This window comes from Phascolarctos cinereus, unplaced genomic scaffold (genome assembly GCF_003287225.1).
Source record: "Phascolarctos cinereus isolate Bilbo 61053 unplaced genomic scaffold, phaCin_HiC Scaffold_9;HRSCAF=440, whole genome shotgun sequence".
Lineage (NCBI taxonomy): Eukaryota > Metazoa > Chordata > Mammalia > Diprotodontia > Phascolarctidae > Phascolarctos > Phascolarctos cinereus.
This window is the reverse complement of record NW_027556402.1, coordinates 29,332,203-29,908,918: the sequence shown is the minus strand read 5'-3', so window position 1 is coordinate 29,908,918 and position 576,716 is coordinate 29,332,203. Positions and strand designations below refer to the sequence as shown.

At 37.8% G+C, this 576,716-nt stretch overlaps 8 protein-coding genes, 1 non-coding gene and 3 pseudogenes across 18 annotated transcripts in view; 7 read left to right on the top strand and 5 right to left on the bottom strand.

Annotated features, from left to right (window-relative positions):
- Positions 1 to 32,179: 32,179 nt before the first annotated feature.
- On the bottom strand, positions 32,180 to 40,208 carry TIGD2 (tigger transposable element derived 2). Of its 2 annotated transcripts, none has more exons than XM_020988304.2 (2): positions 39,901 to 40,208; positions 32,180 to 39,660 (listed from the first exon to the last, which is right to left on the bottom strand). In XM_020988304.2, exon 2 carries the CDS (start codon positions 38,427 to 38,429, stop codon positions 37,053 to 37,055), a length of 1,377 nt encoding a protein of 458 aa, XP_020843963.2. In that variant the 5' UTR covers positions 38,430 to 39,660; positions 39,901 to 40,208; the 3' UTR covers positions 32,180 to 37,052. The 2 variants fall into 2 exon arrangements, with proteins under 2 accessions (XP_020843963.2, XP_020843961.2); XM_020988302.2 differs by lacking the exon at positions 39,901 to 40,208 and adding an exon at positions 39,777 to 39,892.
- Positions 40,209 to 70,365: 30,157 nt separating this feature from the next.
- LOC110209645 (stAR-related lipid transfer protein 7, mitochondrial pseudogene) lies at positions 70,366 to 71,267 on the bottom strand (annotated as a pseudogene).
- Positions 71,268 to 96,268: 25,001 nt separating this feature from the next.
- Positions 96,269 to 198,887, top strand: FAM13A (family with sequence similarity 13 member A). Its single transcript, XM_020988305.2, is given in 20 exon segments — positions 96,269 to 96,550; positions 105,581 to 105,622; positions 125,601 to 125,642; positions 127,994 to 128,173; positions 133,701 to 133,842; positions 133,844 to 133,888; positions 146,312 to 146,391; positions 147,342 to 147,384; positions 156,329 to 156,476; positions 171,041 to 171,254; positions 171,865 to 172,003; positions 173,501 to 173,504; positions 173,684 to 173,764; positions 177,680 to 177,897; positions 178,979 to 179,062; positions 185,070 to 185,165; positions 187,017 to 187,100; positions 191,435 to 191,622; positions 192,280 to 192,381; positions 194,240 to 198,887. Coding segments are annotated over 20 exon segments (2,088 nt in total). The 5' UTR covers positions 96,269 to 96,521; the 3' UTR covers positions 194,367 to 198,887.
- Positions 198,888 to 212,004: 13,117 nt separating this feature from the next.
- On the bottom strand, positions 212,005 to 328,215 carry HERC3 (HECT and RLD domain containing E3 ubiquitin protein ligase 3). The gene is given in 27 exon segments (XM_020988306.2): positions 212,005 to 213,784; positions 218,296 to 218,398; positions 218,933 to 219,116; positions 230,385 to 230,467; positions 232,436 to 232,502; positions 235,049 to 235,215; positions 235,789 to 235,932; positions 251,123 to 251,293; positions 252,047 to 252,136; positions 252,239 to 252,262; positions 257,035 to 257,148; positions 259,132 to 259,295; positions 261,044 to 261,233; positions 266,683 to 266,794; positions 270,293 to 270,355; positions 270,911 to 271,007; positions 271,010 to 271,034; positions 276,416 to 276,492; positions 279,545 to 279,705; positions 280,185 to 280,315; positions 283,479 to 283,570; positions 283,729 to 283,950; positions 286,242 to 286,318; positions 288,103 to 288,262; positions 314,689 to 314,945; positions 315,971 to 316,169; positions 328,127 to 328,215. Coding segments are annotated over 25 exon segments (3,156 nt in total). The 5' UTR covers positions 314,918 to 314,945; positions 315,971 to 316,169; positions 328,127 to 328,215; the 3' UTR covers positions 212,005 to 213,575.
- Positions 328,216 to 348,917: 20,702 nt separating this feature from the next.
- PYURF (PIGY upstream open reading frame) lies at positions 348,918 to 361,128 on the top strand. The gene is made up of 3 exons (XM_020988261.2): positions 348,918 to 348,995; positions 357,382 to 357,710; positions 360,981 to 361,128. Exons 1-3 carry the CDS (start codon positions 348,918 to 348,920, stop codon positions 361,126 to 361,128), a joined length of 555 nt encoding a protein of 184 aa, XP_020843920.1.
- A 69-nt stretch (positions 361,129 to 361,197) lies between these two features.
- PIGY (phosphatidylinositol glycan anchor biosynthesis class Y) lies at positions 361,198 to 361,840 on the top strand. Its single transcript, XM_020988307.2, has one exon. The coding sequence runs from the start codon at positions 361,198 to 361,200 to the stop codon at positions 361,411 to 361,413; it is 216 nt and encodes a 71-aa protein (XP_020843966.1). The 3' UTR covers positions 361,414 to 361,840.
- Positions 361,841 to 364,818: 2,978 nt separating this feature from the next.
- Positions 364,819 to 420,280, bottom strand: LOC110209692 (putative E3 ubiquitin-protein ligase HERC6). The gene is given in 24 exon segments (XM_078148466.1): positions 364,819 to 366,916; positions 369,939 to 370,041; positions 370,129 to 370,312; positions 373,110 to 373,180; positions 374,047 to 374,107; positions 376,238 to 376,404; positions 378,343 to 378,486; positions 380,544 to 380,717; positions 382,397 to 382,507; positions 383,483 to 383,541; positions 383,544 to 383,598; positions 387,952 to 388,103; positions 390,278 to 390,467; positions 395,271 to 395,361; positions 396,861 to 396,920; positions 399,718 to 399,839; positions 401,221 to 401,294; positions 402,554 to 402,693; positions 405,377 to 405,501; positions 410,389 to 410,483; positions 413,073 to 413,300; positions 415,288 to 415,364; positions 417,970 to 418,129; positions 419,915 to 420,280. Coding segments are annotated over 24 exon segments (3,093 nt in total). The 5' UTR covers positions 420,156 to 420,280; the 3' UTR covers positions 364,819 to 366,707.
- A 6,085-nt stretch (positions 420,281 to 426,365) lies between these two features.
- Positions 426,366 to 426,471, top strand: LOC144455542 (U6 spliceosomal RNA). Its single transcript, XR_013484261.1, has one exon. It is a non-coding gene; the product is annotated as a U6 spliceosomal RNA (small nuclear RNA).
- Positions 426,472 to 435,515: 9,044 nt separating this feature from the next.
- Positions 435,516 to 472,268, bottom strand: PPM1K (protein phosphatase, Mg2+/Mn2+ dependent 1K). 3 transcript variants are annotated; one of them, XM_020988310.2, is made up of 7 exons: positions 472,180 to 472,268; positions 461,893 to 462,400; positions 460,554 to 460,654; positions 454,413 to 454,578; positions 454,064 to 454,208; positions 443,860 to 443,994; positions 435,516 to 442,065 (listed from the first exon to the last, which is right to left on the bottom strand). In XM_020988310.2, exons 2-7 carry the CDS (start codon positions 462,330 to 462,332, stop codon positions 441,934 to 441,936), a joined length of 1,119 nt encoding a protein of 372 aa, XP_020843969.1. In that variant the 5' UTR covers positions 462,333 to 462,400; positions 472,180 to 472,268; the 3' UTR covers positions 435,516 to 441,933. The 3 variants fall into 3 exon arrangements, with proteins under 3 accessions (XP_020843969.1, XP_020843968.1, XP_020843970.1); XM_020988309.2 differs by lacking the exon at positions 472,180 to 472,268 and adding an exon at positions 471,791 to 471,897; XM_020988311.2 differs by lacking the exon at positions 472,180 to 472,268 and adding an exon at positions 469,822 to 469,917.
- A 26,544-nt stretch (positions 472,269 to 498,812) lies between these two features.
- LOC110209647 (serine/threonine-protein kinase Sgk1-like) lies at positions 498,813 to 501,793 on the top strand (annotated as a pseudogene).
- Positions 501,794 to 526,941: 25,148 nt separating this feature from the next.
- The window catches only part of ABCG2 (ATP binding cassette subfamily G member 2 (JR blood group)), a 93,476-nt gene continuing 43,701 nt past the window's right edge, over positions 526,942 to 576,716 (top strand). Inside the window, exons 1-5 of one of the 7 annotated variants that reach the window (XM_020988316.2) lie at positions 526,942 to 527,032; positions 533,933 to 534,031; positions 534,734 to 534,812; positions 573,761 to 573,975; positions 576,218 to 576,277. In XM_020988316.2, coding sequence (XP_020843975.1) covers positions 573,779 to 573,975; positions 576,218 to 576,277 — 257 coding nt within the window. In that variant the 5' untranslated portion in view covers positions 526,942 to 527,032; positions 533,933 to 534,031; positions 534,734 to 534,812; positions 573,761 to 573,778. Of the gene's footprint in view, positions 527,033 to 533,932; positions 534,032 to 534,733; positions 534,813 to 535,161; positions 535,403 to 535,647; positions 535,764 to 543,636; positions 543,819 to 544,875; positions 544,988 to 573,760; positions 573,976 to 576,217; positions 576,278 to 576,716 lie in introns of those variants that run through there. The other 6 variants (XM_020988314.2, XM_020988315.2, XM_020988313.2 and 3 more) reach the window with 6 other exon arrangements.
- LOC110209697 (proteasome maturation protein pseudogene) lies at positions 553,053 to 553,615 on the top strand (annotated as a pseudogene).

Below are 576,716 nucleotides of genomic sequence, written 5' to 3'. Positions count from 1 at the left end.
TTTCTTCAATGAATTTTTGTTCTTCTTTTATATTTGGCCAGTTCTGCTTTCTAAAGACTTCTTTTCTTCACTGGATTTTTTGCCTCTTTTACCATTTGGCCTATTCTGTTTCTTAAGGTGTTATTTTCTTCAGTATTTTTTTTATGCCTCCTTTACCAAGCTGTTGGCTCTTTTTTACAATTTTCTTGTATCACTGTCATTTCTTTTCCCAAGTTTTCCTCTTCCTCACTTATTTGATTTTTTAAAATCTTTTTTGAGCTCTTCCAAGAAGTCTTTTTAGGCCTGTGACCAATTCACATTTTCATTTGAAGCTTTGCATGTAGTAGCATTTGATATTATTGTCTTTTTCTGAGTTTGTACCTTGATTTTCCCTGTTACCATAGTAACTTTCTATGTCAGGTTCTTTTTGTTGTTGTTTGCTGATTTTTCCAGCCTTTTAACTTTATTTTAAAGTTGAGCTCTGCTTCAGAGGTGGAGGGGGCCCTGCCAGGCAGCATTTTTTCCCCCCAGAAGTGGGTAAGAGGATCATAACACTAGGGTTTTCTAGGAGTCAGGGCTCTCTGTGGAGGACAGGGTGTCAGGGATCTCAGAACCTCAGCCACTTGGGCCATCCCAGACTGAGTGCTGCTGGGTTACTCCAGGCCTTTCTCAGTCCTGTTTTCAGAGCTAGTCCTGGGGATGTGTAAGTTTTCACTTCTTCTAAAGTGTTATGATCTAAGGAGAGGTGTGGTCACTGTTCTCCTGGCCTATGTTCTGGGCTGTGAGAGACCCCAAGCAATCTTCTCTGTCCTGGAACTGTGATCAGGGCCCCTGCAGTGCTGTGGCCACACGCATGTAGGATAAGCGAGCTAGTGCTCCTCTTACCTCTGGGAGTGCAACCCAGAATTACATAAGGATAATGCACTACAGTCCTGTGCCCAGAGTCTCCTTCTGACTAGTTTTCTGATCCCCTTACAGTTTGTGGGTTGAGAGCTCCAGAAGCTCCTACTGCCACTAATGAGCTGCCTCCAAGACATGCTGCTGGCCCTTGGTGGGTCCTGTACTAAATTATCTGTGATGTGCTCCAGGTCTGACTTCCACCTCACTGAGATGGAACTTTGCTGCCAACCTTCTAAGTTGTTCTGGGCCGAAAAATTGTTTTGTCCCAACCCTTTGTTGATTTTGCTGCTTCAGAATTTAATTAAGGTGCTATTTCAAAGTTTTTAGGAGGAGAATTTGGGAAAGCTCAGGTGAGCCTCTGCCTTTACCATCCTGGGTCTTTGATAATCATTAAATTTAACAAGTTATTAAGAAACAACAAATTCTATAAGTAACCAGGAAAAGACAGGAAATTTAATTAACACAAGACTTTTCTGCTCCCATCAGAAAATGCAGTAGGGAATGGAATAATGTGTTCTGAAGAATAGTAGAGCTCAATATGAAGCCCAAGGTGATCTCCAAAAAACCTGAGCTAAATCATAAATGAAAAAAGGTAGACATTCAATGGTAAAGAGATGTTCAAAATCAGATTTGAAGAGATTATTTGCTTTTCAAACACCTCAGACAACAAAAATGCAAGAGGGACAGACAAATTCAGCAACAAAGGACAGCAACAGAGTGGCAACAGAAAGATCAGTAAGATCTTCTTTATAAATTTACAGAGGGAGACAGGGCTGAAGGCAGAAATCAGGTAGAGGTGATGGTGGACAGGCAAGCCTGGGGCATCATGGGAAAAAAATCTCATGTCACTCCACCTACAGATGAATCAATGTTTATGTGGGGGTTTTTTTTGAGGGGGTGACCTTACACAATGGAAGGATACATAAAAGTGGAAGGGAGGAGGATAGAGGTGAGTGTCTGATGTACTCTGGTCTGGTCGAGGGCTAGCAATGAGGAGATGGTGACTACTGTAATCTCTCAGGAAGAGAAGAGAAAGACAGAGATTACTAAAACAGTTTATTACTAAGAAGATAAAGTTCATTTAGCTATTTATTCTCCTTTCAATTCTTTCCTTTAAAGCTTTTATTTTATTTTTTTAATTTAATTTAATTTTTATTTTATTTATCTGTGGCTTATCTTTTACTATCACTTAGTCCTTATGGTTTGTTTGGTTTTTTTTTTTTAGGCAATTGGGATTAAGTGACTTGCCCAGGGTCACACAAGTGTCAAGTGTTTGGTCTGAGGCCGGATTTGAACTCAGGTCCTCCTGACTTCAGGGCCGGTGCTCTCTCCACTGCACCATCTAGCTGCCCCTATCACTTAGTCCTTATGGAAAATCCTTTTTTTTCCTTTCAGTCTCTCTGCTTACAGTTGTTAAAGAATTACTCCTTCTTAGGAGAGGGGGAAAGAGCTCCAGATTTATAGTAATTTTTTATATTCTTTTCTATGATTTACTCATCTCTTTAGTTCCTGAATTTCAGGCTTGTGACAGGACCAGTCTGCCTGCCCCTTGCTGCACTTTTGGGTGGTATGATTATCCTTGGTTGATCTCACCTTGGATTCCTTGGATTCTTGCTCTGACCTCCAGGATTAGCCCTGCCCCCTTGGTCTTTGAGATTCATAGCCCTAGAGTCTTCTTCTAGGAGTCAATCTAGGGAGGACACAGTGCCAGGGATCTCAAAGCCTCAGCCACTTGGCCCATCCCAAACCAAGTGCTCCTGGTCCACTCTGATCACTGCTATAACTGCACAAGTTGCTAATGCTCCCCAGGGTTCCTGATATAGTTTTACAAGCACCCTAAAGCTTTCATGAAGGGCCCTGTGTTCTTGCTACCTCTGGACAGAGAGCCCTTCAGAGTATACCTGTCTCTGACCCTTCTCTGGCTGCACTGGGAGATTGTAGGTTGTTTGCCTCCCCCAGGACTGATTTTTTTTCTGACTGCTCCCTTTCCTATATCCTGAAGACTGCTCAGTGATATTTTTATTCAGTTCTGGAGCAGAAGAACTTACTTTTTCTAGTTTCTCATTGGATTTCTCAATCATTATTTAGACTGGTATGAATTTCAGATTTTTGTTGGAGCAGGTGTGGATGATTTGGGAAGCCTGACTCCTGGCAAACACCTCTCTTTCCCAGAAATGAACATGCACCTCAACTATAAAACACACACATAAACACAATAGAAATGTTGCCTTGAGACTTTAAGAAAATGTAGGTGAAGGAAAATAATTCTAAAATTTGGCAGGTTTTTAAAACCAAATCCATAGCTTATGGATTGTCTTCTTTCTTATTGGATTGGATCAAATATAGTTGTGTCACTAGATGTTTCCTTCATATTACGCAGTTGGGTTTGAATTCTGAAAACCGATGGTTTAATAATAATTGACCAGGTATTGAAATAAAAGAGGTGATGTTCACATCCTCTCTCTGACCTTGTTGCTAATTGAAAATGAAGAATGTCGGTGTTTTTCCCCTGGTGTTTTTACGTAAGTTTCCTATTTAGCTATGTATATCATTCAGGCATAATCTGAAGCAGAGATATGCTTTGTTCATGGTGATTGATGAGTAAAATGTTTCTTGCTATCACCATTTCCTGTTATACATGTGATTGATTACGCACTGCTACTTGCTTGCTGACATCACTCACTATCACTGTGGTTGTTTCAACTGCCATCAACGTAAAGGTGCCTAATGAATGGGTTGCTCAGCAATTCTACTTGACAGCTCTGTATTTAGAAGCGGATGAGCAGTACAGCTCCAATCTATGAAGATGATCAGGAAAACCTTATACTAGAACTTTGACAAAGAAACTTTGTCATGAAACTGCTTCTCTGCTCACTAGTGTTGGTTCTCAGTGGATTTTCTACCTCACTGGCCAGTTTACATGCTGAAGTCATGGGGATTTCAAAATTTTGAAGAATTTTATTCTCTGAAATGTCACTAGTTAGGACCATGGCTGCATAGTTTCTGTATGACAGCATCAAACTCACAGCTCAGAGGCTACAAGCTTCAAAATGTAATTGGGAAATATTTAGCAAAATAAATAAAAATACAATATAACTCAGATAATGTTAACTTGTGGTTTCTTACATCAGGATGAGACCTGTAGAGATCTTTTCTCTTTGGGTATAATGCTGCTGTAAGAGAACTCATTCTGGTTATGGTGGAGATGTTCAGGCAACAGAAGTACTCCCTTGTAATACATAATGCAAGAAAAAAAAAACAACTAATAAGGGCATAAAAGAGAGGAAGAGTATATGATGGCTGAAACTGTTCTCTCCAAAGTTACTAATGATCTCTTAATTGCCAAAACCAATGGCCTTTTCTCATTCCTCATTATTTTTGAGCAGTCTGCATCCTTTCACATTATTGATTACTCTCTTCCTTGATACTTTCTTCTCTCCAGGTTTTTAGGACACCCTTCTCTCTTAGTTTTCCTACCTATCCACCCATACCTTCTTTGCTCCTTTGTTAGATCTTCCTCTATATCATGTCTTATAACTATAGGCATTCCTCAGAGTTCTATCCTGGGTCCTCTTTTCTTCTTCCTCTATAATACTTCACATGGTGATCTCATCAGGTCCCATGGATTTAAATACCATCTCTATGATGATGAATCTCAAAAATACCTTTCCTGCCCCAGTCTCTCTGCTGACCTCTAATTCCACTTCTCCATTGCCTTTCAGACATCTCAAACTAAATGTCAAGTAGACATCTTAAGCTCAATATGTTCAAAACAGAGCTCATTATCTTTCCTCCTAAACTCTCTCACCCCACTTCACCTTCCCTTTTAATGTAGAGGGCAACACTATCCTTCCAGTTCTTCAAAGTTACAGCCTAAGTCATCCTGGATTCCTCACTGCCTTTCCACCCCATGCCCTTCATCGAGGCTAAAATCTGTCAATTTCATCTTTGCCACATCTCTAAAATATGTCCCCTTCTCTCCTCCGACAGTGCCACTACTATAAAAAAGGACTTCATGCCTTCATTATTGCAATAGCCTTCTGGTGGGTCCACCTGCCTCAAGCCTCTCCCTACTTCAATCCATTGTCCATTCAGCCACTAAAGTGATTTTCCTAAAACACAGGCCAGATCATGTCACCTCCCCTCCCACACTCAATAAACTCCAATGGCTTTCCCATTGCCTTGAGGAACAAATAAAAAATGCTTTGATTGGCATGCGATGCTGTTCATTTTTTCATTTATTTTTAAAATTTTGTGTAATATTTTATTTTCCCCAATTACATATAAAAACAATTTTTAACATTCTTTTTTTTTAAATTTTGGATTCAAAATTCTCTCCCTCCCTCCCCACCTCCTCATTCAGAAGGCAAGCAATTTGATATAGATTATATATGTGCAGTCATGTAAAACATTTCCATATTAGTCATGCTGTGAAAGAAAACACAGACCAAAAAAAAAGGAAAGTAAAGAAAGCGTTTTTTAAGTATGTTTTGATCTCCATCAGTTCTTTCTCTGGAGATAGATAGCATTTTCATCACAAGTCCCTCAGAATTATCTTGGATCCTTGTATTGCTGAGAATAACTAAGTCATTCACAGTTGATCGTCATACTATATTGCTGCTAATGCGTATAACAGTCTCCTGCTTCTTCTTATTTCACTTTGTATAGTTCATGTAAGTCTTTCCAGGTTTTTCTGGAATCATCCTGCTCATCATTTTTATAATAGCACAATAGTATTTCATCTCAATCATTTCCATTACTTGATCAGTCATTCCTCAATTGATGGGCATCCCCTCAATTTCCAATTCTTTGCCACCACTAAAAGAGCTGCTACAAATATTTTTTGTACATATAAGTACTTTGCCTTTTTAAAAATCTTTTCAGGATAATGACCTAATAGTGGTATTACTGGATCAAAGAGTGTGCATAGTTTTATAGCCCTTTGGATATAGTTCTAAATTGCCCTACAGAATGGTTAAATCAGTTCACAACTCCACCAACAGTGCATCAGTGCTTCAATTCCCCCACATCCCCTCCAAATCTGTAATTTTCCTCTTCTGTCCTGTTAACCAATCTGATAGGTATGGGATGGTACCTCAGAGTTGTTTTAATTTGCTTTTCTCTAATCAATTGTGATTTAGAACATTTTTTCATGTGACTATGGATAGCTTTGATTACTTTGTCTGAAAACTGCCTGATCATATCCTTTGACCATTTGTCAACTAGGAAATGGCTCTTATTTATATAAATTTGACTCAGCTCTCTACATATTTGAGAAATGAGGCCTTTATCAGAGAAACTTCATGTAATTTTTTTCATAGTTATGATTACTAAACTGTGTATTTCCCTCCATCCTATTTTTCCCATTTTCCTACTTTCTCTGTCTCCTTTTACCCTGTCCACCCTCAAAAGTGTTTTGCTTCTGACTACTGTCTCCCCCAACCCACCCTCCCTTCTATCAGCCCTTCCCATTCCCCTCCTACTTTCCTATAGGGTAAGATAGATTTCTGAACCTAAATGTTATTTCCTCTTTGAGTCAATGCTGACAAGAGTTATCAAGCACTCCCTCCCAACTCCCCCATTGTCACCTCCACTGTTAAAGCTCTTTTGTGTCTTTTTATGTAAAATCATTTACCCCATTCTACCTTTTCCCTTTTCCCAGAGCATTCTTCTTTCTCACCTCTTAATATTATTTTTAAGAGATAATCCCATCATATTCAACTCATACCTGTACCCTCTGTCTCTGTACACTCCTAACTGCCACAAAAAAGAGAAAGTTCAAGTATCATCTTCCCATGTAGGAATGTAAACAGTTTAACTTTATTGAATGCCGTATGATTTCTCTTTCATGTTTACCTTTTTATGCCTCTCTTGAGTCTTGTATTTGAAAGTCAAAGTTTCTATTCACCTCTGGTCTTTTCATCAGGAGTGCTTGCAAGTCCTCTATTTCATTGATTATCCATTTCCCCCCTAAAGGATTATACTTTATTTGGCTGCATAGGTGATTCTTGGTTGTAATTCTAGCTCTTTTGTTCTCTGGAATATTGTATCCCAAACCCTCTAATCCTTTAATATAGAAGCTGCTCAATCTTATGTTATCCTAATTGTGGCTCCATTTGAATTGTTTTTTTTTTCTGGCTGATTACAATATTTTATTCTTGACCTGGGAGCTCTAGAACTTGGTCATAATTTTCCTTTTGGGATCTCTTTTAGGAAGTGATCAGTGGATTCTTTCCATTCTTATTTTATCTTCTGGTTCTAGGATATCAGGGCAGTTTTGCCTGACAATTTCTTGGAAAATGATATCTAGGTTCCTTTTTTTAATCATGGTTTTCAGGTAGCCCAATAATTTTTAAGTTATCTCTCCTGGATCTATTTTCTTAGGTCATTTATTTTTCCAATGAGATATTTCACATTTTCTTCTATTTTTTCATTCTTTTGATTTTGTTTTATTGTTCATTGGTGTTACATGGAGTCATCAGCTTTCACTTGCCCAATTCTAATTTTTTAGAAGCTCTTTCCTTCATTTAGCTTTTGTACATCTTTTTCCATGTGGCCAATTCTGCTTTGTAAGACATTCTTTTTGTTGGACTTTGTGCCTTTTTTTTTTTAACCATTTGGCCTATTCTGTTTTTTAAGGTGTGGGGTTTTTTGGTGGGTTTTTTTTTTGTGCTTTCTTTATCAAGCTGTTGACTCTTGCATCAATGTCATTTCTTTTCCCAATTTTTCTTTACCTCTCTTTTTTGATTTTTAAACCCTCTTTTGAGCTCTTTCAGGAATTTTTAACCTGAAACCAATTCACACTTTTCTTTGAAGCTTTGGATGCATTAGTTTTGCCTTTGTCTTTTTCTGAGTTTGTGTTTTGATCTTTCCTATCACTATAGTGACTGTCTAGGTCAGGTTCTTTTTTACTGTTGTTTTTGCTCATTTTTTCAATCTATTCGTTGACTTTTAACTTGATGTTAAAGTTGGCTCTGCTCACAGATGGATTGGGAACTGTCCCAAGTTTTAGGGTCTTGGGGCAGCTATTTTCAAAACTAGTTCTTGGAGACTGTAAGTTTTCAGTTCTTCTAAGGTGGTATGATCTAAGAAGAGATGTTTTCATTGTTCTCCTGGACTGTGCTCTGGGCTCCAAGCAACCATAACTTCTCTTTTCTGCCTTGAACTGTGACCAAGGTACCTGCTCCACTTTGGTTGTACTCTCAAATGTATCAGTGTTCCTCCTCACTCAGGGACTGTAACACAGGCCTGCTACCAGGATCCAGATAGAGACAATGCAATAGTGTCCTGCACCCACTGCAAACAAAAAGACCCCTCTCATCTTCTGGCCAGTTGTCCCACCCCCTTACCATCTGTGGTCTGAGGATCCCAGAAGACACAGCTAACACTGCTGATTCTGTTGCCCTCAAGGCCAGCTGCTGGTTTACTGTGGATGGCCTACACTATTCAGCCTGTGCTGGACTGAGCTCCACTCTCACCCAATTGTGATAGACCTTTCCTGTTGATCTTCTGGGTTGTCTTGAGCTGGAAAATTGTTTCACACTGCCCTTTTGTGGGTTCTGCCACTCCAGAATTTGTTTTGAGGTGTTACTGAGGGGAATTTGGGGGAGCTTAGGAAAGGCTCTTCCAAACTAGCCCACTCTTACTTTTCTAGTCTTCTTACACCTTACTCCCCAACGCACACACTTTGATTTAGTGACACTGGCCTCTTGACTGTTCTATGAATGAGATACTTCATCTCTCAGCTCCAGGCATTTTCTCTCACTGTTTCTCCTTCCTAGAAAGCTCTCCTTCCTCTGCTCTGACTCCTGAACTGCATGACTTCCTTTAAATCCTAACTAAAATCCCACCTTCTACAGAAAGTTTTCCCTAACCCTAATTCTACTGTTTTCTCTTTGTTAATTATTTCCTATTACCCTGCACATAGTTTGCTTTGTATATATTTATTTGTGTGTTGTCTCCTCCTTTACACTGTAAGTTCCTTGAGGATAAGGACTGTCTTTTGCCTCTCTTCTGTATTCTCAGTTCTTAGCACAGTGCCTTGCACATGGTAGGTGCTTAATGGTTGTTGAACTGAATTAAATCCATTAATATCAATCAACAAAAGTATATTTACTTTGAAGCCATAACAATAAAAAAAGAACATTTTCCCCCAATCCTGGGGCCATACTCTTCTTGATTTTATCTTAATCTCTGAGGAGAATGGTCTCAGACTCAATACAGTTTCTATATAACATTTGTACCACCAAGCTCAATATAGATGTGATGACTTCCAGAGGAGTATTTGTCTCAGCTACCATTGTGCAGAGTCCTAAATGTCATTTCTGAAAGTCACTTCTTGCTCCATGGCTTAAAAACTCAGCCTGTACTCTGAATCTGAGACTCAGAGTCTTGTTTTCCTGACCTTTCAAAACTCACAAAGTCAGAGCTTCCAGATTAATCTCTTTCACCGAAAGAAAGAAAGAAAGAAAGAAAGAAAGAAAGAAAGAAAGAAAGAAAGAAAGAAAGAAAGAAAGAAAGAAAGAAAGAAAGAAAGAAAGAAGAGAAAATAACAAACAGTGAGGCTTATTTTCATAGGAACACATAGCAGCCTTAGAAGGGAGAAGGTTCAAGACCTTTATCTTTACAGTATGGTCTTTCATCACATACAATCAGTGAAGAAATTCAACTAAGAGAGAGGAGTCAAAGAGAATGGCTGAAGCTCTTGTTAGCAAGAGTTTTTTGAAGACACCCCTACTTCTAACTAACAAACCCAATGAAAGGCTTCTAATTTTGTGGCTAGCAAACTAGAATTTGTTACAGAATATCTACACATACTTCAATGTATCTCCCATGCACTTCCATGACATTCCCTTTTTACAGTCCTGGAAGCAGACCATCTTCCCTCTTCCACACTTGAGTTGCATCAAAGTTGTATATATGTCATATGTCATTACACTGGTACCACAAAAGCATACATGGTGAATGCTCTTGCTATTAATGTCACAAATCCAGTGACTGAAAAAAAACAGGTAAGACACAGGTGACTAAAGGAGAGGCTTATTCACTGGCAAAAAGGAAAGACAACAGATTTGAGAACCAAACCCAGTCATTAGAAGGCAATTCAGAAATATACACTTAACTAGGTAGAAACTTAGCAATGAATGAGGGTAGTCTACAGGCTTAATGCTATAGTATTCCTCACTTGCTAAACCATTCATATGTAGTTTAGCCAGTGAAAAGAAGTCATTTTTTTCATTTATTCTTATGTTATCTAACTTCTTTCAAATTTACAACAATAGAAATTCTGAAAATATACTTTAACACATTTAGGTTTATTGCCTATTTGCAGAAAATCTTCAAAATAACCAGCAAGACCCAGCTGGTTACACTATTTGTGATTACTAAGTGAATTCATAAATGTTAGATTTGTGATTTATATTCACTATTCATGGGATAGGGGAAATACGAAAACAAAACTGATTTTAATGTTGAATGCTTTAAACTTTGGTGTCTTCTAAATATTAGGAAATAGTGGAAAGGATATAGTAAGTTTTGGTCCCTCTGGAAGGTCATATGAAGAATTTGAGATTCTGATAATGTTCTTCATGTCTTCTATTTACCTCTGAGTTCAAAATAGGTCACACAGTGATACATCAATTCACATCTGTCAATGTCACAATTTGCCAGCAAAATACCTATCAAAATGAGTGTCATGTTCCTTCCCCAAAGATGTCCCCATTTAGTATATGTGAACTTAAATAACCTACAGGGGAATTTTCTCACATATGACAGATCTTTTGAGAATATCTTCTTTTATAATTTCAGGTTGCTTCTCTCCCACTTCTTGCATGTTTCTAAGGAATTTCAAATTTTAAAAATGTTAATAACATTCACAAGCAGTGATTTTCCTAAGCACATTAACGGAATCCTCTTGTTCTTTTTCTCAACAATTTCAGAAAGGTGAGTAAACCAATTTACCCCTGATATTCATATATAACTTTTAACTATTCACCGATCTCTTTCTGAAGGTTAAACTTGTCCTAGAAACACTGTGTCACCTTAGATGAATCACTTTATTTCTCAGAACCTCAGTTACCTCATATGTGTATTGAACCAAAGGGCTGCTGATCCTTTAGCTTGAATATTCTATCTTGTCAATTCTTTCTTTCTGGAACCTTCAAGGATATATACAACTGAGCAATTTCTGACCTTCAATAGTAACAGATGTTCACAGAACTCTACAAAAATTTAATTTTTTTTCACTATATTCTTAATTTTAAAATAATATGCTGAACACCAACTGAAAGTAAATAAGTTTCAGTCTTTAAACTTTTCACTCAAAGACAGAACTGGCATGATGCTAAGATCACTGGACTTGATTTAAATCAAAGGACTGGATTTAAATCCCAGCTCTATCATTTATTACTGAAGTGATCTTAAGAAACTCACCACCCCTCTGGACATCAGGTTTTTCCCAGTAAAATGAGTTGGTTAAGCTAGATGACTTTTTATGGACCTTACAAGTGTAAATCTATGATCCTATAATTATTCTGCCTTAGAAAATGCAAAGTTTAGCAAGAGGAGCTAGAGGTCTGGGAGAGTGAAAGTTAGGAGCTGCCTACTAGAAACATATGATGTTTCTAATGCTCCTGAAAATAGCTGGATTTGATATTCACTCAGGAAAAGCAATTCAGTTTCTAAAATCTAAAGAGCACTTGAATTAGGAGTGTTCAACCTGAAAGAAGAAAAAAAATCAGCATGAATTTCCAAGATTTCACAAAGCATTGTTAGTAAGTCAATAACATGTATTAAGCTCCTACTGTGTGCCAGGCCTGTGGGGTACAAGAAGGTAAAAGATTACCCATGGTTTCAAAAAGCTCACAGTCTAGTAGGGGAGACAACATTCAAATTACTATGCATGAAAAAGCTATGTATAGGATAAATGGGAAGTAATCAACTGAGGGAAAACACTAAAATGAATTGGGATCAATAATCGCTTCCTGTAAAAGATGGTATTTTAGCTGGGATTTGAAGAAAGCCATGGAGGCCAGAAGGCACAGATGGGGAGGAGAGCACAGGGAACAAAGGGAACAGTCAATGAAAATGCCTGGACTGGGTAAATGGAGTATCTTTTCTGAGGAACAGCAAAAAGGCCAGTGTCACTGGTTTGAAGGGTACATGGAGGGATGTAAGGTGTAAGAAGGGCCACTAAATGGCTCCATGAATAGAGTGCTGGGCCAGAAATCAGGAAGACCTGAGTTCAAATCCTCCCTCACACATTTACTAGCTGTGTGACCCTGGGTAAGTCACTTCACTTCTATTTATCTTAATCCATTGGAGAAGGAAAAGGCAAACCACTCAGTATCTTTGCCAAGAAAGCCCCATGGACAATATGGTCTACAGGGTCATGAAGAGTTGGACACAATGGAACTACTGAACAATAACATGAGGTGTAAGAAGATACCAAAAGGTAAGAAGGGGCAGGTTATGAAGGAATTTTAATGTCAAAAGAAAGGATTTTATATTTGATCCTGGAGGCAACAGGGAACTACTGGAGTTTATTGAGTAAGAATCAGACCTCCACTTTAGGAAGATGAGGTTGGCAGCTGAGTGGAGTCAGGACTGCAGTCAGGAGAAATCTGTGGCAGGCAGACCAATCAGAAGGCTACAGTGGCAGTAGTTCAAGCATGAATTCATGAGGGCTTGCAATAGGATGGTGGCAGTGTCAGAGGAAAGAAGAGGACATATGGAAGAAATGTTATGAAGGCAAAATCAAGAACCTTGGCAACAGATTAGATATGGGAGTTAGAGAGAGGGAGGAATGCAAGATAGTGGTTACTTAATAATAGTGGGGAAGCTTAAAAGTAGGGAAGGATTGGGGGGAAATATATGAGAAAAGAAGAGACAGTATGTAGCAAAATGAAGAGAGGGGCCGCCTTCTGGTCAAGGAGACCTCAGTTTGAATCCTGGTTCTGACACATAGTAGTTATGTGACCAGGGGCAAGTCATTTGACTCCTCACTCTCTGTCCCCCTCTACCCTCCCCCCCATCCCCCAGAAATCTGTAAGGCTGTAAGTTGGAGTCATATTATTGATCTGTTTTAGTGAATGGACTTACCCATTAGGAGTTCTCCACACTGATGAAACAACAACAACAAAAAACATTAGAGGGGAAACAAAAGGAAAGGCAGATTAGATGTGGTGTTAGGAAGACCCACATATGAATACCACCTTTGATAATAATTGTGGAGCTATGGGAAAATCACTTAAAATCTTTGAGCCTAAATGACCTAATCTGTAAAATGAAGATTTTTATACTTGTAACACCTACTTTATAGAGTGTTGTGAGGATCAATTGAGTTAATGCATATAAAATGCTTTGAAAACCTGTTGAGATAAATAGCTATACTTGGAGTCAGGAAGATATTCATGAAATTTATTTAACAAAAGAAAGGGGGGGTAGGGAAAGAAATTCAGGAAAAACTTTAGTATACGATATATATTTTAGATACATGATATGTATCTCTCTACATAAAATATACTATGCATCTATATAGTAGATATATATGACATATAAAATATGTGATAAATACATTATAAAATATATTCACATGTATTATAGGATAATTGTATATGGTATTATATATCATATAATTATATAAAATGTTACATATGTTATATATAATTATATTTTCTTGTATATATTTATATATAATGTGTTATATATGTATATTTAATAACAAACTTAACTAAGAAATTTGGTACAATATTTTATATATACATATACATAGATATAGATATAGATATAGATACACACACAATATTGAATACCAAACCCTTATCTGAGAAATCTGACATAATGTTTTACATATACATATATGTCTATTTGTATATATACAACTAATAATATGATATACATATTAGGGGCAGCTAGGTGCTGCAGTGGATAGAATACCAGGCCTGGAGTAAGGAAGATCTGAGTTCAAATCTAGCTTCAGGCACTTGCTATTGGTGTGACTTTGGGCAAGTTATTTAACCCTCATTTACCTCCGTTCCTCATCTGTAAAATGGAATCACACTGGAGAAGAAAATGGCAATCCATTCCAGTCAGATGCCAGTGAACAACAACAATACCTATACATATATAGATATTATACATACATATTATTCATACATATTACATTATACATATTATATATGACAAAAATCCATTCTCCAGTGGATGAAAGGCCAATCTTATAAACAAAAAATTGTCTTTTTATTTTAAATATTATTTAACATATGATTTCCCCCCAATTACATGTAAAAACAATTTTTAAGATTTTTTATGTTAAATTTTGAGTTATAAATTCTCTCCCTCCCTCCCCTCCCTCCTCTACCTCCTCATTCAGAAGGCAAGCAACTTGATATAGGTCATACATGTGCAGTCATGTAAAATATATTTCCATATTAGTCATACTGTAAAAGAAAATACAGACCAAAAAAAACCATGAAAAACAAAGAAAGTAAAAACTATGCTTTGATCTTCATTCATAACTCCATTAGTTCTTTCTCTAGAGGTGGATAGCACTTTTCATCATAAGTCCTTCACAATTGTCTTGGATCATTGTATTGCTGAGAATAGCTAAGTCATTCTTAGTTGATCATCATACAACACTGCTGTTAATATTCTCCTGGTTCTGCTCACTTCACTTTGTATCAGTTCATTTGAATCTTTCCTGGCTTTTCTGAAATCATCCTGCTCATCATTTTTTATAATAGCATAATAGTATTCCACCAAATCATGTACCATAACTTGGTCAGCCATTCCTCAACTGATGGATATCCCCTCAATTTCCAATTCTTTGCCACCACTACTAGAGCTGCTGTAAATAATTTTGTATATATAGATCCTTTTTTGGTTTTGTTTTTATCTCTTTAAGGTATAGACCTAGTAGTGTGATAGCTGGTTCAAAGAGTATGCATGGTTTTATAGCCTTTTGGGCATAGCTCCAAATTGCTCTACAGAATGGGTGGATTGGTTCACAACTCTACCAACGGTGCATTAGTGTCTCAATTTCGCCACATCCCCTCCAAGTTTGCCATTTTCCTTTTGTCATATTAGTCAATCTGATAGGTATGGGATGATACCTCAGAGTTGTTTTAATTTGCATTTTTCTAATCAATAGTGATTTAGAGCATTTTTTCCATATGACTATAGGTAGTTTTGATTACATCTAAAACTGCCTGTTCACATCTTTGGACCATTTATCAATGGAGGAATAGCACTTATTTCTATGCATTTGACTCAGTTCTCTATATATTTGATAAATAGATATTTATCAGAGAAACTTCTTGTAAAATTTTTTTCACAGTTACTATTACTAACTATATTTCCCTTCATCCTATTTTCCCATTAATCCTACTCTCTCTCCTTTCACCTTGTCCATCCTCAAGTGTTTTCCTTCGACTACTGTCTCCCTCAATCCATTCTTCCTTCTATCAGCCATTCCTTTTCTTTTATCCCTTTCCCTTCCTACTTTTCTGTAGGGTAATATAAATTTCAATACGCATTTGGGTGTGTGTGTTATTCCCTCTTTGAGCCAATCCCAATAGAAGTAAGGTTCAAGCTCTTCTACCTAACTCCCGGATCTTCCCATCCACTGTAAAAGTTCTTTCATGCCTCTTTTATATGAGGTAATTTACTTCATTCTACCTCTTTCTTCAAACTTCTCCCAGTGTACTCTTCTTTCTTACCCCTTAATTTTATTTTTTAGAGATCATTTCATCACATTCAACTCATACCTGTACCCACTGTCTCTGTATACTAATTCTAACTGTCCTAAGACAGAGAAAGTTCTTAGGAGTCACAAGTATCATCTTCCCGTATGGGAAGGTAAACAGTTTAACCTTATTAAATAACTTATGATTTCTCTTTCCTGTTTACCTTTCCATGTTTCTTTTGAGTCTTGTATTTGAAAGTCAAATTTTCTATTCAACTCTGGTCTTTTCATCAGGAATGTTTGACAGTCCTACGTATCATTTGATGTCCATTTTTTCCCCGCAAGGATTATGCTCAGTTTTACTGGATAAATGATTCTTGGTTGTAATCCTAACTCCTTTGCCCTCTGGAATATCATATTCAGAGACCTCTGATCCTTTAAAGTAGAAGCTTTAATGTAGAAGCTGTGGCTCCAGATTATTTGAATTGTTTCTTTCTAGCTGTTTACAATATTTTCTTCTTGACCTGGAAGCTCTGGAACTTGGTCATAGTATTCCTGGGAATTTTCAAAATAGAAAAATAGACTGATGAAACAGACTAGACAATGAAGAGCTAGAAATAATGAACTCAGCAACTCTGTGTCCAATAAGCCAAAAAGCATAAATCATCTAAGACATAATTAGCCATTCAAAAATAACTTCATGGAAAACAATCTAGCATAAATTAATTTTAGACAACTATCTTGAATCACAATAAATTCAAAGATATGTGACCTGAATACTAAAGAAAATATGATATAAAAATTAGAAAAGAAGCAGATTATATATTTTTCAGGGCTATGCTGGGGGAGGGGGATGAATTATTAACCAAATCTGAAATAGAGATGTTCACAAAAGATTAAATACATAATTTTGATTATATTACATTGAAAGCTTTTCCATGAACAAAATGAATACAACTAGAATAAGAAGGGAATATTTAGCTGTAAGCAAATCTTTGTATCAATTTCCCCAATAAAGTCCTGATATCTAAAATATATAGAAATATGAGACTGCAGAAACTTTATGGTATTGTATAAACCTAGTCCTGTATGGCTGAGAAACCAATTCTGTTGCTTAGAAACCAGATTTGTTTAATACTTAACTTAAGACTTCAGGTTATGCTGACCAGAAACACAGTAAGATTCAAAGACTGATGGAAGGAACATAAGGAGTTTTCTCTCATTATACTTCTCAAGTAACCCAAGTGTCTTATCTGCAAATTGTCTCTATGCTGGCCAGTCAATTACTGTTTCTTTGTTCTTTTGTTTGAATCCTATATAATGTGCATTTGCAGGGAGTGGGCCACTCCTTTTTTGGATCTTCCCTCTGCTGAATGACTTAATAAACTTCTTTCTAACTATTTCTGTTCTAGGTTTTGATCTCAGTTAACAAGGCCATAATCCATTCTCCAATAGAGAAGTGGTCAAAAGGATATAAACAAATAATTCTTAAATACTATTAAGATTCTCTCATTCATTCCAAGAATAGTCCTAGCCCTTCGAGTGTCTGTCCTCTTTTCCATAATAAAACTAAGTGCACACTCTGGAGCTATTCTCCAACCTCTTTGTAGACTGGTAAGTCAGGTCCCTGGAAGGGGGCTACTATATCTCACCTCCAGATTCTAGGGGTATCCCTGAGAAGTAAGGCTAGTTTTCTAAAATTATATCTCATGAGATTCTACTACTGTGTTCCCCACTGCCATGATTGTCAGTGAAATCAATTAGTCAGCCAGATTTAATTAACTTTTAGAAATAGGTAATTACTACAGTGGCATACAAATACAAAACTTCCCCCCACTCCAAAAATGTCTGTAACACACTCTCCTGCCCATACATACAGAGTCCAAGAGAAAGTTAGCTTAGATATGTTGTAACTTTTCTGTTGGGCTCCTCATGGGGCCCTGATTCTGTCTTTCTTTATCACATGCAGTATAATCCTGTTTTTCTTACAGAAACCACTGATGGTCACTGCTAACTCTGTGATGCTATGGGATGCCAGTGAAAAGCTGAAATCTTCAAACCAAAGAGGAAGCACTCTAGGCTAAAGCTGAGTCATTCTCCTTCTCCCCTATACCTCCTATCCAAATAATTCCTTTTCGGGGATTTGGCTGGAACACTCTCCCCTGGTTCAATACTAGCTCCAAACTCTCATTTTTAAACTACTCTGCTACTTTATAGATACTCCACAGGAAAAGACCAAATTTCTTCACTTAATCCAAGCACATTTCACATGCAGCATTACTCCACTTCATCCAATAGCTTTCAAGGACTTTCTGAACTTACATTCTCACCTACAGGACATAACATCTTATCACCTAGGATGAGGTAAATTATCAATCAATTCAATAATCCCTATCCTTATATGAATAAAAATTTCTTTTGGTTCTCCTTGGCTTTTCTCAGAAGCTTCAGTACATCCTGAATTTTAACAACTATATTTACAAGACCAATTTATGGTATCCTCTGCTACCTTCCCTTGCTTTTATCTTTGTAACTTAGATTTTTCAAATCTACACTGGTTGGTTTTTGCTCATATATCCACATAAGTCTCTTCAATAACTCTCATTCTTTTCCTCAAATGAGTGATTTCCATTTATGTCTTCAGAATTTCATTTTTTTAAAAGAGTTTTTCTTCCTTTCTGGGTGCCCTTTCCTATCTGTTTTTCCCAAAATCTTATGTTCATGTGAAATTATACCCAGCTTTCTTCTCCATCACAAACTCTAAGGGGTAGTGGTCATTTTTCTCCAGTGTTCACATCATTTTCACCACATTGATCAATTCCTTCCTGTTAATGTAAATCAGTTCTAATATATAATATGCACTTGTTTGTTCCTCTACTTTTTGAAGAATGAAATTATCATTAAGGCAATTCTGAGAACTTGTCATGAATCACAGAATGGAGAAAGAAAAGCAGAAAATGAATCTTACATCCCCTATCAATAACTGAATCAGCTGATAATCAACATCAGATCAGCCAGTACAGCATAGTAACCACGTAATTCCATTGCTGGATAGCCCAACACTGATTGATTGATAACTTCATGACATTGATGGAAAGAGAAATGGTTCTCTCTACTTACAATTTTATGTGACCATAATTATTTCTGAGGTCCTATTATTTAATTCAACCAATGTTCACTATCCTTTCATATGCAAATTTCTGTGTTGTGCCTTCAGGGTGAAAGTATTAGGCCCTGTTTTTATCAGCACCATGGCCAGCTGTTATAAAGCTGTGCATAGATGATTTGATCAGCACTCATAGAGCAAACAATCCTGAGCCCTCTCACAGCTGAATGGCATCAAAGCATGAACACTCTGGTGTGGTATTACTGAGGATATTTAGAGAGAAGTGATCTCTCTGAGGCAGTTTACGTCTTACACGTGAAATCCACAGTGCTATGTTTGAACTTGATATTAAAAGTCATAAAGTTGTCATGTGCTGCCACCTTGTGTGGCATGATTATGAACGCTATAATTTCTTTAAGTATCATAATACAAAACAGGAAAAGTACATCTAGGAAGGGAGATGTTTTATTTTCTGCAAAATACTCATGCTATTAACATTCCTAAAGTAAATTACATAAAAATATAAAGTCAAAATAAAATTTCTTTGGGACACTGAATCAAATGAAATTCTAGTCGAATGACAAGAAGAACCAAATTAATATTCTTCTCTTACAGGTATCATTGTCGTTTTTTGTTAGCTAAATCTAAAACAAGTTCATGGTTTTAAAATCCAATAAAGGATTTCTGTACCACAAAACCAACAAGCTAGAGGACTAAAAATTTTATCCTTCCCTGATACTGTCAACAAACAAAAAGAATTGTGCCCCCGTAATAGAGTACATAATAGAGTTGTTTCCAAAAGATAATAAAGCGAAAAGGCCAACAAGATAATACCTTTATGTATTAACAATGGAGAATTCCAAAACACAAGGCATTTACCCAGAATCCCTCCCTTACCAGCCCCTATGCTCTGACAGGGCACACAAACTAACCTAACACTTACATTTTGGAATGCAATTAAGGATTTTTCTGAGGCAACTAGGTAATAAGGTGGACGTAAGGTTGGGCCTGGAGTCAGAAAACCTTGTTAGGCTCAGTGTTTGGGATTCTCTGAAGGAAAACATGGGAGAGAAGAGGTATTAGATTGCCTACCAAACTAAAGGTCTACAGTGGTATTGTACTGACCTTATTGTTGTATGCCTGTGAAACATCAGCAACATGCTAGGAAACTGAAGAGCTTCCATTTGAATTGTCTTAGGAAGATTTTGAAGATAACCTGGCAAGATAAGGTACCATACACTGAGTTCCTTTCTCAAGCTAAACTGTCAAGCATTCAAATTTTACCACAGACAGCACAACTCTGATGGACTGGCCACATTGTTTGAATGCCATATGCATTCACCTATTTTACTATTTATTATTTTATGGATTATTTTACAGACAACTAACATGAGGCAACCATTCACATAGAGGTCAGAAGAAATGATGCAAGGACACTCTCAAAATCTCTCTGAGGAACTTTAGAATTGGTTGTGTGACATGGGAGACACTGGCAAAGAACCACCCAGCATGGTCTGCCTGCATCAAAGAAGGCACTGTGCTTTATAAGCAAAGCAGAATTACAGTACTTCAAAAGAAATACAAGATGTGCAAATTTAGAGACATCTCCACTCCAAATGTTCATATGACTATTTGTGTCTGACCTATGGTAGAGCCTTCTGAGCTTATACTGGTCTGATCAGCTACGGTTGGACACACTGTATTTTGACTCCAACATAATGATGTTATTTTTATCCTCTTCAAGAATGAAGGACTACAACTAACCAATTAATGGATTGAGGAGTTTACCTTGCTAAGGAGTAAAGCAACCTCTTCATGTGAGACAGGGGTAAAGGAGGAGATAGTGACAGAAGACATCTGTGTGATATGAGATGAGAAAAAGGGGACAAGAGGGAGCTTAGACAAATAGCCTGATTTTTTTCTGTAAAATATGAGACAGAATTTTCAGCTGAGAGGGTTAGGGAGCCATAGGAAGTTTGAGGAAGGATGAAAAGGTATTGAAGAGTCAGTGAAGAAAGGAAGATGGTGAGACTATGTAACAGAAATTTGTAGTGGACCCAGTCAGAATAGTTATATGATTTTCTTTTTTTAATTCAACTTTATTTTCAGTTCTTCTCTCCTTCATTCATTGAGAAAGCAAGAAAAATAAAATCCATTACAAATATGTAAACATGCAAAACAAATTTCTGCTATATTCCAAGAAAAAGAAAGAAATTGAAGAAAATATGCTTCAATTTCCACTCTGGGTCCATCAATTAACTTTTTGGAGGTGGATAACATTTCATCATGAATTCTTTGAAAGAGTATTGTGTGGTTGATCAGAGTCTTACAGAGTTGACTGTTTTTACAATATTGTTGTTATATAAATTGTTGTCCTGGTTTTACTTACTTTAGTTTATATCAGATCATACAAGTCTGCCCCAGATTTTATGAAAGCATCCTATACATCATTTCTTACAGCAAAATTTCTTCATTACGTTCACATACCACAACTTGTTCAGTCACTCCTCAATTGAGGATCATCCCTTCAGTTTCTAATTCTTTGCTAACACAAAAAGAGCTGCTATAAATATTTTTGTACATATGGGCCCTCTCTCTCTTTCTCTCTCTCTGGTATAGATCAAATATCTAAGGTAAAAAGGTATGGTGAAAGGTTTTAATAGCTTTTTGGGGCATAGTGAAAAATTGCTTTCCAGAATGGTTGGACTAGTTCACAGTTCCACCAACAGTGCATTAATGTACTTACTGTTCCACATCCCCTCCAGAATTTGCCATCCTTTTTGTCATCTTAGACAATCTGGTGGGTATGAGTTTATAATTCAGAGTTGTTTTAATTTTCGTTTCTCTGTTAAGGATCTATTGCATTTTTTCATATGGCTATTGGTTACTTTGATTTTTTTCTCTGAAAAATGCCTCTTTATATCCTTTAACTATTTATCAATTGGAGAATGGCTTTTGTTCTTGTAAATTTAACTAAGTTCCATATATATATATATATATATATATATATATATATATATATATATATATATATATATATATATATATCTGAGAAATAAGACCTTCATAAGATAAATTTGCTTCCAAGATGTTTTTTTCCAGTTTTCTGCTTTCCTTCTAATTTTAGCTGCATTGCTTTTGTTTGTGCAAAAACTTTTTAATGTCATGTAATTAACATTATCCATTTTACTTTGTTGGTGATGAATACTTATTCTATCCAAAGATCTAACAGGTAATTTTTCTCCATATTCCCCTAATTTGCTCATGATATCACCCTTACGTCTAAATCACATGACAATTTTGAATTTATCTTGGTGTACATTGTGAGATGTTTATCTATGTACAGTTTTTGCCAAACTGCTTTCCAGTTTCCCCAGTGGGATCACTGAGTTGATCAAACACTAGATTACTGTGTTCATTTGCTTCTATATATTGTTTACCTAAACTGTTCCATTGATCAAACATTCTATTTCTTATACAATTTAGATCTGTTTTTATTTGTGTGGGAGTTTTCATTTTGGTATTTCTTTCAGTAAGTGATCACTGGATTCTTTTAATTTCAAATTTACCCTCTGGTTCTAAGATATTGGAGCAGTTTTCCTTTATAACTTCTAGGATATAATGTCTAGGCTATTTTTTTATGGTGGCTTTCAGGTAGTGTAATAATTCTTAAATGATTTGTGCTCAATCTATTTTCCAGATCAGTTGTTTTTCCAATGACATATTTCACATTTTCTTCCTGTCATTCTTTTGATATTGTTTTATTATTTCTTAATGTCTCACTGGGCAATTCCACTTCGGCAATTCTAATTTTTAAGGCATTATTTTTTCTATTTTGTCCTCTTTTTTTCACTTCTACTTTCTACTTTCCAATTTGACTTTTCAAGGAGTTCTTTTCCTCACTGAATTTTTGTGCCTCTTTTGCCATTGAGCTAATTCTGTCTTGAAATGTGATATTTTCTTCAGTATTTTTTGTACCTCTTTTACCAAGCAAGTAATTCCCTTTAAATAATTTTTCTTGCATTATTCTCATTTATTTTCCCAATTTTTCCTCTACCATTCTTTTGGATTTTTAAAATCTTTTCCTTTTTGCCCTTTCTTCATTCTTCCAGGAATTCTTGTTGGGCTTGTGTACAATTTTTTTCTTTGAGGTTTTGCTTATAGCCCTTTTCACATTGTTGTTTCCTTCTGAGTTTGTGTCTTGATCTTCACCATCACGACAATAACTTTTTATGGTCAGGTTACTTTTTTCATTGTTTTGTCATTTTTCCAGACTATTTTTTTAAACTTTGAACTTTATGTTAAAGTTGGGTTCTACTCACTGGGGAGGGAGAGGTGGAGGAAAAGACTGTCCTAAGCTTCAGACTTTTTCAAGCTGCTGTTTTCACAGCTAATTCTGGGGGCCTATATGGTTTTTTTTGCTTCCAAGGTGCTGTGATCTATGGAGAGGTGTGGTCATTCCTCTCCCATGACCAAAAAGTTTGAGAATTGTTACTCTATATTACCTTATTTAGTGATCTCATCAGCTTCCACAGATTCAGTTAAGACCTACATGCAAATGATATATCTATGCATCTAGCCCTAATCTATCTCCTGACCTCAAATCTCCAATCTCCAACTTTCTATTAGATATCTTAAACTATATACTCTATAGACATATAGACCCAATATGTCCCAAACTGAACAAATCCTTCCCTTCTTCCTCATTTCTCTATTACTGTTGAGGGTATCATCCATCCTCCTAGTTACCTAGGCTCACAACCTCAGTTATCCTTCATTCCTCATTTTTTCACTCCCTTCTATCATATCCAATCTGTTGACAAATCTATCAATTCTACCTTTGACGCATCTCTTGTATACTCCCCTAACATTGCTCCATCTTGGTGCAGGTCCTAATCATCTCATGTGAAATACTATAATAACCTTCTGGAATGGCTTTCTGCCTTCACGTCCATTCTCTACTCAACTACCAAAGTGATCTTCCTAAAACACAAGTGTAACCACGACAAAGCCATATCTGATAAATTCCAGTGGCTACCTATTACCTCCAAGAGCAAATATAAAATCCTGTTTGGTTTTCACAGCCTCTCATAACCTAAGTCCTTTCTACATTTCCAGTCTTTATACACTTTATTCACCATCATGTACTCTATGATCTCCTAGTGGTTTCCTTCATCTAAGGTGCCATGTTCTGACTCCATGTATTTTCACTATTTCCCATGGTTGAGATTTTCCTTGCCTCCACCTCCTAGCTTCTGTGGCTTCCTTTGATCCTCAGTTAAAATTTGACCTTTTGCAAGCAGCCTTTACTAGTCTCCCTTAAACCTAATGCCTTGCCTCTAAGATTATCCCCACCCCCACAATTACTTTGTATATTTCTTATTTGTGCATAGTTGCTAACAGTGTCTGTACCACTAGAATGTGAGGTCCTTGAGAGAGGAACCTTTTAATTCCAGGGTTTGGCATAGTTCATGACACTTAGTGCTTATTAAATGCTTCTAGACTGACAGATCTCAGCAATATATCCACTCTGATCATTGTACAGGGATATCTTATTTTGAGCATTGTGTCAAATTAAAGATTACTGAAGTACTTGTATAACTGGATTGAAATTCAGTATCCTGTTTCCTTATATTAAGCTTTCATTGCCTTAATCTAAAATAATTATGCTATAATTAAATTGATTCAAAGAAAAATAAATGAAATAAGAGGAAACTAGACCACGTATCATATTAAAGAACTATAGTATATTTTGAGCTACATAGCTGGCTTCTAAATGTTGCATATTTGGTTTCTCCTGAAATACTTTCAAGATTCCAACTATTGGCAGTTATCTAACATGAACTGTACTGATCCATTGGATACTGGATCACCATCCTACTACATTCTCATTGAATTTAAATATCTTGAGTCCTGCTAGTAAGTTTCCATCACCTCAACTTGAATTAAGGTTCTCCTATTGACTTAGAGCAATATAAAGGAAACAAGAACAGGCTGGTTGTCTTTATGCCATACTCAAGAAATGTACCAGATTTTTAGTAACAAATTTTGGTTCTAAAACAGCTGGGGAACCTGTGGCCTTCCCCACCTTCTAGGTCCTTGAGTGCAGCCTTTTGACTGAGTCCGAGTTTTACAGAACAAATCCTATTATTAAGGGGATTTGTTCTTTGAAGTTTGGATTCAGTCACAGGGCCACAGTTGAGGTCCTAGAGGGCCATACGGGGCCCCAAGGCCACAGGTTCCCCAACCCTGTTCTAAAAGGTATTGGCTTTTTCCTTAGATTTAAGATTCTATTTATTGGCAGCAGTCTAACTTGAACTGGCATTCTTCACTGGATATTAGATCAATGTTCTCATAAAATAGAATTAAATATAACCACCTTCTTTCCCAGTAGTAAACATTCACTGGGTTTGCTTGCAATAGAACTATTGATTCTCAGAAAAACAAGCCAAATGAAATATATTAGTCTACAGACTACGTTTTATTCTCAAGGAATTTTTTTATTACATATCTAGGTCCTTAAAATTTTATAACTATTGGGTTTCTCCTTTAAGCTTTGCAGTATTCCAGATATTGCATCATTCTAACATGAACTGAATCTTTTTACATCTTAAATCTGGTACAATTCTGTTGGACTTAAGGATCTTGGTTTTTAGAAGCTTTCAAAGCCTTAGCTTGAAATAGTGCAATCCTTTCAATTCAGAATAATATACACTAAATGGGAATAAACCATGCATTTTTCACTCTAGTTAATAAAAATTTAAGTTGATAAAAGGCTGTATTACTTTCTACTGACTGGTTTGCACGATTCTGCCAATATGCAGCAATTTAACATGAATTATAACTCTCCACTATGTATCTGATAGATGTTGTGGTATAATTGTAGTAGATTTAGCTATGTTTTCCATTCAGAACTACATAAAACAAATGTGAATGAATTGATTTTCAAGTAGTAAATTCAAGGCATGTACCATATGTCTAGTCATATATTTACATTTCTCAGTTATTTTTGGTTCCTTCTAGTGTTTACTGGATTATCACTACAAGCAGCAATTTAATAAGAACTGTAACTCTTCATTGGCTAATGACTCAGTGTCTTTCTACACCTATTCTGGATTTTAGTATCTTGATTTCTAATTACAAACTTTCATTGTCTTAGTCTGTAATTTATACCAAATGACAATATTGTTCTCTAGACCATATATTATTTCCAGGGAATGTACCATTAAAATTACATATCTGGGTTTCTAAAAAGTTGTATTGGCTTCTTCAGCAGGGTTTCAGCAGTCTGGTAATTAGTAGAACCCAACATGAAATGGAATTCTTCATTGGATCAATGTCTTTGGATTGGATTGGATTTAATTATCCTGGTTCTTTGCAAGTTTTCATTGCCCAACTTATAGTACTCTCCCTGCCTTTCAGAACAATACAAGACAAATGGAAAATTTGTATCTATCCTATGAAATGTACCAAATTTCTCACTGCACATCCAAGTTCCTGTAGGTTATGTAGTGTATCAGCCTTAGCTTGAAATATAGCTATCTTTTTGCATGCAGAACAATAAAAACCAAATGGGAGTAAAACAGTTGTTCTTATGCTAAGTACTGTATTCCAGGGATGTACCTGATTTTGAGTGACATATTTACATTCCTAAAGGTTATATACAGCCAGTTTCTTCTGCTGGTTTTTTGTTTTTTTGTTTGTTTGTTTGTTGTTGTTATTGTTGTTGTTTTGCATTCCAGCTACTGGCAACAATCTAACATGAACTAGCACTCTCCAGGGCATACTGAACCTATGTGCTCTTTTAACCACATTGGATTGAAGGATTTTATAACTATATTAGATACTGGTTCTCAAGTCTTAGAGTTCTTCATAGTCTTAGTTTGAAATACAGCTATCATATCAATTCAAATCAATGTAAAACAAATGTGCGTAAATTAGCTGAACTCTTCTAGAACATATAACATACTCACCATTAAATACTGCAATACTTATTATACATCAAAGTTCTTAAATATAATTTGGGGTTTCCCCTATAGGATTTTCCAGATTCCATATACTGCCAACAATCTAATAAGAGCTGGAATTCTCCACTAGATATTAATGCCATTGTATATCTCCACTGGATTTCAATATCTGTTTCTTGGAGGAAGCTTTTAGAGGGAAGGGGAAAGTATATGCATTTATCAAATATCTAGCATGTTCTGGGCATTATGCTAAGTACTTTTTACAAATATTAAACCATGTGAGGTAGGTACCATCCTACAAATAAGGAAATTGAAACAGAGAAAGGTCAAGTGACTTGCCCAGGGTCTCACATCTAATAAATATCAGAGACTGTATTTGAGCTCAGGTATTCAGACTCAAGGTCCAGTGTTCTATCCAATATGCTGGATTGTTCCCTTAGGCTGAAATAGAGACATTCTCTCCATTTAGAATACAGACCAAATAAGAGACAGCTAATTGTTCTTAAATATTCCAGAAATGTATCAGATCTCAAATTAATATCTGGGTTCCTAAGGTAATTAGATATGTGTACATACATATATGTATACATACATGCATATGCATGTCTACTAAGCACTGGGGATACAAAGAAAAGCATAAGACAGTCCCTGCTCTCAAGGAGCTCACCATCTAATGGGAGAAACAACACATAAAAAGAAGTTGAAAGGCTGGCAGGAGGGGGAAGGGAGGAAGGTTACTCAGCTCAAGGGAATAAAGTTATGCAGCCAGGGCGGGAAATATCTAAGAAACTGTGAGTTTCTGAATTGATTTTATCTTGCATAATGATAAGTTTCTGGTGATAAAAAATAAATTCCTGGAAATTAGGCACATTGGAAATAAAATCTCAGGATGCCATCCTTAGATAATGGAGAATCTGGGAGTTTTCCAACATCCACCTTCCACTCCCCTCTAATCAGAAGGTGAAGTACACACACACACACACACACACACATATATATATATATAAGTATTCTTCCATACTATATATATATAAAACATATATGTAATATATTAATATATATCCTCCATACCATATAGACATTTATACATTATATATACACAATTCCCTAACATATATACATCTATAGAATGAAGAATACACACTATATATAGCAGCATGTGTGGTTGTATATATTTGGTAGGGTAGAGGGAGAATGGTTCTGTGGGAGAACCTTACTATCTTAGAATTTGCCTGTGTAGGGAATGTCTGTCTACCATTTCAAAGTTTATTTTTTAAGACTTTGTTAGTAATAATTTGGTGAATCTACCATTCTATATCATTTCCCTAGCCCAGATTGGAATAAACATTACCTATGCACCCTCATGAGCTCGATGTTCCAGCCAAGCTGACTTGCTTACTGTTTGCCAAATATGACATTTCATCTCTCACCATTGTCTTTGCACAATGTCATGACTGGAATGCTTACCCCCATCTCTATCTTAAAACTCCTAGAGCAGGGGTGGGGAATCTGCGGCCTCGAGGCCACAAGTGGCCCTCCATATCCTCAAGTGGGGCCCTTTGACTGAATCCAAACTTCAAAGAACAAATCCCCTTCATAAAAGGATTTGTTCTGTAAAACTTGGACTCAGTCAAAAGGTTGCATCAAAGACCTAGCAGGCCACAGGTGGCCTCAAAGTTGCAGATCCCCATCGTGCTCTAGAGCCTGAACTTGAAGGCTCAGCTCAAGTGACACCTCCTACAAGACACCTTGCTGGATTCTTCTAGCTGTTCTCTCCCTCCCCCAAATTACTTTATTTCATATTTATCTTACATTTACTTATCTGTATATATTTCCCTTAAAGAAGGAACCATTTCATTTGTATTATCATATTTCTGGCCCTGAGCATAGTACCTGGCACACAGTAGTGTTTAATTAATATTACTGAATTGTATAATCATATTACAAAAAACAAAATCCTCTAAGGATGCATCCTATGAAAAGAAGCATGTATACAAAAAAAATCTCAACTTACTAGGGTACTACTAGGTTTAAGAATTTAAAAATATAAAATATCATGATTGTTTTTATGCTAAGAATAACAGAAAATATATGCCTTATTTTTCTACCAGAAAGAAAAGATGCTTTAAATATCTTTTTTAGAAATTCCATGTATCAAATCTTAATTGCATATTGAGATTTTTTTCCTATAAAGCACTTAGTTCTATTTTGTACTTTTTGTCACTTTTTTTCATTTCCTAGCTTGTTCTAAGTGTTCAAAAGTGTTCCAAACTAACTATACTCCCAAAGGACCTAATTCAAATTATTAACTTTTGTAAAAATCCAACTATATTCTAAGTCATCCTAACTAAATTATATGAAAATCTTTTAGTTAGGGATTACTATAAAACTCAACTTACACATTAAATCACTTTCCTTCTCAATTTTATGCCTGAAAAATACCATTAAACTACTATTTAAGTTGGGGGACAGCAAAATAGGCCAGGCTAGAAGATTCTCAGACCAAGCATCTAACTAGATCAAAGAAACCTTGATAGCAAGGGGTCATAACCCTAAGAATAAGGAAGGATTTTTAGCTATTGAAGTTAAGGTAGAAATGCAGAGTTGGGGGTCAGGAAACTCAACTGTTTGTCTGGAACAAGTTGGCATATTAAATACTTGTCTCCTCTCAAAAAGAAAGTAGTAACTACCAGTGCAAACCATTGTATATGCTATCAACCACGACACTTGTCAATTGCTGTTTAACCTATTTTCTTTTTTTTTTTTAATTTTTTTAAAATTTTAACATGTGTTTTTAAAACTTTGGGTTACAAATTTTCTCCCTTCCTCCCTCCCCACCCACCCTCATTGAAAAGGTAAGCATCTCGATACAGGTTATAAATGTGTAGTCATGCAAAACACTTCCATAGTAGACATGTTGTGAAAAACTAATTGTATTTCTCTTCATCCCATCCTACCCCTCGTTTATTCTATTCTCTCTTTTAACCCTGTCCCTCCTCAGAAGTGTTTGCTTCTGATTATCCCCAACGCCCTCTATCAACCCCCTGCTCTCTTGTCCCCCTTCCCCCTTTATTTTCCTGTAGGGTAAGATAGATTTCCACACCCCGTTTGTTTAATCTATTTTCTTAGCTATAACACAGGTCTCAATGGAGGATGTTGTTAGGGAACTGTGTTATTAACAAAGCATCAAAATTAAACAGGTGGATAGTGGGGTTCCAAGTAGGAAGCCTTGGTAAGAATCATACCTATCATGTTGAGAACCTAGCCTATAAGGAACAGAAGCCTTGAGACAAAAATTAACAGCTATCAGAACCCAGGACAGAGAATAGGGTTGAGGAGTACAGCGAAGGCACATTTGGATAGCACATACAGAAAAGCAGCAAGAACGACTGGCTTTGAAGGCAAGAGAACATTTTGAAGCATAGAACCATAGCACCTACCACCAGTGGAGACTCGGGGAGCGAATGGTACATTGCCCCACAAAACTTAACATGGGTGGAATCCCCAAAGTAGTCTTGAGATCATTTTCCACAAGGTCCTCTATTGGTCCATGACATTCTTCCTTCACTTGATCTCCTGGCATTCACCACCTCCAAGGTCTTGGTGGCCTTGGGGCCTAATTCTGTCCCCTTTTCTGTTTGGATTGTGCAGCATACTGCCACTGTTCACCCCAATCTCTCTTCTGACTCTCCCATCACAGCTGTTTCTCTCTTGGATGAATTAAATTTTCTGATTCCACTACCTGGGTTCAGAATGTGAGTGTGACTGATTCCACAAGCGATGAATAAGCAAAAACAATTAGTATAAGGGAGTGTTCCTCAATATCTAGCTATTTATCTTACAGTAATATGCCAGAAGACTGAGAAAGGTCAGACTGATGGCTTAGTGATTACTAAGGCCTCTGGAAGTTCTCCAAGGTTACCCAAGTACATCTCCTCTGATTCCCTTTTTCTCCTGACATATTTATCTTTTATACTTCTCTCCCAATTTTTTTCCCTCACTCTGGTTCCTTCTGTTCTTTTTTCTTCCCCTCTTTTCCCCAACCATCTTTGCACTTTGTGTACATTCTTTTAGTTATAGATCCTTGAACCCTGAATTAATTGCAACTTTCCATTACAAAAGTAAAACTTTTGCTTTTTCTCTTCACAGCCTTCTCATTCTACCTATGCTTCCCATTTTCATCTATTCTTTTCCAGGTTACTAGTTTCTCCTTACTCCTTGTTTTAAACCCAGTCTCCTGTGGTTAAAACAGCTGTCATTCCTTCAACACTAGATGAAGCTTTGTTAGCTTCACTGATGAGAAAGGGTGTTTTCAGTTGGTATGGATGAAACTGTTAACAAAGCGTAGTTCAGTAGTTGTGTCTCAGTGGCTGTGCGCCTCTACTTTCACAAGTGCATTCCCCAGTAATCAGCTGTTGCAAAAATAAAAGTGGTGCAGTATCCTGTGCTCCTCAACTTGTCCACAATACTGACAGATGGACTGAAGAATTAGCAGAGAGAAGTGTCTCAAATACCTAAGATATTCAGTCAAGGACAATGAAACAAAGAAGAGGAGGGGCAGAAGAGGGGTAGTGACAGGGAAAAGGACCATGTTTTTGAGTTGTTTTATTTCTTTTAAAAAAGTCCAAAATTTCATTAATTTTTATTCTACTTTTTTTAACTTTGGTCTAATTTAGCAAGACTTTACTATCATACATGTCTATCTATACAAAGAAATTCTGGAAATTGAAAAGGGAGAAAGTACTACCATCATTTTGTCAGGTCATATAGAATATGCAGAAAGCAACTTCTATCAAGGTTTCTTTTTATTTTTAAATGAAGTAAGAAATTTCTTTTTATCAAAATTATCTCACTATAAACTAAATATCCAGATGACTTGTGGTGGGTTGTCTTTTTGTTGTTCAGTCATTTCAGTTGTGTCTGATTCTTTGTGATACCATTTGGAGTTTTCTTGGCAAAGAGACTGGAGCGGTTTGCCATTTCCTTCCCCAGCTCACTTGACAGAAACTGAGGCAAATATGGTTGTTACTTGCTCAAGATCACACAGCTACTAAGTGTCTGACGTCCGATTTGAATTTCGGTTTTCCTGACTCAGGCCCAGTGCTCTGTCCACTGTGCCACACAGCTGCTTTTGCTGGTACACAAATATTGTTACACTATCTTAAGACATTTTAGTAGAAATGTGTATTCATATGCTTAATGTACGGGGGGAAATCCTACTTCACAGTAAGGTGAATATCCTACTACAATATAAATGTAATTTAGGTGTCCTATAGGTAGCTTATCTCAATATTAGGCTGAAACTAAAGCTGGATTTTTATAAGATCTGCCTAGATTTGGACCTCAGGGGTCATCTAATCCAAACCCTCATTTTATACGTAAAGAAACTGAGGCCCCCAGAGGTTAAGTGATTTTTCCCCAAATTACATAGGTAGCATCTTGAAAACTTGAACACAATTCCTGTTGCTCCAGAACCAATGTTCTTTCCATTGTACCATGCTGACTCCAATTCTACAATTAAAGTAAACATAAATGCACCAAAAGTCACTGTGTAATATCTGTATTGTTGGACTATAGGTAAGCATACACACGTACAGTTTGAATGGGAGGGGGGAGTTAGGGAGGGAGAGCCATGTTCAGATCTGAGATTTTATTAGTGTGGGAAAATTCCTCTCCACTGATGCATAACTATCAACTTATATACAACATGGTACTGGAGTAGTCTGATGTACTGATAAGTTAAATAATTTGTCCACGATCACACACATCTAACATATGTCAGAGACAGGTCTTCCCAACCCTACTACACCATGCTACAGTTTTAATTAGATCATTTAAACACTAAAATGTCAACAAAATACAATCTTTTAATTTCCAAAGACACATAAATGTATTTAGTTAAGCCAAAAAGGATTTTTTAAAAATCAGGCAAATATCTTTCATCATTAGCAATTTATATTAATATCCAAAGTCTGGTTGCTTATCCTGAAACAAATATTGCTAACTAAGAAAAAATATATTTACAGTATTATTGTTTTAAAAGGTTCAATTGCTACAGTGTTACTGTCTGACTTACCTTTTTGTATTTTTAAATCAAACTCAAAAGTGCTTTAAGGTTTGCAAAGCACTTTACAGTTATTCTCTTTTTACCCTCAGAACAACCTGGTCCAAGAGGTAAGTGTTATTACCATCCCCATTTTACAGATGAGGAAATGGAAGTTGTCAGAGGTTAAGTGACTTAATTAAATGTCTGAAGTCAAATTTGAATTCAGTTCCTCCTGATTCCAATTTCTATTCATTGCACCATTTGTTGTCTCACCGTATGTTTGAGATGTCACTGACACGAAATGTGGAAAAGGGTTATGTGGTAAATTTTTGTTTAAAAGAGTCTTAAGATCACTTGATTACAAGTCCAGTGATGGGTTAGCTAAATAGAACCATATTTCAGTTAGAGGCAGGCACAGGAAACACAGATGGACTTGGGAGTCAGGAAGACTTTAATTCAGATCCTATCCAAAATTCACTAGCTGTGTGACTGGTGGGCAAATCATTTAACTTCTCTCAATCTGTTCCTTGTCTGTAAAATGCAGATAATAATAGCACTTATCTTCCAGGGTTGCTCAGAGCATCAAATGAGACATTTGTAAAGTGCTGAGCAAACTTTAAAGCACTATGTGAATGCTAGCTATTATGCTCCAAAAATATTTATAGCAGCCCTTTCTGTAATGGCAAGAATTGGAAATTCAGAGGATGCCCATCAGTTGGGGAATGGCTGAACAAGTTGTGGTATATGAATGTAATGGAATACTATTGTTCCATAAGAAATGAGGTGCAGTTGGACTTCAAAAAACTTGGAAAGACTTACATAAATTGATGTTGAATGACGTGAGCAGAACCAGGTGAACGCTGTACACAGTAATAGCCACATGGGATGACTGACTTTGACAGACTTGGCTCTTCAGAGCAACACAAGAATCTAAGACAACCCCAAAAGATCCATGATGGAAACTGCTATCCTCACCCAGAGAAAGAAATATGGAGCCTGATGGAAGCATACTATTTGCTCTCCTTTTCCTTTGTTGTTTTGTTTTATTGCTTCATTCTCATGGTTTCTCCAAATAGTTCTAATTGTTCTTTGCATCATGACTAATGGGAAAATATGTTTAACATGAATGTATAGGTAGAGCCTATATTGGATTGTACGCTATCTCGGGGTAAAGGGGAAATGGGAGGGAGAAAAAATTTAAAACTCAAAATCTTATGGAAGTGAATGTTGAAAACTAAAAATAAATAAATTAAATTAAAATAAAAGTATTACTGGCCAATGGAAACACAGTTCATTGAGCTTATATCGTATATCTGTTGTGCATCAACTCAAGGTGGCTTGATGATCCTGCTTTTGGGAATGTGAATTGTGATAGAAGGGCTCTTCCTATTTTGGATCTGGTGTCCTGTGACTGTTCACTTACAGAATCATGATGAAGGACTTTTCAATTGGCTGTTGGGCTGAAATTGAATGTGTATACAAAACACATGGACAGAATAAAGCTCTCTCTTCCCTAAAATAAATAAATACATAAATAAATATAAATGCTATTATTATAATTTTTGTAAAAGTTCATGTTCCAGCACTGCTGTCTTATAAACCATTCAAGCAACACCAATTAAACTATTGTCACATTTAAAAATCATAACAAAATATTACACCAATTATGGCTGATTTTCACATTTTTGAACTAAAAATATGCCAAATGATGGTGCTTCCAAAACACTGATTTTGGTTCAGATTTAGCAATATAATAGTAATAATAGCTAACCTTACCTAATGCTTTAAGGATGGCAAAATGATGTACATTTATCATCTTAGCTGATGCTCACAACACTATGATATAGCTACTATCCCTATTATACAGATAGGGAAACTGAAGTCAAGAAAAGTTACATGACTAGCCTAGGGTCACACAGCTAGTAGGAGTCAGAGGCAAGATTAAAACTTATCTTCCTGATTCCAACTCTAATTCTCACTCCACTATGACACTTAGCTACTTCTATAACAGCTATACCAAAGTAACCTTTTCTAAATATCCTATATATTACTTCTTAGAGAGCAAGGTTACAGAGGAAAAAACACAGGCATTGCAGTAAGAGGGCCTGACTTCAAATCCTACCTGAAATTTCTGTGTGACTGTGTGTCACTTAAATCTCCAAGGAACTTAGTTTTCTCATCCATAAAATGAAAGGTTGGATAGATGGTTTTTGAGCTCTATGATTCTTCAAGGCCAGCTTCTAACATAAATACAGCTTATTAGTTGTTTTTTCCCCCCTTAGCTTATTAAACGAATATAATAAATACTTATGTCTAAAGCTGGGTACAGGTATAATAGAAATCATCTCACATTCCTAGTCCCACAAGCCTAGATTTAGGAAATTTTCTTTACAAATTCCTAGTAATCCCAATCTAAAACGTGAACAAGTCCCATCAATGGAGACCACCTTCCTTGTTTTGCAAGTATCTCTTTCCAGCTAGTATTCCTAAACCAGATAATCTAAATTGCTTAATGAACATACTTTAAAAATAGCAACATTTTATATTAAAGTCCCTCAACCCTATCAAGTCAACAGGTTGTTGGATATTGCCACCACTATCAGAAGAAAAATCATGAAATGAAAGGCATACCTTATTTTTGATAACCCTTACAACAGAGACCCAGTGCCTTTGGGCTTCTTAATATCTATGTTCTGAGCCTTTCCCCATAAACCTTACCTATCCTGTGCCTCACTCATTCCAGACTTCTAACAGCTAACTAATCTGGTAAACTAAACTATGCAATTTCTGTCCTCAGACAACATGTATTTTACCAGAGACCATACAGAAATGCTTTATAACTCAAAGCAGTTCCATGTTTTTCAATCCAACACTTCAGCATTTGTGCAAGTGCCACTGGTGCAATCACTATCCAATAAATTAATGGTGAAAATTTTAGCCACAAGGAGTAGGTTGATTAGGAAGATTTTTTTGTACAAATGGGGCCCAGTGACAACTCTCAAATTAGAAAATGAAGAAATGGCTTCCTACTTGAGTTGTACACTTTGCTAGCCCTGGTTATCATATCCACTAGCTTCCAAGCTCTTTTCTGATGTTTTCGTTCATAATGCAATCCTTTCCCCACATCCTAAAGCTCCAGTCCTACTGCCTTCCCAACAAGATTGCAATCCACTTGACTCAAACTAATTTCAACCAACATTCCCAGTGTTCTGGGTGAACTTAAAAGTTAAAAAAAATAAAAACTAGACAGCTTAATGAACTGTGAATATCACAAAAAAATTACTTTCCTAATACAGGAAATAAAATTTTAAATAAAATCATGTTGACTTTCTTGGCAAGAACATTAATACCAAAATAATTTTCAGTCAGGATTCAAAATCATTTTTCTCAATCTACGGCTCTTTACACTGAATGCTAAGCTTCTTTATCAGTCTAAGTATAAGCCCTAACTTAAAATTTGCCAATTGTTAACCATTTTCTCCTGACAGTTTCTCCCTACACAAGTTACCCTAACCTGTTGATTAGTAGCTGCCTGGTGTGTTAAAGAGTTAGAGGCCTGCAAATGGCAAGAGAAGTTGTGCTGGCATGATCTGGTTGTGAATGAAGCTTTTATGCTTATGCTGCCTGAGAAGAAATGTTTTTCCTCTCCTATCAGTCCCATACCCATAATGCACTATTCCCAATTCCACTTATCAGAAACTAATTCTGTATGATCAGTAGACACAATAAAGGATTCCCAGGATAATGTAATAGTTCCACCCTCAGAGGTGAAGATGAAAACAGTTTCAGGAAAGGGACATTTTGATCCTGCTTCTTCATTCACCTCCATCAAAGCTGGATTACTGATTTTCTAAATACCACTTTTTCAGTCTTTCCATATTTTGAAGACTTCAGCCTTTTCCCACCATTTTGATCCAGCTGTTATAATGGTGAACATTTTAAAGAAAAATCCTTGCGGAGTTGTTTGAAGCATTCCTATAAAGAAATGTCATGGGAATAAAAAACTTACCCTATATGTTAAAACTGAAAACTAAAGTTCACTGAAGTCAGTGAATATACAATTCAGTTAGTATTTATTGAGAAGCCAAAAGTAAATGGCCCTATATTAGACTCTATGTCATCTGGGTACAAAACAAGACACAAGATCACCAGCCTCATGAGACTCATGATGTAATTAATACAATAAAGTTTAGAAACAACAGGAAGGTTACAGATTAACTCTTAATGATCAGTGGTACTGGAAGAAAGCAGTGGCATTGCTAATCCTAAATCCATTTATAAAATGTATTTGGCTTTGGAATTAACAATACTAAATAATGAAGCTTCAGTGCAAGTTAATAGTCACAAAGTCACAAACACTTAAAAATACTGTTACTGACTTTTGTTATTATTTTGAGTCTTCTGTTTCTTTCTTATCGTGGTTCGAAGCCTTCTTAATACCAGTTTGTCAGACAGAAGCATATCATCCTGCTGTTCCAGGTAATCTAGTAAATTCTCAGTCCACTCAAGAGCAGATTTATGGCTAATATGCCTTTGTGAAATAAGCTCCGTTTCCTCTACCTCCTCATTTTTACTTGCATGATCAGCTTGGTCTACCTGGCCTTGTGTCCCTTCACTATCTGTTAATACATCATAACTCGGCTCAGCATTCTCAGCTTCAAACCAGTCTTCAATGTTTTCAATATCAACATTTTCACAACCTTCTGTATGCTGTAAAACTGTGGCTAAGTTAGCTGCTAAAATAGCTCCCTCATCAAAGTTCAGGCCTATATTTTCCTCACTACTAGGGAAAAGTTTATTCCAGGCTCGAGTAATGGTCACTGACTTTACCATATTCCATGCCCTTGACACTTCATAAATAGCATCTAACACAGTTAGGTTCTTCCAAAACATTTTAAGATCGATACCTTCATCCATGTATTTCTGAAGAAGTCCTGCTCGGTAATACCTCTTCACTGTGGCTAAAATTCCTTGGCTCATTGGTTGAATTAAAGCTGTCACATTAGGAGGCAAATATTTCACAAATATTTTACCATCATCTGAACTCAAGATTTCTTCATCTGAATGAGCTGGTGGAAAATCCAAAAGCAATACTGCTTTTTCCAGCAACCCTTTGGATTTTAAATTCTTTCTTACCTGTGGCACAAAATTTTTGTCAAACCACTGCCTGAAAACAGGACGTTCTATCCATGCACCTTTTTGACTGAAGTAAGAGACAGGGAGGTTGGAAGGTTCAGTTCCCTTAAATGAACGGGGTTTCTTTGCTTTCCCCACTACACAAAGATTAAGTTTGTGTAAACCAGTAGCATTAGCACAACACATGATGATGATTCTCTCTCTGCTTGACCTGTACCCAGAAGTGCTGTGTTCTGTTTCAAAAGCTAATGTCCTTGATGGTAGACACTTCCAAAATAATCCAGTTTGGTCAGCACTATAAATCTGCTCAGGTTGTAGATTCTCTTTTTCAACAAATTCCCTGAAGCTGCAGCAAAACTCACTGGCTGCTGTTTCATCCCCACCACTTAACTTTGTACCTTGACCAGCAACCTTTGGAATGCCATGCCGCTGTTTAAAACGGGTTAGCCAGCCAGATGATGCATTAAAATCACCTTCCATCCCCAAAGCATCAAAGAAGAATTTTGCTTGCTTGGCACAAATTGTTCCAGATACCGGAATCCCCTCATTTCTTTGCTGGTTGAACCATTCTATCATAACCCTATCAAGTTCCTCATATGTTGATGACTTCATAGATTTGCGTTTGGATACACCACTTGTTGGATCTGAACTATTTGCATAAGTTATAATTCTCTCTTTGTTCTTTTTTATATCCCGAACTGTTGATTCACCAATCCCATAAACAACTGAAAGTCGTTTGAAAGAGCTACCTTCTTCAAGTTTCTTTATGATGTCAAGTTTATCTTTAATTGTCAACACTACACGTTTACGCTTCCCCAGACATTTTAACCAACCATATATTTTAATACAATCAACAGATGGGATCCTGACCTTATTCGTTTTCTGAGTTCTTGGCAATTCAGGACTTCTAAGACAGCAGAAAGTAGATGACAGAATTTTAAAGTCCTTCTTTTTCTCCTCTTCACTCCTGAGCCTCAGTAGGGCAGTGAGAAATATACACGCTTTTAATAAATGCTTTTTGACAAAAATGTTTTGTGATGCTGGAATATTACTCTCAAAGCCCAACACCAAGGAACGTGGTAAGAAATGCTATCTCTTGCCAAAAGTAGTTTCTTTTAAAAATTTTCCCAGTTTCCGATTATAGCCAAAACCTTCTACCTGGTACCTCTCTGCTTCTCAATTCAGCATGCGCTACCTTCTTGGACTGGGGGTTGGGGGAGAGGAAAGAGAGATTTGGAAGTAACAATGCTTTACTGGTTTCTGCTACAAAGATTTAATGTTGGATTTCCCGTCCCAAAGAGAAATGTAATTTAATAGAAAATTTTGGAGGGGCTGGGACGATGACTTGGAATATAACACTCAAAATGCGTTGGGAGAATTTTTCTGTATTTCTATGTGATCTAAAAGTCTATCAGGTTCTGGTCATGAAAGACTTCCTTAGAGAGGATGGGATTCCTGCGGGGGTGATACAGCTTGGCATAAGATTATATAGGAAGCAGAGCATGTTTCTTAAAGGTTGTTTGAATGGTTATTGTTCTCTGAAGGGTAAGAAATGGAAATTTAAAAATAAGTTGAGAAGAAACAAAGGGAGGGCTTGGTTCGCTGCAGCTAGGCACTCATGACAACTGGGCCAGGAGGAAGTAGGGAAAAGGTGTTGTCACGTGGCAAAGCAGGCAAGCACCCAAGACAAGGTTGGTAGCACGAAGAGGACCTGCGGGGAGAGGGGAAAGGTAGGAAGGCCAATGAGGAAGGTGTTACAAAGATCCAGGAGAAAGGTGATCCTCCGTGGGCCAAGTGAGGGAATGGCTGTGAGGGCTGAATACAAACTCTGAGCCTCCAAGACCTAAAGAAAAACACCAAAAACATTGTTCAACGTCAGTGTCAGCAGCATGGACCGTAATTATCATCACTGAGCGCAACGACTACACTACTACGGCTAGCACAAAGCACAACACTCACCAGCCTGATGCCTACATCAGACTGATGCCTACATCAGACTGAGGCCGCGGGCACGAGCGCGGAGCGAGCGCGCGCGCGGGCTCGGGCACGAGCACGGCGGGGCGGACGGGCCTCGGGCGCCTACCTCCTCCGGCCAAGAAGAGGTCGACGGGAGAAACCGCGCTAGGCAGAGCCGGCGCCCCGCCTCCCCGCCGGGCTGGGGGAGGGTTGCGGGGGGGTGGGACAGGCGGGGTCCTCTTCCGCGGACGCCGGAGACCCCCAGCGAACTCGAGGCGGCCTGGTACGAGGGGCCCCGGAAGCCGGGGAGCGGCCGGAGCGGGGCTGGGGAGGCCTGGCCTCCGGACGAGCAGGGACAGACGCGAGCCCGACGTGGCCGCCGGAGCCGGAAGGCGCTGAATTAGGGGCGCGCGCCCCCGAGGACGCAGGGGCGGGGCCAGCTCGCCTCCCGCCTGCAGGCCGAGGCCCCACCCACATCCGCCCGTCATCGGAGGGGCGGGGCGAGGAGGAGGCAATGCGCACGCATCCCTTAGGAACATTGCCTCTAGGAGGTGGGGAGAAGCGGAAGACGTGCCGGGCAGCAACGGGTGCTAGCGTGTGTCCCGCGGGCAGAGAGAGGGGTGAGCAAAACGGAGAGTCACGGAGGGGCGGGGCCGGCGGGCTGGGAGTGCGCGTGCGCATGAGGCCCCACTCCCTTCACCCCTCTCCCCTGCTCTGGGTTAACGTGACACTTGGGAGGTTCAGGCAGGTAGTGAATCGAGTGGAGTAACAGGAAGCGGGGAAGGCGACCAGAGGGATGTAAGGCCCTGATTCAGCCCCTCTAAGTGGAGAGATGGGAGTATGGGAGGGGAACAGCAGAGAGGGCGTCCACAAGGGTCTCCACGGCCCCTCCCTGGGGACCCCCTTGGCGTGTGCAGCTCTCCCGCCCATTGAAGAGATGGGCTGCGCAAAGAACTTGTACCGCATGAGCAACGCAGCCTGCCAGGCGTGCCTTCCTCTTCGCAGAGGAGACGGGAAAAAATTAAAATCCCATGCTTTCAACACCCAGGCAGGGCGGCCGCCACCAGCCCGTCTTCACACTGGCAAAGAATGTAGGGCGAACGTATAGACGCTCGCTCTCTGTCTTTGTCTCTCTCTCTCTCTCTTTGTGTGTGTGTGTGTGTGTGTGTGTGTGTGTGTGTGTGTACACACACACGTATATGTATATATATATATACACACATATGCATATGTATGTATATATACACAATACATACATGTATATGTTTGTATGTATGTGTATATGTATATATAATAATTAATAGTTAATAATTATTATAAAGGAAGACGCAGCCTATTGCGGAGCATGCTTATAATTACTGAGTGATTCTGGCCACAGGCCCAGTCCCTCCGAGAGGTTCCCAAAGCGGCCCCATACTGACCCCTCCTTAAGTCACTGCTGCGGTCTAGGGAGCTTGAGCCCGGCGAGGGAAAAGGTTCCCGGTTAGAACCGTGGGCTTGCACAAGCCTTCTGTAGTTGAGAGTGAGCGCTGCGTGCAGAGCTTCGGAAGGCACCCCGTTGATCACATTAAATCCGGCGTTTTTAGGTCAGCTCCCTAAATTACCTCTTTAAAATTTACTTCCCCGGGAGTAGTAAGGGATGTTGGCAAAATTGAGAGTGTTGAAATATTGTTGCCCGGAGAGTTTGCTGCTACTGGTGAGGGAGTGAGGCTGGGCAAAGAATTGATTCAGTATTCCTAGAATTAGAAACGAATATTTGTGAAACCTGGGAGAAACTGGTAATAAACATGAGTTGCTGTTTGACAGAAAATAAAGCATGTATTTTTTTTAGTTCATACGCTGCATTTTCCCATTAAAATGGAATTACTTGCATTTTCCTGAGATCATTGAAAGAGCAAATACTTGGAGATGAATTATATACTCTCTCAGTCCTTCATATCCATTTACCCTTCTAAGAGTCTTAGCTTGAGGGGGAAAAGATGACAGCAACTTGATCTCATTTGCAGAGGAAAGCCTCTAGTCTTAAAAGGAACTACAACTTACTTCCTTCTTTTGGTTGGTGTAATAATTTAAGGAGTGAAGATTTTGAGAAGATGGGAGGGGGGCATATTATTTTGTAGTAATTTAAAAGAAAAAACCCAATATCACTGATTTAGAGCTGAAAGGGAACTAAGAGGTCACTTCTTTCAAACGCTTTATTTTACAGATGAGGAGCTGAGGCCCAGAGAGTTTAAATGATTTGCCTAAGGCCTCATAAGTAGAAGTAGTAGAGTTAAGGCTTGAACTGAAGACTCGGAACACCAACTTCCCATGCTTTCCATTTTACCAGACTACTTCTTTAGATTTTGATAGGCCTGTCACTTCATTATCTCTGACACCAATACAGGACTCTTTTCTATAAGTTTATGAGATCAAATGAATATAATTTTTATATGGGAACTAGAATGCTAAGAACTAAGAGAGATGTTGTGCTAGAATCCTCATTCTTCATGAAAATGCTAAAAAAAATATTCCTCCATTTCTTTACATGGGATTTTTGTATAGCAGGTTGATCTGGGAAAAGATGGACTAACTATAATATGTGGTAGGAGGATTCGCCTTCAGGCAAACCCAAGGTCTGTTCCTTTCCAATTTGCTGACTTTAGAGGACTTTTAAAACTCCAGAGAAAAATAGAACCCACCTAGAGGCACCAGAATTATATTGATTATTTATAGGCTATTGTAAGTCTGTTTTGTGTTTTCAATATATTTTGTAGACTTGTCTGGGTTCTTCTGTTGTTTGCATTTCTTGTAGAGAAAAATAAAGGTTGTCCTGTAAATGCATTATTACTTTGAGTGCATGAGACCTGTAAAAGGATGGGGCTCTTAACCATATCTGTGGAGACTAAGAAGGTGGGTGCATTCTAAAATTTGCAGGAGAGAACTCTGAGTGGAGTCTCTTTGGGGACAATAAACGTATCTTTTGCGGGTATCATCCTCTAGGATCAAATTTGGTCTCTGGAAGCCCAGAACTAAGAGCTCTGAAATTTCTTAATTTAGTTATATTCTTTTAAGGTTATAACTGGCTTGAAAACACATTTTATGTCTTGTCTTTATAGCAAGTTTATTTCAACTCTGTCTTTCCATATTGAAGAAAGAAAAAAAAAATGAGCAAAAGCACTTAGTACACTGACCACATCTATTCTGCCCTAGTATTTCCTGTCTTTCTGACACAAGAAGGTATATTTCATTATATGTTTTTATGGTACTTCATTGATTTTTTAATTGCTCAGAGTTTGAGTAATTTAATGAGTTTATTTGCATTCTTCGTTCTTCTTCATTCTTCAATCTGCATTCTTCCCAAATGTTGGGCATCTACTTTGTTCCAGTGCTTTATTACCACACAAATTTTGGTGTCTTTTGGACCTTTGTTCTTTGACTTTGCTAGTAAGATTGCAGGGTCAAAAGGTACCGGCAAACTAGTCCTTTTTCTTGCATAATTTCAAAATGAAATGCAGAAGAGTTACATACAGAAATACAAACTATTTCACAGTTCTACCAACAGTGCATCAATGTACTCATCTTCCCAGAATCCTTCAAATGTTGACTGTTTCCACCTTTTGTTATCATTGCTGATTTGCTAGATGTAAAGTGAAACCCTAGAATTGTTTTGCGTTTTTCTGTCTATTAGTGATTTAGAGCAAGGGTTAGCAAACTGTGAACCAAGAACCAAATCCAGCCTGCCACCTGTTTTTGTATGACCTGTACATGTTAACATGTTTACGTGTTAAAATACAATAAAGTATTTTAAAATATGAAAATCATTTTTAGTTCACAGGATATACAAAAACCAGTGACAGACTACATTTGGGCCATAATTTGCCAACTAGTCATTTAGAACACATCTTCATGTGGTCACAGCTGGCTTTTGATAAATATTTGTTTTATCGACTAATATTGAGTTTCTCTTATGAAAAGTCCCTTTCAACAATTAATTGTAGGCATAATTGAAAGTGTAAAAGAGAAAGTTACCTATTCTGTAAATATAATATGTACCAATTTATGTACATTTTGTTTCTCCTGGACAGTAGGGGCTGTTTTTGCTTTCTCTTTGTATCCCCAGAACTTAACTCAATGCCTGTCACAAAGCACTGAATGTTTATTGATTGCTGCTTGTGACTACATTTCAGTAATTTCCAGGTTTTGTGACCAACCAGATAGGGGACTATATACTTTCATCAGCACAATCGCTTAAACCTCTCAAAAATAGGAATTATGCACCAAAGGTAAAGCAATTTCAGCTGTCTACCTCAGGTCTAGTATACCAAGAACCCAAACAAAATAAAAAATCAATGACTTAACAGTGGAGAAAGCTAATTTCTAACCCTACTAGGCTCACTCACCATAGCACTCACCCACAACAAACCAGCCCATGGGCTTGAACAGAACTCAAAATTCACGCCCGGACACCCCCTCTCACCTTCCAGTGCCTCCAAGAACAAAATGACAGAAATTTGCTCAGGCTATAAACAGTGTTGACGAGTGTAACAGTAGCAATCTGTGCCCCAACAGAGTTCTGCCAGAAAACTGAGGAACAGAAGGAACTGGGTTAGCACAAATGTGTGTTTATGGGGTGGGGGAAGAGGAGGTGTGGAGCTGTGTGTCACTCCACTAAGCCTGAAGATAAGATGCCAGCATCCACTTGGGGCCAGTTCTGCCCACCTAGAAGTCCCATGGAGCAGGGACCTAGGCTGCTGCAGCATGGAAAGAGGTTGAGATAGCTTTGAGATCCAATCTCCAAGGAAACTGCCATCAAAGGCGAGGGAAATAGAAAGTGAGCAACTAGGGTAAATTTTTTTCTAAAAGATCTCAGGAGGAAGAAGACTCATTTAAAGACCTTGAGCATAAGCAGATGAACCAAGAGGGAATATGTTAGAAGAACATGGGGAAATGGTCTGCAGATCCTAGAAAAAGAGTTCAAGTATCTATGAGTATGCATTGCAAGACAAAAGAGAATAAGTGGACACTGGCTGAGGCCAAGGATCCAAAAGATTCCTAAGACAGCATGAAACCAAAGCAGGGTCTTGAATAAAAGGAACAAAAATTGTGAAAGCAGAATTTATGGCCACAGAAATAATTAGCAGAGTGGAAAACTTGAATCTACAACAACAAATCTCGCTGAAGAAGTAAGAGAAGATTGGAAATGCAAATATATGGAAATGAAGGACAATCTGGAAGAATAGAAGCAAAGGGCAATAACATTAAAAGAAAGGATGTTCTCCATACAAGTAAAATATTCTTATCTCAAAGACAGTGCATAGAGACAACCTAAGGATTATAGGTCTCCCAGAAGAAGAACACAAGTCACAAAACCTGAACACCATAATACAAGAATTAAAGCCAAGAAACACGGGCAACTGTCTCGAGTTTCTGGATAAAGGAGATAATGAATCTATCCAAAGAATCTAAATAGTGACCTTCCATAGTACAGGGTGGGGAGGTAGGAAGTGTGACAGTTTGGAACTGAAAATGTAACCACACACACAAAAAAAGAAGAATCTGCAGGTCTCTTCCAAAAATAAAGAAAAAAAAACTACCTCAAACTCCAAAACACAGTGGATAAGTTTAACAATTTAACAAATTACAAATTTTGCAAACAACCAAGAGAACGATGTTTAAATATAAAAATAAAGGAAATTCAATTAGTTTAAGACTATTTTGGCCCACCCCCAAAACCACTGGAAGGGAAGGAATGATGTGTCCCAAAGAGCAAAGGAGCACAAGATGCCTAGACAACAAGATGGATAAATAAATGCAGTAACCAAGGACAACAACAAAATAACAAAGACATTAAATGATTTCTTTCTAAATGTACACAAGGAGACAAGAATAAACACAGAATCAAATAGAAGTGATGGTGGAGAAACAGTCCTGAAACACCAGGGACTGAACTTTACAACTCCCCACTTACAGATGAATCGGTGTTTTTTGTGACACTAAATTACCGCATAGGAAGCACATAAAAGGGCCAATGGGAGGCAGAAGTTAGGAATATGTGCTTACCCTAATCAGTTCAAAGCCTAACAAAGAATGGAAGTCAACTCTTAGGAAAAAAGAGACACTATAGTAGAATGGGCGAGGAAGCAAAGGGAGGGATTAAGAGAGGCGAAAAGAAAGAAGGGAACCTGGGTTCAGTATTGGGAGTAGATACCACTGATGAATGCTCCTATGGGAGAAGAAAGCTACTATACTAAGGGAACTGAGGACCTTATAATGGGTATCGTCTTGCTGGGATGTGATGTTTAGAGAGACCACTCTTGCCTTAGGTGAAGAGGAATCAGAGCTCCTGAAGATAACCAAAACCCAAAAGAATGGGAGGGTATGGACCAGGGAAGAAATTTTGAGGCAATTGGGAAAAAGAAGAGGGCAAAGATCAATAATTAGCTGCACTTCTAGGGACATAGAAAGATTACTACCATAGGGCAACATTTCTATTACCTACAGAAATTGTTATTTCTATGAATGAGACACACCAGGCAAAAGAGAATAAGATCTATAAGGCAATAAAAGAAATTATTTTGAAGAGGGAATCCAAAATAGGTACCTCAAAAGTTTTAATTCGGTATAAAGAGAATACAGATAGTACAAAGGAATACATACATATAGAGAATAAAGAAAGACTAAATATAAGGGACATAAGTCAAAGAATAAAAGATTAGACTGCACACAAAGGGAAGATGAGTGATGAAGCAAAAGAGGAAAATAAATCCTTTTCAGAAATAGGCACAGAAAACAAACATTTAAAAACTAATGAATACTAAGATTAAAGAGGAAGGTAAGAAGGGGGATTCTACATAACTAAGGAAGAAGTGGAGAAGAATTAATACCTGGGGGAAGCTAGGTGGCACAGTGGATGGAGCTCTGGCCTTGGAGTGAGGACGCCCTGAGTTCAAATCCAACCTCAGACACTTGACACTTACTAGCTGTGTGACCTTGGGCAAGTCACAACCCCAATTGCCTCACCAAAACAAAACAAAACAAAAAAAGAATTAATACCTGGGTAAAAGCAAGAAAGAAAAAGGAACTAATTAGCAAAAATCCAAAACTATGGAAAAGAGTAACAAATGAGAGGGGAGGACTTGAGGGTAAGGGAAAGAAAGAAGGTAGGAATAAGGTTGCCTTAAAATAGGGTAAGCTAAGATATAATGAATAAAATACTTGGAGGCATAATGTTGTATTTACAGAGGGGCAAAACATCATAATTTGGAAACAAAACATAAGTAATATGTAGAAATAGAGGATAATATGAACCTAACCCTCATAGCTTTAAATGTAAATGGATTAAATAATCCAATAAAATGAAAAAAGTGATAGATTGGAGAAGAAAACCCCATATTTTGTTGCTTACAAGAAACATTTTAAAAGCAAAAATATACACAGAAGAGAAATAAGGGAGTGGCAAAAAATTTTACTATGCATCAAGTGAATCCCAAAAAATAAGAGTTGCAGTCATGCTATCAGACAAAGCAAAAACAAAATTCAAAATATAAAAAAGAATAAACAAGGAAACTACATTATGGTGAAACAAACCATAGACAACAAACCAATATCAGTATTACTTATATGCTCCAAATACTTTAGCATCCAAATTCATAAAGGAATTAACTGAGCTACAAAAACACATAGTAACAATAGTAATAGGAGTTTACAATGTCCCTCTCACAGTTTTGGATAAGTCAAACAGAAATGTGAACAAAAGGGAAAATATGAAACTGAACTAATAGCTGGAGAAACTAGAGCCTTTTAAAAGATTTGTTATCTTCTAAATAGGGTTGTTAAAGTATATGTGTCTTTCTCAGCACCACATGAAACTGTTAACAGAATTTGAGCATGTATTATGGCACAGGAATATTGCAAACATATTAAAAGCCAGAAATAGATTTTTGGACCATAATGCAATAAAAATACTACTCAGTTCAAAAATCACAAATAAAAGATACCTAAATGTAGGTTTAATAATGAAATCCTAAAAAAAAAATTAGTGTAAGTTTTCCATTAGTTTCTAATGGAAACATTATTTATGTAAAAGAAAATGATGATGAAAACACCAAAATTTCGGAGATGCGGATAAAGCAGTACTTAGGGGGAAAATCGTACGCCTGCAAAAACACAGTAACAAAGTAGAAAAAGAGAGGATGAGTGAACTGAATAGCCATTCAAAAATTAGAAAGCCAACAAATAAACAAACTTAAAACAAGCACAAAAGAGGAGATAAGAAACTCTGAAGAGAAATAAAATGGAACACCTTCCCCCCTGAAAAAAAAAACTATGAAAATGATAAAACTAAAAGCTGTTTCTTTTAAAAGACTAATAACACTGACGTACCTGTAGCCAATTTGATTTTTAATAGGCAGAAAATTAAATCAGCAAAATAGTAAACAAGCAAATTGAAATCATAGCAAAGCCAGAATTATTACAGCTATATTTGTCTCACAAAAGGATTCTGCTAGGCTGTTTTCCTTCTCAATCTTTGAAATTATTTTTGTAGTATATGTATTGATATCTTTAAAAGTTTGATATGATTCTACTGTGAATCAGTTGCTTTATAGTTAGTTCTATTTCCTTTTTTGAGACTGATCTCCTTAAGATCTCTATTTCGTCTTCTGTTAGTTTGAATATTTCATATTTTAAAAGACATTCTACTTTTTTTGTTCTATATTTTATTACATATAAGTATGTATAAACAATTCTGATCATTTAATACCTAAACCAGGAAAGGAGAAAACACAAAAGGAGATCAATATCATTAATAGAACACTATATACCAGTATCATTAATGAATGTTAATTCAAAATAATTTTTTAAAATCCTATCAAACTGTAATTATTTACCCAATAAACCATTCATTATGACCAAGTAATCTGGTATGCTGGGGTGGTTCAACACTAGGAAAACAATCAACGTAATTAATCATATTAAAAACAAAAACATTCCAAATCACATGATTATCTCAGTAGATGTGGAAAAAAACCTTTGACAAAGCACAAAATAGTCCTTTATGCTAAAAACCATGTAAAATTTTGGGAAAGATGGACATTTTTAATGGAATCAAAAGTATCTAAAGGCAAAAGTAAACATCATATGTAATATAGATTCACCAGAACTTTTCTGGTAAATACTGGAGTAAAGCAAGGATGCACGTTCTCCCCTCTATTACTTGATGCAGTTCTGTAATACTAGCAATAGCAATCAGGAAAGAAAAATAAATTAAAGGCATAGAATCAGGTACCAAAGCCTTTTAAGAGTAAAGGTAATGAAAGAGAAACTTTGAAAAGCTCTGTCTGGTTGTAGAAACTATTTTCCCACTCAGATACCAAGTGACTTCATGTGTCTTGTAGTTGGACTTTTGCTTAACATTCTTTCTCTTTTCTTGTACTTATTTTTATTCTGAGCCTTAAAATCACCAAATCAATTGGGCATGTTTGCCTTTTTTTTTTGCCATTGTTCAAAAATTGTTTGTATTGACCTGAAATATGGTTCTCTGCAATTTCCATCCATTTGCCTCATTTCTACCATCTGAGACAAAGAAAATTAAGTAGTGCCTATAATTCACATAACAATTTTTCAAATACTAAATAGCAATAATGACTTCTACATTTTTTTTTCTCTTCCCCAGGATGTTCACAAGAACATCATCATTGCTGTCACTATCATCACCATAACTGGCATATAGAGTACTTTAAATTTAGCAAAGCCTTTTCATAAATTATCACATTTGAGCCCTTACAACAAACCACTGTATAGCTATTATTACCTTTTTTTATTTTTTTAAATTAAAAAAAATTTAGTTTTCAACATTCACTTCCATAAGATTTTGAGTTTTAAATTTTCTCCCCTTCTTCTTCTCCCTCCCCAAGATGGCATGTAATCTGATATAGGCTTTACTTATACATTCATATTTTGCATATTTTCACATTAGTCATGATGTATAGAAGAATTAGAACTAATGGGAAGAACCATGAGAAAGAAGAAATAAAACAACAAATGAAAAGGAGAGCAAATAGCATGCTTCCATCTGCATTCAGACTCCATGGTTCTTTTTCTGGATGTGGATAGCATTTTCCATCATGGGTCTTTTGGAGTTGTCTTAGATCCTTGCATTGCTGAGAAGAGCTAAGTCTGTCAAAGTCAGTCATCCCATAATGTGGCTATTACTACATACAGTGTTCTCCTAGTTCTGCTCATTTCACTCAGCATCAGTCCATACAAGTCTTTCCAGGTTTTTCTGAAGTCTGCCTGCTCATCATTTCTTACAACACAATAGTTTTCCATTACATTCATATACCACAACTTGTTCAGCTATTCCCCAATTGATGGGCATCCCTTCAATTTCCAATTCTTGGCCACTACACGAAGAGCTGCTATAAATATTTTTGTACATGCTGGTCCTTATCCCGTTTTGTGATATATTTGGGATATAGACTTAGAAGTGATATTGCTGTATTACCAAACACATGTGTTTGATTTGGGTTGATCAGGGTTATATGATAGTTCCATGACCACACAATGTTCTTCCTAAAATGTGGCACCCTAAACTGAATACAGTACTTCAGATATAGTTTGGCCAATGGTGGTGAGGTTACTATCAGTCCATTTAGACAGAGAATTGTTCCTCAGAATTCAAAGTTTTTTTCAATTTTATTTTATTTTCAGTTCAAATTCTCTCCCTTATACTTCTCTCACCCTATTTGTTTTGAAAAACAAAACCCATTACAAACCCAAGCAAATCAAATTCCCAAACATTAGCCATATCACTGTGTGTGTGTGTGTGTGTGTGTGTGTGTGTGTGTGTGTGTATACACTTGTATGCCTCAACTTGCGCTCTGATTCAATGACCTATCCATGTGAAGGTAGCCTTGTGTCATCATGAGTACTCTGAAATTGTGGTTGGATCATTGCATTGATCAAAGACCTTAAGTCTTTTTAAGTTGTTTTTCTTTACAATATTGTTGTTATTATATGAATTGTTCTCCTGGTACATCTCACTTCTGCACCATTTTTTTTGCATCATTTCATATAATTTCCCAAGTTTCTCTGAAACCATTCCCTTCATCATTTCTTATAGCCCAACACTATTCCATCACATTAATATGTGATAACTTATCATCCATTCCCTAATTTATGGGCACCCCCTTGGTTTCCAGTTCTTTGCTATGACAAAAATATCTGTTATAAATATTTTATACTTATAGGTCTTTTCATTGCTGTCTTTTCAGCATTTTTTCTTATGGCTATTGATAGCTTGTGTTTCTTCCTCTGAAAATTGCCTATTCATATTCTTTGACCATTTATCAATTGAGGAGTAGCTCTTACTCTTGTAAATTTGAATCAGTTCATTATATATCTTAGAAATATATTTTAAAACTTTTATCAGGAAAACTTGCAAGGGAGTAAAGTGTAAGAAGACTGGAGAGGTGGGAGGGAGCTAGGTTATAAAGGGCTTTGAATGTCAGAGGATTCTGTATTTGATCCTGGAGGCAATAGGGAGCCACTGGAGTTTATTGAGTAGGGAGATAACACAGTTGGACCCACACTTTGGTGGCTAAGTGGAGAATAGATTAGAGTGTGGAGAGATTTAAGCCAGACAGACCTAACAGCAGGCAATTGCAATATTACAAGTATCAGGAGGTGAGGGTCTGTACCAGAGCGTCAGCAGTATCTGATGAGAGAAGGAGGTATATTCTGGAGATGTTGTAAAGGTGAAATCAAACCAAAGATTGTAAATGGGAGCGGGGACATTTAGAGTGAAGAGGTGAGGTTGACACCTAGGTCGCCAGTCTTGGGGCCTGGGAGAATGAGGCTGTCCTCAATAGTCACAGGGACACATTACATATCACAGGGAAGTTATGAGGGAAAAGAGAGTTTGGGGAAATGATAATGAGTTCAGTTTGGGACCTAGTGAGTTTAGGATATCTACTAGATTTACGTTGGAGATGTGAGATTAAAGGTCAGCAGAGAAGTTATAGCAGGACAGGTAGGTTTGAAACTCATCAACTGCCTATTAGACATCACAAACTACAAGTCCATTAGAAGTCTTAAACTCAATATGTCCAAAACTAAATTCATTATCTTTTCTCCTAAATACTCCCCACCTTCTAAACTTTCCTATTGCTTTAAGAGCACCACCCTCCTCCCAGTTCCCCAGGTTCACAAGCCAGGTGACACCCTCGACTCCTCACTGTCTCTGTCCCTCCACCCTTATACAATCTATTGGCAAGACCTTTCTATTTCAGCTTTCTAACATCCTTAAATATGCCCCTTTCTCTCCTCTGATACTGCCATTACCCTGGTACAGTCCCTCATCACCTCATGACTGGACTATTGCAATAGCCTACTTGTGGGTCAGCCTGCCTCAAGTCTCTCCACCCCAGTCCCTCCCCCATTCAGCCATCAAAGTGATTTTTCTAATGTTCAGGTCTGCCTATGTCATCTCCCACCATTCAGTAAACTCCAATGGCTCCCTCTTGCCTCCAGGATCAAACACAAAATCTTTCATTTAGCATTCAAATCCCATCATAACCTGCCCTCTCCTACCTTTCAAGTCTCCTTATGCTTTACTCTCCACCATGTACTCTTCAATCCTGTGACAATAGCCTCATGACTTTTCCTCAAACAAGATCTTCCATCTCTTGGCCCTGAGCATTTTTACTCATTGTCCCTATACTTGGAATACTCTCCTTTCTCCTCTCTGCCTCCTGGATTCCCTGGCTTCCTTCTACTTTGAGCTAAAATCCCACCTATAATAGAAATCCTTTTACAATCTCTCTTAATTCTAGTGTTCTTTCTCTGTTGAGTGTTTCCTATTTATCCTGTGTGTGTGTATACACACACACACACACACACACACACACACACATATCCTGTATATAGCTATAATTGTTTGCATATTGTCTCCCCCATTGTATTTTGAGCTCCCTTTTTGCCTTTTTTTTTTTAGTCCCAGTGCTTAGTGTAGTGCCTGACACAGTTGGCACTTAATAAATGCTTATTGACTGACTGAGCATCAGAGACACCATATGCTAAATGCCCAGATTAGAATTGTTACAAGAATAGCTGGGGTTGAGAAGTAGGTCCAGTGTTCATGTGGACATTTGAGTGGTAACACAATGGCATACTGGGCACAGAACCACATAGATTCCCCTAAGGGTAAGGGAGCTATTCCTAACACAAGTGTCCCTCTACCTGTCCCCAATTGTCAAAACGGCACTCTTCCATCTCAGGATAAGAGATTTTCCCCCCTACTGATGAACAGCTGCAACACCATGTATGCATCTAACTGTCCTTATCAGGTGTCCAACCTCTCAGAAACCATGTCTGTGACAAATCAATGGTGCCCTGGAAAGGGAAGGGCATCTTTGTCCAGTAGCTTTTTATAACCAGTCTCTGAAAGACTTACCTGATAAGAATAGCTTGTTTGGGGTCATATTTCTGGCTGACCCTCTTTGGCCCTTTCTTATTCCTTCTTCAGCACAGCATTGCCTTAGCCTCAAGGTTCTTCCCGCATCAGAAGGTTCTACACACCCTGGAGAAGCCACTTAATTGCCCCTCAATTGGCAAATTTCTTTTCCTTTGAGATTGTTCTAGAAACTCCTCCCAAGAAAGTGCTTGAGTGACCAAGGGATGTTATTGTTGGGAGTTATCTTCCTTTCTATTAGCATGAAGGAGGTATTATATAGCAATGATGATTGTGAATTTACCTGGGAGGGAGATCCTTTAATTGACTTGGTGGTCATTCTGAGTCACTAGAGGAGGGTGAAGGAAAGTCCTTATTTAGACACTATGGGAAAAAATAGAGACCTCTAAGGGGGCAAGGGTTTTGTGTCCTAGTTTTTTCCTTGTGAACCATTTTCCAACATCTTTTTCACTATTCTCTCTTAGGACTGTTTTTCAGTGAGGTTCCCAAGTGTTACAATAAATATTGATTTAATTCAGAGTCTTATTGAGTTCTTTGCAGAATTTCCCTGCCTTCTCATCTTCCGCAATAGATTTTAGCCCATAAACTATAATTATTTTCATGGTGGTGTTTTTGCTTATAATCTTCATGAGCATTACAATAATAGATGGCCAAGTGACCCATGAAATTGTTTCTTGTTGCCTTTAATATGATAAAACCAATTCTGCCAACTCTTTGACCTCAAAGGAAAACTTATGATCTATCTTTCCAGTTAGCTTGAAACTTCTTATATTTTCTAGTCTCATTTATAACAATAATGTTAATACTTATGTGATTTAGTTCTTCTATATCCAAAGACAATAAAAAGCATAGATTAATGGCCATCTGATATTATAAACTTATGTTTAACATGCACAAAAAGACAGTTATGAAGATGCTTGCATTTTGTTCACAAAGATCCATTACAGAGAAGAAAGAACTCAGAAACACCCTTCAAATTAAATACACATATGCATTCATCTATGGTTAATTATAGGATTGTAGATTTAAAACTTAGATTTTAGAAATCCTTTAATCGAAAGATGTCAAACACACACAAACTGAAGTGTTGCTGGAGCCAGATTAAACTGTAATGGGAAAATATTAACCAAATCAAATAAAAATAACATACAACATAGGTACTGTTAATTTGTGGTTTTCTAAGTCAATATGTGGCCCTCACAGATTCATTTCTATTTGAGTTTGACATCACTGCTTTACCAAACAGAGGCACAAGAAGATAAAATTGTTTTCTAAGTTCATGTGGGTAGTAAATAGAAGAGTCAGGAATCAATACTAGGTCCTCTGACTCCAAATTCAACTATTTTTTCTATTGTACTATATCATCTATATATAGGCATGAAGGAGAATGGTGAAAAATATTTTAGAAAATATAACATAGGCTCAAGATACCAAAGAAGCCAAAGACTTGTAGATTCCAAAGAGCCTTCGTACTTATATATCATGGGTGTTTTCTTTAGTGATTTTTTTCCCTTATCTAATCTTGAACTGGGCCTTCATTTTTTTTTTTGCTGTCATTTCTTCATAATGCTAATTAACCTCTATCAATCAGTCACCATGCTCATCTCTCCCCAAACACAACCTTGAACTCTCCCTCTGGATTTCCTGGCTCTGATAGGTGAGTTTATGGCTTATTTTTTCCAGAAGCAGGCCTCCAAGCCACTTTCTGGCCATATCCATATGGTGCTTACCAGCAAAATCCTTTACAGCTCCTCTTTATGTATTGTGTTTCTCCATTTGAATGGGCACTGTCTTGCTTATATTTATATCCCCAGAATTTAGTCCAGTACCTGGCATGTAGAAAGTGCTTAATAAATGCTCTATGTGTTCATCTATTTATCTATCTTTGTCTGTGTATGTATTGTATAAAGATATCCAGATGTTGAATTTTGTAACCATTGTATAACATCACAAGAAATGAAATTGTTTGTAGAAGTTACTTCGAAATGTAGGTGGGGGGTAGGGGAGAAGCATTCTGGGAAGATGGTGGAGTAGGTCAGAAATTTCCAGGCTCTCCAAATTTCTTCCACAAACAGACAGAAAACTGCCACAAAATGAATGTAGAGCAGCAAAAATAAAGGGGTAAAGTAATTGTCCTCCTAAGACAACCTGAGCTGACCTCAGAAAACAAGACGTCCAAGGGCTGAGGTTTGGCCTGACATTTTCTAAGTCAATAAGTGCCCCTCAGGGATTCTGAGTGAAGTGATGACTGTTGTAATTATCTAGGCAAGAGGTGATGAAGAATCACTTTAAGTTAGTAGCTTTGTGAATAGAGAAGAGTCAGATAAAAGGGATATTGTGGCAATAGAAAAAGTAAGGTTTGGGAACTGGTAGTGGGGTGAGGAAAAGTAAGAAGCCATAGATAATGATGAGATTAGAGACCCAGAACATTAGAAGGATAGTGGTACTTTCAACAGAAATAGGAAAGTCTGAAAGAGGGGAATATTTAGGGAGAAAGATAAGTTCAGTTTTACATATTCGGTTTAAGGTATCTCCATGATAAACCAATTTAATTGTCCAATTGGTGTTGAAGGAATGAAGCTCAGTCAGGATAGATACATCTGGGAGTCATCTATACAAAAATGATCATTGTATCTGATGAAGTCACCTAGAGAGAGATTATAGAGAGAAGAGAGCCTAGGAAAGAACCACAGGGAACATCCACAGTTAGAGGGAATATGATTGAGGATTCAGCCTGCTGAAGAAAATGTGAGGGGATGGGATCAATTGCATTAATAAATAAGAGGAATTTGGACTTGTCTAGGAGAAGGGCCACTTCTTTAAAAAAAAAAACTAGAGGAAAGGAGGAGAGAGTGAGAGATGATATTAAGGAGTTTTGAGATAAAGAGAATGAAAGAAGAGGGAACTCCTAGTAATTAGCATCAGTTTTCTCCACAAATAAGATACCTATTGCTTAGCTGAGAAAGAGGAGGCGAGGGGAGCTAGTAGAGGCAAATACTGCATTTTGCCATTCCTTTTCTCAACTACTTAGAAGTTACAGATCTTAGGTTCCTTTTCATTATCTTCTCCCTTCACCCCACTTTTAATATTGATGTTATATACTTATAATAGTGAGTGATTCAATGGAAATTTTGGTTTGAATTGAAGTGAAAATAAATGAAGGCAATAATATTCATGTATCTCCAAACTCACCACGAGACAGCAAAAACACCTTCCTATAATCTTCGTATTTGTATTTTTTTCATTCTGTAGTCATTCGTATGTCTCCTCAAGCTTCTTTGAATTCTTCACATTCAGTGTTTCATATGACACTGTAATAGTTCATTATTTACATGTATATACATATATATGTGTATATATATATATATATGTATGTATGTATGTATGTATATATTGGTGAGGCAGGTGGGGTTAAGTGACTTGCCCAGAGTCACACAGCTAGTGAGTGTTATATGTCTGAGGCCAGATTTGAACTCGGGTCCTCCTGACTCCAGGACCAGTGATCTATCTACTACCCCTCATTATATTCTTGTAGCACAGTTTGTTTAATTTCCCAATCAATGGTCTGAGTTAATAAAAACGAGCCCACTTAACCTACACTGTTTGCTACCTGGCTCCAGACACCAAATCGTGACTTACTTTCCCATCCCATCCAGCCATCCATGAAGGCTATCTTGCCATTTGCTTGCCTCTGTGCACCTAGGTACTCATTCTCTCTTTCTCTCTTAATTGCTACTTCTAGCTCTGGGCTCAGTAATTAAATCAATAGTTCCATCATTTCTCGTATACTCAGCATCTCTGTGACTTCATAGACCAAAACTCCCTTCCTTGGCTACTACTCCCTTATATGCATTGTCTCCCCCCACTTGAATATCTTATTCCCCTTGAAGATAAGCACCAATTCCCTTTATATTAGCACAGAACACATCACATACTTATTTACCAAGTGCTTTTTGATTTGTTCATTCTTTCATTGCTTTCAGTTGTTTGCTATCAAAAAAAGTGGTGCTATGGATATTTTGTTGAGTATGGGAACTTTCTTTGATGCCTTTGGGATATACATCTAGTAGTGAAATTTCTAGATCAGACACTATGAACATTTTAATTACTTTTTTAAAACAATTTCAAATTGCTTTTCAGAGTGTTTGGATCTATTCACAACTCTATCAATAGTGCAATAGTGTGGCGAAGTAGCAGGTATAAATAAACAAGTTCCCTCCATTGAAAAAAGAAAAACCCTCCTCCAAATACATCTAGAAAATGCACCAGAGTGCATTCTGATGAAAAAACTTAAAGCCAGTATAGGGACATAGACAAAAACATCTGTGGAATGGAATTTGGCCAGGACCATGCTGCTTAGAGCTGTCAAGCTTAGAGAGAGGGTGTACACCAGGGCAAGAGGAGATCTTAGATATACATGGGCTTATAGGGTGTGGAAACAGGTGCCAAGATGCAGGTGTGTTGGCCAGTACTCAGTTCTAGGTCACAGAGCTAGGGTGAGGATGATACCTGTGTCTAGAGGCAGTCCAGCTTCTAGCTAAGTATAAAGCCTACAGACCAGTAACCAGGGTAGGAATATCAAATCAAAGGGAAGGTTGAAATTATATCACTGTGAACTAGCAGACCTTCCTAGTTGTCTATTAGGGAGTGAACCTAGCAGCAGACTACAATTGTTCTGATTGAACCCCAGATCAGGAACTTGCATGGCTCAAAATGGGGGATGGAGAGGGAGCAATCAGACTTTGCCCTGCATCAGAACATTTTGAGAACATTGAAAACTTGCAGCCCCTAGACTGTCCCTTAGATCCAGGAATAACATTACATTCTATCGAGGGGCCCAAGAAAGCTGTAATAGGACCAGCCCAGACCCAGCTCTAATATTAAGTCTGAAGTCAGAAAATGGGCTGGAAGAATGAACAAACAAAAAAAGAACTCCACCATAGAAAGGTATTGTGGGGACAAGGACACTCAGAGGAAGATGACTTCAAAACACCTGCAAGTAAAGCCTTAGAGAAAAACACAACTTGGGCACGAACTCAACTAGAATTCATGGAAGAGATGAAGCAAGAGTTAAAGAGTTTCAAAATATCTTTGTAAATGAAATGAAAGTGATTGAGGGAAGTGGAAAACAAAATAAAGCAATGGAAGAAAGGATTGGACAGGGAAATGACAGCTTAGCATAAGAAGTTCAAAAACTTGCACAAGTGACAAACTTCCTAAAAATGAAAAAGAGTCCATGAGACAACAAGTAATATTAAACAAAGACAAAAGATTTTTTAAAATAGAAGAGATCATAAAGTATCTCATAATAAGAACAACTGTCCTAGAAAACAAATCAAGGAGAAAAAATTAAGAATCTTTAGATTATCTGAAAAAAAAAAAAGAACCTTGACATGATATTTCCAGAAATCTTAAAAGGTAAACTGCATAGACTTAGAATTAGAAGGCAAAGTGGAAATAAGAACAATCCATCAGCCACACCCTGAAATAAACTCCAAAATGAAAATTTCCAGATTATAGCCAGAATCCAGAGCTTCTAGGTCAAAGAAAAAAAAATACTGCAAGCATCCAGAAAGAAAGAATTCAAGTACCAAAGAGTCACGGTCAAGATTACACACAAGATTAAGTGGCACAGTGGATAGCGCATGGACTGGAATTAGGAAGTCCTGGGTTCAAATCTGGCATTAGATACCTCCTGGCTGAGTGACACTGAGCAAGCTCCATAACTTATGTCTGTCTTAGTTTCCTGAACTGTAAAATGGGAATAATAATAGCATCTACTTCCCAAGGTTATTGTCAGGATCAAATGAGATAATATTTGTGAAGTGCTTAGCACAGTTCCTGACACATAAGGGGTACTTAACAAGTGGTTGTTATTTTGTTTTGTTTTGTTTTTTTCCTTAACAGTCACCTTTATAAAGGATCAGAGATCTTAGAGTATGATATTCCAGAAGGCAAACATATAGGCTTACAATCAAGAATAACTTACCCAGAAAAAATTAATGTAATGATGAAGTGGGGAGGGGGAGATGGAGGGGAATGGATCTTTAATGAAAAAGAGGACTTCAAAATACTCCTAATGAAAATACCAGAGCTACATCAAAGCTTTGAAGTTCAAACACAGGAATTAAGGGAAATATAAAAAGGTAAACACAAATGAATGAGGAACTAAACAAGGATAAACTACTTACATTCAAATATGGGGACATAATATGTATGCCCCCTCTGACTCCTATCATTATTAGGGATCACAGAGGGAGTCTAATTAGACATAAGTCTTGGAAGTGGTTCTATTATTTCCTGATGATCTTAAAAGAACATTGGGGGAAAAAGAGGGTAAGAGGAGTATACAAGTAAGGGAAAGGAAAATTATCTCACATAATCTGGGTGTGCAAGGAGACAGCTATATAATCAAGGAAGGGGCAATAGCTGATACTTGAACCTTACATTTGAGCTACTCAAAGGAACAAAGAATACACACATACACACACATACACACACACACACACACACACACACACACACATACACACACACACATTTCCCACTAAGCTGCTCTTATAGACTTCATCATGATCTCCAGAAACTTATCATCCGAATTCTGAAACACACCCTCTTAGTGCCCGCTGCCCTGCAGACCCCTTTTTCCCTCTGATTGGAGAGGGTGGAGGGTGGACAGAGGAGAGCTCCTCCCAGGTCTTCCATTTTAGGAAGGCATCCATGGCAGCCATCTCATTATTTCCCACCAGGCTACAGGACTTGATTATACCTCCACTGGGTACCTTCCTCTCCCCCATTATAGCTCCTTTTATGTTCCGACTTCCCCCATTAGATTGTGAGTTCCTTGAGAGTAGTGAATATCTTTTGCCTTTCTTTATAACACTAATGCTTAGCACAGTATCTGATACACAGTAGGTGCTTAATAAATATTTATTGACTGAATGACACACAATAGAATACAGAATACATTTCATTCAACAAGAAAATAGGAAGGAAAGGGGAAAGGGAGGATTTAGAGGGGAAGTAACCAAGGATCTACAAAAATATTTACTGCTATTTTTGAGGTGGCAAAGAATGTAAATCTAATGGGATACCCATCAATTAGAAAATGACTGATCATGTTATATAGATGTGATAGAATATTATTATGCTGTAAGAAATTATGAAGGGCGTATTTTAAAGAAACCTGTGTTATGGAAAAAAATATCTCCTTTCTGAGTTCATGTGGTAGGTAACTGCCACTGAAATTAATTTACAACAATGCAGACATTATAGAGGTAAGAAAAACCAAAATTTTATTGAATCTGAACCATCGTTAGGATTCTAACAAAGCCACTTATAGACAAAATTACATCAGAGAGAAAGAACTTATTCTTTTACATATTGCAGTCTTGTACATTCTGTGTAGGCCGTAAAAGTTAAGGAAAAGACAGATTCATAATTCCATGTTTCCCTCAATGTCACAGAAGCTGAACAAACTTTGTTAAACAGACTTTCTAGGTAAACTAAATCAGGTTATAGATTAAACTACATTTAGACGCTTCAAAAATAAGCTAATTGAGGGGGAATATTTACGTGTCACCAAGGAATCAGGGGGTTAAGATTCTTTCTCTGGCTTCTTATCTAAGGAACGTTTTAAGGTCTTAAGTAAAGTTTCATATCCCATGGGACAGGTTTAAAGCAGGTGGGGTTTAATATTAACAATAACAGAATACAGGCTTTCAGTTTTCCAAAAATTATAGACAGAATGTCCTTGAACCCCAAATAATAAAAATTAAGAAAATAAATGAAAAATTCCCATTACACCTGGGAAGACTTGTTTGTAATAATGCAGAGTGAAGTAAACAGAACCAGGAGAAGAATTTATGAAATAACAACATGGTAGCAACAAATAGCTTTGAAAGACTTAGGAACTGGGGGGGAGGAGGGACAAGGAAGAGGGAAGGTTGGCGTGGAGCCAAGATGGTGAATTAGAGGCTGCAACTCACCTGAACTCTCCCAGTGTTCCCTCCAAACAACTTTAAAATAATGCCTCAAATAAAATTTTGGAGTGGCAGAGTCAACAAAAGGTCAGATTGAGACATTTTCCCAGCCTAAGAAAATTTGGGAAATAGGCAGGAGACATCTTTGATTCCACTGGGGTGGATGCTTGCCTTGAGTGCATGGAGAAGCACCCACAGCAGCCACAGCAGATTTGGGACCTCTCAGCCCAGCGTCAGGAAGGGGGTCAGATGTCTGAACAGAAAAAGATTACAGGGGTCCCTTTGCTGGCACTGGGTATGGCTGGCGCTGGTGCTGTACAATTGGTACCGATTGGCTACTCTATTGCCTCACACAATAGAGACAATATTGTTCTGCATCACAGTTCCAGAGCAAAGAAGAGTGCTGGGGGTTGGTCACAAAGGAGCAAGGGTCTTGGTATCATTTCCAAGACAAACAGGAATCCTAGCAATTGTGGCTTCAGGGAAGCAGCAGCCTTTTCTGAGTAAAGACTAGAGCACAGACCAGGGGAGCAATGACCACACTCCTCCCATAATCACACCACCTTAGAAGCATCAAAAACTTGCAGATCCCCAGAACTAGCTCTGAAAATAGCAGCACAAAAAAGCCCTGAAGCTGGAGAAAGTGACTTTCCACCCTGAGGTAAGCAGAGAACAATTTTAACATTAAATTTAAAATCAAGAAATGGGCTAGAAAAATGAGCAAAAAAAAAATTGATCAGAAAAAGCTACTACAGTGGCATGGAAGGTCAAGACATAAAGGCAGAAGAATACAACAATGTGAAAACTGCTACAAAAAAAGCCTCAAAGAAAAGTTTTAATTGGAGCCAACAAGAATTCCTGGGAGAATTAAAGAAAGAGATGAGTGGTAGAGGGAAAATTGGGAAAAGAAATGAGTGATGAAAGAAAATTGTGAAAAAAGAACAGCTTGGTAAAAGAAGCACAAAAAATACTGAAGAAAATTAACACCTTAAAAAATAGAATTGGAATAATGGTTAAAAGATGCACAAAAATTTAATGAAGAAAATAGTTCCTTAAAAATTAGAATAGACAAGTTGAAGCTAATGGCTCCATAGAGATCAAGGAACAATAAAACAAAGTCAAAAGAATGAAAAATTAGAAGAAAATTTGAAATATCTCATTGGAAAAACAACTTACCTAAAAAATAGATCAAGAAGAAGTAATTTAGGAAGTATTGGAAAACCTGAAAGCCACAATCAAAAAAAAAGAGCCTAGATATAATATCTCAACAAATTATTAAAGAAAACTGCCTTGGTATCCTAGAATCAGAGGGTAAAATGGAAATTGAAAGAATCCATTGCCTACTAAAAGAGATCCCAAAATGAAAACTCACAGGAATAGTATAGCCAAATTCCAGAGCTCCCAAGTCAAAGAAAAATTACTTCAAGTAGCCAGAAAGAAACAATACAAATATTGTGGAATCACAGTCAGAATCACACAAGATTTAGCAGCTTCCACATTAAAGGAGCAGAAGGCTTGTAAAATGATATTCCAGAAGACAAAGGAGCTAGGATTACAACCAAGAATCACCTACCCAGCAAAATTGAGTATACTCCTTCATGAGAAAAAAAATATTTAGTGAAATAGAGGACTTTAAGCATTCTTGATGAAAAGACCAGAGCTGAATAGAAAATTTAACTTTCAAACACAAGGTTCCAGCGCAGCATAATAAAGTAAACATGAAAGATAAATCATGAGCAATTCTATATGGTTAAACTGTTGGCATTCTTATATGGGAAGATGATTCATGTAACTCCTAAGAACTATATCATTATTAGGGCAATTAAAAGGAGTTTACATAGAAAGAGAGCATGGGTATGAGTCAGTGATGTTGGAATGATCTCAAAAAAAAGGGGTGAGCAAGAGAGAAGGGGGAAGGGAGAGGTAGGATGAGGAAAATTTTCTCATAAAAAACATAAAAGGAAGAGCTTTTACAGTGGAAGGGAAAGTGGGGAAGGGGAGTTCACAGGCAATGCTTGAACCTCACCCTCATTGAATTGGTTCAGATATATATATTCACTCAGTTGTAGATAGAAATCTAATTTATTATTAAATGATTTGAAAAAAAAGAAAAAGAAAAAAATGATTTGGAAAAATCTTTAATGGAGTTGTTTGTAATTTGCTCTTCTTTTGAGAAGTGGTTGTTAATATACTTTCAGTGGGTTTCCACTGGGGAATGACTCTTGGTCTTAAGAACATGTGTTAATTGCCTGTCTTGGGCATCAAACCCTTTTTAGATAAATTTGGTATATATTGATAAATTCCCCCCCCAATCAATCACTTTTCTTCTTATCCTTGTTCTATTGATTTTGTTCATGGATATTTGATCTTCTTTATCATTTTCTCAAAATAAATTAGGCAGTGAAGTGTGGCAAAGAAAGAACCAGACATATTGTACCCATGCAAAGATAGACAGTAAAAGTAGAATAATTAAACATTAGTGGATGCAAACATAAAGTTTTTGTAATGGAAAAAAAGGATTGCTGGTAGATTTTTATTCTCTAAAGTTGTCCAGGGTGACTTTCATATTATTTCATTCACTGAGGATTCCATTTCCTATAAAAACTAGCTAATCCTAGCAAGGTAGTTATTTCTTCCCTCTTCTTCCTACAAAAGGCCTGATAAAAGCCAATTAGCAGTATGATGTAGTAGAGGACTGGGGTTTGATCTAAGTTCTGGTACCAAATAAACTCTGTGACTTTGAGCAAGTTATTTAGCTTCCTAAGGTTTAGATCTCCAGCATCCCTTAAGTGTCTCAAATTCTGTAATTCTTTTTTTTTTTTTTGGCAAATGGGGTTAAGTGACTTGCCCAGGGTCACCAGTTAGTGTCAAGTGTTTGGTCTGAGTCCAGATTTGAACTCAAGTCCTCCTGACTTCAGGGCTGGTGCTCTATCTACTGTACCATCTAGCTGCCCCTCAAATTATGTAATTCTATTAATGAATGAAACATTTAATAAATATGTATGTGTGCAAAGTGCTGAGCTAAGCATTTGGAATACAAACCAAACAGCAAAACAGTCCTCATTCACATAGTCACATTCTAATGAGAGAGGAAATACAGATAAAAGCCCAGGGTCCTTAGTGCTTAGTGGCAAAGCAGATGGAAATGGATCTTCTTTAATGTGATTTTTATTAATAAGATCATATTTCTTTCTAATGTTGAAGCATTTGAATAAAAAATCTAATATTTGAAGCATAGCTGATGTTTTGGAGGTGCTACTATATCCAATGGCAACTGGTTGATAGTTGAGGTAGTAGGCATGGCAGACGCTTTCTCAGATTCTCCTCCATGATGACTTCAAAGGCAGAGCCAGTAGGGCAGGTGGTGTGGTAGGCAGTACTATTCCCTAGGCTCTTGGGCTGTTTCTACCAGGATGTGAAGGGAGGAAGTGGTTCAACCTGCTTGGCATCTGTTTTCTCTTGTCTTTCTCTTGGAATGCTTTACTGCTTCAGTTAGTCTGACTTGAGTGACCTAATTCTCATCATTCTGTTCATAATGGACATCAAAGAAATATACTATCCTTTCCTCAAAAAAAACTTAAAAATAAAAACCCTACAGGCATAAAGCACTGCCTACAAAGGTTTTGTTGTTTCTGTTGCTATTAAAGTAAAAGATATAGCTTACTCTTCCTTCAAGGGGGAAAAATAAGTCTTATCCAAGCATTATATTTTCCCTCAGGACCCCACTTCTTATACAGTAGGAGCTTAACAAATATTTGTTCTATCTATACTACTTGATGTGACATGTTAGTTTCATTACTTTCATTTTAAAATATTGACTTTTTTTTAAGCCTGACTAATATGAAAATGTGTAATATGAATATATATATGTATAGCCTATATCAGATTGCATGCTGCCTTGGGGAGAGGGGAGAGAAGGGAGGAGGAGAAAATTTGGAAAGCATTCTTATAGAAGTGAATGTTGAAAACTAAAAATAAGTAAATTGATTAAAATTTTAAAAAATTAAAAACAAAATATTGACTTTTCTCTTTGAGGTAGTCAGATACAGAGAATATAGTACTTAACTTATAATAAAGACCTAGAGTGAAATTCAGCCTCTAGCACTTACTAATTCTTTAATCATGGATAAATCATTTAACCTCACTGAAGTTGTTTCCTACACTTTCTCATTTATAAAATAGAGATAGTAATACTATAGTACCTGTCTAAGAGGGTGCTTATGAGGTCCAAATGAGATCATCGTTTTATACAGTGTAGAGCTCTGGGTTCTCCAGGAGATGTCAGTGTAGATTTATGAAAGAGTGAAATCCAGCCTTGCTTTCCCCTGGTATTTTAGACAAATTATAACTTCTGGCTAATTTCCTTGTTTAGTTTTGCTTGGTATACTCGTAAGTTCTCCTCCAGTTCTAAACTTCTATTATTCTATGACATGTTTTCATTCCATTTTGTGACCATGATTTTAGTACTATAGAAAAAAACAACTGTCAATGCTCAGGCATTGCATAACTAAGGAATTTATCAATTTCATTCCAGTACCAATGTTGAGCTGCTACTCCTTACTAAAAGTCCCTGATATCACATCTAACACGATCATGAAATTTGTTGAGTATAATTCATAGGAGACCTGCCTCCACAAAGCTTTACTTTTTAACCTTTTGCAAACTATTTTCCAACCTTACTATGCCACTGAAACTGCTCTCTCCAGGATGGCTGATGACTTTTTAACTTCTAAATCCTTCTAAGGCCTTTTCTCAGATCTTATCGTTTCTAACCTGGCTTCAGGTTTTGATACTGTTAATCGCACCCCCATCCAGGATACTGTTTCCTCCTTGGCTTCTGTAACACTCTTCCCTCCTGGTTCTTTTCCTATCTGACCTCAGTCTCCATTCTTGGAACATAAGTCTTTTCTTGTCCACTAAGGCAAGATGGTGTCCCCCAGCTTTGTTTTGGGTTATCTTGTTTTCTCTAGCTAAAGTCTCTCCCTTAGTATGCTCTCTCTCTCTCTCAAGGCAGTTTTAAGCTTTAAAAGCTCGAAGACCTTTTGGATAGATAGATAGATAGATAGATAGATAGATAGATAGATAGATAGATAGATAGATAGATAGACAGACAGACAGACAGACGATGGATGGATGGATGGACAGAGATACATACACAGACACACACACACACGTGTGTGTGTGTTCATAAAACCTGTCTCAATGAATAATAGTATGTCATACAACCCATTTCTCATTCTATACACACCTTTTCTGTGGCTTTTTACACATTTTATCACTTTACACACACTATTTCTTTATTTCTATCCTGAAAATGTCAATAATGGAATGTCTATGGATTATTCTTATTGGATGAAAAATTCCAAGATGACTTAATTGACATAAGGAGCTCTCCAGAGAGGGGATCCCTTTACCAATTTAGATCACCAATTGTTCTACAAAGTATTGTTAGAAATTTGTCTGGGGGCACTGAGAGGTTAAATGACTCACTCAAATGTAACACATCTGGTATGTGTTAGAGTTGAGAATTGAACATTCTGATTTCAAGCCAGCACTATCCACTACACCAGGCTGCCTCTCTGTAGAACTCCACACTTCAAATAATAGTTGTATTCTATCAAAATGATATAGTTTTCCCATAGTTACCTTTTTGGGTTGAATATAAAGCTACCTTTGTAAGTGTGTTGCTTTTTATGGTATTTGTTTTTTAAAATAATGACAATTATAATATTTATTCTAAGGTGTGGTCCTGAGCCACATTGTAATCTATTGAACAAAGGTGTGGTCTCATCCTTAGCATGCTATTTTCCCTGATAAATAAACCCAAAAGAGATGTAAGATTGATTGGTAGTAGAGTGGTGGTTCTTGTTGATGGCTTTTGCAGTTGTAAAGATTATTGACAGTACATCATTTATTACATCAGGTGCTTAGCACGTAAGTTTCAGCTACATAACATGCTTTCAAATAACCTTAGTTTATTTAATTTCACTGTACTTCCTTTTAATTATTTGTAAAAATAGTTTTATTCAAACATGATCTCATAGATTTAGCTTTAGAAGGAAGTTATCTTAAAAGTTATCTCATTGAAGCCCTCATTATACAGTTGCATGTCCATGGTCACACAAATAAAGACAGAGATAGATTTTGAACTCAGGTTCTCTGATTCAAAACTGATGTGTTTACTTCAGAGAGCTGATTTAAAGATTATTTGTAATGCATAGAATCCAGGAATAGAGGATTTTTTTTTGGAATTTTTAAATAGTGTTGCTATTGGTTTAGTAGCCATAAGGAAAAGAAAAGTAAAAACTGAAACCATGTTGAGTTGTGATTGCCTTTTTACCTGTATATAGAACTACCAGAAACCCTTTATGGGAGGTTAATAAATACTTTTAATATTCTTAGAGAAAAACAGGCATAGAAGGGAACCTAATCATATTGCACATTACCACAGGGAATACAATTCTCATTTTAAAAGTTTTAATAGTATTTAGTCTAATGTTTATGGAGAAAGGTCTTCTCAGATATTTATCCATTAATATGTTATAGTGGACAATTACAGGAAATGTCTTCTATATTTATACTCACTCATTTTTTACTCATTCATATGTTGCTATTTTGTGGGGCAGAATTATGGTATGATAGGACATTTGTTTTGGAATCAGAAGCACTAGACTTAACTGCTGGAATAATTGTCCATATAAACATAGAGAAGTTGCTTCATTTTGCCGGTATTCACTTCCTAATCTGTAGAATGAAGGGGTTAGATCATTAATATCCTTTCAAGTTCGAAATACTTCAAACCTGAATGTTTTATTTTGCTGTTCATTTAATCACTCTTCCCAATTAGATTATAGATTCTTAAATTTTCAAGGTTTAAATCTTCTGAACTCTTCACAGGATTTTGCGTTTCTCAATCTAAATTTTACTTAGAAGACCTAGGTATGGTTCTATCATGTTTGAATGATTACAAAAGAAAAGTGGAAGGATGGGAAAGACAAATGCAGGAAAAATTGGGGAAATTACTTCATATGTACTGTACAAGGAGGAATTTGTACAATGAAAGGGCCAGTGGAGGGAAGAGAGTAGCACTTAAACCTCACTCTTATCTGAACTGGTTAAAGGAGGGCAGAATACATAAACAAGTTCAGAAATACCTCTTGCCCAACAGGGGAAAAGGAGGGAGAGCTGGGAGGAAAGGAGGGAGGAACAAGAGGGAAGGTACATTAAGGGAAGTGGTAGTCAGGTACAAAGGCTATCTTAAGACACAAGGTAAAAAAGAGAAGACAAAATATAAGAACATAGGATGGAGTAATCATAAATAGATGTGAATGGGATGAATTCACTCATAAAACAGAACATAGAATGGATTAGAAACCAGAATACAACAATATGTTATTTATAAGAAACATACTTGAAATGAAAAGATACATGCAGAGTTAAAACAAGGAGATAGAGCAGGATCTATTAGACTTTAGCTGAAGTAGAAAAAATGCAGGGGTAGAAATCATGATCCAAGACAAAGCAAAATGCACGAATAAACCTAATTAAAGAGATTAAACAGGGAAACGATGTTTTATTAAAAAGTATGATACAATGAATTAATAGCAACTCTAAACATGTGTGCACTAAATGGCATAGCATCTAAATTCTTATTTCTTAATTCAATTTTTGCTACTATTAAAAGACCTCCTATAAATATTGTTGTATATGAGAGTCCTTTTCCCCTTTTTGGGTATAGACACCTAATTACTACCAGTTATGTATATACAAAGGTATATACAGTTTAATAGATTTTTAGGCATGATTCCCAATTGCTTTTCAGAATGGCTGGATTAGTTCAAAGTTTCCCCATCTATAAATTTGACAGTTAATTTCTTCCATTCTCCTCTGATTTGCTTGTATCACCCTTTATATCCAAACCATGTGCTCATTTTAGGTGGTATTTGTACTTCAACATGGAAATAGGGTCTATACAAACCCTACAGATCTCCAGAAATAAGACTGATTTAATTCAGACTATGAGGTCTGATAAGGTTAGGGAGGAATCTTTTGTAGCAAGGTCAAGGAAGAATCCTCAAAGCTAACAGTAGCTATATGATTCTCTATTCCACTTGATTGATCAAAAATTAACAAAAAATCAGTAATTTGGTGTTTTAAGTATTTAAATTATTTTAAGTTGTTTTTACCATCACTTTGCCTGATCCTGCCTGAATCCTGCTAATAAATTGTTGTCTAAACTGGCTTCCTTTACTTGTGGCCCTCTGTAGGCGAGGACAGGAAGGAAACAATGAAATTAAAAGAAATACAGTCTAAACTAAAAGGGGATGGAAAGGTTTAGAGTGGATATAAAGTGTAATCTCAAAGGGCAGAGTGATACTTTCCGGCTGGGGAATGGGAATTTTTTTTTTTGCAAGATTTGCAAGATTTCAAGTTAGTAGAAGAAGATTAAGAGGAGACACTTCGGCCATACAGGATTGTTTCATTTATAGTCAACACATACTAAGACCTACTGCCAAGCAATTTCAAAATACCCCTTCCCCCTCAAATTGATGAAACACCCAGTCATGTTAGGTAGAGTCTTCAGGAAATTAGTGATAGCCAAAAGTCACTGCAGAGTTGATTATTCAAAGTAAAATTCAGGTATGAAGAAAATGCTAAAAGGGGACAAGAGGAAATATTTTCATTCTTACAGAGGTCTAAGAAATCTGTCAAAGAGCATCTCCATAAGACACCAAATTTAAAATTATTGGTCATGAACAAAACCAGTTCCTGGAAGAGATGTGATCTTCTCAAATACTCTGATAAAGGACAGCAAAAGCACTGAATAAAGTCAGGGCCAGGTGAAATAGTCTCCAGTTATCAAACCATCTTACCTTTTTGGGTAAATCAAGCCTATTTTAAATTTAAGGTCCAAAGCAGGTATGAAACAACTTCTCCCAATATAATTTCCTTTAAGTATACTCAATGTGTGGGGCAGCTAGGTGGCGCAGTGGATAGAACACCTGCCCTGGATTCAGGAGGACCTGAATTCAAATGCGGCCTCAGACACATAACACTTACTAGCTGTGTGACCTCAAGCAAGTCATTTAACCCCATTTCCCAACCAAAAAAAAAAAGTATACTCAATGTGAGCAGAATCATATCTGCCTTCACTCTTTTAACCTGTCATCTGAGCAGCTACCTTAGTCTTATTGCCAACATTAAAAGTTCTGCCCCAGATGTAGCCCTGAACTTTGATCTCCATTTCTTGACTTTCAAGGTGGCCATATGCAGTTTCTCTAAGAAATCTGCCATGCCACTAGACACCATCCAGCTGACAAAGTTATAAGGAAACACAGTCTGAGGATTATTACTATGTCAACAAATAGTTGAAGTCATTCTCATCAAATAATTTGTGGGGACTGATAAACATCTGGTATTCATATGCTCAAACACAAACCAATTTAGGAGATTATGATACACTGGGATATTCTACTTCATATGACACCACTACCATCATACTGTTTTTCTAATCTATACTGTATTACACACATAATACTGTTAGTAGGTTGGATAAGGAAAATGAAGTGAAGAACCTCAGAACCTTACATCCCTCTTGTTCACTTCCAATTTTATTACTAAAGCATTCCACTTCTTCCTAAACTCTGAATCCAGTGAAATATTGGAGAATTGTCTCTTATCTGTCACAATGGTATGCAGTACAAAAATTCTGTATCTTTTTTTTGCCTAGGCAATGGGGTTAAGTGACTTGCCCAAGGTCACACAGCTAGTAAGTGTTGTGTATCTGAGACCAGATTTGAACTCGGGTCCTCCAGACTCCAGGGCTGGTGCTCTATCCACTGCACCATCTAGCTTCCCCCAAAATTGTGTGTTATTATAGATGAGTACCACTGATAAGAGGCTTCCAAAGTTTGAAGTGTTTCTTATCTATCACCATGTCCAATGGCAACTCTTTGGTGGCTGTGTCACTTGTTTCTTTGGCTTAGAATTTCAGTTCAGGGGGTGGCACTCTATTCCACTGCTTTGGAATGTACTAGACATTTCCTCCATCTTTTTCATCTCATTGATAGACCTCTTTAACTCTTCTTCTTTTCTGCTCTCCTCTTCTCACACAAAGATTCCATTAGAGTGGCCAGCAGTTATTCTCATGTTGGCTATGAAACTTGTGCCAAAGTCTACTGAAAAGGTTCCAATGTATGCTTTCCAAGTAGATATTGCTGTAGAGATGGCTGACCAGTTGGGCATGGCAAACCCTCAACCTGGTAACATATCTATACTGATTACTAAAAGCAAGAGCAGGCTCTTATTCTACCTAGAGTCTCTTTCAGTCTCCTGGAACCAACTCAGAAATTGCTATACCCTGTCCTTCAGGGAGCTCACCTAATTCCCTAAGCCCAGACTCCCATCTTCAAGGTTGGCAAACTGTGTAGAACTTATACAGTAAGTATAAACATGGGAGGAAGAATTCCTCTGTGGTGAGAAGAACATTCCTACTAAGTAGATCTAACTTGTCTGTCCCTCTCAACTCCCTCCCACAGAAAGGATTGTCACAAAAACATGTCACTTAAAAAACAGACTCCTCAGGAGCCTCTTTCTAAAACAAGCTCTCCAGAAAAGTTCCCAGGATCCCTCCTCAGTTTCAGCATTTGATTTACAAAGACACTGAATGGAAGTTTAGCTTATAGTGGAAAAAACATATACCTTCTCTATAAAATTTAACCAAAAAGGTAACACAAATAATTACAGAGGAGAAAGGTGAAGGTGCCAGGAGAAAACAGGTAACCTTCCAGACTATTTCACTGGTTAAGTTGTCTACATATTTGTCCAGTTCTTTGCTATGGAAGAGCTGTCATTTGAACTTCCCAGCAGAATATATACTGATCTCCTGGGTAGAGGTCCTTTGGGGAAATGGGGTGGGGGAAGAAAGGAGGAAAGCAGGCCCCAAATGAGAGAGTGAGAAAACCCTCACTGGTCAGTGACAGAGAGGCTTCATGAAACAGGCCTGAAATATAAGCATGACTTCGGTCCCCAGAAGCTGCCCTAATCTAGGGGTTGAGACACTTCAGATTCATAATGATGCCAGAATATCAATGAATTTTCTTTACTCCTCTATCTTCCATGTGAAGATCATCAGAATTGTTCTAAACAGTGCTAACCTACAATCCTATTATTTTTTTTCTTTTCTGTTTCATAGAAACAGTTAAAGCACACAGATTGGGGTGCTAATCCAACCAATGGCATTGTCAGAAGGTAATTGGCAAATGTTTGAAGCTCTTCCCCAACCTTCTTAGCCCTGGTCTCAGGGCACACAGAATATCTACTGTACATCACCTTCACTGACTTTCCTGAGTGAACATTGTGATATTGCTCTACCTTACCTTTATTGCATGGATAGAGGATTATGAGGGAGAAGATTATTGTTTCTATCATCATCATCGTCATCATCCTCTCCTTAGTTCTAATCCTATATCACCAACTCCCAGCTGGATATCTCCACCTGGATATCTCAGTAATCTCAAACTCAACATGTCCAAAATGGAACCCATTTTATATTAGTTCATGTATACCCCTCTTTCTAATTTTTCTGTTCCTATTGAAGGCACCACTATCCTATTTACCCAGATTCACAACCTTGGAAACATTCTCAGCTATTCCTTCTCCCTTCTTGCTCCCCCTTACCCAATCAGTTGCCAAGTCTTATCAGTTTAATAAGCATTTCTTAAGTGCCTGCTGTGTTCTAGGCACTATAATATTTTGGAGATACAAAGACAAAAATGAAAATAGTTCCTGCCCTGAAGGAACATGCATTCTAACGGAAGAGAAAAAATGTACGTAAGCAATTAAGTACAAAACATATTCAAAGCAAATTTGCAGTAGATGGATTGGAGAGAAGAATGACTAATGTCTGAGAGAATAAGAAAAGATCTTATATAGGAGATAGCATTTGAGCTGAGCCATAATTAGATGTAGGAATTCTAAGAAAAAGGTGACTATAGGTGCCTGTAGTTTAAAGAAAAATAATGAATGTTTAAAAGGTCATTTTAAAAGAATTATAAGAAACTATGCTTTTAATACTTGTGAAAGGAATTCCCCCAAATGGGGGTTGCACATACAGTTTCACTACACAATAAGGGATAAAAGTCTTGCTCTGTCACTTAGCTTCATTTCTGTAGGCATAAATGTCACTAGCATCTTTAACCACAAAGACTAGGTTGCAGCAGTAAAATAATGCACTAGCTACTGCAAAGGTCTCATAAGGACTTTTTCATTCATATATTTCATTTCATTTTATTTCAATTTTCTTTTTTAACTCTGAACTTTACAATGCCTTTTTGTTCTAAATTTGTAGGTTTTATAGGTTTTTTTGGTTGTTATTGTGTGCTTGATTTACGCATTTTTGGTTTTTCTATTTTTTCATGTTTTTAGAGATATAAATTTTTCCATACAGACTGTTTTGACAGTACTTCATGCTATTTGTATTTTGTTTTATTTTCTGATATTTCCCTGTATAAATATTATAAACATCATTTTGTTTGCTGTAATATTTATTATTTCTATGATTTGATCCTTTACTTCCTCATACTTTAGATCTACATTATTTAGTATCCATTTAGATCTGAGTCATTTCTTCAAATGTCCTTCATTGTTTATAAGTTTAACTGTGTTGAGATACTTATAAATTAATCAATTAATCATCAGTTATATATTAAGCACCAACTATTTCCCAGGCATTGGGCTAGGCAATTGGGATACAAGTACAAAGAATGAAATAATGCATACTCATAGGGAGTTTACCTTCTGGTGGAAGAGATAACAAATATATAGGGAAGCATATATAACACAAACATAAAAATGAACAAATACTAATATATAAAAAGTAGTTAAATGCAAGCTATTTTGGAAGATAGAACACTAAAAATTGATGGGATCAAGAAAGGTTTTATGTAGAAGATGATACCTGTACTGCTGCTTAAAAGGAAGAGAGGGTCTCTATGAAGTAGAAGTAGAGTATATTTGAGTCACGGGGATGGCCACTAGAAAGGTATGGAAACAAGAGATGAAGTATTCCTTGTGAGGAGCAAAGAGAAGGGCAATTTGGCTGGATCAAGAGTGCATGAAGGAAATACCCAACAAAGCTAGAAAGAATTTGAGGCCAGATTGTGTAATACTTTAAAAGTAAAACAGTTTGTATTTTGTCCAAAAGGTAATAGGAAGTCACTGCAGTTTGGCTGAGTAGAGGAGTCAGATCTTCACTTAATAAAAATCATTTTGGCCATGATGTGTAGGGTGTGTCAGAGTGGTGACAGATGAGTAAAAGAGACCAGTTAGGGCGCTGTTACAATAATCTAGACATGAGACGATGAGGGTGGTGGCTGAATAAGTGAAGAGAAGAGGTCTGATAGGAGAAATGTTGTCAAAGTAGAAATAATAAGAATTGACAATTGATTGGATATGTGGGGTGAGGGAGAGTGAAGAGTTAAAACTAATCTTGAGATTATGAACTGAAACACTGATAGGGTGATGGTGCCTTCACCAGAAGTAGGGAAATTTGGAACTGAGGAGGGTTTAAGGGGAAAATAAGGAGTTTAGTTTTAAACATCTTGAATTTAATATGTCTTTGAGACATCCAATTTGGAATGTCACATAGGCAATTGGTGATGCAGATCTGAAGGTAAGGGGAGAACGTGGGCCCTCACTGCAGCAAAACAGTCCTTTCTCCTCTCATGACTAAAATTAAGGTAAACTGAGGCACAAAGCTCTGAACACATTCAATTTATTGGTAATGCTAGCAATTACCAATAAAAGGGGTCTTTAGCTCCTCAGCAAGCCAAAAGATCCCGAATGAGGGCAGACAGATTATTTTTATGGACAAGAGGAAGAGTATCCAAAAACTAGAAGGTGGCATCATAGATGTGGGGCACAATATGATTGGCTGGAAATTTGGAATGCAGAGCTAGCAACAACCTCCCCTTCCATCTTGTCATTATGGAAAGCTCCTTGGTGGTATCCACTTGCGTGGCTAGTTAGTTGTCACAATGATAACAGACCAGACTTTCTTGAAGGTCACAGACTTGTTGACTAGATTAGATTTGATTGCAAAACCTACACTAGTTAGAGAGCGCTCCTTATCACTGCAGCCACTCCAGAAAAATGTGTATCCAGCTCCGACTTCCATAAACCAGCCTGCATTTGCCAGCCTTGTTTCTCTTGGAGATGCTATTTGGATGTAACGTCTCCTGAGTCTACTGGATTTCTTGTTGTCCGTAAATGTGCTCCCATTCCATGGACCAATGAAGAGCGGAATCACCTTCCCAAAAGTTTTTTATGTGTTTTTGTCTTTAGACCACAGGGTGGGACTCCAACTTCTGCAGTAAGGAGGCCAGGATTAGGTGAAGCAGGCAATTTTAGGTCACCTTTCCTTAAGCCAGAAGCAGTGTGGTACCAGGGGGCTGCCAAATCCCACTACTGCTTCAGTCCAATGAGAAGATGACCCTATGGCCTGGCCTGCCTCTGTGCCTCCACTGAACTCACCTTTCCTCCAAATCCTGCCCATTCCTCTCTGCTACAATTTATTTTTGTTTATAGCATCACCATTATCCTAGTCTTCCAGCTCAAAACCTTTTTGACTCTTCAGTCTTCAACTTCTACATCCAAACAGTTGCTAAGTCCTGCCATTCTAACTCTGAAATATCTGTTGTATCTATTTTCTCCTTTGTACTCTTACTTACACAATCCTAGCTTAGGCCCTCATCTCTTCTAAGCTATTTTTAGTTATCCTTGTCTCTGCATCTTTAACACTTGACCCAAAGCCTTGCATATAATTAGCACTTAATTAATGTTCATGGAATTGAGCTAGTCTTTCTGTCTCCTTCCAATCCACCCTTTACACGGCTTCTGACTGTATCATGTACCAACCACACTACTCTAGGCTGATTGCTTCTTTTCTCTGAAAATTTTAGTTGTTCCTTGTGGTCTACCAAATAAAGTATAAACTTTTTGCCCTGGCTTTCATGTCCTGTCCTTCCACATTCTGTCTCCAAATAATCTTTGCAGACTTCTTTCATATTACTCCTCTTTACAGAGCACATGTTCCAAACAATCATTCAGTTCAATAAACATTTATTCACTGACTACCTTCCCCTCTCCAGTTCTACTTCCCATCACTCAGTTCCCACTGGGCTAGATTCTTTTTGGTTTTTTAAACACATTTTCTGGATGCAGTTGAGGTTAAGTGACTTTCCCAGGGTCAAACAGCTACTAAGTGTCTGAGACTGGATTTGAACACAGTCCTCATAACTTCAGGGCTGGTGCTCTATCCATTGTGCAACCTTACTGCTCCTGGGCAAGGTTCTGATCCCTCTATCCCCAACCCTGCCTGAGTTAACCCAGAGCCCTATTCCACTTCCATCCTATGCCCTGCTATTCCTTTCCCCAGCTACCCCTTTTCTAATAATCCTTGGTGAGACCTGCCATTTTACCCAAAGTCTATATGTCCTTATAATTTGTCCTGGCTTCTTTGCCCTCCAAACCATGAAAGTCACCATGGCTTTTCATCTTCCATGAACTCCTCTCATTTTTCTATGTGTATTCCCAGTGCTTAACATACTGCTTGGCACATAGTAATGCTTAATAAATGCTATTCTATTCCATTCCATACTTTGTGCAAGGCATGTGATACTATTAATCAGCCACAGTCAGACACACTATCCCTTGACTCCAACATAGTGATGTCACTTTGATCCTTGAGAACAAAGGAAAACAACCGGCCATATGCAAGGCATTGTACTACTTTCTGTCCTCTTTCTTGGCCAGTCTTCTTCTATCTCTATACCTGTGCTCAAAATATCCATTGTATCTATAATGTCCCCCTTCCCTGATTTCACCCCTGTTCTAGTCATTGAATTTCTCCGTTGCTTCTAGAATCAGTTTATGTTCCACCTTCTCCATGAAGCATTATCTCACCTCAAGCTCAAATTGATCTCCTTCTCCTCAAATTTTTAGTACTTTGCCTGAACCACTCCTTTGCATTTATTGTGTTTTTGCCCTTATCATATTTATTTGTGTATATGTCTTTTTCCTCTAATAATATGTAGTAAACTCCACAATAGCAGTATCTGTAGCTCATGCATTCACACATCTCCCGTTTTGTTCATAAACATACTACCTTGCTCATATATTAGTTGCTTTAGAAAAATAATGACTCAGAATTCTAAGTCTTAATGTGCATCCCCAGTCATCATGCTTTTGTCTTGCTACTTGATGGCTTTGGAAGAGAGTGAGGCTGACAACTTTGCACAGCTCTTCCTCACTTAAATCCAGTTCATGTGCAAGTCAAGACACCAATATTTCACTACTTAACTATTTAACTATTTTATTAATTTGCTATTTACCTGGAAGATGATCATCTGTCTGATAGAAAGTACCAAGGAATGGTCAACATCATGTTTGCTGCCTGTCAACTCCAAGAGAAATGCCGGGAGCACGGAGTGTGCAAAGTTCTAGACACAATATTCATCAACCTGATCAAGGCCTTTAATACTTGCAGTCATGAAAGTATGTGAAGATCATGGTGAAATTTGGTTACCTAGAGAAGTTCATCAGTATTGTATGCAAATCGCATGATAGAATGCTTGCCCAGGTTCTGGAGGAAGGACAGTGGTCTCATGCTTTCCCAGTCTCCAGTGGAGTAAAGCAGGGCTGTGTGCTTGCTCCCATGCTTTTTAGCGTGATGTTTTCTTCAAAATTGTCAGACATCTTCAGTGACAACAAAAACAGCACCAAGGTTAGTTCTCACACTGATGGTAAAACTAATTTGAAAAGGGTATAAGCCAGACCAAAGCAGAGAGAGAGAGAGAGAGAGAGAGAGAGAGAGAGAGAGAGAGACAGAGAGACAGACAGACAGAGAGAGAGAGAGAGAGAGAGAGAGAGAGAGAGAGAGAGAGAGAGAAGTGAGAGAAGAGAGAGAGAGAGAGAGAGAGAGAGAGAGTTGGTGAATAGGTTTTTGTACACTCAGCCTCTGAGGCTGAGATGAAACAGTTGTGAATTGATTCTCTGCTGCCTGTGCTAATTTTGTTCTGATAATCAACACCAAGAAAACAGAAGTTCTCAACTAGCCAACACCACACCATCCGTATGTGGAACCAATGGTCAGAGGAAACGGAGAAATTTTGAATTCTGTGCATAAGCTCACTCACCTGGGCAGCGTACTTTCCAGGGATGCGCACATAGATGATGAGGTTGAGGTACACATTGCCCGAGCTAGCTCGGCATCTGGGAGGATCCAAAAGAAAGTGTGGGAGAGAGTAAGCGTTAGGCTGCAGACCAAACTGAAGGTCTACGGAGCTGTTGTGCTGACTTCACTGTTGTATGCCTGTGAAACCTGGGCAGTCTACCAGCACCATGCCAGGAAACTGAACTTCCACTTGATTGTCTAAGGAAGATTCTGACAATCACCTGGAAAGTTGAGTCCTGGACAGTGAGGTCCTCTCTAGAGCTGAACTGGCAAGCATTCAGACTCTTCTGCAGAGGCTGCAGCTCTGATGGGCTAGCTGTGGAGCCTGAATGCCAAACGCATGCTTACTAAAAAGACTATTTTACTGAGAACTTGCACAAGGCAAGACTCACATGGTGGTCAGAAGAAGTGGTACAAATATATTCTCAAGTTCTCTCTGAAGAACTTTAGTATCAGTTGTAAGACATGAGAGACACTGGCAAGGACCACCCAGCATGGAATGCCCACATCAAAGAAGGCACTGTACTCCATGAGCAAATCAGAATCACAGAAGCACAAATAAATGAGAGAGTAGGCTGTCTGGGGCCATTCATCAAGGAAAGAAATATGTGAGTGTATTCTGGTTCCTTAAGAGAAATGAAGTTAACTGTTTTTAGGACCACCAGCTGTGTTGTACCTGGGCCTCCCAACCTAGTAATTTAAGCCTTAACTACACCTTTATTACACTGATATCATGTGTACCAAAAAAAATGAAAAAGGAACAGCTCATTTTTTAAAAGTCTAGTCTTGATTATAACACACAGGATTTCAGAATTTATATTTTAGTGTTTAATTGGGTTTTTTTAATTTGTTGGTTTTCTAATATTTTTAGTTGCATGTCTGATTCATTGATCTGTTTTCTCTTTTGTCATTTTTGGTATATTTTCATTTTCTATTTTTTACACGTAATAGTATTTTATTTTTTTCTAATTACATGTAAAGATAGTTTTCAAAATTCACTTGTATAAGATTTTGAGTTCCACGTTTTTTCTCCCTCCCTTTCCTTCTCCCCAAGACATCAAGCAATCTGACATAGGTTACACATGTACAATCATATTAAACATTTCCACATTAGTTATGTTGTGAAAGGAAAAATTAGAACAAAAGAGGAAAGCCACGAGAAAGAAAAAAATTTAAAAAGTGAAAATAGTATGCTTTGATCTGCATTCAGACTCCATGGTTCTTTCTCTAAATGTAGGTAGCACTTTCTATCATGAGTCTTTTGGAATTGTCTTAGATCATTGTCTTGCTGAGAAGAGCTAAGTCTATCACAGTTAATCATTGCACAATGTTGCTGTTACTGTGTACAATGTGATTCTGGTTCTGCTCACTGCACTCAGCATCAGTTAATGTAAATTTTTCCAGGTTTTTCTGAAATTCGCCTGTTCATCATTTTTATAGCACAATAGTATTCCATCACAATCATATACCACAACTTATTCAGTCATTCTCTAATTGATGGGCATCCCCTCAATTTCCAATTCTTTGCCACCACAGAAAGAGCTGCTATAAATATTTTTGTACATGTGGGTCCTTTTCCCTTTTCTATGATTTATTTGGGACAGAAACCTAGTAGTGGTAATCCTGGATCAAAGGGTATACACAGTTTTATAGTCCTTTGGTCATTTTTCCAAATTGCTCTCGAGAATGGTTGGATCATTTCATAACGCTACCAACAATCCATTAATGTTCCAATTTTCCCACATCTTCTCCAATATTTATCATTTTATTTTTCTGTCATATTAGTCAATCTGATAAGTGTGAGGTGGTACCTCAGAGTTGTTTTAGTTTGCATTTCTCTAATCAATAGTGTTTTCACTTTCTATAAGGAAACTTTCCATTTTCTATATTCTTTATTTGTTTTTTAACCCATTAATAAGGGTTAAATTAGTCTCCAATTTATTTATTTAATCTTTTCTTTTAAGACAGTTTGTTTGATATAATTTTTATTGTGTTATGGTCAGTAAAAAATATACTTAATATTTCTGCTTTTCTCCATTTGTTTGTTTGAGTTTTATGCCCTAATGCATGGCTATTTTAATGCATGGTGCCATACATAGCTCAGAAATAAATATACTCCTTTCTGCTCCCCTTTTGCAATCACCATACATCTATCATATCTGGATATTTTAAAATTTTATTCAAGTTTTTAGCTTCTTTCTTCTTTAACTTCTAAGTCTAAGAGTGGTACACTGAGCTCCCTCACTATTATAGTTTTTTTTCCCTTACAGTTGACTTGACTTCCTTTAAGTATTCAGATGCTATGTATGCCATTTGGTGCATATATATTAAGTATCATTATTTCACAGGTAAGGTACCCTTAAATATAATATAATTTCTCTTTTTATTTCTTTTTATCAAGTTCATTTTTGCTGTTACCTTACTGAGATCATGATTGCCATTCCTGTTTTCTGAGCTCCACTTAAGCTTAGTAGATTTTATTCCAACCCTTTATTTTAACTCTCTACGAATTTTGGGGTTTCAACAACATATTGTAGGATTCTGCTTTCTAATGCATTTTGCTACCTGCCTCTATGAAAGCATAGGATAGATTTATTCTATCCATATTCACAGAGCTTGGTCTGTCACATCTACCTCCTCTCCACTAAAACCATGGATTCTGCTAGTGTGTCCCCTACTCTTATAAATGCGTTTTTGCTTTATCTCACCAAGACATGGATCTCCATGACACTTCCCAGCTATCTCCTCACCACCGCTTTCTCTATTAGGCCACCATCTCCAATTCTTCCATGCCAGAATCATGGATTCTACTCCTGTATTCCCAGCCTTAGGCATGTGTCTTATCATATCTTGCCAGAGCCCAGACCTTCAATTCCACTTCCTTGTCTCCTCTTTACAATGTCTCTTCCTGGTTTTCCCCTCCCACTTCCCAGCATGTGTTTGTATGTTGTCTTCTCTCATAATAACCTGAGGGCAGGAGTTGTCTTGCTTGCTTTTATTTTTTGTATCCCTCTTGCTTAGTAAAGCATTTGGTGATCACTTAATAAATTCTATTATCTGTTAATCAGTTGATTCAGTGCATTTCCCTCTCTCTGGTCTTTTTACACTTTTCCCTCTTTTTGCACCCCCCTCATCCTCTGTATAAAAAGAAAAGAATATTGAGATAGGCCTGTTCTCAATACTAGGGAACAATGTTGATGCAATTTACTCTGTTCCACTATTCTTCTTATCTTACACTCACTAGTCCCTGATGTGCTTTCCTTTTATTTCTCCCTTTACAATCCTCCCTCCAAAAATGCAGTTTGTTTTGCTTATGATTAATCCCTCCTTGAATTTACTTTCCTTCTTAACCTCCCTTTCTCTGTCTTTATCTGACTTACTATTAAGTTTAGTGCATTTTTAAACTAGAACTCCTATGGGTAAGTGTGTGTGTGTGTGTGTGTGTGTGTTGTGTGTGTGTGTGTGTATGCAGTCTTCCTTTGGTTCATGTGAAAGTGAGATTGGTATGTAGTCCACTCTCACCTTTCTCTATTTCATATAGTCTTCTTCTGATGCACTCAGATTATGTGAGATATTACATCACATTTATCCTCTCCTCTGACACTGCCTCATCCTGGTACAGACCCTCATCACTTTAAGCCTAAAATTCTTTGTGGTTGGTTTCCTTGCCTCAAATGTCTCTCTACTCCAGTTCATTCGCACTAGGCTATCAAAGAGATCTTCTTAAAACTCTAGTTTTACTACATATATTTTCAATATACCTCAGTGGCTCCCTACTGCCTCTGGAATAAAATATAAAATATCCTCTGGGATAAAATATAAAATTTCAAACCTGCCCCTATCTTTCCAGTTTTCTCATGACTTACTCCCCTGTATGTACCCTACGATGCAACAACTCTCACCTCCTTACTTATTATACTATTAGTATTTAGTATTTTAATATATAGTGCAAGGTATTTATCATTATTATTATTTAGTATGTAGTATTTTAGTATTTAGTGTAAGGTGCTGGTCTATACCTAGTTTTGCCAAACAGCTGTCCAGGTTCCCCAGCAATTTTTGTCAAATGGTAAGTTCTTGCTCCAAAAGCTTGGATCTTTGACTTTATCAAACTCTAAATTACTAAGCTCATTTATTGCTATGTATTGTATACCTAATCTGTCCCACTGATCTACCCCTCTACTTCTTAGCCAGTATCAGACTGTTCTGATTGTTACTGCTTTGTAATATAGTTTAAATCTGGTACTGGTAGGCCACCTTTCTTCAAATTTTTTTTTTCATTAATTCCCTTGATATTCTTGAACTTTTCTCTCAGTTTAATTTTGCCATTTTTTCTAGCTCTGTAAAATAATTCTTTGGGAGCTTGATTGGCATGGCACAGAATAAGTAAATTAATTATGTAGAATTGTCATTTTTATCATATTGGTTCAGCACACCTATGAGCAATTAACATTCTCCGATTGCTTGGATTTGTCTTTATTTGTGTGAAAAGTATTTTGTAATTGTATTCATATAGTCCTTTGGTTTGTCTTAGCAGCTAAATTCAAGTATTTTCTAATGTCTGCAGTTATTTTAAATGGAATTTCTCTTTCTATCTCTTCCTGCTGGGTTTTGTTAGTAATATGTAGAAATACTGATGATTTATGTGGGTTCGTTTTATATCATACAACTCACTGAAGTTGTTCATTGTTTCAGTTAGTTTTTTAATTGATCCTCTAGGGTTCTCTAAGAACACTATCATATCATCTGCAAAGAGTGATAATTTTGTTTCCTCATGGCCTATTTTTATTCCTCGATTTCTTTCCTTATGTTATTGCTAGCATTTCTAATAAAATATTGAATAATAGTGATGATAATGGACATCCTTGCTTTATCCCTGATCTCACTGGAAAGGCTTCTAGATTATTCTTGGTTTCAGATAGATACTACTTATCATTTTAAGAAAGGCTCCATTTATTTCTATGCTTTCTAGTATTTTTAAAGGAATAGATGCTGTATTTTGTCAAAAGCTTTTTCTGTATCTATTGATATAATCTTACAATTTTTGTTGGTTTGTTACTGATATGGTCAATTATGCTTATTGTTTTCTTAATATTGAACTATTCTTGCATTTCTGATATAAATCCCGCCTTGTCATAGTGTACGCTCTTACATATGATCTAAACTTTAAATGGTGCTTAAATCAAATTAATTGCCAGATCATTAAAGCATGTTTATCTTCATCTCTTGGATAAATGTCTTATGCTTTTCTAACGTATAGTCAATCAGTCCAATCCAATGCAATAAACATTTGTAATGCCCCTAGACACACTAGGCACTGTGCTAAGTGCTAGGAGTACAATTAATAAAAGTAAAGACAAGCCCCACCCTTAAGGAGCTTACAATCTAAAGGGGGAGACAACACACAAAAGGAGAAAGGAAAGAAGGTAGGGATGTGGGCACAAGGGAGTAACCAACTCAGAGGCATCTTATTCTGTGGAGTTGAAACTAGGCAGGGCAGCACATACAAAGTGAAGTACAATTAGTCAATTAATAAATGTGTATTAAGCATGTTGCAATGTTGTTTACTATGTTTGAGAATTTTTTAATCCTTGAAAAATTATCCTTTTCAACGTATTTGTCTATATATATATATATATATATATATATATATATATATATATATATATATATATATATATATTTGTCAGTGTGTTTATCAGAATTCCTCATACCCATAAGAGGACTGGACTTCTAGGCCTAAAACTTTTTTGGGGACTGATGTTTTACAGTCTGATGAAGATGCTCAGATATAGATTTCTTGTGATAAAGATTTTGGTACAACCTTGAATGAAAAAAGGGAGTTTTGCCAGTAGAAATTACCTTTTGCCAATATTTCATATTCCCTTCTGGTTTTTTTTTTTGTCTTGTCCACAAGTATTTTCACTCAACAATGCTTAGAAAATCTTTTTGTTTTTGTTTTTTCAGCTGTTCTTCCAATTTCAGGAAGCCTGTGCCATGTTATGGAGCAAATACATACATATGTGTGTATATGTACACATAAGCCATACTAGTAACAACCTCTCTAGCATCTAGCTTCCTCTGGAGGCCATTTCTTATTTTTCAAGTATTAATTAAGCTTTTTTACTATAGTTTATCTGTTTTTGGTATTGTTTTTTCATTTTAAACTAAACTTTCCTTTTCTCTTTGGTGTGACTGATCCTTTTTCATCATGGGCTTTGAATAATCCTTAAAATTCTTGACTTCCTCCCAAGCTGCCATATCACCTTTAATAATCACTGAAGTGTTCTCTTAAAGAGCTTCAACTTTTACCATTTTCTTGGAGTAATACACATTCTTAAAAGCCAGAGAATTAAAAACACAACAATGAGGAGCAATGAAACATGCATACCACACAGAATCCAGCACTCAATTGAGAGAATTGACTAAAGATGAGAGAACTAACTCAATATGGCTTCATCTGATCAAATTCAGACATGGACATTGCTGTCACAAATTGAAACCATATCAAAATTATAATTTGTCCCAAGTAATTCACACATCACTCTACAGCATTCCCTAACTTCCCTTTTGCCTTGCTCCCCCAAACCACATTTGTGGTTTCCTATGCCAAATTAATTTTGTATTTTTTCTGTTTACATTTCTAATGTGTCATTTCTGCCCCCATACAATGTAAGCTCCTTGAAGACATGGAACATTTCATTTTTTCCTCCCTATATCCAACACATAAGAGTATCTGACTCATGATAGGGACTCAATAAATGTGAGTTTGTCCTTAGACAGCAAACATCACCACGTATACTCAACTTGGAAGGACCTGCCAGAGAATTTGCTTCTCTGATATACTGTTTTACCTAGTCATGTCACCCCAACCACTTAATGAGGCATTGGGATACTATTGGAGCAGAGCATATCTATGCATAAGGAAAATTAACCTAGGAGATGGACATATGACAAATGGGAAGGAACAAAGTCATGAAGATGAATTGGAGGTTATTACAGTAGTCTCAGCATCAAATAAGTAGGGTTTGGCCTTGAAATAGATGATGGAATAGAGTCATTATCATATGTCATTCTTTTTGCTAAATTCATTTTTAGTTATCTACTCCTTATTTAATGTTTTGATTATATAATACTTTCATATTACCCCTATTAATATTTGTAAAAAAAAATCCACTCACTGTATATGCTTATAATTTCCCTTAGTGTATTTTGGTTGGCTTGCTTTGATATTTTATAAATCTTTCCTAACTTAAGTGGTAACTATTTTGGAAAGTTCAGGATGAAATATTTATGAATATAGTGCTTAATATTGTGGTTCACAGAGAATTGGTACTTAATAAATGTGGTGAATTGAAATTAAAATTCCATATTTATTTTTAAACCAATGAGTTAAAATTTATTTATAGTACCCATTTTAGCATGTCATGATCCCTATTTATTTCTGGTTGTTCTCAACATTTGTTCTCTTTTTTTGTTAATATACATCAGGATATGGTCAGCAGTATTTTCCCCCCTCATTATGGATTAGAGAAAAAGTCTGCCGTATAATTGTGTAACAGAATGTTAAGTTTTTGTTTCTCTTCTTCCCCTTTGTTTCTACTATTTGTATGGGAATCATCCTTTTGTGAAAATATGTTTCAAATGTATTTTGTGAAAGAGGACATATAGCTTCCATATTTTAATGATGGTTATAATATTATGCCCACATATTCAAAAGTCAGTCAATTAATAAGCATTTATTAAGCACTTCATATGTGCCAGGCACTATGCCAAGCTGCAAGGGTACAAAGAAAGACAAAAATATAGATATATGCATTATAAGTGATATGTAGTTGTGTCTGAGTGTGTGTGTGTGTGTGTGTTTGTGTGTGTGTGTGTGTGTGTATGATTAAGTGACTTGCTCAGGGTCATGCACACAAAATTAAAAAGCCCCAGGACTAAAATGAAGATCTAAACTCTAACTCCAAAGAGTGTTCTCTCCACAATTTCATGCTGCCTGCCTATTTACTCATCTTTTGTATAAATTAGGATTTCTTATATTCTGTTTACTTAAAGAAAATCATGCATACTCTATAAAATTGCATAGAATTTACCCAGCAGTTCAGTAATGAGCACTACTTCAAAGGAACTGTTTTGGACAAGGATAAATTTTGTCTCTGTTAAATAACTGATGTCTGGGAATCAGGAGGTTAGTTCACATCTGTCTGAGAAAGTCTTTCTGATATCTTTTCTCTCTTCTGCCAAGTAGGAATCACTTCACAAAGTGATAGGTCACTGGTGTAATGTAGGGCAGTTGATTTCAGGTGTTACAGCAAAAGTTGTGAGGTATATGGCTTCTTTTATGAGAACAGAAATTCTGTTCAGCCAGATTCTCTAGAAAGAATTGGAGAAATCATTGCCTACCCTGAGAATCCTGTTGCAGGAAAAAGTGCTTAAGCATTTGTTTATTGGCAGTAATCACAAACTTTGACATTCCATCTGGCTAAAATGTGAGCTTTTTCCATGTCTCAGAAGGTTAGGAAACAATTACGTAAGTTGTCTGAAAAAAAAAAGATTTTTAACCACTCTTTATAAAGAAATTTGTGCCCTTAGTTTAAAAAAATGATTGCTCCTTTTTTTGTTGTTTAGGTGTTTAGTCGTGTACGACACTTCATGATCCCATTTGGGGTTTTCTTGGCAAAAAATACTAGAGTGGTTTGCCATTTTCCTCTCTAGCTCATTTTACAGATGAGGAACTGAGGCAAACAGGGTTAAGTGACTTGCCTAGGGTCACACAGTTAGTTTTAAGTATCTGAGGCTGCATTTGAACTCAGGTCCTCCTGATTCTAGGGGTGGCACTCTATCAGTTGCAGTCACCTAGCTGCCTTTTCCCTCCTTTAGATGAGATTTATCACATTTTTGCAGCTTTTGATGTAAAAACACTATAGAACTTTCCCACTAAAGGTGTCAAATTTCATTTTTAATATTGGGGGGGAAATGGTTTTATTTAGTGAAGTCAATATAGCCTCATTAACTATCCCAGCTTAGACCTCTGTTTTCCCCCTCAAGGGTAGTTACAAGTGATTTTCGGTAGTCAAAAGACTCTATCCTGTATAGTCATTTAAAGAATGCATCTGGAGAGTTCCTAGAGAGTCTTGGTTGCGAACAAGTTTTTAAAAATTTGAAATCAAGAGACCTTATTATAATTAAGCCGGTTTATCTATGGCTGGAGATGGGGATCAGAAAAAATGAGCTTTCTGTTCTTTTAAGATTTTATTTTTGACATATCTAAAGATAAATAAATATAACTGATAAATATTGGACTTTGTACATTTGTATTTGTATCTGAGTTTTAAGTAAAATAAACTTTTTTGTTATTTCAACTAGTATTGAAGAAAAAGAGTTTTATAATAAATTAATATTGCTCATTGGAATTAATGATTTATATTATCTGTTATGAATATAGTTGTTGTTGTTTTTTTTTTCTCGTGCAAGAGAAATCTTTTCCAGGCCTAAAAGAAGTTGGGAGGATTCCACTAGCCTATAAACTCTTTGGTTTTGTTATTTTAAAATAGCTCAATATTGGGGCTTTAGACCAAGATGGCTCCGTGGTTGCCTAATTGCAGGCCGACCATCCAGTTCCCACAGATTTGCAGCAACAAAAAGCTGAAATTTTTACCAGACTAAATAATGATCAAGAACTCCAATGAGAAATCCAAAGAGTGACTTTTTCTATCCCAGAATTATGTAAATAGTCACCCAGAAGCAAAGGGCTGCTAACAAAGCCAGTGCCTTTACAGGCAAACAAACTGAACCTTCTTGGTCAACCAGCATGTGAGGACTGCCTGGGTCTTTGTCTGTGGGTAATAAAAGAAGGGGGGCCCTCTACCCTCCCCAACAGAAAGCCCCGATTTGTTCACAAGGCTCTTGGATGAAGGCCCTAGGCATCTTAAGGGCAATAGGCACAAAAAACACATAGACAGCAATCGTCTAGCACCCAAGGGGTAAAATAACCTCAAAGATCCAGGATGGGAGGGCCTAATCCCAGAAAGTGGAGGTGAAAGGAAGAATTTGGGGGAACCCAGCATGAGACCAAACAGAGCTGAGCACCCACCAAAAAGTGGAGTAAGAGGCAGAGCTTTTCCTCAGCACAAAGTCCCAATCCATTCAGGAACTAAACCTGGAAAGGGGAGTAAATCAAAGAAAACAACAAGCCACATAAAAAATTATTGCAATCCCAACTCCATAAGACTAAAGCAGAAACTCAAAGAAAAAAATTCCCTACAAAGACTACATGGATGTAGTAGGAGGAATGAAATGAGACCAAAAATGAAATAAAAGCTCTTAAGAGTTGGAAGGAGAATCAGTAACTTAGAAGGCAAAGTGGTAAACTTCATACAAGAAATAGACTCTCTAAAGACTAGAACTAAAATAAACAGAAATCAATGACTCCTTGAGATGGTAAGAAATAGTAGAACAAAATCAAAAGATTGAAAAAATTGATGAACATGTAGTATTTGTGATATTAAAAATAACTGACCTGGAAAACAGCTCAAGGAGAGATAATTTGAGAATCTTTGGACTCTCTGCAGGCTATTATAAAGAAAAAAAAATGTTTTGACACTATATTTCAAGAAATCATGAATTAAAACTGGCCAGAACTATTAGACTCAGAGGATAAAATAAAGATTGAGAGAATTCATGGATACCCCCCTGAAAGGAAATGTCCCACTAATGTTATAGCCAAAATCCGGAGCTCCCATATCAAAGACGACCCACTGCAGCCTCAAGAAAGATAAAGATCAAGCGTGGAAGAACCGTAGCAAGGATCATACAGGATCTGGGAGCTGTCCCTAAAAACCACAGGAGATCTTAGACTGTGGTGTTCCAAAAGGCAAGAGAAGATCGGCATGCAGCCCAAAATCACTTCCCCTGAAATATGGAGAAAAGGGGGTGGGGGGGGGGCAGGAGAGGAATGGACCTATCAGGGTTTTCGAGCATTTCTGATGAAAAGACCAGAACTGAGTAGGAACTTTAAAATACAAGCACAAGAGTCCAGAAGAACCTAGAAAGGTAAATTTATTTGAGCGGCCGGAAATACTTATATGATCATGTAGCATTAGCAAGCTAAGAGGGAAGAAAAAGATGTGTGTCTTCAGAGCTATGATGTCTCCAGTGGGGATTAAAAGGAGTTAAATAAGGGGAAAGGGGGGGCCTGGGATTGGCTTAGTTCTGTTCTATCTGAAACCAAGAGCAAGTATCATCTATAATGTGGATAAACTAGAAACCTTCCCAGGAAGATGAGAGGTAAAGCAAGGGTGTCCATTACCACCACTGTCACTCAATATTGCATCAGAAATGCCAGCTTTAGCAATAAGACAAGAAAAAGAGAAGAATAGGAATAAGCAATGGGGAAATCAAATTATCGCTCTCTGCAGGCAATATAGGGTTGTAGTTGGAGAACTCTAGAGAATCAGCTAAAAAACTAATAGAAACAATAAGCCATTTTAGCAGAGGTTCATAATATAAAATGAACCAACACAAATCATCAGCATTTCTATATATTACCAACAAAACCCGGCAGGAAGAGAGAGAAAGAGAAATTCCATTTAAAATAACTGCAAATAGTATAAACTATTTGGGAGTCTAACTGCCAAGACACAACTAGGAACTAGTCAATCCTCAACACTGGCACATTGAAGTTTCATGACTACAAACATTCGTGTGATTTCATTAATAACCTCATTTTCATTTTTGTATTGGCAACCTTGCACATTTGTAGCCATGTGCAGTAGAGAAAAAAAATGAGAGGCCCAATGTGCACAAGTTTATGGAGCAGCGGGTATCCTACCAGATGCACCACTAGATGACTATAACAACATAAGTGGAAAGAAAGAAAAACCTAAAACTAAATGCTTTGTAATTTTAATTGTATGATAAATTTGATCATGACAAAAAAAAAAAAGGAGACGCACTTCTCTCCTTTCTCTGTAGTGCTGGAGGGCTATAGGTGCTGAAAAACTGTGTATACTGTGGAGACTCCATTAATGTGTTGTTTTCTGAAATGGTTTTTGTTTTCTGCCACCCTCCTCTTTCTATGGGAGGATGGCTGAAGATATATTTGGAAATGCTGATACTTTTTTTAAAGATGTCAATAAAATCTTTTCAATGAATTAATCAGGGTGTGATAAGGGTAACATATTTTACTGTAATTTAAAGATGCAAAAATCATGGTTTTAGGGCCATGAAGAAGAATGTCTGGTTAAATCATAATCATTTATTAACAGTTGTTGAGTAATTTTTTGCTATATAACATTATGCTACAGGCTGCAGGAATTTGAATAACAGATAAGATATTGTACCTGCCTGTGTTCTGTTCACAGGACTTCACGGGAAGACAAACTGGTTCAAAACTAATAAATCTGTATATTATTACCACTTAGTCATATTTTGCAGATATCAAAATGTTTTAGAGGCAGCTCAGAGAGTGTTAAAAACAAGAACCTCTCAAAACAACGAATTTGCACAAAGAAACTTCTAGGGCTGAGAGAGTTTCAAGTAATGTTGAAACTGAAACAAATACAGCTGATCTTTTTGGAATAGTTGTCTCTCTTGAGGGCAAACATAATTATTACAAAAGACTTGGAAACGGCTGAAAGAATTATGTAAGAAAATTAGAAATGTGCAAGCCAGCTAAGCATTCTGAAGAAAATACCTAAATAACCAGTTAGGACAGATGTAGTAATAACATACAAGGCTTGAGAGATTTCTAAGGTCACACAGTCATGGAATTTCAAAACTGGAAGGGACCTGAGAGCCATGTGACCCAACATCTCCTTTATTATTTACCTGGCAATAGGTCATTCAGCCTCTGCTAGAAAATCTCTAGCTGAGGGGAATGAAGTGAGCAGAACTGGAGAAACTCTACACTGTGACATAAGAGAGAAAAACACCTTTGAAGGGCTTCAAACTCAGATTAATACAATGATAAATCATGAGTCCAGAGGACCGAAGTGGAATCATGCCATCCACTTCCTACGTAAGAAGGGATATCAGAATGAAATGTGTGTTCAGATATGAAGATGAAGAATATGGGTATTTATTTTGCTGGACTATACATACTGATGATATTTGTTTGGGTTTTGTTCTGTGGAGAGAGTCATAATGTTCCCTGTTTCCTGAGAGGGAATCCTCTTTCCTAAGGCAGCTGGTACTTTTGGCTAACTCAAATTCTTTTTTTTTAAAATTATTAATTAATTTATTTTGATTTATCAATAATCACTTCCATAAGCTTTTGAGTTTTAAATATTTCTCCCCCCTCTCCCCACTTCCCTCCCCAAGATGGCAAGCAATCTGATATAGGCTATACATATACATTCCTATTAAACATATTTTCACATTAGTGATGTTGTAAGGAAGATTTAGAACCAATAGGAGGGACCACCAGAAAGAAGAAACAACATAACAGAAGAAAAAAAAATAGCAAATAAGCTTCAATCTGCATTCAAACACCATAGTTCTTTCTTTGAATGTGGATAGCATTTTCCATCATGAGGCCTTTGTCTCGAGATGTCTTAGATCCTTGTATTGCTGAGAAGGATTAAGTCTATCAATATTAGTCATCACACAACATGGCTGTTACTGTATACAACATTCTCCTGGTTATGCTCACTTCACTCAGCGTCAGTCCATACAAGTCTTTCCAGGTTTTTCTGAAGTCTGCCTGTTCATAATTTCTCTCTCTCTCTCTCTCTCTCTCTCTCTCTCTCTCTCTCTCTCTCTCTCTCTCTCTCTCTCTCTCTCTCTCTCTTTTGGCAATTAGGGTTAAGTGACTTGCCCAGGGTCACACAGCTAGTCAGTGTAAAGTGTTTGGTCTAAGACCAGATTTGCACTCCGGTCCTCCTGACTTCAGGGCTGGTGCTGCATCCACTGTGCCACCTACCTGCCCCTCCCGTTCATCACTTCCTATAGCACAATAATATTCCATTACATTCATATACCACAACTTGTTCAGACGTTCCCCAGTTGATTGGCATCCCCTCAATTTCCAATCCTTTGCCACCACCAAAAGAGCTGCTATAAATATTTTTGTACATGTGGATTCTTTTCCCATTTGTATGATCTCTTTGGGATATGGCCCTAGAAGTGCTATTGCTGGGTCAAAGGGTATGCACATTTTTATAGCCCTTTGAGCATACTAACTCTTAATTCTTGAAAGCTGGGTGGCACAGAGGCTAGAGTGCTGGACCTGCAATCAGGAAGACCTTAGTTCCACTCCAGCCTTAGACACTTAGTAGCTGTGTAATCCTGGGCAAGACACATAATCTATGCCTCAGTTTCTTTAACTGTAAAACAGGGGATAATAATAACAGCTACTTCTCAGAGTGGTTGTGAGAATTAAATGACAATATTTTTAAAGCACTTAGCATAGCTCCTGGCATATAGTAGGCACTTAGTAAATGCTTGTTCCCTTCCCCCCATTCTTACATATAGTTCTTCCTTATCATAACCTCCAATTTCTCTCAAACTTCCATCCATTCATTCTTAGTTTTGCCTTCTGTGGACAAGTAAAATAACTCTCATTGGTGATGGACCAGAGGTGTAGAATGAAATGTGTAGTTTTAGACATGGTCAGTGTACTGATTTATTTTGGGTGAGTATACATTTTTATTGCAAGAGAGAATTTCTATTGGAAGGGGAATGAGGTCTTGGGAAATAAAAGAAATGTAAAAAAAGAAGTATCAATAAAAATTTTAAAACACAAAAGTAAACAAAAAGAATTTTAGACAGGGACACAAGTAGGACATTTTTTTTTACTACTTTGTTAAAGTGAATATATAGGGGGTTTTTTTTGGGGGGGGGCATGAGGCAGTTGGGGTTAAGTGACTTGCCCAGAGTCACACAGCTTGTGAGTGTTGCATATCTGAGGGCAGATTTGAACTCAGACCCTCCTGACTCCAGGGCGGGTACTCTATCCACTGCGCCACCTAGCTGCCCCATGAATATACAGTTTTTAAAAATAAATTTATCACTCTCATATACAATTCTCCTTTTTTGTTCTTAATGAGTATAAGCATTTTGGCATTAGTCAGTGGCTAGTCCACAGAAGTAAAAGCTAGCCCGTGCACCAGGTTTGACCTATCCTAATGATATTTATCTTAAAATCTTTTTACATCTAACTGAGGTTCTAGGGAGGCTGGAAATACAGGATATCAAAATTCTTTTGTCTTGTGTCTTACTTTGCATCTGTAAAATAGGCTTCATGCCAACTCTCTGGGCCATAAACAGGTATATTAAAATATCCAAGAAAGAAGTAGTGCTATGTGTACAAGTAGTTCAAAGAACACCAACTGGGATTTCTATCACTTTAACCTCAATGGTTACTTGTAATGATGATTTAGATTAAGACTGGTTTATTGCAAATTGCTTTAAAAACTCAGCATCACAGTATTTTCACTTTAGGAGAATCTTTGGGTACAGTCCTATTATGTGATCTAATGCTTTCATACTATAATCAGGAAACTGAGGGGACCCATAATGGTTAAATGTCTTACCAAAGACATATATAGCAAAGACAGAATTTAAAACCAGGTCATCTGATTAACTCTAAACACCAGCATGCTTCACACAGTGAGTAAATTACTTAATGTTTGTTGTGCTAAATTGAATTGGGAGGCGGTATTATAATTAATTATGTGAAAATATTAGGAATAAATTAGGAATTAGGCAATCCTCATTCTAGTTCCAGCATTGGGCCATAGTGGTTCTTACTCATGGTTCCATAGCATTTTAAGGTTTATTAAACACTTTTCTCATGTGTACCCTGTGCTTAATTTTAATGATTCATCAGAATAAAATGGAAAATGGAAGCATCCAGCAATTAATAGAAAGACATAAAGAAATTCTGTTAGCAAGCATTTTACAATAATTTTATTATAAACTTAATATCAAAACAGAATAAAAAATAAAATCAAACCCAAAGTATAAATTCTAAACTTCTTACCCTTTGTGTTCAATTTCTGTATGAACTTTAAAAAACAATAAAATAAGAGAACATTTATATAATCCTTTAAAACTTGCAGAGTGCTTCTCATTCTGTAACCATAGAGTAAAGGTGGAAGAAACCTTAAAGGTCATTATGTCTAACCTCCTTGTTTTACAGATGAGAAAACTAACACAGTGCCTGGCACATGGTAGGTCCTTAATAAATGCTAGCTGACTGAGGCAAAAATGACTTTTGCAGGGTCACATAGCTGTTTAATTTCTGAGGCAGGATTCAAACAGAGATTTTTCTGACTCTAGGCGCAGTACCCCAGGCACTTTGCCAGGGTGTTTCCCATAACAACCTCATGATGTAGATGCTATTGTTATCCATTTTTCAGATGAGGAATTTGTGGGCAAAATAAATTCAGTGACTTGCCCAGAGTCACAGGTAGTTTAAGTCTTCCTGAATCCAGGTCCAGCCCTCTATCCAAGATGGCATGCTACCCCTCTCTATGTACAATAATTTACTTCTGTGTCTCTTGATCTTTGCTTCTAGGTTTTAATTTTTTTTTAAAAAAAAGCCAGACTTGTTATTTCCTTGGTCTAGGAAAGTATCCATGAAATGGTCTCCTGTCCTCATGACACTATCTGCTTTGGATCACAGGGCTGGCCGAGTTCCTGCTATTTACTGTGATGCTCCGCCTCTTTAAAAAAGTTGTTATTAAATCATGATGTTTACGTTATTTTAATTCTGCTTTTTCCATTTTGCATCCCTTTGTGGGAGAGATTATTGTTCAGGTGGGTGGTAGAATACAAAGCTTCTGACATCTCTTAATTGTAAGATTCTGAAATTCTGTATGTTTTCCCATATTTGCGTGTAGCCTTCGTCTTTATCACTTCTCATGGCACAATAATATTTAATTAAGTTATTTAGCCTCTCTACAAGTTTTTAACATATAGGTTGTTTATAGTAGGAGGTTTCAGTTATTGTTACTATTAAAGCTACAATGAACATGCTTATTCTGATAGGTCATTTTCTTTCCCTTTTAATAACCTTAGGATACAGTCCTATTAGTGGGATCTCAGGGTCAAATGATATGCTATCGGTTTCATAAGTAACATACTTAAAAAAAAAAAGTAAAGGAAAAAATAAGAATATTGAAGTTTGATCTGATGTGTTCTGTGGGGGATACTTTTAAAGAGAATTGCAGTGTAAGTCAATATAATTTATTGAATTTGTTAAAAAAAAAAAAAAGAAAGAAAGAAAGAAAAATAACAGATTTTAGCAATGTCATGACAGAAAGCAACTGTAGCTTTTGCTCTCTAGGAGCCTAGCGCAGTATCTTGCATCATTAGCTCCCTTAAGGAGTACCAACAGTGAAAATTGCAAGCCAGATGGGATGTCCCTACTTAGTAACTGCTGCAGTGTAAATAAACATCTGCAAGAAATACAAGTCTGTACAGGCAGAAGTGGAAGAGGGTGTCTTTTAGAAGAGGTTGGTGTCTTCCAAGCTGACTGCTACCAACTTCTGCCAATCAGTCTTTTAGATTCTGAGCGTCTAGCCCTGGAGAGGCACTGCCTTCTCTTGGTAAATGGTTTTGGTTTGTTTTTTCTTTTTTTCCTTGCTGGCAATCTCTGTCATGCTTGGAGGTTTGGAAGGTTTCTTCCGAAGCAGTTATTGGTTGCCTTCCCCAGACTGACAGGGTTGGCTGTGGGACTCCTGGAGAGAAAGTTTCCAGTTACCAGGATGGCAAGCCCCTACGTAGGAGGAGGGAGGTAAGTATGCAGAACTGCGGTCACTACTCTTTCTGATTGGCTGTCCAGTGCAGCTGCTTCCTCGGAACAAAAGGTCAAAGAGGACTGCAGAGTGATTATAAGAGCAATAGCCCTGCTGGAAGAGCTGTGTGGACCTCGAGAAGCAGGAGGCTCGATTTTTCAGGAACTCGCCGACTCCCTTGGCTACGAGTTTGCAGCACGCAGCCTCCAGCTGCCAGTCCCAACACAGTCCTTGGGGCTCAGACCCATCTTAGAAGAAATTGCCTGAATTCAGAGACTACCAGATCTGTTACAGAAGAAGCAGTTCCAAGATCCCCTTGTAAATTTTGATACTGCAATGGCTTGTGAAATCATGCCTCTGCAAAGGTATTCATTTTTGTCTTGTTTTATTTTGTCTTACCTGATTAACATGCAAACCATATAACTTTACCAGTTACCTAGCTAATACTGAAGTCATATATTAAGAGTGTGTCTGTGTAAAAAGGTTTTATTTTCCTCCAGACAGTCACAGTGACTAATTTTATTTCTGACTCTCTCATTTGATTACTGGGAAACAGGATTGCTCAACTGTCCTCTTTATTGAATACAGATGAATATAGGAAGAAACAGCAGATAAGTGAATTTTCAGAGTACCTGAGGAAAAGAAAACAAGGAATAGATTCAGCAGGTTTTCAGGAAGACTTTAATTTCCTCATTTGCAATATGGTAAAATAGTAAAAGATGGATATTTAGCTTAAGTGATGCGGAAAAGCTAAAGACCATCTCTTATACTCCTGCACTGAGGACCCTTCCTCTCTAGATTTCATACCTAGGCAATTTTTTTGAAAATCAATATCTATCTTGTGATAAAGAGAAATTGTAGGAGGCCGCCATATGTTATTCTCTTTTGCATAATTCTTCGCGTATTAATGCAAAGAGTGTCTTCCACATGGAAGTGAAATTGTCTTGTTTATTTAGTATGTATTCTGTGTGCATTTAAATGTGTACATGTTGTCTTTCTCAGATATAAGTTCCTTGAGATCAGAAACCATTTGATTTGTATAGCTCTCATGCTCTAGTGCCTACCTCACTACCTGGCACATAATGGAGGATTTTATATTTGACCCTGAAAGCCACTGGATTTTACTGGAGAAAGGGGTGAGATATTCAGACCTGTGCTACAGTGGCAGCTACATGGGGGCTGGAATAAAGTTGGGAGGAACTTGAGGGGGGAATCCCATCCATATTGCTATTCCAATAATCCAGGCATGAAGGGATGAGCTCCTGAACCAAGATGGTGGCAGTGTCAGAGGAGAGAAGAAGTGAGATATGAGAAGTGTTCTGAAGGTAGAATCAACAGGATTTAACAACACTGGTATGGAGTGAAGAGTAAGTGTTGAAGATGACTCCTGGGCTAGTAGCCTGAAATGACTGGAAGGATAGTGGCACCCAACACTAATAGGGAAGATAGGCAGAAAAGGAGGGTTTGAGGGGAAAGATAACAAGCTCAGTTTTAGACACGTTGAGTTTAAAATGTTTGTAGAATATGCAATTGGAGATGTCCAATTGGCAGTTGGAGATAGGAGAATGGAGGTGAGGAGAAATGTAAACAATAGATTAGTAGATCTGGGTATCGTCTGCATAGAGATGGTCATTGAATCCATGAGAGCTGATGAGATCCCCAAGTGAGACAGTATAGAAAGAGAAGCAAAACGGACCCAGGATGGAGACTAGTGGGACAGCCATAGTGAGTGGGAATGGCTGGCCATAGATCCAGCAAAGGAGACTGAGGAGAGGTCAGAAAGGTAGGAAGAGAACCAGGATAAAGCAGTGTCCAGAAAACCTAGAGAGAAGAAAGTATCCAGGTGGAGGTGGGGTGGGGGTAAGTATGAACACTGTCAAGGGCTATAGAGGTCAAAAAAAAGAAGGAGGATTGAGAAAAAAGCCACTAGATATGTCAATTAAGAGATCATTGATGAATTTAAGATCACATGATGCAGACATTTTTCAAACCTCTCCAGCTATCCAGAGATAGCTTTGAAGTGCAACTCTCCAAAACAGGAGTTGTGAGCAAGAGATAAAGCAATTCCAACTATCTCCATAGCCTGAGGCAGAGGTGTCAAGTATGTAATCTTCAGGCTGCATGTAGCCCCCAACACTCCTGAGTACATCCTGGACCAGATTAAATTGTAATTGGGAAATATTTAACAAAGTAAATGAAAAGGCAATAAAACATAAACAATATTAGTATGTTGTTTTCGGAGACATTATGTGGCCTGCAAGGATTCTTATGTATGGTTGGTTAAGTGACTTTGTCTCCATTTCTATTCGAGTTTGACACCACTGGTCTAGGATACTAAGAACTCTAACAAGATAACAATTCAATGAACTAACAGCAGAGAAGGTTATTCCCTAACATGTTCATTCAGTACCTTTTCCCACCACCCACCATGCTTCTGCAGCAGTAGGGCTACACAAGCCAGTCCATTGACTTGCAACGGAACTCAACTGTGCCCCCTCAATAGCACCCCAAACCAATCTGCAAAAAGCTAATGCTTGCTCAGGTTGGTACAGTAGCATAGCAGTGTTCTGTGCTGCAACAGAACTCAGCCAGAGAACTAAGGAACAGAGGGAAGTGAAACAGAACACGTGTGGCACTCTACAAGCCTGAACAAAAGAACCTATTTTCCAACTGCAGCCACTTCTGTTCCCCCAGAAGACACTTAGTGAAGAGACAGAGGACAACGAAATGTGGATTTCTTAGCATACAAGGACACTGAGATGGTTTTGAAGTACAACTTCCAGGGAGAAAAAAAAATCAAATGGAAAGGCGTAAAAAAGGGAGCAATAGGAGGATATGTAGAAAAAAAGATTGAAATTACCAAAGATCTCAGAAGATTAAAAAAACTCAGTTAAAGGCAAACAGAGAGTATAACAATAACAGAAAGCAATCTGGCCTACAGATCCACTAAAAGAGTATAGATATCTATAAATAAATTTTGCCAGACAAAGGAAAATTAATCAACATCTGATGAAGCAGAGTACCATGGGGATTCCCAAGAGATCGTGGAATAACAGTCGGATGTTTCTGAATAGTTTAAAAGAAATAAAATTTGTGAAAGCATAACTTATGGCCTGCGCAGCAGAATAGAAACCATTCAACTTGTGATGATGTATCACCAAAGAAACAACAAAAAAAGAGGATAACTGGTAATACAAAACCAAAGGAAAAGATAATCTGCAAGCAAAAAAAAAAAAATAGCATTAAAAGAAAACATGATTTCCATCCAAGCAAAACATTGGTCTCAAAGATAGGATATATGTAGAGACAACTTCAGTATTTTAGGTCTCCCAAAAGAACACAGCAAGGAAAAAAATCTTGAACACTATAAGCAAAAAAAACCAAACAAACCATAAAAACTATCCAGAACTTCTGAATAGAGAAAATAAAGTGCCAATCTAAAGAATCCAATTATTTCCTCCAGAAGAGCAAAAGAAAACAAAAAATAGAACAAAACAAACAAAAACTATGCTTCGAAGTCCAAGACATCTAGTGATTGAATTTAACAAGCCAATGACAAGCAAGAAATTCTGCAAACAACCAAAAGAAAGACCTTCAGAAATAAAGGTGAGCAAATTCAAATAACATGAGTATTCTGAACTCACTGGAAATCAAAGGATAAAATAGAATGATGTGTTTTAAAGAGCCAAAGAGCTCAAGATGTAACCCAGGGTGACACACCCTGCAAACCTGAACTGAACTTAAAAAAAAACACGGGCATTTAATAAAAAGAGGCATTTGAAGCAATCTTAGGAAGAAAACCAGAATTGAACAAATAATTTACTTTTCAAAAAGCCTAGACAACAGATAGACAAGAAAGTAAACAAATACAACAACCAAGAACAACAACAAAATCACAACAGAGAAATCATTAAAAGATTTCTTTCTTAAAGTACAGAGACAAAAATGAAAACAGAAATCAAGTAGAAGTGATGGTGGAGAAATAGACTCCAAATAACATTAATTAAACCTCACAACACTCCACCTACAGGTGAATCATTTTTTTTAATGGAATAGAATTACAAAACAGGATGGCAAATAAAAGGAAATAGTAGAGGATGAAGATAAAGGAAGGATATGATGTACCTTAATAAAGTCAAAGGCTAACAATGAAGGAAAAATAACTCCCTTAGTCTCTCAACAAGGGAGCCTAGAGGAGAATGGGCAAGGAGGCAAAGGGAGGAAGTTAAGGGGAAAGAAAGAAAGAAATCTTATTTCTTTGCTGGGAAGGTGATATCACTGAAGGATGCTCTTGTGGGGGAAGAGAGATATTCTACAAAGGAAAGTGGGGAACTTACAGTGGGTATAATCTGCCAGGATTTGGTGCTAAGAGAAGGCACCTCAAGAAAAGAGGAATCAGAACTCCCAGGGCCAACTGGCAGAATAGTATGGGGACAGCTATTTCAAGGCAAATGGGGAGAAATGACCATAAGTAAGACAAAGATTAATGATGAACTGCACAATCATGGACAAGAACAACTCCTCCCATGGGGCAATACTCTACCACCTGCAGGAACTGGCATTTCTGAGAATGAGGGAAAACAGAAAAAGGCTGCTAGAGGCAAGATCTACAAGAAAATAACATGGAAACTGAATAGAAGAGGGAACCCAAAGTAGGTACCTTCGAAGATTTAATTCCATGAGGAATACGAAGAAGAAAGATGTATTTAGCTATAAGGGTGATGAATCAAAGAATAAAGGTCTAGAATAGACTGAAAGGGAAGGTAAATAATGAAGAGAATGAGGGGGAATCCTTTTTGAAAAGGTAGGGAAAATAAAAAGCTAACAAATGAAATAAGTTGAAGGGGAGGAGAAGAAGGGGCATTTTGCTTAACTGTTTAACTGAGAGGAAAATAAAGGGGGAGAAGTATTAAATAACTAGAAAAAAGGAAGTAGGAAAAAGGAACTAATAAATCAAGCAAAACTACAGAACAGAGTACAGGAGGAGTGGGCCTGGGCATGAGAGGAAGAGAGATGAGAAGAATAAGGTTGCTATAAAGCAAATTAAGCTAAAATAACCTAAGAGACAAAGTATTTTGTTTACGGGGGGGGGGGGCACGGGAATCCTGATCTGGACCAAAAAAGACACTAATGGAGGAAAATATAAACCTAGCTCTCATAACATTAAGTGTGAATGAATTAAACAATCCAATAAAATAAAAAAATAATAGATTTGCTAAGAAAACAAAACCTGACACTTGCTTACAAAAAACCCCATACATTTAAAAAGAAAGTCACATAGAATAAAAATGAAGAACTGGGAAAAAACTAAGTAATCAGGTAATTAAAAAAAAAAAGGAGGAGTCATAATTATACTACCAGACAAAGCAAAAACAAACATTCACAGCATATAAAGGGATAAATAAGGAAACTACATCATGCTGAAAAGAATCATAGACAACAAACCAATATCGTTGTTGAACTTATATGCTCCAAAAGCCTTAATATATACATCAATAAAGGAAAAAATAACTATTACAAGAAGACATAATGGCAGGAGATTTCATGTCCCTCTCAGTTTTGGATAAGTCTAAGAGAAAGATAAACAAAAGGGAAAATATTGAATTGGGCAAATTACTAGAGAAACCATAGCGAAAAGATTTATGACGTCTTTTTGGTAAGGAAAATATGCATATATATAAATACATATATGTATTTGTCATGACCACATGAAACTTTTACAAATGTTTATCATGTATTAGAGCACCGAGATGTTGCAAATAAAATTGAAAGTGCAGAAACATAAACTTACCCTTTAAAACCATTATGCAATAAAAATGTTAATCTGTTCAGGGAGGACAAACAAAATGCACAGACCCAAATTTAAACTTAATGATGGAATACTAAATAATAGGTGATTCAAAGAACAAATCATAAAAATTAGTAATGATATGAAAAAATTATTATGATGAAACAACATACCATAATTTCTGAGATGCAGCTAAAGAATTTTTCAGGGGAAAAATAAAATCACTACATTTGTACATGAACAAAATAGAAAAAAAATACTACTTAGACACTACATCATTGATTGCGCATCCCTCTTCCTAATAAAATTCATTCTAATATTGGAAGACAACTCTCATGTCTCCCAGTTTTTAAAGAGCATGACCTTTTTCTTGTTGTCTTCTAACAACTCTAGTTCTGCCAACCTACCTTTATGTTACTCAAGCATGGTACTAACCCCAACTCTTCCCAGATTCTCTCTCTTGCTTTCTGTAGGCTGAGGCTATCTCACTTATGTTCTCTCAAGCCATTTCAACAGGTTGGCATGATTGCCAAGAGTAGCAGCTACTATTCTAATTTTCAAGTTCCTAGGTATATCCCTTTAGGAGTATTCTCACCAATACTACAGCTCATGAACTCCCACCTGTATATTGTCCATTTACAAATTATCCACTCATATTCAGTTAATCTAATCTTAACTAACATATTTACTGAAAATACAAAACACTCAATAGTTAAGTAATCTTTAACCATAATTCTCAATTATACTCTTCCTACAATGCAGAAAATTATTGTTAGGGAGAATAAGCATGCACCTAAATCAGGTAGGGGACGTGTCACAAAGGCAACTCACAACTCTGGAACAGTACACTTTGTTTTCCTGTTTCTCTTTTGGGAATCATCCATAAACGAACCTTGATGAGCTTAGCATAGCATGATGAATGTTGGCTAGATATTTCCATTGCTAACCTGAGCTGATCCACAGTGTTCTGGAGTAACACCTCACAACCACAGTAGACAATCTTTTGGGTAGTATTTTTGATTCCCTGCTTCCAAGCTTTTCCTCAGCTCATCTGGACTTCAAAGCTTTTCCTAGTTCAGTTGGACTTATTACTGTGGTATACACCACGTCCAGCTTCAGGCTAAGTTCATACCTTCAGCAGGAGTAATGTTAGGCTCTTTTGGGAAAAGGAAAAGACCTTTAGGCTAAAGTCGGCAAGAAATCTCTCCACTACTATTTCTTTGAAAGATTTTTCTCCTCTTGGCAATATTATGTAGCAATGAAGATAAGTTATCTTCTTCTCAGCAAGAAATCATAATAGGAGGTGAATACATTTTTCTATTCCTTCTTATTTTTTTCAGCAGCCAGTCAAAATAGAATATTTTCTATTCTTGTTCTTCTTAGGAGTAGATGGCCTCTCACTGGCCAACCAACCAATCTACCTGGTAATGTATCAGTGCCTAGAAAAAGTTATCAACTCTCTTTGACACAATTCAAAAAGCTGTTTTTCACCTCTTTCTTCTCTCTGTCTCTGAACTTTTCTTGGTTCAGCAGCTGGGCTCTCTCTGAACAACCATGGTACAGCTTATGGTTGGTAAAACAAATTCTCATCTTCTGTCTATAATCAGATAAATTACATTTGTCCTATAATATGTTCTGGTGTCTAGATTTCCCAGGTTATTAACCTAAAAGTTCACCAATTCTATATGCAGACTATGTTCTCCATTCATTCTAATGTCCTAGAGCTTGTCATATACAAATATATATACAGATATACAAATGAACAATTCCTGTCTTACAATGAAACTTTGAATTAAATTTAATTCAATCACTGCTTGTCTTAGAACTCTGGGGCAGAATTATACCCCAGATAAGTGAACTATCAAGGCAGCCATAACTCAGCAACTGCTTTTCTCAGAGATAGATATTCTCTCAGACAACTGAATTGTCAAGAGACACCCCACATTTACAACATGGTTTCAGACCTCTCACCATTCTGGTTAACGTCCCCTAGATATATACCTTCCTCTAGGTGTTCAAAGGGACAAAGTGACTTTTAAAATAGAAGGTCATAGCACTCAAGGTACACAGTATGACAAGTGTAGATCACAGTAAGACTATTTTCTCCTTTATTCTCAATACAATATTTATACATAAGTATATATCATAAGATTGTTTTTGCTTTTTGGCTACCATGTCTTACTATTGATTCATCTTAAATTTGATTTAATTTATTGAATAAATAAAAGCCATTGTATTTGATAACTAAAAATTACAGATTCTACTATCAATCATGTTTCCCATGTTTCCTTTGATATATATGTATATACATAATATGCATATATATATATATATATATATATATATATACATACATGTGGTTGTAAGACGTTTACAAAAGTGACAAGTTAATGATAGATACAGCTAGTTTTTCTTTAAGAAATCTAAAACTTTGAGAAAATTGGTTGATTCCAACCAAATATTAGTCAACAGTAATTTATTAGTAGATAACATCTGTTGTCTTGGCAGTATAATGTGGGAGGGGGCAAAGTAACTTTGTAGTCTGAAGGCAAGTGAGTGGACCAGTTCTAGTTCAGTGTTTTTTTTCAGCTCTATATCTCTTATCTGTGTTTTTTTCAATTATAGCTTGAGAATGCATTATTCTAAGATCAATCAACAAATATGTATGTACCTGCAGGATGTTATATGCACTATGAAGAATGCAATAATAAGTCTTTTTTTTTGCTGGGAAATTTACAGTTTAATCAGAAATAAGATGAAAAAAACATGTAAAAACAAAAATTGATAGCTATACTATGAGAGTAGTATTGAGTATTAAGTTCTGCAGTAGATTAAGTAATCAGTGCCATCTGTTCAGATATTTTTAAAAAATCTCAATTTCTAATAAATGAAGGACAAAATAATTTTGTTTCTATGAAGTCTAGATTTAATGCAAAAGATTTTAACTTAAAATATTCTGGTGTAAATATTGCTAAAACTATATTTTATTATGATTTTATATTAATTTAATGTTTATTTTAACTATGCCTTTATGGAACCTTTAAATTTCACTAATGTGGACTGAAACTTATCAGAGAAACTTGGCGGGGAAAAGCAAAGTGCCTCGTTACTGTGTTGATCAATGTGCTTTGCTGTTGCTAAAAGAATTGTTCCTATAGTACTTCATACACACACTCATTAATTATTGGCTATTAATCGGTTTTGCCTTCATGATAATGAGCTACAGTTAATTTTATGTTAGTAATTCAGACAGCGCATACACTGTAAAAGTTCTAACAAAATTAAAATACTGTGGTGATTTCTTTTACTGAAATAAAGTAGTTAAATGCTTCCCTTTAACAGTATGATCCTGGTTGAAGTGAAAAGTCCTGCCTCAGTTTCTCTGGAAGAGGTAACTTTCCTTAACTGAGTGATCATTTCCAATTGGAATAACATTTGATCTACTTTAACCTATGCTAAGGTTAGCATCAATGTACCAAAATGAATCCTATTCCACTCATACCATACTTAAACTTTAGCTTTACAAAAGCAGCTATTTTGCTACAAATTAACTTGTTTAAGCAAATAAATAAACTATATACTAATTTCAAATGTATTTTCCTTCCAGTTCTCAAGAAGAAGAAAGACCCATGTCACCTTTTTATTTAAGGTATTTTTTTATTTGTTTGTGGGTTTAGAGGAGCTTAAGGGTTCTTTTAATGTATTTACTCATCCACTTTATGATGTATTCTGAAACTCGGCTACATTAAGACGTAACTATCAGCCTCTGTTATTTTCTGACAGGGAACTTGAAATTTTTCCAACAAACAATTGAAAAGGATAGGAGAAAAATAAACAGATATGTCAGACAATTTTAACTTGAAAATCCCCTAATAATTCTGCTCTTCTCCATTGAACTCATTCTGTTCTATTGCATTGTATCACTATTTTGCAGGATGTAGGGAACTGGCCTCAGAGTTAACAAGACATGGATTTAATTCCTACCCGTGACAGATAGCTGTGTGGCTTGGGCAAATCACTCACCCCTTTGGTCACAGGCAACTCAGTAATGCTATAAGTTACAGAGTCAAGTCAATGACAAGTCAACAAACCTTGAAGTGTCTGAAGTCTTTAAAAGACTTTGATCAGTATATGTGGTAACCTGAATTGAGTAAGATTGAGCTTTCAGACAAGTGAAGCCAATAATCATTTATTAAGAGCCAGGCACTGAGCTAAACTCTGGGGATACAAAGAAAGGCAAACACATTCTGTGCTCTCAAAGACCTCACAATCTAATGAGAGACAGCATGCAAACAGCTATGCACAAACAGGATAAATTGGAGATAATCTCAGGAGGAAGAAACTAGTATGGGTGGGGGGGAAGCAGGGGTCAGGAAAGGCTTATTATAGTAAAGGGTAGAAAGCTGGGATTGAAGGAAGCCAGGGAAGCCAAGCTGGAGATGAGAAGGGAAAGAATTCCAAGAATAGGAGACAGCCCGTGAAAATGCCCAGAGTTAGGAGATAGTGCAGCATCCTATGGAAGAAACAGCCAAAAGGCCATTCAGACTACATAGATGTAAGGAAACTGAAAGTGTACGAAGGGGCCAGGTTGTGAAGCGCTTTAAAAGCCAAGCAGAGGATTGTATATTTGATAACAGAGTCATTAATTGAATAGGATTCTGATATGGTCAGATCTATGCTTTAGAAAGATCGTTTTTGACAGCTTGAGTGGATGATAGACTGGAGTGAGGAGATACTTGAAAAAGGGAGACCAGCCAGAAGGCTCTTGCAATAGGTCAAGCATGAGGTGATGAGGGCCTGGACCAGGATGCTGGCACTCTCACAGGGGGAAGGTGGAACATGTCATATGAGAGATGTTGTGAAGATAAAATTAATAGGCTTGGCAACAGATTGAGTATGGAGAGAGAGAATGAGGAAATGAGGATGACCGTTAGGTTGTGAGCCTGGGTGAGTGGGAGGATGGTGGCACCCTTGAGCGACAGAGAGGTCTGGGACATGATGAGATTACGATGTCTAGGGTACATCCAGTTCAAGATGTCCAATAGACAGTTGGAGATGGAAGATTCGAGGTCAAGAGACAGGTTAGAGGTTAGAGATGATCATTGAATCCATGGGAGCTGATGAGATCACCAAATGAAATAGTATAGAGGGAGAAGAGAAGAGGGACCAGAACATAACTGAGAGGGAGACCCACTATAAGTGGGCAGGAGGTGGATGAAAATAAAGCTAAGGGGACCAAGAAAAAGAAGTCAGATGGGTCAGAGGAGAACCAGGAGAGAGAGAGAGAGTAATGTCATAAAAACCTACCCGGAAAAGAGTATCAAAGACAAGAAGGCAAACAGCATTGTCAAAGGCTGCAGAAAGGCCATGAATGATGAAGATTAAGAAAAGAACACTACATTTAGCAATTAAACAATCATTAGTAACTTTGGAAAGGAGTTTCAGTTGAATGATGAGGTAGGAAGCCAGACTGCAGTTAAGAAAAGAGTAAGAAGGAAAAACCATTTGTAGATGGCCTTCTCAAGGAGTTTAGCCACAAACTGGAGGAGATGTGTAGAATGATAGCTAGCAGAGATAGATGGGATTAGGAAGACATGGGAATGTTTTTAGGCAAGAGAGAGGCAGAGATTGAAGATCAGTGAAAGAACAGTGATGAGATAGCAGGCAATCTGCTGGAGAATATTGGATGGAGTGTGATCCCTTGTACATGTAGAAGGGTTGGCGATGGCCAGGAAAAAGGCTGCCTCTTTATTTGAGACAGTGGTAGAGGAAGAGACAGTGGTGAAAGGCTTCTGAGAAATGTGAGATAAGGAGGGAAAAGAGGGAGCTTTCAGTGAATGACCTCAATTTTTTTTCTGCTGATTTGAGGCAAGTTTCTCAGGTAAGTAGGAGAGAGGAAGCTATGTGAGCTTTTAAAAGGAATGAAAAGGTTTGGAAAAGTCGTTGTGGTGAATGGGATAATGAATCCATCAGAGAGGTATAAAAGGCTCACCCTACTGCAGTGAGAACCCAGCTGAGATATAAAACATGAATTTGTAGTGGATCTGGTCAGTAGGGTTTCATTATTTTCTCCAGCTCTGTTCAGCACTATGTGAGGGGGAGTGAAGGCACTGAGTGATGGGTGTAGTCCAAAACTGAAGCTTAGCACAGCCAAGATCAATGTTAGGATAAAGGGGCAAAGGGACTCAAGAGTATTCCAACCCCCCCCCCCCGCCGTCCCAACCAGTAAGTCAAAGGGCATGAGTGGAATGTGCAACCAGTCCTGGCCAGGGAAGTTGTGACATAAGGAGGGAGTGTAAGAAAATGGAAGGAGAAAGGAAAAGGTTTAAGATAAAAGCAAGTTTATTAAACAGGCATTCCAAAGACTATAGGGGAAGTGGTGAGCTGGTCAAGCACTTGAGGTTGGGGGAGGCTTGGGTTCATGGGGATGGTAATAAGGAAGTGGTTAATGGGGGTTGGAGAATGGTGTTTGACCAGTGACAACCAAGGCTTCAGAATCACTGAGATGGGGAGAATGTGATGGATTAGGAATCTGCAAGCTGTAGAATGTGTTTGGGTAGGATATCATCATCCCAACTCAGGGTAAAATCCTCCCAGGGAGGGAGAGGTTGGGGAAGGCTGGGACAGGGTAGAGGTGGAGTCATGGAAAATGCTGGGAGAGTGTACAATGGAATGGCTAACCAGGAAGACTAGGATGCTGGGAAGCTCCCCTCTTTCTCTGGCAGGCACTTTCCTTCTTACCCAGCAGGATCAGGCAAGGTGACAGAGGCAAAGGAGGTACGGATCTGCATTACTAGAGGGAATTTTCTCATTTCAAATTCCCTTTACCAATAAAATCACAGGTTTGTCTTCCTTCCCCCTCCCCAAGAAAAGCCTATGCTATGCTATATGAATATATGTATATCTGATCACCAGAAGACTGGTCATCAGTTGATGAAAAGGGGTGGGAGGAAATATATCGACTCATGAAGACTTCCTGCTAAGGCATAGAGGTTACATACAAATTGGTTACTTATAGAGCATGGTAATCTGCAGTGGTAGATAATCCATTCCATTAGAGTCATAATCTTTTGAAGTATTAGAGAATATATATTTGTATATTCACAGCAAATATACATTATAAATTATGTCTATGGTCATAGATTTATAGTGGAAGATGTCACAAAGGTCATCTTTTTGAACCTCATTTTGCATTGGAGGAAACTGGTACTTGGCCAGGGTCAGATACAGAGTAGGCCTCTGACTCCACATTCATTGCACCAGGCCCGTGTCTGTCACCTAGAAGAGGCCACTGCTTTGGAGAGTAACTTAGAAAATGAATAAATATGCAACAACTGAATATGCCATAATAAGCAAGTGTAGAATTATTTTTCAGAAGCCCACATTATCAGTATTGCATAGCTCAAGCTAGTGGAAATCATGTTTTCCAGGCCTTATCCCTGCATTGAGTAAAGAGTGACAATGTTGCCCGATATTATGCCAGAGCCTTCCTTTACCTCCGGTTCCATCTTCTGCATGCACTTCCTGGCCACTGACTCCTCTCTTGCCAACGTGACCTTCTATCTACCATGTGCATGCCTAAGTGCTTGCATTCTTTGTTGCTCATTAGAATGTGGCCTTCTTAAGAACAGAGACTGCTTCCCCCCTTATCACCAGGCTTACCGCAACGACTGACTAAACCACAAGATTGAAATTCAAGGTTTTTTAATTTATTTTTCTTTAGAGTCATGCCCTAAAAAGTTTTAAAATATAAACAAGAGTGAAATAGGGAAACGAAAGACATGGCTGAATTTTCTCATTTTATTTTTCCATGTAAATGATATTATTATTGGTAATATAACAATTTGCTGCTAATTTCTCCCTTTGTTTCCCTGTGCTCAGCTTCATTTTTTTGTTTCTATTTTGCGTGTGATACACAGTGATACCTTTGTCATTTAAGCTTGTCAGGAGACCAGTTTCACCATCCAATTGTACCATCCATTAATAAGTCAGAATTCTGTTAAAGAGTACCTCACTCAGCTCAGTACTTTATTTTCAGATGCAAATCGTCTTTCAGCAACTTGTAGCCTATTGCATTGTTTCTTTGTGACGGGATAATCACTTTGTGACATCTGAGGTTGCTTCTGAGGTTTGAGACACCTCTGTGGTCCAATTGATTTAGACTGATTTTCTGCCAGTTAGCCTGGTCTCGATTGGGAGCTATAATTAGAGAGCATATAAGGCTATATTTCTGGATGCATATAGACTTGTATTTATTCTGCAATACAATGTGGTAATTTTATACTGATGACTGTTAGATATTTGGTAGATATTAAGCCATTTAGCATACTTTGGCACTGGTAACTAATAGGAACCGGTCCTGTTGGTCACAGTGGAATCATAATAAGTAAGAATCATTTTATGAAAGAGCAAAATGAGGCCCAGAAAGGTTGACCAAGTTCACAGGTGACAGCGAGAATAAGGAGGAATGGACAGATGAATACTGGGGGCAGCATGGTACAACAGAAAACAAACAAACAAAACCAACCCTGAACTTGGAGACATAGCACATGGTTGCATACTTGGGTAAATCAGTTAATGTCTCTGCGATTGATTTTGTATTTGTGAAAGTAGGAGGATAGACTAGATAACTTCTAACTCTTGCGCTTTGATTATATAATTCTATTGTAGTAAACTTACTCCCTGACTCATTCTCTTAACTTATGCCGTCATTAGCACATTTGATCCCCAGAAGAGTGGCTGATACTATTCTCCAGATACTAGAGCCAACCTTGTGGTTAGCTACTCTTACTGCTGAGTCCCCATCAATGTACTGACCACCAACAAATCAGCCACTGACCCAATGAACTTTTAATAAAGGCATTTACTCAAAAGGAAAAACAAATAATTACACATTCTTCTCCATAAACCAGGGGTACACTCTACCAAAAACGAACATAGTGCCCCTGGAGAAATAACTCAAACTAAATTACTATGGTAGTGAGGGCATATGTGTGAAGAACATGTGCTCAAAACAATCTGTGTTTACAGAATTGTGGACCTTGCTTTAACGTCTTTTCTTTTTCTTGGGGACAGTCACCACAAAGTTCACTGATAGGTCTGGTATCTATTTTGGATGGGTGGATTTGATACTGGGCTAAACTGCTCCACAAATGGGCTAGGCCCCTCTTCTCTTGGGCTGGACCTCTTCACTGCTTGGGTAGTGCCATGCTCTTTCAGAAAGGGCAGAAACTCCAGGATTTGAAGAAGCTTCTCCAGTCCTGTTCCCTGGGCTGGGCTATAGGGTGATTTAGTAAAGCACATGACATTGTAGAGAAGCATAGCCTGATTCAACCAGTTCATCCAGGCAGCAGGTGGTATTGCAGAGTTGTGAACTCTTTCACCAACCAGTTCTTGAAGGCGAGAAGGTGGCAGTTCAGAGAGTTATATCTCTTGACTTCCACCAAATTTTAAAGGCTCTCTCTCTTTTTTTAACCAACTTTCCTGTTTTAGGGTTGGGTCCCCTCATGAGAGAGCTTACTCTAACTTATATTAGAGTATATTTACCAAGTCCTCATCCATATGGGTTAGGACATAAGCAGTTAATGTATATTTGCCTAATGATCATTTTTAAAGTTATCTGATTGGTCTTGGGCAAATTAGCAACTAGAAAACAAGGCATTGAAGTAATGTTTACCTCAGGTAAGCGCCTTGTCTCTGTGGGCTCTACTTTTAGTTGTTGTTGTTTTTAATGTACACTTTTCACATTTGAATTTGTCTTTGTTCCTTTTGATCGAGAAAACTGCCAAATTCTGAATGAGCCATAACCTTATGCTATCAGTGGGCAGAACTTGGTAACTCATTAGATAGGAAAAGAATCAAATGGAACCCCAAGATTCCGAACATTAGAGACAAGGTAGATACAGAGGTACCATTGATAGAAATTGTGAAGTCAAAAGGAGTCGATGTAAAGAAAAGATAATGAGCTTAATTTTGGACACGTTGAGTTTGAACTGTCAATGCAGATGCTCTGGAATTGGTTGAGGTATTTGTACAGATTTCAGAAGAAAGGTCGGGGCTTGAGATATAGATCTAAAAAGCATCTAATTAGTTATGGGAGCGAATGAGGTCATTAAATGAAAGAGGATAAAGAGAGAAGAAAAGAGGGCTGAGTACAGAACTTTGGGGAGTAATGAAAGTAGAACAATTGAAAGTATAGTAAACATAAGAAATAAAAAGAAATTTTGACACCAGTCTAACATAATGGTAGAAAAGCGTAGGTTATTTAAGTGCATATAACCTTAAAGTTTCAGAAACACAGAATTTGAGAGTTGGAAGAGATCTCAGTGATCATTTGGTCACCCATATATAGAAAGAGTCTACATTATAACATATGTGACAAGTGGGTATCTGGCTTGAAGATCTCCAAAGAAGAGAACCCACTACCTTTCTAATTAGTCCATCCCACTTTAGGAAAAGTCTATTGTTAACAGGTTTTTCTTGACATTCAGCTTGGGACAAAACACAAGTGTAATCTATCCATGTGATAGCTCTTCAAATGCCTAAAGAAAATTTAAAGACCTAAGTCCTCTCCAGATGAAAAGTTTCCAGTTCCTTCAATTAATTCTTAAATCACATGAATTCAAGATCCTTCACTATCTTAATTGTCTTCCTCTGGACATTCTTGAGCTTTAAACCATGGTGCCCAGAACTGAACATAGTACTCCAGATGAAGTCTGATGAAGACAGAATACAGTGAAATTCTCACCTCCGTATTCTTAATGAAGTTCAAGGTTTCATTAACTTTTTTGTCTGTCATATAAAGCTGCTGATTTATATCGAGCTTGCAGCCCCACTAAATCCCCCACAACTTTTCCAGAGCAACTTCCATTTAACCCTGCCCTTACATTACATTTATCTTTAATTAAATTAAATTAAATTAATTAAACATTGCATTTATCCATAATTAGTTTAATTTTTTTACATTCAACCCACTCCTTTGAATCCTAACTCTGGCATCCAGCTATCCAGGGAAAACTATTGCTATCCCTTCCAACTTTTTATTATCTACAAATTTGATGCTTTTACCCAGTTCAGCTTTTAAGTTTTACCCAGCTACAAATGTTAAATGACACAGGGATACTTTGGGGTGCTCTACTAGAGAATTCCTGTCATATTGGCATTGAACCATTACCAAGTACTCTGAATTTCAGGTGTTCAACCAAATCTGAATACATCTAAACCTATTCTAATCCAATTTGCATTTTTCCATGTTTTCCAAAATAATAGCATAAGATCCCTTATCAAAAACTTTTGCTAAAATATAGATTAAACTATATCTATAGCATTCCCCAGATCTACTTGTTTAGTAATCCTATCAAAAAAAGGAAATGAGGTTAATCTGGCATGATGTGTTCTTGAGGAAGCCATACTTGAGGAAGATTGGGAAATGCTTAGGGGAATTTGTAGGTAACAGGGAAGGAAACAATAGAGAGGGATAGATTGAAGATTAGAGAGAGTGAAAGGTAGAGCCAAGATGGTGGAATAGCAGGAAGAAGTACACCCAAAGTCCTCTAAACAGATCTAGAAAATGTACCAAATCCTGTTGGAGAAATACAAGGTAAAAAAACCAATGAATCGTTTTTCAGCCCAGGAAGACAGAGAGGACTTTGGAAGTGAGGGTGAAGTCTGGTGAGGAACTTGTACTATTCTAACATAGGGATAGGACCCTATGCACCAGGGCAAGAAGAGGTTCCAGACCCCTACTGGGACCCTTCATGCAGAATGAAGAGGAATATGCCAACTTGCAGTTTTGTTGCCCACTCCCCAATGCCAGGTCACAGATCTACAGTGTGCTATCTAGGGACCTGTGCCCAGAGCTGGCATATGAAGCAAGTGCAGAAGCAAGCAGCAGCTGCGTGATTCTTACCCCAGGAGTAGAGTGGGATCTCAGTTTTAGCGTCTAGCTCAGTCTGAAGACCACAGAGGAGTAACTAGGACTGCATTTCTGTCATTCTGAACCAGTACAGATTCCCAGTTGGTTAGTAGTAGCTGAAAGCAACAGTCTACTGTTGCTCAGCTCTTAACTCAGGTTAGGCATTTGCAGAGCTCAGCCCAGGCAGGCAGTGACCAGATTTTTCCCTCCATCAGATCATTTGGGAACACTGAAAGCTTTCCAGTCCCCAGCCTGATCTATCCCCAAGATCCTAGAATAACAGAACACTCAATATTTAAAAAAAAAAAAAAGCAAAAACACACAAGCAAAACAACAAAAACAGTAGCAGGACCGGAGCTACCTTCACTCCAAAAGAGCTCAGAGCTAGGCCAGACATCAAGTCTGAAGTCAAGAAGCAGACTGGAAGAATGGGCGAACAAAAAGAGTAGTCCTACCACAAAGAGCTATTATGGTTCCAGGGATGCTCAATATCCGAACCAAGAAAAGAATGACTTTAAAACATCTGTGAGCAAAGCTGCAAAGAAAAAATACAGTTTAGGAATAAATTCAGTTCTGTGGAAGCGATAAAGCAGGAGTTTTTTTAAGTTTAAAATGTTTTCATTAATGAAATGAGAGTACTTGAGGAGGAAAGTTGGAAAAGAAATAAGAATTATAGAAGAAAAGTTGGAAAGTGAATTAATAGCTCAGCACAAGAGATATAAAATCTTTACAAAATCTTACAAAAACAACAAATTCCCTGAAAATTAGAGTAGACCAGACAGAAACCAGTAACTCCATGGACAACAAGAAATATTAAAAAGAGTCAAAAGACTGAAAAAATAGAAGAAAATGGATGGTATCTCCAAACAAAAACAGTTGACCTGGAAAACCAATTGATGAGAAAATTTTATGTATCACTGGAATGCCTGAGTGCCACAATTTAAAAAGAACCTAGACATTCTATTTTGAGAAATCTTAGAAGAAAACTGTCCAGATTTCTTAGAGCAAGAAGGCAAAAGAATACATTGGTCATCTCTTGAAAGAAATCCCAAAATGAAAACTCCTATGAATATTATAGCTAAAATCTAGAGCTTATAGATCAAATAAAATATACTGCCAAAAAGAAGGAATTTAAGAACCAACGAGGCAGTCAAGATTATACAAGATTTAGCAGCTACCAGTATCATGGAGTGGAGAGCTTGGAATGATATTTTGGAAGTCAAAAGATCAAGTCATATAGGTAAGAAAAACTAACCCAGTAAAACTGAATGCGATCCTATGGGGGGAAATGGATTTTTAAGAAATAAAGGATTTCCAAGTCCTCTTAATGAAAAGACCAGAGCTGCATAGAAACTTTAAAGTTTAACCACAAGAGTCCAGAGAAACATAAAACAGAACAAATAGTCTTAAGGGATTAAAAAAGGATAACTTGCTTACATTCTAATAGGGTATTTGCTGAACTCTATCGTCATCAGGAGTCGTGGAAGGAATGCAATAAGATAAGGCCTGGGAGTGGTTCTGTTATATTTTGATGATCTCATGAAAAGAATGGGGAGGGAAACAATAATATACTGGGGAAAAGGGGGAACAGAAGAGAAAGAAAAGTTAGGCAGAGCTATCTTACTTGCTGCCAGAAAGATTAAAATGGAAATAGGAAATGTTTAATATGAACAATGTTAATTTGTGCTTTTCTAAGTCAGTATGTGTCCCTCAGGAATTTATTTCTATTTGAGTCTGACAGTGCTTTTCTATAGGAAGCCTTTCCCAAATCCTCTTAATTCTAGTGCCTTCCCTGTTAATTATTTCCTATTTATCCTGTATAAAGCTTATTTGTACATAGTTTATACATATAGAAATCAGAGATGTGCAAATTTAGAGACATCTTCACTCTGTGATAGAGCCTTCTGAGTTCATATTGGTCTGATAAGACACACTGTACTTGACCCTAACATAATGATGTTATTCTGGCCCTCTTCAAGAACAAAAGACAACCATCAACCGATCAACATATTTGTTTGCTTGTTGTCTCCTTCAATGGACTTCAAGTTCCTGGAGGGCAAGGACTGTCTTTGCCTCTTTTTGTATTCCCAGCACTTAACATAGTGACTGGCATACAGTGGCACTTAATAAATGCTTATTGACTATCATGCATTTTCATCCGTGTATGCAACATCTCACCTCTTTAGCCAGGAATGACTTTAACCACTAGTATGTTATTTGTATCCTCAGTACTTAGCACAGTGCTTTGCACATAATAAACTCTTAATAAATGTGTTTTCTTTCATTCATTCATCTGCTTCTGAAAGGTCCAGAATTCTCCTGATTAGGGAATCCTGTACTTCCTTCATAACCATGAGGTATTCTTGATACCAAAGGAAGAGGCCAAGGAGCTCCAGAATGATTATAGATAGTAGTTTAACCAATTTAGATTACTTACATTTGGGACAGTATGATGGATTCCTGCCAAGATATTAATTATCCTCAGTCTGGGGCAGTGCCCAGGCCAATCAGTGAATCCTGCCTCCCCCCCAAAAAAAAATCCCCGTGGTAATTATAGAAAACAAAGGGAAGAGGAGCTAGAGAGTGCATCACTACTGATTGGTGGACATTTTTGGTTTTCTGCTAAGTAATGAGCTTGGGCATTAAGCCAATGTTATGTCCAAATATAAGTTTGTATATTGATCATGTATGGGTTACTTACTTCACAATATTCTTGTTATGGCTTTCATAGGTCATAATATCTAAGTTATGACTTTTAACAGGTCACCATATTCAGGCATCTACCTTTCACACAGTGTAAGTTTTATGGCTTTTCACTTATTACTGTATTTTATGGCTTTTCTTCCTCAATCAGTACTACAATTCTAAGAGACCACAATCATTACTAAAGCTTTAAGAGCCAAGTTGAATATTAAAGGAGAAAAAAATTGTGCTCACAGTTTGGAGTTCAGTTAAGAAATGACTATATTCTTCCTACGGAATCAGACAAATATGTACATTTTGATCTGTGATCCAATCAGTTGAAAAAAATGGCTTGATGTGAGAAAATGTGCATGTGTTATCTGTGATCTATGAGGATATAGAATAAATCTATGGATATCTCCTATGCATTAACTCATTTTATGCATTTTTTTTCCTGGCCAGAACCTAGAGCCAGACAGAAAATTTAAACTTTTATTGCTTCTTTTACCCTAGGGCATAGGACACTTGAACATTTTCAGTTATTAACACTTGCTCTAGAAGAGGTGAGAGAAGGCAATTAAAGAAATAATAGAGATGAGCACCTTTTTTTTACCCCCTCAATCTTGGTCCTGTCCCTACCTTCCACTTTCCCCCAAGACATGAAAGAAACATTGGAGAGACAGATCCCCAGCCACACTGGCCCACACCAGCTCCTATGGATTCCATGTGGGACACACCTGCCATGCAGAGCCTAAAGCTAGATATCCATACTGCCTCCAAAAGCAGATAGACCAAGAGTCCCAGCTGAGATCAGAAATGCAAACCATGAAACATGACCTCTTGCTTATTACCATGATGGATGAATTGGCCAGATACACCAGAGAGATTAATAACATGAGCTTAAAAACAAACCTGAAACTCATGTGAAAGCATGATGAGGTCAATTAGCCAAAGTTAAATTGAGTCTTAAACATTGTTTTTTAGATACTGCAGAATTTTCTTTCTGGGTGACAGCCATGATCTCACTTATTTGGAAGTATTATTCCGACCCTGTGACTGTGCTACTAAGTAAATGGATAGCTCCACTGGAAAAGTAGTGGCATTTCCTACTGGAGTAGTAGGTGGCATTGGAACCACTTGTTGGCTTGTTGTCTGCCACAAGCTGTGGATATTATGCTGCACGATTTTAGCTGAAAAGGAAAATAAATAAGTTCCAGAACTTTACATTACCATCAGAAATAAAAATCAGGTTTAAATTTTTTTTCACTTAAAATATATTTATATTGGAAATTTAGATATACCAAGTTTGAGAAGAAATTATTTATGTATATAATTGAACCAGAAAAATTTTGGTCTTAATATACATATACACCAGTCAGCCTTATGCTAGTTTATTTTGTTTAGTAAGAAATGCATAAAATCCTGGTAGCATTTATGTAACACTACATGTACGTTAGAAATAATTTTTTTTGCCCCTACTGTCAGTTAGAAAGGTAGATGTTCTTAAGCTGTCATAAAAACACTCTAAAATAACACCTCAAAATCTAATTTACTAAGGAAATCTTAATAACAACAATAAATTATAATTTATCATATTTATATTCATTATAATGGTAAATAATTTTTATATTTATGTACTTATAATGATAATTTATTATGTTTTATATATGTTATATTTGTTACAAGTAACTTATTATCCTTTATATACTTTGTTATATTTATTATAATGATAAATGGTTAATTATATTTTATATGCTTTATTATATTTATTATAATGATATACATATGATTATACTTTATTACATTGATAAATAATTTATTATGTTTTATATATTATATTTATTGTAATGATAAATAATTTGTTATGTGTATTATAATAATAAATCTTAGTAATATCAGTACTAAATAAAAGAATTCGTGGAGAAGAGACAGTAAGAATGGACATCTTGCTTGTGAAAACTATCTTAAGTGTAATTTTATAAAAATCTTATAGAGAGAAGTTTGTAAAGAGATTCCATGAAGAGTATGTGAGGAACTTATAAGTACAATGTGTTTTGGAAAGACTTTTCTGTGATTACTGAAGAGAAGAAAAAAATAGAAAAGAACTGATCTTGAGAAGTAGTAAGCAGAGTCTTAAAAGTCTTTAATCAGTGTCCATAGCAAACTGAATGGATGGAACATGACAGCTTCCAGACAAGTCAAGTCAACAAGTCATTATATACTACTATGTGCCGGGCAAAGTACGAAGCACTGGGGATAAAAAGAAGTCTTGGCTCTCAAGTAGTTCAGTCTAGTGGGAGAGATAACATGCAAACTAGTGTGCACAAAAACTATACAAACAGGCAAAATTGGAGACAATTTCAAGGAGAAAACATTAGCATTAAGGGGAATGGAGAAATCTTCCTACAGAAAGAAGGACTTTGGTTGAGACTTGAAGGAAGCCGGGGAGCCAGAAGGTAGAAAACAAAAAGAGAATTCCAGATATTTAGTAGGTCAAATAAGAATGCTCAGGGCAAGGGGTCACCCTCCTCCTGGGAGCAGTGATAAGATAAGCCTGAAGCTTGTGTCTATCTGTGGGAGTTCCCCAGTCTCTGCTCCAGGCTTCTCCTCCCATCTTAGGGCTCCTGTAGCAGCAAACACCTGAACTGTTGGTGAGAAAGCAGAGAACTGGTTCCCTGCTGGGACCCCTAAGGCTCCTTCCTCATCAGGAAAAAGCCTTGCACTTGCTCAGCCACAACTCAGTTTTCTGGCTCTCGGCTTTCTTTGCAAGATCCCTGCAAGCCCAGAGCTCTGTTTCCAGCTCTAAATGCCCTGGCCCCATTTACTCACTATCTATGCTGACAATCCAACTTCTGCAGCACAATCAGCAATACTCAGGAAATGGTCCTTTTTCCCCTCTCAGGCAGACAATCTTACCTCCCACTGAGGTATGGAGCTTGCTCTCTGTCCCACAGAGAGGGCTCTCCAAACAGGATCAGGAAGATTCTGGCAATAAGGAGCCCTGCAGTGTCCCACCTTGCCATCACCTCACTCTCTTCTGTGTTTGTAGAGCTCTTCCCCCAATTCAACCTCAAGGCCATCTCATCTTGTCCCATCCTACAACTATACCCAATATGGAAGATATGGTGGTAACACCAGCACCCTCTTAGGTCAGGTTTGGTTTTGAGAAGAAGCGAGACAATTGCAAGTTATTGCACATTTAAGCGTTACTTTGCCCAAACACCTGAAGAATATACAAGAATATGGTGACACTTAGCTTCTCTAACTTGACCCTCTTTCATCTATATCTGAAAACCCATGGCAACTGGTATAGTCTAGGGCATTGACTTTTTAATACCTCTAAATGACTGGGAAGCTGCATTAAAGAAGCTCAGGCTAATGGTGTCTCAGGGGTAGCTTTCTCCTATCACATAAAGAAAGTAATATATTTTTTTTAAATTGGAAGGGCAGAGGTTTAGCAGTACCAGATCTCAAATAACATTATAAAGAAATACTAATCAAAACTGTTTGGTACTGACTTTTTTTAAAAATAGAAACTTGTGTGTTTAAAAAGTTCTGAAAGACAGTTTCTGGGTAATTTAATAATTTTATTAATAGGGCCATCTGGCCGTCTCTCTTAGACCAAAAACCCCTCATGGTGGTAGGCTCAGAGTTTATATGCCCTTTGAAGAGTAGGTGTTCCTGAGGGTAGCAATCAACTCTGGTTAGCAATTAATGGAAAAAAAAAAGACTTTTCCAATGATAGGGTGGACTGCATTACAGTGACATCTTGGAATACATGATTTGGATCACCCAAATCTTGGTCAAAGAGACTTGTCAATTTCCATGTCACCTGTCTGACAAAAGTGAGAATCCACATTTTCCCAAACCTGTCTGAGCGAACACAATGAGTAGGAATGCACTCATTAGCCCAAACAGAATTTATTTTACTGTCTGATTAGATCTTGGTCTGGGTACATCTTTGAGAGAGATTTCCCATGCTGGTGTATTTTTGGATGAGAAAGTAGAAAAGGGGAAAAACCTTTGTCCTAATACAATAATTAGTTATTAATACCAGAGAGAAACAATCACTTCTCATACTTGATCTATAGAAGAGATAAGATACAGTCCAGAAGGAAATTAAGATAGCAGCATGATGTTTGGTAAAACCAAAGACCTCAACTACTTGGGAAAGGACAACAGTTTCTAGGAAAACTGGAAAGCAGTCTGGCAGAAATTAGGTTTAGACTACCAGCTTATAGCATATCCAACAGTAAGTACCAAGCAGATATCAAGATGGCTCAGAGACATCTCAAGCTCAACATGTCTAAAACTGATATCATCTTTTCCCCAAAAGCCTTCCCTCTTCCAAGCTTCCCTTTTTTTGTGGAAGGCATCACCATTCTTCCACATAATAATAGCTAGCATTGATGTGGTGCTTTATGGTTTGCAAAATACTTTATATTTGTTATCTCATGTAATTCCTATAACAACCTTGGGAGTTAGGTATTGTCATTATCCCCATTTTACAGATGAAGAAACCAAGGCTGAGAGATGGCAAGTGATTTGCCTAGGGTCACACAGCTAGTAAGTATTTGAGATAAGATTCAAAATCAGGTCTTTCTTACTCTAAGTCCAGTGTCTGATGAAAAGAGGGTAATTACAAACCATATAAGCATTTTAAAAATCATTTATAGCATTTTGAAAACATAGTGCTAAGAAGAGTGATGAATGGAATGGAGTTAATTTGGGAAGACTTCTTGGAAGAGGTGACTGAATCTTAAAAGTCTGTGGAAAAAATGCATTCAATTTTTTATCAAGTAATCAGATGAACTCCAGGGAAGAACAATTAACATATTCATTTTAGTCAAACTGGCTATTAAAGACTGTTATAAATGTTAGTACTTCATAAGTTTGTATAATTGCCATAATGCCAAAGTTACAAATGTGGGAGGGTAGTTGTGCCTTTGACAGAAATGGGGAGTGCTCAAAGAGAAGTGGGTTTGGGAGGAAAAATAATAGACAATTTTGGACACATCGAGTTTGAAATGCCTCTAGGAAATCCAGCTTGACATTTTTAGTAGGCAATTGGTGATGTGGGAGAGACTTGGATTGAGTTAACCAAAATATATATTTGTGAGTCATTTGTTCAGAGATGACCATTAAATCAAAGAAGCTGATGAGAATGTTGAAGGAGGGTGAGTGGGCTTAGTCCTTAGAGAACCACAGCAGGGTTGAGATAGAGGGCATGACATGGGTGATAGAAAGGAGATGGAAAAGGAGAATATGAGGAAGACCAGAAGAGAGTAGTGTCACAAAAACCTAGAGAAGGGAAAGAGGGTGGTCAACAGTATGAAATGAGGAAAACAGGAGGGTTCAGAATAAGAGACTCTAGCTGTGACTGGCCACAAACTCTCCAGTGTTGAACCAGATTAAAATGTAATTAGGAAATAGTTAACAGAATAAATAAAAATACAATGCCGCATAGATAATGTTTATCTGTGGTTTTTAAATCAGTATATGGCTTCCGGGGATCCTTGTTCAATTTGAGTTTGACATCACTGCTTTAAAATAATGTAAATACATGAAGGGCCCAGTGAACTGATAAAAATAAAAAGTTTGAAGGATAAAAATCTGTAGATGTAATTTCACAATCAGATTTGGCAATTAGATCACATGTAACTTTGGAAAGAGCAATTTCAGTTAAGCAATGAGATTGAAAGACACATTTTGGAGTCATTAAGAGGAAAGGAAATGGAGGCAGTAAGTATATACAGGTTTTTCAGTAAGTTTGAGAACAGGAGTAGAGATAGAATATGATAGCTTGAAAGTCTGATCAAAGAGAGGGATCTTTTTTTTTCTTTTTAGGATAAGATATTTGGCTATGCTTAAAGGCAATGAGAAAGCAATCAGTAGTTAGGTAGAGGTTGAAGATTCAAGAGGGAAGAGATGGCTGTGGTCCAAATCTGCCGGAGAAGTTGGGCAAGAATGGGATCGAGAACAGGAGAGCTGACATTGGGAAGGAAAAAGGCCGTTTCTGTATCAGAGACAGGGGGTCCTGAGAGAGTAGAGGAAGAAAATCGAGAAATTTTTAGGGGAAGAGAAAAAAGAGGATGCTGAAATGAAATGGCATCAGTAGTCTCTGTAAAGTAAGAGGCCAGAACTTCAGATAAAAGGAAGTAGGGTGAAGAGGGAAGGAGAGAAGGGTAGGAGGGCAGGCAAGGTTGGGAGTAGCTTCTCTGGGGAATGAGATAGGGAATCAATTAGGGAAGAATGAAAAACCTCCCTTGTCTCAGTGAAGGCCCCGTTGAAGCTGGAAAGCTTGAATTTATAATGTGCCCAGTTATTGCTGTTGGGAAACTTCCTTTTTCAAGCAGCCTATGGGTAGGAGCGAAGGATGGGAATGGTGGGGACAATCCAGGCTACATTTTCAAGTATTTGAATGGGTTTTATGTGAGAAAGAGAATAGATTCGTTCTGCTTGATGCCAATGGGAAGACCAAGAAGCAAAGGATGGAAGCTGTGGATGTCAGGTATCAATCAGAGTTATTCAAATGTGGAATGGGCTGACTTTGGAGGTGAGGAGTTTCTTCTCACTGGGGGTCACAGTCTCACAGAATCACAGATTTAGATGGGAAAGGAGATTAGAAGACAGTTGGTCTAATTCCTCCTTTTACAGATATGGAAACTGAGGCTGAGAGGAGTTAAGTGACTTTCCCAAGGTCATACAGGTAGTGTCAGAGGCAAGATTGGAACCTAGGACCTCTGACTGCTGAGTCAAGTTTTCAAGTGGAGGCTGAATGACTATCTACCAGCAAAGATATAAAGGGGATCCTTGGTCAAGTATGGGACTTGGACTTGATGGTCTCTGAGGCCCCTTTTAATTCTAAGGTTTTGTGATTCTCTTACCTTTTAGAAATCTGCTCCAACTCCCTATTTTCCTTAGTAAAGGAAACAAGTGTAGAGAGGTCAGATGTAAAAAGATATTAAGATATAATAGTTTTCCCTCAAGTATTAAGTCATTTATTGTTGTTGTTGAATTGTGTCCAACTCTTCATGACCCCATGGACCATAGCACACCAGGACCTTCCGTCCTCTACTGTCTCCCAAAGTCTGTCCAAGCTCTTGTTCATTGCTTCCATGACACTTTCCATCGATCTCATCCTCTGCTGTCCCCTTTTCTTTTTGCCTTCAATCTTTCCCAACATCAGAGTCTTTTCCAATGAGTCCTGTCTTCTCATTAAGCGGCCAAAGTATTTAAGCTTCAGCTTCATTATTTAACTTTCTAGTGAATCATCTGTATTAATTTTTAAAGTACTAATTTGATCTCTTTGCTGTCCAAGGAACTCTAAAAAGTCTTCCCCAGTACCACAATTCCAAAGCATCAATTCTGCAATGCTCAGCTTTCTTTATAATCCAACTCTAACAGCCATACATTGCCACTGGAAAAAACCATAGCTTTGACTCTACAGACCTTTGTCAGCAAGGTGATGTCTCCGCTTTTTAGTATGCTGTCCAGATTTGCCATAGCTTTCCTTCCAAGGATCAAGCAGCTTTTAATTTTATGGCTACAGTCACCATCTACAGTGATGTTTGAGTCAAAGAGATAGCTAAAAAGACACAGATGGGCATTCAGAGAGAAAATAAAAAGAAATAAAACATTGAAAGCCAAGAAAGAAATATTACAGAAAGAACCATATTTTGTCATATCTTGAAGATTTCAAAAACCAAATCTCTTGGTATTTTCAAATATAAACACTTTTAAAATATAAACACTTTTAAATCTTGGCTCAGAATAAAACCACACTCATGTGAAAGACCAAAAAGAATGCTAAGCAACAGAATGCTTAACAGAGGTGTCAGATGAGGAGACCATAAGCTCAAACTGGCCACAAGATGCCCAATAAAACTCTCTGGTGCTGAACCAGTTTAAAATGTAATTGGAAAATACTTAACAAAATAAATTAAAAACATAATGCAATATAGATAATGTTGATTTGTGGTTTTAAAATTAGTATATGACCCCCAGGGATCCTTTTCAATTTCAGTTTGACCCCACTGTTTTAAAATAATATAAATACATGGATATGTGCACTGATAAAGGTAAAATGTTTGAAGGATAAAAATCTGTAGATATAAGTTCATTATCCAGATTTGGTGTTTGATGCATTTCTTGGATTATTCAAACTCTTAGATATAGGAACAAGAAAAATTTCAGAAATGAACAGCGGTTAAATGAAAAGGATAGAAAATAGATCTTATGGGGAAATTTAGGCTTCTTAAGCCCACAGAAGAAATTAAGGAAGGACTCAATTTGATTTAAAAAAATCATTTTGGAAAGAATACTGATTGTGTATCCTCCTTCTCTAATACTGTAACCAGATGAAAAATTTACAGTTGTAACAAGAAAATATTTTATTAGATAAAAACTTACTGATTATGAGAATGATTAAACAATGTAGTAAGTGCCTTCTTCATCTTCCCTAGGGGCTAAATGTAAGCCACAGTAGATTAAATATAGTTAAAGGATTTATGCTATGAATATATATATATATATGTACATATATACATATATATTGCACTGTATAAAACAAGTATTTTATATAGAACCTACTATGTGCACTTTGCTGTGTTTTTTTTTAAAAGAAATATTCTTTCATTTGATCCTCATACAATCCTGGAAGGCAGATGCTATTATTATCTCTATTTTACCATTGAAACTGAGGCAAACAGAGGTTAAGTGACTTACCGAGGGTCACACAGCCAGCAAGAATCTGAGACCAGTATTCTATCCACTGTGCTACGAAATACTACCTCTGTGAAAAGGCATCCTGCCAATGAGGGATGTTACTGACAGCATAAAGCCAAAGAGATCATCCATTTGTCTAGGACAAAGCTGCCCTCAAAAACCCTTGATATAAATAGAAATAGACCATTTAATGATCTATCTGAGGATCGTTTGAATAGAGATGACCTCATGAGGTCCCTTTGATTTTTTATTCAGATATTTCATTACCAATCTTTCCTTTTGTTTTGTTTTGTTTTTTATACAGCGCTCCTGCGTCCCAAGTCAATAATGTTCCAACAACTGGAGAGTAAGTAATGCAGATCTATTCATTCTAATTCTCTCATTGTGAAAAAACAAACAAGAAAAGCAACTTTATTGAAAGACAAAAGGTATTGAATTCATGGAGAGCGACTGGAGCCATAATTTCATAAGCTATAGTGAAGTGTCTTGATAGGAAACTTTCTCTACCAATGCTGGTCAGCGCCTTTTCTGTTTTAGTCTTACAGAGTTGGTCGCCTAGAGCATTGAGTTAATGACTTGCATAGGGTCAAATAGGCAATGTATATATGTAAGTGAGTGAATGATATGTGTTTGCTGCTGCTGCTGATATTTATCATTCATTCTCGAAAGAAGACCTTGACATCAGGGAGGTGACACCATGACATGCAAGTGAATTGGATTTAAGTGAGGCAGGGCTGTGCAAAGTCATCCCCCTCACTTTCTCCTCCGGAGCCATCTGGGTCTAGTGGCCAGATATGGATCAGGACAACTGGAGATAGCCCAGGATGCAGTGCGGGAGCTTGCCTTTTCAAGCTAAGGTGTTTAACATGTCACACATATATAACTTGAAATAATGTCAGTAATTGACATTTATATACTACTTTAGGATTTACAAAGCACTTTCCTCTTAAAACATTGTGAAATAAATGTAAATATTATTAACCCCATTTTTATAGATGAAGAAAGTGAAGCTCAGAAAGACAGAGCAACTTGGCCCACAGCCAGTGTGGGGGCAAAGCTTGAACTGAGGTCTTCGGAATCTAAGATGAATCTATCTTTTAACTTTACTATATTGATTTTTTTAACTGCTTAGATATATCAAATAACAAGTCTCCTTGTGCATTTGTGATATTTCTATCAGGTGGCATGGGATAATGGATAGAAAGCTCACCTTAATCTGGGAAAACCAGGGTTCAAACCTCCCCCTCCGACACAGGCTATGTGAAACTGGACTAGTAGTTCATTTCTCCTTGCCTCCAGACAAGTCTCTAACGTTGTAAAATACACATGAGGTGCTGCTCATCATCTTTGGTAGAGGGAATTCCCCATCAGGAGTTCCCTAGCCCAATAAAGTGACAGTTCCAGTCAGAAAAAGAATATGTACAATATATATATATATATACATGCACACATAGAGTGTAATCTATGTATATAGAAATACATATATTGCATTGTAAATACCTATGATGATATAATACAGAAGCATGTCTGTAAACATATATACACACATACATATATATCACATAGGTATATGCATATGTGTGTATATATTTGTGTATGCATGTTGTATGTATATATATATATATATATATATATATATATATATATATACATATATACACACACATACATAGATGTTTATAGACATATTTCTATCCTTCCTCACCATCAGTATTTCCTCCCAAGATGTAGGCCAAGCTCCCTCTAGAGGGCCTAATGCCCAATTTTTGTCTTTTTCTTCTGAGCATCTACCCATTTCGACCCAAATAAATCCAACCTTTCAGCTGATATATTGTGAGTATTTAAAGCAACACCAGCCATATTAATGATATGCATAATATCTAAATTGAACAGAACTCAAGAAAGGATTGTGTTAATTTGCTGTAATGAGTAGTAATTGCATCTTTGCGGATGGAGGTCAAGGAAAGGAGGTCAAAGAATAGTTACCCATCTATTTCCTTTTTTTTTTCTTAAAGAGACATTACCAGATTTAATAGGCAGATTAAGATTGATCTGATGTTTGGCTTGGCTTCTTATAAAAGCCCTGCTATCTCTTTCTGTTAACCTCCTCTATGAACAATTTATTTACCAAAACCTCAAGAAGACCTGCTTTCCTAAGAATGGGTCTATTAATTGTTCTCTAAAGAAAAATTTTCTTTCCTTATTCTACTTTATTTTCAATGACACTTTCTTCCCGAATACTTCCTATCATCCTTCCTTTGCTTACTATATACATTTCTGTGACTTTAGATACCATGCAAAGACTCAGAACACATGTAAAGAACTAATGAAATGTTTCATTTAAAAGAGAATGTGTTGCGTAAGCATGTGGAGGCTAAAGTCCCATGTGTTGCCTGGTATGACAGACATACCAAAGCCACAAATTCATTACCATATACTGAAAAAAAGTAAGATTATGGGGGCAGGTAGGTTGCGCAGTGGATAGAACACTGGCCCTGGAGTCAGGGGGATCTGAGTTCAAATATGGCCTCAGACATATAACACTCACTAGTTATATGACCCTGGGCAAGTCACTTAACCCCATTGCCTAGCCCCTCCTCCCCACAAAAAATTAAGATTGTGGAGACATGTTTTAATGGCAATCACTCTGTAGATGCTAAAACTTGTAATTGACCAAAGATGTTTTTTACTTACTAGGTTCTTAGAAAGAACAATTCGATCAACTGTGGAACAGCATCTTTTTGATGTTCAAGACTCTGGGGGTCAAAGTTCAGAAGATTCAGAATGTGGGGGACCATCAGCTTCTTCCACAGCAGCTGCCAGGCAGAAAAGGTGGCATAACAAGAATCAGAATGAAATCAGACATAACAGAGAAAGGTAAGATGGGAAACATTCCTTTTGTGTTTATGCATATGTAAATATGGTAATTGCACATACAAATCTCTAACTATATATGCATTCCTAAAATATTGCTATGCTGCAGCTATGTTTATTGGTTATATCTTTATAGCCCCCCCCAAAATTTCATGTATTTAGAAGCATTTTTGATTGATAACAATTGTCACTTTTCATGTAGAAATTTGTTCAGACTTTACTTAGAAGTCTTGTTTTCCCCACTAACAACCTATTTTGGGGTAATAGTAAACCATTTGGAAGGAAAGCAGACCTATGATGTGGTATTTATAAAATATCTAGCTACAGTGTTGTTTTTGGTTGTGAAACCTAATCCCTTTGATTCTTAGACTAGTTCATGAATGAGCTGTTGCTGGTCCATTGTTCTGGAAAAGGACCATGACATCAGGGAGGTGATGCCATGACATGCAAGTGAATTGGATTTAAGTGAGGGAGGGCTCAGTAGGTTCTTCTAAAACATTAGCCTGAGGAAAGGTAGAAAAGTAGTATTGGTGTGGTAGAAATAGTGCTGATCTTAAAGTTAGAAGATCTGAGTTCAAATCCTAATTCTGACACATCCTTGCTATGTGATTTAGTCACTTAATTTCTTTTTTTTACTTAATTTCTTTGAGCCTGTTGTGAGGATGAGATATCTATTTGAAGTACTTTGCCATTTTATAGCACTATAGAAATGTCACTTATTGTTACTATTAAATGTCACTCTAACATTATGACTATAGAGAAGAACTTATCATAGGGCAGATCCGATTTAGATACCATTAATGGAGGAAATATGCAAGAAATGTCACTTTCATTAAAGTCTCAGGTATAAGGCATTCACATATACAACCTAAAGGTGAGTGTTAGGGAACAAGGCTTACATTGTAGGTGTAGTGTTATACTGAAGATCAATATTATCTCTCAGAAAATACAGATAAAAGGATGTCTTACAATTAAAAAGAATATATAGGAGTAAAAGAAAAGAATATCTTGCTGTTGTAATGGTTACTGTACTATAAGTTTAATAAGAAAAAATTTTTGAATTACTTGTGTATAGTAGTAGTAGTATCTTTCTATTTTTTTTTTTATAACATTTCTGCCCCAGTATCTGCTACCCTTAAAATATATGGACTGGTTAGAGGCAGTAATGAGTTTTTGAAAATCCAGGCCATCTCCCATGCCTGGCATGCCCTGTCTCCTTACCTCTGTCCCATAGAATCCCAGACTTCCTTCAAAGCTCAGACCAAGGCGACCTCCTATAGGAAGCCTTTCCTCATGCCTCGGCTTCTACTGCTACTTCCTGGAATTACTTCAAATCTAATTTGTATATACTAGTTGTGCACATCTTGTTTTCCCCAATAGAATGTAAGTTCCTTGAGGTCAGGAAGTACTCCATTTTTGTCCTTTTATCCCTTAGACAATACATAACTAAATAAAAGCTTATTGATTGATTGAATAAAGTATATATTAAATATGTAGATTAAGATAGAACCATTTACTGCTGTCCTTATAGGCTATACAGATATCCTTCCACATCATAGGGGTTAGGGACCTGGCATCCCCTTCAATCTGGAAAATCCACGTAAAAGTTTTTGGCCCTCTCTTTGTACCAGAGAAGTCTGGATTATTATGGTATTATACAATACTATACATATATTTTATGCATTTCTTAGTTTCTAAACTTTTTCTGTGTTGTATGCTGGCCTGTATGTGTCATCTGTGGCTTCTGCAAAACTCCAAAAAAATTCCCATTTAATTTCTTATGCTGACCTGCGGTATGTTGAAATTGTGATGGGGAAAGTTGCAATGTGGAAGGGATAACTGTACATTTAAAATAAAGAGTAAAGCAAAAAAAAAACCCGTAAAAGTAAAAACATTTAAAATAAAGAGTAAAGAGATAGAAAAAGTTCTATTAAGTCTGTCTGAAAAGCTAAAAGCTCTTTTCACTGGTATACCCAATCAAGCAACTTTTGACGTAGGTAGGTCAGAGGTTAGACATAGCAACGGTCCATCATTAGGAGGCAATTTACTTGTATAAATTGATAAAGAAATATGAGCAGGATTGTATTATTATTTGTGAAAACAAAAATACATGGAAGTTTGAAGACTATTTCTGTGAGGGTTATAATGAAGTAGTGCACAGTTGGAGAAAAAATGGAATATGGCAGAGCTTAAAGGAAATTTAAAAAAAATAAAAAACCAAACTGATGATAAGACCTGTACCCAAACAAAATGAGGGAAAAAATATATTGGTGCTCATCTGTCCAACCATACCTCACACCACGTGCAAACATAGCACAGAATTTTGAGATAATTCACATAAGGACTTGTGTACTAAAGGCATCATGACTTAAATATTTGCTTTCCCTAGCAACTTCTCCACAAGAAATATATTTCCTGCAGGGAAAAACAAAATTCCTACTTAAGCTAGGCATAGTGGTGACATTTCATTTTGTATATTTTAATAGGTTTTATTCTACTGGGCTCCTTTGGAAGTACTAGAAATTGTGAAGGAATTTTCTTTATTACTTTTTAAAAACACTTTTTAGGATTTAAACATAAAAACTGCAGCAGGATATAGTGAAAAGAATGTTGGACTTGGGGTCAGAGAACCTGGTTACACATCCTGGCTCTGTCACCTGCAGCCTGTGTGACCTTGCCCATTGACCATCCTCAGGTCTGCGTTTCCTCACCCATAAAATAAGGGGATTGCACTAGAATCCAAAAGCTAGATGATCTGTAAGGTGCCTTTCAGTAGCTGAGCGGTCAAAAAATATTGTTGTTTGTCCTTCGTTCTTGAAGAGAACCATGACATCCAGAAGATGATGCCATGACTTGCAAATGAATTGGATTTAAGCAAGGGAGGGTGTGCAAAGTCTCACTTTCTCCTACGGAGCCATCTGGGTCCAGTGGCCAGGTATAGATCAAGACGACTGGAGATGCCCCCCTCCCCGCTCAAAAGATATGAGTAGTTTTCAAGAGCAGAATTTTAAACTATCAACAACTATGTAAAAGATTGTTCTAAATCACTAATAATATGAAAAAATTATAACTACGCTAAGGTTATACCTCAGACCCAGAAGATCAACAAAGATTGACAATTCTACGTTAAAGGTTATTTGGGAATATAATAATAACTAACATTAACATAGCATTTACTATGTTCCAGTCACTGTGCTAAGTATTTTACTATTATTATCTTATTTGATCCTCACAACAATCCTGGGAAATAGTTGCTATTATTATCCCTGTTTTACAGATGAGGAAACTAAGGCAAACAGCAGTTAGGAGATTGGTCCAGGGTCACCCAGCTAGAAAGTAACTTGAAGCTACATTTGAACTCAGATCTAGTGCTCTATCCACTGCACCACCTAGAAGCTCCTGCTAAAAGGCTCACTTTTGGTGGAATACTGAAATGGTTCAACTATTTTGGAAAATAATTTGAATTTATATGAGAAAAATCACTAAGGTATTCATAACCTAGAGATGCCAAAAATGAAAACAAAGTGGGTGATTTGATGGGGGAATGAATAAACAAATGGTGGTACATGAATGTGATGAAATATTATTGTGTCATAAGATGAGAAATATGAGACCGGTAGGAACTAATAGAGAAGAAAATGAGAACCGTGTACGTCATCACCACTGCAGTCACCATAGTCTGAGTGACCATTTGGAAAGCAGATGGTGAAATACACCTTTCCCTTTTTGGTAGACAAGGGAAGAATGGGGCATGTGTTCTCAATCAACCAATCAGTCAGTCAGTTGAGAGATGGTTTTGTTTAGCCGTTTCCGCGGGCATGTTCCTTAGGTGGAGGAAAGGAGTGGGATGGGAGCTGAGATTTAAAAAAAAAAAGTGCAAAGTGCAGCAAATTTGAAGTTAGTGGAACTGAATTAAAATTTTGTCTTTCCTACTTACTAACTGGGACTGTGAAAACCTCTTAATCTCTTTGAAACTCAGTTTCCTCATCTTTTAAATGGAAAAATTAGTATTTGCATGACCCAAATTCTAGAGGTTTGTGAGGAGAGCACTATGAAATTGCATCATTGTTATATAAATGCGGGTCATAACTATCATTTTTGCCAATCTCCTCCTCCTCCCCCCTCCTTCTTCTCTTCCTCCTTCTCCTCCTTCTTCTCCTTCTCCCCTTCTTCCCCCCTTCTCCTCTTCCTTCATCTCCTGCTCTTCTTTCTCCTTCTCTTCCTCCTACTCCTCATCTTCCTCCTCTTCCCCCTTCTCCTCTTCTTTCCTCCTCCTTCTCCTCCTCCCCCTCCCTCTCTTCTACCCTCCTTCTTCTCTTCCTCCTCTTTCTCTTCTCCATCCTGCCCCACCTTCCCCATCTCTTCCTCCTCCCCTTCCTCCTCCCTCTTCTACTGATTCTTCTTCTGCAGCTGCTCACAGGGGCCTAACCCACTGCTGATATGCTTAGGAGCTCTGATCGGCTCAGTTTCACTCCTTCTTAGGCAGCTTAGGGCCTCCCTGTTCTTGTGAGCTCACTATTTGGTGACAGTGAGGCCACCCACTGAACTTTAGTCCACTTCAGCTCTGGACTCCTGAGTTCAAGTGATCTACCAGTCTCAGCCTCCCGGGGAGCAGGATTTGCAGACAATAATAGTTTGTCCAAGACACCTTATTACTTTCTTCTCTATTAGGTAATGTAATTTGGACATTTATGGAAAGAAATTTGCTAAATAAATTTGTAGTTTAAATAAAATTTCATGACAGCATATTTAAGCTATTTAAAGAGATCTATTTTTAAGAAATTTAGAAGTTTTGTTTGCTCATAATACCTATGCTAATTTCAGAAAATTCTTATCTATTCATAAAATTAGGTTATTATATCCTCTTATAAAACTCATTTCTAATATTGCACAAACAGAAAAGAAACCAAACTGCATTTTAAATATTAGACTCTTACCTAATTGAAACTTTGCCCTTTGATTAACTTATTTTATTGAGGTTTTACTTTGTCCACTGCATTAGCATAGCACTAGGGAAGTTTGGGGGATGTATTGGAGAAGAAAAAAATATGTTATTTTCTAATTGCTTTTTAATATTTCCCACAAGGGTGATAAATCTCACATTTTATAATAGGACATTTGATTTCCTTTCCCAGGTATCAGATTCTCTTTACGACCAAAAGATAAATCCCTTCAAACCTATATCCCAGAAGCCTCTTTTGAATTTTTAATTCTTCTCCCTTTTAAAAAAATATATACATTATTTTGCCTACAATTGAAAAAATTATACATTGTAGAATAGTAGCCCTTGCAAATTTGTGTCCAAGAATAACTTGCCTTGCAAAATAAGTAACTTATTTAGCATACGGATTTGCACAGGCTGTTGCTCAGGAGTTGTGGTGCTTTTGCCTTTAATCTCAGGGTGAGACCTGGGAATCCCTGGTACTCATCTCTCCTTCTTCAGTGAGCTCTGATGATTTATGATCATGGGTCTTTTCTCCTATCAGTAAAATTAGGCATAAAAAAGTCATACTTGTTTTTTAAATTGAAGGGTACTTATCAACAAAGAAAATATTCCTTCTGAGTTCAGCAGCCTCGAGGATTGTATTTTGACTGCACAGGAAGCAGAAAAATACCAGGAAAACATCTGTGTATATATCGAAGAAAACAGCAAACCTAAAAGACAGAAATCCCAGTACCAGACTTTCTGAGATTAATGACAACCAAGATAATCATGTGGTAAGTGATTTTTTCCTATAAAATATTGAAATGCAGCTTGTTTAGGAAGATTGTTTCTTTCTATTAAACATTACAGAACATGAAAAACTCATTTTGGACCCAATTTCATTGAATCATGGAATTTCAGAGATGGAAGGGACCATTGAAATCCTGTAATCTAACACTTGTTTACAGATGGGGAACCAGAGATAGAGAAAGGTTAAATTTTTGCCAAGATAGCATTGTTATGAACTTTTGCAACCAAAATCAGCCTTGGGTTTTCCTCCATTGGAATATTTTTGAAAGCAGTTAGATTTTAGTCAAGGCAAATTGATGTCTTTTCTCATTTCCACACCATCCTTTGAGTGTTACCCCATAGTTTACATTTTTAAAAATAAATGAAGACAGGTAATAGCCAGCACACGGATCAATCTTGCTGCTGTCCAGCCTGACCATGAGCTCCAGTATCCTGGAAAGGAGAGGCCAGAGCACTCTCTGTCCTCTGGCTTGGCTTCTCTCAAAGCCTGCCTTCCAGCCCTCTGGGGTTCATCCCCAAGGCTGCTGTCCAAAATCCTCCTTTTTGGAGAGGCTTTTGGCAGACCACCACTTTAATACAGTATAATTATTAATTTTAAAATAATGTTATGACCAACTTAATAACCATCTCCATGAGAACAAAACAGAATAAAATCATACTTGAAGCCATAAAAAAATAAATGAAGAAAGGTAGCATGACAGAATGAAGAAAAAAACAGCTGACCTCAGGATCAAGTCCCACCTATGATACACACTGATTACGTGACCTGGACAAGCCACTTAATGTCTCATTGCACCCAGGTAATTAACTCTCTAAGACAGCAAACTTCAAAGCCGGTGCTAACCTACAATTGAAGATGGAGTTTCCCTACCGAGACTTCCCAACACTAATGAAATCTGAGGTTTAGAACCCTCCCTAACCCTACTATTCCACAGAACCTAAGAAAGAATAAAAAGGAGTGATGATTCTAAGACCTCCCCCTCCAAATTATTTTGTATATGCATGTATGCAAAATATATTTGTATATATAAAAGTATGTGTGCATATGTAAAAATGTACAAAGTATATGTGGGCATATATGTACATATATAATATATACAAAGTGGGTGTGTATATATACTCGCACATATATAAACAAAATATGTGTATATATCTATAATCTATGTATATACATATATGTATATACATTGTATATATTATATTATACACTGTGTATATATTGTATGTGTATATAAAATGTATTTTATATATAAATAAAATATAATGTATAGTGTGTGTGTGTGTGTGTGTCTGTGTGTGTCTGTGTGTGTCTGTGTGTGTGTGTGTGTTACCCTTGTACCTCCCGATTGAAGGTAAGCTTCTTGAAGGCTGGAATCACTTTTGTTTTTTTGTATCTCCGTTTCCAGAATAGTGCTTGGCACATAGTATGTACCTGGTAAACGAATTATTTATCAAATTAATCAAGATCTTTCATGATAAAAACTTATTTTAAAATATTCATTCAAAAAACATTCAACAGTTCAACGGCTTAGCCCTACATATGCCACTGATACAGTGTTTGGATCATTGGGCAAATTGCTTTAAACAAAGAAATATTCATTTCAAGTTTACCATATGCCTGGTTTTAATTTATGTGCCTCAGTTTCTTCTCCTTATAAGAAACTTGCTTTCTAATTCATTCTTGTAAAAAAAATTAATTTCGAAACTTAGAAGATAAATTATAACATGCTGGTGGATGGGGGATTCAAATATAGACATGATTTCTTTGAAAATTCCTTTAAGGGTTTGAGAAAGTCTGTTAAGGAAACTCCTTCTACCAGTTCAGAACAGCATCACATCTGCAATTTGTTTTCTTAGAAAGTTGCCTGGGGCCAATTGTTGTCCTTCCTTCTTGAGAGGACCAAAATGATGTCACTATGTTAGAGTCAAGTTATAATGTGCCCTGACTGTGGCTGATCAGACCAGTATGAGCTCGGAGTATTCTACCACAGGCTGGGCACAGATAGTCCGTGTGAACATTTGGGGCAGGGTCTCTAAATTTGCCCATCTCCCAGTTTTTTTGGTTTTGTTTTTTGTGTGTGTTTTTTTTTTAACTACTTCAATTCTGCTTTGCTCATAGAGCACAGCACCTTGCCTGGGGACATTAAAAGGTTAAGTGATTTGCCCTTGGTCACATAGGATACATCTGGGGTGGACCTTGAACCAAGATCTTACAGATTCCATTATCAGCTTTCTATTCATTACACCATGCTGCCTTTCAAATTTTCTTGAGTCTTCTTATACAGAATGAGCAGTATGGAAATGTTTACATGACTGCACATGTATAAACCATGTTGTGTTACTTACTGTCTCAGAGAGAGGGGAGGAGAGGGAGGGATAGAATTTGGAACTCAACACTTAAAAATGTTTAAAAATTGTTTTAACATGTAATTGGGGGAAAATAAAATATGTAAAAAAGGGGGAAAAAATCACATGGATGCATACAGAGATAATCAAAGGACAGTTAATCATATTACTTCTCATGTATATAGAATCCATTTTGAGATCATCTTGGCTGTATGATTTATTTGGGCTTCCCTACCAAGACTTCCCAATGCTAATGAAACCCCACCTAACCCTAGCACCCCACAGAACCTTAGGCAAATCACCTTAATTCTCTCTGAGCCTGTTTCCTCATTTATATAAAAAAGGATTGGACTATGTGATGTCCAAAGTCCTTTTCAGATTTAAATTTGTGACTATGAACTGTAATTAATTTTTTCTTTTTCTTTTCTTTTGGCTAGGCAATGGGGTTAAGTGACTTGCCCAGGGTCACACAGCTAGTAAGTTTCAAGTGGTCTGAGGCCAGATTTGAACTCAGGTCTTCCTGACTCCAAGGCCAGTGCTCTATCCACTGCACCACATAGCTGCCCCAAATCATTCAATTAAAAAAAAATTTTTCTGATTAATTTTTTATCCCATTCTATTCTTCCTGGGCCAATTAGCATGCTTCAGGACTATACTTACCAATGTTCATGGTCAGGGAATAACCCTAATTTTAATGTTAGTCTGTTAACAGTTAAAAGTTTATTATGGTGGTGCAGTGGATAGAGCACCAGCCCTGGAGTCAGGAGGACCTGAGCTCAAAACCAGCCTCAGACACTTGATACTTACTAGCTGTGTGACCCTGGGCAAGTCACTTAGCCTCATTGCCTAGCAAAAATTTAAAAAAAAAAGATATCAAGGAAAATATTAATTTTCTACATTATAAGCACAAGGCCACAAGAAATAATTTTTAAACTAATTTTATATTAATCTAAATCTAAGCATTGTTCTACTTGGAGAGAGAAATGATAGAATCCCCTCAAGGTCTCACATATCTCTTTAACACAAGTCATTCCAATGTCACATTTTAAATAATGAAACTTTTACAATATGGTGAAATACAATTACAGCTCAGGGCAAGGTAAAAGTTCATATTTTGCTTAATCAAACAGAAAAATTGTTACTTGAACTTTAGGCATACTCATGGAGAATCATTTTCCTAAAATCCCCTAATCCTGTTTTACCATGTCCATCATGGGCTCTCCTTTCTAGCTGGACAAAGGAGAATTAACATAGGCAGAAACCTTTTCCCTCTCCTCCGTATCCTTCAGGGGTGGGGAACCCTTTATCCTTTCATGGGATGGGGAAAAAGGATGACTTTAACTAGACAAGGGGTATTTTCCATACTAAATCTATGTATCACCCTCCATCCACTTCCCTAAAACAAAGGGCTTCAGGTGGAAAGAGTTACTTGAAAGCACCTTGGGCTTGGATGAGAACATCTGTATTTAAATTCTGGCTTGGAGACTAATTAAGGTGTGTGACCTTGCCAAGTCATTTCATTACTTCAGTTTCCTCATCCATAAAATGAGAGCAATTATTTATTTACTCCTGCTCTCATTTTTATTAGCTCTATTTCCTTATGTTTTTTGGAATTTCCTTCTCTCCCCCTTCCCTTTTCCAGTTTCTTTTGGTACAGATAATTCATCTAATCTTTTATTTTCTCTTATTGATGCAGGTATACTGTTATAATTTTTCTTCTAAGAACCATTTTGATAAGGGCTATTAATATCATTATCTTTTAAATATTATTTTATCATGTTTTTCAGTTTCATCCTTAATCTCATTTGTTTTTAATAGATTTTTTTTTTGTTTTCATGTAGTTATACCTTTTATATTCATTGATACTATAGCCCATGTCATTACGTGAATTATTTCATAACTCCTTCAATCGCTTTATGATTCATTATTTGGAGAATAAAAACTAATAACTTTTAGCAAAGAACACAGACCTCAGAACTAAGTTAACAACAATATTCATATGGGTTTAAAGTAGTACCTTTGGTACATATTTTACATATAACTTGACAATTAGATGTTTTTCTAAGCAGTTTTAACACTAAGAAACCAGTCATTTACTAAAAGCACTGGGTTCTTTTGAGCAAATACCTTTAATCTAAAAAAAAATTAAAGAAATTGAATACTTTTTTTCAATTTAAAAAATTCATCTTACTGTGCTTAACAGCATGACCATCATTTTAATTCACTCTTTGCTATTCTAGCAATCTGTCATCAAGCATTTAATAGCAGTCTGTTCTGTGCCAGGCACCATTTTAGGCAGTAGGGACCCAATGACAAAAGTCTCTGTCTTCCTGCTGCTTTCATTATATGTACACATATAAGTCTATACAAAATACGTACAAAATAAATGAAGGGTAATTTCCGGACGAGGTAGGATGCTGTTGCTATTTCTAGAAAGAAAAACCTTTTCTGGTAGGAGGTGTGCCATTTGAACTGAGCTTTGAAGAAAGGTAGAGATTTTAAGAGGTAATGTATTTCAGGTATATTGGGTAGTCTGTGCAAAGATAAATACAGGACCTGGAATGTTTTGAGCCCCAGCAAGAAGACCCATATGGCTAGAGCATAGATTACCTGAAGGAGGAGAAATGTGCATTGTGATCTTGATATTTGATCTTGAAGGACAGACCTGACACTTTCCTATCAGATTCCATTGCTGTAGCTTATCTGCATCACACCTGCTAATTGTGGGCATCCCACAGGTCTCTGTTCTGGGCCCTCTTATCTTCTCCCTCTATACTATTTCACTTGGTAATTTCATCAGCTCCCATAGATTCATTTGTCATCTCTCTAAAATTCTACTTTGAATAGATTCTCAGATCTAATTATCTGGCCCTAACTTCTCTGCTGACCCTTCAGTCTTGCATTTCCACCTGCCTGTGGGACATCTCTAACTGGATGCCTTATAGCATCTTAAACTCAATATGTCCAAAATTGAACTCTTTATCTTTTCCTCAAAACCCTCTTCTTTTCTGACTTCTCTGTTACTGTCAAGGACATTACTATCCTCCCAGTCACTCAGATTTACAATCTAGGTGTCATCCTTGACCCCTCATTTTCTCTCACCCCCACTCCACTTCCAATCTGTTGCCAAGCTCTGTCAATTTGACCTAACATTTCTCATATATGCCCCTCCTCACTGACACAATCCTGGTATAGGCCCTCATCGTCTCATGCCTGCAATGGTCTGATGACTGGTGTGTCTATGCTACAAGCCTGTCCCCTTTCCAGTTCATCCTCCCCTGAGCTGTCAAAATTATCTTCCTGAAGCATAGATCGGACCATATCATCTTAAAAAATGGGGCAGCTAGGTGATACAGTAGGTAGAGCACCAGCTCTGGAATCAGGAAGACCTGAGTTCAAATGCAGCCTCAGACATTTATAGTTGTGTGACCCTGAGCAAATCACTTAACCCCAGTTGCCTCAGGATAAATGATAGATAGATAGATAGATAGATAGATAGATAGATTGATTGATAAAAAAATTTTAAAAGATTTGCTATATTCTACCAAGCTATCATCTACTATATTAAAAATAAATAAATAAGAATGACTCGATAAATTCCAATGATTCCTTATCACTTCTAGGTAAAATATAAAATCCTTTGTTGGCATTATCTGCCCTTTATAAGCAGTCTGCCACGCACTCTACAGTCTTTTTCTACCCTATACTGTTCCACATGCTCTATGTTACAGTGACGCGGCCTCCTTGCTGTTCCAAAGGAGACACTCCATCCCTTGGCTGTTCCCCATGCCTGGAATGCTTGCCTTCTGCATCTTTATCTCCTGGCTTCCATGGCTTCCTTCAAGTCCCAGCTCAAACCCTTTCCACCGTTCCTGATCCCTCTTACTTTGGTAACATCCCCCTGCTGATTATTTCTAATTTATTCCGCATATAACCTGTTTACACATAGTTGTTTGCCTATTTTCTTCCCCCATTAGACTGAGCTCTGTGAGACTTGGGACTGTTTTTTACCTTTCTTTTATCCCTAGTGCTTAACACAGTGCCTGGCACATGGCACTTAATAAATGTTTGTTAATAGACAATTTCATTTTCCTTTGTCAGTTTATATCCATTTCTCAACAATAACATAGAATATCATGAAAATGAAAGGAGAGGAAGTAAACAAAGGGAGTTCTTACTTTATAGGGCTAAGAAAGAGATTGAGAGGAAAATTAGTTTTGAGATTAAATCTCAGGTGAGTTTTACTTTACTTTTGAAAAAGTAATTCTAGTCTTTTTTTGAATGTTTTAATAATAATACATTTGCAAACAATATGGCATGAAAGAGAGGGAGCATTGTATCCATTAGTGCTGGGCTCAAAGTCAAGGAGACTTCTACTTCTCCTATATGAACCTGGGCAAATCATCAATTTCTATGAACCTCAGGTAATTCTGGAGGACTTCTTAACTCAGTCACAGATAGAGTGTGCCCTTCATTTAGTGGAAGGGTTTTCCATACCAGGAATTCCCCAGCCTGATAGTATCATAGATTACTCAGTGTATTAGTGTATGGAATGAAACATGTAAGGAGAAGTCTAACTCTGCCCGTAGTTTGTATTAATGAGAATTTATTGGCTATGAAGCTCATTTTCCTCTAGTTATATGACATAGAACAGTGAACTAGTTCTGACTAGCAGAGGAGTGCTGAGGTTGACTTGTTTTGCGTAAGAAGAAAAATCACTTTGTCATGCCCTCTAAAAAAAGATTCTTTAGCATTTTATAATTTTCAACAATATTTTCGCCTTTAGTGTTTGTTAATGTTTCTATGGTCTAATTATCTCATATTTAGTTTTCAGTAACAAGACTTGGAGAACAAAAGGAAAAAGAAATTGTAAATAATTTTCACAATCTAAGAGTTAATGTCATAAGAAGTCTTAGCTTTATTAGACTTGAGATTATTTTACTGAATTAAAGTTTAAAAATCTTTGTGATTTTGGGTTGAAAGGATAAGGAAAGGTGGGGCATGTGTTGAAGTGCATTCAGCAATTAGCTTTTAGAATTTGATTTCTTTACTTTGTTTGATATTCCTGCTTTAAACACTGAAATTGTTCTAATGATGACATTGTCCTACAGGTCCATGTTACCATGTTGAATATTCATCACCTGGTCACATAAAATGGCCTGCAAGGACACCATGTGCTTTTCATAGAAGTCATTGGGTTTGCATTTAATAGACAGTCACCTATACTTGACTTTGGAATTGAAGTCAGCTAGAGTCTAGACAGCAGACAAAGTCATTTACAATGGGTAAAGTAATTTCTACCCTCAGGGAAAAAACAACAAAACCGAACATTACTGGTAAAGCTTTGTGAGTCCTACTTATTTCAAAGAACACAAATCGATCTGTCTCCCTAAAGTTCTCTCTGCCTATTCTGCTAGGTTGACCTACTGATCGATCCTTCAATGCTCAACTCAAATGCCACTTTTTCTTGTAAGTTTTCTCTGCTGCCTTTTGCTGGAAGGGGCCCTCATGTGTTCTTTTAGTGTTTTGTATTCTTCATATGCACTTCTGCATGTATATTTATTAAATATCTACAGTGTACAAACCACTGGAGACAAAAAGGCAAAAATAAATTAGTTCCTGGCCTCAAGAAATCGAGAGTTTAACTTTTTGCCCCGTAAGTCAAGCCCAGGAAGATAAACCTTCTCTAGGAAGGAAGCAACATGTGTCCAAATAAGTAAATACAAAATATATGCAAAGTAAACGTATTGGCAGCACAGGGAAGAGGAATAACCTGAAAGATCATTTCAACTATCCTTGAAGGGAACTAGGTGTTCCAAGAGGCAGAAGTGATAAGGAAATCATTCGATGTTGTGGTATAGCTTGTGTAAAAGCACGAAGGGGATTAAGATGGAATGATGAGATGGAGAATAGTAAACAGGCTAGTTTACCTGGATCATAGAATGCATGATGGAAAGCCTTGTGAAATCATTCAAAAAGAATGAACAGTGGGGTTACTATTTAATCCTGAGGCAACAGGAAGCAACTAGACTTTCTTAAGTAGGGAACTTATGCAAAAAAAGAGGGGGTCATGCCACATCTTTCCTTATCCTTTCAATCCAGAATCACAAAGATGAAGGAAAAAACAAAAGAAAAGGTCATATTAAATTCCATCTATGATATAAACATGGCTTTGATACTTAAGCCACGTAGAGTTGAAACAGAGAAAGAGAACTATAGACTGATAACGCTAATACATATTAATGCAAATTTATACAAAAATAAAGTATTAACAAGGAGACTATAGCAACATATCACAAAAATTATACCCTGTGACTGGATTTTTGCTAGGAATTCAGGGCTATTTAAATTAAAATAACAAAACTGAACATGTAATTGTCCATTTTAACAAAAACAACAAAAATCAAATATTATATAAATAGACACAGAAAAAGCTTTTGACAAAATATAATACCCATTCCTGTTGAAAACACTAGCCACTAGCAAACATAATAATAAATGGCTCTTTCCTTAATGTGATAATGTAATAATGTGATCTAAAATCAAGAGCCAGCATTATCTGTAATAGGGAAAAACTAGAGACTTTTTCAATAAAATCAGAGGTAAATCAAGGATGTACATTATCACCATTGCTACTCAAGACAGCGCTACAAAAGCTAGCTATAGCAATAAAAGAAGAAAAAGAAATTGATGGAATAAATCTAGGCAAAGAGGAAAGAATATGATCACTTTTTACAGGAGATATAAATGGTTTATTTAGAGAATCCTGAAGAGTCAACTAAAAAGCTAATTAAAACATTTAACAACTTCAGCAAAGTTTCAGGACATAAACTCAAATACATTGTTAAGTATTTCTGAATATTACCAAGAAAATCCAACAAGGAGATATGGAAAGAGAAATTCTAGTTAAAAAACTATAGCATATGTGTGTGTGTGTGTGTGTGTGTGTGTGTGTATGTGTGTATAAATACTTGAGAATCTACCAGTTAAAGTACACATAAGAACTAAATGACAATTATAAAACACTGTTTATACAAAAAAAGCTCTAAATAAATGAAGTATCAATTACTCATGGATAGACTGAGCAAATATAATAATAATAATAATGATAATACAATCTAAATTAGTTTACTTATTCAATGCCATACTTGTCAAACTATTAAGGGATTCTTTCATAGAGCTAGAAAAAATAATAATAAAATTCATCTGGGGGAACAAAAGGTCAAATCTCAAGAATACCAGATCTCAAACTATACCACAAAGTAGTAAGCATCGAAACAATTTGGTACCAGTTGAAAAATAGAGTGGTTGATAAATGGAACAGATTATATTAATATAATTAATGGAACATTACATATTGAAGCACAGTAGCAAACAAGCCCTTGTCAAACCCAAAGATTGCAACTGTTGGGACAAGGACTCACCAATCAAAAAAAAAATGTTGGGGAAACTGGAATGGAGTCTGAAAGAAACTAGGTTTAGGCCAGAATTTCATACCATACACCAAGATAAGCTCCTAATTGGTATATGACTCAGATATAAAGTATAAATCATAAACAAATTAAAGGAGTAGGAAGAAATTGCATTTTATAAAAATGAGGAAGAGTTCATGACCAAGGAAGGAATAGAGGGGATCAGAGAAGATAAAGTATATGATTTTGACTGCATCAAGTTTTTGCAGAAAGAAAACCAATACAGCTAAAATTAGAAACAGTTATGGAGGGAATAAATCCTTAGCAGCAAGTTTCTCTGAAAAAGGTTGCATTTCCAAGTTTATAAGGAACTGATTCAAATATATGAGAACAAGAGCCATTCCCTGACTGATAAATGGTCAAAGGACACATAAAGGTAGCTTTTAGAATGAGGATTCCAAGCCATCAATAGCCACATAAAAATGCTCCAATTCACTAATAATTAGAGAAATGCAAACCAAAACAATTCTGAGGTATCATCTCATACCCATCGGACTGATAGCACTGACCAAAAGGAAAAAAATGCACTTTCAGGGGATGAGGAAGGATAATCACATTTATGCATTATTGGTAGAGCTGTGAATTGATCCAGCCATTCTGGAAAACAATCTGGAACCATGTCCAAACAGTTACTAAACTGTACACACCCTTGGACCCTGCAGTAGCACGATTAGATCTATATACCAAAGCGATCAAATAAAGAGAAAAGGAACCCAATTACATAAAAACTTGGCAAAGACCTGAAATATTAGGGGTTTACTATCAATCAGGAAATGACTAAGCAAATTATGATATATGAATGTAAAGGAAAGGGACAGTGTTAAAAAAAAAACTTGGGAAGAATTGCGAGACCTGATACACAGCAAAATTAGTAGAACCAACAGAACGATTTATTCTATAACATCATATTGTAAAAAAATGAAAAAGAATTGAAAGAAGATCTCTTCTTAATGCAGTAATTAATTATGATGACAGAGAATTGATGAAGTCGTATGCTACTCACTTCCTAATAGATCATTGAAGGACTTTGGATGCAGAATGAGACATATTTTTGGACTTGGCCAATGTGGGAATTTATTTTGCTTAACTATGCTTATTTGTTACAAGTATTTTTGTTTTGTTTTGTTTTCATTTGTGGGGGGAGGGGTGGGAAGGAAAGAAAATGAATGCTAGTTGACTTTTTAAAAAGTTAAAAATAATATTTTCAAAAGAAACCCCTAGTGTGAAGGCCATCACTTCCCATGGGAGCCCATTCTATTTATTAATAGTTCCTCACGTCAAGCCTGAATTTGCTTCTGTACAACTTTCACCAGTTGTTCCGTGTTCTACTCTCTGACCTTTTGTGGGAGAACCTGAATGAGGGACCATGTTCTACTTATTCAGAAGGAGTCTAATCCTTCTTCCATATGACAATATTTTCAGACACTTGAAGAAGGCTGTCATTTTCCCTTCCTGTTGTCTCTTCTTCATCCTAAACATCCCCATTTCCTTGAACTGATCCTCTTATGACATTGTGTCTACTCATCAATGCCCTTTTAAAATTGTGACACATTATTAAGCATAATACTCTGAAGGTGGAGTATTGCTCATGGTATGGAGCAATGGGGATTATTACCTCCCACATTCTATATATTATGCTGCTCAAAATAGCTTAAAACCATTCCTTTTTTTTAAACCATTATTTCATATGATTTTTATTGAGCTTATAATCTACTAAATTCTTCAGATATTTTTCATATTAACTTTTACCTTACCCAGTGTATATAGTTGCAAAGTTGGGGTTTTTTGTAAGCTAAATGTGATACTTTACTTTTATCTTCATTAGATTTCACCTTCAGCACATTTTCTAACCTTTGAAGTTTACTTTGGATTCTAATTCCTGTATCTGCTGCATTAGCTATCCCTCCTAGCTTTCTTTATCTGAAAATCTGATAATTTTGTTTTTACCCAAGTCACTGATAATGTCAGATAACATAGGACTGAAGACAGATCCTTGGGGACAGACCAATAGAGACTTCTCCCTGAGCTTACATTAATCATCTGATAACTCCTCTTCAGTCAGTTATGAATTGACCTAACGGTAGTAATGTCTTTTACCTGGCATCACTCCATCTTGCCTGAGAGATTTTGTCAAATGCTCTGCTAAAGATCTAAGTAAACTGTGTTTATAGCATTCTCTTGATCTTTTGTCAACTTTGTATAAAAAAAAGTTTGCCTGGAATGACCTGTTTTTGATGAAACTGTACTGTCTCTTAGCGATTACTACTTCCCTTTCTAAATATTGACAAACCATCCCTCTAGTAACATTATCTGTAATTTCTGCATCTCACTACGTCCATCTATCAAAGTCAGAAAATACCTAACAAGGGTGCTAGAGATATACTTCTTATTTCCAGAATGCTTTCTGAATTCTTACAGAAAAGGGGTCATATAAGCACAAAAATTCAATACATTTTCTTGCAAAATGTTTCTAATATATTCTAATAGTTTAAATATGGCAAAAATTAAAATCAGATTGTTTCTGTATAATATGTAACATCAGTATCTTACATGCAGTGCCCTGTTTAACAATGGTATATTGCCTTATAGACTATGGAAAGCTTTAATTCTGCAAGATCTCAAGAGAGACTTGGATGTGATGATATCCTGGAACTGATGTCTGATGAAAGGTAAATTGAAAAGTTCATGAGACCATGAGTAAGTTTTTGTAGGCTTAAAAACTTTCTTTCTCTCTTTATCTCTCTCTCTCTGTCTATCTCTCTCTCTCAGACATATTTTGTATAATATATTATATATTTATTTTATATAATATAATATTTAATATATTAAAATATTTATTTTCTGACATAAAAGAATCCAAATGAGGGTTAAAGAAAATAAATCATTTTAACAAAACCAGGAGAAACATGTAGATAATGACTACAACAGTGTAAATGAAAAGATCACTAAAAAGAAATCAAACCCTGAGTAATTAAAAAAAACAATATTGAAATATAGAGCTGAGATAATTCTCAGGTACAATGTTACATACACTGTCATATATCTTTACTATGTCCACTGTTTTACTTAAATGTTTTTCTTTATTACCAGGGAAGAATACTATATCTAGAAATGACTGTAATATAAAAATAAAAGGCTTGATAGAATCTTATTTTTAAAAAATTAGTTGGACAGCTAGGTGGTGCAGTGGATAGAGTCCCGGTCCAGAAATCAGGAGGACCAGAGTTCAAATCCAACCTCAGACACATAACACTCACTAGCTGTGTGATTAAGGGCAAGTCACTCAACCCCATGGCCTAGCCAAAAAATAAATAAATAGTCAATCGATCATTTTAAACAAAGAAATAGACTTGGACTCCATTTGTCTCTCACTGGCACCTTTTGTGGACAGGCAGATGTTTGTGCATGGGTGAAGGAACTGCTCTTTCCCAGCAACAATAGTTCAAGTTGTAAGTATCTTCTCTTTTTAAAAACTATTCAAGTTGGCTACCACATAGAAATGTAAGTGCACCAGAAGTCTGAAATGGAAAAAAAAAATCATAGTGAGGAAAGGGTGAGAAATGTTGTAATAAAACAAATTGCCTTGGCTTTATGTAACGTGTATTTGTTTGTTTTTTAGCAAAGAAAACAGCAGTGATGGGAAATACCCACAGCATTCTCAGGTCAGTATCCTATTGCTTTATATATTGTGTATCAGTGTGAGATATAGCAATTGCGCCATGATTGGCCACAAGATCAGCTCTGAGATAGGTATACTTTAAGAAGGCCCCTTAAGAGACATTCAAGATTCTTTTATTTGTAGATATATAATAAATGCTTATTGAAGAAATGAGTGAATGAAGTACAGTGGACTTAACATTAATTCGGGAGTCAGAGGACCTTCACTTAAATCCCACTTACTACTGGTGTGAGTTTGGGTGATTCACTTAATTTCCCTGGGCCTCAGCATCCCCACCTGAAAAATGAGGAGATTATTCTAAAGGATCTTTAAGGTTCCACACAACTTTAGAAATATGAATGAATGAATGAATGAATGAATATTTCTAGTAGATATAATATTGAGCAACAGGGAGACTTCTTATTGGCTTTCATACTACGTGCTAAATGGGCTTACAATTCTATTATGTCTTTCTATTTCCCTTTTCCATCTTTGTTTCTCAAAAAAATAGAATGTTTTTAATTTTCAATGGTTTCTCCTAAGTCTGAAAAAATGGTATTTAGCAGAACACTCGTGTTAATCTTATAGGTTATTCAGGACAAGCAGAACAGACACCCAAGTTCTTAAATATTTTCTTGAAGTCACATTGCAGATCTCATTAATACAGGCATCACTTGCTCAATATGATGACAGCAATACTCATCTCCATAGCACTTTTAAGTCTTTCAAAGTGCTTTCCTCCTCCCAGCATTAATAAGGTTGTGTAAGTGTTATCCCCATTTTACAGATGAGAAAACTAAGTCTCAGAGAAATAAAGTAATTTGTACGAGGTCATGAAGATATGAAGACAGCTGGTGATAGAAAGGAGGCAGATTGGTAATGCTTAGGAGACTGGTACTTCTCTTAACTAGGCTGTATAACTTCTATTTATTTTATCAAAAAGTAACTAGTTTTTCTCTCAATAAGTGACTTTAAAAGATATGCTACATGGGGGCAGCTAGGTGGCGCAGTGAATAGAGCCTGGGCCCTGGAGTCAAGAGGACCTGAGTTCAAAACCAGCCTCAGGCACTTGACACTTAGTAGCTGTTTGACCCTGGGCAAGTCACTTAACCTCAGTTGCCTCGCTTAAAAAAAAAAAAGCTATGCTGCATTCTTAATTGTGTTTTTATTTACACTGGGAACCCAGATTTTTCTAATAAATGTCATCCTCAATTTTGGAGAGAAAGTGACTTAATTCACTTTGTTGCAAATTTTCCTGAAACACATGGGTTCTATTAAGTGACAAACACTAATACAAGAAATATGAGTGGTTTAGATCCCCTAGTTCCAAGAAGTTTTTTTATTGGAGGACTTCTTGGATCAAAAGAAAGATGGTGGCAAAATCCACTAGTCTTCCAGTTTCTCTATATTGAAAAGGATTAGAGTGCTGTGCAGTGGTTTTTGAGTTCTGGCCCTGCCTCTTACTACATCAACTGGGTAAGGCCTTCACCCTCTTTGAGCCTCACATTCATCATATATTAAAAATGAGAATAACAACATATTCTCTACCTAACTTACAGAATTTACTTCAGATGAAGTGAGATGTATGTAAAGTGTTTTGTAAGCTGTAAGCCACTATACAAATAAGAAGTCATATGCATAAGGGATAGAAGGCCTGCCTCAGAGTCAGAAAGATGTGACTTAAAGTTCTTACTCTGATACAGCCTGGCTGTGTGATGCTGAACCTAATCAATAATTTAAAACCATAAGTTGTAGAAAAGTTACTGACCTAAGTTGGTAGAGGGAGTTCCCTACACCAACATTGTAGGTCTAGATTGAGATAGAAAGATAGAAAGATAGATAGATAGATAGATAGATAGATAGACAGACAGACAGACAGACAGACAGACAGACAGACATGGTCACAGAGAGAAAGAAGATAAGTAGACAAATGGTCAGAGGGAGAGAGAGTGAGAAAGAGAGAGACAGAGACAAATGATCACAGAGACACACACAGAGAAAGGAAGGCAGATAGAGAGGGCCACAGGAAGAGAGATGGAGGGGGATGAAGGGGGTCATAGAGAGATTGATAGAGACAGACAGACAGAGAGACAGATGGTCACAGAGAGAAAGAAGATAGGTAGACAAATGGTCATAGAGAGAGACATGGTCACAGAGAGAGAGAGAGACAGACAGACAGTTAGATGGATGGTCACAGAGACACACACAGAGATTGAAAGGAAGACAAAAAGAGAGTCACCAAAAGGGAAAGAGAGAGGGAGGGGAAAATGGTCACAGACAGACAGATGGATGGACAGATGGACGGACGGATGGATGGATGGATGGACAGCTAAATGGTCACAGAGAGATAGACAGATAGACAGACAGAAAGACAGATGACGGATGGATGGACAGCCAGATAAGTAGAGACAGACAGACAGACAGCTAGATGGTCACAGACAGACAGACAGACATAGATAGATGGATGGATGGATGGATGGATGGATGGATGGATGGATGGATGGACATATAGATAGGTAGAGACAGACAGACAGCTAGATGGTCACAGAGAGATAGATAGACAGCTATGAGCCATTACCATTAGCTTTGTATTTGTACCTGGATCTCAAACCTTGAGATCTTAATTTCTAAGAATTCTTCCCTTAGAAGAGAAAAACTTAACCTTTTCAGTTTATTCAACAATTATTTATTAAGTGCCTACTACGTGCCTGGCATTATGCTAAGCAGTGGGAATCTGGAGATTAAAAAAAAAAAACAGTCCCTAACCTGAAAGAGCTTACATTCTATTGCTTGGGAAAATGTTCAAGTAGAAAATTAAATACAAATTGTGTCCAAAGTAATTTCTGGGGAGAAGGCACTAGCAACTTGGGAAATCAAAATAGGCTCCCAGTAGGAGGTGGCACATGAACGAGTTTTTCGAGAAGCTAGGGATTCTAGGAGGCAGAAGCGAGGTGAGCATGCCTTCTAGGCATGAGGAATAGCTTGTACCAGGGCTCCAAAATGGTAGGTGGAGTATCATGTGCAGGGACCCCAAGCAGGTCGGTGTGGCTGAAATGACAAGTGCATAAGGAAGCAAATGTGCACTAGTACTAGAAAAGCATACTGAAGGCAGATCATGAAGGCCATTCAAAGCCAGAGGAGTTTGTATTTTATCCTAGAATTAATAGGAGACCATTAAAGCTCCTTGAAAAGGAGTGTGAAGTAGAACCTATGTCATATTGCTTGCTTTTTAAATGAGGGAGGAGGGAAAGAATTAGAACTCAAAATTTTTAAAAATGAATATTAAAAATTGTTTTTACAGGTAGTTGGGGAGGAAACAAAATATTTAAGAAAAATAGAAAAAAAAACAGAAAAGAAAAGGAGTGTGACATGGTCAGATTTGTGGTTTAAGGATATCATGTTGATGGAGAATGGATTGAGAAGGAGAATCAGTAGAGAGTAGGCAACCAGTTAGTTCAGGTGATAGGCAAAAGTTGCAGAGGGTAAGGTAGAATTGAGAAGGCTTGGCAACTGTTTTGGATGTGAGAGGCAAGACAAGGCAGAGAGAAGAATCAAGGACAATTCCAAGGTTGGAAACCTGGAAAACCAGAAGGACAGTGGTGCCCCCAGTAGAAATTTGGAGGTTTGGACAAGAGGAGAGTTTTCGAGGAAATGAATATTTTTCAGATGCTGTAAAAAAGTCAAGAAGCAGAAAGGATTGAGAAAAGTCCATTGGATATTAATAAATCATTGGTCTTCTTAGAGAGGTTGAGAAAGGTCCATTGGAAATTAATAAATCTTTTACATGTAATTGGAAAAAAATATTAAATAAATAATTTAAAATATATGGAAGGAAATTAATAAATCATTGGTATTCTTAGGGAGATTAGTTTAGTTAGAGTAGTTAGTTAGTTAATTATATTAGCTCAGTTGATGATGAGGTCAGAAGCCAGATTGCAAAGGATTGAGAAGTGAGTAGGTGAAAAGGTAGAGGAAACAAGGGTGGACAGCTATTTTTAAAGCATTTAGTTGTGAAAGAGAAGAGAGAGCTAGGGCAGCAGCTGCAGAAAATGGTAGAATCAAATGAAGAGGGATTTTGTTGTTTGTTTGTTTTTAGAGAATGAATGTCATCTGAGTACGTTTGTAGGCAATACAGAAGGTCCCGGTAGAAGGGGAGAGACTGAAAATTCCCTCAGTACAGTTGTTTTGAGATGCATTTGTTTTCCAATATCCCAGACAGATAGTACCAAACTGGCCTCAGCTGTTTCACACACTGAGAATGATAGTCATAGATCTTGAGATGGAAAGGACTTTTAACTGGTATTCCTAGCTTATGCCATCTATTTCTCCCTCCCTCCTCTTTGGGGCCCAGTTAGCATATTGATTTATCCTTCTTTGCCTCTTAAAGGGCAGAATCTCCGCTTTGGCATGGTATTGTTTTATTTTCCATCTGTGTTTTCATTCCTTTATGTGCCCTTTTTCCCTCATGAAAGCATCTACTCATGTCGCTGTGCACTACTTGAAAGAAAATTGCTTAGGCTTTCTTCTCTGGATGGAACTCATCTCAATCCTTTCCTCTTATGCCTGTCATACTTTGTAAGATAGAAGACTATAAAGAAGGATTTTTGGAGGTATTTCATAACATTAATTCACAAATTCCAAAGAAAACAAATCAAAGGCCACATTGAAATAAATCAATTCTAAGAACTCTTGGACAGCTTCCAGTGAAGTCACACACAAGTGAAAAATGGAATTTAGCTTGATTCCCTCTACCAAATAAATTCGCTGTCCTCCAATACAGCTATTAATCAGCAGCACATAGCACAATGTTGACTTACATAAAGACTATTTGGTAATCACCATCATCATAACAATTCAAATGAGAAGATAAACACAAGTACAAAGAATCTGCTGAGCTGACACACTCAGAAAAGCACAACCTGCCAAGATGAGGATGTCTGTCTAATTTTGCCATAGTTTTTACAAGGCATTTACACCCTATAAACATCATATAACTTGACAGGTGATCCTAAAATAATAGGGAATTCCAATCTGTGCTTTAAAAATAAAAACCAAAAGCCCCACCATGTTTCTCTTCTTTCAAGCTCATTTTTTAAAAATTTGTTATTTGGAGTTTTGTGTTTCTAATTTTCCAATTCCAATTTTCTAATCCTCCCCTCTCTCTATTCCCGTAGCTTTTTAAAAAATGGTGCTTCTGGGTGGTTTACTCAGTCAATAAAGCAGTGGATTTGGAGACCAAAGGTTGTATTTTACACACTAGCTCTGTGACCCTGGAAAAGTCACTTAACCTCTCTGCCTTAGTTTCCTCATCTGTAAAATGGATTTTATAGCTTTGAAGGCCCCTTCCTTCTCCGAATCTCTGATCTTATGGTGCAGTGGTTAAAGTGCTTCAAAGAAGGCCTGATTTCAAATCCTGCCTCCCACTTAGTACCTATGTGATCCTCACTGTCACCTAAGTCTTCTTCATCATCTATAAAATGAGGGTGTTGAACTCAGTGGATTCTAAGGTACCTTCTCACTCTAAATCTGTGATTCTATGGAAAGTTAAAGTGGGCAAAGTGGAGAAAATACTTTTTAAAAATCAGCAATTCAAAAGATAATGTTGTGCTACCTAGAAAGAAGTTTTATTCAAAGTAATTCCCCCCAATGGGGCAGCTAGATGGTACAGTAGATGGAGTGCTGGCCCTGAGGTCAGGAGGACCCTAGTTCAAATCCAGCTTCAGACGCTAGCTGTATGACCCTGGGCAAATCACTTAACCCTGCTTGCCTCAGTTTCTTCATCTGCAAAAGGAAATGGTATTATCTTAATGGAGAAAATCCCAGATGGGGCCACCAAGAGTTGAACATGACTGAACAACAATTTCTCCAATGATGTTGATCCCCAGAGTTGAGTTTTGTTTTTAAAATTGTTTTCTCTTTAAACTAGGTTTTTTATAAAGAAATATAAATTCAATACAAATTAGTAATTGTGCAGAAAAGTATTGCCTTAACCAAGAGATCAGATTATATAGCAATGACAAGGTCAAGAAAATGTTAAATTCCTTCAAAAATAGTTTTGCATTCCTTGTCCTTTATAAGCCTATTGCTTAGAGGAGCTTAGAAATATACTTTTGACAACAAATAGGTCATTCATAATAAGAAAAGTACTTTCTTATTTTCTTTTCCTTACCATTCCTTGAAGGGGGTGGGGGAGGAGGATGGGCCTGGATGTTAAAGAGGAAATACAGAAGTTGGTTTTTTTTCCATTAAGAGGAAGAAAAAAATCAATTCACTAATAAAGGATGTCACATGTGTCAAACATTTGATACCTGGGGGTACATTAAACTCGAGAACAGATATCAGTTTGAGTGAAAGACTCTATTATTTCACCTACTAGTTTTTCATACTAAAAACTTTAAAAATTTGCTAGATGATAAGTCATTGAACTTGAAAAAGAAACTACCTTATTTGGATCCATTTCCAAGTCAGTCCAACCTCAAAAGGATCCCAACAACCTTAAATTTCACATGTTTTCTTGAAGTTTGATGTGTTGGAAGCTTATGTGTTTCTCCTTCCTCCAGTCTAACACTTGCCTCTTCTGTTTATGATGAATTGCTACTTCCTGTGCAATTTGCATTACGTTAAATGTTGGGTCTGATTGCATTTTCCTGTCTGATGAATTGTACTTCAGACACTACTCAACATCTACCTCCTGTGAGGTCCTCCCTCCATTGCCTCTTCCGTGATTGGAAGGCTGCAGGGCACAGCCATGAGCTCTTCCAAAAGCCTTTCTTTACTGAAGTCTCGAGGGTTAAGTGAGTTGCCCAGTGCCATACAGTTAATAAGTAGCAGAGCTGGGATTTGAACTCGGGTCCTTTCACTCCAAATTCAACACTTTCCCAATGTCTTTAAATGCCAAACCAAGAAGTTTGTATTTCAGAGTCAACAGGGAACCACTGGAATATCTTGAGCAAGAATGTGGCGTGGTCCGACCTGTCCTTCGGAATATCACTTTGTCAGCAACGTGGAGGCTAGATTATGGTGAAGAGAGATCTAGGGGCAGGAAAGCCAATTAGGAACTTATTGCAATAGAGCTGTTGAGAGACGATGAGGGCCTGAGCCAGGCTGTTGGCTGTGTGAGTGGAAAGAAAAGGCGAAATGGGAAAGATGTGGAGACAGAATCAGCAAGGCTTGAGAAGTGATGGAGGGAGAAGAAATCCCTCAGGTTGGAAACCTCAGTAACTGGAAGGATGATGGTGCCCTGTCCAGAAACAGGGAAGTTAAGAAGGGGTAGATTTAGAGGGAAAGATAATGAAGTTCACTGGAGATGTGCTGAGTTCGAGATGCCAGTCAGGTGGGGATAACCAGCAAGTGGTTGCTAATGCACGACTGGGGCTCAAGAGACAAAGCCGAAGGTTGGCTATACTGGTTAGAGATACTAAATGGGCTCATGGGGAAAGTGTGGAAAGGGTGTAGAGAGAGAAGGGAGCAGATGGGTAATGGTGAGACCAAGAGACAGTTATGTCATGTTTTTGTACCTTAAAGAACTTTTATGTTTATGTCAAAGTATTCTGTTTTAAAGGGCCTATTGTTTTAGTTATCTCAGCTTACTTGTAAGAGGCCGTATAAAATGACGAGAGGTGGGGCTGGAATAAGTAGGAAAGACTTCACGTCTCTGTCTCCCTTTCTCTCTTTCCTTTTGTCTCTCTGTTTCTCTCTTTCTCCTTCTCTCTCTCTGTCTCTCTCTCACACATACATACACACGTGCGCGCGCACACACGCGCACACACACACACGAATTGATGATAGGCTAATTGACTAAAGAACATATTACTTCTCATGAATCACTTCCTGGAAATGTAATAAGAGCCTTTATTCCGATAGCACTGTTGAAATGATTAGATGCTTATTAAGTGTAACTTGTCAAGCAAAGTCATGTTTTATTTTAAATATATGAACATTTATCACACGAGAGTTTTACAGATTTTTTTTAGGGTTTGATTTGATTTTGATCCTTTTATTTAAAGAAATTACCTTAAGAAATCTAATGTATTTTGTTCCTATACAAATATTATTTTTCTTTATGATAATGGTAAGGTAGATGAAATATTCAGGGTATGAATAGTAGTGAAAACAAATGACAATTTCATGTTACAAGATATAAATTATTCATCACTGGCCTGACAGCTCCTTAGTTTTATTAGAAGGGGTTAAAAAAAAAAAGGAAAACAGAAAGACGGCCTCTCTGCAGTTCTGGCTCTTGACCAGATTCTGCACTGCTCCCAGCTGATGCGCCAAACCCCACTACCATTTACATTTGCGCAACATCGCTTTAACCCAGAGCTCCTCCATAAATAGTCCTGTTCTCCCCCACGCCCAGCTAGAAAACAAGCAGAGGAAATCAGAGAATGGGCAGCCTGCAGCTTCGCCGGCACTAATTGAGCTAAGCCTGCCCGGCCTGCGTGAAGGCTTTCTTGTTCCCAGCCTCTGATCTTAGCAGTCCAGGGCTGTTTACCTTAGGGGCAAGCAAGTCGGCTCTGAAAAGAAACCGTGTTGCTACCGCAGCCTTAGCAACAGTGAAAGCGGTTTCTTTTTTTTGTTTGTTTACAATCTAGGGGGAGGCATCCTCCTTTAAGAAACTAGCAAGTCCCTCCCCTCCTCCCTTCCCCCAATCAATATTCATGACTGTCAGCTGCATTCAGCTATCAATATGAGCTGCCTTCCCCTTTAGAAGCTTTGCGTAGTAGCTTTAGAAGGAAGGAAAAGTTCAAGGGAAAGCATATGAGTGCATGATACTCGAGGGCGAGTGACTATAAGTAGCATTTAGGGGCTCTTCAAGCAACGATTTTGATTTGGGCGTTTGCACTCCATGCAGCTGGTGTTTGAAAGCTTTCAAGCCAGAGGGAAGACGTTGCAGGCATCTTTTGGCTTTTCTTGTGCATTTCAGTTTTGCGTGGGTGTTATTGCAGAGCTTCACCATGAAGATTCAGGACCATCCGAGCCTCCCCGACACGAAACTCCAGAGAAACCAAGACGCGGATGTCCAGGAAGATAGCTTTGTCACCGAAATGCCTCAGCTGGACTTGACCACTTTGTGTAATGAGAACAGCTGGGAAGGTACAGTGGCGCGATGTTTTCTTGATTGTTATGGAAATAGCGTGTGCATACCACTGGGGAGGAAAGATGTGACTGCGCTGGCATAAGTGTACTTATGTTCGATTACCTCAAATGATAGAAAATCTCTTCTAGTCTGAATGCAAGAATGTGTCACGGATGATATTTCCCGGTGTAGAATCATCTGCATATTCCGTTTTACTTCTGAGAAATGTTCTTCTGCACGTACTGTGTGGATACTGAGGAAGCAGCCTGCATTTATTTATTCCTTTTATAGTACGGCCTTTTCTCCCTCCCCACATTCCAGTAAATTATTTTCTCATCATCTTTAGACCTCTCACTCCCAGTTGGGGGGGGGGGGGAAAGACCTTTTTTTTTTCTTAACAAATCAAATTTAAATAAAATTCTAAATCAAAATGAAGAAAAAACAGATCTCACTCAGCATTGTTATTTTCCAGTCACCCCTTGCCTTGTGCATCCATGAGAAGAGAACTCCAGATTTTAACAATACTGCAAGACAGAGTAAAAGTATTTAAAGAGAGCAAGGTCACATAATGTAGCGCTTTCCTGAGGAAGGTACTTCTTCCTTCTCTCAAAAAACACATCCCAGTTCTTTTCCCCCATGACTGTCATTTGAGAATGTAGTGGTCTAAAATTCGGTGGTCAAAAAGACTATTTCGTTCCCTTTGCTTCAGTGTTTAATGCACAGATTTTTTTCCCTTTAATTTTACAGGCATCAATTCATCAGATACAGTGCTGAGTTTAAAATTCCTCATTTACGTAATCATAGTAAAATTTTAAAATTTGGTTTTCAAGTGATTATTGATGCTGATATTAAGATTAGACATCAACTCCTTAATTATACATAAACTGTTGGGGAATTTGTGTATGACCATATTTTTTGTGTTGTGGTCAGGGTGTGTGTGTGTGTGTGTGTGTGTGTGTGTGTGTGTGTGTGTGCATGTGTATGTGTGTGCGTGTGTGTGTGCTTGTGTATGTGAGAGACAGAGATAGAAACACAGACTAGAGAGAGAGAGAGAGAGTGAGAGAATTCAGTTTGTATTACATACATTATATATTTAATAGGAAAAAGAAGAGAGGAAAGGTTTAGGCTAGTATTATTCAGAACAATGACCTAGCATAGAGTGATATGTTATAACATGAGTGACAGAGATATGTTACAAATCAAAATTACTTAAAACAGCCCCCTCTCAGTTCTGTGATTCCCTTGTCCAACCTGGAGTACTCCACATGTCTATTATCCTAGAAGACAGAATAAAAGAAAATTTAAAATAAAGCCAGGCCAAGCAGAAAAGCTGCACCACACACATCCTTGATTTCACTGAAGTGGGAGGTGGGAAAGAAAAAAACCCTTCTTACTCTGCCTCTCCTTTTCAGAAACATAGTCTTTCCCTCTTAACCAGTACTCACATCTGAGGTATGATTTTGTCAGCTTCTGACACTTTGAAGATAAAGCTTTTTTTTCAGTTTGTCACTTGGACAGAATCTGAATTCTTTAACCCAGTTAAAACTGCATTTTGTTTAGAAATAATCAGATATGCTTCCTGTCATTTATTTGGCTGAGATGGCAAAATAAAAAACCCAGCAGCAATAGCTTTCCTCTGTAAAAGAGCTAATAAGCACTAAACATTAAACCTTTCAAAACAGACTAAGTCTTGCTTTGGAGTCTCCAAAATGTGATAATCTACCTGTTTCATTAGAATGAAGGAGGCAGGGAGGAAAGCCCTTCTTGGTCATGGGATTTTTTTGTCTCGGTTCCAGATATCAACCAGTGGCTTAATAATTCACCCTGAAGAGAGGAGGGTGTGTGTTTTCGTTTCCCACCTCCTAAACTGGATGCAATTTACCTTGCTCTTATCTTAGGTAAGCATACACTTGTACTATCTTCCAACATAAGGAGAATATGAAATTTTATCCAGAGACGATAAGCTATGATTATCCCCCCAGTGACTATGTCCTTATGCAAAGAGTTTGGGATTATTGCATCATTGGGATCATAGGATCACCACTGTAGACTCTAGAGCTAGAAAGAACACTGAGGCCACCTAAAACAATTTCAGCATTTTACAGATGAGGAAACTAAGGCTCAGAGTGGTTAAGTGACTTGCCCAAGTTAACACAACACAGATTGTAAGAATAAGAGATTCTTGAACCCAATTCCTCTGACTCCAAAACCAGTTTTCTTTTTTTTGCATCCCAATTATTTACATTTTTCCTTTTTAAAAATAAAAATTTCTTGATATTTTACTAATACTTTTTTAGATCACCTAAATTTTTCCTTGTATTTCTCCTCTTTCCTCCCTCAGAGGGCTATCCTTTGTAGCAAATAATTTTTTTTTAACATAAGAAAAAGGGAAGAATAGAAAAATTCAATAAAGCCAAGTAATACATCAAAAAAGTCTGATTGTGTGTATGTGTGTGTGTGTGTGTGTGTGTGTGTGTGTGTGTTCCACACCTATGGAAACATCCTCCTCCCAACTTTGCAAAGGAATTGGAGGAAATATCTTCTCCTATCTCTTCTTTGGGGCCAAATTTGTTCTTTGTAATTTTGCAACATTCTTTTTAAAAAATTATTTTGTAGTTTTTTCCGTTTTCAATGTTACAGTGATTGTGCATTTTTTTTCCTAGTTCTGATTAGTTTGTGCTGTGTAAGTTCATGTAAATATTTCCATGGTTCTCTGTATTCATTATATTCATTATCTCATGAAGCATGGTAATATTCCATTGCATTCATGCGCCATAGTTTGTTTAGACATTCCTGATTCACTTGGCATCTATTTTATTTCTAAAAATATTTTGCTACAAAATATGCTACTACTCTAAATGTTTATTATTATTGTTACAAATAATAACTAGCATTTATATAATGCTTTAAAGTTTGCAAAGTGCTTGACATACATTATCTCATTTTATCTTTGCAACAATCCTTAGAGTGGGTGCTTTTATTATCCACATTTTACAGATGAGGACAATGAGACTTAGAAAGGTCAAGTAACTTTTTCAGGATCGTACAACTAGTAAGTAGTAGAGGCTGAATTTGAACTCAGGCCTTTCTGATTGCAGGTGCAGCACTGCAGCAGCTAGCTGCCTGTTTTGGTGGGTACAGAGCCTTTGTTTTTGTCTGTGACCTCGTTAGGGTATATGTCTAGTTGTGCAATTTCTGAGTCAAAGGTTATGAACATATTAGCTGTCTTATTTGCAGAAATCCAAATTGCTTTACAGAATGATTATACGCAGCTCTGCAAACAGTGCATCAATCAATATGCCTATCTTTTTGCAGTCTCTCCCATACTGACTAGTCTCATTTTTTGTCATATTTGCCAGATTTTTCTGAGTGTGAAGTTAAACCTCAAGATTGTTTTGATTTTCATTTCCATCATTTTTAGTGATTTAAAGCATTTTTCATACGATTGTGAATTACAGTTCTTCTTCTGAGAACTTTATTCATATCCTTTGACTACTTATCTATTGAGGGAATGGCTTTTTGGCTTATTTTTTCTGCAAGTAGTCTATATATCTTAGCTACTTAACCCTTATCTGAGAAATTGAATATGAAGATTTTTTTCCCCTTTCAACATTTTCCCTTCTTATGTTAGATGCATTTTTTCGTTTGTGCAGTTGCTTTTCAGTTGTAACAGATTATGCCTGTTTTATCTTTTGATTCTGTCCCCTGTTTGGCTAAAAATTATTATTGCACTCACAAATATGAAAGGAAGATGATTTCTCTTCTAATTTTTTACATCATCATCTTTAGTAATCGAAGTCATGTATCTATTTTGAATTCATTGAGGCATATGATGTAAGACTTTAGTCTAAGCCTAATATTTTCCAAAAAACTTTTTTAGTTTTCCTAGTAATACCTATTAAATAAGGAATTCTTTCCTAAGTAATTTATGTTTTCAGATCTGTCAAATATAGAATTATTGAGTTCTCTTGTTTCTGATTCTATTAACTTGCTTTGCTATTCTACCTAATGATTTTGATGACTACTGCTTTATAAAAGTTTGAGTGCTATTCTTAATCCCTACATTTCTTCATTATTTCCTGGATATTCTGTTTTTCCAAATAAATTTTATTATTATTTTTTCAAGTCCTATAAAATATCCCTTTATTAGTTTGATTGGTGTCACATTTGATAGTATTTCTATCTTGACTATATTGGCCTGGTCCATCTGTAAGTACTGAGTATTCCAACTATTAAAATTGTTTTTAAAAATTTCTTTTAGAGAATTTTGTAATTGATTCTAATCTAGTATTAATCTGCTTTAGTAGATTGCTTCTCTCCCCAAATATTTCATGCATTTTGTGGTTTTTGGAATTGGATTTACCTTTATATTATTGACTCTTGATTTTGTTAATATTCTATAGAAATGCTGTTCATTTTTGTGTGTTTCTTATCTAACCCTATGACTTTGCTGGAGCTATTAATTGTCCCATTTAGTTTCTTTGCTGATTTCCTAAGGATTTCCTAAGTAGAGCATCATATGGTCTTTTTTGTCTTGTCACGAATTGCCTATCTTTAAACCTTTAATTTATTTCTCCTTTCTTATTGCTAACGCTTCTAGAACTATATCAAATAATAGTGTAGAAAGTGGTCTTCTTTGATTTTCTGTATTTATAGTGAAAGGTTCTAGGGTAGCCCCATGTATATGATGCTTGTTTTTAGATTTAATTGCATATTTTAATGATATTTAAAAGGTCTCTCTGTGCCATTACTTTGTAAGACTTTTAGCATACACAAGTATTATATTTTGTCAAAGACTTTTCCTGCATCTGTTGATAATAACTTTTGTGATGTTTTTATTTTTAATGTGATTAATTATGCAGCTGTTTTCTGATGTTGAATCCCTGGTATAGATGGAACTTGTTCGTAATGAAAGATTTCTTAGATAAATTGCTATAGTCTGTTTGGCAGGATTTTATTTAAAAGTTTTGAATCAGAGACCAACAAAATGGCAGAGGAGGAAATCCAAATATAGTTCAGCAAATCCAAATAAATCTTAGAGTAGAAGAATGATTAGTGATTGAGCAACCTAAGGAGAAATCACAATGGGTCGTTTTTCCAGCCCAAAATCACAAATACAGCCCACAGGCAACTAACCAGGGCGGGGAATCAGGAAATGGGTGGACCAACAGCTCTGTTGCTCTGAACCCTGAGGAAGATCATGGAGTCAGCCCCTAAGTTCAGATCAAGGGTTAACATGCACCTCTGTCCCTCTGAGCCTGGACAGGGAAGAGGAACCAGGTTTGGGATTGTATAGCCAGGGATTGGCCTGTAGATCTCTCATTCTGAGCCCATAGAACTTTCCAGCTAAATGAACCATCAGCTGGATCTCCACCCAAGGATAAATCTGTGGTGGTTTTGCCTAACCTTGGGGTCTAGAGCTTGAAAAGTTCAGTCTAGGAGGGCAGCTGGATTAGGGCCAGCTAAAAGTTTGCAGCACCCTGTTCTGAAGTGCCTTTCTGATCCTTGAAGAATGTGGCATTCGAAACTACTACCACCACCACCATCACTACTACTGCTACTAATCGCTAGCTTTATATAGTGCACTTTTATATAGTACCTAGTATGTGCTGAGTGCTTTACAAAGATCATCTCGTTTGATTGTCACAACAACCCTGGGAGGAATATGAAATAAGCCTAATATCTTCCAGGCTACTTTCTTGTTTTCCTAGTAGTTCTTGTTAAATAAGGAATTCTTTACTATGTGAGCATTCTTTCATATCCCTTTCCAATAAATTGCCAAGTCCTGTCGATTATATTTTCCTAACATTTCTCATCTGTGCCCCCTCTCTTCTCTGACATTGGCACCCACCTGGTCCAGGCCCTAGACTGTTGCAATGGCCTGCTGGTTGACTTCCCTGTCTTAATGATCACCCCACTCCAGTCCATCCTCCCTCCACTCAGCTTGATCTTCTACTCAAATTCCACTCAAACTGATCTTCCTAAAACACAGGTCAGATCTTTTCAGTTAACTCCAAGGGCTCGTTGTTATTTCTGGGATCAAATAGAAAATCCTCTGTCGTTCAAAGCCCTTCATAACGTTGCCCACACACACTTCTTTCAATTTTCCTTTTGTCTTACTCCTTTCCACACATTATTCAATCCAGAGACACTGGTCCCCTTGCCCTTCCTCATACAAGACACTATCTCCTGACTCCAGAAATTTTGCCATCCCCCATGCCTGGAATTTTTTTTACCTCTTTATCTCTATGTCCCAGCCTCTCTAATTTTCTTAAAGTCCCACCTAACCCCCTACCTTCTACATGATCTCCCTTAATCATCTTTCCTGATCTCCCTTTATTATCTCATTCACTTATTTAGCAAGATGATACCAGAGGAGTTTGGGTCATAAAGCTAACATGTGACTTTCCCTGAGTTCCCATCAAATTAATTAATCATTTGAGGTTCCTGACAGGTACAACCTACAAAATTGGGTACCAACCCATTATGGTGAGGTCATAGTAAGGGTGGCACGAGGCCTTGATGGGTTTGTGATGCTAGAAGTGGCAGTGAAGGTGGACAATGAGATGTTTTGGACAGACCCAGTGGGACACAACATATTTGGATATGCTGGACCATGGTCTGGCCCCGTCTACACTGATATTTGCCACACTGACAGCACATTCATGAAACATCAAATGGATAAAGCCACCTTTTATTATCTCCAATCTGTCCTATCTATAGCTTATTTGTACATAGTTATTTGCTGGTTGTTTTCCCCATTAGACTATGAGCTCCTTGAAACCTGGGATTTTTTTTTTGTTTGATTTTTGCCTTTCTTTGTATCTACCATGCTTAGTATAGTTCCTAACATATAATAGAGACTTAAAAATTACTAACTGACTCTAAGGCCTGCTTTAGTGGGATCAATGTAACAATTATTCCAAGTAGAAATTTACCCACCAGCAAATACTATGCCATAGATGTTACCCTTTGGCTATTCGGTTTATTCAAAACATGAATGATTTCAACTTCCTTTATTCTCTTCTCATTTGGGTAAAATGAGGCACTAGCAGAGTTGTAGAAAGTCACACTCTGACCTTGCCTCCTGAATATGGGGTAGACTTATAAAACCAGTGAGAATTCATCCTAATTCTGCATCTAGAAGGATATTTATGAAATGGTTTGTGCTTATGTCCCCACTTAGAGAGCAAAACTCTTTAACAATCTCCAGTGCGGTCCCATTGTGCCCTCATGCTGCAAACAAAGGGATACCTAGCAACATCAGGAAAGGGTTCTTATAAGAAATAATATTAAATCTGGCAAATGTATTCTTTAACAATAAATTAAAGAAAATCACAAGCGTAAGGCTGGGGCAGTATAAAGTCTATTGGTTACTCTCTCTTTTCCCCCTACTACTGGGTGAGTACCCTTCATAGAACACAGGGCACACGTGCACGTGTCCATTTGGACAGAAGGCATGTTTCATGTCTTACAGAAAGGAACTGCAGATGTGGCTGGCACCAGCTTCCCTGGTTGCCACTGCCTTGGGATCACTGCCACGTCTCCTTTCTCCTGTTTTTAGAGTCCCCCATCTCTCCGTGTGAACAAACCTCTACCCCTTCTTCTCTTGCTGATCTCGCTTCCCAAATTGGAAAGAGATACAAATCCCAGAGGGCTTTGTGACCAGCCACGGGTTGCGATAGCACAAGGGTCTAGGATTTGAACTATAATCCCTTGATTCCACATCCAGAATTCTTGTAGTTGAATGAATAAATTGCAGCTCATCAGTTTTTCCTCTGATCCTTCCAGTCTACTGCTGCTGCTATCAGGTGGATGCATTTTAAATGTGAAAAAACATTGCTTGTATCTTAACTTAGTGTAGCCAGATGCACAAGGAGGAAAACATAAATTCCTAATGTGATCTGTTTATGTACTTGGAAATTCTGATCTAAATAGAAAGAAAAATTTGAGTTCCTCATTTTTACTGAAATAAGATAAAAACTCATTTTGAAGCTCAAAATCTTTCTATTTCCTTTGAAATAATTTTCCTGGCATACCCTTATCATCCTTATTACAAGCATACCAGTCCTAAGATAGGATCTTACCCATACCAGAAGTCTTGAAAGACTTAATTAGTGAATGAATTCCAAAAAACCCAAAGAGGCAACTTAGCAAACAGTAAGGGACGCTAGATTTGAAGTCAGAAGACTTTGTTTGATCCTACATCTACTACTTACTACCTGTGTGACTTGGGGAAGTCCATGGGCCTTAGTTTCTTCATTATGTAAAGTAAGGGGGTTGGATAGTATGTTATAGTTCTTTTTTTAAAAAAATTTTATTTGTTTAATTTTTAATTTATGGAATAAAACAAGCAATTCCATAACATAGTATAATAAGAAAGATGATTACACGTGAAACTACAACTCTATTACATATAACCTGCTATTCCTTTTTTACGTGTTTTATATATATATATATATATATATATATATATATATATATATATAACACACACAACACACACACACACCTATAATAAAGTTATCATGTAAAATTTTTCCTTTTTTTCCCTTCCTTTTTGTTCTAAATTCATATTCCTCCAATCGAGGTTGGATCCTGACTTTGCCATTTACTATCTGTGTGACATTGGACTAGTCACTATCTCTCAGTGCTTCCGTCTCTTTATCCTGTGAGATGAGGGGGCTGGAAATCTATGCTCCACTAAATCTTGTGCAGGCAATAGCATGGATTCACTGCCACATGCTACATTGGCCTTATCTTATTTTCGCAGTTAAGCATCTGTGTAAAAATATAATTAAATAGCTTTGTATTCTTAAAATATTTGAAACTAGGAACAGGAGAAGGATGATCTCAGTCTGTCATTCAGGTGGATTAAGCTATGCATTATGTAATGTGACACCCCCTCTTTTTCGACACACTCAGATCAGCAGGGCAGTACCCAGATGACGGATAACTATTCCTCTTTCTCAGGGTTTTGAAGGGCTGGGTTTCTAGTACTGTGACTCATAAGCCCTGACCAGAAAGAGGAAAATCAGTGGGTCAGACTGAAATAGCTATTTACTAATGTGGCGTGGTCAAAACAATTGTTAGAAAATATCTTCACCATCAACTCCCACACAGTCAGGGCTACAAACTTCCACAATTACACACAGGTCCTCAGGAAAAATGACCTCAAACTTAGGGTGCAATGGCAGTGATGCCCTTGTATAGGATACGTGTCTCAAAGGGGTAGCTCACTGCTCAGGGTTCCAGGTGGCTTTCTTTTTTTGGTGCAAGGAAGGCATCATGCTTTCTAAAGCTGCTACCTCCCTCAAGTGGATATTTTTTGGTGTCTATCTATATCTATATTTACTCTCCCTATCTCTCATGAATTCACTGTCTTTTACTGATCCAGTCTCTCCAATGATATGAAACCTTAACTCTCTCTTTCCCCCTTTCAACTCCCCCAGGAATCTTTATCTCTCAGATTTGGAGTTCTCTAAAGCTACTTCACTACTGAAATACCTCCAGTTGTAGGGTGTGTGGGGCATTCAGGGAGGACTAGCACCTCTGGTGTGAGGGCTTGCCCATCGGTGAATTGGGGGATGTCTGTCCCAAGGATGTGAAGACTTCTCCCATGGGACCGGCAGATGCCGAAGCAGGGGCACTGTGGATCTCTTAGAGCTTGGTCAGACATTAAAGATGGCAAGGTCATCTACTGCATTCCTAGGCCATCATCAGTCATCTTGACTTTTGTCTTGCTACAGGTCTTGGATGACTCTGGAAGAGAGAGGTGAGGCTGAGGAGTTTGTGCAACTCTGCCTCACTTAAATCCAGTCCGTCTCATGATGCCATTGGGCCTCTTCAAAAAGGACAAACAACAAGCCTCTTGTTATATTAAGCCCTTGGGGATGTAGCCAGTCCAGGGATGGGGAACCCGTGCCCTCAGGGCCACATGTGGCCTTCTAGGTCCTCAAGTGCGGCCCTTTGACTGAATCCAAACTTCACAGAACAAATCTCCTTAATCAAAGGATTTGTTCTGTAAAACTTGGACTCAGTCAAAAGGCCGCACTTGAGGACCTAGAGGGCCATATGTGGCCTCAGGCTGCAAGTTCCCCACTCCCTGGACCAGTTCATTATTTCACCTAATCAGCTATTTCTTTTTTGCCCTAATCAAAGAAGTTTATCCCTTGTAAAGAGATCACTGGGTGTAGCCCATCTTGTTTACAAATTTAAAATTTTATCATGCCTTCATATTGATTAATTGAGGTTAGGGTATGGAAACTTCTCCTTAAATAAGGACCAATATTTGAGTGTTTATTAAATTATCTCTGGATTAAAAAGAGGGGAGTGTGTTTGTACATCTTTTTGTGTCTGATTCACAGTTTTTCAGTGGTATCACATACTGCGTAGCAGATGGACTTTTCATGCTTGGTCTACAAAGCTGATTAACGATAAAACAGGTGTTCTTGTTTCTTATAACCAAGAAACCTAACCATTTGGTAATATTATTTTTTAAGAAAATAGTTTCATTTATGATACCTTTATGATATGATATGCCTTATGACTAAATGTACCCATGTATCTGGAATTGACTGCTGGACATACCTTATCTCAGACCTGTCCATGGTCACAGCAGCAGAAAGACACATTTTTGTCTTATGGTAAATGGAATGAATTCTTGTGAATAAACCTAATTAATGGTAAATAGGTGTTCCCAAGTTAGTCTTAGCAATTTCCTTAGTTATAAAAGCAGTATGTCGACTAGTCTGATCTTTTGATTAAAGTGCTTCTCTTGATAACTTAAGATGATTATATCTAATGTAATAGAATCTCTCTCTCTCTCTCTTTCTCTTTCTCTCTCTTCACCAGCAAATTAGAGGATTTAGGGTCCTTACGATATGGATGTAAGAACTTTTTCAACACTAATAATTTCAGTATTATTAAATGGAAATTTTAAACCAACTAGCATGTCCACATGCCAGCATAAACACCCAGCTTCTCCTCTGCCCTCTGTCCCTGAGAAACTTCTTCCCCCCTCCCCTGGGTTGTTTTGTTCCAGCACTGCCCAGGAATTAAGCAATTGCTGCATTACTCTTTAACCTTTTCTTCCTCCTGATTAGGCATTCTCTGTATTATGTTCCTCAAAATGCTTCATTATTGAATATAAAGATTTTTGATACATCTGAAGAATAGTCTTGACCAATTTTGATAATACTTTTTCTTGAAACATAATTTTCCTTTTGAAATTTTGCTCACCTTTCTTCCTCCTCCTCCTCTTCTACTTTCTTCAAACGATCTATCATTTTATTGACCACTCCAGTGGCAAAGCACTGTGCTAGTCCCCTGGGGAATACACAGATGAATAAGGATGTATCCATCCCTTGGGTAATTTGTAATCTAGCAATTTAACGTTTTGTATCATCTTTGTTTTCAAGGAGGAAACTAAAAATACCTCACTTACCTAGAATGAAAAACCAGCTTGCCCAGTTTTGACCTGTTTACACTTTGGTCTGTAATGCTTTGGAGCATCATATTACATTGTAGGCCAAAGTCTACAACACAACTAAGTCTGATGTACACCATGACTTATTAGTCACAGGTTTGTGAGTGTTATAGAAAAAAATATATATCCAATACTCTATTCTACTTTAGTCTCCTCTTATGAAACAGACAGAAGCCTATACTTAGCAAACCACTTATTTTTTCCAAACAAGTTATAACAACAGTATTCTCACCGAGTAAAGCTTTTGTGCATTTCAAGAATCTGGTGGCATCAAAGCAGCCCAAACTGCAAGTGTTTCCATCATTAGAAAAACAATTTGAAATTTAATGTCAAAGAATTACAGTCCTGTGGTCATGTTCACAAATGCACATAGAACACTACAGATTTATGAAGTAATTATTGTAAAACCTAGTCTCTGATATTTCATAGGTCATTAAAAACTAGCACACCATACGGTTTTTTTGAAAAGAGGGTCATTGATGATCGCTTTTATAGTACGTAGATATGTACACATAAAATAAAAAATACAGGTCAAAGAAGGGTCACTAAGAGGTTAAAGGATTTGCCCAGGGTCACAGAATTAATATATGGCAGAGATGGGACCTGAACCAAATCTTCCATACTTTGAGGTCAATTTTCTATCCAACATACCATACTATCATTTATTATTATTGTTTGTTTATTTTTATGATATTGTATTAATCTCTTTTGTTTTGACATTCCTCTAATTTCAGAACATTTCCATTCCTCTTTGGACTGTCTCTTGTAACAAGAACCATCCTTTGTAAGAAATCAAGGGAAACATTTAAATATGAAAAATAAACAAGCATATGAGGGAAGCATGGGGTCCAGGAGGAAAAAGGAATAGGTTTTTGCAGGTCAGAGAGGGGGGAAAGATGTTCTCCAGTCTCCACATAGAGTTGGAGGTCAGGGTTCAAGGCTCACACAGTGAATTTGCAGAGACACTGCTCCCTGTAGATCTGCTGACAAAGTTTGGGCATGTCCTGTTGTGGGAAGCTGAAGCGCTATGACGGGGCCAGCTACTTGCAGTATTGCAATACAAAGAAATTACAGTCACTGTCGTTTTATCTGGCCACGTTCATCTTGAAGTAACTCCCGTCCCTGGTAGAAATCTAGCTGATCCTTCTTCACTGCCTCATCCTGTAGGTACATAACAGTATGCTTGGGACACCAGCGGTTGAGGGTACTCTGTGAGTCAAAATAAGTCATGGTCCCTGCCTCACAACACAGAGATGAGTGACCAGTATAATTCCTGGTACATAGGGATGAGTAGCTATTCCTTGTTCAAGATATCCACATTTTTGGTCTGCCTTTCCCTCTTGGTACAGAGTTTGGCATAGAAGAAACTGCTGAAGAAAAAAACCTTCTCTGGAACAGTGTCCATTACCAGGTCTCCATCCATATTCACCACTGGGTCATTAAGCCAGTTCTGCAGATAAAAGGTCCCCAGGTCATCCATAGTCAGCACATGCTGATAGGCTTATAAGCTACATGAAAGCCTCTCACCATAGTACTGCCTGGCAAACATTGGCATGACTGGATCAACTGCTAATCTAACTCTTTTCTAGAAGGTGCAGAAAACTCTTGCTGGAAAATGCCCTCCAGTTTCTTTACCATTTCGTCTGTGCTAAGAGAAATGAGGCTGCCATAGGTCTCAAAGAATTCATCCAGGATGGTCTGCACATAGGTCATTTGCTCCTCTCAAAGGGATGAGAGAGAGAGAGAGAGAGAGAGAGAGAGAGACAGAGAAGAGCTCGGAAAAATCAACCCAATATATCTGCCATTTTTAACATCATTATTCCCTACCCATATCCCCCCCCCAATTTCTGCAAAGAAATGAAGGAGATGCATTTTCTCAACTCTTCCCCCCATTATAATCACATAAATGATCAGGGCAAAGGGAAGGACGACCACTAAACCCTCTGGGAATTGTAGTTCTTCCCAGTTTGGGAAGAAAAGAAACTAATGGGAAGTCAACCCCCGAATAGGGGAGGAGGCCAAGTCTTGATAGAGAACAGCTATAGCTCATGAGAGACATGAGGAGAGAAGAATATCTGAGTGAGCCCAGGAATGAGTAGCGATCAGCTGTGGAAGCAAGTGACCATGATATCTGCATTTCCTTTTTTTCAGATCCCTGAGATTTAATCTCTGCATGAATAAACAGAGGGATGCCTGACTGTGGGGAAGTAGTAAGGGAAAACAAGACAGGAGGAAAGGGTGGTCTGTATCCTGCCCCTGCCTTACTTCTACTTTATCATGTTTTTTTTAAAAAATATTGTTGGAAGACTACATTTGCCAGATTTATGATACTAATTTTACAAACATCTGCTACTGATTTTGTCTTTAGGTTGTGTGGTGTCCTTTGTTTGTGACTTAAGGGTGTGGAGAGAGCAGTTGTAACAGCTCAGGAGAGAGGTCTTTCTTAGTAGAGGGTCTGGAAGCTAAAACGCATGATTAAAGAATTCTACTCTCTAAATGGGGTCATAGCATGAATTAATTCACAGGAGCAAAATCGCTACAAATCCAGGCTCTAATGCGTAAATCTGCTTTGATTAGGTTTTTTTATTCTTTGCATGTACACTGTGGTAGTCATTGGGTATATTATTTCTTTGATTCTGCTTACTTCACTCTGAATCAGTTCATATGTCATCCCATGCTTCTTTTAATTCTTTGTGTTTGTTACTTATCATAGTGTAGTACTGTTCCATTACATTCATGTAACACAGTTTGTTTCACCATTCCCAAATCAATGGGAATCCACTTTGTTTCTAATTCTTTGCTGCAGCAAAAAGTGCTGCTGTAAGAATTTTGGACTCCTTAAGATAATGTGGGATTGATGAAGTAGTCTAGTTTACAAAATTGATTTTTCAAATTCTTTTCTGAAAACGAGGGAAGGTGAGTGAAAGCTCTTAAGCCTAACAGTAAATTGGGTTAGTATTTACTGAATAACATCTCCGAAATTGAATAAGTTGTTTGAGTAGGCAGGTATTTTAGGCAGACTAGGTGGACATAACTTGGGGGAAAAAATACTCTTAAAATAAAATGTAACCCAGTACCCCTGTTCATTTTCAGAGCCCATTCCTACTCTCTCCTCATGGCAGTGTGACAGCATTGATTCAGATGAAGCCCACCTTTCCCCACAGGCAGGGCGCCTGATCCGCCAGCTTCTAGATGAAGACAGTGATCCTATGCTGTCCCCTCGATTCTATGCTTATGGGCAGAGCCAGCAGTACCTGGATGACACGGAAGTGCCTCCTTCCCCCCCCAATTCACATTCTTTCATGAGGTATACTTTGGTTTGCTGATGATCCTATGTATCATCTCCACAACATTAGAAAGGGTGGGAATGCAGGTTTTTAAAATGTGACTAGTAAATATTAATAAAAATAGAAAAAATGGAAACTCTTTGCTTAACATGAACACCAAACATGGAATTCTTCATTTCCTTGTTTAGAAAAAATGGTCTCCTATTGTTTCCCTTCTCTCTAAATGAAGTCCATTACAACGTCTCTGTCTCACACCATGAGATTGACCTCCCTTCCCCCATGAGAACATAGGTTTTATTAGAGTCATAACCCTTTAGAACCAGGTTGGAATGTGGCCAATAGTAATCATCATAGTTTGATTTAAATACCTCTTTTTCCTAAGAAGACACCCAAACAAAAATGAGAAAAAAACACCATGTCCTCTGTGAGACAGGGTAAGAAGTCATGAAAACGACAATCATCTCCATTTAATAGTAGGAAATATGGTATCTAAGGCCGCACAGCTAATGATTAATTTCATTTCTTTCAAGGGAACAGAGAAAAGTAGAACTTTGAATGTATGCCACATGGTATGCACTATCCCTACATTTCAGTGCCCTCAAATGTAACCCTTTTTTATGTTCCTAATAGGAGAAGGAGCTCTTCTTTGGGATCTTATGATGAAGACCAAGAAGACTTAACACCTGCACAGTTAACTCGGCGGATTCAAAGCCTTAAGAAAAAGATCAGAAGGTTTGAAGAGAGATTTGAAGAAGAAAGGAAATATAGGGTAGGAGTCTACATATACCTCTCCCTTCTCTCTCCAACTCATTGTTGACAGTAGTAAGACATAGCAACAACACAAACAATAAAATAGAAGATCCTCAAATTAATGGAGATTTTTGGTGGAATCCTCAATAGAAAATCAAAATGGAGTACACAGTGTAGCATATGGTCTGGAGCTACTCTTTCAACTGCCACTTAGACCAGTCCCAAAGGGTGGTTGCTCCTTCTCCCTCCAGAGTTCTAGAGGTAGGCCTGAAGGATTGGGGATCAGTTTTCATTAGTCATAGCTAATGAGTCCTCCCTGATGTACTTCCCTTCCATAATTATCAGTTGACAGTTAGAGTTTTAGTTTTTAGAAAGCAGTATCTACTAAGGTGGTATTGCAAGAACAGTTCATATAAAACATTGACCCCAAAATCTATGACACATTCGTCCACCAATAAATGCAGAAGTAAGGGAAATTGGACTCAAACTTAGACACAGCTCCTAGAAGTCCTTCTGTTTAAGTCCTCAATATGTTTCCCTTGGAAATGGTGTAAATGTTCTGCTGTACTCCTTGTATAGCCCTGAATCTGCCTTTCCTGACCAACCAGTCTGTGCTGAGCTCCTGAGAACACTGCCACTAGCTATTTCTGTCCCACAGTATTTCTAGTACACCAATGAAAAGTCCAAATCCTCTGATCCTCCAAAGTTCACAAAGTCTTCTTCCAGCCAACGTGATATGGAGGCCAAGGCATTCTTTGCCACTAAGAAATTCCTTCTCACAAGTTTTGCTAGAGATTTCCACCACTAAGCTGCTACACACTTAAATCTCTGAATCCAAAATAGTTTCTTGGTTTTATATAAGCCCTACAGGGTATAACCAACTCCCTCCTATCCAAACAGATCCTAACAGTCTTCCTGTCATACCCATTTGAAATGCCTTAGTTGAACTCAGTTCAAACTTCGAATTGATTCATTTGATATATGCTGTCATCTGTCAAGGTATCAAGGTGTTGTGTCTTATAAGTTACTTTAAGGGTGGAGTAGGGTGAACTGCTTGATTGATTTAATCAACTCTCATCTTATTATACTAGTAACCGTTGTATAATGCATCAGCATTTCCTAGGAAGTTTTCTCAAAAGCATCACAAATGGTATAATGAACTAGCTTTATTCCTTGTCAGTGAGAAGCCAAGAGAGACAAAGTGCTGAAAATATAGCAGTAAAATCTCATTTGGTTAAAACAATTCAATATTGTCTTCTTTTGAGATTTATGGAGTACATTCTCCAAAAAAAATACTATTAACTCTACCCTTTTTAGTAATCACCAGGATAGACATAGGAAAGCAGCTGTCGTGACTTGGATCGGTATTTTGCCACTCCCTTAAATAGACCAAAACACTTAGAAACATATGATGGCTGAAAATGACTTACAAAGGGAACACAGGCATACAGAATGAGAAGCATAGCTGTAGAGAAGTAGATAAAAAGGATCATAAAATAATTATGTTAAAGGACAGCCAGGTGGATCATAGCTCATTAAGATGCCAGAAGAGTCTCTTGTTGCCTTAGATTTGGTCACATAATAATTTCCTACACTGTAAATGTACTTCAGCTTCCTTTTCCTTTTTAAAATGCAGTGGATGGAGCAAACAATTCTTTTTCCAACCCTGAAGTAGTTAATCTAGACATTTTTCTTTTAGCCTTCCATAGTGACAAAGCAGCCAATCCAGATGTTTTGAAATGGACAAATGACCTTGCAAAATTCCGGAAACAACTGAAAGGTAAGAGTTCAAACCGTATAGATACCCTAGTATAGAATCATGCTATTCACTCAATCTTGAGGGGGACCCAAAGGTATACCAGGGAGTTAGGATTCCTGAGAAGTACTACTGACATTTCTGTGATGCATTCTTCTACCACCATTTTCCCAAGCAGTCCCAATAACAGGAAAACATAGGTCTGCCAAGATGGTAAATTCCAAAGAAGGCATATCATTTACTCAAGTCCTTGGTACGACCTTACTTCTATGCCGTATATGGTTACCCTGGGTTCTCAAAGGCTGTGCCAGTGGAATTAAAGCTCCAGAAAGTCCTGTCAAATTAAAGCTCTAGAAGGTCCTATCAAATTAGAAAAACTTTGTGATGTCTCAGTCAGGTATTAACTATTTGATGTCTAAGGATAAGCAAAGTTTAGTTTGAAAGTGCTCATTACTGGGTTGGCCACAGGGGAATTTTGTTTTGGCTACAGTTACACTCAAAGATACTCTACAAAATCATAGATGACTATGTTCTATGTCAATAGAGGGAGTGTGTCAGCAAAATATTGAAGTAATATTAGGATATTTAACTCAGATATAGTGGTTGAGCTAATTAAAGCTACATCAGAGGTTCGAGGTACATGTCACTGCAAATCTCCAAATAATCCAAGAGATTTTATCATTATCAAGGGTTTACTTATCCGGGTTATTCAACCTAAGCCTTTCAACCTAATCTTACAATTAAATATTGCCTGAGAAAGAGAAATGGAGCCAAGACAACTGCTAACATTATGTCTGTAGAAATCAGTTCTTTTTCATTCTTGTCTTTTTTTTTCCTCTTTTTCTGCACTTGTGACATTTTTATGGTCTGTTTTTGTGAAGGTGCTGGGCACAGCTGAGATTAGGCATATTTCATTCTATTCCCATTCAGTATTCTCCAGAGGTCTACCATATCTAATTTTTCTAAAATTCTATAAGGTCCTCCCTTTATTTTTAATTTATTTTTGGTTAGATTTATCTGAAAGGAGTAAATTGAGGTCCCCACTATTAAGTTTTTACCATCTAGTTCTCCTTGTAACTAACCCATTTAAATTTTCCTTCAAGAATTTAGATGCTCTGCCATTTAATACATATATGTTTAGTATTGATACTAATTAATTGACTATTATATCTTTCAACAAAATATAATTTCCCTATTTATCTCTTTTAATTTGGTCTCTTTTTTGTTCTTTTGTTCTGAGATCATAACTGATATTCCTTGTTTGACGTATAATAAATTCTGCATCCATCTTTCTGTTTCAAGTGTGTTTCTTGTAAGCAAATATTGTTCGATTCTGGCTCGTAATCCATTCTGCTATCCTCTTTTGTTTCATGCCATTCACATTCACAGTTATGATTGTTAATTGTATATTTTCCTCTGTCTTACTCTCTTATGTTTTTCCTTCTTTCTGTTTCCTGCTCCCTTTAAAAGTGTATTTTACTTCTGACTACTCCCTCCTTTAATCCACTCTTATTCTTATGTTTCCCTTTTCCCTTAACCCCTTTCCTTATTGTTTTTCTGTTTGGTGAAATATATTTCCGTACTCAACTCTGTGTGTGTATGTGTATGTGGGTGTGTTTGTGTACTCTTCCCTCCTTTAGCCAATTCAGACAAGTGAAGTTCACGTATCTCCTGCTCCACACACACACACACACACACACACACACACACACACACACACACCCTACTCTTTGCCATATAGTCTACTTCTGTGCCCAAATTATGTGAGATAATTTCCCTCCACTCTTTCTCTCACTTCCCCCCTCCCAGTGCATTCCTCTTTCCTTCCCTTTCCATTCTTCTTTTAAGATCATCAAAACATAACACAACCACCCCCAGGCCTTCTATCTGCAGTTAGACTGCATCTGTGATCCCTGATGATGACAGAGTTCTAAGAAGATACATGTGTTATCTCCCCATATAAAATTTTAAGCAACTAATCTTTGTGTAATCCTTTATGATTGCTCAGTCATGTTTAGCTTTTTATTCTTTTCTTGACCCCTGGGTTTGCACTTCAGATTTTTTATGCAGTTCTGTTCTTTTCATCAAGAAAGCTTAGAAGTCTTCTTATTAAAGATCCATTTTTTTTCATCTCTAGGATTGTATTCAGTTTTTTGGGGGTAAATTATTCTTGCCTGCAAGCCTGGATTTTGGATGTAATGTTCCCGGGAATTCTCATTTTGGAAGTTCCTTTATGGGATGACCATTGGATTCTTTCTATTTGTCCTCTGGTTCTAAGAGATCTGTGGAGTTTTCTTTTATGATTTCTTGAAATATGATTTCTGGTCTCTCTTTTTTGATCATGGCTTTCAGGTAGTCCGATGATTCTTAAATTATCTGCCTTCATTTTGTTTTCCAGGACAGTTGTTTCTGTTATGAGATACAACACATTTTCTTTTATTTTCTAGTCTTTTGATTTTCTTTTGATATTTCTTGATGTCTCAGGGAGTTTCTGTTTGGTCCATTCTAATTTTCACAGAGTTATCTTCTTAGTTAGGGTTTTGTCCCTCTTGTTCCAAGCTGTTTTTTGAAATAAACACTTATAAATTGCCTTCTGCAAAGCAAGCTTTATGCTAAGCCTTCAGGATGCAAAAAGAGGCAAATGACAGTCCTTGCCCTCAAGGAGCTTACAGTCTAATGAGAGAGACAATGTACAAACAAATTCTTTTTTTTTCTATAGCTTTTATTTTTTCCCATTTTTTTCTTCTACCACTCTCATTTGGTTTTAAAATAATTTTTAGCTTTAAAAAAAAAATCTCCCTTTACCTCTTCAGGAATTCCCATTGAACTTGTGCCCAAGCTATATTTTTGAGACTTTGCCTGGAAATGTTTTGGAGTCATTCTCTTCGGGGTTTGTCAAGTCTCCCTGTCACCACAACAGCTCTTTATGATGGGATTTTTTTTGTTTGTTTGCTCATTCTTATGGCCTAATTCTTTGCTTTGGCCTTTTTTCTTAGGGCAGGGCTGCAAATCGCTGAGAGGAATGTCTGGGCTGAACTTTTTCCGTCTTTAGCCCTTCTGCTGCTTTCTTGGGATGTTGAGAATTGCATTATTCCAAGATCTCAGGGACAGTTCAGGCTGGGGATTTGAAAAGTGTTAGTGCTTCCACAGTGATGTGGCCTAGGGCAAAGTCTTCTCAGTAACCTCCTGGTCTAAGCTTTGCAAGTTCCTGACCCAGCTGTTGGGTCTCAGCAAGACAACTATTGGCTTATGCCCTAGTTGGAGGTTCTGATAGGTCGCTGCTGGATTCAGCTCTGTCAGCCTTCTAGGAAGCTCTACAGGTTCAGAGCACCAGAACTGCACGTTTCCCTCTGGTCCGGTATTCCTGCCTTGGGTATTTCACTGGAGAATTCAGACAAGGCTGGATGTTGGAACTCTGTCTTTGCTTTGCTTCTGGGGTCAGAATCACAAAGCTACTGTTTGCTTAACTTGTTCCTTATGCAGGACATAGCTAGGGCCCATGACCATTCTGCCACACCTAGGCACAATTCCCTCCTTAGTCCACCATGAGTCTGTTTCCCAGAAATGGGTACTAAGTGGCAGAACTGCAAGATAGCACCCATTCTTATAACTTGCATTAGTTCAAGGACCTCTGCAACCTCTTCCACAGCTTGGGCCTCTTTCAGTCCCTGGGTGCTGGGAGGCTGTGAATTCCTGGCCTGATGCCATCTCCAGTGTCTACAAACCTCTCTTTCTCCCTGTGCTGACCTGCATTGGAAAAACATGATTTGCTGTGATATTTTTCTTGGATTTCCCAATCAGGATTCTTTCCGGTTTATAGCTGACATAGGTTATGATTTTGCTAGAGGTTTAGGGAAGAGGTGTGGCAGGGAGCGGGGCTGTGCTTCTTTCTGTTACTTTACCATCTTGACCCTGCCTCTCATTGTTTTTGGTAACTAGAGTCAAAGCTAAAGATATCTGAAGAAGAACTGGTTCCCCAGATGCGTCAGCGAAGCAACACTCTCCCCAAGAGTTTTGGCTCTCAGTTGGAGAAGGACGATAAGAAGCGAGAGATGGCGGATAAAGCAATGAAGCCTACTGTTGAAGCTACCCTGGAATCTATTCAGAAGAAGCTGCAAGAGAAGCGGGCAGAGACCAACCATCCTGAGGACATCAAGGTATGGCAGCGAGGGGGAAATTTTTTATTTTATTGTATTCAGAAATGTGCATCGAGTCCCTACTATGTAGCCTTCCCAGTGCTATGTAATAGTGCCCCATGAAGCAGAGCCTGGAATGCTGGGACCTTAAAAATATGGTAGATATAACAGAAATGGTAGTCAGTAGAGAATGATTATTCATATATACATCTTCTATATAAGCCATTATGTAACCTAATCCTCCCCCTTAGACTGTGGGTCCCTTGAGAGCAGTGACCTTTTTTTTTGTTTTTCTTTGTATCCCTAGCACTTAACACAGTACCTGACACTTCAATAAATGCTTCTTAACTTGACTAATATCATAACTTTAGCTGATTCCAATGATTGTTATAGAAAAAGAAAAATCAACCACTTGTGTTCTAGATTTTGTGCAAAGAAATTCATTGGGGCAAGTTAAGCAGCATGATATAGTGGAAAGACCTCTGGTTCTGCAGTTGAGGGCTTGGGTTTGAATCCTACCTTTGATACTGGGCAAGTCACTTAATTAACCTCCTCATCTGTAAAATGAGAAGGCTGTTCTGGATCTTCCCTTTCAAGTCTAGATCCATCATCCTGTGTTTGTATTTGTGTTACAACTTAACTGGTGATTCTCTGTGATGAATTTAAGCACAATCAAACTCTTAAACCTAAGCAGAATCATTCCTATTAGGAATGGAATATTACCCTAAGACATCTTGGCTGTTACAAGGGCCTGACTCTTCACTGCAACATGGAGATACTTTCAGTGGTCATTTCAGCCACATCCTGCTCTTCATGACCACATTCTTCCTGCTTCCAAGCCCAGTGCTCTATGCATTGCACCACCTAGCTGCCCTCAGAGCTCAATAGCTGTTCGTTATTGGTGGTGGTACTGTAATGTTATCGTACCCTGACGGTATCTTGTTCACGGGACCACCATTAGCCAACTTCAGAATAAGCTGTGAGATAAGGGAACCGATGGAATACTAAGTATTTAGGTTTTTATTGGGGGAAATCATTTAAATTGAGACTCCGAAATATTAACAAATATTAAATTTTTTTCTTTCCTTTTTCCACCATATAGGACATGACTAGAGACCAAATTGCTATTGAGAAAGTGGCTTTGCAGAAATCTTTGTTGTATTATGAGAGCATCCATGGAAGACCGGTATGTAAGCTGCTCTGTCTTTCCAGCTTGGGAGAAAAATCAGTTTTCAAGGAAAATTTAGTAATGTGAAGATTTAGTAATATGAAGATTCTTTCTGCCTTAATGAAAATCAGAGATCAGTGAGGTTGACTGAGAAGCTCTGGACCAGCAGTCTGTGTCTGGCTTGGTCAACTCAACTCTCTCACCTTCTCTGTTATTGTTTATAAAATAAAGGGATTAGGCTAGATGATTTCTGTGGTCCTTTCCAGTGGGATGATCTAGGTAATGAAGCTTCAAGTTGATATGGTAGCTATAATTGCCTTTTTGAGATAATGATCCATTCTTCACACCACTATTGGATTGAGCTTCCTTACATGTGATCATGTTATTCTCTACTCAGAACCCTTCCTGTCTCCCTCTTGCCTGCTGAATAAAATACAGATTCTTGGCATTTGAGATTTTCTATAATGTGACATTATTCTTTCTACCTTTCCTGTCTCCTACTACCACCACCTCCTCAGCCCATCCCCATGTGCTTCCTGAAGCTGGACTTTGGCTGAATTTGGAGAACTGAAAATAGCCTGTATAACATCTCTTACCTTCTCTCTTCTGGGCCTTTGCCCAGATTGTTCCATTGGCCTGGAATGTCCTGTCCTTCCTACCTACCTGTGGAAATTGTACCCGTCCTTTGAATCCCAGATCAAGTGCTATATCCTCCACAAAGACTTCCCTGATCCTTCTAGGTGGTAATGGTCTTTCCTCCACTTGAGCCTTTTATTCTTGGAAGCACTGAGACATCATTATTTTTTATTAGAGTTACTCTGTATGAATCATATTCTCCTACTAGGTTAGTATCAGGTGTGTTGGGGCAAGAGCCATGCCTTATCGATATTCTCTCTTCCCCATTGCCAAACATATCATCCTGTCTGTAGTATGAACTTAAAAATGCTTAACTGAAGTTCAATTCATGAAAACTTTAAGCAGGGATTTCATTTTTCTTTTTTATAATAGGAAACCCCTTTTTTCACCAAGGCGACAAGTTTGACTTGTTTCATTTATTGTCAGCTTTGTGCCCAGAACTTCCCTAGATACTCTGAGGCGTACAGAAAAATGCTTTTCCTTCTTTGCCTGTAATCATGGTTTCTCTCTTCCCAATCTCAGGCTCCTATAATCCGTAGTGTGGTCAAGCAAACAATCTAGAATCCCTAAGGCTAACTTCATCATAGGACAATGAGTTGTATAACTGAGTTGTCCTGTAACCAGAAGGTGATCTTTTTCCAGGTCTTGTTTCAAACATAGAATTTGTTATAAAAATTCTTTTTAAAATATGAGTTCAGTTGAGATAACTTGGGTAGGGAATGGATAAAGGGTAGAATGTGAATCAGGGTTTGAGAATATTAAATGGTTTTAAGAGAAAGAAACTTCTGGTTTCAACTCTTTGATGATAGATAGTCCTGCATTTAAGTAATAGTTCATCTTTGCCTCTGGAATTAATTTTATTGAAAAACAACATGGTAGAATGAATAGAAGTTGGCCTTCAGAGTCAGGAAGACCTGAATTCTAGCCCTGCCTCTAGTATATAGTGGTTCTTTGACCTTGGATGAGTCACTTAACTTCCTCAATACTCCAGGTGACTCTTTAAGACTATAAATTACATATTTAAAAGAAATAGCAAGCTGTACATAATAGATTTGCAGGTTCATGTACAATCATCTTTTATTCCTATCCTATGTTTATGGAAATACTTGTTTTATTTCTTAAGTTCAGAATAAAATAAATTTTTGAAAATAAAGGTTAAACTTCTCTTAAAAAGAAGACTGTAAGTTATAGAACATTCGCAGATTTTCATTGGTAGGAAGGAGTTTCTTCTAAGGGAATTAAATTAAATATTTGAACCAGAAAAAAATTAAAATGTTTTAACAGATAATTTTCAGGGTGAACTATGCCTTCCATGGGAGTTCAGAATTCAGAACTCTAGAGTGGCAAATGAAATTGCTTCATGTTGATATATGTTTATTTTTCCTCTGGACACTGCTTTTAATATTTTTAGCCCTTCTACCCAACTCTTTGCTCAGTTTTCTTGTTGTTTGCTTATCAGTATGCTTAATTCATATTTAATAAATATCTCCAAATGAATAAACAAGCATTTATTAAGTGCTTACTATATTCTAGGCACTATGCTAAATGATGGGGGTACAAATACCACAAGCAGGACAGTCTCAGCCCTTAAGGAGATTTTTTTTCTACTTGAGAAAGACAAAACATACAGAAGAATGGTGGCAAGGAAGGACAAGACAAACAGGATGGTGATTGGAGTCCGAGAGAGAGGGCAATAGATATGTTGGTTTGATTACTATTCTCAGAAATGAAGCTGGAAGAGATTGGGTGCTAGTAGCGTAGTAGGCCTGAGGCCACTCAAAGAAGGTGGCAGCTCACCAGTGAAAACCGGCAATCACAGGGGTGACAGAGTCAACCCCACTCCTGCCTACGTGTGTGAAATGGGGATAATAACCACTTAACTCACAAGGTTTTTGTGAGGATTAAATGAGATAACTTAGAAATCATTTTGCACACCTTGAAGCATGACATAAAAGCTATTATTATTATTATTATTATTACATCAACCTTGCTTATAAAAAGTTCAGTACTGGTGTTAAATCTAATGTTCATGTATATGCCCAAATTGAAATAGAGCCTATTCATCTACCCTACTCATCCCTCTTGGCCACCAGGAACCTTTATTAGTATACTTTTCATCACATAAGTTAGATTGCCCAAAGTCACTTCCATGTCATGATGATTCATTGTAAGAGAATGCTAGTGGATCATTTCTACTTTGCTTCAGAAAATCCCTAGCATTGGAAATACTGATTTCTATTTCACTTTCTAATCCACACTTGATGATATGGGCTGTCTTGTCAGCATTATGGCAAAAGGTAGACAAAGATTAATAAATAGGTAACTTTCATTTCCAGCTCTAAGACTAATTGAAGGCCTTTATTATTTAAAACAAAAAGGCAAATGCACAAGTGTAAATGTTTAGCAAGTCTATGTAACAAGTAAGGTTTGTTATATACCATTGTTAGGTACCGTTATGTGGTATTCATCAGTTTCACAGTATGGAAGATTTGTCTTCTTATAAGCAAAAAACAAAAACAAAAAACAGTACTTTATTTCCTTTGTAAACATAAATTTTAAATTAATCCCTTAAGGATCAGGCAGCTAGGTGGTACAGTGGATAGAGTGCCAGGCCTGGAGTCAGGAAGACTCATTTTCCTGAGTTCAAATGTGGCCTCATATGTTTACTATGTGATCCTGAGCAAGTCACTTAACCCTATTTGCCTCAATTTCCTCATCTATAAAAAATGAGCTGGAGAAGAAAATGGCAAACCACTCCAATACCTTTGCCAAGAAAACCTCAATGGATTCACAGAGTCAGACAGGACTGAACAAAAACAACAAAACCCTTTAGAGGTTAAGTATTGTTTCAAGGTTTAGAGAGAATGTAGTACTTTCCGTAAAGATAAATCAATCACAAAAGATAAACGGCTTTCAAATCCAGCCTTTGTAATGTTTCTTCTGTTAATAAATAGTGGGTAATTGATTAGGATATCCTTTCCAAACTTTGTAATGTTTATCTAATGGGTAAACTGAAGGAAAATAAAGTCGGAATAGAAAACCAACAAAAGATTTAGATTGGTAAGATGGCAATGACAAGTTTTTTATTTCTGTATTTCATTGATTCTGAAGCAAAAGTGTGTTTTAACTTGCTGCCTAGCCTGAAAAATCAAGCAGTACCAGTGCTTCAACTCCACAAACATTGAGTGGCTAGAAGACTGACTTCAGAGCCAGCAAAACCCGGGTTCAAGTCCCATCTTCAAAATATATTGGCAGTGTGACTTTGAGCAAGTCAACTTAACCTCTCCATGTTCTAGGCAACTGTAAATTGCTAAGAAGGAGCCAGCCTCCAGTGTTAGAGAACGTTTCTTCATCTAGGATTTCCTGATACTAATGAAATCACAAGTCTGGTCCCCATCTGTAACTTTACTATGTGCCAGGCACTGTGCTGGGCACAGGCATTAAGAGACAGCCAAGGAGCTTAATACTACTACTGAAATAAGCAGCATATACTCATTTTGTATGTAGAGTCATTTTGGGGTGAGAGAGCATTAAATACAGAGGAAAGCCTTGTGTCTGCGGTGGCATTTGAGCCGATTTTGGAACAGAGCTGTGGGTTCCCAGAAATGAATGTGAGGAGAGAGTCTGAAGGAATAGAGGTGACCCAAAGGCGGCAGCTGGAGTGGAATGTGAGGGGAGGATCGAGGAGGTCACAGTGACCAGGAGAACCAATATGGGAGGAGAGGAGTAAGATAAGAGCAACTTGAAGAATCAGCTGGATCCAGATCATGAAGGGCTTTTAAGACTAAAGTCAAACATCTGAATTGATATTTTAAACTAGTAACTTTCAGGGTCACCAAACTTATCCACAGTTCAGTTAGATGGGGACTTTGAGGTCAGATCGTTACTACAGAAATACCCCTGAGGTTAATCTGGGGAACCAAAACTCATCCACCACAACTATTCCCACTACTACACAACTAAAGAAGTATCTCAATGTCACATCTCATTGCGATTTCGACGTATTGTTGATCGACCTACAAATGCTAATTAGCAAAAAACGTTTTGGCATAAGAGAGCCAAGAAATTACAGTCATGTAAAGAGAGCTATGAATAATAGAACATGGTAGAAGTTTTCAGAGCCATGGATGTGTCTTTGAATTGAACTCTGAGAAATGCATTCAGTCTGTAATGCAATCTCTCATACTCACATAAAAACTGAGACACGCTCTGATTCCATTTCACATCGATCCCCTGGATGCATTTTTCAGTCCAGTTAGACTGGCTTTCTTGCTGTTGCTTACACACAGTATTTTCACTCCATGCCTTCCAACAGGCTGCCTGTCCCCCATACGTATCAATCTCTCCCTCTTCACTTTTACCTCCTAGAGTCCCTAGCTTCCTCCAAAGTTCAACCCCATGCCACTTCCTGGATTCTCCTGCTACCTGAAATATCTTTTATTAAGGAAACTAGGGAGAGGAGCTAGACCTCAAGTGTTTTTTCAGTAGAATGTAAATCTCTTGAAATGAGAGACTGGTTTGTTTTTGCTTTGTGACCAGAGAGGCAGCCTGGAGTAGTAAGTAGAGGGATGGCCTCAGAGTCAGAAAGACCTGAGGTCAAGCCCATCTCTGGCACAAGCTGTGCTCACACACGTGCTGATCTGCATTGGTGAGGGGAGTGTCCTCACCTGGAGTTCCCTAAGCCAATGAAGTTATAGATCCAGTCCCTATACCTCCCTAGTGGTTGGCGCATACCTCCCTAGGTGCTTAATAAATGCTTATCTGATTGATTGATTGATTGATTGATTGATATTGACTAGTTCAATGCTTAGCCACAGTCTCCTTCCAAGTTTTTCCCATTATTCCATGGCCTACAACTCGACTGGTCAGCAGTGAAAGGTCTAATGTATTCTACTTAGGAACATTTAAGACATGCCTATAAATTCAAGGTTGGAAAGTCTGATGGGGCAGGTTGCTACAGATAGGAATCTTTACCCTTTCCCACAGCCTTCTTGCTGAATAAAATTTAAAAAATGACATGTACAGACAAACCCAGCCAGGAATGCTAAGTCTGTTTTTCTGTTGGGATCTACAAGGTTAGTTGAGTAATTAAGGGTCACATGTGTTTATACATGAGTATCACGTGGGGCTTCATCACCTAAGCTTGAAAATGATGCTATTAAAAGCCTGATATGATTTACTGATTTTATCTTAAATGTCTGTTGATAAAACTTATTGACAAAATGGTAGGATTTACATAAATAGTTATTAGCAAGAAGATTTATGGCTTGGATTGAATAATTTTCCTTCTTACCTGTGATCCTTTAACCCTACAGCTCTGCTTACTAAGATAGTTGGCATCACAAATCTGGGAGAAAGGTGAACTAATTGTCCTGTTCTTATTTTTCAGGTAACAAAGCATGAACGTCAGGTTATGAAGCCATTATATGACCGATATCGGTTGGTCAAACAGATCCTGTCCCGGGCCTACACCATTCCCAGCGTTGTAAGTAAAATAACTTCCTAGCTTTTGGTATACAGGTGACTTTCTAAATCCCCATTACTATCTTTTAACAGCCTAAGAAATTTCTTCTTTTTTTTAATTTTTATTTTCAATTCTGGGAACAAAACAAGCATTTCCATGACACAGTACAGTTAAAAAAGATGGTTGCACATGAAACTGCAAATCTACCATATGTACAGCTTGCTATTCCCTCCAAATATATAATAAAGTTATCATGTAAATTTCTTTTTTTCCCTTTTTTATTCCCTCCCCACCTACCCCTGATGGCTGCCATTAGACACAAATAGGTATATATACGTGTGTGTGTGTGTGTGTGTGTGTGTGTGTATACACACACACATACATGCATATATACACAGACACATATATACATGTATACATACAAACACATATGGGTATGTATGTTATACACATGTAAAATTATTCTATACATGCTTGTATTTATCAGTTCTTTCTCTGGATGAAGATAGCATCTCTCTTCATATGTCAGCCTAAGAAATTTCTAGCCAGCTAATTGGAAGAATGAAGAATTCATTACAAACATCTATGGCTACGTTTGCCATAAATGGGCAAAATTGATCAAGTGAAGCCTATGAGATTCCCCCCCTTTAAAATATCCAATTTTTAATCATCACCTTCAGTTATTCAGTTTTGTCTTCTAGATTATGATTTTTCCTGCCCCTTTGGGTAATGTATTTTGCCCACACGTATAATTCTATTGACATCCCTGAAATCCACACTCTAAATTTTATATCTATGTGGACTTATGCAGGAACATTAGTGGCGCTCAATGCTCCCTCATAAGTGAAGTCAAAGCTAAACCAGTAGCAACCCCAGGCCTCCCCCTCCCTATGAAGGGAGTTTGTAATCCTATCACAGCCTCTATGAAACTCTTACCCGAGGAAAGAATTTGTCCTTCTTGGGATTCTGGCTTCAGGAACACAAACTCCTACTTGTAGCAAGAGAGGTGGCCTTCATAGAGGGTTGAAAGGGAGTGTGGAGAGAAAAGGGAAGACAGTAATTTTAGAAGGATTGTGAAATGATCCTGTTGTCCACAGCACTTGGCTATTTTTGGTACGGTCTCCAGTCCTTTGACCTGTGTATTCCAGTTGTTTTATGTTAAAGAATTCCCTAGAATGGTGGGGAAAGGCTTCAATATGTTGGCCAACTTCCACTTTTTGTTTGGAAGGTAGTATCTTCTTCTGCATACACAGGTGATACCTCGGTCTTGAGAAGAAGGGCATACGTACACACATACACACACACACACACACACACACACACACACACACACACACTGTCTCTACTATCTCCTTCCTTGTCGACCAGGGAATTCCTGATGCCAGCCTTGTTTCAATGCTATCGTTGTCAAACACCTTTAGGACTACTAATACATTCATGACAAATCTTGAAAACATCTCTCAGTGGAACATCTTGTTACTTTATGTTGTGATTAAAATTCATATACAGTGTTAGGTTGAATTTGTTTTTTTCTGACCCTGAAACTCCTTTGCTATTCTTGTGATTACATTCCTCCCTAGGGACTTCTTTTAATAGAGTAGCTGTTCATCACAATAGAATAGTTGGGGAGACATCAGATCTAACCAGCCACCTTAGATACATTTCAGCAGGACCCTTTCCTAGCTAGATATTGTAAAATTAAATTAAATGAACAAATAAATAAGTGGGTTAAACTCCACAATTCTTATTTTCCTCTAAAGAGAAGCTAATGTATAAACTAGTGGCTGAACTAAAAGAAAGGAGAGGGATGGGGGAGAGAGGAGGAAGAGAAAGTGATTCACAATATAACGTACTTGTTAATGTTTGCCACAGGGTTCCCCTTCCAACAAAAGGAGAAGTCCTTTGCTACAACCAATTATTGAGGGTGAAACAGCTTCCTTCTTCAAGGATATAAAGGTAAAAATATCAGACTGCTAGTAACTAGTCCCAGCAAGTCCCTGCCCCTCACATTAATGAAAACTGTATTGATATTTGGACTCCAGTATTACTTCTTTGTAATGTCTCCAGAAAATCATTAATTGCAGGAACATAGTCAACTTTGAACAATTTTTTTTCTTTTTATCGTAGATTAGCTTATTTCTTTTGCTTGATTTCCATTAAAAAAAACTTTTCCATAAAGAGCGTTTGTTATACCTTGGTATTTGATTTCATAATGAACACAAGCTTCTGGAATGAACTTTCTTCTTCCAAGTCTCTCCACCTTCTACATAGTGGTAGTTCATTTAGCAGCTGAGATCACACTTTTCTACCTGTGCTGGGATTTTTCTCCTGCTCTGTATCTTCCTAAGTAGATTTCTAGAAAAAGCACTATTTTTGCAATATTTTTCATATATGAGGATGGTACTTCTGACCTACCCTCAGTACAACGTGTGATTTGTATTCTTTATCTAGTTGCAGTGATAGAGCTATAAAAACTATCTACTTTCTGTGGCCAGTCCCCTCTGCATCCATTTGCAAGACTGTGTACAGGGTGGGGAACCTTTGGCCAAGTGTGGCCTTCTAGGTTCTCAAGTGCAGCCCTTTAACTGAATCCACACTTCACAGAAGAAATCCCCTTAATAAAAGGAGTTGTTCGGTAAAACTTGGACTCAGTCAAAAGGCTACATCCAAGGACCTAGAAGGCCACATGTGAGCTCAAGGTCACAGGTTCCCCATCCCTCATCTAGATTTATCAAACAGTTTTTTTTTTGTTATTGTTGTTGTTGGGTTGTGTTTGGGTTTTTTTGGTTACTTATAACTGACCCGTAAAGACATTAGCTCCGTTTACCCTGACTTTGTTGATATCACATTCCAAAACGAAACTCAGATTTATCACTCTTGGTCTTTGCTAGCAACTCTTGAAAAAGCCATGTGGCTGATGAAGACACTAGCGAGGTTTCAGATTCTCAGATGTTTTCATTTATCTTTTGCAATGATTATCTGAAGTGGGACGTAGTTGTATTTTAGCTCTCATCGAGTTGTTTGTTGGCTAATTCAAATGCCATATTTTTTTTCCTGTGAATTTCGACTCTTGTATATGAAAATTAGAGCATGATTCTGGTATATGCATGAGATAGAGCTGTTACTACATAAGAAAACTTGCTGTTGGTAACATTCAGAATTTGATAATACTTGCCCTACCACATGAACTGTGGACATACTTCCAACTTGTCATTAGAAAGAAACCTTTAAAAAGTCTTACCCTATAGTTGAAACCATCTTCTTACCCTCTTCCAGTTGGTGTAATGTAAGGGAATTCATTCCATTTCTAGACATTTCTAATTGTGTGTGCATTTACACATATATTTACATATTTATTTATGTTTATGGATTTCTCTTGTACATGCCTCTCAGTACCTTCTGCCCATTGGTCCTAGTTTTAACTTTACAAAGTCCAATCTTTCTTCCACGTGGCGGCCTTCGAATGTGGGGGAAAAGCTAATTTGTTTACTCCCAAGTCTCTCTAGGCCAAACTCTCATTCCATTGACCATTCTTTATATGATGCAGTTCAAAATCATTTCATTATCTTAATTGCCGCCCTCTGAACACGCAATTTGTTTAAAGCATGACATTTTTGATAAGTGCAGAGCACGGTGAGTCTGTTGCCTCCCTTGATGTGGATATTATATTTACATTAATGCTGCCTTGAATCACATTAAATGTTTTATCAGCCAAGATTCATAGGTCCATAGGTTTGAGAAGCATGCTTTCTTCTAATTCAAGTGTCAGACTTCAGGACCCAGTGTATCTGGAACCAGATTAAAAGGTAATTGGGAAATGTTTGACAAAATTAATAAAAATACACTTTAACATAGATAATGTTAACTGGTGGTTGTCTAAGTCAATATGCAGCCAGCAAGGATCTGCTCCTGTTTGAGTTATTGGCAAAAATGTTGGATAAGACAGAACCTACCAAGAAAGAGGCATATAATACCAGTGTTAGGGGGTGGTATTAATCTGTTAGTCATACAATCAACTGTGAATCCACCATAGTGGATCTAGGCCACATTCTTCTGTCTTATCAAACTAACTGACGTTTATATAGTACTTTTAAGTTTGCAAAGTGCTTTGTAATCATTAACTTATTTGAATCTCACAATTAACACTATAAATAATATCTCCTTTTTACAAGTAAACTGAGGTTCAGAGAGGTTAAATGATTTACCTGTGATCACACAGCTACTATCAGAACTCAGGTCTTATTGACTTGAAAACTAGCACTCTCTCACAAGGATATCTCTAGGAGGTTTGCCACATGTCTTGATAAAATGCAGATTCTCCTGGTCTGTCTGTCTATTAACTGTATCAGAAAAGGCAAATAAAATTCGATTGGTATAACTTGCTGTTAAAATGCCCAGAGTGGCACCACTCTGTTGAGTACAGAATGATAAAAGTGGTCCCAGACATTTAACAGTCAGTTCCTGGATTCTGGTTGTGGTTTCCAGTACCTACCTTTTAGAAAATTGGGACGCTTCTTGTCTCCAATCTTCTGCTGATTTCTGTTTGGATGGTAATCACAGTGCTTAGTCATCATGACAAGTTCTTTTAGTACTTTGGGAAGTAAATTTGCCCCAATCTGAAGACTTGACCTCATTTGTACAAGGCTAAGTGGTACTGTATTACTATTTCTTCTTCTCTTTCTTGAGTTTCTCTTTGCCCTTTAAAAGCATTCTTCGAACTGGAAAGGGTCAGTAATGCTTGACAGAGAATCTTTTAGGAGCCCTGCTTTCTCTTTCTTACCTGTTGATATTATACAGTCTGCCTCATATGGTGAGAGGTCTGTCCCCTTTCACCTCATCATTCATCTTCCAGTTTTAAGAGGCCGTTTTTGTCTTCCTTCCTTAGCAATTGTTTGCTGGGTGGAGCCTCTTCTTCACTCTCACTTCTTGGTATGATTTCTATATCTGTCATCCTTGGTGAAAGATCTTGCTTCTGAGGTCCCTCTTTTTACAAATTTCTTTATAAATGTGAGTTCATCAGAGATTTACCCCTGTCATTTTCTAATTTCTTCAAATGCTTCCTATTTTTTCCTCAATGATTGTGCCATCAGAATTCCATGACCTCTCGAGCCATATCTTCTTCTCTGCCCATGGGATCATATGTATTTTTATTATAAACTAGTTAAAATCTGCTTATCTTAAAGTCTTAAGATAGATGTATGTCTATGTTCCGTGTTCTCCGCCTTGGCTATTATGAAATCTCACAAAATGTCATCGCTGTCTGTCAACATTCCTAGCGCTTCCACAAGACCAACCAGTTCTTGGTTGTTCTTCAGAATAAAATACAAAGTAAGAGCAAGGTGGCTCAGTATATAGACACTGAACCTGGAGCCAGTCTCATCTGAGTTTAAATCTCACCTCAGACACTTATTAGCTGTATGATCCAGAACAAGTCACTTAATTTCTGTCTCCCTCAGTTTCCTCATCTGTAACATGGTGCTAATAGTAGCACCTAACTCCCAGGGTTATCACAAGGACAAAATGAGATCATATTTATCAAGCATTTTGCAAACTTTAAAGTACTATATAAATACTAGCTATCATCATCTTCATTGTCATCATTATTATCTGCCTCCACCTTCTGAGAGATGACACTGTCACAAAAGCAAATCACTTTTGTTTTCTGCTTTTTTTATTTTTTATCTTATTTTTACTTATTTCTTTTGTTTTACACTGCCTTTATTCCTAAACATATTGTCCTCATGTCCCTTACCCAATAAATCATCCCAAGTAATTTTTAAGTAAGTTTTTAGAAGGAAGAGATAAAAAGCTCAGCAAAACTAATTAATATAGCAACCTTGTACACACAAGATTCCATCCCCATAGTCTCCTACCTCTGCAAAAAAGACTATTTTCTCAGTTTTTCCCCCAGAACTGTGCTTGGTCATTCTAGTCAATTAGCAACAGGTTTCTTTTTGTTCTTGTCTTTTACGTTGTTGTCAATGTTCAGCTTCTTCTGTTGTTGTTTCTATATCACTCGATGTCAGCACACAAAGTCTTTCCAAGCTTCTTATAGTTTTTCATATTCAGCATTTCTTAGAGTTGAGTAATATCACATTATGAATTTGTTTAGCCATTTCCCAATTCAGGGCCATCGACTTTGCTTTGACTGACTTGAGTAGAATTGCACTTCTAAACAATGTCTTGATAATTGAAATTTCCCATGGTAGGATATGCATAGTAGGTACTCAATATGTTTGTGATGATGAGAGTAACCAGATTAAGAAAGGGGCTGATGTGTGTCTCTCTAGGAGGAAGAGGACTGTTCAGAAGATGACAGCAGCACAAAGCCAGACTTCACAATCCCCATAGAAACTGACTTCTGCTTTCTGGACCAACTTGAAGATAATGCCGAGCATTTTCTTTCCCCTTTGGATGATAAGCTGCCTCCAAAAGGCAGTCAGGACATGGGACTCTCCAACCTTCATGCTGCATCGATGTATGTCCCACATCTTAAAGCTTTTTACTTTCATAAATTCTACTTTTTTCAGCTTTTTTATTAGGATAAATGTATAGACCGAAAAGATATGACTTATTTGGGGAATATCTGCATGGAACACTGGCCCTCCAGTCAAAGACCTAGGTTCAAATATCATCTTTGATGATTATTAATTGTGTGACTTCGTGGGCCTCAGTTTCCTAATGAGGGTGCTGAACAAGATGGCAGCTGAGGGGCCTTACACCTCTCCATGTAAAATCCTCTGACTGGTGCAGAGTAAAGCATGAGTTGTTTTTTTGGTTTTTTTTTTTAATTCATTAGTTAAGAGAGCTTAACTGATATTTCTTATTAGTTCCTGCTTCAACAAGCAAACAATGTTTATAAATGGCCCCACATGGCTTCACAATTTGATATATCCCAAGTACAAATCCCCTCTGTTTTTGTAAAGCAAAATATGGCAAAAGTCAACTTGGGACTTCATAAGCCCTAAGGACACTTAAAATAGCAAAAGTCTGCCATCACATCTGCTTCTGCTGACCCCAAAGTTTTATTTTCATAACTACTCCAAAACTGTCCCCATTGGTTTTCATTTTTACTGCATTACCGTGGCTTTTTTTGGTTTAATTTTTATTTTCTTTAATTTTTTAACCTCCTTAGACATGAGCTCTTAGAACAACTTCAAGAAGTGAAAGAAGAGAAGAAAAGAATTCGAAAAAAACTTCGTGATTTTGAGGATAATTTTTTCAGACAAAACTCAAGGTACTCCATTTCCCCCCTTTTCTTTCCAATCCATCTTATACTTGTCTATAGGGAGAGAAACAACCCTGGAGCTTCATTATGTATTTTCCTTGAGTCTATCTTCCAAGATGCCCCCCCCATTCTCAATAGTCTAACTTTTGCTATTTCCCTAAATGATCCCCTGAGAAATTAGGGTTCAAGAAATAAGCAAAATATCACATGCTCCTCTTTAGGCGGCAGAGTAACTAGATTTGAAATAACTTTTAGGAAACTAAGATGGCGGGTGGAGGGAGAAAGGTGAAGCACAGTGAAGAAGAGAAAGTAGCACCATAAAAAATTGTATTTAATCGATTTAAAATCATCAAAGTTGGTCTTAGAACAAAAATGATCATGAGGTCACACTGTCGTAGACCTAGAGCCAGAAGGAGCCTCAGAGGCCATGTAAATAAACCCACTCCTTTTACAGATGAGGAGGCCAAAGCCCAGGGAGGCTAAATGATTTTCCCTAGGCCACCCAGGTAATGAGTATCGGATGGGATTTGACCCTCTGACTCCAGAGCCAACACTCTTTCCATTGTACTGTGTTGTCTCTGATTACCCAAACAATAATGACACGTGCACCTTTGGAGTCCACATGTGAGGCCCCGGTCATGCAGCTTTTAGTTCAAGTGAAGAACTTATCTACAAGAAGAAGAAAGAGAACTTTGTTCTTTTTTGTTGACAGGGATTATTCCACTTCATCCTTGTGCAATTTCTACGACACATTTTAAAAGTAGACTCCATTTGGCATTCATCTGTGCTTACAGTCATATAATAAGTCAAAGGCAAAACTGCATAAGGTACCTGGATCTTTTTTTCCTTCCAGTTAAGTTTCAGCCATTACAATAGATTATTCATTCACCAGGCTGAATATCATAATCACCCCAAATTCAGGGATTTAAAAAATCCACCCTGTTCTAAGTAACAAAAAGTTTGGGGGGGACATTTTTGAAAATATTCCCATAGAATGTTAGACATAGAAGAGACCTCAGAGGTCAGCCAACCTAACCCCCCATTTTTACAGATGAGAAACCTGAGATGTAAAGAAATTACATGTACAATAGAAGATAGAAATTATGACAATAAAAATATATATTTAATTAAAATAATTCAAATTGAACTTAACACACATATATTCATTTTTGCTTTTAATTTTAAAACCATATTCTATTTTTAAAAATATACAATTTTAAAGTTCATATTCTACACCATGTTATGTTTTTTAAAAGTATACATTTTTATGCTATCCACATCTAGAGAAAGAATTTTAGAGTCTGAATGCAGATGGAAGTATACTATTTGCTCTCGTTTTCTTTTGTTTTGTTTTGTTTCTTCTTTCTCATGGTGTCTGCTGTTCTACTTCTTGATGACTAATGTGAAAATTAATTAATTAGTTAATTAAAATAAAAAGCAATGACCATCAAAAAAAATGAGCCACATATTTTCCTAGGGACTTACCTGTTTCTGGAAAGCACACTCACATATACACACAGATGATGACAGATATATTAGGAAGTATTACTCAAAGAAATGAAGTGGGGAAATGGGGGAAATAATAACATTTTTAGAGTTCATATTCTGCATATAGCTTAAAGTTAAAGGGAAGAATTTATCTAAGTAAAATGTAAACCAAGTATCTAAGTACAAATGTAAATAAGGTGTTCTTTTTTTAAACTAACCAAAATCCCCTTAGAGACTTGGGTTAATGTCAGCTGTTCCTGGTTTGCATTAATTATTGGAAAGACATGTAAAATAAAATACAATCCCTGTGTAGTAAAGAATTTTATAGGGGGAGGAAAGGAAAGAAACTAATATAGTCTCTCCCTTGTATTTCCACCAGAAACGTCCAGAAGGAAGACCGCACTCCAATGGCTGAAGAATATATTGAATACAAACATGTGAAGGCAAAAATAAGGCTTTTGGAAGTACTCATCAGCAAGAGAGACATTGATTTAAAGATCATGTAAAAAAGTGCACTCCTTCAGAAAAGACTCGGTTGGATTGAGTTATTGAAGGAGCCTTCACAAGGCAGTCAGCAGTTCTTTCTGAAACCAAGAAATCCGGTGGTGTGGCGTGTAAAGGACAGCTCTGGTCATGCTCCAGTCCTTCACTTACGTATTGTCTACTGAGAAAGAAACTTTTGTTTAGGAATGTTGTGTCCGAGTCAACATTTATGCACATACACACACATTTCACTGTGGTGCAAACTTCACTAATATTAGCTATTCCATCATTAAGTTTAGATACACTAATCCTACACATGACCCACAGTTGTTCAACATTCTGAGAAACACAAAGAACTGTTCCATTTCACTATGATAAAAAGAAGCTCAGGACTTTGATTCACTTACAGTCTGCATGCTGTAGAGTTTTCTGTTCTCTTTGGACCCAGTCCAGCTAAGTGTTTCTGTGAAATAGCCCGGTATGCTGCCTTGGCTTTCATTGTGACATTTTAAATAGCACTATGCCATCCGCCATCTTTGTGCATGGCTCGACTTTTACTTCAGCTCAGGTAGATGGCAGCTCAGACCAGAATAACAAATACTCTCTTGATTGGTATTTTTCTTTCATATTTCTTCAACTGAGCAATAGATTTCATACCTTGGCTGTGACTGGGCAGCATCCAGCAGCCCAGAGAGGATAATGGGAAGACAGCAGAGGCAGTGACAGTAGTTGTATTGGCTTCAGGTACCTGGAATGATACCTGAGAATTTATTTCTCTTTCTGTGATAGGTTAAAAAAACTAAAAGTCCTCATTTAGCATTGACTCAGGCCACTCACATGACTATAGCAACTACAGTTTATGTCTGTTGTTTTCTTTTTATTAAAAAATAAGATAGACAGACATACTGGATTTTTACTTTCAGTGACTAGGTATGGGATGAGAGGTAGGCCTCTGTTCCTGCTTTCCTGAGTTTAAGGCAAACATGGGCTTATAATAGGAAGCCAGAAACTGAAGAATTAATTATTTCTTCAAAGTTGATCTACAAGGCAGAATATTATTCATATCATTTTCAGTGAAAATATGTAGGTAGGAGAAAGTCTATAGCTGATACGTTTTCATTATCGGGTTATTATCTTTATTGGAGAATGTTCGATGAAGCCATCGCCATTGGCTGGCTTGTTAGGACCAGGCAATTAGAAGACTTTAAATCATCCATTTCAAAAGTTGAAATTTTAAGTGTGACAGTTCACCCTGTGATTTATCAACTTTTCTCATTATCCTCCATATTAACGAAGACCACGCTATGGTTCATACTCCTCCCAAATCTAGGAAGTGTGCTTTGGAAGAACTATAATAGGTTTCCGATGCATGAACTGGTTTTTTCCTCTGAAGAGAGCATTTAATGGATGAACATGCCTGTCTCTTTTAGAGAGCTGTCCTTTGAATTGACACAACAGTTCTTAAAGCTAATTGATCCAAAGTGTGGATTTCTGATGTTAACTTTGCCAAACTACTTTCATCAATGACACTCTAACCTCAAAGTGGCTTTTGTCCATTTCTGTCAGTTAGTTGAAGAATTACTAAGAGATGGAGAGGAGTGTTAAGGGAGGGAAGGATCCTTTTTTTGATGAATGTAAGCGTGAGCTCTGTACTAATAATTTCCCCATTTTAACTCCCTATACAATGACAGTGCATAGCCAAAAGGTTAATTGTGAAATTCTAAATTAAAAAATGAGACTAGACGTAGATAATGATTCTGGATGCTTTCATTCACTGTTTGTATGACAGATTGTTATAATTCCAAAGATTTAGAGCTTAAGAGATATAATGTATTTTAATGATAGCTTCTATTTTTTGAAATTGAATGTGATTAATAATGAATTCTACATAATCAAAATTGTATTTTTAAAGAAAAAAAATTTTGCCTCTAAAAAAACCCCTTAAATATGAGGGAATATTGATTGGAGTATATTACTATTTAACTTATTATGACAGAGAATATCTTTAAGGAAACCTATAGGAAAAAGAAACCTTATATAACTAAATTATAAAACTCCAAACACCAAATGGTAAGAAGACTGATGTTACTGACATAGCTAAATGAACATTATAAATTAACAAATTTTCATTTGGTTATTAAGTAGGCCAAAAAATCAGTAAAATAAATCCTCATTTTTAGTTCTGATTTCCACTTTAATTTGTAATCATTCAAATACTTAAGCTTATAGAGCCCAATTTTTAAAAATTGTTTTTAAAATAGCTCAAAACTTATTTGTAGACATGTTACATGCTGTGCTGGTATGTAAATAAAATAGTTATGAGACAAACTTGTTTCTGTTGCAACACAGTTTGCAAAGAGTTATATCGTGATACGAGTTATATTATTTGACTTTGCATGGACGAGAGCAGCGTCGGGTGAGTTATTTTTTCTTTTGCTCTTTTGGAAATGTGCATGTTTATTACCAAATACCGACATAATAAAAATCTTCAAGATGAATAATAATTAAGAAAAAAATAAAATTAAAATAATGATTAATTATGAGAACTCAGGATGGCAAAGGCTTATAATTTTCACAAGAAGCAAATATGTGCAAGATTTTAGTAAAGGCTATTTCAAAATACAGACAGAAGAGTATTATTTATGTAAGGAGAAAGCCTGACATCTTTGTGCACGTTTGTTAGCTTCAAGTTCAAAGAATGTTTGCACAGAAGAACACCAACTCGAGCCAAACTTGAAAAATAAAATGAAAAGATCTGTTTGTTTGCCTTTGAAATATCATGTCATGAACAGATTGGGTGAGACTGTGTCTTGCTTCTGGATGATTGCTTGAATTGACAAGGGAAAAGGGTCATTGTAGTTACTCACAGGTTAGACATGGTCTGATCTGTAATCTCCATTTAAAGAATGGAAGTGTAGCTGTGTGACCCTGGGTAAGTCACTTAACCCCAATTGCCAAAAAAAAAAAAAGAATGGATGTGGTTGATGAGGTTCTTCGGGAAACTGTCCAGATAGCAAGTATATGTGCACTTAAGAGGAGGTCCCATGGATGGCTGGTACAAGTTGTGCATTTTGCTTCAGTATCTCAGCATTTTACATGGAGTACAATATTTGTACCTCTAAGGGATTAAAAGTTTTCTAATGAGGATGAACTTGCTGTGCTTTCTACATGCCTTGCTAAACTGTGTTACGAAAGGAAAATTTAAATTCGTGTCTCATGGGATTTCTGTATGATTGCATATCCAATGCCTATTTTATAAATAAAAGTATCCACAGATTACTTCAAATATGTAAGAAGGTGAGGAAAAAATGAGAATGTTGTCATCATTGCTAGGTTTGGGATACAGTGCAATTAGGTGGAATGCCTTTAATATTGGAGGTGCCATTTTTCTTACATAAAAATCATTTATTGTATTTTTGACTTGCTGACTTGGAAGCTAAGCTAGGTTTGGGCTATTTAATATATCATCAACTGGAGTTAACTATTTAGAACTATTTCTAAAAGTACCTCAGAATCTTTATTTTAGTGAAATGTCAATCTGATAAAATATGTTTTACAGTCAAAATCATAATTTTTCTGATGACAGTAAAGCTTCCTTTTCCTTATATACTGCATCTTGGTTTTATTGTTTGGCCTAAATAAGAAGAGTATTTTAAAGATGTTTTAAAAGAAAGAAAGAAAAAAAGAAACCAGGCTCCCTAATACCACGATGTCCAGCCATCAAGCTCAAAGGGAAAGGGACAAACAGACAGATAACTCTATCTTGTTGCAAAATAGTTTTATAAAAAGCCCGAAGTTTGTCAGAGCATCCTTTCCCAAGTTTGTTTTTTAAAGTCCTATTTTTTTCTCTAGACCTCAACCTATATGTTTTTAAGAACTAAGGTTTGGGCAAAAGCTTGCTAATGTTATTATTCTCTGCATAACCAAGTTTCTTCTAATGATAGCTTTTTAAGGAACTGGTAGAATAATAATGCCATACAACATGTGTAGCTCAGGATCTATGACCCCAAGTCTTGAAAGCTCCCAGGCTTCCTCACTTCCCAACTATCCATTCTCTTTGGTCATCTGCATGTACTTGGAACACATGCTTTATAAGGATGGTCAATGGGGACTGATAGAAATCAAGCTAATCCCATATAGGCATGAGTGTAAAATACAAAAATGTATGTATATACATATGTATATATGTGTGTGTATATATGCATATATACATATATATGTCCATTTTCTTGAATGGAGATTCTGGTGGTATGTATAGATATTCATGTTTCTCCCCAGAATTCAGAGGCTTAGACGCACGGATTTGTAAAATTAGTTTGGCAGACTTCATTCTCTGTCTGAAAACAAATTATGTGATCATGCAGATAATGACCTGAACAAAGGATAAAATTTTAGGAAATGTGGGCCCAGAACTGTTTATGTGACATGTCAAATTTGAAATTACCATGTGTATTTTTAAAATGTAAACTGAATGAAAGATGTGTACATTTTTGTACATGATTGTATTTTGTACAAAATTAAAGAGAGTATTTTTACCTCTGTGAGCATCTGGAAATTGGATGGTATCAAGAATATTTGAGGAAATAATGTTGTTTACTCATACCTAGAAGCCACAAATTGTGGCTCAGACCTGAGGTCTATGTACAAATTTGCATATTCCTTTGAACAGAATGTAAGCTTGTTGAAAGCAACAACTATTTTTTATGTTGTATCTGTATTCCCAGGGACTCAGAGAGTGCCTCACACAGAGCCATAGCTCTCTGAAGAGTCTCATGAAAATTTATTTTCTTATACTTGATTTTTAGTGATTCATAGAGGAGCAGCATTATTAGAGGACAGTGCTTGTATTCCAGGTTTCCCTTCCCTGTGGACTGCTCCCCCTCCCCCTTTTAGGAGTAGATGACAAGAGGGGGAAAAATAGGACTATTAGTCTCCAAATTTTCAGAATTTGGGTTGTGTGATGGGGGAAAACATTTTAACTATGCAAGAGGGAAATTTCCTTTAAGTTATGCCTTTGCTAATGCCATGGTTCTGGTGAATCTGAGTCACCCCAAATACTAGTAGTTCCAGGACAAATGATCAAAATGATTTTTCTACATCTCTCTTGTCTCTCTGTCTCTCTCTCTCTCTTCCTCTCAGTCTCTCTCTTCCTCTCTGTCTCTCTCTCTCTCATTTGAAAATAGCTTTTAGAAAATTTTTATTTTATGCAGGCTATGTGGTGAATTGTAGAATTGTCCTCAATGCATGTTGTCTCGTTGTCATTATCTTTAATGAAATTATTAATTGTTTCTGTGATTTGTTCTTTGACCTACTCATTCTTTAGGATTAGATTATTATCCAGTTAATTTTTAATCAATGATTCCAAGGTCTTATACTGAATATAATTTTTATTGCATTATGGTCTGAAAAGTGTGTACTTCTGCATTTGTTTCTGAGGTTTTTATGCCCTGAAACATGATCTTTTTTGTGGAGGTGCCATGTATAGCTAAGAAAAGGTATACTTCTATTTCCTTGATCTGTCATATCTAACTTTTCTAAAATTCTGTTCATCTCCTTAACTTCTTTCTTATTTTATGGTTAGATTTATCTAGCTCTGGTAAGAGTAATTGAGGTCCCCCACTGTTATAATCTTACTAGCTATTTCCTCCTGTAATTCATTTAACTTTTGCTTTAAGAATTTGGATACTATGCCTTTTGGTGCATATATGTTCAGTGTTGTTATTCATTGTCTCTGGTACCTTTTAGCAAAATGTAGTTTCACTAATTATCTATTTTAATTAGGTCCATTTTTGCTTGTGTCTGAAATCATGATTGCTACCCATCCCTTTTTTTATATCAGTTGAAGCATGATTGATTCTGCTCTGGATGCTTATTTTAATTCTTTGTGTTCCTGTTTGAAGTGTTTCTTGTAAAGAACATATTGCTGGATTTTGATTTCTAATCCATTCTGCTCCCTTCTTCCATTTTATGGGTGAGTTCATCCCATTCACATTTGCAGTTATGATTATTATTTCCATCCTATTCTGTCACTCCTGGAAATCATTCCAACGTGTAGGAACTGACATGAGACTGTGCACCACAGAAAGAAAAGGTTCCAGTCCCATAAACTGGGGGCCTAATCTTGTGCAGTGTTTATAAACGGGCCATTTGGAAGTTCTATCATTCACTACCCAATTCTAGGTCAGAGATCTGGGGCAGACTGAGGAGGGAGCCTGCACCTAAGGGTGGTATTCCATAGAGAGGAGTAGTCATAGACCCTAGGCAATTTACTGAGCAAGAAGCAAGTTTAGAAGCAAGGAGTAGCTGTGTGTATCTGACTACAAGAGTGAAGCAGAGTCTCAGTTCCAGTCACCAGACCACTTTTGAAGTTTGCAGCAGAATAACCAAGCTACAAAACTCAGACACAAGGGGAGTCTACAATTCTATCACTCTGAACCTGCAGAACTTTCCAGTTGCTCAGTCCAGCTAATTAATCTACTGTAACTTCCAGCCAGAGGGCAATCCAACAGGAGGGAAGACCCAAATTCAGGTCAGAAAATATAGATCTCAGAAGAGGAGTCAACCAAGAGACTTTGTCTTAGATCATATCACAGAGGGAGCACTGAAGGCTTGCAAGTTCTCAGCCTGAGCTGCCTCTGAAATCCTGTGAATAATGCAGTACTCAATATCCCCAAGAAAGCAGCTGGAGTACAAAAAGTTCAGTCAAAAAAAGGCAAAAACTCTGGCCAGAACTTCTCTCTAGAGGTGTGCAGAGTTCAAAGTTGGAAGTATAGAACCAAAGCAACCCAAAAAAAAGGAAAGAAAAAATAATTCTTCCATAAAGAGCTATTATGTTACCAGACATGCGATACACAAACTCAGAATAAGAAAATTACTCCAAAACATCGAAAAGAAAAACTTCAAAGAAAAACATAAGGGGAGGGGGAGTCAAAATGGCAAAGGACATGCTAAAATCCAGCTGAACTCTCCCAACATTCCCCTCTAAACAACTTTAAAATAAAGCCTCAAATAAAAATCTGGAGTGCAGAGCCAACAAAAGGTCAGGGTGAGACATTTCTCCAGCTGAAGACAACTTAGGACATTGACAGGCGAGGTCTGTGACATGGGTGTGGAGACCTGTCCAGAGCACAAGCATGTGGCAGCAGCAGCAGCAACAGCAGTTTTGGGAGCTCTCAGCCCAGAGATGGTAAGGGGATCAGAAAACTGGTCAGAAAGAGATAACAGACAACTCTTCGCTGGCACTGGGTACAACTGTCAGTGATTGGTAACTCTATTGCCCATAAGCAGTTCTGGGTAACAGTTCCAGGGCAAAGAGTAGCACTTATGATCAGTCACAAGGGAGCAAGGGTCCTAGTTGCAGTTGCAACGCAAGAGGGAGTATTAACACGTGTGGGTACAAGAAAGCACAGGCCTTGGTCACAGTTCCAGGGCAATAGAAGCACTAGCATTTGTAGCTGCAGGGGAGCAGGGACCCTTTCTGGGTAAAGACCAGAGCACAGAGTAGGAGAGCATTGACCACACTTCTCTCTGCATCACACAACCTTGGAAGAACCAAAAACTTGCAGACCTTCAGAACTAGCTCTGTTAACAGCAGCATGAAAAAGCCTGAGGCTTGGGACAGTGCCTTCCCACACCCAGGTGGGCAGAGTCCAACTTTAACATAAAGTTCAGAGTCAAGAAATAGGCTGAAAAAATGAGCAAAAAAAAAAAAAGAACTTGACAATTAAAAAAACCTACCAGGAAGGGAAGACCAAGACACAAACTCATAGAAGACAACAAGCCTCGAAGCAAAACCTCGAAGAAAAATATTAATTGGACCCAAGTCCAAGAAGAATTCTTGGAAGAGTTGAAGAAAGAGATAAGAATGTTAGAGAAAAAAATGGGAAAAGAAATAAGAATGATGCAATAAAAGTATGAAAGGAGAATTATCAGTGGTAAAAGAGGCACAAAAAAATTCTGAAGAAAATAACACCTTAAAAAACAGAATTGACCGAATGTAAAAGAGACACAAAAATTCACTGAAGAAAGGAATTCCTTTAAAAGCACAATAGCCCAAATGTAAAAGGAGGTACAAAAGCTCACTGAAGAAAAAAAATTCCTAAAAAATAGAACTGGGTAAATGAAAGCTAGTAACTCCATGACTCATCAAGAAACAATAAAACAAAATCAAAAAGATGTTTAAAAATAGAAAATATTTCATTGGAAAAAACAACTTACCTGTAAAATAGATTGAGGAAAGATAATTAAAGAATAATTGGGCTACCTGAAAGTCATGATCAAAGAAGAGAGCCTAGACATCACATTTCAAGAAATTATCAAAGAAAACAGCTCCAGTATCTTAGAACTAGAACTAATAGAAATTGAAAGAATCCACTGATTACCTCCTGAAAGATGAAAACTCCCAGGGATATTTTAGCCAAATTCCAGAGCTCCCAGGTCAAGGAAGAAATAAGAAAGAAACAATTCATACATCATAAAGCCATAGTCAGGTTAACACAAAATGTAGCAGCTTGGATCAAAGGGCTTGGAATATGATATTCTGGGGGGCAAAGGAGCTAGGATTACAAGCAAGAATCACCTACCCAGCAAAATTGAGTATAACCCTTTGGGAGGGGGAAGATGTATATTTAATGAAATAGAGGAAGTTCAAGCATTCTTAAAGAAAAGACCAGAGCTGAATAAAAAATTTGACATTCAAATACAAGACTTAAGAGAAGCATAAAAAGGCAAACATGAAAGAGTAAATGTAAGAGACTCATTAAAATTAAACTGATTGCATTCCTATATGGGAAGATGATACTTGTAACTTCTAAGAACATCATTGTTATTAGGTCAATTAAAAGGAATCTACATAGACAGAGGACATGAGTGTCAGTCAATTATGTTGGGATGATCTCCAAAAAAATAAATGCACTGGGAAAAGGGGGAAGGAGAAATAGGATAATTAAATTTTTCCTCACATAAAAGAGGCATGTAAGGAAGAGCTTTTATAATAGAAGGGAAGGGGGCAATGCTTGAACCTCACTCTCATCAGAACTGACAAAAAGGGAACAACATTATTATAACACAAATAGTTGAGTATAGAAATCTATTTGTCTCAATAGGAAAACAGAGAGGAAGAGGATAAGAGAAATAGGTGGGGTGGGGGAATGATAAAAGGGAGGGCCAGTTAAAGGAGGCAATTGTCAGAAACAAAACAAATTTTTGAGAAGGGACAAGATAAAGAGAGAGAAGGATAAAAATAAGAAAATAGGATGGAAGGAAATATAGTTAGTCATCATAAATGTGCACGTGAATAGGATTACCTCACATAAAATAGAAGTCAATAGCACAATGAATTAGAAACTAGAATCTAACATGTTGTTTACAAGAGATATACTTGAAATAGAAAGACACACACAAGGTTAAAATAAAAAGCTAGAGCAGAATCTATTACACTTTAGCTGAAGTTAAAAAAAAAGGTAGGGTATTAATTATGATCTTAGAAAAAAACAAAAGAAAAAATAAGTCTAAAAGATAATCAGAAAGTATACTTTATTAAATGATACTATAAACAATGAAATAATATTTTAAAATTTTTACAGCAATTTTCCTTGATAAGGGCCTTGTTTCTCAAATATATAGGGAATTAAGTAAAATTTATAAAAAATAAGAGCCATTTCCCAATTGATAAGTGGTCAAAGGCTACGAACAGGAAGCTTTCAGAAGAATACATCAAAGCTATGCATAGTGATATGACAAAATGCTCTAAATCATTGTTGATCAGAGAAATGCAAATTAAAACACTCTAGGGTATTACCTCACACCTATTAGAAATGACAAATGCTAGAGGGGATAAGGGAAAATAGGTACATTAATAAACTGTTGGTGGAGTTATGAACTAGTTCACTCATTCTGGAGAATACTTTTAAACTATGCCCAAAGGGCATGCCCTTTGCTGCAACTACTTTGATCCACTACTAAGCCTGTACCCCCAATCAGATCAAAGAAAAATATTTATAGCAGCTCTTTTTGTGGTGGTAAAGAATTGAAATTAAGGGAATACTTGTCATTTGAGGAATGCCTGAACAAGTTGTGGCATATAATTGGGATGACGTACTACTGTGCTATAAAAAATTACAAGGGGAGGGGGGTTGTTTCAGAAAAATATGGGAAGACCTATATGAACTGATGCTCAGTGAAGTGAGAAAAACCAGGTCCTAGTGCACAGTAACAGCAATGTCATAATGGTGATCAACCGTGCAAGACTTGGCTACTCTGATCAATACAATGATCCAAGATAATTCCAAGGACTGGTGATGAAAAATTGCAATGCACCTCCAGAGAGAGAACTTGTGAACTGTGAGTGCAAATTGAAGTACAATTTTCTCACTTTTTTGTGACATGGCTAATATGGAAATGTGCTTTGCATAATTTCACATGTATAAGTGATATCATTTTGTTTGCCTTCTCAGTGGATAGGGGAGGAATGGGAGGAAAGAGGAGACTTTGGAACTCACAATTTAAAAGGGAAAGAAGGTTTAAATTAAATAAATAATAAATTTGTTTTTTTAAGACAAAGAAAGGAGGAAAGAAGGAAGGAAGCAAGGAAGGGAGGGAGGAAGGAAGGAAGGGAGGGAGGAGGGAGGGAGGGCACAAATCCAACCAGAATCCTGGATGAGATGAAGCAACAGCCTGTGGACAAGGTATCACCATATTCTGTTCATAATGTCCCATGCCTTCCTCTTCACTGTTACCTCTACCAGATTTCTTCCCCCACCTCTTTCTCCTTGTTTGTATTTAGAAAGAATTCTCTTACTGGTCTCTCTGCTGTCACTCTGTTGCTGCTGCTGTCTTTAGCAACTGCATTTACTCATTTCTGCATTTCTGTTGTTTGGGTGTTCCAGAAGCCAATAATCTCTTCAGTTCTGGTTTTCCTTCTAAAAATGTTTTAAACATCTTATTATTTAATGACTAAGCTCAGATTGCAAAATAGGCCACCCTGGATTGTAGATTGAACTCCATTGCATTTCAGAACACATTACTCTATTTTTCTACGTTTTCTGGTGAGTACAGAATAGTCTTGCCTCAAATATATAGGGAACTAATCAAATTTATAAAAGATTTCCTTTGCTTTGTATTTGAATTTCTTTCTTCTGATCCCTTACAGAACTCATTTATGAATTTTTTTTCAAAATCATTAAAATTTAACCACCATGCATCTCAGAGTTTGCAACCTTGTTTGTTTGTTTTCCTGGGGTGATCTGTGTATTCTTTCAACTGTGTTTCATTTTCTATGTTCAGTAGTTCTGAGCAGTTCTCTTCTATTACTTCCTGAATTATTGTATTAAGGATTTTTTTGTCCTGTTCTTCTGGGAGACCTGTGATCCTTGGGTTTCCTCTATGCATTCTGTCTTTGAGATTGGTAGGTTTTGCTTGCATAGTGAGCATATTTTCTTTTAAAGTTTTTGTTTTTTGCTTCTTTTTTCTAGATTGTCCACTTCTGTGCACTTGCATTCAAAATCTATTATTCTTTCTTTTGTTTCTTTGGTGAGACTTGCCATCACAGATGCCAGTTTTTCTATTTTTCTCATTATTTTAGCTCTGCAGGCAATAAATTCTGTTTTCATAATTCTCATTTCTCTTTTGAACCGCTCACATTCCATAAGGTTCCCTGTCTCAGCAAGTATTGTATCATTTGCCTTTATTTTGCAGTATTCATTCATAGATACTGATGCCTGAACTCATTTACTAGATGTGGAGACCAAATTTCCTTCTTCTATTGATGTTTTCCCAGTTGGTTTATCTGTTTGTATTCAAGATCTTTGAGTTTTCTTCTTTCTGAGATCTTTGTTAATTTCAGTGATTTTCCCTTCTCGTTTTCTCCTATTCAGTCTCTGACTCTGGCCCCTTTGAGTGTGGTTTCCTTGGGAGCTGGGTCTCAAAGTGGCTGAGTGTCCTCCCTCCCACACTGGGCATTTCAAAGTTGAGCAGCCTGGGTCTTCACTCCAACTGACTTTTGAGTAATCCGAAATGGCCCCCACTCAACACTATACTCGTTCCCTCAGGCTCCTGGCATCCTGTCCCGCTCCCTTATTCCTCTCGTCTGGCTCCAGTAGACAGGGCGGCCCGGCCCAGCAATGGCGGTTCAGAGATTCTCAATGTTCGTGCTGTAGGGCTGTAGTTCCCAGGAGGCTTGTGCTCTTGATTCACTATAATAGCACTGACTGTCTGTCGCGGCCCAGGCAAAGTTCCATGGCCTGGAGTTGGTGCTGTAACAGAACTGGAAACAGGGAGGGGCAACTGGGGTGTAGAAGGAGGTTTGTTGCAAGGCCAAACCCATATGTCAAGTCCTTGGATCTTCTAACACAGCCTCACTGCCAGTAGCATAGAAAATGGGGGAGGGTGCCCCATGAACTCGGAGGGATGGAGTGTCAGTTCCTGAGTTTGGTTTTTTTTTTAAACCCTCTTTTGGATTCTGGGTATCTTAGACCATGAAGAGAGTTGAAGTTGGAGCGTATGTTCTTTGGAGCATAATTCCTATTTTAGAGATGTCTGAGAGATCATTAGAGAAAATGTCCTCCGTCTTATAAAGACATTTTTGAGAGGATTAGGAACTCTGATCAACACAATGACTGCAATTATAGACCATCAGAGGGGGGAGAGAATGGAGAGGTATCGTTAAAAAGTCAGCTCCTTTTCAGCTCTCACTATTAGCAGAGGACAACGTTAAGTTTTGCTCCATTTCTTGCTACTCCTCAGCTCCAACTCCTGCTTGGTTCAGGAATATACCATTGTCCGGGAAATAGTCCTCTTCTTTCTAGGAACTCTTTTGCTGATCTGCTATAACTTCTCTACCATTGCCATCTCTGGGGCTCAACAATTTCTGAGGCCAAAGAGAAAGGGACTCTGGTATAAGCAGCTTTCCCTACCTTCATGGGGACCCAAGCCCATTCTCCCTGTGTAGTCTAGTCCGTGAGTTCAGCTCTGGTCTCTCTCTATTCATTATCTGATTATTTCCTTTTAAAGGTTAAATCCAAGGGGGAGGCTCAGCTCTATTCCAGGTATGATTCAACCTGTCATCCTCAATGTGGTGACAATGGGCTAATAACCATCCAGAACAAGGCTACTTGTTCAGATCCTATCGAGATGACATCATCCGAGTCCCACATGAGTTAGCGTAGATATTATATAGGTAGTATAAGAGGTGGATTTGATGTAGGTCATAATTACCAATAAAAAATTTCCTAAAACAGAATCTCCTATTAAAACCCTTTTATCCACAATAAAACAAGTGGTCAAATTAAAACTTTCCCCAGTATTCCTCACCACTGACCCCTCTGTCCACCACCAAAAAGGCCTTCTTGTAAGGTTCCAAGGGGGCAAGTTGAAACCAAATAGCATAGTGCAGATGGAACTCTAGAGCAGTCCTCTAGATCCTGCCACTTTGGTGGGTATGAAAAGGAGCTTTTTACATCAAGCAGTGGCTAGAGCCTCCATCTCAAGGGTAAGGATGACAGGTTTAATCCATGCTTCTGACATATGTTGGCAACATTCCCTGGCCATAGCCAGGGTCAGTGCTCTAGGAACCTCTCAAAGACTTAAGAGAAAAAGATGACCTGAGTTGGTAGAGGACATTTTCTCTCTTGATAGATCCCTATAACAAAATCACATGTCCAAGTTCTGACCTTATCTTTAAAGGAACATCTCTCAGGATGTCCGTGAGCTTCTTCTTATTGGTCAACTGAAAGTATCTACTTACTCTTTCTGATTATGGGCAATAATCACAGTGTAACTCTGGAAACCTCTGAGATAGTAGACACTGAAGTTCATCCCTTTATCCCATTGTAGGTATGCTCGATCCCTAACTTAGAATGACCTAACACTCAATGGGCTTGTCACAAAGGACATACTTGCTCCAACCTTTGAAGGGACCTGCTATCCATAGCTGTGACCAAGGTCTGAAAAGAAATAGTGGGAGAAGCATTGCCTCCTGCTTCCTAGGCTCCCTGTCTGAATCAACAACAGCATTGATCAGGAACCTCAAAAATTTTAGCACCCCTGGAAACATTCCAGGTGATTGATCTCACTCACCTCTAAGATCAAACATCAGCTTTGTTTCGCATCTAAAACTTTTCACAATCTGGCTCCAACCTATCTTTCCAGCCTAAACCACTCAGAGGAAATGTCTATATTTTGAGCTTTGTTGTTTTTGAGTCATTTCGGTCGGTTTGACACTCCATGACCCCATTTGGGGTTTTCTTTGCAAAAATACTGGAGTCATTTGCCATTTCCTTCTCCAACTCATTTTATAAATGAAGAATGGAGGCAAACAGGGTTAAGTGACTTGCCCAGGATCACACAGCTAATAAGTGTCTGAGGCCAGATTTGAACTCAGGAAGATGAGTCTTCCTGACTCCAGGCCCAGGACTGTATCTACTGGGCCACCTAGTTGCCTAATGTATTCTAATTTTAACGTTTCCTTTTGTCTTCTTCAAGTCCTATTAACTTTCTAAATGGAAAAGGATGAAGGAGGTTGTGAGGGAGGAAGGAATAAAGAATTAGATTGAACATTTGTTGTTTCAACTATGAGCTAAGGCCAAGAGAAGGCCTGAGTCCAAAATACTTAGCAGGCATCTGCCAATGCTATTCAAGAGTGTATCTCTGTAGCTTATTAGTAAAGTGTGAACTGATTAAAAAGGATTTCAAATGTTTTCTACTCAGAACTTGCCAAACTGGTTAGGCATGTGAAAAAAGGTGAAAGAAACCTGCTAAAATGTGTTTTTATTGATATATTTTGGTTTAGTATTGGGTTAATTTCTTTCTCTCCTTCATCTCTTCCCAAATGAGCCATTCCTTTCACCAAAGAGAGAAAAAACAACAGTTCAGAAAATCCACCATATCTGACAATACATGCAATATTCCATACCTATAGAGCTCCGTATCTGTGTAGAGGGGACATTTTTCAACTCTTCTATGGCTGTCAAATAATTTGATCAGCTTCACACTTCAAGGAAAATCTACAGGGATCCCAGGGCTCACCATATGTGAAGACTGGAGAACATCCTTCCCCCTCTAACTTTCAAAACTTCTTCCTTTTTTCCCCTGGACCCCACGGCTCCCCCGTATGTCTATTTTTCATATTTAAATGTTTCCCTTAGTTTCATGGATAAGTGGAAGAAACAGACAAGCAACTCATCTCCTGCCATCTTGGGAAGAGGCACTAGCCCAGGATGGAGGATGAGTAGGGTCCTAGTAATTAGATTCTTCGACCACCAGGGTCTTGGAATTGAAATGTGTGTGTGTGTGTGTGTGTGTGTGTGTGTGTGTGTGTGTATGTGTGTGTGTGTTGGTGATGCTCTCTATGCTATACAAAAAGGTGTACTTAGTGACTGCCACAAAGGTCCTTTACCTTGTTTCCTTGCTCTGCTCTTCCAGCAAAAAAGCAGGCAGCCAAGTGATCTCCCTATCACTTTGTCAGTTGTTTGGCTGCTAATGTTTCAGTTACTTCAAAATAGTCTACATACTGCCCCTCCCCACCCCATCTCCCAATGCAATGTTAGTCCGTAAGACTGGAATATACTCAAAAAATTACCAAAACCCAAAAGCCCAATCAGTCAACAAGTATTTCCTTTTCTTCAGCACCTACTGTGTGCCAGGCACTGGGCTATGCCCTGGGATATAAATATAAAGAATGGAACAATCCCTATTTTCAATCACCTCATTAAACCCCCGGTCCATAGGCTGTCTTCCCCCCTCAGTGATAGCCCCCTCAAACTCACAGCATTCAACAACTCACTGTTAATGGTGAACAGTAATTAAAATGGTGTTTTAAAGTATTTGGTCATAGCCAGGATTGAATTTTCCCTTTCTTTCCTCCTCCTCCTCCACTTGATATGAGGAAAATGGAAGAAAAAGAGATTGAAATTTAAACAATTTGGGGCAACTTTTCTACCATAACACTGAGTAAGCAGAGAGAAAAGAAAGCAGCTATGGACTATGCTTAGCTCTCACCATGAGTAGTATAGCCTACCGAGCCTTGATCTCATCTACCATCCTGAGCTTGCTTCTCCTTGCTGGAGGAGTCCAGCTGTCTGAAGGTCACAACCACTGTGAAGCAGCTCTTGTCTTGCTCCCGGCCCCCTCAGCCAAAAATGTTTAGCTTCGCATTGCCCTATTGTGGCTGCTGTCTCCTGCAAACCCAAGAGGAACTTCCAGAGACCAGGCTAGCTTCTTATTATTATTTTGTCTTACAGACTGTGAGAAACATCTCAGACAGAAGTCCCGCCAAGGCCAAAAGAAGAAGAAAACCTACAATTCTGGGAAATGTATTCCCACACACATTTCCTGGGTCACCAGGTCTCTTTGGCGTTGTCCTCTTCAGTCTTCCTGGTTACAGAACTAAAAGATATCTTGAGTCTTGAGAAGCCAGATGAAATCCCCATCGACCCCATTTTCAAGTCACTGCCAGACCCCGAAGGCAGGGGTGAAGGGAGGGAAGACAATCAAGTCATTCCTCATGAGATGGTGAGCAGATTTTCAGCCTCCGTTCCCTTGAGTTAAGCTCTGCTGAGGCAAAATCCTCTCTCCCTCCTACTTTTTACTTCTGCCCTCATCCCTACCCACAACCTTGCCCTTCCAGTCTATAATCTTCTTTGTTTTTGTTTGTGTCTTGTGGAACCTAGCTGTCTCCAAGAGAAGTAGGCCTACTCATTCTTCACTCCTCTCTCAGGACATCCTTTTGCCACCACCATACAACAATCTTTCCATCCGTGTTATTCACCCGTCTCTAGGTCATTCTCCATTCTTAAAGAGTTTAGCACTTGGTTCCAACCTCCACCCCAATCCCTGCTTTCACACTTGAGAATTTCAATGTGCATCTTGATGTCTCATCCTATACTCTGCCCTCCTAGTGCATCAATTTTCTTAACTTCTCATCAACAAACAGGAGGATACCTCTATATCACCATCACCCATTACATTTTACCTGCATAATTTCAAACTCTGGAATTCCTCTGTAGGATCACTGAATTATAGATTTGGAGCTATAACGGACCTTAGGGACCCTCTAGTATAACTCCACCATTTTAGAGTTGAGTGAACTGAGGCAAAGAAACTTGGTAACTTACTCAGGGTTATGTGTATGTGTGTGTACATATATATGTATACACACATACATACATAGACATACACATATATGTATGTGTGAAGAGAGAGACAGAGAGAGAGAAAAATAGAGATTTGAACCCAAAGTTTATGACTCCAAATCCATTGACCTTTCTGCAGTATCCTTCTACCTCTTCCTCTCCATCACTCCTCCTAAATCTGTCCTTCTTCTTGTCTGTGCTATACTTCCAAGTCTCCCGGTTTTCTTCACTTTATTTCCTTCATGGCTTTGGTGGGTGAGTTCCCCTATCCGCCATCTTTTATGTTGAATCCCTCACTCCCTTGCTTTATCAATACCCTTTAATGACATTGGCACCCAGCACAGTGTCCAGCACTAGTAACTGCTGATAATATGCTTGCTGACTGATTCGCTCATAGCTATCAATATGCCATAGATTGGGAATCTCAATGTGGCATTCCTCTGGGAAGCTCAATATACTAATTTAGCAGAGAATTTAACATATTACCAAATCTGACCCTATAGTATCCATTTTGTAGGTCCAATGAGGAATAGTCTAATTTAAAACATCAGATTTATTGCATAATACCGAACAGTATGCACACACATAGAAAATAAACATTTCATATCCTTGTATTATAAAGAGACTGAAAAACTACCAATGTAGCAATCAGAGAAGTTTAGAAAACAAAAAACCGAAGCAAAACCCTATATCCTTTCATTGAGATGTGTAAAGTTTAATATCTTGTAATATCATGTGGTTCATAAATACTGCATATTATATAAATAGGTTTTCTCTAGCTTAGAAGGTCTTTAAAATTAGATTCACGTGAATTCTTTGATCATGAAGGACATTTTTCCATGATGTGGAAGGTAGTAGAATTCCATTCCTTTGAGAAACATCTATGTGTTTCAAACATAATTTCCTACTGTAATCAAGCATTTCAAATTTGCAAAACACAAGTTCCGTGATAAACAATGTCCTTAATTTGCCAGCATTTAGTGAAGAGGGAAGAAAAATCTGTTGGATAGAAATTTTGCATTTTTAATGTAAATTTCAAAAGAATAAATTGCATGCATCCTCTGAAGGGGAGGAAGAAAGGAAAAGTTAAATAAAGTTAGAGGAAAACAGAAGGGGGATAGGAAGAGTTCTACAGGGAAAGGGGGAAAGATAGGAGGAGTCTGGAAAAAGAAAAATTAAAAAGTGAGGTAAAGTGAGTGAGGGAAAAACTGACTAGAAATTTCACACTGTTACATATGATTTATTGCTACTTTCTCCTGGCACAAGAGAGACTCTCTAAAAAACAAAACTTGCCAGGTAAGCAGGATAATGCAAATAAAAAACATTTTTTTCAGAGGGACATGCCTAAAAGAGGCAGAAACAGGACCTAGTTTCCACTGAAATGGCAAGCTACTCTGCAAATCCTTCTGAAGGAAAAGGAAGGGGGCCATATTCATAAAAAAAGGAGTTTTATTTTGTTTTTCTCTGAAGCTCTTTAAAAAAAAAGTATACAAAGATTCATTGTAAGTTCTCAAAGCTAGACCAAAGCCACAGACTGAAACTCAGTGGTTTAAAACCGTGCAACAGTCATTTCCTCCTGAGAGTCAGAGCAATGGTTGGGGCTTTGAGTCAAAGCCAGCCAAATGCACCAGTAAAATTTCAAAGGCTTCCAAGAGAGTGAATGATTCAACATTCTAAGGTAAGGAAGAAAAGGAACTTTTGGAAGAAGGAAAGAATGGGCTATTGGACAAGGAATAATTGTCAAGGAGGAAAGGCATCTAGAAACTGACAGCTAGGAAATGACTGTTTTACCCAGCAGATCACCAACCACATTGAGAAGTGTGAGGGACAGCTGGAAAGGAAGAGGCTGAATTTGAGAAGGTAGTTTTTATAAAATCTCCAAATGAGAGTCAATTTCCCATTCCCGAACCCACTCCACCCCCAACCCAAATGCTGATTTGTTAAGAGTTTCACTTCCTTGATATCCCTAAAAACATATCACTGAGATGCAGTCTTCAAATATTTCAACCCCATTCGATTGCACAAATCCAAAATAAAAATCACTCCATGTGTTCTGCACAGGGCCCAGTGTGGGCACTGGAATAGGGCAGGTGAACTTGGGGTGCCTCAGGCTAAACTAAATCCCTCATAGTGGTCAATAGCCTGAGTCAGGCGCATGTTCAGAATCTCTTTGCTGCTGTATTTGGGTAGATCTAGAAGGTTGTAACAAGTATGAGCCACAGGCAAATATTCCTCCCCACTGGCTGTGGACTGGATGATGATTCGCAGGCTCGACATTCCATAGATTGGGATCCGGTCACTGCCTGTCAAAAACACTGAGAAAAATGGGATAAGGTATTAAAACCATAGCCAAGTAAAAAGCATGACAATCCCCATTGGTGTTTGTGCTCGATATTGACTCATTTCTACTAACGCTGAAAACACATCATATGGTGGTTTGTGCTAAACAGACCATTATTTCTTTTCTTTTTAAAAAAAATTTCTTTTTCATTTGTGGAATAAAATAAGCATTTCCATATAATATATATAATAAATAATAACTATATATAATAAAAAGATGCACATGAAACTGCAAATCTATTATGTACAACTTGCTATTCCTTTTAAATATATAATAATATATAATAATGAAGTTATCATATAAGTATCTTCTTTTGTTTTTTTTCCTCCCTCCCCCTTTAGGTACCCCAGAGTCCATCACAGATAACAAAATTGTGGAGTTACAATGGACATCCATGGCCATCTACTCCAACCAAGAGACAGTGACTTTGTAAGAGCAAGGACTATCTTTTGTCTTTCATTATATCCCACTGCTTCACACAGTGCCTGGTACAGAGCTTGATGACTCACTGACTCAGCAACCCTTTACAAGGCCATCATCATGATTTCATGGTCCACACCTGTGATTTCACTGGTGTAGGGAATTCTCATTAAGAAAACTCCTACCAATGTAGGTCAAAGACTGCACTTCTGTGGACAGTACTACATCACGGTTCTAGCAAGCCTCATCTGATTGGAGGGTTCCAGCCCTCCAAAAGAACTCCCAAAGCATCCATGGCTCCAAGGCCTGCCATCTCTTAATTTCCCACCAGCCATAGTCCATTGGACTGGATTCCAACATGCCCCTGTACTGAGCATCTTCCCATCCTTCAGTTCTCAATCTTCTAGCATCTGACATTGTTGCCTGTCCCCTCCTGAACATTCTCACATCTCTAGGGTTTCATTGACACTGTTCTAATGAGCCTTCTCAGTCTCTTTTGCAGACTAACCATTGATATTTAGGTGACCTCACAGTTTTACCCTGGCTCTTTCCCCGTCTCTACACTCTTTCGGTGTTCTCATCCGCTCCCATGAGTTCAAGGTTCATTTATTTCTATGCAAATAACTGCAAAATCTACATATCTAGCCTCCTCAGCATCTTCCTGCTTCTTGATACGCACCTTCACAAGCAGATCTCCTAGCTTCTTCTTTACAAGGGTCGCGGTGATTAGAGAGAGCTCATGACATCTGGACAGCCCTGACCACCCAAACACACCACCTTTCTGCCATGCTACCACACATATTCCCTCTACCTCCCACCCTAGCTTTCCCTTTCTTTCTATGAGAATAGTAATCAAATCAATTCTGCCATTGCTTCAGAAAAAGACGTCATTTTATAGCCCTGTGATTGAACTCACTCCCCTGGGGCTTCATTTTTTCTGGCCACCCTTCTCTTGTCCCCCCACCCTTATATGACCGACTGCTGATAGATAGGTGAAACACAGGAGCTCTGAGAAGGAGAGTGCTCTCCCTCTTCCCTATCATCAGCCCTCCTTCCAGCCGCTGTGAGAAGGGGCCCACCATCACCATTCCCACCATCAACCAAGTGCTATTGACGGAGTAGGTAAGACAGTCTAGTTGAACCATGAAAGTTTTCTGGAGCTGACCCTACCTCCCCACAGACCCTGGTGGAGAGAGGACCTTAAGTCCAATAGCCCTGAGTACAGTAGTCCCATTCTCCACCCTCCCACCGACTCCTAGGGTGGGACATTGCAACTCAACTCTTGTAGTCATTACTGAGGGGAACAACTCATGTAGGGAAAGGGACAGCACTGATCACCAACCAATCAGTGGCCAAGTAAGCCCCAAAGCCCTGAGAATAGCAACACAGATGAAGAAGAGTAGGAAATGATCGTTTAAAAAATATCGACTGCTTTGCTTCTACACACTGAAGGCCCCAGGGCCTTCCTATCTGATTTGCAGCTAACACATCCTACCATCTCGTCCATCAGAGGGGGAGCTCCTTTTAAAAAATGTTAAAAAAAAAGTTTTTAAAAATTGTTTTACAACTCTGAGGTACTACATCACACCTATCAGATTGGCCAACATGACAAAACAGGAAAATGATAAATGTTGGAGAAGATGTGGGAAAATTGGAACACTAATGCATTGTTGGTGGAGTTGTGAAATGATCCAAACATTTTGGAGAGCAATTTGGAACTATGCCCAAAGGGCTATAAAAATGTGCATACCCTTTGACCCAGCAATAGCACTTCTAGGGCTATATCCCAAAGAGATCATAAAAATGGGAAAAGGACCCACATGTACAAAAATATTCATAGCAGCTCTTTTTGTGGTGGCAAAGAATTGGAAAGTAAGGGAATGCCCATCAATTGGGGAATGGCTGAGCAAGTTGTGGTATATGAATGTAATGGAATACTATTGTGCTATAAGAAATGATGAACAGGCTGACTTCAGAAAAACCTGGAAAGACCTATATGGTCCGATGCTGAGTGAAGTGAGCAGAACCAAGAGGACTTTATACACAATAACAGCCACGTTATGCGATGACTAATATTGTTAAACTGAACCCTTCTCAGCATTACAAGGATCTAAGACATCTCCAGAGGCCTCAGGATGGAAAATGCTGTCCACATCCAAAGAGAGAACTGTGGAAATTGAATCGCTATCACTTATTTTTACCTTCTGTTGAGTTTTGTTTCATCTTTCTCATGGTTCCTCCTATTAGTTTTAATTTTTACTTACAACTTCACTAATGTGAAAATATGTTTAATAGGAATGTAAATATAAAGCCTATATCAGATTGTGTGCTGTCTTGGGGAGGGTGGGGGGGAGGAAGGGGGAGAAAAATTTTCAACTCAAAAGCATATGGAAGTGATTGTTGATAAATCAAAATAAATTAATAAAATTTAAAAAAATAAAAAATGGTTTTAACATGTAATTGGGAAAAAATTTTTTAAAATATTTTAAAAAAGAATGTGAGGTCCTTATTCCAATAGCTGCCATGTTTTTTCATCCATGCTCTTTCTACAATATCTCCTGCCTCTATCCCTTTTGTCCCCTAACATGGCAACCACTCATTTGTCTCTGATCACTTCTTTCCCAAAGATCACAATAGCTTGGTCTCTTTTTTATTAGCTACTTCCTTGTTTTGACTGCTGCGTTCCAATTCATCATTTGAAGTGCTGCTAAAAGATGGATCAAGCTAGCATAAGTTCTCTTTATTGTTGTCAATGTTTTTACTATTATTATTAATTCATTGTTCTCATTTTTGATGTGGGTCAGATAGAAACAGTAAAGACAGGTCACTATCATTCCTTTTTAATGTAATGATTGCCAATCTATTACATGTGAGTATCAGGATATAATTTCATCTTCAGGACAGCTAGAGGAGGCAGGGTGATATGTACCTATTTCCACATGGTTTTTAATTCTTTAGATAAATTTGCTTGTCAAAAGTTGAAGAGGTGTTTCTTTTCTTTTCTTGTAAATTCTGCAAAAGATTTTGTCTCCCCTCAACTCCCAAGCCCCGTGGTAAATGTATAAGCAGGAGCAGTCCAGCCTCAAATCATACTGCTGCCAAAGACTCTTCCCATAAAGGCTGTTTGAGGACAAAAGGAATCAAATGTGCCCTTCACTTGTTAGTACAAGAGGCCGTTGGTAGCTTTTACATTCACTCTTTTCCCAAGTCCCAGCCAGCTGTAATTAATTTCTTGCAGTAACAGATACCCTTTGATATATACTATTGAGATATATGTAAGGTATGCTTTGGGTTTTGCTTTCTCCTTCTGGTCATGGGAGGCAGGGAATGAGTTAATATTTATCACATAACTTCATCTAGAGAGCATTTGCAGATAAAAGCTGGAGAATGGTGGGGAGAGCCCAAATGCCTTTCCAACCCTTAAAATCATTCCCATAAACCAAACCTCCTAATTACTTTCCTTACCTCTAGTTTCTTCCTCCCCAGTGCATCTTCCACACAAGTGACAAATTGATATTTTTTTAAAACACAGGTCTAATCATGTTGCTACCCTGCTTAAGAAACTTGAGAGGCTCCCTACAGAGTCCAGGATAAGACAGAAATGCCTTTGTTAAAGTCCTTCACAATCTAGGTCAACAGCAGTCTCATGTTACTCTTACCACGTCCTTTATGTTATAGACAAGTTGATTTACTTGGAGATCTCCTTACAAAATGCTCTGTCTTCTTTTTTCTGTGCTTTTGCCAAACCTGCACCACCTTCTGGGAATGCCTCTCTCTTCACCTCCTCCTCTAAGAATCCTGAGGCTTCTTCAAGGCTCAGCTCAAGTTTTCCCTCTTAAAAGAAGCCTCTCTGTTCTTCCTCAATTGTTAGTCCCCCACCCCCAGATCATCCACAATTAAGTTTTTGTATTTAATCATTGGGGTAAATGTTTTCACCCTAATAGAATGCATGTTCCTTAAGCACATGGCAGTTCAATTTTTGTCTTTGAATCCCTAGCACAGGGTAGGCACTTATTAATGTTTATTTAATTAATGAACTGAGATACACTTCTCATTAATACTTACAAAGAAATTTCTTCTTCTTTTCCAATGGAAATTCATGAAAAGTTTCCCAAAACATTTTCACTGTGGGATGTGCAGCTGAGTAATCTCCCTTATAGACTGTGCTCTGTTAAAGAAAAAGTCCAAAGAACTTACAAGAATAATAGCACTTACAAAGAAACTTATAACAATAATAGCAGTAATCTGAGCCTTTTTCTCCAGACAGCAAATATACTAACAAAGAACATAATTGACATAAACCAGCAAACTTTGGAAAATTCACACATTTGCTCATCTATCCTCCTATTAGCATAACCTCAAGAAGTGACAGCCAAGTGGTATGGTGTCCAGAACCATGGAAATAGAGGGGAAGCTGGCCTTGCTAAACATTGGGGAAACACTGGATTACCTGTGGAAAAATGAGGGGGCAAGGGCAGACTCAGAAAAACCAAGGGACAGGATAAGGAGCAAACATGTTTAGGGGAAAAAGACCAAAAAAATAAATGGTTAAAGACAGTCTCCCATAGACCAAAGATGCCCACTAAGGGTTAAAAAAATCCTAATAAATTGAGGTATATTATTGAGAAGGCTAGGCTCAAAACAGGCCCAGCCCAGAGTACTTCTGCTCTCTCTTCACCAAAATGTCCTATTATTTCCTTACCTCTTCCAACTCTTCCCAGTTATAATTGCTGTTCCCCACGATCATGGCCCTGAGCTCTGACGGCTGGAAGAGTTCCAGTACTTTGCCTCCACACACCTTCAGAAAACCACTTGAAAAGGCCGCATACCATTCATGGATTGACAGGTGGAAGACATAGTTGACATAAGCATCCACAAATTCTTGCCTGCCCAAAGAGGAGAAAATAGAAGACATTAAAGTTATATTGTGTATGTCAACAAGGGAACTGTGCTTCAATGTTCGTGTTTTTAATTCCTTCTCAATTCTCATTATTGTTTTGGTTCCTGTAGTTACATTTTTAGAGTGAAGTCTGCTCCAGTTGTTTTATATCAATAAAGGACTATTGCATTGAATGCCTACTTGCCTTTTTTTTTTACTGATACCCAAAGTAAAACCTCTCATTGAGAATGAGGACAACTACTAAATGGAATGGAATGGAATGGAATCCTACTAAAGAAAGAAAACCATGTAATTCCAATACCTAGAACTCCCAACGAACAACTAAATATATCTTTTACCCTCAAACCTGAGCAAACCCTGTGCCTAAAACAATTTCTTTGGGACAAAAGAGTGTGATTATTGGCCTGCTTCCTCAGACTCATATGCAGAGAGACTACCTTGTTCTAAAACAAACATTCATCAGGTCTAAATGTATGCCAAATATAAGAAGATTCCCTCACTGTCCCAATTCACTAAAGACTAAGACATCTGATAATCCTGTGAGATTGTTGAAAATGCCTTCACACAAGATATCCTTAAATACACACACACACACACACACACACACACACACTTATTCATCCTGGAAAGATGTAATCACTAAAAATACCTTCAGTCACTCAACTCAACATATAATAATTTTAATTGGCAAATGTTTTCTTTATATTTAACATTAGCTTTGTTTAAACCATTAGATTTCATATCAGACATTGGTGACTCCAAATGGCTATAAAATAGTTCTGTCAAGTTTTAAAAAGATATTTTAATTTGTCTCTTATCTAAGGAACTCAAGTTCCTTATCAAGAACAAAATTAAATTTTGACACAGTCAGTCACCCTTAATATTGACTGAGCAAAATTTGTCATCCCAGCACCCCAAAAACTTAAGAATCATTACCTGGAAGTAAGAATTTTCACAACTGTTAGATGTGATTAATAGGGGAGGGGGAATCTCAAAGGAAAATCCTTGCACAAGGTCATGGAACACTTAAGCTAAGAGAAGAATCTAAGGAAAGAGAATATTCCAGACATGGGAGATGGATAGCATGTTAAAAAAAAAAAGCTGAGGGGCAGCTAGGTGGTGCAGTGGATAGAGCATTGGCTCTAGAGTCAGGAGTACCTGAGTTCCAATCTGGCCTCAGACACTTGACACTTACTAGCTGTGTGACCCTGGGCAAGTCACTTAACCCTGATTGCCTCACCAAAATAAATAAATAATTTTAAAAATTGGGGCAGCTAGATGGTGCAGTAGATGGAGCTCTGGCCTTGGAGTCCGGAGGACCTGAGTTCAAATTGGGCAAGTCACTTAATCCCAATTGCCTCAAAAAAAAAAAAGCTAAGTAAAAAAGAAAGCCTATTAAAAAAAAGTTGAGATTTTGTGGAGAGATGGTGATGTGTTAAGATCTAGGGAAGCCCAGATCCCTCACATATATACTTCTCTAACAAATGTTAGGCCAATTTCTCTTTTCTTTATTTTTTGTAAAGGGGGGAGGGGCAAAGAGAGGGAAAAGTATGAGAAGACATTATAAAGGAAAATACACAATTAAAAATCATAACTATGGAAAAGAATGAGATGAATGTGCCAATAGAACAGAAAAGGCTAACAGAATAAATTATAAAACAGAATAAAAAATGTTATTTATAAGAAATACATGAAACATAAAAGATCCCCACAGAATTAAAATAAGAGGGTGGAGCAGAATCTATTATGTTACAGTTTAACTCAAAAAACTAGGAAAAGCAATCATTTCTGACAAAGCTATAATCAAAACAGACAGCAGAAAAAGATAAGAAGAGAAACTAAATTAAGCTTAAAGGCACCAAAGATAATGAATCAATATCAATACTTGACTCAAATAACACATCAGCTATTTGAGGGAAAGGTTTATCGAATTACGGGGAGAAAAAGATGAGTAGAACTCTATTAATGAGAAATAAAAATGTACCCTTTGAGATTTAGAGAAATCTAACAAAAAAGATAAAGAAGTTAGCAAGAACATGAACAGAATTTTAGAAAAATTAAATATAATAGATATCTAGCAATTATGAATGGAAAAGGATTTTATATATACACTTCTATAAGTTATATATTTATACATCTATCTAGTTATTGCACTTTTTTAAAAAAACTGGCCATGTATTAGGACATAAAACTTTCACCAACAGATGCAAAAAATAAAAAATACTAGACACACCCTTTACTGCAACTACAATGCAATTTAAAAAATACATTCAATAAAGGCCCTTTGAAGAGAGAATTAAAAACTAGTTAGACACTAAATAACTTAATTCTGAAGAACTGATGGGTCAAAGAACCATGGTGCCATTCAAAAATTTCATTAAAGATAATGACAACAATTAAACAAATACCATAACTTGTGGGATTCAGATAAAGCAGTCCTTAGGGGAAATTTATATCTCTATACTTCCATCAACAAAAGAAAAGAATAAATCAATGAATTGGGCATGCAACTAAAAAACTAGAAAAAAATTTGGAATCCAACCTAACACCAAAGTAGAAATTCTAAAAATAGAAGAGATGGAAAAAACTGAAATAAAAAGAAAAAAAACATTAAAAAAAACCCACTGAACTGATGAAAAAGGGAAATTTGCGGGGGTGGGGAGAAGGATCTGATAAAATGTATAGACAATTAGCTAATCTAATTAAAAGACAAAAGACAGTTAAACTGTTTATACCAAAAACAAAAAAAGAATTAACAGTAACTGAGAAGGAAATAAACCATTTTGTTAGGTGAAACAAATCAATACATTAGGTGAAATGAATGAACACTTAGAGAAATATAAAATACACAGAACAACAGAGGAAATAATAACCTAATATCAGAAACATAATTGAACAAACCATAAATTAACTTCCAAAGGGGAAAAACAATCCATGACTAGATAGATTTATAAGTGAATTCTATCAAACAAAGATCAATTACTTCCAAAATAGAAAATGAAAGAGCCTTCCAAAATCTATGACACAAATTTGATTTTGAGATTTAAGCCAGGAAGAGACAGAGAAGAGGGAAAAAAATTACAGACCAATATCTATAACGAACATCAACACAAAAAAATTAAAATATTTAGGCTACAACAATATGTTAACAAGATTGTATACTATGATTGGATTGGATTTGTATCAAGAACGTAGCATTTGTGCAATATATGGAAAAATATAAATACAGAAGATGATATTAATAACAAGAGTAATAGCAAGTTTTCACTAATAAAAGGGGGAGAGGTATTTGACAAAATCTACTCTGCTTACCCCTTTTCTGTTAAAAATAACAACGGAAATCATAGAGTACCACAGTAGCTGCTATGTTATGTGGAGCATATCTATTAAATATTAATACTTATTTATTATCTTTATTGCCTTTAAGCATAATGTAGTTTCCCTACAATAGACTTTTCTTTACTATGGTAAATAATATTTGTCTTAAACCAGGATCGAACATATGAAATACAGAAAGGTTAGAGGTATTTCCAACTAAGATTAAGGATAAAGCAAAGATTCCACTATTACCATTAGTATTTAAAATAGTGCTGTAAGTGCTGGCTCTAGCAATAAGAAAAAAAATCAAGGAACTAAGCATAGGAAAGACTGAAACAAAATGATCTTTTTTTTTGCATATCATATGGTGGTCTATATAGACAATCCGAAAGAATCAACTAAAAATTACTACAACAGTTAAATTCAACTTACAGAATAGAAAATAAATTTACATAAATCATCAGTAGTCTGGTATATTACCAACAAAACTCAGAAAGAAATAACAGAATGAGAAATACTATTCAGAATGTATCAGATTGTTGGGGTTCTACCTAGCAAGACACACCCAAAAACTATATAAATGAAGCTACAAAATCCACTTTGCAGAAATACAGATAAAAGATAACCCTAAATAGATAAATACTAAGAATTCACAGGCAATTTATATTTAAATATAATTCAAATTACATTACTACCTAAATTTAACTATTCAGTGCTATACCATTCAAATTACCAAAGGATGATTTTACAAACTATCTCTTCCTTCACCTGTCTCACATGAAGAGGTGGCCTTATGAAGAACAAACTATAAAGGTGCTAGAAGTAATAGGAAACTTACAAAGAGACAGTTTTGAAAAAGCAGTCTGTAACAAGTGTCTCCACTTCCTTTCCTCTCACTCTCTGCTTACCTTCCTACAATAAAGCTTTCCAACCTAACATTCTACTAAAACTGTTCTCTAGAAAGTTACCAATTATCTCTATTTTTTTCTTTTGCTTTGAGATCATGATTGCTATCCCTGCCTTTGTTTCAGCTGAAGCAAAATAAATTCTGTCTCCACTCCCTTACTGCATTTGTCTTTCTGTTTCAAGTGTGTTTCTTGTAAAGAACATATTGTTGGATTCTGGTTTCTAATCCGTTCTCCTATCCAACTCCTTGTGGGTGAGTTCAATCCATTTACATTCACAGTTACGATTGCTGTGTATTTCCCTCCATTCTATTCTCTATTTATTTCTTTTTTTACCCTGCCATCTCCTCAAAGTCTGGTTTGCTTCTGACCAGTGCCTCTCTTAATATACACCCTCTTATCAGACCCTCTTTTCTTTTATTCCCTTCCCCTCCTATTCTCCCATAGGGCAAGATGAAGTTCTATATTCAACTATGTGTATATATCTATAGATATCTATATCTATCTATATCTCTATAGAGATATAGATATTCTTCCCTCTTTGAACTTCAGATGAGAATGAGGTTTAAGTATGGTGGCTCAGTCCCTTATTTTCCCCTCCATTGTAAATATTCTTCCTTGCAAGCCTCTTTTATATGAAATAATTTCTCCCATTCTTCCAACTCCTTTCCTCCTTCTCCCAATGCATCTCTCTCACTCTTCCATTTTTCTTTTGAGATCAGCGCAATAATAGACTCACACCCATGCTCTCTAAGTAAACTCCTTATATCTGCCCAAACGATGATAAAGGTCTTAGGGTTTACAGGTATCATCTTCCCACTTGGGAATACAAACAGTTTAACCTTATTAAGTTCCTTATGATTTCTCACTCACATTTACATTTTCATGCTTTTCTTGAGCCTTATGTTTGAATATCAAATTTACTATTCAGCTATGGTCTTTCCATCAGGAATTCTTGGAAGTCCTCTATTTCATTAAATATCCATTTCCCCCCATAGGACTACACTCCATTTTTCTGGGCAGGTTATTCTCGGTCATAATCCTAGTTGCTTTGCCTTCAAGAATATCATATTCTAAGCCCTCTGGCTCCTTTATAGTGGTAACTGCTAAAATTCTGTGTGCTCCTATGGCTCCACAATATTTGAATTCTTTATTTCTGGCAACTGCAATATTTTCTACTTAACCTGGGAGCTGGAATTTGGCTATAATATTCCTGGAAGTTTTCATTTTCAGATTTCTTTAGAAGATGACTGGTGGATCCTTTCAATTTTGACTTTGCCCTCTGGTTTATGATATTGAGGCAGTTTTCCTTTATAATTTCTTGAAATATGATGACTTTTTTGCTCATAGCTTTCAGGCAGTCCAATAATTATTAAATTATTTCTCCTTGATCTATTTTACAGGTAAGTTGTTTTTCCTATGAGATATTTTACACTTTCATCTATTTTGTTCAATTTTGTAAAGACGATTTTATTGTTTCTTGATGTCTCACGGAGTCATTAGCTTCTACTTGATCAATTCTAATTTTTAAGGAATTGTTTTATTAGTAAGATTTTGTACCTCTTTTACCATCTGGCCAATTCTGATTTTAAAGGAATTATTTTCTTCAGTATTTCTTTCACCAAGTTGTTAATTCTCTTTTTATATTTTTCTTGTATGGCTCTCATTACTTTTCCCAATTTTTTTTCTTTATGGCTCTTTATTTGACTTTAAAAATAATTATTGTTCTTTTTTATCTCTTCTTTAGCTCCTCTATGAATTCTTATTGGGCTTATGTCCAAACTGCACTTTTTCTTTGAGGCTTTGCTTGTAGATGCCTTCTTCCAAGTTTGTGTCTTGAGCTTCCCTATCACCACAGAACTGTTTAAGTCCTTTTGTGGTTTGCTAATTTTTTCCAGTCTATTTCTTGACTTTGGACTTTATGTTACAGTTGATCCAAGGAGACATCTGGTCACTGCCCTCTTGGTCTGCTCTCTGGTCCTTACTCAGGTAGGGCCCCCCTCCCTGGTTACTTCAGATACTTCTCTCCACCCTGAAACTGTAGCCCAGATATAGCTAATGGGCAATAGCTGCCAAAGGGCACCCAGTCCTGTGGCCAGTGTAGCACAAGGGTCCCCTATAATTGCTTTCTGACCAGGTATTCAATCCCTAAGAATACTTTTAGTCTTTCTTTTACGGTATCCATTATTAAATGTTCTCAAGCCCCAACCAGAACACAGACTAGCAAGCTGCAATAAAGACAGAAGTGACAACTTTCATAGCAAATCAAGTTATCTGTTTTATAGATATATTTTGTTACTTTAAAAGCAACTGCTAGACATTAGATTTAAGACACTAGATAATTCTTAATTAGCTGGATTTACTTGTAAGTCCACAAATTTAAAAGGGAAGAAAAGGCATAAATCTACATGTATTGACTTTTTGTAGTATGCCTCTAAACGTGTAGTGCATGCCTTATACTCTTTAATAGCATGACTGAATAACAAGTCGCATGTTATTTGAATTAGAAATAAAAAAATCCCTAATGATGAAGACAACCCTAATGAGTATATAATATTTCAAAGGAAGCAATTTAGAAAGGAGTAGCCAGCAAGAATGGTTGCATCAAGTGAGGCTTTTTGAGAATAGGGGAGAAATGAGTATGTTTGAGAAGTACTCAACAGACTGGAAGAGACTGAAGATTAAAGAGAAAATGGAGGTGACAGGGCAGGGAAATCTGCTGGAGAGGACAGGATGGAATGGGATTGCATGTGAACACATAAGAGGATTTGCCTTGGCAAGGCGAAGGGCCACTTCTTCATGTGACATGGAGATGAAGGAGGAGACAGTGCCAGAAGGCATCTGAGTGATTTAAGAGGAGGAAAGGGAGCTCTAGGTGAATGACTTCAATTTTTTTTCAGTGAAACATGAGGTAAAGTTCTTAGCTAAGATGGTAGAGATATGGAGAGCCATGGAGGTTAGAGGAGCTATTAAAAACTGGGTGGGATATTAAATTGATTATGGAGGTGTAAAAGGATTGCCTTGCCTACACTAAGGGTCCAGGTGAGATTATATAACATAAATTTGCAGTGGAACCAGTCAGCACAATTTTGTAATCTTCCCCAGCTTTATTCAGCACCATGGGGGTTGGAGAGAAAGCAGCAGATGGTGGGAGAATAAGGCATCATATAACTGCTTTAACCTTGAGTTTTCCCTGGAATAGGAAGAAACTATACAATTAATATAAAGGTATGTAATGGAGATATTAGAACACTATCCTACAACTTCATACAATCTCCTAATTTAAAGGCAGAAATTCTCCACAAAATTGTCATTCCTCTAGTCAATCAACAAACACCTATTAAGCACTTGCTTGCAATTTATGAGAGAAACAAGTGTACACATAAGTAAATAACAAATGCATGCTGGGTAAAAACAAAGTAATTAAAGAGTGAGACTCTAGCAATCTGGGGGTGGGTGGGTGAGATTAGGAAAGGCCTATGAAGTCCCTTCCATATTTCCTCTATGGGGTCTGGGCTGGATTTTCCTAAGACCTTGCTGCAAGCAGGTTAGGTTTGTTTTTCCTTAAAAAGCATTGAAATTGCCCTTGAGATGTGGCTGACTAAGGGAGCTAAGGCTTGGCCTTCTGTTCACCTAAAAGAGTAAAATAGGCCTGGCAAACTAGGAGCTGGGGTCCTTGAGACTTGCTATCTATGTCCCAAGGGATTGGGAGTCACCCCACTCTACCCTGCTGATCACATGCTTTTCTATCTGTTTCTACCTTTGCTAAATGCTACAACTTTACCAAGTGCTTATCTGGGCTGTGAGTAGATAAATCTTCTGCTAACTGCTGAATGACCTATGAATGTCTTCATTTCATCACAATTCCAAACATTAACTATAATATACAGCATATAAATGAGAGTTGACCTAGAAAGGGAAGCTAGAGCCAGATTGTAAAGATTTATAAATGTCCAAAAGAAAACTTTGCACTTTATCCTAGAGGTAGGAGATTCAGATACAGAAGATGTGGGAGGACTGTTTGGCTCTGCTCTACTCTGGGCAAGTCATTAGCTTCTCAGTTTCAGCATTGTAACTGTCATAAGGGAGTTGGATGAGATGACTCTCTGGTCCCTTTTAGCTCTTAATAGCAATGACTCCTATTCATCAAAGATTGCTGGGGGTATAATCAATAAAGGGCAGGTAGGTGGCACCATAGTGTACAGAGTCCTGGGCCTGGAGTCAGGAAGACTCATCTTCATGAGTTCAAACCTAGCCTAAGACACTTAGTAGCTGTGTGACCCTGGGCAAGTCACTTAACCCCATTTGCCTCAGTTTTCTCAACTGTAAAATGAACTGGAAAAGGAAATAGCAAACTACTTGAGTATTTTTGCCAAGAAAACCCCATTTGGGGTCATTAAGAGTCAGATGAGAATGAATAACAATACTCAATAAAGAACTAAGTGAGTGAGTCAGGAAATTTAGCAGGAATATTCAGCTGGAAAAAAGAACGTGAGCCATCAAAGATGATAAGAGAAACCATCTGGGCCAACAAAATCATTCCACATTTCAACATGGCAATTTCCAAACCTATAGAGACAAAATGAATTAAAAATAAAACTGTACTCAAAAGTAAACTCAATTAAAATATACAGAGAGAAATAGAGAGTATTTTTGGATTTATATCAATGTAGGGAATTCCCAGTTTTTTTAAAAAAAGTCTATCAATATGGATCTGCAACTGTTCTGCAATTTGTCACTATAAAATAGCTGCCTGATGCACTGAAGCATTAAATGACTTTCCTTGGGTCACACTGCCTGTGTGTGTTAAAAAGTAGATCCTTCTGACATTCAGGCTGGCTCTGTATCCAGAAGGTCATGCAGCCCCTTATGTGAGCCTGGCTCTGCCTCTTATGAAAGAGCATGCCAGAGGCTAGAAGTGGTGGAGACCACAGCTGCCATCGAAGAATGAAGTCCAGGGAGTCTGTCAGTCTGTCCCTCAGCCTCATGAATGGACACAGAAACATTGAGCCCTGGGAAGAGCCCAGCAGCTGAGCCACCTGCCTGACTCACTCTGGGTCAGGAAATACACCGAGCCCTATGAGGAGCCAGCTCATCTTAGCAATGGGACGACTTGTCTATCACGAACAACAACAACAACCCTGTCCCACAGTGAACTTCATAAGGCCTTTCCAGAGAAAGAAAGGTGATCAACATATCACCCTTCCAGAGTTGCCAGTTGTCTCTGCCATGTGTGTTTCCTACACACATTGTGTGCCTCACTAACACTGTATTTTATATCTGTGTTCCTTCCTCCTCTAGGAAAGCACATCCTGAAATTCCTGAGGAAATTATTTGTAACTACTGTTCTTACTATGGCATTTGAGTAAATGGCTGTTCTAAAAGGTAATCCAGACTACTGGCTAGTCAGCCATTATTAATGGGAAACAAATTGGTAGAGGCTCGTGAACTACAGTGGCAGAAGTGGTCACACAAAGGCTCACCCCTAGAACCCAAGGGACCCCTCTGGGGACCTAACCTACTAGTGCCTAAGTTATGAGAGTGATGCCAAAGGCAGTGCTATACATTATATACAATCTATGATCATGGGCTTACTACCTGCAAGTCACTTAGCCTCCGTTATATATGCTGATTTTATAGATATAGATATACATACACACAAGTATGTGCGTGCACATTCATAACAAAAATTAATAAGTCAGTGCTTTTTCATTCCTAAAGATATTTCCAAAAAATGTGCCAGGTGGCAATTACACATTTATTTGTGACAAGATTAGCCTTTCATTTTCATAGTAAAAATAATCTCATCACCAGAAGCTATTCATGTCAGTTATCAGGCTGATGAAGTTACTTTCAGTTGCCTCTGGTACTGAATCTAACTACTCTATCACTGGTGTCTCACAAGACTGAAAAGGATTGGTAAAATTAGACTCTAGTGCCTGCTGCTTATCTATTAAGGAAAGAGATAGAAGTCCTAAGAGAACAGGATCACACGTTTAGAGCTAGAAGGACCTCTGGAGGCTAAATCCAATCCACTCTTTATACAGATGAAGAAACAAAGGAAAGAGAAACTGAGTATCAGAAGTGGGATTTCAACCCATCGTCCTTGGGGCTGCTTAGAAGCAGCTAGGTGGTACAGTGGATAGAGTGCTAGGTCTGGAGTCAGGAAGATCTGAAGTCAAACGGTCTCAGATACTTATTAACTATGTGACCCTGGGCAAATCACTTAACCTCTGTTTGCCTCAGTTTATTCGGATTAAAAATGGGGATAACAATGGCAACCATCTCCCAAGGTTATTGTAAGAATCAAATGAGATAATAATTGTAAAGCACTAATCACAGTGTCTGGTACACAGTAAATGCTATATAAATGTTAGCTATTATCGTTGTTGTTGTTATTGTTAACAGTTATCATTTCTGACTCTAAGTCCAAAATTCTACCCATGAAACTATGCTGCCTCTAATCTACCATTTTTTCCATTAATTATAAATTCACTTGACCTCCAATTTATCTTAATATTAAAAAACAAAAACATAGCTTATGTGGAAGGCTAAATGTGAACATGACAGTGACACACTGAAAACGTCTTGGCTTCACATGGATTTGCAAGTCAGCAAGTGATTTTTAAGTATTCAAATTTAAATTGAGTTTTTAAAGTTTTCCTTCACAGATGATTTTTTAAAAAATAATTCTTTCTAAAAAGACACCCAGAACTATGCTGATCCTTAAAACCAAACGTCGGCTGTAATTGAAAATACAAGTCAATTTTCACTAGAATGAATATCAAAAACTAGAAAGAAGAATGAACAACCAAATCTGAAGCCAGTCTCAATTCTCTTAAGCAGCTGAAAAGAACGTTCATGACTGCTTTACAAAATGCACCTCCCTTCCTCATTCCCTGACTCTAGTATGACAGACCTCCCACAAAAGAACTTAGAATCCAGTTCTAAAAAGGTCAACAGAATGGCTTCCAAGCAATGAAATAAACTCTTTGCTATGGATACGCAGAAGGACAGTTAACAAAACTGACCTGTTATCTTTCTGTACAGGCATTTTGTCTCCTCCGGGTATGAGCTTCTTCTCTTCAACGACCCCATAACTTTCTCTGCATATCTTTATTTAAAAAAAAAAAAGAAATTATTTTATTATTCCATGTCCATTTCCAGAACAATACTAGGTGATGAAAACAGGAAAATCAAAAAAGAAAGAACCTGCATTAACAAACAAGATGAATATTTGTTTCAGGGGACTTTCTCTTGTTCTTTGCTGAGCTATCTTTTAACATAAATATGAACAGGAGAAATTCAGAAGATAGGAAATAGCAACTACAGAAAACAAATACCTAGTGTGTAGATTTGTTTACTCATTCATTCATTCCATTAAGCACTTTGCAAACCCTAAAGTGCCATATAAATGTTAGCTACTGTGGTTATTGTTGTTGTTTTTATTTAGGTCCTTTGTTATTTTTGTTGTTATTGAGTCTTTTTAGGCATGTCTGACTTCCTCATGACTCCATTTGTGGTTTTCTGAGCAAAGATACCAGAATAGTTTGCCATTTCCTTCTCCAGCTCATTTTACAGGTGAGGAAACTGAGGCAAAAAGGGTTAAGTGACTTGCCCAGGGTCACACAACTATGAAGTGTCTGAGGCCAGATTTGAACTCACTGAAGATAAGACTTCCTGACCCCGAGCCTGGTGCTCTGTGCACTATGGCACCACTAGCTTTTTACTTAAGTCCTATCACGTTCCAAACACTGTTAAGCAGCATGGATTTAAACTAAAAAAAAAAGAGAGAGAGAAAAAAAAAAGAAAGAATCTCTGCTTTCAAGCAAACAACATTCTACAGGTAGTAGGGTGGGGAGGGGAGGCAAGATTCAGAAAGGAATGACATGGACACAGATAAATAAATATAAACATGTAAAAAAGTAAATCAGTTTGGCTGGAACCTAAGAGTATATGAATAATGTGTAACAAGCCTAGAAAGGGAGACTGTAATCAGATGGTAAAGAGTTTTAAATATCAGAGGAGTTTGTGTCTTATCCTGAATCCAAGTGGGAGCCACTGAAAGTTTCTTTTGTTTGGTTGGGTTTTTTTGTTTTGTTTTTTGTTTCTTGGGGGTTTTTTGTGAGGCAATTGGGGTTAAGTGGCTTGCCCAGGGTCACACAGCTAGTGTCAAGTGTCTGGTCTGAGACCAGATTTGAACTCAAGTCCTCCTGACTCCAGGGCCAATACTCTATCCACGGCGCCACTTAGCCGCCCTGAAAGTTTCTTAATCAATGTAGTGACATGTTCAAATTGGAATTTTAGAAATAACAAATTGGCAGCTGGGTTACAGATACATCTACATCTATCATCAATATCTATACCTATATCTGGGAGTCATCTGCACAGAGATGATGGGTGACTCTACGAAAGCTGATGAGCTCCCACTGAAAGCAGAGGAACAGAAGAGGACCCAGGACAAAGTCCTGATGTGTACCTGCATATAGGGAATAGCATATAGATGGTAATCCACCCAAGGAGATGGAGGAACAATCAAAAAGACAGAAGAAGTTAAGTGAGTTGCTCAGGGTCACACAGGAAAGTGGAAGGAAGGTATGCTGGAAGGCGGGAGAAACAAGAGAATAAAGTATCACACAAACCCAGGACATACAGAGCATCCAAGAAGAGGAGGCTGTCAACAGCGTCAAATGCAGCACACTGGTCAAAAAGGTTAAAGACTAAGAAGAGATTATTAGATCGGATAATTAAGAGATCATTGATAACCTTGGACCTCATAGTGATGAGATCAAAAGCCAGACTAAAAAGGATTGAGAAGTGCACTGACTTCTTGTTTAGACAGAAAGTGGAGGTAACTAATGGATATTTTTTACCCTGAGAAATTTGTCTCTGAAAGACAGGAGAGATATATACTAGATGAAAACTAGAGGGAAAAAAGAAGTCAAGTAAAAGTTTTGTCCTGGTTTCAAAGACTACTGGAGCCACCTGAAAATGTTTATGACAGCCTTTATGAGTAATTAACAAGTCGGCACTGTACATCATACACACAATTGGGGAGTCACATATGTCTGGCGCTCCTTACTGTGAAGTTGAGACAGAACACCTCTTCCACATCTTCCCCTGGGTAATCGAGAAGCTGCTGGAGGCTCCTAAGAATGAGACACAGAGCAAAGAAGAATGGTCAGAAACTCCAATGGCATTCCTGCCATAATTATATTTATGACTGAGAAAACAGTAAAAAGATTTTAAAATGCAAATAAATCGAGAAATGCAAATTACTTCATGACTTGAGAAGAAATAAAGCTTAAGATCTAAGGAAAATGCAATTGTCTTCTGTTTTCTTCTTATCGGTTTCATGGCAATTTGGGTTCAAGAGAAAATTTTGAATGGCTTTATCTCATACACATACCAGCCTTGGTTAATTTGGTGTTAGGGTCACCAGAAGGGAGGAAGGATACCTGGAGAGAATTCAAACGATAACGCAATGTGCGTGGCTCACAGTGAAAATTTGTATTGGCTGATAGAAATGTTCATGAACCCCATGCCTTGGCTTAGTTTCTCTGCATAAAGGAATGAAGGAATCCTTCCACCACATCTATATGAGATAGCTACAGATACACACATATGCATATGTGTATATTCATATAATGACACCCTGTACATCTGCAGTTGCAACAAGAGCCTACAAAAAATATACTCTTAAAGAGGAATTCAATGGGGCTAACCTATATGATAACTCAGATTTCTTTACAGAATATACCGTAACTCCAGAGGATGTTAGCTCTCTAATCCCACAATCTCAAATAAGTCGTTTTAACCTTTAGGTAATGGTCTGGTACTTTCATTTCCTTTTACTTTTTTGAGAATGGAAATCAAGTTGTTTCAAATGAAATTTATAAGAAATATTTAAGAACTAAAAGAATATATGAAATTCCACTTCACTTGAACTCTCATATTTAACTTAATCTTTGACTCTTAGCCCTTTGCCAGTAGCTGGTCAGGAACACTATCTCAAATGGAGCTTATTTAAATATACTACAGGTTGGCCTACCAAAATCACATCTTCACACACATAGTTAGATAAAGATAAGGGAAATAGAGCTCACAACATTCTTATTTCTAAATAAGGCTCTGGATTCTTCAGGAGAGCTAGATGGTGCTGCAGTGGATAGAGAGCCAGGCTTACAGTCAGGAAGACTCATCTTCCTAGGTTCAAATCTGGCCTTAGACACTTACTAGCTGTGTGACCCTGGGTAAGTGACTTAACCCCATATGCCTCAGTTTCTCCATCTCAAAAATGAGCTGGAGGAGAAAATGGCAAACCACTCTAGTATCTTTGCCAAGAAAACCCCAAATGGGGTTATGAAGAGTTGGACACAACTGAAATGATTGAACAACAACTTTTCTTTGAGTCACAGAATAGTTTGCCTCACCATCCTTTGTCATTTCTTATATTTCTTCCACTTCTCTGTTCTAACAATATCCTCACTCTTCATTCTTCAGTCTTTTCAATTTCTGCAGCTTAAAGAGGGGCATAAGACAGAATGTTCTAATGGGCAGAGAACCAGCCTCAGAACCAGGAAAGACTGGGTTCAAATCCTACCTCTGACACATACTGGCTGTGTGACCTGGTGCAAGTAAGTGCTTTAAGCAATTCTCTGAGACTAAATGCTGCAGAGAAGGTGTCAACCTGCATCAGTAGAGAGAATTTCCTCCCCTGGGAGCTCCCTATGAAAATAAAATCACAGGTCTAATCATGATCCTCTAGAGAGGGGCACTGATAGCTTTTGCTTCTTTCTTCCTTTTCCCTTAGATTCTTTCTTCTTTTTCCTTTTTCCTCCTTCCCTTTTTTGGAGACTTCCCAGGCTGGAAGTGCAGTGGCTACAAGCCTGATCTCACTACAGATGAGCATGGAAACTTTGCCCTACTCCATTTCCAACCTGGACCAGATCATTGTTCCTTTGGCAGCCTGACAGCACACTCTCCCAAAAGCTAGTCATACTGGTGCTGAACTTTTAGTGACAGGCTTCAAACCTACTGCATCTCAGAACTCCTGAGCTCAAGTGACCTACCAGTCTCAACCTCGTCAGTAGTGGAATAACAGACAAACACCATGGCCAGTAGGTCACTGCTTTTCAATATCTTCCTTAAAACTAGTTCTCCTTGTTGATAGATATCAGGACTATTAGCCCTATTTTCAGAAAGCTTTAAGGTGATAATTCATTCAGTCTAAGACCTCACTAATTTTTTTTTACATATTTGGATGCAAGAAATCTCTAATCAATAAAGTGACTCAAGCAGAAGACTGAGGACTGAAAGGGCAATAGCATTGAAATAACTTTGCCCCTACCCACACCTTATAGCCAAAGCCAAAGGCACATATGAATTTCTCCCTATGTGAGCCTCTTAAGATCCATCAGAGCCTATTCTCCATTTCTGGGTAGCCATTATTTCCCCTTTATTCTGTCTTCCTCTATGAGAAGAGGCAATATGGTAGCTGGTTACTTGTATAGCTAGCCACCCTTGTGTAGAACAGTGTGTATAATGCACACACAACAGAGCTCAGACCCAGGGAACAAAAAGACAGTTCAATAAACTTGAACCAACCAACAAATCTTCACTTTCACCTATGGTGATCCGGGTTTCAAAAGGAAGAAGAACTAACCCCCATCCCTTGCTTATTTCTATTTTATACCTTCCTTCAGTCGGTGACAGCTCCTTTAAATCTTCCAAGCCAGGTTTTACATTGAGTAATTTTTTGTAGAGAGCCAGGGGGAAGTGAAGATCTACCACAGTGAAATTGTAGATCGCTAGTCCGCAGATTATACCAATCAAGTGAAACCAGTTGTGCTCTACAAAACACTTTTAAAAATAAAGGTTAATACTTTAAAAAAAAAAGCAATATCTGAAGCTCTCAAATCAGCACCATCTACCTCAAAACAATTTTTTTAATAAGAGGCCTCATTTACATTTAACTACTGCCTAGAGTGACTTCTCAAATGTTAAAATATCTTCTAGGTGATGTTATGTGGTCTAAGTTAAGAAATCAGTTTGTACAACCAAATGAGAGACAGCATAATGACAGCAAAGCCAGTACATTTAGCTAATTGAAAGGCATATTTTATCACTATCTACTAAATAAGTCTCTTTGTGGCTGTGACTCAGTTTCCCCATTAGTTAAACAGGGATGAGACCTGACTGCTATCATTTGTGGAAAGATACTAACATAATGATGGACATAAGATTCCTCTGAGCTCTAAAGTACAGAAATACTAAGTAAAAGAGTATTATAGCTTGTATCCTTATCATTTTTGTCATGGCCAATCTCACCAGATCACGGAGTGACAAAATGTTCTGAAAAGAGAAAAACCAAGCATGGTGCTATGCTTTATTTTGGTTGAACCTATTTGTTTTATTGTGACACTGCTGACTTACCGTGTCAGAAAACCACAAGAGGTTTGAATCTTGATAATAGGTAAACATCCCATAGATAGGATTCAAAAGTTCCTTCAAGAGCAAAAGGAAGAATTCCTTTGTGACCCCCCCAGCATCCACTGCTTCCTCACCATCAAAGATTACCTGAAAAGACATGACAAGTAAGGTCTCTGTAAGCTGTAATCTGATAGCAACTTCTAAGTTATTAGGGGAAAGATTAGGAATGGAGAAGAAAGAGAAGATGACACTGGTACTGTTGGGTAGTTTTGGCTGAAACAACCCATTTTAGTTTACTGCATCAAAAGAGTCACTTGAAGCTCCATTCATTTACAGAATTACAGAATTTGAGGGCTGGAAGGCACCTTAGCAGCTATTTAACCCAAATCAAATCAAAAAGGAATCCCTACTAACACAAAGGTAGTGGATAGAGTGTCAGGCCTAGAGTCAGGAAGACTCATCTTCTTGAGTTCAAATCTGAACTCTGACACTTGCTGTGTGACCTTGGGCAAGTCATGTAACTGTTTGACTCAGTTTCCTTATCTGAAAAATGAGCTGGAGAAGAAAATGGCAAACCACTCCAGTATCTTTTCCAAGAACCCCAAACAGCATCACAAAGAGTCAGACATGACTGAAAAACAATTGAACAAGCACTACTGTAGGCCAAACAAGTGGTCTTCCAACCTCTGACTAAAGACTTTCACTCACCGGGAAACCATCCCCTCTCAGGGCAGTCCATTCCACAGTTTTAATTATTAGGAAGTTTTCCATTCATCCCACAAGCACCAATTTAATCAAGCAATTATAAAATGGGGCTACAAAAATTAATTGTAGCTCCTGCTTTTAAAGAGTTTTCAACCAATTTGGAGAGGTAAGACAAACATCTAAGAAGGATGTAATTGGTTTACAAAGACTGACGTACATACAAGCTAGCAAGCGGCACTGTTGTGGAACACAAAGGCATGATTACCACCGGGAAAAGTTTCTAGGAAGAGATGACTCTTGAGTTCTTCGTGATAGTGATGAATACAGACTGGCAAGATAGAAGGGAGGAGAGTACAGAAATGGAAACAAAGAATCTCAGAGTTGGAGGAGACATCAGAGGCTTTCTAATCCAACCTGTATCTGAACAAGAACCCACTCTACAACATATCCACAAGGTGGCCAATCAGCCTTTGCCTGAAGATTTCTAGTGAAGGGAGCCCAACCACTCGAGGCAGCCCATACCACTTTGAGAGAATTCTAATTGTTAGAAAGTTTTTCCTCACATGAGCCCAAGTGAGCTTCTTTGCATCTTTGCACCTTCTACCAAGCCCCTTCTCAGCAGAAGAACCGCACACCATAAGTCAGGAGTTTCTTCTTCTGCCAAATTCTATACCTCAAATTCCCATAAACATTAGTCCCCAATATCTCCTCTGCTTTAGTCTCAAAGAAAGAGATTGTCCTTTTTTAGGAAAACTCCTCCTCTGCCCCCAACACAACTAGGACCTTCCCCACCTTTCATCATCCCTTCTCACTTTTTAAGTTTCTGAACCCTTCCTAGCTGCCTAAAAGTATGTGTGGATCTTCCTTAACTTTGAAATACTTAAATATACTTAATTAGCACTTAACTATCACTTCCTCAAACAATAATTTTTGCTTTTCCTTTTCATTACCAACCTTTTAGAAAAAGCTGTCTATATTCACTGACTCTATCTTCTTCCATCCCACTCTCTTCTTAAAACTTTGTACTATGGGTTCTGACTCCACCACTCAACTAAACTATTCCTTGGGTGTGGCCTTTTGACATCAGGTCCAAGTTTTAAGAACAAATCCTTTGTTCTGTGAAGTTTGGATTCAAAGGGCCACACTTGAGGACCTAGAGAGCCACATGTGGCCTCAAAAACAAGTTCCCCACCTATTCTTAGGCTTCCCCCTTTTTTGACCTCTCTGTAGCATCCTGCTCAGCACCTTTTCTCCTCCTCTTCAATACTCCCCCATCCCTTGATTTTCAGAATACTGCTTCTCCTGATTTCCCTCCTACCAGTCTGACTCTTTGCCACATTCCATCTTCTTTTAGTAAACGTATCCTAAAGCGCTGCACTTGGCTTTTTTCCTTCTCTCTACATGTTTTCTCATTTCATATTCCCAGAGCACTAGTCACTCCTCTGCTCAGTAAGCTTCAACAGTCCTTGTGCTACTTACTATAAATTCTTGTCTTTGGCATTTAAAGCATTTCATAATCTCTCTTCAGTTGATCTTTTCTAGATGCTTGCACATTACTCTTCTTCATGCAATCTATATTCTAGTGAAACTAGACTAACTATTGTCCCTCCTGTATGACATTCCAAATCCCAACTGGGTCTGCATAAAAAATAACATAGACTGTATATTCTCCTTCCCTTAGTAACCATAGCTACTTTCAAGGTTTAGTTCAAGAGTCACCTCTGGAAAGGTCTTTGCTCACAAACATAGCAGTTCCCCTGGTAGCTCCTTGTTATTAACCAAGTGTCTCTCTGACATGGACGTATAATTATTTTATACATAGCCCATATTTACAAACCTGTGACTATGCTGTACCCTGCCCCCAGTAAAATGCAAGCTACTTGATGGCAGATTGTTTTACTTTTGTATCCTCAGTGGCTAGCAAAGGAAGCACTTTAAAATCATCCAAATATGATTTATAATTCCATCAAATTCCAGATATTCAATTAGCATTTTTCTGTGAATAACTCACAAATGTAGAGGTAAATTTTCAACAATTTCTTTTTTCTTTTTAAACTTTTCAAAACTTTTAAAAATTTTTTCCAATTACATGTAAGAATAATTTTAATATTTTTTAGAATTTTGAGTTGCAAATTCTCTCTCTCCTTGAGAATACAATTTGATATAGATTATACATGTGCAATTATGCAAAATATGTTTTTATATCAGACATGTTACAAAAAAACCCCAAGAAAAATAAAGTAAAAACAAAGCTATGCTTAGAACTACATTCAGACTCCATTGGTTCTTTCTCTGGAGTTGGATGGCATTTTCCATCACAAGTCCTTCGGAATTGTCTCAGATTATTGTATTGCTGAGAAAAGCTAAGTCGTTCATGGTTAATCATAGTACAATATTGCTGTTATTGTTTACACTGCTCTTCTCACTTCTGATCACTTCATTTTGTTCATATAAGTCATTCCAGGTTTTTCTGAAAGCACCCCGCTCATCATTTCTTGTAGCACAATAAATATCCATTACAATTATACACCATAATTTTTCCAGCCTTTCCCCAATGATAGGCATCCACAAAATTTCTAATTCTTTGCCACCATGAAAATAGCTGCTATGAATATTTTTGTACATAGAGATCCTTTTCCTTTTTTTGTAATTTCTCTAGGGTACAGACAGTAGTGGTATTGCCTGGTCAAAGAGTATGTATAATTTGATAACCCTTTAGGCATAGTTCCAAATTGCTTTCCAGAATGTTTAGATCAGTTCATAACTCCACCAACAGTACATTAGTGTCTCAATTTTTCCACATTCCCTTTCTGTCATGTTAGGCAATGGGACAGGTGTGAGGTGGTGAAATGATCAAGATGGATTCATTTGAGGTTTTTAGCTTACTCTGAAAGCTGAGATCCTATTGATTGGTAGATTCACGCTATACTGATAAAATGATCGTGCTGGGAACTTTGTGCCCCAGTTGACCTGCATTAACTATTACAGTGGTTTGTAGGAGTTGTTTTAATTTGCATTTTTCTAATCAGTAGTGATTTAGAGCATTTTTTCATATGACTATAGATAGCTTTGTTTTTTTCTTTTTGAAAACAACCTTTTCATATCCTTTGACCATTTATCAATTGGGGAATGACTTGTAATCTTATAGATTTGAGTCAGTTCTCTATATATTTGAGAAATGAAACTTTTATCAGAGAAACTTGCTGGAAAAATTATTTTCCAGTTTTCTGCTTTTCTTCTAATCTTGGCTGCATAGGTTTTGTTTGTGCAAAACCTTTTTGATTTAATCAAAATTATCCATTTTACTTCCCCTGATGTTCTCTCTTGTTTTGTCATAAATTTTTCCCTTATCCACAGATCTGACAAGAAATTCCATGCTCCCCTAATTTGCTGATGATATCACCCTTTACATCTAAATCATGTACCCATTTTGACCTTATCGTGATATACAGCATGAGAAACCTTAGTTTCTGCCAAACTGCTTTCCAGTTTTCCCAGCAATTTTTGTCAGTTACTTCTTGTCCCCAAAGCTTCAATCTTTGCATTTATCAAACACTAAATTACTATGGTTATTTACTACTATGTTCTACATACCTAATCTATTCCACTTGAACACCACTATATTTCTTAATCAGTACCAGACTGTTTTTGATGATTACCATTTTGTTATTCAGTATGAGATCTGGTAGTGCTAGGCCACCTTCCTTCACATTTTTTTTTCATTGATTCTCTTGATATTCTTGACCTCTTGATCTTCAAGATGAATTATATTATTTTTTTCTATTTCATAAAACAATTTCTTGGCAGTTTGGTTGGAATGTCATTGAATAAATAAATTAACTTAGGCAGAATTGTCACCCACAAGCAATTAGCATTTCTCCAATTCTTTAGATCTGACTTTGTGTGAAATTGTTTTGTAATGTGTTCATATAGTTCCCAGGTTTGTCTTGGTAGGTAGAATCCCTAGTATTGTCTACAGTTATTTTAAATGGAATTTCTCTATCTTTTGCTGTTGCACTTTGTTGGCAATATATAGAAATGCTAATGATTTATGTGGGTTTATTTGATACCCTGCAACTTTGTTGAAGTTACTTATTTCAAATGGTTTATTAACTGATTCTCTAGGATTCTCTAATTAAACCATTATATCATCTGCAAAAAGTGATAGTTTTTTCCTCATTGCCTATTCTAATTCCTTTATTTTTCTTTTCTTGTTGCCATTGCTAGCATTTCTAGTATAATATTGAATAATAGTAGTGATAATGGGCATTCTTGCTTCAACCTGACCTTAATGGGAAGACTTCTAGTTGGTCACCATTACAGATAACGTTTGCGGATGGTTTTAGACAGAGACCACTTACCATTTTAAGGGGAATCTCCATTTATTCCTATGATTTCTAGAGTTTTAATAGAAATAAGTGTTGTTTTTTTGTCAAAAGCTTTTTCTGTTATTTACTGAGATAATCATATATTTCTTATTGGGTTTGTTATTGATATGGGTGATTATGTTACTACTTTTTCTAACACTGAACCAGCCCTGCATTCCTGGTAGAAATCTTATTTGGTCATAGTTTTATGATCTTCATGATATATTGCTGTAATCTCCTTACTAGTATTTTATTTAAATTTTTTGTATCAATCTTCATTAAGTAAATTGTTCTATAGTTTTTTCTTTGTTTTTGTTCTTCTTCGTTTATGCATCAGCACCATATTTGTCTTGTTAAAGCAAATTGGTTGGATTCCTTTTTTGTCTATTTTCCAGTTTATATAATAAAGATGAATTGTTCTTTAAACGTTTGGTAGAATTCACTTGTGAATCCATCTGGCCCTGGGGATTTTTTCTTAAGAAGTTCATCAATGGCTTGTTCAATTTATTTTTCTAAGATTGGGTAATTTAAGTATTCTATTTCCTCTTCCTAATCTGGGCAATTTATATTTTTGCAAATATTCATTCATTTCACTTAGATTGTCATATAACTGGGCAAAATAACTCCTAATAACTGCTTCAATTTCCTCTTCATTGGTGGTGAGCTTACCCTTTTCATGTTTGATTCTGGTAAATTTGGTTTTCTTCTTTTCTATTTTTGATCAAATTAACCAATGATTTGTCTATTTTATTGTTGTGGGTTTTTTTTTTGTCATAAACCAGCTCCTAGTTATATTTATTAGTTCAATGACTTTCTTACTTTCAATTTTATTCATCTTTGATTTTTTAGGATTCTCAAACTAGTGTTTAATTAGGGATTTTAAAAATCGTTCTTTTTCTAGTTTGTAGTTGTTTGCCCAATTCATTGATCTGCTCTTTCTCTATTTTATTGAAGCATTTAGATATATAAAATTTCCCCTAAATACTGCTTTGACTGTATCCCACAAATTTTGGTATGTTCTCTTATTTTTGTTATTCTCTTTAATTAAATTATTGGTTGATTCTATAATCTTTTATCCATTTGTTCTTTAGAATTAGATTTTTCCCAATTAATCTTTAATCTGTTTCCATGGCCCTATATTGAATGTAAATTTTGCTGCATTATGATCTGAAAAGGATGTATTTAATATTTCTGCTTTTCTGCATTTAATTGTGAGGCTTTTACGACCTAATAATATGGTCAATTTTTATGTAGGTGCCATGTGCTGCTGAAAAAAAGTATATTCCTTTCTCTTCCCATTCAGTTTTCTCCAGAGGTCTATCATAGACAACTTTTCTAAAATTCTATTCATCTCCTTGGCTTCTTGTTTTTTGTTTTATTAGATTTATCTAGTTCTCATATAGGAAAGTCGAGGTTTCCCACTAGTACAGTTTTACTGTTTATTTCTTCCCTTAACTCATTTAACATTTCCTTTAAGAATTTGGATGCTGCACCATTTGATGCATATACATTTAGAATTCATATTACTTCATTGCCTATGGTACCTTTTAGCAAAATGTAGTTTGCCTGCTTATCTCTTTTAATTAAATCTATTTTTGCTTTGTCTGAGATCAAGGTTGCTACTCCTGCTCCTTTAATTTTTACATCAGCTGAAGCATAACAGATTCTGCTCTAGCCCCTTACTTTTACTAGGTGTTTGTCTCAAGTGAGTTTCTTATAAACAACACATTGTCTCCTTCTATTTTTTAACCCACTCTACTTTCTGCTTCCTTTTTATGGGTGAGTTCATCCCATTCACAGTTATGATTACAAACTATTTCCCTCTATCCTATCCCCCTCCAATTTTCTCTTTCTCTCTCTCTCCTCTTTACCCTTTCCCTCCTCAAAAGTCTATTTTGCTTTGGACTATTATATCCCTTAATCTGCCCTCCCTTCCTCTTAGTACCCTCCCCTCCTATTTCCCTGTAGGGCAAGATAAATTTCTATCCCCAACTGAGTGCATGTTTTATTCCCTCTTTGAGTCAATTCTGATAGTAAGGTTCAAGCACTACCCAACAACCCCTATCATCCCCTCCATTGTAAAAGCTCTTCATTTTGTGCCTTTCTAATGTGAAATAACTTACCACATTCTAACCCTCCCTTTCCCCTTCTCCCAATTCATCCCTCTTTCTTACCCCTTCATTTTGTTTTATTTTGGGGGATCATCCCAACATAGTCAACTCATAGCTGTGCCCTCTACAGATACTCCTTCTAACTGTCCTAATAATGACAAAGTTCTTTAGGGTTACCAGTATCATTTTCCCATGTAAGAATGTAAACATTGGAATTTTACTGAATACCTTATGATTTCTCTTTTATGGTTACAATTTTATGCTTCTCTTGAGTCTTGTTTATGAGAGAGTCAAATATACTATTCAGCTTTGGTCTTTTAATAAGAAATGCTTTAAAGTCCTCTGTTTCATTAAATATCCATTTCCCCCAAAGGCTTATACTCAGTTTTGCTGAGTAGGTTATTCTTGGTTGTAATTATAGCTACATTGCCCTTCAGAATATCACATTCCAAGTCTTCTGATCCTTTAATGTAACAGCTGCTAAATCTTATGTGATTCTAATTGTAACTCTATGATATGTCAATTGTTTCTTTCTGGCTACTTGCAATAGTTTCTCCTTGACCTGGGAGCTCTGGAATTTGGCTATATATATATTTCCTCAATCTATTTTCCAGGTCATTTATTTTTCCAATGAAATATTTCACATTTTCTTCTATTTTTTCATTCTTTTGATTTTATTGTTTCTTGATGTCTCATGGAATCATTAGCCTCCCCTTGCTCAATTCTACTTTTTAAGGTATTATTTTCTTCAGTGACGTTTTGTACCTCCTTTTCCATTAAGCCAATTCTACTTTTCAAGGAGTTCTTTTCTTCAGTGAATTTCTATGCTTCTTTTTCCATCTGCTCAATTCTGCTTTTTAAGTAATTCTTCAGTGGATTTTGGTGCCTCTTTTACCATTTGGTCAATTCTATTTTTTAAGGTTTTATTTTCTTCAGTAATAATCTATGCCTCCTTTACAAAGCTGTTAACTCTCTTTTCTTGCATCACTCACATTTCTTTTCCCAAATTTTCTTCTACCTCTCTTATTTGATTTTTTAAAATATTTTTGAGCTCTTATTAGGAATTCTTTTTGGGCCTGTGACCAATTCACATTTTTCTTTGAAGCTCTGCATGCAACTGTTTTGATTTAGTTGTCTTCCAAGTTTGCGTCTTGATCTTCCTTGTTACTGTAGTAACTTTTTATCATCAGAAGCTTTTTTTATTTGTTTGGTCATTTTTCCAGTCTTTTCTTGACTTATAATTTTATTTTTCAGTTGGGCTCTGTCCCCAGGGCTGAGGGGGCACTATCACAAGCTTCAGGTCTTTCTTGATGACTTTTTCAGAGATGGCTCCAGGGGTCTGCAGGTTTTTGGTTCTTCCAAGGTGTTACAATCTAAGAAGAGGTCTGGTCAATGTTCTCCTGGCTTTTTGCTCTGGTCTGTGAGTAAAGACAAGTATTCTTCTCTACTCTGGAACTGTGACCAAGTCCCCTGCACCTCTGCAGCCATAAGTACTAGTGAGCTAGTGCTCCTCTTAGCTCTACAACTATGAACCGGAACTGTGTATGGGCAATGTGACAGAGTCCTGAACTCAGTGGCAGCAAAGAGTTCCCTGCAATGTACTTCTGACCAATTTTCCAACCCTTTACCATCTGTGGGTTGAGAGTTCCCAAATGCCTGATGCCACCAATGAAATGCCTCCAAGGCCTCCTGTTGGCACCCCAGTACAGCATCATCTATGCTGGGCTCCTGGTCTGACCACCATCTCACTGAGGCAGACCTTTCCCACAGACCTCTCAAGTTACCCGGGGCTGCAAAAAGTGCTTAATCCTTACCTTTTCTTGGTTCTTCCACTCCAGAATTTGAGTTGAAATGCTATTTTAAAGTTGTCTGGATGACACTTTGGGAGAACTGAAGTGAGACCTTGCCTTTACTCCACCATCTTGGTTCAGCCTTCCCTTAAACTTTTTTTTTTCAATTAACAAGTATTTACTTTCTATCCCCTCTAGTTTCCCTCCTGACCAATCAGAAAGGAAAAAAGAAAAAAAAACCATACAACAAATATGTATGGTTAAGGAAAACCAATTTCTGCATTGGCCAGTGCCAAAAATATACGTCTCCTTCTCTATCTTGAATCTATAAACTCTTCATAAAGTGGTGGGGAGCCTGCTTAATCTGCAGTTCTCTGGAATTTTGACTGGTCACTTCATTGACCAGCATTCCAAAATCTTAAAAAGGTTTTTGTCTTTGCAATATTGTTGATAGCGAATAAATGTTCTGATTCATTCATTCATTCTGTATCAGTTCATACAGGCCTTACCAAATATCGTTAAAACCACATATTTTTATAATTTTTAAATTTAATTTAAAATTTTTATTTTATTTTATTTTAAAAAATGTATTATCAAGAATTTTTTTTCTCCCACTGGAAAAGATAAAGAAAAACAAAGCTCTTGAACAAATAAGCATAGTTAAGCAAAACACATCCCAATATCAGCCACTTCCAAAAATTTGTCTCATTCTGCATATTAGTGCATGCACTTTCTGTCAAGAGGTGGGTAACCTCCTCTGGAACCATGGTTGAGCATAACTCAAAAGTCTTTCAAAATCATTAATTTTTACAATGTGATGTATAAGTTGTTCTCCTGGTTCTGCTCACTTCACCCTGCCTAAGTTTAGATAAGTCTTCCCAGGTTTCCCTGAAATTATTCTCCTATTTTCTTATAGTATAATACATTCTATTCCATTTCTATTGCATAACTGCTGTCATTCCCAAACTGATAGGAACCCCACTAATTTTTAGTTCTTTTTTACTCCAAAAAAGCTCCTATTAATATTTTTGTACATATCAATGATTTCCTTTTTTGATATCTCTGGCATATAGGTCTAGTAGAGGTATCATTGGGTCACAGTTTAGTTACTTTTTTGGCATAATTCCAAATTGCTTTCCAATGGCAGAACCAATTCACAGTTCCATCAACAGTATGCCTGTTTTCACACAGCCCCTCCAACATTTGTCATTTCCTTTTTTTTGTCAAACTTACTAATGTAATGAGTTTGAAGTGGAAACTCAACTTAAATTTCTATTCTGGTGTTTAATTGGTGGTTTTTAATTTGTTGGGTTTCCAGGTTTGTTTGTTTTAGTAGCATGCTCAAATTGTTCATCTGCTTTCTTTCTGATACAAATATCTCAGTAGTTCATTGGCTGATTTCCCCAATTTTGGGGAAGTTGTCTCATCATATTAAATGAAATTATTGTTTCTATCATTTGTCCTTGGACTCACCTAGAACAAGTTATTTAAGTTATTTAAATTATTGAACTTATAATTAATTTTTAACCTTTGTTTCACAGTCCCTTTATTGAAGGCAATTTTATTGCATTATGGTCAATAAATGATACATTTAATATTTCTGCATTTGTTTGTGAGTTTTTGTGCCCTAATTAACCCTAAGGTTAATTTTTGTGAAAGTGCCATGCACAGTTGAGATAACATTTATATTCCCGTTGAATATTCTCTAGACATCTATTATAACAACCTTTTCTAAAAATCTATTCAGGTAGTTCTTTTTTTGTTATATTTTCCTAGAACTGAGAGGGGGTAAACTAAGGTCCCCACTTTTATAGTTTTGCTCTCTACTTTTCACTATAATTCATTTAAATCTCCTTTAGGAATTTGTTATTTTTTTCTTTAGAAATTTAGATGCATTTTGTGCATTTGTTTAATATCAATATTAATACAATGGTACTTAAGGTCCATGGTATCTTTTAGCAAAATGTAGTTTCTTTGTCTCTTTTAATTGTTTCTATTTTTGCTGTTGCTTTTTCTAGATCATGATTGCTATCTTTGCCTTTTTTACTTTATCTAAAGAATATCAAAGATTCTGTTCCAGCATCTTAGAAGAGGCTTCTTGTAAATACCAGTGTTATTGGATTCTGGTTTCTAATCCATTCTGCTTTCCTCTTTCATTATATGGATGAGAGCATCCCATTCACATTCATACTTAAGATTGCTAATTGTGTATTTCCCTTTATTCTGTTCTCTTTTTTCCACCACCCCACTCTTTAAGAATTTGCTATGCTCTGATTATCTCATTTAATCTGTTCTACCTCTTATCTACCCTCCTTTCCATTCCCTTAACACCTTTCCCTCCTATTTCCCTATTGGGTGAAATATATTTCTGTACCCAAAAGTGTGTACATGTATCCCTCCATCTTTGAGCACTTCAAATGAAAGTGAGGTTTAAGTGTCACCCACTCCTCACTTCCTCCTCCTTGTTACATGGATTTCTATTTTCTTATTCTATTTATGAGATAATTTCCCCCATTCTTACTTTCCCTTCCTTCCCCCATCTCCTTGTATATTATTTTTCCTTATCCTTTCCATTCTTTTCAGGTCATCAAAACATAACAGAATCATTCCCAGGCCTTGACGATGATGATGAGGTAGCTAAGTGGCACAATGGATAAAGTGCGGTGCCTGGAATCAGGAAGACCAAATTCAACTCTCGCCCCAGAAATGTACTAGCTGTGTGACTGTTGGCAAGACAAGTCTCCTGTTTGCCTCAGTTTCCTCATCTGTAAAATGGGGATAACACCAGCACCTACTTCCCAGGTTGGATAAAAATTGAATAATATTTGTAAAGTACTCAGCAAAATGCTTAGCACATTAGTCAGTAGGTCCTAAATAAATGCTAGTTATTATCATCATCATTATCATTACTATTAGAGTTTAATAACTTAACCTTGCTTAGTCTCCTATGATTGATTGCTCATGCTTACCTCTTTACATTTCTCTTGATTCCTATCTTTGAATTTCTTTTTTTTGGCAAGGCAATTGGGGTTCAATGACTTGTCCAGAGTCACACAGCTAGTAAGTGTTATGTGTCTGAGGCCAGATTTGAACTCAGGTCCTCCTGAATCCAGGGCCAGTGCTCTATCCACTGCGCCACCTAGCTGCCCCCTATCTAACCATTTCAAAGTTTCTACACAGCTTTGGTCTTTTCAACAGGAATGTTTGGAATTCAGTCATCAAATTTATTAAAGATTCATTGTTGCCTTTGTAGAATGATATTCTGTTTTCCTGGGCAAATTATTTTTGGTCATAAGCCTAGATAACTTGCCTTCTGGAATATAATACCCCAAGCTCTTTATTCCTTGATATTAGTGGCTGCTAGATTTTGTATAATCCAAGGTGGCTTTTCAGGACTTGTTTCTGGCTGTTGATTTTTGCTCTGACCTGTATTTTGGCTATGATATTTCTGAGACTTTTGATTTGCAAGTGTTTTCAGAAAGCTATTGGTAGATTCTTTCAATTTCTACTTTGCTGTCTGGTTCTAAGATGTCAGCATTATTTTTAAAGATTTCCTGAAATAAAATGTCCAGAATCTTCTTTCAGTCATGACATTCAAGTAGTCCAATAATTTTTAAATTATCTCTCCTTGACCTCTATTCCAGGTGAGTTGTTGCTATGAGATTATATTTCATATTTCCTTCTATTTTTCTATCTTTTGACTTTTAAAATATTTATTGATGTCTCGTGGAATTATTAGCTTCTATTTGGGCAATTCTAATTTTTCAGTGAACAATTTTCTTTGATAGCATTTTTGTACTTCTTGTTCCAAGATGTTAATTCTCATTTCATATCTTTCTTCCATAGCTTCCAATTATTTTCCCATTTTTTTCCTCTACCTCTCTCATTCGGTTTTTAAAAGTACCCCCTCCTCCTTTCAACTCGTGCTTTACCTCTTTCTAGGAATTCTGGTTAGACTTCTGTCCAAGCTCTGTTTTCTTTGAAGTTTTGCTTGTGGATATTTGAGTCAATCTCTTCTTCTTGATTTATGTCTCGAGCTTCCCTGTTATCATAACTCTTTAGGATTTTGTTTGCTTAGTTGCTCATTCTTCCAGTCTACTGCTTGACTTCGGACTTTGTGTTAATGCTGGATCCTGTGCACTTCTGAGGGAGGATGTCTGTTCCAAGTGTCCGTCCTCTTATATCCTTTCCGGTGCTTCTCACAGCTCAGGCTGGGGAATCTGTAATCTTTCAGTGCTCCCAAAGACACTCATTTGGCCAGTGCCTTTCTGATCGGAGCTCTGCAAATTCTTCATCTAGTTTTGGATCTGTTGACCTGACCCTGGTTGGAAGCTCCAGGAGATGGGAAGCTTAACAGGTTCAGAGAGACTGAAGTACAGATTTCTCTTTGGTCTGGGACTCTTGTCTCGGTTATTGCACTGCAGGTGGCTAGAGGCTGAAATCAAGTGTCCACTCTGTTCCTGGGACGAGAGCTACACACAGCTGCTGTTTGCTTCAGAACTTATTCCTTCCTCAGTACACAGCTAGGGTCCACTAGAGACCATTCCATTCTACCACCCCTATGTGCAAATCCCTGCCTCAGTCTGACCCAGGAGTGAGGAGCGGGGGAAAGCGCCACCATATGGCACCCATTCCTACTCCCCGGAATGCAAGGTTCAGGGATCTCCTGGTGTTCAGTCTTGGTTTTCTTTCAGTCTCTGCTATGCATGTGGCACATTCCAAGCTAGACCCATTTCACAGGCCTCTCTGTCTCTCCAGCTCTTGGATTTCCCAATCAGAATTAGGCCTGGTGTTTTTTCTTTGAGAAGAGGTTTATGAAGGAGGATCAGTACTAGCTTGTACTTTTTCCTATACTCTGCTATTTTGATCTAATCTTTGAATGGTACACAGTCTCAGGCCCAGTCTGAGTTGAATTTGTGACCCTGCTTTTTGTCTGTAGGCCCTTACTTTATGCTAGATAGCTATGCTCAGACTTGTCCTGAATGGAACCCATTTCTAGAGCCCACAGGTCTCTGGCCATCTTCCTAAGCTGACTTGGGCTAGAAAAAGTGGTTCATTGTGGTTTCTCCCCAGATCTCCTGATCATTATTAAGTACAGTGTTCTGCTTCCTCCTTCTCCACCATCATTGCCAGCCCCCTGATTAACTCTTTTCTGAGCTCTCTATTCCTGTATCTTCAACTATCTATTGGACATTGCCATTTGCTTGTCCCACAGGCATCTCTAATTCAACATGTTCAAAATAGAACTCATTATCATCTCCCTAAAACCTATCCCTGTTCATGGGTTCCCTATTTCTGTTTATTTGATGGCTTAGTGAACCTTCACTCTTCCAATCATCAATGTTTAACATCTTGCAGTCATCCTCAACTCCTCATTTTCCTTCACTTCCCATAACCAACCAGTTATCAAGCCTTGTCGATTCTACCTATATATTACATTTCTTTTATCTGTCCTCTTCTTTCTCACGTGACCAAAAAGCTGAAGAAAACTGTTGGATTACACCAAGCATATTTTGTATTGCTGGAGTTAACACAATTTTGAAGGTGATCCATAATTACAATTCTTCAGAGACTGGGGTATTCCACAATGTATAGTCAAAGAGCATCAGTAAAAGAATACTACTGTTCAAAAAAATGGCTCTCTAAGTCAAAGAATAGTTTGGGGTCGTAAAAGTAACGTGCAATTTTCCAAATAAAATAAAATTATTTCTCTAATTCCTACCCAGTTCTAGGTCCAGCTCAATGTCTGTCCAAGACACATGTATTGATGAGGCATATCATCAAATTGAGTATCATAGTTCAAATGATGGGCATTCTCATCCAATTTCTTCTCTGTGTCCAGTTAAATCAAATGTTTTAAAGCGCTCCGGCATCTAATTTAGGTGGTTCTGTAATGTTCTAGGACTTTACTGATGTAAAACATAATCAGTGAACCTCATCATTTATAAAGACTCTCTTTTCTATTCCTCTAGACTCCTAGCTAGATAACTTCCATGACAGTGGCAAATAACTTTCGTGAACATGTGTACACTTATTGTATCTTTACTTGATAACAAGAGAGCTGTTGAACAAATTTCTTTCTGTTGCATCTCATTCAAGGAATCTTATATGATTCTGACCAATGCAACGGAGACAAATTGTTGTCAGACCAAATTAGGCAATAAACAATAAGCACATCTTGTATTCTCTAGACGTTTTAGTCGATTATGTGAATATAAAGTGGAGTCTGACACCAAAAAAAAGTTCTCAGAATGACTGCACACCATAATCAAACTACAGCAGACATATTTCTCTTAAACACTTTACTACACACTGTTGGGAAAACCAATAAAGTAATTGGAAAGGATAAATCAGAGAATCTCACTTTCAGAGGCTTTTTCAAATCAATGTCAGAGTGAATACTCAGCTCTCTTAGGGCATCTCCAACAAGGTTGCTCCTGCGAACATGAAGAACAAGGAATGGGCTTCTGGCCAGCAGAGGCTCCAACGTGAGGAGCATGAACACATTCTGCAAATTTGCTCCATTGATAGCGACCTAGAAAATGGTGCCAAAAAAATGACCATAAGGAACTTCTTTGGAGAACACCTAAAAGCAGAGATGTGAAGACCTTAATGGTGTTATGAGTGCTGGGTTTGATTTTTCTTATTATTGTGATAGCAGTTTCTCGTGTAAGTGCAATAAACAAGAACTGCTTTAGTTTGGGAGTTATGTTGAACAACTAAAACTACTTATTGAAAAACATGGCCTCTAAACTAATTTGAGATAAAGGGATTAGAACTAATCATTAAGTCTAGAATAACAGACCTTCAGGATTATCAACATCAACAAAAAAGTTTCAAAGCAAACAGAAATCTATCCACAGAGCAGTTTTTGTTCTTTGAAAAATATAATTCACTCTAACTCAAATTAAAATCTATCAGTCCTGCATCAGTATCATGCAACTTCCACTATGAAAACACCCATAGTATCAATATGATAACATAAAGAAAGGATAGAACTTTGGGCACTTTTGTCAGTGTTAAATCAAATTATCTAACTGTGTTGAGTTTGTAAATACAACTATAATAAAAGTCCTTATAATTTAGCATTTCTTTGAACAAATGAAGATTTCCAAGGCTCAATCTAAGAATGATATGTTATAATATTCAAAATAAAACTCCAGCATAAAAGAGTAATTTGGATGACCACTTAATGCTATAATGGAATTTGGCCTCTAATGTTTTCTACTATCATGTAAAAATTACAATGGAATTCTATGGTACAAGAAGATATTTTTAGAAATGATACCTGCATCTGCAGTTCAGCATCTGTCTGTAACATTTTGGTCTTAGCTTGAGCGTCAAAGACAAATGGATAAGAACAGAGAGTCACAGCATCCTGGAATAAAACATATTATTATTAGCAATATTTAAAGTATAGTGCAAAGTACTATGTCAAAAAGGAAAGAAGTAAAAGGGGAAAAAAAGAAGGATTATGTACCTGCATTATAGATGGTCTAACTTTCTGTGGAAAGAAAAATAAATAAAATTTCATTCTTGTTTTCCAAACCCAGTATTCCCCCCTGCCAAGAATGTCATCAATGTCATATACATACAAATATTATTCATTTAGTCAAACTGCATATTTGGTCATGTAAATAATGCATGTGAGGGATTGTCTGAATTTCTGATTGAGGAGACAGGTATCATGAAGCTGTCTAAAGGAAGATCATAGGAATTACATTACTGTCTTCACTGTGTGTACTGTTCTGGTTCTACTTTCTCTGTTCTGCAGCAATTCATATTAGATTTCCCTAAATTCTTCTTACTCATTTCTTATGGTACAATAATATTTCATTACATTCACACATTATTTCTGACATTCTCTAATCAACAAATATCCATTTTCCCAGTTTTTTGCTATCAAAAAAAATTATGGCTATAAATATTTTGGTATATTTAAGAACTTTTCACATATCCTTGACTTCCTTTGGGGTACATGCTGGGTCAAGGAGGGCTATAAACAAGCAGGTCAGTAACTTTCCTTAGGCTATTCCAAATTGTTTTCCAGAACAGTTGGATCTAACTCACAGCTTCATCAAAAGTGCATTAATGTGCCTTTCTTTTCATAGTCCCTCTAATACTACTTCCAGCTTTTATCATTTTTGTTAATTTGATAGATATAAACTAAAACTAGATATGCTTAAATTTCTATTTCTTTCATTTAGCAATTCTTCTGAAATCCATTTGTATTTGAAAGTCACTGCATTTTTAATTTAGTAATTCTTTTGAAAAATATACATTTTTAAAATTTTCTTTTTCCCCAATTACATGTAAGAACAATTTTAACATCTGTTTCTGTAAAATTTTGAGTTCCAAATTTTCTCTGTCCCCTCTCCCCCCCGCCACTGAGAAGGCAAACAATGTGATATAGGTTACACATGTTTACCAATTCTTTTGAAAGCCATTTGTTGGTAACCTTTGACCATTTATCTTTGAAAAATGGCTCTTAGGCATATGTATATATTATATATGTATTACATACATACATCCACATGCATATATTATGTGTATTACATACATGTGAATATATTATGTATATATTACAAAATATATTCACATATATGTGTGTATATTTCTTTGGATAACTGACTTTATTTTTTCAGGATATGTGATGTAAAGTTGCATTCATACTCCTCACTCCCAACACTGCCAATCAACAGCTTCTTTTCATATTCAAGTTACATTTATTTTGTTTCTTTTAATCACTTCTATTCCCTATGTGGTTATGAAATCTCCCTTTAATTACAGTTCTGAAATGTACCTCCTTCTGGCCTTCTTTAAGATTTTTAGGATGTGACTATTCATATTCAAATCACTTATTCATTTGGAACTTTTCATAAAATATAACAAATGCTGGTCTAAAACAGTTCTCCATCAAACTGTTTTCCAGTTTTCCCAGCAATTCTTATTAAAAAGGAAGCCCTTCCCCTAGTAGTTTAATCTATTGGCTTTTTCAATTTGTTTGCTTCTAGGTCACTCTTGTCTAGCTACTCCAATGACTTACTTTTCCATTTTTAACCACTACCAAATAGTATTTATTATGAACACATTTTAATATACTTGGAGAAATCTTCAAATGATGCAAAGTCCCTTTCATTCTTGCTTCACCTTTATTTCCCTCAAGATTCAAGATACTGTGTTTCCCCAAATAAAGTTTATTCTTATTTTTGTCCATTTCTTTTTTTTTGGTAGTTTTGTTGGCATAGCACTAAATCTAAATCTATAAATTAATTTAGGTGATATAGTCGTTTTTATTATACTGGTCCAACCCAACTATGATAGTCTTACTACAATCCCTGCTATGTAGACCAGATTAGTTCCCTACCCCCAATTCCCCATAAGGCAAAAAAGGCTATTCCCATGATCTGGTTGGTGCAGAGAACTAAGGTTGAAGCCAGTAACGTAGTTTCCTGGTCATCTAAGGCAGAGGTGTTACACTTGCTTCTAGTCACAGTGCCATCAACCAGATTAATATGTAATTAAGAAATGTTTAACGAAATAAATAAAAACACACTATAACATAGATAACGTCACTTTGTAGTTTTCTAACTCAATATGCTGTTTCTATTTGAGTTTGATACCACTATATGTACACGAGAGGAACTGCCTCTACATGAACCAGTGCTATATCCTTGTTGAACATCTTCTATGCTATTGCTAAATAACCTCCTACTGTTGATCATCGGATGGACTATAAGGGTCTCATTTTATTATGTTACGAGCCACTAAATTTTCCTATCAAGCCAAACCTACCACAAACAATAAATATCTCTCCAATTATTTAAGCTTTGCTTAATTTCAGTAGGAAGTATTTTGTAGTTATATTTACATATGCTCTGAATGAGTAGTATAGTTCAGAGAAGTCAGTGAAGGTTCTTGAGTAAGGGACTGAAGTTTGGTGTAATTATTCTAGAAGAGGATGGTTGCCTGTGATGTTTAAGTTAAGTCAAAAAGTGTTTATTAAGTGCTTACTATTGCCAGAGAATTTGTTAAGTGCTAGAGATACAAATAAAGGGGGAAAAAAACCAGTCCCTACTTTTGAGGCCAAAGTTCCGTCCCTCATCACTTCTCATCTGATTTGAATATTTTGAACTATTTCAACAACCTCTTTCTTTACTGCCATGTTACCATGTTAATTCATATTGAGATTTCAGTCTACTGAAATCTTTGGATCTGCTCCAGATTAATTGTGGTGGGGTTGTGACCTACAGTTTAAGAAGCGCTGAAGGAGTCAAGAGGGGAAAAAGTTTAAGAAGCCCTCAACCTCTTCACTCTCCTTGATGCATTTGGGATTAAGCCTGCTTAAGGGTAAAATACATCATTTCTATACCCTGAGCCACAGTACTCTAGAAAGCGAAATCCAATTCTCCAACAAACTTTATCAGTGACCAAAAAATAACATTACTTCTAATATTTATGTGTCTCTTAGGTGATCATATTTTCTGTATATTTATACAAAAAATTATACTGAGTGATAGTAGGGTACAGTGAATGTTGGGCTCCTGAAGTAAATAAAATGAATTAACAAGACATAATGTAAATAAGCTAGTGAGACATTTGTAAAATACCCCCAAATTGCCAATGCAGTTGTACATAGATATATCCAAACTGGTGTAGCAAATGCAAAATTAGAGAACATAATGGGGTCTTATTTTTAGCTTTACTGTAGGAGATGGAATAGCACCAGGAAACTAGGTATCCAACTCAGTACTCCCCCTCTACTCTACATCTATAGACTGAAAAACCTACTAGATGATTTTCACAAGGTATCATCACCAAAAGTTCATCACCTTGCAGCCAACTTGGTCCATGAATGACAGAATTTGCTGCCAGGTCATACTCTAAGTCTTTCCATCTTGGAAAGATATACCAGAGCTTACACTTCATTGATGTAGCCTCTGAGAACATAGGGTTGGCTCCAAGCCATGTGAAGAAGGGATAAATACCAATACCTTTTGAGTTTGGGTAGCTGTTGAAATTCAACCCATCTACCTCACAATTTCCCCCATCTGTTACTTCTGACTGAACATTGAGGCTAAGTGCAGCACTGTCTCAACTGGGATTCTCTAGTGTGATACAGATTACCAATCCAGCGGAGGTAAATCACTTCTCTTTTGTACTAAATGCCTCTTTGTGGGGGGCAATGAGAATCCAACTCTTTCTAGAAATGCTCCACAGAATAGCTTATGTCTATTACTTGTGTTTTTGTGTGCCTGTAACTATGTTTAGGGTCCTTTTAGGACAAAAATCTTGTGTATGATCCTGACAACAAGCAATGATGACTGCCTTCTATTAAAATAAACATATATAACATATGTACATGTTATGCTTTTATAAGGCTCAACATTAGCTGGTATTGGCATATAAATAGTTTTAAAAATAAGATTATTTTAAAATACTTTATATTTTAAACTGTTAAAAAACCCTACATAAGATTGTTTTGTTTCAAATTGAAGATGTCATTATGATATATTAATTTTAATATATAATCACATAATATTTAGGAAAATAGAAATGATTCTTTAGATATCAAAAATATATGTTTGTAAACTGGACAACAGGCTGTATATTCTTTTCAATTCATTTTTGATCAATATTTTCTTTCTTTTTTTTGTAGGCCAAATTCTTTCATCGATTTTTTTTTTACATAAAAAGTTCGGTAAAAATTGGATAAAGTAAAATGATTTTAAGCAGTAAAATGAATCTTATCAATATACCATGAGGCTGAGCAGAAACTTAGAGGTAGGCTACTCTGAAATATTTACATTATAACAGATTAAACCTTACAGGAGAACCCAGACTATCCTCACAAAGTGTTCCTGTGATCTTAGCATGCATAGGCTAAAAGCAGAAACAAACAAACCAACAAACAAAAAACCCAGGGAAATCTTGGCACTAGACTGAAAGCTCCTATGAAGCACCAATACTGTGGAATTTCTCCAGTTGAACTTCTTAGTACTTCTCTGACATAGGAAGGGCTATTACACTTTCATACATACTACAGCAATAACTCTATTTCATGTGCTTTTTATATTTCAGAGGGTTTTAAATTTCTAAGGGAAGAAGTATCCAGAAAAAGTTCACGTGGGATATTTGAATTGCATCTTATCACAATCAAAGACAGGATACAGGAAAAAATCCTTTTCCTTTAATGACTACATGACAGAGAGGGACCAAATCAAGGAACGGAGGAGGCCTCAGCTTTAATAAGACACATATTATACAAATTCTTACCATTCCTGCTTGATGCAAGAACCACATGAGATAGTCTTCTTGAATGTCTACAAGATGGGAAATCTCAGGTATGTAAAACTTGTCATATTCCACATGTTTCACTTTCTGGTTAACCTTAGAGACAGAAGAACAAGAAGAAATGCAAGAGATGATAACTCCGCCACTATCAAAGAATTTTTATTATTAACAATAATCATAACAACAAAAAGGAAGAAGATGATCAATAACTTTCTCAGCACACATTGAAAGCTGATGGAAATACTTTGGAACAAACATTCCTTTACTGACCAGTAATAAAGACTGATAGCAGCAGGATTGTGTTGTAAATCTTCAATAAAATGAATGCACAACACACTTTTAGGTTTAATCAACATTATTCATATTTTCTTCATCACTTTCTTAAGTCTAGGCAATCAAAACAATAGCTCAGGTTCTGATCCTTAGCATTTACCAATTTCTGATATATAAAAGTTCACATTGAACATTTAACAATCACCTCTTGTGAGCTGGTTCAAGCGGCTCCAACACACTGCTGGATGACAAGCACATACCACTGGATTTGCCGAATGTAACCAAAATTCCTTTACCACCAGACAGAGCCAATGAAATGTCTAAGGTCCAAATGTCTAAGGAATCAAAGGGCCTTCCACAGGCAATGAACTCAGACAATAATACTTCAACAGAGAAGCACAGAACAAATGGCTTAATCATGTAAAGCTATTTAAAGACATGGAGCAGTCAGACAATTAGCGTTTATTAAGCATTTACTATGTGCCGGGCACTGGGGATACAAAGAAAGGCAAAATTCGGTCACTGTTCTCAAAGAGCTTACAGTCCAATGGGGAGAAAACAATTACAGAAACGATAAAGAACAGGTAATTTCCACTAGAACAAGATAGGTTATTCTTAAGGAGCCTGTATCAAACAATGAGGATTATACAAGGAAGTGGTAAAAACTGAGCAATATACCATTACAGTCTGCAAAAACTTAATAACCAACAGCAGACACCAACAGGACAAAACCTTGTCATCAGAATTGTGCCTCAGAAGCTCACTGCCTTTGGTAAACTAACAGACAATAAATTTTCCTACCTCAAATACAGACCCCAAAATAGGTTTGGGAATTGAGCAAATTATACCAGAACCAGAGAATTATCACAGACAAAACCACTGCCTCTAACTGCCAAGATATAATCTAATACATAAAAACTTAATAACAATATTTTAATAGCTCCTGCCACACCTACATTCATAATTTCTAAATTATGTGAAATGAAAAGTTTTCAAAATAGAGAGAATGAAAGAGGAGATTAAGAGCACATGGTATATATCACCCTTCTGTCTACTACTAGAATTGTCCCAAAGATCTTTAGTGGGCTTACAGAAAATGAGCTTATATTCCGATAATTTTATTCATTTTCAAAATGCAGTCATTTTTTTCATCTGTGCAATAGTCCATAGAACATTAACTCTAAAACAATAGTAAGATAGCAACTTTTTCCAGGACTATCTCTACCTCAACAACATTGAAAAGATGAGAATAAGATACTAATAACAATAACAATTACTGACATTTAAACTGTGATACAAGCTTCCAAAACCCTTCATTTGTATTAGTACCTACTTCTCTGGAATGTTGCGAGGCTCAAATGAGATAACATGAGCTTCACAAACTTTGTAACACACACTAGTTATTATTACTCCATTTGCTCTTCACAACAACACTGTTGGGTAAACATAACACTGTTATTATTCCCAATTCATAGATGAGGAAATGGAGGTTGAGGTAGGTTAAGTGACTAGTTACACAGCTAATCAGTGTATCAAAAATAGGATTTTTAACCCAAGCCTAGCCTCATTCCTAGACAAGTACTCTAGCCACTTTCATGGAAGGTCCCTTTGATTTCACATGTGGATCTTGGCCATTTTAAAGGTGCAATCTGGCGTAAACCAGTTTCAATTACATTCAAGTAACTCAGTGGTAAGTGCTGTTATCACATTTACCCTTTACTATCAGTCAGCGACAAGCCCAACCTCAGCGATGGCAGAGCACCCATTCACTCTCTCTCTAGCAAGGCAGGTCCACTTCATACTTACCTTATGCAATTTTTCCAATAACTTGAGTGCTGCTGTTATATAACTGCTAAACAGAACAGGAATCAACAATGTTTTTCTTCCACTCAGGAGGTAAACTACTGCACTTTTATAAAGGTCTACTAGCTTCAAGAAATATCTTGGGCACACCTGACACCACCAGTTATCTTTAAGGAAAAAAAATAAGGAAAAAATTAAATATGTAATCCAGAACTAAATATCAGGTATTTATGCCTCTCATGAGTTTAGAAGAAGCTGCCTCAATAAAAAAAAAAAAAAGTAATTGAATCAAAACTAAATTCATAGAATCACAAAAATCATAGAATTTTAGAGCTGGAAGAGCCTTGAGAGGTCAACTTACTAATCACAAGGAGTCTTTTTAGAAAACTAGCAGTATAAGTTCCTTAGAACCTCACTATTTGCATTTTCATATGCTGTTTCTCCCATAAACTATTTTAGAAACTAATATAAATATTTGAACTGGCTACTTGATTCCTCCAAAACAAGGGCAATCTTCTTGTAATGCAGACACTTTCTACAAAAACTGATGTGTGGAGGGTCGCAGCAGAAGGGAGTTAATTTTCTTTATAGTTGTTACCTCCTCTACCATCTTCACCCCCAAACTATTTCAGCTCTTTCCTAGAAGACTAAATGCCAAAAGGGATCCTCCAAAGCCAATCTTATTATCCGTGTTTGCCTTTTCACAAGGCAAAAACCAGACTGAAAGGTTGTTATTCCAGCTTCCTACCATTGACACCACAACCTGCTAAAATGAGGTTTTGCTTAAAAGCTCTATTTATCCAACTTTAGCACAGGATTGAATTCCTGACCACAACTCTCCCCTCCCCTCCCCACCTTCTATGGACCAACTTAGGACAGAAACTCAGTTTGTAGGCTTGTGAGAACAGCTGCAATGAAGTCTTTCTTTAAAAAATTCCTTAAAGAAATATACTACAATATTTCTACTGTTTTCATTATTGTTCTTTCTGCAAAAGGAGTTATAATGTTTTGCCCTCTCCATCCTTAATAACATTTTTCTTTTCATGTAGTGACTGAACTCCAGAAGTATCACAGCTCATCTGAATCACAGAATCAACAGAATAATTAACACTTTAAAATTAATTAACATTTAATTAATACAGTAATTGACACTTTAAAACTATTTAAGTGTTAAGTAATTAACACATAAAAAATAACAAAAAAGGAGAGAGACTTGCTACATCTTATTAAAAATATCTCAAATGTCGTTCCTATGACAGACACTCTCCACTTAGCTAAGGAAGAGTATCATCTCAAAGTAGCCATACTCTACATTTTGGTCAATCCCTTCTTTCATGGGAGCTTCTATATCATCCCCTCTACCTAAAATTAGGTAGGTGAAAAAAGAAAGCTATTTAGACAGCACTTAACTATCTGAGACATTATTTGCTACTACCAGTTCATGAAAACAAAATTTTGTAAATACTACATGACCAAGAAACATGCATCCAAAGCTAACTATTTCAGACAGCTTCTAAACGAATTATCAAATTACTCTACTTAGGGGTCAGTGAACATGTTACACAAAGCATGACTCAAAGATACCTAAAATAAATTATGCAAGGGATTAAAAAGGTGAGATTTTAAGAACAGTAAATACTCCGAAAATGGATTCTGAATCTCAGCCTAATTTAATTTGCTGATGCAAAAAAAAAATTACTACATTCGGAGTCAGAGAACCTGGGTTTGAATCCCAGCTCTGATACTTACTACAAGTGTAACCCCAGTCAAGTCATTTAATGTCTCTGGACCTCACTTTCTTTTCTGGCAAAACAAGAGTATAGATCTACATGTTTTCTAAAGTCTCTTAAATCTTATGATGCTATAAAATGGGGCAGAAAATAATGCAGCAGTTAAAGTATTTTGCAGGACTTACCTAAGACTTTACTAGGGTTTGCATCCAGACGTAGAATAGCCATTGCCAGGGGAAGGGTTAACGTTATATAATATTTAGAATCCTGAAGGAGAGGGAATTCAGGAAGAATTAAATAGATTCTCATTGCTTCAACATCTGGTGGTGAACTGGACAACTGAGGAATCAGGAAACTTTCAAAGCTTTTTAAGATCTGTAAAAAAAAAAAGTAGGGGGGAAGAGTAGCATTAATTCAAGCCCATGTAGAAAGGTCTAATTCTTGCCCCATATTTATGTGGGATATCCGGGTCTCCAACGGCAAATACAATTCTCTAGCACTCTCTGTAGTGTACAGATATACTCACTTTCATTTGTTCCTCAATAACACATTTTGTAGGAAATTAATCCTAACAGAGAAAAATGAAATGAAAAGAAAACATGATGGCTACCAAAGTAAAACATAGATGTCAACAAAAAAAGGAGAAATGACTCCACCAAAGGAATAAAAAACCACAGCCTTACCTTAGAATGTTAAAACAAAGAAAATGAAATTGTGCATGTTCTCGTAATTAAAATCCTTCTTGCTTCTACATGAGGAGTCTGTTTTATTACATCAAAAGCCACCACGTTGAACCCCAAGGATTCAGGAGAAGAGGTTGGGAACTTTGTATATAACCTTTTACCTTCACAGGTGAGAGGCAACATGGCAGAGTGAATGGAAACTAGTCTCCAAGTCAGAAATATGTGGGTTTAGGCCTGTCCCTACTCCTGACATGAACTATGTGACCCTGGGTAGATCACCTTAGAGTTCAGTGTTCCCAAGCAAGTCTCTAAGACAATACAAGGCAGACTGTGTATGTCATTCACCAATGAAATCACAAGTCTGGTTAAAAAAGAAAAAAAAGTATTCTTCTGCTTAGCTATGTCATTAGGACTCTGTCACACTGTTCTTGAAACTCACAGATTTGTTGAAATTCTGGACCATTAAACAAAGGAGTAAAAAGTAAATAAACAAAAAAAACTCTCTTGGGTTTCAATTCATACCTATTAAAAAATCGCCAATAATGACAGACAAAAATGATGACTATTAGAAGGGTAGTGGGAAGGTGGCATTAATGCTAATTATGTACCAATTATGAACTGGTACAACCCTTCTAGAAAACAATTTGAAATTATACTAGAAAAGTCACTAGTTTATACTCTTGATCCCACTACTAGGCTCATGATGTGAGGAGGTCAGAGATAAAAGAAAGAAAGTTCCATGGATACAAAAATACTTACAGCAACACTGTTTGTGGTAGCAAAGAACCTGAAACAAAGAGGGTGCCCATCAATTGGGGAATGGCTGAACAAAATTTGGTATATAAATGTAATGGAATCTTACTGTGTCATAAGAAATAACGAATATGAAAAATTCAAGGAAATTTGGTCAAGTTTTGTATGAACTAATAAAGAGGAGAAGTGAGCTGAACCAAAAAAGAAACCACATTGGACATCAGAATGTTGATCAATGCCGTGACCAATCCTGATTTCTGAGGATTCATGGTGAACCATGTTCCTCTCCTCTTAGGAATAAGGTGTCAGACTACATGGGGCAGAATAAGGCATCCTTTGTTACATGTGATTAAGATGCTCATTGGTTTTGCTTGACTGTACTTTGTCACAGTGGAGGGTTTGGAAAAGATGGGAGAGAAGGAATCATTTGGCAGTGAGTGATGTTGGGGGAAAATACTAATGAAAATTTTATTTTTTAAAAGGCGATCAAAACTAGGTACAACCTTGGGTTTCAGTTCTGTATTCACAAATTTCAAAATGTTCGTACTCCAAAACATTTCTGTTTCCAGAGGTAAAACTATTAAATACAGTAAAATTTAATAGTAGCTCATAAAACGGTCCATCGATGGGGCTTAATTCACAAAACTGTCATTTGCCAAATTCACTGGAAGATTCCTGATTGCCACCTGTGTTTCCTTCTTCATCTCTGTAATCAGTTACCACTCTGATTTCCCCATGGGTCACTGCTGTTAATATAAACATTAAAAAGTTTCCCATTCATGTTCTTTCAAAACATGTCAAGTTTGCGATTTCTTCATATTTAAGAATATATTATCAGAACAAAGGAAGCGAAAGTCTATAATCTCTGCTATAGGAAACGCTGAGGGTGACAAATATCTTACGCTTGCCAGTTCTGAGCTGCAGTAGAGCTACAATCAATCAACTGCCCACACTAAGTTTGACATTATTATCATTAACCCCTGAGAACAGAGGGCCGTAAGATCACCTAAGGAGGGTCAAACACATGCAGAAGATATCATGCTGAGCAGAGTCAGATTAGGCCCATGATTAGCCCCTACACTTAGATCCAGGTCAAGGTCTGGAGACAGTTTTTTGTCTTTTTAGAAAATCAGGGTTAAGTGACTTGCCCAGGGTCATACAGCTAGTAAGCACCTGAGGCCAAATTTGAACTCAGGTCCATCTGAACCAGGGTTGGTTACTCTAACCACTGCACCACCTACCTGCTCCAAGATACAGTCTTAAAATATGTGTGTGTGTGTGTGTGTGTGTGTGTGTGTGTGTGTGTATAGTCTACTCATTACCTAATTTCTTTGACCTAATATATTTGCTTCCTCTGAGATTCAATTGCCTCTTCCACAAAATCGAAATGTTTTTGCATTTACTGTTCAACAGCCACCTCCGATATAAATCGCTGATCACCCCAGCAGCTAGCACCCTCTTCCCCAAAATTTACCTTACACTTACCTACTATACATTTTGTACATATACGTGTGCATATGATCTTACTGATAACACATGCTTCTTGTGAACAACTGTGAGGAAAACTCATAAATATGATTATGATTATCTTTAAGACTACCTTAAGCTCTACAATTCCATAGTTTATGATCTAAAATCAATCAGGTACATTTCAGAGATGTTGCAACTGTGACCACTAAGAGGAAGCTATCTGTACTGTGAGTCCAGGGAGTAATAGTTTAAATAATGTGTTCCTGGGTTGGTTTTGGGTAGTAACTGCAAGTCCCACAACCCTTAAGACATAGTTTGAGGATAAAGACAACCTGAAGATCAGAGTTAAGGCACTGGTGGAGTCTACAGTATTTACTATGGAAGATATGTGGTGAGGGAGAAAGATGGAAATGAGAGCCACCAGCACAGGGCTTACTAGGTTAAAGTTAGGATTTCCCTTTATGAGGACTTAATGAACAAACAGTACACCCACCCTTCACCCCTAACAGCTTTCACTCCCTGCTAATGTGCAGCAAATGATGCCTGAATAGAATACCTTCTATTACAATTATGATCAAACCTGAAGAGAGAATATAATCTAGCACATATTAGATAACAACGCAGGAAAAAAGACCATTGCATACAAAGAAAAGTGTACTGAAATTCAAGTCCTATAAAGCACTCTGGAGCGAGGGTCAAATTCTACCTTCAACAGTGACAGTTAACAACATTAATTAACAGTGACATTAACTAATTCTTTGTCCCTCACTTTTTTTCCATATGAAAAATGAGAACGCCAAGTGAAGTGAGCAGAACCAGGAGAACATTGTACATAGTAACAGCCACAATGTGTGATGCCTGACTTTGATAGATTGAGCTCTTCTCAGCAATGCAAGGATCTAAGACAAATCTAAAAGACTTGTGATGGAAAATGCTACCCACATCCAGAGAAAGAACTATGGAGTTTGAATGGAGATTGAAGCACACTATTTGTTCTCTCTCTTTTTTTTTGTTTTGTTTCTTCTTTCTCATGGTTCCTCCCATTCATTCTAATTCTTCCTGACTAATGTGAAAATACGTTTAATAATAATCTATATATAGAGCCTATAGCAGATTACATACGATCTTGAGGAGGGGGAGGGAAGGGAGAGAAAATTTAAAACTCGAAGTGAATGTTGAAAACTAAAAATAAATTAATAAAAAAAAGGAAAATGGGAATATCACTTAACATTTTTTTAAAAAGTGGACTTTTAAGCATTCATTAATGAGTCAAATATGGAATATCTGGACTAAAAGAAGCCACCTTACTATCATTTCCTTTAAAGCTCTTCACTGGACTGTCCTTGCTTTCAGTTTTCTCCTTTCCTTGCAAAGTATGTTCTTGATTTCTATTTTCCTCAGGAAAAGGAGAAAAGTGAACAAAAAAAGAAAAGAGAAACTAGAAGAAAAGCTTAGGTAGGGAAAAGAGAAATGGAATAAAAGGAAAATAAAGGCACGGATCCCTCAATTAAAGGACAAAAGAAGGGAGAGAAGCAAAGAAAAAAATCAGGGAGAGGAGGTTGATATGGTTCCAAATCATAAGAGAAGAAGGTATTCAAATACAATAGAAGACAGAGATAAAAGCCAAAGGCCTAGAGAAATGGCAGCTGGCTGAAAAAGAAGTGGCTGAGCCAAGACAGAGTCAAATTATATGGGGCTGCATCTTTCTTTCACTATTTAGTAGGAAATAAATTCATTATTATTATTCATAATTCATTATTATTTCATTAATCATTATTACTTCATTATTACTGGGAAAGTCACTAAACCTCACCTGAGCTCCAGTTTCCTCTTGTAAAATAGGGATAATATCTATGCTACCTACCTTACAAGGTTAAGAAATTCAAATGAGAAAATAGTCTGGAAGTACTTTATAAACTATAAAGGGCAATGCAACTTCAAAGCATCAATACTATACTACCAGGGCATTATTACTGTGGGCCTCAAATGAATACATTAAATAAGTTTTGCAAAGCAATTTTTATACCTATCAGCTACCATCATTAATGCAAAAAAATGATGCGTCCATATCTTAAAGGGCTTAAAAAATCTCTGTTTTATATAGATATACATAAGCACACAGAATCTGCAGAATACATAATTATAAAAGCATTAACACAATTACACGAATAATTACCAAAATTAGCAGCTTTAAAATCTTTTAACAGTTCCAAACCATAACATGTTGAAAATCAAGGTTAAAAAAAAAACACTGATTTTTCATGAGGCAATAAAAGGTTTCATAGCACCAGATTATAAATACCACGAGGTTTTTGTGCAAGGCGCTTTCTCAACCTGAAAACATTATAACAAGTATTTATTTTAAACATCTTAAATGTAAACACATTAAATGTAACCTTTCCTTCTCCACAAACTATACTAGGTTGTATTTAAGAAGATAGTTAACTCAGAGCTAAATTCTACTCAGAAGGTATTTGCAGAGAGGTAGGTTTTTGGAAAACAAAGATCACTAGAGAAATTAAAAGATGAAATTGACTTTCTAAAGTCACAAATTTCAAAAGAAAAAATTTTTTTAAGTATACAAAAGTGTCACTTTCCTTTTCCTGCATTTTTCTTCCACAAACTTTTTATGATTTATGATTTCATTTGTAAAGGGAACTCCCAGCAAGGAAATTCTCTCTACCAATGCAGATGTGAAACTTCTGCAATCTTAGAAAGATGCCTGGAGGCACTGAAAGGTTAAAGGACTTAGCCAGGGTCACAAAGCCAGTATGAATGAGTCTGACCTCTCTGGGTACGTAGCCAGCTCTCTACCTGGCCTCTCTACATCATGCTGCTTCTCCTTATAAACTTAATTTTTAAATATACATAATACTGTTTCTTGAAAAAAAGAACACTTGCAAAATGTAAGGACGTACCTGTTCTAGAAGCATCGAGTGCTGAGAGTTCATTAGCTTCTCAAACAACACTCTGGTAGAATTCAGGTCAATCCCTGGAATTTTGGGACTAGTTTTAAAATGCTCATCAATTCTAAAATGAACCAAAAAGAACACACAGAAATGTACATATAAGAAAGAAAACAATATGCTGAAAAGGGCCAAAAACAAACACTCTGAATGGTGTTAGGAATGTTGCAATATTAACATATTTTTTTGCCAGAGACACAGAGGTCCTCCAGATGGCTAGAGCATTCTTCCAAAATCCAAAGGCTACAATATGCTTATGTCTACATAAAATTTCCCTTCATTGCTCAACAGATAATCAATGAATGCCTGCTGCATGTTTAGCTCTGTACTAGGCAAAGGGGAACAACAAAACCTAAATTAAACAAAACCCTTGTCCTTGCTGTCTTATGGGGTGATTCTAATGGAAGGGTAAGACAACAGAGAGTTCTATAATTAATAAAACCCTCCATGTTAAGTGCATAAGAGTCACAAAACAAAGTACTATTTAGGACCCAAGGGTGAATGTCAGCACCAACATGGGAGATCAAGAAAGGCTTTGAGGAGGAAAAGAACTGAAGAGGTTGTTTACTCCGTGTTCACTTACCGCTAGACGCTTACCAACAGTTAAAGAGCACCAGGCAGACTCTGCTACCACTCCTCTCTCCTATTTTTAATCTAACAACCCCAATCTGACCTTAACCCATACTACAGATGGGGGAGGGAGAAAGGGGATGAGCATTTATATAGCGCTCACTACATGTCAAGAGTTGTGCTAAGCACTTTACAAAGATTATCTCACTGGATCCTCACAATAACCCTGGGAGGTAAGTGCCATTAGTATTCTCATTTTACAGTTGAGGAAAATGAGCGTCACACAGCTAGTAAATGTGGGTAGCCACATTTAAACCCGAATCTTCCTGATTCTAGGCTTGGTGCTATCTCTACTGTGCCATCTACCTACTTTGTAGGGTACAATGTCAGCCAGAGAGCCAAGAGTGGAACTGAATAAAAAGTCCTGGTCCACAGAGGAGTTTCACTGGAGCAAGAGTCAATTGCATAAATGCTCTGTGAAATCTCATGAACCGATTTGTTTCATGAACCAATGTGTTTTAGGACCACTGTTCTACAACAGTAGAATCTGAGAATTTGTTTACACTAAAATTAATTTCCAGCATCAGCGAAGGGATGAACTATCACATTACTTACTTCACTCTCATAGAAGATTGAGAAAGACAAAAAGAACAAACTAGCTTTAGATTAGTGCTTTACTACAGTCAATTCACAGCAAGAAAAATTTAAACAGGCACAAGTCAGTGAAGCTGGGCAACTTTTAACTTCTCAAGTTATCCTTTTCCAGTAGCTTCATTACGTCATCTTTAGTAAACTTTCAAAACATTCACAGTGGTGTATGTATACATGTGTGTATGTGTGTGTGTGTGTGTGTGTGTGTGTGTGTGTGTGTGTGTGTGTGTAGGTGTGGTACATACACAGTTCTATATAGGCATATATGTGTAGATAGATATAGGTGTATATATATATGTATAATTTAATTCATGCAGTATATATGTATGTATGTGTATATATACATATATACACACACATATAAAATAGCTAATGATAGGTAACATTTATAATAATAATTAAGATTTATATAGTACTTACTACATGCCAGGCATTGAGCTAAACTCTTTACAAGTCTCAATCCATTTGATCCTCTCCTCAGCCCTGAGAGATGGGTGCTATTTTTATCTCCATCTTACAGATGAGGAAACTGAGGCAGACAGTTTATGTGACTTGTCCAGGGTCACACAGATAGTAAGTGCTTAAGGCTGGATTTGAACTCAGGTCTTTCTGACTCCACACTTAGTTTCACTGTTAACAGCAGCTGTTATCAATGGATCACTGACAACTGAAGGAGCATGGTAAGTGATATTTTGAAGGTGTCAGACTGGAGCCAACTTTGCAAATGACCCTAAGTTTGGTGAAATCTCTGTGTCAAGAGCAACATCTTCTATAGGTAATACTTAGATGAATTCAGAACTCCATGTATGAAATAATACTATCCTACAGCCAGGGATATAGTTACAAATATATAATCATCACTTTGAATGAATAAGTTATTTTATCTATTACAAATATATAAATATCCAAATTAATTCTAAAGGACATACAAAGAAACAGGCTATCTGCATCCAGAGAAAGAACTGATAAATAGAAATACGAATAATTTACATATGTGTATACATACATATATACATATATACACACATACACACATATGTATACACACACACACACACACACACACACACACACTCATATTTGTGTCTAATGGCAGCCACTGCCAGGGGAGGGAAGGAAAAAATTTAGATGATAATTTTGTTGTATATTTGAAAGGAATGGCAAGTTGTGTGTAATAAATTTGCAGTTTTATGTACAATCATCTTTTTTTACTTGTTTTATTCCATAACTTAAAAATAAAACAAAAACCCAAATACACAATGACCCCATAAAAAATCTAACACAAGCTTAGATGTATGGAGCAAGATGATTCTATCAAGTTAAGCAATGATTGTCAAAATGGCTGATCCAATCTCATTATTTTGCTTATCAGCTTGTCAAATTGGATCAACTGTTTGTGTAAACCATTCCCCAAACTAGATTACTATAATGAAGCTAATCAACTCATTGTGTGGCTTTAAACCAGAGTACACTAAGTTGTTTTTGAATACTTTTAATTTTTAACAAGTAAAACGTTTCTAATTTTCAGACTGTTAGGCAAAGAAGGAAATGTGGTACTGTGGAAAAAACACTAGATTTGTAGGACACCGATAAGCTAGATAGTATCCAAAAACGAACAATCAAAACAGTGAAGATCTCATATTTAAGGATATAAGAAATGAACTGAGGACACTTCTCCCAGAGAAGATAGAACTTGGGGAAGAAATATCTGTCTTCAAATGTTAGAAAAGGGTTTATACATGCTCTGTTTCACCTAGAAGGCAGAATAATGGCTTAGAAGTCAAAAAGATGCAAATTTAAGTTTGATATAAGGAAAAACTCCCTAAGGATCAAAGCCACCCAAAAGCAGAAGGGAGTTCTTCTTAAGGTAGTAGATCTTCCCTCATCTTTAGCAAAGGTGACATGATTGCTAGTTAAGTAGGATATGGATGGGATTTTTGTTCAGATGTGTATTGAGCTAGATGGTCTGAGGTCCCTTAGGAGATTCTGTGATTCTATCAATATTAATGTCGAAAGAAATGAAAACATTTGTATATTTTTCATATAGTTATTTCTCTCTGATGTGTTTTTTTAAATTAAGAATGTTCTAAAAAAAAGAACTCACCTCTAATTATGATGTTCTCACATACTAACAGTTTTAAAAAGTCATTCTATTAGGCAGCCCTCAGTATCTGCCAGCTCTTCTTCAATCAGTCCTGCTCCATTATTGGGCAGACCAACTGTAGTGCAAGATCATCCCCTTCTCTATTGACTTAGCATTAAATCCCACCATAAATTAACCTTAATTCCTTTTCTGGACTATCTGCTTCACATACATTTTTCAAATCTCTAAAAATCTTACTTTTTTTCAAGGAAACTTCCATTCCAGCAGGCAGCTGAGGACAATATCTGCAGAACACCACTGCTTGAAGTGAAAAAACGCAAAAGGTGTTAGTTACTGTAACTACTCTGTGAACATGAATTATCAGTAATAGACACTTAGTTCATATTTTTCCTATTAGCAACTTAAGTTTTCATTCACCTACTTGAAGATTCATAAAATTTACAGATAAATATTCTGATGATATTTTGGTGATGCTATATGACCATGAATCATGGAACACCACAAAATGTAAAGAACAAAAATTTCTTATGATCTAAAGGGCACTGAAGAAACATACAGTGGGTATAAATTGGTATAACACATTAGCAATTGTGGAGTAGAAGTAATTATAAAGGGAAGCATGTGAAAAGTAGTTGGGCCAACCAAGTAGTGAATGGGTGACAGACAGCACTGAATAATATTAAATGACTTAGGGGGAAGACTCCAGAATATTCTTTCTATTTCGGTAATAAATTAGTGCAAAAAACCATTCCTCAAAAGGTAAGATTTCCTCATTCCTGTCACCTTGAAATAAATACTGAATAAGGAAATAACAATCATGCTTTGAAAAAGGAATGAAAAGATAGAAACATGTACTTGATTGAACTGGAGTTGCTATGCTCTGACAGTTTTTGTCTCCAAATAGCTATAGTTTCATCATTTATTAAACTGGTATATTGTGCTTGATTCATATCCTGAAGTCATCTGCAGGCGAGGAATTCTGTAATACATATAAGATAACAAGAAATGACATATTATGTTTTTGCATTCTCTTTCTTTCCCCCTTTTTCTTCTGTCATTTGCATTTAGCACACTCACATCTTTCCATCCCCTTTGCTTTACTGACACAATCAGGGATTCTCCTTTACATCCCTGACTGTTTCATTAATCGTCATTGTACCTCCTTCCACCAAAATAAAGAAGTTACTACATATTAAGAAAGAAACCTTGTGCATTCCATGGATACAAACCCTTAATCTCAACCATTCCGTGCTGAGTTTGCTACACAAAACGGGGTCCAGCAAGGGAGAAGGGGACACAGAGAGTACATGAGTAATATCCTTCAAAATACCAAACAATGCCAGATGTTATGTTTTCCCTATTCAGGGAAATTAATAAAAGTCAAAAGGAAGATCATTCCCTAGATTATTTGTCTCTTCCTTGTCCAGCAAACCTCAAACTCCTTGACTTCTCTGCATCTTTGGACATTCAGCCAACGCTGGCTTTGGACACCGTCAACCAGGGGACACTGTCTCTCTGACTGTTCACCCTTCTCCTACATTGCTTAAATATGAATGTACCCCAGGGCCACCTTCTTCTTTCTTGACTATCTCAAACATGCCCACATCTATACGTATATTTTCTAAATCTTTAAGTCTAACCCTGCTTCACCTTATAGCCACTGACACCTATTTCCAAAAACCTGACAGATACATTTACTTGTGTTGCCTCTTCAAAAACATCCCAAACTGAACTCATCACCTTCCCCCCAAAGCCTGTCTCTCTCCAAGGGATTCTCTATTGCAAGCTGAGATACCACTATCCTAACAAAACATCTCAAATTAGTCTTTTGTGGTTTTTTGTTTCTCAGTAGGATTTTGTAGACTCCTCTTTGACTCTTAGCTCCCATAACTAATGAGTTACAAAGCCCTGTTAATTCAACCAGTACACTATCTCTTGCATTTGTCCCCACCAGTCCATTCCCAATCAACCACCCCAGGTCAAGTTGTCTTCATCTCTTTCCTGAACTATTACAGCAGCCTCCAAACACGTTTTCCTATGTCTAGGCTGCCCCTTCTCCAACCCATCTCTCACGCCATTTGCTGAGGACTTTTTCCAATGCATTGTCTCGCTGTTCAAAAATTCCACTGCTCCCCACTCCCTAGCATGTAACTTCTTACCTTGATATTTAAAGTCTTCAACAATCTTGTTCTTTGCCTTGCTTACTCCCCCTGTTCCATTTCACTACACTCTCATTTTATGTATTCTTCTTTCCAGCCAAACCAGACTACTCAATCTCCATCCTTGTTCTGCTTTCTGCCATCTCTATTCCTTTGCTCATACCCCATTATAGCTGGAACAGATCTTCCCCAGATCTGTGCTTTCTGAAATGTCTCCCTTTATTTAAGACTCAATTCGAGAGACAACACTTATTTGAAGATTTCCCTGGTTATCCTAATTGAGGTGATTTTTTCCCCAATCTCCAATTTCTCACAAGGCTTTCCCTTGATCTCTCCTTTGTACTTCTCCCATTATGTTTTCTATTACATCTATTTGTGTGCATGTCTTATTCTTGCTATTAGATTTCAAGCTTCTTGCATTCCCAACACCTTAAACACAACGTCATGCATACAATTTTATTGAATTTTAACTACATGGTCCATACCTCTGTAAGCAAAATGTGAAACACCACCTAGTCAATGTAAGAGATTTCACTGGCCTAGGCACTCCCTCCACAGCTTTCTGAGTTGCTATGGCTGAAAGTTCATCACTTCAAAGCCAACTTGCTGATAAGCCTCTACGCTTTTTTCAATTTTTAAATATTTTTATTTAAAGTCTTGAGTTCCAAATTCTATCCCTCTCTTCTTCCCTCCCCTCCCCCATCCCTGAGACAGCAAGCAGATATAGGTTATATGTGTGCAATTATGTAAAACATTTCGATATTAGTTATTTTGTACAAGAAGACTCAAACAAAATAAAAAATGAAAGAAAGTGAAAAATAGCATTCTTCAGTCCGTACTGAAACAATATTAGTTCTTTCTCTGGAGGCAGATAGCACTCTTCATCATTGATCCTTTGGGATTGTTTTGGATCACTGTATTACTGAGAATAGCTAAGTCATTCAGTTCTTCATCAAACGATACTGCTATTACTATGTACAACATTGTCCTGATTCTGTTCACTTCGCTATACATCAGTTCATGTAAGTCTCTCCAGATTTCAGAAAAAAATTATTTCTTATAGCACAATAACATTCCATTACATCATATACCACAGCTTGTTTAGCCATTCCCCAATTGATGGACATCCCCTCAATTTCCAATTCTTAGCCACCACAAAAAGAGCTGCTATAAATATTTTTGTACATGTGGGTCCTTTTCCCTTTAAGCTTCTCTTCATTTAGCCAGGCATAACCATAGACATACAGTCATTTCACAGTAGGCCTATCCTCAAGACCTTTCCAAATGGGTAGGACCTGCTAGAACTCATGGGCCTTTGAGAATTCAAGGTCATTTCCATATCATAACACTGCAATGGAATTAGATTTTAGAGAAGGTATGACCCAAGTAAAATGGAAGGGGGAAAAAAGGAACATTAAAGTATTCTTCTACTATCAATTCATACAGACAGTCAATGTTGCTTTTGTAATAGATACATACAAGTATATCTGAAGTCGAATTTCTCACTTTTCTCATTTCCCACTGTTGAGAATAGAATGCTTACCACCATATGGCAAAAAAAAAAAGTCTTACCTAACTTTCCTAACCTAAATTAATAAGAAACTACTTAGCTTTCCTATCATCTGTTACATGGTAAACTATTTTACTGAAATGGTCAGGGAGTTTCTAGTTGAGAACACAAAACCTGTCACAATTAATTACATATAAGAAATGAATAACCGAAAGTGTATTTACATACATACATAGATGATAAGATTAAAACCAATACAAGACTGCACTATCTATACTGCCTCTACAGAAACCCTGCTCACATCTGCCATTCAACACACGATTTTAAAATGCTATCTAACAGAAGAAAGATGTAGGCCCTAAATGTAAACATAGTCACAACCAGATGTCCTCATCTTTCACTTTACATCCAAATGCCAAATGCCTTTAAATGAAACAAACCCAGGACCACATTAGTACTTATTGCAACTGATACAGCATAAAGGCCAACAACAATGGTTTGTACTAGGGAAAATATGATAGCAATTGTGTATCACTTTAATTTGTGTGTATAGTAGGAAGTATACTATATTTAGTCAGAAGATTTGGATGGAAATCTTAACTCTGCCCCTTACTAGTTTTGTGATTTCCACCTTCCCTCCTCCTAGGCTGTCCTTTCTTCTGGGGATTCTCAAACCCCTCAACTCTCCTCCCTCCCTTCCACCATAGCCTAGATGAGGTCTTTTCCAATCATCCGTAGTGCTGTGACTCCTCTGTACTGAAAAGCCTCCCCCAACAGAATCCAAGCTCATTGAAAGCAGAGTGTTTCATTGCACCAGAGGGCCTGGGCCATGTGGCAAGTCAACTCTTCGTGACTGACTGGAAGGCTAAGTCACTTCGCCTTTCTGGCGAATGAGGAATTTGCATAAAAGAATCTCTCTGGTGCCTTCTAACTCTAACACTTGGTAATTCTCTAAGTAGGGACCTGAAGGAAGGGGTAGGGAAGAATCAATTACTTGACCTAAACAAACCTTTCTCTATGTTACAAACTATATACACTTCCCTGCCCTCTCCATCTTCAAGGGAAATTGTGACTAGGTTTACCAGACTAAAACCCATCAAGACAAGGTGTTATCATAGCTAAATTTTCTATCTCCCCCAGTCTAATTCAACAAACATTTATTACACTCCCACTACATATAAGGCACCATACTAGGTGCTGCAGTTATAAAGATGAAAAGCAACAAAGACCTGACTTGAAGGATCTTACAGCCTAACAGCCTAAGACGTGTACTAAGACATGTACACAACGAGAAGGGGACAGGTCAAACATCAGAGAAGTAAAGGAAAGCTTCAGACAAATGTCCAGCAGAGTGATCTATGACAAATACTTCCTAATGCTGAATTGTGAGGGGTCAACAGGAAGGGACGAAGAAAGGAGAGGAAAGAGCAATTATGTTTAGCACCCACAAAAAAGGTGGAGCACCAAGAAAGCAAAACTCAGCGGAAACCTACCTAAAGCATAAGCATTATTGACAAGTTAATATTTCTTTTTTTATTATAGTTTGTACCAAGCATAAGAAAAATTATTCTCCAATAGAATGTAAACTTCTCGATTAATTACAAAGCTAAACATAGACTCAGTGATCAAAACAGTATACGAGAGTGTCTAGGTGAACATCTGTATTAACATTTCCAAAGTGTTGCTAAAATTTCCTTTCAAAAGAAAAGGAAGCTGACCTTCCTAACACAGGGCACCTTTTTCCTTCTTATTAACATGCTGTTCCTCTTCATCAGATTCAACCTGTGTCGCCTAACGTTCACCATTCTTGTTATGTGTACTTGAGCCTACATTTTTTCTATAACACTCATCTATTTTCTCAACTCTGTCATTTTCAAGTCACACTTGAAATTCATCATTATTAATTTCAATTAATGGTGATTAATCACTGTAGAGAACAGATTATGTGTACATACACTAAATGGAATGTTTATAAGAGGAATATAAACATCAAGCTTATGTTCTACATACTTGAATCTCAGGAACAGAATGGTTCACATTGGTTCACATTGTTCTGGCCAGGATCTTTGGTGACTGAATAAAGTTTTCCTTAGAGAAAAAAATGGTGATTTTTTTTTTAGCCTGTAGGGATTTCATTTCTTTCTGTATTATTTCTTAATGGAACCTGATTGCAATGAAACTAGGCTTATGACAGGGAGAGCAGCAGAGGTTCCAAATTATCCAAGAAGGCTGGGTACTGGCAGTTACTCAGTCTGTAGCTTCTACCCATCTGTGCCTCTCTGCCAGGCCTCTCTCTGAAATCTATAGATGTCACAAAATAATAACTATACTAATCCACGTTAAATAAGAAACAATATAAATTTGCATCTATGTAGCATTTCAAATTACTTAACCAGAAAGGGGAAAGGCAGAACTCAGACAATGCCAAAGTATTTTTCTGGCAATTAATAACTGAAATAATGGAAAAAAAATTCCTTACTCAAAATTTAACTTAGGAAGTCAGTGATACTTTTCTTATATGTGTTTGTTCTAATGGGATAAGTTAGTCTTAAGACTAACTTATTACTATTAGATACAAAAAGTAACATCATTTGCTTATGGAATCATATGCATATGAAAGAAATATCAGCTCATAAAATAACCATACTACTAATCCCTCCCCCAAATGATAGTAGTCAATAAAAAATTTACCTCGTATTTGGAGCAAAGTACAAAAGTTTGGTCTCCTCCTGAGAAGATATGTTTAACAATGTGATATTTAAAGGAATCTGTTAAAGAAATAGCAAACACATCACCTCTTTCAATATCTGAAGACTTTCCACAATTTGCCTTTTAACATAAAGCTCTAAAATCAGTAAAAACCCAACTTTTATTTCTCCTTTGGAGTCGACAGCATTAATTCAAAATTAACTGAGTATTTACTCCAAAAAAAATGAGCGTCCTGAGTGTCTTACTCTGAAGAAACCAAACCTTAATTCTAGAATTTTAGAACTTAGAAGGGTCCTTGAAAATCATGTAGTTCAACTCCCTCATTTTACAGTGGGGAAGGCTTCAGTCCAGAAAGGATTAATGTCACAAAGAAGTTTGTGGAAGAGTCAGAACTACACCAATCTTCTGACTGTGGCACATGGCTCTTTCCACTCATACTCAATATATTTTTGAGCATGTACTAGGTTCAGATACTTATTACAAACTAAATCTATTCCAAACACCTCTACCTACAACCTCATCAGAACTGTTCTACTAATCCTAATTCTGTACTTAACCCTAACCTGGATTCTAAAGTAATCCCTCCCAAGAGCACACAGGCAACTCACAGGGACATCTCCACACAGGAAATGATATATAGTATCATCAGGAGGGCAAGAGTATGCAACATACAAGGGCAGCATGGTCCCTGGAGCTTTCTGTCACAGAATATCCAAGTTAGACTTAATAGCACCCTTTAAGTTACAGTCAAACATCTTAAACTGATGATACCAGTAAATCATGATCACTTACGCCATCATTTTGCAATACTGCATTTTAAAATCACTAGTGTTCATATCGTAAAAGTCTAGTTCTCTAAGTAAGGTCCTACAATGAGAGAACATTCCGGCAGGAAGGGAAGATAGGAAACTATTCCTAAATCTGCTTTTACATTATTTTCTAACTCTTCTATATTTTTGTTTTTTTAAGTATTTCTTTCCTTTAAGTGGACATTGTACCATTTACCTCTTGCAAGATAATAGAAAATACTTGCACAGAATTACTTACTCTTAAATGGATCTGTGATCTCACTGTTTTGGAAGATTCCCCCCCTCCCCCCACAAGTAATGCAGATCACAACCCATTCATACCTGCCCAGCTCATGTGACTCAGCCATTTCCTCCTAGAAATTTACCGCAAGGGTTCAACTGAACACACTGGTGGAGCCTTTCCTTGCTTTTTCCAGATGCTGGGAAAGGCTGAACAAATGTCAGCCTTCATTCTTAACACATGACCAGCCCATCTTCCTACAATAAATTTTCCCTCATAACATCTTTACTCCTGTTCTTTCAAGTTCCTCTTTGCTTATATGTCACAGACTACTCACACTTACTGCCATGAACCACTGACCTCCATGGGAAATTCATTTCTAATTATTTAGAGGCTGCTGTGTTCCATGTCTCATGGTCATACAACACCAGTAGGATACTGGTATTAGAAAGATGGGTTTTTTGTTTCTGGAAGAAGCTTTGCAACTTTATGAAGGCAATCTAGCTGGTTCTCCTCTCCCTGTTCAGTTGTGAGCCCAACTCACTGCCCAATTCTGCCAGCTGTGCCAGACGTACACACTAATGGACAGGCTCAAAAGTATGTCTATCCAATATGTAGTTATGATCACATTATGTTTTTAAATCAAAGCAAAATTAAAAAAAGATACCAAAGAGAAAATTAGATGTTAAGCTAAACTCTCTGATGACCTTTTCTCTGTGTTGATTCTCTCTGACCTTTCTGCAGGCCTTTGACACCCCCTGCACAGGATCCATTCCCTTCTCTTCACCCACACCACCACCACTCTATTTTTTCATCACTTCTCACATGCATTACTACCACAGCTTCCTGACTGGTCCCCTCCCTCTTCGATCTGTCCACACAGCTGCACAGACACTGGGCACTGAAGCCCTCTGAAATCTGGCCCAATTTCATATGATTCCTCTTCATACACTTTATGTTCTAACCAAACTAACAACTAGTTCTGCTCAAGTTCAATATGGCACCTTCTGCCTCAAGGGACGCACACAGGCTGTCCCCAGCTCTTGAATGCAATCTTTGCCTATCTCTGCCCGGCAAAACTCTTCCTTCAAGGCTCAGGTCATGAAGGTCAGTTCCTGATCCTTACAGCTGAAAGCTTTCTTTACCTCCTCAAAATTCCCTTAAGGTATTTTGTGCGAATCTCTCAGCTTTCCCAATGACATTCTATGTTGCATTGTACTTATCGTAGGATCCAAGATCTAAAATGAGGAGGGACCAAAGAGGTCATCTACTCCAACCATTTAATTTCATAGACTAAGAAACTAAGGCCCAGAGAGATGAAATGATTTGCCAAAAGTTACACAGATAGCAAGTGACAGAGAAAAGACTTAAGTCCTGATCCTGTGACTCAAATCCCGTTCTTTCACCCTTGCACCATCCAGCCTTTCATTATCTATGTACATGCCACTCTTTTCCCATAGGAAACAAGCCCCAGGAAGGGAAGGACTGCATTATCTTTCATTTCTGTATCCCCAATACCTGGCACAGTATTTTCTCGAACATCATTGTCGTTCAATTGCTTAGTCACGTGCAGCTCTCCAAGATCCCATGGATCATACTGACCATGGGTTTTCTTGGCAAAGATCCTGGAGCGGTTTGCCATTTCCTTCTCCAATGGATTAAGGCAAACAGAGGTTAAGTGACTTGCCCAGGGTCACACAGCTAATAAGTGTCTGAGGCTACATCTGAACTCAGGTTTTCTATCTACTGAGCCACTTAGGTGCCTCCTGTCTTGAAAATAGCAGGCAATTAACATTTGTTGGATTCAGTCAAAATTTGAGGGGCAGGACTGTATTTCACATTTCCTTGTATTCTTCACAATGTCAAGCACAATATTTGCACATAGTAAATACTAGATAAATATTTATTATAAACATGTAATTTACATAAAAAATGTTTACATACACCAGAACACACATGGAGTTCTGTCATAAATTCCTTCCTTCAGAAGCTCTTCAAGATAAAGATAAACAACACGTGTGTGGGTGTGTAAAATTAATTTCACGCTTTTTAAAATTATTTAATTTCAGCAGAAACACTTACCAGATCTAGATGAAAGTTGGCCATTGTGAGCAGCCCAATGACCCTTTACAGGAGATGGGCATTGAACATTACACGTGTGTCCAGTTCCTAACTGGCCTCTCGCTCCACAGCCAAATGCATAGATGAGCCCCGAGGAAGGCACAAAGGCTAGAGTGTGCTGTCTAGGAGGAACACAAGAAAGCATCCTTTCAAGTTAACGTGAGCGTGCACAGAGATGCTCAGAACGTACAAAAATACACCAGCACCCAACTTCTGCTTAACATTTTGCAGCTGCCTCGCCTTTCAATGCTGGCTTGGGATAAAAAGGGAAGAGCATGGAAAGGAAAACAGGCAGCAAACTCAAGCCCAGGCAGAATTTCCAAGTAAGCTTTGTATTTTCTCACCTGCTGAATCCCAAAGCTCGGCATCTTCATGGGATCTCTGCCTGCCCAAATCCCCACCTGCTATATTTTTGACAAGCCTACCCTCATGTGAAACACCTGGTCCTAAATTGGTCCTAATGCCCTACATAAATTAATATTTCAATGATAACAATATAGTTAATAACTTGGCTTATGGATAATCTCTCTCCTTATTACTACCAAGACAAGCTGCTCTTCTAATGTTGTTTAAAAAATAAAAAACCCACGCCATCACTCACCTGCCACAAGCAATCTGAGTCACTTCACTGCCCATTAACTCTAGAACCCTTCTTGGATTAACCTCATCATTCATGGAGTCATGTCCAAGCTGTCCAAAGGAGCCAGCGCCAAAAGTGAACACTCCTCCGCTCTGACAGAAACAAACATCACATCATTTCACACAAATGTACTTCTCAATTTGAACAGTCTCTTCTCCAGCACTGTGCTAAATTCAGCACTCACAAAAGAACAGGCTAGGTAGAAATTCTATCCCCATTTGAATTTTACCCAGAATAACCCAGAGCATGATGGTCCATCAGCTCATTTGCACGTGACTATTTTTAGAGTTTTAAACATTATCACTAAAAAATTAAATATAAGAGTACATATAAATTATATATTAACTATATATCACATCTATATCAAATATATGCGTGTATATAAACTAAAGACAGTAGGAAGATTATGTAATATAATTATAGATTTATAATTAATAGATACTTATAATATTACATATAAATATATATTGAAGACAGTAGGAAGATTATTCAATATAATTATATATTTATAATATTACATATAAGTAGATGTACTTAAGACAATAGGAAGATTATGTAATATAATTACATGCTTATAATTAATATGTACTTATAATATTACATATATCTACTGAAGACAAAATGATATATTTATCAGCAATATATTTATAATATTATATAAATATATTTGTACTGAAGACAACAGGAAGATTATGTAAGTATTCAAAGTTTATACCTGACAAAAAGGTTAAACTGTTGAGTTTCACATCATAAGTCAGAATGGGTCACTGTTTATGAGAAGGCACTAGAGACTAAAGAGAGAAGGAGAGAGAAGCCATAGGAAGAGACACACAGAAGAAGCAGAAGTGTAAGCTGAATCCCAAGAGCAGACACAAGAAGCCAGAACAGAAGTCAGCGAAGGCAGTGAGAAAAAGTGCTTCAAGCTAGGATGGATTACTCCCTGCGGCTGCTTCACTCAGGACCTACTGACTGAGAAAGAAGAACCGTTTTGCTGACTGGATAGAGAAAGGCTGAGGAGTTAGCCAAGGACGCTCTTTAAATGCTACACATAGGGAAGGAGAACTGAATCCTGATGGTGTACACAGAGCTGACTAGTTTATTGCTTTCTAATCCCATCTACAACCTGAAGGGGGTGGGGGTGAATGGTTGCTTCCTACTGTCCTCGATTGTTTGAGATAGAGAAATAGAGGGTGAAAGATGGACTTTGCAGTCTATTTTGCTGCGAGTAGTGCTTTTTGGAAATGAGGCTTTGCTTTGTGAAAAGGTGACAGGAGAAAAAGTCTTACAGGGTCAAGATTTGACTGGGCTATGCTGGCCAGACAGCCAAAGTGAGGAGCTTTGCAGTCCTCTGCCTTAAAGGACCTGCCTATCATTGAAGAAGCACACGCGGCTGTTTAGCATAACACTTTCTCAGGATGCTGTTAAGAATGGCAATGAGCTAAAAGAACTTGTCACTGCTTCACTAGCTCAAGAACAGCTTTTCCTGTCAAGAAAGCCAGCCATTCATGTGGTGCAAACTCTTCCTAGAAGGACTAAGAAACAACAAGGCTTACAATCCAGAGCTGTTCATTGTTACAGGTACACAGGTTTGCCCACTCATGTGCCTCCTTACGAGGTTTCCATAAAGGTGCACCCATTTTCCTTTACAAATACAGTGTGTATTGGTAGGAGAGTGTGACCCAGATTTACCAGTAGACTGTGATGTTCTTCATTATTCTTGCTTTTGCCTTCTTATTAAGAAAAGGTCATGATGATTATTGCTGTTTTTGTCTTCTACTAAATATAAGTCATAATTATTCTTGCTTTTGTCCTCCAGTGAGCATAAACTGTAATTTATCATTTTCATTTATCATTTGTTTTTGTCATTTAGTAAATTACTTGTAATTATTATTTAGTGAATGTTCTATGTTTAAAAGTTAATCAGTCACAGTTACTCATTATTGTATAAATAGAAGATATACTAGTGGGGGCTCAGGGGCTTCAGGGTGAGTACTATGAGTGTATTGCCTCCCCCCCTCAACACACACTAAGATTACTTCTCCCCTCTTCCTCCCCTTTCTACCTCCCAGTCTCCTGAGAGAAAACAGCGAGTTGTAGCCTTATAGTTGATGCCATAGCAACACCTCCCTCCCCACTCTGGGAAAAAAGCCCAGACCTGCCAGGGTGAGGACAGGTTGGGATGAGTGAACCAGCCCAGAGAGAGACAGGGTTTAGGTCAGATATCACACAAATGGACAGGCTTACACTTCCTGTGTGGGATGGGTCATAACTGTAATCGTGCTATAAGAGAAGAGGTTCTGAAAGCCCATTCTAACAGTTACTAAGTATTATTTAAGTGCCTACTATGTGTATAATGCTGAGGATATGAAGAATGGCAAAAATAGTTCCTGTTCTCAAGGAGCTCAGTCTAAGAGCGTAAACAATGTATAGTAAAATGCACACGATCTTTGCAGATAAATTATCACCCCGCCTCAAGAGTAAACTACATTTAGTAGCAAGAAAATCAGCAATGATTTTTTAAATAAATTTTTCATAACCTGTGATTTCCCTAATTTAGGGAATGCCTCGTGCAGAAACTCCCTGTACCAATGCAAATTAGCACCTTCTCTGCCATTTATAGTTTCAAACAGCTGCTATGAGCTCCAGGAAGTTAAGTGACTTGCCCAGGGACACATATGTTAGAGGCAGAAATTGAACACAGGTCTTTTTGGCTCTGAAGATAATGATCTAAACCAGAGGTAGAGGGGGAACCTGCAGCCCTGAGGCCACATGTGGCTCTCTAGGTCCTCAAGTGCAGCCCTGAATCCAAACTTCACAAACCTTAATAAAAGGATTTCTTCTATGAAACTTGGATTCAAAGGGCCACTGTTGAGGATCCACAGAGCCACATGTGACCTTGAGGCTGAAGGTTCCCCGCACCTGCTCTAAACATCCTCCATGCTAGCTCCCATAAACACAATTTTGCTAATATTTTTGAAATAAAAACATTTGTATAAAAATCACAAAAAGAAGTGTATTTTTGTATACATTTGAATGTATATGCTAAATTGGAATTTCTAGTGTTACACAAGGAATTTACAAGATTACAAGGGTCTGAGAGGAAAGAAGAAAACACCAGAAGAAACAAAATCACTCTTTGTATTTCTTTGGGGGGAAAATGTAGTTCTATGCAGAGAGAATAAGAATGTGAGGACTAAAACCATCAAATTTGTCTCTGGAAAAAGCACTACAAATAGCATTTCAGGGCCTCTTTACCTTGGTGAGGACTGCTGTGTGTTCTTCTCCACAACTAATATAAACAACTTTTTGAGTTCGTAAGAGTTTCACATGACAAGGAGATTGTCGATCTACAATAGGAATGTAAAGACAAAAATTAATTAATCATAAGTATCCAATTCTAAATACAAATACAACTACCCCATTTTATACCACAATAAAAATGATTTGGGTTTTTGCAATGTACTTTTCTATTTTTTTTTAAAGGAAAGGTGAAAAGTTTTCAAACCTGTCTCATCACTGAGTCCCAGCTGACCAGCATTGTTCCTTCCCCACCCAAATACAGCTCCTGAGAGAGACAAGGCAAAGCTGTGTGCCCCTCCTGCAGCAACCTGAGCCAGAGGGATCCCCTCTAGCGATTTCACTCTCTGGGGGCTAGCTTGGGAAGGGAATTCTTTTCCCAGGCCCAACTGCCCATGGCGGTTCTGTCCCCATGTGAAGAACTGCCCATCTGGAAGAAAGTACAAATTAGCATCAGCACAGCAGAATTTTAATTCCATTTGGATGAAGAGTCAAGTGGAAACCCTCCCCCCTCCACCTCTATCCCCCCAGCTAAAGAGGAGAGAACAGAGTGGAGACACTTCATAGGAACAAAAATTGTGAGAACAAAATTTTCATTATTGGGCTGGACCTGACTCAGTCCAGTAGTTTATTTTCAGTACTGGAACAAAATGAGACATTTGTAGGTGTTTAACAGTTAACAAAAGAAGATTGACCTAACCATAGCAGAAGTATATTCAGAAAAGATAGGCATGGAAGACACCTCAAGTTGATTTAGCTGGGGGAAGATCCCTTGCCTGAGCTGACTTTCATGATCTAGCCAAGTATCAGGAAGAGCACCCGGACTCTTTGTAGGTATTTTGTACTCAGGTGATGAAGATGTGAATAGACTGAGCCTTTATTCTCCTGAGCCAACCAAATCTCCAGGATGGTCTCAATACCTTTTAGGGAAAACTAGTCTTATGGAATGGGAGGGAAAGGGGTTAGAATACTGCTCCTATCACAATTGGTAAAGACCAACAGTGATTAAGACAGATGTGAATAAGGTTTTACTGCCATGCACAGGCTATTAAAACTTGTGGAGAGACAAAGTCACATGGTATATAGGCTATTTTTACATGCTATTTAGTAAACTCAGTATAGACTGCTAACATCCTGTGATATCTCTAGCAGAATAGGTGGTAAGTATAAGCTTCATTACAAACAATTCAGGGTTTTATTTATTGCTCTATATGGTATTGTATAATAACTAGGATAAGAGTGGTAATAACAGAAATAAAACAGAAAAAATATAATCCTGCCTAAAGACAATTTAAGATATACATGTTAAATGTACTTCTAATGTACATTCTTTTATAATTTACCCACCAAGGAAAGGTATGGTAGGTTAACTGAACAGAACGTGAGGAAATTCCCAAACACCCCACAAAAAGACAGGCTGATCCTAGCAAATGCTCACAAAGATTCCACTAAGATAAGCTGGAACACACAAATACATTCAATGCTTCAATACTGAATGGATCTGTGATTTCATCAATTTGTCCAACAAATTGGGCAAATTCCCTTAGATCTCTTGAAACTGAGGAGTACCAATGGTTAATGCAGACTATCAGATGCCCCTCAGTCTTCACCCATGACTGATCCTTTTAAATCTATGACCACTTCCTCATTTTTGAATAATCCATTATTGTTGATGGGATGGAATAATGTTGTTGTTTAGAAATTAGACCTTTGTGTTCTTGAGAGAAACTTTGGGTCATTAGAGGACTGCATGATTTACCAAAGGCAATAAGCCAAATCTCCTGGTCCTGTTCACTTTTGGGACCATTTTTCAAGCTCACATCTGTGCAAGATATGTGCTAACAGATCAGTTCTACAGATCATCCTTCCAACTGCCCATTATAGTCTGGCTAGACTTTTTTATCCTTTGTTTCTTCTAGCACCAATGTTGAGACCAAAATCTAATTTGGGGAGCTCTGCAATATTCTGAGTCTGGATGCAATCAACAAGCACAACGCCATCTGAAAACAAGTATTTGTTTGACCTCACCCTTTTCCATTTAAACTATGTGGGACATTTGCCACAACAGTGTCAAACACCTTTGGTAAGCATATATCTCCTGGTTTTTGACATCGCTCAACATCAGTCATCTGAAAATCAGCCAAAGTTATCTCTGCTGTTACATCTTTTAAGGAATCTTGAGTAATTTTTACACATGCCTGACAGACACTTCAATGAAGAAGAATCTTTCAGTTGGTATTTTGCAAATCAAATGGCTGCTTGCACAAATCAAATGCTCTTTGAAGAGTTAACTTGTTTTACAAATTTGATTGCAATTATCTTTTTTTATTGTACCATATTATGGAAATGCTTGTTTTATCCCATAAATTTAAAAAAATTCACAATTTAAAAAGTTAACTCATTTTTGCACCTCTTAATGAATTATACGATTGCAAAGATGTGGTCTCTTGTACGGTATCACTTGGTTTGCCTGTTTTCCACTCATCCCTTAAACAAGGATGCCCTAGAGAAGTGTATAAATCCTCACAAAAAAAATTTTTGTTGATATGGGAAAACAGACATAAGGGTCACAGTTATTAACATGTTCTCAGTCACTTTCTTATTTTTTTTTTTGCAGGGGGAGGAGGCGGATAATGAGAGCTGAAATTCTTTCCATACACACATACACAGAAAATACCCAAAAAACAATGTCAAACTACTATACATTTAATTTTACACTACCAGCTGCAAGAGCCATGCAGTGCCAGTTGCCACAGGAAACCTGCAATATCATCTGTTGGTTCAGTTTCTTTATTAACCTAAAACCAAAAAATATAGATTTCATTTACAAAATTGGATTACAGTATTACCAGATATGCCCTAATATCAGGATCTCAACTAAATAAAACCATCATAAAAATAATTTTTAATTTAAAATCAAAAGATAAAATATAGTACTGAAATATACCATTTTTTCTTTTAACCTATGCAGTCTAATTTGTTGCAACTATACTGTTTCTTTCATCAAGCTGTTATTTTCCAGGGAAAGAATCTACTGATTCTGAATTAAAATCCATTTTACCTCAATTCCATTATTTCACTTATTATGTGCAACTTAAGGACAAATGAGTGAACTACTGAGATAAATTTTATTCTATAAACAATTTAAAAATAACAGATACCACACAATCCTATAAGCTAAATGAAATGTACAGCTGGAATGGTAAAAAGGACATCAGTCATATGCTTAGATAGGGGCTTAGGTTTCCTAAAAAATACTACTTGTTATCTATCTTAAAATCTGTATGACATCAAAGTATGACATCTGTAATCTGTATAACATAAAAAGGATGGACTGTTCATCCCCATTACATGTAAATCAATGAGAATGAAGACAGTTGATGGCTTACTACGTACCTCCATTAGGTACAAAGTCAAGACTTGGAAGGATACTGATCCTAGGGGGGTGAAAAATATCTGGCGTGTCAGATTTGGCAGGGGGGAACTATTTGCATAGAAATATCAAAAATCTGTTTTCTCACTTTAAAAAAATCATTCTTTTTACTCCTGACCCCTATTACAAGTGATTCCTTGTGAGTGTCAATCCTCGGCAAAAGGTCTTTTAAAGTCATTACTCACTTTATGTATCCCTACCAACTTTGCCATGCCTTGAGCAGCTGAAAGTAGAAATAGTAAGGGGAAATGGTAAGTACAAATGGTAAAGGAAAAAATGTCCCTTTGTAGCTACCATTAACCAATGACCTTATCTAGGGATAATATTCTAATTGTGACATAAATATGACTCAAATCATCCCTAGGACACTTCTTACTAACCTTTCAGACAACAGATCTCATCGAAAACTAGAACTTGAAGTTGTTTTTCGCTTGTTTGTTTTGTTTCATTTTGTTTGGTTTTGCAAGGCAATTGAGGTTAAGTGACTTGCCCAGAGTCACACAGCTAGTGCATGTTATGTGTCTAAGATGGATTTGACCTCAGGTCCTCCTGACTCCAGGGCCAGTGCTCTACTCACTGCGCACGTTAGCTGCCCCAACTCAAAGTTTTACATGTAAAAAAACTGTATATGCTTTTAAAATAAATTGTTTAAAAATCACCCTTCTAAAATTCTATAAATTGAATTTAAAATGCAAACAGTACTTCTCCTTTCTCTAGCATTCACTCCTTCTTAACCGTTTCATCTTTTCCAAGTCATCTCTCATGTCTTCCCCTACACACAAAATCCTCATTTAACTTACCATTTTTTACAAATCAAAAATAAGGCGCTACATGCTGAGAAAAGGATAGGTCTCAAGGTCCTCAGTTAGGTGAATCAAGGGACCCTCTCTTCTTCCCCTCTCTTCAAAAAGAAAAATCTCTTTCTTTGGTGGCAGGGGGAGGAGGTGGAAAACGGAAAGAGGAGATGGAAGGAGAAAAGAGGAAGGAGGAAGGAAGAAAGGTTGACTTGTTGGAACGTTTCATAGTAAGATGTTATCTGAGCATAGGAAAAGAGGTAATGGGAAAAAAAACTTTAAAAATTTTCTAGCAACAGTGTGGCTATTTAAAACTATTTCTGGACATCCTTAATATTTTAGGGGAGAACTTTACCTGGGTATTGCAACAGAATCTTCAGTAGTTGTATGTCCAAGCTGTCCATCACTACCTGCACCCCAAGAAAAAAGCTGTCCCTGGTCACTAAGGGCCAAGCTATGCGACTCGCCACAAGCAACATGGACTATGTGCTGATCTGCCAAAGCTCCAATTTGCTCTAAGAAAAAAACAAACAAACAAACAAACAGAAAATGGAAATTGTGTGTGTTTCTGACATTAAAATGATCATTATCCCCCCAGGCAATATTATTTTTAGAAAAAATACAACCACTGTGCTCTATATTAAGAACTTTAAATTTAGCTCCAAAAATTTCTGGAATATGGTTCACCAAAAAAATTGAAATAAACACTTCAATTATTTAAAAGCATTTTCTATTAAAAAAAAAAACAGGGCCTCCCTCTTCCTTAACATATCCAATAAAAAAAAGCCAAAGTGCTTGAATTGATTTATTTAAACTGCTCTCCACACAGAATTAAAATTACAGGAAAAGCAGGTGCTAACAACCAAAAACATTAGGCCCTGGAGAATGAGCAATTTTCATCTCATCTCATTTCATCTCAGCAGCCTGATGGAGGCTTAAACAATAGGGACTGGAGAAAGCAGCAATTGAAAGAGATGATGCCTGGAACATAGTAGATAGTTAATCATTGATATTATAGCCATAGCTTTAAAAAGAGCTAATTAGATTAAAGATTAAAAAAAAACACAAAGAAAACAAGAAAAGACAACATGGCGTAGTAAAGGCCAGGGTAGCCTGAGTTCAGACCCTGCCTCTAGGTGACCCTGGCTAAGTTATATAAACTCCCAGTACTATAGGCAACTCTCCAAGGCTGTAAATCGCAGAACAGTTGGCAGAATTGCAGACCAGCATTGGCAGAGGGGACATACAGACGAACAGGACAGAAAGATGAATTCACAGGCAGTAATAATAATTGTATTATTTATGTTGTTGTTCAGCCATTTCAGCCTTGTCCAAGTCTTTGTGACCCCCTGTGGGGTTTTCTTGGCAGAGATACTACAGTGATTTTGCCATTTCTCTTTATAGCTCATTTGACAGATGAGGAAACTAAGGTAAACAAAGGTCAAGTGACTTCCCAGGGTCTCACAGCTAGTAAGTGTCTGAGGCTGGATTAGAACACAGGTGTTCCTGACTAGAGGTCCAACTCTCCATTCACCATGCCATCTAGCTGCCCTAACATTTATACGGAACTTGAAAGATTACAAAATCTCACCATAGCCCCATGAGGCAGGTAGTACAAATGTTATTGTCCCCATTTTACAGATGAGGAAACTGAGGATTAAAGGAGTAAAGTGACTGGCCTCTGTCCAGGCCAGGGATGATGAACATGAAACAAGAGACAGTAAGTATGTATCACCTCAGTTGAGGGAATCAGACTCGAAACAGCCCAGTGAGTAGCAGTACAACAGCTGAGCTCACACACAGCTATTTGCCCCGGAATGAGGAGTGATGAAGAAACACAAAGGGAAAAAAGGCAAAAAGCCTATCTGTCCAGGTCAGATCTGCACAAGCAGCAGCCCGACCCTGTGGACACTAAGGAAGGGGTACATCCAGAAGAAGTGGCCCCCAAAATGCAACAAACGGAAGCCTACTTACAGGTAGGTCAGAGACCAAGACGGGGAAATTTGAGTCTGCAGTTATAAACCTCATGGACCAGGGAAAGGTCCAATTGGAAAAGCATGGGCCTGAAGTGGAAGCCTCAGTCAGACAAAACCAAGGGTTTGCAGTTGAATCTACAGGGCTCCAGCTCAGATCACGGATGGCTAGGAACACCTGCTTTCTGCAGCTGTTGCTTTGACCTCTGACTAGCTGACCTTGAAGGCTTTGAAGAATACAGTACTCAGTACGTTATGGAAGCAGCGGCAGGAAATCTCAGCCCTACCAGAAGTCCAAGTACTGAGGAGCCACTGTCAAGATCATGCAAGATTCGGCAGCAACCTCAAAAAAGAGTAAGTAGAAGAGCTTTCTGTTGCTGTTCAATAGTTTTCAGTCATGTCTGACTTCGTGACCCCATTTGGGGTTTTCTTGGCAAAGAAAAGCAGTTTGTCATTTCCTTCTCTACCTCATTTTACAGAAGAAGAAACTGAGACAAACAGGGTTAAGTGACTTACCCAGAGTCACAAAGCTAAAAAGTTTCTAAGATAGATTTGAATTCAGGAAGATAAGTTTTCCTGACCCCAGGCCTAGCACTCCATCCACTGCCCCACCTAGTTGTATAGAAGAGGTTAGAATAGAATTTTCCAAAAGGCAAACTATTAAAACAAAGAATAACCCATCCAAAAAGAAAAAAAATAACCCTACAGGGGGGAAATGGCCCTCTATTAAATGGCTACTTCCAAGTATTCTTGAAGAAAAAAACAAGAGCTAAGGAGAACTCTCTCATGAAAACATTGGACCACGTGATGATGAACTATTTACATTCTCACAGGAAAACAAGAAATGTGTCCCCTAAGAACGCCTTCGAGGGTCATGGAGGGAAACGAATAAGGTAGAAGGCTAGAGACTGGACTTCTTATGGGCTGTGAATGTTAAAGGAAATAAAAGGGAAGAAGAATACACTACGGAAGAGGTAGCATACTTTCTCACCTAATCTGAGTGTACAAGACAAAGCTACAAAAAGGTTTGGAGAAATGAGTGTCACAAGACTCGATCCATCTGAAATGGACGAAGAAGGGTTGAACATAAACACAAAGAGCTTGCTGTAGGAATACATTAAATTCAACAAGGAAATAGTCAGGGGCAGGAAGATAGGGAATTTAAGAGGGAAAGTAGAGTTAAGGAGAGATTAGTCATGAGCAAAACTAACTACGACTTCAGAGGGTAGAGGATAAATGGAAGAAAAAAGGGAGAAAGAAAAGAGGAAAAAGGATAATGTTGATCTGCAATTGGGCAACGAATTAAAAAAGGGGGCAATGAAAAGAACGAGAATATGCTATTTATGGATCACAAATATTTAGCACATTCATTCTATTTTACCACTCTCTTTTTCTTTGCAGTTCAGGGACTGAGAAGGAATGAGAATAAGAGGATAGGATGGAAAATACCCAACCTACAATCACGACCTTTAACATGAATGGAAAGGTAAAGGGGAGCAGAATGGACTGGAAATCAGACTATAACAATAAATTGCTTATAAAAATGCACTTGAAACATAAAGATTCACAGAGAATCAAAATAAGAGGATGTGACAAAATCTAACATGTTTCAGCCAAACTCTAAAAAGCAGAAGTAGCGACTATTATCTCAGACAAAACAAAAACAAAAATTAGAGATACAGAGAGTGACAAGGGCATTCACTGCTCTCAGGGAGCTCACAGTCATATGGGGGAGACAATATACAAACAAGATATATTCAGGATAAAGTGAGGGTAGTATCATAAGGAAGGCACAAAGACTAAGGAAGATCAGGAAAGACTTCTTGAATAACAGGGGAGTTTAGCTGAGACCTGAAGAAAGCCAGGGAATTCAGGAGATGGAGATGACGTAAGAAAGTGTTCCAGGCATAGGAGACAGCCAGCGAAAATGTGCAGAGTTAGGTGATCAGTAGTGTTGTGCACAAGGAGTAAGTAGCAAGGAGGCCAATATCACTTGATTCAAAATAGGTGAGGAAAGGTACAAGGTTTAAAAAGACTAGAAATGCAAGAAGGGATCAGCTTGTGAAAAGCTTTAACAGCCAAACAGAGGATTTGATATTTGATTTGGAAGTAAAAGTTTACTGAATGGGGGCAGGAGTGTGATATGGCTAGAACTAGCTTTAGAAATATCAATTTGGCAGTTAAGAGGAGAATAGACTGGAAAAGGGAGAGGTTTGAGGCAGAGACCAGTCAGTAAGTGGTTGAAAATGTCTAGGTGTGAAGTAATAAGGTTCTGCACCATTGCGGTCAGAGGAAAGAAGGGGCATTTATGACAGATGTTAAGTTGAAAACGACTAGACTTAACATGATTAGATACAAGTGAGAAAGAGTGAGGAATTGAGGATGACACCTAAGTTGTGACCTTGAGTGACAGAGAGGAAAGATAATGTGTTCAGTTCTGGACCTGATGAGTTTAAGCTATCTACTGGACATCCAGGTAAAGATGTCTGAAAGGCAGATGGAGGCAAGATTGGAGTTCAGCAGAGAGGTGAAACAAGACAGGGAGAAGTGATTAGCAGAAGCACAGAGGTGGTAATTAAATCCAAGGGAGCTGATGAAATCTCCAAGTGAAGGAGTGTAGAGATAGACAAGGGGCCAGGACAGAACTCTGTGGGACAGCCATGGCTAACCTGAATGAAAATACAACAAAAGGGACTGAGAAGAGTGGTCAGATAGGTAGGAGGTGAACCAGGACAGAGTGGTGTCACAAAAACCTAGAGAGAAAAGAATATCAAGGAAAAGGGGGTGATCAATAGTGTCAAAGGCTTCAGATAGGTTAAGAAGGATGAGGATTGAGAATATTCTATTAGGTACAGCAATTAAGAGATTTTCAATAATGAATTAATAACAAATAACAAAACGAAAACACTTTTGGTGGACTGATAAAGTCAGAAGCCAAACTACAAAGAGTTAAGAAGAGACTGAGTGGGGCAGCTAGGTGGCACAGTGGATAGAGCACTGGCCCTGGATTCAGGAGGACCTGAGTTCAAATCTGGCCTCAGATACATAACACTTACTAGCTGTGTGACCCTGGGCAAGTCACTTAATCCCCATTGCCCAACCAAAAAAAAAAAAAAAAGAAGAGATTGAGAGGAAAAGGAATATGTAATCAATTTACCAGGAGAAATTGAGAGTAAATTTATAATAGTTGTTGACCTCAATGTACCACTTTCAGACCTAGACAAATCTGACAAAAAGATAAATAACAAAAAGTTAACTATCTGAATGCAATTTTCAAAAACTTAGAATGATCGTTAGTGAAGGAGGAAAAAAAGGAGTACAAATATTCTCATCTGTGCATAGCATCTGCATGCCAACTTTACAAAATTCACTGAGGCATTAAAAACCTCAAAAAATATTCAGAAAACCAAAAAAAGTAAACATATCCTTTATTGACTACAACTAATATAAATTATATTCAACAAATGGCATTTCAAACAAGGATTAAAAGTTAATTGTAGACTAAATAAGTTAATGTCTGAGAATTGGTAGGTCAACAAAAAAGTCACAGGAACAATAGATAATTTCATCAAAGAAAATGACACCAATGAAACAACCTAACAAAATGTTTGGGATGAAGCAAAAGTTATGTTTAAGGTAAAATGTATATTACTAATACATTCATCAACAAAAGATGGAAAACAAATTAATGAATTGGGCATGCAACTTTTAAAAAAATACCAAAAAAGCAACACACCAAAACAACAATTAAAAAAAAAACTCTAAACATCAAAACAAATTCTGAAAAATCAAGAAGAGATGAATAAAATTGAAAGCAAAAAACTACTGAATTCGAAATAAGACCAGAGATGAGGGGGGGCACTTAAATTTACATTTGCGATGTAGATTATAGTCTCATTTTAAAAAGGAGAAAGGAAAACAAAACTGCCAAGATTAAATATAAAAAAGGAAAATTTATTACAAATGAAGAAGAAATCAAGGAAATTATTTAAAACTATTTTGTCCAATTATAGGCTAAGAAAACTCACAACACAAATGGATGAAAATTTATGAAATAGAAAACACCCACATTAACAGAACAAGAAATAAAAAATTTGTAAAACCTGATATAGGCAAAGAAATTGAAAAATCCATAAATGAATTTCCAAAGAAAATATGCCCTTTTGCAAATGAATTCTATCATACATTAAAAGAACAATCAATTCCAATATTAAACTGTCTGAAAAAATTAGGAAAAGAAGGCATCCTTCCAAATTTTCTATAATACAAATATAATGTTGATACCTTAATGATGAAGAGATTAAACAGAGAGAGCCTTACAGCAATATACATAATGGATATGAAAACAAAGAAATTTAAACAAAATCACAAAGAGTATATAGCAACACAGCAAAATATTTTATACTATGCCCAGGGTGGGGTTTGTGCCAGGAATACAGATTTAGTTCATTATTATGAAACATAAAAGATTATTAATGGCAAAACAACTTTTGATAAAATACGATACTCATTTCTGTGAATAACAGTATGAAACAAAACAAACATGCTAAATTGTATACATCTAAAACCAAGAGTCTGAATTGTATATAATAGAGAAATGCTTTACAGTAAAGTTTGAAGTAAAGCAAGGGTATCCATTATCCCACTATTCTTTGGTATGATTCTAGAAATGTTACCCCCATAGCAGTAACACAAGAAAAAGAATTTGAGAAAATAAATACAGGCAAAGAGGAAACAAAATGATCACTTTTTGCAGATAATGGGATAAAGTACTTAGAGAACCCTAGCATATTCTCTTAAAAACTAAAAGAAACAATAACTTCAGAAAAGGAGCAGAACATGAGATCAAGGTGCACAAATCATCAGCCTTTCTTCATATTACCCTCAGAACCCAACAGCAATAGAAAGAGAAATTTCATTCAAAATAACTATAAAGTGTACAGAACATTTGGCAATCCAGCTACCAAGTCACCCCGGGAACTATCAATATAATTATAAAATCATACCAGTATAATGAAAGTCTCCTAATTAATATCCTTACTCCCTGCCACACCAATCAAACTACCAAAAGATTACCTTAAAGCGCTAGGGAAAGATCAAAATCCTTTTGGAGTAATAAAAGCTGAATATTTACAAGGTAAATAATAACAAAATCAACAAACCTTTATTAAGGGCCTATGTGTCAGTCTGTCTGTCTCTTTTTTCCTTCCTGCCCCCCACATCTCTCTCCCTTACTATGCGTTAGGAGATTCAGAAAAGCAAGAGTTGTGATCATGACAGACAAGGAAAATAATAAAAATGTGCAGGATAAACAGGTAATTTGCATTATGTTTAAAGAATGTCATTATTAAATGCACATGAAAAATTCATAAAATCATAAACATGCATGATATAAATTCATAAAAGAAATGCTGAGCTGCAAAAAGACACAGATAGCAACACAATTATAGAACACTAATGTTCTCTCTCAGAGTTACATGAATCTCACAGAAAAAATAATACACAAATGAATAGATTTTTGAATAAATTAAATTTGAAAGAGATATGGCAAGCTGGTGGGAAAATGAAAACAACTTCATTTACATAGCACCGTATACTTTCCTCATAACAACTATATGAGGTAGATAGTGCAAATATTAATATCCTTACTTCACAGACAAAAATATTGAAGTTTTGTCAGGTTAAATGACTCATTTGGCCATATAGCTAGTAAGTTTGATGCAAGATTCAAACCCACGTCTCCTACTTTCAAGCCTAAAGCTTTATACACTACACCGTGATGCTTTGTGAAAAAACTGGCCAAGTAACCAGGAGATTCCAGAAAGGAGAGAGGTGGAGAGAGGCAAGGAATGGGAGAAAAGGAAGAAATAGGGAGACAGGGAGGCAAAAAGGCAGGAGAAGAGGGAGAGGGAAAAGGAAAAAAAGGGAAGAGGGGGTAGAGGAAAGTATATGAGCTAAGTAGTCACACAGGGGTAGGAGAAAGAGCAACTTTTCCAATTTCTCCTTAGAATCTCAACAAATCACTACTAGTACCAGGCTCACCTTGATCTATTATCTGGATCCAGAATTATAAAACCCTGTAAACAGAGAAGCCTATACGTGTTCAATACATATTCATTCATTTCAACAAACATTTATTAAGGATCTACTATATGCAAGGCATTGTATTTAGTCTGGGAAAATATACACAAACAATAGGATACAGTAGAAAGAATACCAGACCCGGACATCAGCAGTGACCTTGGTTTGAAACTCTACTCCATGCCTACTAGCTTTTTGACCACAGGAAAGTATTTCAATCTCTAGGATAATAATTGCGGTAGACCTACCTTGGTGTATTGGGGCTTTTAATTCAATTTATTTTATTTTCAGTTTCAAATTTTCTCCCTTGATTTCCTTTCCCACCCACTGAGAAGGCAAGAAATACAATACTCATTATACATATGAAGTCATACAAAAATATTTCTATATTAGCCATGTTGAAAAAAAAGAAAAGGAATGAAAGAGAAAAAGTATGCTTCAATCCATACTCTGGGTCCAGCATTTTTCATCATGAGTTCTTTGGAATTGTAGTGGTTCGCTATATTGATCAGAATAGCTAAGTCTTTCACAGTTGATTATCTTTAAAATTGCTGTCACTGTATAAATTGCTCTCTTGCTTCTGATCACTTCACTTTGTATCAGTTTATATATGTCTTCCCAGGTTTTTCATCATTTTCTTACGGCACAATAGAATTCTATTACATTCATATAATATAACTTGTTCAGCCACTCTTCCTCTGATGAGCATCACATCAGTTTCTCATTCTTTGCTGCCGCAAAAAGAGCTACTATAAATACACACACACACACACACACACACACACATACACACACACACATATACACACACTTATATATATATATATATATATATCCTTTTCTTTTTCTTTGGTCTCTTTGGGGTATAGCCCTAATAGTGATATTGATGAGTCAAAGGGTATGCAGAGTTTTATAGTTTTTTGGGCATAGTTCCAAATTGCTCTCTAGAATGGCTAGACTAGTTCATAGCTCCACTACCAGTGAATTAGTGTGAACCTATTTTCCCACATTGCCTCCAAGATATGTCATTTTCCTTTTCTGTCATTTTAGCAAATCTGATGAGTGTAATTATTTTAGAGTATCTCAGAATTATTTTAATTTGCATTTCTATAATTATTAATGATTTAGATCATTTTTATATAACTATTAATAGCTTTGATTTCTTTTTCTGAAAACTGCCTGTTCATATCTCTTAAACATTTATTAATTTGGGAATGGTTCTTATTCTTATAAATTCAGCTCAGTTCTCTATATATCTGAGAATTGAGACGTTTATCAAAGAAACTTGCTGTAGACATTTATTCTCAGTTTCTTGCTTTTCTTCTTATTTGGGTTGCAATGGTTTGGTTTGTGCAAAAATGTTTAATTTTAGATAATCAAAATTATCCCTTTTACCTCTTGTGAATCTCTCTCTCTATCTCGTTTGGTCATGAAATCTTCCCCTACCCAGACCTCTGACAAGTAATTTTTTTCTGTCACTCTTTACGTTAAATTATGCACCAATTTTGAGCTTATTTTGGTTTATGATGTGAGATGCTGGCCTATGTCTACTTTCTGACATGCTACTTTCCAGTTTTCCCAGCGTTTTTTGTCAAAGAATGAGCTCCCCAATAGCTGGGATCCTTTTCTCACCCTTGTTATTGAAATGAGATAATAACATGTTCACTGCTTTGTAAACCTTAAAGCTAAAGCATCAGCTTACAAAGGACCAGAAATGAAAGTTTGAGGGTAACTTTGCCTCTAGATGCCTGGACATTTTGAGAAAAATGTCTCTATTTTCTCCCTTATGGATGATCTACAAGAAATGGGCCTGTTAAAGTTAGAGGTTCAATTCAGTTCACCAAGTATTTGTTCAGCACCTAAAAGTACTGTATAAATGTGAGTTATTGCTATGTCCTAGTCACTGGCTAATGCAGAGGTCAACAAAACATGGTCTTTTAAAAAAAATAAAGTATCAGCTTAAATGTCAAACATTATAAAACTATCCCTGACCTCAAAGAACAACACAATAAATGCTAATAACATAAGGAACAACTTAATAAATGTTCAACAATGTTAAAAGCAATTCCTTTTAAGACTTTTGACCTAGCAACTATTTAATCGCCATTAAAGCGTATAGTGGAAAGTAAATACATCTAGTTTAAGGTGTCCTTAGTTAGATATCTGTTACAGTATAACTAGTTACTCTTTCCAGAACCTAGTCTTTAAGTGGACCAGGGTCCAAACACACTTCCTCAAAGCAACTGGGAGCCACCAAAAGGTTGTGTTCAAGTGATATGGTCACACTTAGGCTTTAGGAAAATTATTTTGGTAGCTCTTGCGGAGAACTGAAAGTGGAAAGACTAGAAATCATTAGTTTAATTAGGAAGCTGTTACAACAGTCTGCATAAGAGAGGATATGGCAACTTACTGAATATGGAGAGCAGGAAACTTAGGAAGAAAGAAGAGTTAAAGATACTAAAAAGTAGAGAAACTAGGTAAGGAAGTATGGGGTACCCTTAACAGAAATGGGCAAGTTTGAAGGAGGGGCAAATTTATGGCAGAAGATAAAGAGTTCCATTTTGGACATGTTGTGTTTGAGATGCTTATTGGAAATCTGGTCAGTCATAATATAAATATGATCACAAATATAATGACATGACCAAGATTATACATACTAGTAACTGGAAGAACTAGGACTGCAACCCTGATCTACTCACTCCAAATTCAGTGTTTTTCCTTGAAATGCTCCATTGCTTGGCTCCTACTTATTTAGAATTTGTGCCATATGTGTATATGTGTGCATACATTTATACATATGCACATGTATATATACACATATATTTTAAATATGTAATATATTTTATACAAATATATATTTTATATACATTGAGAGAAAAAAAAAATATAGAGAATTCTAAAACAAAAATGGCTATTTCCTGACTGAGGAACAGAGAAAAGCTTCACAAAATAGTTGGCATGTAAACTAGACCTTGGAACTGGGGGCAGGGAGGGTGGATAATGCAAAAAGAATTTACAAGCAACTTTATTTAATCTGGCCAAATAAAAATTCCTAAGGCATAGCTGTACTCTGTAAGCTCAAAGTATTAAAAAGTGAAATCAACTTCACTAGACATAGAAGACCCGGATTGGCACTGGCAGGCAATCCGTTTGGATGGATGAGGACTACATTCTGGTTACCCAGCCCAGTCACGCTTGCAGACTAATATAAAGGATTGCTCAATTATTAAACCAGATGAAATCATGAAAACAAAGAGAGAAAAGGCCAATGATTTAAAGTTGAGGGGTAAGTAAGAGTCAAACAACAAAGCACTGAGATTTGAAAAGCTTGGAATTTACAATCAGAAGATCAGGGTTGTCCCAGCTCTACCACTTGCAAGCATACATGTGCTTGGGTAAGTCACTGCATTTTCTGGACTTTAGTTTCCTCAAACTGTGAAATGAGGGGATTTCTAAAAAAAAAAAAAGGGGGGGGAGGCAGCTTGGTGGTGCAGTGGATAGAGTGCTGGCCCTGAAGTCAGGAGGACCTGAGTTCAAATCCGGCCTCAGACCAAACACTTGATACTTACTAGCTGTGTGACCCTGGGCAAGTCACTTAACCCCAACTGCCTAAAAAAAAGAAAGAAAAAAAGGGGAAAAAAAAGAAATGAGGGGGTTGGACTAGATCATCTCTAAGGCCCCTTCCAGCTCTAAATCCTTCAAAATACCACAATTTAAATTCTCCACAAGATACTGTAACTTCTGCCTTACAGTTGGAAATTAGTTATGTCACTGATTTTTAAATTTTGATGAGCATACTGAAAAAAGTCTCCTTCAATGGGATGGCTGTTTTGTACCTTCTTTGAACAGAATGTATGTAAACATAATGCACTGTGATGTATAAATAAGCCACTGCAGTGAATGTATACAAACATCATTAACAACTCCCACATAATACATGAACACAAAAGCCATATTCTTAGAAGTACAAATCTGGCCATCCCCAGTGCACCACAGTTGAACATTTTCTTGCCTATCCATGAATCTGAACATAGTATCTATATTTTAAAAACTGCAATTCTCCCCACCCAAACAATTCAATTCAGTCAAACAGAAAATTAAAAGCACCTGTATAGGGAAGGGTAGGTGGGGCAGAGAGAATGCAAGATAAAGGGATAAAGAAGATTCTATGCTCTTGAATTAAAGATAGTAAGATATGCAGGATGACATAATTTAATTAGTATTTTTAAAATAATCAAAATATGCTATTAGAACTTGCTGGAGTGGATGGGAAGGTTGCTGAACTTGACATTAGGAAGAAATGTGATGAATGCCCCCCTCTGGTACAATCTGGAGCCTGATGGCCAATCCCTTCACTCTTGTGAGCTGAAATTCAGGCAACTTACTAAAATTCTAAGTTACCAATGGATCAAGATCTGGAGTGGGAGTTCCCACACCAAATGAAATCACATGTCCTTTACATGTTAATGTATAATAGTTTAATTAAGGTAGTTTTTTAATTTTGTTTTTTAAAAGACAATCTCCCTATATTGTCCTGGATGGAAGTACAGAGACCATTCAAGGGCCTGGTCACACTGAGAAGCATGAGAACACTGACCAGCTCTATTTCCAACCTGTGCCATTTTGCCCCTTCTTTTGGCCCCACCTTCTGGGGCTCACCATATTAATGTTAAACTTAGTGTAGACGCCTGGTCAGCTTAGCTCTTTGCAGCTCAGAACTCAAGTTCAGCCAGAAATGGTCAACAAGGATTGTTACAACTGGCACCCAAAAGGCTAAATGAGAGTTGAACCTCTAGAGATGATAGAGGTACCTTTTACAAGTGAGGAAACTGAGGCCTTGACAGGTTGAGTGAAATGGCTGAGACCACATAGCTATTAGTGGGAGAGCCAGATCTGTACCCAGATCTCCAGTGCTCTTTGCATGTTGCTTCTTAAAATTACAAAGGAATGGCAGTCTGCCATATTATCTTTCTGCTTTCTAGTAAAAAGAATATCAAAATAAGAAAAACAAAAAGTAAATGTCTAATTAAGCCTGAACTGGAACCACTAAAATGAACAGAACTTCTTTTTCCATTAGAATTGTCCAACACTGAAAGTTTGCTGGTGGGGACAGAGGGAGACAAATGACTTTAAAATACTTCATCTAGGTTGATAAAATAGTCTTGACTCACTGTCTCATAGACACAGAGCTGGAAGAGACCTTAGATCATCTAGTTCAACCCCTTCGTTTTAAAGATGAGGTAACCAAGGAGGGAAGAAGGGGAATAAGCATTTACGTAGCACCTACTCCATACCAGGCACTGTGCTATGCACTTTAAAATTATTATTTCACTTGATCCTCACACCAATACTGGGAGCTAGGTGCTAATATTTAGCACCATTTTATAGGTGATGAAGCTTGAAGCCAACAGAGGTTAAGTGACTTGCCGAGGGTCACACTGCTAGTAAGTATCTGAGGCTAGACTTGAACTTGGATCTTCTTGACTTTCTGACTACAAGCCCAGTGCTCCATCCCCGTGCCACCTCACTACCCCAGATAGATTAAGTGACTAGCAAAAATTCACACAAGCAATAAGTACTGGTACTTGAATGCAGATCCTCAGAGACTCTGTCTCCACTTTTTGTAATTTATCAGTTAATTTCATCCGTGGTTTATGGATTCTTACAAACTTCAACTAGAAAGGATATAGTGTTTCCTTGATAACAATGTCCTGTCCTTTGATCTTTTGCCTCAATTAACTTTTGTCTTAAATCTTAAATTATCTCAATTTGGAGCTTATAGTCATTTACAAACTACAGCTATATTTGCATAGTTTCTATTATTACAAAATCTATATTGTTAAAATTACAAAATAATAAGAAATAGAAAGGGTATTGATTACTCTAAACTGTATGCTGACTCTCACAGATGTATTCTGGAACCACTGTGTACCTCCAAGAAGTTACAACTTACTTGTGGTATATGAATGTAATAGAATATTACTGTTCTGTAAGAAATGATGAGCCAGCAGATTTCAGAAAACCTGGAAAGACTTAACACGAACTGATGCTGAGTGAAGTGAGCACAACTAGAAGAACATTGTACACATTAACAGCAACACTGTGCAATGATCAACTATGATAAACTTAGCTCTCCTCAGCAATACAATGATCTAAGACAATTCCAAAGGCACATGATGGAAAATGCTAACCACATCCGGAGAAAGAACTATGGAGTCTAAATGCAGATTGAAGCATACTATTTTCACTTTTTTGGGTTTTTTTTTATTTCTCACAGTTTTCCCCTTTTGTTCTGATTCTTCTTTCACAACATGACTAATGTGGAAATATGTTTCAGATGACTGTACATGTGTAACCTATATCAGACTGCTTGCTGTCTTGGAGAGGGGAAAGTGTGAAGAGAGGGAGGGAGAAAAATTTGTAATTCAAAATCTTACAAATTAAATGCTGAAAACTATCTTTACATGTAATTGGAAAAAATTTAAAAAATTAAATGTTGAAAAAAGAGTTACAACTTGCACAAAGCAAAACTAGGCAAATCTCTACATAGCAGAACCATGAAGCAGGATTCTGAGAAATAACAGGGCACTCACTTGTTCTCCTTTCCCTGTAGAATGTCTGGAAAAAATACCTCAAATGATCTCCAGACAGACTAAACCGTTTTCAAAAATGAATTCCACATTTAGTTAATTTGAAAATATAAAACTAAAAAGCACACCAAGAAAGATCAAAATGACCTAGAGTTCTACATAATAAGTACAGAAATAGCACAGGTTTCTGACATACAAAATACAATGATGATGAAAGAAGAAAGCGTTAAGCATGCTAGTTAGGGAGAAACATACATGGTCCTTGATTTCTTGATATAAATAAGAAGTGTTGTATGCCATTAACCAGTTCCTTTTCTGAATTAAGGAAATGATAGACAAGAATGAAGGCAAAATAAGAAAGAAAACTGATTTCTTTTAACGTCTTAGTTCCCCACAATCCATCCCTATCACTGCAGTTTATAGTCCAAAAGATTTAAAGCTGAAAAATCACTTAGCCAACCCCATCATTTTATAGATGAGGAAACTAAAGCCGAAAGAGGAAATGAATTGTCCAAACTGGGATTTAAACTCTGTCTCTTGATTCTTTTTTTTTCTTTTTTGCAAGGCAATCAGGGGATTACTGGAGTGGTTTGCCATTTCCTTCTCCAGCTCATTTGACAGATGAGGAAACTGAGGCAAACAGGGTTAAGTGGCTTGCCCAGGCTCACACAGCTACTAAGTGTCTGAGGCCGGATTTGAACTCGGGTCCTCTTGACTCCAGGACTAGTACTCTATCCCCTATGGTGCCACCTAGCTGGCCCTAGGTCCCTCGATTCTAAACCCTGCAGTAATCTTTCTGCTAGGACCTCCCCACTCCAAATGTACTAGAGAACACACATTACAAAACTGATACAATTCTATTCCCCTTTCTAATAGGTTCCACTTTCACACGAAGCACCACACAGGCCTCTAGCTCTAAGAGTTGGGACTCCCCTGGAAAGGGAAACAATTTGAGGTTCTTAGAGAGGCAAGCCCCTAATGTTCCAGTGAGTCCCTTCTCGCGGACCCTATCAGATAGTGGATTTATGGTGAGTCAACATTCTACGTAATGGAGACATGCTAGAGCCTTCTCCAATAAGAAATGCTCATTATCACTACTACTCTTTCATTCAGTGCTAGAAACACTAGATACAGCAGTAAAAGAAGAAAAATACATTTAAGAAATAAAATAGGCAAAAAGGAAACAAAGTTGCTGCTTTGTGCTAATGATGTATCTACTTAGAAAAGCGTGAGTCAAATAAAAATCTTAATAACTTCAGCAAAGGAACAATATATTTAAAAAACTATATTGGGTGTGGTACCAACAAAAAGCATCAGAAAGAGAAAAAAGAGAAATTCTATTCAAAATAACTACAGAATATACAAACCATGCGGCAGCGTACCTGTCGAGATGCTCAGGAATGATATCGAGAGAACATAAAATACTCTTTGATGCAATTAATGACAGACATAAATAATTGAAGCAATGTTCATTTTAAGGGCTACACCGTGCCAGTATAATACTACTACATGGGTTAATATACTTATCCAATGCCACACCACTCAAACTACCAAAAGATTACTTTACAGAATTAGAAAAAAACAGTAACAAAATCCATCTAGAGTAGCAGAAGGTAAAAAATCTCAAGGGAAATAAAGAAAAAAGATGGAAAGGAAGGAGTATTAGCTGCACTAGTTTTCAAACTATACTACAAAGCATGAAACATCAAAACTATTGGGTGGAAAAGTAGCCCAATAGGACATTGCATACAGAACCTATGGAAGCAAACACACATCACAAACAAGTGCTCAATAAACTCAGGGATCCCCCAACTATTGGGGTTAAGGACTGATTGTTCGACAAAAACTGTGAAGCAGAAATTGCTTAGACTGATCCATAACTTAAAAAAGAAATAAATTGGAAAAACAAGGGAGGAAATACCTTTTACAACTGGATTGGGGAAGAATTCATGACCACACAAGGGAGAAGAACACAGAATTAAATGGACAGTTCTAATTCCATAAAATTGAAAAAGTTCTGTACTACAATTAAAATTAGAAGTGAAACCATGAACTGGGAAAGGGAAAACACTGCAGCAATTTTTTCTGATAAAAGTCTGATATCCAAGACATATGAGGAACTGATCTAAATACATAAGAACAGGAGTCATTCTCCAATAGATAAATGGTCAAAGGATATGATCAAGGAGTTTCTCAAAGGAAGAAATTCAAGCTATCTGTAGTCATATGGAAAAAATAGTCTAAATTATTGATTAGAGAAACACAAATTAAAGAAATTCTGGGGTTCATGGTCATGCCCCTAAGAATAGCAAAGATTTTTTTTTAAAAAAGGAAAGTAACACCTTTTAAGAAACTGCAAGAGAACAAGTCCTATAATGCTTGACAAGCCAAGAATTATTGATACAGCCCTTCCAGAAAGCAATTTGAAGCTATACTACAAAAGTCACTAAACTGCATATGCCTTTTAAACCAACAATGTCAAATGGAGAGTAGCTGAACAAATTATTACAACTTGTCATTATTATTAAATTATTAAAAGGAAGAAAAATCAGACAAGATGGAAAGTGGTCTGTTCTGTGATAAAGCTAATATAGGCTACATTTGGAATTGTTAATGTCTCACTCTCCTGTTTTGCAAGCCTTAATTTAACCTGATTTCACATTCTTTTCTTATTACAGAACTCTGGAGGGAACATATTGGTTTTGAAATTTTAAAGATGCTATGCTATTGGTTCTCAAGATATCTGAAAGAGAGGATACCAAACAACTGAAAAAAATCACACTAAGAGACTCGAAAAATCTTATCAATACCATGACCAACTACAATTACAAAAGACTGATGATGAAACATGGTATCCATGTCTTTGACAGACAGGTGGTTATACACTCAAGATGAAGAAAAAAATATTCCTAAGAAGCCTGGGGGTAATAGCCTCAAGATGAAGGTGAAAAAACCTATTTCAGAAGCAGCCAATGAAGAAATGCATTTTATTGGGGGAAATGTGTGTGTGTGTGTGTGTGTGTGTGTGTGTGTATGTATGTATGTATGTATGTATGTATGTATTGAGAGAGAGCTTTTTTTTTTCTAATGTCAGGGAGTGGCAAAGGAGAGAGACATGACAACAAAAAGGAAAAAAAAAGAGAGTCATTAAAGTCTTTTTTTAGAATTCAGAGAAAAGAAAAAAAAATCCAGAAGGCAACACAAACAGGCAAGACAGTTTTGAAAGCTACAGGTGGAACTTACATACCTAAAAAGAAAAAGCTCTGTAATATATAATAAAGCTCTGTAGTTTTATGCACAGTCCTCTTTTTCTGTTCTACTATATATTTGGAAAAGCCCTTTGTGTAGTTAAGCTTAGGAAAAAAATAAAGTTTTCTAAAAATCACAGACTTTATTACTACTCACTTTATTACTATCCAAAAAGACAGTTAAGAAAACGTCATTAACTTCAGCCATATGCCTATTTTTTCCAAGTCTTATGACATCTTTCTTTCTTTTTCAGTTTTAACAGGGCATTCAGAAATCCCAGCACAGTCGTTCCTGGGTATTTCTCCTATCAAAGTGTAATCACTGTCTTGTAACAAAGAAAAACAATTAAGCAAAGCTAACCCACGTGGTCACCATGTTTGACAGCACATGCAATACTCTACAAATAAAGGAAGGAGGGATGGAGATTTTCTTATCTCTTCTCCATGGTTACTGTCAGTTATTACAATTAAATCATCTTTAGCTTTGATTTAGTGTTCATTTATATTGAGTAATCTACAAATTCATTGCAAGAATAATCTATATGTGTACAAGCCATATCTTCAGTCACATAACTGAAAACCACAGAAATACAAATACTACACTTGTCACTTGTTGACTATAAAAAAGCATCTGATTCAGAAGGAAAAAATGTCATGTTAAAGGTGAGCTAATCAATTAATAAACAGATGAGGAAACTGAGGCAAACAGGGTTAAGTGGAGGTAATGTGAGAGGGGAAGGCACTAGCAACTGAGAGGAATCAGGAAAGGCTTCCCCTAGAAGGTGAAATTTGAGCTAATCCTTCAAGGAAGCCATTGAAACCAAGAGGTAGAAATAAAGGGGGAGAGCATTCCAGACACCAATACAGAGGAAAAGGCATGGGAGATGGATTGTCATGCTCAAAGAAAAGCAAACAGGCTAGTATAGCTGGATCAGAGACCACTCATATAGATGAGTAAGATGTAAGATAACGGGAAGTAGTCAGGGTATGAGGAGCTTTAAATGCCATGGGCAGCATAGTGCATAGAGTCAGGAAGAAGAAGAAGCCTGGAGTCAGAAAGACTCATCTCCCAGAGTTCAAATCTGGCCTCAAACACTTACTAGCTATGTGACCCTGGGAAAGTCATTTCACTCTGTTTGCCTCAATTTTCTCATCTGTAAAATGAGTTGGAGAAGGAAATGGCAAATCACTACAGTATCTTCGCCAAGAAAACCTCCCAAATGGGGCCACAAAGAGTTGGACATGACTGAAAATGACTAAACACAAACCAAACAGGAGTTTTTATTTGATCCTTGAGGCATATTATCAATAAAGAATTGTGTATAAAATTTGGTGTAATGACTATAAACAAATACATTTGACCAGAAAAGGAGGTAGACCAGTCAAGTAGCAATAGTAAGGGATAAGAGACTGACAGACTATATTATGAGGTACTCCAGTATCAAAGAGACCTAAAGGGTAGGACTCTTGAAGACATCTTACTGAAGAGCTCAGACAAGTAAGAGAGGGAAGGTGTGACTGAACTATGATGTAGACCAGAGGTGTCAAATTATACCAGCAAAACTCCCACTGTGCCAAACTTAAATAGAAACAGGTCACTAATCTGTACAGAAAAGGATCTTTGAGGGCTACATATTGACTTAGTTTGAAAATGTAACTTTATCTGTTTTATTGTATTTTTATATATTTCCCCAGTTACATTTTTATCCATTTCCAGAGTGCTGTGAGTCACATGTCTGACAACTCCGATCTGCACTGTTGTAAAGAGTACCCATATCAATGAGATAAAAGCATGTCAAGTAACCATTTGATAATTCCCTGAAGCACGAAAAAATCTCTATGTTCTGGGATAGATTGTGTGGGTGGAAATGGAGATGGAAGGGAGAGGAAAGATGGGAGAAGGAGTGGGATGAGGAGAAGAGATAAAGTGGAGCAAATTTTCAAATAAATAAGTTGGCCACTGAGCTTGGGAGGAGACCTTAACATTTTGCTATGTCTATGAAAACAATCATAAGCCTCATTGTTGCCGGTCCAAGCACAAATGAGTCATAAGCTAAACTTGAATCCTGGAATACAAGCAAGGTACCTAAAGTGGCATTAAAAATTCCTCAGGGCTTAATAATGTGGTGGGTCTTTTATTTGGGAGAGAGAGCAAAAGTAGGGGAAGGAATGGTCTATGTCAATATATGTACATATAGTTATGTTTTTTCTAACATTTATTACTTCATTTTATTTTATTTGTTTATTTATTTATTTTTGGCTAGGCAATGAGGTTAAGTGACTTGCCCAGGGTCACACAGCTAGCAAGTGTTATGTGTCTGAGGCTGGATTTGAACTCAGGTCCTCCTGAATCCAGGGCCGGTGCTCTATTTACTGCACCACCTAGCTGCCCCTAACATTTATTACTTCAAAGAGCTATATGTGGTTATTCCATCTACTAAAAAAGATTGCAATTCCTACATGGCCTTCATAAGCTGATGTAGTCAAAAAAGGTTAATCACCAGCTGGCCAACTTTTTAATAAGTTGTTTGAAATAAAGTTAGCCCCACAAATAGCTACTATATGTCCATATAAATTGTTACTAACCTGGTTCCTAGAGTTCTTCCAACTGACTAGGTCCTAACAGAAATCCATTGGCATAGCTTGAGGAAGAGGCATTCAACTCCACACCCCATCATGATGAAGCAGTAGGGGAAAAACTTGAGTGAATTTTGGGTGCACAGGTATGTATTTTCTTATATCTACATTGCTGGACTATCTGGGCTAGAAGGGATCTAGCTTTCAAGGTGCTTTAGGGGTTTATTTTCAAGATATTTCAAGAGGTAGGAAGAGAAAAGATTCAAAAGAACAGTATCACAAATGGTGTTATTTATTTTTGTTACCAAAAATGGCATATGATTCGGTACAGCAATCAATGTTAGATCACGTCCTCTCTGGGTTTTCATGACACTGCTCTTTCTTTGTTCTCCTCCTACCTGATATGACTCAAGTCACCAAAGCTGGATCAACACTGCCTATTAAGCCGCCTAACTGTGGGTACTCAAAGACTCTCTCTGCGCTTTTCTCTTTCTTTACTCTTCTGTTAAAAAAAGTCCCAACAGCTTTTTATTGTCTCCAATACAAAACACAAACTTTTCTGTCCAATCTACCTTTTCAGGCTCATATCGAACCCTTCTCCTCTTCATACACCCTGTGTTCAGGCCAGCCTGGTTTCAGTGCTATTCTCTACACGTGACACTCAATCATCTGCTTCCAACGTCTATCCATCCCTGCCCCTTCACTTTTGCCTCTGAGAATCCCTCGCTTGCTCCAAAGCCCAACTCAAGAGGCATTTGCTGATTCCCTAAGTATTAACGGTTCCCATAAATTACTTTGTATTTACTTCATATATACTTACAGGAGCTTATGTTTCCCCTGAATACATTCTGACACATGAGTCTTAAGGGCTGGTACTTTTTTTTGTCTCTGCATCACCAAGGTTTTAGCACACAGCAGACAAATAAGAAATGCTTGCTGATTGTGTTCATATAGGTATATATTTTTTTCAAGGCCACACCAGTTAGTCACCTATAGACATTAACAGAACACAGTAAAATAAATGTCTTCAAGACAACAGCACAGAAAAGCTTTAGATTCTAGAGTTTTAGCTTGGTCCTTTAGTTTCTATGGAATGTTTTTGTCATTGTGACAATCAAACAATATTCATAATGATTATTCATCATATGAATCATTTAAAATGCACAATAGGGCACTGGAGAGATATACAACAACATGTAAACATTAAGAGGGTGCTCTTAATTAAACACCCAGACTCCCTTTCTTGCATCCTTTTCCTCCTAGGTAGAGGGTGCCCTCAGGCTCCTAGCCCTTCCCCTTCTAAGTTCTCCTTCCACCCATCCAATTCTTCAGCGAATAAAGAAAAGATTTCAGGGACAGCTAAGTGGTGCAGTAGATAGAGCTCTGGCCTTGGAGTCAGGAGGACCTGAGTTCAAATCAGGCCTCAGACACTTACTAGCTATGTGACCTTGGGCAAGTCACTTAACCCCGATTGCCTCACCAAAAACAAAAAAAAAAGTGAAAACAAAGAAAGGATTTCATAATCTCAGTCCTACCAGGTGCAATCTGCTTACAAAACTTAAGCATAGTGGTTTGTTCTACACCATCACATGCTTATGGGCTTCCTTATTCTTTCATAAAATGCAGTATAACGGAAAGAGCACTGAATTCTGAGACAGACTAGACCTGTGTTTCAATTCTGCATATAACCTATATCAAATTGCTTATTGTCTTACAAGAGAGAGAAAATTTGAAACTCAAATATTGTTTTAAAAAATGAATGTCAATTCTGCATCTAACACTGGCTGTGTTACTATGAGCAAACACTTGACCCCTGTGAGCCTCAATTTCCTCATCTGTAAAATAGGGACAGTACCAATCTTCACAGGGTGCTGTGAGTTCAAACATGTTAACACAGATAACTCTGAAAACTTAAGTTTTAATTTCTTATTACTTCTCCCAGGGCCTTTGTGCTTGGACAAGGTTAGAAAGCCAAAGGAATCAATCTCTGGGTAGAAATTCAACCACAGAAACTGAACTGGGGGTTTCGAGCCAGATAGGAACAGTAATTTCATGACTCCCTGAAGTCAGGTTACATAGCTGCCTTTTTCCTACAGCCAGCCATAACCTTAATGGTATCTGAGTGTTAGACCACAACTAGCTGGTGGGAGACTAGACTGTAAGCAGCTCGAGAGCAGGGAGAGTCTTTTTACATTCTTTGTATCCTCCGTGTTTAACACAGTGCCTGGAACACAGCGGGTGCCTAATGCTTGCTAGCTGGCTGACTGGGAGGAGAAAAGAGAAGCATGCAAGGGAAGCACGCTCATGGCTGGACAAAAAGGTGGCTTGTTCACGGAAATAAAGAGGCAGCAACAATAGGAAGACAGTTGAGCGTTTGTTCATTCACTGTCAACCTATCTGAAAAAAAGTCATAGTTAAATCTTAACCATTTTCACTCAAATTTAAAACTGCATCTATGGATCTAGTGAACCGGAACCAGAAGGCTGACAAATCAGCAGAGAAGAAATCCCTTTACACAGTCTCTTTTCTTTTTAATTTTTATTTAATTTTTAACTTATGGACTAAAACAAGCATGTCCACAACACAGCATAATAAAAAAAAATGATTTCACATGAAACTGCAAATCTATTATATACAACTTGCTATTTCTTTTAAATATATGTCATTGTGTAAATTTCCTTTTTTTTCTTTTTTTCCTTTATTTTTCTTCCCTCCCTGCCCCCTTGTCCTAGAGATGGCTACCATCAGGCACGTGTGCATGTGTGTGCGCGCGCGTGTGTGTGTGTGTGTGTGTGTGTGTGTGTGTGTGTGTGTGTGTGTGTGTGTGTGTGTGTAAAATCATTCTGTGGCCTCCTCTCTATTCAGTCTTTGAGTTGAAGCTTAGCTACTGAAAAAATGAATGTACTCTCTCATCTTTCACTCCTACTTACTTCTCTTCACTCTTCCTTTGTTAAAGCTCTCTGGTCAATAAAATGGCATTTAAATTTTAGACTCCCTAGCAAGTCTTAACTTATTTCTGCCTACCACCTCCTAGACACACCCTCTCTATTCACCCTGATATGCTCACTTGTCTATAATAGACTGCAAGAGATGCTTTAGCATTATCTACACTATCACCAAGCCACCTGCCTGATCTCACCACTTCCTCTCACTGTTGGATACTGTCTAGGTCTCAGTCCTGAGTAGATATACCACCGGAAACAGACTAATCTACTTCTTACTCTCAACTAAAAACAGTAAAACCAAAACAGTCAACTGCATTAAAACAAGGCTCACACCTACCAATAAGCTAAAGGAAGAAAACAAAAGCCATCCGTTTATTTCCATTTATGAAGCATCCACAAATGTATAGCTATTATGGCACTTATATTTAATGGCATATATATGTTTTAAATCTGATAAAATTTTAAAGTGAACACATTTCTCCAAATTTACACCATAATCTTGGGTCATGCTTCATCTGTAACACACTGTAGACATACCAAAAGCTTTGAAGGCCTGAAACCTTTTTATATCCCTCTGGTGCTGGCAGACCAAAGATGCTAATTCTTAAGTTCAACTGACTCACCACAAGATCCGACAGAGTAATTCAAGGTGTCTATCTGGCATCATGTTTAAAACATGAAACAGAAAGGCTATATTTAAATCATTCAGTCCTTATCCAGACACCTGACTCTCATGGTCTAAGGCCAGGGTTCTATCAGATTTACAGGTTCAACCCTTTGGTTCAAAAAGGTAGGTGGTATACATAAGTTCCTGACACACAGTAAGCATTTAATAAATCCTTTTTTATTAATTTTTTGGTATCACAGAATAATCTATGTAGATTGATCTACATGGTATAGTAGAAAGACCATCACTCTTGGGAGTCAAAAGACTCAAGTTCAAAGTATGGCTATGACAATTAATAGCTGCCTAACTTTAAGCGAGTCACTTAATCTCTTGGTCTCAGTTTTCATCTGTAAAATGGGAATAATCCTCATACTACCTACCTAACAGTGTTTTTGTGAGAAAGAGACAATCTTAATATTATTATTGTCATGTCACAGCACCAAAACCAGTATATCCAAATGGCTTTTCCAAGACTGAGCTCCCTGTAGACGGGGACCAGATCTCAATAATCTTTGCATTCCACACAGTGCCTTCTAAAATGTGCACGTTCAATAAATATTTGATGACAGAATAAGCGAGCAAGATACTCACACATAGGTAGTGTTTATTCTTTAATTGTCAGTTCTTTCTTATATGAAAAGATGATCTCAAGAAGAACAGCATTTCAAATAGGTAGAGAAAGCTGCTTAGTGACAAGACCCCTTTTCCAAACATACCTTAGTAAGGTATAGATATGGGGTACTGTGTGTTATCTTGGGGGGAAATTCAGGATCCTCTGTAAGAAAGCAAGGGATATCACTTCTCAAATATATAGAGAACTGAATTAAATCTATAAGGGTCCAAGTCATTCCCCAATTGACAAATGATCAAAGGATATGAATAGGCAGTTTTCAGATGAAATTAAAGCTATCTATAGTCATATTTAAAAATGCTCTAAATCACTAATGATTAGAGAAACACAAATTAAAACTCTGGGGTACCACCTCACACCTATAAGATTGGCTAATATGACAGAAAAGGAAAATGATAAATATTAGAGAAGATATGGGAAAATTAGACATTAATGCATTGTTAGTGGAGTTGTGAACTCATCAACTATTATGGAGAGCAACTTGGAACTATGCCCAAAGGCCTATAAAGCTGCATACCCTTTAATCCAGCAATACCACTTCTAGATCTGTATTCCAAAGAGGTTAAAAAAAAAAAGGGGAGGGGGAGGGAAAGGACCTATTTGTACAAAAATATTTATAACAGCTCTTTTTATAGTGGCAAGAAGTGGAAACTGAGGGGATGTCCATCAATTGGGGAATGTCTGAACAAGTTATGGTAAATGATTTTAATGGAATATTATAGTGCAATAAGTAATAAGAAGCAGGATGATTTCAGAAAAACCCTGGAAAGACTTACATGAACTGATGCAAACTGAAATGAATAGAAACAGAAGAACATTGTACACCGTGATAGCAATATTGTATGATGTTCAACTGTGAATGACTTAGCTATTCTCAGCAATACAATGATCCAAGACAATTCTGAAGGACCTATGATGAAAAATACTATCCACCTCCAGGGAAAGAACTGATGGAATTTGAATACAGATGGAAGCATACTATTTTTTTTCCTTTTTTTTTTGGCATTTTCTTCCACAAAATGTCTAATATGGAAATGTTTTACATGACTAAACATGTATAACCTATAACGGATTGCTTACCATCTCAGGGAAAGAGGAGGATAGGAAAACAGGAAAAGAATTTATAATTCAAAACTTAAAAAAAGAATGTTAAAAAATTGTTTTTACATGTAATTTTGGGGGAAAATATTATTTAAAATATTTTGACAGAAAACAAAGAAAGCAAGGCACAAAGGAAAACTAAAAGGCGAGGTAAGAGGGTCCCAGGCACTTCCCAAATTGGCTTAGAGTTAACAGCCTCAATCCAAAGTTAATGTTCAAAATATACTATTATACATTAATGCTGACTTCAAGATGTAGGAAAAAATTATGTGGTATTATGCAAATGACTTGGGACAAACAATCATTTTTACAAGGTTTCATTTTGTGACAGCAATGGTCATGTGTGTGCTACCACACTGACTTACAACGAAGATGTGACCTTGATCTAACAAAACCAGATTGAGCTGGTTCCCTCACTTTTAAGTTAATTCTCTGTCAACTGAGCACTGCACTTTATGCATATATTTCATTTCTCTTTTATTGCATTCTTAATTCTGTGGTTTTTAAGAATGGATATCACTCCAAGGAAATGCAGAAAAGTTGTAATGCTTAAAGAATACACTTCAATGACTCTTGCTGGGGGAAAGTCAAGTGTTTCAAAAATCATTCAAGCCCAAAATGAAACAGAATCAGTCATTCCAAAGTACAAAGGAAGATGCAGTAAAAAACAAACCAAAAAATGCCAATAACTAACAAACTTTTGCTACAAAGCTGAATGATTAATCTTCAGAAAATAACATTTGACACTCATATGATAAAAATATAATAATATATTTGCTTTCAACTATAGAAAAAACTATACATTCCCTTTTTTGGCTCTCTGAAAATCAAAAGTAGTCTATTTTTCCACAAGCTCGAATGGCTAATTATTCTACTCTTGGAATCTAATATTATAAAAGTTGTCTAACAAGGTAAAAAATGTTTTTAATCAAGTGATTTAAGTTAGAAACAAAGAGTCAAAAGGCTGGAGGACTAAACAGCTGAATGTAATGAGAGACTCATATGACAGCTAGCTACCCAAAAGAGGTCCTAAACCTTTGGTGAAAAAATTTCAAACATTCTTCTTCCCTTCGACATCCCACTCCCATATCTATACACTCAAAACCCAATTCAGTCTAAACCACTAACCTGGCTTATTTCCTTCTCTTTCATGGCCCAATTGTCCTTTGGTGTTCGAACCACATGTATAAACTTCCCCATCCTCCAGTAAAAAAATAGAGTGGTTTCCTCCACAGGCCACTTCTTTGATGCTTCTGTCAGAAATAAATCCATATACTTGTGGCTCAGTCACAATTCCTTGGAGATTACTGCTAATACCACCAGGATGGCCCAAAGACCAATATCCCCAACATAACATTTTCTTTTCCTTCAGCAAGTCATGTAGCCTAGAAGAGTGAAGGAAAATAAATTTAAACACAATGCGGTAAATAAAACATCTGCTTCTCATTAATGTTTCCTACATGCCCTAAATTTTATTTTTTTTAATTATGAATATTTTTTGTCTCACATTTTATTTCTGAAACCACCCTCTACACAAAAAGCCATTCTCTATAATAAAGACTTAAAAAGGGGAAAAAGTGGTTCAGTGAAACCAAATTAATACATTGATTGCATTTGATAGTATGCCTTGCAATACTCCATTATCCACATTTTCCCTTTAAAGAAGGCTGATGCATTTTCTCAACTCTTCTTTAGAGTCAAGTTTGGTCATTATAATTATACAGCATTCAGTTTTGCTTTATTGTTTTCTTTTTCCGTTGTTGTAGTCATTGTGTACCTTATTTTCCTGCTTATTTTATTTTACAATCAATCCACACAAGTCTTTCCATACTTCTTTAATATTCCATTACATTCACGTACCATAATTTGTTTACTCATTGTTTCTAGCCAAAAAGTGCTATCATGAATATCTTGATATGTGTATCTTTCTTTGTCAGTGTTAGATTACATGCCTAACAACAGAACCACTGGCAGTAGTTAAAATCACAAGTGTATACATGCTCATCTTCCCATACATTGACTATTTCTACTTTTTGACCTAAATATTATTTTAAAACAAATAGTCACCTACAGAAACACGCTGAAACAAAGCCACAATAATAGCATATTGTATTTTTATAAAACTAATAGGGCTTTTAGCAAAGATTGAAGCATTCTTCCTAGTATCTTTTTTTAATTTCCCAGTATCTTTATGAAGATTAGCATCTAAAGACTTTAGTGGAATGATGTTGATCTTAGGGGCTTCCTCAGTGGGAAGAGGCAGGAAACAGCCCCAGGCCTCCAGACTTTGAACTCTGTGCTTTGCAGGTAGACTATTTTTCCAAAGAAGTCTGTTTTGATTTTTGGGGGAAGGGGGTGTTTTATTGTTGTTTTGAGGGGAAGGGAGTTACATTCATTTAAATAGATTTACCTTTATTGTGATGCTGATCTTGGGCAGCAGCACAGCAGGAAGGAGGCAGCAGAAGGAAGAGGAAATGTGCTGGACTGGAGTCAAAGGATCAAGAATCTGAAAACCCAGAGGACCTGATTTCAAATCCAGGTTCTTCCATTTACTAGTTGCATGATCTTGGACAAGTCCCTCTCACTTCTCTGATTCGCAGTTTCCTCATCTGTAAAATGAAAAGGCTGGATTAGACAACCTTTGAACTCCAAAATCCGGTGTTCTTATAAAACAAAAATGATTAAATAATCAAGGGAAATTCATGATGCCTGAAATGGCCTCTTCTACAATTATCTGAATCCTGCCCAAATCCTCCAAACTGGCCTGTGTCTCCCACGTCCATGTCTCTGCCTCTAACACTCTCTCCCTCCTCACCTCTGCCTCTTACTGCACCTCATTTCCTCCAAAGCTCAGCTTCAATACCACTTCCTACATGAGACCTCCCATGATCCCCATCCCCCACTACAGTTTCCTGATGAGCAGAAAGAAAGAAATGCTGGGCAGTTAGCTAAGTAGATGTCAAGAAGAGACCACCCACCAGTTATAGAAAGTCTGCCAGGGCCAGACAATAGCTCAGCGGATGCAGTGCAATCCAATAACCCTGCCTGGAACTGAGAAGGACTCCAGTTCATTTACGGTGACAGGAAGAATACTGACTAGAACCTCAGCTATAAAGATTCCTCAAGATACAGAGAAAACGCACTGAACTTAGAAATGCTCATAGGTAGCCTGAGGCCCTAAGAACTTCAGGTATGGGAATGATGATATGATGGCAATGATGACAATCAGCTAATACCATTAACCAGCTCAGGTACGGATGCTGAGGTCGGCAGCTCACAAATGCTAATACAGCCTAACAGGTGAAGCAATCATACACACTGCCAGACAATGCAAATTTCTGCCCTTGTAACGTATATCTTGAGTGCAATTGCACATGTGGATGTATGCGTTAATTATTACTGGTATCAAATGATGTTTGGTGTTATGTCCAACACATGCAACGTTACCGTGGATTTCATATAATCCAAGTCATTTTCCAGGGACTGAAAGCATTTTAGCTACAGGGAAAGAAAAAGCCCTGGGTTGCCAAGACCCAGGACAGGTCAGTAGGACCTCCCTAGTGTGACAGAAACTTTGGATAATGTTCCAAGAATTCCGGAAGACCTTCACAGGATGGTAGAAAATGCCTGTTCACAGACATTCAATAAAAACTGTATTTGAAGACTATAGTAGCCTTGAGAAAGGGATGCCAGACGAGGGAGATTTAGAGATGACAATGAGAAGAGGGCAACAGAGTAATTTTGCTTCTCCTGCTCTGCACGGTTTCAACTCCCAACAACAAGATGCCCCTCCCAAGATAAGTTCATCACTTTTAATCTCATCACCATGCTGGTAACTCAAGACTTGATTGACACCACTTCTCTCAGCTTCCTCTCCTCTCTGGAGGGCTGGAAAGTAGAGTACCAAACTCCTCCAAATGTCTTCCTTTATAATGGGCAGAAACTGCACTTTCAGCTAATTTCATTTTGTATCTGCTGCTCTGTGGTTTCAGCCCCATGAAAAAGATGATGATGCACAGAGCCACCCTTGGTATCATCCTCCAAATCCCAGTTTCCTACCTATTTTTCTGTGTTGTTTCACCCCCTCCTTCAGATTGTAAGCTCCCTGAGGGCAGGAGCTGTCTTTTTTTTTTTCCTAAACAAATTGTATTCCTAGTACTCAGCACAGTGCCTGGCACAAAGTAGGCACTTACTAAATGTTTATTACATTAGATTGGAAGAGAATATAACAGTTTATTAATCAATAAATGTTTAGCAAGCACTAGGGACTACAATAACAAAAATGAACAGTTCAAGCTCACATTCTAACAAGATATTTTTTCAACCTAAGCCACAGAGAAAACTACCCCAAAATTTCAAAAAGGAATTAAATGAAAAGCCATTTATATTTATACAGTGCCATATTAATCAACCTACCAAAAATCATTTTACAGAGCTAGAAAAAATAATAAAACTCACCTGGAAGAACAAAAAGTCAAGAATATCAAGAGGATTAATGAAAAAATGTGAAGAAAGGTGGCCTAGCTGTAACAGATCTCAAACTGTATTATAGAGCAGGAATCATCAAAACAATCTGGTGTCAGCTAAAAAACTGCTGGGAAAACTGGAAAGAAGTTTGGCAGTAACTAGGCATAGACTAACACGTCACATAGAACAGCAAGGTAAGATCGAAACAGGGTACATGATTTAGACACACAGGGTGAGCAAATCAGGGGAGCACGGATAGTTCACCTGTCAGATCTATGGATAAGGGGAAAATGTATTCCCAAACAAGAGACAGAGCAATACAGGATGTAAAAAAATGGTTATTTTTTCACATTAAAAGTTTTTGTAAAAACAAAACCAATACAGCCAAGATTAGAAAGAAAGCAGAAAGTCATTCTCCAACTGATAGTCAAAGGAAATGAACAGTTTTCAGAAGAAATCAAAGTTATCTATAGTTACATGAAATAATGCTCTAAATTGATATTGATTAGAGAAATGCAAATTTATAAAATTCTGAGGTACCATTTCGCCTATCAGATTGGCTAACATGACAGAAAAGAAAAATGATAAATGCTGGAGAGGACATGGGAAAACTGGGGAACTAATTCACTGTTGATGAACTGGGGAATGACTGAACAAGGTGTGGTATATGATTGTGACAGAATACTATTGTGCTCTAAAGAAATGATGAGCAGGATGCTTTCAGAAAAATCTGGAAAGATTTACATGAACTGATACAAAGTGAAATGAGCAGAACCAGGAGAATTTTGTACACAGTAGTAGCAATATTGTATGTGGATCAACTGTGAATGACTTAGCTATTCTCAGCAATACAACGATCCAAGACATTCCTGAAGGAACTATGATGAAAAACGCTATCCACCTCCAGACAAAGAACTGATGGAATCTGAATGCAGACTGAAGCATACGGTTTGATTTTTTTTACTGTCTTTATTTTTCTGGGAGGAGGGGTCTGTGTTTTTTCACAACATGACTGATATGGAAATATGTTTTGCATGACCACACCTTTATCAAATTGCTTGCTTTCTCAATGAGTGGGGAAGGGAGGGAGTGTGGGAGAGAATTTGGAACTCAAAATTATAAAAAATGAAGGTGAAAAATTGTTTTTACATGTAATTGGGAAAATATTAAAAATCTTTTACTTGCTGGAAAAAAATAAATGAAAAGCTGCTTCCTATGATGGGTAGTTCTGGGTAATGGATGGCAGCTGCTAAATTGAGCATCTCTATGGATAGTCCCCGAGGCTTAAGAATTTAACATTGTGAGGATGTTAGTCACTAACAACAAAAGCCCACAGGAATAAATAATTTATAAAATCCAAAAAGCTAACCTCCTTTTTTGGTACCAATTTATAAGATTCTGGGGGGGAAAAGCATGTCTCACTACATTGCCCCATGTCCATTCTCAGTCATTTATGCCATGCGTCCTAATCAACTCCTTAGCATCCGGGCCTGGGCAGAAATGACACAAATAAATTTCACACTTTGGTCTCAGTGCTTTACTACCAGTATTGAAATTACATTTGATGACCAGTAACAAATGATCAAGACATCGGTCCTAAATAAACAAATAAATATTGTTCCAAGAGAAGAAAGGCATACTCCCTACAAAGAAAAAAGGTAACTACAACCAAAAGCACAACTATCCCATCACCACGCACACACACACACAACACGCATGCACACACATACGCTCACACATACGCACATACACGCATGTCTGCACACACATATATATGCACACACACTCATGAGATTAGGATTTTTATCCCCTAACTTGCAATATTTCTGTATCCTGAGGAATCGCCTCTCCTTGTTCTACCATTTCAGCATGGAGTGTTCAAAGCATCACAAGGAAGTATCCAAGTGGCCAAAGCCAATAGCACCAGAAAAACAGGTTCTAGGGACATAAGTCTCAGGTAGATCAAACTTTTCATGGAGGGAACTGGCACCAGGAGGCCCAGGCTTAATAGGCTTAACATTCTTGGGCCACTCCCACTCTATTAAAATTAATGCCTTCTTCACTGCTGTTGTAAGGTTGCAAATCTCAGGCAAGACCTCCAGAGATAACAGCAATGAGATGTTAATATCATAGGATGGTTTTGGCAAATCAAGAGGTTTTCAATGAACCTTCCCTACTGCAATGGGAGGGAGCTAGCGAAACAACAGTCAGAACTCCAATCAAACCAAACAAATTCATCCCCACTATAAATTCAGGTTTATTAGTGGTCATCCTCCCACCTTTATATAGCCAGAAGTTCAATATCTAATCTAGATGTGATCCCTATGGGATCATGGCCCTCTGACTTCCTATGTAGAACAGACCCTTAAATATCTGAACACTTTCTTCCCAATAAGCTATCACCAGAATGTAAGGTCTCTGATCCCGTTCAATATTCAATGAGAAGAACTGAACAAATGTGGGGTGCTTGGCCCCATATCTAAAAATCTTTAAACTCTATAAGGTCAGGATAAAGACCAGGCAATCACTAAAAGTGAAGGATCTACTGCTTCTTTCTCTCTCTTATTTTCTAACGCGTATGCTAAAGGGGTGGTTGTCAATCTCTTTGTAATAAAAATCATATTTTAATAGGCAGTTCTATAACTCTCACCTAGAACAAAAGGGTAATACCACCAGAATTTGCTTAACATCAGGGAGGGCTGGAGACCAGCAAAAAGAGCACAGTAGGACAAAGCAGTACATCCCAGCTCTCTCCTCCAACTATACCAACCAAGACTGAAGGACCAATAATTGCATATTTCCATCCATTCTGTTCTGTCAGACCAAGCTGTGATCAAGAAATCCAAGGAGAAACTACAATAAGGCATTTTTCCAGACTAAGATTGTAGATTCAGCCCACAGTTGAGGAACTAGGCCAACTACAACTAGGGACAGCCAACATCTCTTTTGCTCAGACCCTAGAGTAGGAGCCTAGATCCAGCCCACACAGTTATTGCGGGTCCTGTAGCTGGGTAAGAAGGGCAGGGACTGAGGTCTAGTCTATGGACTGAGGTTAAGTATACAGCTCCTAATTTCTGAACTTTAGAAAAATCTCAGATCACAACCCAGAGCTTGAGGAAGAGGGCTATTGTCTACTGGAGCTCCAATGAGGGAAATACTTGCAGTGGTGTTGTCCACGCCCAAACCGGAGTGAGGAGCCTGCCAAGCTGAGACCATGCTGAAACTAAGCTCAAATCATAGCCCGGATCAAATTGATTAGAGCCTGGTTAAAGTCTGAACCACCCCTGAGATCCCTTAAGAACAGCCAGAGAATGCAGCAGCAGGACATCAGAGATTACCAAAAAGGATAATGCAAGGTCCCAACATTGCCAACAAAAGATTATGGCCCTAACACAAAGTCCCAACTCAGGAATAAAGACAATGAGTAAATCACAAAAGATAATCAAGATAAAGAGCAATATAATACTCCCAAGAGACAAACCCAGAATAAGAGAATAACTCCATAAAATCTATAAGCAAAGCCTCAAGGAAAAACACAGTCTGACCACAAGGTCAACTAGAATTCCTTTATATAATGAAGCAAGAATTAAGAGGGTTGTTGGTTTGTTTGGTTTTTTTAATGATACTGTAAATTAAATTAGAGCTCAAGAGGAAAAAACTAGAAAAGAAATGAGTGTTTTGGAGGAAAGAACTGCAAAGAGAATTGACAGCTTAGTACAAGAAGTAAACCTTAATCAAGCAACAAATGCCCTGAAGATTAGAATGGACTAAATAGAAATTAATGGCTCCATGAGACAACAAGAAATGTCAAACAAAGAAAAACCTTTAAAAATTAAAAGTCTCAAAACATAGGGGGAGGGGAGAAGAAGAAAATATAAGGTTAAAAAAAATGACCTGGAAAACAGATCAGGAACAAATAATTTAAGACTCACTGGAGTACCTGAAAGCCATTGCCAAATCTGGCGTCAGACACTTAGTAGCTATATGACCCTGGTGAAGAGAAAGAAAGAAAGAATGAGAGAACGAGAGAAAGGAAGAAAGAAAGAATGAGAGAACGAGAGAAAGGAAGAAAGGAAGGAAGAAAGAAAGAAAGAAAGAAAGAAAGAAAGAAAGAAAGAAAGAAAGAAAGAAAGAAAGAAAGAAAGAAAGAAAGAAAGAAAGAAAGAAAGAAAGGAAATTGCTTAGATCCACAGAACCAGAGGGCAAAGTGAAAACAGAAAGAATCCACATGTCACCTCCACAAAATGAAAACCCTAGGATTGTCAAAATCCAAATTCAGAGGTTTTAATTTTTTAAAAAATACGAGGCCAATTAAGATCACAAAAGAATTGGCAGCTCCCACTAAAGAAGAGAGGTTGGAATACAATATTTCAAAATGCAAAGATATAAGCTTACAATCAAGAATAACTTACCCAAGCAAAACAATGTAGTCTTACAGAGGGAAAATGAGGCTCTTAATGAAATAGAAGATTTCCAAGTATTCTTAATGAAAATCTCAGACTCAGGAGAAACTTTAAAATTCAAACACAAGAATCAAGAGGAAAATAAAAAGGTAAATAAATTATAAGCAACTGAAGAGACTATGCCAGGATGAACTGTAAGTGGAAAGAAGAAATAAGGGTCCTTCAGAATCCCGTTTAAAAAAATCATAAAACTAGCTAAATAAGACGATGGACCAAGGAGTAGTTTTATTATGATCTGGTGGTCTTAAAAAAGAAAAAGAGGGGAGGAGGGGGACACTAAAAAACACTAAAAACTAAACACTAAAAAAGGGAGAGGAGGAAAGGGAGGGAAACATAGTATCTCACATAATGGGGAAAATACAAGTGAAAGATTATACAAACAAGGGAGAAGATGGGGGAGAGCAGGCACCTCCTGAGCCACAATTTCATCTGCACTAGTCAAAAGAAAGCAGAATGTGCATGTGTGTATGCGATCACGCACATGCACGCACGTACACACACAGCTTGGTATAAAAAAGCATCTAACTCAACAGAGAAACAGCAAAGAACTGGAGAGGCAGGAAATAAGAGGGAGGATAGATACAGGAAGGGATCAGTCACAAGCAAAACAAACTCTAATCTCAGAGGATGGATCATAAAGAGAAGATTAAGAGGATAAAAAAGGAGAGGGTAAGAACCTATGATTAGAGTCTAGACAAGGAGAAAGGAAGAGGGGAAGGGGATGAGAAGCAGACTACCTCAAATGCAGAATACTAGTGCTAAGTACACTCTTCTCTCTTTTTTCTAACAGCAGCTACAGGGAGCAAAAAAAGCGGGAAAATATAAAAGAACAGAATGGGTGGAAATACACAATTATTGATCCTAAATGTAAATGAAAGTATTATGTTTACAAGAAACACATAAAACAAAGATTCACAAAGAGGGCTAGAGCAATCTATTATACTCCAGCTAAACTCAAAAAAGCAAAAGTAGCAATCATAATCTCAGACAAGGCAACAGCAAAACCAAACTTGAATAAAAATAAATGGTGAATACAACATGCAGAAAGATATTACAGATACTGAATGTCAATACCTAACACATATACACTAAATACCATAGCATTTAAATATGTAAAGGAAAAACTAAACTAGTTACAGGGAAAAATAGACAGTAAAACTATAATAATTAACTCAATATATACCTTTCAGACCTAGACAAATCTAACCAAAAAATGAGTAAACCAGAAAAAAGTACCTAAATAGGTATTTATTAAAGTTAGACATGGTATATCTCTAGCAAATAGAGATTTTTTAATACAAAATGAAAGGAGTGTGCTCAAATAAATAGATGGCTGAATGAATAAATGGTTGGATAAATTAATGAATGAATAATTGAATAAGCCAATGAATAAGTAAATAAATGTGTTTCCTCACCTATGTGTGGCACCTTTACAAAAATTAACCAAATATTAAGGAATAAATGCTTCACAAGCAAATGCAGAAAAGCAAAAATGTTAAACATATCCTCTACTTACCACAATGAAATAAAAATTATATTCCATAAAGGTATCACTGAAAAAGGATTAAAAATTTATTGGATTAAATAACTTAATCTTAAAGAATTGTCAAAGAAAAAAACAGAAATAATAATTTTATCAAAAATAATGAAAACAAAGAAAATATGCTAAAGTGTGCATAAGATAACCAAAGCAGCCCTAAGGGAAAGTTTTATCTCGGAGTATTTTCGTAAACAAAGGAAAGAACAGATCAATAAAATTCCATGTAACTAAACAAAAGGACAAAGAAAAACTAGACAAATAATAAATTATAAAGCCTCCACACCAAAAGAGAAATTCTGAAAATCAAAGATGAGATTAACAAAACTAAAAGCAAAAAAAAGGAAATAATAAAACTAAGACCTTATTTTCAAAAATCCAACAAAAAAGATAAAACAATGGCTAATTTACTTTTTAAAAAGAAAACCAAATTACCAGCAAAAAAAATTAAAAGCATTCATTTAAAAAATGAATAAAGTAAATTATTAGAAACTGTTGTGTCCAACTATATGCTAATCAAACTGACAACTTAAAGGAAATAGATGGATATTTATTTTTAAAAAAACATGGAAAGACTCCAGATTAACAGAACAAGAAATAAAGAATTTAAATAATCCTACCTCAGAAAAAGAAACTGAATAAACTACAACTGAACTATTTAAAAAGAGGAAATAAATGGATTTACAAGTGAATTTTATCAAATATTCAAAGAACATAAATTCCAATACTAAATAAACTGTTTGCAAAACAAATTCCTTGTATGATACAAACATAGTCTTGATACCTAAATCAGAGAGATTCAAAACAAAGAAAAACTATGGACCAATATTTCTAATAAATATTGATGCCAAAGGAGCTACAGCAACATGTCAAAAGGAATATATACTATGACCATATTGGATTTATGCCAGGAATACAGGATTAGTTCAATTTTAGAAAAACAATAAACATAATTGACCATATGAATAACAACAAAAAATAGGATTATATCAGTAGATACAGAAAAATATTCTGACAAAATTCAACATCCATTTCTGTTGAAAGCATTAGAAAACAGGCAGAAATGGAACTTTCCTTAGTACTAGCCATCTAAAATTAAGAGGCAGCATATTAAGTAATGGGGATAAACTAGAATACTTTCCAATAAGATCAGAGGAGAAACATAGCTTTCCATCATCACCACTGTTATTTGATATCATACTAGAATTGCTAGGTATAGCAATAAGACAAGAAAAAGAAATTGAAGGAATAAGCATAGCAAAGAAAAAACAAAATTGCCACTTTTTGCAGATATCACGGTTTATGTAGAAAAGCGTAGAGAATAATCTAAAAATTAATTGAAACTACCATTGGCAAAGTAGTGTATTTTTAGAGCCATGTAACTCATCAGCATTTCTACATATTATCAACAAAACTCAGTAAGAAGAAATAAAGAAAAATTTCATTTAAAATAACTCCAGAATATATAAAACATATGGTAGTTTTCTTATTCAGACACATACCAAAAATATACACATACACAACTACAGAAAACAAGATAAACCTAAATAAAAGGAGACATATTAGTTGCTCATCTGTAAGCTAAACCAATAAGTAAAAAGACAATACTATCTATATCTCTTTACTCATCCAGTGAATTACCAATCATACCACCAAAAGATGATTTTATAGAGCTAGAAAAATAATAACAAAATTCATCTTGGAGGAACAAAAGATCAAGAAGCTCAAAAGAGATAATGAAAAGAAGTGGGAACAATACCAGATCTCAAGCTATACTACAAATTGGTAATAATCAAAACAAATTGATACAGGATAAAAATCTGGTCAGTCGAACAGATTAGGTACCCAATATACATAGCATACAAACACAGTAACCTAGAATGTGATAAATTCAAAGACCACAGTTACTGGGATGAGGACTTGGTATTCAACAAATAAATACTGTTAGAAAAACTAGAAGGCAGGCTGGCAGAAACTAGGTTTAGACCAACAACTCACACCATCCAGTTAAGCACAAAATGGATATATGATTTAGACACTAAAAGGTGACGTCATAAAGAAATTAAAGGATCAGGAAGGAAATTACCTTTGAGATCTACAGACAGGGGAAAAGTTCAAGGCTAAACAAGAGATAAAGAACCTCAAGGAAGTAAAATGGATAATTTTTATTACATAAAAATCAAAAACAACGCAATTAAGATTAGAAGGGAAACATCACTGGGGGAAATCATCTCTGCAGCAACTTTCTCTGATAAATATCCCATTTCCAAGTACATATAAGGAACCGATTCAAGTTTCTAAGAACACATTAACCGCCTCCAAATGGAAAGGTGGTAGACTTAGAGTACATATTGAGATGTATATTTTTTATTGTTTAATAGTTTTCCAGTTTCTGTGTGGTTTTATTACTTTGTGCCTATTATTGCTACTTAATTCTAATTGTGTTATATTGTGGTATAAAACACAGTGTATATATAATGTCTGCCTTTTACAATTTACGTAGGGCTTTTCCATGACCTAGTGCAAGACCAATTTTTTTGAGTATTCCACGAGTACTTGAAAAGAACATGTATTCCCTGAGTGTTCTATTTAATTCCTTGTCATTAAGCTGTTAGCCCCAACATATTAAGTGAGCAGGTTAAATCTTTGATTTATACTATACCGGTTTGACATGAGATTTGCTTTTCTTGCTTTCTCAAGGTGAGGAGAGAAATTGGATTTGAAAATAAAATAAAACTGAATTTTAAAAAGGGAAAGAAAGAAAGGGTGAAGGAAAGAAAAAAGAAAAAGGAAAGGAGAAAGGAAAAATGAAAGGAAAGGAAAAAAGAGTCATTGGCATCTTTATTTTTTAAATCTAGAAAACAGAAGGCAGGCCAAAGGGAAGCACAGACAAGAAAGACGGAGGTGAAAGCTACTGGTTGAATTTATCACGTTCAAAAATAAATGCAAGCTACATATAATAGAGATCTCTGCAGCTTTATGCACAATCCTCTTTTTCTTCTACTATGTATATATATGTAAATGCCCATTTTATTTGGTTCTGTTAAGTTCTGAATAGAAATTAAAACATTTTTAAAAAAATTTTAAAGGAGGCTACAACTAAATGGCACAGAGGAAAACAAAGATGGAAAGACATTTGTGTCCCTGGTGACTTAGGGGGGAAAGCCTCAGGGCATATAGATGCAATTCAAACAATACTGTTGAGTGTTTAACATGGTCTTTACCAAAGCATTCCTATGTCATGTATTGCAAAAGGTTTTTTTTGGGGGGGGGCGGTTCTTAGTTGTTTAGTTCAGGCTTCTGAAACTTTAGAGAGGAACTTTGAATTTCTGAACGCCCTGTAATAGAAGTTTAAGGTCATCCCGGAGGTGCAGTGCATTAACTTGTAGTCAGAGGGTTTGGTTTAAATCGCCCCTGGATAAGTCGCTGAACTTCTAGAGCTTAGTTTCCCTATTAGTAAAATAAGGGGCTTGGTCTAGGTGGCCCATAAGGGCCTTCCAGCTGCGCATCTATGATCTTTCCAGCTTTAAAACCATGCTCACAGTGGGGTCCTGCAGAAAACTCTATTCCCCAGTTTTCCTGCATCCCGCCGTCCCTCCACTCCCCCGTAGCCCAGGACCAAGCGAAGAATTTGACAGTGCAAGGGAGGTGCTCGCCCACAGGCACCGCCCCCCTTCCCCAGCCTGCCTGCACACTGGGGCCTAGCGGAGGACCCAGACCCTGCGGGGGCCAGCTGCTGCCGCCCCCCGCCGCCTTGCCACGGTGGCCGGGGCTAGGGGGCGGGGGGGCCGCTGCCTCCCAGACCAGCCGCATCGTCAGGCGGGGAGCGGCGCGCGGCTCCTCCCCACCAAGGCCTCGACTTTGGCCCCCGGGAGCATCTTGCGTCCCGCCCGGCTGGGCTTCGCCCGCAGCCGCCTCCCGCCCCGTGCACCGTCATCCCCGCGGACAGACCGCTCGGGCCGGCGGCGCCGCGGCTCGGGTCGGCTCCCCGCCGCGAAGGTCAGTGCGGCGGGGCGCTGGCACACCGGCCGCAGGCTGGGCAGAGCTGCGCGGCCCCCCCGGCCCTCCCCGACCCCTCCTCTGCGCCCGCTGCCAATACCCGCGCGAGCAGCTCCGATTCATCACCCGGAAAAGAGCCCGCGGCGCCGCCAGCAGCCGCCCGGGAGGCCGGGTCACGCCGGCAGCCGCCACCCAAACGCGGCTGCAGCGCTGCGGGCGCTCGCTCCCCGCCGGCCTCGGAGCCCGCGACGTCCCGCTGTGCTCCGCCTTCCAGCCCGCCACGGGGCCCCGGGACGCCTGCCCTGACAGCTCGCCCGGCCTAGACTCAGGATTCCTCCGGCTCTCCCCAGCGTCACAATCACCAGGAAGTTTCCTCCGCCAGCAGACTGCGGACCATCGCCCCAGACTGACTTCCTAAAACGGCCAATGGGGTGCCCGCCTGGTGGCCCGTCTGCACCAATGGCTGCGGCTCGCAGGAGCCCGAGCGGGGCGGGGGCAGCGAACTGACACGTGGTGAGGAGGAGGGGGGCCGGGGCGCGAGAGGGAAGGGGGAGTGCTGGAGGCTGGGGGCTCCTGCCTCGGTCTTGTCTCCGAAGGAGGCAGCCTGCGAAGCGTGTCAGGCAGGGCTGCTTAGAAGAACGAGGTCGGCAGGCGGGAGGTGTGGAGCACTTCTGGCGCTGAAGGATCAGTGTCTCATAGATGCAGAGACACTTTATCAACAAGTATTGATTAAGCAAGCGCCTGCCACCGGGCTCCGTTCTGGGCTCTGGGACTCAAAGGCAAAAGTGAAACGCTGTTTGTCCTCAAGGAGTTTCCCTTCTGCTAAGGAAGTCCACGTGATCATAAATGAGGATATCGATTTCTTTTTTTTAAGCAAACCTGTGATTTCAATAGTATAGGGAATTCCCAGGTCCTGTGTTAGGAACAGTAAGAAGGCTTTGATGGGAGAAAAATAAAAGACTAAAGTGTGGGATTTAAAGGATATGTCCTGAAATTTGTCATATTCGTGCCTCCATATCTTTATTCTGTCCTCCCCTATACCTGAAATAACTTAGATTTCCTTTTGAAAGAATGTAAACTTTATGAGGTCTAGAATCTCGGAATCTCTCTCTCTCTCTCCTCTCTTCTTCTCTCCTTTCCTTTCTCTTCTCTCTCTGTCTCTGTGTCTGCCTGTGTGTGTGTCTCTCTCTGGTCTTTACATTCCCAGTGACCTCATTGCCCAGTGTCTGGTCCATAGTAGATATTTAATGAATGCTCGTTGAAAGGATTGCCCCCTCAAAAGAACTCATAAGCTTCCTCCTCCAAGAAACCTTCCCTGATTGAACTTGCCCATCAGACATTGAGAGAACTTTGTGTTGTAACTCCAGTGCAGTTGTTTTTGTAATAATGTGTTAGCGTACTAGTGTGCAGACCTTGCTTACACTGGTGTTGTATGGCTGCCAGTTATGTAACAATGCACTCTTGGAAGGACTGAAAATGATTGTCACCCCAAAGGCATATGGCATGTGCAGGCAGGCTGCAACATATTATAAAGAACTGGATGTCAACAAAGAAAGGTATCAGGGAAAAAGAAGGGCTGGTCAAGTGGAGAGGGCGAGGCCTAACTCATGGACAGCCCATGGAGAAAGCAAGGTTTCTAGCACATTGGGTGGAGCCTGTCCTGTCAAATTTAAGGGAGAATAAAAATCCTCCCTTTTGAATGTGTCTCACAAAATGGGGAGACATGGATGGGTTGTAGTTTGGGGGAGTAGAAATATCCACATCGGACATGGCAGATCAAAATGAATATTTAAGTATATAATGTTCTGGGTCTACTTTATTATTTGGGGGAGGGGAGGCAAACAGGGTTAAGTGACTTACCCAGGGTCACACAGCTAGTAAGTGTCTGAGGCAGGTCCTCTTGAATTCAGGTCTGGCTCTCTATCCTGGCCCACATACCAGTGCCTGGGTCTACTTTGAAAACACAGAAGAAAAATAGTAAAATTCACAAAAGACCTGGATATAAGGGACACATTAGAAAGAGTTATGTCTACTCAAAGCAATGGAATGATAAAGGCATAAACAATGAAATGAAAGGGAAAGTTTAATACTGAATACAGGAGAAAAAAGAACTAGAAAAAAAGCAAGTTTTCATGCATTGAATTTAATGGTTTATTCATTAGTGCCACCTGCTACTCAGGTCAACTTCTCCCACAATGGACTCCTGGTCTGGACTTATGTGGACCTAGTTCAGTCATGGGAAATGTGGCTTTTCTAACATGTTCTGGTTTGATATGCTCTTCCAAGGAAAACCTCTGCAGCAAAGATTAGGTATGACTCATTTCAAGGGTCTCCCCATAAAAAGATCCCTTCTAGAAAAGGTGCTCCATGTCACAGTCAGACATAAAACAGCAATTCATTTTCTCTACCACAAAAAGAAGTGCTTAAAGTAGAAATGACTCATAAGCACATATTAGTAAATAAATAAAACCATAACCCATCAAAATCATTATTGTGTCTCTAAAAAATAAAGTCACTTGGTGGAACTACTAAACAGAACACTTTCACATGTATGACTGGCAGGTCAATAAGAACATGGCCTGGGCTTCCTTAATCCTTTCAGCTGCAGCATCTTCGAGGCAGTTTCTTATAGTGATCATGTGAATGTGTAGTTGCAGGAAGTACCCCTCACTTCAAAGCCAACACCAACTCAGGAATTCATAACCTCTAAAACTCATGAAGTAGTCACCAAGGCTAGAAATGTCCATCTTTTAGGATCAAAATTCCATCACCTATGTATTGTGAAAGAAACACAAAGCAGAAGAAATAGCCAGGAAATTGAAGGCTAATCTCAGGTTCACTTGGTAAGGATGTGTTCCTGGTATCATATATTTATAGCCACCATTGAGCTGGTAGGGAAGGAGGGAACACCACACACACACACACACACAACACACACACACACACACACACACACACACACACACACACACACACACACACACACACACACACACACACACACCCCTCCTAGAAATCGAAGGGAGAGCTGGCAGAGTCCCAGATGATAACAATTAAAAAAGAGAGGAAGGGAAAGAAGTAAGCTTTTTTCATCAATTCTTAAACACTACCAAGTGGACAGCTCCTTCTGGCTGCTGTCATAGGAACCAAGGGACTGATCAGAGTTGTTGTGTTATACCTGCTCTTAGCAAAGTCCCAAAGCATCCATCCCTCATGGAGCCAGAGCACATATCTAGTTCCATAGGGTAGTGTTTGGCCCTCCACCATTACATTAGTGTTTAGATAAATGTTTGCTTTTATATCTAATTTTGTTGTATATCATGTGCCAAACTTCAGCCTAAGAAATAGGTTGATGCCTAAGATTAAATCCCTGGACAAGTGATTTATAACTGAAAAATTTAGCTACTGTAAGATTCCATCACTAAATAATCAAAATTCTAAAAATTTACTTGGCCTTCAAGCCAGGAACTTCAGATAACAATGCATTTACAACCTAACATATTTTCATTTTCTAAACTAGATTTTCAGCAAGCATGAGGAAGATCCATTCACCAACGTGTTTTTAAAAGGTTCCAATACTATCAACAGCCCCTTGACCTTAAAAAGCAAATTATATGAATTGTTTTGCATATCTATTATTTGAAATGATCATTGCTCTGTAAACTTCAAAGCACTATATAAATGTCAATTAAAGTATTATTGTTTCATTCTTTCTCCTCAAATTGACTGTTTACTTATCAGTATACATATCATATTTCCCTTCCAAATAGAATATGAGCTCCCTCATTGTAGATACTGTTTCATTTTCATCTTTGTATGTATATTCAGTGCCTTGGACATGGTAGGTATTTAAAAATGGAATTATTGCTTACCTCATCTGTATGCCTCTTCCCCTTCCTATAGTCCTATTTTCCACTGCTTTCTTTGCTATATCTCCTACTGCCCTCACCATTTTAGACCCAGAATCAGAATTTTGGAGCTGAAAGGGACTTCAATGGCTCTCTAGTCCAACACATACCTGAAAACAATCCAAACCATCATATAGCTGACAAACAATGATTCAGCCTCTGCTTGAAGACCTCTGGGGAAACATATTAAAAATCTTTTCAAGGGGGCCGCTAGGTGGCACAGTGAATAGAGCACTGGCCCTGAAGTCAGGACCTGAGTTCAAATCCAGCCTCTGACCAAACACTTGACACTGTGTGACCCTGGGCAAGTCACTTACCCTCAATTGCCTTAAAAAAAATAATAATAATAAAGTCTTTTCAGTTTCTCTAGAAATATTAGAAATAAATATTCCTCTAGTCTAAAAACCCTTTCTAGACTTCCCTGTTTGAGTGTATAAAATCCAAGGGGTGTGGGGGGAGCCTTTCTTAGGACAATAGACTGAGTGCAAACCAAACCTTAAACAAAAAGTAATTGTTGTTAAAATCTTTGCCTTCCCCTTCTCCTGAAGAGATTCTTGCAATGATGCTCTACTTCTGTTCTCTAGTTGCATCTTAGAGTTCCAAGACCAGTCTTCTCTAAGCCTTGTTGCATGGCTTCTACTGGCCCCCAGATCCTGAGCATGATCCTAGCAGTACTGGGCTATGTAGGGACCTAGTGTCCCAATCCATGTGGAAGTTCACAGCCTCCATTGGCTACAGTATCTTCAAGGCCCTAGTGGTGTAGGAAGTCTGTTGGATGTCTTGTGTGGTTAGATGCATTACAGGTGTGTGACTCTCTCTTGGCCCTGCTCCATGACCTGCAGACAACTGGTGCCTTTCTCTTGACTCTGCTGGACCTGCTGGTCTACCTTACTGGGCTTAAAGGTACTATGTAGATAGGCAGAGGAACCAAAAGCTGACCTCATATTGACTTCAGGGGAATTCTTCCTTGGCTCAGTACTCCTGATCCCGATCCCTGTGTGCTAGAGACTGCCCATGTGATCACCAAGGACAGAAAGACAATCCCCTGATGGCTGAAGCTCAGAAAGAGGAGTTGGAGCCCACCTCGTACCTGAGCTGGACAGCTTACGGTGTTTTTTCTACTAGGTGCTTTGCTCATTCCTCAGGAAGCTCAAGAAGCAGCAGACCACTATATGGCCTGACACCTGCTTCTGCCTCCTCCCCAACAGTCTCCAGAGGTCCTTCTGAGCACCTAAACAGGAATCATGCATGAATCTGGAATGAAGCTGGGGCAAATGACACCCTGAATTGAGAGAGGCCTTCCTTCTCCTGCCTTCCTCTCAGAAGATGAAGTTACACATGACCCCTGGAAACTGATACTTTGTGTTTTCTGTTTTCTAACCCCTTGGAAGACTGAATCAAGAGGATGATTCCCCATCCCCATCCTGGTCTTCTTCCAGAATCTTCCTTGGATAATAGAACCACAGAGCTACTACCCAAGAATCTACCATCTTTCCCTGGATAACAGCATCACAAAGACCTCCCCTATCCTTCCCCAGTATTAATGCAAAGTTCTTCAGTGTGCTCTGTCCACTCCACTCCCATATCCCAGGAATTCCACTAACTTTCCTCATCCTCCTTGAAAACTATGATAAGCTACTATCATCCCCTAGCCTCCAGCCAGCAAGGAGATAGTCTCCCTTTACTTAAGCTACTCTTTTCTTACTAATCCAGAATCCAGAGTCTGAAAACAGTTTCCTTGCCTTCTCCACTTCCTTTCGTGTTACTGCCATCCCTTCCTGCCCGTTTATGATGCTTCCATGGTTTTTAGAGAAGAAAGTGTGTGTCTGTGTGTGTTTCCTCTTTTACATTCAGAGGATGGTCTTCTTCCAGAACCCAGGACAAACAACAACATTTAGAAGGAAGTACCCTCTTCCTCATTCTGAAAGGATTATGATATTACTAACAGAGAAGAGAACTATGACTCCTTAAGGGGAGTGATCAAGGAAGGAGTTTAGCCATCATTGCCTGTGCTATTTGTTGAGATGCAATGCTCCAACATACCAAACTTTATTTTTAACATATTATGATATTTTTTTCTTGTTCAGGATTCCTGTAAATATTACCTTGAAATACATAGGGCAGAGATTTTTTTCAAGGATATGGGGAAAGGGTGTAGCACTTTGGACATTTTCCTAAGGACATATTTGGATGTAGAATAATGTTAAATTAAACAGAATTGTTTCCAGAAGATGCAAAGCTCAGTAACCTTCATGCCTCCAATCAAGGAGAATTGACTCCTTGAGATCACCCATTCCGCTTTCGTAAAGCTCTAGTTCATAGCGAGTTTTTCCTGACTTCAAGCCTACTCTTGCCTCACTGCAGTTTCCACACATTGGTCTAGGTTTTGCCCTCTAAGACCAAACTGAACAAAGCTAATCTCCTCTTCCACATGATATACCTTTGTAAGGGTAATACTGAAACCACTATGCCCCATTTTAGTCTTATACCTTAACTAGGTAAGAATACATTTCAATTAATTAAAAGACCTTAGAGTAAAAGGCAAAAAGTCCTTGAAAGCCATTTGATAAAGTGAAATGCCAGACATGAGGTCTCTCCTGCTTGGTGGTTAGTTTTGTTACACCTTTGGTATAAAAACATGAGTTAGCTGGCCTTTGCAGAAATTGGAACAAGTGTGACTTTCCAGTATATTCCTGGGGAGGAACTGTTTGAGGTATAGGAGTGGAGGAGAGGCATTACCTTTGGCTTGGCCAAGCCACCTTCAAGGTCAAAGCCAAAGCTTCTTTAACCACCACCACCCTCCATTTTGATCGGAGAGTCTTCTAATTTCAGAGGATGTTGAATTTCTCGTCTTCCCACTGGAGTCCAAAATGATGTTCTTGGACCAGCTGGCAGAAGTGTCTCATGAAGAGCTGAAGAGAATCTGTACTCAGATTCACTATGCTTAAGGAGAAACTTCCTCAGCACCCCATAAATGAAAGAAAAGGACTTCTGTCAGTCAGGAGCTGTTAACCATCTGCTACATGTATGCTCTGAGCCAGAGCCCACTTTCCCCTAGATTTTGTATGTACTGGTGGGATAGTATGACACTGACTTTTAGGGGGAATTTTTTGTACCAGTTCTTTATATCGTACTACATTAGTGGTATGCCTTTCTAAAACCTACTTAAATTCTTAAGGTAAATTCTCAGCTGATTATCTTGAGGGAGAGCATGCCAGTGGGGGCTCTAGCTGATGGCATTAGAGAACTGGCCCTGACCCACTCTGGGATATTTACTAGGAGTAGAGAGGAGGAGATGTAGCCAACCTTGCTCCAGGAACCTGACTCTTCTGTGAACGTGGGAGCTGGGATAAGGATCTTCAGAACTTATATGGGCTCTGCCTTCGAATACTTGAACACAGTTATCTCTCTCAACTTTTCTTTTCTAGAGGCAGCTAGGTGGATAGAGTACTAGACCTAGAGTCAGGAAAACTTGCATTCAAATGCAGCCTCAAAAAAGAACTTCTATTGAGCATTTTCCTATGCTTATTGACTACACAGTTTCCTTTTTCTCGCCTTTTCTTTTTCTTTATTGAACAGAAAAGTTTTGTCTCACTTCCTGGTCATGTACTTGCAAAATTTTTTCCCATGACTATTCAAGAAAGGTCCTAATTATTTTTCCATATGGCTGCTGCCTTTACTAGATAAGCTTTTTGCCCAATGATCTATTTGATGCTATTTGACTGAAAATGTTATTATTCAAATACTTCTTGTTGAATGTTATTTGTGTATCGTGAAATTATGAAGAAACTGTGAATAGATGCTAGTTATAGAATTATTTGCACTATGCTGGTACATGGAAAAAGTTATTGATGCTGTTTTTCATGATTTTTATTTGATGCCTGATCCATCTACATTTCTTTGCATACTTGCTTATTTTTCACATACTGTGTATTAATTGTTTTCAGTTTGTTTATTTTATTTGAGTTGATATTACTAGCCTTGTTGAATTTCTTAAACATGAGCAATCTCTTTAAATACGTGCTGGAGCAGTTGAGATATATTGTCACCTTGCAGGTGTTAAAAATTGTAGACGCCTCCTGCTATTAGTGGTAGACCCAGATTATAGGGTTAAAGACACTTTCTAAATATTGTAAAGTAATGTGAGAAGCTTGGAAGACTGCAGAGTAAAGTATACTGACATAAAAGCACATAAGATAACTCAAGAAGTTCTCTGTGAATAGCTGAATCATTTGATCATGCAAGTCTTTCTGATGAACTAGCAGCAGGAGATAGTACTTGGGAAGTATAAGTCCAGCCTCTGAGGGGGAAGAGATCGTTAGAAAAGTGGAAACCTACTGAACAAGGGAGGTTTTTCCACAGAGAAATAGTCACATTGAAATTACCTCCCTCCTGGGACAGACAAGACATAAGCCAAAATTCTGCGTCTTTCCTTGAAAGAAGACACATCCCTGAGGACAGTGGGAGACTTGGATCGGGTGTGCAGAATATAAGCTATAGTGGTAGATGTTACCAGAATCAGAAAAGAGGATTAGATGAATAGAGACACTCAGAGGGACAGCTCTTGGCTTTGTACAGAATCTTAAGGTTAACAACAGCCCAGAATCATCTGGTAGATTTGTTTACAAAATTTAGATAGTCCCTTTGATAGTTGCAGGACTACACAGAAAGCATTTACCACATTGATTGATTCTACCATGCAGCATATGAGAATGACTCTCTAACTTGGTAGTCAATGTGAACACGACTGCAGAGGCTAAATAACTTGAGAAAGAGAATCTGGTCAGTCTGCAGCGAACAGGCAGAGGTCTAACGTACAACCTTGAAGTGTTCCTGCACCTTGTTAGTTTAGAGGCACAGCCCCTCCTGAAAGTTAATGCAGTCAAAGCAATTATTAATACAGATAGAACATCCCTTTATATTTGCCAAGAGGAGCTCTGGCCTTACTATCCCAGTGATAACTTAAGTATGAGCCACAGAGGGAAAACAAGGGAGCTTCAATGAAGATATAGAGCTGAAGGCACAGGCTCAAACAGAATAAAGTGAGAGGGTAAACAACGGATAAATGATTCTCAGAAAGGTAAAGGGCAAATAAAATAGAAGGCACAAAAATCTGATTAAAAGAACACTTCCATCAGGACATAAGCAGGACCCCTTCTCTGTTACAATTGCGGATCAGAGAGCCATATGTGTGTTGGATTTACAAATGATCCAGTTTTGGTCCTGCAGAGGCTAATATCTTATGTTCCAGCTTGGAAAATAACAAAATAGGCCCAGGGAATGAGAATGATTTGGATGCAGAGGACAGTCACTTATCTCATTGTGGATTCCTTATGGATCTATTCAACTTGGACTTACAATTTTCCATTTACAGAACATTGAGTAAAGATAGAGAATGTAGACTTGCATGCTGTCCTGGACACTAGAGTTCAAAGTATCACTACCTTTGATGTATTCTATAAGAAATATTTGAGAAAAACACCTTTAAAATCTATGAAAGCATGTGGACTTATTGGATTGAATGATAATAACTAGCTGGGATGTACCTGGGATACATCAAGGTAAACTTGAATTTCCTTAAGCAAGTTTTTTGGTGTCAGTAAGAAAGTAGACATGGTAGCTCTTGTAGGTCCATACATTCAACACTCACTGAAATGTCAGCACTGATTGGAACCAATCCTAGCATGGGATACTGCAAGCAATAAGCTGAGACTTAATACTTATACACTTTGACCATTCACATTCAAATGCAGAGGCCTTCAAGAGGATGGTGTAAACATCACAAGAACATTGATTTTTTAGACTCTGACATGGATCCTAAGATATTTGACTTGGTGAATCTCTGAGATCAGAAGAATGAAAGAATTAAGTTGAGGTAGCTCAGTAGGAGGATAGGCATTTTCTCATGGCATGAATAGAATGTGCCCAAGCAGGAACCTCTAGAATCCAGTTGACCAATCCTCAAACATTCTGGGAAAGATTCTTTCATCTATAATGGAAGACCTGAGAAACCATCTTAAAGAAATGCTTGTCACTGGCAAGTGTATAAGCTTTTCAAGTATGGATTTTGTGGCCTTTATTTTGACTGTTCAAAGGCATATTTTAGTCACTATGGAATTCATTGTCTACTGTTCCAGATAGTTGAAATTGTCAGATAAGTAATTTAAAATAAGTTCAGTGATTTTATCTAGGTCTTTTTTAGTAGAGATAGATAAGTGGGTAGGTAGGTAGGTACGGAAAGCATTTATTAAACACTTTTTTGCTATTAAAGCCTGAGAATACCAATAAAATCATTTGTAATACCCAATACTGGTTACTTCTTCCTATCTCCAATGTCCTACAAAAAGTGAATATGCAATAAATGTTTACTAAGGATGCTGATGCTAAGATGGTTTCTCTTAAAGTTCAGTTTTTTCTGATTTGCTTTAAAACTGTGTCAAATCAGTCACTAATGTAGAACCATTCTGAAGTGACCTCATGTTTTTAATCTTGCTTGACTTTGGAGAAGGAGATCCTGCAGGAGAGGGCAGTCTCTAATCGTACCTCCTTCGTGTTAATCCCATCTCCTCATAATGAGTACATGGCAGCTGCTGAGGCTACATGCTCACTTACCCCATCTCCTCATTTGAAAGGTGGATCAGTCAAAATACTTAGGGAGGAGCTGAGGAGGCACCGATCACACTTCCTCACAATCACATGATCCAATCAAAATACATTTGCCCTTATATGGAAGCCACTTACTCCTGTCTATAAAAGCAGCGCCCAGTGTGAATCCCTGGTCTGCCTACCCCAGCCCATCAAGGCTATTCTGCTTTGGTGCATTAATAAACTCCTTTTTAACTTTCTCTTCCTGAGTTTTGCCTCCTTAATCAGGGGGAGGGCCTGAATACAGAATTTTCCTTTTAACAAAACTTTCCGGGAAAGTTATTAGCAATTATTTAATATGGAAACATTAAAATTTCTATTTTTTTATCATATGTATTAGACACCAAAATTAAATTCTTTGGATTAAGAGAAAGGCTACAATTTAAGTCTTATTAACTCCATTTCCTAAGCTCATAATTAAAAAAAAAATCTTGTAGACAAGAATAATTTTTTTTTATTTTTTTAGACAATTGGGGTTAAGTGACTTGCCCAGTATTAAGTGTTTGGTCTGAGGCCAGATTTGAACTCAGGTCCTCCAGACTTCAGAGCCGGTGCTCTATCCACTGTGCCACCTAGCTGCCCCAAGAATAATTTTTAATAACAATAGCATAGACATTTAATTGTTCCTTGGCAAAATATGCTCAATAAGGGTGGATGACATGAAGTTCATTTCCCTTCATGAATATAAACACCATTTAATTCAGTATTTATAAACTGAAAAATAGCTCTGCTATGATAATTAAAAAACAAAAACAACAAAATCGAATCTTGTTGCTAGTCCAGAAAAATTAGCAATTGCTTTGCCTTAATATTCTTTGTCAAACATCATTTAAACCAAAGTTTTCACTATTCTCCAATACCTTTAATATTTTTTCTTGAAGGATTTGCTTACTATTATATCTTGGTATATAAAAAGTATATAAAAAAATAACTTCAGGTAAGTAGAGATCTGACTTTTTCTCTTGCATTTCTAGCAATATAAAAAACAAGGCCTTCCATTCCTACAAAAGGAATACGATCAGTTCCAAGGAGAAAAGGCAAAAGGCACACATTGACAAAATTTTTTACTATATAAGTATATGAAATGCTATGTGAGGACATGATATCTGAGTATCAACTACACCATAAAATGAAATGACAGCTGAATAGTAAGATTAAAGTTGGTTGGGTTTTTTTCTTTAAAAAATCTTGAATTCATTTAATGATATGTTTACTAATTATCAACTCCTTGAGGACAGGAACCATGTTTTAATCTTTGTATTTCCTTTAGTTCCATCAATGTTTAGTACATAGAAAGCAACTTGGTAAACATTCCAAGGACTAAATACGGAGTTCAAATCCAAAGGATGGCATTATATTCCTCAATAAAAGTTATGACATGGCCAGCTGTCAGGCAGCCTTCCAAATGCTACTTTCTTTTCAAGGTTTTTAATGGGCCTTTGTTGGAAAGGGTAAATGTCAAATATTGGAAAGATAGCTTCTTCTATAAAGCATATGTGAACATTACCCTATGAAGTTACCCTGCAAGTTAAACAATAAATTATCATTTCCTGACTTCTAAGCATTCAAGTCAATTCAATAATATTTTGAAGCTCTATGGTAATAAGAAAGAACAGTGACAATCCTAAACATGCTTGGAATGTTGTATTCCATGAGCACAGAAACTCTATCTTGAAATGACTGACAAGCCAGCTGAGGCTATTTTTTCTTCCAAATGGCTATTCACTTCTTTTTCACTTAACACTGATCTTTAAAACTTTCAAATGTTAAAAATCTCTCTCTGTTATGAGCCTAAGGTAATCTTAATTAGTTTTAAAAATCAATGTGACACATTTCTTACTTTGAGAAGTGAAAAAAATCAACAGATAAAATTTGAAAAAAATGTGCCTACTTCTGCTCTTTTCTTCCTAATATACATTAAATAACCTCTCCTCAAATTCCTACCATCTAAAACCAAATCATGGAAAATATCTCCAAAGGATTATTTTTTTTCAGAGAGCAAAGAGTCAAATGAACATCTCTGCAGTTCATAATCAAAATGTTCACATGGCTTTAATAGATCCTATGAAAAAGACTATAATTATATCCCATTTTCAGAGTGATGAATCAGAGATTTGTTGGAGGTTAGCTAGAGGCCACATGTGTCATTAGCAGAATAATGACCGTGGTCCTGAATATCTGATTCTATGGTCTCTGAGCACTGTCAATATACTACCAAGAGAAATGTTTCCATAGAAGTAGGTCACAGTAACACTAATTGGAAATTTGGTGGCCTATCAAGGAAGACAGAACCCAGTCGTTAATTGGAAACCAAATCACAGGCTATCCACAGTATCTAATTACTTTCAGAAGGCACATCCTGTGGGTAAAAGCAAACCCCATTTAGAGCAAGCAGGAGAAAGAATATTAGCAACTCTCAAAGAACAGAATCTAGGTATGAAAATTTCCTGACACCATGGGTCTGCAAAGCCTGAGGATGACTATGGATTCAACCACAGCAATATATTTATTATTATTATAGCAGCTATTTTTGTGGGGCAAAGAACTGGGAATTGAGAGGATGCCCATCCATTGGGAAATGGCTGAATAATTTGGGTTTTTGAATGTAATAGAATACTATTGTGCTATAAGAAATGATGAACAGGCAGACTTCAGAAAAACCTGGAAAGACTTGTATGGTCTGATGCTGAGTGAAGTGAGAAGAACCAGGAGAACATTGTACAATAACAGCCACATTGTATGATGACTAATACTGATAGACTTAACCCTTCTCAGCAATACAAGGATCTAAGACATCTCCAAAGGCCTCATGATGGAAAATGCTATCTACATCCAAAGAAAGAACTATGGAGTTTGAAAGCAGATCAAAGCATACTATTTGTTATTTTTTTTCTTCTGTTGTGTTTTGTTTCCTCTTTCTGGTGGTTCCTCCTATTGCTTCTAATTCTTACTTTCAACTTCACTAATGTGAAAATATGTTTAATAGGAATGTATATGTATAGCCTATATCAGATTGCATGCTGTCTTGGGGAGGAAGGTTGGGAGGGAGGGGGATAAAAATTTAAAACTCAAAAGCTTATGGAAGTGACTGTTGATAAATCAAAATGAATTAATTAAAAAATAACAGTTGGAGGCTGTTAGAAATGTGAATGGGTGGTTGGGGAATGGAATGTCAAGGACATAAATAGACTTGTAAAGGCTATATCTAAATATTCCTGAGTCCACTATGCTCAACACTTTTTCTCTTTATGAAGCTGAAGGCACTTTAAAACTAAAGCTCTAGTAAAAATGAATGCAAAATTTTGTCTTGACATGTAATTAAGGGGAAAATAAAATACTACTAAAAATAAAATAAAATCAGGCACTGAGCTTAAAAGAAATCCTTGTTTCAAAATCACAGCCAGCCCCTGCTTGTGCTCTATCACTGTTGCTCCTGTTGCTGTTGTTGTCAGAGGACCGTGACGTCGGAGAGGCACCGCCATGACATGCAAGTGAATTCGATTTGAGTGAGGGAGAGCTGAGCTCCATCATTGTGGCCACACTGGCTATCCTGGGAAAAACCTGGCTTAAAGTTCTAAAAGGACCTGAAGCAAATGACTTCACTTTCATCTCTCTGTCACTTAGTTTCCTCATTTGAAAATGAAGTGGCTGAACAAGATTGACTTCACTAGCTAACTTTCTATGATTCTCTGGAGTTCAGCATTCAGTGCATTTGACCACCTCTGCCTGAGAAGTTAGACGGATGGCATCCATTCACTCGTCATTGACTTCTGTAACATTGGAGTAGCAAGGGCTCACATGTTTTGAGGGCCATCTCCCACATGTGATGTAGGGATGGCTTGTGTGGCTCAGGGGGAGGCAGAATTGACATCTCTAGCCTCTCCCCCAGCCTCTCTAGAGGAGACTTTATTCTATCCCAGGAGGACAAGCAAGAAGGTAGGGGCCAGAAAAACCTGGAAAGACTTGTATGGACTGATGCTGAGTGAAGTGAGCAGAACCAGGAAAACATTGTATACAGTAACAGCCACACTGTTTGATGACTGACTTTGACCGACTTGGCTCTCCTCAACAACTCAAGCATCTAAGACATCTCCAAAAGTCTCATGACGGAAATGCTATCCACATACAGAGAAAGAACTAGGGAGTCCGAATGCAGATCAAAGCATACTATTTGCTCTTTTTTTCTTCTGTTTTGTTTTGTTTCTTCTTTCTTGTGGTTCCTCCTATTGGTTCTAATTCTTCCTCACAACATGACTAATATGAAAATATGTTTAATAGAAATGTATATGTAGATTGTACAGATTATATCAGATTGTATGCCATTTTAAGGAGGGAGGTGGGGAGGGAGGGGGAGAAAATTCAAAACTCAAAGGCTAAAAATAAATTAATAAAAAAAAGAAGGTAGGAGCCAGAGGCTGCCACTGTTCTCCTCAGAGATAAGGGGTACCAGGTTAGAAACAACACTCAATCAAGAAAGCCACTTAGCCAAATCAGTAGCAAAAGCAGAAATCAGAGAAAGTACATACAAGAATATATACCAAGCAATACAAAGTGAAGGAGCGCTCCCATTGGGGGTGAGGTGAATCTGCTCAACCAAAAGAAAGGGAGAGAGTCCTAGACCTTACCCAAGGGAGAGTTCCTTCAAATCTCTAGTGCAGCAAGCTGGGGACTGGGGAATGATAGAGACTGCCGGCTCCTCTCGTGTTGAGCTCTTCCCAGGGTTTTTTCCTTCAGCAATTTGAAGTGAGTTTGGCATCTTCAATCCCCACTCTCAAAGCTGGAAGGCAACAACTCCTGAAGTAACTGCAAAATCCAGAGACTTAAAGAGAACTCAGAGAATGAAGAGATTGGAGTACTGCTCTCTCCAACTCTGCCTGGCCCCTAACAAAGGCAGAGGACATTGATCTCTACCAATAAAGAGAGTCTCATACCAATGGGCTTTGGGACTGGGGTTACATTCCTCCCTTGGACAGAAACCCATTGTAGTCCCTAGCAAAGATCAGCTGTGGCAGATCTAAAAACCTATAAATACATAGAATAAGCAAAAAATATTAGTGCTTTAAAACAAGGGTGTTTTTCCTGACATCCCAAGTAACCAACCTTCAGTACCACTGAAATGGAAATAAATCAATATACATTAACATTAACATGCAGTAGACATGGCACTACACAGAATGTCACCTTGGGAGGAGATTACAGTGACAACATGCTGAACTACATACAGGACATATAACAAACGCACATTGTAAAAGAACATTAGTATTCATAGTATATAGCAATCAATCAAAAGCAACAAGCTTAGCTAACGAAACAAAGCCTGCTAGCTGCATAAAATACAACGTAACTATAAGCATTAGCGTGTACAGAAAACAATTAACACACAGACATTGCTATACCTGAACATAACACAACACAGTCAAATGAATGCAACAGCAAAGTATTTCTTTAAATGAGCAATATTCAGACATGCAATAATCCACATGTAGAGTATACAGGCAAGACACAAAAGTTCAAGACACTTTTAACATGAGCAATCTCTAGTATTCTCGCCTAGATACATGTGTAACTATATCTGTAACATCATAACATAGCCTAGTGACTGGTCTACTAGGTCTAGATTTTCTGTCACTGACTGATTACTCTAGACTTGTGTATCCATACCCGGGCTGACAAACATACCAGGTTGGCTATCAGTATTTTCTGGGTTTCAAGTATACCCTAGGAGTCTCTGTAACAGTTTTGGGAAGGAAAGGATTTGCCTCTGGGTTCAGGTCTTCCGTCCTGTGTGTTTCCTTCACTGGATGCATCACCTTCAGCCCTATATACTGGGTCAGAAAGTCTCTGTGCAGCTGGTGAACAGTCTGTTTTCCTCAGCTTTCTCCCACACAAATGTCCATCCTTTCCCTCCCTTGCTCATTGGAAAGTCCAACTAACTCTCCTGTGGGCATCAGGTGTTCTCAGTGAATAGTCCTGATAGGACCCTTTCCATTTTCTGGGGCTATTTTGAGAACAGGCAAGTTGCCCAATCTCTCAATTATTTTGGTAGGGTTAGCTTTCCAATGGTCAGCTTACTTGTAAGGGCCTGGACAGGTGAAAGCAACATTTTCCTTGTCTTTTTCAGACATAGGAATCTGGCTGGACCTACTATACGAGTCCCAAACTGAAAACTACTGGCAGCCCCGCAGACAGTCCAGGGCATCTTGTGCCCATGGCATCGTGCTCTGGTCCACTTTGGTCCTTTGGTGCAAAGTCTACATCTTTCCATTTTCCTTAGGCACCAATGATGGGTTACTTGTGCTTGGGCCCCAGACCTGACATGACATCTCTGGAAGCCTCCCAATCTCTCAGTAGGCCCGTTCTGTGAGAAATTTTTCCCTTGTTGCAGGCCTCCCTCTGTTATCAGAACAGACACAGGGATCCCTGGCTCGAGGATATTTGCTCCTGGCTGGCCCAAGGACTCATCCTTGTGCCAGATCCCCAAGATCCATGCCTCCGGCAGCTAAACAAAAACTATCTTTTTCCCCTCAACGTCTGGTATCAACAAAGTTATCTCTACAGACTCCCTGTATTTTCCCACCCATAGATTATAGGTGCCTGTCCCCAAAGACACCTGGACCCTTGATATATCCCTCGTAGCCTCTAAATTACCTAATTAGCATCCTTAGCAGTCTTCCCTTGTCCCTTTTCCATATTAGCCCAAGCACCATCCTCACTAGCTTGCAGGTTCCCTAAGAACCCTTGCCCACTTCTATTGGCATTATAATAAACTTTTGTCACTTGACTGGAAGATGGTTTAAGTGTATGAATTCATTCCAGGCAACTCTGCATTGGCCTTCTTGGGGTCCCAGCACCCTAAACCTCTTCACCACCACTATGGGAAGTATAAGGGCTACTGGATTCTGTGGTGATGCCATTAGCCAGCATTTCTTTGAGATGGTTTCTGAGATCTTCCACCATAAACAGAAATTCTTCTAGATCTCTCTCTAGGCGGTCTGGAATCAGTAAGTTGGATTCTGTTTGTTGTACCTGGCACACATCCCATGTCCCACTCACACAACAAGACTCCCTTGTCTCTTGCTGAGCTCCAGACTCAGCCTCTCCTTCCATTCCTGTATTACTGGCGAGTCTCCAAAGTTAAATACCTCAGGGTGTATATCAGAAAGTGAACAGTCGGGGCTTCTGTGGTGTTCACTAGAATATCTGTCCTCAAACAGCCTGCATAGATGACCAAAGTGTGCAGATATTAGGCCCCAGCTTGTCGCTTGCAATATCCTGCTAGAATACAGAAAGAACAGACTTAGTCCCAATCATTGTTGACACTCTCATGAGTAGGAGAGATGTAGACATGCTACAGCCAATGCCAATTTTTCTGTTGACACCAACTACTTCCTTGGCAGATTTCAAGCTCACCTGGATATATACCAGGTTTGGACAGTTTATCACTCAAAGCTACCACACCCAAGCTCTGTCATGAGCTTTAAAGGTGTTTTATCCAAATACTCGGCGTAAAAAGTTTGGAAAATGACGGTAACTTGAGATTCACTGTCCAGGACAGCACTGCAGTCCACATTTTCAATTCTTACTATCGCTTCTGCATGGGGCTCTTCCCCTTGCACTCCCCCCTCAAACATCGAAACTAAAGTTTGTATACATTCCTACAAGGTCACATCTGGCCTTGCCTCTATGAGCACATCTGCTGCCTTTGAAGCTCTCCACTTTAAAGCTATTTGTCAGAATCACGGCAAACCATTCCAGTGTCTTTGCTAAGAAAATTCCAAATGGAGTCGTGAAGAGTTGGATATGACTGAAAAATGACTGAACAACAAAGTACAGGTTCAGGAAGTAGCAAGATAACTCTGAACCCAGATTGGAGTTTCTAACAAGCTTTTTATAGAGAAAATTACATCAGAGAAACAAAAAAATAATTTAACATATAACAATCTTTATGGCCTCTTGGGTCTAGTCAAACAGCTTCATTTTCTCATGCTTCCCTGAATTAAGGTTGAACAAACTAAGGTAGAACAAATTATTATACTATGTTACAGATTTAAACACCGAGTTTGGAAAGACCTACACTTACAAAACTACAAGGCTACATTTTAAAGAAGTAATAATGAGCTAATTCAGGGGAAGGGATTTGCATGTCACAAAAATAGCCTAAGGTTTGGTGTCAAGAAAAGTCTTCCACAAATAGTTAGTGAGGAGAATCTTCCCATAAATACAATCTTTCAGTAGGTTTTTAAAGATGCTGTATTCCATTCTTCCTCTGGTTTGGTTTCTTATCTCAGAAATGTCACACATTTTCTGTAATACTATAATTCCTTGAGTCAGGTTTAGCCAGGTGAAGTTAATATTAACAGGAAACAGGCTTCGGTTAACCAAATGTTCCAGAGAAATGGCATAACAAAATTGAATAAAAGGAAAATGAAAAATTATCATCACAGAGTGGAATTCTTGGATTTGTTTCTGAGAGTCTCTCCATAGGAATGCCTCCTTCGATTAGAAGGGCCACTACCTTTTTAAGAAATTCCTCATCCTCAAAGCATGGATAAGTGTGAAATTGCCAAGAACAATTTCCTACTTTCAATTCTTTTGAAATTTCCAGGGTCAAAATTCTCAGGCAGCATTAGAAAAACTTCCTGAGTCATCTCACTTGCCTTAAAATAAATGGTCTTAATTATACACTCTTGCAGTTCTTTCATTTATCTGCCTGATATTCTTAACATGTCCTGATTCTTATAGTCTGAGTCTATTCCTGACAGAAGGAAACATTTATGCCTTTTCATTGCAAAAGCAAGACAGTACCTATCTCTTAACCTTGCTCCCATCTCTTCTAGAGACTATTCCATGTTTGCCCACATTAACATATATATCAATGCAATCAATAAATATACAATAATGGTCTTTGATTAATGTACCATGCTTCGTATAAAAGCACAGCAAAAGGCATGAATTCAAGTCATGAAAATAATACCAATGACCTTTTCGTGCATCAACAAGTATCAATAATAATACCTCGAAAGTTATGGTGACTCAGTATCCCACTGTTCCCAACTCTACTTATCAATCAGTGCTAGGAGAGGCTCTGGCAGAGAAGGAGTCATCAAGTCTGCAGCTTTTTGTATTGCCTGCTCTTTGGCACGTCCCCCTTCCTATAAGTTGTCGCATTTTTGCTACCTTGGGGAGGAACTGAGATGCAAGGGCCCAGCCTCTTTTGCTGAAGTGGACCTAAATGGATTGTCTTAAAGTTACCTATAAAAGCTGCTCCCACCTTGAAGCCATTGCTGATCTCCAGCTATCAACCCATCTACATATTGCTACCTTGATGTACTTATAACAAACTCCTTTTATTTCTCTTTGTTCTGAGTTTCACCTTGTTAATCAGGGTGAAAGCCCAAATAAAGAATTTTCCTTTCAACACCATTCAGGCTTTCAAGAAATATGCTATATCAATAGAGACAGCAATCATATAACAGTTGCATGAAGGCAAGCCAAGATAAGCTTGTTACATTTCCAAAATAAACTAAAATTAAAAACAAAAGTTACCCAAAAAATTCCAGGATACCACCAGGAACAAAATTTTCTGTGACTCTAAAAAGGGTTCTACTTCCTATGAAGAAAAACAAAAGAAAATAATACAAACAAGAAGTATTTTCTAGACTGGAAGATAAAATCTCACTTCTGAAACAAACTGACCACCCAAACTTGAAACTTTCTAAGAAGCTTCCTCAAGAGGGTTTGTTTCAGTTTCATGGTGTTTTGTGGGGGTCGTCTCCAATGAATTCACAGACTCAGGCCATCTTCAATCCAATAAAGGCACTTGTTGAGAGTGATGTTCTCCAACAGGCTGAGTTCCAAGAGGAACCAGCAATTTGGTAAGACAAGACGGGCAATTGCATAGTGTAATGATGCTGATTACACAACAGAAATTATGAATATTAAAAAGGTAGGAGGATTTTGTTAAGGTATTAGGTAATAGGAAAGAGGTCTCAACCTCAGTGGAGCTTTGCCCTCTATTACCCACAATGCATACAAAAAACCCACTGGTGGGGCATTAATATATGATAATGATACTATAATAAGCCTCTCTACGTCCTAAGCTCACCTAAAGGACAGCCTTTTCTATTGCACAGGTACCTACTTAGGGAAAGTCCCTTCTCTTGTTTTGGGGTCCACATCCTGCTCCCTCATCCTGATGGGGCTGCTTTCTGATTGGCTGGCTGTTGTGGTCCTGTCTGAGATCAGATGGCTGTGGTTGTGGTTGAGTGCATGGACACACCTGCCGTTTCTGTGGGAAATATGAGGAATGGGTCTAGAGGCAGTGGCTAGCGAGAGACAATGGCTACAATTCCATCACATGGACACGCCTGCTGTTTCTGTGAGAAGTATGAGTTCATGGACACATCTCTTGTTCTGGTGAGCAGTGAGGCAAAGATGAGGAAGTTAGGATACTGAGTCAGGGTGGGGGGAAAGCAGTGGCTAGCTAGGGACAGTGGGCCTGCTGTTCAGTGAAGCCTATGATTGAGTCTGGGGGCCTGTGGTGTGGTTAAATCAGGACAGGCCTGCTGTTCAGTGGGGTCCATATTGGGGCTGTGGGCAGCTTTATTAGGATTCCATCATGCTTACCTGAGGCAACTTCTATTCAAAACAAGTGTCAGTTTCAGTCATGTCCTACTATTCATGACCCCATTTGAGATTTTTCTTGGCAAAGATACTGGAGTGGTTTGCTATTCTTTCTCCAGCTCATTTTATAGATGAAGAAACTGAGGCAAACAGGGTTAAGTGACTTACCAGGGTTATGCAGCCAGGAAGTATCTGAGGCCAGATTTGAACTCAGGAGGATGAGTCTTCCTGACTCCAAGATAAAACTACCTAGCTGCCCATTGAAAACAAAGGGCTAGGTTAAAATAAAATAAGGAGAAGGCTCAAGATTCACCAGAAAACTTGGGGGGATTTTATAGACAGTTCCTCAGATAAAAGTCTCATATCTCAAATATATAAAGAACTTTGTTTTAATCTATAAGAATGTGAGTCATTTGCCAATTGATAAATGGTCAAAGGATATGAACAGGCAGTTTTCTAATGAAGAAATCAAAACAATTTATAGTCATTTGAAAAAAATGCTCCAAATCATTATTGATTAGAGAAATGCAAATTAAAACAACCTTGACATATCATTTTATACCTATTAGATTGGCTAAAATGACAGAAGGGGAAAGTGACAAATGTTGGAAGGGATGTGGATAAATTGGGCCCTTAATTCATTGTTGGTGGATCTGCGAACTGGTATTCAACCATTCTAGAGAGAGATTTGGAATAATGCTCAAAGAGTTAGTAAATGCCCTATACCTGTTGACCCAGCCATACCACTATTAAGTCTGTTTCCCAAGATGAAAAAGAAAAAGAACCTACATGTCCTAAAATATTTATAGCAGCTCTCTTTGTGGTGGCAAACAACTGGAAATTGTGAGGATGCCTGTTAATGAGGGAATGGCTAAACAAATTGGGGTATACGTTCATGATAGAATATTACTCTGCTATATGAAATGATGAGCTCAGTCATTTTAGAAAATCATGGATAAGCCTCCACAGAGTCATGAAGAGTGAAATGAGCAGAGCCAAGAGAACACTGTATACAGTGACAGCAGTATTGTTTTAAGAACAACTTTGAAAAAAAAATTTAAAAATACCAACCTGGAACTACCAAAGTCATTCTGACTATTACCAATACCCAAATTAACCACAAAGATCCTACGAAGGAAGATGCTGTTTGAATTCTGAAAAAGAACTGACAAAATATGTAAGTATATGTATGTATGTATATATGTGTGTGTGTGTATGTGTGTACATACACACACATACATACAGATTTGTGTCTAATGGTAGCCATCTTGAAGGGGGAGGGGAAAAAAGAAATAAGGCAGCTTCTCAGCAGAGATCTCTAAAGGAACAGAAATATGCTATTATTCCCCCCAGTGAGGCTTCCAGTGAGGAGCATATTCTAGCTGGCAGAATGAGGAACACTGAAAGGGTGGTCATACAGGGCAAATCCTGGTATTAATATTCATGCATGCAAAAGGGTATCCTCCCTTTCCCCAACCCCCACGTTCCAGCCATACACACAGCAGCCTGACACTTTGGGATAATTCTATCTAAGGATGAATCCCTCTGGATAACATCCTGAACTTATATTTCAATGACTAATGTACTTCCACCCCATCAGATCTCCCCCAATCTAAGTAATTCAAATTCCCAGTCACCATCATTCAAACCTCTTTCTCCATCCCCCACTAACAGCTCCCACCTTCACATCCCCCCTAATCTCTCACTCTAAAGCTACCCAACCTTTCCTGTGCTCTCTGGAATGTCTGTTCTATAAGTAACAAACCAGATTTCATCTTAAACCTTTTCTTGCTCCCTCCGCTTTCTTGCACTCACCAAGACCTAGCTTCCTCCAGATGACACAGCTTCCATCCTTTCCAAGACTGGTTGCACTTTCACTCATTCCCCTAGACTCACTGGTTGCATTGAGGGAGTTGGAATATGCCCAGCTCCCCACAGCCACTTCCCAGACACTTTCTCTACTACTATCCCCCCAGTAACTTGTCCTCCTTTGAGCTTCATCCGGTCCATATTTATCACCCAACAAGATTCTGGTAGCTGTTGTCTACAGACTGCTAAGACACTGTCCTACCTTCTTCAACAAGTTCAGCACCTGGCTCAGATTTTCTCCCCTCCCCAGCTCCCACCCTCATATTAGGGGACCTTAGTATACATATTGATACTCCCTCACATTCTTTAACCTCCCAATTCTTATTTCCCTTACCCTACTCTCCTACCCCATCATGGCTCACGTGGAGATGGTCCTACTCTTGATCTTGCCCTCACCCACAACATCTATGTCCATGAACTCTGACATTCCTTTACCTGATCCTAATCTGTCATCACTCTCCATTTCTCAAGGGGCTGCACTACTTTGGGATTTCTCTGACTGATGTCACCACAATATCCAGGAAGCTCATTACTGAGATAACTTCATCATCCTGTCACATCTCATCCACTTTGATACTCCACCTCATCACCGCCCTCTGCTTCACTCGTTGAAGGGTGGGGTCATGAACTACAAATCTCCATTTAAGGAGAGAGCTAAGCTCAGTTGTCTTTTTTTTCTCACCTGGCTGTACTACTTTGGGAATTCTCTGACTGACTTCTCCACCACATGTCCATGTCAGGTACCTCCCACTGCACCAGCTTCACAGCTATCTTTTGTGTTTTGTACTCCTATTAGATTGTAAGCTCCTTGAGGGTAGAAAATGCTGTCTTTCTTTTGTCATATGTGTATCCCCAGTGCTTAGCACAGTGCCTGACACATAGATAAACATTTACTGATTGGTTGATTTCCTTCTGCCTTGTACTCTAAATCTGGATCTTTATCTTCACCAGGACTTTCCATTTCTCAGCCTCACGTCATCATTCCTGCTCTGGCCATGCCCCTGACCATTTTGACACACTGGCAAACAGCTCAACTCTACACTGCCTTCTTCTCTTGAGTCCCTTACCCCTTTATCCTATAGACAGTCTTGCCCTGCCAAACCCCAGCCTTGAATTACTCACACCATCTGCTGCTGCCTTTCCTCCTACTCACTTGCAGCTGAACAAAGCTGGAAAAAAATCACAAAACTGTGATCACTGGGTCCACAACAAGGTCTATACGTTTATTTTACATAATCTCAAATGGGCCCTTACTGCCCCCCAAACAACTTTTACACCTCCCTAATTGATTCATAATCCTAACCACAGCCACTTTTCCAAACTTTCATTTTTCTCTCCTTAAACTTCCCACAGCCTCCCCTCCCCCCACTCAGCTGAGAACTTTGTTTTATATTTCACTGAAAAAAAATGAGGTCATTCACCGAGAGCTCCTTTCTTTCTCCTCCTCTTATTTCACTCAGATGCCTCCTGCACTCTCTTCCTTCACGCCTGTCTTACATGAAGAGATGGCCTTTTTCCTTGCCAAGGTAAACCCCTCCACATGCACAAATGATCCCATCCTATCTCATCTTCTCCAATAGACTGTCCCCTCTATTATCCTTCTCTCTCATTAATCTTCAATTACTTCTTACTGCTTATAAACATGTACATGTCTTCCCCATCCTAGAAAACTCTTACTTGATCGATGCATCCCTGAAAGCAATTGTCCTGTATCTTTCCTCCCTTTTAAGTGATTCATCTCATCACCTCTAGACTAGACTCTTGTAGGAGCCTCCTAAATGGCCTCCCTGACTCAACTCTATCCTTTCTCTACTCCATCTTCCATAGAGCTGCCAAAGTGATTTTTCTAAAGCATAGATCAGACAGGTCATTTTCTGCTCCTCAAACTCAAGTGGTTCCCTATGACCTCTCCTGCTAAACACACACTCCACCTTAGACACTTAAAGCCCTTCATAATAACCTAGCTTCAACTCACCTTTCCAGTCTTGTTATACTATACCTTGTTTGCCTTCTTGCATTCTACAGTCAAGTCAAACTGGAACCATGCAGCTGCTGTTCTCACTTGCTTGTTGTTTGACTGATTGCCCAGTCACACAGCTAGTGTCAGAGGCAGGAATCCGATCCAGGCTTTTCCTGGCTCCAAGTGCACACTTTTATTGTCTTGAAGATAGAGCTCTGGATTCAGATTGAAAGAGATACTTAAAAACCCTTCACTTTAATGAAATAAGGTCACATTAGCTAGTGATTGTTACTAGTTCTACCACATATTGTAGCACAAGGCTTGAGAATCAACATGTGCCTTCGTTTATAACAATAAACAAAATAGTAAATAATATATAATAACAATAAAGATAAACTTCAAAGAAGTGCCACTTTCTAAATTTAAAAAGTATTTTTGACCATTGGGCTTAAAAAAACTACTAACTGTGCCTTTATATATGGGAGGTAATTCTTTTAAGTTTTCCAGAGTTAGTAGCCTAAGAACAACTTTTGGTACAAAACTAATAGGAAGTTATTTGTTTCATTTTTTGTTTTTGTTTTTTTTTTTGGGGGGGGGGTTAAGTGACCAGCCCAGGGTCACACAGCTAGTTAGAGTGGCTAGGGCCATATTTGAACTCAAGCCCTCCCAACTCTAAGGCCAACTGCACCACCTAGCTGTCCCTTATTCAACATTATTCTAAATAAATTACCAATCTGGAGAGCTGCAGTAGTAAGAATAGCAGAGGAAAAAAGTTTCACATTATGTTATGCATCTACCTGAAAATACAGTCCACAAAATTCTATTTTATCTTTAGCAGTTTAAAAATGCTTTAAAAAAAATAAACACAGACCCAGAAATTTCTCGTTCATTTTTAACTTCTTATTTTCAGTAAAGTTTTGTTTAAGGGCATTTGGTGGTTAAAGAAACAAACAGGCCAGAGCCCAGCCTCTGCTGTTAATATTTAATGTTGCTGTGCACCAGTTCCCTTTCTGTAAAGGTTAGCTGATATTCCTTATCATCACCTATCTTACAAAAGGTTTTTGAGGATTAATTAAATGGTCAGCCAAATGCACACAGAAACAGAGTGACCTCTTTTGCTTTTACTCAGCTCTTATCTAATACAAAGTTATGATGGCACAGTTTCTCTTGGTTTCTTTTTTAAGGTACTAAATTTATGCTCAGCAGTTTTCTTAGTTTATAAAGAACTTTAAAATTAAAACACTGCTAAATGTCAAAAGGAATAATTTTAACTCAATACATGAATTCTAAGACAGTCGAGTAATTTATTCAGGGCAAAATAATTTCTCATTGCCTAATTTAGGAAAACAACATATCTTTAATATCAATCTTTGACTTCATGATTGACATTAGCCAGAAGATGTTTTCCTAATTCTTGAATCTCCTAATACTTCCACTAAGGAGGGAGCTCTGGCCCTATTCTTTCAGGGCCAGACTTCGTACATTGTTGCCTTGAGGGCTGGGGGTATCTCTTTTCTTTGCTATTATCTTAACCCCTATTATGTTCCCCTATTCCATTTAACCACTTACCGTGAATAGCTTTTACACAAGGGTAATTTATGTCAAAGATAAAGCAAGAATAAACATTTAAACATTTCTCCCAATACCTTAAGGGCATTCTCTTCCCTTCGTCTCTGATGAAAAAGGCATAACTTAGCTCATTTACTATATAGCATCAGTCTAATCAAGTTTAAGTTCAAAGGTGGAATCACTGTGGTTTTGAAGGTCACTCAAATAATAGTTCCCTGTTTCTTTGTTGCTTTTTTTTGTGAGACAATCGAGGTTAAGTGACTTCCCCAGGGTCACACAGCTAGTAAATATTAAGTGTCTGAGGCCACAGTTGAACTCAGGTCCTCCTGACTCCAAGGCCACAGCTCTATCCACTTTGCCACCTAGCTGCCCCTAGTTCCTTGTTTCTTAAGGCATTAATGCTGGATTGTGAGACAAATGAAAAGTCAAGAGACAGAGTTTCTGGGTAATTAATAATCAATTTATTAATTGGGCCAGCAAATAATCAATACATTGGTAGGTACTTGTCTTCCTTAGTAACCAAAGACAAAACCATGGATATCCCTGAATGCTTAAATAGCTTTGGAAAAGTCGGTGCCCCCGACAGGTGAAAATCAACCCTGATTGGGGCAGCTAGGTGGCGCAGTGGATAGAGCACTGGCCCTGGATTCAGGAGGACCTCAGTTCAAATCTGACCTCAGACACATAACACTTACTAGCTGTGTGACCCTGGGCAAGTCACTTAACCCCATTGCCTAACCAAAAAAAAGGGAAAAAAAAAAGAAAATCAACCCTGATTTGTGAGCAATTAATGAGAGGGTGGACATATGATGAGGAGATGGGCTAAACGTCTTCAGCTCCTCCTGTTGAAAACCTGACTTGATCATGAGATTCAGCCTCCTTTAGGAATCTGTACAAAAAAATCCATCTCTACCCAAACCACTCTGGTTGGTTTTCTCCTTCATAAGCTGGGTCACTCTAAATTCTAATGGAGGGTTCTAAGAACAGGGGCTCATTTCCCTGGGGTAAAAACTCCCCTAGATGGCATTTTGTCCACACTTTAAATAGAAGTAAGGTCTTCTAGTGGGTGGGGTCCTGCCCAAGATGGAAGATTTGGGCAATCTCATCCATCAGCAATGTCCCTCAGAGATTGACCCAATGATCTGAAAGGGCTGAATGAGGAAATAGAAAGGAAAAACCTCAATCCTAACTGAATAATTGGTTATTAATGTAATAGAAAATCATTTCTCTCAACTGGATTCTGGATTCTGCCTTCTAGATTCCTGCGGTACACTCCCATGATCGGAGACTTCATTCTTCGTGCCTCGAATGGAATTTGTCCACAGTTATTTTTGCATCTTTTCTACTTCATTAGATTGTAAGCTTCTTGAGAGCAGAGGCTGTCTTTTACCTTTGTTTGTATTCTCGGTTCTTCCTATAGTGACAGTAGGTACATAATAAATGTTTGTTGACTGACTAAAAGGGCCAAGGATGCCCTGTTTCTTGGCAGGCAGATGGTCTCACAGGCCCTAAGGACTCAATATGGCCAAAATGAACTTATTATCTTCCCCCCTAGACATCCTTCTCTTTCATTACTTAACCTGTTTGTCTCACTTTCCTCAACTGTAAAACTGGAATAATAATAGCACCTGCCTCTCAGGGGTATGTGAAGATCAGTTGACATATTTGAAAAGCACTTAGCACAGTGTCCAGCACACAGCAGGTGCTATATAAACGCTAGTTATCATCATCACCATCATCATCCACCACCACCCCTTCTGTCCTCTGACACTGTCAGCACCCTGGTGGAGGCCTTCATCACCTCCACCCACATCCCCGTAGGGTGACTCCAACAACCGAGCTCTGGGGACCCAGACTGCTGATGGTGTGGATTGGGAAAGGAAGTACATGGCCGAGTCGTACTATACCTCTCTATGTCTATCTTATGTGTGGTCCTCTTACCTGCTTGGGCACTGCTTGTATGTGCTAGGACTCTGTGCACTGCTCGTGCGTGTGCTCTGCCTGTCTGTGCACTGCTTGTGTGGGTGCCATACCTGTTTTTGCACATATTGCTCCTGCAGCATTCGCGCGATGGGGCTACTTCACTTTCATAAGCTGGGTCACTCTAAATTCTAATGGAGGGTACTAAGAACAGTATCTTCAACTTTCGTCTGTTTTAATAAACACCGCTGCTATATTGATTGCTTGATTGATAACAGATGCAGGCGGTAGCGCTTGAGCTTTGAGGCGATTCCAAGGCGCAGAGAGGAGAAGGGGGGGCATTGCTGGCATGGGGAAGGTCAGTTTGGCTGGACTGCAGAGTGTGATGGGGGGGAATATACAATACACCTGGAAAGGACGGCCAGAAACAGGTCACGAAGGGCTTTAAAGGCCAAACAGTAAAGTTTTAGTAAAGTCTGAACTAGCAGCGTGACGCGGCGGGAGACCCGGCTCTGGAGTCTGAGGACCCGAGTTCCAATCTCGTTTTTCATGCTTGCTATGGGTGGGACCTTGGACAAGTCATTCCCACCGGTGGGCCTCAGGTTCCTTCTCTGTAAACTGGGGAGAATGCAATACGGGCCTCTGAGGTCCCTTCCACATCTAGGTTTGTTACGAATGAGGGTACTGTGGATAGAGTTCGGGTAAAAGATCCCTTTTTCAGGACAGGCGGGTTCTAGAAGGCCGAGGAGCCGCTTCGGCCGCGACACGGCCCGACAGGCCACGCCCGCCCCTCCCCGCCCCGCCCCTGCCCTCCTCCTCCCCCCCCTCCCCCTCCCCAGTTGGTGACTAAGTAGGAAGTAGAGTGCGAAGCGCGCCTGCGCTGGGGCGGCCTTCCTCCACGCACCGGAAGGAGCTGGCGGATGGGGCCTGGCGTCGTCGGCCGAGCCGGAGCGGGCGCGAGAACGAGGCAGCCGAGGGTTCCCCGCCGCGGGAAGGGCCATGCTGAGCGGGCCGTGGCGACGAGCTGCGTCTGCGCTGCGGGCATCGGCCGCCGGGAGCAGGGCGGTGCACGCGGCGGGGCCCAGGCCTGCCGCCGACAGCCCGGAGTCGGGCCCGGCCTCGCCTCCTGCCGCCTTTGACGCGGCCCTGCTGGACGTGCTGGTGTGCCCGCTCTCCAAGAAGCCTCTGAGGTGAGGCGCCCTGCGGGGAGCCCGGGCGGGGCGGGCCGGGCCTAGCCTAGCCCCTGCCTCTGGCATAGAAGGGAACCGAGGCCCGGAGAGGGCAGATGACCCCCCCTATGACCCCAGGCAGTGCGGGGCGCCGAGGGGACCCGCGTTGAGATAGCGCCGCCCACGTGACCGGAGCGAGTCACCTGACCTCTCAAGGGGACGGGGTTTGGCTCCTCCTGATTTCAAGTCTGCACCCTAGCTCGAGACCTAGGCTGCTGTTGTTTATTCCCGTTTTGTAGACAAGAAACCGAGGCTCGTGTAGGGCATAACAGCCAGGAAACAGCCTCCCAGCATCATCCACCTCCACCTCCAGATAGATCGATAGATTTCATATACTGTATTTATGCAGCATGCATACTGTATAATGCATGTGGGCCGCATATATATATATATATATATATATATGTATGTACACACACGTGTGTGTGCATATATACTGTGTATACCGCTTATATATTACATACTCTGTTTATGCCATGTATGCAACAGACTTCCTGGTTTCTTGTTCAGATCTAATTCTGTTTTATCCAGCCCCTAGAATGCTTCAGCATGGAGCTATTCAAACTGTTCTGCAGCAGTGAAGGTTACAAAAATGATTAGTTGTGTTTGTTTTTTCTTTAACAAAATGGAATAAGAGTTAATATAAGAAGGGGAGAGTTTAGTATTCATGGGGATCAGGGAAGACCTGAGGAAAACTAAGGAAGTTGGGACATTTCAGGCATGAGGAGCAGTCAGTGAAAATGTAAGATGGATTCTTAGGTCAAAGCAGCAACAAGGAAGATAACGTCATTGGGTCTTACTGTATTTGGAGGGGAGTAAGGTGTAGGAAGACTGGAAAGGTAGGAAGGGGCCAGGTTATGAAAAGCTATAAAAACCAGAGGGTTCAGGTGGTACAGTGGACGGAGCACTGGCCCTGAAGTGAGGAGGATCTGAGCTCAGATATGACCTCAGACGTGAGTTGTGTGACCTTGGGCAAGTCACTTAACCCTATGGCCTCCCAAAACAAATAAAAACCCCTATAGGATTCTGTACTTGATTCTGGAGATAATAGGGAGCCACTGGAGTTTACTGAATGGTGACATTAACAGACTTACACTTTAGGAAAACCAGCTGAGTGGAGAATGGACTATAGTGGGGAGAGACTTGAGGATGGGAGATCAACCAGCAGGCTGTTTCAGTTATTCAGATGTGAGGTTGGAGGGTCTATATCCAGTCTGTTGGGTGGTGGCAGTATGAGAGGAGTAAGGGAGGGCCATGCAAGAGATGGTATGAAGGTAGAAACAACAGGAGTTGGTAACAGAATGGATATGAGGGGTGAGAGAGAGGGAGGAGTGGAGGATGACATTGAGGGCTTGGTAACTAACTGGGAGAATGATGATACCTTCAACAGTAATAGGAGAATTACAAAGAGGGGAGGATTTGAGGGGAAATATGTGTTCAGTTTCGGACACACTGAGTTTAAATGTTTAGGAGATATCCAGTTCAAGATGTTTAGTATTCAGTAGGCAGTTGGAAATCTAAGACTATGTGTCAGGAGTGGGGTTAGGGATGGACAAATAGACTTGAGAATCATCTTCATAGAGATGATAATTGAATCCCTGTGAATGCATGAGATCACCAAGTGAAATAGTATGTAGAGAAAAGAGGACCCAGGAGAGGTCCTTGGGGGATGTCCTAGGCTAGTGGACATGAACTAGCTGAGGTTCTAGCAATGGAGCCTGAGAAAGAGTCATCAGACATGAGGAAGGAAAACGAGAAGGGAGCAGTAGCATTTTCATGCTACTGAAGAGAATAGTTGGTGGTAGCGGTAGCAGCAGCAGTAGCGGTAGTAGAGTAGCAGCAGCAGCAGCAATAGCATACTACTAGTGGAAGATAAACATTTATTAAATCCTAGTCTTCAGTGGGCACTGGGCATACAAAGAAAGGCAGTACAGTCCCTGCCCTCAAGTTTACTATCTAATGGGGAAAGACAGCACATAAAAAGAAACTGAAGGGTGGTAGGGGAATGGGGCATGATGAAGTCAGGAATGCAGCTGATGAGATGCATGCCCTGGGTTCCCTTCTTAAATGAAGGATGTGGGAGGAGTTCACTGTCTGTCCTCCCCAGTCTGAGGAAGGAAGGAGCCCCAGGAGCAAAGGGTATGAGGAGGAGGGTGATCAACTTTGTCCAAGGTTGAAGAGAAAAAGAAAAGTCTATTCATGACAGCCTCCTTCCTTTTGCTTAAGTGGTCCTCTGTGTCTGGAATGTACTCCCTCCTATACTTTAAATAATGAAAATAATGATAGCTAACATTTATATAGCACTTATGTGTCAGGAACTGTGTTGAGTGTTCTGCAATTATATTCTCATTGGCTCCTCATAACAGCCCCAGGGATAAGTGCCATTATTGTTCCTATTTTACAGATGAGGAAAACTGGTCAAGTGACTTGTCCGGAGTCATACAGCTAATGTCTGAGGTCTCTAACCACTGCACCACCTTGGTGCCTCACATATACTGATTAGCTTCCTTCACATCACAGCTTAGGTGCTATTTCCTACAAGAAGATTTTGTTGATACTCCGTATTATTAGCACTTTTCCCCCTTTGAAATTACTTTGTGTTTACTTGTGTACATGCCGTATCCCAATAGAATATATGTGTATACATGTGCGCGCGCACACACACACACTCTCTCTCTTGTTTTGTCCTAGTATTTATAATACCTAGCAAAATACCTTGCTCAGTAAATGGTTGTCACACAAGCCTGTGATCTCCATTAACAGATGAGTTATAAGTTCATAGAGGTGAAATGATTTACCCATATTAACACAGCTAGTCAAGTGTTTGAGGCAACATTTAAACTCGGGTCCCTCCTGATTGTCCAAGACTTCTTCACCTGTGCTATGCTTCCTCTTAAAAGGGATGAAACTATTTTGGGTGGGCAGAGCTATTTGTTGTTTTCTGTGTAACGTGGCAGAACAAAGGCAGGTCTGAAATGGTATAACAAAAATAGAAAAAGAAAAATGAGTTTATATGGAGAGGAAACAGCCTGAAGTGGGAAAATTGTGAAATTCTTTTTCAGAAAAACAGTTTAGTTATGCATGGGGGAGTTTAAATTTAGACTGGATTAAAGCAATACTCGCTTTATAGGACAGAGCTGGATGAACTGAGTTATTTACAACCACGTTCTGGACATTCTTTTTTTAATGACTTAAATAATTGATTTTATTCATACTTCTTGTTTTGCTTAGGTATGAGGTATCAACAAACGAACTGATTAACGAAGAACTGGGAATTGCTTATCCAGTCATTGACGGCATTCCTAATATGATACCCCAGGCGGCAAGAAAGATACACATACACCAGAATAAGCAACAAGAAGAAAAAGAACAAGAGTAGGCTGTTCCTAAACACCAGACTCCTGGACACCATACATTAGGAGGAGGAAGAGATAAGCAGTCAGGGAAAATGTTTCTGTCTCTGCCCACGCTGACTGTCCTTGTTCCTCTGATCTCTTTAGCTGGACTGTTTTACTCCGCCTCTGTAGAAGAAAACTTTCCTCATGGTTGCACCAGCACCAGCAGCCTGTGCTTTTACAGTCTTCTCTTGCCCATTACCATCCCAGTGTATGTGTTCTTCCACCTCTGGACTTGGATGGGTATCAAGCTGTTTAGACACAATTAATGCTATCAGAGGCTACCCTGAGAGACTTGATGTAGGAAAGGCCGTGTGATTTCCATTGAAACAGAACAATTTCTTATTTTACTCCACTTGGTTCTTAATATGCTGGAGTGATCTCGTTTTCATAGGGAACTCAGATTTTCATCTTTCTCTTAGAAACTCTGGATTAAAGAAAGTTAAAATGAGTTTTTCCATTTCATCCTTTCCATAGTTGCAGTGGGGAAGAGAGGAATCCCTATATTTGTTTCATTAAAATCCTTCCTTGTTGGACTTAACAACCCTAGTCTTGATCTGTAGAAATGCTTGGTTTTTAGTTTTGATTATAGTCCACTGAAAGTGAAACATGTTTACCAAAAGGTTTTTGGATTATTTGGGTTAGTAGATTAAAGGCAATGGAAGGTAATGAATAAAAATAACAAATATTTTCAAAGGCGTTACACCAAATAATTGGTTCATTTAAATAGTTTCGGATAAATTCATTTGAACTATATTCATGCAAAAGCTTACAACAAAGTGGAAATCGATGTATATAACAAAACTTCTATTTTGTACCTTTATTTCCAGGATTACCATGGGAAAAGTAGTTAATCTACAATTAGTCAGCAAATATATATTGAGTGCCTAGTAAGTTCCAGGCACTGTTCGAGGTGCTAGAGTATGCAAAAACAAAAAGGAAAATCCCTGGTTTTCAAGGAACTCTGCCTTCTAATAGGTGAAACAAGATGTGCATAAATACATGTTCAGTTGTGTCCAACTCTTCATGACCCCATTTGGGGTTTTCTTGGCAAAGGTACTGAAGTGGTTTGCCATTTCCTTCTCCAGTTCATTTTACAGATTAAGGCAAACAAGAATAACTGACTTGCCCGGGGTCACTCCACTAATAAGTTGCCAGATTTGAACTCAGGAAGAGGAGTCTTCCTGACTCCAGGCCCAGCCCTCTATACACTTTACAACGTAGCTGTCCTATAAATAAATATAAGATTATTATTATTTTTTTAAATGAAGAGGACATTAGTAGCTGAGGAGATCAGGAAAGGTTAAGTATAAGAAATGACAGGTTCTGAGGTAGAATTGAGGCAGTGAGGCTTCTAGGCATTGGTGTACAGATGGGAGATGGAATGATGTAGGTGGGGAACAGCAAGGTCACTTAGGGTGGACTGGAGAGTGCAGGATGGGAAAGGGAGGTTGGAGCCAACCTGTGAAAAGCTTCCCTTAGAAGCTGAAAGGGGAGGGCAGCTAGGTGGAACAGTGGATAGAGCACCAGCCCTGGATTCAGGAGGACCTGAGTTCAAATGCGGCCTCAGACACATAACACTTAACTAGCTGTGTGACCCTGGGCGAGTCACTTAACCCCATTGCCCCAAAAGAAATAAATAAATGAGCTGAATGGGAGCCTTTATTTGGTCAGAAGTGGTAGGGAACAGTTGGAGTTTATTGAACAGGGGAGGGACGCGGTCAGACTTGCACTTTAAAAAGACTTTGCAGAAGAGAGTTTGAGGGGATAATTAAATATTATTCCAAATTTCAGATGCTGCATTAGAAGCAATTATTACTTGAAACTTTGCCAGTTGAAAAGGTTGAAAAACAAACCAGGATCAGAAGTACTAGGGTCCCAGTGGCATGATGTAAATGCTGACACGTACTGAATTGTTATGCTATGATCCATATACTTCACAGAATATCAGAGCTGTAAGGGTGGGGAAGGGACTGTGCTAAATACTTCACAAATATTCTCATTTGGTTAACCTCACAAGTAGGTGCTGTATTTAATCCCATTTTACAGTTAAGGAAACTGAGACAAAAGATGAAATGACTTCCTCAGGGTCACACCACTTGTAACTGAGGCTGGTTTTGAACTTGGGTCTTTCTGACTCTGGAGCCAGCATTTTATCCCTGAGGAAAGGATCTCAAAAGCCATCTATTTCAACTCATGCATGTCCCCTCTACGACATACCAAACAAATGATTATCCAATTTTTGAAGACTCTGTAAGTGGAACCCACTGTGTCCCAATGTAGCCGTGTCTACTTTTGGAGGGTCCAGACTACTAAGAAGTTTTTCCCTACATCAAGATTAAGTATACCTTCAATCAAGCATTTATTAAGCACCTACTATATGCTAGGCACTATATTACAGACTGGGGATACAAATACACAGAATAAGACAATGAATACATACAAAACAAATGCAATTTCTGGTTCTGTTTCTTAGGTCTGGCCATCCAGCCAATTCTGTCTGAGTTGTCTGGCCCACAATCTTCCCCCTTATTCACAAAATTAGCATGATGCTTCTTTAAAAGCTTTGCAAATATCTAAATTATATCTATAGCATTCCCTTGATAATTGTTGGCATTTACTCAAATTGGCATGTATCTAAGCCTTTAAGATTTTCCAGACACTTTGTACATGATCTATTTGATGAAACTGTTTAGTAAAACTGGAAAAAGGAAATATCCTTGCACAATCTGTTCTTGAAGCCTTGTAGCACTTCGTGATCATCTCTCTTTTTTTCACATTTGCTCTGTTTAACATGTTTTGCTCAGAATAATAATTCTAAAATTTAACAGCATCATGTTCAGCAGGTCAAAATAGCCTAAATTTGGGGCAGCTAGGTGGCACAGTGGATAGAGCTCTGGCCTTGAAGTCAGGAGGACATGAGTTCAAATCCAGTCTCAGACACATGACACTTACTAGCTGTGTGACTCTGGGCAAGTCACTTAACCCCGATTGCCTCACCAAAAAAAGCAAAAAAAAAAAAAATAGCCTAAAATTAAAGCTGAAAGGGACCTAGAGGGGTCATCTCAATCATCCTTCTGCCCATTTTATAGATAAGAAACAGGCACAGAAAGATCAAGTGACTTACCTAGTGTCTCACTTAAGTAGCAGATTAAGATTTTGAACCCAGGTCCTTTGACTACAAATCCAATATTCTTTCCTTAGCATCATATTACTTCCCAGCTGTTGCTTCTAGGGTAGGTCCTTAGTACTTGTCTTCTGCCAAGGGCCTTTGCAGGCCCAGTCAAGACAATCAAGGTCACTCCTTACCAGTCCTCCCTTCCTTGACTCAGTGTGATCATTTGCACAGCAGCTTAGGCGTACATGGAGAATGAACAGCTATTCAGCCTGACTCACTTGCTACACACATCTTTACAGCATCACCTTGCCAATGGGAAAGAAAGCATATAAATTGACCTGGCATTCCATACTCAACAGAGGATGGGCTGGCATGGATGACCCAGTTGAAGAGAAATCTTGAAAGAAGAAAAGTGGACCAGAGGACCTTGGAACAGTGTTGACAGAAAACTTACAATTTTGATCAATAGAGTCATCAACAAGTCTTGTCCTTAATTCTTACCTTTAAGTGGAAATTCCTATGCCCAACTTGAAGAAGTAAAACTCAACACATGAAATCGATAGATCGGCAAATATTTATTGGTCATCGTCCCTAACAACTTAGTTATACATAATTTTAAGGTTGGAAAATTGTTTTAAGTACACTGATTTTTATAACAACCTTGTGAGGTAGGTACTATTATCAACATTCTCATTTTGCAGATAAGGACATTTAAGAGAAAGCAATTTGCCCAGGGTCGAATAGTAAGTGTTTGAGATAAGATTTAAAGTCTTTCTGACTCCAAATTTAGCACTCTGTCCACTATGACCTGCCACCTTTCGGGGTAAGATGTATAAAATAAGGCCCCTTTCCTCGAGGGACCTCATAATAGAGTGGGGGAAAGAACACAGTCCAAGATAACAATATCATGCAGAATGTAATAATGACCAAATGAGTGATGCGCAGTGCCGTGATAATTCTGAGGAAGAAATCAATACACATAGGCTGAAATGGTCAAATGCACCATAGGAGTAAAATGGGATATGAGTGGAGAAGGTCTTCCTTGCGCATTTTTCTGTTTAAACTATGATAAATTGTTTTTCTGCCAATTAGAGCTGGTTAATTTTAAAGTGAGGAACTTTATGCTGTTGTTCAGTCATATCCGACTCTTCACAACTCCATTTGAGGTTTTCTTGGTGAAGATACTGGGTTGGTTTGCCATTTCCTTTTCCAGCTTATTTTATAGAAGAGGAATTGAGGCAGATAGAGTTAAGTGACCAGGGTCAAACAGCTTGTAAGTGTCTGAGGCAGGATTTGAACTCCTGACTCCAGACCCAGCACTCTATCCACTGCACCACCTAGCTGAGTAGAGTTATAATGAGGAAACTGAGCCCAAGGTGAAGGGAATTGCTAAAAGGTCACAAAGCCAGGACTAGACCCTAGCACACTTAACCACCATGTTCTTTATGCTACATTACAGTTGCCTCGATAACTGTATAGAAAACTTTTTGAGGATAAAGACCAGCTCTGTCTGTGGGCCTAAGTTTTACTGAATTGAATTTCACAGCGGGGAATCCTATTAACAGAAAGGTTAGAGAAAAGCAGAGGCTAACATAAGTTATTTTGTATAAGGGTCATTTGGAGCATGGAGAGTATAGTAAATAAGCTCTGCTTTCTTGCTTAAGGACTTGCAGAGAAAATCAGAGAAGAGTCTAGGAAGAAATTATTGGGGAGGGGCAGCTAGGTGGCACAGTGGAAAGAGCACCGGCCCTGAAGTCAGGAGGACCTGAGTTCAAATCCGGTCTCAGACCAAACACTTGACACTTACTAGCTGTGTGACCCTGGGCAAGTCACTTAACCCCAATCGCCAAAAAAAAAAAAAAAAGAAAGAAAAAGAAACTTCAGGGAAAAGCAGAAGAGGAATTTCTACACCTTTCCTATGGGGAGATGGTTTTTTAATTAAATTTAAAAGGCAAAAAAAAGTTTACATCTAAAAAGTGATTTTGTGCACAAAACAAAAATAGGCTAACCTCCTCCTTAGCCTACATGAATTTACTTCCAGCACTGTGTCTTTCATACAACCCAGGTTAGGGTTCTAAGAATTTTGCGTTCTTCCATCCATCCTTTCTATCTTGTGTATACTTCTGACTGCACTCTGCCCCATCTTCTGAGCCTGAATCGACTCCTATTTATATTGCTATCATCTCATCTCATCTTATTCATTCATTCATTTTATTCAACAGCTATAAGTACCATAATAAGCACTTCTTATGTCAAAAGCATTGCATCAGATGCTGAAGACACACACTAATAATTAGAATGAAGCAGGCTACGATGCTTCTGCATTGCTCTTATAATTTACTTTTTACAAAAGTCATAAATATATTGAATTAGCAGCATGGTCATTTTACTGTACATTTTCAGTCCCAATGTCTTTCTTTTTTTTTGCAAATGTTTGAATGATGGCTAACAGTTAAATCCTCTGTTGTTATTGATGGCTATTTGAATGACTTCTTCCACTCTTTCCATCGTAGAATATGGTGGGAGGTATAGCTCACTAAAACAGGTATATACTCTTGGAAGTTCATCTTCCCTTGCAGATTCAGGATAGATAAAAGTTATTCCCCTCTTCTGTATGTTTTGGGCTTCAAATCTGTCATTTCCTGTAAGAAACACTTTAAAAGAAAATAAAATGAAGTGTAGTTTTTCAAAGATTGAGCACAAACTCAAAGTACAGAGAAGAAATTTCATTTGTCCATTCAGCAAATATTAAATAATGTGCATTATTATACTTTAAGTACTGGGCAGAATACAAAGTATAGTTCATGGTTCCTGCCCTCAAGAAGCTGATAATCCAGATGGGTATACATGGCATTTATGCATGAAATGGTAACATTATAGGATTTAATATTTCAAAAGATTTCATGCTGTAGTATATGCTTAACTGACAAACAAAGGAGACAAAGTAAATGGGGACTTGGGTCATCAAAAAGTCATGGAGAAACTGGAATTTGAGTTGGGATTTGAGGAATTGATCACATTTAGATTGAAGGAAAGAAGGGAACAGAATATTTGAGACGAGAAACAGCATGATAAAAATCTCACAAGGAGTATGCAAAATGTGTTTGCAGGCTATCAGTCAATCAGGAGAAAGAGTGATATAAGTGATAAGGTTGGAAATTGTGGTTACATGGGATACTACTGCTCTTGAAGAAACTAACTGTGTGTGTGTGTATTTTTTTTCTGGAGATGCAAGACAAGATTTACATGTATTGAGGCAGACTGAAATGGGCAGAGTAAGAAAAACAATATACACACAGACAATCACTGTCCAGACTGCCCTAAATGGTGAATGCTCCTCAGGGTCTGCTATAGCAAAGCTGGCTCCAACCAGCTAGCATTTATAACATACCACTGCACTAAGCTCTGAGGCCCATATTGGCATTAGGAGAAATTAAAAGATCAGATGACGTACTTTCATTATCTAGAGCTTCAGCGCAAAGACATTTCCTAGAACAACTTATAAATTCAGGAATAAAATTTGTAAACAATCATGATTAAAACAAAAACTTTAACCATCCTTTTCCATGAAATTTTACAGATTAGTTTATTTACTCTAATTTGGTGTTGTGATTGGCTGCCAAATCTCTCTGCTTGGAAATTAAGTCAAGCATCTGCTGACTAAGCCAGTTTTTAAATGCTTCTGTTCTTTTTAAAAATTTTTTTTAATTTATGGACTAAAACAAGTATTTCCATAATATAATATAATAAAAAAGATGATCATACATGAAATTGCATATCTAATGTGTACAACTTGCTATTCCTTTAAAGTATATAATAAAGTTTATCATGTAAATGTCTTTTTTCTCCCCTTTGCCCTACAGATCGCTACCATTAGACACAAATAGGTATATGTATATATACATATATGTAACACACACACACATATATATACACACATACACACACAAACAAACAACAACAAAAATTCTGACCATATATATCATCTATGGTGACAGGGAAGCTAAAGATACAAACTCAGAAGAGATCAACTTGGAAACATCTACAAGCACAGCCTTGAAGAAAAATGCAGATTGGACACAAGTCCAAGAAGCATTCCTAGATGAGTTTTAAAAAAGGATAAAAAAGGAGCAAAAAAATCATTTGAAAAAACAAGAGCATTAGAGGAAAAACTGGGAAGAGAAATGAGAGCTATGCAAGAAAATTACAAAAAGAATTAACATCTTGGTAAAAGTACTACAAAAACCTTACTAAAGAAAGTAACTCCTTAAAAATTAGAACTGTTCAGGTGGAAGCTAATGCCTTCATGACACACCAAGAAACAATAAAACAAAGTGAAAAGATTAAAAAAAATAGAAGAAAATGAGAAATATCTCGTAGGAAAGAGAGTTGACCAGGAAAATAGATTGAGGAGAGATAAGTTAAGAATTACTAGACTACCTGAAAGCCATGATAAAAAAAAAAAAGCCTAGACATTATATTTCAGCAAATTTTTAAAAAACTGTCCAGATATCTTAGAAACATAGAAACAATCAATAATTTCATTAAAGATAATGAAGACAATGAGACAATATACCAAAATTTGTGTGATATAGCCAAAGCATTACTCAAGGGAAAATTTATACTTCTAAATGCTTACATCAATACGAGAGAAAAAGAACAGACCAATGAATGAAGCATGCGATTAAAAAAAAACAAACTAGAAAAGGAACAAATTTTAAATCCCCAATTAAACACTAGAGTAGAAGTGCTAGATTTGAAATCAGGTGTTCCTGACTCCAAGTCCTAATATCTATTCAATATACCACCTAGCTACCTCTATTTGTAGCTATATCTTGGGCTGACACTGGAAATCAATAACAAAGTAGAATAGTTGGGAGGGAGTGCCCTGAATTGCTTTTGGGAAAAGTTATTTCAATGTTCCCAGGCTTCTCCCGAAAACAAAGACCCTATTTTTTCACCACCAATATTTTTCTGGTGTTTTGATGTGGCTGTGAGTACAGGAACATTACAGCCCCCAGACGATATTTAAGTTCACAAATGTTGTAATGCAGGGGTATGTGGTGTACATATGTGACTGTAAACATCACAAAGAATTATGAAAGAAAAATGTAAAACGTCATCGAAGAAATGAATAGAAAAAAAACTCAATCTAGTCCCATGATAAGTACAGGGAATAAAGGATCTCTGTGTTTGGGGGAAGTACCAAGCACTGGGCTACATGTTTTACCAATATTATTTCATTTGTTCCTCACAACAACCCTTCGAGGTAAATGCTCTTATTATCTCCATTCTACAGTAAAAGAAGCTGAGGCTGACAGAGGTTAAGTGACTTGCACAGGGTCATACAGTAAGTGTCCAAGATTGGATTTGAACTCAAGTCTTCCTGACTCCAAGCCTAGCTCTCTATCTACTTTGCCACAGATGCCTAATTGGTATACTTGTGACATCAAGAAAAGAAAGGAAAACTTCTTCCTTCCTTGAATCAGGTTCAATAAGGTCCTCTATTGAGGACGTGGATAAGATTTATGCAGCATGGCCAGCCAGTGATGGTTGTGATCTCTACAGTTGTAGATACAGCCACATTAATAAGAAGAACAACCATAAATAGATACTTCTTCACAAGGGAGATGTTACTTTAAAAAAAAAAGAGATTTATAAAGATCAATAGCTTACAGAGGAAGTCTTTCTTCTTTTCCAGAGACAATCTATGGAAAGCCTCCCAAAACATCACAATGGTAGGATGTGACTTATCATATCCTTTGGAATATTGTGAATTCTTGAAAAGGAAAGGGAGAAAGAAAAGTTTATTGAGAAGATATAGACATTATTTGGGAAATTTTGAATCCATTCTCCTATTACATACCTCTTCAAAAACTTTCCAGTCATAATCTGGGTTTCCAGTCGTCACTTCCTTAAGTTCCTCGGGATGGAATAAGTCGAGTATCTCTTTTGTACAGACTTTGTAAAATCCCATTTGGAACTCCTTATAAATCTTTTTCACAGATGTGTTGAAGATGTAATTAATACATCTAGAAACAAAATCTTCCCTTTATGAAAGCCAGAAGATGATCTTTATTAATATATAGATATAGATGTTTCTTTCTCTCTCTCTACACACACACACACACACACACACACACACACACACACACACGTGTATATAATCTATATCTTTGTTACTTTTGCTTTTTTTCTCATCCTCCAATTTGCACTTAACTGGAACATAGAAGATTTTTATACTTTGTACAACCTTATAAAACAGAGGGGATATAGAAACATCTGGCAAGTTAGAAAGTATTTAAAGTGTACAGAAGTGACAGGTGATGAACCACAGGAACAGGATAGACCTTTTAATAGTGATTCTTATGCCACCTTGAGCTGAACAAGAGTAGTAATGCCATAGCAGGCCACTGTCAAAGAATAACAGTAATTAGACACTTATGTATACCGTGCTTAGTGCCCCTACTTCAATAGCCCTGGCCACCGATTTTTACCATATCTTAAGAGGGAACAGAATCCTGATAGACTGGTAGTTTGTCTTTTCAGGAAGGTCTTGTCATGGTTGAAGAGAGATCATATAAGGACACAGAAAATGAACTAAAAGAAATTCTTTCCTGAGAGAAGTATTTTAACTCTTATCTTGGGGGAAAAAAAACTTTATTAAAAGAATGGTGAGTGTGTGCTGAGTTGAGAAGTCAGAAGGAAGTAGCAGTGATGGTTAGGGATGACTCTGGTAGTGATCCTTCACATTGATGATACATTTTAGGTAATTATGTCTTCTTAAACCTAGAACGTGTGTGTGTGTGTGTGTGTGTGTGTGTGTGTGTGTAATTTCTTCTCTTACTTTCTCTTCCCCCCTCTACAAATACACATATACACATATGTGTATATGTGTGTGATCTACATATGTGTGTATATACATGCATATGCACATGCATCTGCATATATCCACACATACATATATAGCATGTGTGTGTGTGTGTGTGTGTGTGTGTTGTGTGTGTATAATTTATATGTAGTATTATATATAAATGGGCAGCTCAGTTGTATAGTTGATAAGAGTGCTAAGCCTGGAGTCAGGAAGATTCATCTTCCTGAATTCAAATCTGGTCTCAGACATTTACTAGCTGTGTGAACCTAGGTGAATCCCTTAACCCTATTTGACTCTGGTTTCTCACCTGTAAAATGAGCTGAAGAAGGAAATGGCAAACCACTCCAGTATCTTTGCCAAAAAAAAACCCAAATGGGGTCATGAAGAGTCAGACACAACTGAAAAACGACTGAACAACGATATATACACAACACACATCTCTTCATTATAAGCTTTTGCTTATGAGCTTGTGGGGAAAGAGGTTTCTCTAGCTAAATGTTTAATAAATGAAAAACCAGAGTTGGGGCAAAGTCGTTATCTAACTCAGTCCTCAGAAAAATGGATGAATGAATGAAGGATGAATGAAAAGCATCTATTAAGCACTTACTGTGTGCCAAGCATTGTGCTAAGGTCCTTGTCCTTAAGGCACTTATTTTCTAATTGGGGTAATAATATGTAGGGAAGTGGTAGGCAGAGAAGGGAGTTATGGTCTGGGAAGTCACAAAGATGGTCCTTAGCACAATAGAGCAGTCCATTAGCACCCCTTTCCAGAGGCAATGGTAGTGGGTACCAGTGATTTAATGATGAAAAGGAGAAAAGGAAGGTGCAGCTAGGTGGTGCAGTGGATAGAGCATCGGTCCTGAAGTCAAGAGGACCTGAGTTCAAATCCAGTCTCAGACCAAACGCTTGACACTGGCTGTGTGACCCTGGCAAGTCACTTAACCCCAATTGCTTTTTTTTAAAAAAAAAAAAAGGAGAAGAGGAGAGAGTGTTTGTGAAATACTCCACAGTGAAAAATAGCCAATGTGAAATTATAATCCTAGACTAAGGAAGTAATTATAGATTAGAAAAATATGAATTAAATATCCAAATACAATCAAATTGTGTCATTTCTGGTAGTTATACTTTATAAAGTTGCCACAAACACCAAATCAGTGAATGCTGAACCCTTGCTTCTAGGGGATGCAGGGTTAGGTTCCTGTGAGCCTCTGGTCACAAAATTTACCTTAGCACTTTCTGGAGTGACTGGCAAATTTCACACAAAGACTGGCAGATTTTCTCTTTCTTTTTCTGAGTGTACTACATTGTGTGATTCATTAACATTGAACTCATGTCCATACCATTAAAACTTATGCCTGAACAAACGTATTTTCTGGTACATGGATTTTCTCCATGAGGCACATCCTAACCTTTTTGTACTTAGGAACACCATGCTTGGTGGTCATTTTAAACAGCAAAATTACACACACACACACACACACACACACACACACACACACAGAGGAAAATGTGGCACTGAATAGCAGAAAAGGAATACTTGTTTATAGTATGAGAGTTTAAAAAAGAAAGCCTTGTTCAGCCTCAGTGGGGAAGCAGCACTTTAGGTGGCAGATTTTTCAATGCTCTGCCCGCATCTATGATGCCTATGAAAGTACTGTGAGTATGATTTTGGGGCTATAAATAAATTTTAGTGAATAGGCAAATTCACAGATATGGAACCTGCAAAGAATGAGGCTTGACCTCATAAGTTTTAGTGGGTGTATTTTAATGACTTTATATTATTACACATAGATTGTTAATGAGCCAAAAAAATTACTATTTCTTAGTCTAAAATAATAATAATAACAACAAAGGATTGGCTCACCTTTCTGGAGATAGTTAACAGAAACAATAAATTAACAGTGCTAATATATTAAGTCTCTAATGACAGATTAAAAACATTAAAAACAGGTATTTATTTCTACTATACCTACTTGTTGGTTTTGTCCACAGGTATGGAGCTCCCATTTGGAATAAGGTCAACATCTTTTTTGTCCCAGTATATCTAAAACCACAAACACATTCAGGTGACAGTATGAAGTAGTCATAGGATAAGAAGAATAAGAAACTGATAGGAATTTAATGATCATTTAATATAATCCCATTATTTTACAATAAGGAAAATTTTACAATTTTGCAATAAGGAAATAGCTTCAGAAAGATTAAGAGATATGCTCAGAGTCACCCAGGTAGCAAGTTGTAGTGTAAGATATTAAACTGAGAATAGGAAGAGACTTTAGAGATAATTTTGTCATAAAATCATAATTTAGAGCTGGAAGGAACCTTAGAGGTCAACTCATCTAATACTCTCATTTTACAGATGAAGAAACTGAGGCTAAGAGAGATGAAATGACTTGTCCAAGGTCACACAACTAATAAGCATCAAAGGCAAGATTCCAGCTCATCACCTTTGATTCCATATGCAATGGTTTTTCCTATTATATAGCATTTCCTCTTTTTCAGGCAGCCCCCTGCACTTAAGTGATTTCCACTTAGGTCTTTGGACTCCCAAATCAGTGCCATTCCCTCAGTATAACACTATATCCATAACTATCTCCCATCCTTTATGCATAGGAATTTTTCTTAGAGAATATCCCCTAATTGACAGCTAAATGAGCCAATTTGTTTAAAATAAATATAAATGTAAAAAATTTCCAACTCAGTCATTCTTGGATAATGCTGACTGCAAAATATACTTTTAAAACCTGAATTATCAATTTGTGCTTCATTTTCTATTATGTAGACATATCTCCTACCAAATAAGAAATAAAAACTGGCTTATTGTAGAAGGTAGCATTTCAGTAAGGGCCATTGTGACGGGTGGACATATGTTAAAAGTCCATCTATATACTATTTTTCAGTAGTACTCACAGAAAAACGTATGTCAAATTCTTCTATGTCAGCATTTTCATCTAGAAGTAACTTCAAATTGCTGAAGGAAAGATAATTTTAAAAGTTTAAAAAGCAAAAGAGTGTCTATGTGAAGTAAATCATACCAGTATGGGGTAGTGGGCAGAACATTAGTGTATTTGTAGTATGACTCTCATCCCAGATCTGCTATTATCTGACTGTTATTTAACCTCTCTGGTCCTCAGTTAGCTCATCTGTAAAAAGAAGAGGTTGCGCTAGATTCCCTTGAGTCCCTTCTGGCTCTAAAACCTCATAATTCCCATTAGAGCTTGAGCCTCTTGCAACCAGAGTTCTAACCTCTTTACTATATTGCAACTATTTTCTCAATGCTAATTCTGATGACTTTTCATCAGTCCTCATTTTTCCCAACTTTTCTGATACTTTTTAAAGTATTGGCCACTCCATTCTTCTGGATAATTTCCCTTAGCCTCAATAATCTTCTTTGTAATTCTCCTACCTGTCTGTTACTCCTTTTCCACCTTCTTTGCTTGATTTCATCTATCTCCTGACTCCTAAATATGGGTGTCAGAGGTTCAGAGATACAGAGCTAGAAGGGACTTCAGATCATAAGTTTAGACCTGGAAAGGACTCGTCTTGTCTCAGCTTGCTGCACTACTTTACTTCTCCACTATAACTCTTCTTCTTCTTCTTCTTCTTCTTCTTCTTCTTCTTCTTCTTCTTCTTCTTCTTCTTCTTCTTCTTCTTCTTCTTCTTCTTCTTCTTCTTCTTCTTCTTCTTCTTCTTCTTCTTCCTCTTCTTCTTCTTCTTCCTCTTCGTCTTCTTCTTCTCCTCTTCCTCCTCCTCCTCCTCCTCCTCTTCTCCTCGTCCTCCTCCTCCTCCTCTTCTCCTCCTCCTCTTCTCCTCCTCTTCTCTCCTCCTCTTCCTCCTCCTCCTCCTCTTCCTCCTCCTCCTCCTCTTCTCTCCTCCTCCTCCTCCTCCTCCTCCTCCTCCTCCTCTCCTCTCTCTCCTCTTCTCCTCTCCTCCTCTCCTCCTCCTCTTCTCCTCCTCCTCCTCCTCCTCCTCCTCCTCTTCTCCTCCTCCTCCTCCTCCTCCTCCTCTTCTCCTCCTCCTCCTCTTCCTCCTCCTCTTCCTCCTCCTCCTCCTCCTCCTCCTCCTTCTTCTGGCAATTGGGATTAAGTGACTTGCCCAAGGTCATACAGCTAGTAAGTGTGAAGCATTTGGTCTGAGGCCAGAATTGAACTCAGGTCCTCCTGACTTCAGGGCTGGTGCTCTATCCCTCCACTGCACCACCTAGCTGCCCTGCACTATGCTTCTTAATGGACAAACTTCATCATCCTGCAGAATCTCTCAGTATTCTGCCCCATTCCTACCCCTCTCCTTCCAAGTGGAGAGTGCGACTATGGACTCCAAAACCTCCATTTAAAAAGTGAACTCAGCCCTGAAATTCCATTTCTCACCCGGCTGCACTGCTTTGGGACTTCTTTGAATTCGCCATGCCCCTCCGTTGGGTATATTGTGAACTTTCCCTGGTATCGCTCCCACTTTTTAGCTTCCTTTTGTGTGCTGTCTTCCTCCCTTAGGTGAAGTTCCTTGGAGGTGGGACAATCTTTTTTTGTGTTTCTATTCCCAGCGCTTAACACAGTGCCCGGCAGATGGTAGGAGCTTAATTGTTTTTTATTGACTGTTTATTGACTTCAGATATCACCTAGTACAGAAGTTTCATCTCTCTTTGATTCGATTCCCCCAACTTCAAGAGGACCCCGTCCCCCACCTTCTTGCATCCCAGAAAGAAAGGATATCAAAGTCCGATTGTCCCAGAGTTGTGAATTGCCTTGGCAATTGGTATTCCCTGCACACACACCTTACTACTGTTGCACTTTAAGTGTGTATATTTGTGGGAAAGTATGTCCTTGTTTGGGAGAAAATACTTTGTAAGTAACTACTGTTCTTGCTATGTCATTTGAGTAAATATCTTTGCCAAAGAACTGTATCTACTCTACTAGCTGATTGTTAAAGGGTAACACACCAGTAGGGGCTCGTAAGCTATAGTGTCAGAAGGATAGACACCTACACAATCTTGAAAAGATCAGTAGCCACCCTTCTGGGAACCTACCTTGACATTGCAAGTCCAAGTTGGAGGAATAAGTTGAGAGGGGGTGTTATACGGGAATAGATAACTAAACTTACTTACTTGCCCAATTCAGGACTCAGCTCTTGCAAATCTTCCAGGGATGGTTTTTGATCCAAAAGTTTCTTATAGAGAGCTAGTGGAAAAGGAAGGTTGGCTACATTGCAACTGACTATGGAGAGGCCACATAGTACTCCAAAGAGAAAATACCTTTTCTTGGTGAATTTAGGCTGAAAGAAAAAAGAAAGGGGGAGGATTTATGAACATTTAAAATTGGTTTTACACTGCTTTTTTAAAATATTATTACACATATTTAATTTAGGTTAGATTGTTTAAGATTAAGTTACAAATTACAATAAAAGATCAAATTACAAATTACAATAAAAATGGGTTTGAGGCAAAGTGATTATTTGTGGTTATATTCAAACACAAAAATATTTTCAAATATGGTGAAACGTTTCTAGTTCAAGGAATACTGTTGATGGCACAGAGCAATTGTTCATTTTACTTACAAAAAACCAAAATTAAGCCAAAAACATATTCCAACTAAAATGTTCATAACTAACATTGATTTTTCCTTCAAATTTACAGCATACATATGAGAAAAGAGGACTAGTTCAATCTTGGGCTTCATTAAGATCTTATGTGAAATACTGTGATCAATTCTGGGTGCTGCAAGTTAAGAAAGACATTGCCAAGTTGGAGAATGTCTAGAGGTGGTCAGTCAGGAGGGTGAAGGGCCTCAAGTTCAGGTTTTGTGACGATCAGTTCAAGAAACTGCACATTTGGCCTGGAGAAAACAAGAGTTGGGGGTGGAGGTGTGGGGTGAAACATGATTGTTATCTTTAAGTGTTTGAAAGGATATCCTGTGGAGGAGAGACTAACCTGGCTTCATTTGGCCTCAGAGGGCAGAACTGAGAGCAGTTCTGGGTGGAAATGTCAAAGAGGCAAATTTAGGTTTGAGGTCAGACAAAACTTCCTAATAATCAGAGCTGTCCAAAAGAGGAATGGGTTGCCTCAACAGTTGGTAGGCTCTCTCTTTTAGAGGTCTTTAAGCAAAAGCTAGACAACCACATGTGACATGTATTATAGTGGGGATTCCTTTCATATGTAGGTTAGTCTCTTCTCAGATTCTGTGATTCCATGATTTCTTTTTCTTTTCTTTTTGTGAGGCAATTGGGGTTAAGTGACTTGCCTAGAGTCACACAGCTAGTAAGTGTCAAGTGATCAAGTGTCTGAGGCCAGATCTGAACTCAGGTCTTCCTGATTCCAGAGCAGGTACTCTATCCACTTAGCCACCTAGCCCCCACTATGATTTCTTTTGGGAAACAAAACTGGGATAAAGTCATGTTATTAATAGGAAAGGGGGCAAATGAATATTTAACTATATATACTAGGAACAAAAGAAATGTATATGTATCTGTTTATGTGTACACATACATACACATGTATTTTGTGTATATACATAAGTGTGTTGTACACACATGTATACATACATGTGTGTGTACATGTGTATGTGTATATATTTTATATGTATATTTTATTTTTATATATATATTTTTTTAATTATATATATATATTTTTATTTATATATATGTATATATATATACATATGTGTATATATATATATACATATGTGTATATATATACATATATGTATATATATATATATATATATATATATATATATATATATATATATATATATATATATATAATAAATTTCAGTTCTCCCATTGGGACAGCCCCAAGGAGAAAAGATTTAGTTGCACAACCTGGGGAACATGTGACTTATGTCAGGTCAGCTTTATACCGAGGGTCATTGTGCCCACAAAGTAGAGCTGTGTTTAGAAAGAAAACTATGGATCAGATAAGTTGATTTCTACTATTTGTTTTGGGAACAGTGGAATAAAAAAGGAGGAAAGGAGAAAGTTACTTCTAACTCTGGCCAATCTCTCACTCAATTTCTGCAGCAATTAGACCAGAAAAGAAATGTTGTGTTCTCCCTCTCCAAACACACACACACGTTAATAAATTAATAAGTGGCAATAGAACTTACTAGCAAGTCAGAACAGCTAGATATCAGTATAAATGAATGTTAAATAATATGATTTGTGGGTCAATGCTTTCTCTCCTGAAATCCCAGAAACAAAGAAATTAAGACTTACATTGGCAGGAAACCACATAAGGGAAGACTTTTCAGTATACATAAACATCTCATACTCTGGTTGGGTCATCTCCTTAAACACACAATGGAAAAATTCTTTCCTGACTCCTCCACATTCAGGAAAAGTTTCTCCAGTTATTGAGATCTAAGGAAAGAAAATGATTAGACATACCTTCAAGTTCATAAATGACTTGGGCCTCTTGCAGTATTCTTTAGCATCAAACACATTAAGTCTTAATATAAATGAATGCCTACCCTTGTGTAGTTCAATATTCACTTTGCTTGAACAAGATTATAATGAGACAACTGAAGCAGAGAATTGGAAAAGTGCTTTATTACAGTATGTATTTTTGGTTTTTTGTGAAGCTTCAACTTCACCTGTTCCATCTGTATATAAATTATCAATGATGATCAGGAAATAATGTTACCAAATGAATCTCTTCATAACAAAAGTAACAGCATCATCTTGATCCATGTTTCCCCAAGTGAAGGAGATATTATAGAATTATCCCTGAATTTAAATTTTCCAATACATTCTGAACTCTCAAATAGAAATCACTCTTGTGACTATACTTAAAAATAATTGAATGCCATGGAGTGCTAAATAAATTGTAGACTTCGATTAATAATCTGCTTTTCAGATTTCATAAGTCAGAGTACAAATATAATGTTAAATAAGAATGCATGAAACATGTAGGTGCATAATCTAATAAGTTATGTTTTGATACTCTGACTGCAGCTGCATAGGCTAGGTTTCTAATAAGTCAGAATGGACAGATAATTCCACAAAATAATATCCTCCATGGAAAATTCTCTTCTTCCTTTTTCTCATGGAATTTGGGGAATATCACCTGTATATCTGTATCTTGCTTTATAGAATGTAAGCTCCTTGAGGGCAGGGACTATTTAGTTTTTGCCTCTTAACCCTCATTATCTAGCATAGTGCTTGTCATGTCAGTCATTTATTCATTCAACCCATTAAGAAGCATTTATTAATGGTTAAGCTCTGGAGATACAAAGAAAGGTAAAAATACGGTTTCTGCCCATTTGGAGATCACATTCTAATGGGAGAGATAACACAGAACTAGCTATGTACATCTAACTTCAGGAAAGTAATCCTGGAAAGTAATTTTAGAGGGATGGAACTTGAGGAAAGGCATCCTGAAAAAGATAGGATCTGAGCTGGATCTTGAAGGAAGTTAAGAGGCAAATGTGAAGTGGGGAGTATTCCAGGCTTGGGGGAACCACAAGAAAAAAGATACTCAGCTGGGAGATGCGTAAGGGACATCAAGAAGCAGTGTAGCAGAAATGCTGATTGGCGTCCTTTATTCTCGAAGAGGGACGAAATGGCGTCACTATGTTGGGTCAAGGTACGGCGTGTCTGACTATGGTGGATCAGAGGTATAGAATGACAGTGGTAATGGTAAGACCAGCTGAGGGGATTTTTTTTAAGAATGAGGGGTAAGTATTGGTCTGTTCACAGGCAGCAGGGACTCCTGGCGGGGGTGGAGGGTCATCTGTGAGGACCCTAGGGAAAGACTGGAAGATTAGGAAGACAGGGAAGACTGAAGACTGGAGAATTAATGGGAATTACAGCATAGTATATGTTTAATCAATGCTTGCTATTGATTTATGGATATCCTCATGACCGTTCTTACTTGGCTTTAGGTATTACAAGAGCACGAGGTGGTAAGGACACCCTCCCTCCAGTGGCTAAGGTCAAATTGTTTGGGGCTTTATAAACAATCGCTCCCATGGTTATATTCAGAATAAGCAGAGAAGCAGCCAAGTCAGCATACAGCACTAAAGCTATATGCTGCACAAAACAAGCTCAGAGTCCATCTGCCCTAGAACAAAAGGAACCCTCTCAATCTTGCCCAATCCTGATCTATAATCCTGGCATCCTGTTTAATGCCTTATTCAGGACTATGCCAGATTTAAGCAGACAGTGAAGTAAAAGACTAAAATCAGGCTTTGCTCACAGGGTAGAAATGGGGCAAATTGTTATTAGAGTATCTTAAATAGGCACACCTAGTCATAGTTGTCACCTGAAACTCTGAGAGCAACTGAAGAATGAGGAAAACCTCAAGACTGAGAATCTGCAAGGGAAAGAATAAGGGGAAGAGATGGCTTCTGAGAATGCCAAGATAAACCGTACTATCTAGATATTTTCCAGGTAGAAGGTGAAAAGGTACACTTTACCAATAATTCCTTCTTAAGGTCGTTGTCCACAACTTGGCTTAATTGACACAGGGTATCCTCAACCAGGTGACTCCGTCTGACTTGGAGAGGAAGATAAGCTGTCTTGACTAATCCACATAGTTGGTATGGCATAAGACTTTCAAAGTCATGCAATGGAGGTAAAGGTAGGAAAGCCTAGAGAAAAAATAGATATTTCCCTTCATTTTTCCTTTTCTCAATTACAACTCTCAGTGAGGGCTTCAACATTGCAATGAATTGGTTTAATTTATTGGCAAGTCACCTATCTTTCTGGAGCCTCAGTTTCCTCATCTGTAAAATAAGGGACTAGACTAGATGGACTCAAAAATACCTTTCATCTCTAAATCATTGATTTTGTATTTTACATTTATTACGGTCATGGGTACTCTGTTCCCAACCACTTAAGAGAAAGCAAGATGGAACATATTATTCTGTATTTATTGTTGAATATCAAAATAGCACATGGAAAAATTGGTATACAGTAAAAATCTGAGATCATTCTACCCTGGTGGCTGTCTAAGGGTTATCTTGGGCCCCTTGGTGTTAGTAAACAAGATTAGCCAGGTAAAATCTGAGTACTCAAGTGCCTGGTAATTATTTTTAGTTATTTTCAAAATGTCCTAAGATTCTAAAAACTTCTAGTTCCTCTTTATGAAAATTTGGTTGTAAGCTCAGTATGTAAGTGACACACCAAAAAAAAATATCCTTTTATTTCCATATTGCTGATTTTTCTTCCATAAATTCCCTTATTGTAACAAAAATAGCAAAAAGATAAAGAAGTGAATCATTTTCTGTTAAGACAGGTTTTCTAAGGGGCAGCTAGGTGGTGCAGTGAATAAAGCTCCAGCCTTGGAGTCAGACACTTACTAGCTGTGTGACCCTGGGCAAGTCATTTAACCCCATTGCCTCATGAAAAAAAAAAAGAGAGAGAGAGAGTTTTCTAGACATCATAGTACTAGAGATATAATTTGGTTTGAAGGTATAGTAAGAGTAATATCCTAAGGCCCTATTCCATGGAAGCTAGGCTAGTTTTTTATTCAAAGGCACACAATTCCAAAAGCTTATTTGGACTTCCGGCCACAAAAGGTGCCTGAATAGAAGGTAGGTCGCACAGCTTCCCTGTTCTTACTCCAGCAAAATCCTCATTTTCACACCAGATTAAATGATGATCAAGAAATCCAGTGAGAAACCACAGGAAATCCATCATCCAGCCAAGAAATACACAAAAGGTCAGCCAGAAACCCATGGAAACCTGAAAGGGGGCCCCTTTAGCAAAGCAAATACCAGTATGACTATGAAGGGGAGACATATAGCTTGTAAGGTTCTACGTCCTGCAGTGGCAAGACCAGAGGGCTCCCCTGAGAAAGCCCCAGCATGGAGACCTGGGAAGCCTTAGGGAGCAGCAGCACAGCAGAAAGCACCAGTGTACTGCAGTGATCAGGCCGTCCCAGGTAAAAGGCTTCTAAAGGAAATTCACGAGCCCCTTTAAGGAGTCAACTTTCAAACACGCCTGTGATAGGACAGACATACCAATTAGTCCTTCCAAAAAATTCAACTTGATTTCATTTTCAGTTGACATCTGTCACTGCTAAGCAATGCACCGATTCTTTTCCATCCATGTGCAAGAATGTGAATTGTGTTTATACGAATATTCTTATTTCTGCTCTCCTCTCTTGGGTACTAATTAGTCTAACTTGTCTTCTTTAACATATAAACTTAAGATTCATGCTTTGAATATTCTATAATTATCTATCCAGCCTAGAATACTGGTATGAACGGCAGACATTTGGGAAATACTTTTTGGTGATGACAGTGAAGAAAATGGGCATACATACCTGCTTATTTAAAACTGAATTTGCATTCAACATTTTAATTTTGGAAGGCAGATTAAAGATGAAAGGGAAGTGTGAAAATATGACAGGACTGTTGGCTTCATCTGAAGACTCCTATAATTAAAGAGAAATTATAGTATTTATGAGCATTTGAAAAAAAAAACAGAAAAGCCCCACTCCATTATCCTACCTTAATCTCTCCCCTAGATCTTTTGGGGCTATCTTCTAAGTCAGGGGTTCTTAACCCAAGGCCCGTGTATTTGTTTTATACTATACTTTAAGGTAACTGGTTTACTTTGTAATCCTAAGTAATGTATTTTATGCATTTAAAATGAACTATAAAAGACATGTGAAGAAGGATACTCTCTGAATCCAGAGAAAGAATTGATAAATAGATGTATAGAATAATTTTATATTTATATACATACATGTGTATGTATACATTTGTATACACACATACATCTCTATTTGTGTCTAATGGTAGCCATCTCTAGGGCAGGGGAGGACAGGAAAAAAAGATTAAAAAAAGAAAAAATAGAAATGTATATGATAACTTTATTATATATTTAAAAGAAATAGCAAGTTATACAGAACAGATTTGCAGTTTCATGTATAATCATCTTTTTTATGATACTATGTTATGGAGATGCTTGTTTTATCTCATAAATAAAAAATGAATAAATAAAAATAAAATAAAAACATTCTGAGAAGTCCAAAGGCTTCACTGGAAGTTCAAAGGGGTTTATGATGCAAAAATGGTTAAGAATCCCTGTTCTGAGTACTTCCAAAACCTGGAAGTATTTGTTAGAAGATGGTCAGTAATTCTCAGAAAGTATATAAAAGGCACACAAACTACATCTTTTTAATGTACAACATATTTATTGATTCAATAATGAACCCAAGAAATGTTGAAACCTTGGTTTATGAAAGCCAAGAATTGAATAGCGTAAGAGAATAATTATAATTTTAAAAGTTCAGATCCATAGAGTAATGGGAGCTATTGTTGTCATTTACCCAAGAACCTGACTTCTAAGTATGAGCTGGGGAGCCAGGCTAAAGGAGATGTTACCCTGGATATGACATACTCACAGGATGCATTTTGGAAAAATACCATCTTCTTAGGTCTTGATAAAAATTGAGCCATCGCAGAGTTCACTGATGTAGAATGTACTCTCCGGAACTTTATATTTAGCCTTCTTGTTTGTCTTAAATAAAACATGTTTAACTATGAGTGTACTTTTATATCAATAAACAGTATGGATATTACTTAATCAGGCTAAAGGCCAACCAATTAGGTTTATTTTTCAATTTCATCATGTTTTCGATGGTTCCTGATGTTCTTTCATCCCATTCATTCATCCCTTCTCCCTTCCCTAATCAGTCATCGCTTACAACAAAGATTTAAAGAGGGGGGAAAGTCCAATTCAGTGAAATTAACCAAACGTGAACCTTTATGACAGTACCATTCAGCTTCACACACTCTTCCTACTCCACAGCACTTATAGCACTTTCCGGGTCATCTCCTGGAAGTGTGGATTCAGACTTGTCTCCTGCAGTTTTCTGTTCACTTACACCTATTTTGCTGGGTCATAGATGTAGACCCACAAGAGAACTCAAAGGTCATCTAGTTCTCTCATTTTTAAAGATGAGGAAACTGAGAATCAGAGGTTTGAAAAGAGGTGTCCAAGTTCATATAGACAGGAAATGGTCCACAAAATTCGAATTCAGATCCTCTGGTTTCAAATCTAATACTCTTTCTGTGGCACCATATTGCCCCATAGATCTGTGTGGTACAGATTCCATAGCAGAGTTTTAAAATTTATTTTATCTTATTTGCCATAGTGAAGAGTCTGAAACTACCAGGTATAATTTCTAGACTACCTTCTGGTATGGTTCCAATATGAACTCGCATTCTAGCCAGAACTATAACTAGGAACTCCAGCCCCTGGTGTAAATTCAGTAGTGGAAGAAGAAGAAAAAGGATAAATAATACAACTGTCCTTTGACTAGGTCCTTCTCCCATTCTCTAAAGCAGAGGTACAGAAGATCATAAGTACAAAGCCTAAAAATACCTTAAAGGCCACCCACCCTTTATAATATTTAAGTGCATATAAATATTATAACCCACCTAATTTTATAAATGAAGAAATTGAAATCCAAAGAATTTAACTAACTTGCCCAATGTCACAAAGGTAGTAAATGACAGAGGTCAGATTGGAACCCATTTCTTATAGTCCTAAATTAAGGAAATAAGCATTTATTGAGCATTTACCATGTACCAGGCATTCTGCGAAGAACTGGAAATACAAAAAAAAAAAAGACAAAAACCAAGAGCTTACATTCTAATAGAGACAACATGGTAACAGGCAAGCAAACAAAATATATGCAGGGTGAATTGGAAGTAATCTTAGAGGCAAGGGACTAGCATTGAGAGAAACAGGGAAAGACCTCTTGCAAAAGGTGGGATAATAGCTGAGACTTGAAGGAAGCTAGGAAAGTCAGGAGAGAGGGATGAGGAGGGAGATAAACCAAGGAATAGGGTTCAGTTGGTCCAAAGGTGTGGAGTTGGGAGATGGATAATTCTCCACCCTTTCTCAAGGAGTTTAGCACTTGGTTTACAATCTTCCTCACTACTCCAATTCTGCCCTCATGTTTGGAGACTTCAATAAACGCACTGATGTTTCTCCAGTGTGGGAGAGTTGGGAAATGTGCAAGAATCAGCAAGGAGGCTGCATCATAGAGAATGTGGAGGTACGTAAAGTACAAGAAGCCTGAAAAGGTGGGAAGGGGCCAGATTGGGAAGATTTTTTAAAGTCAAACAGAGGAGTTTATATTTGATCTTGGAAGTAGTGAGGAGCCATTGGAGTTTAGTAAGTAGGAGGTGACATGTTCAGACCCATGTTTTAGGAAAATCAATTTTAATAGTATTTTATTTTTTCCAATTACATGTAAAAGCATTTTAAACATTCATTTTTTTATATAAAATTTTGAGTTCCAAATTTTCTCCTTCCCTCACTCCCTCCCTCCCTTTCCCTCTCCCCAAGACGGCAAGCAATTTGCTACATGTGCATTCATGTAAAATGCATTTCCATATTAGTAGGACGATCAGTTTCACAATTGAATGGAAAATGGACTGGAGTGGGGAGAGATTTGAGGCAGAGAGACAACCAGCAGGCTATGGCAGTAGTGTCAGGTGGGAGGTGATGAGGACCTGCACTAGTGTGAAGGTGGTGTCAGAGGAAAGAAGGAGGTATATATGAGAGATGTTTGGGAGATAGACAGTATTTGGCAGCAGACTTGGTAGGACATAAGAGGGAGTGAGAGAGAACTAGGAATTGAGGGTAACCTAAAGGTTGTGAGCCTGTGTTAATGGGAGGATGGTGGTGCCCTTGCCTGTAATTCTCCATTCTCACTCTCCATTCTCTCTCTCTCTCTCTCTCTCTCTCTCTCTCTCTCTCTCTCTCTCTCTCTCTCAGCAATCAGGGTTAAGTGACTTGCCCAGGGTCATACATCTAGTAAGTGTCTGAGGCTGAATTTAAAATCAGGTCCTCCTGACTCCAGGGCCAGTGCTCTATCCACTATGCCACCTAGCTGCCCCTTTCCATCCTTTCTCAAAGAATTTAGCACTTGGCTTATAATCTTTCTCTCCATTCCAATTCTGTCCTCACACTTGGAGACTTCGATAGCCATGATGGTGTTTCTTCAAATTCTCTAGTCTTTTCCTGAAATGGCTCCTTTTTGCTCACTGAGCATCTCCCCATTTATATTTCATATATTATTTATATATTAGCCTGATCCTGGGGTCTGATCCAATGGAAAAACCTAAGAAGTCTGGAACTTTGAGGGAAAGGGAAGGGGCCCTGGAATGGGGGAGGCAGATTGGTCTATACAAAGTCATAGTCCTCCAGCAATGCTAAGGAACTACTTCCTTTCCCTGTCCTTGCCCTTCATGTAGTATCCCTACCCCTCTAAGAAGAGTGTACCATATGGTAGCCCCTGAAGGACGTCTATCGATGTTGGGGACCACTCCTCACACCACTGACCTCTCTTTGAGTAGGGATATGAGCCCCTTTGCCTTGAGGATATTTGGATAAGGATTTCCCACAGATCCTATCCGAAGGCCTTGAGTAAGACAAAGGTCATGCATTCCAACTCTAAATTCTAACACTTCAATCACAGCCAATCACTGTCTCACTCACCATCCCTAAGAAAGAGATCTGGAAAAACTGTTTGCAACATAAGGTTTCTGAGCGATGGTGTCAGAGGAAGGATCTAGAAGTGAATGAAGAGCACAGAGGGCTCTTTGCCTTCTTTCTGACCCGGTGTGTCAAAAGGTACATCTAATGCAGGTAGTGGTGTACACTTCATTGAACATGTATGGGTCCTTGGCGGCCGTCCCATGGGGAGAGGCTAAGCCCTTCTAGCCATGTCTAGTGAGTGATTCCTGTGGCTCATTGTTAAGGGCTTGCAATGACAAAGCAATTCCCTTATTAGCTACTTGCTCCCTGGGTCAGAGAGACTGGCCACTGAGCCAGGAAGGGCTGCTCACTCTGTAGACTTTGAAAGGAGAGACAACTTTCATTCTTATTCTTTTTCCTTTCTCCAAGAAGACATCTCAACAAGGAGACAAGTTTGGGCTTGGCTGGCCAGAAGACATGGACCTTGAGGGAGGGGAGGGTGAAATGCATATTTAACACTCTCACTGTTTTAATGTTTCAAATATCAACCTCCCAGGAGTGTATAATAAGAGTTATAGGTTAATTGATAATGTTTTAAGTCTTTGTAAATGAGCACTTAAGACTCTTGTGTTTTAAGCATTAATTTTATGTGAAGGTAATAAATGGCTGTCCTATACTTGTCCTTTACTGTATATCAAATACCTTTCGAATCCCACTTTTTGGTGAGACCCTAAACATTTTCAAAAACCCTAATATTTAAGTCATTTTCCTAGGGTCTCTGGGATGGGGAAATGTGTGAAAAAAAGAGCCTTACTCTACACTTTAGTGGTTAAGTTTTTCACCTGGAGCCTAAGGAGGACTGAGTATCAGCCTTTAGTGGGAAAGGTAGACCCTGCCCTCTGGATCAGGATCAGTCTATTGCTACGTTGAAAAGGATGGCTAGGGAGAGTGTCTTATGTTTGGGCTTCTGTGAAACAATGAACATGAATGAAATAGACTTTGAGAGACAGTGGGGGCTGGCATGCTATAGTCCACGGGGTCACAAAGAGTCGGACACGACTGAATGACTAAATGACAAAAACAGGTTTCTGTGACTGCAAGAAGATGGATAGCGCGTGAGGAGAAAAGGTCTAGGAGGAAGGGAAATTCGTCAGCCTTACAGAAAGTGCAATGGTTCTTAGGAGGGGCAGGGCTGAGGTGAATGAGCACAACAAAATAGGGAGTGGACCCAGGGAAGGGAGTTTTTGCCTAAGCTGCTTGCAACTCTGAAAAACAGGAATTGGGAAAGGAATAAAGGAGTTTGTTAGCCACAGAATACTAGAATTGTTCACCTTTTCCCCCCTGCCTTGTTCCAGTCTTCTTACAGTTTACCTCACTTACCCTGTGAAGCTTTTTCAGCATTCCAAGGAGAGCTTTGCTATTACGATGGTCCTCAGCACTTTCAGACCAAGAATTCATTTGAAAGCTGATGGCTCCTTTGAGCATCTGAATCAATGAGTTGAAAGAAGATTCCTCCAATGATTCCCACATTTCTCTGAAGTATATAAAGGTAAATAAATAAATAAACGAATGAATGAATAAATATATGTATGTATAAACACACACATATATGTGCACATTATGTGCACATTATGAAATACACATGTGCATGTATTTAAATATGTATATGTATATATACATACATATAACACTTTAAGATTTACACAGTATTTTACATGTTCTCTCTTTCGATTCTCCAAAAACCCTGTTACTATTATTATCCTAATTTTACAGAGGAGAAAACTGAGGTTGTGACTTGCCCAGGCTCACACAGCTAGAAGTGTCTGGTGGCAAGATTCAAACTCAGATCCCCTTGACAGTGGGTTCAGGGCTCTGGTCACTACTCCAAGCTTATCATCTCCCCACGTTCCCTTCCACTTTTGGTCTGTGACCCGACACCAGCTTAGCTCCCTATCGCCGGCTACTCTGCTCTTTCATAAGCTGTTTTTCTCCTTTTATTCCAGAAATGCATGTTTTCCTCAGAATTCTTTCCTCTAACCTTTCCTATTTTCTTTACAATCTATCTCACCACGGTCTTTTTCATGCCACAGCCTCAACTCTCCAGCTACATGGATAACTCTCAAAGGTTTACTTCAAACCCCAGCATCTCCCAACCTCAGTCCTGCATTTCCCAGAGATGTTATTCGATGTCTCTATTCCAGTGTCCTATTAACATCTCCAACTTAACCTGTCCAACTAAACTCATCACCATCCCTCCAAATCAGCTCTTCTTCCTTATTTCTTTGAATGGAATGCTACGGGAGAGCACTGGACTTGGAATTAAGAGAGCCTGGGTTTGAATTCTACCTTTTATACTTACTATCTGTTTAACCTTTAAAAAACCCTAAATTTTCTGAATCAAAGTTTCTTCATTTACAAAAGAAGGATAATAAAACCTGAAGGTACCTACATCATAGGATTGATGTGGAGACCAAATGATATAATACACAAGCACTTTATAATCTTTAAGACCTGTATTAATATCAGCTAATGTTATTTTTAAAATTTATTTATTTTTCATTCATAAAATAAAACAAACATTCCATAACATGGTATAAAGATGATTTCACATGAAACTGCACATCTATTATGTACAACTTTACTATTCCTTTTAAATATATAGTAAAGTTATCATGTAAATTTCTTTTTTCTTTTTCCCTTTTTTCTTCCCTCCCCATCCCCCCCAAGATGGCTACCATTAGACACAAATAAGTATATATGTATATGTGTGTATATATATATGTAAAATCATCCTATACAAACTTCTGTTTATCACTTCTTTGTCTGGATCTAGAGAGTGTCTTCCTTCATATGTCCTTTGTAATTAATCTGGGCATTTATAATAGTCAAAATGACTTATTCGTTCAAAGTCATTCTTAAAACAATATTGCTGTTACTGTATACAATGTTCTCTTGGTTCTGCTCATTTTGCTCATCATTATTTCCTGCAAGTCTTTCCACATTTCCCCAAGCTCATTGAGCTAAGATTATCAGTGGCACCTATCACTGCCTTTATTACACAGACTCAAAAGTACATCTCTCATTTCTCTCTTTCACAACCCACATCCACTCAATTGACAAATCCTTTCAATGATTCATCACAGTATCTTTTGCTTTGATCCTCTCTTTTGAAATTTTAGTGCTATTACAGGCACTTTCCTCTCCTCCTACATTTGCTTATACTGCATCTGCCTTATCCAAATCCTGTCCTTCTCTAGCTTCTTCCTGAAACCTTGCTTGATTGTCAATAGCTTTAAGTTACCCTCCCTCCCCAAAGCACTTTACTTATACTTCCTTTACGCACTTATCGCACTCTAACTTATGCTATAATCATCCTGTATCTCCCCAAGTGCCTGACACCCAATAGGTACTGATAAATATTTGCTGAATTTAATTTAGTTGAATAAATCATCCACATATGACATACCTTTTACAGACTAAATCCCACTGGAATTAAAAACAAAATTTAATGATCTAACAAAATTCATTGACAGTTACATTCCCATATAATTCTAGTTTTAATTTATTATTTTAAAGACCAACAAAGTTAAATTAATTATATTCCTTATCATGAGTAGAATACAATTGATGTTAAAATCTAGGGTAACTGGAATACTTGTTTATGAAAGACTCAAAGATAAATCATACTAAATGTAACTGATCTTACCCAGGACTTCTGAAGACTGGTCATTCATTTTACAAACAACTTTTGCAAATGGGACCACTAGAGACTTCCAGTTCTCAGGTTTATGCATTAGAGGACATTCTGGGAGTAGAAGGAAAATTGATAAAGCTTCCTGATGTGGAGAATCCCATGGAAGGACCTTGAGCATATGATCTTTGAGACATGTAGTTATCTGTAGTCAAAAACACATTGAGACAATATTCAAATACCAATGTTTACTAAAAAGGCATAGTTAAGGACAGTGGCGTGGGCCAGAAGACTCAAATGAAAGTCTCATCTTCAATGCCACTAAATGTATCACGTTAATAAAAAACAAAGCAAAGCAAAACAAACAAAAAAAAACAAAAAAAACCCACAACAAAACAAAACTACTTAATCTTTCTGGAACCAAGTGCTCAGTTTATCTAACCTTTATTATATACTGTTTAAAAAAAATTTTTGGAAGGAATTAGGTTAGGTGACCTACCTCCGATCACATAGCAAGTGTCCTTCTGACTCCAGAGCTGGCACTCTATCTACTATGCCACTTAGCTACCCCACAATTATCATATACTCTTTTGTTGTTGTTTTAGGCAATGGGGTTAAGTGACTTGCCCAAGGTCACACAGCTAGTAAGCGTTATGTGTCTGAGGCCACATTTGAACTCAGGTCCTCCTAAATCCAGGGCCAGTGCTCTATCCACTGCGCCACCTAGCTGCCCCTATCATATACTCTTGATGACAGTTGTGTTTCCCATTTAACAAAGTGGAATGACTGAAACAGGGAAAACTTAAGCAACTGGAGTCAAAGTCACACAAAGTAAACTATGAATCCAAAATTACTATGGAGTCTTTCTAATAGAATTGTTTATTCACTTGAAGCTGCAGTTAATAGCTTCTTTAGAATGCTCATACATTTCTTTGCTTTCAGTTTGGCTTCCCATCTTTGACCCACCATTATCAACTAACACTATCACTGGAATACTTTTTCTGAATTCCAAAGAAAAAGCTGTCCTATGCTATTTATTTATAAAGAGAGGTAATGGAGCATAATGGGTATAGAACTGGGATTAATCAGGTATACTTGGAGTCAAGTCCTGCCTCGGACATATACTGGATGTGTGACCCCTGGGCAAGTCACTTAACCTAGCAGTGCTCAGGCAAATATCAAAGACCAGAAATCACACAGGAGTTGCTGATCTGCATGTGTGGAAGAAATTTCTTCTCCAAGAGTTCCCTAAATTGACAAAATAACAGAGACCAAAAAAATTTTTTTAAATGAGTACTATTTTTTTCTTTTAAAAAAATGAATCCATGATTTCTCATAGCATCTGTTGTGCTCAGATAACAACCTACGATGTTGTGATATGATAACTCTGAAAGCAGGCATCTGGACTTCCTTCCAAAATTAGCTACCTGAAGGGGAGGCAGACTGCCTAGCTCTCACATACCTACAGCAGCAAAACTGTGAAGTTTGTGCCAGACAGAATGATGATGGAGAAATCAGTGAAAAGTTACAGTAAATTATTTTTCTACCTCATAAATGCACAGGAAGCTCACAGGAAATTGGAAAATGGAATCTCCTGGCCAAGGGATCACTAGTGTGATGATGGATGGGATTTAGATTACACATAGCCAATCTGCAGCATCCCCCAGCAGCTTAGGATAGCTAAGTAACACCTTTCACTTGGAGAGGGACAGGTAGAGAGATGGGGAATGAGCCCAAGGAAAAAGGAGGAGTTCTGGGAGAATGTTTTCCATGCCACTGGCAGAGTTTATTATTAGACTAAGAAGATATTCCCTGTTCAAGGGCAGGAGACAAGTGGAGCTGACCAAACTTTTCCAATTGTGAAAGAGGTCCTTTTGAACAAGCCTGAAAATGTCTCTTATGAAAGAACAGTAAATAGTTGCTGCAACAAGTGGGACTATCCATTCATATATTTTGTTACATTTTATTTTTCCTTATTTTCCACCATTAGGCCAGCAGGTGGTTGGAGGATTTATTTCTACACTATTAGCTCGTCAAGATGATAAGAAGCTATTATGGTTCCTATTCCCCCACACATTGCAAAGCTGAGTATTATCCTACCAATAAACAAAAATGGATTTTTAATGGAATAGAAGACATTTAAGCATTTCTGAGGAAAAAACCACAGATGAGTAGGAATTTTGACACACAAACACAAGAATCCAGAGGAATCTAAAAAGGCAAATTTATTTGAACAATCAGAAGTAGCTATGTAATGATGTAGTGCTAACATTCTAATAGAGGAGAAAAAACCAAGTGTGTCAGGGCCTTCTTCTCTTAAAGGTCATTGTGGGAATTAAATAAGAAAAACAAAGGTTGGGGGATAGGTTGGTTCTGTTCTAAGGGTTTGAAGAAGGAAATGAAAAGGGAGGGTAAAAGGAAGAATAGACTAATGTATAAAGGAGGAAGAAGGGGACTGCACTTGCTATTTCCGATTGGAATATGTGGAAAGAGTATAAAACATGGATGAAGGTATAGTGAAAGAGCTGGCATCAGATGAACTTTACTCAGCTAAAATGGATGAAGGAGGGTTGAATACATACACACAAAGTTCACTGTAGAATTTCAACTCAAAATCAACAGGGAAAGAGAGGGATGGAAAATGGATGGGTTAAGAAGAAAGATAATACAAGGGAAGGAATAGTCACGAGCAAAAGAAACTTCTGCATGAGGAATTGAAAGGTGGTGGTGAGACAGGGGTGTGTGTGTGTGTGTGTGTGTGTGTGTGTGTGTGTGTGTGTGTAAAGAAACAAAAGAACTAGAATTTAAAGGAGTGCCTTGGATTGTCTCTTAGATGCCAGGGGAATGACTGAACAAATGGTGATATAAGAATGGAATGGAATATTATTGAGGCATAAGAAATGAAGCAACAATTTCGGAGAATCCTGGGTGGTATGAACTAACACTGAAGAACCAGAACCAGGAAAACTACTTATGTAAGGATAGCAACATTTTAAAGACTTAAGAACTCTGATCAAAGCAACGACCAATCATGTCTCTGAAGGATCTATGATGAAGCATGTTACCTATCTCCTGACAGAGAAGTGATGGATGCAAGGCACAAAAACATACAATTTTGATCATGGGAACAAGCATTTATGTGTCAGGCACAGTGCTGAGCACTTTACAAACATTATTTCATTTGATCCACACAACCCTTATGAGGTAGGTGCTATTATTATTATCATACCTATTTTATAGTTAAGAAAACTGAGTAGAAAGAGGTTGAGTGACTTAGGGTCACACAACTAGAAAGTATCTGAGACTAGATTTGAACTCAGGTCTTCCTAGCACTAGGCCCCAGTATTCTATCCATTGCCACCACTTAGCAACCTTGGGATTATTTTGCTTTTGCTTTACCATGCTAATGTGTTACATGTTTGGTTTTTGTTTTTTTTTCTTTCTGCCTTTCCTTCTCTCCTTTAATGGAAGGGAAAGAAGGAGGATGGGGGGAGGGGATTAATAATAGCTATGCAAAAAATAATAATAAAAGGTAATTTAAAAATGAACAGAAAGGAAGAGAAGGAAATTCAGGAGCATGGACAAACAGGACAGTTTTAAAAATAATGTGTGAAACATGTCATATACTTGTTTTGAAAACAAGGAATATGAAATGGAATTTCATAGAGTTCTCTTTTTGCATGCTAGGTCTATGCAAATACTCTTTTTTGTGTTAAATCTAGAATTTTAAAAAATGTTTAAAAAACATAAAAGAATTACTGCTCTTACCCTTCCCTTTCTCCCTCACCAAAATCTAGCTTCATTGTGTAAATTTCTATTTTACATCTTTCAATTTTTCCTTCTTCCCTCAGTCCCAGGCCAATGTCCACGCAGAAGAATCTTATCACTGCAGAGTCATAGTGGACAAAAGGGTCACCTTCTATCTCATTTTAAAAAATCATTTTCCTTGACAACTTTACCTGTTCTCACCTCCAAATTGCCTATTAAGTAAGCAATGAAGAAACAAAACTGGCACTCTTTGCAGATGATATGATGGCATACTTAGAGAATCCTGGGGAATCAATTAAAAAACTACTTGAAATAATTGACAACTTGAGCAAAGTTGCAGGATATAAAATAAACCCATATATATCATCAGCATGTCTATATATCACCAACAAAGCCCAGCAGCAAAAGATAGAGAAATTCCATTTAAAATAACTAGACAATATAAAATACTTGGAAGTCTACCTGCCAACATATACACGGGAACTATAAGAACACAATTACTAAATACTTTTCACACATATGAAGTCAGATCTAAACAATTGGAAAAATACCAAGTAAATATCATGCCAACATAATAAAAAATGACAATTCTGCCTAAATTAATTTACTTATTCAGTGCCCTACCAATCAAACTACCCCAAAAAACTATTGTATAGAGCTACAAACTGCTGGTAATAAACAAACAGAACCATTTCTAAAATTATGGGGAACTATACCACAAAATATATTACTTGCCTTCACATAATATTGTCGTAATTTAAAAATAATTATTAAATAGTGTCTCTTTCCCCCTTATATGGAATTTTAGAGCTGGAATGTACATAGAAACCATCTAGCTCAATTTACCTGATTTAAAGAAACTGAGTCTCAGTCTAGGGAAGTGACATGCTGAAGGTCACATGAGTAGTTAGTGAAATCTGGAATTCAAACCATAGTCTGATATACCAGTCTTTTCCTTTATATACCCCCATGCTATCAATGTTGAAAAATGTTATATAGGAGTTTAATATACCAATGCTAGGGTCAGATCTTGACAGGAGAGTTTCAAATAGTCCATTTTAAATGTGCAAGAAGAAAAAAGTAGTAGGATCTTAAAACACATTCCCTAGCTAACAAATTCTTCTGAATTAAAAATGCATTCATGTGAAATGCCTATAATTAAATTCCTATTCTACAACAACACATTCTACAAATAAGTACACATATACAATGCCTTGTATAGCAAAATGGAGATTATTACCGTGTCTATAATCCAGTCCTTCTGCATTAATTCCTCAAAGACATCTCTTGCCATTTGTAAGTCAACATCAATAGGAGTAGTATCATCAGTTCTTTGGGGGGGGAAAAAATCATTGCACAGATGAAGCAAAGACATGTCCAAATACAATGTACTACTTCACTGGGTTATGTCTGTATATAAATGAGGGGTTGGGTCTCCAGATGCAATGTTTCTTCTAAAGCTTGCACCCTTCCATCTTTGTTTTTAACCATCTGGACATCATGCTGTCTAGATTCCAGGCATCATCCTCATCTCCCCCTATCCCCTGTACCCACAACCTTGGTCTTTACGAAGCTTTCTCCTTATCTTGTCTGGAACCAGGACTCCATGCTACTTCCAGTCTATCTCCACACCAGGCTGACACATGTCTACTTCCTTTCTGTCTCTTCAAACATACTTCCTTCCGGTTCTTTGTATGCTGCTCCCCCATTAGAGTGTAAGTTCCTTGAGGGCACAGGCTACCTGGCTTGTTTGTATTTTAACAGAGAACTTTGCACCTAGTAAAGCATTTAATAGTAAATGTTTTTTGATCTGACTGCCCATTTGACATTTTTATGCTAGGCTTTTTGCTCATATGTTTCAAAGTGAACTCTTTCCAAAACTCACATAAAACTCTGCTATCTTTTATTTATTCATAAATTGTTTGCCTATCCATAAGGCTGATAAGTAATATGTTCCATGTCCTTTAAATTTTCTTATAATATCTCTCTTTATATCTAGGTTATGTATCCATTTTGACCTTTTCTTGGTAAATGGTGTAAAATATGCCCAGTTTCTGCCATACTGCTTTCTAGTTTTGCCATCATTTTTTTTACCAAATAATGAATTCTTATCCCCAAATCTCAAGTCTTTACACTTATCAAATACAAGGTTACTATATTTATTTGCTGCTGTAAATTGCATGTCTACTCTGTTCCATTGATCTACCTTTCTATTTCTTAGCCAGTACCAGATAGTTTTGATAATTACTACCTTAGAATATAATTTAAGATCTGGTATTGCTAAACCTACTTCCTTTTCATTTTTTCATTATTTCTTTTGATAGTCTTGCCTTTTTTTTCTTTCAAATGAATTTTGTTACTATTTTTTTCTAATTCAGTAAAATCATTTTTTGGTAATTTAATTGGGATAGCGTTGAACATATCAAAAACAGTCAATCTTTAGAAATCTTTCTGAATGTTCTTAATCTCGCAATCAACAGGTGCAGGCATCTTTGTACCTGTATCATGTTAGGTAAAAAAGAAAAACTCCCTTTCCTCAGGTGGCCATGTGGTTCAGTGAATAGACTAGACATGGAGTCAGGAAGACCTGAGTTCAAATCTAGCCTCAGATACTTATTAGCTTTGTGAGCCTGAGTAAGTCACTTAACCTTTGTCTGCCTAAGCTTCCTCATCTGTAAGATAGGGATAATAATAGTATCTATCTCCCAAGGCTGTGGGAAGGATAAAGTATTGATGATGTGTATAAAGTGCTTTGCAAATCTTAAAACACTTACAAGTGCTAGCTATTATTCTATTTAATGAAATTAAATATCGTCATGAGTATTATTACCTTTTCTTCAAAAAACTGGCAGTCAGAGAAGCAGGATATGAAAATATCTCACAAATTTCCCTACATGAGGAAGAATATAAAGGTTAATTAAAACAAAACAAACAATAAAGCATATCTCTTCATAGTTCCTGTTTTCATGATCAATTACAGTATATTACCCACAACTTTTCTATGTTGTAGACAACAGACAACTATATATGTGAAGTCCAAAATAATAACATAAATGAGTTTGATTTTGGAGTTGTCCAAGAATTTATTTTTTAACATGTGCAAGTATATCTTACTTTACATGAGACATACCCCCCACCAAAAAATTGTGTGTAAACCTAGAGTTGTGAATATATAATGTCAAAAAACAAAAATTAAAGTTTACAGGAAAAATTATTAGCTTTCTTACTTATAAGGTCATAGATTACTGCCATAAAGAACCTTAGAGGTCCCTTAATTTACTTCCATCTTTTAGAGATGAGGAAGCCAAAGCCCAGAAAGATTAAGTAGTTTGCCCAAGGTCACAGAGTTAGGCTTAAACCTGTTGAGTCTATGATCGAAAGCTATTGTGTTTTATACTGAACAACAATGCCTCTTAGTGCTTGTTTTGTTTTTTGTTTGTTTGTAGGCAATTGGGGTTTAGTGACTTGCCCAGGGCCACACAGCTAGTAAGTGTCTGAATTCAGATTTGAACTCAGGTCCTCCTGACTTCAGAGCCAGTGCTCTATCTACTGTGCCACCTAGCGCTTGTTTTTAAATTGATTTTATTCAAGTAACATGTACCCTATTGAAATGTCCTATAGAAATTCAGAGAAGAAATTGCTATACAGCTCTAAGAATACAAAAGAACACCAAGGAAGTTAGTGAAGGTGATCATGGAATCAAATTGCCCAGGTTACCTCTGTAATTATATTACAATCCGTGTTCCCTACCTAGATTGATTGATTGTTCACCACCAAGACCACCACTGACAATTCTTGGGTCTCACTAAACACCAGGAGCAGTCTCAAGGTAACAGAAGCTTGGACACTGTTGTAATGATTCCATTAGTCATTTTCCTATATTTAGCATTTCCTGATCTTATGACTTAAAGAAGAACAAAAATAAAAATCAGGATTTTCCAATTGGATGAAACCAATTAATATTTTTGCAAAGATAGATAAGTCTCTAATTTGAGAGGAAGAAAAGGGAAGGAGGCAGAGACATCAGGTATTTCAAAAATACAAAAAAAAATATTCTCAAGGTAAAACACAATCCTCCAATAAAGCCTAACATTTCCAAAGCGAAAAAAAGAAGAGTATAGGCTGTGAAATTACATTACTCCTAAGAAAATAAAAATGTTGGTTTACACTAATCTCTTTACATCTAGAGAGATCTTAGGTGCTCCCTTAGTGGCAGCGTTGTTGGGGGCACCCTCAACAATTCTTGGAGAAAAAATTTTAACAGTTAAGCATCAGCTCGTGTATTGTTGTTTTCCCTTCATTCTTAAAGAGGAGCAATGACCTAAGCAGGGTGATGTCTTGGCTTGCAAGTCAATTGACATGGAAAAAGAGAAAGGCAGGCCTGCTTTACTGAGAGGCAATTTTTTCCCTTTCCCAGAGATGTTCTGGAACACAGTGGCTATATGGTGAATTACCTTCAGAATCCTCTGTGAGGTCATTCACCCAGAGGGGCCTCTTCTGCAGTACTCTGAATTAGCTGATGGTCCAACATGTTTAGCAAAGAGAGCGAAAGAGGAAGGACCAATGTCCTTAACTTGCTATGTGAATTGGGGCAAGTCATTTACTTTTCCTGGGTCTCATTTTCATTATCTGTAAAAATTTTTGTACTCTGTACTATTTTTTCCTTAAGTGGGTATATGATTTTTCCAGCAAAAAATGCATCCTAAATTTTCCATCCCCTTCATTAAAGACAGCATGGTACAGGAGATAGAAAGCCAGCCTCAGAGAGTTGGGTTCAAGTCCTATCTCTGACATCTTCTGGATGTAGAACCCAACAAGTCCTTCAGCCTTTCAGTGCCTCAGCTACCTCTCTGACAGATGCTAGGTGGGGCTGGTGTATTCTGGCAAAAATTCATGAAACCAGGGGTCTGATTCTTCTACAATGAGACAGCTGGGGAAAATGGCCTCTGAAGCGACTTCCAGTGCTTTCTCTTTCTATGACCCTCATCACCTCTTTGAACTTTAATTTTCTTACCCAAAAAATTCAGATAACATTTCATAAAACACTCTAGCTCAGCATTTTAATGAGCAAATCATAAACTGTAATGTACTACATAAGTGAGTTATTATTGTTTATCATTGTCATCATCAATATCAACATCTCAAATTGCCTATGACCTTGGGAAGGTCATTGTATCTTCCTGGGCTGCTATGTCCTCTTCTGAAAAATGAGAAGGGGCATTGCGGGGCAGTGGAAGAAGCATCTGATTTAGAGTCAGAGAATGGGGGTTCAGGTCTTCCAACTGAGACCTAATACCTGTGTGCTCTTGGATAAGTCACTTAATTTCTCTAGTCTTCAGTTTCCTCATCTGTAAAATGAGGGGGTTGAATTAGAAGGTGACTAAGGTCACTTCCAGCTCTAAATCAATAATCCTATGGATCAAATTATCTGTAATAGTTCTTTCATATCAAAAATTGATGAGCCTGTTTTTATTTTTATTTTTTCTTAAGGCAGTTGGGGTTAAGTGACTTGCCCAAAGTCCCACAGCTAGAGCCTGTTTTTCTGCGGGAGAGTCACAGCAAAGGATCGATTTTCTCTCTTCTTTCTTTTCTTTCTCAGTCTTTCAAATAATGACATTTAAGGTATTATACCCCCCGCCATAGTCTTAACACCTGCTGTACAAAGGGAGAAAAAGGTATAGAATAACCTTGCTGACTCTTTATACTCTTCACTTTCAATTTCCACTGTGGTCCATTTCTTAATCAGAGTTCGATTGATCTGGCTGATTTGCTGTAGGCTTCTGCCAGTGGCACATGAAGAGCTAACATCCTCCAAGAAGAGAAAAAAAAAAAGGATGAAAAAAACATGTGAACAGAGCTGGAAGTCTTGGGGTGTTCAACATGACATTAGCATAACCGCTACTTTATTAAGCAACCAGAAGTGGTTTCTTTGACATCTCCAGTAAGTCAGTCATTTAGCATTTATTAAGCTACTCTGGAACCAAATGTCCTAAATGAGTGATGTCTCAATCACTTCCTGGAAGGGAAAAGTTTTTTAAGTAATGATTTTTGAAGATACCAACTCTTGGCCAAACATTCTACATCGCCTTCTAAAGCCTTTGTCATGAGGCAGAAAATTCTGCATCATTTCTTTACTAATCATGTCCCTGATGCCAAAATGGGGCTTCTTTGTAGAAGGATCTGCTGAGCTTAATCATGTCGTAGGTGAAGAAATACTCTATGTAGATGAATCACTATTTGTCTTTAAAGGAAAATGAAACATGAATGGTAGGTAGGATTACTAAGCTTAAAAAAAAATGGGGGCAGCTAGGTGGCGCAAGGGAAAGAGCACCAGCTCTGGTTCAGTAAGACCTGAGTTCGAATATGGCCTCAGACACATAACACTTACTAGCTGTGTGACCCTGGGCAAGTCACTTAACCCCATTGCCTAGCCCCCCCCAAAAAAATTGGACTTATGATTTCCATGATGACAACATCAAATTAGAAACAGGGGGATTGCGGGATGCATATGGATTTAATTTAAAAATACAATGTCATCTATGTTTCATTGTATTTTTTTTATTTTGCAATTATTTCCCAACTACATTTTATCTAGTTCCATTAGCACTCAGAAGTAATGTTGGTGGCATGCAGCCTGAAGGCTGTGTGTTTGACACCTGTAAGATGTGAAGAAGATATAGTCTTAGATAATTGTCTGGAAGTGTTGAAAGGTTAAGTGACTTGTCCAGGGTCACAGAGCTACTATATCAGTGATAGGTCTTGAACTGGGCTCTTATTGACACTTAGGATAGTTCCCTAGCCGTTATGCTATACCATGCTTCCTCTCTCCTAAGCCTAAGAAATATAAAATGAAAATGTGTCAGCTAGTGTAAATTCTCTACATAAATATTTTAAATTTCACCCCTAACATAATGGCAAATTCTTCTAGTATAATAGATTTTTGGTTGCATGAACTTAGAACAAAAATAAGTGAAGAATTTTCTAATCTACTAATATGCATTAAAGGCCCATGAGAAAAATAATTTAATTTTAAAAAAATGCTAACAGAGCATACATTCAATCTTCTTTATGTTTTGAGATAGAAATAAAATTTGAATACAAATTCATAAGGATTAAATAATGCTTTAAATACTGCCCTGAAAAACTGAGTAAAGAGTTAACAAATGAATCTGAAAGCATAAGAGATGTACCTGAGACTGGACAGTGGTCACAAAATTGGCATCTCCTCCAGCAAATATGTCTTTCACTTGAACATCTGCAAAGTCTGAAAGAATGACATAAAACTGAGTTTGTGTGTCCTTGAAAACAAGGGAATGTCATGAAACAAGGCTGGTATGCTTTGGTGTAAATTAGGTGATGTTTATGCCCTCAATTTATGAACCTTCATAGAATCATGGATTTAGAGCTGAAAGGGACCTTTTAATTCATCCAGTGCAACCTTCCTATATTATAGATGAGGAAATGGACTCTCAGAGAGGTTATGGGATTTACACAGTCCTAGGTAGTGTATCTGGGTTAAGATTCAGACCCCTGCCTTCTAATTCCAAATATTTTTCCCTTTCCCTTTGAATTATGTGTCATTTTAAACTTTATAAATAAAATAAAATTATGGAAAAGCCAATATACTGTTTGTGGAGTCGTGGACTGGTCTAACTAATCTGCAAAGCAATCTGAAATTATACTAAGAAAGTGACTAACATGTTCATGCTCTTTGTCTCAGAGATGTCACCATTAAGCATATTCCCCAAGAAGGTCAAAGACACAAAGTCCTACATACAACAAAATGTGTACTTTTTGTAGTAGCAAAGAATTGGAAACAAAGCTGATATCATTGTTTGGGAGTGGGCTGAACAAATTGTGGAAGATGAATGAAATGGAATTTACTGCCCCATAAAAAGAGTTTGAAGAAAGCATATGCCTTCTCTAGTGTAGGGGGGAAGGAGGGAGATAGTTTAGAATATAATAAAAAAAACCCTAAATTTAAAAAAAAAGAAAGCATAGGAAGATATATGTAAATCAAAGTAAGCAGAACCAAGAAAACAATATACTCATGACTATATCAATGTAAATGGAAGGAATAAAAAAAACACAAGCTGTATAATCATAATGATCAAACTTGGCCCAAAGAGAAGATTCGAGAAAGTACCTCCTTCCTTTCATTGTAGAGGTGAGGGTATCTGGGTGTGGAACAATGAATATACTGTCAGGCTGAGCTGATATGTTAGAACTGCTTTTGTTTTCTCTCTCTTTTTTGTTATTTGTTGAAAGGATAGCTAATCAGATGGTGAAGGAAGAGGGATATATTTGGAAATGAAGGTAATGTAAAAGCAAAAATTACCTACATAAACTTTTAAACAATTTAAGACTACAGATTTGTTGACTACAGGAATCATTGCACAAGAAAGAGTTTACAAAATTCAGAATTTAAAGTTATAAAACAAAAATAATTTTGCAAGATGAGAGAGAAAGAAGCTGATAGCTTCCCTCTTTCTCAAAGAATAGAAAAGCTCTAATTCTTCTTACCACTTGAAGAAATCAGGTTGCTAATATTGAAGCTCTGTTCCAGGCTGCCTGGTTGCAAAAGGCTGTTCAGGTGACTTTGAGACCCACAACCAAAGGATAACACCTGGCCAGTGGTATAGGCATATGCAAGGGTGTGGTGACTGTTGGAGAAATAACACATTATAAATTAAATTAGATTCCCTGTTTTTTATTCTAAAGAAAGGTGAAGTTTCTTAGCAATACAGTAACAGGTATAATTGATATAATGCACCCAGTGCCATATCAAAATTCCACTCTTAGAGCGGTAACATGTATGAATATTATCAAACATTATATATTGAAGATGTGAATTCAACTCAATCCGATAAAACGATTCCTAAGTCTTAGTATACACTGGACTGTGCTAGGCACAAGAAATACGAAGATGAAAAATAACATGTCCTCAATCTTGTTATTATTATTAATTTCAAAGATGGATGATCTCTGAGCTTTCAGGTTTTTGCTGTCTGTAGTTCCCATGAGATCAAGTCCAAAATATTTTTACATTAGCTCTCATATGTGCAGGGCATTTTACTACGTGTTGTGCGGCACATTAAAGATGGCCCACTTAAAACAAATGATTTTAAATACTTTCATTGAACTGGTTGGATAATGAATCAATTTTCCCTTAAAATTAGGTCTTGCTAAATTTTTATTTTGTTTTTACCTAGCAATTATTTATAGTTTCAATTACACTAGTCTAACACCTGTTTCATTAGGCTCTCCCAAAGAGACTACAGATACTATTACTGTATCTTTCGGAGACAATTTTAACTGGCAATCTGGAGAGACTATTTATGGAATGATTCCTGAAGAGAAGATCAAGATTCTTTTCCTGATATTGCTGGAGAGAAGCTGGGAGAAGACAGAAAGAAAGAGGATAGAGCAATTACCTTTGTTGATGGAACTAGCTTAACCTTTATCTTGCGAATACAAAAAAAAGAGAGTTCTTACAAATTATTGTAATGAACTTTTAACTTCATGAACTGGATGGTGTGGGAACTTTGTTCTCAGAAGGGAAGTCATTTACTGCTACAGTGAGGGTCTGAGATAACTCTGGTGATGATTATCCTCACAGCTAAAATATTGTAAATAATTATCTATCTTTATTATTGATTTCAGTATTAATAAATTGTATATTCAGTAACTATAATGTTTATTTGACCCTAGGAGATTGAGGGTGATACAGAGATATGGGTAACGACTACTAGGAAGGGAAGTTTCTCCAATTATGAAATAAATAACACTTGATGAATTCGTGGGGACTCTTATCGTAGTGGATTAAGAGATATGTTGACATTTTATTAACTGAGCAAATGCACAGACTCGTCTCTGAATTACTCTACAATTCAGAATGATAAAACGAAATGTAGAAACAATGAGTCAAGTCCCAGCCTAGACTTGGCCCGGCTACAGCAGCCTCTGTAAAGGAGCTCTGAGTTGTGTTCTGTTTCCTCCTGTCACAGCCCAGCTGGACTGTGAGCCTTCCGAGCACACAAGCACACATTTGACTTCTTTTTTATTCCCAGAGTAAATTTTCAAAAACGCGTTAATTAAATTTAAAAGACAAAAAAAATTTTTTGTCAGGTATCTATTATGATTGAGGTGCTTAAGATAAAAAGATAAAAACAAACTAGTCCCTCCTTTTAAGTAGTTTATATTCTCCTGGGGCAAATTATTTAGAGAGGGATTTACAGATGATTTCATTGGTTTTGAAAACTACCAGGGGCTGAAACTCTCTCTGCCAATGCAGGTTGCACTTTCTCTGAGACTTATTATCCTAGAGAGTTAGCCAAATGCCCTGAGCAGACAAATAAACATGAGATAATTGGAGACGGGAAAAAGCACAACTTGAGGGCATCAGGAGAGGCCATCCAAAGGCAGAAGCAGTTGGTTGTTCTAAGTAGTGGAGATTGGTGAGAGGAATTCGAGTTATGCTTGTGCAAAGTGGGAGTGTCTAGTTGAAGGACAGTTTGGTTAAGACATAGATCGTGTGACTATGAAGGAAGTCTGGAAAGGCAGATGAGAGCCAGATTTTGAAGGACTTTAAATATTAGCTTGGAAGAGTTTGCATTTTATCCTGTAGGTAATAGGGAATCACTGAAAATTTTTTATCTGAGCTTTGACTTGGGCAGATTATTCTGACAACTGTTTGGATAATGTTGTTTGGTCCAGAGGACCAATGATGTCAGCAGAGTGCTGTCTTGACTTGTAAGTGGATTGGATTTAAGTGAGGCAGGGCTGTGCAAAGTCATCAGCCTCACTCTCTCCTTCAGTCATCAGTCTAGTGGCAAGACATAGATCAAGAAAACTGGCAATGGCAGCTGGATAATGAACTAGAAAGGGGAGAGAAAAGAAACCAGGAGCCCAATTAAGGACTTATTATAATAGTTCAGACAGCCTTGATCAGGGCTTGCACTAGAAAAGTGGCTGCATAAGTGGAAAGAAGAGGAGGACTAGGAGAAATGTGGACATGTCACCGAGACTTGGCACCTGCCAGGTTTGGGAGGTAAGGAAGAGTTAAGGTTGAATGCTTACGTTAAGAGAAAGCAAAATGGCTTGAACTACACCATCAGTTGACTAATTAAGATCAATTTGCACTAATCTGAACATTCGGCCAAACAAATTGCATTTGAAAACCTCAAGTTGTTGAAAATTAAAATTTCCTGTAATGAGTCACATATCTCAAGCACAAAAACATTAAAATGCATCGATGCTGACGATAGAAGAGTTTAGTCTGGATAACAAAGTATCATGTTTGAAACTTTTAACCTTTGCTCATGTTAAAGGAATATAGACTGTTACCTTCCGCAGGCTATTTGAGAAAACAAATGAGTTGAATCCACAGTCTGAGGACCCCTCTTCTTAGAAACCTGTCTACGTCCCAGCTGTCCACAGTTATTGCTTCCAAATGTGAACACTTTGCCATCCTGTAAGGAGCAGATCAGCTCTTGATTGTAATAGTAATAATAGTAATTTTTTAGTAATAGGAAATGAAAAATTAAAGAGCATAGTTCCCAGTAATAGTAGATTTTGTGTACTGAACATGCAAAATCCTAGTGAATGCCTAGATAGCTAGCTCAAGAGTAGGCACCAAAATTTCTCCATGTTTCATTTGCTTGTTTTCCTAAAAAATAATTTCCCTTTAGAAGACTTCACTGGTTAAAAAAGGATACTTGTCGCTGAAGGGGAATATTTCTTGCCTCTTGCTCTGCATGTGCCTATCAGCTTGGTAAATTTTAAGAGAAGCTTTTGAAATCAAATCATAATATAAAGGGTTTTTAAAAAATAAATATTTGAAATTCTACAAGCGACTTTCAAATGATTACACTAGGTAGGCAGATTAAGGGGAAAGGGGAAGAAGAAAGAAAAGCGGGCTCAGGACGGAGTCTCAAAAGCATGGGAATGCTATTTGATGGTGGATGGAATCTGAATAAACCAGGACGGGGAAGTTAGACGGCCATTTTCCAAAATGTAATATGGAGGATTCCTGCGGAGATATTAGTCGGACCTCTAAGGTGGGGATTGCCAAACTGTGGCCCACAAAAATGTAAAAACATTTCTTAGCTCATGGGCCCAACAAAAATAGGTAGTATAGGTCACAGTGTGCTGACTCCTGCTCCAAAGTCCTTTCAAACCTTGAGATTCTGTGATGCCGTTGCTCCACTTGAAGTTAGGGCCTCATATCAAATGCAATAATGGACTGATACCTCTACCAGTCCAAGCAGCGTTAGACTTGGAGTCTAGAGAAACCTGAGTTCAAATTTTACCTCCATCACTTGCTGGCTGTGCAAAATTGGACAAGTCACCTAGACCCTCCGGGTCTCAGTTTCTTCATTGGTAAAAGGGAATGAGAATAACAATAGCATGCACTTTTGAAAGATTATTCAGAATCACAGGATCTTTTCTCTCAAATTGATTAAGAAAAAAATAAACAAGCATTTATTTTCTCTTCCTTATGCTCCCTCCTCCCCCAACATTGGACAAAATTTTTTTTAAAAAACCACTCCAAGCAATTATGTATAGAAAAGCAAAACAAATTTCCATATAAACAATGTCCAAAAACATACGTCTTCATATTGTGTCCATCATGTCTATGGCAGGAGGGGGTCAGTAAACTTCATTTTTGTCCCTCTGGGATCTTAGTTTATTATTACATTGGTGTTCAAAAATCTTTCAAATGTTTCTTTATAATGTGGCCATTATATAATAATTATTCTCCTACTTCTGCTAATTTCACTTTGTATCAGTTCATAGAGGTCTTCCTATGTTTCCTTTAAAATTGTTAATTTTATCATTTCTCATGTAGCAATTAAATTCCATTTCATTCCTGTATGATAATTTAAGCTATTTCTCAATAGACATGCACCTCCTTAATTAGTTCTTTAGAAGCTACCACAGAAATGGCTGTTATAAATATTTTTTGTACATATAGATCCTTTCCCTCTTTCTTTGATCTCTTTGGCTTCAGAGGAACCAGAAGGTTGATCTCTATAGGCCTACTAGTGGTATCACAGATCAGAGAATATGCACAGTTTAATGATTTGGGGGCCATAGTTCCAAATCACTTTCCAGAATACATGGACCCATTCACAATTCCACCAACAGTGCATTAGAATGCCTGTTTTCTCCCAGCCTCTCCAACATTTGTCGCTGTTGCCAATCTGGTGGGCTATGAAATAGAAGCTCAGAGTTACTTTAATTTGCATTTTCCCAATTATTACTGGTTTGAGTTTTTTATATGACTACTGATAACTTGGAATTCTTTCTTTGAGAATTACCTGTTCATATCATTTGGGAATTTATCTTTTGAGGAAAGTTGATTGTTCTTTTAAATTTGATTCAGTTACTTACATATCTTGGAAATAGGAACTTTATCTGAGACATTTGCTGCAAAGACTCCCCTCCCAGTTCACTGTTTCCCTTCTAATATTAACTGCATTGGTTTTGTTTGTGCAAAATCTTTTAAATTTTATATAATTAAAATTGTTCATTTTATTTTTGGTGATTCTCTCTACCCCTTTTGTGGACATGACCTTTCCTCTATCCACTGATTTGAACGGTAATTGCCTTTCTCTTCTAAATCATTTTGAATTTATCTTAGTATATGGTATAATATACAGCATGTGGTATGTGGTGTGCTAATTTCTGCCAACCTACTTTCCGGTTTTCCCGGAAGCTTTTGCCAAATCACGAGTCCTTAGCCTAGTATTGGGGTCTTTGGGTTTATTGAACAGGAAGGTACTTCCTTTGTTTACATATGCTGGGTTGCATTGGTGGACATCTCTATTTTTTAGCAAGTACCAAAAACAGTTTGATGATTGCCTATTTGTAGTATAACTTGCGATGTGGTACTGCTAAGCTCTCTTCCTTCCTACCTTTTTCTGTTCATTAGTTTTCTTGAGATTCTTGACCTTTTATTTCTCCAGAAGAATTCTGTGATTATTTTTTTTTCTAGCTCTATAATGTAATCTTTTGGTGGTCTTATTGGAATAACACTAAATAAGTGCATGAATTTAGTTAGTATTTTTTTTTATTCTACGGGCTCAGCCTATTCATAAGTAACTGCTACTTCTCCAGTTATTTAGATCTGTCTTTATTTCTCCTATAATTACATTCATAAAATACCTATGTGACTCTTGGAAGATATACTTTTAAGTATTTTAAACATTTTGCACCTATTTTGAAGTAGCTTTCTCTTTTTGTTTCTTCTGCTGGATTTTGTTGGAAATATATAGGAGTACTTAATGATTTGTGTCAGTTTGTTTTGTATTTTCCAACTTTGCTGAAGTCATTAATTATTCAAATTAATTTTCTTGTTGAGACTTTAGAGTTTTCTATGTAAATCGTTATATCATCTGCAAAAAGTCATATTTGTGTCTCCTCTTTGCCTAAGTTTATTCCTTTGATTTCTCTTTCTTGTCTTATTGCTATAGCTAACATTCTGAGTGCTATGCTAAGTCATAAGGTGATAATGATCATCTTTGCTCACTGGAAAATTTTGCTCACTTTGCTCACTGTTAACAATTACATATAATGTCAGCTTTTGCTTTAGCAGGATGTTATTTACATTGATAGGGAAAAGTCCATTTCTTCCTATGATTAGAAATACTAAAAGGAAAATACAGAATAAAAAATAGTAATATGTATGGGGTTTTTGTCAAAGCTCTTTTTCAACATCTATTGATGTAATCAAGCAGTTTTTACTTGTGCTATGAATATAGTTTATTAGGTTTTTTTGTCTTCTATTCCTGGTATAAATTTCACATGGCAATAGTGTGTATAATCTTACTAATATGTTGCTGTAGCCTATTTGCTAATATTTTATTTAAAATTTTTGTCTAAATATCTATCAAACATACCAGTACACAGTTTTCTCTCTCTGCTTCATCTCTACCCGGCTCAGCAATTTGTATCACAGAAAGAGATCGTAAAGATCTTTTCTTTTTCTGTTTTGTAAACTGTTTCTACAATATTGAAATTTCCTTGAATTTTTTCTTTGTGAGTTCATTTATGGTTTGATAAATTCATTTTTGCAATTATAATAATAGTTAGCATTTCTGTAGTACTTTAAGGTTCTGTGTTATTTAAATGATCATTTCTTCTTTTGTTAATCTGGGTATTTTATATTTTTGTAAGAATTTATCCATTTCCTTTAAGTTATTATTGTTGTTAACACATAATTGGGCAAAGTAGTTCCTATTATTGCCTTTATTTTTATTTCCATTGTAGTGAATTCTTTTTTGATATGAATAATTTATTTCACCTCTCTTTGAAAAACAATCACATTAGTTATCTATTTCATTAGTTTCCCCCAGCTTATAGGTTTATTTATTAATTCATTGGATTCTTTTTCTTTTAATTTTATTAATCTCTTCTTTGGTTTTTTAGAATTTCTACTTCGTTGCTTTGTTGGGAGGGTTGATTTGTTTTTGGTTTTGTTTTTTTTAATTGTGTGCCCAATTCATTGATTTTTTCTTTCTCTTTTGTGAGCAAAAGAATTTGAAGATATACATTTTTCTCTAAGGACTACTTTAGCTGAATTCCATGTTGTTACCTTATTATTATAATTTTCCTTGATGAAATTTTCTACTGTTTCTATATTTTGTACTTTGATTCACCAGTTTTTCATAATTGTTAGTCACTAAATAAATAATTTTAAATTCTTTTTTAAATGAACCTTTATTAAACATAGTTTTATTGCATTGTTTTCAGTAAATAATGTATTTAAAATTTCTACTTTTCCACATTTTGGGGTGAGGTCTTTATTCTTTAACACATGGTCAATTTTTGTAAAGGTAAAATAATCAGCTTAAAAATATATAAACTCTTTTCTACTCCCATTTAGTAATCAACAGAAGTCTATCACCTCTAATTTTCCAAAGTTCTAAGTTCTTTCAACTGATTAAGTCTTTAATTTCTTTGTTGTTTATCTTTTGTTAGATTTGTCTAGGTCTAAAAGGAGTATATTGAAGCCCTCCACTTTAACTTTAACATAAGATCACTGAGTTTTAGAGCTGGAAGGAATCTTATAGATAATCATCTAATCTAACTTCCTTGTTATAGTTGAGGAGATTAAGGCCCAGAAAGGTTGTGACTTGTCTCTGGTCACACAGGTTATTCTCCTGGTGGCTCAACAGAGAATAGAACACTTATCTTTTGACTTCCAAACCACAAATCCAATATTCCCCAGATATTTATTCTCCTTCCCTTTTAAATGGAGTAACATTCAGTACACACACACACACACACACACACACACACACACACACACACACACTTTGTTATATTTCTAAGAAGCTTAAGTTTGTTATTACCTGGGTGAGGACAGCTGTATGTTCATCCCCACAACTGATGTATGTCACGTGAAGACTCTTCAGTTCACCAATGGAACAAGGTCTGTAGATTTGCTCTGTTGAAGGAAAAAAAAGAATTTCTACTATACATTTAAAAAAGCCTCAGATTTCATCTCTGTTAATAAGATTCAAGTATGAGTAAAGAGGTGACATAGGAAAGTAAAAATTTAGTATATTAGCATCTCTGATGAGGACACCTGAAGCCTTAGATACAGTTAGGCTTCACACCCATCCAAAACTCAGTTGTTATTGACTTAAAAGCAACCAAGAATTAGCTTCCAAACTATGTTTCTCAAAGTTTACAAAAAGATTCCTTAGAGAATTGTATAAGGGCTCATGAGGGTCAGATTTGACAATTACTTCCATCCCACTTAAAGCAAGTGACACAAACATATATCAATTGTTCAGTAGGCATAATCAATCATAGGCCTTAGGCTTAATACAAAAAGCAAGTATTTCATCAATTTAGATGGTATTGAAAGTCACCAGATGAACTAAAATGACATTACATAGGAAATATACTCAGATTAGTTGAAGGAAGTGATAATGTCTTGTGGAACTTTTATAAAACTAACACACAAATTAAAATTAGGGATTTTAACATGTAGAAGCTTAGTGGTAGAAGCTTCTAGCCAAGATTCTCTGAGAAGGAATTGCTTGGGGCCAAGGACAGTGCCTTGGCCACAGTGAATGAGTCTCTTCCTCTCCATCTCCCCCAGGTGGGAAGAGAATTTTATGAGCTGTGAAGAGTATTGTGGATTTCTAATCTTTGCATTGGCACCTATCAGCTGACAGGAGTGTCTTCATTGAGAACCGAGGAGAGACTGGATGAGATGAAGAAAGGCAGATTCAGGGAGCTACAAGGAGCCAAACAGAAAAACTGTACCAGCAAGAGGATTTCTAGGAGCCATGAGTTATCTTCCTTTGTCATACGTTCTCTAATCTTGAGCCTATTTTCCCTTTGATTCCCTTTGATGGGAAAGTATATCACAAATTCATTTTAGGGAGAGATGTCTCATCCTCCTATCAACTAAAAAAATTAATCAAAACAATTAATGACTCCAGTGAAGTTGTGAAATTCATAAATCATCAACATTCAAAAGGAAGTGGAACCAAGATGGCAGATTAGAGGCAGCAACCCAGCCAATAATCCCCTCCAAATAACTTGAAAACAATGCTTCAAATTCCACAGTAGCAGAGCCAAAAAAAGTTGAGGAGAGACATTTTTCCAGCTAAAGACAATTTAGGAGGTTGGTAGGAGAGGTCTGTGACACTGAGGTGGGAGCTGGCCCAGAGCATACATGATTGTAATACCAATGGTGGGCCTTTGAAGTGGCTGCAACAGCTGCAGCAGCAGCTTCAGGAGCTGTCAGCCCAGAGAGAGTAAGAGGGGGTCAGAAAGAGATTACAGAGGACCCTTTGCTGGCACTGGGTACAGCTGGCATTGACTGGCAACTCTATTGCCCATATGCAGTTCTGGGTAGCAGTTCCAGGGCGGAGAAGAGCACCTGTGGTCAGTCACAAGGGAGTAAGGGCTCTGGTTGCAATTCCCAGGCCAAAAGGAATGTTTGTGCTTGCAACTGCAGGGGACAAGGACCATTCCTAGGTAAACAGCAGAGTGCAGACCAAGAGAACAGTGAACACACCTCTTCTCAGATTCCAAGTAACACCTTTTTCCCAAAAAACACCTTGGAAACATTAAAAAACCTTGCAGATCCCCAAAACCAGCTCTAAAAACAGTAACAGGAAAAATCCTGAAGCTTGGGAGGTTCCTCCTCACCCCCATCCCCAAGTGAGTAGAGCCCAACTTCAACATAAAGTTCAAAGTCAAGAAATAGGCTGGGAAATGAGCAAAAAAAAAAATTGACCATACAAATCTATGATGCCAGAGAAGACTAAAACATAAACTCAAAAGAAGACAATAATGTGAAAACATATACAATCAAAGCCTTAAAGAAAAAGGATAATTGGACAAAAGCCTAAAAAGAATTCCTGAAAGAGTTAAAGAAAGAGATAAAAGGGAATAAAAAAAATTGGGGAAAGAAATAAGAACTATGCAAGAAAATTATGAAAAGAGAATTAATAGCTTGGTAAACAAGGCACACACAAAAATACTGAAGAAAATAACACCCTGAAAAAGAAAATTGGCCTAAAGGTAAAAGAGCACAGGAATTCACTGAAGAAAGGAACTCCTTGAAAAACAAAATTGGCCAAATGGAAAAAAAGGCACAAAAACTCTCTGAAGAAAATAATTCCTTAAAAATTAGAATTGGGCAAGTGGAAACTTAACTCTACAAAATATCAAGAAGCAATAGAACAAAGTCAAAAGAATGAAAAAAGACAAGGAAAAATGACTTGGAAAATAGATTGAGAGAGATAATGTAAGAATTACTGGACTACATGAAAGGCATAATAAAAAAAAAGAGCCTAGAAATAACATTTCAGGCAATTACAAAGGAAAACTACCCCAACATCTTAGAATCAGAGAACAGAAATGGAAAGAACCCACCATTCACCTCCTGAAAGAGACTCCCCACACCAAGTTTCTTCCATAACTGGCCTTTCTATTGATGAATCCTTTACAAGCCTGACCTCTCACCTTGAGAAGACAATGTCTTATTGGAAAGACAAAAATATTTTATTACCTGATGCATTCTTGCCACTGAGGGCCAGTTGGCCTACATTGTTCCGTCCCCAGCCATATGGAGTACCAGAGAGAGAAAGGGCAAAGCTGTGATCCCCTCCTGCTGCAACCTGAGCCAGAGGAATACCGTGAAGCGATTTCACCCATTGAGGCCTGGATTGAAAGGGGAAATTTTCCTTCAGGCCTAGTTGACCATGGTTGTTCTTTCCCCAAGAAAATACTTTGCCATCTGCAAACACACACACATACAGAAATAAAATTTCAAAATTTGGGGTTTCAGCTATATTGCAAAACTAAAGTTTACTACGAAGCATCTCACGATGCTATATACTTTTAAGAACATGGCAGAATCAACTTGGGGGATTAACTTAAATGGAGGTAGAGTGAAAGAACAAGAAGACATAAATATCTATCATCTTTCCCCTCAAGCTGAGAAGGAGATGGATTTTTTTTCCTTTTAATGATGTGATGAATCTTTTTTTGACATGGGATTTCATTAGTATAGGGAACTTACAGTAGAGAAAACTCCTCAACTTGATGCAGATTGGCAACTCATTTGTAACTTATTCGGTCCTAGAGTTCTCAGAGCCTGGAGCATTAAGAGGCTAAGTGGCATGAAATGGTTAAAAGTATCAAGGTACATTGGATCTGTAATTCAAGGACCTAGGTTCAAATCCTACCTCTGCCACTTACTACCCATGCAACCTTGGCTCACTTAAGCTCTCTCAACTTGACTTTCTTCATAAGTATTGGACTAGACGCTCTTTAAAGTCCATAACACTTTCTCTGTGCGTGTGTGTGTGTGTGTGTGTGTGTGTGTGTGTGTGTGTGTGTGTATCTCACAGGAAGGACTTGATTCCAGGTCTTCCTGATTCCAAAATCTTTCCACTGGGATGGATACTTTCCATTGGGATGCCAAAAATTAGACTCATAAGTCTACTCCTACAATTTATGACTCATAAGTCATAAATTTGATTTATAACACTTTATAATATCTTAGAGAACTACTAATATTTTCCAGATGCAAAAAGGTTAGTTATGTCTCACATATCTTGATAGAACCTTTAGCTTATAGTCCATTATTGATTTGAACAGTTATACTTATTGCATGCAAAATGCGGCAATCCTCCTTTGAGGGGCTCATGGTGTAGTCATACTGTACCATCACTCTAGATCAGTTCAGATTATTAGGAAGTAGCTCATGATAGCCCAGCATGGGGAATCAGAAACCACTTCCTGACCCTGAAGAGGTCTCCCTATGAAGAGCCAAAGAGGGACAGAAGAGCCAGAATTGATCACTTTGAGTCTTATTGTAGAAACAATAAAAAAAACAAGTAGGGTTCTACAAAAACTCAAAAAACACAAGCAAATGCAAGTATATTTTCCCTTCTGAAGCATTCTGGAATCTAGATAACACTACCCCCCTGCAATTTCCATGTTCTCTGTATTGTCCTCCCTATAGAATATTCTCCCTCTATTGAATATAAGCTCCTTGAGGTAACTATTTCATTTTTGTTTTTGTTATCTCTAATGACTAGCACAGCTCTTGGTATACAGTAGGTGCTTAATAAATGCTCATTGGCTGATGCATTAAAAGTGTCCATTCAATGACCTACAAAGCGGCTACTTTTCCCCAGTGTGTTTACATTCAGACCAACTCCTGAACCAAGGCTAAAAGACATCTCACAGGACTAGCAGATATAACCAATTTGCAGGGGAGACATACTGGTTAAGGGTCAACCATTAGCAGATTTCTTTTAGAAAACGAAACTGTGATGAAGTTATGTTACTATAGGAAAGGGGGAAAATGAATATTTAACTATACATACTAGGAAAAAAAATACATTTGTGTTTAGTGGTGGCCTGGGGCCGGGGGAGGAGGTGGAGAAGGAAAAAAAAAGTTTACACGATAATTTTATTATGCACTTAAAAGAAATAACAAGTCGTACATAAGTTTCATGTGCAATCATCTTTTTTTAATTCCACTATGTCATAGAAATGCTAATTTTATTTCATACATTAAAAATAAAATAATAAATAAAAATTAATAAGTTAAATAAAAGTAAAAATGGAATAGACCTTTTAAAGTTAGTCACAACCTTCTTAATCCACTAAAAATAAATATCAACATAGTAAAATGTGTCAATTATCAAGCAAATTTTTTTAAAAAGCAAGTGTTTATTACAAATTGATTACCATGAAAACAAAGCTTTTACCTTGTGCCAATGCTATGGAATGATAATGTCCACAAGAAACTTGTATTATTTTGACACTGGAAAGATCCTGAATTTCCCTTTAATAAAAAATGATGGGAAAAATATTTAAACAGTTCATTAATGCAGCTCACTGCAAAATGAATCCACATAGTAACAATGTCCAAAAATGAATGTGTTTTTCTGTATGCGGAGTCCATTACTTTTCTGTCATGGCTGATGTGATTAATCATAAGTCCTCTAGACTCAAGGTTGGTTACTGCATTCATCAGAGTTCCTATGTTTTTAAAAGGTGCTTTTCTTTACAATATTGTTGTCCTTGCATAAATTGTTCTCCTGGTTCTGCTTACTTTACTGTCAGTTTATTCAACCCAAGGATTCTCTGAAATAGTCTCATCTTTTATGATGGTGCAAAAACATTCCATTACATTCATGTACCACAATTTGTTTGGCCATTCTCCAATTTTCTAAAATACAATCTAAAGTACTATCTTGGATTTCTATTTCTCGACTCCCTCCCCCAAAACCCTGCCCTCATCTCCCACATCTTTTAATACCTCCCTTCAGGATCAGGAAGTTTGTTTTGCTTGTGTTTATAACTTCCCCAATATCATCTTCCCACACACACCTTTTAAATAGTATTTTATTTTTTCTCACAGTCCCCAGTATCATCTTAAACCTACCCTCCCACCTAATTCCTGCTTGTTTCCCTGTAGAGTCTGATAGAGCTCTACACCCAACTCTTTGTGCATGTTTGTTCATTTTGGATAAAAATGAGGTTAATCTGATGCCAATTCCACCTATCCTTTCATCTATATTTATATATCTTCTCAAACACTTCAGTTAATGAGAAATCACAAGTTTCACCCCCTTCTTCCTCCTTTCTACATTAATCTAATCTTCCTTTTACCCTCTTTTCTCTTTTCCTTCTTCAAACCTTCAGAACAGAACCAATCCACACCTTCCCCAAACCTTAGTTTTTCTTATTCAACTCTAACAATGGCCTTTAAAGATAGTAAGGTTCTGAAGAGAGACTTCTTTTCTCCCCTATTAAAATGTTAGCACTACATCATTACACAACCCCTTTCCAATGGCTCAAATAAATTTACCTTTTTAGGTTTCTCTTGCGCTTGTATTTCAAAGTTCCTACTCAACTCTTATTTTTCATCAGAAATGTCTGAAGGTCCCTGTAAGGTGTTCTTGGCTATAGGCCTGGCTCCTTTGCTTTTTGGTATACTGTAGTCTTTGATTTTTCTCTAGAGCATTGTGGGAGTTGAATAAGAAAAAAAAACAAGGTTTGGGGAGGGTGTGGATTGGTTCTGTTCTGAGAGTTTTTAAGTTTTTTGGGTTTTTTTTTTTGACACACGGATATGTTAGCTTTCCCAAGCTGGACACGTAATAGACACTTACAGCCCATGCCCACCAAGAATCAGCAAGGAGTTATAACAACCTGTTTCTAACCTGGGCCAGTTTGCCATTCCTGAGGCAGTCTAATACTTTGCACCCCACCCCACACCTAACTTCTCAAGGATCGCCATATTGGTAATGCACTTAGTGCAGACACTTGATCCTGACCAGTTTGGCCAGCTGCAGCTCCCTACTGACAAAGCCTCATTCACCTCAGTCTCCTAAGGAGCAGAGATTAAAGGCATATGCCACCGTGGCTAGCCTCCTCTGTATACTGTAAGTAGCCTCTGCTTTCCCAGGTTATCTTCCCCATTCCCCACTCCTACCACTTGCCACTGATCTTTGAGGTTCAGAACATTGGATCTTTCTAGCATCTCAGGACAAAAAGCTTCAGGAGAGGCACTTGGGAGCCACCTATCCAAGTGCTGAGTCTCACAAAATGTTTCATGTTTTGATGTTTTAGGGATCAACTTCCTGGGAAGGTATAATAGTGGTTACAAATTGTTTATCTTTGTTGTCATGTGCTTTTGAGCCTTCTGTGTTTTAAGAGTTTTTTTGTATGTGGAAGAAATAAATAGCTCTCCTTTACCTGATCCTTAGTGTATATTGAGTACCTTTTTTTTTTAAAGGCAATTGGGGTTAAGTGACTTGCCCAGGGTCACACAGCTAGTAAGTGTCAAGTGTTTGGTCTGAGGTGTATTTGAACTCAGGTCCTTCTGACTTCAGGGCTGGTGCTCTATCCACTGTGCCACCTACCTGCCCCTATTGAGGACCTTTCTATTCCTTTTTAGGGAGACCCTGGGTATAAATTAAACCTAGACTTTCAGTGACTTTCCCCTGAGCTTTGATTTAGGGGCCTAAAGAGTCAGAGAGTGAGAAAAAAAAGAGCTGACCCTTCTATTTAGAAGTGTGGCTCCCCAGAACTGAACCCAGTCCATATATATGTATTCAAGAGTTAGGGGGCCATCTTAAGAGGGAGAAGGCATGTACCTGAGGTCCCAATGGGGAAGTAGTGGTTTTGTGTTGTTACAGATGTCCTATGCTTTACTTTGCACTTGCCACTCAAAATTAAGATTGATATTCCTTGAATAAATAACTAGGAGGTCTTTTCCTTCCTAGTGTTAATATTTCCCTTAGAAAATTAATGAACCAGATAATTTATGCACAATTGTACATTGACTATTATTTAATTTATCCTCACAAATTATCTATAATGATATACACAGAAAATGGAGACATAGGCTTACAATACACTCAAAGTCACATCAGAATACTTACTTGGGCATAAAATTTAGCTTCTTAAATTCTTTGATGCCCAACTGCCCTTCAGAACCAGATCCCCACGAGAAGACCTTTCCTGTTTTGCAAACAGCCAAGGAGTGCTCTTTTCCACAGCTGACCAAAACAACTGCTTGAGTTTCCAGTGCCTGAATTGGTGCTTTAGGGAGCGGGGAGGAGGGAGTCACAAATTTATTCAACTTAAACACAGGTACATTTCATTTATGACCACTGCATCATTTTTTAAATGCACTCAAGGGAGCAGAGAGAAGTCCAGAAGGAAGCCCAGCCAAGCAGGACACTTTTAAAAATTTCATGGGAAATTATTATATGCTTTTTCAAAAAGCAAGGAAATGGAGATCACAAATTCATATATAATCCTCATATATAATCCTCTGTGTGTGTGTGTGTGTGTGTGTGTGTGTGTGTGTGTGTGTATGTCTATAAAAAAAGAAAACAAGAGTTTCTGGACCGAAAAGAGAATTTTGGTATTGGATTTGAAATGCTGTACCTCTCAGAATAATACCATTAAAAAAATGTCGAGGCACTATTAAACCATCTCATATTATCCTAACATGCTGCTAGCAAAGTCATTAAAATAAAATATGTCAAAGAAAGCATGCCTTGGGTCATGTTAATTTTCTATATTATATAAAATATTCATATTGTACCTCAGTATTTGAGAGCTGGCACTGGTGGTGTATAACTCCAAATTTCAAGGATATTGTACTTTCTTTGACCAATGCATATGGCAATGCATCTTTTGAGAGAACAGCTTCTCAGAGCCGCTGGGCCAAAAAATCATTACCTGTTTGCCAACTATCAGGTTGTTAGCTAATACTGGATGCTTTTCCATTTTGGCAGGACCTGCTAAAGCTTGGGCTTTATTAATGTAACCTCTAAAATTTAGGGTTAGCTCCACCCCATAATCAAGAGGACTACTTTAGTGGAAAGACAAGAGTGGTGAGTGCATACTGGAAAAAAGGGGAATGGCCAGGGACTCTAACTTTAGGAGGTTCTGGAGTGAGAGAGATTTCCTTTTGTACTCTCCTCCCAAAAACAAAGTTTTCCTTGCAAGTTCACCTATATTATGCTTTGCAGTCTTTTCCCCCCACTACATTAACAATGTCTGGATTTTAAATGGTATAAAAGTGTAATTTATTTAAGCATCCAATTTGACTGGGTCATTATCAATTTACAAAACAAAAAAGAAAAGCCTATTTCAAATATGTGGTATCAATACCTGCAATCTCTTCCCTCATTTGCCTTTTCACTTACATCTTTTTACGATTTTCACAAATAAATTCCTGCCCCACCCCCACAAAGTCATGCCTGGGAACACTGTTGGATGCATGTGCTGAATTTTGGAACTCCGCCTTCAATAATCGAGTTCCTCTTTGTAGAGAGGAAGAGCTGTCTCAGGAAGAGAGATGATGACATCAGAAAAAAGAAAACGAAAACTCGTTCCCTCGTTTTGTTTCTCAGTTTCATTTCACAAGACCTCGGGAAACTGAAACTAGCCTTACTCATTGATGGCAAAAAGGAGCTCAAAGAGGATGCAGCTGTGGCCAGGATGGAGATGGCTGAGGAGCCCACCTCCTCCAATCTCTCTTTGCGACCGAGAGGATTCAGTTTTCTCCTGAATGTATTTCTTTAAGCTCATCGTCATTAACTTCATTTTTTAAAATCTTTTTAAAAATTCAATTTTCAACATTTATTTTTTGAAAGATTTTGAGTTCCAAATTTTTCTCCCTCCCTTCCTCCCCTCCCTTTTTCTCCCTCCCCAAGACCGCAAGCAATATGATACAGGTTATACATACACAGCATTAACCTTCTAACAAAATTTTCTGTCGCCCTAGATTCCTCTAAGGCTCCAAAACTTTGCCTCATCCCGGGTCCTGCCACCCCAAAGCTTTTGCCAGCTCCAGCTCCTGGCCCTTCTTACCTGGCCGGTCACAGTTCGGAATCTTCTTCCTGCCCAGCTGTCCACAGTCGTTGCTCCCGCAAGACCAGACGGTGCCGTCGGGCAGCAGCAGCAGCGAGTGGCGCTCTCCGCAAGCAGCCTGCAGTAAGCGCTTGCTGCCTAGGCTGGCTCCCGCCTGGCATCGCACTGGCCCAGCCTTTTCCCTCCGCCCTGCCTTGATGCCCAGCTGCCCGAAGGAGTTGTCGCCCCAGCAGAAGTGCATCCTTCCCCTGTCCCACAAGTCGTTGCCACCCTGGGGACTGTTGTAGAGTTGTAGATTGAGAACGTTTAGCACCCCCAGCTCCGCCCCCTCAAGGCGGGGATAGTTTACTGATTGCTAGGAATTTTAGAGGCTTTCAAACTGCCTGCCATCCACTGATCAGAAAAGAAATGCCCCATGGAAACAGCAACCTTCGCCCTTCCTTCGTTGACCGTAGTCAGCACCATCTAGGCAGTGTGGGATCGTGGAAAATAAGGGACTGGAAGGGTCGGCAGGATATTTGTGTTCCAATTTCAGTCTTATCACTCATTTGGCGTGTGAGCTTGAGTTTACTGAGGGTCTGGCAGATGAGAGTCGTATCCTGGGAGCACAGGCGAATAACCCATGAGGATGTTTGCAAAGCAAGCTTGTTTCTGGAAGTTCTTTAGAACATGGAAAGGAAGGGCTGGCTCTGGACTGCAGAACATGCACAGGTGTTTGCTGCTAAGCTGGAAATACTGGTACTCACAAAATGCTCCCAAGGGAGAAATTCACTCTCTCCTTCCAGCTGAGCTTATGGTTTGAGGAGGACTTTGAGAGCAGGTGAAGGAGGTGTCCATCCCCTCCTCGTTCTGGAATGTCATCTCAGCCCTGAAACCCACACCTCAGAAGGATCCTCTTCCCCTCTGATTGGAAGATCTTCCCAGAATCTCGATTTAAAGGGGTTGTCCAGGCCAATGTCATTTCCCATGAGGCTACACTCCTCTAGAGTCTCTCTCATTCTCCCTCACTTCCTCCTTTTGCCTTTCCTTTGTCCTGGTCTTTCCAAGCTCCTGAAGAGCTGGACTGTTTCTTTTCACTTGTATTTGTATTTCCAGTGCTTAACATAGTATAGACAAAATAAATACCAAGAAGCTGAGGGAACATTAGCAGCTGGAAAGATCAGAAGACATTTCCCTCATGTAGGAAGTGATTTTTGAGCTAACTTTGAAGGAAATTAAGGAGCCAGAGGCAAAGGTGGGAATGGAATGCCTTCAGGCATGGGGATAGCACCGATTGTTGTTTGTCCTTCATTCTCAAAGAGGGCCATGATATCAGGAGGTGAAGCCAAGACTTGCAAGTGAATTGGATTTAAGAGAGGGAGGGCTGTGCAAAGTCACCAGCCTCACTTTCTCCTCTGGAGCTGTCTGGGTCCAGTGGTCAGACATAGATCAGAATGAGTGGAGATGGCCTACAATGCCATGATTTGCAAGTGAATTGGATTTAAGAGAGGGAGGGCTGTGCAAAGTCCCCAGCCTCACTTTCTTCTCTGGAACCATATGGAAGATAGAATGTCATATGTGAAAAAAACAGCAAAAAAGTCCATCAAGCTAGATGGTAGATTTCATTAAGAAGAGTCATATATAACAAGGTTGGGAAGCTAGATTAGACCCAGGCTATGAAAGGTTTTTAATTCCAAAGGAGTTTGCATTTTATGCTAGGGAACCCCTGGACCTAGTTGAGTAACAGAGTCAAGCTTGTGCTGTGAGAATATGGCTGGATGGAAGGAAGAGATTTAAGTCAGAAAGACCAATTAGGAAGTTACTGCAATAATTCAAGTTATAAGGACTTGATAAGGATGAAGATTGAGAAAAAAAGTCATTGGTTATGGCAATTGAGAAATCATTAGAAATTTTGGAAAACACGATTGTCTCATGTAACATGCCTAGCACACCAAAGTGTCAGGCCTACACGGACAGAGAGCCAGTTGCTCCCAAATCCCCTTAAAGGTACTGAAGAACTTTGGGAGGAGGGGTGAAAATGTGACATACCTGACCTATAGACAATGGGAAGTCACAGTAGTCAGTGTTACACTTAGATTTCTAAGTTCCTACTTTTAACTCAAGGGCAGCTAGGTGGCACAGTGGACAGATTGCTGGGCTTGGAATCAGAAGACATCTTTATGAGCTCAAATCAAGCCTCAGACACATACTGACAAGTCACTTCACTCTACATGCCTGAGTTTCTTCATCTATAAAATGAGCTAGTGAAGGCAATGGCAAACCACTCCAGTATCTTTGCCAAGAAAACTCCAAATGGGGTCAGGAAGAGTTGGACATGACTGAACAACAATACTTTGACTCCTATTTGGTTCCTTTATATAAACATCAAGCATGCCAGATATTTAGAGCAATGTAACACAAATTGGACCCTTATAGGATTATTGCAAACCTAAGTGGGTGTTTTGTGTCTTCATAGTGGTACTATTTCATCACTTCTCATCAATTATTCATCAGTTATGCATATTTAGAGCATTCTAATTCTCATCAGGAGTGTAACACAAAATGAAGCCTCTATTTCCATGTTCCTCATGTGAATTTTTATTTCTTCAGCTAGATCATTCTCCCTATTGCAGCTATCAAAAACACATTGGAGAGAGCTATGTGGATTTGTTACTGTCAAGTTTTCTTCTAAAATATGTTTTTTTCAAATTTCCATGTTCCAACTTGATTCTTTTAGCTAAAATGGGAGCAAGAATTAATTTTAAAACATTTATTAAGGGTCTACTATGTGTGAGGCACTGTTTTAAGCATTGGGACTACAAACACAGAAGTGAGAGTACCCTCAAGTAGCTTTTATTTTAGTAGGAAGAGGAAGTACATAGTGGTGGTCAAGGAAGATAGTTTTGCTCTGAGGAGTCATTATAGTGAGAGCTATAATGAAGTCTATTGCCATGCCCTTTTCTGAAAGCAATGGTAGTATTAATTTGGTTACTGTTCTCAGAACAAAAGTATATGTGTAAAAGGGAGGGGGTGACTTTCAGGATAGAGGAGGCAGGGGAAATGGCAAGAAGTCAAGAGTAGACAACTAAAGTAGGAAGTGAGACTAGTTAGATATGGTTGGGTTAGGTGAGTTTGACCTCTATGATCAGGGCAGCTCAGCTCTAAGATGAATGGAATAATACCTTTGAGTAGTAGTTAATGGTCTTTAGAGGTATGGACCTCAAAGATGCTTTAATTTGCATTTCTCTAATTATTAATGATTTAGAACTTTTTTCCATATAGTTTTTGATCGCTTGGATTTTCCCTTTCATATGCTTTTTTTAAAAAAAATTTTATCAATTAGAAGAATGCTTTTGTAAGTATTTGAATCAGTTTTCTTGGAAAGGAATCTTTTATCAGAAAAAATTACCTGCTTCCTTTCTGATTTTAATGGTATTGGTTTGTTCATTCAAAAGCATTTATTTTTATGTAATCAAAATTTCCCACTTTATCTTTCATATCTCCATCCTTTGTTTGAACTTGTGCCCCCTTTATAGACCTGAAAGTTATTTTCTTCATTATTTTTCTAATTTGTTTATGATTTTACCCTTTTTGTCTAAGTCACATACCTATGTGGTGCTTATCCTGGTATATACTGTGAGGTTTTATCTACACCCAGTTTCTACAAGATTGCTCTCCAGTTTACCAAATACTGTTTTGTTCAAAGTGAATTCTTATCCCAATAGCTGGATTTGGGGTTTATCAGATTCTAGGTTGCTGTATTTTTTTGCTTCTCTATACTGGCTACCTATGGGTTATTCAAGGACGATTAGCACTTTTGATGTGAGGGCTTGCTGAGCCATTTTCAGGTCTTCTCATCCACCTTTGGTGTCCACCTGGCACTCAACTGTCACCTGTGGCTCCAAGAAGCTTCCTCATCCCAGTAAAACCATTTTAGCAGAAAGGCTAATGCAGGTTGAGGGCGACTGATATGCCTCAACCCTGTTGGTGAGTTAGGGGGTGTCTACCCCAAGCATGTGAAGAATTTCCCCAGCAGAATGGGCAAATGAGAACAATTTGTTTCAACAGCCACGAAGGTAGCTGAAGCTGGTGCAGTGGAGTGCTTAGAGCTTGGTCAGACATTGAAAATGCCAAAGTCGTTCATTACATTCTTAGACTTTTCTCCTGCCACTGGACTTCAATGACTTTGGAAGAGAGAGTGAGGCTAGCATTTGTGCAACTCTGCCTCACTTAAATCCAATTCAAGAGTGAATCAAGACATCATCTTGTGATATCATTGGTCCTCGTTGAAAATGAAGGAAATGAATGAAGAGAACAGCAGAATGGATTAAAAATCAGAATCAAACAATATATTGTTTACAAGAAACACATTTAAGAATAAGAGATGAACACAGAGTTAAAATGGAGAGTTGGAGTAGAATTTATTATGCTTCAGCTGATGCAAAAAAGGCAGGGGTAGCGATTATGCTCAGATAAAGTTATGGCAAAAATAGATTAAATTAAAAGATAAAGTATCTACATTTTGAAAAAAGTAGTATAGATAATGAAGCAATAGCAATACTGAAGTTATATGCAACAAATATTATAGAATCTACATTTTAAAAGAAAAGTTAAATGAATTACATGTGGAGATGAATAGTAGTACTATAATAGTAGGAGACTTTAATCTTCCTCTCTCAGAATTAAATAAATCTAACCAACAGATAACTAAGAAAGAGGTTAAGGAAGTGAATAGAATTTTAGATAAGCTAGATATGAGAGATATCCAGAGATAATTGAATGGAAATAGAAAGAATACACCTTTTTCTCAGAAGTTCACGGTACCTTTATAAAGATTGACCACAGTTAACATAAAAATTTTATACTTAAAAGCAGAAATATTAAATTATATTTGTTGAATATTAAATTAAAATATTAAAAGTATATTTTTCAGTTCATAATGCAATAAAAATTATATTTAATAAGGGACCACAGAAACTTAGATTAAAAACTAATGGGAAATTAAACAACCTAATCTTAAACAATGAGGGAGTTAAAGAAAAAATCATATAAATAATCAATAATTTCATTAAAAAGAGTGACAATAAGGAGACAACATATTAAAACCTATGGGATAAGGCAAAAGCAATAGAGAAAAAATTATATTTTTAAATGCTTACATCACTACAGAAGCAGCAGACTAATGAACTGGATGTACAATTTAAAAATTAGAAAAACTAAGAAACTATTAAACATCTCCAATTAAACACCAAATTAGAAATCCTAAAAATTAAATGTAAGATTAATAAAATTGAGAGTAAAAAAACCATTGAATTAAGAAATTAAACTGGGAGTTGGTTTTATGGGAAAAAAACAAATAAAATAAACAATTGGTTAATTTAATTTTTTTAAAAAGAGATGAAAACTAAATCACTAGCATAAAAAAATGAAAAGGGTAAATATTGGAAGAACTAAAAGTCAGGAATATCAAAGGAAATAATGAAAAGAATGTAAAGGAAAGAGGGTTAGTAGTGCCAGATCTTACACTACATTATAAGGTAATAATTATTGAAACTATCTGGTACTGGCTAAATAAAAAGGTAGATCAGTGGAATAGAGTAGACACACACTTTATAGCAGCAAATAAACACAATACCTTGTATTTGACAAGTGTAAAGAATTAAGATTTTGGGATAAGAATTCATTATTTGGTAAATTGTTGGAAAGCTGTACAGCCGTATGACAAACTAGGCATAGACCAATATCTTACATCATTTACTAAAATGGATACATAACCTAAATATAGAGAGAGATATTACAAGAAAACTGGAAGAACATGGAACATATTACTTATCAGACTTATGGATAGGTGAACAATTTATGAATAAACAAGAGAGAGATTAAGTTAGGTGCAAAATGGATAATTTTGATTACACTAAATTAAAAAGGTTTTGTACAAATAAAACAAATGTAGCCAAGATCAGAAAGAAAGCAGAAAATTAGGAAAATATTTTTATACACAATTTCTCAGCTGAAGGTCTCACATCTCAAATACATAAAGAACTTTGTCAAATCTGTAAGAATATAAGTCATTCCCCAATTGATAAATGGTCAAAGGATATGAACAGGCAGTTTTCCAATGAAGAAATCAAAATAATTTATAGTCATATAAAAATTCTCTAAATCATTATTGATTAGAGAAATGCAAATTAAAACAACTTAGAGATACCATTTTACACCTACCAGATTGGCTAAAATGATAGAAGGGGGAAATGATAAATGTTGGAGAAGATGTGGGAAAATTGGGACACTAAAGCATGTTGGTGAAGTTGCGAACTGATCCAACCATTTTGGAGAGCAATCTGGAATTATGCCCAAAGAGTTATTAAGCTACCTCTACCCTTTGACCCAGCAAATCACTACTAGGTCTGTTTCCAAAGATGATTAGAGAAAAAGAAAAAGAATCCATATGTTCTTAACAATGTTTATAGGAGTGCTCGCTTCGGTAGCACATATACTAAAATTGGAACGATACAGAGAAGATTAGCATGGCCCCTGCACAAGGATGACATGCAAATCATGAAGCATTCCATATTTTTATAGATGCAAAAATTTTAAACAAAATATTAGCAAGTAGATTACAGCAACTTATCACAAGTATAATACACTACGACCAGGTAGGATTTATGCCAGGAATGCAGGGTTGTTTCAATATTAGGAAAACTATCAGCATCATTGAGCATATCAACAACAAAACCAACAGAAACCACATGATCATCTCAATAGATGCAGAAAAAGCTTCTGATAAAGTACAACACCCATTCCTATTAAAAACACTAGAAAGCATAGGTATAAATGGAGTCTTCCTTAAAATAATAAATAGCATATATCTAAAACCTTCAGCAAGCATTATATGTAATGGGGACAGACTAGAAGCATTTCCAATAAGATTGGGGGTGAAACAAGGATGTCCATTGTCACCACTGTTATTCAATATTGTACTGGAAACGTTAGCTTTAGCAATAAGAGAAGAAAAGAAATTGAAGGCATTAGAATAGGCAAAGAAGAAATAAAGCTATCACTCTTTGCAGGCGACATGATGATATACTTAGAGAATCCTAGAGAATCAAGTAAAAAACTACTTGAAATAATAAACAACTTTAGCAGAGTTGCAGGCTATAAAATAAACCCACATAAATCATCAGCATTTCTATATATTACCAACAAAGCCCAACAGCAAGAGATAGAAAGAGAAATCCCATTTAAACTTACTGTAGACATTATAAAATATTTAGGAGTCTACCTCCCGAAACAAACCCAGGAACTCTATGAACACAATTACAAAACACTTTTCACACAAATAAAATCAGATCTAAATAATTGGAAAAACATAGTTGCTCATGGGTAGGCTGAGCTAATATAATAAAAATGACAATCCTACCTAAGCTAATTTACTTATTCAGTGCCATACCAATCAAACTACCAAGAAATTATTTTATAGAGTTAGAAAAAATAATAACAAGATTCATTTGGAAAAACAAAAGGCCCAGAATATCAAAGGAACTAATGAAAAGAAATGCAGGGAAGGTGGCCTAGCAATTCCAGATCTTAAATTGTATTATAAAGCAGCAGTCATCAAAACTGCTTGGTACTGGCTAAGAAATAGGGAGGTGGATCAGTGGAATAGGTTAAATATGCAAGACACAGTAGTCAATGACTATAGTAATCTATTATTTGATAAACCAAAGACCCAGCTTCTGGGATAAGAACCCACTCTTTGAAAAAAACTGCTGGGAAAACTGGAAAAGAGTATGGCAGAAACTAGGCATAGACCCAAATCTCACACCATATACCAAAATAAAGTCAAAATGGGTTCAGGACTTAGATAAAAGGCTGATACCATAAGTAAACTGGGAGAACAAGGAATAGTTTACCTATCAGATCTATGGAGAACAGAAGAATTCATGACCAAACAGGAGATAGAGAACATTATGAAAAGCAAAATGGATAATTTTGATTACATTAAATTGAAAAGTTTTGCACAAACAAAGCCAATGCAACTAAGATTAGAAGGAAGGTAGAAAATTGGGAAAGAATTTTTACAACCAGTCTTTCTGACAAAGGCCTCATTTCTAAAATATATAGAGAATTAAGACAAATTTATAAGAACACAAGCCATTCCCCAATTGATAAATGGTCAAAGGATATGAACAGGCAGTTCTCAGATGAAGAAATTAAAGCCATCTATAGTCATATGAAAAAATGCTCTAAATCATTATTGATTAGAGAAATGCAAATCAAAACAACTCTGAGGTACCACATCACACCTATCAGATTGGCCAACATGACAAAACAGGAAAATGATAAATGTTGGAGAGGATGGGAAAATTGGAACGCTAATACATTGTTGGTGGAGTTGTGAAATGATCCAACCATTTTGGAGAACAATTTGGAACTATGCCCAAAGGGCTACAAAAATGTGCATACCCTTTGATCCAGCAATAGCACTTCTAGGGCTATATCCCAAAGAGATCAAACAAATGGGAAAAGGACCCACATGTACAAAAATATTCATAGCAGCTCTTTTTGTGGTGGCAAAGAATTGGAAATTGAGAGGATGCCCATCAATTGGGGAATGGCTGAGCAAGTTGTGGTATATGAATGTAATGGAATACTATTGTGCTATAAGAAATGATGAACAGGCTGACTTCAGAAAAACCTGGGAAGACTTATATGGTCTGATGCTGAGTGAAGTGAGCAGAACCAAGAGGACTTTGTATACAATAGCAGCCACATTATGCAATGACTAAGAATGTTAAACTGAACCTTTCTCAGCATTACAAGGATCTAAGACATCTCCAGAGGCCTCAGGATGGAAAATGCTGTCCACATCCAAAGAAAGAACTATGGAAGTCGAACCACTCTCACTTATTTTTACCTTCAGTTGAGTTTTGTTTCATCTTTCTGATGGTTCCTCCTATTGGTTTTGATTTGTACTTACAACTTCACTAATGTGAAAATATGTTTAATGGGTATGTAAATGTAAAGCCTATGTCAGATTGTGTGACATCTTGGGGGGGAGGGAGAAAAAATTTTCAACTCAAAAGCATATGGAAAAAAAAATTTTTTTAAAAATAAAAATAAAAAAAACGTTTATAGCATCTCTCCTTATGGTGGCAAAGCACTGGAAATTGCAGAGATGCCCATCAATTGAGGAATGGCTGAACAAGTTGTGGTATATGATTGTGATGGAATACTACTGTGCTATAAGAAATGATGAGCAATGATCTTAGAAAAACATGGAAAGACTTACACAAAATAATGAAGAGCAAAATAAGCAGAACCAAGAGAACATTGTATAGAGTAGCCGTAATATCATTTTAAGAACAACTTTGAGTGAATAAATCATTTTGACTATTACAAATATCCAAATGACTATAAAAGATGTGAAGAAAGACGCTAACTACATCCAGAGAAAGAACTGATAAATAGAGGTATGTATAGAATAACATTACACATATATAGCTATTTGGGTCTAATGGTGGCCATTTCTAGGGAAGGGGAGGGTTGGAGGGAAGGGAAAAAAAGAAAAAGAAACTTACACAATAACTTTGTTGCATATTTAAAAGAAATAGCAAGTTATACAAAAGATGATGTGCAATCATCTCTTTTATCATACTATGTTATGAAATGCTTGTTTTATTACATAAATTAAAAATAAAATAAATTTTTAAAAAATGAAAATGAAGGACAAACAATATATTGGTTACCTAATCTGTTCCACTGATTGACCTTTGTATTTCTTAATCAGTGCCAAATTGTTTTGATAATTAATACTTTGTAATATAGTTTGAGATCTTGTATTGCTATTCCCCACATTTCATACTTCTTTTCATTATTTTCCTTGAGATTCTTGAACTTTCGAAAGTTCCTTCAGATCAATTTCATTGTTATTTTTCAAGTTCTGTAAGATAATCCTTTGGTAGTTTTTCTTTTTATGGCACTGAATAAGTAAATTAATTTAAGCATGTAGATTGCACAGTGGATAGCCCTAGACCTGGAGTCAAGAAGACTTAAATTCAAATCTAGATTTAGATATTTAATAGCTGTGTAACCCTCAGAATTCAAAAATCAAATGAGAAAAATTGAGGAAACATTAGGGAAAAAATTAAAGCAACCCAAGGAAATTATGAAAAGGAAGTGTGAGAGGTTGTTCATTTTGAACCACTACTCAAAATTTAATAATTAATTAATCAATAAGTATTAGTTCAGTATAATTCCATAAGGGGTAATAATTGATAGCAATTATTTTGCTATAGTCATCTAGTGAAATTTAATCAGTCATCTAAATATAGGTATAAGAATAAACAGCATATTAAGCCATGTTTTATATAAATCACATAGGAATATAGGTTTGTATAGAAGAGTCCCTATAATAGGCCTCAAACTTTAATGTAATGTTCACTACTTGTTTACCAGTTACGAAGCTTACTTGTGTAACTGCAAGAATGCTGATATGCATATCTCCATCCTATTTTGCTCACATTCCATGACCAAACCAAGCATGGGTGGCATGGTATAGAAAGTCCCTCCATTTTGTTTTTGGAAAATATGTGTGACTTGTACCATCTCCTCTTGCCCAACACAAGAAGGAGCTTAGCCATCTTATGACCAACTAGTCAGCAGAGACATTCCCTGTTTTATCCAACATTTGACTCCTTGCTGACATACCATTTCTAGCTGATGCATCATTTTTGGCCTGCAAAGCAAAGTCTATCAACCAACGGGATTCTGTACTTTGTGTAATATTATATCCAAATTCTTTTTTTGATCATAACTTTCAGGTAATCCAACATGCTTATATTGCCTCTCCTCAATCTGTTCTCCAGATCAGTTGTTTTTCTAATGAGAGGTTTCAGATTCTCTTCTATTTTTTCTAGGGTTTTTTAAAAAAAATATTTCTTGGTGTCTTATAACACCATTTGATTCCTTTTGCACAATTCTAGTTTTCAAGGAATTGTTTTCTTCCTTAAGATTTTGGACCTCTTTTTCCAATTTGTTAACTTTTGTGGGGACAAAAATACCCTGAATGACAAAAAGAGAAACTGAGACAGAGCTCTGAGCCAGTAGCACTTATTAAAGCAATTGTCCCTGCTAAGGAAGTGAACCCCAGACCTTCCTCATGGTCTGAGATGCCCCTTTCTTCCAGCATCTTATTTTTCTAAGGCTTGATACCAGATTTAATATTTGAATATTCTAGAGAGGCTACATCTGTAAAACTATACAAATATATTGCTTCTAGAGAATAACAGTATTTCACTGAGCTACTCTTTGTTTTCTAGCATGCCAAATTAATGCTTTAAAAATATTAAAACTTTCTTTACCTATTGTTTTATAAAGGGGATCTATTTCTGGTCATCCTGAGAACTACAAGCATTTGCCTTCTCTTTTCTCAATATATGTATATATAATGTATGTACTTTCAAGGACATAGTTCAACTTGTTTTGTGAAGGAGATGAGTAGTATTTTTTCCTCTTTATATTTTCATTTAAAATGATTTAAAAGTTCCTTGATAACTAATTAAAATAATACTATATGTGAAATAAATGTTAAATTCTATATATGAAATAGGCAGGTAGGTGGCACAGTGCATACAGCACTGAACCTGGAATCAGGAAGACCTGAGTTCATAACTGGCCTCAGTTAGTGATCCTGGACAAGTCACTTAACTTTGTTTGCTCCAGTTTCCTCATCTGTAAAAATAAACTGGAGAAGAAAATGGCAAATCCTTCTAGTATCTTCACCAAGAAAACCCCAAATAGGGTCATGAAGAGTCAGACAAGACTAAAATGACTGAACAACAAAAATAAGTGAAATCCTCAATCCAACTTGAGATCTTAAAGACAACTACTAAAAATAATAACTAGAACACAACTAAAGCCAGTATATTTAGGCATTTATATGGATAAATATCTATGGATATTCAAATGGTCCTCAACAAAATTCAGTAATTCTCTTCCCCCTGACCCAGGATAAAATTTGAAACATATTATTAAGGAAAATGATCTTTACTTGGCCTTTTCTATTGTTTTTCACCGGCATATCAGCAAAAGTTCTAGGGCTACTAGTACAGTTACAGTTATTATGAGTCCTTTAAGTACACCCTTTTACTCAATGGGAAACATCTGAAAGCCAATCACATATTTCTTAGTTTTTTAAGTAGAAACGGTCTAATCTCATTTTTTTTCTAAAGTGAAGTTTATTAATCCGCTAAAAATGAAAAGTTTTACATCTATTACATCACAGCTTCATCCTATCCCCCCTTTTGAGTCCATATGTTCTCGTATAATTCAGTTAAGATATACAGACATGATCTTGTACTTGAATATTTTTTTTTTAATGATTAAACCAATGAGCAAAGACATGGCAGGTCTAAGAACTGATTTGTCTTAGTTGCCTAGGCTATGAAGTTGACAATTACAAGTGATACATTCAGTATAGTAAAATCAAAGTCAGGTGGCACAAGGGATAGAGCACTGGGCCTGGAATCAGGAAGACTCAACTTCATGAGTTCAAATCCAGCCTCAGAGGCTTACTAGCTGTGTGACCCTGGGCAAGTCATTTAACCCTCTTTGCCTCAGTTTCCTCCTCTGTAAAATGAGCCGGATAAGAAAATGGCAAACCACTCTAGTATCTTTGCCAAGAAAACCCCAAATGGGGTCACAGAGAGTCAGGTATGACTGAAATGATTGAACAACAACAACAAAATCAAAATAATAGAGTCCTTTATACCTGCATCCCATTATAATAGTTCATAGAGGCTTGATAATTGAAACAATAAGATTGATTATAAAATATTTGCAGTTTTCCTGTCAGGGTCAGAGAAATTTACTATGAAAAGAGGAAGGACACAGTTATAACAGTATCAGAACTGATTCCTCAGGCCTAAGTCTAAAGTCACAGATTGACCTATCATAGGTACGCTAGGACAAAATTTCCTTAGCTCTATTTGATTTCTGATAGAAGTCACAGATACCTTTTGGAACAGTCAATCTTTCAACAGAATTACACATTATTCACAAGGTTAGCCAGGCTCAGAATGAACCAGGTGGGAAATATTTCTGTTCAAAAAGGAAATAACACAGTGGGGAAACTGAGTCAAGAAGATATTGCCATTACCTTTGTAAGACCATCTTCTCAACTATCCTAAGTATCTACATCCATCTGCAGCATTTCCAGATCACACTTCCTTTGAGCAGCTAATGGCATTTCCCTTGAATGGTGGAGTACAGGCTTTTAACAAGTTATACATGAATTCAAAACTCAGAGCAAATCAAATTACATTTACACCTCACACAGAAAATTCCACCACATACAATTTAGAACAGAGTACATTATTTCTCATGTTACAATAACAGTTAACAATAATAGTAAATGAAAATATTTCTCTTTACAACTTATTAAGTACATAGAAGCTCCTCCACAAGCATTAATTCAACATCTTTCTTTTTTTTCTAGCTTAAACATTCTGATGTAAAAAAAACCCAATCCTTAGACAAGACTTTCATTAGTCATATACATTCTTATAATTCTTTCTTTCACAGAACTGATATTAAGAACTTGTCAAGGCTGATGACCTTGGAACATGGCAAATCACAAAGAACTTTATATATATATATATATATATATATATATATGTATATATGTATATATATATATATGTATGTAATATGTATATATATGTATATATATGTAGATAGATAATATATCTATATAGATATAGATTTAAAAGGCAATTTTTTGTACTTTTCCCAAACACTAATTGTTATTATTATTCATTTTAAAACAAAATATACCCAATACACTCAATATTTAGGAAAATTTTAAAATTATAATGATGAAAGTCTCTAATAATTCCACAGCATTCATATCAATAGAAGACCTAATCTCCTAATAGCACAAATGCAGTAACTCTAGATATAATTTTTGAAATTAACAGCATTTTTTATATGATGATTTCCCAAAATCATAATGCAAAAAACAATTAGGGTAATAATAGAAACTTGAAACAATATTATGTACTTAGAGCATGAAATGTGAAATTTGATTGCTGGTCAAAAGACATCAATTCAACTGAATGCATTTTAAAATTATCTTACATGGAAAATCATTTCATCCATAAAGCTTGGAGATATTGAGAAATCTCAAAATTGATATTAACTGTCTGAGGAGGAAACAGGCACTTCTCCAAATAGAATAATAATTTTACAGGCATGTAAATATTTTTCTTCTTCTCTTCTTATCTAAATGAGATATAAGGAAAAGGAGAAAAGGAAATCACAGCAAGTGAGATCAATTTATTCTCTAAAATATAAAGCAAGGATCTCAACTGAGAGGGTCAGGGGAAGGGAAACCATGGGATGTTTGAGTAGGAATGAAAAGATTTGCTGAAAGTAAGCAATATTTACTGTTTACTGATATCACCAAGTTTCCTTAAGAAATTCAGCACTCAAATACTATTAAGACAAGTTACAGAACAAATTTATACAATATAACTTCAGCATTTGCAAAATTAAATTATGATACACAAGTTATATATCAAAATCCACAACAAATTGAGGAATCCAACTGAAGGGTTGTGTGCGTCTGTGTGTTTTGAAAGAACAGTAGCCTTAGAGTCAGAAGACCTGGGGCTGGCTAAGTTTTGGGCCTGTGGCTTACTAGCTGTGACCTCACTTCACCTCTCTTGGCCTCAGTTTCCTTATATGTAAATAAACTAAAATTACCTAATCTGTAAAACAGAGTTCACAGAATTATTAAAGCTATAAGAGATCTAATAGAAGACATTATAGTTGTAACATCCTAGGAATCCAGAAAACAGCAGTGCTCACTGGGGAATGGAATGAAACCTGGTGGATCCATTACTGGCTGAAATGAGTTATCGTGATGGATTCACAGTACGTCATAGTTGGAAGGGACCTCAGTAGCCATGTCATCCAAACCATACTTGAAAATAATGCCCACTATACCATGTCCTATAAATGGACATTTATCTTACTCATCTGAACCTTCAATGATGAGGAAACTACAATCTCATTCCACTTTTTGATAGTTCTAATTATTAGGAAGTTTTTCCTGACTTCACACCACAGTTTCTCTCTCTGAACCTTCCTGGAGCCAAAGAGAACAAATCTAATCTTTCTTTCACAGGACACAACATCTCAAATACTTGCAAATAGTTGCTAGGTTCCCCAAAGTCTTCTCTTTGACAGGTTAAATATCATTAGTCTCTTCAGCTGATCTTTAAATTGAACTCAGGGGCAGCTAGGTGGCACAGTGGATAGAGCACCGGCCCTGGATTCAGGAGAAGCTGAGTTCAAATCCAGCCTCAGACACATAACACTTACTAGCTGTGTGACCCTGGGCAAGTCACTTAACCCCATTGCCTAACCAAAAACAAACAAACAAAAAAATAAATTGAACTTAGGCTGCTTACAATTTGTTTATTCATTGTGTAAACTTAATCTGTAGAAATCATCTATGTATGGGGATCCCAGATTAGAAAAGAAAATGCAATGTATTTAATATTTAGGAAGCTAATTTCATAATGTAATTTAAAAACTATCAAAATATGCACACCAGTTAACCACTCAGTCATATTTTAATGAACTGGTTAAAGAAAACAGGAGTACATTTAACTTCAAAGACATAAGGCATTTAAATATTTATACTTTTAGTATGTGTCAAAATACAATGGTTTCAATATACAGAACAGATTTGACAGATAATATTTTGGCAGCACATTCATTAAGCAAAGAAGCTATTACATTTATATAAGTTACAACTGTACACTCTTCATTTAAATATTAAGCAAATACTGTTAGAACACAATCAAGAATCTAATGTTACAAGAATATAAACTAGACTGAAATCAGGCATACTCACATAGTTTTTGCCTGTATTGAAAATTCACAGTTGTAGGAAAACATCATTAGGCCACCCCCCCCCCCATTTCTTTCACTGGTGTGGGCATAACCATGGCACACTTTCAAGTCACAGATTTTGAAGCCTATTAAGTTCCATTGTCCTTCAGGATCAGTCAAAGCCACATCTTTATATTTAATGTTAAAGGCTTGAAAAATATAAATAAAAAGTCTCTTAGATTATCTGGTTAACTCAGCATTCTAAAAATATCCATGAGAGGCACAGCAAATCCTAGGCCAATGCAGCAACATACACCTATCTCTTTGACAGATCTATAAGTACCCTTCATTCCTCAGTGACCTCAGGCCTTGAAGTTGGTTTGACAACACTGCCTACAATACTTGGATTTTAAAATAAGTCAGCTCTCAGTGTTAGGACAGTACCTTGCATGAATGTAATAGGCACTTGATAAATATTTTAGTGATGACATTTGTGTTAATGGGGAGAGAGGCACTAATGTGACTAATTCAAAATAGCAAAGAAACCAAAAATCTTTAGAATGCCATTTTGATATTTTAATATAGAACTTTTCTGATATTCTAAGTAATCATTTTATAGTGTAGTTTATTATTTTTGTTTAAAGATTTGACTCAGGAAAAGCAAGGAAGCTACTTAGGTGCCTCAACCTGCCTCTCTGTGCTTCAGATGAATGTCAGAGAGGGATGATAAAGAGCTTGAATGCTGGCCTCTCTCATGTACCTTCCTTGGAAAGAGGGAGAGGCAAAAGCAATTAGGTGGTTTCTTTTGAGTAGTTTTTCTTGAAGAATAAGGTAAGGAGACCTAACTAAAACTTCCTTTTCTGCAGATGGAATGTATAGAACTACTCTGGGCCTAAATAAAGCCTTTCAAAGCTTATAGAAAATAATTATTCTGGAAAAGTTTAAGTTAGGGGTATATGCAATGCCAATGGCTTTTTGGTTTTCTGGTAGTCTTTTTTAATGCCTTTTCACCCCAACCTTCATCACATTTCCTGATATTTTAGAACACCAATTTTTTTTATGTCCTACAAAAGAAATTGCATTTTAAAATGCTTTAACACCCAACAAGATGTCAACATGTCAGTTTATCTTCAACATTTTGATTTTCTTATTTTTCTAAATCTGTTAATTTCCAAATACCACTAACACTTAAATGGTTCATGAAAGGGATCCCTTACCTTCCCATTTCCAGTCCTCATACAGTGATCCCTTGCTCTGCATTATAAATCCGAAGGGAAAATTATATTGAGAGTTTAACTCAAATCAATGAAGAGCCATACAGGATTTTGTTCCCTTTCAATGGCATAGTGTTATTTTAAATACGTATACATTTATACACTTTTACTTAGAGAAAAAGATATAAATAACATATACTCAGAGACATATTATGCAGAAATAACCTATTGAGACAACCATGCTCCCTCACCACCATTCTGAAATCCATTTCTATCTGCTCATTTTACTTACCAAAATAAGACAGCAAAAGAGAAAAAAAATCCATAAATTTACATTAGCGAATCACATAGCAAACAGGATTTTAGGCAGAAAGTTTTAATGATCTATGCTTTAGACTAAGGCTCTAACTTTAATTTAAAAAAGAGCAAAAGTAAATCACCATTAGGTAGTCTCATAATTATGAGGTCATCACTCTTTCTTCCCCCCACAAAAAAATTAGCCACAATATAAAAACTAATATATACATGTTGTATATATAAAACACTTAAGAGATAAGAGCAGAAAACTTTATATATAGTACTTAAGACCTTCAGTACTTCTTTTTATATTATTCTGGCAAAAGGACCTTTTGCATAAGTAGTTTATTTTCCCAGATTGATTGAAAAACATATACTGTGCATCCTCCTCACTGATAAGAAATAGAATGAATGATTATATGAGATCCATGTAACAAACAAGCAACTTAAAAAACATAGGCCCAGGACAGGAGACATGATGGTGGAGAAAAGACAGTGACTCACCTGAGCTCTCCCCCAAACCCCTCTAAACACCTTTAAATGATGCCATAAAACAATTCCTGAAGTGGCAGAACTCACAAAAGGATGGGATTAAATAATTTTCCAGCCAAAGACAACTTAGAAGGTTGGCAGGAAAGGTCTGTCACACCTGGGTGAGGGGGGAGCACAGTCCAGTGCAGGCCATGCCACAGAAGACCGGACCCCAGCAAATCAGGAGCAGGCCTTGGAAGCCACTGATTCAGCACCAGCAGTGGCTACTTCTGGAGCTCTCAGCCCACAGATGACAAGAGGGTAGGAAAACTGATTGGACTACATGGATCTCTTTGCTGGCACTGGGAGATGGGACTCTGTTGCTTTGCCCATACAATCCAGGTTGTAATACTGGGTGGCAGTCCCAGGGCAAGAAACAGCACTAGCACACCAGAGGGGCAGCTGCAGGGGAGCAGGGACCCTTGTCACAGTTGAAGGGGAGAAAAGAATGCTGGTGGTCACTCACAGACCAAAGCACAGGCCAGGAGAGTAGTAAACACACATCTCCTTAGATCATACCACCTTGGAAGAACTGAAAGCTTACAGGTTCCTAGAAGTGTCTCTGAAAACAGCTGCATAAAAAACCCCTGGAGCTTCAGATAGTGCACCCTCCACCCTGGAAACAGAGCACCATTTTAACAAAGAGTTAAAAGTCAAGTAATGGGCTGGGAAACTGAGCAAATAACAGGAAAAAAAATTCTGACCATAGAAAGTTACTATAGGGACAAGGGAAATCAAAACATACTCAGAAAAAGATAAAGTCAAAGCTCCAATGTCCAAAGCCTCCAAGAAAAATATGAACTAGTCTCAGGCCATGGAAGAGCTCAAAAAGGATTCTGAAAATCAAGTAAGAGAGGTAGAAGATAAATTGAAAGAGAAATGCAAGAAACTCATGAAAAAAGAGTCAACATCTTGGTAAAGGAGACACCAAAAAATACTGAAGAAAACACCCTAAAAACAGAGTAAGCCAGGAGGGCAGCTAGTTGCACAGTGGTTAGAGCTCTGGCCTTGGAGTCAGGAAGGCCTCAGACACTTGACACTACTAGCTGTGTGACTCTGGGCAAGTCACTTAACCCCAATTGCCTCACCAAAAAGCAAAAACAAAACACACACACACACACACACACACACACACACACACACACACACACACACAAAACCAGAGTAGGCCAAATGGTAAAAGAGGTGCAAAAAGCCAATGAGGAGAAGCATGCCTTGAAAAGTAGGATTGGCCAAATGGAAAAAGAGGAACAAAAATTCACTGAAAAAAAAAACCTTAAAAAGTAAAATTGGCCAAACGGAAAAGTAGGTACAAAAGCTCAATGAAGAAAATAATTCCTTAAAAATTAGAATTGAGCAAATGGAAGCTAATGACTTTATGAGACATCAAGAAAAAATAAAACAAAACCAAAAGAATGAAAAAAATAGAAGACAACATAAAATATGTTATTGGAAAAAGAACTGACCTGGAAAACAGATCTATGAAAGATCATTTAAAAATTATTGGATTACTTGAAAGCCATGATCAAAGAAAGAGCCTAGACATCATCTTTCAACAAATTATCAAGGAAAATTGCCCTGATATTCTAGAACCAGAGAGTAAAATAGAAATGGAAAGAATCCACCAATCATCTCTTGAAAGAGAGCCCAAAATGAAAATTCCTAGGAATATTATAGCCAAATTCCAAGGCTCCCAGCTCAAGGAGAGAATATTGTAAGCAACCAGAAAGAAACAACTTGGGTATTGTGAAACCACAGTCAGAATAATACAAGAGTTAGCAGCTTCTACATTAAAGGATGAGAGGGCTTGGAATATGATGTTCTTGAGGGCAAAGGAATTAGTATTACAACCAAGAATCACCTACCCAGCAAAACTGAGTATAGTCCTTCAGGGGAAAAAAATGGATATTCAATGAAATATAAGACTTTCAAGCACTCTTGATGAAAAGACATGAGCTGAATAGAAAATTTGACTTTCAAATACAAGAGAAGCATAAAATGGTAAACAGGAAAGGGAAATCATAAGGGACTTAAATAAGGTTAAATTGTTTACATTCCTACATGGCAAAATGATACTTGCAACTCATAAAAACTTTCTCAATATTAGGGCAGTTAGGAGTATGTATAGACAGAGAACGCAGGTGTGAGTTGAAAAAATAAAGGGTGACAAAGAGGAATGCACTGGGAGAAAAGGAAAGGGAGGGGTAGAATGGGGTAAATTATGTCACATAAAAGAGGCAAGAAAAAGCTTTTACAGTGGAAGGCAGTGAGTGAACCCTACTCTTGTGGCTCAAAGACAAAATAACATACACACTCAATTGGGTATAGAAATCTATCTTACCCTCCAGGAAAATAGAAGGGAAGGCAGATTGGGGAAGATGACAGTCAAACAAAACACTTTTGAGCAGGGACAGGGCGAGAGAGAGAAGAAAATACACAGGGAAGAAGAAAATAGGATGGAAGGAAATACATTTAGCAATCAACTGTGAAAAAAATTTTAAACCAAGTTTCTCTGGTAAAGGCCTCATTTCTCAAATATATAGAGAACTGAGTCAAATTTATAAATCTAAGAACCATTCCCCAACTGATAAATGATCAAGATATATGAAGTTTTCAGATGAAATAATCAAAGCTATTGATAGTCATATGAGAAGGTAATCTAAATTGCTATTGACTGGAAGCATGCAAATTGAAACAATGAGGTACTACCTCATTAGGCTGGCTAATAGGACAGAAAATGAGAACGACAAATGTTGGAGGGGATGTGGGGGAAAAAAAGACATATTTATAGCAGCTCTTTTCTAGTGGCAGGAAGTTGGAAATTGGGAGGATGCCCATCAATTGGGGAATGGCTGAACAAAAATTGGGCTATATGATTGTGTTGGAATACTATTGTGCTGTAAGAAATGATGAACAGGATGCTCTCGGAAAAACCTGGAAAAACTTACATGAGCTGATGCAAAGTGAAATGTACTGTGTACAAAGTAACAGCAATATTGTAAGGTGATCGGCTGTGAATGACTTAGGTATTCTCAGTAAAACAACGATCCAAGACAATTCTGAAGGACTTAGGATGAAAAATGCTACCTATCCCCAGACAGGGAACTGATGATGTCTGAATACAGATTGAAGCATACTTATTTACTTGCTTTATTTTTCCTTGAGGGTTTTTTTGGTCTATGTTTTCTTTCACAACATGACTAATACGGACATATGTTTTGCATGTCTACACATGTATAACATATATCAAATTGTTTGCCTTCTCAATGAGGGTGTTGGGGGGGGAGGAAGGGAGAGAATTTGGAACTCAAAAGTTTTTGAAAAACAAGTGTTAAAATTGTTTTTGCATGTAATTGGGGAAAATAAAATACCAAATAAATTAAAAAACCACAGACCGACTGTTCATTAAGATATAACTGGGCTTAAAATATCATAGTTCAGGAATATCCCATTACTTTTAATTTGAATCATCTTCAATGTGAATAATTTTAATTTTATTTTCAGTTCCAATAGCCAGTTAGTTACTGGGCCAGAATTTTAAAAAGCAGTTGTGAGAAGGCATAGATTTTCTGCACTTACTGTAATCAGTATTTCAAAAAAGCAACATGTATATATAACATTGTTTATTTGTTAAAACACACACACATACATATACACACACACATACGCACCCCCCAAAAACCAAGAACCCATCCAAATGAACAAAGAAACATGATACAGTTAGGTTTCACCTTGTGCAGAAAAAAATCATCATTGGAAACCAAGAGCTGCCTAGTTGTCCGAAAAATAAATAAAATGGTTAACACAATTAGATCAAACCCTTTCTTGTTTTGTTTTGTTTTTAAATGAGGTCCTCTTATCATTGTACACATGGATTCACAGAAGTCTGATTACCCTTACTGTTATACCAAACAAGTTGAGTTAGAGCTTACAGATGATAAACACCATACTTATGAACAATACATGGAAATGGACAATAAATTTATTAAGTCACAAGATGATTCTGGTAACAGTCCTTTTTTTTTTTTCAATCTAGTTCAGTTTCCTATAACGCTCAGCAGACATCAATCACAGAGAAACATCTGACACAAGCTATCAAGCCCAGCGTCCACTTGAGGCAAAACTTCTGCTGAATGAGAAGCTGACATCTGAGTTTTTGTATTTTCCCCAGGCACCAAAAGGCACTACTACTGCGGTGCTATTATCTTCAGTACCATACTGTATAGCCTATAGCATTTGGTGGAAGAAAAACAAACACAGGAAATTAAAGTGCGCACAAACTTAACTACCATAGATGCATTTTAAATACATTTTAATACATTTTAAATTCAGTCATTGGTTCAACTGTTCTCAAATATTTTGGCTATTTTGGGGGGCCGGGTTAGGCAATGGCGTTAAGTGACTTGCCCAGGGTCACACAGCTAGTAAGTGTAATGTGTCTGAGGTTGGATTTGAACTCAGGTCCTCCTGACTCCAGGGCCAGTGCTCTATCCACTGCACCACTTAGCTGCCCCTGTTTTTGCTATTTTTAAGCCATTGCACGAGTGAACAAGTTCCACATAACTGGTTAAGATAATTGTGCAGAATCATAGCATGTCAGAAAGAGAAGGCATCAGAGGATCAGAGATTTAAAGCTGAAAGGGACCTCAGAGGTCACCTGATCCATCCCCCTCCTTTTACAGACAAACAGATAGAGAGAAGCAAACTCATTTGTTCGAGGTCATATGAGTAATTAAGGGGTGGACCAGAAACCTGGCTTCTAAATTCAGTGGTGTTTATACTAGACTCCATTACCACTCACTGACTTCAAGATAATTTGGATAATGAGATCAATCTTAGGGTGGTTGTTTATTTTTCTAATATAAATACAAAGAGTATAAAAATATCCTTTTGGTATTGTAACTTGATGGTCAGGGACTGATTCAAATAACATACTATTCAGAACTACAGGAGATGGTTGGCACTGTATTAGATATATATCTAGTGTATTTTAAATGAGCTCACAAAACCACATATTCCTAAGTGGGTGAATCACCAATATGTTCATGTTTCCAATTCCATACACAGTGATACCATAATTAACTAGCAACTTCATCTAGCTAGGAAATAGCCAAGAGGTAGGAAGCAACAGGCAGCTTAACAGATTTGAGTCACTCAAATCATTCCCTGAAAATCCTTCTAATTTCTAATAAATCAAACAAAATTATTGCTAGTTAACTGCTTAATTAATATTTTCCAAAATCAGTATATCAGTTTTACCTAATTAATAGCCATAATACCATAAAGGTAGAATTTTTAATGAATTACATACACTCTTTATTGTACAGTGATTCCCTTCAGTAACTGATGCATGTGATATCCATGCCCAGCTTACAGGACTTTCCTGAGGAGGATTGTTCAGTTTAGGGGAAAGAGCTCAAGTCAGGACAACTGAACTCTAGGTCTTGATTCTGGCACTAGTGACCCTGAGCTAATCACTGAACCTCTCTGGGTTTGTTTCTCCCTCTGTTAACTGAAGGAATTGGACTAGAGAAGTTCTAAAGTTTCCTATAGCTCTAAAATGTCAACAAGCAAAACATGTGAAATTAAAACATGTAAAAAGGAAAAATGTTTTATTGTATAATGGCTATAATCAAAGTCTAATCTATCATTTATACAAGTAACCTTAGAAAAAAATTAAACTGAAACAGAAGAGAGAATTTTTCTGTTCTCGAAAGCCCACGTGGCAGTCAGAGAAACTGGAAGTGGATTAAAGCTGTGCCTTTGACATATGATGTCTTTATTACCTCTCAGTGCCAAGGCAGCTGGCTCTCTGAGTTTATGTTACATAGGAGTGGCTCAGCTAGAATGGTAGAGGGGGTTTCCCCACCAGAAGTTCCTTACACTAATGAAATCACAGTTTGGCACAAAAACATAAAGTTCTTCTATTCTATGCTGAGACTTCCAATTTCAGTCATCTCACATAATTGCTCTCAAATCATTTCTCATGAAAATAGAACTAAAGTCACTCTGCCACATTACCTGTTCAGTTACAACATGAGCTGCTTCATTGGGATCATGGCACTGATTGACAAAGTCACAGATCTCCTGACTATTTACCATGAAGTTAATTCCATCTGTAGTGAGGACCAGGAAGCTATCATCCGCATGCTGCAGCTACAAATAAATCCAAACACAACTATCAAGAGTTTACTTGAGAATGACCGTGAATACTGACATACTTTATTTGTTGTTGAGTAGCCATTTATATACCAAAATTACAGTAATTTTAAAAATACTTTTTATTCCTTAACAGCAATCAGAACCACATAACTGAGAAGGCAGAGGAATAAATGTTTATCTTTCCAGGGAGAAAAAAAAATGATACCACTACCCACCCTTCTAACTCTTCCTTCCTTCCTTTCCTTCCTTCCCTCCTCTCCTTCCTCCTTTCCTTGCCTTCCTTTCCTTCTTGGTATTTTTTTTCAATTTATATAAATATCATTCATAATCACATGCCATGCTTCCTTAATTAGATCACATACTTCTTTTTAAAATTCATCTTATTTTTAATTTATGGAATAAAACAAGCATTTCCATAACACAGTACAACAAAAAAGATGATTGCACATGAAACTGCAAATCGACTGTACACAACTTGCTATTCCTTTCAAATATACAACAAAATTATCATGTAAATTTCTTTTTTTTCTTCACAAGTTACTATAGCATTTGTAAAACAATCCAGGCAGTACTACAATACAGTATGAAGAATTTACATACAAGCCTTAATTTTACTGCATCAAGGGCTACAAAAATGTGCATACCCTTTGATCCAGCAATAGCACTTCTAGGGCTTATATCCCAAAGAGATCAAACAAATGGGAAAAAGACCCACATGTACAAAAATATTCATAGCAGCTCTTTTTGTGGTGGCAAAGAATTGGAAATTGAGAGGATGCCCATCCATTGGGGGAATGGCTGAGCAAGCTGTGGTATATAAATCTAATGGAGCACTATTGTGCTATAAGAAATGATGGACAAGCTGACTTCAGAAAAACCTGGAAAGACTTATATGGTCTGATGCTGAGTGAGATGAGCAGAACCAAGAGGACTTTGTACACAATAACAGCCATGTTACGCGATGACCAATATTGTTAAATTGAACCCTTCTCAGCATTACAAGGATCTAAGACATCTCCAGAGGCCTCAGGATTGAAAAACCTGTCTGTATCCAAAGAACGAACTATGGAAGTCGAATTGCTCTCACTTATTTTTACCTTCTGTTGAGTTTTGTTTCATCTTTCTGATGGTTCCTCCTATTGGTTTTAATTTTTACTTACAACTTCACTAATATGAAAATATGTTTAACAGGAACGTAAATATAAAGCCTACATCAGATTGTGTGCCATCTGGGGGAGGGTGGGGGGGAGGAAGGGGGAGAAAAATTTTCAACTCAAAAGCATATGGAAGTGATTGTTGATAAATCAAAATAAATTAATAAAATTTTTAAAAAATTTACTGTATCAAATATCAATGATGGAAGAATATTTGTGTTAGAAATAATGACAGGAGTTAAGTGTAATCATCAATACCATATCATCTGCTAGCTATTAGCTACTATTCATATACCACATAAGGTTTGCAAAGCACTTTACAAATATATTTTTTCATTTGACTTTCATAACAATCCTATGACTTGAGTAGTTCATGTATTATTTTTTAAGTGGGAAAAGTGTGTCTCAGAGAAGTAACTTATCTTTCCCATGGTCATACAGCCTCATGATGAGGCCTTGTTCCTCATGTGACAACCCCTGCCCCAACCTTTGCTCTTGAAAACTCTTATTTAAGCTTTCTTGGGTGGACACTGATGTACTCAAACAGATGGGTGACCTAAGCTCACGACCCTCTTCATCTCGATTAAAGATGCCTTTCTTTGCACTTTACAAGTTTGATTTATTTTAGGACTTGATATTTAATGGTGGCAGTGGTAGGCTTCATCAGAGATTACGTCTTCCCCATCCTGGGAGCGAGCTGCTGGACACCTTAGTGCCAGCATGGACCCAAGTCCCCAATCGCTGGACCAGTAATTACCTACTCCCACTTGAATCCGGACTCCTGTAATTTTTAGTTGAGTTGTCTCTTTAACGGAGACTGTTGGTAAAGATCCGGAGGCAATTCAGGTTATACTTTATCTGCCCCCCAGCACCCCTGACACGAACTGCAACCAGTGAAATGGCTCTGCAGCACAGTTTGGATGCTTGCAAGTTCTAGGACTGGATCCCCCCAAACTGCTGGCTACGGTAGGGTTCCTTTGGTGAGGATAAAATCAACTATTCAAAGATGTCCCTTAATAAAGCAGAGCGAAAAGCCAAACACTCCGAACAGGACTCCTTTGATCAGTGGCCATTAGAAGCCATTGAGAGGGAAACAGAGTCTAAGCTTTCACACCCTCCCCCCAAGAAAACATTTAAAAACTCAACACTGAAAAGGAGGAGGCTGAATCTAACATATTTCTCCTCCAGGAAAGATTAAGCCAATTGGAATCTCAAGAGAAAGACAATGAAACAAGAACAGAGTCTCTCAAGACACATGAGTAATCTATATTTCTACATTAGCCACATGTGTGTGTGTACCCCAGAATTTGACCTACAAAGGCCTTTCTCAATTATTTTTTTAAGGAAGCTGCAGCATTTTTGTCTGTCTTTGTAGAGTGTTAAGTGCCCTGTTTGTATTTGTGTATGTGTGACTGGAGACAGCTAGTAACCCAAACTGAGGGCAGAATTTGGCTATCAGAAATGTGTGTGTTATGTGCTTCGATCTGCTTTTCAAATACATGCTTCAGGAGAAAGCCTAGCAGGATGGAGGTTTGAACCCACCTGTTCTGTTAGCAGGGACTTGACTCTCTTAGGGATAAGGAGGAAGACTCTGTCACCAAAGTACCTCTGTGTCCTGTCAGATTATTTATGTTTACAGTCATTTCTCCCACCCACATGGCCTCTCAGAGGGGAATTCTGGCCACTCAAGAGAACAAGTTAGAAATTAAACTGAAAGATTTATGTCTAAGTGAGCTTAAGAATTTTTCCACATAATGGGAACTAAGAATAGCAAAACAGCATAACCAATGGGATTTCCTTAAACGAGCCAGAGGAAACAGAAAATGGAAAAGCAATTAGATCATCTACAAACTCCTCCCCTTTGTCTAAGCAGGATAATGTGATTTTTATTAGATGATATAAACCTTTCTCTCCTGATCTCTCCATATGAAGAAGTAACATCCCTGTGTTTGATGAAGTTTCAGGAGATAGTACAAAAGGGAAAGAATCTTACTCATTTTGACAATAGCCTATGAAAAAGTGCTAACCTATATTCGAGGCTGGATCCCTTTGGCCTATGAGATGCTCATATTATCTGTACTCATTTGTTAAAAACATTTCTATAACTGATACCTTAGTTGGTACAGTATGCCTAGGGAGCACATCAAATATGTTGCATAATACACTTTCTATGAGAAAAAGGACAGGAGGAAGGAAAAGAGGGGCAGAAATTGGACAAAGATCAGGCCCCAAAATCCCGGCCCCAGTTTTTCTCCAGGCGTTCCCCCTTCACACTCTTTTCCCACCAATTTTGGAAGACAGAATTACTACTCTTTCTATCAATAAGGTATCCAGTAGTAAGGTAACAAATGGTAACAGACTAACTAAAGTCAAGTGTGGAAAGAAATTTTGTTTTTTAACTCAGAGAAGCAGCCGCTAGAGAGTAAATAATCTTCCTGCTTTTATGGCAGCTAAAACTTTAATTGGAAAATGATCTTGAAAACTAAAAGTTCATAAATCCAGGTTTAACTAGATTCCAAAACTAAAGTTTGTAGTTTACGTTCAATTTACATCTGGGGAACTGTCTGGCTATGGTATTCTGTTCCCTACAATTTTCCCACCCAATATCTGACATCAGGGCAATGTGTTTAAAACTGAAAAATGAGTTTTTTGTCCTTTAAGGCATGCTTTGATCAAGATTTCTGTAAAGTGGCCTTAAATGCAATCAATTTAGAATTTCAGCGGTTTATGTTTAAAATGTACGTTACCATTGTAAAAACTGTATGAGAAATGTTGGCAAGAATTGAAAAATACAGCTCTTGACTCACAAATCATAAAATACTAACTCTCTCCTGATTCTGAAAAGTGAAGGGTACGTAGAAAAAAGAAGAGAGGAAGTATGACTTAATTTGGAAAAATGTTTTGAGTTGATCTTTGTTGACAATATAACATAACTTGATTGTCAATTGCACACTTAAGCCTTTTGCACGCTGTTAACAGGGCTGGGAGAACCCAGAACCCCACTCCTGTACTTGAACAGAAGTATAAGTCACTTCAGGCCTCCTAAAAGTTTTTATAATTACTAAGAACTCCTTAATGATTTTTTTTTTCTTTTTGGCTAGGCAATGGGGTTAAGTGACTTGCCCAGGGTCACACAGCTAGTAAGTGTTATGTGTCTGAGGCCAGATTTGAACTCAGGTCCTCCTGAATCCAGGGCCGGTGCTCTATCCACTGCGCCACCTAGCTGCCCCAACCTTAATGAATTTTTAAAGGGATTTTCCCCACAAACTTCTTCATAAACTGGGACTAGGCACAGGCAGTACCAGTCTCTATCCCCATTTGGGAGAACGAGAGAGGCCCGAGATGCTTTAATCTCCTGGGATCGGGGGAGAACCTATGGCCTCAAGTGTGGCCCTTTGACTGATCCAGTCATATGCGTCCTCAAACCCACAGGTGCCCCCACCACCCCCCCCCGCCCCGCCCAGTCCTACAGAATACCTGAATTGTAACTAAACAAGCAACAGAGTATGATTGTAATTGGTAAATTAGTGAAGAAAATAATCTGTGTTGAAATGAACCATACAGCTTGGGAAAGTAAGGTTTTACTAAGTTATTGGGTTTAACAACAATATGTGCTGAAATTATGAAAGACATATTCTGTGGAGTGAATATAGTCTGGGATATGGTTAAAATGTTCAATTTGAGCAAGTAAAAGAAAGTTGTATAGTCTGAGTAACAGGTTTTGGAAATCTGGAAAGAGATAAATAAGAAAGGTTTGAGGGAAGAATATAGAAGATAATAAAGGAGGTTTGGGTTTTTCAAACCACGAGATAACATAAAAATAAAAAGGTTTTAAGTATGCTGAGAAGGTCTCAGGAAGTCTGACTTTGTTTAAAGTGGAAAGGTTGTTAGAAACTTTATGTAAATCAATAAAAACTGCAGCTTGATTTGAAAGCCAATAGAGAGTTATAGAGGGCTAAGAGTAAACTGATAGGCAATGGGTTCTTTCTGAGATTGCAGAACCCAGATTTGAACTAAATTACAACTGACTCTTAAGTGTGATCATTGGAGTACATTACTGCCACTTTAAAAACCTTTGGTAGTGGATCGGCTGGAAATAGTGGAACCCATAATATTAAATGCTTGGGATAAATAGCTCACACTAAACAATTGAAATTATAAAGTGAGATTGAAAAATAGATCCAGGTAATTGAATTTATTCTCTCTCTCTCTAATGAGATTTCTATTCTGCTCTTAGTTACATGCTTATAAAAATTTATTATACCCTGAATCTGGGGTCTCTTGGCCAGAAGCTGGGCCAATAGACCATAATAAAGGATACCTAGCCAGAGACCTGCCTCAGTTTTACCTTTTTTGTAAATTTCTATCAAAACAGAGCTAATCGCTGTGAATTTAATTTGGCAAAGCTTTATATATACTACCTAACATGGCCAATGCAAAATTAAATACGTCAATGTAGATAGGAAAATAAATTCTCTTGTAATGTAAAGAGTTAGGTTATAAATTCAGTTGTTAAAGAGTTGTCTAAAGGCTACTGTCTTTATTAAGAGTATTTTATTTCATTCGGATTACAAAAATAGGAAAAGAAAAAATCCTTTGTTGTTTTATCTGATAAGGTGTTTGACATGGCTATAAATTTGTTTCAACTCTGCTGGTGACATGGTATAAGTTCTATGATGCTTAAACCTGAGGGCTACAGGGGTGAAAATACTTAACATATCTAATTAGAGTGAGAAGGTTTATAGATCCGTTTATGTAAGCTCCACTTAAATTTGTTGGAAATAATTTTCTGTGTAAGGTAACTGGGAGATGCATTTAACTGAATTAAGGTCACCTGACTGGAAATGGGTTTTGTTTCATGTTTTGGGACTGTTAGGAATACGGCTTCTCTTCTATTCTGGACGTTGCTACGTTATGAGCTGAACTGTTAAAGGGAAAGTAAATGTTTGAAAACTATTAATATTCCAAAGTACAATTTAAGACATTGGAAACTTCCAGTTCGCCTAGAGTAAAGAAGTTTCATTGGCTAGCCACTTAGAAAACTGAATTTCCTCCCCCACTGCAAACAAGTTTTACAAGGAGGGTGGTAATTAGGTCTTTGTTTAATTATAAAGTTATATCTGGAAAGGTCTATACTAAAGTTATATTTTAACTAACTTAGTCTTAACAAACTCTAATCTTAAAGACTTATTTTTGCTTTAAGGATTGAATAAAAGATAGATAGCTGTGAGTCTGGAGGCTTACAGCTACCACATACTACCTATGTGAACTTAAAAACGTTATTACTTCATTAGATTCTAATGACTACCATTTTACATCAGGATGAATTTTATGCTGTTTTTGAGGAGAAATACTAGCAAGGAATGTTAAGTAAAACCTTTTGTGACTCTTTTTTTCCTAGAAGGCTAGCTAATTTACTGTAAAAACTTGAGAGCACTGATGACAATTGTGTCTAGACCTACTGTGATCACTGAGACTGTTGCTTGTGGTGCAACCTTTTTGGGATCCTGCATATTCTTTCTGAGCTCTGTTTTTAAGTTTGTCACGTCCTTCAGCCAATGCCCCACTGCTTCATGAAAAAATGCCAGCAGTCCAATGGGAGTGACATCTGAGATCTAAGGCCAGTGGGTATTTGTCCCTGGGAATAAAGGTTGGGAGGGTGACCTTAGGAAGGCTAAAGGTTGGACCCTCCTAATTTATCTTTCCATACAAAAAATCTTCTCTCCTGGTTAATTCTGAGTCTAGATGTGCATCTTGCCATATACTTGTGCTTATACTATTCTTATACATGTGTTGAATCATTCTGAGTCCTTGGGCTTAGGTCTGGAGGACTAGTATTGATGCTGTTTTATACAATCATGCCACTGCTTCTTCTTCTAATAACACATTTCTCTAAAGAGGGCAAGTTAAACTGTGATTTTTATGATGAATCTAGTTGCTGCAATACCTTAGCACCTCTTACTGTTTTCAGTCTGAGACTATAGTCAAAACGATATGCTGAACAACTAAATGGATGGGTATTTGGCCTTGTTAGCTCCCTGTTACTAGTCATATATTTCTACATAAGATTAAAGTCCTTTAAATATCTCATAATGGCATGGCATGGTATTAGCCAATAACATAAGTATTTGTGAAATCAGGATATAATTCTATTATTTAGTGAGGTTAATATCTTATGTTTTCTGTTCTGAGTTAAAGAAAAGGATTTCACTGCAATAAGTTATCTTCGGAAAAGAGTGACTTATGGTCTGTCTTGTGTTACCTTAAAGAGACATCCAATTTTATTCAGGGTTATTATTTAATGTGGGATTAACACTTGTATATAAGGCATGCTCTGAAATGCAAGTGAATTACACAAGAATCTGTAGAGGTTTTGAAAGCAGTTGTCTGTGTAGGCATAATGCCTAATTAATTTCAACATGGTTAGTAACTGAACATATTTCACTATATACAACGTATTCGATACAATCTGGAATACACCGTATCACACCTTTTGTTTAACTGGAACAAAATTAGTGTCTCTTAGGTAAATTCATTTGTGACAGAATACTATTACATTACTAATTATTATTACTATTAATTACTACTACTAATACTATTACATTACTAATTACTAATGCATTAGACAGAATACTATTACCTATGTGCTCTTGTACAGAATTAGTGCCTTAGCAGCTCATCTTCCTGAGGGGGGAATAAGCAACTAAAAGTAAATAATTAGAGTAAACAATGAAGCAAATAGCTAGAGTGAAAATTTTGTTTTAAGAAAAAGAAATAATAATAACAAGATCAGATATCTATATATGTCAAATAGAAAAATTGGGTTTAGAATTTTCTGATTTTTCAGTTTGTATTTGAATTTCCTAAATATATCACCATAACAATTTGCTAACTTGCATTATAGGCAGTAAGTTGAAGTCCCTTCCCTTTCTTGGACTTGAATGTGAGGTAAATAATAAAAAAAGATAAACGCCAAAGTTAAATGATGGTAGAGTCAATGCCAATTTAAAAGGCTTTTTTTTCCCAGTCTTATCCCACATAATTCCATTAGCGAGTATCAAATTCCTAACCAGATGGGTTCATTCTACAAATTAGATATTCATAAATTCTTTTAGATTTTCCCTTCAGCCTGTTGCTGACAGGGTCTAAATCAAGTATCTGGTTTAGATAAGGATCTGAGCAGCAAGGCGTATGGAAAAATGTAAATTCTCTGGTCTAGAGGTTCTTAATTTGATGTTCTTATTACAGTCAGAGGTTTTGAACTGGTTCTTGACACATGACCTGGTTATTGGCAAAGCAAACTTAAAGTGACTGTATTAAATGGTATTAAGATCCATTTTGCAAGAGATTTTAACAGAAATGGAATCTCTACAAGTAAACTGAACTGGAGAAGCAAACCTGCTAGAAGAAGTTGCTCTGAGACCCTACATATTCCAAGAAGTTTCCAGAGACACAGAGGACTGAATCAAGAGATGCTCTCAGAAACCAGACAGCTGTATGAGACTTCTGAGCCCTTGGATATGATGGACTGATGAAATGGTCAGTAGGAGTGGGTTACCCTTCCCTTCCCATGTGCTGTTATTCTTTGCAAGGCTGACTTACCAAAAGGGACTGCCCCCACTGGCTCCTGTCAATGCGTTGGTCAATCTTTCTCCCCCTTTCCCCTACACTATTCTTATAATGTTAAATGTTTGCTATACCAGTTGGTGATTCATTGAGAAGACGACATCTCTCAACAAATCAGAGGCAGGAAATACCAGAAAAATTAATTTTAATATTGTGAACAACAAATTTAGTATTTTCTTCTCTGTCAAAAGGAAATCCTGACAGCAAGAGAAGCCTCACTCCTCTACATCATCCTATGTCTGTACATTTTTGCTCTGAAGGAACTTTGTCTCAAACAGGGTGGGCTAGGCTCTGTCCTAGGGCCCCACCTTGGGAATCCTTTTTTGCAAACAGAACTAGTTTAGGCTAGCCACAGCTACCAAAACTGACTCCAAAATATCCTTGCCTCCTTATTAAGGTTTGGGTAAAATTGAATCGTGAAGGGTGAAAACATAGAATGAAGTGGGTTTTCTTGCTTGGATTGCCAAGAGTGTTTGGGGCCTCATGACCAAGCCTTGTTCCTCATGTCACACACACACACACACACACACACACACACACACACACACATACTTTTTCCTCCTTAATGTATAAAAACCTTTCTGCAGTTTTTCTTGGTGGACACTGATGTACTCAAATATATGAGTGACCCAGGCTCACGACCCTCTTTATCTCAATTAAAGAAGCCTTTCCCTCCACTTACGAGTCTGATTTATTTCAGGACTTGACATTTAATGTTGGCAGTGGTGGGATTCATCAGAGATTATATCTTACCAGTTCTGGGAGTGAGCTTCTGGATGCCCTAGGGCCAGCAAGGGGCCAAGCCCTCTCGCATTGGACCTTTTCCTCCACTTATGAGTTTGACTTATTTCAGTATTTGACAGTAAGAAGATTCAATGGCAGAATGCAGATTTATACAACAGAAAATAAGCTTCTTCAGGGAAGGGACTATTTTGGTTTTGAACCTGTAATGCCTGACACAAAGTAGGTGATTAATAAATATATGGTTGTTGAACTGAAGTAAAAGCGGTTGCCTGCCTGGAGATTTCAGTTATTAACAAGGAGCCTACCCTTGTTAGAAATAACAATAAACAAACATGCAAGCAAACAACCTTGGGAAACTGAAAAAATGTGTCACCGTTTCCTTACATATGCCATGCAAAATTACCTCCTTTTCTTTAAATAATTTTTCAGTCCTTTCCATTCTCTCTTAACATGGGCATTTCATTTAAATTCATACTCTTGGAAAACCTCTGATGGACTTCTCTTTGTTTCAGGCCTCATGCTATCAAACAGTCTCTTACCTTAATCCTTCTGGTTTCAGGTTCTGCTATCACACCACTGTTTTTGAGATCCAAATCTCCAATGCTCCTTGTCATTGCAAGCCTGCCATTCACATGAGGCTGTCCCAAACTGTTCCAAGCTACAAAGCCACCACTTTTCTTGATCCTTTCCATGAAGAAAAATTTAAAAGCTAATGAAAAGGGAAGGCTAATATTACTTCAATTAACTCTAAAAAGCTTACCATTTGTCAAAGACCATCATTCAACTTAGGAGAGAAACTTTTATTTAAATGCAAACCAGCATTTCTACCAAAAAAAAAAAAAACAAAACAAAAACCAACCAACAACCCCAAAACAATGGAGGCAATACCTTTCTTTTTCATCTTTTCTCTCTGGAGTGTGATCTGTGGTCAGCTTTATTGGCTTTCCTTTTCTACATAAGAGAGCACGGCTATCCCCAACACTAGCTATGACCAGCTCAATACCATCTCGCAACAGGGCTACTGTTGCAGTGGTCCCAGAGATCAGCAAAGCGCTGCAAATATCACATACAGGGGTATAAATTAGTGATAGTGACAATTTGAACACACACACACACACACACACACACACACACACATATATGTATATAAATACATGGTCATTTTTTGCTGAAAAAAGTTTAGATAAGTCAAATAGTTACAGATACATAGCACACTAATTTATCTGGAGCTGAGCAAAAACAAGGTAGAAATGAAAGTATGCATGGGCTATGCATGGGTTTCACATAGAGAAGACACATGAAATTGAAATTGTGAAAAAAAAAAACCCCTGTATTAGACAGTTATGTATTACAGTGTAGTACCTCTTCTCCCTCAAAGTTCATATCTATTTAAATAAAGTACAGCTAATTTGAATTTCAGAAAATTCTGATAGCATGCATGTGGGTACTAGAATAAACTTTAAGCATTAAATTGGGTAAGACCATCATGGGTCCATTTAGTTAAGAGGCTTTTTCTCTAATATGTAGGACCATTAATTAAGGCTTAACTGCCCACACCTCAGTCTGACCCAGTTAAAATAGAAATAGTAATCACAGGTTAAATAATAACAGGTTAAGATGAAATAAAGAAAGTCAATCTGCATGTGCACGTCTACTTTTATACAGTGCCTTAACACAACTTTCGTCATTTATCAAATGCTACTAACAAAAACTGTCCTATGAACAACAAAAGGCCCCAACATACTTTCTCCAGAGCATTCCTACAAATTTAGCAACTGACATTACCATCGTCATCCTATTTATTTAAAAAGATGAATCTCCAGGGTTAGTGTTAATCCAAAAAATATGTCTAAAATACCTGCTGCTACCTTGCCCCAGGCTTGTGCAAAATTATTAATATTGGCAGATTAAACACAATGATAATTAAATTCCACTACTCTCCTCTATTATAATCCAAGCTTTGTTTTCCTTTTTCCTTCTAGTTTACTTCACTTTTAACTGTGTCTTTCTTGTGATGTCACTTCTCTCCTTGATTATTAGAGAAAAGAATGTTGGGCTTGGTAAAAACTTTTCAAGTTTCATTGAGTCTTGCTGTAAAGTAAGATTATTATGAAATAATGAGCTAAAGAGTAAAGTAGCTTTTAAAAAATACTTATTCAAAGGATGATTTGATTTGATAGGGAGAGAATAAGGACTGATTCAGAACTGTAGGCGATACGGGAATAATCATTGCTGGAGGGGTGGTAGGAGGACAGGACACTAGTGCATTGTTGTTGGGAATATGATTCATCACAACCATGTTGGAAAGCAATGCGGAATTATGCAAATAAAGTTACTAAAAAATCCATACCTTTTGACTCAGAGATTCTGCTATTTGGCTTATACCTCAAGGAGGCCATTGATAAAATGGCCATACCACATATCACATAGCAAAATATTAATAGCAGCATTTTTGTGATAACAAAGAATCATCAACAAAGTAGATGCCCACTGATTGGGAATGGCCAATGTAATGGAGTAGTATATTACTATGCAGAAGTGACAAATATGAATTATAGAGAAGCACTGGAAGAGCTACATAAAGTGATTCAGAGTAATTAGAGCCAAGAAAACATTATATAAAGTGACTGCAACAATGTAAATGGAAATAAAACAAAACCAAAATGAATGCTGAGAAATTAGAAAGGACAAGGATGGCTTGAAAGAAAAGATAAAAGACGACATCCTGACCCCAACCGTCTGAAGAGGCAGGAGGTCCCCAAGTGTTGTATATTGCACAGATTTTCAACCCTACTGATCAGTTATGCATGGATTTCTAGGAGGGGGAAAGAGCAAGATATGGGAAGAAATTATCATGATGCAAAAAAAAGATTATTTTGAAAGGGAATGTGATGTTAAAACAGAAATATTAAAGTAAAAGATATCAACAAAAACAAGATTAAAAAAGCAAAGTGTACCTGTAGTAATTTAAATGGTTTATTTAAAGCAGGTATTGTCTTTGGTGAAATATGTGACTCTTTGAAGTAACAAGTAAGTGATTCAATTTCATTGAGGCAGTTTACATATTTTGTATAAATACGTATTGATATTTATATGTAGACTGTAGAAGCCAACAAACAAATGTGATTTTAGTATTAAAGGGATTTTAGGGAAGATGAAATGGCTTGTTTGAAGTGACTGATTAAGAATCAATTTCATAATGATTGTTTTTTTAAAACCACCTTGATTAATTTTGGACCAAACTTCATTTTTTTAAAACAAGATAATTTTAATTGGAAATTTAAAGCAGAAAACCTCTATTTGAAACTACATTTTTAATCTATGTATTTTATGAAATTACAATTAAATGACATTAAAAGTTTTAATCATGTTCACATTTTATCCTTTGTTTTTGGAATGGTCATAGAAAAGACTCATCCATTGGGCAAGGTTTAGATTAGATAACCTTATCCCTTTCTACGGTGAAAGTTGAAAATAAAATTGGAACTTCTGGATAATAAAAAAAAACCCTGCTATTTCTGTAAAACTAAATAAAGCATGGTGTGTGCTAAGAACAGGAGCCAGTCAGTGGCTCAGTGGATAGAGCTCTGGGCCTGGAGTCAGGAAGACCTGGGCTCAAATCTAGCCTTAGACACTTCTTATCTGCATGACTCTGGACTAGTCACTTAACCTTTGACTGCCTGACAAAATGGATCCATTGTAAAAGGAAATTGCAAACCACTCTGGTATTTTTGTTAAGAAAACCCCAAATAGGGTCACAAAGGGTTGTAACACAACTGAAACAACTAAACAAAAAGGTGCTAAGAACACAATATAAGTGTTTATTTGCTTTTTAATCAAATATAAAATTACCACTTGAAAAAGATACATTTTCAAACAGCAGACTTCAAATTTAACTTGTATTTGATTACCACTAAGACTACCTGTAATATGATTGGGTCACTAAAACAGAAATGCTACAATAGCTTCTACAAAAAAATCAAAGGCCAGGCAAGTGATTAAATGGCAGATTCAGGCGCAATCTGCCAAAGAAAAGTTGGTGCTCCTTTTCTTTGTTTAAAGTCAATACACAGGGGCAGCTAGGTAGTGCAGTGGATAGAGTGCTGGCCCTGAAGTCAGGAGTACCTGAGTTCAAATCTGGCCTCAGACCAAATACTTGACACTTACTGGCTGTGTGACCCTGGGCAAGTCACTTAACCTCAATTGCCTAAAAAAAATAAAATAAAATAAAATAACAATAAAAATAAAATAAAGTCAATACACGGCAATCACATATGTGAGTGATGGGCTGAGCTTAGAGAGCTGAAATTTCAGAAACTAAGTAATCAAATTTTACTGGTATATCTTCTATCAAAAAAGTTCAAAAGCACTTCAATTCTACCCAAATTAGTTTCAGGGACTCCAAACCTTAGGATTTGACTACATTTCTAGAAATTATCTATTACAGTCACAGAAAAAAAATTATAAAATATGTTGAATCAGCACCCATCTTGGTATAATGTTTAACAGACAGGAAACATTCTCACTTTTTCCCTAACAGTATTACTATATGACTAAGATCTTACAATATGTTCTTAACACTGGTTGAGCAATTTCCATAAGTCATCTCGACTAATAGATCAAATAGGATGTAGGAAACTAGAAACCACCAGATTCCTTCACCTGAGACAAAATTTAGCAGATCTTTTTCCACTAAAGCCCAGCTTACAAGTGTTCATGGAATACAGGTCCAAGTTCCCTGCCACAAATAACAAGAACACAGGCAAACAGGAAACTCACTAAAAAATTTTGGTCTAAGAATCACAGTATAAAGGGAAGGTTGGTTTTTGTTTTTGTTTTTACTTTGGTGAAATATTACTAGTCGAGTTATGTAATATTTCAGGAAATTCCAAAGACATGATTAAAATGCTCCATTTGGCTAGGTCTACAGATCTTTTGCAGCCCAATGGATTTTTCCAGTCAACCTATAGTACATAGAGTACTTCTCTTAGTTCGTTTCTTCAAAGGGAAGGATACCCAAAACAAATACGTATGAACAAACTGTTTTAGGGGATTTTTAGTGTGTTTGATCAGCCAATCCATTTGACATTGGTGAAAACAGATTCTACATACCATATTTACCATCCTAGAAGGTCTTAAAAGTAGTATTAAGGTTTAGTTACTTCTAGTTATTTATATATCCACATTCCTACTAGGAAGCCAGCTGCCCCTCTGGCAATGAACCATTTGGAACTTCACCAGGCTGTTCCTTGACTAATATATACGTCTGCTCGCCAGAACTATCCTGCAAGCCTTTCCAATGAGGCATAACCTTCTAGAGCTCCAGTTCTACTGATCCCCTCCCACAGCATGATGAGCCATCACAGAAGGCCTTAAGCAGAACTTATAAACTTACACAGCTGCACCTGATGAGTGGCATCTCTTAAAAATATTTTGAGACGCTGATCTTGAAGTTTTTTCCCAATTCTCATAAGTTCCTTTAAGTTCTTATTGTTATAAAACTAAACACTCTTACCAAGTTTTGCCCAAAATGAACATCTTTAGTTGTTCTAATACATTCTCTGTTACATTTGATATTACAATTTAAGCAGCCTGGCACAGCAGACAAAATACTGGCTCTGGAGTCAGACACCAGGTTTCAAATTTTGCCTGTGGAACTTACTGCCTTGTGCTCTTGTGCGTCTCACCTCCCTGGCCTCAGTGCCCTCATCTGTAAAATGAAGGGCTGGAGTAGATGACTTCTAAGGTCCTTCCAGCCATAGATCTGTCATCTAGGATAAGTTTAGTACTGTTATTTAAATGGTCATAATACAGGGTCACCTACCTTGTTAAACTTGAACACTGTCTTCCAAATATTTTACTCCAAAATGTTTAGCTATTTTCAGGATGGCCTGTTACACATGATCTATACTGGACCAAACAATTGTTTGAAATTGAGCTAATTGCTCAACCTTTTAAAAATTACTAACAAGAGTCAAACAATATTTAAATTCTGCCTCCTCTCTTAGGTCTTTCCTTTTTGCTTAGAAAGAGGCCAGCAACTAGATAATCAGTCTTGAAAAATGCTGACTTCAATGTTTTTCTGAGCATTTTGATAAGAAAACCTTTTTCAAAGAGCAGGGAAAATAACTGAACCTCATCACAAAGTCACTGTCTCTCTAAACTACAGAAATTTGATACTTATCAGTGAAGTGGCCCTGAGAGTCAGGAGAAATCTGTGTCCCAATCCTGACACTATTAATTCTTTTTTTTGAGTGTCAGCCTCCTCATTTGTGAAATGGGGATAATGTAACACCAGCCACCTCTTTGGGACACTGGGAAAATAAAAATAGGGTAACGGACTTTAAGCTCCTTCAAAGTAAGGAGTTAATCAAATACAGAGTATCAGTCCGCACATCAGCCAATAAGTGTGAAGGCCTCTATCAAACATCTCTCTTGTTAAAGTATGGCAGCTTAACTTTTTGCCCCCTTAATTTAACAAACGTGAATTTTCTTGTTAGTATAAAATACTCTGCCAACTCTGATGTGGGTGTCCATTATAGAGCTTCCTTATACTAAAAGGATATCCCCAATCTCTTGAGTACACTGTCCTTCAGTGTGGACCCTTTTATACACTGAATGGAGCAACCAAGCAAATGAAAGGGCAGTGTTGGGCAATTCATCTTGTTTAAACCTATGGGAGCAATAGCCTTTTAGGCAAAAGATAATTTCTCCAATAAGGATCAAACTTTGTAGTCTAGCAAGTTGTTTTAAGGAAGTAGATTCTGAGAAATAATTTGAAATAACTTTTTAAAAGTTTAATGAAATGTTACATATCCAAAACTCTTCAGGACAATTTTTTAGTGCAGTACAAACCATCTATCAGTTTGGATTTCAACACATGCTCATAGTGATTCCTTTCATTATATTAAATAATTTCCTACTTAAAAGTCTATTTCAACATTAAATATCAAACTTTTAAAACAAAAAGTGGCTTCTTTATCCTTACACATCTCTACAGCCCTGAAGAAATGTGGATGTTTGACTTACCATCAGCAGATAAGTGTGCTTGCCTTGTAAATGCTTTGTCTATTTCTAGGAAAGCACTGGTCAACACAGTTTCCAAGTTCTTGTCCTTGGTAAGGAAATCCCTTTGTTTGAAAAAAAAATAAAAAGAGCCAAGGGCAAATATGATCATTTTACAGTTTGGTATAGTTCTATTTATTATATTTAGCTAAGTAATTATAGGCTTAACTATGACAACTTTTTTTCTTTTTAACATCACCACCAATCCCTTTATCTAGACCTTTATTCTTTTCAAGATACTTTCAAGCTTCATAATTTATTTTATCCTCACAACAATCCTATGAAATTAATGAAAATGTCTGACCAGGAAGCCAAAGGAACTAGGCAATGGAGCGTATACCTTTATATTACAGTAGCCAGAAGGCATGATGACCACAAGCAGTGTGATAGACAAAGAGCTTCAGAGGATCTGGGTTCAAATATTGCTTCTCTTACTTACTATCTGTGTAATTTTGGGCCAGTCACTTGCCCTTTGTAGACCTAGGTGGTCTTCTCTGTAAAATGAAAGGATCACTAGATGACCTCTAAGTATCTTTTCGGTTCACAGATCCTGTGACCTAACTGGTACATATTCATCTATTAAGACAATATGGGTATTTACCTGGATGTATGATGGTGGACTCTTTTTCATTCAGAACTAGTAACACAGCACTCTCTTAAGGATAACTAGGCCAGTGAGATCACTTATTAGGATTCCAGTGACCACACTTAAGGAAATCTCCCTACCACTAATACCATCACGCAATAGCAGTATTAGAAGACTTTAAATCTACTGCCTACAATTCAAAGCCATATAGGCCATTTGAAATGGCCAAATACAAATTAAGCACCATGAATCCTGACCAATATTTACAAAAAAAAATAAGTAAAGCTCAAATAAGTATTTCTAAAATTCTCATTAAGAAGCAAATAAAGCTTAGCTCAAAAAAAAGAGAGAAAATAAACATTTTCCATTCAGTTGAGAAACTGCATTCTACATACATGATCAAATGCAGTTGCTGTGATCTATGTTTCTTTGCAACAAAGGAGAGTTCTATGAAGAAGAGGGGGAGGGCTGCAGTTACTGGAAAGTGACAGTATTGTAGAAAAAAATTCAATAAACTTTTTTTTAAAGACAATGGAAGCTGCTTTTTCTACCTTTAGCCACAGACTGACAAGATGCAACTTTCACAAATACTTTTACGCAGTACAATATCAGTACTTGATAAAAGGGATTTACAAATGTCTTCAATCTGAATCAGAAGCCTATAAGGGCCTTACTAGGGTAACCACCAGATGCCAGAAAGAAAGCTGATGTACATACATAATATATTTTTCCATGTGTGTGTGACAGAAGTCAGCAGCTGCAGATCCACCGTGCCCATCATACACTGCAAAGTACAGGACTTCATCTGTCAGCTGCGAAAAGTCAAACCGGTCCTCATTCTCTTTCCGCTTTCCAATCTGGGAGGAGCAGCCCACATTTTCCAGGCTAATTTTGGGAATTGGCTTTCCATACTTAATGCTTGGTGGGAGGAGAATTGGCTCATCAATGCGGTTATCCCAGATCCCAAAAGTGTCCCATGTAGCCGGACGCCCACTGCCGTCCGAATCAAATCTAGAAGATCTTCGCTCAGAGGTGGAGCTGTGACAGGTGGAGGTCACTCTTTTGTCATCGTGCAGTAGGCGTGATGTCAACAGAGCTCTCCTTCTCACCTGGTACCCTCCACTTCTAACTAAAGTAAGTAGAGCAGCTGTTGACATAACTCGATTCCAAAGAACTTGGTGGTAAAGAAAAGACCAATGGAATGTCTTCAAGAAAAATGATACAACTAGGCAGAGAAGAGAGAAATAGACATTATAAGCAATTATAAGCAGTAATTTGACAAGCATTTATTAAGCACCAGTGCCAGGTGCTATGCTAAGTATGTATAATACAGAGACTAGAACAAAATATCCTTTGCCTTAAGCAGCTTACCTTTTACTTGAGGGAAGGGGCCCAACATATACACAAATAAGTAACTGGGTAGTGAAGGAGAGCACTAATAACTGGAGAATCAGGAAAGAATTTGTGTAAGACATGACATTTTGAGCTGGGACTTACAGGGAGCTAGAGATTCCAAGTGGTGAAGAGAAGAAAGAGCACCCCAAGTGTGGGGGCAGCCTGTGCAGAGGCTGCATGAAGGCTGGTGGTGGAATCACTTACAAAGAGTAGGATAGTTTTGCTGAACTGTTTCCTCCATCCCACCCTTTCTCTCTTATTCTTTGTCCTGAGGGATGAAATAATGGATAAGGAAGGAGGAGAAAGGATATGCTAAAATATAGACGTGGTATGAAAACAAATGATGATAGATATAGGGAATGATCTTGAGATTTTATTGATAGAGGGAACTCTTCTCATTCCAGAGTTGACTATATCAATAAAATCACCCTTCTCCACAATGTAAGAGTCTTAGAGAGTTGCCAAGGGCACTGAGATCAAGTGACTCACCTATATCAATATAATTTTTTTTAAAACCTTGCCAAAAAAAAGAATGGATATCTCCCAAAGTCTCCAATTGTTAGCTAAGACTACATCTTGGTAAGTGTAGGGGGGTAGCCAGGTGGCACAGTGGATAGAGCACCAGCCCTGAAGTTAGGAGGACCAAGTTCAAATCTGGCCTCAGACCAAATACTTGATAATTACTAGCTGTGTGACCCTTAACTTAACTCCAATTGCCTAAAAAAAACCCAAAAAAACCCAAAAAACTACATCTTAGTTATTAGGATATCTTTTATTAATCATTCCAAAATATAGAAACATAAGTCATATAATAAGGCTTATGAAAATTAGCAAATTTTAACACCTTAAAAGAAAAATTTTAAAAAAATACTTTTGTCTTTCCCTTTGTGTTGGATTTGCATGAACTTTTTGGGTGTAGCTGATCTTGAAGAATGGTCACACATAATTAATTATCTAGACAGGATCCAACATACAAATAACTTGTCTATACAAATGATCATCATCCCTGGCCCCTCCCACTGAAGTGCCTCTGGCGAAAGGAGGTAAGACCCCATCCCTACTTGGAGAAAGCTATGTTCCTGGCACTGTTAGTCCTAACTGACTTTCCTCATAGGAATAAGATTTTAAATAATGACTAGTTTCTACAGTAATGTAAGTACCATTTTAATTTGTAATTATATTTATTCTATTTATAGACTATACATATAAACATACATGTATGTATATAGATGGATAGATGTATAATTGTGTGGGGCAGCTAGGTAGCATAAAGTGCTGGGCCTGGAATCAGGAAGATGAGTCTTCCTGAATTCCAATCTGGCTTCAGACACTAACTGTGACCCTGGGCAAGTCACCTAACACAGTTTGCCTCAGTTTCCTCATCTATAAAATGAGTTGGAGAAGGAAATGACAATCTACTCCACTATTCTTACCAAAAAAAACCCAAATTGGATCACGGAGTTGGACAGGACTAAAAAATGACTGAATAACAATAATTGTGTTCCTCATTAGAATGTAAGCTTCTTTGCGAGTACGAATTGTTTCACTCTTCGTACTTATATTCCCTGAAAAAACGAGGCTACCACTTCCTTCTATCATTTAGAAATCTCTCATGACTACCTTCATTTGGTCTTGGATGAGGAGGTGGCCTTTCTCCTTGCTAGAGTTAACCACTCTACATGCACCTTGATCTTATCTTCTGTTGACTTCTCCAGAAAATTGCCCCTCTATAATCCCTACTTTCTTTTATCTTCAATCTCCTAACTCTTTCTCACTGCCTACAAACTTGCCCAAGTCTTCCCCATCCTTAAAACAAACAAACAAACATAACTTTCCCTTGACCTGACCATCCTTACTAGCTCTCATCCTTTATGTCTTCTCTTCTTGGCTAAGCTCCTTGAAAAAGAGCCATCTACACTAGGTGCCTTTCACTGTCTTCCAAACCTTTTGTAGTCTGGCTTCTGACCTCATCATTCAACAGGAATTGCTCTCTCCAAAGTCACCAATGAGCTCTTCTCAATCCTCATCCTTCTTGACCTCCGTGAAGCCTCTGATCACCTGCTCTCCTGTATACTCTCTTTTCGGTTTTCATGGCACTGCTGTCTCCGGGTTCTCCTACTCATTGTCTCCCCACTCCTTCTCAGTCTCCATTGAGGGAATTTCAGCCAGGTTGTGCCCACTAACTCCTTAGAGGTGTGCTAGAGCCAGCTCAGAATGGCTATGGTGAAAGTCAATGGTTACATTTTCATTGTGAGCATTTATATCTCAGTTACTAATCAGGGCTTGATTTATTGTTTTGTTGATTGTCTAGATTTTAAAAAGAGATGGAGAAAATGCTAATAATGGAGATTAAACTTAGAAGTCTATCTTGCATACTTTTTTTTTATCAGAAAGCCGGTTATTAAACTTTTACTAATCTCAAGTTTCTATCTTGGGCCTTTTTTATTTTCTGTACTTCATGTGCAAAGAAGGTAAGACTCAGAAGAATTTGGTGGATGGACAGAATATTTGCAGATTGATAACTTGAACCTTTCTACAGAACTATTTAATCTGTTGTTCCTAATTAACTGGAACCAGATATCATGTCTAAAAAATTTCACACACTTTCCTCGAAGAAATACATATATTAACCAATCAACAAGTATTTTATTGCTGTATCCCCTCCACCTGGCCCACTCAATTTACTCAGCAATGTACTGGGGAAATCACAGAAACATCATAGATTTCCCATCCTCAAAGAACTTAGAGTCAAGACAGCCCATAAGAGAATGAATTAGACTGAAGAGAATAATCTTCGTGGTGACAACTGAGTGGAAAAACATCTTTGTATCAAATATCTCTGATATTCAAGTCTGCTATCTTATATATGCCACTGATGCAAATGTATAAGGTCATCCCCTAAAAGACATGGTAAAAGGATATGAACAAGTTTTAGAGAGAACAGACAAATGAAAAATGCTCCAAATAATTATGAGATAAATGCAAATATATAGATTCTCCTCCCACCCATCAAACTGACAAAGAGTCAATGTTGGACAGGATTTATTAGTGTGACCAAATTGTGACTTCCATAATGTCTGATTTATGACTCTCTATATCTTTTTATAATATACAAAAGGACATACTTGCTATTTAGGATTTTTATAACTTCAAATACCATGAACCCTGAGTAAAAATGAATAAATTATTGTCAGTATCACTTGCACTAGAATATATACATGAATGTATTTATACTTTGGTAAATTAGTAAGTTGAAGTCTTTTTTTCTTCTTAAACTCAGCATCCTTTTCAAGTCGCTCTAGGTCAGCATTGATATATGTAACATATACATGCACGTGTATGTGTGTAGATGTATATATACACATTGATCCTTATATATGTCTGGGTAATCATTAGATATGCATGTATATACACATATACACACATATGTTTACATATATATATATTTTATTTATATGTGTCTATATTATATATGTGTGCATCTTCTAGGGAAAATTATGAATTCTTTCAAGCAGAAGTTCTACTGTTTTCCTCCAAGAAGCACCCTCAAGGTCATTTATATCCCTTGACAACTGAAACAGCTAATGTAGAGACAGAGGGGAACTTGGTATGATAGCTGCTGCCCCAAATAAGCTGATCTGAGATCACAGGCTTCTGTAGAACCCAACTAATTAGGTAACCAACCAGCCCAGGTAACCACATTCACCCACTACCCCAGGGGCGCCAGCACAATCTCCTAAGTACTGCCATGTTTAGCTTTACAGCTGCAATCCCAATGACTCATTTGGCAGTTTCACTTTAATATCAGATGATCTGAGACTACAGCCCTGTGCACGGCCCAGATAGCTGGTAGGCACCAATTGGAGACACATACCAAAGCATGCACTGATGGCAAAGAACATCCTTCAGTAAACTGCATTAGGATACCATAAGTCATATGGCCTATTTCCTTCTACTCTGGGTACTGGGGTTAATTAACAACAAAATGAAGCATTTAAAGCAGTGGTTTCATACTCAAATAGAAATGTCTCTTTGGGCAACATACTGATTTAGAAAAACATAAATTAACCTGATCTAGGTTTTATTATAATTTTATTTTGCAAAGTAATAGGGACAAGAGAATATGATCAATTCCCCTTAAAAAAATATTTCCTGCATGATGAACAGGTTGACTTCAGAAAAAGACTTATATGGTCTGATGCTGAGTGAAGTGAGCAGAACCAAGAGAACATTGTACACAATAACAGATGACTAACATTGACAGACTTAACCCTTCCCAGCAATACAAGGATCTAAGACATCTCCAAAGGCCTCATAATGGAAAATGCTATCCACATCCAAAGAAAGAACTATGGAATTTGAATATAGATCGAAGTATACTATTTGTTATTTTTTTCCTCTTCTGCTGAGTTTTGTATCCTCTTTCTGGTGGTTCCTCCTATTGGTTCTAATTCTTACTTACAACATCACTAATGTGAAAATATGTTTAATAGGAATGTATATGTATAGCCTATATCAGACTGTGTGCCATCTTGGGGAGGGAGGTGGGGAGGAAGGGGGAGAAAAATTTTAAACTCAAAAGCATATGGAAGTGATTGTTGATAAATCAAAATAAATTTTAAAAAATTAAAAATTAAAAAAGAAGAAAAAAAAGATGGAGACTGAGTACAAATTCCCAGCTAGGCTCTCAGAGCAGCTACTTGACCTCTGCAGATAGCTTGGTCCTTTTGCTGGAGCTGTCCAGAGCAGGGTGTTAGACTAGCTAATCTCTTGGGATACTTTCTTCACCCAGGAAGGGTCCTGACCCAGAATGCTTTCTGAGAGGTAAGGACTCTGGCAGCGGGATGCTCCATCGTTTGCTAAATGCTTTGCTATTTAGTTTTGTTTAAGTGTTTTTCTTTGTTAAATGGAAGGATTTGTAGGCAGGGATCAGGTTAAAAAAACCTCAAAGGCATAAATAAAACATTAAAAAACTGAAAAAAAAATTTCCTGCAGATCCCACCAAGCAACTTTAATTCATTTGATAAAAGGAGTAGGGGAAGGGAAATATACTAATATGTTGTTGATGGAGATATGAATTGGTGCAATTATTCAGGAAAAGAATTTGGAATTATGTTTAAAAAAAGTCACTAAGCTTTTCTAATCTTCTGCCCAGATAGCCTACTTGGAATATAAAGTAGACAGAGTAACAACTCACTCGAAGTGAGAACTCGGAAAAGACCTTAGCTTAAAAAGGCCAAGGTCTTCTACTGCATCCTGGGCCATCTCCTGTCGTCCTGATCCATATCTTGTCACTGGACCCAGATGGCTCCAGAGGAGAAAGTGAGGCTGGTGACTTTGCACAGTCCTCCCTCACTAAAATCCAATTTATATGAAGTCATGACATCACCCTCCTGATGTCATGATCCTCTCTGAGTAGGAAGGACAAACCACAAGGTAGTCATAGAGAGAAACAGCAAAAGATTTGATCCCAAATATACCAAAACATTCTCAGAAGTATTTTTTTGTGGCAGCAAAAAAAATTTAAACAAAGCATGCGCCCATAAGAATGGCTGAACAAATTATGGTATACTAATATAATGAAATATAATTGCAACATAAGAAATGATACCTGCTACCATGCCAGGAATGGGATGAAATAGTCGACATTATCATGGTTAAGATTTTCAAAGCTCTTTATAAACACTCTATTTTGATTCTCAGAACAACCTAACTATAGTGGATATCCACCAGTATTACTATACCCATTTTATGGCAGGGAACTAAAATTGACTGAGAAGTTCAGTGACTTTCATCAGGTCACACAGCTACTAAGTATCAAAGGATGTATTTGAACCCAGATCTCTTCCGACTCCAAAACAAGTTCCCTTTCCTCTACAATTTGTTACTTTTCAGGATTATGACATGCCCCAAAATGCACTGTCCTTTTTGAAAGGTACACCAGGCACTAGATAACCCCTGTTGTTTCTCCAGATTTTTGAAAGACTTTGTGCTAAATTCCTGATATAACCACTCAATGCTTTCCAATCGGGCATTCTAATATTACTACAACTCTCAAAGTTACAAGAAAAAAAAATAAAACACTGATATTCTTTTCCTTTAGTTTTTACAACTGACACTTGCCTTTTTTACTTTCAGTACCCTAATAGTGAAAGAAAAAAATTGGACCACATATCCAAAAGTGTTGAAATACCCCTAGAAGCAAAAATTTTAAATGGGCCTCGCTGCATCAGGAATCAAGAGTGAATGAAAAGGTCTCTCAGCATAGTCCCAAGGTACCCATGAACCATTTATTTAGTGGATAACTGAAACCATTCAACTGCCATCTGCTACTTCAACTCATAGGATAAACAATACACTCAGTAGAAATACTATTATCAGGACCCCCTAGGTAAATTAAAGCCTTTTAAGAGATCTCTGATATTTATAATACTGAAAATACCTACGTTTATACACTTCATTTCTATGTATGCCTAATATATATCACAGTCCAAATAGGATACTTAAAAATAGCTGGTTTCCTTGAAACTTTTCAGCTTAGCTTATAGATGAGGAAACTGAGAAAGCCCGAGGTTAACTGACTTGCCCAGAGTCACATAGCTGGTAAGAGACTAGGGCTGAATTTGCACTCGGGTCATCTTGATTCCAGGCAGGCCTAGAACTCCGTATACCACCAAAACACCTTTAGGTCTCAGTTTTTAATCTGTAGAATTAGTGCCTTGAATTAGATGATGTCTATAGTTATTTCTATCTCTGGATTAGTGATTCCATGAACCTGTCCACAAAAAGTGACTATTGGCTAAACAGTAAGTAAGTATGATAAAAATCTGGCGATTACATAAAATATTTATTTTTTGTGCATTAAAGATAAGTCCTAAAATTTAATCACTCAATTTAACTTTCAGAAAATGTTTTTTCCTGTATCTGATATACACAAAGCAATTTTATACAAAAATTATTTCAACTTGCTGATCTAGTGTTAATGAAAGCAGGGGCTGAGCAGCATTAGTGCCTTTAATCGTTCCTAAAGGCTGGCAATATCAGGTGAAACACAGTTGGGTGAAAACAAGGCTGAAAGGACAGCTAAGAGTTAAAATGAAACACTGATATGGCATAAAAAGGTTTCCAACAAATGAAAGCATCTAGACAAAAGAAAAATCAGGAAGAAAATGCTTCATTCTTTACTAAAATGCATTTGTTGCTGAACAATTCCTATATACATCAAAGCTATCATTATGACTTTATTTTTACCCCAACCATGCCGTATAATCCGACAGCAGTTAAACCACTCTCCAACTTCATTTTTTGAAAGGGCAGGAAGTTGTTGCCTGCCTTCCACAGGAGGTTCCAAGTAAGTCAAATAGAGCTACATGACTATGACTTCAAACCCTGGCTTTCACTGATTGGCCAATAGGTCCCAGCCCAAGGCTTACTTGCTCTTCTTAGGATGGCTCAGTGTAAATAATAATGGTTTAGGTTCAGGACAGAATCTTCCAGAGTGATTATTTAATGAAGGGAAAGTAAGCCATCTTTTACCTCAATTCTTGTCTAGCCTTTAATCATTGAACAGGCATTGCTTCAGATGAAGTGAGACTTGGGAAAGATCTTAGCTTAAAAAGGCCAACGTCTCCCACTGCATCCACAGCCACTGCCAGTAGAATGGCCCCATATCTTGCCACTGGACTCTGATGACTGGAAGAGAGAGTGAGGCTGGTGGACTTTACACAGCCCTGCCTCACTTAAATATAATTCACTTGTAAGTCAAAACATCACCCTCCTAAATCTGGCCTCAGACACTTGACATTTACTAGCTGTGTGACCCTGGGCAAGTCACTTAATACCTATCGCCTTGCCAAAAAAAAAATCATGATTTTTGGGGCAGCTAGGTGGCACAATGGATAGAGAACTGTCCTTGGAGTAAGGAGGACCTGAATTCAAATCCACCCTCAGGCACATGATACTCACTAGCTGTGTGACTTAGGCAAGTCACTTAAACCCACTGCCTCACCAAAAAAAATAGACATCACCCTCCTGAGGTCCTCTTCTAGAAGGAAGGATGAACAACAATTCAAACTACTCTCCTGAACTTTTCAAGTAAGTCAAAAAGGCATCGTTGTGAGCTTTTAGGCAGTTTTAAGTTCAAAGCATTCTTACCCTTCCTTGAGATCATCCCTCCAACACTGAAAGGAGGAAATGGGTACATACTTATTGTAACATCTAGAACCTTCACCACCATGGAAGCACATTGGAGAGTTACCGTCTAGAATTACCAAGGCAAGGATGTGAAAGATAAAACATTGCAGCCCAAGACTTAAAGCCTTCTTCACCAGGGGCCAATTTGCGGGCTGGGCAGTTTATCTACCTGGAAAGGGAAGCTCATATTTTAGGTTTCGTTGTCTAAACTATGCTATATTTAACGTGACTTTTTCTTAGCCTATATCAAGAAGTCTCGGTTCAGTAAACAGAAGTCATTCTAGCTTTCTGGTGGCTGTCCTCTGACACATATTTGAGAATGGCATGAGCTGAATGCCACAACACCCACGTGAATTTTAACGTTGCCCTCCGCCCCCCACCCCAAAGTCAAGATTGAGATGCATGCACGGATGATGTCCAGAGCCTGATCCTTAGCGTACTGAGTTTCCTCGGGCTTCAGTTTTCTCCTCTGTAGAATGCCCTGGACCGGGTGGTGTCCGGGGTCCCTTTGAATCCTAGACCCCTGGATTTTGTGACAGGCGTGTTTGGCCCATCTGAAGTCTGGCTACAAGAGGGGGCTCTGCTGGGGGGGGCGTGGAAAGGGGGAACTAGAGGGGAAGAAAGGGTGTGCGGGTACAAGAAGGACGGCTTTCTCCCCCAGGTCCCCTTTCCTCTCTATTCGCTGCTGATTGAGTGGGTGATGGTTCCCCTCGCGACGGAGGGCCCCCCAACAAGTGGCGACGGGGCCCACGGCAGGTCGCCCGCCCCCGCGCAGGCCATGAGAACCCCTCGGAGGCTGAGGGCCAGCCTCCCCCGCAGGCCCGGACCCCCGGGGAAGCCGAGCCAGACCCAAGGGCGGAGAAGCCGGGGGCCAGGGCCGCGGCCCATGTCCAGTCCCCCCCCCCCGCCCTTCCGGCCGAGCGTCGGGGATTCCCCCCGCGGCGGCGGCGGCAGCATCTTCATCCCGGCCCGGCCCGAAGGCCCCCTCCCCGGCCTCCGTCCCCAGCACGCCCCGTCGGGACCTCACCCGCGCGCGTTTCCAGGCCGCCGCCGGCCCCCGCACTCAGGAGCCTAGCTGTCCCGGCCGCCTGAATTCGGAACATTGGCCTCCGAGCCACGCCCCCGCTCCGCCCCTCCCTCCCTGCGGGAAGCCCGCAGCGCGGCGGGGGCCGCGCCCCACCGACCAATGGGAAGTGGGCGCAGAGGCCCCACCCCCGGGAGGAAAACGCAGCCTCCTGAATCCGCAATGAACATCCTAAGGCCGTGGGCCCGGAAAGCCGGGGATGGCGTGGACTCCGGGAGAACAGGCATGTGCCTTTGCAGAACAAGAGCAAGAATAACTCACCCAGAGGCGAATAAGGGGGAACCGCCAGCCTGGCGGGCGCACCGCCGCCCGACCGCGCGCCCTGCCCTTACCTGGGGACAGATGCACGCACTACCCCCTCCGCTCACTGCAGCCAAGCGAGTGAGACGTCTGCCTCCTAGCCCTATCCCTGACCCCGAGGAATTCCCGGAGCCCTTCCTATCCCAGGCCGTAGGCAGAAGCAGCTCGATCCTCTCGGGTTGGCAGCGGGGCCGAGCCAAAACAGGTTTAGCCAGATGGCTGGCGGGGCGCCCTTTGGCCTTGGACCCACCAATCACGGGTCCCGGACGGAACGAGCCTCCCTGAAGCTTCGTTTACCCTTTAGCTCATTTCCAAACTGCAAATAACCAAGTGATATTTAAGGCAGCCAGTAGGAGAGAGAGATTCTTCCCCACCCACTTAAGGTCTGGCAGAGAGTGGACTAATTTTTCTAACATTTCTGGGTGGGGATGGCGAAGACTGTTAAAAAAAAAAGGGGGAGTGGGGTGGGGAAGAGTGCAACCTGGAGCTCATTGTTCTTGTAATCTGGGAACTGGAGGATTTGAAGATGGAATAACTATCTTACTTACCGGTGCCTACTCACTTGAAGGTTGATGCAATTTTAGAATTGAAAGAGGCTGGAACCTTAGATGTCATCTATTCTAACCATCACTAACGCAAAACAAAATGACAGCAACATTCCTGATCAAGTCTTAGAAGACCTAGAATTGCAAATCACTGAGAAGGTTACGGGGGTGTATTGAGGGGAAACGCCCTACGGAGTTTGAAATCACCTGTGTTTAAATTGGGACTCTACTATATACTTTTGTAAACTTAGGCACTTCACTTAACCGGGTTATTTTGGGGGGGGGAGGTGATGAGGGGAGAACCTTGCTTTTCTGGGCTGCAAAATAAAGGATTTGGCTCAGATGAGCTTTACAGCACCTTCCAACTTTAAAGCTATGATCTTCTGAGGCAATTTTGGACGGCTCTGATTGTTAGGAAATTTCAGGTGCTTAGTGAAGTCACAATCCAGTTGATAGGCTTTTGCGTTCCAGTTCACCAGACATTTACAGCCTCACGTTGATGGCTCACTGATTTTAATAGTAAGGTTGAGCATGATAATGTAGTGTTAGCATTCACAAATGAGGAGTCTCCTGGCCCTTTCTTTTCTAGAAAAAAAGTGTTAATTGCTGGGTTTAAAACTTAATTAGGGCCTTTGAATCTATTAAACATTCATGGATTTCGGGAGAACACTTGACACAATATTTTATCCCAGAGTCTTGTGACCAAATCTGGGAAAAAGTAATGACAGGCTTTGCTCTCGTAAACTTTTTTTTTTAAAAGAACAAGAGACAAGAGGAAAGCTCCAGGGTGGAAAATATAAAACATTTAGAAATTATCTTTAGTGCACTCCTATTCTTTCAGCACAAACAGTTGCAAAGTTCATGCTCACCATTTTAAAAAGTTTTTTGACATTGATACATCTTTTCACTCCAAGACTCCTTAATCTGCTTTCACATGATGTGCAAGGTCAGTTAGGATACTTTTTATTTTGTTTTTAAGCTGCCACTGAAATGAACACTTATCTTTGATAATAACCCTATGGTCTGACTCAGACTGGAAAGCCAATTGTTACCATTTCATATGCCACCACAACTGAATTTGAACATATTTAGCATTAAAATAATAGAATCAGCAGTGCCCCCTTAAGTTCTTACATTTTTCAAAGAATAGGAGTATAGCCAAATGCATTTCTAGATATCAGATTACACCAGACTGTTGCACAATTCCCAGAATAATTATTCCTATTCTATTTTGGTTAGGATTCACATCTCCCAAGTTTTCATCAGTTCAGACCCTTTTACTCTATCTTTTCCTTGAAACAACTACTACAAACTAATAGTGTCTGAAAATAGTTACATTGCCAAGTTATGACTTGATTTTAGAATCAGAAGTCTAGAGCTATAAGTAACCTCAAAGACCATGTAGTTTACTTTCCTCCTGCACTCATTTTACAGATGAGGAAACAGGCCTAGGGAGGTTAAGTGACTTGCCCACTGGTGACACAAATAATCGTCAGAGGAGAGATCTGAATTCAGGTCTATTGGCTCCAGAACCAGTGCTTATTCTATTGCACTATACTGCCTCTATGAAGAAATTTTACTATAAGAAAAGTATTTCACTATACTTCACAAAATCGAAGTGTTACTTTTCTGTAGAGCTTTTTTTTTTTGGAGAATGAAAGCAGGTTGAAAATGAGAAGAAATTGTGACCACCACTTAAGCTAGCAAGTCACCATAATTCCACACATTTCTCCAAGGGATTATTCGTCCTACTGGGAGTTGGATGTGATATAATGAAAGCCATTCGTTATATTGCTTGCTGAGAAGAAAAAGAAATTAAATGTTTTTTACAAATACAGCATTGTCAGTTTATGAAGTTGGTTGTAGAAGATAAACCAGGGATGTAATGCTGTATTTTTTCCCCATAGTTCATTATATACTGCTTATTTTTAAATAGTTTTTAAAAATATTTTTGTTTGATTTCCCCCATACCTCTCCCCATTTTCCTTCCCAGAGAGCCACCCCTTATAATAAATTTTTTCCAAAAAAGAAGGAAAAGGAAAAAATTCAGCAAAATCAAAACCCATGTGAAAAACTATCACTTTTTTCTTATGTCATGAAAACATCAATGACAGCACATAACTTGGAAGAAAATAGAGAAAATTCTAGTTTTATCTATCCCAAAGACATACGCTTTACCTCAGTTATTATCTTCAAGCATATATTATGTTCTACGACAATAAAAAGATGCCATTTTATGGACCATTTAGTGATATCAAATCCATCTATGGATTCTCTAAAGATAATATTTAAAAAAAATCACAAGTCCTTTCTACTGAGAGAAATGCTTATTAAAAAACTAATTGTTAATATTGGGGAGACAAAGGCTGGAAGACATTGCTAATAATGAGATTGGATTAACTTTCTTCTCAATCTTGTTCAGTCCCCACTCAGGTGGGGAAACCCTGTGTTCTACTTAGATTTGGGTGGGGATAAATTCTTTGATTAGCCTGCCCAAGGCCCAGAGATTTGGAAGTAAACATATAATCAAAGTCACTTTCCCCACAGTCCCTCATTAGAATAGCTCCACCCCTCATTATAATATTAATTCTCTCTAATTACTTGTTAACCAATCAGAATTGATTGCCACCCTCAGGAACACCCACTTTTCCAAGGGCATATAAGTGTTGAGTGGGTTCCAGGAGGGGTCTTGGGCGTGTAAGAGTGTCACTGATCCCTTTTATTAATTATTGCTAGCATGATTAATAAAATGATAAGTTATCTAGAAATTATGTCTCTCAAACTTTTTATATGTCACACTACCTAAACAAAATTTATAAGAAGCTAAATTATTTCATCATTGTTTGCTCTTACATCAATATTCTAATGGCAGCCTTAAAGTATATGTGGTACTGAATTGGCTGATTCTTACTGTGAACCTTCCTACTTACCCTTCTCTCCAGCAGTTTGTAAAGGTCTGGCCTAAGCTTGTTGGTGATCTAAAGTCTATGATTAATATTCAACAAATGCATACTGTAAGACAGGAAAGTAGCCATTCAAAATTTTTCACCTTAACTCTCTGTCTGTCTCTCTCTCTCTCTCACACACACACACACACACACAGTCACACTCAGCAATCTCTTTGACATTCAGGAATCACATCTCCCTCTGTATACACAGCATGCAGCAGAGAGCTGTCCCTCTCCCAGCTCACTTGGGTGGAAGTAGATATTGTACTAGCAATTCTGGTACCAGGGGCAAGCAAGGGTACCCTTTGGGAGGACCATGAACCTCAGACTACAATGCTACATAGGGTGAAAGACTTTGAGACAGAATTCTGTTGGGGAAATGGGAAATGTTGATCCTAGGATACAAGGTCTCCCAATATGGGGAGAACACGGGGCCAGAATGGGAAAGAACATATTTGAGGTACAGGAAAGCCTTGGAATTCCATCTAAGCTGATCTTCACAAGTCACTTCTGTAGTTATTACTCTAGCGTAAAGAAAATGCTGATGGGTTAGTGGGACTGGGCACCAGAAAGGGGGCATAATGGGTGATGGGCCCCATAGGAATGGTGGCAAGGGAGCAGAATGAACCAAATAGGTGTTGTAGCACCTTGAAGATCTCAAGGTAACAATGATAGCAACTAATATTTACATACGTAGTTCTTACTATGTGCTAAGGGCTTTATGATTATTATCTCATTTATCCTCACAACAGTCCTGGGAGGTAGGGATCATAAGATAGCCATAGGGAAATAAATGCAGCCTACTCACACCCCAATGTCAGATAACCTGCAGCAAGACCTGGTTGTCTCCTCAATTATGGCTTTGACCACCATTAAGATGGCAATTGAAATGTAAGAAATGGAATGCTTAGGATGAGCTTGCTTTATGAGTAGTGAGCTGTGGTGGCTAATGGAGGTGCCATCTTAGTCCTGGGGGACACAGACAAGGGATATGGTGGTTAATGTGGCAGATTCTTTCCACCTTCCCATGACTTCACTCTGACAGGCTTATATCTCTTTCTCTCTGAGGCGTTCTCTGTCTCTCTGTATACTTTCCTTATCCCTTGCTACCCAATTAAGAAACCAGTCATTCCAACTAAAAATAATCAATATGGACAACAGGAACTTCATTCGAGGATTTCATTCTCAGTTCACTAGGCATAAGAGTTTTACACTTCTTTGGCTCTTCACTGGTTAGCCAACTGAATGAGTCAATCACATCCTGAGTGAGAATGATGTGGAAATTACATCATGTAGAAAAAGGTGTTACCATAGGTTGAGTGTTTTCTTGACTTCTATGAGGAGGAAGTGAAGAGAATGCTTTAGACCTGTGAGGTGTTAAAATGGAAGGAAGTCCTGTTTCTAAATATCTAGACCTCAAATTCCTAGACAAATTTTCTATACTCTCAAATCCTAAAGAACCCTGAGCCATAAGCCTTGATTAATATAACTAAAAGTTAATTGAGCTGGCATTCATTTCATGGAATCTTTTTTTTTCCTAAAAAGAAAGGAAGGATAGAAGGAGGGAAGGAAAGGAGTGCAGGAGAGAAGGGAGGAGAGAAGGAAGGATGGAAGAAAAGAAGGAAGGATAAGGAATTTTTAAAGTACTCTTAAGCACTTTGGATATGTTATCCTTTGACCCTCTCAACAACTCTGTGAGTGAGTTAGGTACTATTATGATTATGCACATTTTACAGATGAAGAAATTGAAGTGGAAACCTTGTCCAGGGTCATAGAGTTAATGAATGTCTAAGGCTGGATTTGAATTTAGTTCTTCCTTACTATAGGTCCAAGGCTCCATCTCTTGTGCCAAGGTTCCTCTCAATCCAGCCAGCATGATGTTTGCAATAACACAGTTCAGTGATATGTGAAAGTGTTTGGGCAAGCAGTGATTTTGACATGGATTAATTTTCTAACTTTAAGGCCATGCATGTGTGCTTCTGTTGACACTAGGCTGACTCACAACATCTGACCTTAACCAGATAAAAATCAAATGCTACAGTCTTTGTAGGATTTTCTTTCCCTACTGGGCTTGGTCTTGTTGGAGCTGGAAGCCATTCATCCTTAGCTAGACTCACCAAACACTATTATAGTCTAATTCCTTCTCTTTGTCTTTGGTTGCATAACCTTCCCATGCATATTTTCTTGGGAATGTAGAGAGAAGGAAAATATAGTCGGGCATGACTGTGTATTATTCTCTTTTCTGCTAGGTAGATAGGTGAAATACAGAGGCCTGAATTCAAATCCAGCAGCTAAGTGGCATAGTGTGATAGCTTGGAGTCAGAAAAACCACCATCTCCTATAGGCTGGCTGCCCACATATTTAAAGTCTTTTCGACTTTTTGACTAGCTGTCTGCCCCTGGGCAAGTAACATAACCCTCTTTGCCTCAGTTTCATCATCTGTGAAATGAGCTAGAAAAGGAAATGACAAACCACTCCAGTATCTTTGCCAAGAAAATCCCAAATGGTGTGATGAAGAGTCAGACATGACTTCACCACAACAAAAGAGAAGAAAATTATGTGAATTGTATATGAAAGCTAAGATTTTATCCCTGTTGATTTGGTAATGTGTATATGTTAGAGAGGACTAACTTCAGAAAAAATGTTTAGCCAGTGTAATTAAGATAAAACTCCTCTCAGTGCATTTCCATTAAATTTTTCTTCAAATGCATTTATGTTCCACGGAGTGTTACATTTCTTTCAAACCTGGACAGGAGTTAATTTTTCAAAATGGTATAATAACTTTATTAGGAAACATGACCAAATCTAGATGGCAAAATTTTCTCTAAGAAAAAGTTTTTTTTGAGTATTTTATTTCTTTTATTAATTGAATCCCCAGTGCCTAGCAGAGGGCCTGACGCCTGTTAGATGCTTAATAAATACTTACCGAATCAGGTCTACATCCAGGGTCCTCTCCAGTCATCCTGATCTATATCTTGCCACTGGACTTAAACGGCTTTGGAGGAGACAGTGAGGCTGGTGACTTTGCACAACCTTCACTCACCTAAATCCAGTTCACTTGCATGTGATGGTATCACCTCCCTGATGTCATGGTCCTCTTCAAGAATGAAGGACAAACAACACCACCAACAATTAGATTGGGTGTACATATGAAGTTTATGTGTGTAAGTACATACACAAGTGCATCCATCGAGACACAAGTATGTGTGCATGCATATAAGAATAGATACAAATTTATTTAATGTATATATACGGATCAGTAGTTGAAGGTGGGGAAGAGAAGGGAATGAGCATTTTTTATATAGTGCCTCCTATGTGCCAAGAACTGTGCTAAGCGCTTTACAAATGTTATCTCATTTGATCCTCACAGTGATCCTGCAAGGTAGGTGCAATTATTATCCTCGTTAGAGTTGAGGAAACTGAGGCATACAGAAGTTGAATGACTTGCCCAGGGTCACACAGCTAAGCAAAACTTTTTGAAACAACTATTTATAATGCATATATTTTACCCCAAATTCTCAATTCAGTCAAAGCACTCAAGATCTATATTTTTGCTTTTCAAATTTATTGTTCTTTTTTTTTCATTTTTTTTCATTTTTAGGCAATTGGGGTTAAGTGACTTACCCAGGGTCACACAGCTAGTAAGTGTCTAGTGTTTGGTCTGAGGCCGGATTTGAACTCAGGTCCTCCTGACTTCAGGACCGGTGCTCTATCCACTGTACCACCTGGCTGCCCCAAAATTTGTTGTCCTAATGTTAAAAGAAATCTTGGGTTGGGCTTCAACCCTGCTCAATAAGGCAAACTTAGGAAAAGAAAGGTAAAAGAATTTTAGGAACATATCAAGATAGCAGTTAGTTGGGTGCAGATGCAAGGATTTCAAACTCTGTGCTGCTTTTATAGACAGGAGTAAACAACTTTCATGAAAGGGGGAAATATGTTGATTGGCCCACATGAGTGCTTGTCTTTTGTTTCTCTTTTTTAAAATTTAATATCTTATTCTTCCTCAATTACATGTAAACACAACCTCTATCCTCCACTAAGAAGGCAAGCAATTTGATATAGGTTATACATTTGCACTCATGCAACACATATTTCATGTTAGTCATGTTTAAAAGAAAATGCAGACAAAAAAATAAAAATAAAGAAAGTAAAGAAAAAGTATGTTTCGGTCTGCATTCAGACTCCATCATTTTTTTCTCTGGAGATGGATAACATGTTTCATCGTTAGTCCTTTGGAATTGTCTTGGATCATTGTATTCATCATTCAACTCATCATCATTCGATATTGCTGTTACTATATACAGTGTTTTCCTGATTCTGCTCATTTCACTTCTACAATTCATGTAAATCTTTCCAGGTTTTTCTGAGAACATCTTGTTCATCATTTCTTACAGCACAATAGTATTCCATCACAATCACATACAACGCTTTCAACCATTTCTCAATTGATGGACATCTCCTCAACTTCCAATTTTTTGCCACCACTAAAAGAGCTACTATACATATTTTTATACAGATAGGTTCTTTTCCTTTTTTTAATCTCTTTGGGATACAGATCTAGTAGTGGTATTATAGCTTGGTCAAAGGGTATACATGATTTTATAGCCCTTTGGGCATGGTTCCAAATTGCTCTACAGAATGGTTGAATCAGTATACCACTTCACCAATGGTACATTAGTGTCACAATTTTCCCACATCTCCTCCAACATTTGTCATTTTCCTTTTCTGTCATATTAGCCAGTGTGATAGGTATAGGGTGGTAACTCAGAGTTGTTTTAATTCGAATTTCTCTAATCAATAGATTAGAGCATTTTTTCATATGACTATAATAGCTTTCATTATTTCATCTAAAAGCTGCCTTTGACTATTTGTCAATTCAGGAAGGCTCTTATTTCTATAAATTTAACTCAGTTCTCTATATATTTGAGAAATGGGGTCTTTTTTTTTTATCAGAGAAGCTTGCTATAAATTTTTTTCACAGTTGTGATTACCATGTATTTCCCTCCATCTTATTTTCCTCATTTATCTTACTCTCTACCTCCTTTTACCTTATCCATTCTCAAAAATGTTTTGCTTCTGACTTTTACCTATCTCAATCCATCTTCCCCTCTACAAGCACGCCCCTATTCTCTTATTTCCTTCCCTTCCTACTTTCTTGTAAGGTAAAATAGATTTCTATACCCAACTGAGTATGTGTGTTATTCCCTCTTTGAGCCAAATCCAATGAAAGGAAGGTTCACATTTACCCCCCTTACAATTTCCCCCTCCACTGTAAAAGCTCTTTTGCACTTCTTTTATGTCAGATAAATTTACCCCATTCTAACTCTCCTTTCCCTTTCTCCCAGTGCATTCCACTTTCTCACCCCTTAAATTTATTTTTTTAAATAATTGTCTCACCATATTCAACTCACACCTGTGTCCTCTGTCTATGTATATGCCCTCTAACTGCCCTAATAATAAGTTTTTAGGAACTACATGTATCATTTTCCCATGTAGGAATGTAAACAGTTTAACCTTATTGAGTCTCTTATGATTTATCTTTCCTGTTTACCTTTTTATACTTTTCTTGAGTCTTGTATTTGAAAGTCAGATTTTCTATTCAGCTCTGGCCTTTTCACCAGGAATGCTTGAAAGTCCTCTATTTCATTGAATGTCCATTTTCCACCCTGAACATTATACTCAATTTTGCTGGACAGGTGATTCTTAGTTGTAATCCTAGCTCCTGTGTCCTCCTGAATATCATACTCAAAGCCTTCTGATTCTTTAATGGAGAAACTACTAAATCTTGTATTATCCTGACTGTGGCTCCATAATATTTGAATTATTTCTTTTTGGCTGCTTGCAATATTTTTTCCCTGACCGAGAAGTTCTGGAATTTGGCTATAATATTCCTAGGAGTTTTTATTTTGGGATCTCGTTCAGGAGGTGATTTGTGAATTTTTCCAATTTCTATTTTACCCTCTGGTTCTAGAATATCAGGGCAATTTTCCTTCATAATTTCTTGAAAGATGATATCTAGGCTCTTTTCTTGATCATGATTTTCAGGTAGTCCAATAATTCTTAAATTATGTCTCTAGACCTATTTTCCAGGTCAGTTGTTTTTCCAATGGGATATTTCATGTTTTCTTCTATTTTATCATTCTTTTGGTTTTGTTTTATTGTTTCTTGATATCTAGTAAAGTAGTTAGCTACCACTTGCCCAATTCTAATTTTTAAGGAATTTTTTTCTTCAGTTATACTTTCGTACTTCCTTTTCCAATTAGCCAATTCTACTTTTTAAGGAGTTCTTCTCTTCAGCAAATTTTTGTGCCTCTTTTGCCATTTGGCCTATTCTATTTTTGGGGGGCGGGCAATTTGGGTTAAGTGACATGCCCAGGGTCACACAGCTAGTAAGTGTCTGAGGCCAGATTTGAATTCAGGTCCTCCTGACTCCAGGACTGGTCTCTATCCATTGTGCCACCAAGCTACCCTCCTATTCTGCTTTTTAAGCTTTATTTTATGTTGTTATTTTCTTCAGTGTTTTTTGTGCCTCCTTTATCAAGCTGTTTACTCTTTCTTCATGATTTTTTGCATCACTCTCATTTCTCTCATTTTTCCTCTACCTTTCTTACTTGATTTTTAAAATCCTTTTTGAGCTCTTCCATGGCCTGAGATCAACATTTTTCTCTGAGGCTTTAGATGTACCAGTTTTGACTTTGTTGTCTTCTGAGTATGTATTTTGATCTTCCCTGTCACCATAGCAACTTCTCTAGTTAGGATCTTTTTCTGATGTTTGCTTATTGGTCCAGCCTATTTCTTGACTTTTAACTCCATGCTAAAATGGGCCTTTGCTTCTGGAACGGAAGGGGCACTGTCCCAAACTTCAAGTTTTTTGTGCAGCTATTTTCAGAGGTAATTGTGGGGACCTGTAAGTTTTTGGTCTTCTAAGGTAGTATGATCTAGGGAGAGGTGTGTTTGCTGCTCTCCTGGCCTGTGCTCTGATCTGTGAGTGACCACAAGCACTTTTCTACCCTGGAGTTGTGGCCAGAGTCCACGCTTCCCTGTGGCCACAAGTTCTGGTGGGGTAGTGTTCCTTCTTGCCCTGGAACTGAGACCCAGGACTTCAACCCAAATCCAAACATGAGCGATGGTGCCAACACAGGGACCCCTAGAATCTCCTTCTATCTGTGAGCTGAGAAGTCTGGAAATCAGTACTTCTGCCGCTAATTCAGTCACTACTGCTGGTGTGCTGGGGCCCAGCCTGTGCTGGACTGTGTTCTACTCTTATCTCAGTGCAACAGATCTTTCCTGCCAACCTTTAGTTGTTTTGGGCTGGGAAATTGTTTCAACTCTGTCCTTTTGTGGGTTTTACTGCACCATAATTTGTTTTTGAGGCATTATTTGAAGGCATTCCAAGAGATTTGGGGGAGAGCTCAGGCTAGTTCCTGCTTTTTCTCCACTATCTTGGCTCCCCCCACTTCATTTTCAAAGAGGACCAATGACATCACGGGGTGATATCTTGATTAATTCATGAATTGAATCTAAGTGAGGCAGAGCTGCACAATATTGTCAGCCTTGCTCTCTTCCAGAGTCACAAAAGTCCAATGGCAGGACAAAAGTCAAGACAACTGGTGATGGCCCACTCTGGGATGTAGTGGATGACCTTGGCGTCTTCAATGCATGACCAAGTGCTCCACAGAGCCTACTTTAGCCACCTTCATGGCCACTGGAATAAATTGTTCTCATCTGCCCATTCCACCTGGTTAACTTTTCACATGCTTAGGAGAGGTATCTCCCCAATTCATCTATGAGACCTGTTGGCATAACCCTCAACCTGGTTTAGTCTGTCTGCCTAGATGGTTTTACTAGGGTGTGGCCACTGCAGCCTCAAGTTGGTACATGTTTCTTTGGTATATGTAATCATGAGGAGATGGGATTAGTGCCTCCTCAACTCTTCCTCTAATACAATATCTTAGGGAGATAGGATCAATATGCATGTGCAAGGTTATTTCCAGACCACTGCCTCCTACAGGCTACCTGTGCACATACCCAGTCTAAGCAAGATTTAAACATGGGATCACTCAGACCAAATGCACAAGTGGCTTACTTTGCACAATCCTGCCTTTGATGTTAACTGTACTCGTGGTGCAGCTCTACAATTAGAACTATGTTGTTCTTCTATCCTCAACTGCATCATCTGAATCTCAGCTGCTTGTAATTTAGGAGTAGGCCTTGGGAGTAGTTCCTTACACTCTAAACATACATACAATCTCTATAAGGAAGACCAATAATAAATCTACAAATACTTTAGCCATAAAAAATCTGATAGCTGTGATGTTAGCCACTCCTATGGAGACCAAGACTCTTTCCTATCTGCCTGGAACTCATTCCAGGCTCTCCAAGACTGTTCACCACGCTGTCGAACTTATCAGGAACCTAGGTGCACTCTTGACCTACAACAGCACTTACCTCTCCCCCCTCTGCCTGGATGAAGTCTAGAGCTAGGCCTAATTTGTTAGGCCACAGTCCCGAGTGCCTGTACTTTGGAACTAAGCTCCCCCTCATTGGCAAGTCCTTGCAAAACCTGTTCATTCTTTTCAGGAGGAGTATGGCCCTGTATGTGATGCCAAAGGGGCACTAGCATTCTCCTGCTAAAGAGGGTGAGTAACAGAAAGGGGAGGCAGTAGCAGATGGCCACATGCTCGTGCTTGCTTTTGGTAGGGTTGTTGTGGCCCAGGGGCCAAAAAGAACCCTGCCCATCCTGCAGTGTCCCTGACAATTTTTGGAAAGCCAATAGCATACTTTGTTATTGCATAAAAAAAATTAAATCGCAGGGGCAGCTAGGTGGCGCAGTGGATAGAGCACCCTCCCTGAAGTCAAGAGGTCCTGAGTTCACATTTGCCCTCAGACCAAACACTTGACACTTACTAGCTGTGTGACCCTGGACAAGTCACTTAACCCCAGCTGCCTAAAAATTTAAAAAAATAAAAAAATAAAACAAAATCCCAGAGGGGCTACCCTAAAAGTTCCATAGCACACACGTGGTTCCCCCCCAAAAGAAACATTCTCTACATATCCTTGCTCCCTGTGAATAATCACATTCTTATATGGGAACATGGTATAGTTACATTCTATCATCCCATTATCTGGCCATTTGTCCTGTTCTGTTTATAACACAGTTGGGGTGGCCTTATAGTATAGTGAGGATAAAAACTAGGAGGCAAAAATAATTTTTCTTCCAGTCAAATATAAAGAATGTTGAGGAATTCTCCTTCTACTCTATGGCAGTACAGTTAACTTTGCGCTTACTGTTCCCCATGTGGGTGGCAAACAAACAGTCACAAAAGTCCTGGTCATTCTGCCCCACCCCCTTTACCTCATTAGCAAGGGTAATCCTTCCCTCAAGGACAAAGTGGCATGTACACATATTTTAGCAGCTGGTCCAGTTAAAAGCATGGCTGGCATATTGGATCAGATGCACATAAGTGTTGGAATCTCCTGTTCTCCCAACCCCAAGGTTGCAAAGCAAGGTATAAAGTGCAAATAACAAATGCATTAGAGATAGCAGGTGAAGGATTAAGTCCTAATTATCAGTGCCAAACGAACAAGTGGCCAAAGACCACTTTGGGGTCCTTTTTGACCATAATTGGTCTAGGGGTGGATCAAGGGTTGCTTTTTCTGCTGGACTGAGATTAATCACTTCAGGCTTCACATGGGAATGATGTTTCTAGCAGCCTTGATGGCAGTGTAACTTGTCAACAAGACTTGGAAAGGTCCATTACAGGACAGCTGGAAACTAGATTTCTTCCTGAAGTTTCAAGTCCACACACAGTCTCGTGGTTCAAATGGATCTCTTCCAAACGGAATTTGTGTCAAGGTTGCCTCTTTCCAAACCTATGAAAGAGAAGTAGACAGAGAGATCACATAGCTTACCAGGCTTTCATCCGCTGTCGACTGCCCAGAATTTCAAAAGGTAATAATGCAGAGTTCTGCCTACTATAATTTCTAAAGTTGGAACAACAAAAGGGGAAGTATCTGAGGCAATTTTAACTTTGTTTCCTGGCATAGTTTTCCCAAAAGACCCTTCACCTCCCTGTTTAGCCACTCAACTCCCTCAATGATTGCGAATGATAAGGGATGTATAGCCTCAGGGTTATTCCAAAACACACGGAGAGTTGTCTAGTTATTTCTTCGGTAAAGTGTGACCTTGGTCACAGACAATAGCACCTGGCAGCAGGTCAAACCTTAGTATTATTAGTATTGATCAGACATCTGGTAACTATGTTTGCTGTGGTGTGTGTTGCTGGAAATGCCTCTGTCCGATGGCTCAACTGGCCTCCACACACCAAAACATATCTGTAGCCTATAGACTTTGCCAATTCAAAAAAGTCAGTCTGTAGGTGGTCTAATGGTAGGGTCGCCCACCTACACCCCCCCTTTTGTCATGGTTTTCTTCCATGAGGAGTTGAACTGTTGACAAAAAGGGCAACATGATGGGCCTTTGCATAAACATTGGGGAGCAAACCATAATCTGCGAATTTGCAGTACAAGAGCTTTGGTTTGCATATGTCCCTGGGCATGTAGTTGCAATGAGTGACCAAAGACAAGGTGCTGGGTCCTTTTTACAAGCTTAACAATGACTACAAAGGCCAAAAGGCATCCTACAGCACCTTACTGGAGGTTACTGATAATTTCACAAAATATATACATACATACATATATATATATATGTATATATATATATATATATATGTCTGTGTGTGTGCATATACATATATGAGGTCTTTATCAGAGATACTAAGCAAATTAGGAGATCATGGGACAGTTTACCTGTCAGATTTATGGATAAGGGAAGAATTTAGGACCAAAGAAAATATAGAGAGCATTACAAAATGTAAAATAGATTATGTTGATTATATAAAATTAAAAAGTTTTTGCACAAACAAAACCAATGCAATCAAAATTATAGGGAAAGCAGAAAACTGGGGGGAAATTTTGCAACAAGTATCTCTGATAATAGACCTATTTTAGAAAAAGAAATTGAATAGGCCATAAATGAGCTTCCTAGGGAGGCAGCTAGGTGGTGCAGTGGATAGGACACTGGCCTTGAAGTCAGGAGGACCTGAGTTCAAATTTGGCCTCAGACCAAACACTTGACATTTACTAGCTGTGTGACCCTGGGCAAGTCACTTAACCTCAAATGCCTTAAAAAATAATATATAAATAAACGAGCTTCCTAGGAAAAAAGCACTGGCACCAGGTGGACTTACAAGTGAATTTTAACAAACATTTAAAGATCAACTAATTTCAATATTAAATAAATTATTTGGAATAATAGGCAAAGAAGGGATCCTGTCAAACTCCTTTTGTGAAACAAACATGATACTGACACTGAAACCAGGAAAAGCAAAAACAGATAAAGAAAGTTATAGATCAATTTCATTAACGAATATGAATGCAAAAATCCTAAATAAAATACTAGTTAGGAGAATATAACAATATATCACAATGATTAGACACTACGACCAAGTAGGATTTATACCAGAAATGTAGGGATGGTTTAACATTAGGAAATCTATTAACATAATTGATTACATCAATAATAAGTTTAAAAAATTACATGTTTCTGTCAATAGATGCAGAAAAGGCTTATGATAAAATATAACACTCATTTCTATTTAAAAAAAAACACTTGAAAGTATAAACAGAAATGTATTTTTCCTTAAATTGGTAAAAAAGCATTTATCTAAAACCATTAGCAATCACTATTTGTAATGGGGAAAAGCTAGAAGCCTTCACAGTAAGATTAGGTATGAAACAAGGCTGCCCATGGTCACCAATAGTATTTAAAGTTATATAGGAAATCCTAGTAAAAGCAATAAAAGAAGAAGAAAAAATAAAAGGATTTAGAATAGGGAATGAGGTAATAAAACTTTCTCTTTTTCCCAATGATATGATGATATACTTGGAAAATCCCAAAGACTCAAATAAAAAGTTAGTTGAAACAATAATTTTAGCAAAGTAGCAGGACATAAAGTAAAGCTACATAAATCATCAGCATTTCTATATATCACAAACAAAACCCTACAAGAAGAGTTAGTAAAAGATACCTCATTTAAAATAACTCTAGACAGTATAAAATACCTGGGAGTACACTTGCCAAAACAAACCCAAGAATTATATAAATAGAATTATAAAAAAAAAATTTTATACAAATAAAATGAGATTTAGATAATTGGAGAAATATTCATTGTTCATGGGTAGGCAGGGCCAATATAATAAAAATAACAATTTTACATAAACTAATTTACGTATTCAATGCCATCCTAATTTAATTACAAAAAAAATTTCATTGAATTAGAAAAAATAATACAAAATTCATTTGGAAGAACAAAAAGTCAAGAATATGAAAGGAAATAATGGAAAAATGTAAAGGAAAGAGGTTTAGCAGTACCAGATCTTAAAATGTATTATAAAGCAATAATTATCAAAACTATCTGGTACTGGCAAAGAAATAGAAAGGCAGATGAATTGAACAGAATAGACATAAAATTTACAGCAGCAAATAAATACAGTAACCTTTTTGACAAGCGTAAAGGATTAAAATTTTGGGATAAAAATCATTATTTGGTAAAAATTTATGGGAAAACTAGAAATCAGTAAGGCAGAAATTGGGCAAAGACCTGCATGGAAAAAAATGAAGAGTGAAATGAGCAAAACTAAGGGAATGTTGCATACGGTAACAACATTGTTTTAAGAACAACTTTGAGTGAATAAATCATTTTGACTATTAAAAATACCCAAATTAAGTATAAAGGACCTATGAAGGAAGATGCTGTCTGCATCCAGAGAAAGAACTGATAAACAGAAGTATATAAAGAATGATTTTACATATACATATAATATATATATATAATACTTGTGTCTAATGGTAGCCATATCTAGGATGGGACGAAGGGAAAAATTTACATGATAACTATCATATATTTAAAAGAAATACCAAGTTATACATAATAGCTTGTAATTTCATGTGCAATAATCTTTTTAAATTATACTTCATTATGAAAATGCTTGTTTTATTCCATAAATTATAAATAAAATAACTCTGATCAATAGGAATTTTATAGCATTTTTTTCTTATGACTATAGATAACTTTGATTTCTTATTCTGAAAACTGCCTGTTCATACCCTTTGATCATTTATCAATTTGGGAATGACTCAACTTACAAAACTGGCTCAGTTCTGTATATATTTGAGAAATGAGGTCTTTAATAGAGAAACTTGCTGTAAAACATGGCCCCCTACCTGTTTTCTGTTTTCCTTCTAAACTTGGTTGAATTGGCTTTGTTTGGGCAAACTCTTTTTAATTTAATATAAACAAAATTATTCATTTCATATCCCTTAATGTTCTCTATCTCGTTTATTCATGAGTTCTTCCCTTATCCTTAAATTTGGAAAGCAAAATGTTCCATGCTCCCCTAATTTGCTTATAATATCACCCTTTATCTCTAAATCATATATCCATTTTGACCTTATCTTGGTATGTGGTGTGAGATGTTGGTTCATACCTGGTTTCAGCCAAAGTGCTTTCCAGTTTTCCTAGCAGTTTTTGTCAAATAGTGATTTCTTGTCCCAAAAACTTGGATCTTTGGGTATGTCAAGCAGTAGATTACTATGGTCATTTGCTAGTGTGTATTGTGTACCTAATCTATTTCATTGATTCACCACTCTGTTTTTTAGCCAGTACCAGATTTTTTTTTCACTTTGAATTTAATATTTTATTTTTTCCAATTATCTGTAAAAAGTTTCAGTATTTGTTTTTTTTAACTTTGTGTTCAAAATCCTCTTCCTTCTCTCCTCTCTCATTGAAAAGGCAAGCAATTTGATATAATTTATACTTTTGCAGTCATGCAAAGCATATTTCCATATTAGTCGTTCTGTGAAAGAAAACACAGATCAAAAAAAAAACAATCCAAGAAAAAGAAAGTAAGAAAAAGTATGCTTTGGTCTACATTCAGATTCGATCAATTTTTTCTGTGGAGATAGCATTTTTCATCATAAGCCCTTCAGAATTGTTTTGGAACATTGTATTCCTGAGAATAGCTAAGTCATTCATAGTTGACCATCATACAATATTGCTGTTACTATATACGATGTTCTCCTGGTTCTGCTCATTTCACAGAACACCCTCCTTGTCATTTCTTATAACACAATAGTATTCCACCACAATCATATACAACAACTTGTTCAGCTATTCCCCAGTTGTTGGACATCACCTCAATTTCAAATTATTTGACATCACTAAAAGAACTGCTAAAACATTTTTAATACCATATTGTTTTGATGATTACCATGTTGTAATACAGTTTGGAATCTGGTACTGCTAGGTCACCTTCCTTCACATTTTTTCCACTGATTCCCTTGATATCCTTGACCTTTTGTTCTTCCAGATGAATTTTATTATTTTTTCTAGCTCTATAAAATTATTTTTTGATAGTTTGATATGGCATTGAGTAAGTAAATTAATTCAGTAGAATGGTCATTTTTATTATATTGGCCAGGCCCGCTCATGAGCAATTAATATTTTTCTGTTGGGGATCTGTAAGGATGTTGAGGGCCACCGGCTGTTCAAGAGGTCTCACTGATGGGTGAAGGCCCCTCTCAGGTGCTGATCTTTGAGCAAAGGTCGCCTGGTTCGGTGCTCCATTCTATGGATCTGTAACAATCTTTAACTCCCCTAGTTATTGTATGATCATTAGCAGTCTATTCTGGGATTGGAGTCAGATAAGTGCACAGAATGTGCATGCACTGTCCTTGAGCACAGCATGGGCTATACGTCATTGCAACTTGAGAAAGAGTTCCTGTTATTTTACTATATAAGTAAGTGCTTTGCTAAAAATAAACAGAGTTGCTTCCATCCTGCCTCCTGCCTCATCAATGCGCATTCGAGATAGAAAATCAGGCTGGTCTTGATTCATCAGGTGATTGGGAAATCCTAGGCCCTCGGTAGGCTCTATAGCCAAGTGAACTAGTTGTGCACAACATTTTTCCAGTTGTTTAGATATACCTTTAGTTGTGTGAAAAGTGTTTTGTAATTTTGTTCATATAATTCTTGGTTTGTCTTTGCAGGTAGACTTCCAAGTATGTTATACTGTCTGTAGTTATTTTAAATGGAATTTCTCTTTCTATATCTTGCTTTCTTGCTGTTCCTGTTTTTTTTTTTATGTTCCTGTTTTTAAAGAGAAAGCTCTGTGCTGGTTTCAACACAAGAGGTCACCAAAGGATAACTGTGGACTCCACCAAATGCTAACCTTCACTGTGACTAACGTGTCCCTTCTCAGAACTCAGAGAATAAAATTACAAATCAACTAAGTTTAATAATTCATGAACTATCTAAAGCAATAGTGTTAATATCCAACTACAACAGAGAGGTAAATGGAATGTTGAAGACATGGCAATTGGAGCTACATATCCAGAAGCAATGAAGAAAAGGCAACCTAGCCTATGAAAGTTACCCCCTGTAGCTTGAAAAGCCCTCTGGGAGGCGGAGCCAAGATGGCAGAGTAAAAGCAAGGACTCATTTGAGCTGTCCCCCAAACCCCTCCAAACACTTGTAAAAAAATGACTCTAGGGGAAGCTAGGTGGCACAGTGGATAGAGCACTGGCCCTGGAGTCAGGAGGACCTGAGTTCAAATCCAGCCTCAGACCAAACTAGCTGTGTGACCCTGGGCAAGTCACTTAACCCCAGTTGCCTTAAAAAAAGAGGAAGAAAGAAAAAAAAAGAAAAAAATTACTCTAAACAAATTCTAGAGGAGTAGAACCCACAAAAAGACAGAGCAAAACAAATTTCCAGCCCAAGACAATGTGGATGGTCCATGGGAAGAGTCTGTTGTGCTGGGCTGGGAAAGGAGCATAGTTCAATGTGGACCAAGCAAGCAAAGACAGGGCCTCAGCGAACCTGGAGCAGTCCTCAGGGGATTGAATCAAGGGGAGCTGTGGTGGTTTCCAGACTTTTCAACCTGCAAATGCCAAAGACAACTTAGAAGGTCAGTGGGAAAGTTCTGTCGAACCTGGGTAAGAGAAGAGTGTGGGCCAGTCCTGACCCTAACACAACACCAGAGCAGCAGCCACAGCAGCAGGGGCTGCTTCTGGAACTCTTGGCCCATAGATGGAAGGGGAGGTCAAGTGGCACATCATAGGGGGATTGCAGGGATCTCTTTGCTAACACTGAGACGAGACTCTGTTGCTTTGCTTGTGCTTAGATCCGGGTCTCAGGTCTGGGTGGCAGTCCTGGGGTGAGGAGGAGCACTGGCACAACTGAGCTTGTGACAGCACTAGTGAGAGAACCCTCTTCTCATTTTCAGGGAGAAAAGAGTGTTTGTAGTCACTCACAGACTACAGCACAGGAGAGGAGTAAACACCGCTCCTTAGATCATACCACCTTGGAAGAACTGAAAACTTACAGGTCCCTAGAAGTATCTTTAAAAGCAGCTGCACAAAACCCGTGAAGCTTGAGATGGTACACCCTCCGCACTGGAAGCAGAGCTTTACCTTAACAAAGAGTTTAAAAAGTCAAGTAATTGGCTGAGAAGATGAGCAAACAGAGGAAAAAAACTCAGACTATAGAATCTTACTTTGGTGACAAAGAAGACCAAAACACACAACCAGAAGACAACAAAGTCAAAGTTCCTACATCCAGAGCCCCCCCAAAAAATATGAATTGGTCTCAGGCCATGGAAGAACTTGAAAAGCATTTTGAAAATCAAGTAAGAGAAGTAGAGGAAAAACTGGGAAGAGAAATGAGAGTGATGCAAAAAAACCATGAAATACGAGTCAATAGCTTGCCAAAGGAGACCCAAAAAAAATGCTGAAGAAAATAATACCTTAAAAAAATATACTAGACCAAATGGCAAAAGAGGTCCAAAAAGCCAATGAGGAGAAGAATGCCTTAAAAAGCAGAATTGGGCAAATGGAAAAGGAGGTCTAAAAGCTCACTGAGGAAAATAATTCCTTAAAAAAAATGGAGCAAATGGAAGTTAATGACCCTATGAGAAATCAAGAAATTATAAAACAAAACCAAAAGAATGAAAATATAGAAGACAATGTGAAATATCTCATTGGGACTTGGAAAATAGATCCAGGAGGGATAACTTAAAAATTATTGGGCTATCTGAAAGTCATGGTAAAAAAAAAAGAGCCTAGACATCATCTTTTAAGAAATTATCAAGGAAAACTGCCCTGATATTCTAGAACCAGAGGGTAAAACAGAAATTGAAAGAATCCATCAATCACCCCCTGAAAGAGATCCCAAAAGGAAAATTCCTAGCAATATTACAGTCAAATTCCAGAGTTTCCAGGTCAAGGAGAAAATATTGCAAACAGCCAGAAAGAAACAATTCAAGTATTGTCAAAACAATCAGGATAACACAAGATTTAGCAGCTTCTACATTAAGGGATCAGAGGGCTTGAAATATGATATTCTGGAGGTCAAAGGAGCTAGGATTAAAACCAGAGAGTCTCCTACCCAGCAAAACTGAATGAAATCAATGAGGGGGGAAAATTGATATTCAATAATGTAGAGGAATTTAATGCATTTTGAGAAGCCATAGCTAAATAGAAAAATTTGACTTTCAAATACAAGACTCAAGAGAAGCATGATATGGTAAACAGGAAAGAAAAATCATAAGGGACTTACTAAAATTGAACTGTTTACATTTCTACATGGAAAGATGATATTTGTAACTCATGAGACCTTTCTTATTGTTACGGTAACTAGAGAGAATATATATAGGCAGAGGGCACTGGGTGAGTTGAATATGAAGAGATTATATCCAAAAAATAAAATGAAAGGGTGAGAGAGGATTATACTGGGAGAAGGAGAAAGGGAGAAGTAGAATGGGGTAAATTATCTCATATAAAAGAGGCAAGAAAAAGCTTTTACAGTGGAGGGGAAGGGGCAGAGTGAGAAAGAATGAATGAATCTTACTCTCATCAGATTTGGCTTAAGGAGAGAATAACATACACACTCAATTGGGTAGGGAAATCTGTCTTACCTTACAGGAAAGTACAAGGGAAAAAGATAAGAGTGGGAGGGGTGATAGAAGAGAGGGTAGATCGTGGGAGGTCAGAAACAAACATTTTTGAGGAGGGACAGGGACAAAGGAGAGAATAGAATAAATAGGGACTGGGATAGGATGGAAGGAAATAGAGTTAGACTTTCACAACATGACTATTATGGAAGTGTTTTGCATGACTACACATATATGGCCTATGTCAAATTGCTTACATTCTCAATGAGGGTGGGTAGAGGGAGCAGAGGAGAGAGTTTGGAACTCAAAGTTTTAGAAACGAATGTTAGAAATTGTTTCTGCATGCAATTGGGAAATAAGATACAGAGACAAAGGGGTATAGAAATCTATCTTACCCTACAGGAAAATAGAAGGGGAAGGGGATAAGAATGATGGTGAGGAGAACAGATTGGGTGAAGGGGGAATCAGAATGCAAGGGTGAGGGTAGGGGAACTCAAAAGCGTGTGGAAGTGAATGTTGAAAACTAAAAATAAATTAATAAATGGGGGGGGGAGAAAATGAAGGATGAACAATAAAAACAAAAACAGCAGCAGAAAAACAAAAGCCCCTCTGCCAAAGTCTACCTTAGTTTCCGCTATAGTACAAGTAGGAGTGTACTGCAGCTAGCTTGAAGTGGCTCAAGAAAACTAACTGTTAAATCTTTAGTGTGGACACTCACACCACATAAATTGACAAACACTACAAATAAGATCTTGATTTATTATTTTGTCGATTACCTAAACTTTTTAAAAATTTCATTTTTAATTTGTGGAATAAAACAAGCATTTCTATAACATAGTACAATAAAAAAAGATGATTGCACATGAAACTGCAAATCTATTATGCACAACTTGCTATTCCTTTCAACTGTACAACAAAATTATCAAGTAAATTTCTTTTTTTCCCTTTTATTCCTATCCCTCCCCCCCGTCCTACAGATGGCTATCTAAATGATTTGGATATTTATATTATATCTAGAAGATTATCTAAACTTAAGAAAATGATGGAGAAAATGGTAATATTGTAGTTTAAACTTAAAAGTACATTCCTTCTCCCCCAGCTAATTTTTAAATGTTTACCAGCACGCCACTGAATACAAGCCTTGGTGAATTATCAAGAAAGGTCAAACAATAGCTTTGACCCATATGCCCAGGACATTATGAAATAGCCCATAAACTTACTTGCTCTTCTTTTGCTTTTCATCAAGCTGATTTTCGTAAGTAGTTGTGCTTTTCCTTTTCTTATTTGCAAATGCAAGTATAATCGTTTTGTTTATCTAGGTATGGAATGTCCATTTTTTTTAAAAAAAGTTTATTGTTTTTATTTTTCATGTAACATATCTTTTTACATTTATCTGTCCTTCTCACCTCTCCCAGACTTCTGGTCCCTTGCTCTCCCAACATTTTAAGCTGACAAGCTCTTATCCATCTCTAATCTCATCACTTAAAACAGGGAAAGAAGGAATACATCAGAGATAGAAACAACAGTGCCTTCTGAATTCACTCAAATTCCAGCTACATGGTCAATTGACAGTTTAACTCTTCATCAGCAGACTATGTGGACCTGTTCCAGATCAGGTAGCTAGGCACTTTCATTATACCTTATCATACCTTTTTTTGAAGTAGTCTCCTCAACTTCTTCCACACTGGAGTTTGTATCAGCCCCTTGTTACAATAGGATAATCCTAAAGCTTTCTTACCAGTGGTGAAGGTTCCTAAGTTTCCTCACTTCCCTCCTGTTTCCTTTCCATATGGTCCTGATCTTAGTGGGATTTCCCCAGCAAAACTCTGGTTCAGGGACCATACTACCCTGCCCTAGCCAGTAACACTCCTTTTACTTTTGTTGTTACTAAATCCATTAGCTACCCCTCTGCCTTCGTGGTATGGTCATTAAAAACCAAGGGCTCTGTCTCTAGTTTCTGAACATCCTGGACCAACTCTTTTTCATTTACAATTCAGTTTCTCTATGGCCATTAATAATGATGCTCCCCATAGCATTATTTTTATCCTCCATGCCAACCTCCTTTAGCATCCACCAGTGGTCAGTGGTGGCCTTTTCTCTCTCCCATTGAAAGGACTCTTCCACCTGTCACCAGAAGGGCTTTTGCTACAGGCTGCCTTGTTACCATCTAATCACCCCATCCACAACATCTGCATCACCTTTCCCCCCATTTCATTCACAACATGAACCACAATGCCATTTTGATTTAATTGCTGTAGGCAAAACCAGATTCAGGCTGAGTTGGTAGTTCAGGTTTGAGATTGAAATGAAATGAGATAATTATAGAGCAGATGGTCTATAGTTAATAGTTAATGTAATAATAATAATAATAATAATATTCAATTAAATAGCGTTTATTTAGCCAGAACACAGAAGGGATACTCATTAAGGATAAACAATTCCTAGTAGATGTGACCTTCTCTCTTCTCCATAAAAGAGTCAGGAAGGTGTGGTGATCCATAGGCAGTGGGACATCAGTAAAGTCTCAGAAGCATTAACTCCTTGTGACCTCTTTTATGCTTTTAGGTCATTGGAAAGACATGTCAACAGTTTTCCCCTTATATCTCTGGACCAATCAAACCTCAGAGACAATTTCATTACCTTCTATGTAAAAAAACAAAAACAGAAACAAAAAACCTAGCTAAGCCCTAGCCTACATAGTGGAGACCCTGGTAGAGATTGTTTCTACCACAGCCCCCATTTTATCAACTCCATTCAGATCATTCAGATAATTAACTCTCTCTCTCTCTCTCTCTCTCTCTCTCTCTCTCTGTATATACATATATATATATATACATTATATATGCATATATATTATGTGTATATTATATATTATATGTATATGCACCTATAATTTCTCTTCTGAGCCCCAGTTTTGAATCACCCTCTGTGAAACATTTCCACTTATAAGTCTGTTCACACTTAAAACACAATGTATCCTAAACAGACCTCACTATTTTCCCACACAAATCTTTCTAGCTTTCCTATTCAGACACCCAGCTCCTTAGTTTTAGAAACATCCTTTATTCTTCTCACTCTGTCACCCTCATAGCCAAACATTTTGCCAAGTCTTGTCAACTCTTGTAGAGGGCCGATCTTAAGAGTCTGATTTGGGTTTAAGATCCAGGGCAGAGTTCGACCTCTGCCCAGGCTTTTACCCAAAAGGGCTCAATGATTAAGAGGCACGGCTCTCTCTAATTGTGCTCTCTCCCTGTTAGGAGGTTCCTGAGACATTCCTTCTCACTCTTTGAACCTTAGATTTACATATTCACTCTTCTATACAGGTGCCAGGAAAAAGCCTTGGAATTTACAACTCTTATCTAGGAATTCTGATAAGGAGGAAATATATGTTATCACATCCTTAGCAGATGTTTTGGGGAGTGTCTCACGGGGAGGACTCTTTGAAGTTAGGATGGATTTTCTCTATATATCCTGTCCCTCAGAAAAATAAACTGAGTCAGTTTTCTGCTCCACCTGGTCCCACTTCATATCTTATTTCACGCCTCTCCATTTGGTGTACTATCTGGTTTCGGGCGACAAACTCTATCTCCAAAACTTCTACTGACTCTGTTTCCTTCTCTCCACTCACACAGTCACCACCCTTATAAGGTTCAGGCTCTAATCACTTCTCAGATGTACTATGGTAATAGCCTTCTAACTGTGCTCCTGGCTTCCCCTCCCTTTCCAATCTAGCCCTTATACCAGTATTCTTTAAATTGGAGTATACAAGATGACCCACTGGGTGAGGGAAGAAAAAATTAGAACTATTTCTATTTGGTTTTGTTTGAAAAAGGAATAAATTAAGCTTTCCTAATATTTAGTAGATGAATTGACAGCAGTGCCCTCATTTGGCCTGCAGCTCAGTCATAGGTCATAGATGGTATCAGAGCTTGACATTCCATGGAAGTGGCATCTTCACGTGGTCATTCATCCTCAGCATATTGCACTGTACTGCAGTTGGTATGTGCCTGGTAAAATGAATTTGTGGCTTATATTATCAAGTTTTAACCAAATTAACCCTCACAAAATGGAAAAGTGGCTTGAAAGATTCCTGCAAAGAAATCTCAGATCGAAAATAAAACTTAAAATTCAGTCACAAGTGAACAAGAAAATTATGGAGCTGTCATTTCTTCTATACCAAGTATGACATCCTCATCACCCTTAAGGCAAAGTAAAAACAGTGTTGAGCTAATAAGACACGACAAGTACGTCAAAAAAGCAACACATGAAGTGGTGCTTAGAGCTGTGCTGGACACACTAGTCTTTGGACTAATTTGGAGGGAGGGAAAGGTAAGGGAACAAACATTATTATATGCCTACTATGTGCCAGGGAGTACACTAAGCACTTCACAAATATTATCTCCCAGGGTAGAGATGACTATAAAAACTGAGGCTCTAGGTGCCACTCTCACTCATGAAAAAACCAAGGTATGGTACCAATCCTTCATGGAATCTGCTTCATGAAACAAAGAAAAATGGAGCAGAATAATATTATTCAGAAGATTGTCAGCAATTCCTATGCTTGTAAGCATCCTGAAGTTCAGTCTATTCTGGAAATTCTCTAACTTAAGCCTTAGTTTGTGAATGCCAAACCTTGTCTTCCACTCAATCCGTTCCAGAAAAGTCTACTTTGGCTCATTCCCATGCAAAGCCATCATACTTTCACTTATTGAAAATCACTGGAAAACCTAAGACACTTTTAAAGATCTGGTCAATGTGGGAATTTGTTTTGCTTGACTATGCTTTAAAAAAAACCTACAGTTTTTTTTTTCTTTTTTGTGAAGGGTGGAGGAGAGAAATTGAATGAACTGAAAAAATTTAATTAAAAAGTAAAGGGATTGGAAAGGGAAGCTTTGGAAAGGTTCTTACAAGACACAAGTATGGGTTAAACAGATAGTTGTTGTTAGGGACCAGAAATTAATAAATATTCTAGTTAGGTCAATGATGTGGTAGTCTAGCAACCAACCGTGTTTTGATGAAACATTTGTACATCTCGTTACTTTAGCCACGTCCTGATGGTTTCAGCCTCGTCTCCCTCCCACAACCCCTTTAAGCATTTTCAGCTAAAAAACAAACAAAAAACATGAAGAACTTAAGGACCAAGCTTTCGCTCGTACTTAGACCATGCGTATGCCGTGTTTGTCCATTGCAAGGTGCCGTCTCAGAGGCTCCTTTAAGTAAATTCCCTAATAAAGCCTGGACCTCTTTCCTTGGAATTTCCTGCGTCATAAGCTGCCGCTCAGAAACAAATTGGTATAGTCTGTAGGATTCTCTGGAAATGGGCTAGCGAAGGGAGGAAAGTAATGGGGAGAACCCTGCTTACTGCCCAGGCAGCGTGGTGCGGGTGGCTCTCGTAAGATTTGTATGAGCCACCGGGGGGTGGTGGGGAGGGGGGAGAGGAGATGCCCTCAAAACGCTTGCAGAGGTTGACTACCTTATTAGCTGAGATGAAATTGCTACTGGGCAGCAATAGTTACAGTAGCTTGGCTATTGTTAATAGCTATGTGTTCTATCGCCAAGTAACAGTTCGGTTGGAGTGTGTAAATGTGAGGCTGGAGTGTGGAAAACAGGATAAAACCTGGGAGTAGAAAGAGACATGCTGATTACAGCCTACCAATTAATGAAGGCTTAGAGCTGAAAAGAGCGAGATGAAAAACACCCCTCTACCTTAGCGTGTCATTTTGTGAGCGTTAGGGGGCATCATATGCCAAGAGTTAAGATCAGAGCCCTGCTACATTTCAGAACTGGGACCTAAGGACGGAGAGGAAAGGGATTCAGAGGAGGGATGAGTGGGAGGTAGCATCTAAGTCTGAGGAAGAGACAAGTTAGACCAGTACTGAAGAGCCAGCTAAAGCAGAGGCATATAGGGAAGCATTGCCTATTGAACTGGATTATTAGAGTCTATAGGGTTGCTTGGCGGGACCTTACTGATATTCCAGTAGAAGGAACTTCTTGGGATGGAAGAAGAAATAAGTAAACAATCTGAAGCGGTGTTACTAAAGAAATCCCATTATTTCTGAAACCCCATCAGCAACATACTAGAAAGACTTCATCAACTCTATCTGAAGAAAATAAGGGTCCATGTGCATACCCTTTGACCCAGCAACAGCACTTCTAGGGCTGTATCCCAAAGAGATCATACAAATGGGAAAAGGACCCACACGTACAAAAATATTTATAGCAGCTCTTCTTGTGGTGGAAATTGAGAGGATGCCCATCAGTGGGGGAATGCCTGAACAAGTTGCGGTACATGAATGCAATGGAATACTATTGTGCTGTAAGAAATGATGAACAGGCTGACTTAGGAAAAACCTAGAAAGACTTTTATGGTCTGATGCTGAGTGAAGTGAGCAGAAGCAAGAGAACTTTGTACACAATAACAGCCACGTTGTACGATGACTAATATTGATAAACTTAACCCTTCCCAGCAATACAAAGTCTAAGACATCTCCAAAGGCCTAGTGTTAGAAAATACTATCCACATTCAAAGAATGAACTATGGAATTTGAATGCAGATTGAAGCATACTATTTGCTATTTTTTTTCTCTTCTGTTGAGTTCTGTTTCCTCTTTCTGGTGGTTCCTCCTAGTGGTTCTAATTCTTACTTACAACATCACTAATGTGAAAATATGTTTAATAGGAATGTATATGTATAACCTATATCAGATTTCACGCTGTCTTGGGGAGGGAGGTAAGGAGGAAGGGGGAGAAAAATTTTAAACTCAAAAGCATATGGAAGTGATTGTTGATAAATCAAAATAAATTAATAAAAAAAAATAAGGCTCCTGTGCCTTTGCCTCGCTGCCTAGAAGCTTCATGAACCTATAACGGACCAAGGGCATGGCTGAGGCTCCACAAAAGTAATGTGGATGATGAGACTAGAGACAATATGTAGAAGTAACCTTGCCTTAGTCTGGGGTACAATAAGCAGAGATCCCTGGTCGTAGTAGACAATGGGGCAGAATGCACCCTTATCAATGGAAATCCATGTAGATTCCTTGGTCCCCTGGCTTACAATGTTATAGGAGCTCCTATAAATAAATCCCCTAATAAAGCTGAGACTGATCACCCTGGGTTTGTGTGCCTCTTTCCTCAGAATTTCCTGTCATAAGCCACCAGTCGGCAACAAGGCAGAGGAACAATTCTGTTCTGTCAAAGTTCTGAAGAAAATAAAAAGCAATCTGAAAAAAAAGGAGAAAAAACACATCGTCAGAACTGAATTACCTTCTGAAGAATATAAAGCACCCTTTCCTGACTGGCCTGCACTTCTTTTTCCAGACTGCAGACAAATGGTACTTTGTCTTATGCTACATGAAACGTGAAGAATTGTCAGTGTCTCCAGAGGAAGAGTTGCTTCCTGGAATTTCTGGATTTTGAACTGTTGAAATTTCCAGTGCCCTGGGTGACCTGCACTTCCTGCACATTGTTCAGAGAGACTTGAAATTGGAAAACAAATTGCTAGGTTTACCTGAACGTATTGTCCTAACAGACTTTGAACTCTGCAAAAAGTACATAGAACACAATGGCAGGACAGGCATCTTCTGTGGCGCCCCCCACCCCCACCCAGAGGGCACCCCTGAAATGCTTCATGAACGACCTTGTGACTGAACAATGCTCTATGGTCTGCTTCCTTTCTATAGCCAAAATACAAATGAGTCATTAAACAACATTTTGAACACAGCCATTCCAACTGAAGTCAAATATTACAAATTCTACAAGATACCTCCTCCAGAGCCTGCTGCAGAAAGATGGAAAAGAAAGGTTTGGTGCCAAGGATGACTTTGTGGAGATTAAGAATCAAATCTTCTCCCTTATTAACCACGATGGTCTTATTAAGATTACTCTTCCTCAGGGGCAGCTAGGTGGCACAGTGGATAGAGCACCAGCCCTGGATTCAGGAGGACCTGAGTTCAAATCCGGCCTGAGACACATGACACTTACTAGCTGTGTGACCCTGGGCAAGTCACTTAACCCCATTGCCTAAACCCCCCCAAAAAAAACCCAACAAAAGATTATTCTTCCTTCCCACACACTTAAGTGGACCCAGAAATCTGCACTTTGATCCTGAGTTCACAGAAGAATGTATCCAAGAAGAACTCCACTAACAAGTTGAAGTGATGAACCTTCCCGAGGCTTCTCTTCTGTGCCTCCTTTGGATTCATCGCTCTTAAAATTCTTGGGTTGGTTTTGAGAGGGCACTCTGGAGTGGTTCCACTTAATTAGCCCATCAGCTGACCCTACATAGTTAAAACTATGCAAAATATTCACATGTGTAAATATGTAAAATAAAAACATGTAAAAATTGGGAACTTGTAAATATGCTCTTTGCTGATAGCTTTTTGAAGAGCACATAATCCTTTCAGTGAGCTTATAAACTTGGCATTTTTATTCTTTCTCTTCAAAGTGTTGCTATCTCTTTCAAATAAGCATGAGATAACTATTGCAGATAGCAGGCCTTATGGTTTTTTTGTAGGAAGAAGATGGAGCTTTGAAACATCTGTTTGGGCTGTGATAATAGATTTCATGAAATGTGCCTTTATCTGAAGAAATCCACTCAGTTGCAAATTTTTTTCATATTTTGGAGAGCTTTAGCTGTTAAGCTGTTTCCTCCGGTAGTGTAGCGATTGAGATTTTAACAAAAAGGTAAACTGAGGTAGATCTCTGAGTAAGATAACATTTGTTAGCAGGGGCATGTTACCTGTCAATAAATGTGTCCCTGGCTTGCTTCCATTCATGCCAAAGACCCTGAGCAAAAGAACAGTTCCCTTTATATGTGTTTTGGAGAGTATGGAACAAAGAACAGAGCAGGGTAGATGATACCCTGGGATAAAGAGCAACATGATCAATTACAGAGCTGAGACATAAGGAATAATGTGATTGGTTGGAAGTTTGGTAATGGGGGCTAGCAATGACCCCCCTTTTTTCTCACGAGATTAGGAAGTGCTTTTTGGGTCTTGGTGTGAGACAATGGCCAGACTTTTGAACATGGATATCCTTGAAGAATTGCTTGGTGGCATAAAGATATCAGGCCTAGCTCCCTTTCTGTTCATACACGTTTTCCAAGGTTAACAATATTCCTTGATTCCTTGAGGCTAGATTTTTAAATTTAACCCATTACAGGCAAGCTGAACTCTGAACTAAGTTCAGAGACAAAGAACCATGACTTAAGCAGTTACAAGGTAAAATCAATTACTTGTAAATAGGATCAATAAGAAAATGATACAGGATTAATGTTTATCTCAATAGATTTACTATATGAACAAGGTATATGTTAAGTTTATTAAAGATGGACTTAGTTATAAGCATCAATGTAACATTTGTAGGACCATTACAGCATGGGGCATTGATTCTGCCATATTTCGAAGATAAATTTATATGTAGAGTGGTGTGTGTGTCTGTGTGTCTGTGTGTCTGTGTGTCTGTGTGTGGAAGAAATATAGTCAATAATGAAAACATATTGAAAATGGTCTTGTGTGAAGGAAGATAGCTTAGCAACACCAGATCTTGAAGTGTATTACAATGTGGTAATCATTAAAATGGTCTGGTACAGGCTAAGAAATAGAGTGATGGATCAATAGACTAGATTAGGCACACAAAACACAGTAGTAGTAAGTGACCATAGTAATCTACTGTTTGACACACCCAACAATCAAAGATTTGGGGACAAGAAATCACTATCTGACAAAAATTGCTGCAACAACTAGAAAGCAGTTTGGCAGAAACTAGGTACAGAGCAATATCTTATACCACATACTGAGATAAGGTCAAAATGAGTTTATGATTTAGACATAAATGGTGATATTATAAGCAAATTAGGAGAGCATGGAATATTTCACTTGTCAGATTTACAGATAAGAAAAGAAATCATGACCAAACAAGAGATAGAGAACATTACAGGATATAAAATGGATAATTTTCATTACATTAAATTAAAAAGAGATTAAAGTTAAATTACATTAAATTAAAAAGAGATTTGCACAAACAAATCAATACAGCCAAGACGAGAAGGAAAGCAGGAAACTGAGGAAAATTTTTTTAACAGCTAATCTCTCTATTAAAGGCCTCCTTTCTCAAATATATAGAGAACAGAGTCAAATTTATAAGAATATGAATCATTCCCCTATTGATAAATGGTCAAAGGATATAAACAGCAGGTTTTAGATGAAGATATCAAAGATATCTATAGTTACATGAAGAAATGTTCTAAATCACTATTGATTAGAGAAATGCAAATTAAAACAAGTCTGAGGTACCACCTCACACCTATCAGATTGGTTAATATGGCAGAAAAAGAAATGTCAAATGTTGGAGGGGATGTGGGAAAATTGGGACACCAATGCACTGTTCGTGGAAGTGTGAACTGATTTAACTGTTCTGGAGAGCAATTTGGAACTATGCCCAACTGTGCATACCCTTTCACCCAGCAATACCACTACTAGTTCTGTATCCCAAAGGGAACAAAGAAAAAGGAAAAGGACCTATATGCACAAAAATATTTACAGCAGCTCTTTTAGCGGTGGCAAAATATTAGAAATTGAGGGGATGCCCATCAATCTGGGAAATGGCTGGACAAATTGTGGTATATGAGTATGATGGCATATTATTGTGATATAAGAAATGTTAACCAGGATGGTGTCAGAAAAACCTGGAAAGGCTTACATGAACTGATATAAAGTGAAGTGAGCAGAACCAGGAGAACGGTGTACAGAGTAATGGCGATATTGTATGATGATCAAACTGTGAATGACTTAGCTATTCTCAGCAACATAATGATCCAAGAAAATTCCAAAGGATTTATGATGAAAAATGTTATCCACCTCCAGAGAAAAAACTGATAGAGTCTAAAGGCAGATCAAAGCATACTTTTTTCTTACTTTCTTTTTCTTTTTTTTTATATTTTTCTTTTACAACATGACTAATATGGAAATACGCTTTGCATGACTGCACAGGTATAACCTATATCAAATTGCTTGCCTTCTCAATGAGGGAGGAAGAAAGGGAGATGGTTGGAACTCAAAATTTAAAAAAAAAAGTTAAAGCTTTTTACATGTAATTGGAAAGAAAGAAAATATTTGAGAAAAGAGAAGCTAACAAAAAGTAGAATGCAGAATACATTTATTGCACCTAGTAATAAATATATAAATGATTTTACTTTAGCTCATTAGTCAAGAAAGATTTCCCTTCTGGTGGGCTCCACCTTCCTCCAGGTATTTATATACTTATTCTAACTTCAAGTACCATCTCAAAGTTGAGACCTTCTCCACCAAGCAGGAAAAGGTATTGTTAGATACTTTGATCTCCTTCTGCTGGACTTGAACAGTCTACATAACTCATAGTACCAGTAAATAGCCTGGCTTGTAGTAACTCTACCCTTCTTTGTTTTTCCTTTGTCTTATTGCTCTTTGGGTCCAGTTCCTCCTCCGATCTTTGGGTGGTAAATTGTCTGTTGAACCCATCTTTTGTCCCTTGTCGATATTCTATTGCTCCACTGCCTACCATCGCTATTTCTTATGTGATTCAGCATTTCCTAGTCCCACACTCCTTTTGTGACATGAAGATTGTCACTTTGTTGTCCTGCCAACGTATCTACTAGTACTCCCTCAGGAAAATATTATAGCTTCTACAGAGAAACATCCAAAAGCAAATTTTAATATTTAAGTACCTGTGGATTTATATGAGCATTATGCAGCAGTTAAGTATTTTTTTTCTAGCACCAAAAATATCAGGATGCGTGAAATGACATTTTAGTATGAAGTGATTTACACATACTCATATGTGGGTCCTTATCCTAACTCCCATTTGAACTAATAATTTGGGTCTACAGAAGGCTGGCTAACTACACCTTCCCTTCAGGATTCTAAGGGTATTCTGAAGCTCTATGGAGTATCTTTCTAAAATTATCAACTCAGTCCACCATTCAGGTCTGTTCTCTCCAATATCAATTGCCATTAGAGTTAGTATCTCCTTTATATCATTGATTGACCCAATGATGAACATTTCAATCATTCATCCACTTACCATTAATTAACTTTCACTGAAGGATATTCACTGAGAAGATACAGAAGGAAAAAAAAAAGTGCAAACACATCCCTTCAAACCAAGAGCACACTCTCTATCTTGGTTGCTTGGAAATATGGACTCAGTCTTAAAGTGGCTGGTACAAAGCATTCATCCCAGCAAGTTCACTTCTGAATCAACATACACCCACTGCTGGACTGAGTCCTATGGATCAGTCTTCATTGAGCTTAGCTACTGACAACCTCTGCATAGAATATGGGCTCTAAGTCCTTGATCTTTCACAATCTCTTATCTCTCCCATTTACAAGATTCATTCACTGAAGAACAGGAAAGAACAAATGCAAAGAAACAGAGTCCATGTTTACTCCATAGGCCATCTTGGTTGGGGAGATAGTTGGCAGCAGGAGGTTATTGTTGCCACTGCTTCTATCCACAGGGAAACTTACAACAGTCCTTGTCTCAATCACTCCCAGGAAAGAGAAGTCTCCTTGGTTTGCTATGTCTACATACCCAGCAATAGCTCAGCAGCCAATCAAAAAAGCCTCTTCCTTTGTTAGGTGGTAAAAGTACAAGAAATAGTCATAGAATATTTGCTCCTCTTTCAAAGTGGCTAGAAGGGTCCTCCATTATACATGCTCACCAAACATCCATGTGGTCGAGGAAGTAAGCCTTCATTGTCCAGTCTCTCATTATTCTTATTTTGTTCTGAAGATAGAATGAGGCTACTGCATCTTAAGAGAAGACTATTGGGTTATAGACTTTATAATAAAAATTATATGTATATATGTGTATACTATATACATATTTATACATACATATACACATTTAGATGACTAATAAAAGTTAGAATATAGTGGAAAGAGCATTGGGCTTGGTGGTAATGAGGTCTAGAAGTTTTGGGGTGCTGGGACTCCAAGACCACGACCCATGGGTCCTGTCCAAAAGAATTCAACCCTTCCTTCAGTCAAAAACAAGATTTATTTAAGATTCATCATATTAGCTAGATTCTTAAGGAATCTGAACATCGGTGGGCTATTGGCTAGATTCTAAGAATCTAAGCCTCTTAATGGAGACAAGATGGACCTTATATACAGAAAGCCTGTATAAAGAAAGAAGTTTGAGGTGACTGGAGGAGGGGTCTAAGGAGATCTGGATGGGAGTGGCCAGTAAACTGGGGTGAATAGAACTCCTAGGACCTGGACAATGGAGCCTAGCTAGGATTAAGTATGGGAAATGGCCAGGGGCCATAGGGAGGTAAGATAATGTAGGGGAGATTGGGTGTAGCCACAATGAAAGGTCAGTTGATAGCCTCAGGCAAATGCCAGAGATTTGGCCTTGTGGGAAAGTCCAGGGTTTTTCCTTTCTGGGGCCTATCCCATCCTTATCAGGGATAAAAGATACACCCACATCTTTTCATTTTTTTAGTTACTTACTACCTTTGTGACCTTGGGCAAGTTGTCTAATCCCCAGGAGCTAAGGGGGGTGGATAAATGGTGTCTAAGAGCTCTTCTAGCCCTTAACTCTCATCTCCTACTATCTTGGACTGAACCAAGAAATAAATGGATAGTCAGAGCAAACTGTTTCCCAGAAGACCAGTCCACAGTAATTGTGCACAGTGATTCTGGAGAGGTCTAGGGGTTTGGGGGTGCTGGGACCCCAAGATCGCGGTACCGAGCCCTGCTGAATGAATTCAACTCAAATCTTCTTCAGCCAGAGAAAAAGTTTATTAGTGATAAATCACATTGACCAGGTGACACCCGTAAAGACGAGCAGGCATGAGAGGTTCTCAGCCTTTTGAGCGTGAGATTCTCAGCCTCTGAATGAGGGCCAAGGTGGATCTTAAATACTAAAGTAACTTTGGGTGGCCAGAGAAGGGGGTTGGGAAAAGGGTCTAGGTAAGAATTCTAATTGGGGAGGTCAGAGAGATTGAATAGACAATGGGAATAGATAATGGAGGGAACAGGAAGGCAGAAGTTTGAAAGGCATCTGCACAAAATCAGGGTGGGGCTAGGACTTTCAAAAGGAGATAAAGGAAGTCTATAAGGCAGGCCTTTCTGGGGCCTACAGACAAAAGGGAGCCTAAGGCTCTCAAAGGGAGATGAGGGGAGTCAAAGGTTTAAGGAAGTTTTCCGGGTCCTGTAGATAAACAGGAGCCAGATTCTATTCAGGGTAAGGGTTGAAGGTGCATCTGAATAAGATCTAAAGGTAAGCTAGGGCTTTCAAGGGAGATGAGGATCTGGGGCCTGTGAGTCAGATTCCCTTTGGGGCAAAGGGTGAAGATCTTGGCTTGGGCCCTGCCCCAATCAATCCCCACAGTCACTGGAAGGTCTTTACAAGAGCTTGCAATAGTCAATGAATTAAAGCGTTTATTAAGCATTAAGTGCTAAGCACTGTACAAGACTCTGGAGGTACAAATACGTAAAGACAGCCTGTGCCCTGGAGTTGCTTACATTCTAAGAGAAGGAGCTAATAAATTAAAGGAAGTGATGGCCAGGAAAGGAAGAATATTTTGGTTGCCAAGTGAGAGGGATGGTGAGTGAAAGATATCTCAAAAACATCAAACAGAAGCAACTGGGGCAATCACCATTGGTGACTCCCCACCAGAGAGGGGGAAGGAAGTTCTCTGCCAAAGATGAAAAAAAGGTACTCCGCCTGAGGAAACAGAATTTCAGGAAATTCTCAAGCCTTTTCCAAACAAGCTCTTGCTGGTAGATATGCTTCAGGACAGGGAGAGTGGCTTCTGGCCAACAAGGATGCAGCAAAATGAAGGCAAAACTCCAACTCCTAGCAGGGTCTGGCAGCTCTTAAGACATGAGAAATGAATATTATTCTAGCCAAGTTGTTTCTCCTGCTTTGTGGCATTCTTGTATGGAGCCGTACCCTAATAATTAGGGTATGCTACTGATGGGGTTGGGATCTGGCCCTAGAAAGGAAAAACCCTGGACTTTCCCACAAGGCCAAATCTCTGGCATTTGCCTGAGGCTATAATCCCATCAACTGGCCTCTCATTGTGGCTACACCCAATCTCCCCTACATTGTCTTACCTCCCTATGGCCCCTGGCCATTTCCCACACTTAATCCTAGCTAGGCTCCATTGTCCAGGTCCCAGAGTTTTGTTCACCCCAGTTTACTGGCCACTCCCATCCAGATCTCCTTAGGCCCCTCCTCTCATCACCCCAAACTGCTAGGCCACTGCTAGATCCCTCCCACAGGCTTTCTGTATATGAGATCCACCTTGTCTCCATTAAGATGCTGGTATTCTTATAATCTAGCCACTGCTTAGATTCTTATGATCTAGCCACTGCTCAGATTCTTAAAATCTAGCCAATAGTTTACTAATGTTCAGACTCCTTAAGAGTCTGCCCAATATGATGGATGTTCTAATAAACCTTGTCTTTGGCTGAAAAAAGGCTTGGGTTGAATTCTGATGGACAGGACCTGCGTGTTGTGATTTTGGGGTCCCAGGACCCCTGCGCCCCTAAACTGCATCACCACCATCCCATTTCTATGTCCAACGTAGCTCCCGGTGTTTCTGTGCACTTTCTAACCCCAACAGGCTCTGGAATGACAAATACAATAAAATAACAAACCTGCCCCATGCCTTTCTATGAAAAGAAGGAGTAATCAATTTCTCTACTGTAATGTCAGCATAAGATCCCCACTCAAACTAGCAAGTCTACCTCATTTTTATATAGGAAAAGAAATAAAAGGGGAGATTTCAAAACATGAAATCCCTTTTCAGCAATCTATAAGTATTGTATAGATAAATTTTTTATGCAAACTTGGACCCCTTGGACAACCATAGTACATGTCCACAATTGTGGTCATCCTTTTTGCAAAACAGGTATTTTAGATTGCCTAAAACTATACTAATTTCCGTCCTTCCTTTCTTCTCTCATCCCTTCCCCCCTTCCTTCCTTCCTTCCTTCCTTCCTTCCTTCCTTCCTTCCTTCCTTCCTCCCTTCCTTCCTTCTTCCTCCCTCCTTTCCTCCCTTCCTTCCTTCTTCTTTCCCTCTCTTTTCCCTTCCCCCCTCCCTCCTTCCTTTCCTTCCTTCCTTGCAGCAATGGACATTTATTGTGCACCATTTATGGGATGCAAGACACACACAAGATGCACAAAGACGATTAAGGCATATTCTCTGCTTTCCTCTTTCCTTGGGCAATCAGCTGTTCTCAGATGCCACTCTGGATCAGGCTTTTTGGCTTCTTTCAGAACTCAACTTCACCATACAAAGTCCACCCTTCTTACAAAAGACCCAGAAGACATAGATGAAGAGTCAGCTAGTTTGTCAAGTGGATGGAGGATGGTGTTTGCATTTAGAATTTCCTTTCCTTTTAGATTTTGGATGTGGAGCTTAAGTCCTTTGGTCTCACACGTTCTGACAGGTACTGGGTTTATCTACAAGGAGTTTTTATCCCAAGAGACTAATTTAAGGGTAAGTCTTGGGCCCCAAAGAACCTAAACAAAATTTTCACTACAAGATGATAGATTCAGATCTGTAAGGAACGTTGGTAGTCATCTAGAGTAGCGCTTCTTAAACTGTGGGTCCTGAAAAACTTGGCAACGGTAAAAGCTGATGTGCAATGACCAAAAATTAATTAAAAAATCAAACACATAATAAATCCAAGGTGTTTCTGGCAGCATGTGCCCAAATTGCATACACAAATGCATACATGCGCACTTTGCACTGCATGACCTCGGGCCACACAACTCTGGAAAAAATGGAAAGGGGTCTGAGTGGAAAAAGTTTAAAAAGTCCTGATATGGAACAGACCACTCTTTTCACACATGAAAAAGATGATGCCCAGGATGGTTAAGTGACTGTCACAGGTCAAGTAGGTGGTAAATGGCAGAACCAGAGAATTTGACCTGAGAGTCCAGGTAGAGGCTGGACTCCTGCCACATCACCAGGAGTCTTCTTAACTGCCTTGATCATTAATAACAAAATAGAAGACATCTGGCCCAATTGCAGGGAATGTTTTGATGGATATTTATACCAATAGAGAGACAAAATGGAGATAGTTTGCAAAGGCTTTTTCTGTGGTTGCGTTATTTTCTTTAATTCTCACCATGCTGAATAACTGAATAACAAAGTAGCAGGCGCTTTCAACTCAGGATCTATGTGCCTTTAAAAAAAATCGATAACCATGTTTCATTGTAATTGGTTATGCATTTTATCTTCTTTGCATTTAAAAACAATATTCTGAGAAAGGGTCCATTGGCTTCACCAGACTTTTTCCCTCTGCAAAAAGGTAAAGAGAGGCACCCCTGGTATATTGGCAAACATACTGAAGCAGGAACCAGGGGACCTTGGATCTCAGTTCAAGACCTTGCTCTAACCCCAGCTAATTCAGGAAAACAAAAGGCAAACTTGAAGCAAAGACTCTAGAAATTCTTCTAAGAAGCCAACATTACTTGGAAATTGCCTTGCGTTTATTCCATATATACGCAAATATGTGCAACAAGTTATTACAGCTAATATATTCTACTAGGGCAGCAACTGTTTCATTTAAATTTTTATCCCCCCAGAGACTGGGCAGAGCACGGTACATAGCAGTCAGTTGTTAATAAAGGCTTCCTGTTCTGGCCAGACTTGAAGGTAGCAATAACAATAGTGATGACTTTGGGCCAGTCACTCAGTTTTGAGGGGCCCTCAGTTTCCTATTTGTAAAATGAAGAAGTTGGACCATTACTTCGAAGTATTACTGACAACTTAAATCCTGCCAAAATAAACATGTTTGCTTTGGCATTATATTCAGAAACCTCTGCCTCCAAGAACACTTTGTTTAAATAGTATATCATTTGACTGTTTGTGGACTGGGAGATGTTTGTTCGGTTTTTGCAACGAACAAACACAAGATAAGAGGAGCCTCTGAAGTTTTTTCTTGGAGAATGGACGACCCAGAATTCGACCTTAAACCTATCGAACTAAAGATTTTCCTTTGACATTAAATATTACTGCAGAGGGAGAGGAAGACATAATCCTTTCCCTCTGCAGTAATGTTTAATTAACATTGAAGTTCTTTAACCAAACCTAGGAGGTGGTGCTGATGGGACCATGGTGAACAAAATCGATCTTTTTTTCTCAGACAACATGCAGCTTGATACACTGGAAAGAGTACTAGTTCTAGTGTCGGAGGAACTGTGCTCCAATCTTGCTCCTGACACATGCAGAGGTTTACTGGTAAATGTTTAACAACCAGTCCCTCTGGGGGAAAAAAAATCTATAAAACACAGTTTAAAATTTAATTTGCATTATTGACATTTTTTGTTACTTTTTAAAGTCTAAACAATTGACAAAACAGTAAGTCAAGCATTTATTTGCCATTTTCTGAGGTGTAAATGTTCACACTGAAAATTTAACGATTAGCTTTCCCTGAGCCTTTTTGAGTTGGCTCCAGCACATCCCTACAATTTTGACCTTGATCATGTCGCTCAAGAAAAACTGGGCCTCAGTTTCCTCATATACAAAGTGAAGGGGCTGAACTAGATGGTCTTCTTGATCTTATGATACTTGGAAGACATCTACAAGTCCACTCCTTTGACTTCTACATTTCTTCAGTCTGTTGCTCCACCGTTCTCTTTGCCATACTGATTGCCCTTCTTTGGATCGTCTACAGCTGTCCATATCTTTCCTAAAAGGAACTCTCAATACTCTAAACGTCAACTCTATTTTTATTAGTGGAGCCCAAGATCAGATTTGGTTTTGGGGATGCCAAGTTATGCTTTTTTTCAGGTTAACAAATTTTGAGTTTGGGGCTTTCTAAGACTCTTAGGATTTTTTTTTTAAATGCAATTCATTACTTAGCTACATATACCTATCTCTCTGAGTCATTGTTTCCTTAACTGTGAATAAGGGAACTGGACTAGATTACCTCCAGGATCTCTCTCAGTTCTAAATCTATAATCTCATACTTAATAAAAAAAAATTATAATAGCTTACATTTATTTAGTGCTTACTATCTGCCAAGCACTGCATTGTGTTTTATAATTATCATCTCATCTGATCCTCACAACCACCCTGGGAGATAGATGCTGTAATTCTCATTTTACAGATGAGAAAACTGAGATAGGGGTTGTGACTTGCTCAGAGTCACACAACTAGTAAGAGCTGAGACCAGATTAGAATTCAGGTCTTAACTCCTAGAATCTGTGTGTCCTTGGGCAATTTGCCACCTCTGTGGGCCTTGATTATTTCATCTGCAAAAGGGTAGGACTAGCTAAGTTCCCCCCAACTCAAGATCTACCTCCTATCTTATAACCCTAAAACCACAACATACAAGGATTAGCTGAAGGCACTGGAAAAGGTTAGGTGGAAAAGACAAGAATTAAGAAAGAAGAGATGGCTATCTTCAAGTTTTTGAAGTCTATTGAATGAGACAATGAATTACTTCATTAAATTCAAATTATGTTTTTTTTTAAAAAAAACCTCTCTATCTGATAAAAACTTCTAGGAAAATTGGAAAGCAGCCTGCAAAAACAAGCTTAGACCAACATCTTACACCACACTCCACGATACATTCTAAATATATAGACCTTAATATTAAAGATCATACTATAAAGAAATTAGGAGAAAAACAGATCATATGCCTCTAACAGTTATGTGTAGGACAGATAACCTTTATCAAACAAGAGATAGTGGCAATTATAAATGATGAAATAGAAACTGAAAAGCTTCTGCACAGACAACATTAATTCATCTAAGATAAGAAAGGAAGTAGTTGAATAAAAAAAATTCATATCAGATTTCTCTAATAAGAGTTTGGTATTCAAGATATATAAACTATGTATATCTATATCTATCTATATATATACAATATAGACCTATATAACATATAAAGCATATATTATGTATTCTCTATTGTGTGTGTGTGTGTGTGTGTGTGTGTGTGTGTGTATATATATATATATATATATATATATATATATATATATATATATATGTACATATAATAGCCATTCATCAAAAGATATGTGGTCAAGATATATAAGCAAACAGTTCTCAAAAAAATAACTGCAAAGTATTTACAACCACATAAAAAATGCTCCAAATGACTAATAATAAGAGAAATGTAAATCTAAATAATCCTGAGGTTTTACCTCATACCTGGAAATTGATAAAAAAAAAATTTAAACAGCAAGAGTCATTGTTGAAGGGGTTGTGGAAAGATAGGCACAATGATACATTGTTGGTGAAGTTGTAAAATGATACAACCATTTTGTATCCAAAGCAGTTTGGAATTCTGCAAACAAAGTGAATAAAATATCTATACCCTTTGAATCAGAGACTCCATTATTGGGTTTATACCACCAGGAAGTGATCATTTTAAAAAAATCCATATACAACAAAATATTTATGGCAGCACTTTTTGTGATAGCTAAGAATTGGAAACAAAGTAGATTCCACCAATTAAAAAATGGCTAAACAAATTGTGGTATAGGAATGTGATAATATTGATTAAGCAAGAAAGTAAGACTTATTGTGCTAAGAAATGATGTGTGTGATAAATATAGAGAAGTATGGGAAGATACATATAAACTAATGCCGAGTAAAGTAAGCAGAACCAAGAAAATAATATACACAATAACTCTACCAATGTAAATAGAAAGAACAAAGGCACAGTAAAAAATCAAAAGTAAATGTTACAAATTATCAAGATCAAGCAGAACTTGAATGAAGAGATAAAAGAAGATACTCTTCATGGAGGTGGGAGATCCACAGGTGTTACACATTGCACATGTTTTTGGACTTTTTCAATACATCAATAAGTTGTACTGACTTCCCCCACTCCTTTCTAAAATATACTATTTGTCATATGGGACTACTCTCTGGGAGCTGGAGGGGGAACCCCTATCCCAAAGCCCATTGGCGTGGGACTCTCTTCTCACAGCAATCAGAAGTTGTAATCCTAGGGACAGTGCTCTCACATGTAAGGAGAGGCCTGCATGTAAGGAGAGGCTCCATGGGTGGTGAGGCCATCCCACACATGTAGCATGGGGTGTGGCTCTGTGGCTTTAAGGAAGTCAGAATAGACACCTCTAGCCTTCTCCCAATTCTCTTCTCCAAGGGATACTTTAATTCCAGCCAGGAGGGGAAGTAGGAAGTTGGGCCAGAGGCCACTCTGCTCTCCTTATAGAGAGGGAGTACTGAGCTAGAATTCTATCTATCTAAGATATGATTAGGTTCAGTCTTTTTGATCACTGTTTCTCACTATTGCGGGAAGGGAGATCCCAGCTCTATAGTCTCTCTCCCCTCCCCCCCCATACCAGTTCCACAATGAACGCACAGAGAATAGCAAAGAAACCTATTTATCCAAATTGTAGCAAAACAGAAATCACAGAAGGTATATGAAGGATGATATATTCCAGACAATACAGAGTAAAGGAGCTCTCCCATTGGAAGTGAATTGGCTCAGCTGAATTGAAAGAGAGAGAGAGAGAGAGAGAGAGAGAGAGAGAGAGAGAGAGAGAGAGAGAGAGAGAGAGAATTAGTTCTAGATTTCACCCAAGAGAAAACTCTTCAAAATCTCTAGAGTAGTAAGCTAGTAATAGGGACATGCTGGAACCTGCCAGCTCCTCTCATGCACTCCTAGACTCTTTTCCTTCAGCAAGCTAAAGTAGGGTTGGCCTCTTCCATCTTTCTTCTTGAAGCTAGAAGCCAGAAGGGTCAAAAGTGATTTGAAGATTGAAGAGTCCCTAAGAAGACTGAAGAAGGCTGGAGCTCTCTTGCTGTAACTCGGCCCTGTCCCTCACACAGGGCAGGACCTTCATCACTACCAATAAGGAGAGAGTCCCATACCAATGGGCTTTGGGACAGGGAAATATGAAAACAAAATATCAATAAAGACATTTTTAAAATTAATTTGTTTTAGTATTCATCATTCACTTCCATAAACTTTTGAGTTTTTCATTTTCTCCACCTCCTACCCCTCCCTCCTTCTCAAGATGGTGTGCCATCTGATATAGGCTCTACAGATACATTTATAATAAACATTTTCACATTAGTCATGTTGTAAAGAAGAATTGGAACCAATGGGAGGAACCACAAGAAAGAAGAAACCTAACACAATGAAACAAAACAAAACCAAAACCAAAACAAAACAAAAAAAGAGAATAAATAGTATGCTTTGATCTACATTCAGACTCCATAGTTCTTTCTCTGGATGTGGATAGCATTTTCCATCATGAGTCTTTTGGAGGTGTCTTAGATTCTTAGATTGCTGAGAAGAGCTAAGTCTATCAATGTTAGTCATCATACAATGTGACTGTTACTGTGTACAATGTTCTGGTTCTGCTCATTTCACTCAACGTCAGTTCATATAAGTCTTTCCAGGTTTTTCTGAAGTCTGCCTGTTTATCATTTCTTATAGCGCAATAGTATTCGATTACATTCATATACCACAACTTGTTCAGTCATTCCCCAATTGATGAACATCCCCTCAATTTCCAATTCTTTGACATCACAAAAAGAGCTGCTATAAATATTTTTGTACATGGGGGTCTTTTTCGCATTTGTATGATCTCTTTCTAATACAGACAAAGAAGTGGTATGGCTGGTCAAAGAGTATGCACAGTTTTATAGCCCATTGTGCATAATTCCAAACTGCTCTCCAGAATGGTTAGATCAGTTCACAACTCCACCAACAATGCATTAGTATTCCAATTTTCCTACATCTTCTCCAACATTTATCGTTTTCCTGTTTTGTCATGTTAGCCAATCTGATATGTGTGATGTGGTACCTCAGAGCTGTTTTGATTTGCATTTCTTTAATCAATAGTGATGTAGAGCATTTTTTCATATAACTATATATAGCTTTAATTTCTTCATCTGAAAACTGCGTGCTCATATCCTTTGACCATTTATCAATTGGAGATTTGAATTCTTATAAATTTGATTCAGTTCTCTATATATTTTAGAAAGGAGGCCTTTATCAGAGATGCTGGTTGTAAAAATTCTTTCCCAGTTTTCTGCTTCCCAACCAATTTTGGTTGCATTAAAAACATTTTTAAAAATTTAGATTCTGTTTAAATGAAAATCGATAACTATAGTGTTCACAGGAGACAAAATCACCAGAACTATTTGGCATTTATTGGGTAATAACCATTACCAAGTTTATAGCCTCACCTTCAGAGATAAAAATCTTAGAAGTACATTGGATAATCACCATTAACTAGGGTGAGGTCTCTGAACAACTGTACCAGGAAGAGGAATCTGAAAAATAATTAAACTTTAGGATTAACCAGTTCTTTTAAAGAGCCTGGTTCCTGGGGCTAAAAATTTCACTGGTTAACATGGATTAGAATATTCTTTGCTCCTCATTGCCACTTCTAGCATTTCACTCTCCTCCTTCAAACTTTACTAAATCCATATCTACCACCCAATTAATTCTGGTAGCTGTTATCTACTGACCTCCAAGACATTCCTGTTCTTTCCCCAATGAGTTCAATGCCTGGCTTGCAGTCTTTCCTAAACTCCTGCCCTCAGACTATGGGATTTCAACATATATATTATATATATATATATAGCTCCTCAAACGCCCTAACCTCCCGGTTGTACAACTTATTCATTTCCCATGACTGTTCAACCTTATGTACACACAGAGATGGTCATACCATTAATCTTGTCATAACCCACAAATGCAATTCAATTCTGTAAACATTTATTTAACTCTTACTACGCACCAGGCACCAAGCTAAGTGCTGAAGATACAAAAAGAGGGAAAAGATAGTCCCTGCCCTCAAGGAGCTCACAATTTAGTGGGGGAGACAACATGCAAACAAATATATACATAGTGAGCTATGTACAGGATAAAAGGAAATAATTAACAGAGGGAAGGCAGGGGAATTAAGAGGGGTTGGGGAAGGCTTCCTGTAGGATATGGAGTTTTAGTTGGGACCCAAAGGCACGGAGGTCAGTAGTCAGAGTGGAGGAAAGAGAGCTTTCCAGGCATGGGGGACAGCTAGAGAAAATGCTGAGAGCTATGAGATGGAACATCTTGTATGTAGAATAGCTAAGAGGCCAGTGTCCCTGGATTAAAGAGTATGTGTCAGGGAGTAAGTGTAAAAAGATTGGAAAGGTTAGAAGGGGTTAGGTTTTGAAGAGTTTTGAATGCCAAACAGCATTTTGTATTTGATCCTGGAGGCAATAGGAAGCCACTGGAGTTTATTGTGTGTGCATGTATATGGAGTAGTATGATCATACTTGCATTTTAGGAAAATCACTTTAGTAGCTGAATGGGTGATGGACTGGAGTGGAGGCAGGCAGACTCACTAGCTTAAGGGTCTACACTAGAATGGTGGCGGTGACAGAGGAGAGAAGGAGGCATATTTGGGCAACATCTTGGATATGGGGTAGTGAGATAGTGAGGAATCCAAGATGACTCCTAGATTGCAAGCCTGAGGAAGTAGGAGGATGGTGTTACCTTCTACAGTAATAGGGAAGGTTGGAGAGTTTAAGAGGAAAGATGAGTTCTGTTTTGGACATACTGAGTTTAACACATATACTGGATATCCAGTTTGAGATGTCTGAAAGGCAATTGGAGATGCAAGATTGAAGTTCAGTTGAGAGACTGGGGCAGGATACAGAGATTTAAGATCATCAGCATAAAGATGGTAATTAAATCCATTGAAGCTTATGAGATCTTCGAGTGAAGTAGTATTTTGAGAGGGAGGATTCTGAGGGATATCTAAGGCGTGATATGAAGGAGGATCTAGTAAAGGAGACGAGAAGGAGTGGTCTTATAGGTAGGAGGAAAACCAGGAGAGAGTGGTATCCTGAAATTCAGAGGGAAGAAAGTATCAGACAGATGAGAATGACCAACAGTGTCAAAGGTTGCAGAGAAGTCAGGAAGAATGAGGACTGAGAAAAGGCCATTAGATTTGGCAACTAAGAGATCATTATATACCACTTACATATTTATAAACTCTGGAATTCCCTTATCTGATCAAAATCTGTTGCCATTTCACCTCTCTATCTTGAAACCCATAACTTTTTTTTTTTGGAAACCCTTAACTCTTTTCTTCATCTTTGCTATGACCTCCAGTCCTCAACACCACTACATTGGCTATGCTCTCCTTTACCCTTAAAGATATCTATCCGTCCACTCCTTTGTCTTTTATTCTCCAGTTTAGACAATCCCAGTTCTTAAACCAATTCTTTTTTGGTTCTCTTCACCATCCTAATTGTTCTCCTCCAGATGATCTGCAATTGTCAATGTTTTTCATAAAATGAAATTTTACTCCTTTAAATGTAAATACTCCAAATGTTGACTATGTTTCTTTTACGGGAGCCCAAGATTCAATCAGTTTAACTCTTCACTGTCCTTTTCTCTTGAGTCCCTTGGCCCTTATCTATCCAATATTCCCCTGCCAAGTCTCAGCCTTGGATTACTCCCACCAACTTCTGCCTTCACTATTATTTAGGTATTGTTGAACAAAGCTAGAGAAAGATATCAGTGTGGAGACTGGGAGACAGGTTAAATGTGAATTAATAGATCTGTTGGATGTCTTGAACTGATATCCTGTAGATATCTTAAACTCAACACTCCAAAACTGAACTCATTACCTTCCCCCTTCCCCAATGCTCTCACTTTTAAAATTAAATCAAAGTGACTTGAGCAGACATTTATCAATAAACAAGGGGAAAATGCAATTTTAATTTCTCTCTTTCACTAAGCAGTAATGCTTGAAGATAACAAATCATCTTTGACAGATATTGGTTAAACAAATGCAGATTACTGAGTTTTTCCTCATATACTGTGAGTCCTCTTCAACTTCTTCATAAGATATATGTTGAAACATTTCAGTCAAGAAATAAGGCCTCTTTACCCTCTTTATTTCTGTCTTCTCCAGTTTCTATCTATGACAAAAATAGTTTCTTGGGCTTCTCTCAAGCTCTGAATAGTTTTTCCAGAGACAGCTAAAACAGCCATTTTTCACAGCATTTCATTAATAGTAACAGTAATTGTGATTAATAATAGTAATAGTAACTGTATGTAGTATCAATACAAGTACTAGATTTCTCCATACAGCCAAAAATTTTTGGTGTCCTCAAAAATCTTTTGTTGAAGTACATCAAATCCACATTAATCCCAACTTGGTGGGGGGAGAGAGGAGGAGTGAAAGAAGGTGATTAATACATTAGGGACTAGTGTTGAATTGGCAAATTAACTTAACTGAGTGAAAAAGAGGTCAAACACATATGGAACAGTAGGGACAAAAGTAAGTTTAGTTCAGCAGGAAACTACCTGAAAGTAATATTTTCAACCAAAGATTTCAAACAAATTAATCTCCTGGGCTTTTTTTTTAATGTTTGTTTCATCTTGTATACTGGCTTGCTTTTCTTATTTTATTTTATTTTGCTCTTTTGCATATATTTTAATATACTTGTCATTTAAGTATGTCACTACTTCAAGAACACTTAATTTTTTAGGCATAGATAATTTTCCTACCAATGCAAATAGCAACACCTCCCATGATACAGTACAAAGTTCTTGTATGTTGGTGTAACCCAAAACTGTAAACCTGGTAATAAGGTAATAAACCTGGATACAGCAAAGCTCATCTTCATACAACAGGCATACTTGTAATAAATGCCCCCACTGTCAATCACACTCTTTTGCTCTGATTCTTTAATGATGTAGACTTGGAAAATCTCCTGTGTGGGATATTGTTACATAGATTTCTTCCAAAAGGTATAAGTGATAAAAGGCTGCTCTCAGAATCAGGACAGCCTGGGTTCAATCCCTGCCTCTGATACATATGGTTTACATCTCTCACTGCCTTAGGCAATTCATTATATAATCTCTGTCCATCTGTAAAGTAGAGAGTTTGTGCATTGGAGAACTCCTCACACTGATGAAATTACAGGCCCAAAAATAAAAAACTCACATTGAGCATAAGCTATCCCAGGTGACAGTTGGATCCGAATTCATTAAGACTTAGCTTCCTGAAATCAAAGCATAATGGGAAGAACATGTTTAAAACAATGAACATCTATAAAATATCAGTTTTAATATATGCTTTTGTAACACTTTTGTAAATCCCACAAGGAATTTCAGAATTTTTTTTTAACTCAAGCCTTACATCATATTAACAAAGCACAAGGCCCTACACCCTAATATATCTATAGAAAGGTTAACATTTCCTCACCAAAAATGAGGAACAGGATTGAGCTTTAGAATATAGAGTAAACAGGCTTTAAAAAAAACCTATAGAAATAATTTTAGAATAGGCAGATATCACTTCACTGAGCAATAGTAAAAACTGATAACAGGTACATACCATGAATTTACTTCTAAATGGAGCTTACATGGCTGAAATCCAAGAATGAATCCAAAGTGCATCTGTGGATGACATCTACATGAACCTAGCCAACAATGCGTCAACAAAAAAGCATCAAAAAAAGCCTGAGTCATGCTCATTTGTGGAAACAGAAGGGTTTGTGAATGCAATTCAGGACTTGGCCTTTGCCACAGGAAGTTACAGAGGGATTATCTTTAAGGAACCTGAATGTGGTGATCAATGCGGCTTAGACAAGGGTATGGTAGAAACTATGTAAAACATCATTGTAGGCTACAAAAATTTGACACACATTGTGGCATGCGAAAGATGAAATAACTGAGGAAACAAAGGTTTAAGCTTCCAAGGATTTAGATTTATTTAAGCAACGCATGCCAATTGCCTAACAAATTGGGACCAGTCACCTTCCTCAGCTTTGGCCCCGGATCCCAAATACAGGGGGAGACAGACTATTATACATTAAAAACAATTAATCAAATAAGACCAATTAATGAAAAGGAAATGATTAATCAGTATACAATCTTATTTCTAGTTGGAGGAAAGATTAGAGATGTTCCGGATTCAGAGGGGGAGAGCAAACAGGTACAATTCCCTGAAATTAGGAAAAGAAGCGTGCCACTCCCCACAAGCATCTATACCTAACCAGAGGAACATATAAACAATAACTTATTGATCAATATGGAGCCAACTTGCTTGAAATGTATAATTGTGAGAAAACTCCTTGTATCAATCTTTGGATCTACTAGCATTATAAAACTGAAAATGATCTGAGCCAATAAATTGAGCACCAAGAGATGGGAGAATAGCAATTAGAGAGAAGTTGGGGTGGTTGCAGGAGAAATTCAAGGAGAAATCTGATGTGTCAATGGAAGTAATGGCTCCTGAGGGCTTGGTATAATGGAGCCAATGCTCGCTGTCCACATATGACTTCCATAGTCTGAGGAAGTTCTCTGATAACATATTTTTACAGAATCAGCTACATTTAATAGGGCCTCCAAATGGGAAAGTGTCACTTGGCCTTTGTTAAGGTGAATTCCCATTACAGTCAATTCTCCACAGGGATTTACCAAGGGACAGAGTAAAATTCCTAAAGTAAATGAGTTTGATTGATTGGGCTTATGGGCCCCATCCCATAATGAGGTCAAACCTTGTGACCTGTGGGCAATTATATTCTACCCTCTCTGGTGCAGCCCTACCAGAATAGCTTCAGACTTCAGCTATGAACTTCTCCTGCCATGCATCAATATTGGTGTGGGCTGATCATTTTATGAAATTAGAGTATGAGGTTGAGAAAGTTGTGGTTTGAGGAAATATTGCTGTAAGTATGTATAGGCATTCTGGGAATGGAGGGAGATGAGTCCTAGAACATGCCACCTTGCCCTCTGCTGGAGATAGCTTTGGGTGTGGTTGCTAAAACATGGGGCTGATATGAAAGCAATTGATGCTTAGCTAATTGGGGTACTAGTAACACTGTATTGGGAAATTCAGCACCAAGGCATCAGCAGTTATTCAACCTCACTCAAGCCTGAGGCATCTTCTGTACTCCTTATCTCCTTCAGAAAATTCAAAGAAGGGTTGATCATGGACTCTTGGGAATCAGCATCTGTTCAGTTCCTTTCAAGAACCTTTATATGGGTTACTGCAGGCATGGCCAAATGAAAACCCTTACAGTTACCCAAATAATCCCATACAATCAACACCAAACCGTAGTAGGTCCTCAGGAAGGTAAAAGATATTTCTTCTCCAGTGAAGCAAATGTAGAAGCTAAAGCATTTAGTTATATCAATTCCCCTTGGACCAGACTTATAATGCCTGTGAAGAAGTCAGATGGCTCTCAGCAACTTAGCAATGATAGGTCAGTGATCAAAGTCATCTATCAGTATAGCTGTTTCCTCATTTCCTCAATGTCATAGATATGGTAGCCAAGACCCACAGTGAGTAGCATAGTGTTATTGACTTCACCAAAGGTTTTTAATTTTTTTCTCTTTATTCCTGTAGTGGAGAATAGTCAAGAACAATTTGCTTTCACTAGAGTCCAATCAGTAAACCTTCACCATCCCTTCCCAGGGCTACTTATTCTTTCTCATACTGCCACATTATGGTGCGCAGAGACCTGAAAGAGGCCTCCTTTGCTGAAGGCATTGATGTATACCATTACATTGATGACATAACATTGATCAGACCAGATGTGGTCATGGAGGCAGAAGTACTAGATTAGATGGTGGCCTACATGAGGGATAAGTGGTGGGAAATCAACCCCAAAAAGTTCTAGAGTCTAGCCTACTAAGTCAAATTTTGGGGAACACAGTAGGTGGAGAAAACCCAGAGGATTCTGGGCACAGTTCAGAATAAACTATTGCCATTTGCTTCCCCATGATCTATGAAGGAAGCCCAAAGACTTGTTGGATTCTTCAACTTTTGGAGTACACTTATTTATGAAGTTACCTATATGTTCGACTGCTTTCAAGCAGTGTCCCAATAGGGCACAGCCATGAAAGATCTAGAGTAGGCTGTCCAGCTGTTTCTTCACTTAGGCCCTTATGACCTTGCAAGGAAAATATTTCTGGAGATCTTTAGACAGAAAGACCAAGCTAAATGGAGCTTTTGTCTCTTTGTTTTTTTGATGAGGCAGAGTTAAGTGACTTGCCCAGGGTCACACAGCTAGTAAGTGTCAAGTGTCTCAGGCTGAATTTGAACTCAGGTTCTCCTGATTTGAAGGCCAGTGTTTGATACACTACACCACCTAGCTGCCCCATGAGTAGAATTTTTGGCAAGCACTAAATGATGGCCAGAATAAGTGACTGTCAGCCTTCTGAAGCTACACGATTCTCAAAGTGGCCACTCACTAAACACTTTTGAAAAACATTTGTTCACCTGTTTCTGAGCCTATGTTGCTGCTGAACAGATGTCACAGCACCAACCACCCTTTGTGCAGAGTTGCTTATTATGGATTGGTTAACACAATACAGTCCCTCTAACAAGATCAGTAGGTGACAAGAAACTTCTATTGCTATATAGAAATGATAAATTTAAATTCATGCTTCTGGGTCCCTTTGATGTTGATGCCTGTTACAAACAAGTGCCCAAAGACAGAAGCATCCAGTCCAGATCTTGTAACCTTGTCCCCTCTGCTCGCCCAAAGGACGCCTCACCTATCAGGACTTGATTCCTGAGGAATAACATTTTACCTGGTTACTAATGACTCTACCTGCTATGGGAGTAGAATAAAGGACTGGACTTTGGCAGTCATCAAGGCTAGCTGAGCTCCAAACTTTATGGCCAGCATGTGAGAGAGACTTGAGGGATAGAGTGATGATAAACTTTAGCTATACTGAGGACTGGCAATGGGTCTAGCCAAGTGATCTGGGGTAAAGAGCACAATACTAGACAATCAAAGACTCTCCTCATTTGGAGTTAAGACCAATGATGTCTCCCATTGCACAGTTGTTTGTGGGGCATGACAGCACCCACCAAAGACATATTTTAAACAACCAGGTTGGAATGTTAAAAAATAGAAGGGGTTGAAGAGTTGGTCCAGTGCCAACATGAACCTTGGGACAGTGATATTATGTTGTGTGAGTAGGAGCATATGATCCCTCTAAAGAAAGAAAAAAGTGCTCCTTGTTTCAGATGGAGGACATATCTAACCCAACTGGCTGTTGACATGTCCCCAACTGGCAAAATGGCACTTTCCCATCTCAAGGCAAGAGGTCTGATCCTGCTAATCAACAGCTTTGTGCACTCATGTGCCCAGGTCACATATCCAATTTCCTAGAAGTTGTCTGTGACAACTTTTTCTAGTTGCCTTGGCCTCAACATCTTTGTGCCTTCTGTACACCCTTGGAAAAGTAGCTTCTATCTACCTCAGTTGGTAGGCTTCCTTTTCTCTGAGATAACTCAGGTAACTCCTTCCCAGAAAGGGCCTGGCAGAGCTCAAGTGATGGTATTATTAGGAGGCGCTATGCTTTCTAATAGCAGATGGGAAGTGAACCTCTTTATGTTCAATAATTTATGAGTGCCTCATTTCACCTCAATACCAAACAGGACCTAACATGGTCCTGGCTTTATGCCTTCCCCTAACAATTGGTGTACAGAACTTCCAGTGAGGTAACCCCCTCGACCACTATAGATTAGCATCTACTCTATAATTTCTAGTCTTTATCCAGTGTACTGTGCTCCCTCTCAAGATACTTCTTTTATGTTTAACAGCAAAAGGAATATCCTTGAAATAAAGATTCCTGAATTGCAATCTTGCTTAATTTGAATTCTGCTAAATGGCTTTATGAAAAATCTATAAATACCATTTACTCATTAATGCACTGTTGGTTGCCATTTAAAAAAGCAATTTGGAACCATGCCTCCCAAAAGTCAATAAACTTCATAGCCAGCTGCCACTAGGTCTATGCTTCAAAGAGCTCAAAGTAAGGGGAAAAAACCTATACATATAAACTTTCTCATCGCAGCTATTTTTGCAGAAGAAGAACCAAACATACCTGGAAATTAAGGGAGTGACAACATATTGTGAATTATGAATGTGATGAAATACTATTGTACTATAAGAAATGATGGAATGGATGGTTTCAGCAAAATTTAGGAAGACATATATGAGCTAATGTATGACAAAATTATCAAAACCAGGAGAATGATTTACATAATATCATTATAAAGAAAAACAATTTTGAAAGATTTAAGAATTCTGATCAATGCAATGACAAAACACAATTCCAAAGGACTGGTGACAAAACATATTTACCCAAATCTTGACAGAGAGGTGATGGATTCAAGATTCATTCTAAGACATGCACTTTCAGAAAAAGCCAATGTGGACATTTGTTTTGCTTGACATGCTTATGAAATGGTACCTGGGAAGAGTGCCTATAATAGTATTCTCTTTTGTGGACGTGCTGGGGAACCTGCTTCCAGAAGAGTCTGATAATGTGGAGTAGAAGTGCCTTGGAGAGATCATGGAACATGTGTGGACAATAGGTAACTGGCTAACCACGTGGGGCTCTTTGGCTGTGGAGGCATTCAGCCATTTTTTTCTTTGACTTCAGCATTCCTTGGTAACTCCTCCCTTCATGGCAACTGGCAAAAGGATTGGAGCCTACAATCTTGCCAGTTCAAAAGGTCTAGAGGGCACCTTGGCATTCTGGTGTTCAGGATGTTCAGAATTACAGCCAGTGTAGCATCAGTGCCCTGTGGAGCAAGGAATTATCTTTGGGAGTGACCTCAAGGATTTCAGCCCAGCTGTAGCTGAGACAAGGATTCATCCAGCATTAATTTCACCTTTAGATTTGAACTTGTTGGGAAAGATATTACGTAAAAGCTGAGCTACATAAAAGCTATCCTCAGAGGCTGCGGTGGCTTAGGGGAGAGTATGACCCTGATGTATTGGGGAAATATCTGTACTTTGTTCTTCCTGTATCTTTGATGGAAATATTCCTTGAAGAAGGCGACTCAGTGTTAAGTGGTTAAATAGAACTGAGGAACACAGCCAGCAGGAGATTGAACTGATGGCAATACAGAAAACATACTCCCAAAACCATTTGGGTTACTAGAACAACGTAGCAGCCTGGTTCTGGGAAAGTGAACCAAAATATGTATGCTACATATGTTCATCACAAAGGCTTTGTTTTTCTTTTATGGGGGGATGGGGTAGGTTGGTGAGGTGGGATAGGCATAGGCATGGAATAACTCTTCCTTTACAAGTTAGGATTTTTTTTTCCCCTGAAAGGGAAACAGATAAGGCTATCCCATGGGGCTAATGCTAGAGCTGCTTTTTCTTTGAAGTAAACTTCTGGTAACTTTTGATCTTATCAGTTTTAGCTTCCTGGTCAACTAAGGGCATAAAAGTTCATCACACACAGGGATTCAGGGCCCTTTTAGCCTTGGTGAAGTCCAAGACTGAAGGAGTCACCACACTCTGCCTTGTGGTGGAGGTGGGTGGCGGGGGGAGCAGGGAAGGAGACATCTACGCAGGCTAACTGTTGGAGTATCCTTCCTGAATATTCTTTCAATGCTTTGGGTAAGTAAATCTTTTGCTAACTGTTGAATGAACTACAATTGCCTCGATTTTTTGCTACAGCATTGAACTTGAACAGACAGGATACCTGCCTGAGTTAGGCCTGACCATTATGAATAGCATAAAAAGAAATGAAATGAATTGAAGGAGGCTTATTGACACTTTTTTTTTAATGGAAAGGAGAGAGGAGAAGTAATACAGAAAGAAGCACAGACAAGCAGGACAGCTTTGAAAGCTATTGTTATGTTCTTCAGTTACGTCTGACTCTTTGTGACCCGCTATGGGGTTTTCTTGGCAAAGACACTAGAATGTTTGCCATTTCCTTTGCCAGTGAATCAAGGCAAACAGAGGTTAAGGCCCAGGGTCACATAGCCTTGGTCAGACTGATGAAGATGTGTACAGATACTCTGTTGTGCTCTCCACGTGGCTCCACTGTGGTTTTTGTGTTTGTGTACACGTGTTTATATATGCTTTAACAAAGATTTTGACAAGCACCAACATTTTACCTGCTCATTTTTTTCTTAAACTGCCTTACTCTTTTCACATGGTGGGTACACACATATTAAAATAGAAGCTATGACCAGCAATGCTTGATTAAAAAAAACACCAGATATGGTCGAATTTCATCTAAAATGAGGGTTGTTCCTTTCTTTTTGTTAAAAAAAAACCCTATTTTTTATTATGAACTTGGCATTTATTAATAGACACAAAGATTTATATATATTTAAAAGGGCAGAAAAATATCAAACTCCAAATCTATCATTATGTTGATTACAGCCTCTCAAAACTGCTATCCTTTACAACATAAATTACAATATATAAATTGTTCTCCTAACTTTATTACATTCCTTGAATATAATTCATGGCTGTCAGAGCAACTCATTTTTCTCTCATTTGGTTTGTATGGTTTTGACAACAGGAGTTCTCTGTTTTAATCAAAGGTAATGGATTCTTTCAAATAGTCAGTCCGTCAACAAGTATTAAGCAATTATTATGTTCCAGACACTGTGGTAAATAGCCGGAAATATAAAAAGGTAAAAACACAGTCCTTCCATCAGTTAATACATATTTATCAAGCACATACTACATGCCAGGCACTAGGGTAAGTGCCGAGGATACAAGTAAGAAAAAGAAATCGGGGGGGGGGCGCAGCTAGGTGGCACAGTGGATACAGCACCAGCCCTGAAGTCAGGAGGACCTGAGTTCAAATCTAGCCTCAGACCAAACACTTGACACTTACTAGCTGTGTGGCCCTGGGGAAGTCTCTTAACACCAATCGCCTAAAAGAAAAAAAAAAAGAAAGAGAAAAAGAACCGTCCCTGCCCTCCAGGAGCTCACAATTTAATGGGAGTGGATGGACAGCAGGTGAACAAATATATATGTGAAGCATGCTACATACAGGATAAATAGAAATTAATTAACAGAAGGAAGTCACTAGAATTAAGAAGGTTTCCAATAAAAGGTGAGCTTTTGGTTGAGAATTAAAGGAAGTCAGGGAGGTGAGTGGTTGGAGCAGAGAAGGGAGAGGCATAGGGGACAGCTAGAGAAAATGGCCCAGACTGGGAGGATGGTGTTGCCCTCTATAGTAACAGGGAAGGGAAAGAGGAGGATGGAGCTCAGGGGAAAAAATATTAAGTTCCATTTTGAGCATATTGAGCTTAATGATTGACGCCTGAGGCAATGACATCAATAATTGAGCTTGAACTGGACATCCAGTTCAAGATGTCTGAAAGAAAGGCAGTAGGAGATTTGAGACTGGAGATCAGCAGAGTTTGGGGCAGGAGAGATAGATTTTAGAGTCATCAGCACAGAGATAGTAACTAAATCCATGGGAACTAAGGGGAAGTAGTACAGAAGTGCTGAAAAGTAGTATAGAAAGGCCAAAGTCAGAACCCTATGGGAGACATACCATTAGAGGGTACGATCTGGGTGAGGATCCAGGAGTCAGATGGGTAGAAGGAGAATCAGGAGAGAGTGGTGTTGCCAAAACCAAGGGAGAAGAGAGGATCAAAAAGGAGAGAGAGAGAAATCAACAGTGTAGAGGCTGTAGGGAGGTCAAGGAGAATGGGAATAGAGAAAAATCCATTGGATTTGGCAACTAAGAACTCAGTCATTTTGGAGGGAACAGTTTCGGTCTAATGGTAAGGCTGGAAGCTGAATTAGTGGGAGGAGAAAAAGTCAATGCATCTATAATCAACCACCTTTTAAAGGAGTTTAGCTACAAAGGGAAGAAGAGATATAGGACAATAGTTAGCCAGGAGGGAAGGATCAAGTGAGAGGTTCCCCCCCCCAATAGAGGAGACAATAGGAATGTTTGTAGAGAGTTGGAATGTTGTTTGTGGACAGCAGGAATGTTTGTAGACAATAGGAAATGAGCCAGTACAGAGGAAAAGAATGAAAATGAGTGAATGAGTGAGGATGACAGAGAAGTCAATCTGTTGGAGGAGACTGGATAGAATGGAATCACTTTAACAAGCAGAGAGTAAGCCTTGGTAAGGAGTAAGCAGTAATCACTTCATCTTGTAAGACGGGGGAGGAGGGAGGAGAAGCTGATAGAGGCAGGTGGTACCCGAGTGATAGGAGATAAGGAAGAGGAGAGAAGAGGGAACCCAAGGGGACTGGCCTCAATTATTTCTGTAAAATATGAGGCAAGGTTCTTGGCACACAGGTTTTATCCATTCCCTCCACATTAATTATCCATATATAGTGTGTTTGTACATATTTGTTTGCTTGCTGTCTCTCTTAGATCTTGAGTGCCTTTCTTTGTATCCCCAGCACTCACCATTGTACCTGGCACGTGTCTCTACATACTTATCGCCTGACTGCCTTTGCTCTGTGTATGTGTTTTGTTCTCAGTCTATATTAGCTTAACTCCATGGTCACTTGAGAGTTCTGGCTGGCCCCGAGTCTTTGGATTGGCAGACCAGCAGCACGATCTACACTGGAAATCTGTGCTCAGCTGAATCAATTAAATTCTCTGACACCATGTTTGCTCTGGTAGTGCCCTTCGTAGGTAATCCCATCATACCATCTTAGTGGGACCAGCTGTCTCAAGACAATGGAGGCTTCTCTTTGAAATAGAAACTGCACAACCCTTCAGGCTCCATTTCTTTGACCTACAAGGAAACAGTGGAATGCTTTAAGGTAGAGAGAAGTTGATTTCCTAAACTCACGGTATTCACACTAATTTATTTCTTTTACACCTGCTCTGAATGTTTTTCCCCTGCTATGGTTAAGTACATTCCTTTTGCTAAATGTTATATAAACACTGTCCCAAAGCCCAATGGTATAAGACTATCCTTATTGGTGGAGATGGAGGCCCTGTTCTTTGGGGACTCTTCTGGATCTCACCCCTGGGGGAAAACTCCTAGAAGCCTGTAGTATGGCAAGCTGGGGGGTAGAGACATGATGGAGACTGGCAACTCCACTCATGTCTCTCCCAGAGTCTTCTGCTTCAGCAATTTGCAACTGAGCTGGCCTCTTCTATCTCTTTCTTGAAACTGGAAGCCAGGAAGGAGCCAGAAGAGCTGGAAGGGATTAGATGCTCAAAGAAGGCTTGAAGGAGGACTGCTTTTGGGAGTCCCAAAGGGAACTGGCTGTTAACTGAAGCTCTCTCTCCCCTTGCCAACTCCACCCTGCTAGTCCCACAGAGCAGGGCCCCCATCTCACCACAAAGGAGAATTCCATGGCAATGGGCTTTGGGACAGGGGTTACAGTGAGAAGTTCTATGACTCTCTCACTTCATTCGGGTACTGAACCTAATCTACTAGACCAATCTGGCACAGCCTGGCCTACTACAAGTGCTGCCCCTCCTCCACCAAATAAACATTCTTTAGGGAAGACTCCGCCATCTCTGATGGTCCTGGTGATCACAATCAAAATCAAAGAAAAAGTTACAGAAATCCAAAAATAAAGTTATTATACAAAACTCATCAAAAGTGTGGTACCTGTGTAGTTCTATCTCAAATGTAAAAAAAATACTGTAATATTGTATTGTACTTCATATTCACTTTAAATGGTTTATATTTTATTTTTTCCAATTACATGTAAAAACAATTTTGGGGGCAGCTAGGTGGCAAAGTGGATAGAGCACCAGCCCTGGAGTCAGGAGGATCTGAGTTCAAATCCGGCCTCAGGCACATAACACTCATTAGCAGTGTGACTCTGGGCAAGTCACTTAACCCCAATTGCCTCACTAAAAAAAGTAAAACAAAACAAAAAACATTTTTAAATATTCATTTTTTAAAATTTGAGTTTCAAATTCTCTTCCTCTCTCTCTCTTCTCACCTGTCCCTGAGAGAGGCAAAAATTTGATGTAGGTTACACATGTATAGTCATGTAAAACATATTTCCATATTAGTCATGTTGTAAAAGAAAACACAACTCCCCCACTTAAAAAAAAGCATCATGAAAAAAATAAAGTGAACAGTAAATGCTTTGATCTTCATTCAGACTCCATCAGTTCTTTCTCTGGAAAGGGATAGCATTTTTCATCATAAGTCCTTTGGAATTGTCTAAGATCACTGTATTGCTAAAAATAATCATTGCTAAATCATTCACCTTGTACAATATTGCTGTTACTTTGTCAATGTTCTTCTGGTTCTGATCACTTCACTTTGCATCAGTTCATGCAAGTTTTTTCATGTTTTCTGAAAGCATCCTGCTTGTCATTTCTAATAGTGCAATAGTATTCCATCATAATTATATTACCACAACTTGTTCAGCCATTCCCCAATTGATGGGCATTCCTTTAATTTCCAATTGGGAGCACAAAAAGAGCCATCATAAATATTTGTGTATATATAGGCCCTTTTCCTCTTATCCCCTTTGCGATACAGACCTCGAAGTAACACTGTTAGGTCAAAGAGTATGCACAGTTTGATAGTCCTTTGGCCACACTTCCAAATTGCTCTTCAGAATAGTTAGATCAGTTCACAACTCCACCAAGTCATTAGTATCCCAATTTTCTTACATCCCCTCCAACATCTGCCATTTTCCTTTTCTGTCATCTTAGCCAATCTGATCGGTGCGGTGGTAGCTCAGAGTTGTTTTAATTTGCATCAATGCTTACTGATGATTTTAAATAAATACTACCTATTTTAAGGAAAGCTCCACTTATTCCTATGCTTTCTAATGTTTTTAATAGTAACAAATGTATTTTGTCAAAAGCCTTTTCTGCATTTATTGATATAATCATGTGATTTTTGTTATTTTGTTATTGATATAGTCAATTGTGCTGAGAGTTTTCCTAATACCTAATCAGTCCTGCATTCCTGGTATAAATCTCACCTGGCCACAGTATATGATCTTTGTGACATATTGCTGTAATCTCCTTGCTTGTATTGTATTTAAAATTTTTGCATCAATAGTCATTAGGGAAACTGGTCTACAGTTTTCTTCCACTGTTTTTGTTTTTCTTGGTTTAGGTATCAGCACCATATTTGTGATATAAAAGGAATTTGTATTGAATTGTACATACAGAACTCCACTACTTAAGTGACTGGAATGGTACATTAGTGGTCTAAGCTAAGATAAGCTGAGAACCAACCACATACATTGAGCAAAGGCAGTCAGTCAATAATTAGTAGTGTATTGAAGATTGTAATAAAACACAGTACTAACAATGTGAAAAACAGTTTTCCTTCTCAGAGAACCTCCAGTCCCAAATGGGCTCCCAGATCATGTGAGGTTCTCCCCACAGCGTCTGAGAACTTGGATGTCAACTGAAAACCATACCCTCCCCCTCATGAGAGACACTAGACCACACTGGATTCTTTAATTATTTCTTTCAGCACACAGTGCAATCTTGGATAAAGACTTAGAAGACATTCTCATAGAATTTGCACAAAGGCAGAAGTAAAGCTATTATATTTTTATGACAAAATTAAAGATTTCAAAAGATTAAATTAGGCTGATACTAACAAAATTAAATTTAAGAGATAAATATAATTTTTAGAATTGAACTTAAAAAAATCAAATTCAATATAATTGAGTAAATGCAATATTTGTAATTTATTTTTAAAAATTGTATATGAATCTGTTTGGGGAGACCTATCTTAATAGCAGTTTATTTGAAAAAGCCCACCTGAGGGAGGTTAGTTTGTTGCAAACTTAGGTTGAAAAAATTCACTGAAATGTATTTATTGGTAAAAACAGATAAGGAGATAAATGGGACTTGAACCAAGAGTCTGATAACTATGGGATATGTTCATTAGGACCTCTATTCTATTCCAATTTGTATTAACCAGTTTAATATTTTACATAAATCACACAGATAATTAGATAAGATAGGTTCTTATAGCAGGCCTCAGACTTTAATGTAATGTTCACTATTTGTTGACCAGTTGTGAAGGTCACTGTTGCAACCACAAGAATGCTGACAAAGATACCTCTATCCTGTTTTACTCAAATTCCATGTCCAAACCCAGCCAAGGGTGGGATGCCTTGATACTTCGGAATGTTCCCTAACTTATATTTGTACCTCCGGACCACCCTCTCTTGCTTAACGTGAGCAGGTGACCACTTGTGACCACTTGGTCACTGGAGATAACTCTTGCCTTGCCCATCTTAATTTTTTGGCCCTCAAGAGCAAGGTCTAACAGCCAATGAAATTCTGTATTTTACTTTGCATATTTGGGAATCAAACCCTACAAAAGTAAGGGCTTTGGGGATCAGGAGCACCTCAGATGGAGGAGGAAGATCTGGGGTCCACTTCATTAGAGGGGACCAGGGACCTTTTAACAAAGTGCTGTGGGCTCAGAACTCTGCGTCAGTTTCCTTTATTGTAGGTTGGACAATTTTGAACTCCATATTGCAAGGAATAAACTCACCCTATTAACTGGCAAGTGACTATAGTTGGAGGTCTCCATGACCTCGGCTTCTAGATCTTATTCATCTTCACAGGCTGCCCGGGCTGCAGACTCCAGATCCTGCTTTAAGGTCAAGAATCCTCAAGCACTGGCCCTACAGCCAACTCCCTACAACACTCATCATTCCTTCCAGGTATTTCTCCCAGCTATTTGCTGTACGTGTTTACGCCATCGGTGGGGACCTTGGCTACTGCCATCCTCCACTCTCTTACTCCCTCAATACCTAACTTACTCTCAAGCCTTGTTGATTCTACCTTTATAACATCTCTTATATGGGCCCCCTTTTTTCTATGCCTGGACTGACGCAAAGGCCTTCTGGATGGTTCCCCTGCCTCGCCTCTCCCCATTCCAGTCCAACCTCGGCGCCCCTGTCAGACCAAGCTTCTAAAACACAGTTTTGATTCATCCCTTTACCTAATAAGCCCCAGTGGTTTCTCTATTACCTCTAGGATCACACACACACACACACACAGTCCTTCCTACCTTACTCCCCGACCCACTCAGTCCAGCGGTCTCCTAGCTTCTTAACACACAGCATTTCAAGTCTAGGATTCCAAAGATTTTTCACCCACTGTCCAACCTGCAACTACTTTCCTCATCTCTACCTGTTGACCTCCTCCAAATCTCAGCTCAAATACTACCCTTCGGCAAGAAACCTTTTTAGATCCCATTCTGACTCGTCCCTTCCCTTCGATTATCTGTACTCTAATCTTACGTGTATTTTTTTTTTCCGGTACACAGTTGTTTGCAAGTTGTCTCTCCCTCCCCCTTTCCCCCCATTTAATTGTGCTAGCAGAAGGTAAGGATTGTTTTATGCCTTTCTTTGTATCCCCAGAGCACACGGAAGGCGCTTAATAAATGCTTGCTGATTTGACCTGACTTGATCCACGGAAGAAATTGCGAGGCGCTAAAAGGTAAGTTAGAGACAGCCGGGGTCCAATGCAGGCTCAGACACTAGCTATATGACCCTGGGCAAGTCACTTAACCTTTTTTTTTTTCTGCCTTAATCTAGTAGAGAAGGAAAAGGCAAACTCCAGCGGTATCTTTGCTAAGAAAACCCCACGGACAGTGTGGTCCACGGGGTCACGAAGAGTCGGACACGACTAAACGACAACAAAAAAGGTTAAGTCCGGCCTGTGTCTCTCAGACCCACCCCCAGCCTTCTGTGGTGTCATCCTTGCCCACTGCAAAGCCGACACCCTGCCGGACTCAGCCCAGGAGGGCCGGGGCCCTGCCTGGGGCTCTCCGGGTGTGGCCTCGCCGAGGCTCGGCGCCGCCGCTGGCCGGCCCTCCTGCGGTCAGGGCGCCCCCTCCCCTGCTTTCCGCTGGGTCCTCCGCCCTTATCTGGACGTGCAGCTTTGCAGCTGGGGCCTCCACGCCCCGTGCACCCCCCTCCCCGGGACGCCGCTTCCTCCTTCAGCTCCTCCTCCTCCTCCCTTTCCCCTCCTCCCTAACTCCTCCTGCTCCAGCCCGGCCCCGGCTCCTCTATTGAGACCGGATAACGGTGAGTGAGGAGGGAAACTATTGGTCCTGGGGCTCTTGGTTTAGGGCAGCTCCTCCGGCCTCCCTTTCCCCCCTCGCACCCTCCCGGGCAGCTTGGGGCGAGGCTTCTCGGAGGCATCTTCTTTGCCAAAGGAAAACGGATCAGCAGCCCCTGGGAGCGGCGGTGCACTGGGGAGGGGGGCGCCGGGGAGCGCGCAGCTGGGGGGCGGGGGGCGAGCTGCTGCCCCCAATAGCTCTCGAAGCCCTTGCCCGCGCACGTGAGATATGCAAATGTAAATTTAATTCAAACCTCGGTGGGGGAAGAGCCTCGCTTCTGACTTTAGACTTTGCCAGGACCTGGGGCAAAGAAGAAGGCGGCTCAGGTGTGCTTTACTCGTTGCCTCCTAGGTGTCTGGGAAGAGCTATTTAAAAAGTTGGCAAGAGACAGAAACAAATTCGTGTTAATTGCAGAGCTGTGGTCGTGGTCGTCCCATTGCCCTCCCGGCCCCCGGTGAAATTATTTGGCTAGGGTTAAACTTTGTGCCTCGGCCGCAATTGCCCTCGTGCACACAGGTGGTGAAATCACCCGCTCCCCATGGCGATCTTCACTGATTTTTTTCCAAGTAGTATTCTATGGGCTTCTAAAACGAGATAGCTGTTTTTATAAACTTTGTTTTGGTTTTGTAATTTGTTTTCACCACATCTCTGGAAAATGGAGAAATTGTTTCGTGGGATGTTCTGTTTTTTGTTAACTTAGGTGGTTTTACTTGCTCTCAAACCCTAAATACAAAATGAAAACACGAGATGTTTAGTTTCAGATAGGACGTTTCCCCAAATATAGCGGTGTTGGACACCGATAGAAAAAATATTTTCCGAAACACTGACAATTTTTTTCCCCTTAAATTAGCCTTCTTTGCATGAAAGCCAGACTCCCTGGAATGCATGTTCTTTTGCTTCTTAGAAGCCCTTCAAAGTGTAAGGTACATATTTCCCTCTAGAACATAAGATCCTGGTGGGCAGAGGCCATTTCATTTTTGCTTCCGATCTCCAGCACCTAGTGCCTTCCTTACAAAAAAAAATACTTGTTTACTGATTAGCAGCATCTACCTTTCGAAACCATCTAGAGCCAAGTTTAAGATGAATGTTTTAAAAATTACTGAGTTCTAGTTAAGTAAAATGTGATTGAGAATGCAAATATTTTATTTATTTATTTATTTCTATCTTTAAAAATAGAAGTGAAACCATAAGAAAACTATTATGTAACACAAGTAAATATTAATTTTATTATTTTATTAATTTATATTATTTTTATTAATTATCGTTACCAATATGATATACAATAATATAATCAATGACAATGTAATTAAGATAATTATAATAATTGTTAATATGTTAATTTAATGCTAATATGTTAATTTAATGAGAGTATGGGAATGGGGAGTGGCTGGAGTGAAGAAAATCTTGGTAGCTTACATATTGACTTAATTAGAATCTTGATAATGGCTAAGATATAGGGAATCTGTGTGGGGTTTGCAATCATGACAGTTTTTTCAGCATTTCTGTGTTGAAGAAACTCTCGATATCTAGATACTTGCCTCAAGAATGGCGGAAATAAGCATGCCCACAATACCTGAGTTCCAGAACACTTTTGGGTTTCTTACTTGCCTTCTTCTTGGTCATCTGCATGGTACCTTTGCAGATATAGGTCTTCCTGGCCAGTCTACTTCTTATTGCAACATGGCCTTAGTAGCAGAGCTAGAAGAATATTCAAAAGAATTCATTCAAAAAATATTCAAAAAGATTTTTAAAAATCCTTATTCACCCGGAGAAACATGAGTTCCCACACTTACCCTTATGATGCCTTAGGCAACGTGTCTTCTTTGTGCAGAAGACTTGAATTTAAAAGACAGGTGAATGCTGTCACCTGCAAGAAGGAAGGAAGTAGAATGAAGAAAGCATTTTTCTCACCTCAACTCCTTCCTCTCTCTAAAACCATCTTTTTAATGAAGTGAGTCATTTTTTGCGGGGGAAGAGAAAAGTATAATTAGGACAAAAGTGAGGGAAAAAATCAATTTGAATACAATCTGAGTATGGGTATAGAGGGGAAACGATTTCTTTAAACATCCTGTTAGCTTGTCCTTATCTTTGCATTAAGCTGACCTCAAAGTGAGAAAAGATAAGATTTGTAAGGGGGAGGGGAGCCTGAGGAGGTAACTGGCTCTTCTTAAAAAGGAGTATTCTGTTGTAAAGATTCATTCTCTCCTTGTCCTGTCCTTGGGATGTCTATGTTTGCCAAAGCTAGGCTATTTAAAGGAACACAGAACTTGAGAGAGAAAGGGATCCTGTCCAATTCACACATGAGCAAGAATCCTCTCTGCCCAATCCAGTTTTTTGAGAGAAAACCTATTACTGCCCAAATTGCCTATTCTTCCCTTGTGGATAGCTTTAATTGTTACCTCGGATAGGTCCTGACTACTGTGAATAATGACTTCCTAGAAGTATATTTGAATTGACGCTATTTGAAGTTATAGTCATGTGAAATAATGGGCTTGATTACACAATGGAAAATGTGTAGTGTAAATTTAAATAATGTGATGACTTTATTCATTACTTGTCCTAATTGGGACCTGGTTTTTGTACTAACATACCTTAAATTTCTTTTGGTTTCTTTGTGGTTTCTACTCATTGTTTCAAGTTCTCCCATATGGGGCTAAGTGAAATAGGTCCTTGAATGTAACCATCATGTCTTCTGTGTTGTGGTAGGAGCAATACCCTAATTCCTTCCTTTATACTGGTTACACCAGTTTTTCTTTAAAAGGTATTCAAGTCCATTCTCCAGATTCTGACTCTCGGCACTAAAGGCCTTAACATCACTTGCTTGTTGACTTGAGTACAAACTCCAGGTACTTTTTCTAATGTTTGGCTGGTGAAAAATGATGAGCAACTCTTGCCCAGCTGATTCAATTTGACGTTTTCTTAGCACTCATCTTTGTTGAGTTTCCTTCTCTAGCTATCGCTAAATAAATTGTAATAACTGCTGAATGATCCTTCAGACCCATTCTGTTCCAGTATTGGACCTACAGTACTGGGACACTGCCTTGAGTGAGTTCCCCACCGCACCAGTTGGCAGGATTAGAACATCATAAAATTATTTAAGTGCTCCAGGAAGGGATTGGCCTTCATGTTTCCAGTGGTATTTTTGGTGATGCCTCTGGAGATGGTTGCTTATTGTGAGCCTTCCAGGGAAAGACTAATGTGAAAATAGTAAATTGTCTTTTAGGCCCTATGCATTCTTTTAAATCTACCTGGACCTTCCAGCCTCTTTTACATGAGATAATTTCCACCATTCTTCTTCTCCCTTTTTCTTGCCTGTTCATTTTTTTTACATCATCCCAACTTGATTGACTCACTCCCATACCCTTTTTCTATGTTGAATCCTTCTAAATGCCCTAATAATGATAAAGTTCGTAGAAGATATGTATATCTCATTTTCCCCATGTAGAAAGGCTCAAAGTTTAACCTTACTGAGTCCCTTATGATTTCTTTCATGTTTACCTTTTTATGTTTCTTTTGAGTCTTATATTTGAAAGTTACATTTTCTATTCAGCTCTGGTCTTTTCCTCAGAAATGCTTAATTTCATTAAATGTTCATTTTGCTTGGTTGTAATCTCAGCTCTTTTGCCTTCCAGAATGCTCTATTCTAAGCCCTCTGCTCCTTTAAATGTGGTAGCTGGTAAATCTTGTGTTATCCTGACTGCAGCTCCACAATGTTTGAACTATGTCTTTCTAGCTGCTTGCAATGTTTTCTCTTTGACCTGGGAGCTCTGGAATGTGGCTATAATATTTCTGGGAGTTTTCATCTTGGGATCTCAAGTGGTGATTGGTGGATTCTATCAATTTCTATTTTACCTTTGGATTCTAGAATGTCAGGGTAGTTTTCCTTGATAATTTCTTGAAAGGTAATGTCTAGGGTCTTTCTTTGATCATGGCTTTCAATAGTCCAGTATTTCTTAAATGATCTCTCCTGGATCTACTTCCAGGTCAGTTATTTTTCCAATGAGATATTTCGAATTTTCTTCTATTTTTTATTTCATTCTTTTGACTTTGTTTTATTGCTTCTGGATTCTAGCCTGTAAAGATACTTTTGAATCCAGACCGTCATTTCAAGAGCTATCTTTCACAGGTCATGTAATTTGATATTTGATAAGCATGTCTTCTACACCTTTATCCAACTTGTTAGTAAAAATGTTAAACAGCGTAGAGCTAATCGAACATCTCTGGACTTTACAATGGGGACCTTCCCCAAGTTAATATCAGTCTGTTCATGACTCCTCTTTGTTTTTAGGCATTCACCCAGTCCTGAATCTGCCCAGCTGTAACCAGCTCCATCTTTTCTGCAGATTATAGTGTGGGAGACTTTGCTAAAACCTGAGTAAATTCTATCCACAACATTTCCCTTATTTATGTGTCATATAGAGGCAAGTAAGATTAGTGAGGTAGTGAAAGAGTATGGTTAAATATATCTGACCTATGCCCTGAGTAGGGATATTGCGTTGTATTCAGAACTGGACTTTGAGGTGTTTGAGTTAGGAAATGTGCAGTTTTGCTGAAACAGTTTTACCGCATGACTGTTATAGATTGTAGGTCATGGGTATAAGAAGTGGAAGGATTCTTAGCGACCATCTAGTCCACATCCTTCATCTTAAAGATAAGAAGACTGAGGCCCAGGGAAGGTTTGTTGATGTATAATGGTTGAAGAGTTAGCTTGAGAATAAGTTGGGAAGGCTTTCTGAGCACCTGGCAACCTTGTTGCTCAGAAATTTGTTACTAGGCAGAAGATTAGTCACCATTTTTTTTTCCATAGCAGCTCATGAAGGCCATTGATTGTGCTGTGTGTTAGGAGGAGGAGCACTCTCATGGGTAGAAAAGGAAATCTTGGAGTGCTAGAGATGCCTTTGGAACTGATTTAATGTTGATCCAAATCTGCTGGAAGAAATTTTCTTCAAGTTAGAATAGTTTCTTCGTGTTTTTTTGTGCTTTATCATTAAAAGCTAATATTGTAGAGGTATTGAGAGGCAGCGTTGCATAATGGATAGAAAGCCAGTCTCAGAGCCAGAACAGCTTGGATGCAAATCCTTCCCTGGATGTGTGCTGGTCGTGTGACATGGGACAAATTTCTTAGTTTTTTAGTTCCCCCAGGTAACTGTTTGGGACAGGAGTGGGGAACTTGTAGCCTCCAGGCCACATGGGACCCTCTAGGTCCTCAAGTAGGGCCCTTTGAATCAAAGTCACCTGGGGCCTCTAGGCTGGAGGTTCTCCACCCCTGGTTCAGGACCATAAATTGCAGAAATGGAGATAATTGAGACAAGTTTAAGGCCACCTACAAGTGAAGTGGGAAGGATCACTGTGAAATTGAGGAAGCAGTCTATAGTCTAGTTTGACTGGAATGTAGAATGTGAGATAAGGCCCAAAAGGTCCAAAAAGGTTGGCTAGGGCTAAATTGAGGCTAGCCTTGAATACTAGGCTAAGGAGTTTTTTCTTGTCTGGTATAGTGGAAAGAGCTTGGACCTTGAAATCAGGAGACCAGGGTTGAATGCCGGTTAGTATTTGTGTGACCTCATGCAAAACAGTGATCCTCGGTTTCCTTATCTGTAAAATGGTGATAATGCTTGCAGTATTTATCTCATGGGTTATTAAGCGCCTGCCATGTTCTGAGCTTTGTGCTGGACCCTATAAGAATACCAACGAATACTCCCTGCCCAGAAGGAATTTACAATCGTAAATATACTCCAAATAAGTCTTTGTTTTTTAAAGTTTTTATGTTACTTTCATTTTCAAATTTATCTTTCCCATTCTCTCTTTTTATTTCTCTTTCTCTTTTTAAATATAAATAGTATTTTTTCCAATTACACGTAAAGACAGTTTTCAAAATTCTGAACCGTCTCTTGAAACTGAGAATTTTTTAAAAGAGTAGAGAAAAAGCATCCAGTAAAAGCAATAACACATCAGCTAGGTAGGAGAGAATAGGCAATACATCAGCTAGGTAGGAGAGAATAGGCAATGTGCTCCACATCTGTTCTTCTCCTCCTCTGCAAAGGAGAAGAGGAGACAGCTGCCATTTTTAGACTTCTTGGCCACTTGTCTATCTAAACCTTAGTGCATGACATGGGCACATGTCAGCCTGATTAAGGAGTGCAGCAGACTTAATCCCAGCCCTCCCTCTTATTACTTCTTGGATGCTCTGTGCTTTAGATTATTTTTCCAATTCCTGGTTACCTTTTACACATTAGAAAACAATTAAACATTTCTGGTTGGGTGATTATAGTGATACTTAGGAAAATGACCAGGCATGGAGACCAGGTGATAGATGATGATGGCTTTAGAGTAGTGGGAGTGGACAGGAAGGGACTGATAGAAGTATTTTGACTTAATGAGATATTAAGACATAGTAACTGATTAGATGTGGAGGGTTAGGGATAGAGGACAAAGTCAAAGAAAACTGATGTCCTGGTAACAGAATAGTGGTGCCACTAACCAAGGGTTGTGAAGTTAGAAAAAAGAGGCAAATTTAGAAGGTTATATAAAGCTAGATCTGCTTTATATCGAGTTTTGAGATTTGCACAGTATTTCCCCAGTGAAGTCGGTACTCCAAATATTGTAATCTCCATAAGAAAATTAAGACTTGGATTAAGTTAAATCAACATTTATTAAGTCTCCCTCTTTGCAAGGCCTTGTACTAGCTACACAGAATACAGAGAAAGCTGAAAAATAATCTATGTGGCCAAGGAGTTTACATTTTCCTTAGTAATACAACTTATAAAGAGTAAAATAAGATAAACTAATCAGAGAGAACCCTAATAATTAGGGAGATCAAGAAAGGCTTCCTTCATTCTTGTTCACCAACCAGTTGCCAAATTTTGCTGATTCATGCCTCCACAATTTGTCTGTTGTTACCCTTTTCTAAATAGTCATCTCTCTACTTCAGGACCTAATCATTTATTGCCTGGAATACTGTAGTTGTCTTCTAGTTTTTCTCCCTTAGGTCTTTCTCCGTTCCAATTCATCCTTCACTTGGCTGCCATGGTGATATTCTTACTGACCATGTCATTCCCTTACTCAGTGACTAACTCCCTATTGACTTTGGAATCATATAGATACCCATCTCTTGGTAGTTAAAGCCTTCACAGGCTGGCTTCAACCTATCTTAAACAAGATAACATTTATAAAGATTTGTAAAGATTGAATGAGATAATATTTGTCAGCGCAGCATGTAGTAGGCCCTATATAAATGCTCCTTCCCTTCCCCTTGTATTTCTAGTCATAGTATGTCATTCTCTTTCACATGCTCTACAGACCAGCCAAATGTCTTGCTATTCTTCAAACAACACCCCATCTCTTGTCTCTTTCTGCACAGGCCATCCCACAATATCTGGACTATACTTCCTCTATGCATCTCCCTCTTAGAATTCCTGATTTCTTTCAAAACTCAGTTTCATGACTATGCTCCCAGGAAACCTCATCATGAGAAAACTCATCGTTTGAGACTGCATCAGTTTTGGTACTCACACCTCCTGAGTACCCTCAGTACCCTCTGCCCCTCTGATTGGGGGGCTGGAGGGCAGAATAAAGCTTCCATTTAAAGAGGACTCCCATCAAGTCTTCATTTGCAATATCTGCCCTCTTTAGCCAGTACGCCTGTGTTGGGTGCCTTCTTCCCCAGCCTCTCCCTTCACCCACCATCCCAGGCTGAAAACAGGTTTCCTTTTGTGTTTCACGTCCTCTTTCTGGTCAGTTTGTAAGCTCGGTGAGGGCAAGAACTCTCTTTTATTTGCAACCCCCAGTGCTTAGCATAGTACTTGGCATATAGTCGAGGTTTAAATGTTTATTGACTTTCTGTAGTATGGCCTTTCCTGATTTCCTCAGCTACTAGTGACTATCTACTCCACCCTCTCCTAAAACCACCTTATATTTGTTTTCCGTATGTATGTATGTGGGTATATGTATAACTTCATGTGTGTGTATGTACATGCTTTTCTTCCTCCTTCCTTCCTTTATTTCTTTCCTTCCTTTTTCTTCCTTTCCCTTACATTCTCAAAATACCTTGAAGGCAGGGACTGTTTATTTTCTGTCTTTGCATCATGTTCACGTGGACTATTTGTGCCTGACCTGTAGTAGAACATTGTGAGCTCATCTTAGCTGGATCAGCCACAGTTGGACACACTGTGTAACTTGTGATGTCATTTGGTCCTCTTCAAGAACCACCCAATCAGTCCTGTCCAGCACAAAGAGGAGCTTGCCTCTTGATTTTCTGAGCTGTCAAATTGCCTGAGCCTTCAAAGACCAAAGATTTGGGAGGAACAGCAAGGAGGTAATGGACTAGAAAAGTCCCAGAGGAAGGTTTCTTGATGCCAAAACAGAATCTGCATTTCCTCCTGGAGGTAGGAAGAAGCCATTGAAGGGTCGGGAAGGTGACGTATATTGACTTATGACCCTGGACAAGTCACTTAACCCTCTTAGTACCCAAGGCAACTCTCTAAGACTTGATTATAAATGAAATCACAAGACAGTTCCGTGTGTGTGTGTGTATGTGTGTGTGTGTGTGTGTGTGTGTGTGTGTTGACATGGTTGAACCCACTAAGGCTTTTGCTCTATTGATATAGTTTTGGAGAACCCAAGGTCACCTCCATGTTATGAAAGTACAGATATTACTTATATTTTACAGATAACTGAAGCTAACTGAGGGATTGAGTAATTAACTCAGTCACACAGATGTGTGACTCCAGATAGCTAGTAGAAAATTAGAAATCTGGTACTAAAACTCAGAGATGAGGCTTCAGATATAGAGTTGGGTATCATCTACTTAGAAATGATAATTGAATTCATGGAAGTAGATGAAATAGTCAAGGAAGGCAGTGTAGAGAAAGAAGAGAGTGGGGACAAAGTATTAGGGGAAACCTGTATTTCAGATGGAAGAAGGAATAGCAAAGAAAGCCAATTAGACAAGTAAGGAGGGAACCAGCAGATGTAACTGCCATTGAAAGTAAGGGAGGAAGAAAACATCAGAAAAGAAGGGGAGTGGTCTGCCATGCCAAGTTGTATAAAGAAGTCAAGGAGGTTAGAAAAAATCTATTGAATTTGTCAGCTTTATAATTGAGGAAGCCCATTTCAAGTGGTCTTGGTTTTCTCATTAAGCCAGGTAATCTGTTCAAAATAAGAATAAATTAAAAATTAGTTTAAAAAATAAAAACCTGAAAAGGTTCAGAACAGTTGCTGGTGGGGATCAATCAATCCATAAGCATAGATTAAATCCCTACTATGAAAATACAAGGACAAAAATGAAAGGTTCTGATTTCAAGGATGAAAATCATAATAGTTAATAAGAGGTAGATCAAAGGGCTACCATGGAGTTGTGAAGATCTTCGTTGAAATTAGTATTAATTTGTAGTCATTGCAGTCAAGATGTCTTAATTTTTTTTAATGTTATCCATGATCCAGGTACACTGGTGTACTTGCCATCCTCACACAAGGCACTTCATTTGCTGACTCCACTTCGGTGCCTTTGCCCTCGCTGTTGTCCATGCCTGGAATGCTCTCAGCTTCTCACTAGGTATGTGCAGTGGATAAAGTTGGGTCTCATTTGTTTCATTTTACACTCTGAGTCAGTCTGCTTTCTGTCAGGAGGTAGGTAGCACCATTAATTCTCTGGAAATCATTATTGGTCATTATGCTGAAAAGAATTCTTAATTCTTTCAAAGTTGCTACTGTACTGTTGTTGCATAAAATGTTCTGTTTCGGCTCACTTCATTCTGCATTGGTTCATACAAGTCTTCCCAGGTTTCTCTGAAACCATCATCTTCAGCATTTCTTAAAGCACAGTAGTGTTAGACCACATTTATGTACCATCATTTGTTCATTCATTATGCAAGTTATGGGTATTGCCTCAGATTCCCATTCTTTGCCACCTCAAAAAGAACTACAGTTTTGTACATCCTTAAATTTTGTTAGGGCTAATTCTTCCTGTGGTTCACTATTACTTTAATTCCTTTCTTTCCTTACATTTTTTCCTCTATTTCCCTGTTGAGTGGAATGTACTTCTAGGGGTACCCAACTCTGTGTGTGTAATCTTTCCTCCTTTGACCAATTCAGATGAGAGTGAGTTTGAAATGTGTCCGCTGCTCTTCCTACCCCTTCCTACTTGTTTGTATAGATGTTTACTTGGGCATCCTGATGAAGTGAGATAATTTTCCCTAACCTTCTTTTCTCTTTCCCTCTGCACCTTCCCCCACCCCAACTCCTCAGTATTATCTTTTTCCCCTTTCCATTCTTAAAATTATTGGGATGTAACAGAACCACTCCTAAGCCTTGTCTCATTATGAACCCTCTTTGACTCATGATGATGATGATAATGACAATGATAATGATAATAATGATAGGGTTCAGAAGAGAAACGTCATATCCCCATATCTGAATGTAAACAATTTATCCTTTTGTAGCGTCTTCTCAATCATTCATATTTACTTTTTTTGTGGTTCTCTTAATACCAATGTCTGAACTTCAGTTTCTACTTAGCTACTGTCTTCTCATGAGGAGTGATGGGAAGTCCTCTATTTCGTTAGATATCCTTTTTTTTTTCCTGGTCACATTTTACTCAGTTTTGCTGAGTAAGTTATTATTATTATTATTATTATTAAGTTATTATTAAGCCCATATACTTTGCCTTCTGGAATATTGTATTTCAGGTTCTCTGCTCCTTTATGATGGTAGCTACTAAGTCGTGTGTGATCCTGACTATGGTTCCTTGGTACTTGAATTCTTTCTTCCTGGCTGTTTGTAGTATTTTTTTTCTTTTACCTGGAGGCTCTGGATTTTTGGCTGTAACATTGCTGAAAGTTTTAATTTTGCTGTTTATCTAAGGAGTTTTGATAGGTGAATTCTATTTGTACTTTACCCTCTAGTTCTAAGAGATCTGGGCAGTTTTAAGACTTATTGAAATAGGTTGTGTAGGCTCTTTTTTTTTTTTTGGTCATGGCATTCAGAAGTCCAGTGATGCTTAATTTTTTTCTCCTCAACCTGTTTTCTAGGTAAGTTGTTTTAGTTATGAGACATATTACTTTTTCTTCTATTTTTTTCAGTCTCTTGACTTTGTTTTAGTATTTCTCATTATCTCACAGAAGTCATTGGCTTCTCTTTTGTCCATTTTGATTTTTAGGAAATTTGTTGCTTGGATAAAGTTTTGTACTTCTTGTGCTAAGGTGTTAATTCCTTACTGTTGTGCTATAAGAAATGATGACCAGTCAAATTTCAGAAAAAACTGGAAAGACTTACATGAACTGATGCTAAATGAAGTGAGCAGAATCAGGAGAACTTTGACACATTAACAGCAACATTGTGTGATGATCGACTATGATTGACTTATCTCTTCTCAGCAATACAATGATCTAAGACAATTCTGAAAGACTCATGATGGAAAATGCTATCCACATCTAGAGAAAGAACTATGGAGTGTGAATGCAGATTGAAGCATACTATCTTCTTTCTTTTTGTTTTTCCTTTTCTCATGATTTTTCCCTTTTGTTCTGATTCTTCTTTCACAACATGACTAATGTAGAAATATATTTATTATGACTGTACATGTGTAGCCTATATAGAACTGCTGTTATCTTGGAGAGGGGAAGGAGGGAGGAAAAAGTTTTGAACTCAATCTTGTAAAAGTGAATGTTGAAAACTAAAAATAAAAGGTGTTAATTCCCTTTTAAAATTCTTTCTTTCATAGCTCTCATTTCCTTTCCAGTTTTTTTCTTAACACTCTCATTTAATTTGTTAAAAAAATTTAAACTCTTACTTCATCTCTTTCAATAATTCTTGTTGAATTTGTGACCAAGCTGTGTTTTTCTCTGAGGCTTCGCTTATAGATGTTTTAGAATCATTCTGTTCCGTGTTTGTGTCTTGAGCTACTCTCCCACCATAAATAGCTTTTTTTATGGCAGGATTCTTTTTTTGTTAGCTCATTCTTCCAGCCTACTTCCTGACATTGCACTTGACATTAACATTGGACTCTGCTGCAGTTATGGAGGGAAGGTCCAGGATGGTCCTGTTGCTGCTTTCTTGAGGTTGTGTTATTCCAAGGTTTCAGAGACAAGCAAGCTTTCAGTACTCCCAGAGCGGTCTAATCTAGGACTAAGTCTGGTTCCTGCACTTTTGGTTTGAGCTCTATAGGTTCCTGACCTGTGTTTTGATCGCAGCAACAATATATGCTGCTGGACTCGGCCCCACAAGCCATCTGGGAAGTGCTGTTGGTTGAGAGTGGCACAGTTGTAGGTTCCTCTGTGGTCTGGGATTTCTTCAATGGTTATTGCTTTGCAGATTGGGCTAGATATTGGAATTGAGATCCCACTTTGCTCCATGCTAATGGATTTCCTCCTTTTTCAATGCACACCAGTGGCCTCTGTACCCACAAATGCTATCCCTAGGTATAAAGTCCCCATCTTAGTCTATCCTGGATAGAGATTGGTGCAGCTTCTAATTGGCATTTGTGCCCTAGTATGGGTCTGAAGCCTCTTCTTGCCCTGCTTCACAGGGTCTTTCACTAGTCTCTGGACTAGTGAAAGGCATGCATGAGCATGCCTTATCAGGCTCCTGGCCTGATAAGGTACCCAGTATTCACATGTCTTTCTAGGCAGACTTGTGTTGGACAGATAACTCACTGTGACTTCTGTTTTGGTTTCTTCCTCATTTGTTCAGTCTGGTAGTTTTCTGGATCTGTTTGGAGGAGGTTTTTTGGAGGGAGGAGCTCATTGTATTGCTTTCTACTGCTCTGCCATTTTGCCTCTGGCTCTGATGATGTCTTCCCACACTTAGGTACTGCCAAATACTGATATCAGTCCATAAGCATATGATTTTAAAGTTGAATTTATTAAGAAGCATAATCAGGTCTCTGCAGTAAAAAGCTAATTTCCTAAGCCATTCATTATGTGATATTAGTGGCTGAAGGTGGTTCTCCTGAAGAAAAATTCCAATTCTGAACCTGAGTTCAAAAAATAATAAAGCCTTCCCCTCAAGTCCCCCCCCCCACCTTGATCTGATATGATGAGTATGCACTGGTAATTTTTTTGAAAGGTCATGGCATGGAGCTATATGTGACATTCAAAATATTATCAAATTTCAAAGGAACAAACATTTAGATGGTGCCTACTATGTGCTAAATGCTCGTAAAGTAAATGCTATTATCATCCCTAGTTCACTTTTTAGGAAAACGATCGAGAGTTTGAGTGTGCCAGTATGTGTCTGAGACTGGATTTGAGCTCATTGCTTCCTGACTCCAGGCCAGGACTCTATCTTGTACCCCACCTAACTCTGACTGCCTGCATCGCTGGGAATTTTAGTACTCCAAGCTGCAGTGGGAAACTTGAGAGCCTCGGTGTTGCAACCACTCAGCTCTGCTGTCATAGGGAGAAAGCAATTGTAGGCAAAGAGTGCATGAGCATGCCTTTATATTTAAAAATATAAAAATTATTTTACTCAAAAGCCTGTTGAAAAACAGGTAGAGTAGAGGGCTGGATTTGGGGGTGGGGATTGTAATTTGCCTTACTGATCCTGTGGCTTATGTCAGCAAGTATTAATCAAATCAATTGATAAACAATTAGATCATAAACCACTAATTAGGTAATTTGGGTGTAACCAGCTAATAACCCCATACCCAGAAGGAAAGGAAACCTACAGGAAGGCCCCCTAACCCTCAGCCTGCTCTTGGGTCATGACTTACACCGGCTCCTTTGAGGGTGGTGCCGATTGACTGACAGAGAGGGTAAACCTTGTCTGTGAGCACCATTATGAGACATGTATACTGGTAAGCCTTAGGAAATCAGGCTGGTGGTTTGGGCTTAGTGGGGTTAATGTTTGAATTATCTAATACAGAGGTGTCAAATTCATACAACTCTTGAGTGTGTGTGAAGGAACCAGATTAAAATGTAATTGTGGGGGCAGCTGCTTGATGAAGTGGATAGAGCATGAATCTTGGAGTCAGAGGACCTGAGTTCAGATCTAGCCTCAGATGCTTACTAGTTGTGTGACTCTGGGCAAGTCACTTAACCCTGATTGCCTCAAAAAAATTTAATTGGGAAATGTTTAACAAAATAAATAAAATACAACAAAACAGATAATAATTTATGTTTTTCTAAGTCAGTATGCAGCTAGCAGGGATCCCTTTCTTCACTATTCATCTATTAGATAATATAAACTTGAGAAGATTGAATTGGTCCTCTATCATTTTTTTATTGATCCTATTTACAACAAATTGCTTTTGTCTTGTAATTGCTTAAACCACGGCTCTCACTCTCTCAAATTAGTTCAGAAATTCAGCTGGCCTGTGATGGGTTAATTTTAGAAATCCAGCTCTCTGACTAATAACTGGTCTTTTCTTATCTCAAAGAATTTAGCTGATCTTGAGGGCTGTGTGTGAACACAAAGGGAGTTGGGACTAACATCTTCACACCACTAAACTATCCTTCAGGGATGTCTGATCTGCTCTGAAAGTCTGGGCCGCTATCTTTCACCTGTGCTTCCACAATGAGCACTTCCTAGTCTCATGAGAGAAGAAGAGGGGTTGTTGCTAGACCCCATTATATAAACTTCCAACCAATCATACAGCTTTGTAACGAGTCATGTTGTCTATATTCTCATGATGTCGTCTACCCTGTTCTGTTCTTCTGTACTCCTTAAAACCTCTAGAAAGGGAGCTATCCCTTTTTCTCAGGGTGTTTGGCATAGATGGAGTCAAGCCACTGACCCTTTGTTGACAGGCTGCATGCCTCTGTTAATAAATGTTATCTTGTACAGAGTTTACACTTTTATTAAATTTCAGTTGCAACAAACTAATGTTTTATGCATTTGATCAATAAAATTTGATTGTAAGTATTAGCAAATAGAACTTTAATTAGTGTTTCCATTTGGCTAATTAGCATATGTAATGGTAAATTAGTTTTGTTTGTATTCTGTGCATCATACAGGGCAGCTTTAACTAATCCATGCCTTCTTATCTTGTGTAAAATCCTCCATAAAGGATCTATGTCTTTGGACTTTTCATCTTCTATATCCGTGTAGCACTTGGCTTTTTTCTACCATGCTTCTAGCACAGTGCTAAAGTGCTTAGTTAATGCATTACCTACCTTACTGTCATAAACACACACACACACACACACACACAAACATATATATACACATGTGCATATATATACACACATACATAAATTGAATAGATGCAGGCATTGTGCAAAGCATTTGCGTAGACACAGGGGTTCCCTACATTTTTTGTGTTATCGACCCCATTAGCAGTCTGGTGTAACCTGCGGACCCCTTCTTAGAATTATTTTTTTATTCATAAAATAAAATGCATAGAATTACTAGGGAAGTCATTTTTATTGAAATTCAGTTATCAAAATATTAAAAACAGCAACAAACTCCTAGATTCAAGGTTAAGAACCCTTCATTCTTTTTCCAGCTTTGCATTGAACTCCTTGGACTTCTTTCTTCTCATATAACAGCTGCTTTCTCACCCTGGAATTTTCCCTTCTCACCTGTGAGCCTTTTTATTTCAGAAGATCATGGCACCCCTACAGCTGCTTCCTGTGATTGGTTGGTTCCTCTTAGAAGCATCTATTAAGTGCTTCCAAAGGGCCAGACACTGTTCTAAGTAATAGGGATGTAAAGAAAAGCGAAATGGCAGTCTTGTTCTTGTTAATTTCTTCATTCCTCATTAGAATATAAGTTCTATGAGGGCAGAGATTGGCTTTCCTTTTGCTAGTATTTGTAATCTCAGTGCTTAGCACAGTTTGTGGCACATAGCAAGTGCTTAGAAATGATACATAGAAGTATATATAGAATAATTTTACATATCCATCTGTGTCTAATGGTAGCCATCTCTGGGGCAAGGGGGGGAGGAATGGAAAAAAAAAAGGAAATTTACAAGGTAATTTTGTTGTATGTTTGAAAAAAATGGCAGGTTGTGTATAGTAGATTTGCAGTTTCATGTACAATCATCTTTTTTATTGTACTATGTTACGGAAATGCTTGTTTTATTCCCTAGACTAAAAATAAAGTTAAAAAATACTTGTTGAAGAATCCCTGAACTAGAGGTTATGATTTCTTATATTTCTCTGAACCTCATTTTCCTTAAGTGAGGGTCCTAATTTTTGAAGTCCTTCACGAATATAGGATCACAGACTTGGAGAGGGGAAAGAAACTTAAAGCTACTTACTCCAACAGCTTAGACCCAGAAGGATGAAGTCATTTGTCCAAAGTCACATAGCTAGTAAGTAGCAAAACTGAGTTTGAACTCAGGTCCATTGATCCAAGTCTAGTAATCACTCCACCATCCCCCCCTGCATGCAGTGTTATCTAAAAGGATCAAAGGTCTCTGTCTTTGAAGTGTCTATAGAAATGGAAATTTTATGTTGACTAAATAATTGTCTTAATATTTTAATGTCTTTCTTGAGGTTAAGTTAAAAGACTGTGATTTGCTAGAACACATGTCATCGAAGTCCTTTGGGCACATCCGTTCAGCTTTGCATTCTTGTCAGCAGGCTTGTTGTGAATGCTTGCTGCTTTAGGAGATAATGAGGGACAGGGGTGTGGCGTATTTACCTGACCTTGGCAAGTGCTCTGTGCAGTTTTATGATGCTTGATGAAGGTAGCAGCATTCTATCTGAATGGAGCAGTGCCTACACAGATACTGTTTTGCCTTTTCAAGGAAGCTTTGTGCTTAGAGGAAGGTGGTACTGCTACTTGCTTTGACTTTCCGTGGTTTGACTATTCGATTGGTGAAATAGTGGTATGAAATTCATTAGGCAAATGACATCCATAAGGATAAGATTTGTACTTAGTTGGTTTTTTGGTTTTTTTTACAGAAAGTTGAATTGCCCCTTCAGAGTCTGCCAACTCTTATGTGATGGATTAGATTATCTTTTAGTGGACTCTTGTTTCTTTTTTAGAAAAATAGTTGTTCTTCACTTGTTTCAGTTGTGTGTGACTCTTTGTGATGCCATTTGGGTTTTTTTTTTTTGGCAAAAATACTTAAGTGGTTTGCCACTTCCTTCAGCCCATTTTACAGATGAGGAAACTGAGACAAACAAGGTGACTTGCCCAGGGTCACACAGCAAGTAAGTGTCTGAGGTCAGATCTCAACTCAGGAAGATGAATCTTCCTGACTCTATCCACTGTGCCCCAGGACAGTATGAAAATAGAGAAATGGGCCTACTGTAATTTGTGTTTATTGAACACACAATCTTAATTTATGCTAAAGAAATTCAAAGTTCTTTCTTTACAGCAGAGATTCTTAACCTTTTTTTAGTGCCATGGACTCCCTTAACAGTTTGTTAAAACTGTGTGTGGATCCATGGGTCTTTTTATTCCAAAAATCATTCCCTTGACAGAGGAAACAGAACCAAAAGAATTGATTAGATTTAGGTCCTCTGTCAGCAGTCTGTTGTCATCGTCTCATCCATTCTAAGCATCAGTCCTGTCCATTTTCTTTTTTTTTTTAAACATCACATCTACTTTTTATTTTCTTAATATTTTATTTTCCCCCAGTTACACTGTGAAAACAATTTTAAACTTTTTTTTAAAAAAAGTTTTGAGTTGGAGCGGATGAGGACGGGGACGAGGAAGAGGACAAGGTTTAGCGCAGGGTCTGCAGGTAGGGGGATCGAAGATGAATACCAGAGGACTTGGATCTCAGCTAAACGACGGTATTTTAGTTTCTGAACTTTCAGCTAGTGCTCCTTTTGGAAACCATGATATTCTTCGGAGGGGTTTTTCTTGCGTCAAAAATGAACTTTTGCCAAGTCGCCCTCTTGAATTATCAGAAAACAATTTCCAGCTCAATCAAGATAAAATGAATTTTTCCACACTGAGAAATATCCAAGGCCTGTATGCTCCCTTGAAGTTACAGATGGAATTCAAGGCAGTGAAACAGGTCCAGCGTCTTCCATTTCTTCAGAGCTCGAACCTCTCTCTGGATATTTTGAGGGCTAACGATGAGAGTATTAGATTTGAAGATATCTTCAATGATCCATCACAAAGTGAAATAATGGGAGAACCACACATGGTGGTGGAATACAAACTTGGGTTACCATGAGAGGAATATGTTGCTAATGAAAATAGAGAAACAGCATCCGGTTTATAATTGTCGTTTCATTGTGTTTTGATGTGTATAACATTAAAAGTACTGCTATTTACTGTTCTTATGGCTAATATGTACTATCAGTAATTTGAATTTGTTTGGGTCCTTGTACTATTAATGTAACCATATTATTTTGAAGAATGAATATTATAAAGTGAGGCAGTAAGAAAAACTTAACTGTGAAGAACAAATTTTTGTTGTATGTTTAGAGGCATCATCATAAGGGCATAGAACAGGTGTTCTAACTAATCTCATTTTGACATGTCCTCTTTTTAGCATTGACACCCATCTGATTTGAACATAGGCCACACCCTTAAAATAAAATCTCTTAGTGGAAAAAATACCTTTTTGGAGACAAAGAGCCCTCCAACTCTGCTTTGCTTAGCAGAGGAAGAGACCAATACTGCTCTTCTCTTTTGCTACATTTCTCGTGTAATATAATTGCCAAATCCAAAGCTAACCTGAGCTGAATTGCAGTTCCTATTTGAATTAGTACGTAAGTTAAAAAATTTTAACCGAAAATATTTTCACTAGCTTTTACCATATTAACACAATATATAAAAGTAGGCAGGGCTTATTGGTTGCAAACTCATCAGCGTTTCCTGGCTATGCTAGAAAAGAGCTACCTTAAGGTTTACTTTACCCTCAAGTATTTTGCTCTAGTGCTGGCAGTTACCTCTTCTGGCCAGTAGGGGGTACTGCCTAGTGAGCTTACCCTTAAAAGAAAATGAATGAATTGTCCCTGTAGCATGCCAATTGCATAACAAAATGAGACCAGGGAAACAGATTTTGTGCATTAAAAAAAATTAACAGGATACAACATTAAGTAATCTAAGTTCTAATTGGAAGAAAGATTAGGGACTTTCCAAATTGGGAGGAGAGCAAAAAGGTCCAATTCTTTGAAATCAGAAAAAGAGGTGTCCCACTCCCCTAAGCATCTGTTCCAGGGGTGGGCATCCTGTGGCCTTGAGGTCACCTGTGGCCTTCTCGGTCCTTGGGTCTGGCCTTTTGACTGGGTCCAAGTTTTACAGAACAAATCCTTTTATTAAGGATTTGTTCTGTGAAGTTTGGATTCAGTCAGAGGGCTGCACTTCAGAACCAAGAAGGCCACAGGTTCCCCACCCCTGCATTCAATCAAAGGAATGTGAAAATAGTAACTGACTAGACAAGGGCCGATTTTCAGATAAGATATGGATTGCTTAGATGTAATTGTGAGAAAACTCCCTGCATCAGTCTTTGGATTTGACTGAGTCTCTGGTAACCTAGGTCCTTAATTAAAATTCCATCAAGCAACAGATAGAAGTGGTCCAGCTTCCCAGCCACTCAGGGAGAGGTCCAAACAATGCAATAACGTTTTCTCGCGATTCCCATCCTAAGTTTTCTCACAGGACAGAAATTGGACTAGACCCATAATTGAATAGAAAGGGAACTGAACTAGATCCAGAATTGAGTCACAAGATGGCGTCAGTATAGTTCACGCAGTTCCCACATTATTAGACACATATGTGAGCTGCCGTTGTCCAATCTAGGACTTCCCTTGTCTCTGTTTTGCTTTTGTAAGATGCATCCAGATTCAAGTTATTTTACACAAAATAAATTGTACTGTATGGTTAAAACCTGGGAAAAAAGGAAAATCCACAATAAAAAATACCAAATTACCTGTAAAAAAATTTTTTTTGAGTTCCAGATTCTATCCCTCCCTTCTCTCCCACCTCCCTGAATGAGCAATCTGATGCAGGTTGTACATGTCCATATTAGTTATTTTATACAAGAAGATTTAAACAACAGAAACAAAAGAATGAGACGGAAAGAAAGAAAGTGAAAAATAGTATGCTTCAGTCTGTATTCTGACAATATCAGTTCTTTCTTTGGAGGAGGCTATAGTCAAATGAAAAAATACTCTATCATTGGTTTTTTTTGGTTTTGTTTTGGCAATGGGGTTAAGTGACTTGCCCAGGGTCACACAGCTAGTAAGTGTTGTGTGTCTGAGGCTGGATTTGAACTCAGGACCTCCAAGGCCAGTGCTCTATCTACTTTACCACCTAAATCACTGTTGATTAGAGAAGTCCTATCATTTTCAATCCCTTTTCCTCCAACATAGAGTTTGGTTGTTTCTTTTTCTTTTTTTTTTTAAAGCTCATTCATCTCTGCTTATTCTGAGCTTTAGGACTACTGACGCTATTCCTCTAAAATTATGTTCTGTTTTTTTTTAAATCATTTTTCCATCATTGGCTCTGCTTCTTACATGTATTTTAAAGTTCCAGTCACCTTTCTCCATTTCTTTAGGCATCTTGCTTCTTGCCTTTATTTGCCTCTTTAGAATTTCATTTTCAAGAGCTTCCCAGGATGACTTTCCCTGCAGAATTTTTAGTCCATTGGGTACCTACATGACCTGTTTGAACTTTTTGAAAGCTGCCCTCCACAATCTAGGGTGCATATCAAACTGTTTTATTCACTTTCTTTATCACAAATTATATTATAGGAATGGTTATTTCCTCCCCAGTTACCATTATTTTTATTTCAGCAGCCATTTCCTTTTAGTCAGAATCAGATCTAGAAATAGCTTGCTATTTGCTTAGTTGTGGTCCCTACCTTTTTGAAAAAAGAAATTATTAAAGCAACCCAGTAGTCTTTTCACTGTTCTGCTTTTACCAAAGAGGGAGCTCCATAAATTATTGGATAATTGAACCTCCTTGCCAGGCTTGTGGCATAAACATGGTGTATCTATGACTTCCTTCTGTCCTGGTGGTCTATAGTGTGCTCCAGCGAGAACCACTTCTGTTCCTACGTCTCTTCCCTCCTCTAGTCTATTTATCTGTTCATTCTTTTTGAACAGGATGCCTTGTATACCTACTACAGCTTTATTTCAGTCATGAATTACATCCCATCATCTCAGTAAAACTTACAGTGTTGAAGTTAGTCTCTTTAGTTCATATCTTTTGTTATTATTATTCATAATTAATATATCTGTCATGGTTTTTGTTACTGGCCCCTTATTAGATCTTATCTCCTGTAGTTACCTGGCATCTTATTTATTCTTCCTATGTTACACTGGGTGTGTGTGTGTGTGTGTGTGTGTGTGTGTGTATACATATATGTATATATATATATATATATATCTACATACATACATAGGTACTATATATCTATATACATCTCTGTCTCTATATAGTTTTCATCTTCTCTGTTTTCAGTTTAAAGTTCTGATTAGATTTGTAAAATTTCAGGCAAAGATAATTTTATAAGAACTCTTTAGGTGAACTCTGTCCCTGATTAAGGACTATATATTTTTAGCTTTGTTCCAGAAATATTTTAAGCTATGCTATATCTGTTTGTTTGATCTTATTTTTATTGATGCCTTTTTAACATATCCCCTTCATTTCTGAATATAACCCTTAGCTAGACCCTTGTAATAAAGGATTTTTAAAAGGGGGATGGGGAGAAGTTCCTCAAAACCAACCAGCCTAGCAACTCTGTCTGAAGGAAGGTGTTGACCTTGACAATAAGGAAGTTTTAAAAAGGAGTGGTTTTGGAAGGGAATGATAATGAATTCTGTTTTGGATATGGCAAATTTGAGATGTCTACAGGATATCCAATTAAAAGTGTTCAGTTGACAAACTGATGTGGTGCTGGAGCTCGGGGAAGAGACAAGTATTAACTATATAGATCTGGGAATTAATGGCTTGGAAATGATCATTAAACTTATGATTTTGTTTCTCTTTTTTGGTTTTCAATTGGGAGGGATGGGAAGGAGAGGGGGACTAGTGGTTGCATTGTCCCCCTCCAAAAAAAGATAAGAGAGGCTTATTAAAGCATTTTTTAAATGCGTAGAAATGAACAGACAGAAGACCTGAAGAAATCATAGATAAGCAGGATAACTTTGCAATTTCAGGTACCATCCTCTTTTTCTGTTCTGTTCATGTATATGCAGATGCTCATTTTATTTGGGCTTTAAGTTCAAAATAAAAATGTAATAAATGAATGGATGCCCACTTTTGTTTACGCTAGAGGAAGTTTATCTTGTGCTTCTTGCTGGTGTCAGTCAGATCTGCTTCTGGTTAATGGCTTCTATAGTCTGCTTTGTGTTTGAACCCAAGATCTGCTTTGTGTTTGAACAACCAAAATTCATTGGGGGAAACCAGGTAGCCAATTTGGTGAACTCAATAAATTTCACTTAATAGACAGCTTTACCTCAGTTAACTTTAACCTGCTCCTCCTTAACTATATATTTCACAAAGTCTCTTTTGGTGACTTCTAGGGGATCAACGACTTGGTAGGTGTTTCTGTTTTAAGCTGTTCTCTGTGCATTTGGAGCATTTTATGTTAAATATTAACACTTTCAATTTAAAAAATCCAGGTAAGAAGTGATGAAGACTTGAATTAGGGGAGTGGCTCAGTGACAGGGGGCAAATACAAGAGGTCACTTGTTGAGGCAAAGGACAAGGTTGGTGACTAATTGGGTGAAAGGGGTGGGAAGTGTCGAGTGTGAGATTGCACACTTGGGTGCAGGAAAGTGGTATCCTCAACAGAAATTGAGAAACTTGAAGGGGCTTTGAGTTTAAAATGAAAGATAAAATTATTTTTGTATATCTAAAACAGGACATGCAGGTAGGGATGGTAGGTATCTGAGGGACTGGAGTTCTGAAGAAAGATTAGAGCTGAATTTGGAAATCATCTTTTGTAGAAATGATCATCAGACCAGTGGGAGTGGTCTCATGGGAAAAATGGGGTACATGAATATTCCTCATGCTGCTACTTACTACTTGTATGACCTTGGGTACATCACTCAGTGTCTCTTGTTTTATTTCATAAATTAAAAATAATTTTTTTTAAAAAAGAGTTTATAGTGACAGAATTGGTGCTTTGCAGGGGGGGGGGGTACGCCTTCACTTAGGGGCTGGACATGGGTAATGTTCCTGCAAAAGAGACTGAAAATGTTAAGGTGGGAGGAAAACTCAGGAGAGAGTAGATGTACTTGATGAGGTCTAGAGGTTTAGTGGTGCTGGGACCCGGAGATCATGACACATGAAAGAATTAGACCCAAGCCTTCTTTCAGCCAAAGGAAGACAAGGTTTGTCGAAGATCCAACATGTTAGCCAGACTCTTGAGGAATCTGAGAGTCTGTGAGGTATTGGCTAGATTCTAAGAATCTGAGCCTCTTAATGGAGACAAGACTGACTTTATATACAGAAAGACCGTAGGAGGGTTCTAGGAGTGGCCAAGTAGTTTGGGGTGACTGGAGGTGGGGTCTAAGGAAGATCTGAATGGGAGTAGCCAGTAAACTGGGGTGAACAGAATTTCTGGGACTTGGATGGAGCCTAGCTAGGATTAAGCCTGGGAAATTGCCAGGGGCCATAAAGAGGGCTGGGCTTGGTTAAGGGTAACTGTAAGTGTAGCCACTATGAAAGGCTAATTGATTTATGGCCTCAGGGGAACGCTAGAGACCTCCTTGATCAAGTGGGAGAATTCAAAGACAGTCCAGGGGTTTTCTAGGGTCTGTAGACAAATGGGGCCCAAATTGGGGCAAAGGTCTCAGTTTGGTCCCATATCCCACTATATTGAAAAAGATACAGTCTAAATGATAAATGGATTTAAAAAAATAAGTGTATTTTAAGGATAAAATTGTCAATGTAATCTCTAATGGAGTGTCTGCTTTGATTTAAAAAAAAATTCCTGGGTATGTTTACAAAGATAGCGCCACCATGAAATTCATTGATTGCATCATTCAAAGGCAAACCAGTAAGACAGAAGTGTACAACTTGCTACAGAATGTCACTGATGTCATTAATTTCATTAAACAAGACTTTCAAATTGTAGAATTTTTATAGTTTTTTATGACGTTGTGAGTGACCATGTAAATATTTTGTATCACACAGAAGTTTGCTGGTTATCTTGTCTAACATAGTCCTTAAAAGAATTGTCAAACCTAAAGATTATATATAATTATATAATAATGTATAATGTTATATTACAATTGTTATATATTTTTATGTATTACATATAATTGACATTTTCTTTAACAGAACAAGTGTTACAAATCTGCTGATCCTTCCTTATAATGTCTAGTGACTGTCAGTCATATGCTACCTAGGAGATATTTTTGAATCATAAACACATTTAATTAGCCTTTTCAGGATAAAAGTGCTGTTTTAATGATGAGTGAGAAAGTTCAGTGACCCTCTGATAACAATCTTAGGGCAAGACAAACTGGGTGGGGAGGGGCATGCTCACCAAAGTTATCACTATTATAATGGAGATCCAACTAAGAATCCAGGTCAAAGTGGGTTCACATGAAACTCATATGCAGATGACATTATGTTGATTGCAGCCAGTCTCCTAGAAGAGATCTGTTATCATTCAAAGGAGTTTGACCTGTCCTTGGAAGGAAAAGATGTAGTTGACAACGCATTTCTGTTGCCCAGATTTCAACATGGATTGGAATGAACACCCTATAGGCAAGCTTCATATATGTGTGTGTACATATCTATCTATATCTATTGATAGAACAAGCTAGCTATAAATATTTAGATATCTATCTTCCCTTTTCCTATGTATGTATGTATCTATCTATCTATGTATCTGTCTGTGTATCTATGTATCTATGTATCTATCTATGTATCTATGTATCTATCTATGTATCTATGTATGTATGTATGTATGTATGTATGTATATGTATGTATGTATCTATCTATCTATCTATCTATCTATCTATCTATCTATCTATCTATCTCTAGATCTCTAGCTTAACTAGTGAGGCACACACATCTCCACCTAAGATTCTGTGAAAAGGAATTTTGGGAAGATGGAACAGCAGTGCATCAGATGGCATATCCCAAGCTAGAAACTGAATGCAAAACTCTATCAAGGGCTTGAACACCCAATGACTTGTTACACACAGGCTTAGAATTTGTAATACATTTCTCCTCCACCCCCACCCCAACAACAACAACAACATAACACAACATAGTCTTACCAACCCCTACACTTATACATATGGTCTGTCTGCCTCAAGGCCACCTCCCCTGCTTCTGTCCCTCTTCCACTCCTTTGTTAATTTTATCTTCCTAAAGCACAGGTCTGACCATGTCATCCTCTTAGTCAGTAAACTCGAGTGTCTCCCTATCACTTCCAGGATCCAATATGAAGTTGTCTGGTGTTGAAAACACTTCCCACCTGTTCAGTGGCCTTACATATTGCTCACATACAGTATTGATGTGGTTTAGGGATTCAGGGGTGCTGGGGCCCCAAAATCACAACATTCAGATCCTGTCCGAAAGAATTAGACCCAAGCCTTCTTTCAGCCAAAGACAAGGTTTATTAGAACTACCATTATATTGGGCAGACTCTTAAGGAGTCTGAACATGGGTAAGCAGTGGCTGGATTATAAGAATCTCAGCATCTTAATGGAGACAAGATGGACCTTATATACAGAAAGACTGTGGGAGGGATCTAGGAGTGGCCAAGTAGTCCATGAGGTAATAGAATTGCCATAGAGAGGCTAGAAGTATGTATATGTGTGTGTATATATGTCTATATTTGCATATGTGTATACATACATATATACACAACTATGTATATATACATGCACATATAATGTAGCTGTGGGACAGACAGTACAGATGGATGGTGAGCTAGGTCTAGAGTGGAACAGGAGGAGGAGAGCAAGCTGGATTGCTCTAGAAAAATTACAAAGCATTTGTGGAAGAAACATTCAATAATCTGCATTTTTTGAACAAATCTGCCAGAACTAAATTCATTAATTAAATTATTCTATTTATTTGTCATTACTTTGAGAGAGTGAAATCCAAAGGGACAGTTGCCCCATGACTTTGGAAATCTTGGATGCAAGTAAGTGGGGCTTACAATTTTATAATATTCCTAAATGAAAGACATTCACAGAAAAAAAAGTGAAAGTCCTATAAACAGTTTGATAATTTTGTTGACATTTTGTCAAATGACAATAGTTCTTAACTTTTGGCAAATAATTTTCCTAACACTATTTAATCCCCTTTAAAAATTTTTTCAATAAGCAGAAATCTGCATTTTATTCCTCATTCCCCACCCACACCCCACTTAAGAACTAAAGAACAACAAACCCTGTTACAAAAATTCATAATTTTTAAAAATTCAAATTGGCAATGTTTGCCTTCCCCCCAAAATTTGTCTGTGTTATTTTGTAATCTCTGTAATTTTCATCTCAGAAACTCCCTTTATCATTTCTTATAACACAGTAGTGTTCTATCACATTTATATACTGTAATTTTTTAATGTTCCCCAGTTTATGAACGAACCCTCAGTTTCCCATTCTTTGTCACCTCCAAAAGAGCTACAAGTATTTTTGTACAATCTTAGAGTTTATTTTGCTTAGGTTTAATCCCTCCCTTAATCTACCCTCTCTCTAATTACTCCTCCCTCCTTCTCCTTTTCCCTTCTATTTTTCTGTACTCAATTGTGGGTGTGTATGTATGTGTATTCTTCCTTTAACTAGTTCCTGATGACAATGAGAATCAGGTTGCTATGGGAGCTATTTCCCCTAACCCCTCCGCGCCCCACACTCACTTCCTTGAATTATATAGATGTCTGTTTGTAAATGCTAATTATATGAGATAATTTTCCCCAACATTCTTCTGTCCCCTCCCTACCCTTTTCCCTTTGTCTTTTCTCCTCTTCTTTTAAGGTAACAGAGCCACACCCAGGGCTTTGTCTAATTAGATTCCCTTTATGACCTCTGATGATGATTAGGCATGGAGAGGCACATGTATTATCATCTCCCTGTATTAGTGTAATCCTTGTTTATTTTATTATTTATCCTTGTTTATTCATGTTTACTATTTTAGATTTCCCTGAACTCTTATATCTGAATTTCAGAGTTTCTGCACAACTCTGGTCTTTTCATCAGGAATACTTAGAAGTCTTCCATTTCAGTAAGGGTCTATTTTTTCCCCCTGTAGCCTTATAGTTAGTTTTTCTGGATGTTATTTTTAGTTGTAAGCCCATATCCTTTGCCTTCTATAATATCGTATTCCAAGTTCTCTGCTTCTTTATAGATGGTTGATAAATCTTGTGTTATTTTGATTGTGACTTCTTGGTACTTGAATTCTTTCTGGTTGCTTTCAGTATTTTTCTTTTGACTTGGCCTCTTTGGATTTTGATTATGATGTGCCTGGGAGTTTTCACTTTTGTGTTTCTTTCAGTAGGGAATAGTAGAGTCTTTTTATTTCTACCTTTCACTCTAGTTCTAAGAGGTATGGGCTTTTTTTAAAACATCTTGAAGTAGGATAGCTAGGCTTCTTTTTGGTCATGGCTTTCAGGTATTCTAATGAGTCTTAAGTTTTGCTTCCTCAGTCTGTTTTCCAGGTTAGTTGTTTTTGTTATGAAATACCTTATATTTTCTTCTATTTTTTCCAGCTTTCGACTTTGTTTTAATATTTCTTGTTTCATAGAGCCATCAGCTCCAATTTATTCCATATTGGTTTTCAGGGAACATGTTGCTTGGGCAAGGTTTTGTACCTTTTGTACCAAACTGTCAATTCCCTTTCTAATTCCTTCTTGCAGAGCTCTCATTTCTTTTCCAATTTTTCTTCCTCAAGAGTTCTTATTTAACTTATAAAAACATTTTTACGCTCCTAAAAAATAATCTTGCGTCATTTCTTCTAGTAATTCTAGTTGAGTTTGTGTGAAAGCTCTGTTTTTCTCTGAGGCTGTGTTTATAGATAGTTTGGAGTCATTCTTCATTTATGTTTTGAACATCCCTGCTACCATTGTAGCTCATTACAACAGGGTTCTATTTTTCCATTGTTTGTCCATTCTTCCAGGTTACTTTCTCAGTTAGGTTGTGAATTCCTTGAGGGTAGGTACTGTCTTTTGCCTCTTTTTGTATCCCTATGAAGAGGTCTAGAGGTTTTGGGGTGCTGCTGGAACCCCAAGATCTAAGTACCGGGCCCTGTCTGAAAGAATTCAACTCAAATATTCTTCCAGCCAGAGGAAAAGTTTATTAGTGATAAATCACATAGGACAGGTGACGCCTGTGAGAACAAGCGGGCATGAGAAAGGCTCGGCCTTTGGGGCTTGAGATTCTCAGCATCTGAATGGGGGCCAGGGTAGATCTTATATACTAAAGTAACTTTGGAGGCCAGAGGAGGGTCTAGGTGAGAATTCAATTGGATTGTCTAAGAGATTGAATAGACAGTGAAAGAACTGAAAGGCATCTGAATGAGATTGAAAAGGTGGGGCTAGGGCTTTCAAAGGGAGATGAGGGCTGGGGACTGTAGACAAATGGGAATCAGATTCCCTTTGGGGCAAGGGGTGAAGACCTAGGCTTGGGCCACGCCCCATCACCTACTCTGTCCTGGAATCTGTTTTCTCCATCCTTAATGATGTGGTGCCCATATGGTCCTTTGTATTTCACCTGAGCTTTGTTTGCCTTTCAGATTACTATCCCCGATATCCCGTATGGCATAGGCATCATTGTGTGTATGTTTGGTTGTGCTTTATTTGTTCCACACCATTCCTTACATGCATCCCCATGTTTTCATGAATTTTTGATATTCACTATTTCTGTGGTTCCTCAGTTGAATCATAAAATTTAAATTGTAAATTAAATTAAAATCATAATTAAAATTATGTAAATTTAAAATTTAATTAAATTAAAATTAAATTAATTTCATAATTTAAATTTAAATTTAAATAGTAAAATTGCAAATCTTCATTTACTATGTTTCTTCCCAGCAACTTTGCCAGCCATTGAGTGCTTATGTTTTGGTTGGAAGTAATTATAAAAATACCAAATGTGCCCCCAGTTTTTTAGGATTTTGTAATGCATAGAACTTCATAGTTTTTTTTTCTGTGTCATTCTTGCCAGTTCTATCCCCAGGACACCTCTTTCCTTTGTCCCTTTCTCTCCACTTACACAGCCACAACTCTAGTTCCTGCACTTATCATCTCTCCCCTGGATTATTGAAATAGCACTCAAGCTTCTGTAATCTGCCTCCATACTTCTCACAGTCTGATAATCCTAAAGCCCAGGTCTGACTATGTCAAGAAGTTAACAGTGGCTTCCTGTTGCCTCCAGGCTTGCATATATGCCCCTCTTTTTGGCCTTTAAAGTCCTTTTTGACTTGGCTCCCACCTACCTTTCCAACCATTGCTGTTACTCATACACACTGGTCGGTCTCCTGAAACACTGCACAGGCTGCCTTCTATGCTTACAATGTTCCCTGTTCATTTCCACTTCTTAGAATTACTTTGAAAATTCCTTAATTACTTATAAATGTTGACATACTCCTGTGTGTGCTGGTGTTTTTGGATGAAATGTAAATGCAGGGTTTTTTTCACTTTTGTTTCTATATCCCCTCATTCTTAACCACAGGAGATAAACAGATAGGGCCCTGCTTTTCAAATTTGGCATTGCTTGGGGAGCCTGCCCCATTTTAGACACATGGTCCAAAAAGCAGCATATATCTCCCTTCTTTCAGGTGGACGATCATGAAGACTCCTATTTATATAGTACTCTAGAGTTTTCACATTATTTTTCCTCTAAATAATCCTTTGAGGTTGGGGTTCTTTTTTTCCATTTTGCAGAAAAAGAAATGAATATTCTAAGAGGTTAGGTGATTTGTGCAAGCTTAGACCTCAGGGAAGGCGTCCTGATCCCAGCTGAACTTCTATTCTGCTTTTATTGCATTGAGATGTCACCTTAATCCTCATTAAGGGATTGAGGTATGAAGGTCAGAAGATGATAGATGAAAGCTGGATGAGACCTTAGAGATCCAGCCCTATCATTCTGCACGTGAAGAAACTAATTTAGAGAGAAATTAAATGTTCAGGGTCACCTAGTTAATAATTTTCTGGGGATCTGTAAGGATGTAGAGGGCCACAGGCTGTTCATGAGGTCTCACTGATGGGCGGAGGCCCATCTCTGGTGCTGATCTATGAGCAAAGGTCACCTGGTTCCTGCTCCATTATATGGATCTTTAACAATTTTTAACTCCCCTAGTTATTGTACGGTCATTAGAAGTTTATCTGTGATCGGAGTCAGATAAGTGCCACAGGGTGTGCATGCACTGTCCTTAGCATAGCATGAGCGCTACGTCATCATAGATGACTTGAGAAGAACTTCCTGTTACTTTACTACTTAAGTGAATGCTTTGTTAAAATTAGACGGAGTTGCTTCCATCTTGTCTCCTGCCTCATCAATGAGCATTTGAGATAGAAGGTTAAGCTGGCCTTATCCCTTCAAAGTTAGTATAGGATCCTTGCTCTTATGGTGAGCTGAGTTAGCTCTGCACAACAGACTGGCGCCCAGTGTGGGGCCTCCTTTGGTAGTCTGAAGACTGAAGGGCAGGCAGCAGAGGAAACTGAGAAAACAACTCATGATCCACAGTGTGGGACCCCCTTTAGCCTGAAAAGTGAAGGGCCGGGCAGGAGAAAAGGCTGAGAAATCACCCCACGGTCAGGACACCGAGGTCTTTGGGAAGCCAGGCAGCCTCCTTGTGAGAGGTCTCCAAATCGTATCCCCTGGCAGAAGACTACAGAGAGGTAAGATAAAGTCTTATCATGAGGCAAAATCTAGGTAAACTATCAGATAAGGAACAGAATGTTAGAGTAATATATAAAGTGATTGAGGAACAGGGATGCTCGGTAACTCCTAAGAAAATAAGAGACTTTCTAGATATTATTGATATAAAATCTCCATGGCACCCCAGAGAAGGGAATTTAGATTTAGAACAATGGAAAATAGTGGGAGAACAATTGACAGAATTTTATAACACCAAACACCCTAAATCAGTCCCTCTGGGTACTTTTACTATCTGTAATCTTATAAATATGGGCTTGCAAACTGAAATACAGGGTGAGAAAAGAAAATTCCCTGCCTGTACTCAAACAACTTCCTCCTTGTGCTTGCCTAAGAATAGTAGAGCTGGATCTCCTGAGAGAGAGAATAGACCCAAGATTTATAGGTTATATCCTGGTTTAGCTGAATTAAGAACAGAGCAGACAGAGGAATGGCCAGAACCCCCTCCCCCATGGGAGGATATTAGCTGCACAAAGAATGAGGAAGTTTTAGGAGCTGTGAGAACAAAGGAAGCTCCCACCATGTGCCATGAGGAATTTCAAAAATCCCTCCTCAAGGAATTTCAAAAATCCCCAAGGGGAAGTAGAAAAGCATTACAAAGTGAAAAAGTTTCCTTTTATAAAAACCAAAACCTTAAGAAAGATTTTGCCTGGTTTTAGAATACCATGAAAAGAAAAGATAAAATAAAATAAAAATAGTATTATTTCATTTGTATAGGGAATTTCTGACAAGTTTTTCGCTTTTGGATTCTCCCTGTTATTTTGTTCTATGTTTGTCTGTATCTGTGTGAATGATGGTCTGTGCTGAAATGCTGTTAGTGACTTTCTCCCCTTCTCGCTCCCTAATACCAGCTGCATTCCCGGGAGCAGGTGGATGGGGGAGAGAATGGGAGAAAATGTACTTCATTATTCAGGTTATATAATTTGAAAAAAGGCAAGAAAATTTCAGAAATAGATGATTTGAGAGTAAAAGATTTGGAAACTTTTGGAGAAAAAATTCTCTTTCTTTTTTTGCATTCTAAAGCTCTGGCCAAAGCTTTGGGTGTAAGACTGAAAGATTATGTTGAAAAATATTTTCTTCCTCTCGAATTCCAACCCTGGCCAGGTTGGGGTGGAGTTTTCCTCTTCAAATCAAAAAGAAAAGTTTTTAAATATGGAACACAATCTAAAGATAATTTAGTTCATTAACATTAGCAATATGCATGTTTCAAGTTTTAAAAATCTAGTCTCATTACAAATTGGTACACTTTTATGTGTTATGTCAAGCAGTTTTTAATAATTTAGATGTTATTAAAACGTGAACTAAAAGAAACAAAGATAGTGAGACAACTGTGTAAATCCAGCTAAATCATTTTATGAAGTCCAGTTAATCTTGTTCTATGATGTTTTATAACTGTCATTTAGAATATCAGGTATTTCTGTCTTTGCCTATGATTAAAAGAACAGTTTAGAGCTAAAATAATTTAACTATCACTCATGAAAATTACCAAAATTGTTAACTAAGTTATTTGAAGTTACTGTTTTAAAGCTAAGACCTAGAATTCTTATTTCTGAGTGAAAAGGAGGGACACAAGGCAATTCCCTTAACTTTGTAAGCTTGCCAAAAGCTCCTACCAACTGTGTCAAGGTCGTCTGCTCTGAGAGAAGAATTTGTTTATGTTATTGAGTTCCTAAACAATTCATTTAGCTTACTGAGAAATTGCAACTTTATGTAAATAATTTCTAATAATTGGCTTTTTCACCAAGACAAGTCTAAATGCGGGAAAGAAAGGATGTTAAGTAAAATTTCTTATATATGTGAGTCCTAGTAAATCTGTATTGATTATTGCACTTCTATGAAAATAATTAACTGTATCTGGCTTTAAGCCATAATCAGTGAAACTTACTGCTTGAGGTAAAAGACTCTTAGAACTATAATTAACTTTGTTTTGAGTTTGAATTTGGATATGGTCATCTCGTTAAATCAGTATTTCCCATTTTCCTTATTGTGATCCTTTAAGGAGGAATGTTTCTTACCATGTGCAAAAATTTTGTTCATAACACTATTAAACTTGTTAGAAATATTCCCAGACAGGAATAATTTATTGTATGGATGATAAACTTTGCAGTTGTCCTACTACCACCAAACTTTCCTTATTAATGTCCAAGTTTTAACAAGCTTTTCAGTCAACAAGACTTTCAGTCTCATAGATTTATAATTACCCCTGAAAGGGTATAGAGGGTGTCACCCTTTGCTTACTTTGGGTGTGTTGTTCTGCAGTCTGCAGGTATACCACCAAAATGTTACAAATTAATCAAGATTCCTTGATAATTTTTAATGTTTCATATGACTTTTTACGGATATTAAATACTTTTAGCTTGCCTAATAAATCACTACTAATCAGTTATTTTAAGATGAAGTTAAGCTACTAGGATAACAGATAGCTAAAACTCAATTCATTTCCCCTTAATTTGTGGGCTTGATATTTTACATTTACTGAGAGCTGTTATTTTCTCCCACCCACTGTTTGTGCTTTTTCTATCCATAAAACTGACAAAATACAAAATGAAATCTAATGAACTTGTTTGGGTTCCTTAAAATTCACCTGTTTTTATTATTGCAAAGAAGTCAGGAAAATTAACAATGCTTTATGACTTCCTGGCCTTTGATAGTTATTGATTTAAAAGATTGCTTTTTTATTATTCCATTACAAAAAGCTAAAAATGATACATTACATGGGTGACATTTTATGTGCTCATCCCAATCCTGAAGTGTTGGAAGAAATCTTGTTAAAAATACAAAATTTGTTGCAAAGTCATGGGCTTCAAATAGCCCCAGAAAAAATTCAAAAACATCCTCCATATCAATATTTAGGTCACCAGATACTTCAAGAAAAAATAGTTCTACATCCTCCAAAAATAGACCTACAAAAGTTGAAAACACTTAATGATTTTCAGAAACTTATAGGAGATATACAGTGGCTTCAGTCACAGATAGGCATTCCAAATTATGAATTGATACCTTTATATGATTGCCTTAGAGGTGATCCTCAATTAGATTCACCCCGAATACTGACCCCTGAGGCGAAGCAAACATTGTTGTATATTCAGGAACAAGTAGTTGGAGCACACACAAACAGGATTGATAGGCATGAAAGTGTGGAAGCTTCTATATTTAACATCCGAAATTCTCCAACAGCAGTGATACACTAGAAACAAAGGCTTTTAGAATGGGTATATTTACCATCTCAGCCAAAAAACTTTAAGTAATTATATGGTCCTGATAGGGGACTTAATACATAAAATTGACAACAGATGTTTAACATTATGTGGCACACATCCGGAAGTCATATACCTTCCATTTTCTCAACAAGTATTGAAAAGGCAATACAAAAATGCCTAACTGGCAAATACATGTAATTTGAACTTGTTTGGAAAACCCTTAAATATCACACAATCTTTGAGAATTGGCCTTGGATACAACCCACACTTACAGCAGGTGAACCCGTATACGGGATTAATGTCTTTACTGATGCCACAAGATGAATAAGGCCTCTATCTGGTGCCCTAAAAGAAAGGAGTTACATGTGATTGAAACACCCTTTATATCCACACAACAGAATGAATTATATGCTGTCTATTGTGCATTTCAAAAATATGAGGAGCCAATGAATATTATCACAGATAGTAAATATGTTGAAGGAATTCTAAAACATCTAGAGACTGCTGTAATAAAAAATACTGGCAACAATATATGTCAGCTGCTTAATGATACAACTTATGATACAGAATAGGACAGAAAAATTTTATGTTTTGCATGTTCATTCCCACACTCTTGCCCCAGGACCAATTTTTGAAGGTATTTATATTGTTGATAAGTCTTTAACAATGAATGTGGAAATAGCAAGGAATAGTCATAATAAGTTACATTTATCTGCTAGGTCTTTAAGAACTTTATATGGCATAACAAAATCACAAGCACGTGAAATTGTTAAGCACTGTGCTACTTGTGTGCCTTTTCAGCCCCCTTTCCATGTTGATGTCCATAACCCCAAGGGACTTACACCTAACACCTTATGGCAAATGGATGTTACTCATTATTCTCCTTTTGGAAGACAAAAATATGTTCATGTTTCTATTGATACTTATTCAGGCTTTATTTTTGCTACTGCTCAAGGGTGAGGCTGTTCGCAATGTTGTTAATCGTTTGCTTCATTGTTTTTCCTTCACCGGCCCACCTCAATGCTTAAAGACTGATAATGGTCCTGCACATATTTCACAGGGTTTTAAAAAGTTTTGTACTGAGTTCTCTATTAGTCACACTACTGGCCTTCCCTATAATCCTCGTGGTCAGGCCATAGTTGAACGTGCCAATCGTACCTTGAAAATGGTGCTCCAAAAACAAAAAGGGGGAGCTAAGGGATCCCCTTGGCATCAATTGAACACTGCACTCTACACTATAAATTATTTAAAATTCGATAGTTGTAACCTCTCTCCTGCAATGAAATATCTGGCAGGAAATGACAACAGTACTAGTGACACCACTAAATCAAACAGATTCCTTTCTCCTAAACATAATATGAAAGTCATGTGGAGAGACGTTGATGGTGTCTGGCAGGGCCCAGGGCAAGTGCTAACCTGGGGGCAAGGGTTTGTTCTTATTTCCACAGGTGATGGAGAGCTTTGGGTCAGAACAAAGGATGTCCGCATTATCCATTCAGAAGGGACAAGGCAGGCAGAAAAGAAAACACAGGCCGGCCAGGAAATTGAAGGAGCCGAAAGAATAAGAAGAAGGCACTACAAGAACTTTTAACCAAGCTGTGCCTCTTGTCATTATTGTCAGCAGGGATACAGAATACAGCAGCAGCAGAGACAGGAAATACAACACGATGGGCCTTTGTGACAAAACCACCATGGCCCAGACTAGTTACATGGGGAGAGACAATACCTGAGGTCATTCTGCAAGGAAATGCCTCCACAGGTTTTGGCAAGGAATTTCATTTCATATCACCTAAGAACCGGTCTCAACACATTGTAAAAATGAACTTTACTGGTGTGGCTTTGGTGCCGCCTATTTGTGTTACAAAAGGCAATGACACCAAAAACTCCACGTGTTTACAATTATTTAATGTCACCATCCGTTTTGATGGGTATGTGTTTAATAACACGGCACCCCCTCCTTATACTGTTGTCTTTTTTCAATTTTATAAGGTTACTTACACAGGCATCTTGGGGTCACAGTGTGTCAATGACACACCTATCAGACATCTAAGTAATTCAAAGCCATGCTATCATGTGACACCGATTAGCAAGAGCTTAGGGTATCCTCCTTGGTTATCTTGTCATACTTCAGAATGTCATTGTGTTGTGTTACAAAAGAATTTTACATTACAATCCTGGCACAATTATACTAGGGAGAAAAACAATCATACTTGGGCTTTTGGCGGGTTTCCATTTCCTCAGTGGGTTTCCCTTCATGACAGAGGGGTTGAAAATCAGTTGTGGAAGGCGTGGGCAGCCTTAGGTCCCATAAACATCACGAATTTGCAAGGGACCTTCCATGATAATATGACAATGCGAGCTTGTTTGACTGGTAATCATGCATTTATGTGGGGAAGAGCACAGAATGTTAATATAATGGCCATGGATTCAGGGGATAATGTCACTTGTATTAGCTGCAGGGTGTCTGAATCAGAGACCAAATTATTTTCATTATTACACAACAAAAGTTTGCCTTGGTGCCTGTGAAAAGCAAAGATTGGTATGAGTCACGTTCTGATCATATTTTTGGAATAATAGACCAAAGTAATCAATTAGCAGTTGCTAGGAAAAAGAGATGTATTTCATGTGTAGTATTAGGAATTGTTTCACTTATAGCTATCATAACTGCTTCTGTATCTTTATCTCAATCTATATCTATCGCAAGAAATGAAATGGTTCAAGCTGATTTTATGAATCAGTTAGCTCGCAATGTATCTAAAGGTTTTCAAACACAAAAAAGGGTAGATGGGGAATTTTACCACATACTTGAGGGAAGGAAGGAAACCAGTATTGAAATAGGTGATGAATTGGATATTTTAGAATATAGAACACATTTGAAATGTGATTATAGGTATGAATTCATTTGCCTTACCAATGCTAAATACAAAAAATCCCAATGGGATTGGCAAAGAATATGTAGACATCTAAATGGGCTGTTTGGAATTCTACTATTGCAGTGGATATTGATGACTTATACAAATTGCTAAAGATATTGCAAGGGGCTGATAAGATTTGATGCCTGATAAAACTGCCCAACATATACTTGATTGAATAGATAAAATCCATAATCCTTTTAATAACCTTGGATATTGCTTTATATCTCTATTGTTTTCTTTCTTGCCATTATGTTTGATTTTGCTGGCCATGCTGTGTTTTGGACCATGTTTGCTCAGGTGCATAGCTAAGCAGATAAAGGACTTTGGGACTGAGCTTCATATGCTCCATCTCTGACAAAAACCAAAAGGGGGAGTTGTTGGGGATCTGTAAGGATGTTGAGGGCCACAGGCTGTTCATGAGGTCTCACTGATGGATGGAGGCCCTCTCAGGTGCTGATCTATGAGCAAAGGTTGTCTGGTTGGTGCTCCATTGTATGGATCTTTAACAATCTTTAACTCCCCTAGTTATTGTATGGTCATTAGCAGTTTATCTGTATTTGGAGTCAGATAAGTGCACAGGGTGTGCAAGCACTGTCCTTAGCACAGCATGAGCTCTGCTGTCTTCTTGACTTGAGAAGAACTTCCTGTTACTTTACTACTTAAGTGAATGCTTTGTTAAAATTAAACGGAGTCTCTTCCATCTTGTCTTCTGCCTCATCAGTGCACATTCGAGATAGAAGGTTAAGCTGGCCTCATCCCTTCAGAATTAGTATAGGATCACTGCTCTTGTGGTGAGCTGAGTTAGCTGTGCACAACAATAACTGTCAAAGCTCTGAATTGAACCTAGGGCTCTGACTCCAAATTGATTATGTTTTTCCCACTAAGCCACCCTGTCTCTCAAAGTGTTGTAGAATAGATTGTTAGTATTAGCTAATCTATTTCCCTCCCTGTAGATACAAGAAGACAGAATAAAAATATATTTGTCAGTGAAAGCAAAAGGCTGTAGCCCTGTAGATCGCCGAAACCTTCCTATTTCTTCAGGAGAACAGAGGATTAATTAATCGCAGCCTCTTCTTATGACCTGGTGCAAGGCCAGTTACTGTTATCTGCTATTTCCCATTAGATAAAATCCTAGAACTTATTATAACTCTTTGCTTTTAATTGCCTAAATGGCTGTGCTTTATATGGTCACTTACGTTTTGAAGAGTATAGTAAGTAGATTGACTGAAAATAGGTCTCCTTCTCTGAAGTGAAATTTTACTTTATCTCATTTTTGATACTTAAAAAAAATTTTTTTTACGCAATTGGGGTTAAGTGACTTGCTGAAGGTCACACAGCTAGTTAGTGTTATGTGTCTGAGGCAAGATTTGAACTCAGGTCGTCCTGAATCTAGTGCCAGTGCTCTATCCACTGCACCACCTAGCTGCCCCTCATTTTTGATACTTTTAATTGGTGTCTTTTGATGAGATCGTGATCTTATTGATGGTATAACTTTCTCTTTTCTTTCCATTATAGAGAGACAAAGACTGCAAAATGTCAGTAGCTGAAGTTCAAGTCATAGTCCCAATGTCCCAAACAAATAGCAGTGGCTCAGGGACATTCACAGGAACAAAGAAGCAGCCTGCTATATCCGTGTTGAGTTTTCATAACATCTGCTACCAAGTGAAAGTGAAGACTGGCTTCATAGGCAATCGGAAGATTGTTGAGAAAGAAATACTGAAGAATGTCAAGTAAGTACATGAATCTTGTTTGGGGGTCACGAGCCGCTGAGTTCTTCCTTGCCATTCCTTGACCACAACACTGCAGCTCCTGAATTTGGGCATTTTCTCTAATTGATCCCCATGTCCATAATTCTGAACTTCCTGATCTCCATCTTCTGGCTTTTCTGGTTTCCTTCAAGTCTCAGGTAAACGCTCACTTTAAGCAAGAACCATATTGTGGTCCTCCTTAATCCTAGTGCTTTCTTTCTGACGTTATTTCCAATTTTTCACACACACACACACACACACACACACACACACACACACGTACATGTATGCACATACATATATGTACATGTATTTATAGACATATGCACATACACATGTACACACATATGCACTCATACATATGTACACGGTGTATACACATACCTGTGTGTGTATGTTTTTATACATGTATACATACATAAACATACACATACCTGTATGTGTATGTTTTTATATGTGTATACATACATAACACACCTATCTATATCTATATACATATATCTCTTCTTAATACATAGTTGTTTGCCTGTTGTCTGTCCCATTAGACTGTAAGCTCCTTGGGGGCAGAGACCGTTTTTTAACTTCTTCCTTCTATCTTGAGCATTTAGCATAGTGCCTGGCATATAGTAGAAACTTAATGACTGCTGATTGGTTTACATTTGTAACAAATTTTGTAAATGACTAATAACATTTATTAAGCACTTACTATGTGCCAGGCATGAGCCCTGTGCTAAGCACTAGGGATACAAAAAAAAAAGATTAAAAAATAAGTCCCTGCCCTCAAGGGGTTTATATTCTAATAAGTAAGATAATATCTAAATAATTGGTGGTCATCGCTGAGGGGGAAGGCATTCCAGCTGGGGAGACCAGGAAAAGTCTCCTTTAGACGGTGGGATTTGAGCTGAGCCTTGAAGGAACCAGAGAACCACAGAAGGGAGGGGGCACTTTGTAGGGCCAGTCCAAGGTGAGATGAGAAATGAGAAAGTAAAGAAACTGGATAAAGGAGCCGTGTCAGTGGTGTTTTCCTTACTGAGCAAATTTTTAATTTGTCTTCTATATATACACACAAACAGCCAATGGAGAGTGGGATTGGTTTGTGTGGTCCTGACTAATCTTCAATAGTCGAGGTGAGATGGGATGAGAGCCACAAGGAGAGGTAGAGTTAGAGGACAGATGAGAGAGGTTTGGTGGTGGTAGAATTGATAAGATTTGACAAGTCATTCCATCCCAATGGAAGTGTTACGACATTCAACCAAGATGACGAATGTAGTACACTGCAAATCTTAATAATGATTTTATTTCCTGAGCCACCTTCCGCCTTCTTGCTGATCTCAAGAAACACTTATAGAGTGAAATGGAGCGGAGGGTTGCTCTAGTAAATATTCAGTAACTGAGTTTTCTGGGAAAAATACATATGCACACATACTTCTAAGTTTGATTTGCATTATTAAAATTTTCTTAAGTCTAGATAGGGTAAAATTGCATTATTAGCACTTTCGTAGGTCTAAATCAGCAAACTATGACTAGTGAGCCCAATCTGGCCTTCTGCCCGTTTTAGCTTTTGCAAGCTAAATATGTTTTTTATGTTCTTTAAAATAAAGTTTTATTATGTTTAGAAATGTCGAAACCATTCTTAGCTCACAGATTGGACAAAAACAAGAGGCAGGCTAGCTAGATTTGGCACTTGAGCCATAGTTTGCTGAACCCTGGTCTAGACAGATCAACAGTACAAGAAATCAAGCCCTGATTTGTAATGATTGCCAATTTCTGACGTGTAACTGCTCACACTGAAAATTTAGTAATTGTCTTGTGAGTAGGGTAGAGCTGACTCCAGTACGGGCCTGCACAACTTGCCATGCCAAAAGGATTTCCTTTACATACATAGGATGCTTTCCTCTACATTGCTGGAGGGCTGGTAAGTGCCTGCTCTAGCACATCCCTCCAGTATTCTGGGAGAGGCATACTAGCATCTCTTCCCACTCCCATTCTTCTCTCTGATAGCTCTGCTGGATAATTCACTAAATTTCCCTCATCCTTGATTTCTTCTTTTTCATTCTTGCCAACTTCTGGTGGTCAGGGAAACCTGGATTCTCTTCAGAAGGCATTGTGTCCCTAGCCACGGTCCTCATTAATGTTTTAAATGCATTTTTAAAAACGTTAATGGAGTTATAATATTAAAAAGTTACAATGAAGTAGTGAACCAGTGTTATGTTCTTTTTTATAGTGGGATCATGAAGCCAGGCCTCAATGCCATACTGGGACCCACAGGAGGTGGCAAGTCTTCGTGAGTATTGAACTAGCAGAAAACACGTCTTTCTATGAGAGTAATCTTTTTAATAGAAAAACATCTATCTATTAGAATAATCTACATAAGCTATGAGAGTAATTTTTTCATATAAAAACATATTAAAATTGTCTTCCTCAATCCGTAACTATTAATTTAACATCCACTCTGTGCTTAGTACTGTGGTGATATTCCTGGAAATATCGCATATTCCACAGTCTAGTTGGAGAAGGGAAAACGAATGTATTTGAAGCAATAGCAACTGTTGTTGACTTCTAAGAAAGGAAAGAAGATGAGGGATAGCTAAGCATCAGTTAAGCTCATTTAAAAACAATTCTAGGCCACAGGGCAAGTTTGTTGATGCCGGGATTGTGAATGGTAGAGTGGAGACAGTCCCATAGTTGGAGGTCTAGTTTGGTTACGGATTAGTCACCAGTGT

What these genes read in the sequence shown, in the direction of transcription:
- PIGY (XM_020988307.2), top strand. Translation starts at nt 361,198, where the DNA reads ATGTTTCTGTCTCTGCCCACGCTGACTGTCCTTGTTCCTCTGATCTCT.
- PYURF (XM_020988261.2), top strand. Translation starts at nt 348,918, where the DNA reads ATGGCTACAATTCCATCACATGGACACGCCTGCTGTTTCTGTGAGAAG. An exon ending in TGGACACATCTCTTGTTCTG is followed by an intron (nt 348,996 to 357,381) that starts GTGAGCAGTGAG and finishes AGTAGGAAGTAG; the next exon opens with AGTGCGAAGCGCGCCTGCGC. An exon ending in CTCTCCAAGAAGCCTCTGAG is followed by an intron (nt 357,711 to 360,980) that starts GTGAGGCGCCCT and finishes TGTTTTGCTTAG; the next exon opens with GTATGAGGTATCAACAAACG.
- TIGD2 (XM_020988304.2), bottom strand. Translation starts at nt 38,429, where the DNA reads ATGAAGTCATCAACATATGAGGAACTTGATAGGGTTATGATAGAATGG.
- PPM1K (XM_020988309.2), bottom strand. Translation starts at nt 471,866, where the DNA reads ATGTTCCGAATTCAGGCGGCCGGGACAGCTAGGCTCCTGAGTGCGGGG. An exon ending in CTGAAACCAGAAGGATTAAG is followed by an intron (nt 443,995 to 454,063) that starts GTAAGAGACTGT and finishes ATTTATTTGTAG; the next exon opens with CTGCAGCATGCGGATGATAG. An exon ending in CTCATGTTGTAACTGAACAG is followed by an intron (nt 442,066 to 443,859) that starts GTAATGTGGCAG and finishes CAAATGCTATAG; the next exon opens with GCTATACAGTATGGTACTGA.